Below are 547,303 nucleotides of genomic sequence, written 5' to 3'. Positions count from 1 at the left end.
AGAAAAGGCGAAACAGATTATAGAATTATTATGAAAAGCAAAAGTTAAGCCAATTTTATTGAGAGTAAATTGATACTTTAAGGAAGCCTTGTTTTCACATACAGTACTATTATAAATAATTTTCTCTTTTAAAAATTCCTTTAAAAGTTTTTAAATTTCTTTTCTAAGACAGAGTCTGGCTTTGTTGCCCAGGCTGGAGTGCAGTGGTACAATCTTGGCTCACTGCAACCTCCATCTCCCAGGTTCAAGTGATTCTCCTGCCTCAGCCTCCCGAGTAACTGGGATTACAGGCATGAGCCACAATGCCAAGCTAATTTTTATATTTTTAGTAGAGACAGGATCTCACCATGTTGGTCAGGCTGGTCCTGAACTCCTGACTTCAGATGATCTGCCCACCTCAGCCTCCCAAAGTGCTGTGATTACCGGCGTGAGTCACCATACCTGGCCAATTTCCTTTTAGTTATAACCAACATAATAACATGCAAAATTTCTTTCATAAATTCCCCTTCACAAACCTTATGACAACTTACACAGACTCTCTACGAAATGGTTCAGGCAGTCCTCCTGCCTCAGACTCCCAGAGTGCTGGGATTACAGGTGTGAGCCACTGCATTCCGGCAATGGTTAGACTTTCTCACTTGTCCTAAACTTTCCGCTTTTGTAAATATTAGGTTGGTGCAAAAGTGACTGTAGGTTTTGCATTGTTGAAATTTGCTGTTTGATATTGGAATATATTCTTAAATAAATGTGGTCATGTTACACATCATTTTAATGCACATTTCTCACTTTTTTTGGCTAATGACTTACTGCTGGTTTATTTTATATGTGTTTTAGATTATGAAAACAATGTTAGACAAAAAGGCAATTTGAGGGATTTTCTTATTGGAGTGCAAAATGGGTTGTAAAGCATCAGAGAAAGCCTGCGACATCAACATCGCACCGGCCCAGGAACTGCTAACGAACGTGCAATGCAGCGGGGGTCAAGGAGTTCTGCAGAGGAGACAAGTCTGGAGGATGAGGAGCGCTGTGGCCGTCAGAAGCTGACGACGACCAACAGAGAGCAACCACCGAAGCCGATCCTCTACGACTACACGAGGAGCTGGCGAGAACTCAACACCGACCATTCTACAGGCGATCGGCATTGGAAGCAAACTGAAAAGGAGAAAACAGCTCAAGTGGGTGCCTTATGAGCTGAGCAAAAATTTTTTTTAAATTGTCATTTTCAAGTGTCGTCTTCTGTTATTCTACGTAACAACGAACGACTTCTTGATCCCATTGTGATGTGCGATGAACAGTGGGTCTTACACAAGTGGCAACAACCAGCTCAGTGGTTGGACCGGGAAGAAGCTCCAAAGCACCTGCCAAAGCCAAACTTGCACCAAAAAAAGTCATGGTCGCTGTTTGGTGGTCTGCTGCCGGTCTGACCCACTGCAGCTTTCTGAATCCCCGAGAAACCATCACACCTGAGAAGTACGCTCAGCAGTCCATGAGAGGCACTGAAAACAGCAACGCCTGCATTGGTCAACAGGAAGGGCCCAGTTCTTCTCCAGGACAGCACCTGACCACACATCACACAACCAACACATCAGAAGTGGAACAAATTGGGCAACGAGGTTTTGCCTCATCTGCCATATTCACCTGACCTCTCACCAACCACCACTTCAAGCATCTCGACAACGTTTTGCAGGGAAAATGCTTCTTGCTCTTCTCTCAAAGTGCACTGATTCCTGGGTGGGGGGAGCGTTCTTCCCCTTTGCAAAGCCAGCTATTGCTAGGCCGAAGGACACAGGAGGGTAAAAGCCCTGGGGTGAGTGAGTGGGAGGGAAGGAGGGATCTCTGCTCTTAATCCTACATGTCAATTTGTCTGGGACACAGCACCCAGATATTTGGTCAGACACTATGAAAATTGCTGTGAAGGCATTTTTAAGATGAGATTAACATTTAAATCAGTCAACTTTGAGTAAAGCAGATTATCCTTCACAGTGGGGTGGGCCTCATCCAATCTGCTGAAGGTCTTAAGAAAAAAGAGCCACCTTCCCGAGAAGCAGGGACCTCTGACTGCAGACTGCTTCAGGCTCCCTGCTCCCTAGCCTGGACCCTGCCCTACAGACTGTGCACTTGCCAGCCTGATGATTGCATAAGCCAATTACTTAAATATTTCTCTACAAACACACACATGCGCGCACACACACACACACACACACACACACACAATTGGTTCTGTTTTTCTGGAGAAGCCTCTTCAGTACAGCCACCAAGGGTAGAAAGGAATAAAAACCCAGAAGGCTGGGTGCGGTGGCTCACTCCTGTAATCCCAGCACTTCGGGAGGTCGAGGTGGGCGGATCACCTGAGGTCAGGAGTTTGAGACCAGCTTGGCCACCCCGGTGAAACCCCGTATCTACTAAAAATACAAAAATTAGCAAGGCGTGGTGGCAGGACCCTGTAGCCCCAGCTCCTCGGGAGGCTGAGACAGGAGAATAGCTTGAGCCTGGGAGACAGAGGCTGCAGTGAGCTGAGACTGTGCCGCTGCATTCCAATCTGGGTGACGGAGTGAGACTGTGTCTCAAACAGACAAACAAAAAAGTAAGCAGAGAGCGCCCAAAACAAAAATCTGAGAGGTGAGCCTTCGGCAGAGGAAAGAAGGCTGAGCTAGGAACTGGGGGCTGTGGGTTTTAGTTTAAGCTCTGATAACAAATGGGATATGTGATTTCTTTTTTTTCTTTCTCTTTCGAGACAGTCTCACTCTGGCTGGAGTCCAGTGCAGGGATCAAAGTTGACTGCAACCTCAAACTCAAGCTCAAGTGCTCCTCCCCTCCCAGCCTCCCTCCACTTTCTCGTGTGTCGTTAGGAGGCAGGGCTTGGTACCTGGGGCCTTTCTTGCTCTGAATGTTGTGACTCAAGGTCTTGTTCCTCCTGTGGCCAGGCCTGTGCATGGCTTCTGCCTGCTCTGGGCTTCGAGGTAGGTCTGGTGCTGCTTGGTCCCCTCAGCTTCAGTCACCGTGTAAAAGGCCTGGCACCTCATTCTTCAGGAGCAATATTCAGACACAGGCGGTAGAACTTAAATTTTCTCTGTGATTGAAACTTGATCTTGCTACATCCAAGCAGAGGTCACATAGACTGAAGATTAGCCATTCGATCATAGATATGAGAGGACGTGCATGACTAGGCACGTCCAATCCCAGGGAGTGGGTAGCTGGTGGTGAGGTCCCTGGGTTCACAATGGTTAAGTCCCGCTCTGTCTCCAGAACCTTCTCCTAATCCCAGCCCAGTCTCCCCGAGCTGTGCTCTGTACACCCGGCCTTAAGGCCAGTTTCTCAAATTTCTTAAACACACTGGCCCTGAAACCCTGGCCCCTCTGGGAACCCTGCTCACATTTCCTGTGGTGCTCAGCAGTTTCTCTCAGTACTTTCCCGTGGCCTGTAGGAAGATGCCCTCCTCAGAAATGTTTCAGTCCAAGTTCCCAAAATTGATCTCTGTGACCGAGTTTATGGTGAGACGTGGCGTGGCAGGAGCCTGAACAGACCTCTTTCTGGCCTTGCTTTGCTCCTTTTTTCTAAGCCAGGGGTGTCCGATCTTTTCGCTTCTGGGGTCCCCATTGGAAGAAGACACACATTGGAATGTGTGTCTTGGACCACACATAAAATACATTAAAACAAATGATAGCTGATAAGCTAAAAAAAGTCATGATGTTTTAAGAAAGTTTAGGAATTTGTGTTGGGCCCCATTCAAAGCCCTCCTGAGCCACATGTGGCCCGTAAGCCTAGGGCTGGACAAGCTTGGTCTAAGTGTTGGTTCTCAACAGAATTTCTCTGTTTTCCCTTTCCATGTTTCTGCCAGGCCACCATCTGCTGTCGCGTGGGACGCCTCTTATTTATGTGTTTATTTACAGGCCCGTGATCTCCAGATTTCTCGTAGTTTTAGACAAGCACAAACCTGGAGACATGTGTGCCTGCAGCTAGGGTCAGCAGAACCGTGGAGCACTCGCCCTGGTAGGTGTCCGCCCACCGGGTGGAGAGCTGTAAACCAGATCTGCCCCACCTGGTTCTCAGGGCCTGGCGGGGAAGGCACCTGGATCCTGCTCAATTTGTTTTGGTGAAACTTATATATTTTTTGAGCACATTTTCTTGTACGAAATAGCCTTTCGGTCTATTTAGTGCAGTTTGATTTTTTTTTTTTAATTTAGAGAGGGTCTTGCTATGTTGACTGGGTTGGTCTTAAACTTTTGGCCTCAAGCAATCCTCCCACCTCCGCTTCCCAAAGTGCTAGGACTACAGGGAGGCGCCGCTGTACTCAGCCTGGTTTGTTTTTTGTTTTTTTTTTTTGAGACGAAGTTTCGCTCTTTTTACCCAGGCTGGAGTGCAATGGCGTAATCTCGGCTCACTGCAACCTCTGCCTCCTGGGTTCAGGCAATTCTCCTGCCCCAGCCTCCTGAGTAGCTGGGATTACAGGCACGCGCCACCATGCCCAGCTAATTTTTTGTATTTTTAGTAGAGACGGGGTTTCACCATGTTGAGCAGAATGGCCTCGATCTCTTGACCTCGTGATCCACCCGCCTCGGCCTCCCAAAGTGCTGGGATTACAGGCTTGAGCCACCACGCCCAGCCTCAGCCCGGTTTTTAAAGATGATTGTTTTATTATTGTGGTAAAATATACATAACATAAATGTTAGCATTTTAGTCATTTTTAAGTATATAGTTCAGTGGCAGGAAGTGCATTCACACTGTCACCACCAGCGGCTTCTAGAACTTTTTCATGATTTTAATCAGAAACTCTGTGCCCTGACTCCCTGGTTCTTCCCCTCCCAGCCCCTGGAGCCCGCCATTTCACTCTGTCTCTAGGACCGTGACCGTCATTTTTCAGAATTAAGGGGAATCACTGAAAAAAGAAACCAAACACTGAGTAAGCTCGAAGGGACTGGAATTAACACTGACAAATAATTGCATTCTTATTAATTTGATTACCTTGGTGGGAGGTGCTGCTTTTCCTCCCAATGGAAACCAGGAGATGGGGTCTTTGTTGTGACACTTTACCCACTATTTTCAGCTTTACGATGAAGCGGAATATGGTTAAGGGAAACAGCCAGAGGGAAAAATGAAATTTATTTCCAGGATCAGGCACAGTTTATCTGTCAGACTTAAGAAAAAGCCAGTCCGGCTCGGGTAGACTTAGTTCCCCTGGGGGCTCTTTTGAAAGGCAGAAGCACAAAGGTACATGTCGTTAGCCATAAAAATTAAATCATTGATTTCGGAAGTGGTTACGGTGATTCAGCATCTTTTTCAAAAGCACAAACGATCAACGAAAATGTCGATGCAGTTACTGATCTGCTTGGCCGTGGCTCGGACACTTCTCTGCTCAGCCTTCTCTCTCAGCTGTTCTTTGCAGCTGGCAGCATCCACGGGGGTGGCGAGGGAGACGCAGGCAGGGCCCTGGAGGAGCACGGAGCTGCCCCTGCGATTTCCTTTCCAGCGCGGCTCCGCCTGTCAGTGTGGTGCGGCCGGGGAGCAAGCTCGTTCTCAGCATCTCAGATGACCAGAGCCCTTCCCAGTTCCTCACACGTGCGTGTGGTGCTGTCGGGGTATTATATTTTCTCCTACATCGAACTCACATTTGGATGGAGACACGTATTTCTCCGTCTGTTTTTCTCCCATCCATTCTCCCTGCATTCACCAGAACGAGCCACACTGAGCCAGAGGATCTGAGAGCGTGGAGTTCACCTTTCTGATCCCCGTGCGGTTCAGGAAGTCAGACTAAGAGGGAGTGAAACACGCTTCTGCGTGATGTATCAACCTCACTGCATGAAGCCACAGGCTCTTCTTCAGAGCTCCGCGCTCAGAGAATTTAGAAGGCCCACATTTTCAATAAAAACCACTAATGGAATCACAAACCAAAGGAAAAAGCTCCAGGTTGAGTTTGGATTTAAAGTTCTGGTTTTCAGCTTTAAGAATTGAAGAGAGTCCACTTTGGGAGGCCGAGGCGGGTGGATCACAAGGTCAAGACATCAAGACCATCCCGGTCAACATGGTGAAACCCCGTCTCTAGTAAAAATACAAAAAATTAGCTGGGCACGATGGCGCGTGCCTGTAATCCCAGCTGCTCCGGAGGCTGAGGCAGGAGAATGGCCTGAACCCAGGAGGCGGAGGTTGTGGTGAGCCGAGATCGCGCCATTGCACTCCAGCCTGGGTAACAAGAGCGAAACTCCGTCTCAAAAAAAAAAAAAAAAAAAAAAAAAACCACTAATGGAATCACAACCCAAAGGAAAAAGCGCCAGGTTGAGTTTGGATTTAAAGTTCTGGTTCTTCAGCTTTAAGAATTGAAGAGATTCACTTGAACTTTTTGGTTCACCAAGTTTTTTTTTCTTTTAATCATCAAAAAGTGAACTATTTGGATTAAATAAACTGTAATGCTTCTCTCAGCTCTAGACACATATGTTTGGTATAGTAATTTATTTGCTTATATTTAACCTTTATTTAGTTGTAGCTTTTTTTTTGAGATGGGGTCTTGATTTGTCACCCAGGCTAGACTGCAGTGGCGTGAACATGGCTCACTGCAACCTCCACCTCCCAGGCCCAACTGATCTTCCCGCCTCAGCCTTCCGAGTGTCTCATGCCTGTAATCCTAGCACCACAGGCCCCAGTCATCATGCCCGGCTAATTTTTGTTCTTTTAGTAGAGACTGGGTTTCACCATGTTGCTCAGGCTGTTCTCAAACTCCACGCCTGGCCTTTGTGTTAGTATTTTAATATGTTTTAATTTTTTGTATGCATGGAGGACTTCACAGGAAAGAAATGAAGACCCACAGGAGCAGTTAAGCATGGGTCTAGGGACCGGGTGTGGTGGCTCATGCCTGTAGTCCCAGCACTTTGGGAGGCCAAGGCAGGCAGATCGCTTGAGGTCAGGAGTTCGAGATCAGCCTGGCCAACATGGTGAAACCCCATCTCTACAAAAAATACAAAAATCAGCCAGGTGTGGTGGTGTGCACCTGTAATCCCAGCTACTGGGGAGGCTGAGGCAGGAGAATCACTTGAACCCTGGAAGTGGAGGTTGCAGTGAGCCAAGGTCATGCCACTGCACTCCAGCCTGGGTGACAGAGCAAGACTCTGTCTAAAAACAAAAAGCAAACATACAAACAAAAAACACAGGGGGGCTGGGGTTCTTTGCCCTTTGAACAGAGGGCTGTACATTGTGGAGACATGACAAGACAAAGGAAAAAGGGTGTGGCTTCTAGAGGTGGTCAGCTGTGGAAAGGTGACCATATGAGGAAACTGAGAGCAGGGAAGGCGTATTCAGTGGAGTGAGTTTATGCAGATGCACCCTGTGCCGTCTCGTCCTCAGTGATAATGCTGTTGTTCCCTTCCTGATATCAGAGAGATTGGGACACCCTCATGACAGAAATGTCAATGTATGCCCTGCTTTTAGGCAGGGAGGGGAGGGCAGAGAGCCTTTCCTGTGTCTACTTTTTCTCAGTTGCCTTCCAGTTCAAAATAATCTTTATGCCAAAGTGGCATATCTTGGGGCAGTATATTCTAATCCCCTTCCATTGTGATATATAATGGAAACTGAGACTTCAGCAGTGCTGCCTACTAGAACTTTCTGTGATGACGGAAATGTTCTACGCCCGCACTGTCCCATACGGTAGCCACTAGCCATGTATCTATTGAGCATGAGAAATGTGGCTGGTACAACGGAAAAGCTGAATTTTACATTTTATTAAATTTTCGTGAATTTGAGTGGAAATACCACATGCGGTTGGTGTCTGCCATATTGAATAGCAGAGCTCTGGAACACGAAGGACTTACACAGAAAGCACTCGCATAGCTTTGAGCATGAGGAATTTTACCATGGGTTGTATTACCAATACTAGTGAAGTTTCCTGCTGGGACGTTACTTTTTGGTTTAATATTTTCCTGTAGTGCCCTCTACTGTCTCTAGGATGACTGTGTAGGGAAATGTCCCCAACTTGAGTTCCTTCAGATGACATTCAGTTCTGCAGTTTAGCCCAGAACCGTCATTATCAGGTGGTCCGGATTTAGGTCTGATCCTTCAAGCAGAACTTCTGATAAAATTTAAACCAGTAAAGAATTACGGAATTCCTGATGAAAGCAACATAGACCTTTTGGGATTTTTTTTTTTTTAAGATGGAATTTCGCTCTGTCGCCCAGGCTGGAGTGCAGTGGCACAATCTCGGCTCACTGAAACTTCCACCTCCTGGGTTCAAGCAATTCCGCTGTCTCAGCCTCCGGAGTAGCTGGGATTACAGGCACATGCCACCATGCCCAGCTAATTTTTGAATTTTTTAGTAGAGATGGGGTTTTGCCATGTTGGCCAGCCTGGTCTCAAACTCCTGACCTCAGGTGATCTGCCCACCTTGGCCTCCCAAAGTGCTGGGATTACTGGCGTGAGCCACCGCGCCCGGCCCGGGATTGCTGATTCTCCATTGTTTTGTTACTCTTTTTCTTGACAGAAGTAATATCACTGGGCACTGTTAAGGGCTTATGTCTAACATGCACGGTTATATTCTGTGTTAGAGTAAAAATAGCCAGGAAATCCAGGACTCGATTTGCATGGGTCTGAGGCGTATGTGGGGCAAAGCCACAGCAGGCTCTGAAGATGACATCGAGGAATTCAAGTCCAATTCAGAAAGTGCAAACCCAAGGAGTCACCTTCGGGGCAGGGGCGGGGGGGCGCTAGACCTGCCATTTAGTTTACAGATATATCAACTTTGTGAGTCAGAATCATTTCTCATAGTTGACTCAGAGGCAAGGAAAAAGAGAGAGAGAGAAGTCAGACTGGGTTCTGCCTAAGAGATACAGAAGTATGAAATTCAAAACAGTATTGGGCATAAACTTTTGTAGGGAGAAAAAATGGTCGACTTTAGGGAGGAAGATCATTTTCATGCTCGGTATGTCACATGAATTATTAAGCGAAAATTCGAATATCAAAGTTGTATTAACTTCCCTCTAGAAGATGGGAGGACAGTTAGAAACATGAATAAACGGAGCATGATGGCTCATGCCTGTAATTCCAGCACTTTGGGAGGCCAAGGCAGGAGGATTGCTTGAGGCCAGGATTTAGAGACCAGCCTGGGCAATATAGCAAGATCCCATCACTATAAAAAAAAAAAAATGTATAAAGTTAGCTAAGTATAGTGGTATGTGTCTTAGCCCCAGCTACTCCAGAGGCTGAACTTGTAGGGTTGCTTGGACCCAGGAGCTGGAAGCTGCAGTGATTGCACTCTAGCCTGGGTGATAGAATGAGGCCCCATCTTTAAAAATAAATAAATAAATAAAAATAAAAACAAAATATAAATAAGAGTACAGAAATTCAGACAGGTTTAGATGGATCACAAATATTTTTATTTTATTTATTTATTTATTTTTGAAATGGGATTTCACTATGTCACCCAGGTTGGAGTACAGTGGTGTGATCTTGGCTCACGGCACCCTCGACCTCCTGGGCTCAGGCGGGACCACAGAGGGCACCCCACCACGCCTAGCTATTTTATTTTATTTGTAGAGATAGGGTCTCCCTATGTTGCCAGACTGGTCTTGAACTCCTGGCCTCAAGCAATCCTGCCTTGGCCTCCCAAAGTGCTGTGATGACGGGCATGAACAACCACACCTAGCCAACAAAGAAACATTTTAAAGTAAAGCGCAAAGACTAAACAATAACACTGCCTTGTCTTCACCTCAGAATGCAAAATGAACAAATCGAATTTAGGAGTGCTCCGCAAAGCAAGAAAAACGTGCAGCTCTGTGTCTATGGAAATAAGAGACACTCTAGGTAGCTGACTGGTGCCTAATGAAGTTTCTAATCTGGACCATCATGATATGGTTATGGCATAGATTTAATTAGACCTTTGAGCAGCAGAATCAGTAAGATGAAGGCTATTGAATTCATTTCAATAAATATGTATCCATGCCTTACATGCACAGGACTCCTGCAAGATGCTGAGGATAAACACGTGAACAAGCACAGTTCCTGGTGTCGACCTGCTTAGATCTGGCCGGTCCAGGAAACACAACTCAGGTGCCCAGAGCCACACATGTTAGGAGTGGAGGAAAGAACAGCTCTGGGGCCACCTGAAACCTTCATATGGGCTGGCATAGATGCAATTCCGACACTTGATGCAGGCTGGTTCTGCCCCCAGGTCTGGGGGTTAATCCAGACGGACCCAACCTAAGCATTGTGGCCCCACTTTCACTTGCTGATTTTTGTGAATGAGAGGTTTTTTTATGCATGAGGGAAGCAACCGTAGCCACTAAGCTGTGAGGGGGAGAAGCCTCCAGGAATGGTTTCTTTGCTCTTAGAGAGAGGTCAGAGAGATGTGGACCAGTGTGCACATGATGCCTGGAACTGGGCAAGCGGCCCTATAACCCTGAGGGCATCCGACATGAACATGAGCCAGCATTCCAAGGAGGGCAAGGAGGGCAAGGAGGGAAGGTGGAAAACCTGAGTCCCCGGTGACAGTGAGTGAGTGAATTCTGGACCTGCCCTGTGGGGTGACCAGATGTCCTGGCTTGCCCAGGACTTTTCCAGTTACAGCACTAAAGTCCCTCCTACCTGCCAGGCACTGTGCGGAGGAACTTACATACATCATTCTCTTTGCCTCTCACCGTGACTTTTTTTCTAAAACGATTAGAGGTAATTGTAGAATCACATGCAGTTAAAGAAATACAGAAACAGTTCAAATGCTCTTCACCCAGTTTCCCCCAATGATAACACCTTCCAAACTACGTTACCAGTTGGCAACCAGAATGTTGACATTGTTACAGGTCAAATTTACAACCTTTCCATCTGTACAAAGGTCCCTGATATTGACTTTTACAGCCATACTCACTCCCCTTTCACCCCAACCCTTCCTAAACCCCTGACAACCACGGATCTATTTTCCATAGCTATAATTTTGCCATGCCATTTCCTGAATGTTGTGGAAATGGAATCTACAGTATGTGACCTTTGGAATTGCTTTATTTTCCCAGTTCAGTATAATTCTCTGCAAGTTCATCAGGGTCGCTGCCTGTGTCAACAGTTTGCTTCCGGGTTGCTGCCTGTGTCAATTTGCTTCCTTCCCCTGTGGAGCAGTATGCCATGGTATGGATGGGTCAGAGTCTGTGTAACCACTCAGTCATTGAAGAACATCTGTGTTATCTCTGGCGCTGGGCTAGTATGTGTAAAGCTGGTGCAAGCGTGTGTGTGGTTATCACGTGGACATGTCTTCACTTCTCCAGGATCATGCCCAGGAGTGCACTGGCTGGTTGTGTCGTGGTTGCATATTCAGTTTTTGGTTTCATTTTTAAGAAACTGCCAAGCTGGGGTTTTTTTTTTTTTTCAGACGGAGTTTGGTGCGATGTCGGCTCACTGCAACCTCCACCTCCCGGGTTCGAGCAATTCTCCTGCTTCAGCTCCCGAGTAGCTGGGATTACAAGTGCTGCCACCATGCCTGGCTAATTTTGTATTTTTAGTAGAGATGGGGTTTCTCCATGCTGGTCAGGTTGGTCTCAAACTCCCGACCTCAAGTCATCCACCTGCTTTGGCCTCCCAAAGTGCTAGGATTATAGGTGAGAGCCACCACACCCAGCCTCAAACTGTTTTTTAAAGTGGTTGCACCATTTTACATTCCTGCCAAACATGTATGAGCAATCCAGTTTCTCAAAATCCTCATCAGCATTTGGTATTGTCACTTTTAATTTTAGCAATTCTGGTTGGTAGATATGTAGCAACATCTCATTGTGGTTTTAATTTGCGTCTCCCTAATGGCTAGTGATGTTGAATATTCTTTCATGTATTTGTCACCCATACATATATCCTCTTTGGTGAAATATATGGTCATGTTTTTCTGCCCATCATCTAATTGGATTGTGTCATCTTCTCTAACTGTTGAATGTTGAGAGTTCTTTATATATTCCCAACACTAGTTAGTTGCCAGCTAGGTGGTTGGTAAATATTTCTCCCACTGTACAGTTTCCATTTTCATTCAACCGGGTGTTTCACAGAGCAAAAAGTTATAGTTCTGATAAAGTTCAATTTAATAATTTTTTATTGATTATGATTTTGATGTAAAATCCCTGAACTCTTTGCCTAGCCATAGATCCTGAAGACTTTCTCCTATTTATTTTTGCTAAAAGTTTTATAGTCCAGGCACAGTGGTTCATGTCTGTAATCTTAGCATTTTGGGAGCCTGAGGCGGGAAAATCACTTGAGGCCAGGAGTTCTAGACGAGCCTGGGCAAAATAGTGATACCCTGTCTCTACAAAAATAATTAAAATTAGCCAGGATTGAGACCATCCTGGCTCACGTGGTGAAACCCCATCTTTACTTAAAATACAAAGGCAGGCATGTGCCTGTAGTCCCAGATACTCGGGAGGCTGAGGCAAGGAAATCAATTGAACTGGGAGGTGAGCTGAGGTCATACCACTGCACTCCAGCCTGGGTGACAAGAGCGAAACTCTGTCTCAAAAAAAAGAACAGCTAAATATTTGTAATGTTATCTTAGAATAAATCCCTCATGGCTTAAGGAAGAAAGTTTGTGGGTGGTTACAAATGCTCAGAACTGAAGGTTGGCGAACAGCGCAGCATATGAAGGCTCCTAGACATGGAAAGGCCACACTTAGAGGAAAGCCTGGCCCATATCCTTCAACACCTCCCTTAAAAAAGAAGAAGATGTTAAAAGTAAGTGACTTAAGAGTTTATTTCTTAAAGGTAAAAAAGACCTAAGCCAATTTAAATAAAGCACAAATAAGGATAAAAAGAATAAAAGTTGATTTAAAAATCAAAGAAACAGTAGGAAGGATGAACAAATTAAAACCTAGTTTTACATTTTTTATTTTTAACTTTCTACTGCCTTACCTGAGATGTGAAAATTTTCTAGTTTTCTTTTCTTTTTTTGTTTTAGATGGAGTTTCACTCTTGTCACCAGACTGGAGTGCAATGGTGTGATCTCGGCTCACTGCAACCTCTACCTCCTGGGTTCAAGTGATTCTCCTGCCTCAGCCTTCCAAGTAGATGAGATTACAGGTGCCCGCCACCACGCCTGGCTCATTTTTGTATTTTTAGTAGAAACAGGGTTTCACTGCGTTGGTCAGGCTGGTCTCAAACCCCTGACCTCAGGTGATCTACACACCTTGACATCCCAAACAGCTGGGATTATAGGTATGAGCCACCACGCCCAGCCCTAGTTTTCTTAAGAAAACTAATAGGGAGGCCGAGACGGGTGGATCACGAGGTCAAGAGACCTGCCTTCCAGGTTTAAGCGCTTCTCCTGCCTCAGCCTCCCAAGTAGCTGGGATGACAGGTGCCTGCCACTATGCCCGGCTAATTTTTGTATTTTTAGTAGAGTCAGGGTTTCATCATGTTGGCCGGGCTAGTCTGGAACTCCAGATCTCAAGTGATCCAACCTCTTCAGCCTCCCAAAGTGCTGAGATTACAGGAATGAGCCACCATGCCTGGCCCGTAACCCCTATTTCATACAGACTGTATCAAAAAGTAGGAAAACTGGGGAAGCTACCCAAATCAGTTTATGAGGCTAGTCCTCAACTCAATTTGTGAGGCTGGTATAACCTAGCAGAAGTGCAAGAAATATAGATTATTGGCCCATTTCTCTTATGAATATAGACACAAAGCTGGTAAATGAAATAGCAGTAATGGAAGTTCAGCAGCGCATAAAGTTATGAATGCGCCATGATGAGGTGGTTTAATCCAGGGTTACAATGAGGGTCTAAGCCAGAAACTGTATTATTGTAATCCGCAGCAGTAACAGATTAAAAGGAAAAAAGGTATGATCATTCCAATAGATACACAAAGATTATCTGATGAAAGTCAATAATTATTTGTGATTTTTAAAAACTCTTACAAAAACATGAGGTAAATGAGGTTTTCCTTATCCTGATAAAATGGTATTTATCAGCAGCAAACATCATACTTTCTGTTTTAACTTGAAAATTATTTCCATTAAAGCCAGAAACAGGACAAAGTCACTTACTATAAACCCTGTGATTTGTCAAGCACAGGGTGTCCTGGCCAGAAGAGCAAGAAAGAAAAAGAGAGGAATTAGAAAAGCAGGAGAGGAAGATGCAAAGCTGCTGTTATCCGCAGGTGATATAGTTTCATATGCATAAAGTCTCAGGTAATTAACAATGAAATGTTTTCTTGGAAACAATATCAACATTATAAAAATAGTATTCTGTCATCAACAATAAATAGTTATAAAATGTAATAGAAAAAAAGATGTCATTACTAATGAAACATAAACCAAAAGTTAGCAAAAACAAAAAATCCAGAAAATATAAGAGACTTTGATGGAGAAAAGTATAATCATTGGGAAAAAACATTTTTTAAGACCCAAATAAATGGAGAGTTGCACTGTGGTTTCTGTATGGAACTAAACTGGGAACCGAGGACATGGCTACACTTCTCACGTCCATTTATAAAGTCAACGCAATTCCAATCAAAATCTCAACAGTTTTGTTTGTTTATTTTCAGAAGTTTTGCTCTGTCGCCCAGGCTAGAGTGCAGTGGTGCCATCTCTGCTCACTGCAACCTCTGCCTCCCAGGGTCAAGGGATTCTCCTGCCTCAGCTGCAGGAGTAGCTGGAACTACAGGCACACGCCACCACACCTGCTAATTTTTGTATTTTTAGTAGAGACGGGGTTTCGTCATGTTGGCTTGGCTGGTCTTGAACTCCTGGCCTCAAGTCCTCACCCTCCTTGGCCTCCCAAAGTGCTGGGATCACAGGTGTGAGCCACCATGCCCAGCCAAAACATAAACCAAAAGTTACAAGAAAAAAAAAAATCGTAAGATATATGAGACTTTGTGGAGAAAAGTGAAATCGTTGGAAAAAACATTTTCTAAGACTCAAATAATGGAGGATTGTGCTGTGGTTTCTGTGTGGAACTAAACTGGGAACCATGGGCATGTCTGCTCGCCTCAAGTCAATCTATAAAGTTAATGCAATTTCAATTGAAATCTCAACTGATGTTTTGTGGAAATTGACAAGCATGGCCAAAAATTTACATAAAAGCATAAAGAACCACTCTACTACTCAGTAATTCTACTCCAAGGTGTACACCCCAGAGAACTGAAGACATGTACAAGTACAAAAGCCTCTGTATGAATGTTTATAGCATCATCATTCATAATAGCTAAACAGTAGGAGCCATCCCAATGTTTATCAGCTGGTGAATGGATAAATAATACATTGCATCTCCCTGCAGTGGAGTATTTTTCATCGACTAAAAAGTGCTTCTGGCCTGGTCCAGTGGCTCATGCCTATAATCCCAACACTTCGGGAGGCTGAGACAGATGGATCACTTGAGCTCAGGAATTTGAGACCAGCCTGTGCAACATGGTGAAACCCCATCTTTGCAAAATATACAAAAATTAGCCGGGCATTGTAGTGCATGCCTGTGGTCCCAGCTACTAGGGAGCCTGAGGTTGGAAGATGACTTGAGCCCCGGAGGCAGAGGTCGCAGTGAGCCGAGATCGTGCTACTGCACTCTCAAGCCTGTGCAGCAGAGCAAAACCCTGTCTCAACAACAGCAACAGCAGCAACAAAGTACTTTCATATTCCACAACGTGGATGAAGCCTGGAAGCCTTATGCTACCTGAAAGAAGTCTGACACAAATGTCATATATTGGTTCAATTTTTGTGAAGTATCCAGAATAGGCAAATTATAGAAACAAAGTTGACTAGTTGTTGCCTGGGGGTTTAAGGGAGTCACTGCTAATGGTTTCTTTTCGGATTGATGAAAATGTTCTCAAATTAAGAAAACAATGTGAGTGGACTTGCCCTACTTGCTGCTAAGAGCTGTTCCCAAGAAAAGAGTAGCCGTGAAAAGAGAGTGCCATTGCTGAGAAGACAAGTACACAAACCAAATTGAATAGAGAGCCCTACACAGACCCACTCACCTACAGAAACTGGGTCTTACCTTTCACCCTATGACTTATTTCTTACCTTGCTAACTGCCTGCCTAAACAGGGCTGGGGGCTTCTCAGATATTTTCCAAGTGATCCCATGATGACGAATTAGAAAGTTCTTACATTGCTCTGAAGAAATGCCTTATGAGAAGGTGGGGGGGGGGGGAAGAAATACCTTAGACTGGATAATTTATAAGAAAAGAGGTTTAATTGGCTCATGGTTCTGCAAGCTGTGCAGGAGGCGTAGAGCTCACATCTCCTTCTAGGAAGCCCTCAGGAAGCTTCCAGTCATGGTGGAAGGTGAAGCAAAAGCAGGCATGTCATATGCGAAAACAGGAGCAAGAGAGAGGGAGAGAGTGAGCCGAGGGAGCTCACACACTTTGCAGCAAGCAGATACTGAGAGCACGCTCTCATGAGGACAGGACCAAGCCACGCGGGCTCTGCCTATAACCCCAACACCTCCCACCAGGCTCCCTCCCACATTGAGGATTACATCCCAACATCAGGCTTGCAGGGGACATCCAGACTATATGAGCGGCCATTTACATTGCAAGGAGATCATCACTGTTCCAGCCACAGATTCTGTAGTTCTCTCACAAATTCTTACTTTTCTCATCTCTGTGGAAGAGAGTGTCTGAACACTGTTGAAACCTTTCATTGCAACTGCAAATGTAATTTGAGAACCTGGAAGACGTGTGAGTTGCACTGTCTTCATACTTGAAAAAGGTGTGTGTGTGTGTGTGTGTGTACGTGTTTATCTTTACAAGTTTAGATAAACTTGTGCCTTTAGAAGGTACAGGTCATAAGACACAGATGCGATGAGAGGTGGCTGGAGAAGGTCTGTTGATGATGAGTCTTCCCAGCTGATCCGTGAGTGAGCTGTGGCTCTGGATTTGTGTTGAAAATAGGTGCTCGGTGCCACAAATTAGCACTGAGACAAAGGATCTCTCAGCAACGCTGAGACGGCAGGAAGGGCACTCTCTTGCTAGCCATCGTGCCACAAAAGTACAATGAACAAAGGAAAACACACAAACTTATCCCTTACATATTTGGGGTCGTCCTTACTGCTGTGTCTGATCTCTGCTGGCTGGAGCCAGACCTCACAATCTAAAGTAAAACCTGATTGGCTAACAACTTAAAACTTTTCTAAACAGGGAAAAGCAATGGAGAACTGGGACGTGTGCGCACGTCCAGCACAGATATCTTGGTTAAAGTACAAGGACACAGAATGTACTATGTGCCTGTAAGCATGGCATGTCTAATAGCTACAGAGGATAGGACTTCACAAAATTATTAGCACACTCATTCTTTAACAAGAAAGGAAACTTGAAAAAGGAACTTTTCTACTTCCCACAGTTTGCAAACTCCTGTAGTGAAATGATCCTTTACTAAATCGCTATGATAAATCAGCTCTGATGTGCATACAAAAAAGGAGTTATCCAAAAGAAAGAAAAATCAGCCTGTAATACTCATCCATGACCTCCAAGACCCCCCTTCTCTTATGGATTCATTTGTATTTTTAAAAATTATTTGGCTGAGGAAGATGAGTCCCGAGATGTTAAGTGGGATAAACTAACTGAGGCAGAAGTGGGGAAGGTCTCCCCTGAGATCCAGCTCTTCCACTTTTTAGTATGATGTGTGTGTCCCCCAAAAAAGATGTGCTGCTATCCCAGCCTCTAGGACCTTGGCACGTGCCCTTGTTTGGAGATTGGCTCGTTGCAGATGTAATTGGTTAAGCCGAGGTCATGCTGGGGTGGGTGAGCCGCTGACCCCACGTGTCCTCACAGGAGGAGGCCCTGTGAGGGTGCAGACGGGAGAAGGCAGGCATGGAGGCTGTGCGAGAAGGCAGGTGTGAAGGTGAACAGCAGAGGGACGTGCTGTAGGCTGGGTGCGTGACCAGGAGCCACCAGGACTAGAAAGAGGAGTAGAATTCCCCTGCAGGCTTCGGGGGAAGCACGGCCCTGCTGGTGCCTTGATTTCAGACCTGTGGGACCATACACTTCTTGGTTTTAAGTCACGCAGCCTATGGGACTTTGTCACAGTGGCCCTAGCACACATAGAGATAATAGTATCTACCTCAAAAAGTCACTGTGGCAGTGGTCCCACTGAGCAGGCCTGCAAGGCCCCTCCACCCCGCACAGCCCCCTGCGAGGCATTCCACAGAAAATGAACCTGAGGAGACTCTGAAAGCTGGAGAGAAGGCAGTTGCCAGGACCTCCGGGTGGACCCAGGACATGTCGGTGTCTGCTCCGGGTTTTCTCTTTGCTCCTTGTATCCCAGCCTTGGTGCTGAAGAAGCAGCAATCCAGAGAGGGGAAGGGACACAGTCAGTGGGAGCCCCTAAAGACAGCTCCGAAACCCAAGCCCCAGGAGAGGGGCACTAGTGGGACAGAAAACGCAGACAGTCATCGCTCTGCCACAGCCATACACCACGGAAACCCTGTGACCCCACCTCCACCTGCGCTGGAGAAGGCCAAGAGCTGAGCCTAGACTTCAAGACCTCCACCTCCCCAGGCCCCCACCCGCACCCCAACCTGCTGGGGTGGCGTCAGAGGAGGCCGAGTGGGGAGCAAGGACTGCCACCTCTGCCAGGCAGTCATGAGCCACCAGCCTGCAGTGTCAGCGGAGGCCACGCTGGGAGTGGCCTCCCACTGGGCAGCAACAGGGAACCGTTTCTTGGGTGGCCATGGAGCCCAGGTGAGGACCCTGGATTTGTAACCCCCACCTTGGGAGGCAGCTGTGTGTGTCCTCCGTTCCCCGAGAGGGGGCAGCATCAGGGGAAGCCACAAGACAAGGCCTGGTTGACATCCAGATTCTCAGAACGTGATGTGCCAGTGCACAGCTTTCGACAGACAGCCACGCACACGCCCAGACCGCGCACACGCCCACACCGCGCACACTCCCGCACCGCGCTCACGCCCGCACCACGCACACGCCGAGACCGCGCACACACCCACACCGCGAACACGCTCGCACCGCACTCACACCCGCACCGCGCACACTCCCAGACCACGCACACGCCGACCGCGCACACTCCCAGACCACGCATACGCCCGCACCGCGCTCACGCCCAGACCGCGCACACTCCCAGACCGCGCACACGCCCAGACCGCGCACACTCCCAGACCACGCACACGCCGACCGCGCACACGCCCAGACCTCGCACACTCCCAGACCACGCACACTCCCAGACCGCGCACACGCCCAGACCACGCACACGCCGACCGCGCACACGCCCAGACCGCGCACACTCCCAGACCACGCACACTCCCAGACCGCGCACACGCCCAGACCACGCACACTCCCAGACCGCGCACACGCCCAGACCACGCACACGCCGACCGCGCACACGCCCAGACCACGCACACTCCCAGACCACGCACACTCCCAGACCGCGCACACGCCCAGACCACGCACACGCCGACCGCGCACACTCCCAGACCACGCACACTCCCAGACCACGCACACGCCGACCGCGCACACGCCCAGACCACGCACACTCCCAGACCACGCACACGCCGACCGCGCACACTCCCAGACCACGCACACTCCCAGACCACGCACACTCCCAGACCGCGCACACGCCCAGACCGCGCACACTCCCAGACCGCGCACACGCCCAGACCACGCACACGCCGACCGCGCACACGCCCAGACCGCGCACACTCCCAGACCACGCACACTCCCAGACCGCGCACACGCCCAGACCACGAAACACTGTGCGCGAATGAGGAAAACCATGAGCAGGTGCCCACTCTGGAAGACAGGTGTTGGACTGCCTGAAAAGGATTTTTTGAAATAAATGGAACATCAGTTTCAGCAAAGAAATAGAAGTTATAAAGAAGAAGCAGACAGACATTTTCGAACTGAAAAATCCAGTAACCAAAATTCAAAATGTAATTTATGAACTCAATAGCAGAACAGAGGGGCTGGGGATAGAGGAAAGAATCAGTGAACTTAAAGATAGAAACGTAGAAATTACCCAATCTGAAAAAAGGAGAAACATACTGGAAAAAGAGAGAAGTGAACAGCATGTTGGGGACCTGTGGGACTCTAACAACAGGCAACCTCGGAGGTCAGCGGGGCAGGGCTTTAAAACAGGAACAGCAGGGCAGGGCTTTAAAATACTCGAAAAAGAATGGCTGAAAACATCCCACATTTGGCTAAAAACAAACCTACACACCCAGAGGCTGAGAGAACCCAAACATGATAAATCCAAAGGAACCCGTGCCAAGACACAGCGTAGTTAAACTTCCGGAAGCTTAAGACAAGGAGGTGATCTTGAAATCAATGAGAGAGAAATGACACTTGACTTACAGGAGAAAAACAGCTCAAATGACAGCAGAATTCTCACCAGAAACCATGAAGGCCAGAGGAAGTGGTAGGACACGTTTCAAGCGCCGAAATAAAAGACTCCAGTGTCCTAGACCCCATGAAAATACGCTCCAGGAATGAAAGAAATCAGCGCATTTTCAGATGAAGGAGGGCAGGAGAGTTTGTTACTGGCCAAGCTACCACCCTGAGTAACGGCTCGAGGAAGTTCTCTCCACAGAAATAGTTGTTTAATAAAAGCAACCCTGGAAACAAGAGCCTGGAGTTGTTTAATAAAAGGAACCCTGGAAACCACAGGGAAACAAGAGCACAGTGAGCAGAAATTAAGGCAAATGCAACAGACCTCCCTTCTCCTTTTGTGTTTTCTAAACTATGTCCGATGTTTGAAGCAAAAATTATAACACAGTCTAATGTGGTTCTAACTGTATATGTAATTTCAAAGGAAATTACCGGTTGGGTGTGGTGGCTCATGCCTGTAATCCCAGCTCTTTGGGAGGCCAAGGTGGAAGGATTGCTTGAGCCCAGGAATTGGGGGCCAGCCTGGGAAGAGTAGTGAGATCCCGCCTCTACAGAAAATAAAAAACTTTAGCTGGGCTTGGTGGTACATGCCTGTCATCCCAGCTACTTGGGAGGCTGATACCGGGCATCCTTTGAGCCCAGGAGGTTGAGGATGCAGTGAGCTGTGACAGAACCACTGCACTCCAGCCTGGGTGACAGAGCGAGACTACATCACAAACAAACAAACCAAACTAGTTATATCTGCAACAACTCTCTTTCCAAATGAGGTCACAATCTGAGGCACGAGCGTTAGGACTTCAGTGTATCTTCTGAGGGACACGAGCCAGCCCATGGCAGGTGGCCTGGCGATGCTTCTCGCTCTCCTGCTGGGTCAGGGATGAGCAGCTGCCCAAGTTGCTCTTCCTTCCTTCCACCCACTGGCCCCGTCTCCATGTGCCCCAAACTCCCGGTGTCTATTTCCATTCTCGGTCTACAGCAGTGGGCTGAGGTCACCATGAACTCACGCACATGATTGGCTGTAACTCAGGCCCAGTGGACCTGGTGTACTCAGCGCCCAAACATCCCTCCTGGAGGAAGAGTCTGGAATCCTCACCACGGAGTGACCTAAAGGAATCCGTTCCCACTTATTCCTTCAGAGATGATGGTTGCTGGTCAAAAAATGCAAACACTAGCTGGGCATGGTGGTGTGCCCCTGCCCCTGTACAGCTTGGAATTCACACCCCGTACCTTTTTTGCGCATATCCAAATATATGCCACATTGAATTAAGAAAAGATTTTGCTGCACCATCATTGCACAACTTTAGAGAAAATAAAGAATTCAAAAGTTTTCTTTTAAGTGAAAGAATCTCATCAGAAAAGGCTACATACTGTTTGATTCCAACTATATGACATTCTGGCAAAAGCAAAACTATGGAGACCATAAAAGGATATAAGGGTGTGCCAGGGTTTGGGGGAGGGAGCGATGGATAGGAAGAGCACAGAGGATTTTTAGGGCAAACTATACTGCATGAGGGCCCCGTGTGGTGGTTCATGCTTGTAATCCTAGTACTTTGGGAAGTTGAGGTAGTCGAATCACTTGAGCTCAGGAGTTTCAGACCAGCCTGGACAACACAGAGAAAACCCATCTCTACAAAAAATATAAAAAATTGGCCAGGTGCAGTGGCTCATGCCTGTAATTCCAGCACTTTGGGAGGCCGAGGCAGGTGGATCACTTGAGGCCAGCAGTTCAAGACCAGCCTGGTCAACATGGTGAAACCCTGTTCCCACCAAAAATACAAAACAATAGCTGGGCATGGTGGCATGTTCCTGCCGTCCCAGCTATGGTGAGGCTGAGGCAGGAGGAGCACCTGAACCCAGCAGGAGGAGGTTGCAGTGAGCTGACATTGTGCACTGCAGCCTGGATGACAGAGCGAGACTGTGCCAAAAAAAATTTATTTTTTAAACTTACTCTCTGCCTCTTTTCCCCAGCATTTCTATTATTTATCATCTTTTTGTCTGTTTATTGATTATCTGTCATCTATGTATATACATATGTACACACACAGAGACATATAAACATAACTTTTTTTTTTTGAGAAGTATCTCGCTCCGTCACCCAGACTGGAGTGCAGTGGTGTGATTTTTGCTCACTGCAACCTCTGTCTTCTGGGCTCATGTGATCCTCCCACCTCAGTCTCCCAAGTAGCTGGGATTACAGATGTGCACCATTACACCTGGCTAATTTTTGTATTATTTGTAGAGATGGGATTCCTCTGTGTTGCCCGGACTGGTCTTGAACTCCTGACCTCAAGTGATCTTCCCACCTGGGCCTCCAGACGTGCTGAAATTACAGGCATGAACCACCTCTCCCTGCCAACTTTAATTTTTGTTTAAATGATAAAAGTAATACATGTTTAATGTAGAACAAGTCAAGGAAGCATAGATAGGCCAAATCTCACTGTGCCTAGTTAAGAACTGTCAAGCATCTCTGTTCATCCAACCTTTTTGACTTATGAATAATTTTGTTTGTTTTAAAATTTCTATTTTGGCAGTGGCTCAATGCCTGTAATGACAGCACTTTGGGAAGGTGAGGTGGGAGGATCACTTGAGGCCAGTGATCAACCTGGGCAAAAATCTGAGACCCTGTCTCCACAAAAAATTTAAAAATAAGCTGGGCATGGTGACAAATGCCTATGGTCCTGGCTACTTGGGAGGCTAAGGCAGGAGGATTGCTTCAGCTCAGGAGTTGGAGTGAGCCGTGATTATATCACTGCACTCCAGCCTGGGCGACAGAGCCAGACTCTGTCTCAAAATAAACAAATAATAATGGCCGGGCTGGGTGGCTAACGCCTGTAATCCCAGCACAGCACTCTGGGAGGCTGAGGTAAGCAATCACCTGAAGTCAGGAGTTTGAGACCAGCCTGCCCAACATGACAAAACCCTGTCTCTACCAAAAAATACAAAAATTAGCTGGGCGTGGTGGCACACACCTATAATCCCCACTACTCTGGAGGCTGAGGCTGGAGAATCACTTGAACCCAGGAGGCGGAGGTTGCAGTGAGCCAAGATTGTGCCACTGCACTCCAGCCTGGGTGACACAGCAAGATTCCATCACAAATAAAATAAAATAATAATAAAATTCAATTTCTTATTGTTATGTAAAGTACATCCTCAAGTTCACCTTTTGAGAAATACACACTTTTCACTTAATGTATTATGAAACATGGAGTATGTTTCTACATCAATAGTCAGCACTTGTACTAATTCTCATGGGAAGCAGTGTTTTCTTTTCGCATGCATATTTACAGGGGCATTTCCCTTTCCATGTCCAGGTCTGTAAGAGCCCCACTGGCCCGAGTTTGAATTCTCCAGCTCTTGCATGGTCTTGGATTCCCTGTCACCTCCAGGAGCCCGTTTTATTGCCACTACTGCCAGCCTCCCTTTCTGTCACTTCTCCATCCCTGAGCGCAGACATTCAGGCCTTCCGGGAGGCAGGCTGACCCTGCCCGCGGGAGAATGGGGAACAAGCTGTGTCTGTGGATTGCATGGGTGCTGGGGGCTTCTGGAGCCCATCCCCATCCTCAGATCTAACGCTCAGCGAGGGCGCTATGGGTGCAGGTTTCAAGGGGGCACTCTGGGGTTGGCTGCTGCCAGCCTCCGTCCGCATGCAGGACATCCTGACCTTCCTCTCATGACCCCAAGCCCCAGGATGATGCAATCTGAGAAACATACCAGGATTACAAAATCTCTTTTTTTTTTTTTTTTTGAGACGGAGTTTCGCTCTTGTTACCCAGGCTGGAGTGCAATGGCACGATCTCGGCTCACCGCAACCTCTGCCTCCTGGGTTCAGGCAATTCTCCTGCCTCAGCCTCCCGAGTAGCTGGGATTACAGGCACGCACCACCATGCCCAGATAATTTTTTGTATTTTTAGTAGAGACGGGGTTTCACCATGTTGACCAGGATGGTCTCCATCTCTTGACCTCGTGATCCGCCTGCCTCGGCCATCTTTTTTCTTTTAATTAAAAAAAATTAAAAAAAAAAAAAAAAACAGAGACAAGATCTCGGTATATAGACCAGGCTGTCTTTGAACTGTTGGGCTCTATTGATCCTTGCACCTCAGCCTCCCAAAGTGCTAGGACTGCAGGTGTGAGCCACTGCACTCAGCCGGGAACTATGAGATTAGGCCAAACGGAGCTCCAGTGACCATGACTGTTACCTCTTGAGTCATGGTTCCTTTGGAGAAGCATTATAGTCATTATTTTTTATTTTGCAGATCTCAAAAATACGAGTCTTTTTGAATGTTTGTTTTGTGGGTCAAAAGTTATATTCCAAGGAAATATAGACATGTAGACAACTTTTTTTGTTTTAAGAGACAGAGTTGGCCGGGTACGGTGGCTCATGCCTGTAATTCCAACACTTTGGGAGGCTGAGGGGGGAGGATCACCTAAGGTCAGGAGTTCAAGACCAGCCTGGCCAATATGGTGAAACCCCATCTCTACCAAAAATACAAAAATTAGCAGGGCATGGTGGCGCACACCTGTAGCTCCAGCTACTTGGGAGGCTGAAGAAGGAGAACTGCTTGAACCTGGGAGGCAGAGGTTGCAGTGAGATGAGATTGCGCCACGGCACTCCATCCTGGGTAACAGAGCCAGACTCTATCCCAAAAACAAAATAAAATAAAATAAAAAATAAAGAGACAGAATCTGGCTCTGTCGCTCGGGTCAGAGTGCAGTGGTGTGATCTCGGCTCACTGCAGTCCCAAAGTCAAGGGTTCAAGTGACCCTTCCACCTCAGCCTCCGGAGTAGCTGGGACCGTATGCTACCATGCCTGGCAAACTTTTAAATCTTCTGCGGAGACTGCATCTTGCTATGTTGCCCAAGCTAGTTTCAAGTGATTCCCCCCAACTTGCCTCCGCCTCCTGAATCACTGGGGGAAATGTGGACAACTTTATACATAACCAACATTTTAGCACAGAGATGAAAACTGGCAGGCACATGGCAAGTGTCTGTGGAGCTTATTTAGGGGGCAAATCCACTTGATCAAGGGGCGATCCACGGGGAGGTAGAGGACCCTGTGGTCAGGTGGGTTGGGAAGGCCCAGGATCGATTTTCAAAATGAAGGAAGCAGGAAACAGGCTACAAGACCACAAGGAGGTGAAAGACTAAAGTGACTGTGAGATTGGGCCACGCCAAGGTCGCAGGTGACGCTGGTTTCAGGGGCTGCTGTGGAGGAGCAGGTCCTCAGAGCAAGTGGGGGGACAGACAAATGGGCAGCAGGACACCCAGCTGCTGTGATGACCCCTGGGGCATGTGGGAGGGAGGAAAGGAGAGGGGTGGTTGTGTCGGGGAAGGGGGGCCTCTGTCTGTGAGCCCACAGGTCGTCCTGTGGTAGTTTCACCCCCACTGCTTCCTTCCTGGTGAACTTTCCTATTTGACATTTGGTGACACTGGGGAAGGACATGGACCTCCGCACTCTCATCTGACTCAGCTCTTCCCTGAGGTGATGGGGAGGGCTCAGCTTGGCCATCTCTGCAGTTCTCCATCCAGTGGGAGAAACTGACTGAACCAATGAAGGATGAAAAAGCAGCCCAGGGCTAGATGATCCTGTCAGCGACGTCACCACGGAGCATCCTCAGAGGCTCCACAGAATGAAGCAGCTTGCTGGGCAGCAAGGCTCAGAGGTCAGGGCTGGCTTGGGGGGTGGGAGGGTGAGGGTTAGAATCAGCACCTGGTGACGTCAGCCTGCATTTGGGAGCCACTCAGAAGTTCCGTGTGCTTCAGGAAGAGGCTGGAAGAGCAGATGGTAGCCCCTGCGGAAGGCATGGCGTCCAGCGAAGAAATGCGTTCCTTATCCTGCAGGTTGTGAGCGTAGCAGCAGATGCATTGCTTCAAATTCTGGTTTTGAGTCATGCTGAAGCCAGATACGCTTTTTGCTCAAAAGTAGAAAAAATGCCCCTAAGTCCAGCATGGATTTAGATGGATTTGCCGAGGGCACTGTAGCCACCTGAAAATACACGGATGTGGGAAGCACAACCACACTGGACATCTTACAATGTGGGACAGTTTTGCACACCAGTTCCTGGTGACGTCAGGGCTGTGCTGTGTCTCTCCTCTCTGGACTGCTGGGGTCCTTGTCCAGGGGCTGGTGGGCAGCTTGGACCCGCGGAACCTGTGGGAATTACGGCTCAGCTGTGTGGCTCCTGCCTGGTGTTTTTGGTAGGGGATGTCACCTCTCATGACTGGTTTCTTCTTGGGAAGGCAAAGCTGACTTCCCAAGGCTAGCATAAGGGTTGGGTCTGATGAACAGATCCTCCAATGCTGTGGTTGAATCTTTTTTGCTCCCCTAAGGTGTAAGTAGTCACTTCAGGTCTGGGTTAAAGAGTGGTCCCTGTCTGCAGGTTTTGGGGGCTCTCTGTGCTCTGTGAGCCAGTCTGTGACACCTGTGTGGCTCTGTCTAGGAGATAGGAGTAGATCCCTCTGCTAAAATTGATGGAAGAATTATAGTGGCTGATGGCTTAGCATCCTTGAGATTTGTAAAATTCTGCAGCAAACCTAAGTCTGATGTCTCGTATCTCACATTTGGAATATGTTCTTCTATTGCCCTATCAGAATCCATGTACAGTTGGTCAGGGGTTTTGGCTTCTCTAATAAGTAAGACTAATTCTGGACAATTTTGGTGCATGGTGAGCATGTGCCACGATGCTTTGCTAAATCCTCTGGGTCTTTAAGGGCATGTTAGTTCTCAGAGGCTGCTGAAACACAGGACCACCAATTGGGTGGCTGAGAACAATGTCAAGTCCCTGTCTCCCAGCCCTGGACCACAGACGCTTGAGGTATCAGCAGGGTTGGCTCCTCCTGAGGCTGTGTGGGAGCCTCTGTCCAGCCTCTCCCACTCCGGGTAACTTCAGGGTGCCAGGCTGGTAGATGGCGTCCTCCTCTCAGTGTGGCTGTGTCCAAATCCCTCCCTTTAGGAAGGGTGCCCGTCCTATTGGATTGAAGGACACCCTAACGATCTCATTTTACCTTGATTGCCCTGTAAAACCTATTTCCATACTCTGACATATGAGAGGTCAAATTTCAAAGTATCTTTTTTGGAGGGGGGCACAATTTAACCCCTAACAAAGGACATCTTTGCTTCTGAACCATTAGCTGATTTAGTCTTGCTACCATTTAATTAAAATTCATTTGCAATTACAGTTGTGCTATCATTTCATTTTAGTGTTTATCTCTAAAGAAACTAAATTTAGCTCTTTGTTTTCTTTCCTTATTCTTTTGTGTTGTGATAATGTCAAACGTCATATTTCAATTTGATTTTTATATGGCTTTTTAAGTGGATGTGACTCTTGTTTCTTTTCTTCCAGCACTTTAGATCCATTCTAGAAAATGACATACATTGCATTCCATAGAGGTAGGTAAAACCCTAGTTGTGGAGGAAATTTCTTTTAGTAAAGTGCTGTATTTTAAAGTAAATAATTAGATCTCTCAGAGCATAATACTCCTTTGCATTCTGAAAAGAGCTTGCAGTCCATCCAATTGAACTGACCCTCATCAATGAAATGAAAGTGGAATTCAGCTGGAGAGCAAGTACCCAAATGGAGAGGAAGCAGTGCAGTCCCTCTGGGTGGGTCTGTGTTTCCTGCTGAGTGTGGGGATGGAGAACACCGGGTGTGCCCTCATGAGGGACACAGGGCCTCTGTTTCCTAGGAGTTACAGACATGGGGAGGACTCATCCATCTTTCACCCAATTATCTATTGTTTGTCTTCAAGAGGTTTCTCTTTTCTCTTTTCCTTTTGTTAACTTGAGGTAAAAGTGCCTCTTGTTGGGGCCGGGCGCGGTGGCTCACGCCTGTAATCCCAGGACTTTGGGAGGCCGAGGCAGGTGGATCACGAGGTCTAGAGATCAAGACCATCCTGGTCAACATGGTAAAACCCCGTCTCTACTAAAAATACAAAAAATTAGCTGGGCATGGTGGTGCGCGCCTGTAGTCCCAGCTACTCATGAGGCTGAGGCAGGAGAATTGCCTGAATCCAGGAGGCAGAGGTTGCGGTGAGCCAAGATCGCGCCATTGCACTCCAGCCTGGGTAACAAGAGCGAAACTCCGTCTCAAAAAAAAAAAAAAAATGTCTCTTGTTGGCCAGGTGCAGTGACTTACACCTGTAATCCCAGGACTTTGGGAAGCTGAGGTGGACAGATTACCTGACGTCAGGGTTCCAGATCATTCTGGCCAACATGGTGAAACCCCATCTCTACTGAAAATACAAAAATTAGCCGGGCATGGTGGCAAACGCCTATAATCCCAGCTACTCAGGAGGCTGAGGCAGGAGAATCGCTTGAACCTGGGAGGTGGAGGTGGAGGTAAGCCGAGATTCCACCACTGCACTCCAGCCTGGGTGACAGAGCCAGACTTTGTTTCAGAAACAACAACAACAACAAAAAGTGCCTCTTGTCGATGACTAGGGTCGTAAAATAAGACCTGTTTTTATTTTTTTATTTTTTATTTTTATTTTTTGAGACAGAGTCTCAAAAATGGTGGTTGAGAGGTCTCAGCACTGCTGTGTTACCCCTTTACATCTGACATCAATCACCTTTTCACCTTTTTCTCTTTTCTTTTCTTTGGGTGGCTCTTGAATGAGCTTAGCCATTACCATAGCACGGTCCGGGCAGTTCTCAGGGGCTACTTTGAATTCTTCAGCTAGTCTGGTAACAAACCATGAGTGTGCCTTGGAGTGAAGGGCTTCCTGAGAGCCCACCTCTCCACTCTTGGGAGAACTTCCTTCCTCCATCTCTGCTGGCCGCCCTGCAGGAGTAGATCCTGCGATGGAGGGTGGACACGCGGAGGCTTTGCCATCAGCGCCCTGCCTGATGCAGATGGCATGGAATCACAGAACACTGATGGGGGGGCGGCTCTGTTGGGCACCACTGGGTGCTGCTGCTGGGTGGGGGCCCTCTTGCCATCTGCCCTGCCTTTTGCCTGCAGCATCCCTCACTGGTGCAGAAGGCCTGGTGCAGACACGTGGACGTCTTCCCGCCCTCTTTGTACAATGTCTTTGGTGCCATCTCTTGAACCACAGTGATCCCCTCACTCCTCGCCTCACTTCTCGACTGATCTTCAAGTCTCAAGGACCAGGGAGTGCCTTGGGAGGGGACGTGTCTCAGGAAGGACTTTGAGGGGCTTCAAGGGACAAAGAAAGGAGGCTGGCCTGGCACGGTGGCTCATGCCTGTAATCTTAACACTTTGGGAGGTCGAGGTGGACGAATTGCCTCAGGTCAGGAGTTTGAGACCAGCCTGGCTAACATGGTGAAACCTCGTTGCTACTAAAAATACAAAAATTAGCTGGGCATGGTGGCAGGTGCCTATAATCCAGCTACTCGGGAGGCTGAGGCAGGAGAATTGCTTGAACCCGGGAGGCAGAGGTTGCAGTGAGCCCAGATTGCGCCATTGCACTCCAGCCTGGGGGACAAGAGTGAGACTGTCTCAAAAAAAGAAAAGAAAGAGAGCTGGAGGAGTCGGTGCAGTGCCCGGGCATGCTCCTCGTCAGAGGTAGGGTCTGGCCTTGGGCTTAGGTTTGGGGGCTTCCCTGGCTCCTCTCCCCCTGCTCCTTGCTCTCTGCCCCCCTGGTGTAAACACCCTTTTCCTTCCAAGCCCCAGGCTTCACCAGGATGCTCCTGAACTCACTGACACCACTTCAGCTTTCTTTTAAGACTTTGGGTCCTTAGTGAGTGGCCCGTTTCCTTCAGAACTCTTCAGGTCTTGAAACCCAGTAGCCAGGCTGCTTTTCCTCGGGGTCACTCAGTCTGGGAACATCTTAGAAATGCCAGTTCTCTGACCCCAGCCCAGACCTGCTGAAGAAGTGCTGGGTGGATCCGGGCTGCTTTGTTTTAAGGTCAGCTGGGAGCCTCTGCTGATACCTGGGTTTATCTCACAATGGTCCCGGGTCCCATGCCGCAGGCTGAGGGCCCTGTCCATCCATCCATCTCACATTGGCTGCCCCACCAGACATCTTTGCCCTTGCTCCAAAGGGCACATGTGCTCAGCAGGGGAACCAGCAATCGCGCTCCCTCGGCCTCACTTATTTCCATCCAGCGTTTGAGACACCCATCGTCTGCACTATGCTTGAGCCAGGATCTGTTCCTGTTTCTGCTTCTCTGTCCACAGGGCCCTCAGCAAACTTCCAGGAGGCCCAGCCTCCCCGAGTCCTAAGCATCGCTGTGTCTACAGCGCTTTTGAAAACATGCACGAAGCGTGACAGAGTGAGAGCAGGGCCCGCCCCTCACACGAGCCCCATGTTTCCAGGGTTGGAAAGACTTGATGTTAAGCAGGCTTTTAAATAGTTACATATTTTCCTCTTTTGGTCTTCTACCTCTCCTCTAAATGTAGGCAATTCCTTCTTTATTCTTCCCCATAGTTTGTTTTTATTTTCATTTTTTTGAGATGGAGTCTCACTCTGTTGACAGGTGCCAGGCTGGAGTGCAGTGGCCTGATCTTGGCTCACCGAAACCTCCACCTCCCAGGTTCAAGCGATTCTCCTGCCTCAGCCTCCTGAGTAGCTGGGATTATAGGCGTTTGCCACCATGCCCTGCTAATTTTTGTATTTTCAGTAGAGATGGGGTTTCACCATGTTGGCCAGAATGATCTTGAACTCCTGACTCAGGTGATCCGCCGCTTTGGCCTCCCAAAGTGTTGGGATTACAGGTGTGAAGCCCTGCACCCGGCCCTTCCCCATAGTTTAACACTTTAGGGTTAGGTTTTTTGACCTAAATTCCCCTTGCTAAGCCCTTGAACAGTCCCGTGCCGACAGAATAAAGAACTATTCCAAAGTACTTGCTGGCTAGACAATGTGGTACACGCCTGACGGAGGCAGGAAGATCTTTTGAGCCCAGGAGTTCGAGACCAGCCTGGGCAACACGAGGAAACCACGTCTTTACAAAAAATAGAAAACTTAGGCATAGGCTGCATGCCTGTGGTCCACACTACTTGGGAAGCTGAGGTGGATGGATGGTTTCAGCCTGGGAGGCAGAGGTTGCGATGAGTGGAGATCATGCCCAGCCTGGGTGATAGAGCCAGACTTTGTCTTAAAAAAAAAAGTTAAGAAAAATTGTTCAGAGCTGCAGTCTCACTATGTTGCTTAGGTGGGAGTGCAGTGGCTATTGACTGGCAAAATCATAACTCACTGCAGCTGAACTCCTGGGCTCAAGCAATCCTTCCCCCTCCACGCCCGAACACTTCTTACTTTGTACATTTCTTGATTTTGTGTTCCCCACTGACTCCAGCTCGAGTGTTCAGACTCATTCAGTCTGAGCCTCCAGAGTAGCTCAAGGCACTGCGCCGGGCTGGATGTTTTCAGATCACACCTACAAGTCTTCTCTAAGTTGTGCCAGTCCAGCCTGTTACCTCCCTGGCCTCCTGTGGTGCCAGCACTGCAGCCACTGGGTGGAGCATCAGCTTGCATCTGACCCAGGAGAGCGGATGGTTTTGTCCTCTCTGGGACAGCGTTGCCTTTTCTGGTGTTTTATGGATGTGCCTGCTTTGAAATCTTTCACTTACTTTTTTTTTGAGATGCAGTCTCACTCTGTCTCACCCAGGCTGGAGTGCAGTGGCATGACCTCGGCTTACTCAGCCTCTGCCCCTGGGTTCAAGTAATTCTCCTGTCTCAGCCTCCTGAGTAGCTGGGACTGCAGGCACCCACCACTACGTCCAGCTAATTTTTGTATTTTTAGTAGAGATGGGGTTTTACCATGTTGGCCAGACTGGTCTCGAACTCCTGACCTGAAGCGATCCACCCGCCTCGGCCTCCCAAAGCGCTGGAATTACCGGCGTGAGCCACCGGGCCCGAACACTTCTTACTTTGTACATTTCTTGATTTTGTGTTCCTCACTGACTACAGCTCGAGTTTTCAGACTCATTCAGTCCGCAAATATTCATTGAGCATAACTGGGTGCTGGGAATGTTGCCCCCCGCTCCCCGCCACCGTCTCCATTTTCTCTGACTTCAGCCCCTGCCAGTGTGGACCCCGAGGGATGCCTTTTATTATCCCAACACTTGTCCACACATCTGTCTCATGTGTGTGGGTCTTTATGTTTGATTCCCCCCACAGCCGGACGGTTGCCTCCTTGGGAACGAGGTCTGGGGCCTTTCTTCCCCCTAGTGTGCCGGCGCTGCCACAGCAAAGCGTCCAGACCTGGTGGCTTTGAACCAGCTACGCCGTCTGCACTATGTACCTGGGGTTGGTCGTTGGGCACCAGGAAGATTTAGGACACGGACACACACAAGCAGTTTAGGAGTGGAGTTTTTTTTTTTCTTTTTCAATTATGGAGTGGAGGTTTAAAAGGCAGAAAAGGGGTCTCCAATCAGAAAAGACCAGCTGGTGGTGAACGTGCCTGGTTTTATAGTCCAGTGTGAGGAGGTGTGTGAGTTACGCAGGGCTCACAGATTGGTTTGATTACCTATGATGTTACCCCACCCTAATCTTATTATGCAAATGGGCTTTCCAGTTGGTCAGTGCCATTTTGTCTGCTCCTTACACGTGACTGGCAGAGAAGGGAAGACGGAGCCACCGCGTTGAACACCTCTAGTCCCTCCTCCTGCGGGCGTTCACCTGGGCCAGCTCCCAGCCTGCTTGCTATGTCTGCAGCCCCACTTTACAGGCTGCTCTTTGTTAGAAAATGATTTCATTAAAAAGAAAAGCCTTATCGGGGATTCCCAAGCCCTTACTGTCTCCTTAACTCCGATATCAGCTTCAACAACGGACGTCTGTTTTCTAGTAGTTCTGGAGGCGGGAAGTCTAAGGTCAGGGCGTCGGCCTGGCCGGGTCCACCTTCCCACTCACGTGAGGCCTCACGTGGCTGCCCCTTGGTCTATGTGTCTGTGTCCTAACTGTAAGGTCTTTTAGGCCGCCCGATGGCCCCATGGATGCCCTGTTAATCTCTGTGACTTGTACAGACACTCCAGATGAGTTCCTGGAAAATCTAAAGCAATGAAAAGACCATGAAAAGACCAAGAAAACGATCAGCCCCTGTGGCGCCTGCTTAGACATTCTCTCCTGTTCCTTATTCCTGCCCCAGGTGACAAGGCCACTGGACTTCGTAACCGACCTCAGTCAACCTCCTGCCTCCACACCCTACGACCCCCTCCCAGCTTGCAAATCTACAACCTTCTTCCAGCTTGCTACAAACCACCCTAGAGTTACTTCTGTAACTCTCCACTCTGCCACAAACCTATAAAACCAACTCCTATCCCAGCACCCTCCCCTGACGCCTGCACCCAGGTGAATAAACAGCCATGTGGCTCACACAAAGCCTGTTTGGGGGTTTGTACATTCAGAGCGCGAGTTTTGACACTAATTAGTTCTTATAAAGACACCAGTCACATTGGATTAGGACTCTTTCCAGTGACCTCATTTTAACTCAATCACCCTTTCAAGGCCCCCTCTTCAAGCTTAGGCTCAGTCTGCGGTGATGGGGGTGAGGGATTCAGCATGAATCTTAGGGGGACTCAATTCAGCCCTCAACACTTGTATTCTCTAAGACACTCGTGCTGTGAATAATAACATGTGCATTTGGTTATGTTCTGTTTTTCACTTTTTTTTTTTTTTTTTTTGAGACGGACTTTTGCTCTTGTTACCCAGGCTGGAGTGCAATGGTGCGATCTCGGCTCACCACAACCTCCGCCTCCTGGGTTCAGGCAATTCTCCTGCCTCAGCTTCCTGAGTAGCTGGTATTACAAGCACACACCACCATGCCCAGCTAATTATTTTTTGTATTTTTACTAGAGATGGGTTTTCACGATGTTGACCAGGATGGTCTCGATCTCTTTACCTCGTGATCCACCCTCCTCAGCCTCCCAAAGTGCTGGGATTACCGGCGTGAGCCATGTTTTTCACTATTTTTAGAAGATGTGTTTATTTCTTCTAGTATTCCAAGCCCTGTGCTGGGGTCATAAAGAAAAAGCAGACGTGCTTCCTCCCATGGAGGGGCCCAGAATTCCTTCAGGCACCGCTCACTTTTGGGATGGGCAGAGCAGGCTAGTGCTGTAGAACAAAAGATTTTCTAAAACTATTAAGCAATATACGAACATACAGTGGGACATTATTCATGTCCCATTGAAATACGGCTGTCTCCTCTTCCGGCATTACAGCCCTGGTGACCTTTAAGCAGGAGAGGCGGTTTCCACGTGGTCTCCGTTGCATTTCTCCCACCTGTGAGTGAACATTTACTGCTCATTGTCTCTCTGTGAGTCAGTGTGTCCAGCAGCCCCGTAAAGAGGACAGAGTCCTGAACCCCCCATTTTGGTGATTTAATATAAATTCTTATATAAAATTATAGTTAAAATGTCAGCAGACCCCAACAGACTTTCTACGCTTCAAGCTGTCCTTGAGGCCATTAACGAGTCCCAGTTCCTACTGTGGGGCCCTCTCTCTGCCCCCAGCTGTGGGCTGAAGCCTCCAGCACTGGCCAGAGCTAACAGCAGCTGCTCTTCCGCCACCCATTCCAGCACCCCTTTGAATAAAACGGAATGTGCGGGCGACCCTCATGAACGAACGTCAGAGGGGGCGATGGCATCAGGACTGCGCGCGTGCTTTCCTTATCTGTGGTTGTCATGCTTTCTACAGTTTGCTGTGCCTCATTATTGAACAGAAGCTTACTGAGGGAAGAACATCTCTGTTGTCTGTTGGGTTTAACTTTTTTGGGGGTGCAAAATATACATACAGAGGCTAAAGCAGCTCAATCTGGAACGCGAATCTACCAGACTGACTTCTGACTAACCCCAGTTCTGGGAAGGCCTCTGGGATTTCCAGTTTATCTGTTGTTCCTTGAGTAAGAGCAGGTTCTTACTGTAAATCCTGCTCTAGGTCAAAACAACCTTGATGTTATCGTCCTCCAGTGCCCTGTGACTCACCCTTTTCCTGCAGAACGGAAGGCCTGCCTCTGGCAGGTACGGGCACCCAAGACACAGACACGGCTTCTGTTTGTCGGCCCTTATTAAATGTTCCCTTTTTTTTGTTTGTTTGAGATGGAGTTTCACTCTTACCATCCATGCTGGAGTGCAATGGTATGATCTCAGCTCACTGCAACCTCTGCCTCCCAGATTCAAGCAATTCTCCTACCTCAGCCTCCTGAGTATCTGGGATTACAGGCATGCACCACCACACCCAGCTAATATTTGTATTTTTAGTAGAGATGGGGTTTCACCATGTTGGCCAGACTGGTCTCAAACTCCTCACCTCAGGTGATCCACCCACTCGGCCTCCAAAGTGCTGGGAGTACAGGCGTGAGCCATCCCACCCAACCCTAAATGTTTCTTTCTAGGAAATGGGGTATATTAGCCTCTTTCTTCAGCCTGTTTGCAAAGACCTAGCCACTACAAAACAACACTAACAAAAAATTCACCATTTTGGCTGGGCACAGTGGCTCATGCCTGTAATCGCAGCGCTTTAGGAGACCTAGGTGGATGGATCACTTGAGGCCAGGAGTTCGAGACCAGCCTGGCCAACATAGTGAAACCCTGTATCTACTAAAAATACAAAAATTAGCTGTGCTGGTGGTGCACACCCAAGGTCCCGGCTACTCAGGCTCTTTATACCCGAAATCTACCTTTTGAAACCTGTAGTCACTTTATTTCCTTTTCTATAAAATTCCATTACATTTGCTTTGAAGACCTATGATAATTTTTATGATAAGCAGAAAATGAGTTGATGGAAGGCACCAGGGTTGAATCAAATGAAAATGTTTTCTGAAATCTAAGAAGAAACAGTTTGGGCAGATTGTTGATATAAGCCCTTACCTCATTCTAACACTCAGTGAAATTCTATCTTTGTCGACGTCCTGTTTAAAATGGAACTCCCTGCCACTGCCTCAGCCCGCATTTCTCCCCTCTCCTCTTGCTTCATCTAGCGTTTAATCAACACCAAGGGTGCTATATCCTGTGTGTTGCTGTGTACTTTGCTGGCTGTCTTTCTCCCAGCAGGTGCCGAGGCCTAGGATGCTCTATTTCCGGGTTGGGACTTTGAGTAGAGCGGGCGCTTTTTTTCCTATCTGCTGAATGAGTGTATAGTAAATGGGTAATACTTTTTTTTTTTTTTTTTTTTTTTTTTTTTTTGCGAGCCAGTCTCGCTCTGTTCTCCAGGCTGCAGTAGTGACCTCGGCTCACTGCAACCTCCACCTCCCAGATTCAAGCAATTCTCGTGCTTCAGCCTCCAGAGTATCAGGGGTTATAGGCACCCTCCATCATGCCTGGCTAATTTTTGTGTTTTCAGTAGAGGTGGGATTTTGCCATGCTGACCAGGCCGGTCTCAAACTCCTGAGCTCTGGTGATCCACCTGCTTTGGCCTCTCAAAGTGCTGGGATTACAGGCATGAGCCACCATGCCTGGCCTACGTTTTGTCTTTAAGAAAGGAGAAAAGTAGCATAAAAGACAGTTATTCTACACCAAAGTATCTAAAAATGCTTTTTAGCCCTTTTGCAAAACCTCAGAGAAACAATCGTATTTTCTTAACTCTTTCATGAGACTGTAAGTGGTCACAGAATTTCTTAGTTTGCATCTCCTTCAAAAAAATGAACGACATAATTTTCTTGGCCTTACAGCACATTTCACTGACGAAACTGGAACACGAATTGCCCTGTTAAGCCAGTGTTTAAACCAGGCAGAATAAACATCTAACTTGGCACTAAGTAGCTGGTTTCAGTAGGCTCTTAACCCTGTGTTACCTCCTTCCTCAACACTGCTTCCTGCATCTGAATATGGTGATTGACAGCCTTTAAGGCATTTTTACAAGGAGTGGCTGAAATTTGATATGGAGACATTCTCTTGTTTAGTTTTTCTAAGTGCTGGGAAATTCCTTTAACTTTTTCAACAAATTTGCTGGGTGAATTCCAGGTGCCAGGCACTGGAGTAGATGCAGGGGACAGTCCCTCCCTGCTCAGATTCTAAAAGCAGCATTGAGTGTTTCAGCTCTCTAGCGAATTTATTAAAATGTGTATTGATTGAGCACCAATTGCCTTCCAGGGCCAAGTACTTGGGAGGACAAAATACAAAGGCTCCTGACCTCATGAGGCTTCTTCAGACAGCTAGCACGTGCAGAGAAAGGGGCAATGCGCTGGGTGAGGTGTCGAATGACGTTGGAACCTACTTCCTGACCCTACGAAATTTTTAAACTGCTAGAGAAGATGAAAGTCAGATGAGTCAGTTAGTCACTGTCAGTGACTAAGCTGCATAGAAGAGGCCAGCAGGGTGGCAAAAACGCAGGTGAAGGAGCAGGAAAGGGCTCCTCAGAGGGAGAGGATCAGAAGGGGGTGTGCCTGGGCTGGACCTTGTGGAATTCCTGAGTCCTGGACAGAATTCCAAACCTACATAGATGAGGAGTTGGAGGGATTTTCAAGTGAGGCAAACTCAGTGAGCAACGAAGTGGAGAATAGCCGGTCATGATATGCTTAACGGGATGTTGCTTCTGGCCTCACCAGGGAGGGGAATTCACTCTTCTGCAATTCGGTGCTTTCTTGAGTGCCCGTTAGTGCCCGTTGTGTGCTAGATACTGTTCACCAGGCACAGAGGTGAACAACACAGAAGAAGTTTCTTCCCCATCTTGGAGAAGGAAACTGCACCATCAAACCTGTAAAAAAGCCACACTCAGGGCAATGGGGGGTAAAGGGGGTGGTAGAGCTACAGTAAAAAGGGTGGTAAGTGTGAGTGTGTGGGAGGGGCAGGATTTGGACTTGTGGAGATAGGACGTAGGGAGCCGTGGCAGGGCTCTGAGCAGAGAGGGCAGCGGTTGTGAAAGATCAGTCTGACAGTGATTGGGATGGCAGGAACTTGCAGTTAAGGAGAACCAATAGGAGTGGATTCTAACTACTTAGATGTCAGAAGGTCCCAGACAAGTGGGTGTCTGTGGGAAAAGAGAGAGAAGATGTTAGAAGGATTTATTTAGAAGGGAAAATCCACTGGGCTTGGTAATTAACTGAATATGGTTATAAAGAAGGTGGAAGAATGAATGACTTTGCATTTAGAGAGGGCAGGCGAATGATGTAGTGGGTTGCCCTATTGAGACATCCATGCAGAAAGGCATAGTAGGTGGATGAAGAAATGGACAAACAGCTCAGGTAAGAGAAGCACAGACGGTAAAATTTGGAGTCATAAAGCATGATCCAGAAAGTGATAAACTTCCTGATGGTAAAAAAGTAGAAAGAAGTGTAAAAATTCTAGGGGAGCCTTGAACACTTGCTGAATAAATGGAGAGGTATACCATGTTCATCAATGGGACATTTTAATATTATAAAGGTATCCACTCTTCCTAAATTTAACTATACATGTCATCAATGTGTTTCATAAGGTTAGATACACTGATTCTGGAATTCACATGGAGGAGTAAAGGTTCAGGAATAGTCAAAGCAACTTTGTCAAAAAAGGATGGGGGGGAACCTGCTCTAAGACAGTGTGGTGCTGACCGAGGTTAGAAAAATATGTGAGTTGGACAGATAGAGGGCCCAGAAATGGACACTTACGTAACTGAGACTTTAGCTGACTGTTTAAAAATTGGCGAGAAAGGATAAACTGCTTCATAAATAGTATTGGGGCAATTTGCTGTCTATATTCATAACATAAAAATAAAGGCCCTGCCTTCTACCATAGTCAGAATGAATTAAAGATGGGTTAAAACATTACACGTGAATATTAAAACCTCTTGCAGATTAAAGACAGCTACAGTTCTTTGTCACTCCTCCCATCCAGAGGTAAAGTGGAACTGCCTGACCCTCGAAGCTGGACCAGCACTACACCTTCTTGACCCACATGGAGAAGTCACGCTGAGACTTCCAGCTAGGCTGTAAAAGGCCTCATCTCCTCCGCTTCATCTCTTGGTTCATGCTCTTTGGAGCCCTGAGCTGCCTAGCAGACAGTGTAGCTGCCCTGCTGGGGAGGCCATGTAGAGGGTCCTGGGAGCATGGTCTTGTGGGGATGACGGCCACATGAAGGAGCACTGCAACACCAAATGTGTGAGTGGACAGTCCACGGCGGTCCTTCAACTCCACTCACCTCCAGAGATTCACAGTCCCAGCTGCTGTCTGCCTGCAGTTGCATGAGGCCAGAGTGAGATCAGCAGAGCTGCCCAGCCTGACCTAGGTACCCACTGAACCCTAGACAGAACAATTGTTTTAAATGATCCTGTTTGGTGGTGGTGTGTTATGCAGCAATGGGGAACTGAGATGACCCCATATATTGTCTATAACTGCTGCTATGTGTTGAATTGCGACCCCCAGAAATACGTTGAAGACCTAACCTCCAATGCTATGGTTTGAATACATGTGCCCGTTGTGTGCTAGATACTGTTCACCAGACACAGTGGTGAACAACACAGAAGAAGTTTCTTCCCCATGGAGGTAACATCCTGGAGAAGGAAACTGCACCATCAAACCTGTAAAAAAGCCACACTCAGGGCAATGGGGGGTAAAGGTAAAATTAAGTCGTGTTGGAACTTAAACACCCAGGTGATGGAATTAAGAGTGGGGCCTTCTGGGCCGTGATTCTGCCCTCGTGACTGGATTACTGCTCTAGTAAAAGAGGTTCAAGAAAGTGCCCTGGTGCCCGTGGCCCTTCTGTCTCTTCTGCCACGAGGTGACACCTGGACAGCACCATCTATGAGGAACCTCACCAGAAACCAGGCCTGCCAGGGCCTTAATCTTGGACTCCCAGGAAAACATTTCTATAATTTATACATTATCCAGTCCCGAGTATTTTGTATTAGCAGCACAAATGGACTAAGACATCACTGTTTCAGAATGTGATTTTATTTGGAAATAGGGTCCATGCAGGTGTAATCAGTTAAGATGGGGTCGCACTGCAGTAGGGCAAGGCTTCATCAAATAAGCCTCGTGACCTTACAGGAAGGCAGAAACTTGGACACAGAGAAGAGACACACAGAAAGAAGACAGCTACGTGAGAGCAGAGGCAGAGGTTGGAGCCACAAGCCCAGGAGCTCCTGCGGGCCCCAGAAGCTGGAAGAGGCAGGAAGGATCCTCTCTGTTAGAGTCTTCAGAAAGCGTGGCGCCGCCGAGGCTTTGATGTGGACGTCCAGCCTCAGAACTCTGAGACAGTAAACTTCAGTTGTTTAAGCTCATTTTATGGAAATGAATAAAGCTATGAGCATACATGGTAAATTGCCTTTCAAATGGACCCGAAAGGCACGAACCGAAATCACGAACATGATTACCTTTGGAGGAGGAGACTGTTAACCTTCCCACAAAATCAGTTCTTGGAAGTAGGGACATGGCTGGCATCTTTTATATCATTCTCTACTTTAAATACGTTTCCCAAAACAAACAGACAAACCTTCCGGTGACAGGATGGGAGGACTGAAGTGATGCGAGACATGGTGGGATGTGAATCCCAAAAGGGAATACTGGAGGAGCACTGACCACCGGCAGGGCACAAAAGCACGTGAGGACGGAAAGACTTTGCTGGATTAGAGACAAGCCAGTCACGGCTGGTGCAGTGGCTCGTGCCTGTAATCCCAGCACTTTGGGAGGCAAAGGCAGGACGAACACTTGAGACCAGGAGTTTGAGACCAGCCGGGGCAACACAGCAAGCTCTCATCTATACAGAAAATTTGAAAAAAAAATAGCCAGGTGTGGTGGCATGCACCTGCAGTCTCAACTACTCAGGAGGCTGAGGTGGGAGGATCACTTGAGCCTGGAGGTCGAGGCTGCAGTGAGCCATGATTGCACCACTGCACTCCAGCCTGGACGACAGAGCGAGACTCTATGTCAAAAGGAGGAAACAAGCCAGTCATTAGTGGCCTTAGGAGGCAGCTTCTCTAGAGAGAGGTAGGCACAGAAGTGAGATGGTGCAGGCTCAGGAGAAGAGGGTGCTGAGGGAAATCTGGCTCTGAATGAAAGGTGACAGGGAAGATGGTAGTGCCCTGTGGGTAACACCCCCCATGGGCACCGAGGAAGGAGAACTGTGTAGACCCCAGGCACAATTAGTGCCTGAAGTATAACTCACAGCTTACTCTATCTAGCTTATATATATAATCATACTTAGTTCCATATAATCCTATATAATCAGATAACGGATGGAGTCACAGCTGTACTGACACCTTTAGTGCGGGTTTACATAATCCTTCCATATAACCATATAGTAGTTTGTAGGAGGAGGAATGCCCAGAGCAGTCACGGAACAGAAGCAGTACATGGGAAAACAGCCAGACCAGGACGAGAACCAAAGACCCAGGCGGAGGCGTCCCTGCCTGAAAGGGCGTACGCTGTAAGGCAGGCTTGGAGCAAGAGCCTCTCCTCCTGATAAAGGAGTTGTGGTACCTTGCATCCAGTTCCTGTGGAAAGTAGGCCTCAGGCCTGAGATCCTGGAAGTAACTGAAGGAGAAGAACCTCTCTGGTGTGACCAGTCACGGTGGCTGTACACCCTGTCAGTCTTTTCTCACTTCTGTGCTAGCTCAAATCATCCTCCCATAAATATCTTAAGAGAAGAGCACAAGTCTGTCAGTTCCTACTGCATTGGCTTACAGAATCCTTCTATTAGAAATCCTTTGAAGTCTCCAGCCCCCAGATAAGAAGTGTTGTGCACACCTGTTGTACACAGTCCACCTCCTTGTCTCCATGACCTAATGGGGGTGGACCCCTTTTCTGTACACGACCCTCTACTACTGCGCATGGCACGGCCCCCTACTATGCACCACCCACCTCTCTGCCCAGGTGACCTAATGGGGTGGCCCCCTTGCTTGTGACTCGTGATTATGTATGCCCTATCACTAAGCCTGTAAATGATGACCTCACTCACGACCCTTCCCACTGCTTGTACCTAATAAACACAGATGCTTCTGAGAGTTCCAGGCCTCGCCTGTCTCTGCTCATAGGTGGCGTGCCCCACCCCCCCAGTCCAGATGCCCTCCACCAGTTCTTCAGTGTCCTGTCTCTCTACTTCTCGGATCCTGCACCTCAGCACAGCATAAGGGACACCCCATGACCCTTTGGGGCCAACAGCCCTACAGTGCCCAGCTCCCAGGAGGAACAAGAAGGAAAGGGAGCCGTCAGCTGGACTCCTCAGTGTCTAATGAGCACAGGGCCCTGGGCAAAAGAGAAATCAGCTCCACACAAGTTATTCCAGACTTATTATCAGGCACACAAGCATGAGAACCCTCTCCCGCTGTCCCAGACCACCCCTGACATTTGTCTGGTGCTTCCTACCCTTCCAGCACTTTCCTGGGCAGGATTGTGCTTGCACCTCCAACCACAGGATTGGGCAGGATGGACGGGATGACCGGTAGATGAGGAAAGCAAGTTGGAGCTCAAGTCTTCATACTCTCTCTTGGTCTCAACATTCAAAAGGAGGTGTGTGATTCACAGTTCCAGGGCTTTCTGTCCTCGCTCTGAGGCCGGTGACTCTGCGGGGCTGTGGGCATTGCACATCCATCCATATCCGAGCTCCTGGTCTCCAGGCTCCAGTTCCAGCCCATCCTCACTGCGCCTGTGCAGTGGGCCTTTTAGACCTACTCACAACCGTGTGGCCCTGGTTTAGTTTGTTTAAACAAAGCTATTCATTTTCTATTTCACTGTGAATCTCTCCAGGGCAGGAACCAAACTTTTTTTTTTTGAGACAGGGTCTTACTGTCTCCCAGGCTGGGGTGTAGTAGTGGCACAGTCACGGCTCACTGCACTCTGGACCCCCTGGGCTAACGTGATGCTTCCACTTCAGCCTCCCAAATAGCTAGGACTTCAAGGGCACGTCACTGTGCATGGAGAATTTTTTTTTGCATTTTTTGTAGAGATGGGGTATCCCTACATTGCCTAGGCTGATCTTGAACTCCTGGGCTCAAAGGATCCATCTGCCTCGGCCTCCCAAAGTGCTGGGATTACAGGTGTAAGCCACTGTGCCTGGCCAACAGGAACCAAACCTCATTCATGCTCGTGTCGCCCCAGGCCAGGCACTGTAGCTTGTGTGAAAATTGTCAGAATTAAAATGGAGTCACTAACGTTAAGAAAACCCTGACAGAGCTGGGGAAGGCCACAAGGAGAGGGTTCTTACACGTGCATGCCTGATAACAAAAAGAACTCTGGAAAACCCACAGCCTTGGACAAAGGCCAGGGCAATCTTTCACAGAACGTGGCCCAGCCACTGACTGCCCTACCTTGAAGTAGCATCGCCTTCAATGTGGTTCTTTGTAGCCACAATTATTGCCAAACAATTGTGCAACCTGCCTCATTTTTAAAAAAGCTTTGCTTCTTTGCTTCCGGAAATATGCGCATAGTTTACCATGGCATGCATATTTCTACTGCAACGCTCTACAGCAAAATAAATACCTTTTTCTTTCAGAGATCTCTCTGTGATTTAGGTTGACCCTTGCATGCAATGGGCATTGAATAAATGCTGAATTGACTTAAATTTGTTCTGATGAGGAGGCAGTGCTGGCTGAGAAGACGCCCGGAGCTCCGAGGCAGCAGGGTGGTCTCTTGGTGCGCCTTCCACCCCCCACCCCAGCCCCACACTGCTCTATCTCAGCGACCTGATATGCCAGGGCTGAGCAGCCACTAAATGCCTTGGCATCCCTGCCTCATCAGAGTCTCGGAGCACCTACCCAACGAGGCAGCGGGCCTACTTCCTTCTACAGAACACCTTTACCACGCTAGGTTTAACCTGCTCAGGGTCTCACTGCCTTTCTCCGCCAGGCCAGTGGCCACAGAGACACCCTCCCCAGGGTTCGACTTAGAGTCGATTCTACCTCTCATTTTCTCTAAAAAAACCCCGACCAACCAACAAACCGAATTCCACACGCTGCATATTTTAAAAACATTTCAAGGTTTACTCTTAAAAAAGGAAGGAGAACTTGGGAGGCTGAGGTCGGTGGATCACTTGAGGTCAGGAGTTCCAGACCAGACTGGCTAATATGGTGAAACTCGGTCTCTACTAAAAATACAAAAATTAGCTGGGCATGGTGGCAGGCGCCTATACTCCCAGCCACTCGGGAGGCTGAGGCAGGAGAATCGCTGAGGCAGAAGTAGGAGGTTGCAGTGAGTCGAGATCGCGCCACTACACTCCAGCCTGGGCAACAAGAGGGAAACTCCATCTCAAAAAAGAAAAAAAAAAAAAAAAGAAAAGGAAGGCGGAAATATTTCTCAAGTAGTGATTGCAACTTCCAAAGTCAAATTTTCATTCCAAGCCATAAATGGAGATGGCTGTCCATTTTTCTGGTACAAAATAGAATAAAAGGCGTCTTGCAAAAGCAAAAGAGAAAAGTAAAATCCTCCGGTAGAAAGCACCTCCATCTCCGCCTTCCGCCCCGGCCCCTCTAATCTCCAACCGTGAGTCTCAGGACGGGTTCCGCAGACGCTCACTGAAGGCAAACTTTTCCAGTGACCTTGAGGGTGGCTGCATTTGGAGACACGCGGAGAAGCAAATCGCCGCAGCTGGAAAGAGAGCTGGTCGAGAGTGAGAGGAACACGGGTTTTTCCTAAAGGAGAGCGGAAGCGAGAACCGGGTTCCCCAAGGGCCCGGGCCCCTCTGCCTCGCTCGGCCCCCGCGGCCAGGCTCCTGGCACCGCAGCCCGGGCGGTGCAGAAGAAGAGGCGGAAGGTGCTCCAGAACTTTCATTTTCCACCCTGCAGCAGCCCTGGGCGCCCGCCGGACAGCTCGGATTCTTGCGAAAGAGCGAAGTCCAGCAGGGGCGCGGCGGGGCGCGGGTGGAGGACGGGGTGGGGGCGGGTCCGGGCGGTGGAGGGGCGGGGGCAGGGGCGGAGGCGGGGTGGAGCCGCCGAGGGCCGGGCCCCCTCCGTGGGCGCGGGGCTCAGTCCCCAGCTCCCGCCCGTGCGCACACACGCGCTTCCTCGCCTGCGCTCCTGGGCGTCCGGAGGCGAAGGTCCCGCAGCGTTCACGGGAATCCGGGTCCCCGCGAGTCCGGGATCCGCTCCTCCAGCCGCGCCCGGGGCGCACGAGCCTGCCAGCCTCGGGGAGAGCGCGCGGGGCGCCGCGGGGGTCCTGCGGGAAGATGCGGAAGCCCGACAGCAAGATCGTGCTGCTGGGGGACATGAACGTGGGGAAGACGTCGCTGCTGCAGCGGTACATGGAGCGGCGCTTCCCGGACACGGTCAGCACGGTGGGCGGCGCCTTCTACCTGAAGCAGTGGCGCTCCTACAACATCTCCATTTGGGACACGGCAGGTGAGGCCGGCGCCGCCGGAGACACGCCGCGCTGGGGCTCCCGGGGGACCGGGGCGCGGGGCTTCCAGCGGGGGGACCGGACGCGCTCAGGGTCCCGGCCTCGGACAGCGGATGCCCTTCCCGGGGCTTCCCACTTGTCCTCCCTTGCTGGTTGGGCTGAGCTCCGCCTGCTCAGACACTCGGTGATCTCGGCGACAATCCAGGGTGCAGAGAGCGCGCGGGTCGCTGGTGTCCCTCAGCGGCCTTTGCTCCCGAGCCCCGCGCTCCTGCTCTGCTGCCCTGGGAACCAGAGACGCTCCTGTGGCTGCTCAGTTGGGTATTTTCAGTTTTTAAGTACCCACAGGAACAGGATCTCCGTTGAGATGCGCTCGAGGGGCGAGCAGAGCTGGTGTTATTAGCCCCTTGTTAAGAAAGAGAAAACTGAGGCACAGAGTTTCTCCTGCTGGGTTTAGTCGGGAGGGAGGACACAGAACTGGAGCCTCTGGACCTCCCGGGCCCGGAGCGTATCCGCCTGTTACAGTTTATCTTCTGCTTGATCTTGTTACAGTTTATCTTCTGCTTGATCTTGTCTCAAATGCGTCACATGGGTTTGGAGTAACTTACTGTGGAGGCATTTTTAAGATAGGTAATGAGTTATTTTTAGTATGTAGTATTTGTGACTTTTTTTTTTTTTTGAGACGGAGTCTCACTCTGTCGCCCAGGCTGGAGTGTGGGTGGCGCGATCTCAGCTCCCTGCAACCTCTGCCGCCCGGTTCCAGCGACTCTCTTGCGTCAGTCTCCCGAGTAGCTGGGCTTACGGGCGCCTGCCTCCGCGCCCGGCTAATTTTTGTAGTTTTTAGTGGAGACGGGGTTTTGTCATCTTGGCCAGGTTGGTCTTGAACTCCTGACCTCGTGATCCACCTGCCTCGGACTCCCAAAGTGCTGGGATTACAGGCGTGAGCCACAGCGTCCGGGTGTGACTTTTCAAAAGTACAACTTTGAGGATCTCAATTCAAGCTGTTTAACTTTGGAAAATGACACTGGTGATTGTAACATTGTAATAGAATAGATTCACTCCCCCTTAAAAAACAGTAAGATACTGTAACGGAATGAAGAAACTGGAAGTAGTATGACACATTTTCAATGAGTGTGAGTTTTTAGAAGCCTGAAACTCTGAAAGTTCTGACGTCAGCACTTTAAAAAGTCATATACCCAAAGGCCCCGTTCGAAATGTTTTAATTGCCATCTCAGATGCACCAATGTGCTGATAAACAAAATCATGATGAATTCTCTGTTTAAGCCTGAATTAACGAAGTTCACAGAGGTACTTCCAATTCTCCCCCTCCCTTCTGCCTTCTTTGATGCTTTGTGTTTTTATTATTATCCCAGTTAACATCGTGACTAATTTATTGGCAATCATCCTGTGAAAACAGCGTCCCTCAGGTAAAGATGTGCATTTCCCTGATCTTTGCTCCAACTCTGCCTTCCCCCCCTGCCAGGCTGCAGGGTGAGGTTTATTGAGCTGATTCCCTCACACTGAGCATTTGGTAATGATGGAACGCAAGCTCTAGGAGTCAAATCAAACCCAATGCACAAACCCAGTTTGCTTTTGTACAAAGTCAAGTCAAACCCAATTTGCTTTTATACAAAGCTTTGCCCCTCTGCCGCGTTTGCTGGCTGGCTGGGATTTACTAGTGCACTGGTTTACGAGTTACAAAGTGGATGCAGGAGTGCTACGGGGGGACCCAAACCGAAGCCCCCGTAGTGGCCACCGTTGGAGGCAGACTCTTAACACGCAGCGACTGATGTTTCTGGAACAAGAGCTGTCCTTTGGTGCTTGAATGGGCCCCTGCGTCGAAGGGAGTGAAGTGGCAGTTTCGTTTCCACTGGTCTCTTGATTCTTCAGCACCAAGGACATGATGCAGCCAGAATCTTGATCACCAGAGGATTTTGGCAGTTGTGCTGATGTGACGTCCTAGATGTCTTGAAGAGTTCCTGGGGGTGGGGGCAGCAGCTCATTTCCTGGCAGTCGAGGCTGCTGCTGCTGTTTGTTCAAAAGACCCTAAGGGTGAGTCTAGTAGAGCTCCTCAGAGCAGAGGGTGGGCAGTCCCCTTCTTCACCTTCCTGATCTCCTGTGTACACACTCAGGCAGCCCTGGCCCAGAGTTGGCAGGGGCAGAGGGCACCCATGCCTGGCTCCTCAGTGGCCTGTGGCCTGACTGGGTCCTTGAAGGGAAAAGAGAGGTAGGAACAGATGCCTTTTCCATAATCATGGATGGAAATTCAGAGTTTAACTTGCAGGAGACTCCATTCTTTTCCTCCTTTTGTTTAGCTCCTGAATCTTTCCATCCCATCTCAAGTTGTTTTTGTTGTAATGGTCATAACCAAGGTAGAAAGAGAAGGACTAGCCAGAGGAGGAACCTTTTGAAGTTGCTTTTAGCAACACAGGCAGGGTGGGCTGGGGTGAGGGTGCAGGGGTGTGGAGGGTGACGGGATGTTTCACAGGAAAAATGCTTGCATGGGGTCGATCTACACCCAGTACCTGGCTGCTTGTGGCCCCCAAGGCGGGCGGTGGATGGAGCTGAAGAGGGAGAATAGCGGAGTCAGGGCGGAAGTGCATTGCCTAGTCCGGTGACAGAACAGTCCTCCAGAGGGAGGTGTGGTCATTTGCATGTTAAAGATGGGAAGACAGGGCTGGGGCCTTGGCTCTTGTCTGTCATCCCAACACTTTGGGAGGCTGAGGCCGGCAGATACCTGAGGTCAGGAGTTCGAGACCAGCCTGGCCAACGTGGTGAACCCCCATCTCTACTAAAAATACAAAAATAGCTGGGTGTGTTGGCTGGGGTCTGTAATCCTAGCTCCTTGGGAGGCTGCAGCAGGAGAATTGCTTGAACCCGGGAGTGGAGGGTGTGGTGAACCAGATTGTGCCACTGCACTCCAGCCTCAGCAACAAGAGCAAGACTCCATCAAAAAAAATAAAATAAAATAAATAAAAAGATGGGAGGACAGCAGAGGTTAAGTGGGATTTAGAACTTGGTTCATCCAACTCTAGCACACCTCATCCCATTATGCCCTTTTAGGGGGCCCTTGTCACTCCCAACCATTGTCTAATTGGGCACACAGATGTGGAGTGGTTGCTGTGCAGAGGTGGATAATCCAGGGAGCAAGAGGAGGTTGCTCAGCGAGGAGGCAGAGTCCTGGAGAACATGCCCCTGGGTTCCTCTCTGTCTCCCGATTGCTCAACGGTCTACAACGGTGTTGTGATTTTGGCAAATATTAACTGAGCTTCCCTGGTGCTGGGCACTGTTTGGGCGCTCATACTCCAGCAGTGAGCAGGTCGCTGGCTGCTGCTCTGCAGGCTCTAGATTCCAGAGGAGGGGGAAGGCAGGCAAGAAGTGAATGGTACAGCTTCACATCTGATTGTTGCTCTGAAGAAAATACGACGGGGTGATAAGAAAGCACCTGGTGTGCCCAGGACAGAGCTGTTTCCCAGATCCCTGGAGACATGATGCCCTCTACATTCCTTTTCCTTCCCTCCTCAAGGCCGCGGCCTGGCAGCCAGGGGGTGGGGGGGGCAGTACCTGGCTCACGTTTGCATCTCTGGTACCTGGCCCTTGAAAACTCAGCTTAGAAGGCAGCAGGAACCCAGATTTGAGCCGCTTCTGTGCACCGGCATTCAGATCCAACTGCATCTGTGGGGACCGGGTGTCGAGGGAGTGAGTGCATTTTGCATGTGGAATGGATGCACGTCTGTGGGGGCCTGAGGCCAGGCTGTGACAACAGAATAGTGGCCCCCTCCAAAAGGTGTCCACATCCTGGTCTCTTCAGAGTCCTCTGGGTGACTGAATGCTCTGGCCTTTGGGTCCTTCTGAGGCACCAACAGAAGGTTGTATGGCCGTGCCAGGGCCTGGTCTTCAGTGCAGGTGTTCCAGATGGTGGGCCTGCTCTCCAGCACAGGCATTCTGGATGGTGGGCCTCATAGTGTGAGCTTCCCAGCAATCTGCATGGCTGAGGACTACCCACATCACCAAACCCTGCTCCTCTTCGTTCAGCAATTCTTCTCTCATCCTATCTGTTCTTCATCATCTTAATGTAAACAGCAAGAAAAATCCACACCTTCCACACTTTGCTTGGAAATCTCCTCAGCTAAATATCCAGCTTCGTCGCATATGGTTTGACTTCTCTCATAGCTGTGGGGTAAGACTCAGCTGAGCTCTCCAGTACCACATCCCTGGTCCTCCAGCTTCCAATAATGCAATCCTCATTCCAACCTCAGGCTTCCACCTGTAATTGGCTTCTCCTAGTGGAGCTCTTCACTATGGGAATGCAGGTTTTCTCTGCTGTGCTTCTCACTTCCTTCTGATTCTTCACCAACAGAGCGGTTCACGTGCACCTTCCTGCTGGCCATCTGTTTAGGCTAATCCAGGCTACCCTCTCATGATGCTCAAATCCTCCCAGATCTGCCATTGCCCAGTTCTAAAGCCACTTCCATGTTCATGGCAGCCTCTCTCTTCTCCCAGACCCAAAATCTGTATCCGTTTCTTATTGCTGCTGTAACGAATTAGTTAATTAAAACAACACAAATTTGCTGGACGTGGTAGCTCCTGCCTGTAATCCTAGGACTTTAGGAGGTTGAAGGGGGAGGATTACTTGAGCCCAGGTGTTCAAGACCAGCCTGGGCAACACAGAGAGACTGTCTCTACAAAGAATAAAAAGTTAGCCAAGTGCAGTGGTGCATACCTGTAGTTCCAGCTACGTGGGAGGCTGAGGTAAGAGGATTTCTTGCGCCTGGGAGGTTGAGGCTGCAGTGAGCCATGATCGTGCCACTGCACTCCAGCTTGGTCAGCAGAGCAAGACCCTGTCTTAAATAAATAAATAAATAAAAACAATAGATTTATTGTGTTAGTATCCTGGAGGTCAGAAGTCCTAAATGGCCTCTCACTGGGCTGAAGTCAAAGCTTGCAGGACTGTGTTCCTTTCTGGAGCCTGAGGGGAGGAACCTGTTTCTTAGACTTTCCGGGCCTCTGGAGCCTGCCCAATTTCCTGGCTTCATCTTCTCTCTGGAAAGGCAGCCAGGTCAGGTCTGTCCTAGATAGCATCCTTCTGAACCGGCCCCACTGTCTCCCTCTTCCAGGGGTTTTAAAGACATCTGTGATTTCGTGGGATCACAGCTGAGGCTGTGGCTGTGTCACCTCCTTTTGCACCGGGTTCTTTCTGTATAATAATGGGAGAAAGGGACACCGCCTGGGCATTGTTAGGGGTCAGCAAGTTAACACTGGGAGGAAGGGGCACTGCCTGAGCGTTGTTAGGGGTCAGCAAGTTAACATTGGCAGTTATCTGAACCGTGTCCAGAATGAGGACGCACCATGTGACTTTTGGTAAACAAACATTTGTCTCCTGGCCTTGGGTGCCTGTCACCAAGATTAAGGCAGGTCACAAAGGGTGAGGGGGGCTCAGCTGGGCCCCCAAACAAGTACCTGATAAATGGGGAGGCTAAGGCGAGGGGAGGGAAGGCAGGGGACACTCGAGGTGGCTGTGGTAAGGAGAATAAAAGGCGCTGTCTGCCACCCAAGGGCTCAGCAGTCTGGGAGACCCGGCCGTATTTAATTTCTTCCTTTGCTATTTGGAGTCGAGCAGGGGGCCTGCTGATGACTGGTTTTCTTCACAGAAGGCAAAGCCTGACTCACGTTTATACTTCCCTAGCGTCCTCTGCCCCAGCTGTGAGGGAGCTTCCTCTACCTGTCTCAGCCGGAGTGCAGTGGGGTGACCACAGCTCACTGTAACTTCAACCTCCCAGGCTCCAGCGATCCTTCCACCTCAGCCTCCTGAGTAGCTGGAACCACAGGTGTGTACCACCATGCCTGGTCAATATTAAAAAAAAAATTTTTTTTTTGTAGGGATGGGGTCTTGCTGCATTGCCCAAGCTGGTCTTGAACTCCTGGGCTAAAGCAATCCCCCTACCCTGGCCTCCCAAAGTTCTTGCATTAGAGGCATGAGCCACTGTGCCCAACCAGGAATCAGATTTTAGCTGGCTTTCCTATTATATTAATTTCTATTTTAGCCTCACTTAGGAGATGCTTCTGGGTGAGTTTTGAGGTCTTTATATGGTGACCCTCAGCCTGACAATTAGAGTTTGTGTGACTGGAGACCATTTGGTCAATTACATGGTCTTTCTACAGATCCAGGGACTGATGCAGGCCTTTCGCTGGTTGTTGTAAATAAAGTTTTATTGGCACAGCCACATGCTTGCACTTAAATGCATTGTCTACAGTTGCTTTCACCTTGGGAGGGCAGAGTTGAGTCATTGTAACAGAGACCGTACAGCACCGAAAGTCAAACATATTTACTCACTGGCCCTTTGCAGCAAACGTTTGCTGATCTCCGGTTTAGGTTGTGTAAAGGAGCTAATGCTCCTCTAGAAGTCTGTTCCCATAGGTATAGACCCTTCCAAAAAGGTTTAGCATTCAGCGATTGTAGGCCCTGACGATTCATTAACTCAACAAGCAGCTCTCACGTTTCCACGGTGTGTGTGCTGAGCTAGAGTGGAGTGAGGGTGGGTTTAAGATGAACACCAGCTCCCTCTGAACACGAGACCTTGGAGGAAACGCCAGTAGAGGTTTGTATCTGGAAGGGAGACCTGCCGCGTGGCCACGTGGCTGAGGACTTTGCGTGCATGGTCTCGTTCGTAGAGTTCCTCTGCTTTATTAACCAGAGACAGTGGCCTGCATATGAATGTGGGTGTTAAGATGGGAGAAAGAGAATTGATTGTCCTGGCCTCAGCAGGAGTGGACAAAGCGACATTATACTTGGAGACGGCAGGGCACAGTGGCCGCTTGCGAGCAGTGTGTGCTGGGAGGCTCGGCCCAGAGCCTCCTGGAGTGGCGCCTGGGAATCCCAGGGGTGCCAAGGGGCTTTGCAGGCTCATTAGTGTGCTGTGTGTTCAGGAGAAACTTAATTAAGGTCAACTGTATTTGTTAATGAACACCTGAGTTACACTGAAAGCCTTTGGGAGACAATTTCATGTTTTGTTATCCTAAGTTCTCTGGAGAAATAGAATATTCATTTTATTAACTTTTAAATTTTTTTTGAGATGGAGTCTTGCTCTATCGCCCAGGTGGGAGTGCAATGGCATGATCTCCGCTCACTGGAACCTCCACCTCCTGGGTTCAGGTGAGTATCATGCCTCAGTCTCCCAAGTAGCTGGGATTACAGGTGCCTGCCACCATGCCCGGCTAATTTTTGTATTTTTAGTGGAGACGGGTTTCACTATGTTGGTCAGGGTAGGCTTGAACTCCTGACCTCAAGTAATTTGCCTGTCTTGGTCTCCCAAAATGTTGGGATTATGGGTGTGAGCCACTGTGCCCGTCTTACTTATTTTTTTGAGGCAGGGTCTTCTTCTGTCACCCAGGCTGGAGTGCAGTGGTGTGATTTCAGCTCACTGCAGCCTCAACCTCCTGGGCTCAAGTGATCCTTCCACCTCTCAGCTGGGACTACTGCACCACCATGCCTGGCTAATTTTTGTATTATTATTATTATTTTTATTGTAGAGACGGGTGTCTCAGTATGTTGTTCAGGCTGGTCTTGAATTCCTGGGCTCAAGAGATCCATGAACGGTCACAGGAACAGACATATGGAACAAGGTCTGGAAGGGGGGCCAAGGAATTGGGGTGCCACGGAGTTGGGGTGGCCAGCCTTCGTGGCATGGGGGTGAGTTCTTCTTCACCTTCCTGTCAGCCTTCACGTGCTCGACTTTCCGGGAGCTCCCTGACCCCTGTCCTCTCGGCCTCTTATGGAGACTTCATTGCTTGTCTGTGATTGAGGCACAGGGAACCATGTCAAAATGTGATTGGACAAGCCGGGCGTGGCGGTTCAGGCTGTCATCCCAGCACTTTGGGAGGCCGAGGAGGGCAGATCACTTGAGGTCAGGAGTTCGAGACCAGCTTGACCAACATGGCGAGACCCCGTGTCTACTAAAAATACAAAAATTAGCTGGGTGTGGTGGTGCGGGCCTGCAGTCCCAGACACTCGGGAGGCTGAGGCGAGAGGATTGTTTGAACTTAGGAGGTGGAGGTTGCAGTGAGCTGAGACTGTGCCACTGCACTCTAACCTGGACAACAGAGCAAGACCCCATCTCAATTAAACAAAGAATAAAAACAAAAAATAAAAAAATGAATTTAAAAAAGTGTGATTGGGCAAAAAGGGTGTGCTCCAAGCCCGGCAAGGCCCGTCTGTCCAGATTCCCTGAGGCCTCTGCAGCATTCCCTTCTCTAGGCTATGGGGCAGGACCCTCTCCGGAAGGACGTCCTAATGACGCATGATCCCCTTAAGAGTCCTCCTGGGACAGGCCAAAGGAGGGTGGGAGAAGGTCAGAGAGAAATACTTGGTTTCCTGAGGCCTAAGGCACCAGCACTGCAAGGAAAGACCGTGAAGGTGTCTGTCAGAATGGTGAACCCGGAGCCACAGATGAAAAGACTAGGCAGGGAGTTCCCTGATTCCAGATTCAGGCTGAAGAAGCCTGAAATTCAGGAATGTCAAAGGGCACAGGCAAAATGAATTTGTATTCAAGAATTCAGCTTTGTCTGAAATCTTCCTTCCTGCTTAACCCAGGCTGACACAAACCAACACACTCAACGTTTAGCAGCTTCTGTTCTAACACAGGCCATCAGAAGCCTGTAGCTCCGAGCAAAGCATTTCAGAAATATTTGCTGATTCGTTTTGTGGACTCACAAGATGCTGATCGAATGGATGTCTTTCCTCCCTCTAGCCTGGCCGCTCTCTGAGAGCTGGTCTTGAGCCTCTGAAATAGCTCAGCTACCTGGTGCTGGGGTTCTGCGAGGGAGTCGGGGGAGTGGCCTGTGAAACAGGCCTGGGACACTTTCATTCATCAGACACATGTTCAGACCTTACTTCGCTGGACCCCGTCCTGTGAGAAGAGCAGGCGTTGACCATGCGTCCTGGGTGCCAGACATCACACTCAGGGGCTTCTGGCATTGTCCGTGTCGTCCTGGCATCCACTTTGTGTGCTTGGTGTTATCTTCCCCTCTCTGTGCAGAAGAGGAAGCTGAGGCCCAGAGAGCCTTGGGAGCTTGGCCCAGGTTGCACTCCAGGTTGGGGAGCACAGATTTGAGATTTTTTTTTTTTTTTTTTGAGACGGAGTTTCACTCTTCTTACCCAGGCTGGAGTGCAATGGCGCGATCTCGGCTCACCGCAACCTCCGCCTCCTGGGTTCAGGCAATTCTCCTGCTTCAGCCTCCTGAGTAGCGGGGATTACAGGCACGCACCACCATGCCCAGCTAATTTTTTGTATTTTTAGTAGAGAGGGGGTTTCACCATGTTGACCAGGATGGTCCCCCTCTCTTGACCTAGTGATCCACCTGCCTCTGCCTCCCAAAGTGCTGAGATTACAGGCGTGAGCCACCGCGCCCGGCCTGAGGTTGGTTTTTATCCAAGTCCACCCTTCCCATCACTGAGGTGGTTAAAAGGCTATGATGGAACCTGGACCCCTCACGCTGGAGCCGCACACACAGACAAACCCCACACCAAACAGAAACAGAACAAACCTAACCAAGAAGACAGGTGCACCCACCACACTGCCCTGGTACCTTCATGAGGATGGAGGCAGGTTAGACTGAATTGTAGACGTTTCTAGAATGAGAGGAGTTTTGTTTGTTTGTTTATTTTTTTTGAGTTTGTTTGTTTGTTCCATTCTGTTGTCCAGGTTGGAGTGCAGTGGTGTGATCTTGGCTCACTGCAACCTCCACCTACCAGGTTCAAGCAATTCTCCTGCCTCAGCCTCCCGAGTAGCTGGGACTATAGGCGTGCACCACCACACCTGACTAATTTTTGTGTTTTTAGTAGAGATGGGGTTTCACCATGTTGCCTAGGCTGGTCTTAAACTCCTGACCTCAAGTGATCCACCCACCTCATGTCTCCCTAAAGTGTATAAAACCAAGCTGCACCCCAACCACCTGGAACACAGTTCTCAGGGTTCCCTGAGGGCTGCGGCGTGGGCCATAGTCACTCACATTTGGCTTAGAATCAATCTCTTCATTTTACAGAGTTTGGCTGTTTTTGTTGTTAAATAAGTACATACTGTATGATACGCATGAGCATACATGCGTAAAACTTATGCTACTGGGAAACATGAAAGACTTACTACATATTTGCTCTTTTTTATTTCTGCAAATGCACAGTATGCATTTGACCAATAACTGTTTAATTGTTAACGTTTTATTAAAAATCCTAAGACATGGAAAACTTCCAAGTCGGGCATCTTCTTAAAAGACTCGCGGCCTACGTGGAATTAGTTAGAAAAGAATAGTTTGTTTTATGGAATGCCAGTGCTGGTACACCAACTCATACTCACAGATTAAAATTATGATATTTTGTTTTTGTTTTTTGAGATAGAGTCTCACTCTGTTGTGCAGGCTGGAGTGCAGTGGTGTGATCTCGGCTTGCCGCAGTCTCTGCCTCGCAGGTTCAGGTGATTCTTGTGTCACCCTCCCAAGTAGCCGGGATGACAGACATCATCATCACACTTGGCTAATTCTTGTATTTTTAGCAGAGATGGGGTTTCACCATGTTGGTCAGGCTGGTCTCGAACTCCTGACTCAAGTGATCTACCCACCTGGGCCTTCCAAGATGCTGGGATAGCAGGTGTGAGCCAGCATGCCCAGCCTAATTATGGTATTTTAAAATCTACCATTCTGCCTTGCATTATTTAAAATTAAAAAAAAATTGTTGGATCACAAAGATGTAGCAGTCTAACTGAAGCTGCCTTGAGGAGACACCGTCTTTAGTTTTTATTCTGCTGACCAAGTTTCCTATTTATTTTTTTGCAAGTTCTTCATTTTATTACTAAGAGCCTTCACAGGCATAAAGACTTGCTCTGGTGGTTATAGAATACCTGCTATAGGAAACTTTTTTTGCTCCAGGTTATATCTGAAATGCTTACCTATATTTGAAAGTGAGTGTTCAGATACAAAGAATAAACGGGCCGGCCTATTTGCAATGCTGTTGTGTGGGCTGATCAGCCATCATTAGCCGGTGGGGTCAGGCAGGCCTCCCAAGACTGAGGTTCCAGTCTGCAGACTGTGGCCACATTATAGCTGATGCTTCCACAGTGCTCGGTTCGTGCCAGAGGCTATGCGAAATGCTTCCCCATTTTAGCTCCTTTAATCCTCTCTGGCCTAGCAGGTAGCAAGGTGATGCTCCAGGAAGGGGCGGAGTCGGGATCCCATCTAGGCTTATGCGGGTTATGTCACCACGACTGCTGTGTCCTTCACAGAAGTGACTTCTGTCCTAAAATGAGAGTGAGACCGGAGAAGAATGGCTCCAGCTCTGCATTCACTCACACAATGTAATACGTGTATATCCGGGTACATTCTATTTTGTGTGTGGCGTGCCTGTGAACTAGAAAAGTTCTGTTGCACCCAACGGTGGCAAATGAAAATAGTTCCAACCTTTGGCCTGTCTTATAATTAACAAGATCAGTGTATTAAGATTCCTGTTGACACTTTCCCCATGTGGAGTTACACGCACTTCATTCACGCAGGAAGCTCATCGCACCTCGTGTCTGAGATGCGCTTCCTCATTTATGCAGAGCCAGCTGATTCAGTGTGTTTGAGGCAGGGGTCCGTCCCCTTCCCTGACCTTGGCCGCTCTAGTCCGGGAGTCTGGTTAGAGGAGGCGCCGTGTAGAATGCTGTGATTTGGCACAACAGTCAGCTTCCTGGCCTTGATTGGTAGCATTCCAGGTTTCTGACATGTGAGTCCTTGAGAAGGAAGAACACATTCTAAACTTCACTTGGCCAGGCGTGGTGGCTCACGCCTTAATCACAGCGCTCTGGGAGACTCAGATGGAAGGATCCCTCGAGGCCCAGAAGATAGAGACCAGCCAGTTGTTGCGACATAGTGAGACCCTGTCTCTACTAAAAACTGAAAAAAATTTGCCAGGCATGGTGGTGCACACCTGTAGGTTCAGCTACGGGGGAGGCTGAGGTGGGAGGATCACTTGAGTCTGAGAGCTTGAAGCTGCAGTGAGCTGGCTGTCAGTGCACCACTACACTCCAGCCTGGGCGAATGAGTGAGACCCTGCCTCAGAACAATCCCCGAAAAACAAAATACAGAAGTTCAGCTTGTACTGCTCACAAATGCTCCGGGTCAGTCAAGATTTGTGAGGCTGGGCGTCACAGCACCATGCTGTGACACACACTTAGTGGCCCTGTCACACAGACCAAGGGCGGCCTGCAGAGCCTCTGAGTGCATCAATAAAAAATGAGACGTTTCTACTTAGAAATGGGACTCATCCGTAACTGTGCTTGTCTGTGGGTTGGAACGCCTTTCGGGAAGCAACCGTCTCATGGCGGTAACTTGAAACGATTTATGATGCCCAAATAGATGAATTTTAGGGGTGATACCTGCCCCTCATGTCTGTATTTGGGATCAGCACATTTTCTTTTTAGGTGAATCAGTTGGAACACTTTTAGAAAACAAGATGAAGATATGAAGCTGTCTCTGAGTCTCAGTGATCTCATCTTTTTTTTTTGAGACGGAGTTTCGCTCTTGTTATCCAGGCTGGAGTGCAATGGCGCGATCTCGGCTCACCGCAACCTCCGCCTCTTGGGTTCAGGCAATTCTCCTGCCTCAGCCTCCTGAGTAGCTGGGATTACAGGCACGCGCCACCATGCCCAGCTAATTTTTTGTATTTTTAGTAGAGACGGGGTTTTACCATGTTGACCAGGATGGTCTCGATCTCTTGACCTTGTGATCCACCTGCCTTGGCCTCCCAAAGTGCTGGGATTATAGGCTTGAGCCAGCACGCCCAGCCCAGTGATCTCATCTTAAAACTGTTGTAATAAACCTTATTTCCAGGGCCAGTTAGAAGCTTGAATAAGATCATGGATGTGTAAGGCCCCCGTGGTGCTCGACTCTTGATAATAAAATGTCATCTTCTTCTCCTGGCACATCTTAGGTGCCTTTGTGTGGGGTGATAAGGATTAAATGGCTGAGGCTTTTGTGGGTGCCTATCGCATGGGGTTTCTCTGCTATGTGAAGGACTCACTTCCAGAGTTACTGTTGGAATGGCTCTGGTTGGACATTGACTTTTCGTCTGCTTTGCTCTATGCTTGATCCTGGCTTCCGAGTGCAGACTGCAGGAATCACGGTGTTTCTGTGGAGTCAGATCACGAAACAGGAACGCAGAGCTCAGAAGTACATGCAGCATTTCCCCACATCAAGGCTCTGTCAGCATTACCTCCCCCTGGGTCCCTCCCACAACAGGTGGGAATTCTGGGAGATACGATTCAAGTTGCGATTTGAATGGGGCCACAGCCAAACCATATCAGAGACCTACTTGAGATTTGAGGGCATGTGGTGCGTCACTTTCCCTCAGCAAGTCATTCATTAGTAGTCATTAACTGCTTAATAATAGAGAACGGAGGACGGTAAAGAGGCCCTCAGCATTACAGGCCATATTTCAGAGACTGCTATTGTGCCCTTTCCATATGTTGCTTTGTCTTTCCTTCTTTTTGAGGGGAGTGCAGGGGTTTTATCATCTTCCCAGGGCGGCCCTCATGCACTTCTCTAGACTCTTCCAAACTCTGGGGGGGCCCATGCGTCCACCTCAGTCACCATCTCAGCATAAGGATCTCCAAGCTCCTTCTAGTTTTAATATCCTGATGTGTGTAGAGTGAACACTCATTGAGTGTGAAAAAATGGTTTAATTGGACTTACAGTTCCACATGGGTGGGGAGGCCTCAGAATCATGGCAGGAGGCAAAAGGCACTTCTTACATGGTGGCCACAGGAGAAAATGAGGAAGAAGCAAAAGCAGAAACCCCTGATAAACCCATCAGATCTCATGAGACTTACTCGCTACCACGAGAATAGCATGGGAAAGACTATGCCCCCGTATTTCAATTAACTCCCCCTCGGTCCCTCCCACAACATGTGGGAATTCTGGGAGATACAATTCAAGCTGAGATTTGAATGGGGACACAGCCAAACCATATCAGAGACCTACTTGAGATTTGAGGGTGTGTGGTGTGTCACTTTCCCGCAGCAAGGCGCTCTGCCTGCATTTCCATGCCCACGGCGGCACTCCTCTCTGGTTCTTTGTGTGTCTCCCTAGATGTTACCCTCCACAAGCTCTGGTGTTCCTGTCTGTCTATGCCACACATCTCTCTGCCTTTTTGACAACTTAGAGCTGGTTATGATCTAGGCCTGGCTCCTTCATTGAATAAGTTCAAGGAGATCTTTAATGTGTCTTTATTTTTATGTCTGTATTAGAGTCATAATTTTACCCTTTTTGGAAAATTATTTTTTGCCACGTGTCAAGGTAGAATTGCTTTAAAATCCCACTCATAGATTCAATGCAATCACTGTCAGTATTCCAATGGCATTTTGTACAGAAATAGAAAAAAAAATTCTAAAATTTATGTGGAACCACAAAAGACTCAGAATAGCCAGAAATTCTTGCTTAATTTTGAGCAAGAATAAAGCTGGAGGTATCACACTGTCTGACTTCAAAATATGCTACAAAGCTATAGTAATCAAGACAGCATGGCACCAGCATGAAAATAGACACACTGACCAATGGAACAGAGTAGAGTACCCAGAAACAAATCCACACATTTACTGTCAATTGATCTTTGACAAAGATGCCAAGAACCTTTGGGGAAGGGACAGCCTCTTCAATAAATGGTACCAGGGAAACTGGATATCCATATGCAGAAGAACAAAACCAGAACTTGTCTCACACCATATCAAAACTCAGGCTGGGCATGGTGGCTGATGCCTGTAATCCCAGCACTTTGGGAGGCTGAGGTGGGCAGATCACTTGAGGTCAGGAGTTTCAGACTAGCCTGACCAACATGGTGAAATCCCATCTCTTCTAAAAATACAAAAATTAGCTGGGCATGGTGGCAGGTACCTGTAATCCCATCTACTCAGGAGGCTAAGGCAGGAGAATCGCTTGAACCCAGGAGTTGGAGGTTGCAATGAGCCAAGATCGTGCCACTGGACTCCAGCCCGGGTGACAAAGTGAGACTCCATCTCAAAAAAAAACAAAAACAAAAACAAAACCCATATTTGATTAATGTTTGAAGCATAAGACCTGAAACTATAAAACTATTAGAAGAAAACATAAGAAAAAACCTTTGCAACATTGGTCTGGCTAATGATTCTTTTTTATGTGACTCCAAGCACAGAGAACAAAAGCAAACATAGACAAATGGTTTGGCATCAAACCAAAAGGCTTCTGCCAAACAGAAGAAACAATCAACAGAATAAAGAGAAAGCCTCCAGAATGGGAGGAGATACTTGGAAAGCATATGGCTGATAAGGGATTAATATTCAGACATATAAGGAACTCAGACAACTCAGTAACAAGAAAACAAGTAACCAGATTAAACAGCGAGTAAAGGGCCGTGCACTGTGGTTTGCACCTGTAATCCCAGCACTTTGGGAGGCCGAGATGTCAGAGGATCACTTGAGGCCAGGAGTTCAAGAACAGCCTGGGCAACATAACAAGACCCTGCCAGAAGAAGAAGGCGGGGGGGAGGGGGAGGGGGAGGAAGAAAAAGATAAATTAGCCACGTGAGGTGTTGCATGCCTGTAGTCTCACCTACTTGGGAGGCTGAGGCAGGAGGATCACTTGAGCCCAGGAGTTTGAGGTTACAGTGGGCCGAGATCACATCACCATACTCCAGCCTGGGTGACAGAATGAGGCCTTGTCTCTAGAATAAAAATAAAAGTAAAAGTAAACTGAGCAAAGTTCCTGAACTGAAAAGACATTTCTCAAAAGAAGATGTACGAATGGCCGACGGGTATATGAAAAAACGTTCAACAAGACTAATTGCAGAGAGAGCCAGGTCAGAAGTACAATGAGCTGTCGGGTGGCACCTGCTAGGATGGCTGTCATCAGACAGACAGAGGGGAAGTCTGGTGAGCATGTGCAGGAAAGAGAACCACACGCACTGCTGGTGGGAATGTGAATGGCTGCAGCCGTGGTGGAGACGGTATGATGGTTCCTCAAAAAACTAAAACTAGAACTAACAAATGATGCAGAATCCCCCTGCTGGGTGTCTATCCAGAAGAAGGAAATCAGTATTTCCCAGAGACATCTGCCCCTCGTGTTCACAGCAGCCAAGATACAGAATCACCTAAGTTTCCGTCAACGTTCACAGGTAAAGTAAATGTGGTAAATACACATGAGGGAGCACTATTCAAGCTTAAAAACAGTGGGGAAATTCTGGTTTGTGAACCTGGAGGACATCATGGTAAGTGAAATAAGCCAGATACGAAAGACAAATACCGCATGGTCTCACCGATGGCATCTAAACAAGCTGAACTCACTGAAGCTGAGTGGAATGGCGGTTACCAGGGGCTGGTGGGCAGGTGGGTGGAGAGAGGGAATTGGGGAGCTTTTAATCAAAGGCTGCAAAGATTCAGTTCTGCAGGCTGAATAAGTCTTGGAGGTCTAATGCAGAGCCACAGGCAGGTGACTGTAATTAACAGTACCGTGTCATAGGCTTGACATTTGCTAAGAGGTAGAGTTGAAATGGTCTCACTGCACACCCGTGGAAATTATGTGCAGTGTAGATGTGTTAATCAGCTTAATAGTGGTAGTCATTTCATAATACATCAAAATGTCGTGTTGTACACGTTAACTATGTACAAGTTTTGCTTGTCATTTATACAGCCATGAAGCTGAGAAGAAAATACAGCAAGTGTTCTGATTAAAAACCCCTAAAAACACCACCAACAAACACGCTTATTATTTGGCAGTTCCTGCCCCGGGCTGTTTGCACCCGGTCTTGGTGGTGGTCACCGGTTACTGCCTCCACGAGTGAGCGTCTGCAGTCTCTGATTCTGGGTGTATGAAGTGTGGACACAGACGGGGGAGAAAGAAATGCACCTGTGAGTATGTGTGTGGGATGGCATGTACATGCGTGCATGTGAGTGTGTGTGAGTCTGTGTGTGTGGCTTCACACTCTGCCTGGCACTTGAAGTAAACTCGCAGTCAGTTAGCTCCTAGTCCCTGGAGGGACTCTACCATGTGTTTCTCGGAGGACTTTGTATTATGGAGAAGGGAAAAAACCCTGCCTTCTATTCTGCACAGCGAAGCTGCTAGAAGTAATGGAGATATTGCCTGAATGAGTACCCTAGACAAGACGGTGTTCTAAATAATTTGATATTTTGAGAAAACACTGTTTAGGTATTTTTTTTTGAGGTGGAGTCTCACTCTGGCTGACTTGGTTAAAGGAATCAGATCCAGTCAGTGCAGGGACACTGAAGAAGCGGAGCCCCAGGCCCTGGAAGGGCTCTAGCCCAGAGACTCCCACTAATACCAAGATCAGGGCAGGCAGTTCTCTGCTAACCTGGCTGCTTGTCCTGAAAGCTGAGAAGTCAGAAGGAGTGGAGGGACTTTTAGGTACTTTCCGAGTTGACACTGTCGCTGCCAGTCTTCTCGTGACTCTCGGCTAATGAGAAGGTCAGGAGGACGTGCGCTTTCAGGGCGGCAGTTGTGCTGTTCTTGCGCCTGGGCTGATAACCCTTTCTGGACTGTTTGAAGATACTTTGTTCCCATTTGCCAAAGCTGTTGGTCTCCTGTTTAATTAACCAGGCCCTTTTCTACAGCAGTCGCAAAAGCACATTCTAAACCGAATTAATTCCAAATCTGATTAACTCTGGCCTGTTACCCTGCAGCCACAGCCGCAGGCAGGAGTGATCTGTTGCTGGCTGTGACGGTGACCAGGTGGAGAGTGTCAGAGGAAGGCAGGAGAGTGGGGAGGTGTGAAAAGATTAACTCCTGTCAGGCTTCACTTGGAGTGAGTGGGGGTCTCTTGCCTTGGGCGGATGAGAGGCTGAAGCCTGGCCGTCTCCCCCTAAGCGAGGTCCTCGGGCTGGCAGCAGCAGAGCCTAGGCCCCAGCCAGGCCTCCTGAGTCAGATTCTGCACTTTAGCCTGATGGCCAGGTGACCCCCCATCCCAGGAGCATGGGCAGCTGCGCAGGGCTCGCTGCACCCCAGCAGAGATGAGCCGTGAGGGTGGGGGCAGCAGAGACCATGCTGTTCCAGCTCCTGGCCACCTTAGTAGACTGCTTTGCATGAGAGATATACGTATATATTCCATATATAATGTGGAGGTTTTTACTGTGGTATAATATACATAGCAAAATTTACCATTTTAATCTTTGAGATGGAGTTTCACTCTTGTTAACCAGGCTGGAGTGCAATGGTGTGATCTCAGCTCACTGCAACCTCCACCACCTGGATTCAAGAGATTTTCCTGCCTCAGCCTCCCCAGTAGCTGGGATTTCAGGCACCCACTACTACGCCCTGCTAATTTTATATTTTTAGTAGAGAAGGGGTTTCACCATGTTGGCCAGGCTGGTATCGAACTCCTGACCTCAGGTGATCTCCCCGCCTCAGCTGTGATTACAGGTGTGAGCCACCGCGCCCGTCCCGTTTTAAGCATTTTTAAGTTGTCCAATCCAGTGGCATGAAGGACATTCGTGTTGTTGTGTGTCCACCCACTCCATGTGTCTTCGGAACTTTCTTATCCTGAACTCACCCTCTGCATGGTTCATTCAACAGTGGGTCCTCGTTTGCCCTTCCCGCAGCCCCTGCCACCACCACTCTACCGTTTGTCTCTATTAATTTGACTTTGAGTTAATTATTTTAAAATTTTACTTTTACAGATAGCATATTATATTAAATATTAATATGATAAACCAAATCTTCACTCTAAGTGATTTAAAGAAGTTTTTGCACCATAAAATTATATCTAGGTACCACAGGTTGCCTCTCATGACACCCAGAAGGCATTTCTGATTTTAGGATGTCTGACAAGGGATAATGTACTTCCTGGGGAATTTTATTAGAATTCACCCAACCTGCTAAGCAAGAGCAGACTAGACATCACAAACATCTGTAAGACACCTTTGTTTCCTTGTGATTGTTTACAAAGGGTTTGTTCTTGTGTCAGAATTCACAAGAAAATGTCTGTTATCTGCCATGTGTTTCTCAGAGGGCTTTGTATTATGGAGAAGGAAAGAGAGAAACACCTTCTATTCTGTACGGAAAAGCTGCTAGAAGTAATTGAGATATTGCCTGAGTGAGTACCCTAGACAAGACGCTGTTCTACATAATTTGATAGTTTGAGAAAACCGTGTTTAGATTTTTTTTTTTTTTTTTTTTGAGGCAGAGTCTCATTCTGTTGCCCAGGCTGGAGTGCAGTGGCGTGATCTCTGCTCACTGCAACCTCTGCTGCCCAAGTTCAAGTGATTCTCCTGCCTCAGCCTCCTGAGTAGCCGGGATTACAGGCGCCCACCATCACACCCGGCTAATTTTTTTATATTTTTAGTAGAGATGAGTTTTACCATTTTGGCCAGGTTGGTTTTGAACTCCTGACCTCAGGTGATCCGCCTGCCTTAGCCTCCCAAAATGCTGAGATTACAGACGTGAGCTGCCTCGCCCAGGCTCCCTGTTTAGATTTCCAAAGTTATCTTAATATGGTATTTATACTTCAGTCTTGGCTTTGAAACAGTTAAAACTTGCTTTGAAGAGAGCCAAAATAATTTTAGTTTTACTTTAATTGGAGACGTTAGCAAATACCTGCATTTTTATTTGATAATCTCATTCTAAAAATTCATTATTACTGAAGGTGAAGGAGATCGGATTAGATATGCTGGCAGGTGCCAGCAAGTGTTTTAAAGCGAAATCTGTTACATAAGTCTGTGTTTTTGGACTTGCCTGTTTTTGTTAATATCGAAGTGTTGAAGAACATCTCTGTGTGAGTAATTTGGTTTTGTCACTCAACTATTTTTAGTAAATTCATGTCTGAAGAGTGAAGTGATTTGAGAACTAAGCTTCTTACCGCCTTACATTAGTCATGTTTCCAGAAGCCAAGCAGTGAGCCAGGCAGGGACGACTTGGCCTGCGGCTGATGACCCGAGTGGTTCATACGGCATCTGACACTCGCTCCTGGAATACTTCTCTGCCCCTGTGTTGCAGTTCCATTAATTGGAAATAGTCTTGGGTTTAGACTCTTTTATTTCAAAAAGGAGAAAAGCTCCATCATGTCATGGGCTGGGGTTTGGATGGTAGGCGGTCAGTGTCTGCCGAGCAGTCCTGGTCGTTGAGTCTCTGGATGTAGACGGTCATTAAGCAGGACTGCAATACTGATTTTCCTTTTATTACCGACGTAAACCCTGGACTTGCTGGGCTAGAATAGTACTTGTCCTCCGTCACGTCATAAAGCACGGCGATGCTTCTGAATTCCTTTTAAATGTCATAGACTATTCAGAGCAAAATTAAAGCAACTATAAATGCAAGCAACTACATTGGTTTACAAGATTTGAATTATTAGCTTATTTCAAAAATGTTACCTGATCACTTCCTTTCTTCCTGTGATTGATTAATTTGTCTTGAAGTTTTAGTTCTTTCTTCTGGCAGAAAAACATGACTATTAGTGAAGAGGGAAATTAACTAATAAAAATGGTAGTCTGTAATTGCTGCATAATAAAATAAAGTTTACTGTGTTGTGTTCAATATAAAACCTAACCCTCAGCTCTGCTTGAAATTAACTAACTCCCTGGAAAACCTGCCTTATCTATTCCCTCCACATTCTCAGCAAAGTTCCCCGGCAGCTCGGGAGTCCTGTTTTTCTTGCTGACCAGCTGCAAGGTCACAGGGCAAAATAACACCCAAAGAATGTACAATGGGTTTCTCAAAATGCTATCTTTCAAATGCAGCATACATCACAAACCATGTTACAAATTATCTGTTCCTTGTTCTGGCTTCTGTAAACCTGTTAGCTGCTAGGTCATCCTGGAGGTATAAAAGTACCCCATTTTCTTTCTCCAGGGCTCAGCCTTGCTTGGGATGCCAGTCCTCTGAGCCTGTGTCCCCTTTAATAAAATCCTCCTGTTTCAGCCATTGGTCGCTCCAGTCTCCTGAATATTCTGTAGCCTTAGAGGGGCAAGATTGTTTTAAACACCCAGTCATGTCCGGCCGCTGGATGTTGGCTCGGAGTATTTTCCTGGTGCAGTTGAGCAGAGTTTTCATGCGATTTTTCCTAGATGATGACGGGTAACCATTGTGGGGCTCTCCCCTGGCCAAGTACAGTGGAGGAGGCTCGGTCTCAGAGTACGAATGCAGGGGAAGTGCACAGCCGAGTGCACAGGGTGGTTCCTTCACCGCCTTGCCCCTGCTGCCTTGCTGGCAGGGAACAGCCGTCCCAGGGAGCTGGTTTTATGGGAGTGGATTCAGGATTTTTGCTCTTGATGCGTATCTTGACTTTTGGGTTTGCTCATTCCCTCCCTCCCTCCCTCCCTCCCTCCCTCCCTCCCTCCCTCCCTCCCTTCCTTCCTTCTTTCCTTCCTTCCTTCCCTCTTTCTCTCTTTCGTTATCTCTCTCTTTCTCTTTCATCTTTCACAAGATCTCCCTCTGTCACCCAGTCTGGGGTATACTGGTACTGCAACCTCTGTCTCCTTGGCTCAGGTGGTCCTCCCCCCTCAACTTCTCCAGTAGCTGGGACCACAGGCACCCACCATCACACCCTGATCATTTCTGTATCTTTTGGAGAGACAAAGTCACAGCATGTTGCCTAGGCTGTTCTTGAACTCCTGAGCTCAAACGATCTCCTCCTGGAATTACAGGCATGAGCCACCATGCCTGGCCTATTTCTTTTAGATTAGAAAATACCAACAGTCTCCCCTTCCTTCCTTCCTTCCTTCCTTCCTTCCTTCCTTCCTTCCTTCCTTCCTTCCTCCCTCCCTCCCTCCCTCCCTTCCTTCCTTCCTTCCAACCTACCTTCCTTCCTTCCAACCTACCTTCCTTCCTTCCTTCCAACCTTCCTTCCTTCCTTCCTTCCTTCCTTCCTTCCTTCCTTCCTTCCTTCCTTCCTTCCTTCCTTCCTTCCTTCCTCTCTCTTTCTCTTTCTTTTTTGAGACAAGGTCACGCTCTGTTACCCAGGCTGGAGTACAGTGGCATAACCACGGCTCACTGCAGCCTTGGCCTCCCAGGCTTAAGTGATCCTCCTGCCTCAGCCTCCCAAGTAGCTGGGACTATAGGCGAACATCACCATGCCCATTAATTTTCATATTTTTTGTAGAGACGGGGTTTTGCCATGTTGCCCAGACTGGTCTCGAACTCCTAGGCGGAAACGATCCACCCATCTCAGCCTCCCAAAGCGCTGGAGTTACACGAGCCGCTGCACTGGCCCTTGACATTCTTTTTTCTACCTCTTCTTCCCTGACTCATTCTCGTGGAGGACCTGAAGCTGGCACTGTAGCACAGTGGTTGGGAGCAGGAACCCTGAACACTGCTTGCTGGAGTTCAAGTCCTGTCGCTGCTGTTTGCTGCCCATGTCACCAGGGCCTGTGTGACTGGGGCCTGCATGCTTGTCTCATCTGAGCCGAGGGTGATGCCCTGAGCCCCGCAGGGTCATGGGACCTGAACCACTGAAGAGGCAGTGCCTGCACATGGTGAGGGCTCGACGGCCTCAGCTGTTTCTAAAAGCTGCTAACAGTGACTGCGCTTAGGAACCAGAATGTCACGCATCCCAGCAGCACCTGGTGCTGTTCTTCTGCTCGACGAGGATGCAGCTCCTTGCGTCTAGGAGACGGTGTTGGCCCCCCTGAGGTTGGTCTGTCCGTGATGAGACACCTCCCTCTTCACGAGTTAGTGGCACCTTCCTCTCTCAAGGTGTGGACAATTGGCTGCTTTGGCTGAACAAAGCATTCGTTGTTCTTTGGTTTCTTTTTCAGTGGTTACCACCTCTTTCTTCCCACATTTCTTTTTTTTTTTGAGACAGAGTTTCACTCTTGTTACCCAGGCTGGAGTGCAATGGCGCGATCTCAGCTCACCGAAACCTCCGCCTCCTGGGTTCAGGCAATTCTCCTGCCTCAGCCTCCTGAGTAGCTGGGATTACAGGCACGCGCCACCATGCCCAGCTAATGTTTGTATTTTTAGTAGAGATGGGGTTTCACCATGTTGACTGGGATGTTCTCGATCTCTTGACCTCGTAATCCACCCGCCTCGGCCTCCCAGAGTGCTGGGATTATAGGCATGAGCCACCGCGCCTAGCTCTTCCCATATTTCTTAAGAGGACAATGAACTGGACTGGATGACTGGCCTTATTGTGTAAATTGGGTTAGAGGGCATTCCTTACAGTAGTGGTATCAGGTTGATGTAAAAACAGTGAAGCCGCCAGGCTTGGTGGCTCACGCCTGTAATCCCAGCACTTTGGGAGGCCAAGGTGGGAGGACTGCTTGAACGCCAGATTTCCAGACCATCCTGGGCAATAATAGTGAGACCCCATCTGTACCAAAAAAAAAAAAAAAAAAAAAAAAAAAAATGACCCAGGCATAGTGGCACGAGCCTGTAGTCCCAGCTACTTGGGAGGCTGAAGCAGGAGGATTGTTTGAACCTGGGTGATTGTACCACCGCACTCTAGCCTGGGTGACAGAGCGAGACCCTGTCTCAATATATATATATAAAATAAACATAAAAACAACAACATCCCCCCTGCCCCCCCCCGCAAAAAAAAAGCCATTTTAGATCTTCCTGTGCATGTGATTTGTGTGAGCTGTGACTTGTTTCAGGAAGCGAGCCGTTCCGCTAATGGGCTTGGAGGTGGCCCTGCCTCCTCCTCCCTGAGCTTCGGTGGTCTGGGTTCAGTGTTCTCTGACCCGTCCTCGCTGACTTCTCCTTTAATTCACTGAAGTTCATCATCATCCTGACTTTTCCCCGGCTTCATCGGTGAGAGGAAGTGAGGAAGGGAAGGAAGCAGAAGCTTGTCTTGGCTGCCTGACCCTCACGTGGACCTTGGTGAGAGGGGGAGATGTCATTCTTGGGTTCCTGGCTTTTGGTGCCTGTGGAGATGGAGCCATCCCCCTGCCACCAGTCCATGCTTTAGTAGGGGTCTGAGTCACCGAGTCCCACAGAGTGAGGGCTTCAAACAGCAGCCACTCATCCTCCCCCAGTCCCGGAGGTGGGGTCTGAATGGTGTCCGCAGGAGGGAGCGCATCGGGAGGCTCCAGGGAGAGACTGCTCCTCTCTCCAGCTCCTGGGGGGTGCTGGCCGTCCTTGCCTGAGGAGCCATGGCTCTCATCTCTGCCTGTTTCCCATGGTCTCCTCCCCGGGGGTCTGCCCTCACGTTGCCTTCGCCCGTGTGTCTTCTCTAATAAGGATACCAGTTAGATTGGATTAAGGGTCTGCCATAGTCCATGCGGTCACATTTTAACTAGTCCCTTCTGCAGACACCTGTTTCCAGATGAGGCCACGTTCACGGGTGCTGGAGATGAAGACTTGAACATACAGTTTTGAACCCATAATAACACATTGATGATTCCATTTTTATATAGCAAGTGCTCTTTCCTGCCCTCTGGCTCACCTTCCAGGAGAGAAATGGGACCCACTTCTGTGTTCGAAGGCTGGAGCTTTGGTACTACTGCTGGGCCAAGAGTGCAGTGCGGTCGGGCACTCAGTGGCGCTGGTCCAGCCCTACCTGGAAGGCCTGGGTCTGGCGTGCGGCGTTTCACAGCTGCTGTGAAAACTTAGTGACTACATAGGCGTTTTACGGAGGCGCTCAGAGCAGGCAGGAGGAGGAGAGCTGGACTCTAAAGAACAGGCTCCAGTCCCTCCTTAGAGTCTCTGCGCCTGCACCTGCAGATCTGCAGAGATGGAAAAGAGACTTCCCAGGGTGGTTGGAGGATCCATGAAGACGTGCCGCTCCGAGCGGTTGTATGAATCAGAGGTTGTAGGAATGTGTTATTTATTCATTTCTGTCACTTTGCATCTCCTTCGTGCCTGTTCGGAGTAGCCTGTGAGTGCCTGCTGTGGTCCAGGAACTGCACCTGGTGTTCAGGTGGGGTTGTGGGGTCTCTGGCTCTGAGTCAGCTCTGTGCTGTCCAGCATGGTAGCCCTGGCCACGCATGGCTTGGACTTGGAGATGTGGCTAGTTCCAGGTGAGGTGCGTGCTTTTCAAAGCGAAGAATTCTGAGTGTAAATTCGTCATGACATCTCCATCTCCCTGTGCTGGTCCCACTGCACTGCCAATAGGAGTTCCTGGGTGGGTCCGCTGGCTCACGCCTGGAATCCCAGCATTTTAGAAGGGAGAAGCAGCTCCATCACTTAAGCTCGGGAGTCTGAGACCAGGCTGGGCAACTTAGTGAGACCTCACCTCCACGAAAAATTAAAACATTAGTGGGTGTGGTGGTACATGCCTGTAGTCCCAGCTGCCTGGGAGGCTGAGGTGGGAGGATTGTCTGAGTCCAGGAGGATGAGGTTGCAGTGAGCTGTGACTGTGCCATTGCACTCCAGCCTGCTGACAGAGCGAGACCCTGTGTCTCTATAAGAAAAAAAAAAAAAAGACCGGGCATGGTTCATGCCTGTAATTCCAGCACTTTGGGAGGCTGAGGTGGGGGGAATCACGAGATCAGGAGTTTGAGACCAGCCTGACCAACATAGTGAAACCCCATCTCTACTAAAAATACAAAAATTAGCTGGGTGTGGTGGTGCGTGCCTGTAATCCCAGTTACTCAGGAGGCTGAGGCAGGAGAATTGCTTGAACCTGGGAGGCTGAGGTTGCAGTGAGCATAGATCGTGCCACTGTACTCCAGCCTGGGCGACACAGAGAGACCTTGTCTCAAGAAAAAAAAATTAGTCATAATAAAAAAAGGTGTTGCTGGATGTGTCTTCCACTCCTCCTTCTGGAAATTGTATTTTTCCTGTTTTCCTGTTGAAAAGCTGGTGGGAGAGGACTTGTGCATTTATGCTGAGGTCCAGTTTTGTGGTGTTCACACTTTCTGAAGCCTGCTGGGAAGCCCCGGGGTGCACAGAAGGGAGCATGCATACTGGTTCAGCATTTGGAAAGTGAACTGGCCGGGCAAGGGACCCTCAATGAAGAAATACCCAGTAGGGGTCACAGCGATCCTTCCAGTTTCCAGAAAAGCCCTCTCATGCCGTCTCCCCTGACCTGGACGTTTGTCCCGTTTGTCTGAGGGGCGAGGCAGTGGTTGGGGTGTGGTCAGCACCGTTGGCTGCCACACCTGCACATTGCGGTGGCAGCACCTCTTTGTTTTTGGGGGGACTTGGCCTCAGGGGACAGCCTGGAGATGAGGGAGCTGTATGGGCCTCCCTGGAGAGCCTCAGCTTTGCAGACGGCCTCCATCCCAGGGAAGAAGTGAGCATTCCACGTGAATAAGGCAGCAGGCTTCCCCAGAGAAACAGACCCAGCAGTGTGTGTGTGAGCTCAGGCAAGGTTCTCTGTTGCTGAATTCCTTCTTCTCTGGGAGAGCTCAGCCTTTGCTTCTCAGGCCATTAGCTGATGAGACGAGGCCCACCACATCACAGAGGATACCTGCTTTTTCACCTCCCCTGATGTAAATGCCGATCTCATCTAAAAACACCTTCCCAGCAATGTCCAGGCTAGTGCAGGACCACACTGTGGTTCACCGGGGCCCGGCCACACACACTTCCCCGTCACGGTGGATGGACCCTGGCAAACTGGTTCACTCACTGGAGGCTCGGGTGCATGTGGGTCCTCGAGGAGGGCCTGCCCACATGGGGCCCTTGCTCGCTGGCTCTCCACTTTCCACATGCTGGAGGGGGCAGCTGTGTCCAGCCAGGCCTCTGCTGGCTCCAGGCAGCTCCTTTCATGCATCTGGGGGCTCTCGTGGGGCCTCCTTCTTACTGCACTAAAATCAGTAAGCAATTGAGTACACTTGGTTACAGTAGTCAGTCATTTATTCCTTTCTAGTGCTCCTGAGGGGATGGTTGCTTCCACAGCCCATTCTGTCTTTCTTTCTGAGGCAGGGTCTTGCTCTGCTGCAGGCTGGAGTGCCGTGCACGATCCGATCACAGCTGACTGCAGCATCAACCTCCCAGGTTCAGGCGATCCTCCTGCCTCGGCCTCCTGAGTAGCTGGGACTATAGGCACATACCTCCATACCCAGCTCATCTGTAAATTTTCTGTAGAGACAGAGACTCACTGTGTTGCCCAGGCTGGTCTCAAACTCAGGGGCTCAAGGGACCCTCCCACCTCGGCCTTCTGAAGTGCTAGGATTACAGGTATGAACCACTGTGCCTGGCCTCCACGCACCATTCTCTAACTGAGTTCACTATCAGGCAGTTTTAAAAAAACAAACCCACAGGGCATGCCTGTGGAGATGGTCCCATGACTGTAAACTTGAGTCAAAACTCATCAACTTTACAAAACAGAACTAAAATAACCTTTTGGCTCCTATTTGTGGATGCAACCTGCAGACACTGGAGGAAGCGTGTGCAGTATTTTTGCACAGTCTAACGGGAAGCACGTCAGTCACAGCCGCTCCGGGCTGCGCCTCTGCTGCTGCCGTTGCTGGAGTTTTTGTCTTGCTCTCATCTCTGGTCTGGGAATCTGCATTTTTCCTTTCCTCAAGTTGCGAGATTTTTTGTGAGTTCCCTGCCAGTGGGCTGTCCAATCTGGCAAGGCAGAGCAGAGAAGTCCTCTTAAAAGTTTCTGTTCTCTGCTGGGAACGATGGCTCACACTTGTGATCCCAGCACTTTGGGAGGCCAAGCTGGGAGTGTGGCATGAGCCCAGGACGTCAAGTCCAGCCTGGTCAACATAGTGAGTCCCCATCTCTACAAAAACATAAAATAAACTAGCGGGTCTGGTGGTATGGACCTGTGGTCTTAGCTACTTGGGAGGTTGAGGTGGGAGGAACACTTGAGCCCAGGAGATAGAGGCTGCATGGAGCTGTGATTGTACCACTGCACTCCACCCTGGGTGACAGAGCAAGACTATCTAAAAATATATATATTAAAAAAAAAAGGCCTAGCACAGTGGCTCACGCCGATAATGCCAGCACTTTGGGAGGCCAAGGAGGGTGGATCACTTGAGGTCAGGAGTTCAAGCCCAGCCTGGCCAACATGGCGAAACCCCTTCTCTACTAAAAATACAAAAATTATCTGGGCACGGTGGCGTGAGCCAGTAATCCCAGCTACTCAGGAGACTGGAGCAGGAGAACCTGGGCAACAGAGCAAGACTCAGTCTCAATTCAAAAAAAAGTTCTTGTTGTCTCACTTTGCATTTCCTGGTAGGACTTACTTCTCAGTGAGTTGAAATACCAAGCTAGGTAATTCTCACATTTCAACAGCTGCCTTTTTGCCTCCCACTTTCACTGAGTTTATTGCTGGTTTTCACTCCTGGTGCACGCGGTATTCACCCGAGGAGTGTTTAAAGCTAATAGGAATGCCAGCTCCATGCTGGATCCTGGCAGCTGGGTCAGAGCCTGAGCATCAGGGTTTTTCAGTCTCCCCACCCCCTGCTTAAGACGTGAGCTAAGGGTGCCTGTGGCCTCTGATGGTGTCTTAACGCACTTTCTCATTTAAACAATGAGTCAAAATGACACAACACCTGGGGTAGAAGCCCAGCTGTGTTTGGCTCTGGGCAGGCTGACGAGTGAAATGGAAAGCACACGGGCGGTTTTCAATTCCCTCGCAGCGGACTGGGATTACGGTGGGTGCTGACTTCCTTCCCCTTGCACCTGGTCCCTGGGGCACGTCAGCTGTGCTGATCCGGCAACATCCGGAGCACCCCCAGGACCAGGGAGAAGGTCATCCTCCGAGAATAAGAAACGTAGAAGATTGGTCCACTGCAAAAGTGCCGAGTCGGCTCCAGGAGGTAACGTGTAAGTGGAGGGACGAGGGTCCTGTGCCCCAGGCAGCCCTGGGACGGCGGCATCCATCCTTAGGTTCGGGAGGAATCTCACGATTTACGGAACAACACTTCTATTATAGGGCTGATGTGCCAGGCGCAGCTCCAGGCAGTTGACCTGTGTGCAGATTCTGTTTTCTCAGCCACCCTTTGGCAGGTACGACCCACATTTTAGTGACAGGGAAACTGAGGTACCACACGTCTAAGTGACTTGCCCAGGGTCACACGGCGGGGGTTTGAATGTAGTCTGTCTCTAGAGCGGGCGCTCTTTACCAGAACACTCTGTGGTCCCTGCCCAGAGAATTAGCTGGCACCTCCAGGGCAGTTCTCTGCGTAAAATTTGGAGCTCCTGGGCAGGTGGCTGCACTCTGCAGCTGCCTGTGCTCTGCGGAACGCAGGGTGGAGACAGGCGCTTCTCTGGCCAGGCAGGCCCCCTCCAGATGCCCCAGGCCCCTTCCCCTGCTTCCGGGGGTGGTCACAGCAGACTCCCTGGGGTGCCTGGCGCCAGCATGCTTGTCAGGGCTCCACCCCTCCTGTGTCTGTTGCCCACCTTCTTCTCCATCTGTGCCTCAGTTTCTTCTTCAGTAACACATGGGAAGGGTAAGACTGTACGAGCATAATAAACTCCGAGGACGCCTTGTGCCCGCCACGCTTCTTCCCATTGTGAAGCAGCACTTCATGTCCTTGGTACAGGGACAGGGACGGGTTGGGGACGTTAACAGCTCATTCCCTGCTGTAAATGACCAAGTCCACTTCCTTCTCTTGTTTAGACAGAACTTACACTTCATAAAGTGAGTGGAATTAACTCTTTAGGTAAACAGAAACAATTGTGTTTTTAGGTATGTAAATTCCAGAAACAAACCTGGTGAGACCTCCCTCCCCAGGGCCCCGTGTCTGTGTAGAGGTGGGGCGGGTGAGACCTGCCTGCCCAGGGCCTTGTGTCTGTGTAGAGGTGGGGCGGGTGAGACCTGTCTGTCCAGGGCCCCGTGTCTGTGTAGAGGTGAGGCGGGTGAGACCTGCCTGCCCAGGGCCTTGTGTCTGTGTAGAGGTGAGGCGGGTGAGACCTGCCTGCCCAGGGCCCCGTGTCTGTGTAGAGGTGGGGCGGGTGAGACCTGCCTGCCCAGGGCCCCGTGTCTGTGTAGAGGTGGGGCGGGTGAGACCTCCCTCCCCAGGGCCCCGTGTCTGTGTAGAGGTGGGGCGGGTGAGACCTGCCTGCCCAGGGCCCCGTGTCTGTGTAGAGGTGGGGCGGGTGAGACCTGCCTGCCCAGGGCCCCGTGTCTGTGTAGAGGTGGGGCGGGTGAGACCTGCCTGCCCAGGGCCCCGTGTCTGTGTAGAGGTGGGGTGGGTGAGACCTGCCTGCCCAGGGCCGTGTCTGTGTAGAGGTGGGGCGGGTGAGACCTGCCTGCCCAGGGCCTTGTGTCTGTGTAGAGGTGGGGCGGGTGAGACCTGCCTGCCCAGGGCCCCGTGTCTGTGTAGAGGTGGGGCGGGTGAGACCTGCCTGCCCAGGGCCGTGTCTGTGTAGAGGTGGGGCGGGTGAGACCTGCCTGCCCAGGGCTGTGTCTGTGTAGAGGTGGGGTGGGTGAAACCTGCCTTCCCACGGCCCGTGTCTGTGTAGAGATGAGGTGGGTGAGACCTCCCTCCCCAGGGCTGTCTGCAGTAGGCAGGGGGTCTTCCTCTCTGGCCACTCTGGACTCACTGGCGAAAGTCCTGGTCAGTTTGGCTGCGTTTCAACCGTTTGTTCGACAGTGTGGCTGTCAGATGTTGAAGGCACCCTTGCAGATTGAGGGTTCCCTCTCCACCAGGGGTGACTGACGTCTTCGTCTGTATGTGTTGGTGGCATACAGCTTAGCAGATCACCTCTCGATTTGCTACATAAATGAGTCATAATTCCTGGCCAAGTCTAACCTAGAGCCCTGGGCTCCAGTCACTCACGTCCTCCCACCTGCTTGGCAGGAAGACAGACCAGGCTAAGAGGCAGAGTCTGGCAGGAGGCTGGGCTCCCTCCTCCGGCTCCAACCCCTGTCTCCAGGCCTGATGATGGGCTGGGCTGGCCTGGGAGGCCCGTGTTCTCAGCAGCCTGGCTCCGTTCACCAGACTAGGGCTGGCAGCTTACTGACCTTTGGCTGCATTGGTTGAATTTGAACCAGCTTGTGATGTTTCTCTTTTGACCTGTTTCTGGGTCAGCCTGGGGCTCTGGCATCCCCAGAGTTGGACCTGAGGCTGTTGATGTCTCCAGCAAAGTCCAAGGAAACTACCAGAATTCTTAGCATTTTGGCTTCAGGATCGGTACTGAGGGACTCCCGTCTGGGGGAGAAGTCAGGAGAGATGGCTCATCCTGTTTCCAGGGAGAGGGACTTGTGAAAGACCCAGTTTAAGGCTGTAATTGTAGACAGGAAATCAACATTCTGAGAGGTCCAGGGGCTGACATGTGTGTGGGGTTAGCAGCAGGGGGCTGCCGGGTGGGCACACAGCACATTCACAAACCACCAGAAAATGTATGAGGGCCCTTGGATTCAAATACACTGTGAATTTGTCAAAGCCAAGTGCAAAAGTCAAGTCGTAGTGACACCATGTAGCCTTCATTGTCTTATGTTGGCTGTCATGCCCGAAACGCCAGCACCCCTACTTCAGTTCAATCAAGATTAAATTCAGGACTTCTGGCCCTTCTCAGTGTGGACAATAGGCTCATTTAGAGCAGCCTGAATAGTCCAGTAGCAATCCTAAAAGCTATACATTATCTCCAAAATTGTGTTTTAGAATTGCAAATATGAAAACTGCTTGCTTGTAAATTCTTTAGCTGGGGCACCTGCATTTAACTGGGTATATTATATTATATTAATGGGTAGATGGCAGATTACAGGGTTCAAGCAACACTTTTGATTTACTTTCTTCTGGCTAGCGTTTGTGATTCTTCAGTTCCTACTTCCTTTGCTTACTAAGATCTTTCCTTTTGTATTATTATTTCCTTTTTTAGCTTTTTAAAGGCAAATCAGACATTTTTATCTGGAACGGGAAGCTATTTTAGGCATAGGCATCAACACAGTTCTCCCTTCGGTCCGAGTTAACTGTCACAGAGACTTGAAAAAAGTTCTTCCAGGGTAGCTGGAACGTCCCTGACGCCGGGTTCCCATAGTCACACTCTTGTGAAATCTGGTGGGTAGAAGCTGATGACATTTTTAGCTCCTGTCAAAACCTCGTGATGCCTGGACTGTTACCTATGACATTTTTCTTTCTTTTCTTGATTATTACCATGTTAAATTTATTTTAGAGATGGGGTCTCACTCTGTTGCCCAGGCTGGAGTGAGGTGGCGTGATCATAGCTCACTGCAGCCTCAAACTCCTTGGCACAAGCGACCTTCCCTCCTCAGCCTCCTGAGTAGCTGGGACTACGGAAATGCGTCACCATGCCTGGCTAATTTAAAAGTAATCAGTAGAGATGGGAGCCTTGCTGTGTTGCCCAGGCTGGTCTCCAGTTCCTGGCCTCAAGCAATCCTCCTGCCCGAGCCTTTTCTTTTTAAGCTGATGCCTGCTATTGCCAGTTTTTATGTCGGGTTTTAAAGGTTCTTCATCATCATCTTCCATAGTGGGCAAATGACTGAGTTTGGGGGACACTGTTTGGTTTCTGCCCAGCTCGACTGGAAGCTGATTGAATTTTCAGTCTGAAGCTGACCTGTAGTAGGCGTGTGGAAGGGAGGAATGTTGCCCTTCAGGTGCTGAATTCCAGGGCACAAGCTGCTTGCCAACAGGGTGGCTCCATCGCCCAAACTGTGGCATTCCCAGGCCGGCTTTTCCCAGAAGAGGGAGGTGACCTGGGTAGCCCTGACACTTTGACCCTCAGACTGGCAGCAGGGCACATTCTTCCGACTCCTACCAGAGCCAGTCTGGCTCAGCTCCCAGCTCACTTTCCCTCCACATTCCTGAAGGCACACTGAGGCTTTGCTGGAGGGGGAGCTGGAGCCAGGCTCGGGGCCTGGGAGACCACACCAGGCAGTAGACAGGTCTGTCTGGCTGTTCTCACAGGACATGAGTGTGTGTTTCTGTGGGCTCCTCTCTCCAGGGTTGCCCAAGGGGTGACCAGACTGCCTCAAAATCCAGGCGGTGTCTCCCAGCAAGGCTTGAGGACTTGGTGTCATCAGAATGTGGCCATTTTAGAAAGATTGAGGTGGAAATGGGGTGAAATTTGGTTGTGTTTCTTGGCTATTTGGCTTTAAACAGTGGTTTATTGGCAAAGGACAGTCTGCCTTAAAGAACCGCACGTGTGCAGGTGTCATGCATTCAGTCCACGCTCCAAACGCCCACAGTCCAGGGTCCTTAAATTCTTTCGTGTCAAGACCCTCTCAGCCCCCGAAGGGTATGCGCCCCGGACCCCTTCTGAGAACACTGCGCCTGGGCGCATGCGGTCACATACAAAGGTAACCAGATGTCCTGAAGTACAGTCCTCCAAAGCCTTTTAAAAATTATCATATGTGGTTCATCGTCCACATGTTAATGAATGAGGGCGTGGCAGGCCTTAGGGTGGTGGCGATCTTGAAGGGTCGTGTGCCTCGCACTGGGGTGTCTGAAGCGGCTGGCGTGCAGATGGAAGCATCTGCTGGCCCTGCTGGTGGTGAGTGCCCCTCATCGCCGTTTCTGCAGTTTGCTGCCAGCATTTATAACGGAAGGAAATGGTAAATCTCAGGCAGAGGGTGGTGAAAACAAAGATGACATTTTCTCCCCTATTCAAGGTCGTGGACCCTGCGAAATTGGTTTATGACCCAGTGATGAAGACCTTGCTACTGGTCAGCGCTGTCCACACCCTTGGGGGAGTTGCCCTCAGAGTGACATGGGACCATTTAGAATTTAGAGGCTGCCAATGATGGGCCACTGTTGCATTTTGTGTTTGCCTAAACGTGATCTTTAGAAGATTTTGAATTAGTTTTGAACATTTTACAACTTGGGCAATTGCTCATTAAACCCACATTGTTAGCTTCTTTTAAAAAAATCAGAACCAGGCTTGCCTTTCCCCGGGGAGGGATTGGAATGGGCCCTGGACACTCCCTGGGTGCTGCCTCTCTCCGCGTCGTCGCCCACTGGCCGGGGCATTTGACCTTGCGTTCTGGGCTCAAGAGTGGAGGCTGGTGCTGTTGGTCAGTCGTTCCCGGCTCTCCCTCCTCTTGGTCTAAGGGCATGTCCCGGGAGGCCACACTTGCCCAGGGAGGAGGGGAGGAGCTGGCCTGCAGGGGGCGCTATGGGAGCCTCCAGGCCTGTTTGCAGAGGCTTCTTGGGGCGGCGTCTGAGCACAGGTCTCCTCCTCTTCGAAAGAGTGCCCCTGGAAGGTGTAGTGGGGAGCAGGTGCTTTGTGATTGGAAGATCTCACTTGGGGTTTGCTCATTGGTGATTGAAACAGATCTGTCACCAGAAGCCTTTACTACCAGCAGGGAGGGCCTGTGCCATGCAGAGGCGGTGGCGGGGGGGCATGGTGCATGCTGCATGCTGCCGCCTCTCACACAGCTGCTTCCTGAGAGCTCATCTCCCCAACATGGCAGATGTGCCAATGAGGAATAGCATGCCAAGGCCCAAAGGACACCCCTGCAGCCTGCTGGGCACAGCCCTCCCTGCCGGGGACTCTCACCTGCTGCATGCACTGCACCTGTCCCAGGAACACCGACCGGCTGTGACCAGGTCTGCTCCCCTGTGAGAGTCTGTCCTCCAAATCTGAGTCAGCAGAAAGCTTGTGCTGCATACAGGCCGTGGTTGCAGAATTCCGCCAGAACGTTCCCAGGTAGCTCCCACTTGCCTTAAGTGGACGGGCAGGGAGCTGCCTGCCAGTGGGGAGGTGAGTGGGCCCCCTGGGGCCCGTCTGTGCACTGTTGCTGGGATAGAAAGGTGGCCCTGCGCAGATGTCGGGAAAGGGCACCGTGGGTGTGCGGGTTACCTGAGGGGAGAGTTGATTTGATTAGATGACTGCATTGTAAAAGTACGCAGAGACCCGGATGTTTTAATCCTCTTTTTTAGCCATCCATTTTGGGGGTTTTGCATTTATATGCAGCAAGGAGGTGGGGGTTCCAGTGCCCCGGCCCAGCCTCCCTGGAGTGCTGCTGTGCCTGACTGGCCCACTCTTCTGTCTACTCGTGGAAAGCGTGTGTGCTGCGTGGACCTTGTGAGGCTGGAGTGCTGGGGATGTTCCTGAGCAGTGTGGCTGGTGGCTGTGTTTTGAGATGAGAGATAACCGATCTTTCTGTCCCTCTTTACCCACCAGGGCGGGAGCAGTTCCACGGCCTGGGCTCCATGTACTGCCGAGGAGCGGCTGCCATCATCCTCACCTATGATGTGAATCACCCGCAGAGCCTGGTGGAGCTGGAGGAACGCTTCCTGGGCCTGACGGAGACAGCCAGCAAAGACTGCCTCTTCGCCATCGTGGGGAACAAAGTGGACCTAACTGAGGAGGGGCCCTTGGAGGGCCAGGAGAAGGGAGAGTGCAGTCCCAATTTGGACAGCGGGGGCTGTCTCCCCTCCAGGGTGCCTAAGCAGGTGCATCTGGAGGACGCGGTGGCCCTTTATAAAAAGATCCTGAGGTACAAGATGCTGGATGAGCAGGACATGCCGGCCGCTGAGCAGATGTGCTTTGAGACCAGTGCCAAGACGGGCTACAATGTGGACCTCCTGTTTGAGACCCTGTTTGACCTGGTGGTGCCAATGATCTTACGGCAGAGAGCTGAGAGGCCGTCACACACGGTGGACATATCCAGCCATAAGCCACCCAAGAGGACCAGATCTGGGTGTTGTGCCTGACTTTTGAGGGCCCGCCAGACTCAGACTGTGCGTGTGGAAAGGGGTCTGAGCAGGCAAGCTGTGGTCTGAAAGGGGCGAGGAACACTGGGGAATTATTTTACAGAACAACACACTTAGTAGAATGGAGTGGAAATGGCAGCTCGGCCTGAAGAGGAGGTTGACGTGTGTAGTCTCCTCAGTCTCTGTCAGAGGGCTGGGGAGGTGGGGAACGGGAATCCTCTGCAAAGCCCCATCTGCAGAGCCAAGACCCCTGGCGTACTCTGCCCTGCTGCCCGGCACTGGTCCTTCTCAGCCAGCCTCCCACAGCCCCTCACCCTCGCACAGGCAGAAGAGAGGCCCACGTCTGCACCTGCGCCTCTGACCCTTTCAGCACCGCGGGCTGTTCCCACATCCTACAGCTTAATGTGTCTTGTTCTCGCGCGTGTCTCTTCACTGTGAGTTGTCTTCGGTACTTGTATGTTGATGCTTTATTATCCTCGCTCTCAACGTGTTAATTTATACGAATCAGGAATAACAGTTTTTATACTGATTGCAGCAATGTGGGTACATGTATTATTAAAGAGGATTTTAAGAAAACCTTTGCTTTGAGACTAAACTAACTTTATTTGTACCCCCAGTCCCAGGGACTCTGCAGGGCGGGGTGGGGGTGCTGGGGAGATGGCTGTGAACTCGAGAGACCTCTCTCTTTCTGCGAAAGCCCTGAAATCCGTACCAATTGCAGAATATTTAGATTGGCCCATCTGCCCAGTTTTCTGATGTCCTGAATTCCAATACTGGAAGCAAAGCTAAAAGCTCTGGCTCTGCTGAAGTCCAGGGCATCCGAGCACCCAGGTCTCTGAGTCAGAAACCCTTTTCCGGTCTGCTGCTGCTGGCTATGGGTGGCTCTGTTGGAAGATGCCAGACAAGGACGTCAGGAGACAATAGTTTTTGTTTTCTCAGAAATCTGATTGAACGAAAGCAGACCAGAGTCTGAGCTCTTTGTTGGGAGGGAACATGGGGCAGATGGCCCTGGACAGTGGGTTTCAAGAGTGCTGTTTTCTTGTCTTTTCTTTTGGTGATAGGGCCTTGCTCTGTCACCCAGGCTGGAGTACTGTGATGTGATCTTGGCTCACTGCAGCCTCCACCTCCTGGGTTCAAGTGATTCTCCCACTTCAGCCTCCCAAGTAGCTGGATTATAGGCACACGCCACCATGCCCTGCACATTTTTTTCTGTGTGTGTAGAGATGGGGTTGTGCCATGTTGCCCAGGCTGGTCTCAAACCCTTGGGCTCAAGTGATCCTCCCGACTCAGCCTCCCAATGTGCCGGATTATGGGGGTGCTCTGTTTTCTGGAGAGCTGTTCATAATCTGCTGCTGGCCTGTGCTCTCTGACTTCCGGGCTGCTGCTGGCCTAACTTCCCTGCTCCTGTGGAGTGAGGGCTTTCAGGCAAGGGAGGGGGCTTGGACCCCAGGAGGAAGCGGTGAGGCAATCCCTGCTATGGCAGGTCCTCAGCCCCCCTGAGATGCTGTCTCAGGGTTTAAAGCTTCAGTTTCCCAACAGCAGCCCACTGAGAAGTAAACACAGATCAGCCTGACTCAGGACTTTTATTGACTCGGCTGAATTTACCATGACTCATGACTTTTTATTGACTGGGCTGAATTTACCACTGCAGGGACAGAAGTTGGATTTACTTTCTATGAACTGCATCTTTTCCAGTGACCCATCTAGGAAATATACTACCCAAAGAGACCTTGGAATCTTTTTTCTTTTTTGGTGATAGGGTCTCACTCTGTTGCCCAGGCTGGAGTGCAGTGGCGCAGTCTCAGCTCGCTGCAGCCTCGAACTGAGCACAAGCGATCCGCCCACCTCGGTCACCCGAGGTGACAACCCTTCCCTCAATGACACCTCATAGTCAGGTATTTCCTGGTGCCCTTGAAGCCTTGTGCCTGGTGGTGGCATCAGGAAGTTTTGGGGTTGGGGATGTGGAAATCTGGGTGCTGTCAGTCCCACGCTGGGACTACAGAGGTGTGTCGCTATGCCTGAGTAATTTTTTATTTTTATTTTTGTAGAGATGAGGTCTCACTATGTTTCCCAGGCTGGTTTAGAACTCCTGGGCTCACACAGTCCCCCTGCCTCAGCCTCCTAAAGTGCTGGGATCAGAAGCATGAGCCCCCGGCCTGGCCAGCCTTTCTTTGAAGGCGATGGAGGGAGAGAAAGCGTCACATGGCACTGTTTTGGCAGTTGGTGCTTTGAGGCAGGGAGGGCTGTGTGAATGCCTGAGGCCCGTTCTTCCTGAACATTATTGGATTCCATTTCCCACCTGCTCTGGGCACCCAACAGCTTCCTTCCTCAAGGGGCTTCGTGCTCCAGGGATGGTGCCCACGGGTGGCACATTCTCCGTTGACTCTGTTAAACATTTCATCCTGTATGTGTTGCCCTGAAAAAAAATCCCTGTGGGCTCCTTTAAATGAGTTCCTCTGAGCAGTCGGCGCTGTGGTCTCTCCGATGCTAGCAACTTCCAGCTGCCCTTACAAGTGCTTTTGTAAGAGCATGAGGGGCTCATTAATTCAGCACATCTTGCTGAGAAGTCACTCTCTCCGCAGCCCTGCCTGGAACTGAGTGATTGGAACTTTTCAATGATGGTGCTGCCACAGGCTCCCGGGATCCTGTGTCCTGGGCTGCATCCCAAGTGGACCTCAGACACTAGCCTGGCTCCTCACTGAGAAGCCTGGTCTTGGGTCCTACTCCCCTGGCCTCATCTCCCATGGCCCCTGGTTCCTACCAGAAACCAAGTCAGTTCTTGGAAAGCTTGAAATCTCTCGGTTGGGCAACTCAGCCGTTGGAGATGGTGCAGATTTCCCCACTGGGTGTGGGTTTGAGCTCGTGACCTCGAGCATCTGCCTTTCCTTTGCACAAAGCAGCCATTCCAGGGAGGTGAGGAGCAAGTGATGGTTGGGGTTAATGGCTGTGTGTGGTCTCGGAGCCCCCTCCTGCACATTTCCAGCTGGAGCTCTGGTGTCTCCATGCAGATGGGAACCCTTCCCTCAATGACACCTCATAGTCAGGTATTTCCTGGTGCCCTTGAAGCCTCGTGCCTGGTGGTGGCATGTTTTGGGGTTGGGGATGTGGTAATCTGGGTGCCGTCAGAATGTCCCCTTCCCCGGCCTCCCAGGCCTAGTTTCTTAAAGAGTATGATGTTGTCATTTCTGGATCAAACTTCCTGGTTTAAATTGCTCCTGCGGTGCCAGGAAAACCACCTCACATGAATGTTCCTAGCACATGGCTCCCCCCACCACACGGCTCCCTCCCCTCACAGCACACAGCTTCCCCCTCAGCACATGGGTGCCCTCCAGCATACAGATCCCCCCAGCACACAGATCCCCCGAGCAAACAGATCCCCCAGCACACAGACCCCCCAGCACACAGATCCCCCAGCACACAGATCCCCCCAGCACACAGATTCCCACAGCACACAGACCCCCCCAGCACACAGATCCCCCCCAACAGATCCCCCCAGCACACAGATCCCCCAGCACACAGACCCCCCAGCACACAGACCTCCCAGCACACAGATCCCCCCCCCACAGATCCCCCAGCACACAGACCCCCAGCACACAGATCCCCCCCCACATATCCCCCAGCACACAGACCCCCCAGCACACAGACCCCCCAGCACACAGATCCCCCACACACAGATCCCCCAGCACACAGACCCCCCCAGCACACAGATCCCCCCAGCACACAGACCCCCCAGCACACAGATCCCCCCCAGAAATCCCCACACACACAGATCCCCCCAGCACACAGATCCCCCAGCATACAGTTCCCCCAGCACACGGATCTCCCAGCACACAGATTCCTACAGCACACAGGTCCCCCAGCACACAGATCCCCAGCACACAGATTCCTACAGCACACGGGTTCCCCAGCACACAGATTCCTATAGCACATGGGTCCCCCAGCACACAGACCCCCCAGCACACAGATCCCCCAGTACACAGGTACCAGGTACCCCCAGTACACAGATTCTCCCCACACAGATCCCCCAGCACACAGACCCCCCAGCACACAGACCCCCCAGCACACACATCCCCCCACACAGATCCACCCAGCACACAGACCCCCCAGCACACAGATCCCCCCCACAGATCCCCCCACACACAGATCCCCCCAGCACACAGATCCCCCCAGCACACAGATCCCCCCAGCACACATCCCCCAGCACACAGTTCCCCCAGCACATGGATCCCCCAGCACACAGATTCCTACAGCATACGGGTCCCCCAGCACACAGATCCCCCAGCACACAGATTCCTACAGCACACAGGTTCCCCCAGCACACAGATTCCTACAGCACATAGGTCCCCCAGCACACAGACCCCCCAGCACACAGATCGCCCAGCACACAGGTACCAGGTACCCCCAGTACACAGATTCCCCCACACAGATCCCCCAGCACACAGATCCCCCAGCACACAGATCCCTCAGCACACAGATCCCCCAGCACACAGGTACCAGGTACCCCCAGTACACAGATTCCCCCCACACAGATCCCCCAGCACACAGATCCCCCAGCACAGATACCCCAGCACACAGTTCCCCCAGCACACAGATCCCCCAGCACACAGATCCCCCAGCACACAGATACCTCAGCACACAGATTCCGACAGCACACGGGTCCCCCAGCATATGGATTCCTCCAGCACACAGATCCCTTAGCACACAGATCCCCTAGCACACAGATTCCTCAGCACACAGATCCCCCAGCACACAGATTCCTCCAGCACACAGGTCCCCCAGCACATGGGTCCCCCAGCCTGTGGGTGCCCCAGCACATGGATCCTATAAGCAGAGGCGAGCTGCTGCTCAGAGTCTGTGAGACAGACCCGTGAAAGATGGAGATGGCGCTTGTCTTCCAGAGAGACGGGGCAAAGGCGCTGAGCTGGGCCTGCACTCTGTGCTCCTGGGAGACTGTAACCAGGCTGAACCCCTGCCGAATGATGACCACGAACCTCTGAAGAAGGAAGAAAAGTGGGACCCGGACCCCAGATACCCTGGTGGGAGTGCAGCTGTGTGGCCTCCAGGTGTTTGGAGGGTTTCAAAGGCACAGATCCACCCAGCCGTGGTTGGTGGAGGCCAGGTCATACCTTCCCCTCGGTGGCCAGGCAGGGTGGCCTGTGCCCCTGGTCTACTTATGTGCCGATATTAGCAGCACAGCCTCTTCTCTGCAGTGTGCAGGGGTCTTCCATCCTCCCACTTTGCAGAGCTGGATCTTTGGATCTGCACTGTCACAACAGGACAGAGGGGCTGGTGTGGTGGGGCGGACACACAGCAGAGACCCTGCACACACACACAGCCGGGACCCTGCACACACACACAGCCGGGACCCTGCACACACACACAGCTGGGACCCTGTACACACACACAGCCGGGACCCTGCACACACAGCCGGGACCCTGTACATACACACAGCCGGGACCCTGCACACACACACGGCCGGGGCCTTGAAAACACACACGGCCGGGACCCTGCATGCACACACGGCCGGGACCCTGCACACACACACACAGCTGGGACCCTGCACACACACACGGCCAGGGCCTTGAAAACACACACGGCAGGGACCCTGCACACACACACGGCTGGAGCCCTGCACACACACACGGCCAGGGCCTTGCACACACACACGGCCGGGACCCTGTACAGACACAGCCGGGACCCTGCACACACAGCCAGGACCCTGCACGCACACACAGCAGGGACCCTGCACGCACACATGGCCGGGACCCTGCACGCACACACGGCCGGGACCCTGCACGCACACATGGCCGGGACCCTGTACACACAGCCGGGACCCTGCACACACAACCGGGACCCTACACACACACACAGCCAGGGCCTTGCACACACACACGGCAGGGACCCTGCACGCACACACGGCAGGGACCCTGCACGCACACACGGCCGGGACCCTGCACGCACACACGGCCGGGACCCTGTACACACAGCCGGGACCCTGCACACACAGCCGGGACCCTGTACACACACACAGCCGGGACCCTGCACGCACACACAGCAGGGACCCTGCACACCCAAGTGCCACCTGCACCTGGCCTCTTCTGTGCCAGCTTTGGAAGCTCTTGGGCCCAGTCCTCCCTTGTGGTCCAGGCCACCTCCTTCAGGGAAAGCTGACACCTTTAGAGCAAGAGGCTTTGGTGGTTACCAGCGGTGTGTCCCTCCCCTTCCCTTCCCTTTGTGTTTGCCTTGGACTCACTGGCCCCATACTCAGGAGTTGGACGTGGAGGGCACCTTGCTCAAGGGTCTTCGGATCCAAGGCCCAAGTCCAAGAAGGTGCATCCTGGGCAGAGTGTCAGGGGCCAGAGTGAGACACGCCCAGGCCTTGGCTCCCAGTTCCTCGCCCACCCACTCCCTCGTCCTGCCCTCCCGGCTCAGTCAACACTGGCTGTTTTCTTGGGATGTCAACATGGAAGGTCCTGCCTGGGGCAAGGAGGCTCTGGAATCTGAGCCTCAGGTTTCCAGTGCCATGTTCCAGTTGCCGCCATGTCTCTCCTTCCCTAAAGGTGGGCTTGGTTGTTCTGGCTGTGAATGGTGGCTCAGCCCCTGGCTTTATCCCCCGTCCAGATCTTCCCGCTGGGAGAAGGCATGGGAACCTGCAATGCTGTCTCTTGGGAGCTGGTCTCCGTTAAGCGAGCAGAGTTGTCCTGTGCCTGCTCTTGGTCTTATGGTGGCAGGTCTGTCATCCCCAGTAGCACTTCCAACCCCCTCCCTCAGCCTCACTGCGTGGCAACCTCATTCATCAACCCTTGTGTGGTGGGCAGCTCCCACGGCCAGGAGCGAGCTCCCTGCTGCTTGGAGGGAGGGGTGAGAGCCCCTGGACAGAGTCCTCATAAACTGAATGCACGAATTCTTTTCCCAGGAATCCTGCAGATGAAATGGATTTTTTTTTTCTTTTTTGTAAGTGTACAGTTAAGAACACGCCAGCTCAAGGCAAAAGAGTGGGTCCCCCGAAGGAGAAGCAGGGCCCTGTCCCATGTGGGATCAAATGGCCTCTGCAGGAATGACTGCAGCTTGGGTTTATGCTGTCATGGGACCCACAGCTTCCAAGTGATCTTCACCCCATCTGCCCTTTGTTCTTGTACTTTTGGCCATGAATGGGAGGCAGATCTCTGAGTCACCCTGTGTGTGGCAAGGTCCTCTCAATTGTGACTTTGCAGGTGGGGCAGGACAGGGGCTCCTGGGCATTTTAAGCTCAGGAAGACACCAGTCCCCTCCTGTCGCATCACATGTGACTTTGTAGCTACAGCCTCTCATCTCGAAGAGTGTGTTCCTGGCCTCTGAGAAAAACCTAGTTAATGAAAATGGGCTTGTGCAATGAAATTGTGAAATCCCCCTGACCCTGGGTGCAGGGACTCTTGCAGTCTGTGGAAATGACCCTGCCCTTTGAGGCTTCTGGACATTGGAGGTCATGTGACAGGAAGTGCCTCAGGTGCCTGGCACAGGCTGGTGCTCAGTGTCGCTGTTTGTAGGAACTCGGCTCTGTTCCTGAAGGGAGTGTAGAGGTTTGGCTTGAATGCCTCCCGAGACCTGGGTTATGTTATCTTGGGCAAGTTGATTTGCTGTCTTTGGGGAAAATCTCTTTATGAAATGGGGTATATCCTACTTACTTCACAGAGTAGTGGGAGGCAGGAAAAGCACCAGGGAGGGCACTCTTCAGAGGCGCTGGACCATAGAAGAAAGATGACTGTCCCCTTCCACCTCCAACCCCAGCAGAGGGATGCCACCATGACGCAGCTCACTAGAGAAAAATGGCCAGAAAGCCATTATTTTCCCTCTTCCAGTAATGTCAGAGAAAAAGCCAGCTTCGCTTTAAAGCACATTGCCTTGGGCCAGGTGGGTGGTTCGTGCCTGTAACCCTAGCACTTTGGGAGGGGATCACTTGAGGTCAGGAGTTCAAGACCCACTTGGCCAGCATGGTGAAACCCTGACTTTGCTAAAAAATATATATAAAAAGTAGTCAGGTGTGGTGGTGCACACTTGTAGTCCTAGCTACTCAGGAGGCTGAAGCAGGAGAATCCCTTGAACCCGGAAGGTGGAGGCTGCAGTGAGCCGAGATCCACCATTGCCCTCCAGCCCCGGCAATGGAGCAAGATTCCGTCTCAATGAAAACAGAAAAAGAATATTGCCTTTGGGACATTTTGTTTTTCGTCTCCCTTGGTTTGGGCAGAATTGTGAGAAGTGCCTGACGGGGAGGGGCAGGAGCAGGAAAGGGGCTTCTTTTCTGGGGAGGGTGTACATGTGCCACACACACGTGCATCACGGTTCAGCCCTGAGGACCTCGCTGGGTCCTGGGAACAGCAGTTCACTCTCAGAAGGAAGGCTGAGGACTCGGAATGGAATCTCAGATATTTATTTTATGCTTTGGGTTGTCATCCAATACTGTCTTTCTTGTTCAGATGGCTGTGGCTCAGGGTCTCTTTCAGATGGCTCCCATGTCCCTGCCACATATTTCCACTGGGGTTTTATCTGAGCACTTCCTTACTCTCTAGTACTACAAAGTGCTCCAGTCTCATCATCTGTATTTCCTGCCCCAGTCCCAGAACCAGCCATTTCCCTAAGGAGCCTCGGTTCCTTTTATTGGAGAACAGTGTTAGAACCCAAGATCTGGGGCCAGGGGTGCTCATTACTACGGGGGTGCTGGCTACACAGGGACGCTTACTGCTACGGGGCGCTTGCTGCTACAGGGGTGCTCCCTGCTACGGGGCACTTGCTGCTACAGGGGTGCTCGCTGCTACAGGGGTGCTCACTGCTATGGGGCACTGGCTGCTACAGGGGCGCTTGCTGCTTCTGGGGGCTGCTTCTCTTAGGCCCTCTCAGCTGACAGAGCAAAGAAATATGTGTGTGTGTACTAACCTCTACATACACACATACCTATAGATATTGCTTTATGTGACTATAGGTGTCTATAATAGGTTAAACCTGAGTTCCTACTGATATCTCTGACTCTAACCATTGCGTCATTATTCCCTTAGCTGTAAATTCTCCTCCAACAATGAGAAATATGGCTCCCACCATTTACTATGCCCTTAGTTATTTTCATTTTTTGAGATGGAGTCTGGCTCTGTTGCCCAGGCTGAAGTGCAGTGTCACGATCTCGGCTCACTGCAACCTCCACCTCCCAGGTTCAAGCAATTCTCCTGCCTCAGCCTCTCGAGTAGCTGAGATTACAGGTGCATACCATCACACCTGGCTACTTTTTGTATTGTTAGTAGGGACAGGGTTTTGCCATGTTGGCCAGGCTAGTCTCAAACTCTTGACCTCAGGTGATTCGCCCACCTCGGCCTCCCAAAGTGCTGGGATTGCAGGTGTGAGCCACTGTGCCAGCTGATGGTTCGATTTTAGCATAAATACGGTGTCAGCACTGTTTACCAGTACTCCTGCAAGAAACAACTTTACCCACCAGAGCACAGTGCTGTGTGCCGTCCTCTGTGCCTTTCACTCCCAGAGTTACTTATCTGATTAATAACACCTTTTCCTACTGGCGTCAGTGAGCTTCTGAAACTTCTGTTTTTTCTTTTCAAATAAGTGGATGGCCCTTTTCCAGGAAGGCAGCCTCAAGGAAAAGCCATCTCCAGGTGTAACCAGAAGCACTGTTTCTCAGCCTTACATTTTATCGTCTGAGCCAAACTTACACTGTGTGAAAACAAATGGCCCATAGATATTTGTAGCGTGGTGCCTTCCTGAGTCTAGTGAGGCTCTCGCTGCACCATGTGTGGGAGGTGAGGATGCTGTTTCCTCAGTGCCTCCCAGACACCTGCTTGGGTTTGGTCTGTCCCTTGAAGCTCCTCCTTGCAGCCCAGTGCTGCCCTCCCCTTCTGTGTCCAGCATGTCATGGAACTTACTTTCAAAGCCACTCCACTCCCTTCTCTGCACTGTGTATTTTAAAGCCTAGTGCTCAACCTCAGCACAACAGAACCCCAAGTCGCGGCTTTTCTCCACCTCCTTCCTCTTAGGTCCTGGACACAAGACGTGGTGACTGATTTGATTCTCCCGACTTCACTGGTGCACAGGTACCATTTTACAGGAGGCCCAGCCCACTGAAGCAACCTGCCCGGGCCTCCAGGCCAACTTGCCCTTCTCTGGTGGTTTAAAGTCTGATGTGCTCTCCGGGGCTTGTGAGTCTTCCTGGGCCCCCACTCAGCCAGGATGACTGCAGACGCATCTTCACACGCATCCCAGCAACATCTCTGCCGGGGGTGCTGAAAGTCGCAGCATGAAGCAGCTGGGAGGCAGAAGTGATTGTGAGTTTGGGGCACCCACCCTCTGGAAAATGTGGCACACCATTGGTGGGTCGTTCAAGCACACTCAGCTCTCAGGGTAGCGGTTATTCCTGGCACCAAGAAACTAGACCGGAAAAATCTCTCTTATGCAGCATGCAGGGTCTGTGAAGGCCAGAGCTTTGATGTTCAAGGTGCAGAAGGTCTCATGCTTGGATTACAGATGAGGTACCTCCCCTCCCTATACTTCAGGGGGGCCGTGGGCTCCTTGGCACAGATGTCGGGGTTATGAATCGTGATTGGTTTACATTTTAGGATCCACATTTTGGGAACCAATTATGTGTTGAGGATCTTCGTCTTCTCATCTATTTTATGTTTAGGGTCAAACATTCCTTTCGTGTTTAACACCGGGCGCTGACTCCGCAGTGCGACCCACACACAGGTGTGCAGCCCACCTGAGTCAAACAGGGTCTTCAGCACCGCAGCACACCCTGTGGTTGCCTCCTTGGCAGTGGGGCAGCGTCTAGAATGAATTGCTGCTGCCCAGCTTCTAGAGTTGCTGTGCTTGCAAACTGCTCTCTCAGGTCCCGTGTCACACAGTCTGGGCCCACCGCTTTGCTGCAGGCATTGCCGTGGTGACCAGCCATGAGTGAGTGTGGCCTGACACACCGTGTCTCAGCTCCACCCGGTCATCTACCACCCCTGCTGGCATCTGGCAGGGGCCGTGCTGGTGTGTGGCTCCCCTGGAAGCATCAGGGAACTAACAGCCTTGGGCAACCCCTGACCAGTCAGGACAGCGGCCGATGAGCATTTCCTTTCCAAGCCACGGCTGGGCCATCTGAGGCTCCTTCCTTGGTGGGCCTCAGCAGGATGAAGCCTAAACTACCCACAGTGGTAAGCCCCTTCGTCCCACGCCCTGGACTTGGCTTTTCTTCTTCCTGGCTTCACCCCCCAGGTCCCACTCGGCTTTCTGAAATCGCCCTGCTGTGTAGAGTTCCTGGCCTCAGCCAGCTTCTGCGGGCACACAAGCCAGGGCACCTGCTTATCCGTCTCAAATAACATTATAAGGCAGGACACTTATTTCATAATGTGAACATTTTTCTTAGGAAAACTTCAATTTAAGGTTGTATTTCAGAGGGTAAAAATAAACTCTGTGAGTCGAACCTTGTGTCCCACTATATTACTGAGGCTGGCCTCAAACTCCTGGGCTCAAGTGATCCTCCCACCTCAGACTCCCAAAGTGCTGGGATTACAGGCGTGAGACGCTGCACGCGGCCTGTGGTGGAACGAACTGAATGTGAATGCCTTTGGAAATACATTTGTGAAGTGCTCTTTCTCCAAATTCCCATGAATGCTGCCTGGGGTGTTTTCTTTTCTTTTTTTTGAGATGGAGTTTCACTCTTTTTGCTCAGGCTGGAGTGCAATGGTGCGATCTCGGCTCTCTGCAATCTCCGCCTCCCGAGTTCAAGCGATTCTTCTGCCTCAGCCTCCCAAGTAGCTGAAATTATAGGTGCCTACCACCAGGTCTGGCTAATTTTGTATTTTTAGTAGAGATGGGGTTTCACCATGTTGGTCAGGGTGGTCTTGAACTCCTGACCTCAGGTGATCTGTCTGCCTCGGCCTCCCAAAGTGTGGATTACAGGCATGAGCCATTGTGCACAACAGGGGTGTTTTCTTTCCTCCCTCCTTCCCTCCCTCCCTCCCTCCCTCTCTCCCTCCCTCCCTTCCTTCCTCTCTCCGTTCATTCCTTCTTTTCCTCTTTCTCTTTCTTTGAGCCGGAGTTTCACTTTTGTTGCCCAGGTTGGATTGCAGTGGCGCGATCTTGGCTCTGCAACCTCTGCCACCCGGGTTCAAGCGATTCTCCTGCCTTAGCCTCCCAAGTAGCTGGAATGATAGCCGTCTACCACCAGGCCTGGCTAATTTTGTATTTTTAGTAGAGATGGCGTTTTACCATGTCAGCCAGGGTGGTCTTGAACTCCTGACCTCAAGTGATCCACCTGCCTGGGCCTCCCAAAGTGCTGGGATTACAGGGTTTACAGGTGTGAGTCACCACGCCTGGCCTGGTTGGGGTGTTTTCTGTAAGCGTTAGTGAGTTGTAAACATAAACACATTCCACAAGAAACGGCAGCAGTACCGTGAATGGGTTCATGGTACATCTACTGAGATGTATAAACACAGCAGCGTGGGCAGACGCAGTGCCTTGCATTCACTTGGGCAAACATTTTGCTCTATGGACATGAGAAAATTAAGTCAGTCAACAACTTGGGACTTAAAAATATTCAAGACCAAGTTTTATTTTGTGGTTGTTACAAAGGAAGGAATAGTTAGAAGAGCACAGCTCACCTTCAGCAGTGGAGGGGTTAATCTCAGGGACAAGGTGGGGCAGTGGGGACATCACTTCCAACCTATGGGGTGTACCTTCCAGTAGCAGGGCTGACAATGACACCTAGAAAGGTCTCCACTTCTGCCTGTTCTGCCAACCCCAGTGGTCTACAGGGCTGACTGGCTGCAGTGTGATCATCGGTGTTTTTTAAAATAAAGAGCACAGTCTTGCCTTTAAGGTAATTCATATCAACTGTATTTGGGAGAACATAGAGCTGGCATAATGTTGGCATAGAAAGCAGGGCAAGGCCCACCCACAGGACCCTCATGTGGGGACGGGCACCTGAGCCCCTCAGGCCTGGGGCCACACTGGCTGCCTGTGTGCTATTGTCTTGTCCACACCACCCTGGGAAGTGAGTTGAACAATGTGAGTTGTCTGTGGCGTTTCAAAGTGCAGCGGCTACATGGGTGTGCACGAAGTGGTTAGCTGTGCCTCCAGGGACATCTAGCAGGGGTGACAGGGGCCAGGGCTGCCCCTGGGTTTCTGTGGGCAGGGATCCCCAGTGCCTGCACCTGCTGGATGACAGTGGCTGGCAGCTGTAAGTGCTGGTGCTGGGTGCAAATTCCTTTGGTAGACTTTTTTTTTAAAGAAAAAAATAAAATCAATGTTTGGGTTGGCACCTGAGGTAATGAGTTAAGAATAAGCACCAATATGGCCCTTGCTGGCATGCGCCGGCTCACAGGTTCTTCATGCACACCTGGCAGCGGCTGATGTGTGTGCGGATGAGGCCAGCCTTGAGTGTGTCAGCCGAGGGCGAGCCCTGGAAGCTCTGCTCGGGGATGGTGGTCAGCCAGAAGCTGTACTTGTTGGCGTAGTAGTGGCAGGTGCCGCGGCCTCCATTGCACTCGATGAATGGCGTGGCGCGGAAGTCCTCCAGACAACTGCCTGGTGACACCAGTGACTGGCCACCGCCTTCGTCTCCCGCTGCCGTGTGCTGCACAGAGAGGGGGTGGGACAGGGTTAGGAATCACAGGCTGGAGGTGGCCTGGGGTCAGGGCATAGCCCTGTTCTGTGTCGTTTGTTTTTACTGAGCAGCAAACCATCACCATCCATCTGTGCCAATATGGACATGGAGTATCCTCTCCAAGGCACCTTCAGCAAGAGGGGGCTGGTGAAATGCACCTGCGTCCCCCACAGGAGGCAGCCCCAGGTACCAGGATGTGCTGCAGACGCAGGTGCATGATGTGAGTTCACAGCCAGGCTGGCTGTTCCGTCAGAGCTAGAGCAGTGACCGCAGATATGAGCGGTACATCTCATTGACTACATTTTGGTAACAAAATGAACCATCTACCTTACCATTCGAAGAAAATACCTGGCAGAAGAGATGACACAATGTTTACTCTTTTTAAAAGAAAAAAATTAAATTAAGATGTAGGCTACCACCTGAGGTTCATAAGCTAAAAATACCAGAAGCCCCTTCTCTGAAAATGCTGATGATCAGGGAGGAAAGATGAGGCATTTTAGTTATCATCATCATTATTATTATTTTTAGACGGAGTTTCACTCTTGTTACCCAGGCTGGAGTGCAATGGTGCGATCTCGGCTCACCGCAACCTCCGCCTCCTGGGTTCAAGCGATTCTCCTGCCTCAGCCTCCTGAGTAGCTGGGATTACAGGCACGCACCACCATGCCCAGCTAATTTTTTGTATTTTTTGTAGAGATGGGGCTTCACCATGTTGACCAGGAGGCTCTCAATCTTTCGACCTCGTGATCCACCCGCCTTGGCCTCTCAAAGTGCTGGGATTATAGGCCTGAGCCACCGCACCTGGCCTCATTTTAGTTATTTAAAAAAAATATCTGCACTTGCTGATTTTTTTGTAGTAAATATGTATTATTTGTGTAATTAAATATATAATTTTTTCAATCAGAGGTTGTTAAGTGATTAGTTGATTCTGAGGCTGCTGGCTGTGGCTGGGAGATGGGTGACGTTTTCAAGGGAGCCTTTTTGTTTTCCATTTTAAAGCTCTACTTTCATTACACCAACATGTTTAGCCCTTACAGGAGTGCACGGCAGACCCCTAGATCCCAGAGATTAAGTGCCATTTGGCTTGGCCAAGCAGGCGCTGAGTGGGTTTCTGTGGGCAGGGATCCCGAGAGCCTGCACCTGCTGGATGACAGTGGCTGGCGGGTGTGAGTGCTGGTGCTGGGTGCAAATTCCTTTGGTAGACTTTTTTGGGCTTCGGAATCTGTTTTCTTAGAACAGAAACATCTCAGTTCAGTTTGCAGGGAAAAAAGGGGCTGCCCTGTGACATACTTGGGAAGTTTAAGCTTTCTTTTGAATACAAAAAACTGAAAAACCGCCGGGCGCGGTGGCTCACGCCTGTAATTGCAGCACTTTGGGAGGCCGAGGCGGGTGGATCACCAGGTCAAGAGATCGAGACCATCCTGGTCAACAAGGTGAAACTCCGTCTCTACTAAAAATACAAAAAATTAGCTGGGCACGGTGGTGCGTGCCTGTAATCCCAGCTACTTGGGAGGCTGAGGCAGGAGAATTGCCTGAACCCAGGAGGCGGAGGTTGCGGTGAGCTGAGATCGCACCATTGCACTCCAGCCTGGGTAACAAGAGCGAAACTCCTCTCAAAAAAAAAAAAAAAAAGAAAGAATAAACAACAAAACAAAACAAAAACCGAAAAACCTTTAAAAAGTGTTCTGCTCACAGAAGGCAGAAGCCTGTCCAGCCCCGCACTGCCCTGCTCTTGTCTGCTAATGAGCAGGTAATAAGACGTGGCTCCGTCCTCCAGGGCATCTCTGGCTTCACTTTTGTCAGAAGGAGCTGAGGCCATGCTGGGAGCTGCCCCAGGGGGATGCCTGGAACTCCCAGACTGAGGTCAGAAGGGGGCACAATGTGAGAAGTCTTAGGGACCGGCACCAGCCAGGTAAGAGCTGAGTTTGCACGCATGCACACATGCACACACATGGTGGACACTCATGTACACACACAGATGCATGCATATGCACGTACGCCCCCATGCGCATACATGCCTAAGGGCACACAGTGCAGGCACACAGCCTACCCACTGAGCTCCTCTCAGCGGACAAGCCTCTGGCCTTGGCACTCACAGCAGCTCAAAAGTCTTAAGAGAACTGCCTGGATGAGAGGCTGGCCCAAAGAAGGGGCCTTGAGGGCTGCATACTGTAGCCAGAATCGACAAAAGAGGAACTAAAATCATGGCCAGCTAGATACTTGCGGCCTCCACCAGACCAGTTTTGAGAGAGGACACCGAGGGGAGGGGAGGCAAATGGCTTTTGCTTCTTTGGTCATGACCAGGGCTCTGCCCCGTCCTCCCTCCCACGTGGCGTTTGCTTGTGGGGAATGCAGAAAATGCATCCTCTGGAACCACCCATTCTCATGGACAAAGGAAGGGTGAGCCAGGAGCTAGCCTCAGCACTGCTCCTGCTTGTGTACCCACTAGGGATGGTGGGGCAGCTGCTCTGCCGAGCTGTCCTCTCCTCTTCAGAGTTGGCTCTCGTTATGCTGAGATGCCAGCACTCCTAGTGGTACTATATGCTCATCACCTCACAGAAGGGATCAAAGAGCATTTAAAGTGCATACGAGGCACACAGCTGTCTTGGTTTGGGTCCTGTCTCCTAGATGGCAGTCGGGGCACATCTGGAAAGTACACAGATGTGTCTGCTCACTTATCCATCGACAGGGCCAACAGGGACTTTCTCAGAAGTCATGGTACTTCTGGCCCATCTGTCCTGACCCCTGCCTCTGTTGGCAGGGTGACAGGATCTGTCTCAAACTGTGCCTTTTGGGGATGTCAAGTTCCAGGCTTGCTGGGGCTGTCAACCATTTATTTAAGCAGAGTTATGTGTGCGGAGGATAATGTCCACTTATCTCGTGACATTGATTGGAAACCTGATTGCTAATGGAGCAGGGAATGCTCGGTCTTTTGGAATTCTATGTCATCATGCCCTTTGCAAGGGAGAGGCTCATTTATGTTGAACTTAACAACGGAAGTTCAAAAAGTTGGACCAACCGAAGCTCACTTCCTCCATGACACAGGGGCACCCCGAAGGTCACTGTGACACAAAAGAGGGTTGCTGCAAAGTCACCTTCCATGACAAGCTTCTGGAAAAGTAGAAATTGCGCCTGTCCCTGCCCAGGATTCGATGTCCTGTTGCTCCACAGCAACGATACCTATTAAAACGGCAACACCTGTCTTTCCTTCCTTCCCTAGAATCTGCATGTCTTTCTTTCCTGATGTTTTGAAAGATCAGCAATCCTTATGCAATTTATATGTTATGTTACATATGTAATTTATGAAATATTTAACATGCTGGGCATCTGATCAATATAGCTGGAGTGATGACGGTTATGATACCTATAAATAAACTCGTTGGAAGACTCACTGTTCTCAGCGAGGCTCTCTCTTCTCACCACAATAGTATACAGATGGGCCCCGATTTACCATGGTTAGACTTATGATTTTGAACTGTTTGATGGAGCAAAAGCAATATGTATTTGATTCACTATTTGATTTCTGGTGGGCTCCATCCAGATAAACCCATCATACATTGAAAATGCACTTTCAACTTACGATATCTTCATCTTACCATGAATTTAGTGGGAGGGGACCCCATTCCAAGTTAAGGAGCCTCTGCTTCAAGAGGTGATATTGCAAAAGACACTCTGGTGCTGTTGTCTCTCCCCTTGAGGTTAAGCTAAACCTAAATCTGGCCAGAGCTGAGGGTTCTCTATTTTATATCCAAAGGCCATCTGGCAGGGTGGGCGGTACCATCCCAGGTCCTGGTTGTGCACCTTCTCCTGGCTTTCAAAGTATCTGCAGGCTCTCTATTTTATACCCAAAGGTAGTCCACAATTTTCCCCAGGAATGTATATCCATTTTAAGCCAGCCAGTTACTAGGTATTTCCTGAGGGTGTTCTAGGCTTCAGAGAGATTCTACATCAGATCAGGATTCTAGAGAAAAGTCTTCCCTCTATTTAGACTTCCGGTAAACCCAAAGCAGCTGTACCTCTGTGCTGGTATTGTGCCTAGTAAGACGGATGGCAGGCAAACTCTTCCTGGTTACATCACTCCTTACAAGGCCTGATGGCAAATTAATGTGCCCTCCCTGGGTGGGGGCAGCCCTGTGCCCAGCACATGGCTCAGTTAGAAAAGTGTAAGCTGTACTCCAGCTCTCACTCCCTGGGCCAAGTGCCCTTGTGCAGTGCACACCCTAAACAAATGTCCTGATCATTTTTACAAAGGCAGCCAGCTGTTCTTGCTGTGTCCCCAGCCAGGATGTGGTTGGGAGGGGAGCTGGGCAAATACCACGTACCATGAGGAAGGAATATCCGATCCACAAACTCCGCCACCCAGCTGGGCAGTGGGGGATGGAGACATCTTGGCTGTGGACAGCAATGGCGACGGCTGGGGCCTCACACACAGAGCAGCGGCTGATGTAAGGCTTGATCTCGTCTTCGGCCACGGGCATCATGGGCAGCGGGGCGGTGGTGGAGAGCCAGTAAGACTTGTCGTTCCGGCTGGCATAGTAGCAGACGTCCCCAGGGTTGCAGTAGAGAAAGGGCATGGTGCTGAACCGTGCCAGGCAGGAGCCCGCTAGCCCTGCGGAAGGAGGGGCTGTGAGATCACAGCGCAATGTGGCCAGAAGATGCACCTGCCATCTCCAGCCAGGCCCAGGAGGCTCCGACTTGCCCCAGGCCACCTGGTGGAGTTCAGCCACCTATGGGAGGGCCAGGCTGAGGCTTCTCAATTTCTCTCTTTTTCTCTTTTGGATCAGACTACACTGGCATTTTGGAGCAGCTCTGTTCTACAGGTTATCACAGGTACTGGGCCAAGTTGGATCAGCCGGGAGTAGCATCTTCATGGAACAGCACTTTGTGTGAGCCTTACCTTAGTGGGGTCTTACAGCACTAGCTCCAAGAAACCTCTGATGGCCTCCAAGGGGTTGCTCTTTGACCACAAGGAGCCACCCCAGAAGAGGCCCTGGCCCCTCTCACATCCATGTAGCCTTATTGCTTCTGGAAACAAAGACAGCCTTTGTCTCCTGGCCCTGGTGACTGCTGCAGCTAAGTGGGTTTCCCTCTTCACATGGATTGCTGGAAAGCTCAGAGCCAAGCTGGGCTTGCCTCCTTGGCCCTGTTCCCAGATCTATTTTAGGCCCTTATCCTTGGTGGCCTTTGCCCGGCTGATCTCAAGAAACTGACTGTGGAAGTGGAGCACAGAGGCAGGAATGTGCAGGCGCCATGAGGCCAGCTCCAAGTGTCCAGGGGTGGAATGCCTGCTGTCACCTGCATCGAGGAGGCAGAATGCGGCCTGTATCCTGGAGACCCTTCCCGTCATCCCCTCACAGGGGACCTGAGACTAAGCCACCTCCACTTGTAACTCGCCTGTGTTGCATTTTCTGCATTTGAAGTCACTTTCATGACTTTTAAAGGCTTCCTTGAATAAGAGCATGCACACGTGTCCATCTGTCCATTTTCCAGGGGTGGGGGATTGTGTGGGAGAGTCTGATACGAACCCCAGCCCCTCAGGGACCCTGCCTGACTCCAAGTCTACAGAACTTGGGTCAAAAAGCAAGAAGGAGGTGAAGTAATCAGTAGCCTCCACTGGAGAGGGGCTAGGGGTCAGAGGGGGCACATGGAGCCTGTGGAAGTTGATGCCAAGTTAAAGGCAGGTCCCGGTGTTAAGGCCCTGAGGTTTACGGGCTTTGTAAGGCTTCTGCTACAAAGACCGTTTTAGCTTTCTGCACCACCAGGAATGCGGGTGGACCCTTCCATCAGTGGAACTCATCAGCTGTGGAGGGTTCAGGAGTCTCGCTATGGCCCTTTGACTGTGGCCGCTTCTGGGCCAGCCCTGAGCAGGCTGTGGGGACCAGGCGGGCAGTACCTACCCAGGTCCTGGTTGTGTGCTTTCTCCTGGCCCTCAAAGTACAGCAGGCTGTACCCGCTCCAGAGCTTGTTCATGCCCACAGGGCACATGGGCTCCTGGTCCGTCTGGCTGTGCTTCACTAAGAGGTAGCCGATGCTCACACTGCGGCCTGGCATGCCGGGCAGGCCCGGGCTCCCTGGACGGCCTGGCACACCTACGGCCCGAGAAAGAGAGAGACACAGCAGCCCCCTTGACAGCCGCCCGCAGAAACCTCGGGACCCAGGCGTGCAGGGCAGTTTACAGGCGTACCCAGACCATTGCTCTCCTTCCCCAGACCTTAGGGCTCAGTCTGTGGAGATCAGGAGACTCTTGGGAAGGATTTGACCAAGACTTTGTGCTCAGCAGCAGGGAATGATGGCAGTGAGGGCACTGGGCACAGAGGAGGGGGCCTTTCCATAAAGGACTCAGTCGGCCACAGGTAGGCGTGTGCCCCTCAGGGTGCACCCAACATGCCTGGAGTTGGAAGCACCTGGAGGAGTATCACAGGGCAGCCCCCACCCCAGCAGTGATCCCTCGCCGCTGGACACTTGCAGGAGAGGTGGCTCATCGCAGGCCCTGCTGACTGTGCACTTGACCAGATCCTGGGTTAGAATGTTCTTTCTGCACTTCCTATAACTCCCACCCTGGAGCACACTGGGGTGGCTCACTCGCCTCCAGCACAGCAGCTCTGTGAGTATTTCTCAGCTGTCCCTGGCGAACCTTCCTCTCAGTGTCCCCTCCCCTTCCAAGGGACACTCATGGTCACGCCCCTTTCTCCCGGGACACCTCCCCTAGCTTGCCTAACCCGCCCCTGGGCGGGCTCCCATTTGCCAGCATTTGTTCCCGGGTGCACCGCACAGCACCCATAACTTGCTGGCTGTGGGTCTGTTTCCAGGGCCAGGGGACTATTTCTTCCACTTGGACACCGATAATGCTACTGATGTTTAATTTTAATTTCAATGCTCACACCATTGGCTCAAACTGAGCTCAGTTGATTAAGACAAATTTTGAGAATTCTTTTTGCATGAATAGCTGTTATTCCTGGCCTATCTCATTCTGCATGTGTGCAAATAATTTAAAAGAATAAGACGGCTGGGCACAGTGGCTTACGCCTGTAATCCTAGCACTTTGGGAGGCCAAGGCGGGTGGATCACTTGAGGTCAGGAGTTTGAGACCAGCCTGGCCAACATGGTGAAACCCTGTCTCTACTAAAATAAAAAAAAATTAGCTGGGTATGGTGGCGCACGCCTATAGTCCCAGCTACTTGGGAGGCTGAGACAGGAGAATCATGTGAACCTGGGAGGTGGAGGCTGCAGTGAACTGAGATTGCATCACTGCACTCCAGCTTGGGCAAGACAGAGCAAGACTGTCTCAAAAAAGAAAAAAGACAGGGCTGTGTAGTGTGGCTCTTGTAAATATAAATAGTTGGTTTCTTTTTGGATTCAGTTTGGATCTTGACCCTCGAAATCTGCTCATCCCTGCTGCCCACTCCGCAGCACTGGGAGGTGGCCCAGGAAAGGGAGGGAAGCTGTCCCGGGACTTAGTGCCAGGTGCTCTGCTGGGCACAGGAGCGGGGCGGCATGTGCAGAGTCGGAGCAGGACGGTGGGGCAGCGCCTCATTTCTGGCTTTTCTGGGTACTCATGTCCCCCTCCTGTAGACCACAGTCTGCTAGTCAGACTCAGCACTGGGACCTGGGAGGCTCCCTCCCGACCGCTGACTCACCTTCTTGGCCAATCGGCCCCTGGTGGCCTGTGGGCCCTTCATCTCCCCGGAAGCCAGGAACAGCAGACACGCCACCTCTTCCCTGGGGCCCGGCTTTCCCTGGAGCCCCACGGAAACCTGCAAGCCACCAAAGAAGTGTGAGTATGACTGGAAACTGTGACCACGCTGGCACAGCTGGCGATGTGCAGGGAATACAAGAGGATGCAACGCCAGCAGGCTCTGGCCTCGCCCAGGCGGCCCTGTGGGGCTCCAGGCCCCGGAGCAGCACCCTACCTGGTTCTCCGGGGGGGCCCTGGGGCCCCATCTCCCCGGGTGCCCCAGGAGGGCCTCGCCTCCCCTGGGGACCCACTGTCCCTGGTTGGGTAGCGATCTTCTGGGGAATTCCTGCAATCCCGGGGGCTCCCACGATGCCGGGGGCACCTGGAAGGGAAACAGAGGCCCCAGTAAACACGCAAGGTCATTCCACTCTCTAGCTCTGAGTGCTACTGTGTTTCTTACCCCTGGAGGCCGCTTTTGGAGCTTCCTGGACAGTCGTGCTTTCTAGAGACGAGCCAGGCACTAAGGGGCCTGAGCCGTGACTCAGCGCCTGACGTCTGAATATTAAACTTTCCATTCCCCAAAGCCCTGCAGCTTTGGTTTCCTCCCTGCTCTTTACAGCGTGTGACCCATGCCAGAGAGGACCCGGGCTGTTTGATCTTCAGGATGTTCCCAAGCCTGGAGAGGCTGGGCTGAGCTGCTATCTATGCAGGCACACAGACGGTCACTTACCGGGGAATCCTGGGTCTCCCTTGGGTCCCTTGGGGCCTCTGTCACCCACAGGTCCGGGGAGTCCAGGGTTCCCCATGAAGCCTTGTTCACCCCTGGGCCCTACAACACAAACAGGACGTTAGGGACACGGAAATCTGTGGGGAGGGGCTCCTTGCACTGCGGCCATGGTTGCCGGCGTACCACCATGAGCACCATTACCTTTTTCTCCTGGGAGACCGAGCACGCCGGGCCTGCCCTGGGGCCCGGGGTCCCCAACCCATCCTTTGGTCCCTGGGGTTCCTGGAGCTCCTGGGTTCCCTGTGTCACCTTTGCTTCCAGGAAGAGCAGCAGATCCCGGTGGCCCGGGTGGGCCCCGATAACCTGTTGGCATTAGGGACAAGAAGGGAGGGTTTAAACAGGACCCCGAGGCCCCTGGGGACAGCCAGGTGTGCAGTCATCCATTTGGGGGACAGCCTCTGGCAAATTTGTGACATGGAATGACTGTCTTTCTTTTTAAAAAGTTGTCATAAAATATGTATAACATAAAATTTACCATTGTAACCATTTTTAGGTGCACGGTTCGATGGCATTAAATATATTCGCATTGCTGGGCAACCTTCACCACCGGCGATCTCCAGAACTTTCTCATCATCCGAAACTGGAATCTGTCCCTGTGAAGCACTCACTCCCCATGCACCTCTCCCCTAACCCTTAGCAACAGCCGTTCTTCCTTCTGTTTCTATGCATTCGATGACCTCAGGGCCTCACGTGTGGAATCACAGAGTCGGTCCTTTTGAGACTGAGTTCTTTCACTCAGTAGAATGTCCTCAAGGGGCATCTAGGTGTAGCAGTCTTTTTAAGACTGAATAAAAGTCTGGGCATGGTGGTTCACACCTGTAATCTCAGCACTTTGGGAGTCTGAGGCAGGTAGATTACTTGAGCCCAGGAGTTCAAGACAAGCCTGGGCAACATAGCAAGACCTCATCTCTACAAAAACTATAAAAAATTAGCTGGGCATGGTGGGGCATGCCTGTAGTCCCAGCTACTTCGGAGGCTGAGGAGGGAGGATCACCTGAGCCTGGGAGGTTGAGCCTTCAGGAAGCTGTGATCACACCACTGGACTCCAGTCTGGGTGACAGAACCAGACCCTGTCTCAAAAAAAAAAAAAACAAACAGGCTGGGTGCGGTGGCTCACACTTGTAATCTCAGCACTTTGGGAGGCTAAGGTGGGCTGATCGCTTGAGGTCAAGAGTTCGAGACTAGCCTGGACAACATGGTGAAAACCCATCTCTACTAAAAATATAAAAATCAGCTGGGCATGGTGGCAGGCGCCTGTAATCCCAGCTACTTGGGGGGCTGAGGCACGAGAATTCCTTGAACCTGGGAGGCAGAAGTTGCAGTGAGCCAAGATCGCACCACTGCACTCCAGCCTGGACGATGGAGGAAGACCGTCTCAAAAAACAAAACCAAACCCAAACAAGAAAGCCGACCTCCTCTTCCACGGTGTGTACAATGACTGCATTCTGCTTAATTCCTCTGTTGATGGACACTTGGTGCTTTCATCTCCTGGGGCTTGTGAATAGTACTGCTGTGAACCTTGATGCACAAATACTTGTTTGAGGGGTGACTTCATCTGAACCTCCTCTCTTTCCAATATTCAGCTCATTTGTGATTAGTAAATGCAAATTAAATTTAATATGTCTAGGCAGAATACATGGAGGAAGAAGAAAGCCATTCACAGTGTACATTTCTGAGTCCGCTGCAGTTTGCCTATCTGCTACTACAGCAAATAAACAACAGGGCCTGTGTCTTGGCTTCCCAGGGGCCAAATCGTGCAGGTGATGGAAATGACACAGGATGAGCTGTCATGGCCCCTGGCACCTCTGACTGGAGTCTGGGCACAGTGTGGAAACCAACATGTGTTCTCCCCCTAGCTGAAGTGGGCCATTGCCAGCTCCAGCCCTGGAGGTGTTGAAGCACAGATGCATAGTCCTGCTTACCTTTCAGGCCAAATATCCCTGGCGCCCCTTTGTCACCAGGTGCCCCAGAGATGTTGGAAGGGGGCGTGATGCCGGGGAACCCCTGAAGTCCTGGACTCCCGGGTGGGCCTCGTTGCCCTTAGGATGAAAACAGAAGAGATCATTTTCAGCATTAGCACCAACTTTCCAAATCCCCTGTTTTCCTTCCACACCATCATCTGTGGTGGTCCGGAGTCCAGCAGGCGATACAGCGATGGGAGATGCCCTCAGGCCAAGGAGCTCCCATGGCCAGGCTCTCAGGGTGGGGCTGGGGAGGCAGGGGCTCTGTGAGTCCCCTCCTCCCCCGACTTTCTCCTATGAGGACCCCTCCACTGGGTCCTGTCTGCCTGTGCTCCACTTCCCCAAGGCACTGTCCAGTCATGCTTAGATGGAGCCTTAGCCCCAGGCATGGCACAGAGTCGCTCAGACCCTGATCCTGGTACATGTGGACAGTGGTCAGCATACTTCATGGATGGAAGGTGGAAGAACTGCAAATGAGACTTGTAGTTGACATCCGTGTTGTCAGCCCTCCCTGTGGCTGCTACCAGTGCCTCGGATCCCAGCTTGGATAGACTTGGTCCTCATTATTCACAGATTCTGTACTTCCCAATTCTCCTGCTCACTAAAATTCACTTGGAATTCCCCCAAATCAACACTGGCATTCACGGATATACACAGAGGTAAAATGAGTCCCAGCTGAGGTCCAGCAAGGCGACACTCCTGCCTTCTCACGGCAGCTCGTCCTGTAAGCATGTGTCCTTGTCTTGGTCTCTGTAGTGCCCTGTTTTCCACATTTTTGTGCTTTATGCTGGTGATCTTGCTGTTTCAAATGCCCCCCATGTATTACGGTTGAAGTGCAGCCTAGTGTTTCTAAATGCAAGAAGGCTGTAAAGTCCCTTATGGAGAAACATGTATGTTAGAGGAGCCGCATTCAGGCATGAGTGAGCATGCATGTTGAGTGTTTATGAATCAACAACCCACACTAAATGAGGTGCTGTTACAAAGAAAACCAGGATATTCATCATTGAGAAAAATGTTGTGAGCAGAGGCTTGCAGGAACCTAGCCTTGTATTTCCACTAGGAGCAATTGTTCAGTACTCACTGAGTCAGTGTTCTTGATGACTTCTGAATATAGCTAATGAGAACCAATAGTTTTTGGGTCAAAGGCTGGAGCTCTTTGGCACGAGTAGGAGAGTAAGAGGAAAATGCCACATAAGAAAATCTGTGGAAATTCCCCTCCTCTCTGTGCTGCCAGCCAACAAGACACTAATGGAGCTTTATGCACCGTAGCGCAGGGATGGGCAGAAATGAGCGTGGACCTGAGTCTGGGTGGATGAAGTCTACTCTCCCTCCTAACCACCTGCAGCCTTCTGTTTTTCCTGAAGGGCTGGGGACCAAGATTAGTATTAGAACCCTACAAAACGTCAGAATGTCCAAGTGGGCAAGGAGGGCATCATTTCTGCTCTGCAGGGAAGAGTGAGCTGGGTGAAACATGCAAATCTATAAAAATGAGAAAAGGTAGAACAGTGGTTTCCTGTTTCCCCTCTGGCTTTGTGACTAGTCTATACTCATCAGCAGCAGGAAGAGGTTTTCCCTTTGGAAGATCCTGGTATCCATTATCCATCTCAGGGGAAAGGATTCCATGCATGTTTTCAAGTAGGACAAAAGAAACAGCAAGAGAAATATTTAGAGAGGTGACACTTGTCTCACAAATCACAGACAACACGCAAGTGGGTTCATTAGCCTTGAGGGCATCAGTGAGCCACCATCTGTGGTTTGATATAAAATGACATCAATTGAACTGCTTCTAGCTATTGTCACAAAGTACCCAAAACAGATGGTGAGTGTCAGTAAATAATGGCAGATTCCTGAGTTAGATGATCAGCAATCCCCAGACTGGCAGACTCCCACGAAAACATAATTAACTTAACTGCAGTGATGAGGATTCTGTTAATGAGAACAATTAGCAAACATGAGTCAGTTTGTTGGAATCTAGATGAAAACAGCCACGATTTCTCAGTAGCCCCTGCAGGTTGTCCCAAGTACTGACATAAAAAAGTCCCACTAACAGGGGTTCCATGAAGGGCCATGTTGCATGACTCAAGGCCAAACAGGAGCTGATGCTTGACCACCAGCTGTGGAAATAGGTAAGGCTGCAAATTCTAGCTTCAGTGAGCTGAGATATGGTTTGGCTGTGTCCCCAGCCAATTCTCATCTTTTAGTGAATTGTAGTTCCACTACCCACATGTGGTAGGAGGCACCTGGTGGGAAGTGACTGAATCGTGGGGCGGTTATCCTCACGGTGTTCTCGTGATCATGAAATCGGATCGTTTTATGAGGGGCTGTCCCTGCCTTACTCAGCACTTCTGTCTCCTGCCTCCAGTGTGTTTGCTTCCCCCTCCGCCATAATTGTAAATTTCCTGAGGCCTCCCCAGCTATGCAGAACTGTGAGTTAATTAAACCTCTTTCCTTTAGAAATTACCCAGTCTCTGGTATTTCTTCATAGCAGCATGAGGATGCACTAATACAAATGAGATGCAACTCACGTAAAGGAAGATGACAGATTGAAATTATTTCCATATTTTTAGAGAAGAGTGTGTGTCCTGAATGACATTATGATCAGTGTGTGAATGTCATCATGGAAAGTCGTCTTTCCCTCATCACAAGCCAGAGGCAGTGGCCTCAAAGGCCAAGGGCAGTGTCTGCTCTGGCCTCCAGGACCTGCTTGGAAGTCATCAGCTCATGGGGCCACTGTGATGTTCACGCAGAATGAGGGTGGGGGGCGTGGCTTACAAAAGGCGGCATGCCTCACGGTGGCTTGGAAGCAGGGGATATGGTCCAGGTCCCTGGGATGGGAACACCACAGTAGGTCATGAAGAGTTTTGGTAAATGAGCGGCATCCAGATCAAATGTGTAATAAGGCCATCAGTGTTAACTTAGGGGTGTTCTGAGCTGCACATAACTCTCCATTGATGTCAGTTACCCTACAATTTCACAATATTCTTCTCCAACAAATATTTGTTGAGCACTCACTTGGCGACAAGCATTTTGCTAAGGTAAGAGCAGAAAACAAATGAGGTAAATCTCTGCCCTTGTGGATGGAAATCTTAATCTGTGTTTTACGGTCAAGTTCAGGCCTGAACATCATGCTGTGTGACTAAAATGTTAAAAACGTGGTCACACAAATGCTAGCGGCTTTGTTCTGTGACCCCCCCTCTATGGGCCACTGCGTGCACCCTGTCAAAATCCCAGTCTGGTTTCCCCCACCCCTCCCTGTACCAGATCTCCTCTGCAGAACTCCTGGCCAAGTCTTCCCTATTTCTGTGCTCCCAGATGCCTTTCAGGTGACAGACTGGCAAACTGATCATCATGACACTCTGAAAACAATGCTATGTTTCAAGGCCTTTAACAGTGGCAAACATTCACTGCTGGCCTGTGTGCAAGAGCCTTACCTGTAGTATCTCATTGCATCCTCCCCACACTCACAAGTGCATTTGTACTCTCATTTTACAGACAAAGCCTAGAGACATTCAATTCCACGGCCAGCGTCACATTGTGAAAACCTGGCTCATGTGAGATGCAGAACAAGAACCCACTGGGATCTGATTTAAAGTTCACGGGCATGGTCAACTCTATTGCTGAGCTTCTGGAAGGCTTATGCTGGTGGACTGACCCTAGATCCTCACCCGGGCTGGGGCTGTGCTGGTGGACTGACCCTAAATCCTCATCCTGGCTGAGGCTGTGCTGGTGGACTGACTCTAGATCCTCACCCTGGCTGGGGCTGTGCTGGTGGACTGACCCTAGATTCTCATCCTGGCTGGGGTTGTGCTGGTGGACTGACCCTAGATCCTCACCCTGGCTGAGGTTGTGCTGGTGGACTGACCCTAGATCCTCACCCTGGCTGGGGCTGTGCTGGTGGACTGACTCTAGATCCTCACCCTGGCTGGGGCTGTTCTGGTGGACTGATCCTAGATCCTCACCCCTGACTGAAGCTGTGCTGGTGGACTGATCCTAGATCCTCACCCTGGCTGTGGCCATGCTGGTGGACTGACCCTAGATCCTCACCCTGGCTGGGGCTGTGCTAGTGGACTGACCCTAGATCCTCATCCTGGCTGGGGCTGTTCTGGTGGACTGATCCTAGATCCTCACCCCTGACTGAAGCTGTGCTGGTGAACTGACCCTAGATCCTCACCCTGGCTGAGGCTGTGCTGGTGAACTGACCCTAGATCCTCACCCTGGCTGGGGCTGTGCTGGGGGACTGACCCTAGATCCTCACCCTGGCTGAGGCTGTGCTGGTGGACTGACCCTAGATCCTCACCCTGGCTGGGGCTGTGCTGGTGGACTGACCCTAGATCCTCACCCTGGCTGGGGCTGTGCTAGTGGACTGACCCTAGATCCTCATCCTGGCTGCGGCTGTGCTGGTGGACTGACCCTAGATCCCCACCCTGGCTGGGGCTGTGCTGGTGGACTGACTCTAGATCCTCACCCTGGCTGAGGCTGTGCTGGTGGACTGTCCTGGATCCTCACCCTGGCTGAGGCTGTTCTGGTGGACTGACTCTAGATCCTCGCCCTGGCTGGGGCTGTGCTGGTGGACTGACCCTAGATCCTCACCCTGGCTGGGGCTGTGCTAGTGGACTGACCCTAGATCCTCACCCTGGCTGAGGCTGTGCTGGTGGACTGACTCTAGATCCTCACCCTGGTTGGGGCTGTGCTGGTGGACTGACCCTAGATCCTCACCCTGGCTGAGGCTGTGCTGGTGGACTGTCCTGGATCCTCACCCTGGCTGAGGCTGTGCTGGTGGACTGACTCTAGATCCTCACCCTGGCTGAGGCTGTGCTGGTGGACTGACTCTAGATCCTCACCCTGGCTGTGGCCGTGCTGGTGGACTGTCCTGGATCCTCACCCTGGCTGGGGCCGTGCTGGTGGACTGACCCTAGATCCTCACCCTGGCTGGGGCTCTGGAAGCACCATGCAGCCTCCCAGGGTAGTCTGGCTCCTGTTAGCAGAGCTCCTCCTCTTTCTCCTGTCTTCAGATCAGTGCTGTGGAGCTCGGTGGCTAGGGGATTCTGGAGTTTCCAGCTGGTGAGAGAAGAGGGCAGGCAGCAGATCCTGGAGGGTCAGATGTGATCCACAAGCCTTGAGATATCCCTGCACCCAGGAGAAGCCAGAGTTGCTGGCCTCCTTGGATCTGACTTCCTCTCTTATGGGGTGTCTGGTTCTAGCTTCACAGGGAATTGGCACTAGAAAAGCTCAGACCTCTGTGCATGGAAACCAGAGAGTTTCTTTGCCACTGTGAAGCCCAGGGTGCCCAGGACCTCCATCCAGGTGCACTTCCCACCTTCCGTACCTGAGCCAGGAGATGCCCGTGGTCAAGCTAGTGGGGTGGGCGGGCTGTGGGAGGGGCCCATGGATCTCAGGGGCAGACTCTGGGGCTGTGGGCTCTCGCACAATGAGACCGCAACACCCTGAGCAGCCTGGCTCCCAGAAAAGTCCTGGCTTCTGTTTTTATCTAGGAATGTTTCTCACTGCCACGAGAAGCTTGAGCCCACCTTGGCTGCTGACCAGGGAGGCTGTGCGGTGGGAAGACAGGTTTCTGGTTATTTCCTACCCAAGTATGGGTCGGTGTGGCTCTGCTAGGAGGTTTAATGCATTTATTTCCTCGAACATTCACTACTCAGAGTGGTTGTCACGGCAAGGCCTGCGCCAGTGCCCTGGGTGCACAGAGGGTCTGAAGGGGTCTCTAGGCCAGGGAGCTTATCAGCTACTCCTCAGGATGGGCGGTCAGTGCCTCACTAACACTGATGGGACAAAATAAATTGTCTAACAAACTGAAGACCAGCCGAGAGGTTGTGCAACAGGAAGTCCTCCCCCAGAACCGCTCTTCCCTGCACTTCTGTGCAGCCTCTCCCACCCCACAGACGCTCCACGGCCCCACCTCTGGGTGTGTTCTGGTAATGGGGATGGCAGTGTTTGCTTGGGAGTGTGTGGCCTCACCTGGAGCTCCTTGTTCTCCTTTCTGTCCTGGGACTCCCACAGGGCCTGGCAGGGTGTTGGCCTCTCCTGGGTCACCTCTCTCCCCAGGAGGACCTGAGTAGCCTGGGTCTCCGTGGATGTCAGCACCTGCGGAAGAGTCACCAGAGCGGCTGAGGCCAGTGTTTCCAACCGTACAGTTGACTTTCCCAAGTGTAAGAGCAGTTCGGGGTGCCTCAAAAGCAGAGAAACGGAGGCAGCCGTGGGGATTTCAGCTTGCAAAACAGTATATGGCCTCCGGGTCACAGGAGCTGGGATTTGGAAGGGATCTTACAGAGATTACAGTGGAAGCCCTTGGCTTTATGGATAAGACAATGAAGGCCTATCAGAAACAGTGGGTCAAAGAGTTGGGGCCCTTTCCAGGCCTCTTGGCTCCTGGGGGCTGCTCTTCAGGCTATGCCTTAATTAGGTTTCCAAAGCAAACACTATCTAAAGCCTTCCCGTCCTCACATCCGGCACTCAACGCCATTGTGGCAGGAAACAGCAAAACAACTTGACGAGGATTTCCTGCCACATGCCCACTGGAACTGGAGTTTACATGTAAAATACACACATACGAATTACCTGTAGAGAGAGCGGTATTTGGTGATGTGAAATATCTACAAAGAGCACATTCTAAAAGCAGCTTTAGGATTATGGGTGCTTTTTTCCCTCTTAGATGAGTTAATTTTTTACATGAGTTTAAATGTGATCATTTTTTTCTTCTACTTAACATAAATAATTTGTATAAACTGCAAAGAAAACGAGGTTATCTTTTGAAACCTGCTGAAACAGCAAGGCCTCTATTTCTCTGTCCGTCTAAAAGCCTGACGGGTCCATTCAACACAGCGACTGGCTTGAGAAACGGATTCTAAGGGACCACATCTCAGCAGCGGAGAGGACCTCAGGGCCTGGACCCGTCCCTCAGGGATGATCATCTTGCAGAAAGCCCACCCTGCTCTCTAAGACCCTTCCTTCCCTGAAGTCTGCGAGGGCAGACGCAGCGCAGAGTCCCCACCCTCCACGCCTCTGTGTGGGACTCGGGGCTGGGCTGGCGCAGAGTACCTGGGGATCCCGGGAAGCCTTTGGTGCCTGGCAAGCCGTGTAAGCCGCTGATCCCACGGGGTCCTGGAAAACCTGTGGGGTGTCACTCACGGTTATTTCATGTGTAGGACAGCACAGGGGGTCTGGGTGGGAGAAACTCAAGGTAATTCAGATGTGTTTCCTTGGCTCTGGAACTGTCACCTGATACTGTCACCCATACATACCATCCTGCTAGAGCCTCACGAATAGGAAGCAGCTAAGCCACACGCTCAACTCACACAACATGTGATCTAACCACACTTATGCCATCTAGGAAACCATTGAACTTGAACACCTTTCATGGAGTCTTTTTTTGCAGACTCACTAGGCCAGAAGGGGGCTGGGGAGTGACATGTCCCATGCTTTTTCCTGATGCTTGGTCACTGCTGTACGTTCGGTTTGTAAAAGCTGCTTGGGACAAATAACCTGCGTCATTTCCATTCCCTCTGGATTTCTGAGGGTAAATACTTCTGAAGCAGGACACAGCAAACAGGTGGCAACTCCTTCTGTGATGTGGGCAGTGAGCACGGCAGGGTGGCCTGTCTTGGGGCTGCAAGGGGGCTGTGAGGGGCCCCGGGGTGGCCTGTGCAGCACTGTGGGACAGTGGGGCTGCTCCTGCACCCTGATCTCGCGGTGCATCCCCGTGTGGCGATGACAGGTGGACCCTGAAGCCTCCCTGGGTGGCTGCCATTCATCCTTCTGGGAGGTGAAGCCTGGGCAGATCTGTGAGTCTGGCTTGATTCCCAGTGGCCTGGGGCACCAGCATCCCCTGTGCTGCTGTGTTGGTGTAGGCCGCCGTAAGCCACAGCAAACCTGCCTTTGCTCTCAGATGGGCCTTAGAAGTTGCCCCGAGAGAGGCTGGCCTGCTCAGTGGTGCCTCCCGCACAGCCCACGACTCTGGCTCTGGGTGACAGCGTGCTTTGCATGGCCTTACCTGGTAAGCCTGGAGCTCCTGGCCAGCCATCATCCCCTTTGCCACCAGGCAGTCCAATCCGCCCGGGCTCTCCCTGAGGCCCTGGTGGCCCAGTCAGCCCTGGAAAGCCTGGGGGTGAACACAGCATTAAGTCTGAGCACACAGGACACCCTGGGAACTGTCTGGTGAGGTCCTGGTGGGAGGGGCAGCCACTCTGGGAGGGGCTGAGGGCCAGAGGAGCTGCAGTGTCAGTTGGATGAGAGCTCAGAACTGTCCCTCAAGCTGGAGATGCAGGTGGTCTTAGACCCCACATGCAATTTCAATAGGATTTGCTCAGCTTTGCCAGAAAGAAAACAGTGTGTAGTTTTAATTCTCGCCCTATTATCCAAATGGATGTCTGGAGAGGACCTGGAGGTAGCGCCTGGATAGATGAGCCTCTTGGCATTCCCCAGTGCTGGGTAAACAGCTGGAAGCTGCAGCAGCCGTGCGGGAAGCCAGCTCACTGTCCACTCTCCTTCTCTAACCTGGGATGTTCACAGGGGTTCTGCACATTGAACCCATGCAGGGATCCCTTACACACTGTTGGCTTCTACATGAGAGGCAGAAGCTCGGCGGAAGAGACACTTCTCATCCATCCTCATTTCTCCCCAATTCTCAGGTCTCTCCCAGGCCAGGTGGCTGTTCTCTCCATGCCATCGGCCCTAAGGAAGGCTCCTGAGCTAGCAGCAGGCACGAGTGAGCATCCAGGGTTGGGTGTGACTGGAGGAATGTGACAGCATTGGCTGCCTTTGTCTTGCGGTCTCAGGAGGGCTTGCCTGAGGAAGTGGGTGTGGCTGCAGATTTTACCTGCTTGTCCTTTAAGTCCGGGAGGACCTTGGACTCCAGTCACGCCTGTTATCCCAGGGAAGCCAATGTCACCTTCTGTTCCCTTTTCTCCAAAGAATCCCTTCAGACCTGGAACCACAGACACACTGCTTGGAACAGACAGACACTGTGCCCGTTTGTGGGCTCTAGGACGGGCAAAGCCACACGGCTGCTCCTCCGGGAGTGGAGAGAGGCACCTTGCCATGCTCCCTCCTCAGCTGATTTTGAATCTACTTGCACCCTCTGAGCCTGCACTAGCCAGTGTCCAAGGCAGCACCAATGCGCCCCTCACTGTCTTAGGGAAAACAGGACACCCCCAAGAATGCTGGGCATAGCCGGCCCCACCCTTCTGCTGTGGGACCACAGCTCTGAGATACTGTCTCCTGGTGATGGACACCAGGGAGGCCCACTCCAAGGCCTTTCTGGGCCCAGAGTTTAACAAAGAACAAAATGTTCAAAGGGTAACAGCAAAAATAATTCTTAGGGGGAGGGGTAGCATCCCTTCCCTGACAGATTTTCAGTTGAACAAGTGAAGGCTTCATTAGAGACACAGGGCAATGATGGTCCTTGTTTCTGTCTTTATAAACCTGATGGCCAGAGTCATGGCCTAGGGTGTGAGGCACAGCCAGCCAAGAGCCCAATGGCTCAGCATGCAGAGCTCCCTGTCACCTAGGAGGAAAGCGCCAGGAGCGCAGGGCACAGGTAAGGAAGGAGCCCGGGAGGGCTGGTAAACGCGGGCGCCTGTTTCCCAGTGGCAGCGCTCCGATCCTGTGCTCAACTGAACACGTCTTTCCATTCTAGAGCAATTTCTAGACAAAGAACTAGCCCAGAAGCCCCCCACTGGGCAACCCCAGACAGACCCCTTCCCGCCCACCAAGGCCAGCCCTACAAGCAGTTGGGGCTCCAGCAACTTGGGCTGTGTGGGGTCTCCCATAAAGAAAATCTCCAGAGAGAAGAAACTATCACAGGCCCCTTGAGATATAACTGCAGGCAGGGGTTCAGGAACGGAACCTCAGCAGTGTGTAGGGGGAGGTGTAGCATCCCTTCCCTGACACATTTTCAGGGAAGGGAGGCGCTGTGCCACCCCAGGACACACCCCTCCAGTTCGCTTGGGCTGGGCAGCTGCCCTGGTGTCTCTCCCAAGAGACAGCCTGACTCCCACGCCCTGTTTCCCGGACCCTTGGCTGTTTCTGAAAAGCTCCGGTCAGCGGCCACCGGCTGCACAGCCTCAGGTGTTCCGGGAGCCAGGACGCTAGCTAGCCTTTCAACAGTTAGGCTTTATGAACGGCAGTGACTCTCATCCACCGAGTGTCCATTCTGGCCATTTTCAGTACCAAAGAGAGAGACAGAGAGAGAGGAAGACGTCCTGATTCTGCCTTCACTTTAACTTAATTGAAAACGAGCACATGGGGCTTGAAGACTTCATTCACTATCAAGCTTTCTGGGTGTCACCACATTTGATCTGTTTGGCAAGTCGGGCTCTGGACAAAGGCTCAGGACTGTGGGTGAAGATGAAGAAATGGACAATAACTTGCGTACCTGGTATTCCAGCGGTGCCCCGCTCCCCCTTCAGGCCTGGTCTTCCTGGCAAATTTATAGTGTCCCCGATATCACCTGTTACGTGCAAAAAAGATGGCTAAGAACAAGGCTTCCCGTTGGAAGGTCACGAGTTTTGCAACTTCTATTTTGTTATATTCCTAACAATAATAATTTGCTTTAAGATAACTAACAGCACTCGCAGGTCTGACATTGCCTCACACGCTCAGAGAGCTCTGAATTGTGGACTCCCGGTTCTCACCGGACGGACAGCACTCACCGAAATCACCGGTCTGGCCAGCCTCGCCGTACAGGCCTGCTCTCCCCGGGGCACCTTTGTCACCCTGGAGACAGATGTGAACCATGTTAGAAGGCTGTGAAGTCAGTTGTAACTCTGAAGGTAGCACACCTATGTAACTATCCAGTATGCTAACAATAATACTCAAAGTTTGTGATTTTGTCATTTTGCAGAGTTTTTCAGTGTGTATCATAGGCGGTCTGTGTAGCTGTTCTTTTTTTTTCTGAGACGGGATCTTGCTCTGTTACCCAGGTTGGAGTACAGAAGCGTGATCACAGCTCAATGCTGCCTTGATTTCCTGGGCTCGAGCCACCCTTCCGTTTCAGCCTTCTGTGTAGCTGGGATTACAGGTGTGAGCCATCATGCCTGGCTAATAGTTTTTAAATTTTAGTAGAGACAGGATCTTACTATGTCGTCCCAGCTGGTCTTGAACTCCTGGGTTCAAGTGATTCTCCCTCCTCCGCCTCCCACTGTGCCTGGCCTTGCTGTTCGTACGGAACTGCTAAGTGATGAAATGAAACAAGCTTGGCAAATGCACCATAATTAAGAACATCAGTGGCCCAGGTGTCCGTCACCGTGGTGACCACATCCTCGCTCTGTCATGTTTTCCCAGGCACTCGTGGTGGACCCTCACATCTCATGAAAACCCTGCCAGGTGGCTGGGCGCAGTGGCTCACGCCTGTAATCCCAGCACTTTGGGAGGCTGAGGCGGGTGGACCACCTGATGTCAAGAGTTCAAGACCAGACTGGCCAAGATGGTGAAACCTCATCTCTATTAAAAATACAAAAATTAGCTGGGCATGGTGGCAGGCTCCTGTAATCCCAGCTACTTGGGAGGCTGAGGCAGAGAATTGCTTGAATCTGGGAGGTGGAGGTTGCAGTGAGCCAAGATTGGGCCACTGCACTCCAGCCTGGGCAACAGAGCAAGATTCCATCTCAGAAAAAAAACAAAACAAAACAAACATTGCCAGGTAGGCACCATTACTTCCCATTCAACAGACAAGGGAACTGAGGCACAGAAAAGTTTTGCTTAAGGTCACTCAGCCAGCAAGTTGCAGAACTGGGACTTCAACTTGGGCAGCCAGACGGTAGAACCTACCCTCTAGATTATAATACAGATATGGAGCTGTGCATTTCCCTCCGTGCACAGTGGGAAACTTCTCCGGAATGACACGGGTGGCTGGTGAGGAGATTGGGAAGATGCCTGGGTTGATCTGTGGCTTCCCGGAAACCCTAGTTCTCCTCTCCAGAGTGGTTTCCTCTCCAGAGGGAACCTGAGTGTTCTGGTTTACCTTGATGCCACTGAGAATTCAGTGCTACAGCACCGAGGCCCAAGCATGGCTTAACATGAGTTGCTGCAATATTAATACAGCTAGGCTGGGCACGGAGGCTCGTGCCTGTAATCCCAGTACTTTGGGAGGCCAAGGCAGATGGATCGCCTGAGGTCAGGAGTTTGAGACCAGCCTGGCCAGCATGGTGAAACCCTATCTCTACTGAAAATACAAAAATAGGCTGGGCATGGTGATGGGTGCCTGTAATCTCAGCTACTTGGGAGGCTGAGGCAGGAGAATTGCTTCAACCTGGGAGGTGGAGGTTACAGTGAGCCGAGATCATGCTGCTGTACTCCAGCCTGGGCCACAGGACCAGACTCTGTCTCCAAAACAAAAAAGCTCCTTTGTGTGAGGAAGGGGGAGGGTATCCACAGGCTGTACCTTTGTTTAGATGATGCTCTATTTTTCTTTTTCGAAGTTTACTTCTCTGAGGCATAACTTAAACAAAGCCATGTGCACTCCTCTGAAATGCACAGCTTAGTGAATTTTAACTCACATGTTACTCACAGACATAGAGGACGGGCAGCACTCTGTCACGGCTGCCCGCGTGTGGAGGTAAAATGCTCAGGCAATGCCGTGTCTGGTCTGAATCTGCCGTGCTCATTTATTCTAAAGCAGCGGCGCTCCTGACACCCCGTTCAAACAGCCTCGCCCGTTCTGCAGCTTCACATGCGTGAAACTGAATCGTGTACTTTTCTGTTTCTGGTTTATTTTGTTCAATATAAAGTTGGAAAATGTAGTTAGGTTGTTGGATGTTACCAAGAATTCTCCTTTTAATCCTGTGTGTGGAGACGGAAGGCACCGGTAATACTGTGTCTGGTTCGTGTATTCTTTTCCCTGTTGATGGACATGTGGGCTATTTTCTGGTTTCCAGCTGTTATGAATGAGCGTCCACTGGATGTTGCTGTACGTGTCTTTGGCACACAGGCATCTTGCTTTTTTCTTTTTGAGATGGAGTCTTGCTCTGTCACCCAGGCTGGGGTGCAGTAGCATGATCTCAGCTCCCTGCAACCTCTGTCTCCTAGGTTCAAGTGATTCTCCTACCTCATCCTCATGAGTAGCTGGGATTATGGGCATGCACCACCAAACCCAGCTAATTTTTTATATTTTTGGTAGAGACGGGGTTTCACCATTTTGGCCAGGCTCGTCTTGAACTCCTGACCTCAAGTGATCTGCCTGCCTCAGCCTCCCAATGTACTGAGATTATAGGCATGAGCCACTGCACCTGACTGGCATCTTTCTTTTCTAAAGTGAGCTGAATAGTGCACACAAGATCAGCTAGAAGATCCTGTCAGCCACAGGTTTTGGGGGTGAGGGGAGGAAGACCCTGAATAATTCAGTACATCGAGGTGGGCCAGACACACAGGGCAGATCTGGTCCTGCCACTAAGGGATCACACCTAGGGACCCAGACCTCTGATCTGCTCCCCATGTGCCCATCCCCCTGGGAAGGCCAGCCATGGGCTGGGGACTGTGAGAATACACTATCTTTACATGAAAGGGGATAGAAATGGAATTCTAGGAGACGCAATCTGTGGGGAGCCACACTGTGTTACGTTACGTCACTGTTTATATAGCACTCATCCTGCAGCTGAGGGAGAAGGTGTGGAGAAGTGAGAGCCCTGCCCAGGGTCAGGGGTCAGCATCGTTACCATCACAGCAGCGTGTCTGGCCCACACCAAGTGTTCAACAGACATCTGTGGAACAAAGGCTGAGTGAATGGTGGCCAGACGGGAAGCCAGGCTGCCCGGCCCCAGGTCCATGCTTTGATTCAGTTGTGGGCTCTCAGGCCTGGTGTCAATGACGTGCTCAACTTCACAGCTCTGAGCCCTGGAGATTTGAGTTTTATTCTCTCAAGGCCCTCATGGAAAATGCAGACAGCGTGCTTCACCCAGCACAAGCCCACAGAAGGGCCACGGCAGCTGGGTGGACCCACAGCACATCCCCACGGTGTCCATGTGCAGCAGCGCCTTACAGGGCTGTGTGGACTCCGCCAAGCCCGAGGCTGCCCCGAACCTGCCGCTGACACTCTCACCCTAGCAAACACCAGACCAAAGCATGTTCATCAACAAGCAAACGGGAGAGGGGCTCACAGAACAAGGGGAGCAAAAGACACCCACTCACCCGGCTTCCTGTGAATCCTGGGAATCCTGTAATTCCAGGGGGGCCGGCCACCCCAGGGAATCCTGGCAAACCAGGGATGCCGGGGGCTCCAATGTCTCCCTTGAGTCCTTTGATGTGGCCAGGCCGCCCAGGCAGTCCAGGGATTCCTGACAGCCCCGGGATGCCTGGCATTCCTTGGGTACCTGCAGGAAGACCCCAGCCTATAACACTCTGGTGAGGAGGCAGCGCCTGCCCTCCTGAAGTTTTCAATTTTGCAGCCCGGATGCATTTTGCTGTCTTAAGTGCTGAGAATCTGAAGATGGGAAGGTGGGGTTACTCTGGCATCAGAGAACAACCCTGCACCGGCTGTGGACATGCAGGGCACCCAGAGACAAAAAGCACGAGGAAACCGGCATGGGTGTCCTGGACAGAGGGCGTGGGAGCAGGTGCCAGCCGGGGCGGCAGGGAGAAGGCCCCGGGGGGCGGGTCAGAAGGCTCACCTTTCGCGCCCAGGTATCCTTTCAGCCCCATAGGCCCTTCATCTCCTTTCTCCCCCTTGATGTCTTTCATTCCTGGCAGGATGATGGGAGGTGGTCCTGGGGGCCCAGGATCCCCTCGGCTGCCTGGAAGAAAATAGAGTGCTGTCACTCCCGGGGACTCCAGCCTTCACAGGACATAGGTGAATGCCTGGGCCCTGGGCCACAGGGGCTGCACATCTCCCCCAGGCGGGGAAGCCTCGGAGAGAGACCAAGGGTGGTGAACGCCTCTCCTCTCCATTGGAGTTGTCGGAATTGGGTGGTGGCTCCAGGGTCTCTGGCCTGAGGCCAGTGTCGCTGAGCACACAGTACCTCCCTAGTGGCAGGCATGCCCGCCAGCAGATGCAGAGGGAGCGGTCACAGCCAGCTGGCTTCCATAGGATGTTTTGTGAGAGGGTCATTTTGCCATGTGTGCTCTGATGAAACCGTGATGTGCCTTGGTCCAAGTGGGAAGGCCCGAGAGGAAGGTGCCAGCTCTGTGCCTCCTGCAGGCGCCTTCACAGGGAGGGGAAGCATGGAAGGAAGGTTTCTGCGGGGTTCAGAGGGGCTGAGGAATTGCGGAGGGTAGGGGCCCAGAGCTGCCGGCCGGGTGGGGAACTGTGCTAGATCAGGCTGGGGATGCCCAGAATCCATCCTCATTGGAGGAATGAGGAGTGAAAATAATTGAGTTTCATTCTCTAAGCATTTACTCTGTGTTCAGTACTAAGCTAGAGACTAATGGGATCAAAATCATAAATTGGTCCTGACCCCACAGAGCATGCCCACCAGTGCAGGAACGGACACCCCCACGGACAGAGTGTGTCCACCAGTGCAGGGATGGACACCCCCACGGACAGAGTGTGTCCACCAGTGCAGGGATGGACACCCCCACGGACAGAGCGTGCCCACCAGTGCAGGGATGGACACCCACATGGACAGAGCGTGCCCACCAGTGCAGGGACGGACAACCACATGGACAGAGCGTGCCCACCAGTGCAGGGACGGACACCCCCATGGACAGAGCGTGTCCACCAGTGCAGGGACGGACAACCACATGGACAGAGCGTGAACACCAGTGCAGGGACGGACACCTGCATGGACAGAGCGTGCCCACCAGTGCAGGGACGGACACCCCCATGGGCAGAGTGTGCCCACCAGTGCAGGGACGGACAACCACATGGACAGAGCGTGCCCACCAGTGCAGGGACGGACACCCCCATGGACAGAGCATGTCCACCAGTGCAGGGACGGACACCCCCATGGACAGAGCATGTCCACCAGTGCAGGGACGGACAACCACATGGACAGAGCGTGCCCATCAGTGCAGGGACGGACACCCCCATGTACAGAGCGTGTCCACCAGTGCAGGGACGGACAACCACATGGACAGAGCGTGTCCACCAGTGCAGGGACGGACACCCCCATGGGCAGAGCGTGTCCACCAGTGCAGGGACGGACACCCCCATGGACAGAGCGTGTCCACCAGTGCAGGGACGGACACCCCCATGGACAGAGCGTGTCCACCAGTGCAGGGACGGACACCCCCATGGACAGAGCGTGTCCACCAGTGCAGGGATGGACAACCACATGGACAGAGCGTGCCCACCAGTGCAGAAACGGACACCCCCATGGACAGAGCATGTCCACCAGTGCAGGGACGGACACCTGCATGGACAGAGCGTGTCCACCAGTGCAGGGATGGACAACCACATGGACAGAGCGTGCCCACCAGTGCAGAAACGGACACCCCCATGGACAGAGCATGTCCACCAGTGCAGGGACGGACACCCGCATGGACAGAGCGTGCCCACCAGTGCAGGGACGGACACCCCCATGGACAGAGTATGTCCACGAGTGCAGGGACGGACAACCACATGGACAGAGTGTGCCCACCAGTGCAGGGACGGACACCCCCATGGACAGAGCATGCCCACCAGTGCAGGGACAGACATCTGCATAGACAGAGCGTGCCCACCAGTGCAGGGACGGACACCCGCATGGACAGAGTGTGTCCACTAGTGCAGGGATGGACACACCCATGGACAGAGCGTGTCCACTAGAGCAGGGATGGACACCCGCATGGACAGAGCGTGCCCACCAGTGCAGGGACAGACATCTGCATAGACAGAGCGTGTCCACCAGTGCAGGGACGGACACCTGCATGGTTAACTCCTCCCTAAGGAGGCTTCAGGAAAATGTTACTGTGGAGCTGAAAATTACCTAATTTTAAAATGGCATTTTTTGCCTGAAATAGCCTGAAATCTGTTAACACGAAGACTATTTGAAAATGCAGGTGTGAGTAAAAATCTTAAAATGAGCACCCTAACTGCAATTTCTATTTTGCTGGAAACTTGTAAAAGCTCTAACTCTGGAGAGTAATAAGGTTTCGGAACCAGCTGACTGACGTACGGTCACGGTGGAACACGTTCTCATGACATACTTGGTTCTTAGCCAGGCCAGCATTTTGGTTCTCAAGAGTTTCCTTTGGTTAGGGTTATTCCCTGACACACGGTCAGTGTGCTGAGGTAGGGAGAAGGTTATTCCCTGACACACAGTCAGTGTGCTGAGACAGGGAGAAGGTTATTCCCTGACACACGGTCAGTGTGCTGAGACAGGGAGAAGGTTATTCCCTGACACACGGTCAGTGTGCTGAGACAGGGAGAAGGTTATTCCCTGACACACGGTCAGTGTGCTGAGACAGGGAGAAGGTTATTCCCTGACACATGGTCAGTGTGCTGAGGCAGGGAGAAGGTTATTCCCTGACACACGGTTGGTGTGCTGAGACAGGGAGAAGGTTATTCCCTGACACACGGTTGGTGTGCCGAGACAGGGAGAAGGTTATTCCCTGACACACGGTCAGTGTGCTGAGACAGGGAGAAGGTTATTCCCTGACACATGGTCAGTGTGCTGAGACAGGGAGGTTATTCCCTGACACACGGTCAGTGTGCTGAGACAGGGAGGTTATTCCCTGACACACGGTCAGTGTGCTGAGACAGGGAGGTTATTCCCTGACACACGGTCAGTGTGCTGAGACAGGGAGAAGGTTATTCCCTGACACACGGTCAGTGTGCTGAGACAGGGAGGTTATTCCCTGACACACGGTCAGTGTGCTGAGACAGGGAGGTTATTCCCTGACACACGATCAGTGTGCTGAGACAGGGAGAAGGTTATTCCCTGACACATGGTCAGTGTGCTGAGACAGGGAGGTTATTCCCTGACACACGGTCAGTGTGCTGAGACAGGGAGAAGGTTATTCCCTGACACATGGTCAGTGTGCTGAGACAGGGAGGTTATTCCCTGACACACGGTCAGTGTGCTGAGACAGGGAGGTTATTCCCTGACACACGGTCAGTGTGCTGAGACAGGGAGAAGGTTATTCCCTGACACATGGTCGGTGTGCTGAGACAGGGAGAAGGTTATTCCCTGACACACGGTCAGTGTGCTGAGACAGGGAGAAGGTTATTCCCTGACACACGGTCAGTGTGCTGAGACAGGGAGAAGGTTATTCCCTGACACACGGTCAGTGTGCTGAGACAGGGAGAAGGTTATTCCCTGACACACGGTCGGTGTGCTGAGACAGGGAGAAGGTTATTCCCTGACACACGGTCGGTGTGCTGAGACAGGGAGGTTATTCCCTGACACATGGTCAGTGTGCTGAGACAGGGAGAAGGTTATTCCCTGACACACGGTCAGTGTGCTGAGACAGGGAGAAGGTTATTCCCTGACACACGGTCAGTGTGCTGAGACAGGGAGGTTATTCCCTGACACACGGTCAGTGTGCTGAGACAGGGAGAAGGTTATTCCCTGACACACGGTCGGTGTGCTGAGACAGGGAGAAGGTTATTCCCTGACACACGGTCAGTGTGCTGAGACAGGGAGGTTATTCCCTGACACATGGTCAGTGTGCTGAGACAGGGAGAAGGTTATTCCCTGACACACGGTCGGTGTGCTGAGACAGGGAGGTTATTCCCTGACACATGGTCAGTGTGCTGAGACAGGGAGAAGGTTATTCCCTGACACACGGTCAGTGTGCTGAGACAGGGAGAAGGTTATTCCCTGACACACGGTCAGTGTGCTGAGACAGGGAGGTTATTCCCTGACACACGGTCAGTGTGCTGAGACAGGGAGAAGGTTATTCCCTGACACACGGTCAGTGTGCTGAGACAGGGAGAAGGTTATTCCCTGACACACGGTCGGTGTGCTGAGACAGGGAGAAGGTTATTCCCTGACACACGGTCAGTGTGCTGAGACAGGGAGGTTATTCCCTGACACATGGTCAGTGTGCTGAGACAGGGAGAAGGTTATTCCCTGACACACGGTCAGTGTGCTGAGACAGGGAGAAGGTTATTCCCTGACACACGGTCAGTGTGCTGAGACAGGGAGAAGGTTATTCCCTGACACACGGTCGGTGTGCTGAGACAGGGAGAAGGTTATTCCCTGACACACGGTCAGTGTGCTGAGACAGGGAGGTTATTCCCTGACACATGGTCAGTGTGCTGAGACAGGGAGAAGGTTATTCCCTGACACACGGTCAGTGTGCTGAGACAGGGAGAAGGTTATTCCCTGACACACGGTCAGTGTGCTGAGACAGGGAGGTTATTCCCTGACACACGGTCAGTGTGCTGAGACAGGGAGGTTATTCCCTGACACACGGTCAGTGTGCTGAGACAGGGAGGTTATTCCCTGACACATCGTCAGTGTGCTGAGACAGGGAGGTTATTCCCTGACACACGGTCAGTGTGCTGAGACAGGGAGGTTATTCCCTGACACATGGTCAGTGTGCTGAGACAGGGAGAAGGTTATTCCCTGACACACGGTCAGTGTGCTGAGACAGGGAGAAGGTTATTCCCTGACACACGGTCAGTGTGCTGAGACAGGGATAAGGTTATTCCCTGACACACGGTCAGTGTGCTGAGACAGGGAGAAGGTTATTCCCTGACACACGGTCAGTGTGCTGAGACAGGGAGAAGGTTATTCCCTGACACATGGTCAGTGTGCTGAGACAGGGAGGTTATTCCCTGACACACGGTCGGCGTGCTGAGACGGGGAGAAAGCCTTTGAGTTTTTGTTAGTTCGTTTTGTTTGGTTTATCAGCTTCTAGCTCTAGGGTTCCTGGATGTGGGTTTTCAGAAATTCATTCTGGGCAATGTTACGCCATCATACAAGGGTCTTGACCAGGTAAGAAGGATGTTTACAGAGGAGCATACCTTTAAAACCTGGTTCACCAGCCAGACCCTTCAGACCAGGTATTCCGAAAAATCCTGCCTCGCCTTTGCTCCCCGGAATCCCGGGTCTCCCTTTGAGTCCAGGCATGCCCTGGAAACCGTCCATCCCAGGCGAGCCTCTCTCTCCTTCAGAGGAAAGAAGAAAAGTGCTGGATTAGACAGGAATAAAATGCACGGGACGTTTCCATCTCACGTCTCCACATTTCGGCAGTGCAACTCAAGTGAGAAGTTCTGAACCTAAAAGAGGGATTTCCAGGGACACCACCTTCTAAGCAACTCTCTCTGTTGACCCCTGTTGTTAACAGACAGCGTTCCAGAGTCAGCCTGTCTCCAGACCGGACGTTGGCAGTGGGGAAACATACAAAGGTCAGGAAGGAAGACTAGCAGGGAAATCTGAAGGTGATGCCGGCCCATCAAGACAAAGGCGGAAGGGAGCACCTGGCATGAGAAGGCGACAGAGGCCACAGAAAGATGGACCAGTGTCTCCAGCAACGGAAGGACAGGCCAAGGTGTCTCCACAACAGAAAGACAGGCCTGTGTGTCTCCAGTAATGAAAAGACCAACCCGTGTGTCTCCAGCAATGTTCACGGGCTGGAGGGCTCTGCTTCCAGACTGGCCAGCTTGTGCTGAAATAAACCTGTCCTGTAACCAATCACTTTGCTCTGCTTTGGTTTCAAGTTCACCAAATAACCTCTGGATCTGAATCCGGGCTCCTGAGTGGACCTCTCCAAAAACCTCCCCGTGCAGAGGGTGACATTTACACTAAGATGATGTTTCCCAGGGAGGAGCCGTCTGTCCAGGTAGATTCATAAACGGGTTCTGTCAGGCACATCGTCCCACCTGTGTCTAAGCAGCATGCACCAGTTGTCCCAGGGCTTGTCTCCTGGGTGGGGGAGTCCCCAGGCCTCCAGCCTGCAGAAGTGTGCGGCCAGCCCCGCAGCCCATAGAGGTGCCCAGTGGAGCTGTCCTAGGTCAGAGTTTATCAGACCCAACCTTCCCACAAAGTGATCCAGTGGCCACAGTCACAATTACCTTTGAGCCCGGGGGCCCCAGGCATTCCATCAATTCCTTTAAACCCAGGGCTTCCTGGACGGCCTCGCTCTCCCGCCAAGCCAGCATCTCCTGTGTCACCAGAGACACCTTTCATGCCCACAGGGCCGGGAGCACCCACGTCGCCGGGCTCCCCTCTATCTCCAGGCAGACCTGTCGGGAAGAGGAGCAAATCAGAGGGTGGACACACACACAGGAAACTTCTCTTCTGCTTTTACTGCATCGAGGGTTCTGTAAGAAAAGCTTCTTGGAGGAAAGTGGAAAACCTCCACGTTGGGGTGACTTTCCAAAGTGACAGGAGCAAGACCCCGGGGCTGGCCTTTCCGGAGAGGTCTTTGTCTGGAGGTTGAGGCTGTGCTGGTGGCGCCAGCCAACATGGCTTTCCCACTGCCGCCTTCAGAAGCCAAGGGACAAAGCTGTCTGGGTGCTGATGTGACTGGGGGGCCTTACCAGCTCTGGCTAGGGCACCGTCACTGGGGTTAGTCAAGAGCTGGTCTATTCCTTGAGAACATCACTAGCTCAGGGCTAGGCTGGGGGGACCCTCCAGCTGCCCATTCGCTGCTGCTGCCCTCTCTGGTCTCCGAGTTCCCGCCTCATCATTGCTGCTGTCGTGAGCTTGGCAGCTCCCAGCCCACAGTGGTCCTCCTGCCTCCCCCGACTCCAAGCCCTCCAACGGCTGCCTGCTGGGTCCCTAAAATCCCTTCTGAATGCATTTCTCTGTTAAAAACTCCCAAAGGCCCCACGGGCCTCGAGGCTCTAACTCCTTAGCTCAGCATTCACTCCCCCTAACATCTGGCCCAATCTTCCTATCCAAACTCCCAGCCCCTCACATTCAGGCTCTCTTCCCCAGCCGGTCTAGGGGTTCACAGTCTCCAAGTGTTCCCTGGGCAATCCTGCCTGTGCTGGGGCATCCAGCTCTCTTTCCTAGAGAGCACCGCACATCCCAGTCCCAGCCTTCTCCCGGCCGGCGCCGGGCACTTCCTCCCTTGGGCTTGCTCTGACCTGCCTGTCCTATCTTCTCTGGGTCACTGGAGGCTGCGTGGCCTGGTTCTGCTGGCTCGCCTGGGCGGAGCGGGAGCCTTCTAATGTGTGTGTCTCTCTCCCCACCTAAATCTCCTTTAGGACAAGCTTTCCTATGGGTCTTGTACACGCCACACAAAGCTGTGTTTAGCTGGTGCTCAGCAGCTGAGACCAGCATGGCCCTGCTGGTACTGAGATGGGAGCCTGAACCTCCCGTCCGGGTTTGCTACCCCAGGAAGCCAGTGGCCAGCGCGGCACTGGCGGAGCGGACCCTACCTGAGTCCAGCCCCCAGCTCTTGCACACAGGCGAGGTTCCACATGGGGGAAGCCAGTGTGCGTCTTCGAGTGGCATGGCGGCTCCCTAGCAAGACCTGCTAAGGTCCTGGACAAAGCTGTCGCCTGACTGCGGCAAACCAGAGAACCCTAGTAAGATTGGGAGTTTCTGAAAGGTGAACGTGGTCCATGAGACCATCCTCACCAGGCAATCGCGTCTTTCCCACTCAGTTACAGTGTCCTTTGGTGACTCACAACACTTCTTAAAAAGTTGTTTTTCTGGACAAAACAAAAATGTGAGAAAGTTTACTGATTCATTCTTCCAACCTGCACTGACAGTTTCACTGGACGGTGACGTGGGAAAATGGCCGTGCGGAGTGCCGGGTGAGTGGCCCGGGCAGCAGCGGACCCTTCACATGGGTGATGCCGTGGACGCTGTGCCCCTGCCTGCCTTCCGGGTAGCCTGTGCCAGCTGCCTTGGCCTCTGTGCGACGGGCATGCCGGCCAGGCTCCCCTCCTGCTCCTCTGCTCCAGCCCCCTGCCCCAGGCTTCCCTTCCTGCTCCTCTGCTCCAGCCCCTACCCCAGGCTTCCCTCCTTGCTCCTCTGTTCCAGCCCCCGCCCCAGGCTTCCCTCCTGTTCCTCTGCTCCAGCCCCTGCCCCAGGCTTCCCTCCCTACTCCTCTGCTCCAGCCCCCACCCCAGGCTTCCCTCCTGATCCTCTGCTCCAGCCCCACCCCAGGCTTCCCTGATGGAGCCACCTGTCTTTCCAACCTGCACTTTCAGGAGACAGTTTCTCCTCTCCATATCAGAGCAGGGATCCTGAACTTTTGCAGTGGGAATTTTTCTTTTTTTTCCTGATGAGACCTTCCCTAGACCTTTAATATATATAACAGGTACAGAGGAAGAGCCAATGTCTCAGGCTGTTTATGTCTCCTTGTCAGGTGAAATCCATGTTCTGGTTTGGGAATCCCTGCAGCTCTTAAGGGGTTCCACAGAACAGAGTTTGAGAGCTCCGCAGGGAAGGCAGTGCCGGTTCTCTTGGCAGTCCCAGTGAGGACCGCGCCTGTTTGTGGGAGGGCTGGAGCCTTACCTCCAAGGCCCAGGGTTCCTGGCAGTCCCAAAGGCCCCTCTGGGCCAGGAGCTCCTGGGAATCCATGCTGTCCTGGAGGCCCGGACAGGCCTGGCTGGCCGGACGGTCCCGGGAAGCCCAGCTGGCCCTTCAGCCCGGGCATCCCAGGCATCCCTTGGCTTCCTGCAGGAATCAGAGACAAGAGCTGTGGGGGCCGACTCTGGACTGTTCATCACAGACAGCCTCTCCCCGCCACACTCATTCCGTAAAAATAGTACTTCATGTTGTTCTGGACTCTGGAGAATCAGGAAAACACAAAGACACATAAAGGGTAAAATCAAAGCAACGCACACTGTCACCCAGGGAGAGTGGCTGCCACTGAGTCTCCGTCCTTCCTGCCCGCTTCCATTCCTATCAGTAACCAGACATTTGCAGAGCTGACGCTGCACTCTAAGTACAGGTTCAACCGACTTTCTTTTTTTCACTCATTATATTTTGAACATTTTGCCACATTCAAAAATAGTCTTTGCAAACATTTAAAATAACTGCATGAATAAAACTCTATCACACGGACACAGTTAATACTCCCCAGTCAATACTCCCCAGTCAATACTCCACAGTTAATACTCCACAGTCAATACTCCAGTCAATACTCCACAGTTAATAACTCCACAGTCAATATTCCAGTCAATACTCCACAGTTAATACTCCAGTCAATGCTCCACAGTTAATACTCCACAGTCAATACTCCACAGTTAACACTCCACAGTCAATACTCCACAGTCAATACTCCACAGTCAATACATTCCATCACATCCTCCCCATGTTTTTCGCTTTTGCAAACAGCACTGTCAGGAATAGTTCGAGAGTTTTCTTTTCTTGGTATGTTTATCCGTGTCCATGTTGTAGGTAATTTCTTTAGGAAACTGCCTGGGAAATTGACATCGTGTATCAAAGCAAATGCTAATTTAATGTTTTCTAAAAGATACATCATGCTGATTTCAGAACGTCCATTTATTCCACCAGTGTTTTCCCCGCACTGAGCGCCAGCATCGAAGCAACACGGAACCCAGGCAGTCGTGATGCCGTGAAACATGGCATTGCTGGGATCCAGCTGCTCGTTCTGCAGTCTGAGCCGCGTTTCTTGCTCTTGGTTATTATTTTTTGGTGAAGTTTTAGGCCTTTGCTCGTATCTTCTCTCTCCCTTGCTTTCTTTCTTTTTTAAAATAGAGACAGGGTTTTGCCAAGTTGCCCAGGCTGGTCTCAAAATCCTGAGCTCACGTGATCTGCCCGCCTCAGCCTCCCAAAGTGCTGGGATTGCAGGCACGAGCCACCACACCCACCTCTTTGCTCCTATTTTCCTTTGGGGATTTTGATATTTTTCTGATAGATTTTACTATTCCTCATACACACTGATGAATTTTTCTTCACTGTCTATTGTAAAGCTTATTCTGCTGCTCAAGCTTTAATTTTGCTTTTGATGTGTAGGCTACTGATGTTTGCATCCAAATTTCAGATCTGGTGTGTGTGGGTGTGTGTGCACATGTGTGATTTCTTCTCTTCCTTTTCAGGTTTGGAATATCCTGTCCTGCCCAGTGGTCAGATACCAGGAGCATCGATTTCCTTCTAGTTTTTTAACACTAGCTCCCTGGACCTCCTTATATCCAGGCATCTTCCCCTCTCTTCTCAGAGCCTGATGCCTGCTGCAGGTGCTCTCTGATTATTAACAGTGGAGGTACACACTCCTGCCGTGACTTTCTGGTCCACACTCTCACGCAGCCTCATAGCCATCCTGCAGGTGTGCAGGGCTGGTCCAGGACAGGGAGGCAGATGAGATGGGGGGATGCACAGGAGGGGGCAAGCGACAAAAGGGACCGGGTTAGTCCTGGACCAACCTAGGACTGAGAGTCAGGCTGCTGACTGCGTTGTCTGACTGCAGCAACCTGCAGCGAGGGAGAAGGCTGACTGAGCGGGACGCGCACTCGAAGCCATGTCTGGAATGAGATGCTTGGAGATGCATGGATGCATCGATTCTCACCCCCTCCCGTAGTACTGTGGGAAATGAGGACACGGTTATTTTCTGGAATTCTATCTTTAGGGTGAAGAGCTCAGAGGGAATGGACTGTTAGTGTGTGCAAATGGTTGTGAAGAGTAGGCAGCCACGCTGCAGGTGGTAAAGGGTTGGCAGTGATGGCAGACCCACTCCACTCCTGCTCAATGACAAGAGCAATGGGGTGGGGACCTGACAGAAGCAAGGTAACATCCGTAACCGGGGACATGGACTGCGGGGGAAGCCGGGAGCTGAGCAGGCGAGATGGCCTCGGCCGGGGCCAGCTGGGCTGGTGGTCTGGGCCTGAATCCCCGCTGCCCCTGCAGGGACTGCCTTGCAAAAATTAGGCACCGGGCGCTTTGTGATTATTTCTTTGGAGCTATTTCAGGTTAATTTTCCATTTATAGACTATCTGTTAAAAAAGGAACAACTGCTAAAAATCAGCCTCCCTCAGCAAAATCACATCTCATCTGTGGATGTGGCATGATTTTATTCCGAGAGTTCTGCTCAGAAGTGCAGGGTGCACCTGTGTGTGTTTGTGGCTGCCCCGCACAGCCAGTCGAACAGAAGCAGGACCCGTCTGCACGCTGCTCCCGTCGCACTGGTGAGCAGAACTGAAACTGAAATAGTGACCTGGAATTTTGATGTTTTGGGAGTCAGGATTTTTACCATCCAAAACATTCTGCCTAACAAGGCATACGAGGCTTAACGTCATAAAGGTGACGCCCATCGTGGTGAGGACCTTAATGAGATGTTGAAAGTAAGCCTGCTGCCATTTGTCTTCATGCTGAAACGTTCCGAAGCCTGCAGGAAGTGATTAAGTTACAAAAATTCTACCAGAAGTACCCTTATGTCAAAGACCTTGGGGCAGGAACTTTACAGCTGGGTTGCAGGTGGACACTCGAGCCACCTATGTGTGTCCTTCACTTTGCCTTCTGTGAACTCATTTAAGTGCCCACCAGGAAGGCTGCCACATGGAGCCCACCTCTCAGCGCCGAGTCCTCGGCTTCTGCAGACAGCGCTGATTTTATCTATCTTCCATAAATGACACAGAGAGTCAGGACGACTGAAAAGGGGAGACCTGGATGGCCCAGCACAAGGTCTCCCCCACCTGTCATTGCACCCAGCGACCTGCTCTAGCTGGCTTGGTTCAGGGTTGGATGTATATTAAGTGTGTGATCATGTGTGAGTGGGCATAGGCATGGGTGTGGGTATATATGGTATGTATGTGAGTGTGTGATCATGTGTGAGCATATATAGGCATGTATGTGGGTATGTGTGGTATGTGTGTGATCATGTGTGCACAGGCACGTGTGTGGGTGTGTGGTGTGTATGAGTGTGTGATAATGCATAGGCACATGTGTGGGTATGTGTGGTATGTATGTGATCATGTTGAGTGTGCATAGGCACATATGTTGGTATGTGTGCTGTGTATGTGGTATGTGTGCAATCATGTGTGAACGTGTGTGTGCATAAGTGACTGTGTGTGTGTACATGCATGCACTCCAGCCATCGTAGGCTCTTCCTTGCTCTCTCCGTGAACTGTGGCACCCATGGGCTCTCCCTAGTATCAACAGCTGGGGGTGCTGATCAATCTCATCATCATCAAAACCCCCCTGTTCCAGGTCCCACTCCCTGGAGCCCTTGCTAGGAATCTGACACACATCGGAAAACCAATTCATGCTTCTGAGCTTCATGTGTTCGCGCCCCAGTCAAGGCCTAGTTTCCATCTCGCCCAGGATGCCTGATGTGGGCTGATGGCAGAATCCGGGGAGGGGCACCTGCTTCCCACACCACAGAGAAGCCTCTTCGGCCTGGGGTTGGCAGCAGGGACTAACGACACCGCCATCAACACATTAACAGTGAACACGTCAAGTCACATTTTCTTTTCTTCTTTTCTTTTTGAGACAGGGTCTCACTCTTTCACCCAGGCGGGAGTACAGTGGAATGATCACAGCTCACTGCAGCCTCCATCTCCTGGGCTCAAGGGATCCTCCCCCTTCAGCTTCCCATGTAGTTGGGACTGCAGGTGCACACCATGCCTGGCTAATGATTTAATTTTTTTTGTAGACATGGGGGTCTCTCTATGTTGCCCAGGATGGTCTTGAACTCCTGGGCTCAATGAATCCTCTTGCCTTGGCCTCCCAAAGTGTTGGGATTATAGGTGTGAGCCACCGTGCCCAGCCTCATTTTTGATTTGGACACTGAATGGCAGCTTCCAGTGATCTCGCGGTCCCTACCGGGGCTTCCCTCAATGCGAACACTTGCCATTGACGGCAGCACCTTCCGTTAAAGCTCGGGGCTGGAGTTCCCAAAGCCGAGTTGGCATCACTTGAACCCTTAAAGCCACTGGATGCCTTGCCACTGCCACTCATGAAACCATGGGTGCTCGGTCTACTTTCATAGAGATACACTGATAACATTGTAAACAACATTAAGATATTTTTTAAAACTATTAATTTTTACATCAATAAAATTGCATTCCAGATTATTCCTATTTTCCTTCTTCACCTCTGATGAAGCATGGCCAGGCCCACCTTTTCCTCATACCAACTGTACGGAGTCTGCTGAGAAAGCCAGTGAGCCTGTCATGGCCAGACGTATGCGACTTGAGAACTGATGACATCAGTCAATGCGTGCCTGTCAAAGGTCTCAGATGGCCAGACCACACTGGCTATCAGATGTAATCACAGTGTTGTCATAGAAACATTCTAAAGGAGCGTTGGAACGATGGAGAAGGTATGCATGGCCAGCACCCCGGGGCACTGCTGCTTCTTACCAAATCCCCAGGAAGGGACCAGGCTCCTCCTTGGAAGCCACTGTGTAGCTGGGAAGGGGCCTCTGCTCCCCCATGGGGCACTTACCTCTGAATCCAGGGGTGCCTCTGTCTCCAGGAAGGCCTTTCAGCCCAGGGTGTCCAGGCACGCCAGCATCTCCCCGTGGTCCAGGTTGGGCTCCCAGGACTTCTCCAGGAAGGCCCTTGTCCCCGGGGGGCCCGACTGGACCTGGCAGGCCGACGGGACCTGGGAGTCCATCTGGGCCAGGGAGACCCGCTGCACCTTTGGATCCTCGGGGTCCTATGAACCCTAAAAGGAAACATGGGTGGGCCCCAAACCACAAGTTACCATGGTGGCGTTCTAAGAGGTGTCGAAAAGAGGCTGGAAACAGCAAAAAACGGGGTCCCCAGGAGGCATTCCTCAGCTCAGACCCTGTCCCTGTCACCCTTCTTGGAAGCTACAACCCTTGCCACATTGTTCTGTTGGTTACGCTTCTTCTGCTCCCCTGCCATGCAGCCCCCCGCCCTAAAACTGAGCAAAGGTGGGCAAGCCCATAAGAATGCCTCCTTGGACCTGGATTTGCATAATTCATGAGTTCCCCTGCTTTGCACATAAGCCCCAAAGCATAGCTTCTGTGGGACCTTCTAGGTTGTGGTAAGTGAGGAACAGGACTTTGGGATGAAAAATCCCAGGGAGGCGGGAACGACCAGGGCCATCAGAGCCAAAATGCTGCCCGCTGTAGAAATAATCACATCTCCCTGGTAGAAACCTGTCCCTGACTGTTTGGAAACACACCCTCTGTTGTACTGAAAACCACCGAGTCCCTTCCGTGGATGGAGGGAAGGTAGCTGTCCTGTGTCTTTCATGGGTGCCATTGGGTAAAATGATCTCATCAGGTCACTTCCTTTTTCGGTGCAGTCTGCCCTGATGTGGCCTCAGAATGAACTTCCCCAGCTGACAGTCACATTGTGCTCAGAAGGAAAGGCTTCTGAGGTCACCCACCCCCCTTGCCCCACTGTGCACACAGCAGAGAAGCCTGAGATGAGGAGCTTGGCAGGTGGTTCTGTGGGACAGGATCAGGTACACGGCAGGCTCGGCACTCCCACATTTGGGTATGGAAAAGGGAATGTTCTCCGGGGTGTACCTCACCAAACGATCCAAAGAGCAGGGCCCTGGGTCCTCCTGGGCCTGTCCAGCCAGCCCCACTCACGAGGAGCTGGGAGTGACTGGTGCGCCCGTGCTTGGCGTGCAGAATAAAGGGTTTGGATTCAGCTGACACTGATGAGTGGGACGTACTTAGAGTTTTAACGGTGTGATTGACTCACACAACGAAGAGACATGACTTTCCCTGGCAATGTTACCAACGGTACCAGGGAGCCGGGCACTTGGGTTTACATGTGTGGATCTTAGATCTAGAATGGACTCTCTGTTTTTTGCAATCCTTGAATTGGCTGTTTTATCCTCTTCCACATGTGGTGACAGAAGTGTATTTCAGTACCATAAAAAGCAATATGTGCTCCAGAAACTGATCCGTTCCTCAATCACCACCCACCCCCGGCCTGCCCTAGCCTCCCTGTTCATGATGTATGGGCTCACATTTCATGGTGGGACAGGCTTCCAGCTCATGTGGGCAACTGCCCAGATCTCCTGATAAAGGGCACATCCCATCCATTCCCCTGCAGGGGCCCTGTATGGAGTTCACGTGCACACAGCTGTGCACGCCAGTCATAATCACCAGAGCATCCTCGCGCTCACAGCAGGAAGCTGCTCAAGAATTATTACGCTTCTTTCAAAACCACGAATGCTTAAACTTAGCATATGTGAAATCACGAGGGTGACAATGCCACACTTCTAAATATTTAGACACTTCCTGCAGGGCGACAAAACCATGGAGACCCACTCTCCGGGCAGAGGCATGGAGACTTCCTTTGCCAGAGCTGTTCTTCCCAGGGCCCTGATACAGACACAGGAAGCCTGCTTCCCAATGCACCACAGGAAAGGAAGCAGGGTCAGGGTTTGAACAGTCCCTATGGGCTGCACATGAAATTCAGAAAGATGCCATCCACCAGGGACTGACACACAGGTCTTCACTGAGGCTTCAATGCAGCCGTCTGAGTGGAGGCCAGGGGAGAGGCGGGTTTGACTCGTGTTCACTGGGGATATTTGCAGGATATTTCACCTAAGGACACAACAGTGCCGACGTGCTGTGTGATATTCCAGACGTGGGAGCGCTTTATTTAGCTTCCAGAGCCTGGCTGGAAAGGAACCCTGATAAGCTGGAGTCCTAGAAGGTTGATGGGAATTCCGGGGGCATGGAAATGCTGTCACTAAGGAAAGTCTGTGTTCCTGGGGTCAGTTCTGTCTGTTCACGAGGCGTCTGCGAGAGATGTGGCCCCTCTCTCCGGGTGTGTGGTTATGAGGAAGTCAACTGTGTGGCTCAGGACCAGCCCAGTGAGAACGCCTGGGAGGCGGGCTGTATCCAGGGAGGAAATTTCTAGCAACAAGGGAGTTCCAGTGTGCCACAGGTTCTAGGTGACAAGTGTGATTTCAGAAAAGGCTGGAAGAACCTGCCCAGGACCCTGTGGAAGGATGTTTCATCGTGGGTGGAAAGCTGTCCGCATGGCTTCCATGGTTCACTAGACAAACACTGTTGAAGATGTGTGTGGCTAGGTACAGTACTTCATGCCTGTAATCCCAGCACTTTGGAGGCTGAGGTGGGCAGATCACCTGAGGTCAGGAGTTCGAGACCAGCCTGGACAACATGGTGAAACCCCATCTCTACTAAAAGCACAAAAATTAGCCAGGTGTGGTGGCGTGTGCCAGTAATCCCAGCTACTCAGGAGTCAGAGGAAGGAGAATTGCTTGAACCCATGAGGTGGAGGTTGCAGTGAGCTGAGATTGTACTACTGCACTCCAGCCTGCGTGAGAGAGTGAGACTCCATCACACTTGTGCACATCGCCTGTGTCACAACCGCAGGACACCTGTGTCTGCTGATGCTGGACTGCATTCCAGAGCACGCTGACACACAAGTGGGTGCTCCTCACCACAGCTGGTTAAAGGCAACACACTCATTTTCCTCCCATACAGATTAATGCCCAAGCTATTGCAGCCACGTCATGAGAGGGCTATTTATACCTTGAATGGTTCACTCAGGAGAGAGTAGTTTTGTGTTGCCCTTAGAATGTTTAATATCAATCCTTACGAACACTGAGGACACTCCCAGGAGACAGGTGTTGTGGAGGATGGCCACTCTGCAACACCTGCCTCCTTTTTCCTGAAAGATCTGTAGGTAGCTTCTGTAAAAACCCAGTATATCAGTGATGGAAAATCAAGAATTTCTAACATCCCAAGGACAAGTGCAAAAGTTGTCAAGTATTTGTGAGAACAGTTTCTACACATTGGAAGAAAACAGAGCTGGATGCTGATGAACCACACACCGGCTGCCCCCACCCCCTGGAACTCAGGGGCTGAATGGGGGTCCGACCTCAACTCACCTGGGGGTCCTGGGAACCCTTCACGACCTGGGTCTCCTGGCAAGCCTTTGGGTCCTGCTCCTCCATCAGCTCCTGAGAAGCCTGGGGTTCCTCGGAGGCCTTTGGCACCTAAACACCCAAATAAACCACAAAGCACATCAGGTCCCATAAGGAAGAATGGGCACAGTCATACTTGGCAGCCAACTTAATGTGGATCTCATGAAACCGGGAACTAATGGAGCTGGGGGAACGGCAGCTGAAACAGCTCCTCCAGGCTTCCAGAATGATCTTCAGTGTTTAGTAATAGGGCTCCAGGCTTCCAGAATGATCTTAAGTATTTAGTAATGGGGCTCCAGGCTTCCAGAATGATCTTCAGTGTTTAGTAATGGGGCTCCAGGCTTCCAGAATGATCTTCAGTGTTTAGTAATGGGGCTCCAGGCTTCCAGAATGATCTTCAGTATTTAGTAATGGGGTTCCAGGCATCCAGAATGATCTTCAGTGTTTAGTAATGGGGCTCCAGGATTCCAGAACGATCTTCAGTGTTTCATAATGGGGCTCCAGGTTTACAGAACGATCTTCAGTGTTTAGTAATGGGCTAGGGGAATGGCAGCCGAAACAGTACCTCCAGGCTTACAGAATGATCTTCGGTGTTTAAAATTCTGCTTAAGGATAGAGCCGTAAGAACAGTAATATCCAATATTGAGATTCCACAGTGTGCTAAAGGAGGGCTTTGGACGTGGGGTCAGAAGGCCTGGCTGGGAATTTTGGCCCTACCTATTCTATCTGTGTGATCGTGGACAACTTTCTGAGCCTCTCCTCATCTGTAAAGTGGGGAGAGTGACTGCCTGCCTCTTGAGAATGCCATGAGGACCATGAGGTGACTCTTTTCAAACACTTGAACCCTACTTGGCCCAGTGTGTGGGCTCCAGAGGTGTTTTCTGATAATGGAAGGGCTGAAATTCCTCACCAATGTCACAACATCCACTGGCCATGCTTGTTTATCCATGTTCCTGGCATCTCTAGGGGAGGGGACATGTGTGATGCAAACCCACCCTCCACTCTCGGAAAGTGGTGTCCGGACGGCAGGAGTGAGAGGGAGGAGTGCACAGGAGGCCAGCAAGGGGCTCCCAGCAACAGGGGCCTGGGTGTGAATTGGAAATAACCAGCCATAGCTCGGGGAGTCCCAGAGCCCCAGAAACCTACCCCCGGGGCTCTGGGCTTTCCCAGTGACTAGCCTTGGGACACAGCTGTGGTCTGGGTGTGTGCTGAGCATGCTGGCCTCTGACCCTCCCTGAGCATCTGAGACGTGCAGAGCTGTTGCCATTTTGGGGGTTACTGTATGAGGGACGGTGTTGAAATCCACGGATGGAATTAGACGGGGCGTAGGTACCGGCAAGGACGATGGAGTGCGGAAGACACAAGCTCAGTTCTTGGACGACAACACAAGGAGCCTTTACCTCTGTTCACAGTGCATATGAGACCTGCATCTGGCCTCCGGTCCCCAGACCCTGTGATCATGGTGCAATCTGAAGATGCCCTGAGGCTCCACGGCGTGCGGAACGCGTCCATCCACTTCCTAATTTACAGTGCTATGTCCTACACCACTGTTGCTCTGCACAATCTATCATGGGAAGTAGTGAGGGCACCATTTGTGCAGCAGTAGTATCTAGAACGCCTGTCTGCACTATCCACCTTGCACAGGAGGGACGTAGGTCCCAAAGGAACAAATGAGAAACGCTCTGGCAATGCTGAGTTATCCAAGTGGTGTGCCTGTCCTGCCCCATCACAGGCCCAATGGGACAGGAGTCATCCAAAGGGGAATCCTACCGCCCAGAGAACTCGCTTTTCCCAGGCTGACGGACACAGATGCAGGGCCACCTCTCAGGGTCCAGCCCTCCCTCTGCTCTAGCAGAAGCCGTGGCTCTGTGTTCCCCACTGCTCTCGGGCCACAGAGACCCTGGAGAGCAGCGCGGCAGAGTCTGGCTGCAGGTAGGGGATCTCGAGAGCCGTGGTAAATGGCCAGGCCCCCACTGCCAACACTGGACATGCCAGCCTTGCGAGCAGCATGGTCAGCCCTGGCATGGGCTCTGTGAAGAGCGTCTGGACTCTTTCTCACATGGGTTCTTCCGCTGGGAGATGCCCAGGCCAGCAGACAGAAGCCCAGGCCCTCCCAGGTGCTAGAGACAAACACTCTAGCCTTGTTTATTTCTGTTTCCTGTCAATCAAAATCCTAAAGAAAGAATTCTCTCCTGTAGGTTCTTCCCCTAGATCCTGGGATGGAAAAGCATAAATGAAAATCCCTAGAGGTGCGTCCCCTTTCCAGTCCTAAACTCGAGGTTCCATCTCTGCCCCTGCGGGCGTTCTCCTGTGGCCACGGCTGAATTTTCTCTCCCAGCCTGGCCCCAGCTAAGTGTCAGCTACCAGACTCGTTTTTCTATAGTGGCAAATGGCAGTGGGCTTCCCATAGGAGTGAGATCAGTTTGTGCTGAGATGCTGAACACGGCCATGTCTGGGGTGGGGGACGCAGGACCAGAGGAATGATGGGCAAGGGGGACACAGAGCGTGAAGATGTGGGAGGAAGGCTGGGTGCACTCGGGGTTCCCTCCGTGCATTACCTGTGGGGCCTGGGGGTCCTGGCAGGCCTGGCAATCCCTTGGGCCCTCCTGCGCAACCTGGGGACAGACAGGAGAAAAGATGAGCCCAAGCAATCCTAAGCACTCAGTCCCACGGCTTTGGGGATCACCAAGGTCAAAAGCACGAGCCGGGCAAGCTGGCTACCGTTTTATAATCGGAGTAACTTAATGATGTGATTCATTTTGGTTCTGATGTAAATAGAAGTTTAATTTCCTTGTAATGAAATCTGAATATCCGTACAAAATGCACACGAAACCAGTCTAGTCAAATAAAAACTGGCGCTGTGCTGGGAAACGGTTCATTCCCTCCCAGGGCAGGTGCCTCGGAGCAAACCGAGTGGGAGTGGCTGCTCTCTGCGTCAGTGTGGACACTTGACTTTCGTCTGGAAGTGTCTACCAGCGATGCAGACAGCCTCGATTTCAAAGCGAATTCTTTCACTTCTCCTTTGTGACTTTGCATATGTTCAGAGAGAGCCACAGCAATCAGCCACCTTGAACAATTAAACCAAGGCTGCAGGCACTTCTGGTTGGTGTGGCCAGGAGCAGTGCCACTCGGCAGGCATACTGTGCCGTCTGCCCTTTGTCTAAGAGGCTGTCTTGCAAGAACGGTCACTCTGGGAGTGTTCCTTTGTGTGCCTGGGAGTCTGGACCAGGCTCCCATCCTGGCCTGCCATCCTGGCCACTGTCCGGGGATGACCCAGCCTTCTCTGCCTGGCTCTTCCCGGCCGCACGTGAGCCTGTGGAGCCGACTTGGACTGCACTGGCTCTTTCCAATGGGAAAGGATTTCTGATGAGAGGGGATTGGTCAAATGTCTCTCTGCTTCTACCAGGTTGTTATTCATGCAATGTACAGTGTTCACGAGGCCACTCTGCTAGTGCTGTGGAAATCAAACGTGGCTTGCACATATTATTAACATTTCTTATCCTATGCACACTGCAAGAGCTTAACCAGCAGACCAACAGAGCTCTCTAGCGTCCTAAAGCCACCTGCACTTCCCACAGTACCTGGCTGGACGGCCTCCTGTCTGTCACCTGCAATGGGCCTTCTCACATCTGGGTCACAATCTGGGGAAGACACAAGGATGGAGTGAGACAATTTTGAAATGGGTTAAAGTTACTGGCTCGTCCTGGGCGTGCACGTGTGTGAAGGTGTGTGTGTCGGTGTGTCGCGTGTGCTGCTGGTGGGGGCAGGAAGGCTGTGGTGTGGGCAGGGAACAGGAAAGCCATCTCTCAACTTCTGGGCACGGCCTCCGTCACTGCAGTCCTAGAGGAGAGGCTGCGAGTTTCAGCTGCTGAGGGGAGGCTGATGGGGGCCCAGAAACCCCACGGTTGGGTCATCCTTTGCATGTATGAGAACAGATGAGGCGAAACAGCATCCTCATCTGACTCTACAGGAAACGTCTACATGACAAAGGAAAGTGCAGAATGTTTCAGGGCTGTGAAAGGTAAATGGGAGGATTCCTTCATACCTGCCTGTCCTGGGGTCCCTGGAGGGCCGGGAGGGCCTGGGAAGCCGCGTGGTCCAGGTAAGCCGGCGTCTCCAGGGAAACCACGTTGGCCTTTGAAGCCGGGAAGGCCCAGTCCTGGGGGACCCATTTCTCCTGGAGAACCCTTTGTTCCAGGTATTCCTGGATAGCCCGGGTCCCCTGGAGGGCCTTTGATGCCATCGCCCTGTGTGAAAATTCAGTTTATTCTTAAAATATAAACCAATGTTAAAGATCTTCTCGACTTCCCTGTTTCCTTTCCCACTTCCCAGAATTCTGAGCTATGGATCCAGAATGGAAAGACAACAGGGATGAACCGGAACCTGGTACCAGGTCACAGGCCAGCGACAGACTGAGCAGCAGCGTGAGCAACGCCACAGAAGCCGGTGCTGGAAGAACACGCAAATGCTCGAGTGTTTCTCTCTCCCCACCCGCCAGTTCCCCTGCATCAGCCTGGGTCTCCATCCCCAGAAAGGCAAGGGCAGAGAGAGCCTGCGCCTCCATCCCCAGAACAGCGAGGGCAGACAGCCTGGGCCTCCATCCCCAGAACAGTGAGGGCAGACACAGCCTGGGCCTCCATCCCCAGAACAGTGAGGGCAGAGACTTGTGTGTTGTACTGTGGGTGGAGGGAGAGACACACGAATTTGTTGATATAATTTAGCATCGGTGACTCAGCTCCTATTCACAAGGGACACTATGTTGCTAAAGGGAAGGAAGCTCATTTAGACAAGGAAAGAGCCGTGTGCGCTCAGAAGTAAGGCGAGATCACAGGACTGGGAAGGGAGAGGGCCACCGTGAGGATGAAAGCACCAACTGGGGGGTGCAGGTGGGAGGCGCAGGGATGGGGTGGGGAGGCCGGCAGCAGTGATGCTGGTGTGATCCACGCACCCACCATGGCCCGGCTTGGTGCTGTCCCCACGTGCTGCTGAAATAGCCCTGCACATAAGCCACCCATCTCCTGAGCCATGGGATGAGGCTGGGTGTTCTCATGACAATGAGGCAGTGACTTATAAGAAATCAAACTCTGCTTTCCACCAATGCCACAGTCCCATCCTTGTCACCTGCTCCTCACCGACGCCACAGCCCCTTGTCATCTGCTCTCCACTGACACCACAGCCCCTTCCTTGTCAAAGGCATGACAGAGCGAGGCAGGGACACCGGTCCAGCCATCTCTGTTTAAGGGACCCTGATTAAGGGATGCACCCCTGTGTGTTAGCTGTTTTTCACAGGGGAGGGGAACAGGCTGCTGCAGAGCTCACAGGGCAGACACCCCAAACTTAGTGGACGGTGTTGGGGGTGCCGCTGTTGGAAGGTGGCGTGGACAGGATCACCAGCTTTCTAAAGGCAGAAGTTGAGATTCTTGGCTTAGAGATGCCACTGAGTACAAGGGCACACAAGCACTGGGAGAAGCCCCCGTGTCTCGAGAATGGGAAGCTGAGGCTACAGGGCTCTCCCTGACCCTAACCCTCACCCCCACCCCCACCCCTGCCCCGACCACCTGCCCACAGCTGGGATGAGACTGGCTTGGGAGCCGCAGGGGTGGGTGGACCCCATGGTTGGACACTTCCTGTCACCAACTTCACAAAGGCACCAACTCCAGGAAAGGCCACCATGATCGTAACAAATCCAGAATCAAACAGACCACACACATAGACACGTGAGCACACCAGCACCACACACGCACTCACCACCCCACCCCACGTGACACACTGACAGGCAAAAGACTGTTCCAACCACGGAATCAGTCATCCTCCTCTCCTGGCTAAAGCGACCAGTTACGGCTCTGCCTCTTAGTAACCCTGTGGCTCCCAGATAAGATTTTTAAGATACCCAGTCATAGAATGATCTGTGTTCTCTGGCCTCAAAAAACCACACTTAGATTGTAAGAATGTGGGCTGGGTGTGGTGGCTCATGTCTGTAAAACCAGTGCTTTTGGAGGCCAAGGCAGGAGAGTCACATGAGCCCAGGAATTTGAGACCAGCATGGGCAACATAGAGAGCTCTCATCTCTACAAAAATTTTACAAATATTAGGTGGGTGTGCTGGTGCGCACCTGTGGTCCCAGCCACTTGGGAGGCTGAGGGAGAGGATGGCTTGAGCCCAAGAGTTCGAGGCTGCGGTGAGCTTAGATTGTACCACTGCACTCCAGAGTGTTACCACAGATGTGACCCACATGAAAACTAGAGGTGTGGGTTGTGGAACGAGGCAAATAAGCGGCAGATAGAATTCAGGTGTGAGGCTCTGAGGAGGAGGAAGAGAATTGTGATTTCAACTGTCCCCCATGACGTCGAAGTCCTAATCCCCAGACCTAGACCTAGACCCAGACCTTATTTGGAAATAAAGTCTTCGAGGATGCCCAAGTTAAGATGAGGTCTTTAGGATAGGCCCATTCCCAGATGACCGCTCTACCTATAAAAATGGGAAAGTTGGACCCAGAGACAGACACACAGAGAGGACAGATGACGGGAAGACGAAGAGGAGACGGCTGTCTATAAGCCGAGGAATGCCGGAGCTCCCGGAAGCCGGGAGCAGGGCAGGCACAGCTCCTCCCGCACGGTCTCAGAAGGAACCAGGCCTGCAGACACCTCGATGTGGGGCTTCCAGCCTCCAGAGCCGTGAGACCATACATGTCTGATGTCTAAGCCGCCCAGTCTGTGGCACCCTGTGGCCTCAGCCCCAGGAAACTCATACAAAGAGCTTAAGGAGGCACAGGCTTGGTGACCAGAGGGAGGAAAATGGAATCTAGAAAAGAAAGAGGTGAGAAACAAGGTTGTGGGGTCTGGGGACAGGGAAGGCTCCGGGGCTGCGGTGGGGAGGCGAGACGGTGATGGCAGGGAGGGGCTCAGAGGCCAGAGGGGGCGCAGGAGGGGTCTTGTCTCCTTCCGTGGCTGCCTCCCTTGCCCCCGACCCCAGCCTCCCCCCAGGAATCGAGGCCGGGGTCGCTGCAGGTTACTAGATATCCCCCCTTCAACACCAGTGTGTGTTGGTTGCAAAAATGAAATTGTATCTTTTAGGATTTACCTTAAAAAAATAGGGTTCCACCACCTATTTTAGAATATTCTATTTTTTGGGGGGGTATCTTATTCTGTTTTACTAGGAGGAATACTTATTTGGTAGTTGCCTTTTAAATGTTCAGTCAGGGCTTGGCTTCCGACTTAATTCAGGGTTTCCTAAAAGATCTGATTTCTGCTCATTAAGAATGGAACGAGGCGAACGAGCAACCTGTCCTGTGCATGGGGGTCTGGTGCTGATATGAACGAGCAACCTGTCCTGTGCATGGGGGTCTGGTGCTGATATGAACGAGCAACCTGTCCTGTGCATGGGGGTCTGGTGCTGATATGAACGAGCAACCTGTCCTGTGCATGGGGGTCTGGTGCTGATATGAACACCGCCTGCTCTGTGGGCGTCAGGAGAACATGAAGGATGCTGAAGAGAGGTCCCAGCTGCCGCACAGTCTGTGGCTACTCACGGGAGGGCCCGGGAGGCCGGGGAATCCATCGAGCCCCTCGCGGCCTGGGATGCCGTCGTCACCTTTCATCCCGGGGACACCTGGGATGCCGGGCTGTCCCCGCTCACCTGGGAAGGGATTTGCATGTGAAGTGGCTCAGGCCTACACCCACAGGAAGGCTGAGCCCCAGGGGCCGCGTGGCCACGGAGGAACTGACCTTTCGTTGTGATTGTTCTGGAATCTCCTTTTGCTCCCTTGGGCCCGGGAGCACCAAGATTGCCAGGGACTCCCTGTGGAAAACAGACAAAAACTATTTCTTCCTCCTTGCTACGGTGAGGGAATCTGAGAAGACGGCTGGCGAGCGTTTTCATCTCACACGGCTTGCAGGCAGTCACCCGTCAGCAAGCCGGGCGGCATCCAAGGAGCGCTTTCTGCGATGCTGGACATGCCCCCATCCAGCTGCCCAGTGTGGGGGCCACAGGCTGCAGTGGCTTTGGGCACTGGAGCTGCGGGTGGTGGGGCTGAGGAACTGGGTGGCACGTTGTCTTTAATTTTAAATAATTACAATGCAGCTGGGTGCGGTGATTTCACACCTGTAATCCCACACTTTGGGAAGGCTGAGGCGGGCAGATAGCTTGAGGTCAGGAGTTTGAGACCAGCCTGACCAACATGGTGAACCCTCATCTCTACTAAAAATACAAAATCTTAGCAGAGTGTGGTGGCACACATCTGTAGTCCCTGCTACTTGGGAGTCTGAGGCAGGAGGGGGAATTTCTTGAACCTGGGAGGCAGAGGCTGAAGGGAGCTGAGATCTTGCCACTGCACTTCAGCCTGGGAGACAAAGTGAGACTCAGCTTCAATCAATCAATCAATCAATCAATCAATACAATGGGGCGGAAGTGGCCACAGGTGGTTGGACAGGGAAACCCAGGTCCTAGGCCCATCCTCAGTGTCCCTGGGCCCTGCCCAGCGGTATGAACACGCAGGCCGCAGCCTGGGGCAGCTGAGTCACTGCTGTTTCTCCACAGAGCCCCAGGGATCCGTGGGGCCAGCGCCCTTTGAGAAGAACTCGAACTCAAGGTGGCTTCCTCTAAACCACGGTCACTTCGGAGCCGAGGAGGTTAATCAAGGTATGGAGGATAACATTTTCTGATAATTGAATATTGAGAACAATGAATGGTATTTAATAGACCGTCTGTTTCCTGCACCGAGGTTACAGCTGGGAGAAACACACTTTAGAAAGAAGCTGTCTGCAGGGACTCTCGAATCGCAGCCTGGAAAATCGTGTCCAGCTCTCCCCACGAGCAGAAGTGAGCAGGGTACCCATCTCGGGGTTGTGTTTTCAAATGTGAGCTGTGCTAGCTTTTGGCATATCTTGGTTGACGCTATTTCCAAGAATATGAGAATGTGTGGAGCTGCTTTAATTAAATGGAATGTTGCAAGTGTTTGGAGTTTCCCTTCTCCTAGAAAATTCCACATAGTCTTGATTTATTTAGTTCTTTGCAACTATTTTAGAATGCAAATAAATTTGCATTATTTTAGAATCTAGGAGAGTGCCTCACACACAGACCAGACTCATTAATCAATACACGTTGGGTACATGGATGGTGGGATGGGCTTAGTGACCCACTCCCACACTTTAAGCTCTGCCGGACTCTACCAGTACAAACATTAAAAACAAAGCAAAACTAGCCAAAATCTCCCAAGTGGTCTCAAGTATTCCCACTACAGTGGGGTTTCCACACAATTACAGAATTCAGTGCAGGACACCAGGCACAGCCAGCAGCCTTTGAACGAAAGTTCTGTGGGTGTGTGTGCTGAGGTTTCAGATATTTCAGGGGTACAGAATGGGATCCACTTGGCTTCTAGGAAATATTGAATCACTTTGAAACAACTGAAGATCCTCCTAGCTTTGCCATTAGTATATTTGCAATTCCTCCCACATGCACTTTTTCTGAACACTTGAGCCCCTTTTTCTGCTCAGACAGCCATGATTCGGAGATTGTATCCTTTCTAAACTGGGAAACAATAGGGCGCCTGCTATCTTTTTGTGTGTTTTCCTATTTGTTTTTTGAGAAACCTAGGGCATGGGTCAGCGAGGTGCCCAGGTCTTTTTCTCTGGCACCGCTCCTTGCGTTAGGCAGTCAGGAGACACGAGCGTCAGCGCCACAGCTCGGCGGGACCACAGTTCTCTTCCATGCTGTGGAGTCAGATGATTCAAGCTTCCTTGGCCAAGTGTCCTGAGCAATTTTTTTTTCCTCTATTGCTGGATACGTAAAATAATGAACTTTTCGCTTCCTAAATTTCCCAAACTTCTATTTTTAAGTCAAAAAGTCAAAAAAATTATAATTTCTTTGTCTGCATTTGAAATTCACTTTGAAATCTTAGGTCAGCTAAAATCTGCTGGGGAAGAAAGGTCTGCTGCCCGTGACCTTTTTATAAGGCACAGAATAAAGGCCATGAGCTGATGTGTGTGGGGTCCACACCTCCACACAGGCACATGCACCACTTACAAATCAAAAGGTCTTGCTTTTTATCAGGTCATGGAAGCCTTCCGACAATGCTAAATCCATTCTTGCTGAACTTGAGAAGGTGAATGTTCCATAAGTAATGTGCTTTACATTAAAAATGATTGCAGTTTTTTTGATATACAATTCAAATAGCAAAATATTCAGTTTTAAAGCATAACGTTCAGTGATTTTTAGTGTTTTCACAAGGTTGTGCAACCATCACTATCATCTAATTCCAGAACATCTCCATATCAAAAAGAAGGCGCAGACCGTTAAACAGCCACTGTCCCCCACCACCTGCAGCAGCCACCAATCCACTTCCTGTTTCTAAGGTGCCTGTGTGGACACTTCATGTCAATAGAGTCAGATAGCATGTGATAGTGTGTTCTTCTGTGTGGTCTTAATCCACATGGCATACCATGTTCCATGTAAAGGTGGGTGCTATTCCATCGTACAGATGCTGTATAGAGTTAGCTGATCCATTCATCAGGGATGGATATTTGCATGGTTCTCACCTTCTGCCTATTTTGAACAATGCTGCTCTGAACGTTGGGGGGTGTGTGTGTGTGTGTGTGTGTGTGTGTGTGTATGTTTGTGTGGACATGTGCTTTCAAGTCTCTTGGGGATACACCTAGGAGTGGCATTTCTGGGCCATGTGGTGACCCGTGATTGAACTCTTTCAAGAGCTGTCAGCTGCACCCCTTCTCAGTCTCATCAGTGGACCCATAGAAAGTCTGTCTTGGAGTATGTGGGTTTTATGGTTTAGCCATCCCTTGGGCCCATGAGAGTTGCTGGTCTGAAGCAGATAAAAGGCAAGAATGGGACACCTGGAGAGGCCTCAGAGTGTCTTGCCAGCTTCATGATGAAACTGTTGCTCACCTTGAGCCCTGAGAACCCAGGAAGGCCGTGTTGGCCGGGGTCTCCTCTGTCCCCTTTCCTCCCTGGCTCCCCGTTGATGCCTGGGAAGCCCTTGGGTCCTGGCAGTCCCGGAAGACCTCTGACAGCTTCGTCGCCTTCTACACATCTGCAGTCTCCAGCATCACCTGCAGATGAGGGAGAGGAGGGCCTTCTTGTTCCTCTCAGTGTGGCAGGAGAGGGTATGGGGTGGCAGGAGAGGGTATCAGGTAATGGGGAGAGCTGGGCGTGGCGCCTGGTCCTCTGTGGACACTACCTGTTCTGATGGGCACTGTGAGCCCCTGTGAGCCCCATTTCTTAGATGAGAAAACTAAGGCTCAGACTGAGTGACTCACATGTTCACTCATAGTCTCATGGGGTTCAGAATTGGACTCTGATGTTTACTAAAGATACTTAAAAACTGGGACCACGTTCAGAGGCATAGGTAGAGTTGTGGAGAGTGTGAAGGAGGTTAAGGAATTCAGCATTAAAAGCTGAAGATTGCCACCACTGGGTCAGTGGGCTGAGGAGAGGAGCCAGCTCCAGGGAGCAGGCAGGGAGGGAAAGAGCCCTGGCCTCAGAGGCCAAGGTCATGGAAGATCACGGGTGAGCAGGGAAGACATGTCTGACCTCTCTTCCTCTGTTTGCCATGGCTGAACCCAGGGAGCCAGGCATTAAGGGAGCACCATGCTGGTGGCAGGGATTGGCTCCCCTGGGGCAGAGAGGATGCCCAGTGGGGAGGCCCCACTTCCCCAGGCCCTATGGTGCCTGCTTTCAGGTCATGCCCATCCACAGTAGGGTGCTAAATGCACTGCCCATCCCACATATGCCAAAACAGCCAGGGCGTGGTGAGTGCCAGGAAGTGCTCCCCAAGTTCAGGGAGGGGAGAGCTGAGCAGAAGCACACCCCGCACCATGCCAGGGGCCCACAGAGCCTCACAGAGGATGGCCTCGAGCTAGGAGCAGAGTCCCTGAGGTGACTGGGAAGGGTCAGGTGCAAAGACCACCTGCTCCAAGTTCACCTCCTCATCAACGGGGAGGGAGACCCAGGCAAGCCACGTCCTTCCACTGAGTCTCAGTGGGACCAGGGACGGTGACTATACCAGTTCCTCGCCATGGACAGAGGTCTCTACACAGACCTCTGTTGCACTGCCTTGGAGCTGGGCCATTGAGACATCACCTGAGCGCAGCTTAAAGCTTAAGAAGTAACTGTTTCCCTTTCAACCCAGCAGCGGGCTCAGCACTGCTTGGGAAGGTCAGTGACGAGGATGGCAGATGGTGAGCAGGGACGGTGAAGCCTGGGGGCCGGGTGCTCAGACAGCACCACGGGCTCCAGGCGCCTCCCTCTCAGTGTCACCGTCATGAGGACAGAGGCTGGGAAAGACATGCAGGCTCATGTACATCTCCAAACACGTCAGCGGGGGACAGATTTCACCTTCTGCAAGGTGAGGGGACTCGGAAAGGCCAGGCTGTCCTCCTCATCCCATGTCTCGCACACATCCTTACCTTTCCGTCCCTTCTGTCCACGGGCTCCAGGGGAGCCAGAAAGCCCAGGGAAGCCCCCTCTTCCTTCTGCTCCTTTCAGGCCAAACAGGAAGCCTAGAGAGACAACCACAGACACAAGACCTCAGCCCCACGGACGCCTGGGGTCCCATTCACACGCAGGGCATTGGCACCATGGCTGCCCGGCACCCCACCCAGATGAGGGGCATCAGCATCACAGACGCCCAGGGTCCCACCCAGACACAGGGCATGGGCACCACAGAGATGCCCGGCGTCCCACCCAGCCCAGGGCTCCCCAAATGACCCATAAACTCCAATTCCACAAACAAAAGCACTTTTTTCAAAAGAAAACTTAGTCTGTTTTATGGCAACAGCCTTCAGGGTTGGAAAGAAATCTGAGTCTGCAAATTTAGTTTTTCCGTTAAAGCATAGGGATAACAATCATTCTTTTTGAGACACATTGAGTAAAAGGAAGGTTTTCATTTTTTGATCATGTAACTTGGATTCCAAGGCTGCTACACACTTCTGGTTCCCCCCAAAAGATTAAAAAAAGAGATAAAAGCAGTTTTCCATTTTGATCTTTTTCTGAAATGGGAATGGGGACACACGTGTGCCTCCCCCCAGCACTCGTTTTCCTGTTTCACGCCTTACACGCACACACAGAGTTAGCATAACTGTTAAGCTAATTAAATGTTGCGGTCAATCGGGGTTCAGCGTGGCTGACCATATTGGATGACCTCCCCACCAACTTTCCCTTCTGACCCTCTCCCCGCCAATTCCTGCAGGACTCAGTTATCCAGGCGGGGACATCCCTGATGGTGACGGTGCAAGAAACACACTCAACGCTGGCGAAGTGTGCGCTGTCGCACTGGACAAGAAGAGTGCCATCTGGTGGCAAGAGGAGGGGGCACATCTGCAGGACAGACCGTGGCTGGGTGCACGCTCTGCACGTGTGCCCGGCAGCAATCTGTCCTCACTGTTAAATCTAGCAAGGCCAGAGCTCCAAAGGGCAAATGACACTCCCCCAGTGAATGAAAAGGCATGTTGCCTGCACACTACATGGAACCTGAGAGGAGCTGGAAATGAGGCCATTACAAAAGGCAGGTGAGAAAACTCCAACTTTAAGGAACCTAGCTATCTGCTTAGAAACAGCAGGGGAGTGCGCATGTCAGAGAACTGCTGGTGAGCACAACTGTCCATGAAAACAAGGAAATGAATACTGTCCCCTGCGGTTTGCTCACTGCACAGGTATCGAAGCTCATTCATTCATGCGTTCATCAAACCCCCATCCGGTGGCTGTGCTCTGCCAGGCTGTGTGCCAGGTGCTGCGTGCATACGACTAGAAATGAAACCGACAGACTCTCATGGAGCTTATAGCTTAGATGTGGAGACACACATGAAACGCACAGTGTGTGAACACAAGAATGTGGATTTTAAATGATGGCCCGTGCTGTGAGAACAGAGAATAAAAGCAGGGAGAGCCCATTGGAAAGTTTGGGGGTGGTCAGGAAAGTCCTTTCTGAGGAAGGGATGCTTCAATGAAAGCCCAAAGAATAAAAAGGAGCCCCCCAGGCAGGTAGCGGGAGGGAGTGTTCCAGAGAGAGGACGAGGTTTCTAAAAGGTCCGAAGTAGGGGGAAGGCCAGTGCCTGAGGGTGGGGAGTGAAGGGCAGAGTTGCACAGAGGGAGGGAAGAAACCGGACTCGGGGGCAGTGAGAAGCCATTAAGGGGCATGGAGGAGGGAGGGAGGCTATGCATCTGCCATGAGGATGACGGGCTGTCCAGGGAAGGGAGAGTGGGTGTCGTCTTAGCAGGCTGCATGGGAAGTGGGGGTGGAGAGCAATGGCACACACAGCATTGGAGAGGGGGACCTGCCAGGATTGTGAGGGACCCAGAGCAGCCCAGGGTCCTGCTGGAGCTCGTGGGTTTCTGCAGGGGGGGTGAGGACCAAGGGAGAGGCCTGCAGGCGGCGGGGGTGGCCCAGAGGGAGGGAGGAGGCCCAGAGCTCCATTTTGAACATGCACAGCTTGAGGTATTTGTGAGACACATACATAGGGTTGACTCGGCGTCAAGTTAGTGGTTTCTGTGCGTAGCTCAGAACACAGAATGGGGCTGCAGAGGAAATAAGAGGGTGCCGGGCACACACTGCATTTTCTTTCATGCGGAGGATGGGTTCATCTAGGCAGGGAGTGCAGGGACAGCAGGAGCTTCAGGGGAGAGATATCAGGATCGGGGGGAGTGGGATTTCCCGGGACTGGAGGGAAGAAGACAGCATCTTCAGGAGGAGAGGCTGCTGCCATACCCTGAGCTGCTGGGGACAAAGGGTGACCTGGGACCAGGTTAGCTGCTGTGTCCGGTCAGTTATGGATGTTGTGAGCTTTTCTGTCTGTCGCCAAGCTCTCCCACTGTGTGATGAGACTTGCAGTGTCACAGGTAGAGAAAGATAATCACACACACTTCAGAGATGTCAGCATTGTCAACCTGAGACACATCACTCACTCAGGACAAAGAGGCTGTGGGTGCTCCTTACAAGGTAAGCATCGGATGCTTTGCAAATCTAGTCCCAAGGGCACAGAGTGGCCTCTGAAGGCGACAGCCTTCCTCGCTCCTTGCTGCTCTCCTTTTTTCTAATATATTAGTCATTTCAAATGAGTCCTGTGGAATAGCAGTGTCCCTCTTAGATGTCTGCAACGTGATTTCCACAGAGAGCCCCTGGCCGAACAAGCCAGGTCTATGCTGACTTACTCTGCAGTGGAAAAGGACTTCCCAGAACTAAATTCAGTTAACTGAGCTAGAACGGGGGAAGTGAAATATTTCACCCGGAAAGAAAACTGTCTTCATGGTTTGATTTTACTGGAGCTGCAAAATACTAAAAATTCTGGCTTTCATCAGTTAGCAACCTATAAAACAGGATGAAATGTAGTTAACGAGAGAGGAATCTAAGAATTTCACTCCAGGGGAAAAGTCCGAGAACTCCGTGGGAATCAAGATCAATTCCATTATTAAACTACAACCACACACACATTTTCCAAAGGCCATTGTGACGGACTACTTTTTGTATAATAAGTCGCTTTAAAAATGTTGATTTGGAAACAATGTGTCTCGCAGGTGTAATATATATAATTAGAGAATTTAAGTTGTAAGCTCGTCAACCTGCAACACAGATCAGAAATTGATTTGTTTGTAGCTGACTTACACTAGTAAAGCACTGGTTTACTAAGCAAGACTTGAAAAGCAAGAGAAATGCCAGATATAGGTGACAGGGGATGGAGGCAGCAAACCACCTTGCCATGTATGTACCTATGCAACAATCCTGCATGATCTGTGCAGATATACCCCAGAACCTAAGGTACTTATTGTAACGTAAGGTACTTATTGTTAGCCTTTGATCACAGTTCTTTAAAGTGGATTTTTTTTTTTTAATTGAGATGGAGTTTTGCTCTTGTTGCCTGGGCTGGAGTGCAAAGGTGCGATCTTGGTTCACTGAAACCTCCACTTCCTGGGCCCAATTGATTCTTCTGCCTCAGCCTCCCGAGTAACTGGGATTACAGGCATGTGCCATCATGCTTGGCTAATTTTGTATTTTTGGTAGAGATGGGGTTTCACCATGTGAAACTCCTGACTTTAGGTGACTAGCCTGCCTCAGCCTTCCAGAGTGCTGGGATTACAGGCATGAGCCACCGTGTCCGGCCATTGAAGTGGAATATTTTTATGCTTTTGTTTTTCTACTCCAGTTTTGTTTTTCTGCTCATGTTCTGCTCAAGAAAAAGAAAACTCAAAACATACCATTTGCTTAGGAACTATAATGCTCATAGAAACTTAGCCATTATCACAGCTGTCCAGGATAATAAAAAAAATTAAAGGCCAGGTGAGGTGACTCACACCTGGAATCCCAGCACTCTAGGAGGCTGAGGTGGGCAGATCACCTGAGCTCAGGAGTTTGAGACCAGCCTGCATAACATAGCGAAACCCCATCTGTATCAAAAATACAAAATTAGCCAAGCGTTGTGGTGAGTGCCTGTAATCCCAGCTACTCGAGAGACTGAGGTGGCAAGATCACTTGATCCCACGAGGCAGAGGTTGCAGTGAGCAGAGATCGCACCACTGCACTCCAGCCTGGGTTACAGAGTGAGACCCTGTCTCAAAAAAATAAAATAAAATAAAACAGAAAGTTCACACTGCTCGGACTCTTCGGCAGGTTCATGATCCTGGGAAAGATCTACACCTAAACATTTTCAACAGAATGTGGGAATCTGTGGATTTTCTAATTGAAGGAAAATTGGGAAAGTCGAAGCCTATGAAGTTAAAATGTTACTTTAAAACAGAAACAGAGAAGTGACTACCAGTTTTTAAATAGAAGATATCGCTTCTAATCCTTCCAGTGATTTTCCTTCTAGAGATGTCAAAGAGAAGTGACCTTCCAAAGACAATTAAAGCAGAGACTTCGAATTTGACCTTTAACTGAAACCAAACGCTGTCTGTTAGCAAACACGGTGCTTTTCCTCCCCGAAGGGAGATTATCAGGAGCGGTGGCCGGGAATTTAAAGCAACTGTTTTGGGAAGAAGAGGCTGTTAACTTTTGGTCACTGTCACACAGACAGAGACTATGACCTCGTGTTTTCTCCCGACGTCTCCCGTGTTCAGTCTCGTGACAGAATGAAATGTTCCTATTGGCCACTTCACAACATTGAAAGCAGGGTGTCCAGTGTTTTGGCTCCCCGGAGCCACACTGGAAGAACTGTCTTGAGCCACTCATAAAATACACTAATGTTAGCTGAGGGTATGGTTAGGTTTTGTGTCCCCACCAAAATTCATCTTGAATTTTAGTTTCCATAATCCCCTCATGGGGGAAGACCATGAGGTGCAGGGCAGGTAACAGAATCATGGGGGTGCTTTCCACCAAGCTGTTCTCATGATAGTGAGTGTGTTCTCGTGGTATCTGATAGTCTTATAAGGGGCTTTTCCCCTCTTTGCTCCTCACTTCTCCTTCCTGATACCATGTGAAGAAGGACATGTTTGCTTTTCCTTCGGCCATGTTTGTAAATTTCCTGAGGCCTCCCCAGCCCTGCGGAAATGTGAGTCAATTAAACCTCTTTCCTTTAGAAGTTACCCATTTTTGGGTATGTCCTTATAGCAGCATGACAACAAACGAATACAGCTGATTAGCTAAAAAAATTGCAAAAATGTTTTAAGAAAGCTTATGAATTTGTGTTGGGCTGTATCTGAAGCCTCCCTGGGCTGCCTGTGGTCCATGGATTGGAAAGCTTGATCTTAAAAGCAAAATTCTCTGAATGCTAAAGCTGAAAGAACAGCCTTTTCTGACTGCAAGTGCCAGGTGGGACTGCATGTTTCCCCGCCACCTGAGACAGATCATTCTCAACTCAGGCTGAGTCACCTACTACAAGGTGGAAGAGCGTCTCTGCTGACTCAGGAATGCACCGCCAGGTGACAGGTGGGTCCACACTCCGGTGTTTGCCAGCTTCATAGATTTTCATGGCATTTGTCTGGACCTTGGCCGACGGCTGTCCCTTATTTCTGCAGATGATACAGCCATCTGTTTTTGTCACCAGTTACTATCACCTGTTCAGTTGTAGCCTTGGCTGTGCACAGGCTGAGAAGGCAGATTATCAAGTTGGCTTAAACGTACAGGTGTAATAGAGGAGAGAGGCTGCTGTCAGTCAAGGGTGAGGCCCCCGCCCTGGATTAGGTTTGTGGAATTTATCACCCTGACACAGAGGCAGCGATTTCAGCTCACATCTGTTTCCAGAACGTGCAGCTCAGATGTTTCGCTGAAGGATGGCATTCACTGAAGCTGCAGCAGCCAAACCTCACTGTGTGGCGTCCATGGGGTTGATACTCACGGGCTTACAGGGCTTCAGCTGCCATCCTCAGCTTCTGTGTGGACCCCAGAGAGCACCCACTACCCCCCAATCTACCTGGACCCACTGCACCCTAATCCACTGGCCTACTGGATTCATTCACATGACTGTGAATGAATTACACCTCTTTCCTTTAGAAGTTGCCCATTTTTGGGTATGTCCTCATAGCAGCATGAAACAAACTAATACAGCTGATTAGCAGAGAATCCCAAAAGATCCGGCTGGGATCAAGCTTCATCTGAACCTGAGAATACACCCTCCCTCTTGTTTCCCTTCACTCACCATCAGGCCCAGGCGGTCCAGGGAGCCCGGGGGGTCCTGGAAGCCCCGGCTTTCCGTCAAGTCCGGGTGGGCCCGGGTAGAGAGCCGGGATGCCGGGGTCTCCGATGAAGCCTTTGGGTCCCATCTCACCCGGCAGGCCTCTCCCCAGATCTGAAACCAAACAGCATTCACAGGCAGAGTGAGTCTCCCATACTAAACCACTGCCTTTGCGTTCATGTCCAGAGGGGCCCGCCAGCAGGACCCTCAGGCTCACGGTCCTGTCAAGAAGCCATTGCTACAGTTCAATATCTTTTTCCAACTTTAAAAACACCCCTCTCCTTGCCCCTCAAATAATGGCTTGATAGTTGTGGTCAACACTGGGCAACAACACCTGATGAGTCTCCGTGCTCTTCCCAAGCATGCCAGCTACTCATCGTGGCACCATCTAACCTAGCTGGGGAGTTACTGTCCTATGTGCAGGGGTTCTGTGAAGATGTCTAAAGCATGTGTGTGGTGCTCCCCAGAGCTGCTAAGACTAGTCAGTGGGGAGAAGTAACAACGACATAGCTATGTCATCAAGGAAGGCTCACTTATGGGTGCTCGGACCTGAGGGCAGGTGCTTTGGGTCTCAGGTGTTGATATCACGAAGCCACATTACCTTCAGCTGTGATGGAGATGCCAGGTGGGCCTCGGGGGCCTGGGTCTCCTGGCTCACCCTGGCTTCCTGGCTCCCCTCGGGCCCCTGGGAATCCTGGGTCACCTCTGGCACCTGGAAGTGAAACAAGTCCCACAGTAAGAACAAGACTGTGGTCTACGGATTACAGCTGACGCTTTTGCATTGACTACGTATTACCAGATGCTCCAGATGCTGCAGGAGGCCTGCTAGGGAGTTAAGATGGTTAATACATGGGGTGGTCTCTATTTTTAGGGGGCTCATTCTCCATCAAATGCAGTGACACAAGATTCCTACTAATATTAAACGATACAGAATGTCAAAAAGATACAGGGAGGCTTCAAAGGAGGGGAAGATTATTTTGGGGAAAACCTGCTATCCAGGAACCACAGATAATAACATTAATAGAAGTGAAGATGTTTTGAGCCCTTCCTGTGTGCAGAGGGTCACTCAGTGTCAAGTGCTTTCTGGCGGCAGTGCTGGGGTGCAGGGGAACGGAATGAGTGGAAGTCAGGTGAGGAAGTGGGCGAGTCCAAAGCTCACATAAAGAGGGAATCAACGTGGCTGCCGATGTTGCTGGAGGCCTGGGGTGAGGCAGCCTTACTGCCCCCTTCCCTGCGCCTCACTCTGCCCTGGGCCCCAGCTTCAACCCCATTAGGCTCTTTTTCTCATCCCTGGCTGCTGGATGAATAATACAATTCAGCTTTTACAAACTTTCATCCGTGAACAAAGACAGAGTGGTACGGCCATGTTCCTCTGCCTTGGAAAGAGCACTGCTTTACTGTAGAACACATTTTTCTAGAATTTAACCGGGAAAGATGAGAGGAAAGAGAAGAAAACAGGACTTTCTATCAGGTAGGCATTAGGAATTCCTAGGAACGCCCTCGCTCTGCCTGTGATCTTACGAAATGCCTTAAAATAAGAAGAGGGCTTGCCCTCTTGACTCTGAAGTCACACGTGCAAGGGGCGGTGAGCATGACTCCCGTGCATGGTGTCTCGTGCTCGGGCAGCTGCACGCTGGGTGTGCAGGAGGCTGTGCTCCGCAGATGGACAGAGGCCCCGGGCCTGAGTCTGGCTCCTCCACTTAAACGCAGCCTCGGGCAGGAACTCAGCTGCCCTGCGCTTCCATCTCTCCCTCGGTAAATGGGGCTAAGTCCATCTCCACCTCACAGCATCATTGGAGGGGTAAACGCCCTGAAAAGGACAACTAGGACAACTTTGAAGGTCGCTTGGCACACACTGCGGCTGACACACGTTAGCCACCGTTATGATCCAATAAAAAGACCAGAGAACGTTTAAAGCCACAGACCTTCTCACTTGCTTGGAAGGATAGCAAGATGACTTTTATTTCTCGTTACCCTGGGATCATTTTTTCCAATACAAACCCCTCTCTCCTTTTTGCGTTTGACAAGTTCATGCAATGTTATGTTGAAAAAGATAAATTCACTGTCTCTTTTCCCTGAGGGAAGCTGATCAGTCATCAACCTCTGACTCTCAGAAACCCTGGAATGCAGTCAGTCGCATTCCGGCTCACCAAGACCTCGGGAATGTTGGCCAGTAGAAAAGGCACAGGCTCCTGTAATCCCAATACTTTGGGAGACCGAGGCGGGTGGATCACGAGGTCAAGAGATCGAGACCATCCTGGTCAACATGGTGAAACCCCGTCTCTACTAAAAATACAAAAAAAAAAAAATTAGCTGGGCATGGTGGCACCTGCCTGTAATCCCAGCTACTCAGGAGGCTGAGGCAGGAGAATTGCCTGAACCCAGGAGGCAGGGGTTGTGGTGAGCCAAGATCGCACCATTGCACTTCAGTCTGGGTAACAAGAGCAAAACTCCGTCTCAAAAAAAAAAAAAAAAAAAGAAAGAAAAGGCACAGGCTACCTCTGCATTTCTGAATCTGCTCATGGGAAAAAACGAATTTTGAAACCACCCGCCTTTGCAGCGTGATTTCCAGGAATACAGTGCAGTGAGCAGGGAGGACCTGGGGAGAGCTGGGCTCTCAGTCAGCGACATTTTTAAAAAATGCAAAACAAACACCGTCGGCATTGGCTTAAAAATCCTGTTCCTAACATCTCAAAGAGAATATTTCCGTTTTATCAAAATCACTAAGAGGGAGTCAAGTCAAAGCGGGCTCATGGCCCTTTTTAGTGGGTCTTGGGTTTGGTAGCCAGGTGGGCACCACGGACAAGGCAGGAAATGCCAGCTTCACAGTTACGGGCATCACGGAAGAAAAGCACGAATTTCAAAATATCCCCATTCATGGCTCCACACCTACCCAGACAGACATTTTAGGGGCTCCTCGAGGCACTGCCCGTGGCCCTGATCTGTTCTGTATTTTCATCAGCATTGGGTGAAGACATTCAAAAGCCATTACTGAACTGACAGACAGCCTGCACCTAAGCAGGGGAGCAAATTCTCAACACCTCGGCTGAGAGGATGGTGGGACCAGGTGACCTGCTGAGTTCACGAGGAAAACGCCAGAGCGGTATTTCAAAAACCCTGCCCTTCACAGTGCCTGTCTGATGTATATGTCTCAGCACGCAGCTCACTCACACTGTCAGGCGTTTGCTGAGCGCCAGCCCTGCCCCTGCCCCTGCCCAGTTCCAGACACTGGGAACACAGCAGTGAACAAGTCAGGCTGAACTGGGCGCAAGGCTCAGAGCTGAGCTCTCCAGCTGCAGGACTAGGGTCAGATTTCCATATGATCTCACCAATTTGCAAGGCTGAGCGTTAGTAACAAGATGAGCATTAGTGACAACACGCACAAAGTCCTTCGTTTACACTCCAAGGTCAACTGCGACAGTGGGGAGTGGCCGTCTATGTGTAGATTATCTGGGGCTTTAGTTGCCTTGAAGTCTGAAAGCCTGAACCTATTCACGGTTATGGGTTAGGATCCATTCCAGGCATCGGGCTTACAAGCGGAGGGGCTTAAGAAGCTTGGCGCATTTGGAGAAAAACTCCAAAGGTGGCTGGGGCTGCTGCCGCTGCATTTCTTTAGTGATAGTCCAGACGGCAGAACTAGAACTCTACAAGTTAAGCGGAAATGAAGGAATTCCTCGATGGAGGGTATTTATCACTTGCAGGTGGTGAGGACTGCCTCAGGCAGAGGCAACATGGAGGTCTCCCTGTGACACATTTAAGCAGGAGGAAAACTGTACATGAGATTGAGATTCTCCAACAGTGAGGTTCTAAATTTCGGGTTTGTTTTGCTTAGAAAATCTGTCTTAAAAGTTCATGACTCTGTGTCCCTAGCAGGAGAGAATGTGTACGTGACGCTGAGCTATGCAGGTGAAATGGTTCACATACCTTTTGCTAGGGAAGGGTGAGGGGAGTAGACAGGTAGTCCAGGGGGTCCTGGGTCTCCCGTTTCTCCCTAGAGAAAGAAAAGAGAACAATAGAAGGATGTGAGAATAGCCTTTCGGAGTTTTTCACAGGATGGGTATTTCCAAAGAAGAAGGCTGAGCGTGGAGCATCAGGTTAGCAGAGCAGCCATTTCCACCAGTGCAACCACAGCCAGTGCCCAGGGCAGCATCCCCATGCCGTGGTGGCAAAACCTGGCATCCCAGCCACCAGCCACTGGGGCCCAGAGAACAAGTCAGGCAGGGGCCCATCTCATTTTGAAATCCTTGGTGAATGCCAGGAGACTGTGCTTTCTGTAGTTTAGACTATGACATTCTGGTTAGTGACAGCTGAACCGTCTGCTGAGGGTGGGCTGGGAGAGGCTGTGACTTCAGGACCCCAGTGGAGCACCATCTGTGTCGCAAGGCAGTGTCCACATGCCACCTTCACCTCTTTGAGCCTCACCTGGCTCAGAAGTCCTCTCCAGATGTGCCCCCATCCAGGTTCCCCACGGGTGAGTTCCCCTCTCAGCTGGACCAGCAGCACCTACATGGTCCTCCACCTAATGGTCTCCCCTCCCTGCCAGCTCAGGAATTACTCACAGAAGCCACATCCTCCCTTGGACACCAGGGGCACATCATCCTCTTGTTATATAAAGCCTGCCTCCCCCAGGCCTGCTGGTCCCCTCTGTGCCCGAGCGCACCCCTGTGTGGCCCTGCGTGGCAGAGGACACTCTCCTCCCCAGCTGGGAGCACATGTGGCTCACAGGTCATCATCCACCTCGCCCGCCCAGTGTCAGATGCCCCATGTTTGGGGATCTCATGCTTTTTAGGACAGGGAATTCCTCCACAGGACACTGTCAAGGAGGAGTAAGGCCAGCCAGGGTGGGTGAGATACCACGAGAAGCAGGGACAGGAGAAACGGGCTCACCTTGGGGCCCCGGGGCCCATCAGAGCCTTGATAACCATCCAGGCCTCGGCTTCCCTGCAGGAAAGATGTTTGCTTTTAATTTTTGTCTCTATAACTCCCAAAAATGACCGCAATAGCATTATTGTAGCTCATAAGATTAACCACAGTTCATTATAATCATGTATTAACCCAGTCTGTGTTCAATTTCCCCTGACTTTGGTCTCGAAAGTGTCTTTTTAAGGTTGCTTTGCCTGAACCAGGAGCCAAAAAGTCCAAATATAACATTTGGCTGCTATGTCTCTCAATTCCCCGCCCCCTTTGTTTTTTGAGACAGAGTCTTACTCTGTCACCAGGTGCCAGGCTGGAGTGCAGTGGCGCGATCTCTGCTCACTGCAACCTCCGCCTCCCAGGTTCAAACAATTCTCCTGCCTCAGCCTCCCGTCTCAATTCCCTTTTAATTCACAATAGTCCCTTCCTTCCTATGTTGTATTTTGCAATTGTTGAAGGAACTTGGTCATCTGTGCTGCAGATACCCTGTGCGTGGGCTTTGGTTGCTCTCACCCTCGTGGGGTGGTACAATCTGTTCTTCTAACCCCATGTTTCCTCCACGTGAGTCATTAGGGCTGGAGGCACCCTTGGTGCAGGTTCCCCTTTTCAGCAGCGACTGTTTGCGCAGGATGCTGGTACCCCTTCTCCTACAGAGGGTACGCGCGCCGCGTCGCTTTTACGATTGATCAGTGGGGTCAGGTGTTGACAACCCAAACCAACTGTTGAAACCCTCCCCCAGGGTGGGTTGTGAAAAATTTCATTTAATACCAAAATAGACACATTAAAGTTTCTTAAGTTAGAATTTTTTTCCCTTCATTAAAAAAAAATCTCTGTTGGGTATAGTGGCTCATGCCTGTAATCCCAGCACTTTGGGAGGCCAAGGTGGGAGGATTGCTTGAGCCCAGGTATTTGAGACCAGCTTGGGCAACATAGGGAAATTCTGTCTCTACAAAAAATACGTAATGTAACCAGACATGGCAGCATGCACCTGCAGCCTCAGCTACTTGGGGGGCTGAGGTGGGAGGATTGCTTGAACCCAGAAATTTGAGCTTGCAGGGGGCTAAGATAATGCCACTGCACACCAGTCTGGGCAACAGAGCAAGACCCTGCCTCAAAGCACACACACACACACAACACACACAAACACACAAAACAAAAAACAATTGGCAACACTAACATTTGTTTTCTCATTCCCTTGAACGTTCATTGAGTCCTATCACGAAGCTCTCTATAAATCTAGAAATTGACTCCCTTTTAAAGGGCATGCACGGTTGAGCCCTCGAAATTCAGAATGGCAGACGCCACAGGTATAAGAAAGGGCATTCTCTGATTACTTCCGTGCTTATCTTGCTGTCCGGGAGCAGGTGCACTGAAAGTCATGCCGTTCAGACTGAACTGAGATGGGCTTCGCTTTGTGCGTTTTGATGTGGTTCTGTGATTTGGACCCAGACTTTCTCTCACGCTAGGTGGAGCTGAAGACTCAAAAGTAAAAGCAAACTTCTGTGACTTTAAAAATGAGATCCTGTTTAGAGGCCACGTCTGAGATAAGCTAGGAATCCTCAAGGACCTGCCATAATGGGAGCTGGCAGCTGGACACTCAGTGGGAGCCATGAACACAGCCATAGACTGGCCAGCTCAGACAGTGCCCCAGAATTGGTCAAATCTGAGCTTCGCTCTGGGCCACAAGCATCACGCACGCATGCTGCGGCATCCTTAGCCAACAAAACAAGGACCACAGACGCCACGTGTCACCCTCTCTGCTGAAGAGTCCAAGATAGCATGGGCACTTTGGAAATATGTCTGCAGCATTTGAAATGCACTGGGTGTTACAGAATACCCACCTGGGAAGGGGACAACTTAAGGAGCACTCAGGATTCCTCTGAGGCAGCCGGAACCCCAAGAGCCAAAGCAGTGAGCTAAAAGTTTCCAGAGGAGTTCCCAGCGGCAGGTCAATGGGCTAGGGGGAGGCTGAGGATTACGTATGACTTAGGGAGAAAATGCACCCTCAGGGTTCATCTGAGATCACTGGCAGTGGAACCCAAATAGGCGGGAACCCTAAGTCAAAATGACGATGGAAACTTTTCCACTCTGTTTCTCAGTGGCAAACACAACAGGGTCAGGGAGGAGCAAGGGTGGCCGAGGAGGAATCATCCAGGGCGCTCCCAGGGTCAGGCAGGCGACCACCCCCGGAAGGACCCACGGGGGGCTCCATGGGGCTCCCCGAGACCCTGCTCCCAGGTAGAAACTGCATCACAGAGCCCGCCCTTAGGGGAGCTGAGGTCAGGAGACCGACGTGCAGATCACTATTTTAGAAGGAATAATTGTGAAGGGCTTTGAAACCAAACACTCCTTTCTCCCTGGCCCTCCCCCAAATCTAATAACACATCACTAATTTGAACTCAGTGAGGTCGTCCATACGATTCACGGGAAGTTCTGATTATGCAATCTTAGAAGTACAAGGTCGATTTTATGTTTTCAAGGATGAAAATGACTGGAGTAAGGAAAGTCCTTACGCGGAAGTCTGAGGGACTAGCTAGAACAAACAGATAAAGAGAGTGTATCGTCAGACCCTTTAGGGAAATGCATGCTTCTAAAGCCGGAAAGCAGGCTGCTGTCTCTCGTGGGGTGAACTGGCCACTGCCATCTTTCTGTTGTTCGTTTGCCTGTTGTACCCTTTTCATTTCAGTGGCTGAGGGAGCACCTGTTAGGCTGAATAGAATGCATGTGCCTCATGAGAGAGGCGCCTCTGCAAAGAAGCCCTGCCAGCCTGCAGATGAGATGCAATTCAGTACAGAGCACTGAAGACCACGAGAGCTCCGGGAAACAACTCAAGCTGAGGTCCTGTCCACCGCTTCTAGCTTTGCCGAGGAAACTTGCACACACCCACAGCGGGCTCTGAGGTTGCATCTGGTGAGAGCCCAAGTCATTCACGCTGCAGCTGGTGCAAATGCAGCGTCCCGGACAATCCTGAGAGAGGACAACAGTCCTATTGAGGGGGGCTCCCTACAACACGATGTGTGCTGGCACGGTGTGTGTTCTTCAAAGGAGACCAGGTCTCCATGAAAATACAAAATAACACTGTGGACAGCATTTACTCTGTTACTAAAGATACGTTCCCCTAGAAAGAGGAGGGGAAACCATGTCTAATTTCTCAGAAAATTGGATATAACCGAATTCATAAAAGCTACATCTCTATTCCTTTTTAGAAAAGGCTGGAAGTAGAAGTTCTGATAATCTCGGTAGGGATGACAGGTGGCCAATTCTGTGTTTATGGAGAGGAGGGCACGTTCCCTCCCAGGCTGTCCTGTCTTTTCTGGCTCCCCCGATTTTGATGCACTGTTCACACTTGCTCCTTGGAGGCGCTTTTGGTGTCTGGGGAGAGGTGTCGGGTGGGGACAATGGACGGTCATGGAGTCAGCCACCTGGCCAGTGAGATGGCAGAGGGCGGACACAGCTTGGTGCTCACAAGCAGGGCGGCGGTGTCATTGGCGTATGTCTGCCTGTTTCCCATTTTTCTGGTTGAATAAACTATAATCACTTAACTGGAAATATCTGCGTCTTCCTGAGTTGTTGCAACTGCAGGAAGCAAGCTGGGAAATGCAAGTCTGAAGCCTCACTGTCCTGATGTCTGGGCCCCAGCCCTGGAGCTGCCAGGTGGCCACTGTTTGCAAAACATCGTGTCCTTCATTAACTTCAGAGTTCCAGGGAGCAGCTGTGTGGAACTGCACTTTTTTTTTTTGAGACAGAGTCTCTGTCCCCCAGGCTGGAGTGCAGTGGTGCAATCTCGGCTCACTGCAACCTCCGCCTCCCAGGTTCAGGCGATTCTTGTGCCTCAGTCTCCTGAGTAGCTTACAGGATTACAGACATGTGCCACATCCAGCTAATTTTTTTGGTATTTTTAGTAGACACAGGGTTTCGCCATGTTGGCCAGGTCGGTCTCGAACTCCTGATGTATATAATCCATCCATCTTGGCCTCCCGAACTGCTGGGATTACAGGTGCCTGGAAATGCGCTTTTAAACACTACAACTCTTTTGTGTTGAAGATGGAAAACTAAAGATGAGTGTCATTTTACTAGCACATGGTAGGAAATTAACACTAGCACTTTAATCACACGGGGAAGGTGGAAACGGGTCACTCTGGAACCACACGTCTGCTTTAGCCTCTGTCCCTTTGCGGCCTTTGCTTCCCCTAAGCCATGAGCAGAATGTGGCCTTTGGGTGGGGTGCGCTTGGATAGCCGTCACCCCAGGTGTGCTGCTTTGAGGGTGCTCCGATCGGTAACTGCTGTTAGGAGAGGCTGAGTGCGATTATGGCAAAGCCTGGAGTTGGCCCCCTGGGCTGAGTTGGCATGAAAGAACAGGAATGGGAACAATAAGGTATTTGAGGTTGCAGGAAGCCAGCAAGATCGGTGCTAATTCTGAATGGTTAAAACCAGAATTCTGGGTCAAAATGGCCTATTCCTAGAGCCAGAGGGGGTCAGAAAGGGGATCTGGGAGGCAGATCCCGGACCACATTTGTGGTCCCGGAAGAAGCATGGCGGAACCCCCACCAGGCCTGCTGAGCCTCTGCATCTGCTGAGCCTCTGCACCAGCTAACTGCAGCCCGTGGGCCTCCAGATACCACACTACCTGCCGTGTAGCCCCAAGTAGGATTCATGGAGCCCTGATTCTGAGGCTAATGATTTTGATAAAACTCTCTGTGTAAGCACCTCCTAGGACTGAGTGATGTCCATACTAGCCCGTGCGCAGGCAGCCAAGCCCCGTGTACCACCAAGGGGGCACATTTGCTGGAAATATGAAAACCACCTCGGCGGGGGGCGGTGAGAAGGAAATATGGCATATCCACTGACTGCCATTCTCTGCATCTTTTTAAAAAATGAGGCGGATGTGTACCTGCCAGTGTGGACACTGCACTGGGGCAGAGCAGCACAGACACAGTCATTTCTTTTGCTGTTGCCTTCAGTGTGTGTGAAGCTACACATCTTCGTGTGTATGTTGGCAGGAGTGTGAGGTGAGACCCTTGGGAGCTTCCAGGCCTGCGCTGTGGGTGGGACCCGCAGGCACAGCAAATGGTGAAAAGGCATCTGCCACTGATCTAAAACATCGTGTATGACCTAGAGTTCAGATGGCTCTAAATCTGACCCAGATTCATAATACATTTCTTTTTAAAAATTTCTTCTTCTTATTATTACTTTGAGAGGGAGTTTCACTCTTGTTGCCCAGGATGGAGTGAAATGGTGCGATCTTGGCTCACTGCAGCCTCTGCCTTCTGGGTTCAAGTGATTCTCCTGCCTCAGACTACCGAGTTGCTGGGATTACAGGTGCCTGCTACCACGCCTGGCTAATTTTGTGTATTTTTTTTTTTTTTGAGACGGAGTTTTGCTCTTGTTACCCAGGCTGGAGTGCAATGGCGCGATCTCGGCTCACTGCAATCTCCGCCTCCTGGGTTCAGGCAATTCTCCTGCCTCAGCCTCCTGAGTAGCTGGATTACAGGCACGCGCCACCGTGCCCACCTAATTTTTTGTAATTTTAGTAGAGACGGGGTTTCACCATGTTGACCAGGATGGTCTCGATCTGTTGACCTCGTGATCCACCCACCTCAGCCTCCCAAAGTGCTGGGATTATAGGCTTGAGCCATCGCGCCCGGCCAAGTTTGTGTATTTCTAGTAGAGATGGTGTTTCACCATGTTGGCCAGGCTGATCTCAAACTCCTGAGCTCAAGTGATCCACCCTCCTCGGCCTCCCAAAGTGCTGAGATTACAGGCGTGAGCCACTGTGCCTGGCCCATAATACATTTCTTTTTTTTTTTTTTTAAGAGACGGAGTTTCGCTCTTGTTACCCAGGCTGGAGTGCAATGGCGTGATCTCGGCTCATGGCAACCTCCGCCTCCTGGGTTCAGGCAATTCTCCAGCCTCAGCCTCCCGAGTAGCTGGGATTACAGGCACACGCCACCATGCCCAGCTAATTTTTTGTATTTTTAGTAGAGACGGGGTTTCACCATGTTGACAGGATGGTCTTGATCTGTTGACCTCGTGATCCACCCGCCTCGGCCTCCCAAAATGCTGGGATTACAGGTGTGAGCCACTGTGCCCGGCCCAATACATTTCTTACATAACATTTTTCTCCTAAAGAAACAGCCAAAAATCTGTCCACAGAACTCAAAAGAATAATTGGGTTGTCATTAAACACATATGAAGTGTCACAATGTGGGTCAACCTATAAAAGTATTTAAGTGGACCCTGGGTCACCAAATCCATGACTACATGGAAGAGGGGTATGAGGCTGGACGACACAGAAGCATGGCTGGTGGGGTCAGGTGATGAATGGTTTGAAGGGGAGGAACTAAAAGATGGTTTGCAAAATCGAGAGCCAAGGTAATGACCTGGCTCAAGTATTGTGGACGACCTGGGAGGCAGGACTGTCCACTGCAAATGCAAGAACGGTTTCAGTGCCTTTGCTGAAGATAAGTGTTCTTCCCTGGGGTGCCGAGGCTTCTTGCTTAACCTCTGTGGGACCTCGTGGGCCCAGGGCGGATTGTAGTTCACGTGCCCAACTTACCTTCTGTCCCGGCGATCCTTTTTCACCACTCAAGCCAGGGTAACCCTGGTTCAACAAAAAACAGAAGCAAACAGGTCAGAATATGCAGTAAACATTTCCAGAGGACTGGACTATGGCACCCGACTGTGATTACAGCAACATGCTGACGGACGGACAGAACAAGTCTCAGGTCCAGACTCTGAAGAACAGGGACAAATCACCAAATTCAGTAACAACTATGAATAAATTCTTCTCCCTTTAAAAAGTGGGGGCTGGGGGTTGGAAATAATGACTGTGACAAGAAGTCTCAAAGAAAGCAGAATCCATCCTCATCTCAAAGCTGCCTCACTCTGGAAGGCCTCCGGGCCGATTCCTGAAGGAATGAATCATTGTAGCAATCCTTTCCTACCACTTAAAGGAATACAGAGAAATCTACAGAGATAGTACAATAAAAAGCTAGACATATAAAAAGGCTGGTACTCTAATGTTCTACTGTCTCTCTTTCTCTATTCTTATTTCTGGAGAATGTAAAATATGGTCTTTTGAGGGGTAGCAACTGCCAGATAGTCACCAAAACTCCGCTTCCTCTTCCTGGGCCCAGGGCTCTGACCACCTGTCCCAGCCCACAGCTAGGTGTAGCTGAGTGAGGCGGTGGGGTCAGTCTAGGCTGGGCTCAGAAGGTGAGGTCTGCCTCTCGGGTGGCTGAATTGCCATGGGCAGGGATTTCTTCCCACCCCTTAGCAACTAGGACTCCTGGGGCAGCGGGAAATCAATGTGTGTTTGAGATTCTCTACATTTCTGGTTACCGCAGACTAACTGAGTGAAACACACAAGCAGGAAGGTTTTGTGCCTTACTCGAGGCTCCTCCGCTGGGAGGACCATGTCCGTGCACCTGCTGCTGGGTGAAGAGGGAGTGTCAGGTGGTTGATAGATTGTAGCTAGTGCAGCTGCCAGGGCTAGATGTTCATGGTGGGGTGTGTGTGTGTGTGTGTGTGTGTGTAATCATGGAAATCTCTGTACTTTCTGCTCAATTTTGCTGTGAACCTGAAATAACTTTAAAAAGGAAAGTCTATATAAAAAACCAAACGAAACCAACAACTGCACTTATAAAAGGCACGTTTACCCTTGGTCCAGGAAAGCCCATGATTCCTTCTTCTCCCTTCAAGGAAATGCCCTAGGAGAGAACAGAGAGGGCATAAGGAGCAGCCCAGGTGTGGCCCTCCGGCCAGCAGGCCCACGTATCATCCTCTGCTCCAGGACTGTGTTCTCAGCCCTGATGGTGTCCAGACCTCCTGGCAGTGCTAGACCCAGGCACAGTGCAGGGTGTGGTCCTAGGAGGCCTGCCAGCCTTCCGGGCTGTCACCCAGCCAGGACTGCATGTGTCATGTCATGTGGTAAGTGACCACGAGGGAGAGCTGCAGTGCTGAGGACAGGCAGTGACAAAGGTGGCAGAGAGCAGACCCAGGTGGCGCCCGAACAGAAGCCATGCTCCTCCCCCATCTTCATGCTCCCTTCTCGAACCTCAGAGGATAATTAGCCAGTGTTAAAGATGCCAAGAGAAAAATTCTAGAACTGGCTTCTGAAAATAAAGTGTACAAATGCAGGCTAATACTGTCCTGCTGTAGACAAGGGGTTGAGAGTCTGATGGTGTGCAGGCCCTGAGTCCACGGGGCACCTGTCACGCTGGGCAGAGCGCCCGGAACCCACGAGCCACGGGGAAGGGGAGCATGCTCATCACCCAACTTACTTTTATTCCCGGTTCGCCCTCGCTGCCTTTTTCACCCTGTAAAGAATACGAAAAATGAGAAACACTTATTGAGGATGGTAACAGGTGAAAATCAATCGGGGTTCATGACACGAGCTGAAAATACTGAATCAACCCTCAATCACTGTAAATCAACTGCAACACATGACTCTTAAATTTTGTAGCTTCAAAATTCAAGGGAAAAGATGTGTTATTTCTTCTAGATTTTCCCAAGGTGAATTAATTCATGTATTCCTCTTGGTACAAGTTAAAGTCCATCTTTCCTTCTGTGTTTTCCTTTACCCCTCCATCCCCCACAGTTCCAGGCAGATGTTTACATTTTGTGGGAGAACGTGCCCAAGGAAAAGCCTTAATGAAAATACTCTTTGGAAGAAAACATTCCCAGGAGGTCCTCTGAGGAAAAGGTACATATTAAAACATGGAACATATTAAAACTTGAAGCAAAAGCTGTCGAAAGCCATGTCAATATCATAGATGAAAATCACGGTCTGCGTTTTTCCCACTTCTCTTTGTCTAAAATGGTAAAAGAAACAGCAACTGTTGGGTCCTCTGTCCCCATCATTCCTGGAGGGTACCCTGGATTCCTATAGCTCACGACTGCCCCTGCAGGCTGGCCCTGCCCCAGCCCTGATCCCACCCTTGCTGGGGTTGTAGAAAAGGTGGGGAACCTGCCTCGGAGGCTTGAGCACCTCCACGTGGATCACACCTGCGCTGGGCTCCCGTCCTCAAGCTGGACAGAGGCCTTCCCTGCTGCCTCCCAGGACGCTTTTGTCAACGGTCACTTGTAACTCAGGCCACAGCCACCTGGGTTGATTTCCCCGCCAAGGCAGTTGTCCTGCTTGCTAAATCCCCCCAGGACCCAGGACCCAGGACCCAGGACCCAGGACCCAGGACCCAGGACCCAGGACCCAGGACCCAAGCCCCACGCTGACAGATGCTCAAATGCTGGGAATCGGATTCTATTTGGAAAGATAAGTCTCCACCTTTGGGGTTTCGGTTTAGTTCCCAGCTGTTCTGTGTGCCCAACATGGTACTGAGTGTTTCACACAGTCACCTGCAACCTCCTCACCAGCTCCAGGTCAGTGTCACTATCCCCACTTGACAAGGGGAGCAGGAAGCCCTAGAACGGCTGTGGGATCTCCCTGAGCAAGTGGGCGGTACAACAGCATTCGAACCCAGGCAGGATGGATGGTAATTCCTATTTCAGACTCAGAGTATGATTTCAATCAACAAAATGTTAATGGAATGATTCAGAAATTGTCAAAAACTGACTTTGAGCCCCCAAAAGGTGCTTCCTGTCAGCAGAGAAGTAGGTTGTATTTTGCTGAACACACTTTGCTAGACAGTTCCACGATTCTGGCTTTGAATCACGGTATGACCATTAGCCTCCATCTACACTGAACGCAGGGACAGATGTGAGGTTTTTTAAAAAATGAATTCTCACGTTGCTTCGGGTTCGTCGCATTTGTTTGAGATGAGGGATGGATGAAGTGATGCACCGTGAATCTAGTAACCGCCTGGAAGCACTGAGAACATTCTGGGAGGACCAGGTCATGTTTTCATGCAAAATTTGCCAAGCTGGTGGTGAGGTTTTTTCTACTTGGAATGTGGCTCAATAAAACTGAATACATTTACCTTTTTATTACTCTGCTTTTTTTAGTTCAACTGGGAAAACAGTCTGTTTTGCTTTTTACCTTGTCCTGTTCTGGGTGGTGGGTGACTCTTGTGGGCGCGATGACGGGGTGGGTTTCTGGTGGAATCCCGTTGGGTCCTGGCTGCCCTACGTCACCCTGCATATTGTGTGGCAAAAGCAGTCATCTTTAAATGGAAAGGAAACTACAAAACTCAAATACAAATATAACCTGACCACAATACTGCTGTTTCCATTTTTGCATATTACTTACCATATGTGTACCTATTTGTAGTATAATCATCACAAAATAGAGTAATCCTAAGTTTTTTGGATCCTCCTCTCATTAGCAATCATTTAGAATTTACGCACACAAGCCACGTAGGTTGTTCACAATTCTGGACCTCATTTGCTTCTGCAGGGCTATTTCCTTACAATGACTTTGTATATGTGGGAATTACGAGGTATGAGGCTAAGTGTCTCTATGGTTTTTGACAGGTATTACTCTGCTGCTTGCCAAGATGGACACCAAAATAAAAGAAATGCTGAAGAAGTGAAAGACTACTTCCCCCACTAAAGGCGTTTTTATATAATGAAAAGCAGTCTTGAAAAAATATAATATCCCAAGATAGCTTTATTCTGCATTTGTATCATTAGCAGAAAACACTTTCTGATGTGGTGAAACCGATCTGAAACATGACTAGACAGCTAACCTTGCATAACATTCTGGCTTTACCTCCCAGAAATTAATTGACACAAAAAGGACAGTGTTGTCTTTTCTTTTCTTTCCACATTAAACTATATAATACAAGTTTGAGTCCAGATATCATATAACATGGACAGCAGTAAATAGAGATGATGGGTCAGCTGCAGAAAGTGATACTCCACAGTGTACGCTGAGTGTACACTAATAGAGTATCTTAAAATACCCAAACCGTTTGTCCTCCTCCCTTGTACCTGCTGAGCCCCTGATGTTTTTTTACTATCTGAATAAGCCCTTTGTAGATGACAGAATTAATTTCCATTATATCTAGTGGGACTATTTTCCTCTCCCACCATTGATTTCCTCCCAGATTTTTCTTGTTTTTATTTTTATTATTTTATATATTTCATTGCATGGGGCTTTACATTTTTATGTGTTTGGGTCTTCAATGTTTTTCTTTCCTTTTTTCCCAGAAGCCCACTGGCTTGCTAACTTTTCCTTTTTGACTCCTCCTATGGAATTCATGTAAAGAAGGAAGTGTTTCCTTTTCTCACATGAGCAGGACTGGATTCAACTTACTGTGCTGTTCAATCAAAAAGCAGAATAGAAAACAGAATAGAATGGTTCCAGTAATGAGGCCAAGGGACAGGTCTATTTTACGATGGGCACATGACTTTTGTGGTGAACGCAGTGGGACTTTGTTGGTAAGGTTTTGCTTGTGGGGTATGGGCACTGCATTAAGCCTGCTGTGCCCATGATCACATACATTCCTCTCAAAGGCCATGAGGCCTTTGAATCTTAGCACTGTAAGGGTGAGAAAAGCCACAGGCTCCTCATGGCTGTCTTTGTGCCCTACCAGGGTTGGTCCCTGAGATCCCCTGGTCCTTGAGATGGCTTCCTGTCAGTCTCTGGCTCTAGTCTCAGTCCCTTATTCACCTCTGGGTTCCACTCCTGAGAAGATGCCCTGAGTGACGCGTCCTCATTTCCACCTGCGGAAGACGAGCTGAGGTTGCATCTCTGTGTCAGAGTCTCCGCCAGCCTAGATGGTCCATGTTGACTATCTTACTGATCCACAATTATCACTGGCTTTTGGTGACAACCTAGCACTTTGCAATGATTATTTCCCTATGCGAAGGGTTTGTCTGCAGATCCACTCAAGGTAAAAGTTTTACAGCATAGAACTTAGTAATTAAATTGATTTATTTCCCGATTGAGAAACGCTGCATGCCTCTGCGGAAATGGATCAGGTTTCCTTTACCTTTTCACCCTTCACTCCGTAGAAACCAAGTCCTCTGTTTCCCTGAAAAGATAAATAATTTTTCTAAGTTTTAAAAAGCCAATAATCAGAGAGAAGTAACATTATTTTTCTTAGAAAAAAAAACCCAAGGCCTATTTATATTCAACTTTACTGAACAACTATATTTGCACATTATTCTTGCTTTGCCTTCTAGAAACTAATTGACAGTTGGTTATATGGGTTGAGCAAGGCCTCAGAGTGAACAAGTGGGAGCGGAGATTGGGCCCCAGGTGGTGCTGACCCCCAATCTTGAGTTTAGGGTCTCTGCAGACCGTAGTCTGAGAGCATGTCCCTGGGTTCTGGCCCCTAGACGGAGAAAGCAGCCCCAGTTTGCTCCCTGGACTCTGCATTTGAGGACCATGATTCCTCTCTCCTTCTGGCTCAGCCTTTTCTCATTTTGGCAAAATCATCCTCATTTCATATAAACATTACCTATCTTTATAACAATCTTTGGAAATTTAAAATCAATGAAAATGTAATGATCTTAGGTGATTCTTTGGGTTTTAGTCACCCTTTTTGCCTTCCTTTTTGCTTAAGAAGCTAGGCCCAGTGTCACAGTAAGGATTTAATAATTTCACGAATGCAGTAGCCATGTGTGGGAGGGCATCTAAGATTCACGCATAGAAAAAGCAAGACGCCACATTGGTACACATCACAGGCAGAGTCCTCTTCTACTCCCAACAGCTTTGCTCCTTTCCCAGGGTGTCAGTGCTCCCACAGTGACAGCAGGGTCACACAGGCCCTATCTGATCTCTCCCTCTCTGCAGTCTACCGTCCCCCGCTCCAATGTCCAGATATTTTCTGAAAATAAAAAGAAAGCCTTCAATTAATGTTTGCCTTTTGCCTCTTCCCCACCTAGCGGGGAGCTGAAAGCAAAGTGCAGAAATGTGGCCAGGCTAGATCAGAATGCAATCTGTGTGGGTCCCCCACGGTCCCTTCTCTGCCTCCTGAGCTGCTCGCCAGAGTCACCAGGAAGTGACTTGGTCAGGGGTGAGGAGGGCTGTTTATGTTTGCCGTAGCAAGGGGAGATCTGAGGCTCACGCCTGGGCTCAGGGCTTGGCTGTTGCCTCCTTAGGCCCAGTCCTATTTCCGCTGCTCTTGGCCTGGGGCCCATCTCATCCCGCTCCAGGCTGCCAGGCGGCGGGGCAACCAGCAGCCTGCGCGAGCTCCCCAGCTGACCGGAAGCTGTGTCAGAGGGGACAGGAGCCTGGGGGTATGGGCAGTATGTAACTGCGGTCACTGGGGCTCACAGCAATGGGCGAGCATGCGAATGTGTGGGCTTGACGCGTCCTCTATTGGGACACAGGGCAAGGGCAAGGCTCCTAGATGCTTCCCGTTGGCAGCCCAGCGTTTCTGAATTACGTTACATTTTGATCAAATGCTTCTCTCATCAACTGCACTCATTTGTCTTGGACACTTATCCAGCTTTCCCAGACAAGAAATCCTAGTTCTGTTCTCCCAGGTTCTAACAAACCACCTACTTTGCTGTGTTCCAACCAATGTAATAATCATTCTGGGATGAAAACAGTATGTAGCTTTGTGCTCCAGCCTAACTTGACTGTTACCGAATATATTCCTAGAGGCTGACATCAGACTCCTGTAGGACCTAAATCCAGCCAGGTAAGAAGAACGACATCGGCCTCCCTACAACAGACAGAGCTACATTTTGTCCATCCTCGTAAATCAATGCACTTGAATAAATGTGAGCTATCCCTAAAGTGTTCTCATCTGCATTTTCAATCCAGCTCTCATCAGTTTGGTTTTCATATAGCAACAGGCACGTGGCAACTGATCAGCAACAGCAACTCATTCCACATATTCACTTTCTTAATGTCCAGAGGCACCAGGATCTATTCTTCGAGTTTAACACACAAAACGGTTTTCATCATAATATAAACAATAAATAGTTGTCAACCAAGAAGTTTTATGGTACAAAAGCTCCAGAAACACCTAAGTCCCCCCTTCCCTTGTTGTTACCCCCGAAAACCAACTTACTTGCTGTCCTTTTGGTCCAGGGGGTCCAGGTGGTCCCTGCACAAACACACAGAAATGTGTCAAGTGTTTTCCTCACCCAGGACCCAGATAACATCTGCTGGAAAGCCCTGAGACAGCCATTTACTGTATATTTAGGACACCATGTAGGATGCATGGAGGTTTCTGATGCATTTGGCTTGGCAGGGCTGACATGCTGGGGGAGAGGGACTGGGGTCAGCTCCGGTTCTCAGAACCTGCTGGCTGTCTACGGACAGCTGTTTCTGCTTTGCTTTTGTGTGTTTAGGCTTTCAACCTCACCCATGTCCTCTCTGTGTTTGTTCTGATCCCTCTGCAAAGTCCCAGGCCCTGTGACTGCAGAGACAGCTTCCCTGACTTCCTCTGGGAGTCCCCACGAGACCCCGTGCGGCACTTCTTCCTGGTGGCTCGGTCAACGTTCATGGACAGAATGAATGTACAGGCCAGCACCGCAGAGTGGAAAGTCCCATCTGCAATATCATGGTGTATCTTTCTCCAAAGCATTCCGTGTCAATGCCATGCTTAGCATTAAAGCATTTCAGATGCGGGGGAAGAGTGTTTAATTACATATAAGTGGATGCAAAGGAGTAGACAGGGAGGCTTGTGGGTGACTGCATGGCTCATGTGAAGGACCGAAAGCTGTCAGAGCCGCCAGGGACCCAGCAGTACAATCTGCTGTGCTGGACTTTGAGCCATGCATTTAAAGTACAAAACATGTCTGTAATCCTTGGCCCTTGGGAGGCTGAGGTGGGTGGATCACAAGGCCAGGAGATCAAGACCATCCTGGCTAACATGGTGAAAATGAAACCTCGTCTCTACTAAAAATACAGAAAAATGAGCCAGGCGTGGTGGCATGCACCTGCAGTCCCAGCTACTTGGGAGTCTGAGGCAGAAGAATTGCTTGAACGTGGGAAGTGCAGGTTATGGTGAGCCAAGATTGCACCACTGCACTCCAACCTGGTGACAGAGCAAGACTCCATCTCAAAAAAAAAAAAAGCATAAAACCCAACCCTGTGGCATGTGTGCTATGAATAAGCCGACAACCATGTGGCGTGAAACGGAAAGAGCATCTCATAGGATCCTCATCTCAGCCACCCTGGCCAGGTCTTTCACAGACAGGGCTACTTGCAAAAACGACTTTCACAGCACGAGGGAAATTTGCTTTGTAGAAACAAAATCTATTATTATTACTTATTATAATCTGAAGAAAATTATGAGTCCCCCCACCTGCTAGTATGACTGAATCTCCCAAACACATGTGACTTATTTTTTTCTCAAGATCCATCCAGGAACTGGTGTTAGTGGCCCTTGATGGCTTGTCTTGTTCTTGAGCGATGGGTTTCTGTGAGGTCTCTCTCACCTGCAGCCCCATCTCTCGCTGTATAAGCTAAGGCCTATTTACTTTCCTTCCAGGTCACCGTGCAGCGGTGGGAGTGGCCAGAGAGCCGCAGAAGCCTTAGCAAGTGCCTTTTTCTGCTCTTCCTTACTCGCAATAAACCCTCTAGGGCCATCTGATTAACGATGGCCAATACCTCACCTGCTGTGATGGGCATGGCCCAGGTGTGATACGCCTGCTAGCACTGGCATGGCTCGGGTATGCTATGCCAGCCAGCATGGGCGCGGCACAGGCAGACCCCATTTCCTCCTATGAACCTGTGGGACTTTGGTTTGCCCTGCTTAGGGATGATGGGCTCTTTGTCCCTGGGAAGGCATGAAGCAGGGGTGGAAGGGAGCCCTGCCAGGGCCAAGTCAAAACTTAACCGGAAGGGAGCATAATTTTAAGTCCTTATTTATTTATTTATTTACTTTTGAGACGGAGTTTCGCTCTTGTTACCCAGGCTGGAATGCGATAGGGCGATCTCGGCTCACCGCAACCTCCGCCTCCTGGGTTCAGGCAATTCTCCTGCCTCAGCCTCCTGAGTAGCTGGGATTACAGGCATGCGCCACCATGCCCGGCTCATTTTTTTGTATTTTTAGTAGAGATGGGGTTTCACCATATTGACCAGGATGGTCTCGATCTCTTGACCTCGTGATCCACCCGCCTCGGCCTCCCGAAGTGCTGGGATTACAGGCGTGAGCCACCGTGCCTGGCCCAATTTTAAGTCCTTATTCTTCAACCTTAACAGCAGCGGAATGCATGCAGGGAACAGTCTGCTTTGTCTTGATGTTCTCTGCTGTGCCTATAAGCATCATGGTTGTACTTAAGGCTCAAATCTGCATTCAGCCATTAATGAAGCGGCATCCACCTGATGACGGTCCCAGAGTGGGCACCTGTGTCCAGGTACTTACTGGTCTCCCTGGAGCTCCAACTGGACCCATCTGTCCCACAGGCCCAGGGCGGCCGGGAGGTCCCTGTGGATAGGCAGGGAGAGAATGTTTTTAAGACAGGCAAACTGTTACTTGGATTTCCAAAGCTCTGAAACTTTTGTTTGGAATATTGGCTAATACAAATACACCTACCTGGAAACCAACCAATCCAGGCTCTCCAGGTTCACCCTAAAGGAGAAGAAATCATTGTAAGAGTGATAGCTTTTAACGATCTTTAGATCTAGTTACCTTGTATTGCAGAGTTGGAATTAAGCATATCAAACAGATCAGCCCTATCAGGACTTAGTAATGCTGATTTACTAATGTTAATTTTTACTAATATTACTTTTTAGTAAAATTAATATTTACTAATTAAACTACAAATACCAATTTGGCTTGGAGTATTATGAATATGGGAAAGAGAAAAACACACAATTAAAAATCAGATTGAAAACATCCTGATAGGAACCAAGGTGACTTTTAAATTCACTGTGACTTGGGTTGTGCTGCCATTCTATGCATGCCTTCAGTACATTCATTCTTATAGGCAACGTTCACTTGGCAGTTAACTTTGTTAGCTGAGAATTTACCCTGGGTCCCTCCATGACCTCTCCCGTCCCTTGCAAACGTACCCGATATCTGTCGCGCTCCTCTTTAGGCAGTGCGTAAGGCTCACCTTTCTGCCCTTTTGGTCCTTGGGGCCCCTAATTAGCAGATATATTGTAAAAAGAAAAAACAAAAAGAAAGCCTTTAACATTCAGTGCAGCTGTTGGTAATCTGGACGACGGAACATGACTTCTGCAGCAAGGTCTACTCGTTCTTATGGTTGATGGGGTTATTCTGAACACCAACCCCATACTTAGCAGCAAGGGTGAGACCTTTAATTTCCTACTGACCCAACTGTATCTTTCCTCAGAGTTAAAATGGAAACACTTTAGAGTTTAAATTATTTTCAAAACCTAAATGAATGCTCTGTCAACCAACCCTCTAGTATGTCACTGTTATTTTTATTTCTGTTAATACTACTATGGGCTTTCTTTGGCATAAGTATACGAAACAGAGTAACACAAAACCTGTCTGCAGGATAGATACTGGGTCATCCTTTAAAATGCGAATTATGCCAGATATTAACAATAGGTATATACCTACATGCATGTGTAAATATCCTTCAATATCTACTGTAAGAATCACTTAAAGTTATAGATATGTTTCTTGATAATGAAATTGATGATAGAGAAGATGATATAGTTTACTGAAAAATTGAACCACATAAAAGAGAAACAGCCGAGGAGAGGGGAACTGGCAGGTGGAGGAGGAACTGAGCAGGAGAAACCCATCTGCTTCAGGTGAAAACGTGATGAAGGTGGTTAGTGACTGCTCTTCCCTCCCCACTTTAAAGCTTTTTTTTTTTTTTTTAATAAAAAGTCTCACCAAACAAAATTTTAGTATAACCCTGAATTTGCAAGATTTTCTTGGAAACGTGTTTTAGGATGTTTTACCAAGACCTTAAAAAATAAATGAGGCCACAAAGCAGAGATTATATAAAAGTTCTTCCACTAAAAAACAAAGCTCTGCATGGTATATGCTGCAGAATAACCGCACTCCCACGTCACAAACATTTCATCCTCTGATAAAGGTGCTGACTAACAGAGTTTTGTCAAGGTTTCTGTTTTTTAATTTTCGTTTTACGATTCCACTATTACTCATGAGAATTTGGGAGAAAGTGAGGTGACCCCAGGGAGCCTGTGAGAGTGAATAACATCAACCAAACTGATTATTTTCTACCTAACATTTAAAGAATATGAAAGGTGAAGTTACTTGAATCCAGAAATGTCACATCTCGGGTGTCAACAGGGAGTTACGCTTTCATCCTGGCCATAATGAGTGGGAGCCTCCCCCAGGTTATAAAGGCGGGGCTTAGCAGGGGTCTGCCTGTCCCTGGAGCACACGCGCTGTGGGGATACTCACGGGAGGCCCGGTGAACCCCTCCGAGCCGGGGGGACCCTGTGGACCTGAGTCTCCCTGGGTTCCGTTGCAGCCATCGTAGCCGGGCCTTCCCCTGGGCCCACCTTGCCCCGGGTGTCCCTGGGAAAGAGAGCGGTGAGTCAATCAGCCAGCCAGCAGCTTTCTAGTTGTCACGTAGCTGTGCAATAAAACAGTCTTAAATATTCTTATAAGCAATGTTCCCGGCGTGAATGCAAGGAAAAGACACCTCACAAGTGAACGAATAAATGAGTGACAGATTAAATAAGTGAAGGCATAAGGTACAGTTCTAAGCAGGGGAAAGGCTTTCAAAGCAAAGGTCTGCTTCCTGTCCGCTTTGGTAAGAAGCGCACCGTCCTGGGGTTTCCTCTGTCTTACTTCACCGAGTGACTGTCTGTTAGCAGGGACAAGTAAAAGTACATTTTAAAAATGCTAGGAAAGATTTTAGAAGCAGCGACCTCCTTCTCTGGGATAACAGGGAGGTCCTCATCATTTGCGCTCACCTGAGCTTTAGATGGTGCGTTTCGCAGACCCACATGCAAAGCAGAGCAGACACACCACAAAGTGAGTTCATCAATGGCCTTGCCGTATTTAAAAGAACTGACTGCCTCTTGTTTGCTTTCTTGGGAAACATGACCTTTTAGATCTTAAACACAAATATAAAGCATGTCAGGTTTTCTGAAGGGTCTGGGGGTGGGGAAAGGCAACCCTCCAAGTGTCTGCAATGATTAGAGGGATGCAGGGGAAATTTGTGGGCATCTTCATTGTGTTAATCTGGTTCCAGAGGGGCTGGCTTGCTAATCTATTTATGCCCTACATGGCCACAGCTGGTTTTGCTATTTCTTTAAACAATATTTAGATATATGCTTTGTTATTGTGTAGTTACTTTTAAACTTTAGTTTTCTTGATAATAAACCAAACATACATTCCAGAGTGATTTTTGAGGCCACTGGGATGTCTTTTACATTTATTCTGAGAAATATGGATAATTTCAAGATAAAGAAACAAATCCAGGCAGGCACAGTGGCTCACACCTGTAATCTCAGCACTTTGGGAAGCTGAGGCAGGCAGATCACTTGAAGTCAGGAGTTTGAGACCAGCCTAGCCAACATGGTGAAACCCTGTCTCTATTAAAAATGCAAAAATTAGCCAGACATGGTGGCACATGCCTGTAAGCCCAGCTATTCGGGAGGCTGAGCCATAAGAAATTGCCTGAGCACAGGAGGCGGAGGTTGCAGTGAGCCAAGATCGCATCCCTGCACTCCACTCAGGGCGACAGAATGAGAGTCTTTTTCAAACAACAAAAAAGCCACCAAAAAATCACCACACAACAAATCCTACATACAGTGCTCCATAACCTGAATGATATTAAGAAATACAATTAAAAATGGAACTTTTTTTTTTTTTTTTTTGAGATGGAGTTTCGCTCTTGCTACCCAGGCTGGAGTGCAATGGTGCGATCTCGGCTCACCACAACCTCCGCCTCCTGGGTTCAGGCAATTCTCCTGCCTCAGCCTCCCGAGTAGCTGGGATTACAGGCACGCGCCACCGTGCCCAGCTAATTTTTTGTATTTTTAGTAGAGACGGGGTTTCACCATGTTGACCAGGATGGTCTCCATCTCTTGACCTCGTAATCCACCCTCCTCGGCCTCCCAAAGAAATGGAACTTTTCTTTGCACAGCTCTTTACTTCAGATGTTCACAACCACTGGTTGGAAGTGGTGCCGGCAGATAAGCCATCCGACAGCCTTCAGCGAAACTCTCTGGTGAGCCAGAGGACTCCCCGTTGCAGGCAGTTTCTCAATCTGTTTGCAGAGCTGGCTCTCTGGTGGCTTTGAAATAAAGACATCAGGGGCCCTTGTACTTCAGCTTAAGAAAACGGCTCTCTACACGTTCTGCTCCAGATTTCTAGTATTCTGTGATGTTCTTCCTTAAATAAACTGTCATTTTGAAATTCTTCTCTATTATTTGTCAGCTCTCAGTCTTTCTTACTTGCTTAGAACTGATCTAAGTTATTTGAAATTGCATGTCAATCTTAGTTTGAAATTGTGCTTCAAAGAAAAATTTTAATTATACTGAGCTAAATATCTATTTCTGCTCATCATCAAATTAGATACATTGCTATCTAAGACCACTCTAAGATTTTACTACATATCGCTTTTTTTTTTTTTTTGAGACGGAGTTTCACTCTTGTTACTCAGGCTGGAGTGCAATGGCGCAATCTCGGCTCACCGCAACCTCCGCCTCCTGGGTTCAGGCAATTCTCCTGCCTCAGCCTCTTGAGTAGCTGGGATTACAGGCACGCACCACCATACCCAGCTAATTTTTTGTATTTTTAATAGAGACGGGGTTTCACCATGTTGACCAGGATGGTCTCAATCTCTTGACCTCATGATCCAGGCATGAGCCACCACGCCTGGCCGCATATAACTTTTTATATATAACTTCTAATCAGCTAAAACGATCCAGGTCCCTCAAACGCTACATTCATTAATGGATTACTTATGCGGGGTGACATTATGTTAACCTAATTTGTAGGATCAGAGTTCTGCAGTTAAAAGAGACTGGATCCTTCAAGCAGCACCAAGGTTCCATAGAAAATAGAAAATTGTTCTCATGATCAGGCATAGTGGGTCACACCTGTAATCCCAGCACTTTGGGAGGCTGAAGTGGGCCGATCACGAGGTCAGGAGTTCGAGACCAGCCTGACCAACATGGTGAAACCCTGTTTCTATTAAAAATACAAAAACTTGCCAGGCATGGTGGTGTGTGCCTGTAATCCAAGCTATTCAGGAGGCTGAGGCAGGAGAATCGCTTGAACCCAGGAGGTGGAGGTTACAGTGAGCGGAGATATCATGTCATGCACTCCAGTCTCAGCTTTACTCCATCTCAAAAAAGAAAAAAAGAAAGAAAGAAAGAAAGAAAGAAAATGGTCCTCACTTGCTCACCACAATCATTCCTCCAAATCACAGTTACTTCCTCCCTAGTTTGTGAGACACTCGCCTCTGATATTGAGTGAGTATAAAGGGAAAACACGAAGGAAACCTGGTACAGGTGAGTTGCAATTGCTTTCCATAATGCCACTCCATTTTAACTCAGATTCCAGCCAGAGACAGACTGAAAGACATTCCAAAGAGTTCAAAAGAGTAGTTTTAAAATGGGTGATTAGCTTCAGGCCATTAGTATGAAAATAGTTTGCTAATCTGTTTAATCTTTGGAATGTGCAGATTCTTATTTCTGTCCACTTCTCAAGATTCTGGCTGATGTGAATGTGATTTCCTTACTTGTTCAGGGCTGTGTGGTGAGCCCAAGTGTGTGTCTGAGCCCACCATTCAGGTGACCCTGAGATCACTGGCCTGCAGCTCTTGTCCTGGCAAATGTGGCTTGCTTTCTTTTGCTCTGACTGTCTCCTTCTGCTCTGCAGAGGTCTCCTCGGCTGTGGGAATGAAGATCTGATGGAAACGCAGGACTCTGGGACTACCCGCCACTCGCTCATTCCCTGTTGTCTTCGGCAAGGCATGGCCTTACTCTGGCAGCCTGGGATCAGGGTCTCTCTCCCTGTGTGTGTACGTGTGTGGTGATACCAATCTGCCGCTGCAGGGCACGGGCACACACATCTGTGTATATGTGTGAGGCCTGTGAAGCAGATGTCTCAGAACCACAGCAGTAGCCGGATGGGAGGCGAGTCAGAACGTGTGATAAACACATTGATCCCTGAGGTCAGGTCTGGCCAGGAAGCCAACCCTGGGAAATCTGCTCATGGGTCCCTGTGAAGAAGGCTATGAGTCAGGCTGTTTTGTTTATTTTTTTATGCCACAAGAAGTAAAGTAAACTAGGTTACAAAAACACATTTTATTGCATTTTGAGATTTTTCTCATGAACAAACCATGCCTTTTCTTTTTCTTGTTTTATGTGTGGTTACTCTAAAGACCTTAAGAGTCTGCACAGATGCTCAGCAGGGCTCCATGCTGCCCATGCTCTTGGCTGACGTACTTCCTACACGGGCTGCTCTACCTTTCAAGCGCGATAGCCAGACTGGCTCCTCAGGGCGTGTATCCGAAGAGCACTCTAGCTTTCTATTACCAAACAACGTGCAGTTTAGCAAAGTGGCCTCGATTCTGAAGCCAAGTCTATAAGGACGTTTACAAAGCAGACAATCTGTTTAATGTCTGACTGAATTCCGCAGGGAGAATGCACACATATACCCCGACGTGTTTCATGTCGTAAACAGAAAAGGAGGTCTCATTCAAAATGTTTCTTTAAGTCACAAATGTATTGCCTCGAATGCACGCAATGTTTTAAAATTCTAATCTTCCATAAAACTTACAGGAATTCCATCGGCACCAGGGAATCCAGAAACGCCTCTTGCTCCCTGTGAAGGAGGAGAACAAAATTAAGCAAGGCTGAGATACCCACCGCCCTCGTGAGGCCCGGGGAACACCACAGCCGTGCCTACCACGTCTCCCTTGGGTCCTGTGATTCCGGGGGCTCCTCTTTCACCCTTGTCTCCTTTGCGGCCCTGCAGTCCCGGGAATCCTTGCAGTCCTGGTGGCCCAGTGTACCCCTGGGGGCCCACTGGCCCAGGCTGACCCTGTGGGAACAGCATAGGTTCAATTTCCTCAATTAACCACAATCAATACTCATGATCGGTTATGGTTACTTTCAAAATGACATTTTTTGTTTTTAATAATCTGCAGGGAACGGTATATGTGAACCACCCTCTACTGCCACGATAGCTAAAGAAAGAAGCCATAGGGTTTAAGAAGAAAAAACACAAAATGTTAGAAAAACATTATCCTAAATTACGATCTCATTGTGAAATGATAATACCGCGTTGGGATGAAAGAATGAACTTACTTGGCTTCTTTTAAGGTCTTTTTGGATAAAAAAATTTTCAAATGAATTTCTACAATTTTATCTCTATTTTCCTCAATATAAGGCATACAGTAGGTGTGGAAATGTATATTGCATTCAGATATCAAAATGACCCTCAGACGTTTAAGTGGTTAATCTTTTGTTTACACAGAGAGAAAATAAAGAGTTTCTGAAACATATAAAAATGTTTGTCCATACAAATTAGGATGGTTATTATTTTTTAAAAAAACAAATTACAAGTGTTGGTGAGGATGTGGAGAAACCAGAACCTCTGTGTGCTGCTGGTGGGAAGGAGAAATGGTGCAGCTGCTTTGGAAAACACTCCGGCGGCTCCTTAACAAATGAACAAAGGGAGTTACTACAGGATCCCTGGAGTCTGCTTGGGGGTGTATAGAAAGCAGGGGCTCGCACTAGTGCACTTACACCCACACGGCAGCATGAGTCACAACAGCCACAAGGTGGAAACCTCGTGAGTGTCCCACAACGGATGGAAACCCACACAATGGAAAAGTACTCAGCCTTTAAAGAGGAAGGAAGGGGTCACCTAGGCCTGACACAGACAAACCTTGAGGACTCTGTGCTGAGTGAAAGGAGCCAGTCACCAAAGCACAAATCCTGTGAGTCCCTTTCTGTGTGGTCCCTAGTATAGGCAAAGCCCTGGAGACAGTGGTAGAATGAGGCTGCCAGGGGCTGGGTGGGGAAGGGCAGGGGGAATCGGTGTTTCATGAGCACAGAGCTTCGGTGTGGGAAGATGAGAAAGTTCTGGAGATGGATGATGGTGAAGGTCACCCAACAACGCGAAAGAACGTAACGCCTCCATGGAAGTGAACGCGGCAGTGTGACCCACACGGTGACTTTGAGGTTCTGTTTATCTGACTTTATTAGCACCCTGGAACTCAATACAATAAAACAACCCATCACCTAGGTGTTAAGCCCAGCGTGTACTGGCTGTGTGTCCCGATGCTCTCCCTCCCCCGCCACCTCCCACAGGCCCGGGACGCGTTGTTCCCCTCCCTGTGTCCGTGCGTTCACTGTTCAGCTCCCACTTATAACTGAGAACACATGCAAACTTTTACTATAACAAAATTTTACCATTTTACATTAGAAAAATTAAAAATAAATTTGCCACAATAAAAACGTTTTAAAAATGAGAAAGAAGGGGAAGGGGAGTTCTGTCTCTCCTACGATGGAACTAACGACAGTATTATAGTTACATTTTGATATTTCACGGGTTAGCCCAAACTTAAGAAAATGTGCGTCGATTCCTCTTGAGACGAATGAGTCTGCGGTTGATTCATCTCACAGCACCTTTACCTGCCAAGCCTCATTTGCTGTGAAATGTCAAATTCCTGCCTCGCCTTGAGACCGAGGGGGCTTGGGCCATTTTTCTGGTTTTCTCTTCTCTCACCTCCAGGTAACTTTTCCTATGTAACTGTTCAGCTGGGAAGTATGTCTGTCTTCACGGGGTGTCCCTACTGCTGTTCTCGGCAATCCACGCAGTTGATGTGAAATGAGGAACTTAAAAACGCAGCTGGGGCGGTGTTAATGTCATCAAGGCATTAGCATGGAGAGGTGTGGGGAGATCTCACCTCCAAATTCATTTCTCTTCCTGTCCGGCAATGCCTTGAGATGTTAGACCCCAGACATCAGGGGAACTGGTTAAGATGATTTTTTGGGGTGGAAGCTAGCCACGCGGGTTAAGGCTGCGGATGGAAGACGGTGTATCCCGAAGCTTGGGACACCTGTCCCCTCAAACCAAGGGGAGCTGGGAAAGCTCCCTCAGGGCTCCCTGAGCTGGACTGAAGTCAGAGTTTCAAAGATGGTAGGTTCTCCTCTGCCCTCCACAAGCCCCAGAGGGGTCCTGTCAATGCCACCTCAGTACTCACTCGGGCAGCCTGATCTCAGGCCTCCTAAGTCGTGGTGAAGCCCATGCACTCAAGGTCTTTAAAGAACATCATCCAGTGGAGGCTACTGCATCGTTTCTGCCTCGGCGAGGAGGCTTATGGAAGGTGGATGGCCCTGGCCCTGGCCGCACGATGTCCCAGGCTCACTCCATCTTCAATGCTTAGTGGTTCATTATGTGACATTTGTTGTACATTGGGGAACAAAACATGTTTTGATTCTGACTTTTGTGGACCTTTCCCAGTGGTGCTCAGTTTTGTTTAGCTTGTGGCTATGCTAGACTATAAGATTATGTACCATGTAACCCTAACTCCCCTCACCATGCTGAGGCCTGTGGTCTGTGAGTGTCTGCAGACCGTCTTCTAGGGGATGAAATGCTTCTTATCAGGATTGTCACTCTCATTGCCCACAAACTACATATCCAGTGGGATTATTATTATTTTTTAGCCAAGCAAACAAGCAGCAGTGACCAGTGGGATTGTTTCATAGAGCCAGCTCAAAGGGAACATCTGCTACTAACCAGAATGGAAATATGCACGTCTAGATGATAAAAAAGCACACTCTTACCTTCATTCCTTAACCCTTCCTCAATTCCCTTTGATGGGGAAAGTGGCTAACCACATCATGTACTCATTTTCCTCCTTGTCAGTAAACTCCTTTCTCATCTTTATTTCTTGGTTAGGGAGTCTGACTTTGGAATAAAAAACTCTAGTCTTCCCTCTTTTGGAGTAAGCTGTAACCTTTTTATTGAAGTCAAACTCAGGTAACATAAAGCTAACATTTGAAAGGATACAACTCTGGCGGGTAGTACATTCGCCATGCTGGGCATCCACCACCTCTGTCTAGTTCCAAAGCATGTTCCTTACCCCGGAAGTCCCAGACCCCGTCAGCAATCACTCCCCATTCTCTTTCTCCCAGAGCCTGGTGAGCGCCGATCTGCTTTCTGCCTCTACAGATTTACTGATAAATGGAATCATAGGATGCGTGGCCTCTTGTGTGTGGCCTCTTGTCAGTGATCATGTTTTTGGGGTTCATTCACACTGTAGCATGCATCGTTACCTCATTCACTGATGGCTACATAATATTCCCCCGTGTGGACAGACCACAGTGGGTTCATTCATTTGTTCTGGACATCTGGGGTGTCTCTACTCTTGGGTACCGTGGATAGCGCTGCTGTGAACATGTGTGTCTGATTGACTACTTGAGTCTCTGTTCTGAATTCTTTTGCGTGGAGCAAAATTGCTACATAGTGCTGCTATAAATACGTGTGCGGGAGTATCACATGTTTGAGGCTTGGCTAAATCTCTTTTTCCACATTGCCAGCACCCTTTTACATGCCCACCGGCAATGCACACAGGTTCCAATTCCTCTGTATCCTCACCAGTACTTGTGATTTTCCATTTTTTTGGCTATAGCCATTCTAGTGGGTGTCAAGATGGCGTCACTTCGAAACAGCCCATCCTGACCTTCTGATGAGATGGAACATTTCACAGTATTCCATCCAGCTTCCCCACTGAGGGAGGGCCAGGAAGAACATGAGCAGAATGTGAGTTAGACCTTCGTCCTCCCAGATGGAGCCCTCACCTCTGTGTACAATGTCATTCCTGCATTGCTGGGACTAAATGCCTGAGGAGGCCACACTTTGGTCATCAGGATGGAGATTTTCCCCAGGATTTCCTGCCCACTAAGGAAGTGTGGTGCATCTATAAAGAGCAGCTGGGAGGACCAGGTACATGCCAAGGGTTTTCCTTTGCGCTAATCACCATCCTTATCAACTTCCATCCTCAGTCAGAAAGTCGCGATGGGAAAAGTTATTTTCATCTCTTTCTTTCCTTTTGTGATGTGACATTAAAAATAAAAATTACCCTCAGAAAGTGAAGAGTCTAGTTTAAATGTCTTTGTACCAACCTTAAAAGCTTCTAAATTTCTACAGCTCCTAATATTCCTCCAACGTCCTTGAGAAATCCACAAAGTACTTCTCAGAAGCCACTCCTGTGGACAGGAGTGGTAACGTCACGTCCCCTGACCCCTGCTCGGCTCTCACCACCAGACCATCCAGTGAGTACAGAGGTACTACCCAGGAATCAGGATAATGAACAGCATTGACTAACTCTATCTTTTCAGATGATGTGTTGTTACAAGTTTTAAACATAGTTTCTCTCATTTTGTCCCCACAACAACTCCATGCAGTGACACGAACTCCTGTGGAGAGGAGACAGAACCGGGGCTTGGATGGGACCAATGTGAGGGCTGACCGTGGTACCCTCAGCTGTGGGGAGCTGGCTGGCTCCACCAGGCTCTTGCTGCTCCAGGGAGGTCTATGCCAGCATCACCCAGAAGCTTGCTATGAATGCAGAGTTTCAGGCCTGGCCCCAGAACTCCCAAGTCTGCTGTTGAACTGATCCCCAGGAGACTCCTTGGTATATTAAAGTTTGAGAACCAGTGTGTGAGACCACCCTAACCCCCATCCTGGCATTCTTAAGGGAAGAGATAAGTGACTTTCAGTAAGAAAAACCTCTTAAACATGGGGTTGGAGCTCAGGAGGAAGGTCATGCAGAGAAACATAGGGTACTGATGCTGGTTAAACATGGTTTTGAATCAAACCAGTCTTGGCCTTGTGCTTCAGTGATATCTGTAAGACAGAATACATTTTGACTGTCGTGAGGATGTGGGGGTTGCACATTGCTTTTCCCTGTCTGAAGTCATGGCTGGAGCACGCATGGGGCATCCGGGTCAGTTCTGGAAGCTGCGTTCTGAAAAGGCAGATGCAATGAGTCCAGACTTGAACCCGCATTGTTCGGATACCACAGCTGTGGAGAGAATGCGCTCAGGGTCCTGACACGCGAAGCTTTCATGAACTGGGGAATTTCACTTCCGAGAAAAGAGGCGAAATCTTATCAGATATGGGCACACGCAGTGTACTGTACAGCTTCAGACTTAAACAAAGGTGCACAGATGGAGGATTAATCAGGGTCTCACATCACACAACCCTGTGGCTTCCATTCATTGTTCATTAACCTTAAACTATTCCTTGGGTAAGGGAGTAGAAAGAGTTTCATTTATCAAAGAGGATAAAAAAATGTTTCCTTGGATAAAAACTGCTTGACTACACATCAGGATTTTTAATCTACAGTAGTACAGTATTTTACTGGTACAATAAGAATGAGCTTTTCATGACTTACCAGCTGAAATCTGAATAGTAGGAAATCCCTTCTCCTTCCTAAACGGACTCTTCCTGTCTCACCTTTTATGGGCACCGGCGCCCGGCAGACGCCCGTATCCTCTCTGTTCCCCACGGCGGACCCTCCCTCCCTTCCGCAATGTATTCAGACCTTCAAGGCCTGTCCAAGGCTGCAATTCCTGGTGATTCTCCAGGGATTCCAACCTAAGTCCTACTTAATTTCTGTGAGCTCTTTGCCACACATTTGAGATATGTAAAATGTCCCCAAGGGCAGAAGAGACCACTTTTTAGGTTCTAGAAAAATAATTCTGCCAGCCAAAATTTAGAAATATTCATTGTTCTTAAGGATGATCAGTTAGCATTTCTGAGCAATTTTTAGAGGACTCTGGCAAGATGAAATTAGTGGCAGGTTCCAAGGGAACAATAATGTGAAGGTTAGAATTTGTGCAGTATACGACACAGACAACTGTCAGCAGCCGATTCCACGCAACAGAGAGCTGAGGTTAAATCTGACACCTTCTATCTCGATCTTCTTATTTAGCATATAAAACATCTGTCCCACCCCTGGGTACTATTCTTTATTAAGAATTTCAGTTATATGAGGTAGAATTACACGGACCCTTAGAATTTCTGCCCTCCAAAATTATTTGATGTAGACTGTAGTACCAGTGTGAATACAGAGTAAGTAACATCCACATGTAAAGAATCACACCTTCACCTTTATGTCACTCGATATACAGACATTTACTCAAAATGGACCTAAATGTAAGAGCTAAGTCTGTATCACTTCTAGAAGGAAACGAGGGGAAAATGTTTGTGACTTTGGATTAGGCAATGATTTCTTAGATAAAACACAAAGGGCCGGGCACGGTGGCTCAAGCCTGTAATCCCAGCACTTTGGGAGGCCGAGGCGGGTGGATCACAAGGTCAACAGATCGAGACCATCCTGGTCAACATGGTGAAACCCCATCTCTACTAAAAATACAAAAAATTAGCTGGGCATGGTGGCGCCTGCCTGTAATCCCAGCTGCTCAGGAGGCTGAGGCAGGAGAATTGCCTGAACCCAGGAGGTGGAGGTTGCGGTGAGCCGAGATCGCGCCATTTTACTGCAGCCTGGGTAACAAGAGCGAAACTCCGTCTCAAAAAAAAAAAAAAAAAAAAGAAAAAGATAAAACACAAAAATCTCAACCTATAGAAGAAAAAGTTGGGTAGAATTAACAAAGTTTGATAGTCAAATATACTGTTAAAAAGGCCGGGGACAGACTGGGAGGCATATTTGCAAAACACACATCTGACAAACAACCATTATCCAGAACATCTAAATAACTCTCAAAACTCAATAATAAGGGAATGAGCAACCCAACTGCAAAATGTGGCAAAAGATTTTTGAGCAGACACTTCACCAAAGAAGTTGTACACATTAAAAGATACTAAATATCACTGGTCATTAGGAAAAAACAAATTAAATCCACAGAAGATGTAGCTGTGATGGACTACAATGGCGAATACACACAGCGAAAGGTGGTCACGCCTGGAACTGGCAAGGCCGGCACCTTCAATCCCATTGGCTGCGCAGGAATGCAGAAGGACGCAGCCTCTGGGGAAGACAGCTTGGCAGTTCCTTCTAAAGTTCAACATCCACCCACCACGGGACCCAGCAATTCCTCTCCTAGGTATACCCCCTAGGGAAACGAAGGCATATGTCCACACCGAGACCTATATGACAATGTCCATCCTGGTTTTATTAAATTAGCTAATGACAGGGATTGCTATTCAGCAATAAAAAAGGAACACAGTGCCCGACGTGTACAGCAGTATGGCTGTATCTCAAAGGCATTGGGCTCTATGAAGGAAGCCAGACGCAAAACGCAACTTACAGTCTATTTTTATGACATTCTAGAAAAGGCAAAAGTAAAGACGCAAAACAGATGAGTGGCTGCCAGTGCTGGAGTGGAGGGAGGGAATTAGCTGAGAGGGTACAAGGAAGGGTTCTGGGGGAACGGACCTGCGCTAGAGCACGATTCTGGCAGTTCTATGGCTGCATACATTTGTCAGTATTCAATGACTTGTATGTCAATTATGCCTCAATAACCTGGACCTAAAAACAAACAACAAAAGAGGAGCTGAGTGAAGGCAAAGATGAAGAAGACACGCCCTGATGTCACAGGCATGTTGCCCGGGCGACTGAGAGTATGTCCCCTCCAGGTATTCCTGCAAGGGAACTTACACGACAGAGAGCATTTAGAAAAGGAAGGACAGTGTATGCCTTTAAAGTGACATTCTGGTCTGTCCGAGGGTGATACTGACAGAAATTTGGAGAACTGTCTGGGGCGCAGCCCACAGGGCGGCAGAACGGAAAGTGGGTTGGGACTGAATGACATTCAGGCGTGAAGTTGAAGCTGGGGAAGCCACTGGTTTCTGTTATGCTTTATCTCCATAAAAAGTTCTTCAAAACCCAGAAGGTATCACCTAGAATTTTAAGATGCTATTACAGTTTTGCCCAAAATGATCTGACTGGAGTAGATGCACATTTTACAGCAGAGAACAAGTGGATCATCTCCTATTCGCCACCCACAGCATCAGTGAGTCTGAAAACCCCTGCTCCTTATTCTAAAAATAGGCAGCACATGGGTGGTTGCGCTCAATGGCTTTTAGCCCAAACTTTTTATAGTCTGGATATGATTTTGCCTGGCATGTGTTGGAAAAGTTTATTTTCTGGAAAAGCCTTTTATTACCTCTGTGCTTTTAGCAATAAATACATTTCATTTGCCTGAATGTGAATCATTGTGTAATAGACTGACGTGATTTCCTAAGCCTGCTTGTCCTCTAAGAAGGCTTGGAGTCTGATTATGGATGAGTTCAGGGCCTTGGGAGTCCAGACTGCACCTGTGGAAGGGGCCAGGAGGAAGCAGATTCTGGAGTCAGAGGCAGCATGGCTGTCAGACCTTGAATGGATATGAAACGCCCTTTTTGGTTGAGCACCACTGACATGCAATATATCAATACCCAAAGCATCACCGTCACGCAGCCTGGAAGTCATGAAGAGGTAACGGACGCTGAGGTGGTGGCCTCTACTAACACGGTTAGAGTGACAATTAGCATAGGAGCCCACTACTGAGCTACCAGAATCTCACCATGGCTGGTAATTAAAAGCGTTAGTTGTCTATACTCATGACCTGACTCGCAGGTTACTCATTTTCATGTGCCAACTGCACGTGCCAATGTTTTTCCTGATATTCTTAGATCATCTTTGCACCCAAGAGCATGGCATGACTCATGGCTGAGAAGCTGTGCTCCCACTGAGCCACGGGACTGTCATTACCCATGGGCCTCTGCAGGTCACAAGCGGCTAACAGCCCTGCAGAGTTTGCCCCAGGTGGAGGCAGTGAAAGACGTGTGGGCAGCCTCCCAAAGGCTGGCTCCCCGTGAGGTTAGCAAGCAGGCCGCCCGTCTTCCAGGGTGCCTTCTCCCTGTCTGTGGTATAGCCCAGGGACGGGACCGAGAGTTATATCTGTTTTGCACTTAGAACAGCAGTCTATACATATGAGAGAAAAATATTCTTGAAGTTAGCATTATATTGAGTTGGTTCTATGAAAAAGCAAACACCACATCGGCCAACTAAGAAGAAAGGGTGGGGTGGTGGGCGTGGGGAGGGGACTTGAACTGGCTGGGACACACCGCTTTTTCCCTTTTATCTTGATTTGAAATGTTCCTGAATAGGACATGCTTTGAACTGAGCTCTGCCTGTTCTGTTGTTAGAAAATGCCTGATAACCGTTGTCCCCCTCCTTCTCCTCTGGCTACTGCCTACTTATCTGTGACTTTATTTTGACTTAGTGTTCTTACTCCTTTAAAAGATATTTTATCTTTTCATTTACATACAATAAAATTCATTTTTTTTTGGTGGCTTATCTGGTGTGTCATTAACAAATGCTGAGTATCGGCAAGAGACAGAAGAGCTCTGTGTCACCCCACATTCTGGGTATGGCCCCTTCGCTGTCAAATGCTCCTTTCTCCAAACCTCCTCTCCTCCTGTTTCTCCCTCCCAGGAATTTGCCTTTTCCAGACACTCACAGAAATGGAACCATACAGTGTGGAGTCTTGAGCCTGGCTCCTTTCACTTAGCACAATGCATGTGAGGTTCACCCAGTATGTTGCTGTTACATAAAGACAGGGGAAAAGATAATTTACCAAAAAAATTCTACCGCACGGACACTAAAGAGAAACACGGCTCCGAAGTTCTTACCTGGAGTACGGATTCATTTTATGTTGGATAAAAGAATATTCCCTTCTCATACATTATGATACAAAAACAACCTCTGTCCTCCTTCATATACCAGCATGAGCCTCATTCCCTGGAAGAGTCTTAGAGACAGTGATAGCCATTTGAAATCAGACCAATATCATATCACTTTTCACATTCTCATCTCTGCTCTTTCGCCGTTGGCAACTGATTACTTTTCCAAAGGCTTCATAAAATACCGGACTTGGAAGTGACCTCAGAGAGCATCTGGGGTGCCTGAGAGAGGTTGGGGGTCAGCAGTGTGAGAGTCACCTGGGGGCTCATTAGCAATCAGGACCCTTGGGCCCCCTCCTGTCCTGCATTTTAACAGGATTCCGTGTGATCCTTGTGAAGTGGTCCCTGTCCCAGGGCTGGGCTGGGCTGGCTGCCAAAGTACCAACTACGGGGAGTCTCAGACCTTGTGAATTTTCTGGTCTAGCCGTTTGGGGGTCAAGGGAAGGAGCCTGGGAATTTTCATATGTATATATTTTTCTTTTTTCTTTTTAAGTTTTTCATGTGAGATGGGTCATGTGCTGATATTTTAACCAGGTTTGAGAGAGGCATGTCTCACACATGAGTGTGAATGCTCCAGCACCATGCAGATGACCCATGAAAGGACAGGGAATTTATATATATATAATATATATATTTTTTGAGGCAGGGTTTTGCTGTTGCCCAGCTGGACTGCAGTGGCATGATCGTAGCTCACTGCAGCCTCAAACTCCTGGGCTCAAGCCATCCTCCTGCCTCAGCCTCCCGAAGTGCTGGGGCTACAGGCAGGAGCCACAACCCAGTCAGGAACTGATATTTTCATCAAGGCCCTCCCGCACTTCAGATTCACCCAGGAGCGGGTCTAATTCTCCTGTACCACAGGTGAGGGGACAGCCCAGAGAGATGAGCGTCTCACCCACAGCCCCTGGACCCAGTGGTGCTTTGCACATGGCAACACTCGCTTCCCAGGGTGCTGTGCCGAGGGTCCCACACGCTGAGGGTCCCATGCACCCACTTCCCACGTGCTCTGAGGGTCCCTCACACTGAGGGTCCCACATCATGGTCCGGGCCGCTCTCCACCGCTGAGCACTGCTGGCTCATGTCTGGTTTGTGAAGTGAAGGTGGTGGTGGGGTCTCTGAGAGCCCTGCCTGCCTTCCCCCTAGCCACCCTGTCAACTCTGCAGGCTCTGCGAACACTGCACCCCAGCCGCCATGGCCTTCCGGCTTGTCCCCTGCCTCCCTGGAGTGCCCCTTCCCACGCTGGCACAATGCACTCCATGCTCCAATCTAACTGAGTGCCTAGCGGTTGGGCCCGTTTCTCTGGAAGCTCAGGGCCATGGCACAGGCAGCCCTCACTGTCTGTGGCTCTCAGGGCCTAGAGGACCTGACTCAAGCATGGGCTGTCTGGGGACATCCTCCTCTCCTCATAGCTGGAGGAGGCGGCCGGGGCTCCTTCCACCACATCACACTGCAGGGCACTGCCACGCTCCATCTCTGCCCCACACTCACATGGGACGGAGAGGCCCTTGGAAGTAGGGCTCATGCCTCATTCACATTCTGTCCTCAGCATCCCTGGCAGGATTTGACACACAGAGTGAGCTTCCTGTGCTGTCTGTTAAACACATGCATTGTGGCATTGCTATTTACCCCCTCCGCCTGGCTCCAAAATTCATGTTCTTCCCACGTGGAGTCTTCTATTTTTAGACCACGTTTCTGACCATTATACTGAGTTCCCGATTTCTGAAGCCAAGCATCAGCGGGTCGTGCTCTAGAGGACTTCGCCCTCTCCTTTGGTTCCCCCACCCCCCATTCAAGTCCTTCGGTCACCTTTATCTACTGGAAAACATGTCATCTGCAATCTCGACTTTCCTCCAAGCTCTGCGCTTGCCCAGTGGAATTTCTGATTGCTCGTTCCACCAGATGATCTGGTTTTATCACCTGCATTATCAGGGAGAATGTTTTCCAGGCATCTCAAGCGGAGTCATAAAAAAGGAGACCACCAGACTTGTGGAAAGGAGGGCTGGGCCGGTGCAGCTCGCACTCAGCATCTGATTAGATAAACCAGACCAACTGCTGGGACTGCGCTGGAACATGAGGCAAGGGCTCTGGAACGCCAGGACTCCCTCCTCCAGATTTAGTTCTGGTAACATTTGAACCGAGTATTTTGAGGACAACTGTGGGTGATAAGCCAGATCCACATAAGCAATTCAGTGCAACTCCTGTGACTCAGGGGCTTAAAGGTTACGGAGGAAAGGGCGAGTCGGCCAGCGCAGGTCTGTGAGAGGCTATCAAAGGACGACGTTCCATGCCTATGGGATATCTGTGTTTTAAATTCAGATCTCAACCTTATGTCCACAAACGCATGTTTCCGTTTGGTCTTTTGACCATTTCTGGGCCTGGGTGTGAGTGACGTGCAGTTCTGGTGGTGAACACGAGGTGGCAGACAGTAGAATCCACCGGCCCTCGGCAGTGATGTCACCAATTCTGAGATTGTTTTGTGTTACAATGGCTCATCTCGGTGGGACAGAGGGCAGGTCCCTCATCTGTCACAGGGAGCTCACCTCCCATGGGGAAAATCCTGACTGCAGAGTTCCAAAGATGTCGAAAGAGCATGTCACATTCCATTTTTCTTTCTACAGGGTGGCTGAACAAACTCACGGATTCGTTTGACAATTTTCTCCCCTTTGACTTGCTTACCGGGAAGTGTTCCAAATTTGTGTATTGGTGGCCCTGTGAGACCCAGACCACCAGTGCGTGAGATAATGGTTTCAGGTTATTAGCGCCGACCCCTGGTGGGACTGAGCTGTGCCAGTGCTAACACTTTTACTCCAGAGTGCTCACTGTTTGGGGCACTTTCCAACAGCCAGCCTATTCAATCCTCATAAACCTCTACGAGGAAGTACTGTCATTCTACCCATTTTACGGGCGAGGAAACTGAGGCACAGAGAGGTTCGGGTCACTCGGCTGGTATACAGAAGAGGGGATGCATGCGGGGCTTTTCAAAACAGTTCTGTAGGGCACTGTCACCTACATACAAACTTCCCTCGAGGAACAGACATGACTTTAGACTCCGAATATCTCTTTTCCACTGACTTTCCTGAAGTTGTAATTAAGCCAAAAGCAGATGGACAAATTGTCTGCAAAAGTAAACAACATATGCTTGGGTTTCAAGGAAATCCACACAACACCAAGCCAGCCCCAGTCCTGCAGAGGTGATTTAAGAACACTGCTTCTCTGCTTTAACCGACCCTGCGTTTGTAGCCATTTCACGGCTCATTAATCCCCCTCCCTGCTGGACAGTGATGGGTAGAAAAAGAAGGTGAAACCCAAACCAGTCATTCCTGTTACTTTTTAGCAACGCTGGTCAAAAGGTATGCAGAGGAGGCCGCTGGGGTTGCAGGCTGATATTCCAAAACATTAACACATGCCAGGGAGATATTTAGACATAACCTACGCTTTCTCCAGCTTCTCTGAATAGATTGGTTGTTGAAAAACGGGCACTGTCACCCACATACAAACTTTGGAAGATTCTCTAAACAGCTGTGGAGTTTCACATGCTAAGAAGTTTGGCTGGTTAAGTATATTCTGAAGCCGGGTTCAGCTGGACCTGGGGGAGGATGAGCTTTGTGTTCAGGTGAGTTGGGGAAAGCAGGAGCCCACCTCATGGAAGCTCAGGCTCCTCGGGAGAAGGCAGTTAAGGTTGAGGAGACCTGGAGGTGCTGACCTCAGATATGAGCTGAGATGAGGCATGGGAGGCAGCGGTGGAAGTCCCTGCAGTGACCCCACAGGCCGTGAGTGAGGGGTTAGGAGTATCAGGGAGAAGACAGCTAGGAGGAGAAAAGGGCAGAATGGTGGCCATTTGGTTTATGAACCAAGCAAAGGGATTTAACACTCATCAGTTAAACTCGGATTCATGTGATGTGAAACCCGCTCAGTGCGTCCTAGGTTGAATCCCAGCTCTGCCAGTTCTGTGACCACAGTCACTGCCCTTCCCTGGGCCTCCGTTTCTTCATTTAGGAAATAGGAATATTCACTGAATTCACCTGGTTGGATTTTCTAGGAGAGAGCTGATGTTACTGTTAAATCCGTTCTGACGGTCTTTCCACCAGACTGAAGAAACGTGTGACGGGTTTGATTTCTGAACAAACCAAGCTGATGACATCAGTCACGTGTTTTGTCACGAAGAAAACCAAAGGGTATGAAAGTGGATTTTAATTTGACTTCGGGAGAGACACTAAGAAGAAAAGGAAAGATGGGGAGAACGGGTGCCGGGGGTAAAGTCGTACGGGAAGGTTTCAGGGAGGTTCCAGGTGATGGCACCAGCGGCAGAAGCCCACACATGAGGTGGGGAACTTGGGGTCTGTGTCACTGAGTCCCAGGGGGCTGTCCAAGAACAGAACGAGTCTCCCAGTGATGAGTTATGTTTGTTTAGAGTCAAAAGATGCCCCCAGGATGTCAGCTGCAACTCAAACATACATTTGATTGGGAACACTTGGAATTATAAGCTTAGGAACAATACCTAGAGAAAAGCCTGGCCTATCTTTGAGCATGATGACTGCAAGCCTTGCGAGGGGGACAGGGGACGTGGCCGTGAGTGGTGGAGCGGCTGGCTCCTGCTCACAGATGTCTCATGCTCCGTGGTGCCTTGAAGCTTGGTGTGAGGAAGGTTAAATGTGGACGGGAAGAGCCAGACTGCAGACCGCAGGGAAGTCTTCCTCATCTCTTTGAAGGTATCTGATATTTTGGAAATCATCTTGCTGGGAATTTGTGCAAAGCTACTGTCCACAGGAACACCAAGTGTCTGATGCTGGTCAGATACTGGCTGCCAGGGCCAGCTGATGGCCCCAGCACTGGCCCCGGGGTGGAGGGACGTGTGGGCCAGGTTTTACCACGCCGGGGTTATTGTCTGACATCTCTCCCGTTAACAAAGGGCTGGTGCTATCTGGACATCCTGTACTCCTCCAAGACTCCCCGGTTTGGAGTGATTATTTGGGCAAACAGTGAACACACATCCGCAATTAAAAAAAGAACAACAAACCGCAAGAAACTGATCTTTCTTCAGTCTGGTGGAAAGATAATGGATGGCTCATTTGTCCAGACATGAAGCCCTGGGTCCTGGGTGAGAGGAAACCAAGTGACATTAACATCCATTCCAAAGAAGTGACTCAGCTGGCTCCCTGTTCTCATGACACGGGCGAAAACAGCCTCCAGAACACTGGTTCTTCCCAATGGCATTTGTTAAAAGAGAAATCAATAGCAGTTTTCATCCGCAAAATAGAAGCCAACAACTGGGCGCAGCCACACTGCCCCCGCTATGCTTCCTGTGCATCTGGTGTTCACAGAGGTGTAGCAGGGCCAGTGCAGACCCCCAGAGATGCACGGGGTTCATTAGGGAGCAAGGAGCACTATGGGGAGAGGGAAACTCGAGACTTAGGGTGGGGCTGCGCTGATCATGGTACTTTATTGCTTTCTTTGAGGGCTAGAATATCCATATTGTGATTTTTCCCATCACAACCTGGGTGGTCAGCTTCTTAATATTAATAAGATTATTCCTAGAAAGCTTCACCTATAATGTTTTTGTGAGATTTTTGTGCAAGAATGTGTATGTGTGTGCATGTGTGTATGTGTGTGTGCATGTGTATATGTGTGTGTGCATGTGTGTTTATGTATGTGTGTATATGTGTATTTGCATGTGTGTGTGTGTGTGTGTCATGTGGCTGTCGTGGTCTTCTCTCATTATGACCTTCTGGGTCTGTCTCACTGTGAACGTGCTGTTGAGCCAGGCAGGAGTGATTCTGCAAGGATGTGTGGAGCTTTCTCTCTGTGTCCACGCCCAGCCATATGAAAGGCCTTCCACACTAACGCTTTCCTCCTCCTCTCTGAAGGATCCATGACCCAAATGATGGCGAGAGAGGGCGGCTCTGCATGGCCGGGCTTTGGATACACCTCAGCGGCAACACCTCTCACATCTGACAGGCACGGGAGCCGGGGCAGGACTTGGGGAAGGCCGCTGACAGTGAAGCCCACAGCTCTCCAGCCCTCACGTCCCAGAGCGTGGGCACATTCTTTCAGGAAGCATGGTGACGGGGGACATTTTTCTCTATTCAGATAGAACCTGGACATATTCCAAAGCCACTTCCTGTCCCCCATTCACACCTTGAACCTGGGTGAGCTGTTTCTGGCCTGACCCTCTTCTCCAAGGGTCTGCAACACCACTAGCCACCGCTGTGAGGCCCTCCCGGCTCTGGGGACCCCTGTGGCCCGGCTCAGCTGTCCTCCCTCCTTCCTGGAATGGGTTGCCCTGGTGGGCCCAGCCCCGCCTGGGCTTCTCCTCATACCTCCGGCCCCCTCCTGATTCCTATTCTGCTGAACATTGAATTTTGCTGCTCCCTTCCCCTCCAAACTCGTTAGGTGGGATACCTCGTTCACACCAAATGGCTTCAGCGAACACGCAGAGGCGGGTGGCTCCTACCTCCCTCGTGGACACCTCTGTCTAGAGGATCTGCAGATACTTCAAACCGGGCAGGCTTCGAGTTGGAGTTTCTTACCGCCTTTCCTCCAACTTGGCTCCCAGCAAAACCCCCCAAAACAGCAACAACCTCCCTTTCCTTCTCTGCTTCTTAACTCAATGAACTGCAAGGCCCTCAAGCCAGGCTCCAGAACCTGAAATGGGGGAGACACTGCTGCACCCCCTCCTCACACTGCACTGGGGGTGGGCGCTGACGCTGACCGGCTTTCCCCAGGTGTCTCTGGAGTCTGCCATTTCCTCTGCGTTCCCAGCACCTCCGTCCTGGCCCCGGACGTCCTCCTTACTTGCTGCATTAACTCTGGAGAAGCCTCTGCGCACCCACACCCCTGCCACACTCATCCCCTCTCTCTGCTGCTACCATTCAAATTCTGAAATCCAAGGTCCTCTCTGGTCCCTTTCTAATGCAAAACACTACGCCCCTCTGCACCCTGCGGAGTGAAACTCCAGGCGGTGGGTGTGACACCCAGGCCTCCTGGCGCTGAATGTGCCATGGCTTTCTGGGTGCAGCTCCCCTCCACCCTGCCGTGGTGGCTGGAGCCCCGCTTCCACGGTCCCTCGCCCTGTCTGCTGATCTCTCCACAACTGTAAGGCACTCTCCTCGCTATGCCGGCCTTTCCTCTGTCTCTGCTCGCTGCGCTGGCCTTTCCTTGTTTCTCCTGGTGGACTGAACTTCCTCGCTCTTCCTCGCTCACTGCTTCAGTGTCCCAGGCGGGAGCTTCTCCAAGCCCTTTTCTCCCACACCTGCGTTCTACCCGAGGGGTGCAGTGCTGCCCGGGCCAGAGACGTTGCTCTGGAAGGGCTGGTTTCATGGTCAATGCAACTAAATATCAATTATTTGAAATTCTTTCCTCCCTTCCACTGGGTTTATACCACAGAGATTCCCAGTTCTGTGGAGCATTGCCTCATAAATGCCCTGCCCTCTTTCCTGGGGAGCGGTCAGGGTGGGCCGCTTGCATACCAGCCACCTCTTGCAGGATGAGCCCCAGCAGCAGGAGACCCTGCCAGGCCCCTGAAGGCATAAGGGGAGCAAGGCGACTCCGGTCCTCTACCTTCAGGCAGCGAGATTCAGTTCTTTGCAGTTTACCTTTCCTCAAGTGTTTAGTAATCACCCAGGGAATTAAGACTGCTGCCAAGGAGACACACACACACACACACGCACAGATGTACACATATATACTTCTTAAATGTACACGGTATGAAGAACAGGTAATGGAGAAAAATCCTGAGAGAACAAAACGTATAACTCCATTGGAAGTTCACTTCTGGCTGTGGTACGAAAAGCATCTCAGCTGATGTATAAATTACCAAGAAAAAAAGACCTACTAAAAACACCAGGTACTCACACCGAAATTTCTAATTAAATTACAATTACTTTAGAAGCTCAGCCCCCATATAGAAACTTCTCCAGGGATATGCTCTAGGATGGACCTGAGTTTTGCTTCTACTACAGCCAGTCATGCAAGACTGAGAGGTGTCATTTGCAAAGAATGAGAGGTGTCATTTGCAAAGAGTGAGGGGTGTCATTTGCAAAGAGTGAGAGGTGTCATTTGCAAAGAGTGAGGGGTGTCATTTGCAAAGAGTGAGGGGTGTCATTTGCAAAGAGTGAGAGGTGTCATTTGCAAAGAGTGAGGGGTGTCATTTGCAAACAGAATTGCACCAGGGAATTGCTGTGAATTTACTGACATGCTCCTGCTTACGCTGTAACTTCCTTAAGACCAGACAGCCTGCGAGCCTGGAGGTGTATTTCCAGTCCTGTGCAGGGCTCTCGGCCTGGGACTGCTCAGGGACTACCCCCTGCCCACTTCGCCCCGGGTCTGCACTGACGAAGGGAGCCATCCGCGTCCGCAGGCGCAGCAGGTCAGCTTCTGCAGGCCTCTCCCACATTCCCCTGATTTCTGACAGGCTGCTGGTTATGAGTACCAATTCACTACCGGTTTACATTTGGGAATTATGGTGAATGCTGTCATAGAATTTACTGGCTGCTCAGTTTGGCAGTGATTTCTTTGCACCGAATATTACTTTGTCATGCAAAACAGTAGCACTTTCTTGGAAGCTGAGGATCTGACATGCCAGGCAAGAATGCAGGCGGCAGACACTTGATCACAGTAAGAGCGGCCATAGCTTCCCCAGATCGTGATTCATCAGAAGACGACACCCAGCACTTCATCGTTTTTAGTCGCTCTCGACTCAACTTCCCAAGCTCATTCCCAGAGACCTCAAAACTGTTCTGGGCTGATAGCAGCAGGTCCCCAGGATGCTCTCTTAGAACCCACTGAGCAGCATAAAACCATGGCCATCTGCTAGCGGACAAAGACCTGAGTCACTCTGCCCTCTTAGAAGACCCCAGAAACCAAAACCCGGGGAAAAGCGAGGTGACTTCAAACAGCAGAGTAATCGTTCAACATGTAAGTTGTCCGTACCTGCAGCGACCACCTCTTCACAGACAGGGTAATTCCACCATGTTCACCTCCACAGAGCCAAGATCAGGTGAATGGATCTGGACTGGGGGCCAGTCACAGCCTCCAGCCTCTCCTCCTAACTAGTTCTCTGCCCTTCTAGGAAAATGTTGGCTGACGGAGAAGATCGGTCTGGGAGTGGAGCAGAAATCCAAAGTGGGCAGGAAGGGGGTATCCTGCTCTCATGCTCCTGGGGTGGGGGCTAGAGGTGGGTCCCACACCGGGACCCGATAGTGGGTGTTTCTTGGGACACAGACTCAACCCAGGCTGCCACACAGCCTTGTGGAACACATCCTGAGTCCATCCTTCCTGAACCTCCACAATAGCCACCAGCATGTATTTTGAGATGGTCCATTTCCCAGCCACAGTTCACCCAGTTGACCTCTGAGATAATCTGCTGCCTTTGGGTTTTACAGGGATTTTCTAAAATGTTTCTCTCTAGCCCAGATCTCCCTCCAGTTGCCCCTCTTCTTCCTCTCCCCAACATGTTTTAATTTTATGTCTTTATTTAATTTTGAGACAGTGTTTCACTGTCACCCAGGCTGGAGTGCAATGGCGTGATTACAGCTCACTGAGGCCTCAACCTCCTGGGCTCGAGCGATTCTCACTTGTCAGCCTCCTGAGTAGCTAAGACTACAGGCACGCACCATCATGCCTGGCTCATTTTGTTTGTATTATGTTGCTTATTTAGGCTGGTCTTGAGCTCCTGAGCTCTAGTGATCTACCTGCCTCAGCCTCCCAAAATGCTGGCATTACAGCTGTGAGCCACCGTGGCTGGCCCCAGCTCACTTTAAAAATGGTGTGGATTTGGCCGGGCGCGGTGACTCAAGCCTGTAAATCCCAGCACTTTGGGAGGCCGAGGCGGGTGGATCACGAGGCCAAGAGATTGAGACCATCCTGGTCAACATGGTGAAACCCCGTCTCTACTAAAAATACAAAAAATTAGCTGGGCACGGTGGTGCGTGCCTGTAATCCCAGCTACTGGGAAGGCTGAGGCAGGAGAATTGCCTGAACCCAGGAGGCGGAGGTTGCGGTGAGCTGAGATTGTGCCATTGTACTTCGGCCTGGGTAACAGGAGTGAAACTCCGTCTCAAAAAAAAAAAAAAAAAAAAAAATGGTGTGGATCCTACCCTTGCTTCGCAGAGGCCCTGGGTCCTGTGGACCGCTCCCTCCTCCTAAGCCCCTCTTTCTCTGGGAGGCCTGTCTGCTGGCTCCATTACTGTCTCTCTGTCCACTTGGTCTTTTCTTTTCAGGGATTCCTTCCTGGACTCCTTCTTAATCGGAACTATTTCTCAGACCCACCCTCCCTAGTCCTGCTCTTCTCCTTACACTCACTCTGCAATGGTGGGTCCATCTGGGGACCCTCCTGTGAGCCATGGTGGCTCCTCCTTGTTATATTACACTCCTGGCACTTCCCTGTTGGCCTAACACAGGCCACACCTTGTGTCTTAGCTGGGGCAGCCTCTTGGCCTCCCCCTGCTAGGCAGTGAAGTCGGAGAGGGCAACTGCCTTACGCAAGACTGCTTCCCCAGCCCATATCACCAAATCCCTCACACGGTAGGTGTCAGTGTGTTCGCTGAGTATATGAATGGTTGGAATATATTGATTTTTCTAAGTCTGGCATTGTAGAACCTTCAAATCTAAGTTTGCATGTAAACATCTCAATTGACTCAGAAAGTTTACCATAAGAAGGCAATTAGCGTGACTAAAAAAATCATTAGTATATTATCTGCCGGCTTTCACTCTTTTGCTTTGAACAGACTGGTATGGTCTGAATGTCTGTGTCCCTCCAAAATTCATGAGTAGAATTCTGATCCCTCGTGTGTTGGCGTTAAGAGGTGGGGGTTTTGGAAGGTGAGCAGGTCCTGAGGGTACAGCCCTGGTGAGTGGAATTAGTGCATCTATCAAAGAGCCCCCAGGGAACCCACTGTCCCTTCTGCTTGTGAAGACACAGCAGCAAGGCGCCGTCTCTGAAGCGGAGAGCCCTCACCGGAAACCACATCTGCCGGTCACTTGCTCTTCAACTTCCAGGCTGCAGAACGACGGGCAACGACATTCTGTTCTACAGAAGTCACCTACACTAAGGTATTTTTGTTACAGCACGGACTATGAACGTACTGAGACAGAAACTGGTACCAAAAGTGGGGTGCCGGGGTAACAAATACTTAAACACGTAGAAGTGGCTTTAGAACTGGGTAATGGGTAGGGTCTGAAAGAATGTGGAGGTGTATGCTAGAGACAAACCTACACGGCCATGAACAGGACCTTAAGGGTGATTCTGATGAGAGCCCGTAAGAGGAGGAGGACTGTGAAGAGAGAGAAACAAATTAAAGGTGGGATTTACCACCTGATCTCAGCTCCGTGGAGGGGCACGTGGTAGAGCTGACCTTTCTGTGAAGAGGTGGTGGCTGCAGGTATGGTCAGCTCCCATGCTGGACAATTTCTATACTATTTGAAGTCACCTCGCTTTTTCCCTTGGGTTTTGGTTTCTGGGGTCTTCTAAGACAGCAGAGTGACTCAGATCTTGCCCTCTAGCAGCCCTCCTCTTAGAGATTCCCTAAGTGGCCATGATCAGAGTGTTGGTAGAAATGTGGACAGGAAAGGCCATTCTGATGAGGTCTCAGACGGAAATGAGGATCATGTTATTGGAAACTGAAGGGAAGGCCATCCTTGTCATAAAGCAGCACATAACTTGGCTGAATCATGCTCATGTTCTGTGTTTTGTGGAAGGTAGAACTTCTGAGTCATGAAATAGGATATTTGGCAGAAGAAATAGCAAAGCGAGGGTGTGGCATGACTTTTTTAACTGCCTGTGGTAAAGGGCAAACAGAGAGAAACAAGTGAAAGATGGAATTTATCAGGAAAAAGAAAGCAGAACCGAAAAATCTGGAAAAGTCTTAGACTGGCCAGATAGTAGAAAAGCAGAAAACATGTTCAGGAGAGAACTTCAAGATTGTAGCCAGGCAAACATTGGATAAGGAGATTCATATGATAGAGGGAAGCCAGATGTTGCTCATCAAGTCAACTAAAGAAGGACCCCGTGGGCAATCGATGGCACTGCCCCATCCACCTTACGCCCAGGATGGGAGGACCTTGGGGGCAGAACAATTTCAAGTCTGTTCCCTGCAATCAGGTATAGTGCTCCTCGGCTGCCCCAGCTGTGGCTCCAGTGGGTCCAGGTGCAGCTCAGATGGTCTCTCTGGATGGCACAGGCAGGAAGCCTTGGTGGCCTCCATGTGGTGCCATCTTTGCAGACGCACAGAGTGCAAGAGCTGTGAGAACGTGGCCATCTCCTCCTAGCTTCCAAGGGATGCCCTGGAGAACCTCAGCACCCAGGCACCGGCCCGACACGGGAACAGAGCCAACACAGAGAGGTCCCATGAGGGCGATGGCGTGTGGATGGGGCGCCCCACTCCTCATGGTGAGGGCGCCTAAGAAGAGAGCTGTAGAAAAAGCCTCAGTCTATCAGAGCATTATGAATAATGTTCTATTCATAGCAGTGTAGGTTTATTCTAGGTGGGGAGGTGTGGGAGTGGGGCTGTCGCCAGCACCCAGAACAGTGGAGTGACCAGTGTCTAACTCCAGCCTGGGAGAGTGGCAGTGAAGGCAGTGCCCCGTGAAGCCACAGGAGGCAGGGATGCCAAGAGACTTGAGGAGGCAATCCCCACCCCGCTGTGTCCAGAGGTGGGATATGGTGTCAGAGATGACTCTTGAGACATAACATTTAATGTTCTTTGCCCTAGTGGGTTTTGAACTCATCTGGCACCACTCTCTTCATTCCTCTTTCCCCCTAGAGGAAATAGAAGTGTCTGTCCTATGCCTGTCCCACCACTGTATTTTGGAAGCATACAATTTTTTGGGTTCACAGGCTCACACTGAGAGAGAAATGTGACTGAGGATCAGTCACACCTGGATTCTCACCCATATCTGATTTAGATGATATTTAGATGAGACTGGATTTTAGACTTTTAAGTTGATGTTGGAATGAATTAAGACTTTTGGGGCTATTGGAATGGAATCAATGCACTTTGCATGTTGAGAGGTTAGGGGTAAAATGTTACAGTCTGAATGTGTCCCTCCAAAATTTACATGCTGAAATCTATCTGCTGGTATTGAGAGGTGGTGCCTTTGGGAAGTGATTAGGTCGTGAGAGTGGTGTCCTCATGAGTGGGAATAGTGCCCTAAAAGGTCACTAATGAGGGAGCATCTGTCCCTTCTGCCATACGAGGACCAGGCAGCAGGGCAGCATCTACGAATCGTGGGCTCTCATCAGACACCAAATCTACTGGTGCGTTGACCTTGGACTTTCCAGCTTCTAGAACAGTGAGAAATACATTTCTGTTGTTTATAAATGACCCAGTCTAAAGTATTTTTTGTTGTAACAGCCCCAATGGACTAAGACGGTAACTGATTCACAGAGACATGGTTGTTAAGACCTTTCAGGCCAAGAGAACCCTCAAAATATAGGTGGATGAAAACCGGTTAAATGATCTTGGGTTGACTGTGCTGAGCATATCCAGCTACTTAGAAAGTAAAGACGCTGAAAGTTCTTCTAAGACAAAATGAGAACTCTGAAGAAGCTTTTTAAAAATAAGTTTTGTTTGCTTTAGTTCCCCTTGGTAGGCAAACATATAAACAAAGCCCCATTGTCTCTTCAAAACTCACTTAATTAGATTTTCTCGTTTATTTACGGTAAACACCTTCCTGGAGTTTGTATGGCGCGTGCTGCTGCTTCACATTGTTTTAACTGCTCTTATTCATTTTGAAAGACACAGATTGTCCTAAAATGAGTGTGGCTGATTCCCTTGAGCAAAGGCAATGCTAGCAATAGGAAGAACCAAGCCTCATCTACAAAATGGGTTTTAGTTTTGACAACGTTTCTACCTAGGAGCTTGTTCTCTGCTCCTCCTCCCCACCTGCCGGTTAACACAAGGTAACCAATATCCATCTATGCAATCAACACATGAGAATGAATTTATAATCAAGGGCAAAGCTGAACAGCTGTTTGGATGGAACAGTCAGCTATAAAACTGAAAACTGCTGAAGCCAACTCACTGGTTAGGAAAAAAGTTGGAAATGCGTGGGTGTGTTCCCAGGGTCTTAGGAAAATTCCGGAAGTCCAGCAGATGTTTTCTGTTAGGAGGTGATGGAAGCCCCAAGAGCTACATCTTCTTCTTCTCTTAATTATAAGTTTATTTACGAAAACGTTTTTTCTCAAGTATTTCTCTGCCAATACTTAACAGAATGCTGGTCAAAGCGTTCAACTCATGAGCCTTCACGTGTAACCAAAATATGTGCACGTGGGCGTGGAATCTCTATAGGAAGCAGAAATCTAAGTCCATTGTTATAAATGCTTTATCTTCTGAATAGCTCTTTTATTTACTGAAGTGGAATTAGAAATTTCTCTTTAATCTAATCAATTGTAAAAGTATATTCAGGTTTCATTGGTTACAATATTTCTGCCTCTTTGGAAAACAATGTAATTAATAGTCATCATAATAATTTTTCTTTTTTTTTGGTTTCTCTACATAAACAATAAATGGGGATAGATTCAAGGAATCAGAAGTTAGTGAAGCATATTTAAAACCCTGACTTTCTGCTCTCTAATTTTAATTTTGAATACATGTTTAAATACCTATGAGATGCTACTTTCCTTACTGTATTTGCTTTAATAGCTTGTGTTATGAAAGCTAAACATTGACTCTTACAGGGAGAGGGAATGAACATTTCCATTGACCAAAGTTTCAAAAGTTGTGCGGTGAATTAATATTCAGAAAACATCTGAAATCTTACTTAAATTTCTCGTCTGCTTAAGAACTTTTTCACTTCTTTTCCTGTAGTAGATATCTGAAAGCCAACTTTTTCACTTTTATTACGCATACAAATTGATCTCCAAAAGGTTTATAAGAGATTGGGTCTATATTTCAAAAGGTCCTTTATGAATGAATGAAGACAGGAGTTTCCTATCTAGGCCGGCTAGTTAGTGAGGCTGCAGAAGCAGCCAGCATAAAAACCTTCTAAAGTCCAGGAATCCAGCTGGCTGCATGTTTTGGAATTCGTGTGATTACTACTCATGGTTACTAGATATATTGTGAAGATGGAACACATTCAAGAACATTAGATTCTCTTGGCCTTGCAGAGATTACTCAATTCATCAGGAATTTTAATCGAGCATCTTACAGATGGAACTTCTGCAATTATCAAGCTTCAGAAGCTATGCCCAAAGCAAACTTCCCTCAGATTCTGCCTTCTCTTACCCTCAAAACAGAATGTTTTTCCCTAAAAGAAGCAGGTGGCCTCTCACATCCCTGCCAGGAATATCATGGAGGGCAGGCATAACCAGATTAAAATCAATTAGATAAATTGTGTGGGAATTTGTGTTTTAAACATTTTCATGGCACATGCCCCACATTTAGGCAATTTTTGCAAAGTTCCAATATTTTTATATATTTCACAAAACTGGATTGTGTCACCCAGGGAATGATATGCATCTGGAGAACAGAAGGTTTCCCAAGACCTAGGCTCAGTTCCACACATTTGCTTCTTGTCCTCTGTGGGAAAGAAAATAGGAAAAGTGGTTCAGAGATGCAAGACTTTAGGTCTGGGGCCAAACTAGGAGAGCTTCTTTCAAACTCATTACGGGTAAAGCTGACTAGACGTCTTCATTCTCAGATCACGTCAATATGGGAGCTCGCTTACGCCCCACATGCCAGCATGAGCATGTCACTCATACATAATGGCTGTCAAGCTTCTCCAGTTGTTTTGGGAATGTTATCTCTCAACCAGGTGTCTGACATCATAGGCTCTGCAGCTTACAGCAGGGGCAGATTTTAATCTTCACTCAGCGGGGGGTCTCCCTTGGTGATCCAGACAAGTGGTTTGACCTTGGGCTCCTGTGCGAAGGTGAGTTAATTAGCTAGTGAGGGAAAGATGTGATAGGTGGTCGATAAATTTCCCTTGTCCTTCTCTCCCATGCCCTTTGGTTCCTTCGACCTACTTCTTAAACATCTTTCTCAGTAGTTACCATAACACCCTGCACAGAGCGGCTGGCTGCGTAACAACTTACGAATTCTCCCAATTTTCCTGTCAATAAAAAAACCAGCAGGAATTTGTGGCTGATCTCTTTTGATAAAATGGCCTAAGTGAGCCAAAAAAGATACAGTTATATACAATTAGGGGTAAAAATAGTTTTTTTTTTTTTTTTTTTTACTTTGCTAAAAAATTTGCTTAAAAAAAAAAAAATCAACCTAAATTGATTTGGTTGATGGACTAGATGATCTCCAGCTCCATCCAGCCTCTGGGCTGGCTACGTCTCCTATCATATAATGCTGACTGTGCTTTTTGTTATTCGATTTCCTTCCTTCCTTCCTTCCCTCTCTCTCTCTCTCTCCCCCTCCCTCCCTCCCTCCTTCTCTCTCTCTCTCTCTCTCTCTCTCTCTCTCTCTTCTTTTCTTTTGACAGACTCACTCTGTAGCCGAGGCTGGAGTGCAGTAATGCAAGTGCAACCTCCGCCTTTTGGGTTCAAGCAGTTCTGCCTGAGCCTCCCGAGTAGCTGGGATTACAGGCATGCTCCACCACACCTGACTAAGTTTTGTGTTTTTAGTAGAGAGGAAGTTTCACCATGTTGGCCAGGCTGGTCTCGAACTTTCGCCCTCAACTGATCCACCCACCTCGGCCTTCCAAAGTGCTGGGATTATAGGTGTGAGCCACTGTGCCCAGCTCATTACTTGATTTCTAAAGTAAATGACTTCTCTACACTTATGTCTCCAATTGTTTGCTTATTTACATTTACTGATGTCATTTCTACAGGTGGTTGAGTTTTCCTCATAATAAATATGCATTTTATAACTTTAAAAAAGTTGCACTTGAATGCATTTCACACCACGTCTTCCCCCACCTACAGGGACATGTAAAAATAGCAACAGAAATGACCAAGAAGGTGAAGGGACAAGAGAAGAAAAAGAAAAAGGAAGCAGAAGCAGCAGTAGGGAAAAAAAAAAAAAGAAAAAAATCTGATTTTTGAGCTTTTCTAAAAATAACTTCAAAGCCCTTCAATATGTAATGGTGCGGAGAGCTGATGCTTCGCTTTGCCTGCATCTGTGTGTGAGTTTTCCCAGCATAGATGCCTTCTTTTCCGTATGTACAGCTGCTTCTAAGGCAAGGGTTCGCCCATCTTTTCTAATCATTAGGGGGTTGTTAACGTTTAACTTCTGAGAGTCTTTCTGTTGGACACAAAATAGCATAAATAAACTTGTGAATATGAAATATAGTGTAAAAGCCTCTGAGCATCCTCTCACAGCCCCCAAATACAGAGCTGGTTCCTTCTCCTGCCCCCATTCCCACCCACGCCCTCTCCTTCCTGCCCACAAAGGGCCATTCATCCACACGGGGCTGACACGCCTGTCTCAGATCGCTTTCTGCGTGGTCCGCATGACCCATGATGCTTCTGCTACATCGATTTGCAAGTGGAGGTTCTGTTCAGAGCCAGTACTCGTGGCTTCAGTTTTGATTTACTCCAAAAATATCTGCCTTGCCAAGATTGTGAAATACGCCACCTACGATGTTCTTAAAAAGTGAAAAAAGTTCAAATGTTTATTAATGGAAAAATGTGCATCCATCACATAGTGGAAATGAGAAATAAAAATTCATTTAAAAAAATGGCTTCGTCCCCCCCCACCCCAGTCAAGCCTATAAATATTAACAACTGAAGCCTGAATCCCTATTTAAACTACAGGGACACAGAGCAGTGGCTCATGATGCTCCAAGGGGTTCTTTGGTTCCGGGGCTGCCCAAACCACTTCCCCTTGTAGTCCACTACAAGTTCGACTTGTATTTGGCAGAACCTCCATGCAGAAGTCCAAGACTGTTCTGACGCATTTGTAAGTAAACAGACTGTATAACTTATCTTCAGACAAATATCAATGGGGGCGGATAAACAGTCGGCCAGGGGAGGTTTTCCAAAAAATCTGCGACTGTCATGTGATATTAACAGGGCTACACTGTGGTCTTGGCAGGCCTGCTCAGGCCTTGAGCAACGTTATGACCAAGGATGGTAGTAGGCCGTGAACACACTCGCATGAGTCACGTCCGTGAAGCCTGGGTGCTCAGGAGGGAGAGCGAGGCCCAAGACTCGTGGAATTCAGAGCTCTGCTTTCAAACTCAGAACAACCCACACAACTCTTGCACACTGACTAGACCTTTTCTCTGACATCTCTCTGTGTATTCAATCTGATATATTCAACAGTTTAAAAAATGAAAGGAGACAAAAATTTGCTGTTCATAAGAAAGAAATTGCAGTTCTCTACAATTTGATGCTGGTGGTATTTTTGTTTGTTTGTTTTGTTTTTTTTCATGGAGTCTCCTTTTGTTGCCAGGCTGGAGGGCAATGGCATGATCTTGGCTCATGGCAACCTCCGCCTACTGGACTCAAGTGATTCTTCTGCCTCAGCCTCCCAAGTAGTTGGGACCCTAGGCGCGCGCCACCATGACCTGCTATTTTTTGTATTTTTAGTAGAGATGGGATTTCACCACGTTGGCCAGGATGGTCTCGATCTCTTGACCTCGTGATCTGCCCGCCTAAGCCTCTCAAAGTGCTGGGATTACAGGTGTGAGTCGCTGCACCCGGCCTGATGCTGGTTTTATCATTAGGGACTGGAACTGCCTTTAATTCTCTCCTCACAGGAAAAATGGGTCCACTTAGTCATTTCTAGTAAGATTCTCAACGGTTTCATCTTAGGCTGCCATGGGATTTGCTTACAGGGGGTCAGTACTCATCACTAGCAGTGTTAAAGGAAGGGGTGGTGGGATGTCTCATGACCAAAGGGCCATGAAGGCATGTTCTCCAGGGAACACAAGAGCCCCATTCCACAGAAGCCCTGGCCAGCAGGCCAGGTCCTACTGCTCTGGGAGCTTTCTCAAGTACAAAACAATGCCCCCGCCTCGGCTGAAGCCCAGAGTGATTCAACCCTGAGGGCTCCTCAAGGAAAATACGGGCATGGAGCTGGACTGTGCACGCCCCCTCCCCCATTTCCAACGCAAGCTTGCACGGGAACCATCCTGTCTCTCTTCCTTCAGCGTCAGAGAAACTTTCCTGTTTTCGCAAGCATAGGCTGGTTGTTAAAAACCGTTCTCAGTCTGCAAGATTCAATCACACAAATCCCCGAAGTCAGATTCACATTTAAGAGAATCATGGAAGGTCAACTTTGGTATCAGTTGTACCAAATGCAGCACACTAACAAGAGATGTTAATAATCGGGCCAACTAGGGGTGGGAGGCAGGGGAGGGCATCTGGGTACCCTCTGAATAATTGTGTTCTGTAAGTCCCGACTGCTTTAAGATCAAGTCTATTACACACAATGGAAGTGGAGAAGAGTATATTTCATGTCCATTTTCACTAAAGCCTTTGCCTGCTTTTGACTCCTTACTTTTCATGTCTTTTACTCCATATTCTTCAAATGGAATTAGGAGTGGACTTTTATTTTGAGACAGGATCTTGCTCTGTTGCCCAGGCTAGAGTGCAGTGGTGCGATCTTGGCTCACTACAACCTCCGCCTCCCGAGTTCAAGCGATTCTTGTGCTTCAGGCTTCTGAGTGGTTGGGATTACAGGCATGCACCACCACACCCGGCTAATTTTTGTATTTTTAGCAGAGACGGGGTTTTGTCATGTTGCCAGGCTGGTCTCAAACCCCTGACCTCAAGTTACCTGCATGCTTTGGTCTCCTAGAGTGCTGGGATTCCAGGCGTGAGCCACTGCAACCAGCCAGAAATGGACTTTCACATTTGCTTCAAAAGCATCAAACATTTTGGGGAACAAGTTTTCAATTAGAAACAAAATGTTATAACCAGTTGAATATAATGACCACATCTAAAAATGTGAAATGAAAATGATAGGAAAAATGCATCATGTTCTCATTTAACTTTGCAACCTGAGGAGCTGGGGCAGGGCATGGAGAGAGACACAGACAGGCTGACAGAGACACGAACAGGCTGACAGAGACACAGACAGACTGACAGAGACACGGACAGGCTGACAGAGGCACAGACAGGCTGACAGAGGCACAGACAAGCTGACAGAGAGACACAGGCTGAGAGAGAGGCACAGACAGGCTGACAGAGGCACAGACAGGCTGACAGAGAGACACAGACGGGCTGACAGAGAGACACAGACGGGCTGACAGAGAGACCACAGACAGGCTGACAGAGACACAGACAGGCTGACTGCTGTCCATGCACGGAGCTTGTGGGGCCACCTCCCCTGCCATCTCCCCATCAGCAAATACCCCATGTGACTTTATACTGTATCTGTCCACAGTGAATGAAACCCCTCTGTAAAGACTTCTCTGTTGCCCGACATGGCAGTGGCAGTCACTTCCTAGGCAGTGCTCCATAGAAGGAAGAGTGACTTGTCCTATCGTTGCAGGGAATTGACTTTGCTGGACCTCCTAAGACACAACCACTGCACTCCCAAGCTGCCCTGCCCGAAGGATTTGTAAGGGGAATGTTGGCAATACCTAACTGTCATCTTATGCACTGATTTGAGATCCAGTCCTCCCAGGAGGAGACAGCTCTCCACTGTTGATCTCCGAGCACTAGGGTCAACCCTGTGGAGGACCCGTGGCTTTGCGGAAAATGGAGGCTGCCAGGACTTCTCCAGCTCCGGCTCCCTGGAGATGTGATGCATTCTGTCTTTCCATGTGTCTCCAGCAAGAAGCTGTGGATAATTTCACAAGTGTCTGCTAATTCCATCAGATCTTTTTTACTTGTTTTGAATTTGTTCTGAATTGAAAAACAAATGTACATCAGCAAGTTGTGGGAGTAGAGAAAAATTAGGGGGCAGCCAGGAGAGCTGAGCAGAGAGCACCGGATGGGCCAGAACTCTGGTGTATGTTTGATGTGTTACATGATGGGTGCATGTCACTCTGGCAGAGACAAGGACAGGTAACTCATCAGCTTACCCGCAAAGGAGCCTGCCTCTCTGGCAGCAGCACGGGAAACAAGGCTGACTGAGGTGTGGCAAACGGCAAGGAGACAATGAGGAACTGAATACTGGCCAGAGAATGGATCGAGAGGTCACGTGCACCAAGACTGTCCCTGTGCAACTGCACGCATTAGGAAATGAACATGGTCACCACGACCGGGGCGCGGGTCATGCAGGCCTGGGACGAATGTTTGGACTTGTGGCCGTGAAACATCCCCAAGGTATGATGGAGCTGCCAGGTGAAGACCTGTGACTCAGTCGTCAACGTTCTCTCTGATTGTGCGAATGCTGTGTGACCATCCTATCCTCCATGTTGAAATACTGACGAGTCCAACAGGTTAGACACAGCTGACAAGTGGCAAATTACTGAGCCTCTCTGTTCCTCATGTTAAAGGGGGAAAATAGTAGTAAGTGGGTTAATTACACACACACAGCAAAACAGTGCCTGGCGCAAAGTAAGCCCTACGTAAATGTTTTCTCCTGTTTTACGATTATAAAACAACTATTTGCCAAATTGTCAAGGGATTTAAAAGAACCTTAACCTACAGCCCTGTGAGAAAAGTTTTTTGAAAAGTGACACACAGATGGTTCCAGCCTAGATACTTCTCTCATGCGTCCACTGTCTGATCTGACTCTTCGGCATACAGACATGGTGGAGAAAGTCCTGATATAGTGGCGGGGGGGCGTGGCCAACACCTCATTCTGCTTGAAGGTTTTTATCGAGTCCTACAGTAAAATGTGGCAAAGATATTTTGACCCTCCTCGTATCTGAGTCATGTAATAAAAACTTTTTTTTTTTTTGAGATGGCATCTCACTCCCCGACCCAGGCTGGAGTGCAGTGGTGGAATCTCGGCTTGCCGCAACTTCTGCCTCCCAGGTTCAGAGAATTCTCCTGCTTCCACCTCCCAGGTAGCTGGATTTCTAGGTGGGCGCCATCATGCCTCGCTATTTTTTGTAATTTTAGTAGAGATGGGGTTTCACCATGTTGGCCGGACTGGTCTTGAACTCGTGACCTCAAGTGATCCACCCATCTCGGCCTCCCAAAGTGTTGGGATTACAGGCATGAACCACTGCACATGGCCTCTTCTTTTTTCTTTATAGTGGGATTCTCTTAAAATTGCCTAGAATTTCAGCACGAATTATAGCTGAAAATTGAGTAATCAAAATCCAATAATAAAATCCTCAATATCCAGACAAAGAATTAAAATGCATTTCAACAGAAATATCATTTCATTTTATATAGCCTTACATTATACTGGACTGAATTCATACAAATAGTGGTTTTGACATAATTTCCATATCCGAGTATTGCCATTTATACATTCCAATCTTTTGAAATTATTCTTGGATGGGAGAGCAATTGAGCATTAAGAAATTGAGCCAGTGAAAGGTTCAGTCTGATATTTTAATTTTATGTTTCCCTTAGATAGCCTTTAAAATGAGCATGTTAAAGAAAAGAAAACAGCTCAATTTTACCTTACAAAAGAAAGGCACGTGAGATGCACCGTATTCAGCGTTTCCCGTGAATCCACACTGCCAGAGGGATTCGAAGCCAACCTCCACACTGCTGCCTTCAGCACCACTGTGGGCCAGTCCTCCCAGATGGGATCCCCGGGGGAGATCACCAGCACCCCGCGGCTGTTCATGTGGATATTTACTGAAACACTGTGGAGTTCTCATTCCAGGCCAATCAAAACCCTCCATGTAAGTCTTTCCCTTCTTATTCTCTACATGGTGAGGATGAAAACCAGCCACCTGCGCCGTGGCCATCAGGCCCTTCTGTGCTTACAGACTTACACGCTCCTTTCTTGGCCCTCCATGGCCTCAGCTCCTCTACTTCTTTCTCCTAGGACTGAATTTGTGGTTAAGAGAGGAGGGAGGACATAGGGCAGCACAGCAGACCAGATGGTTTCCCGAGCAGGAAATAGCCAACAATTATTCTTGACCACAGTTTGATAATGGTTGGGATTTTAAAGCAAGGGAGTCTCAGGCGTCCCCTGAGGAAACAGGAATGAGAAAGGCACTGTACTAATATGGTCTTTTTCTGCATGGGGCAGGGGACATCTGCTGCTGCACAATACATTTCTGAGTGAACAATTCACAAGCATTTTTCACATACTGAGGGGACACACAGGCAGAGGGGCCGGAAGAGCCCCGCAGACTCAGCGCTGCTGTGACCTCCTCTCCTGCCATTGCCCTCCAGGGTCCCGGCTCCTGGTTCCTCAGACTTCGGATATTCTGTCCCGGATTCTTCCTCCTCAAAACCCACCTTTCCTCCTACATCTTGGAGATAAATCATCAGATAAATCTTCCTCCATTTGCTTTTCAACTACAGCACATTCTTTGAACTTACTTAAATTGTTTTGGAATGTGAGTGCAAGAATACATAAAATAAACAATTCTTTAGACTCTTCATGTTGTTCTTTTAAATCAGTTGAGCTGTTGACTGACTTGTTTTCCTGCTAATTCTTTTACTCTTAAATTCTCATGACGTTCGACTGTGACTTTCAGTCTTTCTTTCAACCTCCTCTTTTTCCCTAGAATCTTATAACTGAAGTTCTTCACCTCCTGTCGTTTGTTGTTGAAAACTTGAGTCTTTGTTACCACTCCCCTCCAAATCCACCCAGGGAGCAAACAGAGTGTGTGGGGCCAAGAGGAGAGAAGGCCCCAGAGGAGACACCTGCAGGATGTGCCGGACATGTGGGGGCAGAGAGAGCTCAAGAAACGCAGGTAAATATCCAGCAAGAGCAAAGTAAGGTTTTCAGAGCAGACTGAAGAGAAGCAAACAGTCTATGCTCTCAAGCTGGGGGCACTGGAGAATGCTGTGGTTCACTCTCACGACGGGTGGAGGTCACCTTTTAGTGAGCACCTGCAGACCAACGATCGTGTGACTAGGTACTGGAGATTACCTGTCTACCTCGAATCCCAGCAACAGCCCCAGAAGAAAGGTGTTACTCTTCCATTTTGCAGAACTAAACACTGAGGTTTTCAGAGGTTAGGGTATTACTCATGGGCATCGAGCTAGTAAGTGGTAGAGCCTATTTTCAAAGGAAGATCTGCTGAGCTCTGGATCTGTGCTTTTCACTACTTAATTTCTTCTTCATAAACATTCTTAATGACTCAGACAAAGAATGCATTATCAGATCTCTGGACAGTCTTTTAATGCAACAGATCATGATGAGGACAAAACATTTGAGCTGGCAACAGCAGGGAAGCAACAGAGATTCTGGAACCCCAGCTGCAGGCCTTCTCACAAATGAACGAGTCTGGCTACTCCTGGGTAAGGCTCTTTCAACATTTTGCTTCTAGTTATTTTGTGACCTAAAGTCACAACCCTGCTAATAGCAGAAGGGGCTCTGTAGAGGCCCTATAGATAGTGCAACTATTTAATATTTTCTTGAAGTATGAGTTTGGTACAGGCAGTGGGTTAATACAGCAGCCAATCCAGCATTCTGGAAACAGAGCTTCCAACAAGACTCTTCTAGAAACAAAACAAAACAACAAACGAAAACACATAACCCAAAGCACTACAAAAATAAATGTATTTTTCATGAATGAGGAAGCATCTTAAAAAGAAGTCTGAACCCCCAAGTTTCTTCCTTAAATTGATGAATTCATAATTCACTTGGGACCCAAATAATTATATAAACAGTTTGAAAAGATAGTGTCAGATACAAATGAAATAGCTTCTACTTGACATATGTCTGTTTAGATAACAAATTTCAATATAAAAGATGAGGGCCGAGTTCAGATTTGGTAATAACTGCAAATGTTTAGGGTACCATGACAACAGGGAACCATCAGCCACGGCCCTAAACAAGCGGATTACTCAGTCAAGTGTAATTGCAGGCTGCCCTGTCACTTCTCAGGCCTGTACACAGTCCTGTCATATAGGATTCCCCTGGGGAAAACATCCTGAGAATGTGTCATTTACAATTAACATCAAGGAAGTCAAAGGGCATGAGAATGGACTTTCCAGTCCCTAAAGAATGGTCTTCAGCTGCCCTATGGAGTGACTACTGCTGAGTTCAATGAAGTTCCCAATACAAAAGTTCTAAAACATAGTTTAATGGGGTGTCAGTTTACCAGAGTGAGTGTGGACCAGGTTCTGCTCCTCACCAACACATCACCACTGGGGGTCCCAACCACAGGATCCCAGTGCTGGGCTAGCAGGTGTATGGGGTCCCTCTGGCTCCAACTTCAAAGTTTCAAGGCTCACTGTGCAGAGTCTCTGTGTGACCTTTGGGAATCTGTGGAGTCAGAGGCACCAGCCACCTGCCATGGAAGTCTTCCTGGGATTCCCATAAAGCTCAAGAGCCCTGGGCGTCCTGTGACGGGACATGACCTAGACACCCCCTGAGGGGAGTGGGTCTCTGTAAACTTTCCTCTTCACAGGGCATTAAAAGCGGATGGCAAAAGCCCCGAGCAGGGTGATTGTGTCTTACGGATATCCACATCCTTGCACCTGGCACAGCAGCTGGCACCCAGTGCAGGCTCAATACATGCTTTTTGAATAAATGAATGAGGCTGTAGCACTGTTAGTCCTCGTTGTTTCTGAAATCATCCCGTGCCAATAAAATAGGCACTCAATAAAATGGCGTGAATTTGATCAAATGTGTGGTATACTTGGCCAAATGCTATGGACTAACTTAGGAAACACTGTTATTTTTCAGAGGGGAGCAAAAGTCACATAAGAAGTAGGATATTTAAAAAAAAATTAAGCTTTTTTTTTGTTGCTTTAGAAAGAAAAGCACACACTAACACAATACATGTGAAAGACTGCTTAAACCAAATGCAGCAAATGCTTATCTTCAGCAAATGCAGCTGGAGTTCACCTTACCAAGGACTGGACCAGGCAAGGAGGCCGGAACAGCAGCCTGTTCTGGGGCCAGCTTTCCTCCTGGAGCTGCAGTCCTGGAGCGCCATGCAGCGGGGTGTTAGTGCCATGAGAGTGCATGGGGGAGAACAGCCTACAGCTGATCTGATGTCTGTTGTCCTCCCTCGCATGGGGAGTCTCGTGGACTGGACCACAGGGAAGGCAGAGGGGTCTGAGGACTCCCTGAGTTGGGCCCTCCTGCAGGGAGGCGACGCTGACCACCTTGTGCCTGGGATCCCTGGCTGTGAGGGTCATCTTTGCTGCTGCTGATCGTTGCTTGGTGATTTCAACTAAATCATGAAGGGTGGATTCTCACACAGGCACACTCTTACAGATATGCACATTCACAGATTAGAGGGAAGGATGATGGTGCTGTAGAGACGTCGTGTCTCCCAAATGATGCATTACTTTATAGAAAAGGGAAGCGACGTGATCTTCGATTGGGGCGAGGGCAGGTTTCAATTCCCGCTCTCACATCGCCAGCGCTGCCCCCACTCATTCATGGGTCAGGCTAGGTCTCCCCGAAGACGCTCATCTGGGAGGACGCCCTGCATGAGTTGGGGAAAGTGTCTTGCTTTTATAAACCCAACCAGAGACACCGGACACAAAGGAAGGAGGGGTCTGAGTGTCAGCTGGTTAAAGAAAGGATGAGGTGGAAAATCAGGTGGCAAGGAGATTGCAGGGCCACAGAGAGTGAGGGCAGACCGCAAGGAATGTAGACCCGGGAGCTGATGGGTCAGGAGGGGCCCACAGAGAGAGATGGTTTCGAAGCAGCTGGCCTGTGGGATCACAGGGGGAAATCTGTCCCCTGGGAGGCAGGGGGAGGTCCCGGAAGCTGTGGAGACCAGACCTTTGAAGTTTGAGCAACACAGTTTATCATGCAGATTCTGATGTCAGTTTTCCCTCAAGTCGCATTTGAGTCTGTGCTGCACACTAGTAAACTGCAATAAATGAACTAATCAAATCCTCATTTATGTGAGGGGTGAAATAATTTTTTTTTGCTGACTCATCATAGGGATGCTTTCCCCCCCCCCCCCCATGCCACATTTAAAGTTGCAGGCATTGCTCTGTGATGGATAAAAACTGCCTCTCTCATAAACACATTCCTTCCAACAGCATTCATCTTGCTCTGTGGTCTAAAAATGGGGCAGCAGTTTGGGGCACGGCATCACAGGGCTCATTCTCTTTCTCGTTCAACGAGTAAAAATAAATCTTGAGATTTGGGCAGAGGAGAGGCCACGGTGCCAGACGTCCCAGAAACCTTCCCTTTTCAAGTAGTGTCTGGAGCTCCGAGCCACGCCCACACCTGCTGGCCAAGAGACGTCACCAGCGCGCTCCCAGCGCCTCCCAAGGTGCTGGCAGCTGCCCGGCTGCAGCTGGGGAAATGCAGCCTGCACTTGCCGGCCTGCTTGCCGCCGCCCTGGAGGGAGGTTTGGTGATGAAGCTATTCTTAAGCCTCGCTCTCAGGTTTCCCATTGCATATAAATGTTACCTTACAGCTTAGGAATTCCGTTCCCATCAAGCTTACAAAGGCCCTTGTCCCTCAGACTTCTGGGCCGCTTTTGGCATTCCACTCTGAAGGTGGCACTGGCAAGTCATCTGAATGTAACCATCATTTAGTCCCTTTTCAGTCATGCAGTCCAGGGGGAACCTTAGAAACAACCCGAGGCGCACGCGTTTGAGCCGCAGGTACGGAAGAGCCGCGGGAGGGAAAACGCGCTCAGCGCAGCTAAGGCTCTGCTCCTCTAACGTACACCTAACTGTCCCAAACCCAGGCACAGCCCAGCCGGGGCAGATCAGGGCTCCGCAGAGGTGGAGGCCGAGGTGGCTCTGTGCGGCTGCACCCGCTGGGCGGGAGGGGTTCTCCTTACTAGAGGAAACTGTGACGCTACTCCCCAGGCTGCCTACTTGGCCCCATTGCCTGCCTGAGTCTCGGGGTGTATTTAGCAAAACCAACTCCAGATCCCGGAAGCCACCTATTCTTAGAAACAAGTGGGGGCTGCCTCGGGGCTGCAGCCGCCTGGGCTCTTCCCCAGCTCGGGGCCACCGACTGCAGGGCTGGCCCCTGGGGCAGGTCTGAGCCTGCAGTGGACGGTGGTGGATGCAGCGAACTCTTGGATTCCCTGGAAGGGCCCTGTCCCGACACATTTCAGAACCCCTCTGGCCATGGAAACACCCACAGGAAAGTGCCCATCTTACCCCGGCATCGCAATTCTCTCCTTGGGGATGTGAGATGCCATTCTCAAGGCCTCCAGCGGCTCAGGGGCTGGCCCTCAGCAAGGCTCACCTTCCAGCCTTTGGAGATACTGATTGTGCCAATGCACTGGTATATGTGAGTATCAGTCGCTCCACTTAAGTGAGTTTTCTGGATAATGAGTTTCCGGGTGCCTCATTTAACACCCACTGTGGGCCATTTTCAATAGACCCTCCAGCAGCCCTTGATGGGGACAGCCAGCAGGGTGGGTGTCGCACACCCTGTCACGACTAGTAGAAGATCCCAGGCTTCCGTCTCTGCCCTACATCACGGTCTTCTAGAGTAAGCATCTCACGTTTCTCTCTGTGTACTCCCTACACAGAAGGGGCTGAATTTAAGTTTGTGGGCCAGAGTGGAGAAATAATAACAATGCTATAATTAATATATTACATATTAATGCATTACATATCAATGTATTATATACTATATATATTACTTATACAATTATAATAGCAATAGCACTTCTCCACTACATATGCTGCATTAGTTGACTTACAGCTCCACATAAAACCTATAAGATGAGTATTTTCATTTCCATTTTTTACAGACAAGGAGGGATCAAAGCCTCTAAAGGATATACCCAAATCACCTGGCTAGAAATGATGGCTTAGACTGGAGTGGGGGTTGGCCACCTCCAGGAGCCATTCTATTTTCCTGGCAGCATGCTTTGCACAAGAAGCACACCCAAGTCTCTCTTCTTACAAAGTGAACCCTGCACTTGTTTTATTCTCTAACTTGAGCATGTGGCCGGAACCCTTGGAGGGTTTATTACAACAAAGATTGCTCGGTGCAGTCAGGGAGGCTGATAGTTACTTAGCGTCTGTCAACATTCTACACACTTTAACCAGTCTGTCTGCAACTGCAACCACGGCCTATCCACATGCCGTCACCACGGCCCATCTGCCCAACCTCATGCCGTCACCACGGCCCATCCTCCCATCCTCATGCCGTCACCACAGCCCAACTGCCCATCCTCACGCCGTCACCACGGCCCACCTGCCCATCCTCACGCTTTCACCACGGCCCATCCGCTCATCCTCATGCTGTCACCACGGCCCATCCACCCATCCTCACACCATCACCATGGCCCATCTGCCCATCCTCACACCGTCACCACGCCCATCCTGTCACCGTCACCACGGCCCATCCGCCCATCCTCATGCCGTCACCACGGCCCATCCGCTCATCCTCACACCATCACCATGGCCCATCTGCCCATCCTCACACCGTCACCATGCCCATCCTCACGCCGTCACCATGGCCCATCCTCATGCCGTCACCACGGCCCATCCGCACACTGTCACCATGGCCCATCCACACACTTGTCACCACAGACTATCCACACCCTATAACCGCCAACTATCAGAATCATTGTGCCTCCCTCAACAGACACAGATCCAGGGTGAGCATTTCCTTCATGGAATGAGGATTTCCTTTTAGTTCATATTGTGGTCTTCTTGTTCCTCGCTGTCAGTTGTGAATATCACTCTTTCTCTACAATGGTACCGCCATCTCCTCCTTTCTCAGTTCCTTCTAAACCCTAGTTGTGGGGAAACCTGACCACCGAGCTTGCCTCAGCCTTCCTCACTACCTGCTGCTACACACCTGCTCTATGCGGGGGAAGGAGCCTCCTCCAGAAGCTCACAGTCCACTGGGGGATGGCGAAAGCTGAGAGCAGCTTTGGGGGCTGCTAAGGACACAGGGCTAGGCTGTCACTAGGCCTGGGAAGGCAGGTGTTTGGGAGCAGCATTCCCCAGAAGGTGACACTGGGTGTGGGCTTCAAGCATGAGCAGGAGACAGTCAGATAGAGAATGAGGACGGCAGCCGGGCACTCCAGATGCCAGAGAACATAGCAAGTCCAGGGAATCAGAAGTAACATTAATTGCTGGACGGTGTCCTTGTTAGAGGAGCAGGGGACTCAAGCCACCACCTGACAGCAAGGGCTCACGGGAATCCACCTGGCTTGTGACCCCCCCTGAAGGGTTGAAATTACTGGTTAAGTTCCCTTGGGACAGTCATGGAATTGGATACTTACGGAGGGTTTTAGAGTTCACCTTGGACTTTCTCTTGTTTTAATAAGGAGTAAAATTCCCTTAAGAGATTAAGAATAGATGAAGCATCGAGATGGATCTATTTCTAGAATGCCTGTCCAGGTCTTCTTTGTACTTCTCTGAAATTAAGATTATGACCTAATTTGCATGCGTACAGGGCAATTTTGCTTCTTTATAGATTGCTTTGCTGTTTAATTTTCCTTCTCACACAGAGTGAGCCACAGTATAAACATACTACCACTCTTTTGATCACATTGACGGTGTGTAGCAGTGAACAAGGTAGGAAGCTTCACCTGTGCCTCTGGCAGATGCCACTCATTGCCTGCGCAGCAGTCCTTCCTCCATCCTCTGCACTTTGCCTGCCAGCTGCTCACCTCTCCATGGCCTAGTGCATTGGTGTGAATGTTGCTGAAGTTTGAAAAGGGCTGACACAGCTGGGCACCATGGCTTATGCCTATAATCCCAGCACTTTGGAAGGCAGAGGCAGTCAGATGGCTTAAGACCAGGTGTTCAAGACCAGCCTGGCCAACAGGATGAAACCTGTCTCTACTAAAAATACAATTAGGTGGTTGTGGTGGTGTGCGCCTATAATCCCAGCGACTCAGGAGGCTGAGGCACAAGAATCACTTCAATCTGGGAGGTGGAGGTTGCAGCGAGCCGAGATCGTGCCACTGCACTCCAGCTGAGATGACAGAGTGAGACTCTATCTCATAAAAAAGAGGGGGGTTGCTGACACAAAGTAACCACTGACTGCATCCTCCCATTAGTGTCTTGGTTTATTACATGTATATAACCTCCTACAATCTAAAAATCATCCCCCAACAAAGCTATTCTTTACCTGATATAAACCTCCCATTAGTGTCTTGGTTTATTACATGTATATAACCTCCTACAATCTAAAAATCATCCCCCAACAAAGCCATTCTTTACCTGATATAAACCTATGAATGTAACTCTCAAAATCATAATTGTACTGCAGTACAATATTAGCATTTATCAAATAAAAACACAATTGATTAATTTCTGAATCCATCAACCCTTAAAGGGTAAAATGTGTAAAAGATTAGCTTGCAAGATTCAGATCCAATTGTTCTTTCCCTCTCTCTTTCTTTTGTCCTCATGAGTACTGTAAATATTATGTTTGGCTAATCAAATCAACAAGAAAATAATGAGTGTCCTATTTGTTTTTTCTGGAACCCATTCTGACAGCATCTTCTGTAGCTCAAAAAGACCACATCCTAGCATGGATACGCAGAACACAGCACTATCCCCGTCAGTTTGAACAAACATTACAGAAATAAACAAGGGTTCCTTCAAAAATGGGGTACATCAAAAGTGATGCTTACGAGAGCTAGTTGAGTTGATTCTCTATCAGAATCTATGGTCGAAATTAGGTAAAATCATCCGTGAAATTTTGTGTACATGTTTTATACAATAATATCCGCAACTCATAATGAAATGGCCACTCAAACTCCATTCTGAATACTCTTTCTTAAGGTTAATATAAACAGAAATCTATTACCACTAAACTGAGTACAAATCTTTAAAAAATTATCTGCAGATTATTTTTCTGTTATTCTAAGTGTGTTTTTAAATAGGAAAATGTGATGCCACTATCTTTGACCTTATTACAAAATTGTTTGGGAAACGAATTATTCACTCATTAAAGTAGACTAGAGTTCGGTACTTTTGAATACAGGAGTAATTTCTGTTGTTGTTGACTTCTCCTATTCAAATCTCTCTTTCAAAATTGTATCAATTTAAGAAAATGATTTAACATAATTGTTAAAGTGCTATTTAATAGATTATTCAATTTTATTTACTTTGTATGACATTGTATTTATTTTATATAATTCATTGTAAATAGAAGTTTATGCACAGAGTTACCATAAATACATGCTGTTTTATTTACAAAGTATCTAAGGAAAAAGATGATTCACGGTCCCTACTTTCCCCACCTGTTTTGATACTTTATTCCTTTGCTGTTAAGTGATTCATGTATCTCTCTCTGGGGAAGTGGGCGGAAGACGGGTGCACATTGTTCTATGAAAACTTCAAGTCTTGTTTTTTTCCCCTAAGTCTTTAAAAATGTGCTGTGGAAAGAATTTATTCTATTTGGCTAATCAACAAGGATGCTATAGCACTATGCAGCTGTTTTTGAGGAAAAGAAACCTGTCCTCAAATAAGTGTATACCATAATTGGTTTGTCTGAAGACATTTGGAATGGAGAAGTTTAGTAATGAATAGAAGGGTTTTTTTTTTCTCTATTTATGATTTGGCGAATGAAAATCCTTTTCGATTAGTAACCTACTTCTATTTTCTGATCTTAGAGAAGCTGTCCAACAGCAGCACGACATGAATGATGCTGGTTTTATATACATGGCAACCGTGAAAAATTCAGTGATTACAAATACTGCAGTTCTGGTGAAAATTTGTCCCATTGAAATAAGTAATAATCAAGGCATAGCATCAAGCTTCTAGAGAAAAAAATAAAACCCCGCAGAAAAAGCAAGAGCATAAAATCTCAGTACGGGTACTGAGAGCTAGGGAGTGGGAGTCCCGTCAGCACCAGCACGTTAGAGTGATGATGATGGTGGTATGACAGGGATGATGTGTTAGAAGCTTGGCTGTGTGTTTTACACACGTCTTTTCACTTGCTTTTGAAAGGGAGTGAAAAGCGAGTGAGGCAGAATTAATCTCAGGCTGGGTCCAGGGTTGACCTTTCTACTAACGGAGGATTCCCAAATGCAAATTCGAGCAGGTTAAGAAGTTGACCTGAGGGTCCTTTTCTGACCTGTCCTTGAGGCTGACAGTTCAATCACATGTTCACTGATATCTCACGTCCAGTCGTGCGAGAGTCACTACTGGGGTCACAAGGACTCACTTGGCAGGAGGACGCACAGCCTAAGTTGTTATCTGGTGGCCCTTGATGAATAGGTTTAATAATTGTTATTTCCCCGTAGGATTTATATGTTAAAATTTTGAACAATCAATTGTGGTGCCAAGAGATTAAATCATGCGTCCCAAATCCCGCACTTCTGAATGGGGGCCCTGCGGAGTGCTCTGACCCCAGCACCCCAGCTCCACGGCCTGTGTGCCCTCCTGCCACGGCACCTCCAGAGTTGGATTTGGGGGTGCATGAGGAGGAAGGAGTCTTGCAGCTGTTGCTGCAGCCAAAAGTCTGTGAGCCCCACTGCTGCCCGTCACCCCTGGCTCCTCGGTTTGAGGTACGGGGCCTGACACACAGGAGGAACTTAGGTATTTGCTGAATAAATGAAAGAAATGAGCAGTAAGATGGAAGGTCACCCCAAGGAATTTTGCAGGGGCTTTCGAGGGCCAGGCCTCCCCCTGGGTGCACCTGCATGCGTAATCTTCTCCTAGCTTAGGGTGCTGAGTCCTGCTCTAGCCCAGGGCCCCCCACCTGCAGCACTTTGGATAATCTGCATTAGATAATTCTTCACCACGGGGCTGTCCTGTGCATCACAGGATGTTCAGCAGTGTCCCTGTGCCCCATAAGATGCCAGGAACACCCTCCTTGAAGTGTGACAACCAAAAATGTTTTCAGATGTTTTCTGATGTCCCTGAGAGGGCACTGCCCCTTTTCAAGAATCCCTGCCACAGCTACCTAAGACCAGAAGGTGCAGTCTCCATTGTGCCTGTGGAATTAGGCAGGTGCTGCTGGGTCAGGGCATGGCACGATGACAGATGGGGCCCAAAGGCCCCCAGCTCCATGGTCTCCCTTTTATGGGAGCCAGACAGTGTATGAGGTGGGTCCTCATGGGACATGGAGGCTCTGTTTCCTCTGAAGCAGCATCCATTCATGACTCTGTCCACCGACACCAGTGTGGAGCTCGCCACCATGACCACCGTGGAGAAGGAAATGCACCTCGGGACTGAAGTCCCTGTCTAACTAAGGACTGTCTAGATCAGACTAGGAATATTCTTCCCAGTGGATCAAAGGGTTTTGCTTCCCAACTATTGCTCAAATGCTGTCTGCAGAGAATGCAGCATTCAGGAAGTGCCCAGTGGAGTGGGTTTTTAATAACACTTTTCACATGGATGACATTTGTTTTAATTATTTCCTTGTAAAAGAAATTTCACTGATTATTTCTTGGAAACAATTCACTCCATTTAGTATTTTCTCTTAGCTGTTTAAATCAACTGTAAAAAGCCTCCTGATTTAGCTGTAATTCCAGAAGCTGTTTATGTCTGGGGGCATCCCCTGAGGCGAGGAACCTGGGGGAAAGGGCCTCGTTCTGTCCCGTGAGGCTGCGGGCACCTCTGGACTGTGGAGGACCTCGGTTTCCTCAACCTGGAAAGGAGGTTTGCTAGTGTACTAGGTCCTTCCTACATCTAAAATTCTCTGAATTTATTCCATATCTGGTTTTTTTTTTTGGACAAAACTTTTCTCCTTGTCTGTATTTCCTTACATCTGCGTTTTATTTACAAATGATTTGAGCGGCAAATCCCTGATGCTTTAGGTTATGCCAGTGAAGACCTTGAACAGAGGGAGAGACATGAAAGCTGCACGCATCACATTTTAGCAGAAAGCAGAAAACTCTGCTCAGAAAGAACAAAGGCCTAATGAGCCCTGTTGAAATTCTTCAGTTCACGTTACATCTTGATTCGAGGCACCTGGGCTAGTCCCTTTGCCAAAGTTGTGTAAAATGTGGCTGTAGTTTTAACTTCCTTACAGGCCGTGGGTTATACGTCTGTTGAATTCCCACAGGCCCTGTTTGTTCTTTTTCGGCGCAAACCACTCACTTTTCCAAACTGGGTTTTGATTGCTAATAAGAGAAATATTTTGACAGCATACTTTTTCTTTTTCCAGAAAAGTTCTGCGAAGAAGAAAGTTTTGTTGAAATCTACGTGTGATATGTTTGAATTAGGTCGGAATAAAGCCGTTAAGTATTAGGCTGAACTTGACAAAGCATGCATTCAGATGATTTTACCTTCTTTAACATGTTTTCCTATTATCTCTATTTTTAGTATTATTTCACCAAGGTTAGCTCAACCTAATGAATTTCTCCATATTCAAAGCCAAAAAAAGAAGGCGGGGGAGGAGTTTCTGTGTAGAGTTGGTCCTTGGGGATTATTTTGAAAGGCTTTTCCTGAGTCAAATGATTTTAATGGCATCACAATTCCCACCCTGCTGATTCCCCGTGGAAAGCCCATTAGTTCAGGGGGGCTCAAATCCAAGGGGGTGGGGTGGGCACACCCAGGAGCAGCTGCAGGGATGTACCGGGGTCCTGGGATGGAGATAGATTTGGGGAGGGTTTGTGCCCTTGCCCAGGCACCTCCAGAGCCAGGAGGCAAACTGGAAGGCCAGGAGAGCGACCAGCCAGGAAACGCAGGAGTGAGGGCCGGACTCACCCCAGAGGGAGGACAGCTGCTGATGAGCTGACAATGACAGACACAAGCAACGCTGCATCTGGGTCAAAGCACTCTGACCCCAAGCAGGGGTGGAGATGGCACCTGTCGCACGGAGAACAGTGATGTCCTAGCCAGGAAGTGTCTGACAACGCACTCCGGTGACCATGAGCAGAATGCCGCAGCTGGCGTGGTGGTATAAGCAAGTCTCCCCACTCCCACCCTAGCTCTCCCAGGTGTGCAAGACCCACCCCACCCATGTCTCAGCTGGCGGGGTTATCAATAACTCAACACAGTGACGTTCAACAATAGGTAAAATTAAAGCTTTCCTCTTAATAAGATGAACCACACTGGTCATTCTAAAGATCAATGACCTGTGCAGACAGGTCTAATTCCATATTGCAGCAAAGAAGGTCACTTTTAGGATATGTCTTCTAGGCATACAGTGAATTATCTGCTAAATAACCTGCTTCAGCACGGCAGGAAGGATGCGTCAGCCTCAGGAGAACACCTGAGGCTGCACTTGGCCTCAGCTCTCCAAGGGGGCTTCAGAAAGCTCCTCGGGGCCTTCAACTCCACGTAGGACCCCTGGGTCAGCAGCTACCATGTCACTGGGGAGCTTAGGGCAACCACAGAACTTGAGGCCCCCTGATCCTGCTGGAAGAGTACCTGTGCTTTACCAAGGGGCCCACACTTCTTGCATGCACATTAAAGTGTGAGAGGCACTCCTTCTGGTAATTTGCAATGTGAAACAAATATGTAATGTAAAAACAATAATTTTCACACAAAAATGTAAAGTTTCCAAAACTGGCATAAAAAGTTGCTAAAACCCTCAAAACGATCAGAAAAACAGTGCTGGGGGGGGGCAATGATTGTCGGATAATAAGTCACAATTAATCTACTAAGAATACGAATCAAGGCAGTATGATTAAAACGTAAAGAAGGTCAGTGGGTCACGTGACATCAAGTGGCGACCAGAACAGTCACCGCAGCAGAAGGAGGCTCTGACCTTCTGACACAGATGGTTCTAGACTGTTGCTCTGCCAGCCCCAGTGACGTGGGTGGAGGTAAGAGACTACTTCCTTATTTATACCTTACCTAGTTCTTCTCAATAAGATCAGAAGCGGTGTGCAAGAGACTGAGGAATGCATCTCATATTGTCATGAGCCAGCAGGAGGCCACTCTCCATCTGCAAGCTATCTTACACCTCCCCAAAATCCCTAAGCCAGTGAATGTCAGAAAGTTCTTTCCTTAGCAAAAGTTCTGTCCAGCTGAAATAGACACTGCGATTCTACTGGTGCTTGCTCTGCATGATGATGTATAAATTACTCAAATCAGAACAGAGGCTGACAAAGCCTTAACTTAGTCAGGAAATGTCGAATGCTCTGAAAATGCTTCTGCAGCAGAGAAGAAAAGTTAAACGAATAAAAACTTGTACAGATCACTCCCGTATAAAGATGTAACATAATCATGATGATTTTCTCTGTCAATTTTTTTTTTTTTGAGATAGATGCTCTCTCTATCACCAAGGCAGGAGTGCAGTGGCATGATCTCAGCTCACTGCAGCCTCCACCTCCCAGGTTCAAGTGATTCTCCTCCCTTAGCCTCCCAAGTAGCTGGGATTACAGGTGTGTGTGACAATGCTGAGCTAATTTTGTATTTTTAGTAGAGATGGGGTTTTGCCAGGTTGGCTAGGCTGGTCTTGAACTCCCAACCTAAAATGAGTCACCCACCTTTGCCTCCCAAAGTGCTGGGATTACAGGTGTGAGACACTGCTCCTAGCTCTGTCAAAAATTTAAAAAGACCCAAGGTTCAAAATACCTCCTTTATGAGACTTTGATGGGAGCCTTCCTTGCAGGGATGCCCGCCCACAAACCCGACAGCCCCTGCAATGCCCAACTGACTGGCATTTTCCATCACTTTGAGGATGTCTGTTGCAGACGTTCCACAGAGAGAGAACATGACAGTATCCACCATCTGTTGAGCCTCTGCATGATGACAGGCACGGCGCTGATCTCTCAATAACATCGCCACATTGGCGCTGTTGGGGCAGTAACTGTGACTCCATTTTCAGAGGCAGAATTCACTGGCAAAGGGGAACATAGCTCACCTAGGGGCTGGGACAGAGGTGGAAGGGCTGGAATTTGATGCCATAGTCAAGATGCTTACCCAGTGAGCCATCCTCACAAGGGAGTGGTGAGAAGTATTGCATCTGAGTCCAGTTGGGCAACAGCTCATCTTACAGGGCTGCATGCCTTGCACGTGCCCTGTTTGAGTAGGTAAGGACTCAAGTAAAAGGGATCGAGGGAAGAAAGGGCTTAAAACCAGGAGTTATAAACGTTAGTTTTAGTCCTCTACAGAGATTAATTGGCAGAGCTACACAATATCACCCCTTGACCTAGAGGGTAAGACTTGAACAACTTCCAATACATCCAGGGTGTTCTTGACTCAGGAATGCTTCTGAAATGGGGACAACTATCCACTTGATGAAACTACAGAAGGATAATTGGCCTGAGGTTAACAGAGCAGGGGTGGGGTGATGGGACCGCGCAGCAGAGCAGGAGGAGGGGGGTAACTGGTGTGGAGGGAGATGAGGAAAGCATTTACCATATTTGGAGAAGCCTTCTGATTTACAAACAGGAGATTCCCTGGGAGCAAAGAGGAAAGCAAAAAGAGCCAAGTCGATTTGCCAATTCCTGGAACAGAGCTGCTTCCAAAAGAGGAAAGAGAGTAGATAAACGCAAACAGATGGGGAAAGGATGGATATTCAATTCACAAAACTGTGGCCTTATGTACTTTTGCGTCTTCTCTGGGTTAGCGATTTTGTGTAGGAAAGAAAGAGTTGATGTGGAAGTTACCAGTTGAGGAAGAAAGAATAATTTTGAACAACCGAGTTCCAAGTGTGCAGCATCATAAGTGGATTTACAAGATGCCCCTCAGGGTAAGTTAAGTGTTGGCTCCAGATCTCAGGTCAGATTTTGGTTCCTCAACTCTCTAGTAATGTGATTTTGTGGAGTTCACATCATTGTTCTTCATTTAATTTCCTCCTCGTAAAAAGGGGGTGCATCACAGAGCTGTCCCAGGAGGAAGTGTGAATGGATGCAAAGTGCTCCCACCGCCCCTGGACCACCGTAAGCTGTCACAATGTATCATGACAATGCACGGTGACCCAAGGGAACAGTGTTTTCTCCTTTTTCCTCTAATTCATACCAAGTACTAAAACTGGACATGGCACGATTATGATGGACATTAAAAAAACTTCAGTTCAGTTGAAAACTCTCAAGCTGGATCATCTTGAGTTACTCCAGGATGCCAAGTCTCTCCCGTGGCTGAGCAAAAACTGAGCACCGCTGCACGGGACTGCATTCTACCCTCGAAGAGCCTTAGGATCCAAAGGCGGGCAAAAATAAAGTGGACGCTGCATGTTGGCATGTGCCTGATTAACTGACCTTACCAAGGGATAAGGGAAACACAGAGGCGGAAAGGAGCCAATTCCACAGATGCGGGGGGACGGAGGCATTCAGATGCCAGCCACAGAGTCTCAGGCAAAGCTTGGCAGAGTGACATATAATTTCAGGGATACCTTGGATTCTAGGTCCTCACACCCTGTGGCTTGGATATTTTTCTCTCCTGTGCACAGCTGAACATGGGTGAGCAGTGGCTATACCTGGAGGGCTATACCACTTTATCAACACAGGAACTGCTCCTGAGTGTGACTAAGCCACATGGAAGGACAGGAGAGAGCAGCTTTTTGCCCCAATCCTAAGTTTCACCTAAGTCTAGTGGCTGCTTCAAATTTCTTATTAGCTGATCACATCAGGAGGACTGTCCTACAAGTTGTTCTGATTTTTGCTTTTTTTTTTTTTTTGAGACGGAGTTTCGCTCTTGTTACCCAGGCTGGAGTGCAATGGCGCGATCTCAGCTCACCGCAACCTCCGCCTCCTGGGTTCAGGCAATTCTCCTTCCTCAGCCTCCCGAGTAGCTGGGATTACAGGCACGCGCCACCGTGCCCAGCTAATTTTTGTATTTTTAGTAGAGACAGGGTTTCACCATGTTGACCAGGATGGTCTCGATCTCTTGACCTAGTGATCTACCTGCCTCAGCCTCCCAAAGTGCTGAGATTATAGGTGTGAGCCACTGTGCCCGGCCTGATTTTTGCTTTTTAAAGAAAAGTCGTCAAATATTTCACTACCCTCTACCATAGATGCCCTACGAAGGTACGATTTAAAGCACTCTTAACATTGCACTTGCTACTAATGGTCCAATTAAATGTCAACTCTGTGAAGGTGAAGAAGGCTAACATTTGTAAAACATTTCCCCACCTATAAAATGCTTTCACAACACAGTTGGTACTGGTTGGGTGGCAGGTAGAATGGAAATTCTAAAGTTTGGGGTGCTCCATCAATATGAATATTCTGCAGCCCACATGTGCTATTCAAGTGGAACAGACACCCCAAATGAGTCATAGTGTTGGCAGAAAAACTTACAACGAATCATTATGCTTCCCTTTAAATTGAGAAAACAGGTAGCGGATGCCTCAACCCTGAGAAATATGATGTATAAAGAAATGAACTGTTTAGTCACTGAAGCACATGGCTGGTAAGAAACGGGTACAGAGCCGCACGGCGGCCAGCATACATCAGAACCCACAGCAGCGTTTGGAAATAAGATCACGTGAACTAGAACAATGACCTTCCATGACATGCGTTGTGCATGCCCCAGACAATGGGAAATCTAGATGCACAAACAAAAGACAAACAATGAAACCTGCCCAGAGGCAGAGGAAACACCTGCCATTTTTGAAATGGAACAAGACACTAATGATTATTTCATAAGAAGCTTTTTTTTTTTGAGATGGAGTTTCACTCTTGTTACCCAGGCTGGAATGCAATGGCGCGATCTCGGCTCACCGCAACCTCTGCCTCCCGGGTTCAGGCAATTCTCCTGCCTCAGCCTCCTGAGTAGCTGGGATTACAGGCACACGCCACCAGGCCCAGCTAATTTTTTTGTATTTTTTTAGTAGAGACGGGGTTTCACCATGTTGAGCAGGATGGTCTCGATCACTTGACCTCGTGATCCACCCGCCTCGGCCTCCCAAAGTGCTGGAATTATAGGCGTGAGCTACCGCGCCCGGCCTTATACGAAGCTTTTAAAATAATATTTGCTTCACTGTAGTGGCCACAAAATAAGATTTAAAGCACTGTAAAGATATCGGTGAAACGGTATTCACACTTTAAACTGGAAATTTTCTGCCTTTTCAGGTTCTCTCTCTTGGCAGCAGGAGAAGAGATCTTTACAAACAAGAAAAAAGCTTGCCTGCCTTCCAGAGAGAACACACATAGAAAAAGAAAGGCAATGACATACAAAGAGTAAAATGTCTCCAAATGTGAAGCAATAGCATAACACTGTTATTTTTATTAAAAAGTAACCCAAGATCAATTCCAGAGAAGAGAAATTCTACAGGATGACACTTCCCATTTCCACATTCCTGACCTGTCAAACAGAGACTTACGAGATTCTGAAATAGCTCACTAATCACATGAAGGAAAAATGGGTCAACTGTCTTGGTGTTCAGAGATGGAAATATTATTACTTTTTTAAACAAAAAAGTCTGTGGAAGGGTTTTGGGAAAGTTTTCTCTTTGTGGTTGATTTCACCCCTGCACAATGTCCTCTGCCCCCTCTCTCAAGGGACCGCCTCAATGATGGAACGATGGAGCTGGTGTGCTGGGCTCTGAAGGCCATGGCACGTTGCCAGTCGCTTGTCAAAATACCCAGTTGTTCATGCTTCAGTTATGTTTTAAGTTCCTGCCGACTAGAGTAAGGACAATTGGAAACCCCCTGAGTGGGATGTAGCATTCTTACAGAGAGAGAGGTGAGCGGAATCTCCCAGCTCCTCAGGGTGCAAATGTGGTTCCGGCCTTGCCCACCCACTCCTGCCTCCTTTCCCAGCCATGAGCCAACTCTCTGTCTGTTCATTTTGGGAGTTCCTGTTGTCTCAAAGCCAACAGCATATAGACATCAGTTGGAAAGGAACTGGGGAGACGGAAAGACAGGGAGCTCTGGCACAGCCAACATCAGACCCCAGGCAGAACAGTCTGTGCAGCGCCCAGGTCCCCAGGTTTTCCCATGTCCCACACGTCCCCCCACCCCGCCCTGCACTGTGCTCAGAGAGCAGGGAGTATCCATGCACACAGCAGGCAGAGCTCTGTGGAGAGAGCCTGATGCTTTCAAAACCAGCTATTGTTCAAAACACTTAGGAACATCTGGCACAGGCTCGATATAAAAACATGATAAAGTTTAAAAGGCAACAGTGTCTTGTAATAAAGTTGCAGGGCATTAAAAACACACACACTGGGCTTCATTTTAGGTTCTCAGATAAGATTTAAGTGCTAAAAATAACTAAAAGCCTATATTGAGCACTAGAGGATGAAAAGATTTTCTAGGATAGGATATTGTTATTCCCCTGGAAATACACGCACACAGAAAATATGTAAATACTTGATAAATGTAGGATGTACTCAATTTCAGAACATAATGTAAATAGGTGTGGGAAGGCACACACGGCACACACATACAACACACGTGCACACTAGAAGAGCCTGAGCTTATCTCCTGCATCACATGTATCTTAATTCCAGGAGTTAATAAATAATGACATGCAGTAAGATAATTCTAGAGGCTTAGGAAAGGGCACGGGGTGCTGGTGAGGAGCCCTTGTCCTCCGTAAATGCCAGTTTCAAAGGGCGCATCTTATTCATCTTTGTGATCCAACCGGGATTTCCATTACTCATCTTTCCTTCCAAGATAGCTGACATTTTTGAAGGGCACTTTTTTTGTTAAATTTTATTTCCTTCTACTAAAAAAGTCTTTTTAATCTTCTGGAATTAAGTTCATTTCCATCCACAAAGTTCTTTTTGTTGACTTCCTCGGTCTGATTATTCGACTTGAGGGTATGCAGATGGCTGCAGAGCTATCCCTTTTCGTTCATGCTGTCCTCAAAATAAAGTCCCCGAAATACTAGTAGGAATTAACATTTAGAAATCTCCTTTTTGGTCAGTAGCCATCTTCACGGACTGCCCATGCCTGAGTTAGATGCGTATTAGGTTAGTAAGAGAAAGGGAGAGAAAAAATCAAGGGCTGAAGAACACCCTCAATTCCCCCTTCACACCAGCAACGTTAGCCGAGCATTTCCATAATTTAACAGGAATCAAAACAAAATCCTGCATCAAGTTCAAAAATTAAGTGCATACATGGAAATCCAAGAGTGAAAAAGTAGAAACAAAAAAGAACACAGAAAACTTGTTGAAAGGAAAAAAACTGGTTTTTGCTTTTGGTGGAAATACATTACTAGTGAGCCAATGCCATGATGTGCTTGGTTAAAAGCGGTCATGTGATTTTAGGACAGGGTTTTCCAAGCCCAGCTCCCAAATCCAGGAGGAAATCAGTTCCCCTCAATCCATGTTGATAGGGCAGTGGCTAGAAGTAAAGTTGAAATCTTAAGGCCAACACTTAAGAAGGAAAGTGAAGTGCTCAGAAGGTGATTAGAATGAGGTGCAGGTTTTCCTGTGAACTCAGGGTATATTGCAGCTATTGATAATTAATACTTTCCTATGGAAAAGATTCAAGGAATCCTGTTCTTCCTACGCAGTGCTGCAATCAGTGAATTGAAGAAAGTGGGGTGGGACTGGGAGCTGGTAGGTGGATGATGGGAAAGAAGGCTCATTCGTGCGATGGGGAGCTTTGTGGGGGAGGCTGGTTGGAGGGGAATGCTGGAGTCATCGGATGTATCATTGAGGTATCTAGTTAGTGCAGATCTGTGAGGTGGGATGGGAAGGGTGGGATTGCTGAAGAGAAGCAGGCACATGTCAAAGCTAAAAGCTTCCTACGCTGCAGTTTTATTAACCATGGCCTATGCCACGGTGCCACCTGTTGAGTGCCACTGACAGCCATTCTGGTTGCATGAACCACCTGTTTATAGGGTTAAATAATGCTCTCTATCAACAGTGTTAGATTTTAAAGGTCTCACAGTGACTGAAGGGCATCAGAAGGTGTGTGCTCCTTATCTGACATGCTTAGGACCAGAAGTGTTTTGGATTTGGGAGTTTTTGAATTTTGAAAAATCTGAAATCCGAAATGCTCCAGGATGACCTTTGAGCATCACCTCGGTGTCAAAGGGTTCTGATTTTGGAGCCCTGCAGATTTTGGATTTTTGGATTAGGAATGGTCACCCTGAAAGGCCATCCTGTAACCCTAGTTGCATTATTTTAGTCTTCTTGGATTTCACACTAAACAACCTAATGTTATTATTTAATTCAATCCCCCCCACCTTTTTGCCCTTAGTTGATGGGGAATTAGAAAGATAGTTTAAATACAATACATTATGTCACTAATAAAACTATTGTATCATTTGTAAAGGTTGATTACATGTTCTCGGGATGCTTCTTGACAATACTGGCTTTCCACAGCGAAACCTCTTCAGCTCAATTCCCACACAATCCTTGAAGATGAGTGGTTGGGTATCACTCCCCAGTCATCTCTCCCTTTCACTCTTAAAGTGAAAACAAACTCATGACAAGCGCTGGCCAGACAAGCAATCATTTCTAAGAAAGAGGTGAAGCTGATAAGGAAACAGAAGCCTCCTCCCTTTCTGTTTATTTTCTCTAGAAAGCTTACTTTGTGTCTAGTCAATGGCATGTCCACCATTGGTTTTCATTTAGTGAAGCTGGGACTCAAAGTCTGTAAGTAAAACCTTATTTTGAAGAATAGGAACTTTTTTACTTCAACTTTTGGGAGTTAGATTATTTGCTTTTGCAATAGCACGTCATGCTTTTAACGACGTGAGGCCTTTGTGAATTTCACTCTGGATATATGTAAACCTATGCCTTTTTTGTGTTTCATTAAGTTACCAGTAAAGTCTGTCCAATTTCTTTCCTTGGGGTCCTTGGAACAGAGTGGATATTCATCAGCCTCCAATGTATTCTTCTGTTCTTCCTGAATATGGGGCTGGGAGAAGACTAGTCAGTGTTCTAGACCAATAATTCTATCATTCTTCGAAGAGAAGTCCAAATATTTGTAAAATTTCAGGTGTTAAATGATGAGGAATTTACCCTGAGGCCTTCGAGTGCAGGAAGCCTGGCTTCCTGTTTCAGAGTTTTGCTTGAGTTTTCTGGATTGTTTATTCAACCCTCTCTTTCTTCTAGGTTGCAGTGGTATGGCAGGTTGGGGCTGCAGGCGTGCAGAGTCAAATCTATTAAAGATTTATGGCTCTTGGCCTCTATGGCTGGCATATCCCAGCTGCCTGAGGGGATGAGACCTGCCACTTCTCTAAGTGGGGTTGAAATGAGTAGCATGCTAAAAGCAGAACAACCGAAAGTGCTTCCTCCAGGCTCACAGGATTCTGTTAATTTTGCTCCAAATCAATGGAGACTCATCAGCCCACAAAGACCATAGCAATACTCCTTTGATTGAACCTAAGAACGGCTGGTTTGTTGGCCGATGCTAAGCATGGGTGCAGTGCACAAAACTGATTTTGATAGTAAGATTCTCCTGACCTGCAGCTCTTACTTTCAACGTTTACAATGCGAGCGCCACCACCTAATGTGCATTTTCTTCAAAGTAATTATTACCATGCCGAGCTAAGACACGCCAGAGCTTTAATTTCCATTAGAGAGAGACCAACCTCACTACAGAATTCATCCAACCTTCTGTTTCTTTATTCAAAACAGGCTTCAAGAGTGACGAACTGTACTGAGGCCTCAGAAAGACAACAACTTAACAGAAAACACGGATGCAGACTCTGTAGCCAAGAACTTGTTAGGCCAAAGAGACTATTTACCCACCAGTCATTACTTCCATTTTATTTTGTTCTTTTTCTTTATTTCTGGCTCCGAACCTCTAGGAGTCGTTATTCACCCTAATAGTGTTTTAGATTAAAAAACTTTTGTTCCTACGGTGGGGATTTTTCATGCCCTCCCAGTGGTTTTGCAGGAAACTGCCGTCAATCCAGGGCTTGTGTCGGGTTCCTGGGAGGTGCATGGCAGCTTCCATTCTCCTAGAATGTAAACTTCTAGGCTGAACACAGAGAGGAAAGGGACAGGGGTATTTTGATCTTGCTAATCAGTGGGGACATATTGCCTTTTGAAGGCCGGCTTTGTGCTTCCCATGTGAGTCAGACATCTGACGCCTTGAGTGCCTCAGCTGTCTACACCACAGTGAACTAGCTTGGGGGACATGCCAGAGGGCTCAGGGCCGCAGGGTGACCAGCTTCCTAAGGACATTTGGAAATTACTGTTTCATTTAAAAATACATTTATTATATGTTTCCCCCAATGCCAATGATAGTAACACACAATGTAAGCAGCATCTTCACCTATTGAGGATGAGGGACGCAAACCGTGTCCTTCTGATTTAATGATGGACAAGATAAAGCAAAGATGAGGGGACCCTTTTCCTTCTTCCTGGGGTCTCCACTGCGTGCAGACATTTAGGTGGAAAATTCAAAGGCCCCTCAGTGGGGAAAATGTGTATACAGTTGCTTGGTTTCGTAATTTCTGCTCTTTTCCCCCTCTGGCTATTATTTTACTGTCTCTAGAAGAAAACAACAGTAATTTCAAAACTTTGCAAAACAATCTAGGAGTTTTCTCTTTATTACTGAAGTAGCCTAGTAGAAGACTACTCACAGGCAGGAACATTTAGACTCTTGTGCAGATTAGCTCTAAAGGACAGCTGAGAAAAATCCACTGGGAAGATGACTGGACACTGCTTCTATACGAAGGTGCCACAGTTTTAGACATTCTTCCTGCTGCGTAAGGGAAGGCAGAGTCAGAGAAAGCAGTTCTATTCCAAGTAGCCTTTAGAAACCATCTAGTGTCTGGTAACTACTGTGGTCTGGTCTTTTTAGAAATCTGCAATTGTTTACTAAGAATGAATTGGAAGCGAATAAAACAGAACAATGGTCTTTGAAGACTGGCATTTCTTCTCTAACAGAGGGGGAAATGCTTCAATGCTACACTTGTCAAAACTTTCCAACAGGAGGTCAGAAAAAAGGACTTCTAAAATCAGCGTTTCAGTTTGGTTTATAAGAAGAGTGGAACTGTGAATTCCTTTTACTCTAGTTTATCAACAGTTCTTTGGAGTCTGTGTGAGGTTTTCAATGAAGACATGAAATAGCTAGGATTATTATCATGATCCTGGGTCCGAACAGACATAACTTATTCTCCTTGAGGCCATGAAAACAGCACATTTTCCCACAGCTGTCAACTTGAGGCTGGCGTCCAGTTAATAGTTCTGTCACCATTCTTAGTGATGGTGGCCATGTAGCTACTCGTGTACCTGAGTTTCTGTCTGCTGGGGCCACCGCCCTGCATCCACAGGAAGGCCCTCCTTCCCTGCACTGAGCAGCCAGTGGCCTCACGGGTCCTGGCTGTGCTTCTGCAAACCCTACACTTTCAACAGCACCCCTGGGTTCCACTCTGTTCCTCAAGGAACATCTGACTAGCCAGGAAGCCAGCTATGCTAAAAAAAAAAAGGGTTGACTTTTCTGTTGACTTTGCTCCCTCCTCTGACAGAGCTCTGAAAATTCCTACTCTGCGGCTACTTTGTTTGGATGTAAATTCGAGGGGGAACTCATAGATATGCAGTTCTTGCAGAAAGAGAGTGGGCTCCCCTGCCCCCATATGTCTAGGGGAAGAGACAAATTCACTAAAGGTTTATAGTGTTTTAAGGCATTGAAGTCATCACTTTTCATTAGCGATGCCTGGAATCAAGAAAGTATAACTTTTTCATTGTGGACGAATGTGGCATAAACTGCAAAGGTGCGCGCGCGCGTGTGTGTCTGTGCATGTCTCTGTGTGTGTGATTGTATTTGTGTGTCTGTGTCCTTGTGTGTTTGTATCTGTGTGTGTATGCATTTGTGTGTGTGTGCTTGTATGCATTTGTATTTGCATGTGTGACTGTATTTGTGTGTGTGCTTGTGTGTATTTGTATCTGTGTGTATGCATTTGTGTGTGTGTGTGCTTGTATGTGTTTATATTTGTGTGTGTATCTGTGTGCCTGTGTGTGTGTGTGTCTGTCTGGTTGTATTTGTGTGTGTGCTTGTATGTGTGTTTGTATTTGCGTGTGTATGTGTGTGCTTGTATGTGTTTGTATGTGTGTGTATGTATTTGTGTGTGTGTGCTTGTAGGACTGTATTTGTGTGTGTTTGTGTGTATGTGTGTGCTTGTGTGTGTTTGTATCTGTGTGTGTGTATGCATTCGTGTGTGTGTGTGCTTGTGTGTATTTGTGTGTGTGTGCAGTGTTGATGAGGAGAGGGAGAAATGGATAAAGTATGAAAACATTTTTAGCTCCTCCTCTGCACTCAGGTACTAAGACATCCATGGTGCAATGCTTCATTATCAATCATGAGAATCCGGAGGCCCACGAGGATGCATCCTCTGCTAACTACAGTGTTTATGAAGTACCTGCTTGATTCACTGTGACCACAAGTACCTGCGTGACATGGGCAGTTTCTGCTGACGCTGATAAATGCTGGGAGACAAGTACTGCGATTAATTTTCATCAATGACTTCATAATTCCTGTTCTATAACATGTATTTTGCTGATGGGAAATATCAGAAGCCAGGGTACAAATTATCACGTTTCAGATAAAGGAAATGACGCTTTGGAAGGTGACAGAACTCCCTAAAACCTGACTTTTAGTCATTGGAGTCTGTCCATGATGAAGTTCTTTGAGCCCATGCAGTGAGGCAGTATTAAAATTCCATCTTTTTAGGATTTGAATAATATATTCTTCCTTTTGGATGAGCTCCAAACTGGCCCATTTTCTATCAAATCCTCAATGGTGTTATAAAGGTTCCTTTGACATAAAGTATTTATCATATGGGGTGGAATGGTGAGTGGGGGAGCGGCCAGAATTCGTGACTGCTTCTCTCTTCATCAGCTGCATAATTAACTCAATTCTACAAGAGTTTATTAAAAGTCCCACTTTAAGAAAATGGTTAAACTCACTGGAAAGAAAGAAAGAGCTGCATTATGTTCTGAAGCTCCAGGCTGGATTTCCAAAGGTCTCCTGTACCGAAGCAACTAGACCAGGAGGTTTCAGAATGGAAGGAGGCGGAGGGTCCTGATCAGGGCGACGCTGGAAAGGCGAGGCAGACAATTTCCCTATGAGATTGTGGGGCAGGCGGAACGGGAGGTGATGACCCACTGATACATTTTCCTCACTGGCGACTGGTACGTTCTGTGCACACACCATTTCCAGTGTGCTGGACTTGGGTCTAGCAAGTTTCAGAAAAGATTCTTTTGTAAACATCTAAGCCCAGTAGGTTACCCATGTTGGTCTTACTTTCATGAGACCCTGATTTTATATCGTATTTTCTTTTCATCTAGGGTTTACTATCTAGAATAGTTTTACCCATTTACTGTGAGTTTCCTGTCTTTCCACTCTCCCCAGCTCCTCCCTCTACCCCTGGCTCCAAACTCATTGGGATGGGATGGTCAGTACGGTAACTGCTAGGCACATGCAGCTTTTCAATTTCAATTTTAATTAACTAAAAGGGTATACAATTTAAAATTCAGTTATCCTGTTCACTAGCCACACCTCAAGTGCTCACATAGCCACTGTGGTTCAATTTCAATTTTAATTAACTAAAAGGAAATAAATGTAAAATTCAGTTCTCTCATTCTAGCCCCAGCTCGAGTACCCACGTGGCCGCAGTGGACCGCACAGACAGTGAACATCTTTGGAGGAAAGTCTAGAAGAGCTTGGCGCTGGAACGTTGGCTCCAGAAGATGACTGCTCTGTCTGCTTCTGCCTTCCTGGGCCCTAGCGGGGCCTGACACATGATGGATATACACTGAATATTTGTTGAATGAATATACATACTGTTTTTAAATTTCAGCAGGCAGCTGTGGCTGTGCATCATCCACTGCCCGTGTCGGGGCCCAGCTTCCTGCCTCTCACGGCGTTTTCTCTGATTGCAACTAGATCCTCATTGAATGGAGCCCCAAAGTATGAACCTGGAAACTTTGTCACAAAGGACTCTGTGACCTTGGGCAGGACACATGGCTTCTTTAAAGGAGTCTACTGAGGACATCTCACCTTCTCAAATGTGCCTTCTGGATCTTTGCACCCTCCTCCCCCTGCCCCTGCCCTTCTCTCTGCACCTCCCCTTCCTCCAGGCAGTGCCCTTGGCTCCCCAAGAGTCACCCTGGCCCCTTGCAGCCTCTGCTGCTGCAGCGTCCTCCCCGGTTCATTGACTCTTTCCTCTCTTAGACCAGTGCCTTGCATGCAGTAGCTGATAGAAAACACATATGTGAGTGTCAGAGGAATGTAACTCCATTGCTAAAAGCAAGCTAGGGCCTTTCTTAGGAATGTGGACGTGAAAGAAAATGCCGCTTCTGAAGCTCAACGCTACGTTGGATCGACGAGTTAGGTGGCCACTGTCCAACCTGCTGCCACACAGTTTCCCCACAGAAGAGAATCACGGGACCCATGGCTGCAGCCCCTGTGGTGCCGGATGAGCCAGACCACCTTTGCTCCAAAGCCACACTAAAAATAACTGCATGGTTTTGAAAGTGGGTGAGAGCTACGTGTAGACAGGTCTATAAAAGCCTGGAAGCCAGGTGGTGTTTCTGCTATTTCCGACTAACTCCTTGCCCTTTCTGTGCAGTATGTAAAATACTGGCGATTTCTTCTGTTAAATTTGCTGGGCACACACTAAAAGGTATCTGCCTGGAAAAACTGCAGCCAGTTTGCAAAGAGGTCTGACACAGCAGCCCTGACATTTTTATTCCACACATGCACACCACGAAGAACCAAGACAGAGGCAGACCTCGGTGGCTCACGCCTGTAATCTCAGCACTTTGGAAGGCCGAGGTGGGTGGATTACCTGGGGTCAGAAGTTTGAGACCAGCTTGGCCAACATGGTGAAACCCTGTCTCAACTAAAAATATAAAAATTAGCCAGGAGTGGCGGCATGTGCCTGTAATCCCAGCTACTCCGGAGGCTGAGGCAGGAGAATCGCTTGACCCTGGGAGGTGGAGGTTGCAGTGAGCAGAGATCTCACTACTGTACTCCAGTCTAGGCGGGAGAAAAGAACAACCTAAGCACTAAGCCAGAGGGCTGCATCAATTATGGAAGCCACGGGAGTCGTGGGTGAGTCTTACAGGGTCGGCTGAATGGGTCTCCACAGCACCACAGTGGCTGCCTGTTTGCAGCTTCATAGTGAGTCATTTCACAGAGAAGATTCGTTTTATTTTAAAATCCTGGCTCTCTACATGGAAGGGTAAGGCTTATGATTGGCAATACATGATAGAAGACACTGTTGGCAAGACCACTGCTCTCCTTAGAGAGATCTCGCCGATGGCTTCGCTTCGCAGCTGTGTGGGGCACCCTCTCCTTCCCTTCCCTGAGGCTGTGGCTCTGCTTTTTCATCTCAAGATGTCCCCTCCGGGCTGACAGCAAGAGCCAAAGACAAGGCATTTTCTTGCCTCCACCCCGCTCCGAGCGCTCGTTCCCTCTTCTCTTGGCAGCTTCTTTTGCTCAGTTTCTCTCTGGTTTCTTTTACTTTGACTTATGTTGTTGAATTTAAGAAATCTGGTGAGGCTAAGGATTATGTGACGCAAGTCCAGGGACCCATAGACTGTGAGAATCTCTTACCTACATGAAAAAATGCACTCGCTAAACACAGCTTGTCCTAAGCACTCAGCTTACTTGAGTGAGCTTGTCAACCGCAACCTTCCGGAAGCCTAGTCTGCAGGCTCTCAGCTGCAGCTGCCAGGCCACGGGGGGCGCTCTGGGCACTGCTTGGATGCACTCTGAGTGATGCATGGACCCCATTCACCTGTTCAGGGGCTGATGATGTGGGTTCTCGTTTCCCCACTGTCGAGTGGTGGGGCCATTTGACCACCTAATTCCCAAGTTATCCGCCCAGTCTTCATAGAATACCCAAGTGCCTTTGGACACAGGAGGTGCCGTGGGAAGGTTGGTGTCATTAAAAACATTTGAAACAACCTACCGGATCAGAGTTTATCGTCCAAATTCAGATGTTTGGGGGGAACAGGAACCTGGCTGAGCTATGGAAATAACAAACTAAAATCGGCCTTACTTGGAAATATCCGAGACTTTTGTAACCTTCTAGGTGAGTTAAGGAGCAAAGCAGACCTGTCTCACGTGTCAACTCTGAGGCCTTACGTGGCCCTTCTACCGCTTTCTGTGCTATTAACCTGTACCTTGTGTGGTCGCCGATAACTCTGATGGAGACTCTGTAACGAAAACTCACTTTGATGCTTCCCATTTTACTGCCTTCCATCTCCGTGGCATATAAAGAAAGAAAAATGAAAAGAGAATGAAAAAAGAAGGCTGCATGTGGTGGCTCACACCTGTAATCCCGGCAGTTTGGGAGGCTGAGGAGGGCGGATTGCCTGAATTTAGGAGTTTGAGACCAGCCTTGGCAATATGGTGAAATCCCATCTCTACCAAAAAAAAAAATACAAAAATTGGCTGGGTGTGGTGGTGCATGCCTGTAGTCCCAGCTACTTGGGGGGCTGAGGCAGGAGAACTGCTTGAGCCTGGGAGGGCTGCAGTGAATGGCATGAGGGGTGGCAGCCTTGTCTGCTGCAGACGATTGCCTGGTATTCAGTGGAGGGGTGAGTCCAAGAACATGCAGTATCAATGAATTCGAACTTAAGATTTGTAATTATCCCGATATACTTGTTAGAGATTATTTGAATACAGACCCTCAAATAACAATAAAGTCCTAAATCATTTGTTAAAGTTATTTTTTAATTTTCAAAAACAACTGAAGAGGTGGTTAAAAAGTTAACTAGGGAACCATAACTCTTGCGTAACAAGAGGACACTCTCTTCTCACGCCGCCTATGTTTCTCCCGGTACCCGGGAGAGCCTTCTAGGCTGACATATGGGAAGAGGAGTGTGGACACGAAAGACGATTATGCTGGAAAAAGAATTTGTCTGCATTCCCAGACTTGAGATTAGGTTTGGGCTCTGCCACAATCTGGGTGTGAGATTCACAGAGGCTATTTCCTTCTTGAAGTCAGTGTCCTCTGATGTGAACTACAGGACATGGGCTGGATCCTGGCTCAGCTCCTTCCAGCTCTGCCCAGGGAGACGAAGTGGGCCGTGCCCAGCAGCCGGGCCACAGCTCCTGCCATGCCTCTTCATTCCTCATCTCTGTGGCTTGTAGAATTATCTATAGGACTGGGTGGCTCTGTCTGGGAGAAGCAATTCTCTCCCTGCGAGGAGAGTCCACTGCTCGCTGCCCAAGGATGGAGAACCAAGTTCACAAATTTGACCCAAAGCTCATTCACTGGTAACATGAGAATCCATTTGGAAATGGAATCCATAGTATGCTTGTGATTTCTGCTTAGTGTCCAAAAGTTATACAGTGACGTACAACTTCCGGTGTTGGCTGTCACCACGGTGACGCACAGATGAACTGGGGTACCATGCCCATATAAGGCTGAGCTCACCAAGTGTGGGGGCATGGCAAGTCTGCAGCCAGGCATTTCCAGGGCTGCTGCAGTAGCACTGCAGGGAAAAGAGACGGGAGCCACCCCAGGGGAAGCTGTGGGAAAGGACAAACCCTGTGAACGGCCCTTTCCACAGCAGGCTCTGTCCAACTGCTATTTTTTTTTTTTTTTTGAGACACAGTTTTGCTCGGTCACCCAGGCTGGAGTGCAATAGTGCAATCCCAGCTCACCACAACCTCCATCTCCTGGGTTCAAGCAATTCTCCTGTTTCAGCCTCCTGAGTGGCTGAGATTAGAGCATGAGCTACCACATTCAGCTAATTTTGTATTTTTAGTAGAGACGTGGATTCTCCATGTTGGCCAGGCTGGTCTTGAACTCCTGGCCTCATCTGCCCTCCTTGGCCTCTCAAAGTGCTGGGATTACAGGTGTGAGCCACCACACCCAACCATTAGCTGCTATTTTTATGTATTACCTTACTTAAAAAAAATGCTATCAGTCCAAAAGCAGGGCAGACAGAGCTCTGCTTCTGCAAGAACACATTTGGGAAAATCTGTTAATTAATAAATAGTTAAACCACATGCACTGGATTGGTAGCCCTGAAATTGATACTGTATCTTAAAAATACTGTAATACAATAGATGCAATAGTCCTGAGAGTAAACGTCCCCTGTAACACACAGGAGAATATCTCCAGAACACACCCTGTAGAACATGGGAAAGGGCGTCACTGATCTCTTTCTTACCTTTTATCATCAGCCATTTCTATCACTTTATTGGTGAATGTTCAGGGTCTCACCAGAATTAACAGGGCAGCCTTGTGTGCTGATTGCAACGCACCCCAGCGGCTGCCCTTGGCAGCGTGGGCCTCGCCCAGGTGAAATGGCAGTACCCAGAGGTACAGACACAGGCAGGCTTCAGCCACCTGAGAGCTGCCACGCACAGTGGGTCCCAGAGTGCAGGCCCCAGGGTGGGTATCATTTGCCTCTGCCTTTTGTACAACACTTCAGACAGCTGCCAATCACAGCTTGATTGGATCGGTGTTGATAACCTGTGTGAATAACCAGAGGAAAGCCAAGCCCACATGGAGTTTTGGATTACTCATGTTAATCAGATTACCCAGAAGGTGTCGATTTTTCATTTTACTTGGCAAAGTATAGAAACAGACTCAGGGTGTTTCCTTCATTAGGGACACTGGGAAATAAAAAGGTCTCAATGGCTGTGCTGTGAATTCACTAAGTCATAGAGTCTTGGGGATCCTCAGAAATCCCTCCTAATAACCTCATTGAAAAGATCTCTGGCATCATGTCACAGTATACTGCTATGCAGATGCCACTATGTATTGAAATCATCTGAATTAGCTATGCTTACTGAACAATAAAATTCTCCCAAAGGCATTATGGAAAATGTTACTATATTGATTCTGCATTAAATAATCATAGAAAGTGAAAAGGAACAGACCCAGTCACCTCTACTCTGTGTGGGTTCTGTTTGTCTGATGACATGCAGAAGAATGCAGGGTCCCTCTAAACAGTAACTCCATCCCACACAGCTAGGCTTGCAGACCCGTGTCTACCACTCATTCTATCCATGCCCATATAAGGCTGAGCCAGTCGAGGGCTGGGGAGTGCAGAGTCTGCAGTCAGGCATTTTCATCACCGTGGCAGAAGCCCTGTTGGGAAAATCTATAGCGTGGGACCCAGGGGAATTTCATGTCTCATGAAATGGCTTCCATAAACTTAAAAATTATTTAGTCTTGTTAAGTGCTGATAAATGATCTTCAACAGCAGTTTCTAAACCACGAAGTCCTCACTGCAGGCAGAGGAATCCTTAACTAAAACAAAAATAGCTGTTTTGAGAATTGCAACTCATGATGAACGCAGCAGGTGGAGAGATGGGAGCTTTGATCAAAGGGGCAGGAGGCCTCCTCAGCTGTGATTTTTGACAGTGAAATAAGGATCAGTCACAGGTCAGAAATAGGATGATAGGGGCTGGGCGCGGTGGCTCAAGCCTGTAATCCCAGCACTTTGGGAGGCCGAGGCGGGTGGATCACTAGGTCAAGAGATCGAGACCATCCTGGTCAACATGGTGAAACCCCGTCTCTACTAAAAATACAAAAAAATTAGCTGGGCATGGTGGTGTGTGCCTGTAATCCTGGCTACTCAGGAGGCTGAAACAGGAGAATTGCCTGAACCCAGGAGGCAGAGGTTGCAGTGAGCCAAGATCCCGCCATTGCACTCCAGCCTGGGTAACAAGAGTGAAACTCCGTCTCAAAAAAAAAAAAAAAAAAAAAGGATGATAGCATTTATAAAGAGGTTCCCTGTCACTAGCTGTACCCATTTGGTTTTGTGGAGGGGACGCAGGAAGGGAGGCAGTGGCATCGCACCCCAGCCCCGGAGGCCAAGCTCCAGCAGAGGATTGTTCTTCCTGGCAGGTAGGGCTGGGGACGGCTACAGTAGAAACTGACTTCAGGGTTCAACTTGGGGAAACTCATCTGGATACCTAAGGCCGGTCATAATTTCTGATTCCAACAACAATGGGGAGATGCAGGAAAGAGTTTCCAGTTGCCGTGACAACCTGGCATTCGCCAAACTCGGTGTAGACAGGCATGAGTGCTAGGTGTAAGTGCATGGGTCCCGGGAATAAAGGCAAGCAGGCTGCGTCACAAAAAAAAAATATTGCTCCCCACACCTTCACACAGGCAAGGTGGGCTTCACGTGCACCAATAAATAGTCACTTCTAGATCACGTAACACCAAGACTCAAACATCGGTTTTAAAGGCGACAGAATCAGAGATCAATCACTTTGACTGAACATATTAAATCCAATACCAGGGCAGTATTTCCAATTCTACCAGGTGTAGTGATGGTAACTGAAGGTAACCTTTTTTCCTCTGACTTATCTGGGAGGTGGCCCACATAAAAGACATTCAGGGAATGAGAACTGTTAGCAATGATACAATTGACAGCGCCCCTAGTTTGTAGACCTATACTGCAGTATAAACACAACTCTGCTTTTCTTTACAGAGTATTTTTATGACGTGTGCTTATGTATAACTGTGAAACATTGTTGCTTTACACAGTACATATACACACATACAAACACACTTTTGTACTTACAATGGACAATGAACAAAGGAAAAGATGCTTATCAAAGTTAAAATTGCCCTCAATTTTGTAGGAAAGTGGTATACGTTGGCCCCGTTTAGAATTGTATTAAATGTCTTAGCCGAGTACGCGGCGATTTAACCAGGCAGTTTAAGACACTCATTTCAAATGGAAGCACAGTCAGGCACCACATCACGACTTTTTGGTCAACAACAGACTACACTGAAGACAGCGGTCCCCTAGGATAACACTGGAGCTGCCCAACGCATGACTCGTGTTCATGACGGTGCTGCTGTGGACAGCCCTCCTGTGTCGCTGGTTGCATTGAAGTGCGAACATGTAGCTACCTGACCCTTGGTGATCAGCACGTGCATCACTGGTCTCTGCATTTACTAGGCTTCATCAGTGTTTTGGAGTGTACTCCCATATATGTACATATATATGTTAACTGTAAAATAGCCTCAGGCAGGTGCTTCAGGAGACATCTGGAAGACCTTGTTCCCAGGGGAGCTGACGGCTCCATATATGTTACTGCCCTGCAGACCTGGGGGGACAAGACATGGAGGTGGGAGAGCGTGACACTGGCCACCTGAGCCTGTGCAGGCCGAGGCTCGAGGTCTGTTTCTTAGCTTTTAACAAAAAAGTTTAAAAAGTAAAGAAAAACTGTTTGTATGGCTGTACATGTGTGTTTTAAGCTAAGTTATCACAAAAAGAGTCAAAAAGTTATAAAGTTCGCAAAGTAAAAAAAATTAAACTTCAGTTAATTTATTACTGAGGAAATAAAAATATTCAAAAAATGAGTGTAGGGTAGCCTAAGTCCCAGTGTCTGTGAGGTCTACAGTGGCGCACAGCTGTGTCCCAGGCCCTCACGTTCACGCACGCCTAGCTCCCTTACGCAGCCAGAGCCACTTGCAATCCGGCAAGCTCCATTCGTGATAAGTGCCCTGGACAGGAATCCTAGTTTTAATCTTTTTACTCCACTTTTTCCATGTTTAGATACACAAATACTACTGCAAATACTACTGTGTTACAATTGCCTACATGCAGGTTTGTAGTGTAGGAGCGACAGACTACCATACAGCCTGGGAGGGGAGAAGGCCACGCCACGTAGGTGTGTGCGAGTACCCGTTAGTGTGTTCACGCAAGATGAAACTGCCCAGCCACACACGTCTCAGAAGGCATCCCCATCAAGGGAGGCATGACTGTGTGAGGAAGACAACATTATTGATTGCAATGCTGTGACTTACGCGTCCGCCTTTCTCAGGGAAGCACTGGCAGCCCCCACTGCAATCTCTTCCGCCACACGGCACATCAGACTTCTTCACACCCTGCGACAATAAAACAGAAGGCAAACAACACGTTACCTAAAACATTGCCCACTGTGATATGTATTAAAATACACCTGTTGAGAATCCTTCCAACTCTAGAAACTATTCATTCAAAACATTCAACAAGCCTTTTTCAAAAATGGACTTTAATTTTTGGGGCAGTTTTTGGTGCACAGCAAAATGGAGTGTAAGGTCCAGAGATTTCCGACCCCCCTGCCTCTTCCACCCTGAAATCCCCACCTCGCCATCCTGCACCTGTGACCAACATGTAGGCTAGTTACAATCGCCAAGCCTGCACACGTCACCATCACCAGAGCCCACAGTTGACACCAGGGTTCACCCTTGGTGCTATATGCCCTTTGGTCAATGAACCTTTAAAAAGTGCCCACTAAGTGCCTGAGGCCAAGCAAAGCCCTGGGCCTCCAGCCTCAGGAGAACATTCCCAGGATCAGGGATTCCACATGAAGTGAGCATCTGAAATGAGCAGGCCTGTGGGACCCGTGAGAAACTCCAGGCATGGGCAACAGCTCTGCCTTCTGCCTGGACAAGTGGAGCATGTGCCTGGAGAAAATGCTTGTGGGGAACCCAGAAGGGTGAGCAGGAGTGGGCCACCATGGAGGGGGAGGAGGAGGAGGCGTTGGTGCAAATGTTGGTTCCCTCATGGGACACCCATCATGGTGATTGAAGTGATTGAACGGGGACACCCTGTTCCTGTCACCAGCTGAACATCCGGGTGGAGGTGCAGGTGGCACGGCCAGGCCCACTCCCCACTTCCACCCAGCAGGGCCTTCTGGGCAGGCCAGGGCAGATGGGCAGGACACACAGGCTTCTGACCCAAAACCTCCTGGCCAGAGTTGGTCCTGGGTCCCAGCAATGACTCCATATTCCTTTGATATGGGTGATAATTTTTTTTTCTTTAGCTAACAGTTCTCTACTAGAGAAGTCTCATTGGAGAGTTTCACATTTTCTGTGCTCTTCCTATAATTCTTTACCTAATACAGTATCTGATGCATCAGTCACTACTATAAAAACCTCCAGAAAATTGGAAAGTCCCAAACCCTTTAGAGAGCTGTGTGAGGAGGCGGGAGGGACTGGCCGCATGCCAAACCCTCACCTGTACCACCGATATCACTTGTGATTTCAACTGTGGGGCGTCTGCAGAGGAAATCCACTTCCTTTCTCCTTCGCCCTATGACACACACTTAGGCTCAGTAAGGGGGAGGAATGCAGGGAAGAGGTTTCCCCAGGATCTATTCAGGCAAGTGGGTGACCCCACTGAGCATTTCATCAGAGATGGAGACACAAGCTGAAGTGAGTCAGTGAGAAACGGAGGGAGCTCCTTGGCTGGACAGTCCTGATGGGGCAAAAAGGCGTTTCTTGTTCCCTGATCTCAACATTTAGATCAAAGATGGACTTGGAGATTGGGCTACTGGACAAGTACCTTAGCTCTTTCTTTCAGATTGTGAAAGTATTAAATGTTTTGAGATGATGGCAATCAGAGTGACCCTGTTTTCTCCCCTTTCTTATCAGCCAAGCCTCAGCTCAGGCCTCCTCTCCCCCAACAGGTAAGCTATACAACCTTCATCTACAGGCAAGCCAGTGCTGCCCTCCCCACACACAGGTGAGCTAGTGCAGCCCCCCCAACACACACACGTGAGCTACTGTAGCTCTCCTCCACAGGTGAGCAAGTGCAGCCCTCCCCCCACACACAGGTGAGCTAGTGCAGCCCTCCCCCACAAAGGTGAGCTAGTGCAGCCCTCCCCCCACACACAGGTGAGCTAGTGCAGCCCTCCCCCACACAGGTGAGCTAGTGCAGCCCTCCCCCCACACACAGGTGAGCAAGTGCAGCCCTCCCCCACACAGGTGAGCTAGTGCAGCCCTCCCCCACACAGGTGAGCTAGTGCAGCCCTCCCCCCACACACAGGTGAGCAAGTGCAGCCCTCCCCCCACACACAGGTGAGCTAGTGCAGCCCTCCCCACACACACAGGTGAGCTAGTGCAGCCCTCCCCCACAAAGGTGAGCTAGTGCAGCCCTCCCCCCACACACAGGTGAGCTAGTGCAGCCCTCCCCCACACAGGTGAGCTAGTGCAGCCCTCCCCCCACACACAGGTGAGCTAGTGCAGCTCTCCCCCACACAGGTGAGCTAGTGCAGCCCTCCCCCCACACACAGGTGAGCTAGTTCAGCCCTCCCCAATGCAGGTGAGCTACTGCAGCCCTTCCCCCACACACAGGTGAGCTAGTTCAGCCCTCCCCCACACACAGGTGAGCTAGTGGAGCCCTCCCCCAACACACGTGAGCTAGTGCAGCCCTCTCCCACACACAGGTGAGCTAGTTCAGCCCTCCCCCCACACAGGTGAGCTAGTTCAGCCCTCCCCAACACAGGTGAGTGAGTGCAGCCCTCCCCCCACACACAGGTGAGCTAATGCAGCCCTCTCCAACACAGGTGAGCTACTGCAGCCCTCCCCCAACACACGTGAGCTAGTGCAGCCCTCTCCCCACACAGGTGAGCTAGTGTAGCCCTCCCCCACACAGGTGAGCTAGTTCAGCCCTGCCCAATGCAGGTGAACTACTGCAGCCCTTCCCCCACACACAGGTGAGCTAGTGCAGCCCTCCCCCCCCACACACACAGGTGAGCTAGTTCAGCCCTCCCCCCACATAGGTGAGCTAGTTCAGCCCTCCCCAACACAGGTGAGTGAGTGCAGCCCTTCCCCCACACACAGGTGAGCTATGCAGCCCTCCCCAACACAGGTGAGCTACTGCAGCCCTCCCCCCACACATAGGTGAGCTAGTGCAACCCTCCCCCCACATAGGTGAGCTAGTGCAGCCCTCACCCACACAGGTGAGCTAGTGCAGCCCTCCCCAACACAGGTGAGCTAGGGCAGCCCTCCCCCAACACACAGGTGAGCTAGTGCAGCGTGCCCCACACAGGTACGCAGTGGCTCACAGGTGAATCTGAATCTAGCTTTTCATCCTCTGCCAGCCTGCCTGGAGCCTCCCTATTATCACAGTTACACCTAAGGAGCGGTGGAGAAGGCCGGCTTCTGGTGTTCCCTGATTCAAATCTTATCATGCAAGGAAACTTACCAGATGACAGAATCCTTTCCAATTTTAAGCAAATTGTGTTTTACCAGAGACTTTTCACTCCCTTCGAAGTTTCAGTGACTAAACAAGACTATCACATGGGGCTCCCTCTGTATGTTTTTGTGATTGCGGGTCTGTTGGAACCTCCCCATTCCTGTCACCAGCTGAATGTCCGGGTGGAGTTGCAGGTGGCATGGCCAGGCCCACTCCCCACTCCCACCCAGCAGGGCCTTTTGGGCAGGCCAGGGCGGACAGGCAGGACACACAGGCTTCTGACCCAAAACCTCCTGGCCAGAGTTGGTCCTGGGTCCCAGCAATGACTCCATATTCCTTTCATAAGGGTGATATTTTTTTTTCTTTAGTTAACAGTTGTCTATTAGAGAAGTTTCATTGGAGAGTTTCACATTTTCTGTGCTCTTCCTATAATTCTTTACCTAATATAGTATCTGATGCATCAGTCACTACTATGAAAACCTCCAGAAAATTAGAAAGTCCCAAACCCTTTAAAGAAAACAATACCTTGAAAGTCTTTTCCATTTCTTTTTGGTTATCTTTTTGTCTTGAGTGAGGTAATGAGGCAGCTGGAGTTCATGGTGTCATATAAAATCCTCTCATGACCTGAAAACGCGATCCTAAGTATTTGCCAATTTTTAAAATGACTTCAATGTTTATCTGCAATGGGGCTCATAAACCCCATGATTTTATATATGTGATTTCTAGAAATCCAACTCCACACCAAAGTCCATGTCTAGATGGGCTGCTGCATTCATGCCTTTCACTACACACGAGGGAGGCATGAGCGGGCACTTGGCAGAAGTCCTCAGTTCACCCAGTCATTCACTGGCCAGTTGTCCAGGAAGGGCAGGCGGGCCTCCCGAGTCTATAGGGTGGAGTGTCAACACATACTCTCCATCTGCTGTTTCCCAAGCTATTTTTAATTTTGATTTTAAAGCCACTTGCCAAATCCCTGTATATAAATCAAGGGTTGAAATGATTTTAATGGTTTCAAGTTGATCTAATAGACTCCTTAGTCTAGGTTTAGGATATTCACTGTATTGAGTTGCAGTGACTTATTCACAGCCCACTCAAAACTGAACGATGCTTTCTTGCGTTTGGAACTAGGGCGTGTAGGTGAAGATACCTCCCACTTGCAACACTCTTCTGCACGTGCTGATGGCTCGGGTGCTACCTTGCAAGGGAAGGAATGCCTCACTGAGAGGAGGCCCTGCTCATTCCGAGCCAAAGCAGTTTCCAGCATGGACATGCTAGCTGTGTGCGCACACACGCACGTGCATGTGTGTATGTGTGTTCCCACTGATACCTTACCTGTCCTCCAGAGAGACTCTTAGGAATTCCAGCATTTACAAGAGCCCGAAGCACCACGCTTTGGAATGTCAGGTCTCCAGGAGGAACAGAAATATTCCTCCTGGAAATATTGACTTGTTAGGGCAGGGTGTGTACTCCAGACAGTCTCTTAAAAACTGAACAAGTCTCTGACCTGAGGCTTGGCATTCTCCTGACAAGATATGGGTCTCAGAAACAGTCTCGAGACATGAGTGCCTTGCTGAGGACCTCACATGAGGGGTGTGAGGACTGCTAAGCGGGGTCCCTTGTCTGTGGCCCGGCCACTCCCTCCAGCAGAGGCACACTGATCCCCCACCTGCCATCACTCTGCTCCCAGCCCTCCTGCCTAGCCCTTCATTTTAGTGCTTAATGTAACCCAAAGACAAGCCATGATCCTATTCTTGTCAACTCCTTAATAAAAATGAGAAATTTCCTCCCACCCTGCATCCTCCTGAAATCTCTGCTCACCACCTTCAGGATGAAACACTGGCCCTGGGCTATATTTGGAGTTTCAGTCTCTCCGAGGCCTGCTTTTCCCTGTCAGGTCTGGTTTGCCTCAGTGTTCTTTAGGGGATTCATGGGTCTCACCAAGCATTTGACATGCCTCTTTTTACCATGATCGCAGGCTCATAAAAGAAATATATATTTAATCCTCCATTAATTTCTCATTTCAAGTCTGAATTTGCAAGGCAGCAAGTGTATAGAGCAATCCCAATGCCTGGCTCTCACAGAGGCCCCCCGCAGGTGCACCTGGCTGCTGGCCTCATTGAAGCTCCCAGGGCCAGGAGGTTCCTGCACTCCCACTCTAGGTGTGGAACGTGCTCCAGGCTCATGGGGCATGCTACAGCCTTTCAACCGGCTGGCCAAACGCCTGCGCTTGTATGGGTATCCTTCACCCCAACACAGGAAAGGACTCACGGCCTATTGGTACCAGTTCTACAGAAGGCTTGTGAAAGTTGGTGGAGGCACCCTGCCCCCTGGAGAATGCCTGACTCTTACCTGCTCATATGCACACAGAACTTCCCATCTGGGGGCTCGGGACCACCGTGGAACCTGAACCATGTCCTGCACCTTCCTTCAATTGCACCAGTGAGAGGGCAGCGTCCCACCCCCGATTCCAAACTAACATGACAAGGGGAAGGGGACTGGGCGGCCCTTCATCCAGCCTTTCACTTTACAAATTCATTCACTCTTTCATGATCACTGATGTGCCATGCACTGTGCTGGGCTCTGGGTATAAAGTAGGGGCAGATTAGACACTGTTCCTGCCCTGTGGCATGTGACCACGTAGACAAGAAGGTTAAGTAAGTAAACAAACAATGAAACCCACATAATTTAAATGCTGGTAAGAGCTGTGAAGAAGAAGATGGTTAGACAGCAAATTAGGGAGACTGGTCCTTAAGCGCTGCGGGATCCTGTTAACAGAGAGGACTCACTATGCCCAGGCCCATGCCCCAGGGCTCTGCTAAGGCCCATTATTCCCACCATGCCTACACTCCAAACCCAACCTCCCTGCCTGACAGCCTGAGGCTGTCACTGCTAGAAGGCAAAGACAGACTGGCTACCGCTAACCACCAGGCCTAGGAGGGCACGACCTTCATGCCATCACCACCACCACCACCACCACCACCACCATCATCATCATCACCATCATCATCACCATCATCGTCATCATCACCATCATCATCACCACCATCATCATCACCATCACCATCATCACCATCATCATAACCACCATCATCATCACCATCACCATCATCATCACCACCATCATCATCACCATCACCATCATCATCACCACCATCAATCATCACCACCACTATCATCACCACCACCATCATCATTATCACCACCACCATCATCATCACCACCATCATCATCATTGTCACCACCACCATCATTATCACCACCACCATCGTCATCATCACCATCATCATCACCACCACCACCACCACCATCATCACCATCATCATCACCATCATCGTCATTATCACCATCATCATCATCACCATCATTGTCATTATCACCATCATCATCATTACCACCATCATCATCACCATCACCATCACCACCACCATCATCATCACCACCACCATCATCACCACCACCACCATCACCATCATCATCACCATCACCATCATCACCATCATCATTACCATCACCATCATCATCACCATCACCATCATCACCACCATCATCATCATCATCACCATCATCATCATCATCATCACCATCATCATTACCATCACCATCATCATCATCACCATCACCATCATTACCATCACCATCATCACCATCACCATCATCACCATCATCATCACCATCACCATCATCATCACCATCAACATCATCACCATCACCATCATCATCACCATCACCATCATCATCACCATCATCATCACCACCATCATCATCATCATCACCATCACCATCATCATCATCACCATCACCATCATCATCATCACCATCACTACCATCATCACCATCATCATCATCACCATCATCATCACCATTACCATCACCATCATCAGGGAATCAGGAACATCTTGTATTGGAGTGACTTGAAGCCCATTCTTCCTGTGACTTTCAGGATGCCCCTACATTGCTGTGCTCCCAGCTTGCAGCTCAGGACTCTATTTTAAGCTAGTGCCACTTTTTTGTACCCATGGTTGAACCTCTTTAGTCCCACTCAGCTGACAGCCAGTTCAGTGGCTTCCCAGATGTGTAGCCAGGAAAATTCAGACCTGAATTCCAAATCATGGAAGGAGTTTGCCTAGGGGGATGAATCATTACTTCCCTCAGCAAATGAATGAACATTACTGAGGGTCTGCAGGCAGTCCCACCTTGCCGACTATCTCATCACACACCAACCTGGAGGCCAGAACTGAATGGACTCATCCGCTCCCTCAAGAAAAGGTAGGGGAATTAAAGAAGCTGGCAGAGGCACTGTGGACAAAGGGAAGGGGCTTCTAAGTTTGATATTGTAGCTCTTGACATTGTTAGTGTTGTGGAAGCAATAGAAATAGTTCTGAAAAATAAATGTGAATTATACATTTTCAGAAATAAGAGAATCCAAAGCAGCTTAAACCTAAGAAGCACGGTGGACATGAACGTCTTTGGGCTGCAAGGAAGAGATGAGGATGGGTCATTCTTGTACCAGTTCACAGGGACAAAACCCAAGCTGGCAAGGGAGGAGCAGGGTAGAGAAAGCCACAGGGACAAAGAAGCAGGAGAGAAGGCTGGGTGTGGGGGCTCACAGCTGTAATCATAGCACTTTGGGAGACCAAGGCAGTCGGATTGCTTGAGCTCAGGGGTTCAAGACCAGCCTGGGCACCAAGGTGGATTCCTGTCTGTACCAAAAATAAAATAAATAAAATAACTGGGTGTGGTGGTGTACACCTGTGTTCCCAGCTGCTTGGAAGGCTGGGGTGGGAAAATGGCTTGAGCATGTGAGGTGGAGGTTGCAGTGAGCCAAGATCATGCCACTGCATGCCAGACTGGGCAACAGAGCGAGACAGAGTGAGGCACCATCTCAAAAAAAAAAAAAAAAAAAAAGAAAGAAAGAAACGAGAGAGAGCAGGTGGTGGAGAAGACACTGGACAGAGACTTTGAGGAAGATTTACCTGGCAGTTGTACCTCAAATAAAATGGGAGAGAATAAAAGGGAGAGGAACACTGACCAGAGGCAGAGACTCAGACGCAAAGTCAAAGAGGTCGTGAGTGCTTGTCTCAAGGGCAGCTGCTCTCCCAGCTGGCCTCTGCCTTGGCAAGCGTGCTGTCCACACTCCCAGCTGGCCTCCGCCTTGGCAAGCGTGCTGTGTGGACAGGCCCCATCGGCATCACCCTGGAGCTGGTGAGGAATGCAGGCCCCACCCCACCTTCCTTGGAGCAGAAGCTGCTTTCCAGCCTGACTTCCAGGTTAGCACATTGAAGTTTGCGAAGTCTTACCTTGGACTGGCATTGTGAAAACAGGCTTGGTCTAGAGATAGCGAGAAAGCTGGGAACCACTGAACCATCACCCTGGGCGCTACAGAAGGTAGGATTTGTTACAGGTTCAGCGTGTTCCATGACTCAGTGGACCCCTAGCATATCTGTTCTAGAAAAGTGATGGCCCTTGGACAGTGCTTTGACCTCTGTGACCTGTGCTGCATCTGGGGAAGCTGTGAGCCCTGAGGACTCAGTGGCTGAGCTTCCAATCCATCAAAGTGCTAGAAAAATTGTAGTTCTCTCTTTTGCTCTCTCTCTCTCTCTTTTTAATTCCAAGTATCCTTCCAGAACACTTCTTTTTCCTGTTCTGAAACTGGAAGCCAGCATTGCTGTGCCAATTCAAAATTATAGGAATCAGAAATGTTTAGAAGCTAGTTGGCAGTATATGCAAAGGCATAAGATGTGTTTTCCAGAAGGCTGAGATTACATTCTACTCAACTGGAATGCAACAGACATTTTTTCCAGGTGCAGAATGGGAGTCTTTGAGTGGGGGATTTACTGGTTGACTTCCTATATGGGAATTCTTTTCCTTGGAGTCTTATTTAAATCTTGGCATCATTACATTTAGAAAGATATGAAAATTGGGCTGGGTGTGGTGGCTCATGCCTGTAAGCCTAGCACTTTGGGAGGCACAGGTGCAGGATCACTTGAGGTCAGGACTTCAAGACCAGCCTGGCCAACATGGCAAATATCTCTACTAAAAATGCAAGAATTAGCTGGACATGGTGGCTCACACCTGTAATTCCAGCTACTCAGGAGGCTGAAACACAACAATTGCTTCAACCCAGAAAGTGGAGGTTTCAGTGAGTGTAGACTGCACCACTGCACTCCAGCCTGGGTGACGAAGTGAGACTGTGTCTTTAAAAAAAAAAAAGCCATGAAAATCCCTCTGCATGCACAGATTTATCCTAGACGTCAAATCACTCTAGTCCACAATCTAGATTCCTTGGTGAGTCTTCTACCTCTAGAAGAACAAAAGCCACGGAACCCTGTAAGGAGAACCAGGTTCCAGTTACTGGGCCAGGCTCCTATAGGGATCAAGTAGAGAATTTCGGGCTTGGAGACACTGGCTCTCTGGCTGCCAGCAGAGGCTCTGGCATTTATCAATGGGAGTCAATGGAGTCAGAGCAAAGATCAAGAGTGGCAGCTGCAGGATTAAGAGGACATCCGGTCCCCCGGTTGCTGCCCTGCCTATTCTGTGAGCGACCCAATGACAGTGAGAACAGAGTATCGTGTTGCCTTCACTAGGATCCTGTGCCACCAGGCGGAGCGAAAGTCCTTTGCCGCCAGGGAAAAGGGTGTCCTCCTCGGTAGGTGTATGAGGAATGGCCCTGTCTCAAAACATGGAGAAAACTGACCAGTGTCACTTATCTCCATGGCAGATTGGTACTTATATTTAAGGCACTAAAAAATAGGTTTAAATGACGACCTGAGTGCCAGAAAATCAAATGCATAAACGACTTAAACTCTTTGTGACTAGCTATTTCTCTACTACTACTGCAAATCATCCATGTACAGCAGGGGAACTAACCATGGGAAACGCACCCAGCCCTCTGCAGATGTAACTATCGTTTAAAGTGGGTGCCATGTAGATGAATGAAAAAAGCTGCCGGCCATCGTTCTCAACTTGCACATAGAAAATGAGTAGTAACTGAGTTATTTCAAGAACAAAACTCATCTGTCCCAAAACAAAGAATATTTTGTCCTCTACATGTTCCAAGAAACTTCTTGTCCAAGGAAGTCTTTTTAAGCCAATTTACCTCCAGCCAACAGGAGCCATCCTCTGAAGGGAATTTACACATATGTGACAATTGGATTGGGCCCAGCATCTAACCAAATTCCCTCCACAGAGGAACACTGAATAACCCATGCTAAGTGACACACAAGATCAACACCGCCTACTGTTAAAAAGTTATCATTTTCAGGAGGCTGAGGCAGGAGAACTGCCTGAATCCAGGAGGCGAAGGTTGCGGTGAGCCGAGATCGCGCCATTGCACTCCAGCCTGGGTAACAAGAGTGAAACTCCGTCTCAAAAACAACAAAAAAAAGTTATCATCTTTTAAAAAGTTAAAACGTTATCATTTCAAGGCAAAAAAATCTATACAAGTCTTCGTCTTTGACACCATTCCAGTCAAGCTGGGCTTTTAGAATTATTATTTTAATCAGAAAAGAGGCCAAAAGAGAAGAAAGCCAACTCGGGAACAAGGCTCCCAGTAAAGTTCTATTAGTTTATCAAAACAGGAAATATAAGCCATTTCCGCACATGCAGCTTTAGAAATTAAGGAAATAATTCCAACATGGTATTAGCAGGGCAAGGTATATGGAAGAGGAAGTGCAGGAAAGCCGCCCCGTTCAGCTTCCTTTGTTTAAGTGTTTCAAGGGCATCCTAAATAAATGTGTTCCCTCTACAGAATGGTCTTGAAATAGTCACCAGCTAAAGATGGTGAAAGGCTGAAGGCCGGGGTGCTCCCCCAACATCCAATACATAAGTCCCATGGGCTTTTCTGGAGTGCCAGTGGCTGACCTTCTAATCCATCAAAGTGCTAAAAAAAATGTAGTTCTTTCACTTTTTAAAAAAAATTCAGGCCGGGAGTGGTGGCTCAAGCCTATAATCCCAGCACTTTGGGAGGCCGAGGCGGGTGGATCACGAGGTCAAGAGATCGAGACCATCCCGGTCAACATGGTGAAACCCCGTCTCTACTAAAAATACAAAAACTTAGCTGGGCATGGTGGCTCCTGCCTGTAATCCCAGCTACTCGGGAGGCTGAGGCAGGAGAATTGCCTGATCCCAGGAGGTGGAGGTTGCGGTGAGCCGAGATCGTGCCATTGCACTCCAGCCTGGGTAACAAGAGCGAAACTCCATCTCAAAAAAAAAAAAGAAAAAAAAAAATTCAAAGTATCCTGCTAGAGCTCCTCTTTTTCCTGTTCTGAAACTGGCAGCCAGCATTCCTGTGCCAATTCAAAACCACAGGACTATAGGAACTGAAAATGTTTCGGAGTTCCAGCAGCCATGACTGCATCCATGCCTGTCCTCATGGAACTGGGAGACTCAGAGACGGAAGGAGGAGCTCAGGCTGTGTACTTGGAACAGGAGACCCAGGAAGAAATGGCAGTAGTTCAGCAAGAGATGGGCTAGACACTGTTTGGGAAGCCAGCCGGCCTTCCTGTCTGGAACGTTCCTTCACTGTCTCCCAGGCAAATACCTGAGGAATGGGGTCACTCCCCTCCTGGTTCAACACGGCGGCAAGACATAACCGGGAGGCATGACGTTCGGTGCCTCCCCTGAGTCATCGGCAGCAAGCCGCGTGTTTTCATGCCTGCACACCTATGCCTCTTAATGAGCAGTGACCGGCCAACTGGGCCACCTTCCATCTCCGCTCAGGCAGCTCCATGTCTGGGGTGTTTTCCACACACAGTGTGGTTGGCAGGGCCATCTCTGACAGCCACACTTTAGTGCTGGGGCTTGGGTCCTGGTGGGCAGGACTGGCTCCAGAAACAAATCAGGAATGTGACTGCCAGGGCATGCAATGTGTGGTGCCAAAGGCCAAGGCACATCCCACTGGCATCCGTCATCCTGAGACGTTTAAGGCAGGCGGGGCCCCAGGTGGGGACTGCTGAGAACCCAGGAAGCTGAAGAGCAGGTGTGAGGGCCCGACCTGGAGCATGAATGACGTGGCAAAGGGCAAGACAAGGGGCAGAGTCCAGGCAGAGAAGTGACCAGTCCTGCGGAGCCATAGCATCTGCACAAAGGGAGGATGTGAGGGTTTGGGGATGTGATTCAGCTCCTCAAGCCTTCTGAGCTGAAGGGTCACCAGTACCTGGCTCCCCGGCCTGGAGCTCCCGACACGTGAATGAGAGCTGAGGCCCAGCCAATGCAGTCCGAGCCAACGATATTTTGGAAATACGTCGTCCTGGGCAAGAGATGATCTCAGAGCGTGGGTGGGCCTGGCCTCAGGTGAGGACAGGTGGGCCATCTGCCGGAGTGAGGAAAGGGGGCTTGGCATTTCCTGACACACAGCCTCTGCCCTGGCCACATCGTCACAGTTCACACTCAATGCATTTCTAGAGGCAAAAGGCAGCACTGAGCTGGGCCTCCTCACCAGTGAGGAAGGCAGGTGTGTACTAGGGTCTGGCAGGCAGAGGCATGTACCCAGGTGTTCGTACTTGGCAATGAGCCATGATGAGCGCAGGGGATGAGGTTCTGTCCAGAGCCTGCCCTCCCTGTTCCTTCATGGACTCCCGTTGGTCTACAGAGCACCCTGGCCTTCACCTGGGAGGACCTGCGCCCTCATTTGTTTGGTGGCTTTTTTAGGTGCTGGCTGGAGACTCAGGGTGCCTCATCTTGAGTCATCTGGACTAGAAGCCTGGAACCTACGCAGCAAACACCCAGGGTGTGAACATGGGCGTGGGGCCGTCGTCAGGTGAGCAGGACTGTGGGCAGCACATGTGACAAGCAGCCTTCTTAGTGGGCATATAGCAGGGCGCTGGAGCCGCAGAATGGGGCACTGAAAGGCAGGCAATTTCCGTCTCGGAGCACTGGAGGGTGTCCCGTTGAAGTAGGAGTTACCTGCATTTGAAGGTTTCCTTGCCTGTCTTCGAATGTCTTGGCCATTAGAGTTCTGGTGTCCCTGACTTGTCACTCCGAGTTACTTCCCGAAATCTGTTCCATCACCCCGTCATAGCCACTGCCCCTTATATTGTCTATGGCTACCACAGATCAATGGCTAAGACTGCTGAGATTTATTTTCATTGCAATTTAGATACATTTACGAATTCATGGCTAAACTCTCCTTGGAATAGGGTCTTACTCACTTGATTCCGAAAGTTAATCTTACACGACTTCCTGCCTGGGATTCCCAAGGCTTTGAGTTACAGCTGAAACAACTCCTCAAAAGCCTCAAGTGAGAGAGAGTTCTCTTTCAAGTATTTTGAGGCTGCTCCTTCAGGTCCCCACCAACCCTCAAGAAGCTCCGCATTTCCAAAATCGCCTCTCACTGGCCTGCACTCCTGGCCCCTGGCCCCCAGGTTGTGAGGGTGACAGAGGCAGCCCAGGGTACTGGATGTGTCAGCAGCACCCTGGAGCTGGGGGCAGACAGCATCTCAAAGCCCATCTTCTTGATGTCATCGTGAAGTGGACACACAGCCAGCACTATCCTGAGAACCAACACGTACCCAGCTACCTTGCAGAAGGTGGTCCCCTGTGCTCAGGTTCCCCTGCACAGGCACAGCTGAGATGGAACAAGATGGGGGCCTGGGTGTTGCTATCTGCATCACGGGACTTCTGTCCCTCACAGCAGCAGGGCGTCTGTCGATGGGCCAACTGCCAGAAACCACCTTCCCTTGTCCCCTGTCCTTCTCCACACTTAATATAAATTGCCACCCTTCATGTCTTCGTCAACCACTGATGACTGGCAAGGTGGGTACTTAGCTAGGTGGGTGCTTCTGATATTAACCCTTTAGTTGAGAGTCCACATCGGGTTAAGAAGAATGGGTGGGAAAGTCAAACTCAATGTGAGTTTGACTTTCTTCTTCCCAAGGTGAGTGGCTGGTGTGTTTGAGTGGGTCTCAGCTGCACCGACAGGGAAGGTGAGGGTGTGGAGCCAGCATCTGATGACCTCTGATTTCTCCACCCCAGTGCTTCCCAGGACCAGCCAGCTTTGCTTCTCCTGAGGCCCACTGACAGGGGTCCTGCTCCCCTGCATTCACTGTTCTCTCCACTTTCAAAGTCTCTTCCTTTCAACTACAGCTGAATGCTTAATCACACATTTTACACACTGATGGAATGTGAGGATTTTCAATGCATCGAGCGTGAACACCTCTGGGGCTCCATCCTCCACAAAGAAGTTGCTTTTGTACACACCGTTCCTTCAGCTTGGAACGTCCTCCACACCCTCCCCTTCCCTCTCAGTGCAGCCGAGACCCACTCAAACACACTAGCCACTCACCTTGGGAAGAAGAAAGTCAAATCATATTGATTCACATCTCCTCCCACCCACTCTTTTTAGGAACAGGCATTTCTGCTGTGACACAGCATATGACAGTTTCTGAAAAATCCTCACACTCTGCAATACCACACAGCAAACCAACAAGCTCCATGGGAAAAAGAGAGCCAGGCAGACCGCTCAATACCGACACAACTTTGTAAGTAGGGCCTTAATAAAATGGTAACAACCCTAATAAAAATAATAGCACAGTTTAATAGGCGTGTTAACTTCCCAAATAAAGAAATACTGCAGTCAGTAAAGCACTTTATCTTAAAGAAAAGTGACAGCATCGTTTCATAGAAGGCAGTGTAAGGAAGTGCTCAGACTGTCACATTAAAAAGAGCAAGGACAGGATGACCACATAATGAAGGAACCGTGCAGAAAGCCCTTCTAAGCAGAGGGTGCACCTCTGTGAGGCAGGAGAGAGAACACTGGGGCCTTGGGGTCTTGTGAAGAGTTCTGTTCCCTGACAGTTTGCTGTGCTGACACGTATTCATTTACTTCCCCTTCAGCTACCCTGTTCCTCAGAGGTGCAAACATCATGCTGGGAAAAACGTCATCCATGAACTAACATGACTTCCATTCCACGCTGACATCATTCTCTTCTGCTCCAATGGCCTATTGGCAAGTACGAGTTAGAGGAGAGGCGCTGTAACAAACAGCCTACTTCAATATCCTCTCATTTACTACTCACTTAAATGTCAATGTTCTCACCAAATAACTAGTAAGAGCACGGGCCACATGAAAGATGATCTTTTATGAAGGCTATTTGTCATCATGTCATCCTTTTAATAGCCTTAGGGATTTTGTTCAGTCTCCGTGTTGAGAAGAGCAAGTGACAAGCAGCTTTTAACACTTGTTCAAGAGGCCACCAATGGAATCATGACTAGAAGTGAGTGTTCAGGCTTACAAGCGCACACATAGTAAAGCGTTTCATGTGCTACATTTCAAATAAATGCCCTTACATATTTATGAGCTATGTTTTTTTGTTCTGTTCAGTTAGGGAGAGACAGTCCACCGAGACATCATCTAATGTAAGGATTACCTCACACGTTATCCACACTAAATTTTAATTATTTATGCGGCATGCCAGTTCTTGGTATCCTTTGGCAGTGAATGAAAATGTGTGTGTTGTTAGTGTTGGCATATAGGTCTAAGGTAAACATTAGCACCGTTTGTAAGAAACAAAGTGGATCCATCTCTTGAAGCTATTTATTCCAGAAGGAAGTATGTTCGGTTTAAGAGTTCTGTCCAAAATCTGCTTTCTGTGCTAAATTTGGGAGAAAAAAAAATCTGAAAAGCATGGAATGAAAGAGATCCAGCAATCCTTTTTCAGAATACAATAAGATTTCTGTTCTGGCTGATGAAGACTGGTCTAGGCAAGGAAGGTCCCCGTTTGCTTTGGCACGCAGAGAGCGGCACTGAGCCGCCCGGGCAGGCTCGGCCTCAGGTGCCTCAGCTTTACCTTTGCAAACTTGACCATCAAAGTCCCAGGGGTTTTGAGGCCATGGGCAACACCACACCCACGCGACAGCCATTTTATCTCCTTGCTGGTCTGGCTTCTGGATTAGAATTTCTGAATTTCTGCCCTGCCCTTTCTCCTGGAGGTACGCTGAAAATTGAATCACACCTGCCAGCTTTCAGATGGCGTATACCTTTGCCTTCCCACCTCAGCAGGGATTGAGGATGCCTTTGCTGTGAACTCACACTCAGTAGTTTTTTATTTGCCTGGAAGAATGTCTGTGCATACAATCTGCTCTAAGTCACAGCAGACGCCTGTTCCTGGGGCCAGCAGAGGAGCGCCCATTGCGTACAGATGGGTACAGGCAGCACGCCGTTATTTAGGAGTGGATTATCCACCTGGAAATTCCAACAGTGGATTTTTAATCCAATTCCTCTCTGCCCCTCAGAAGGCCATTGGGCTTTTGATTCTTGTGTTTGATGCACGGAGACCACACAGACAGTCACTGCAGTATAAGCCTCCGAAGACTGCATGTGGACTAGGTTAGACCAACTTTTGGATGCTAACTTCTGTTGATGAGGCTTATTTGGAATTAGCATGAACACATTTTTAGGTTTGAGCACTATTTTTAGAGTGTTTGTCCTGAGTGTGGACTTTTAGGAGCCAGTTCTGCCCTACTCTCCTATACTAGTGCATGAAGACAGTTATTTTTCTATCGTTTTAATGCTTAATCTGGAGTGTTTGCAAGAAGATGGGTTCTTCCTGGGCTCCAGAGTGCCATAATCCTGTCTGGTGCCTTTCCCTTACCCCAAGCTTCCAGCTGGGTGTGCGGGTCTCCAGTGCAGCGGATTTGGCTTGCTCTGAATGGCACTGTGTTAGGGAGGAACTTGATTTGCTTTGGACCAAGGATGCCGGGGCTCCAGCCTGGCGTTTTGGGGAGGTGGTCCTGTGAGGAATGCTCACCCCACGTGCCCTGCAGTGTCCTCATTTAAAAAATGGGTAGAACCTACTGTTTCTACCTCCTGGGGTTGCTGTTAGAATATAAGGAGATTTTAACCCATGGGAAGAGCTGAGGACATGCCCGGCCCCCAGCAGGAAGTACCCAGCATCCGTGGGCCATGTTCTTAACCTGAGTTTATCGTCTTCCCCTAGTGGAGGAAGATGCTGCTGTATCCCATCTCGTGATGAGACCTAGAGAACGGAAGGTGTCAACACTGGCATTGTTCAAGGAGGTTGCTGTGTATGGAGATACTTGCATGTTTTAGGATTCTCTCTCTCTCTCTTTTTTTTTTTTTTGAGATGGAGTCTTGCTCTGTTGCCCAGGTTGGAGTGCAGTGGCGTGGTCTCTGCTCACTGTAACCTCCGACTCCTGGATTCAAGCGATTCTCCTGTCTCAGCCTCCTGAGTAGCTAGGATTACAGGCACATGCCACCACACCTGGCTAATTTTCTTTTGTAGTTTTAGTAGAGATGGAGTTTCACCATGTTGGTCAGACTGGTTTCGAACTCCTGACCATGTGATCCACCTGCCTCAGCCTCCCAAAGTTCTGGGATTACAGGCATGAGTCACTGTGCTCAGCCTTAGAATTCTCATTCAGTTAGCATGCAGATAATGCTGACCCTATACGGCTTACAGAATTAACGTTAAAGAGGTCTTAATTTAATGCTAAGTTCTATGTACTATCAATTTCTCTGAAGTAAGATTTTGAAAGGAAAAATTTAGTAGGTTAATTCATCTCTACTGTGTTGAATTCTTAGCTTTCTTTATTCTCTTTCTTTTTAAAAATTCAGTGAGTAGCTGGCATAGGCACAATTTAAATGGCTCAACTATGCTGAACCTTGTACCCAGAGTCAACCAATAAGCCAAGGTCACTTGGGATCCAGGCCAAGAACCCCATTCTCTGTTTGTCACTATGAGCTTAAGATAAAAATTCCTAAGTCCTGTCTAAGCAACAAGGCCTGCAGTCCCCTGTGTATCAAAAGTACTCTTATCATATTGCAAACAACTAACATGCTGAGATGATAAACATCCATAAGCGTGAACTTCCTCCCATATTCTCCGTGATGTCATGGGGCCCTGCTTTCGTATCCGCTTTTATTATGCTCCTGTCCTTTCAAAACAGACTCTGTGCCACAGTGCGACAAAAGCCAGGAAACATCGGCCCTCTGGCAGCGAGATGGAGCTGGAAACAGGGAGCAACTGATAAAGCAGAAACACCTCCAGATGGAGAAGTGAAGAGCCAGTCCTGACACAGCAACTCAGGCTGGCGCCTCGAGAGCCGGTGTCCCGTTACGCACACCTGAGGCTCCCGCTCTGCTCCTCTGAAAGTGGAGTTGTTTTCATCAGTGCAGTGGACCCTCCCCATGGAACGTCCTCCAGAAAACACTTCTGAGAGTCTGCTAAGTGCTAAAGATCTAAGAGCCAACAGGCAGGCCGCTGGCCCTTGGGAGAAGACAAGCCGGTGGCAGAAGCCAGCAGCCCTGAACAGCAAATCCGTAACATCTAATCAGCCACAGACTTTGTAGACATTGTTCCCCTAACCTGATGCTCATCAGGGAGCCCCACAGCCACACTTAGTCATGGCTCCATAGGGATGGACGCCCAGCAGCTGGAATTCCTGGCTATGGGTGGAATCATGAGAGACGGCAGGGAACACAGAGTTTGTGCAGAGCGGTGTGGGTCTGACACTCCACCCGAGAGAAGCCCCTCGCCCCACTCATGCCACGCGCTTGGACGTGTTTTAAAATGGGGTTCCGATGCGAAGGCAGCGCTTGCCACGGCCCCTCTCAGTGAATGCCAGAAGTGGAGGGCGGGCTTCTTTCCCTTCTCTGTCGTGATTCAGTCTTCCTGTCACCCCAGCACACCCCTCCCCAGCCCCGGGGAAGCCACTGCCAGGAACCAGCTCCCTGACATACCATAAACAGTCAAACACCGATGACGCTCCCTTCTGCCAGGTCACTGAAATCTTTTCCCTTAATAGACGATCCTCCTCCTCCTGTTGGTAGCAACTCACAGACGCCCAAACACAAGTCAGAAAGGAGCAGAGTCCTCTGAAGTCCCCACAATGGCAAGGCTGAAAACATGCTGAGAGGACCCGTGGGTCACACACACCTGCCGAGCCGAGAGCCAGTGAGAAGCTGGGGTTTGCTCTTGGGCAACTTAACAGCCAAAGACACAGAGGGACCTTGAGACCTTTTAAAGACTCTCTGTCCCTGTGCAGTTCTTCGTGCCTCGTGATGCCTTCATGAGCTACAGGGCTGCTCTCCTTTCTTCTGCAGCAGTCCTGAAGGACTGGACCCTCCTGTCCCTGGGCTGGGAGAAGCACCCTTCAGAGGGGATGAACCTTAAACATTTTTTTTCACACTTTCACCCTCTCAAATCTTCTCATCCTTTCCCTTTATCTTTCTTTTCCATCTTTAGAATGAAGTCTTTGCAAAGGTGGATTTGCTGTATTTGTATCCAGCTTCGATGAGGGCTGTGGCCGTATCTGAGGCTACAGTAAATTGTCCTCTTAGAGCGGGCTGCAGGGGCACCATCGGAACAGAGGTTCTCAGGCTCTGCGAACCAGGGGGCCCATTTATTATCCACTCTACTTGTCACCCACTCTCAAGGATTCAAGCCATGCTGACAACACCATAAACCACCAGCATGAACCTTCTTCCAATCAGTGTAAATAGCGTTACTGTTCGATACCGGGTTAGTTCCAGGATACTTTATGAGTTTATACAGCTTCATTGAGTGCCACTGTTGCGTTTCTGGAATGCTTCTCAAGTGCCACAGACTGCCATCATTTGGATGGTCCAGACCAGCGACTCCTCAGGACCCAGCACCTCTACTTTGCTTCCTTCACTGATTCTCCTCCCACCAAGTTTACTGAGCATCTATTACGGTCCCAGGTATTGTGGTAAGATTGAGGACACCAGGTTCAAAGATCAGATTTCCAGAACTGGAGAAGTTGGGCAAGATGATTGATTCTGGGAGATCCCAGTCTTGGATTAAAGAAGACCTACTTTTGACTCTGTTTTTGTTTTGTTTTTTCCCCTAAATCTGAGGCTTGTAGAGAAAGAGGCTGTGCCACTGGGAGCCGAGGCTGACGGGCACTCTCTCTGGCTAGGTCCTCACAATTGGATCAGAGGCATTAAACTCATTTGAGACTGACCAATCAGGCATCTGGGGTCAGGGACCCCAGTTCCCATGATATTCCTCCCATGAAAAGTGGACGCTACAGAGATTCTAGGTAACTTCCCTAGGTAATATGCAAGCACCGCTGACCCTCCTCCATCCGGGAACCTCATCGTGGTGCTGCTGCGATGACCTGCTGCCCCTCCCACACCTGCCGTCTATCAGAATTCAGTCCTTTTTCACTAAATGATGGTTTTCTGCATAAAAGGTAAAAGAAATCCGCCCGTTTGGCCCATTTAGCATCAAGTAACTGAATTTTCTCTGCGCTCCATCACTCTCTTCATCTCTGAGGTTCATCTCTGTTCTTACAAGATGATAACTTGAAAAAACTTTCTGAAAGAACTGGCCCCATGGTCTCCAGTAAGGATGTTAGGGACCGTCCGCGGAAGGCCTGGGCCTGCAGTACTGAAGGCAGAGGCGTAACTGCCAGCCACAGTCCCTGATTACAATCCCAGAGTACCACTTTCTTCCTTTTATGGGGCATATGGCTCTTCCAAACATTGTCCTGCAGATACTTAAGAAAACAAAACAAAGCCCCAAACAAAACCCCGAGCTTCTTATTACACATGCCTGTGACCTCCAGCTTCAGGGCAGCAGCCAGGCGGTCTTGGCTGTGGGAGCGAACCTGGGAGGGCGGGGAAGAGCAGCCAGACATTTTTTCAGCTTGTGTCTTCAGGGGACAGAAACAAGGCATTCTTTCCCCCTGCAGATCCAGGCTAGCAGCTCAAAAAAACAATCACTCCTTTTCCCAGCTGCGGAGATGGCTGGATTGCCTTGGCTCCCCTAATCTTCCAGATAAACCATCCCTGGGGTCCCGGGTTTAGCTTCTCAGCAGAGGGACAGTGTTTGCAGCCAGTGCTAACTGGGAAGGCCCAGGCCAGCTCCCTCCTGCTCTAGTAGAATTATCTGGGTTCAGAGGGCTCCCTGGAGCCTCAGTGCTCTTCAGGGGGAGCATTTTACGCCCCCCCCAGCCCCACAACGTTTTCCGTGTCTTTTCCCCTAGTTTTAAGAGTTGGCCACATGACTCAGTAACTGTGCCTGTCTCTCTCTCACCATTTTCATTGCGTTTTTGCTCTTTTTGCCAGCTCATGGTGACAGTCACCATCAGAGCCTTGCTAGGGTTCAGAGCCCAATCTCTTCCCATGCAGTCACCGCTCAGTCTTAACAGAAGTCCTCTTTTAAATCAATGGAAGACATTATTTTTCTAAATATTAGAATCAACTAGTGAAGTATTTATAGAATCTAATAAAATGCACATAAAACTGACTCAACAAGGGATCACGAAAAGATCGAGTTTGCAGATCAGCTTAGGATCCCAGTGAGCTGCACGCAGCCTCCTTAACCCACAAAGCACCAGGAGCAGGAACTTCAAGATTTTGGTACCGTGCTGTTTACTTTTGAAGCGTGCTCACTTAGTGGGCTACATGTAATCTTCACAAGTATCCATGCTCTCTTTATTTTTGACAGTTAAAAAGTGTTTGCTTTTCCCAAAGCCGTCCTGAGAAATGTCTTGGGGACACAGGCACACACAGCAGAACCTGCTGCAGGGACTTCCCTGGGACAGGCAGACTTCAGATGCGTAGAGCCTCCAGCACCGTGTCGGAGGCTACTTTCGGTCAGCAGTGGAGTAGGAACTTCTGGATAGCAAGAGTGTGGCTAAGCGGGGACATGAGCCTAAGCCTTCAAGAGTCCCTGGACTGACCATGGACCATGCTTTGTGAATTCCAAGGCAACCCTCTCTGACCCCACTACCAGCACATCCGCCCTCAACGCTGGTCCAATCTCACTTCCACTCCCTATCGGGGCTCCCTGCCCATGCTGCTCTGGCTCGAGCCTGGCAACAGCTTCCAGCCCTGGCAGATGCTGCTGGACCACTTCCTGCGCCCATCACTCTGGACTCCCCTGTCCGTCAGCTGTTGAGTCCTCGCTGGCACTTACTGGTTAGGACAACCCATTTTAAATCTTACGTTTATGATCACAAACAACAGGGTCCAGTGTCTTTCATACAGGGTACAGTGTTCTCAACAGAATATTCTGTTAAGACCGAGCAGTGACTGCACGGGAAAAGATTGGGCTCTGAACCCGGCAAGCGGTTTCCAAACTCAGCTGGTGATCAGCATCTTGCCGGGTGTTTCTGAAACTTCTGGCGCCCGTACCCCACTCCAGAACTTCGGATTCAGAGTGACAGGACTGCATCTGTCACTGCCCGACAGGCTTAGGGATCTAATGCACTGAGCATATATTATACATCCTGTGTGTACAAAACAGCAGCAGCACCCACACACAAGTGTAGCCTCTTTTCCTTATTTCCCCTCATTGATCCTGGGAACACTGAAAATGGCACTGCTAACCAGTGCGGCACCCAGAGCAGCACCTGGGAACTTCTGATGTAACCTGTATAGGAACCGGTGTGCGCGCCCCATGAAGGAACACAGAGGTAACCCAGGCCGCCTGGGAATGGATGCTGTGGAGTGAATGCTAGAGAATGCAATGACTCTTCCCATGAACTGCTTCAGAGGGAGCAGAGGACGAACTGCCTCTGCTGGAGGCTTCCAAACAGCTTTGCTGCTGACCAGCCAAAGCTTCAGGAAGAAGGCTCTGGGGCCAAGGCTCTGTGAATAATACATTCAAACATCTTCGGGAAGGAAGCTCCCAGATAAGCCGCTTGCCACCCCTGAGGTCCATGTCCTGCCTCCGATATTCCTCCAGCAAACCCTGATGCAGAAAAAAAGGGACCCCTTTTCCCCAGGAAAGAGAACAATGGTATGTTTAACTCTTTTCTCCACGACATAGTCCTTTACAGATAAAATGAGGCCAGGTCGTGGCAGGGATCAGAAAGCAGGCCCAGCCCTGGGCAGTGTGCAGGAGCCCTCCTCAAATGGCAGCTATTGTTACCCCACTTCCCAGGCCTCTTCTGAGATGCATTTTGTTTTATGGACCCTATAAAAACCTACTTGTTCAACTTCATTTTGATATTCACTTCCCATTTCTTAAAAATTCATCTATTTTCATGAAAAGCACCATTGTATTCAACTTTCCGAGAGCAGTGCCATTATGATTCCCGGAGTGTTCATGAAAAATCGGTTATGCTTGACACAATCAGACATGTTATCAAAGACAGCCATCAGAACATTTTCCAGGAAAAGAGGAAATGGCCTGCTCTTCATTAATTCCCTGCTTCAGTGTGCTAGAGCAGCAGAGAAAATAGTTCAAAATAGCTGAGACCAAAGAAAGTTAAAAATCAAAAAACTCCCAAGAAGATACATCGAGGCAAATGTTTGTAGTTTTTATTTTCACACGTGTCAGCTCTGAGTGGAAGGTGGTTAGAAGTGACATGGTGGCTGTCCACAGGAGACTGGATGAGTCTGCATTGCTAACAAGCTCACGAGAGTCTTCTTTTTGCAAAGCACACTACAGGGGAGCAGACTTCCAGGATCTCGTGGAGACTTTGAACAGCGTGTGCCTCAGCTGCCTGTTTCCCACCCCTGCTTCACAAACGCAGCATGAAGATACTGAAATAGTGTATGTGAAGTAGTTTAAACTCCATAGAAGAAAGGCATCATATAAATTTGAACCCAGAATTTTATCTTCCTCATTTTGAGAGTAAAATGTCACCACCTTGGAGATGGGTGGCCAAGCCCTGGCATGTGATGGGTCTGGATCAGCCAGTGTGCACATTGGGACCAGAAACTGCAGCTTGGTCACCACTTTGGACACCAAGGGAGCTGTATTAGTCCATTTTCACAGTGCTGATAAAGACATAGGCAAGACTGGGTCATTTGGGTTATTTATAAAGAAAAAGAGGTTTAAAGGACACAATTCCATGTGGCTGGGGAGGCCTCACAATCATGGCAGAAGGCAAAAGGCATGTCTTACATGGCGGCAGGCAAAAGAGAACAGGAGCCAAGTGAAAGGGGTTTCCCCTTATAAAACCATCAGATCTCGTGAGACTTACTCTACCATAAGAACAGTATGGGGGAAACCGCCCCCATGATTCAATTACCTCCCATCAGGTCCCTCTCAAAACATGTGGGAATTAAGGGAGCAACAATTCAAGATGAGATTTGGGTGGGGACACAGCCAGACCACTTCAGGAACCTCCGCTGAAGTGCTACAAAGAGAACTCAGGGGTTGCCTGTGTTGGAGACACAGTTGCAGGCAGTGGGGCCCCAGTGGGCTCCTGCTCCAGAGGAGGCCAGTGGACTCCCAGCCACAGGATCAATTAACAGGACCCATGAAGGCCTGCACCTGAGCACAGAGGGCCGAGGGTAAGCCCAGGGATGAGAAGTGTGACACAGGCTGGGGGGTCAGCCTCTGCAGAGGGCAGAGGCCCAGGGATCAGGGCAGCAGCTCAGGTGAGGAACAGACAGACAGTTGAGGTCACCTGGAGTTGGGCCCCTGGCTCCTTATCTTCCTCCTCCCTGGACTGAAGACGGGCTGTGTGGATCCGACTGTGCTGAATCAGACGGAGAGGTGAAGCGGCCCTCCTCCAGGCAGGGGACATTCAGCATCTCTCCCTGGTCTTTTCTCTTGCACTTCTCTCTATATAACTCAGGTTACACTTCCTACATAATCTTGGATCTTTACTTTGTTTTAACACCAAGTATTTCTCCATACTCCTAAATGCTTTGCATAAAAAAAGCATTCTTATATCCTGGCTGCATAACATTTGTTCTTGAGAAAGCACTGGAATTTTCTTGACCTGTCCCACAAAATCCTGCATGGAGGCTTTTCCAAGTTGCTTAGATTATAAATCCACATGGTAAGAAGCAAATATGTTCAGCTCATAAACATCTTGACTAAGTGTGCCATGACCACGATAGGTACGAAGGAAATGGAATGAGTTTCTGCTTGGGAACGGAAGCCAGCTCCCAGGTGCGAAAGCTGGATTTTAGTAGAAACGAGCATGAACACTCTCCCTGGAATGTGGCCATGGATCTGCTCCGCAGGCAGACAGCTACTCTGTGGTCTAATCTAAAGGGAGACTCTGGGACAGAATCCTTAGGGCTTGTGCAGGCACTTGCGACATGCAGATGGTGGCGGTGCTTATAACGGGTTAATGCGGGCCACATCCGCTGTGCTTGATAAAGGAACAGACAAACAAAGCTGAGCCAGTCCTGCTGAATCTCTAGGCTAGGAGTCATGGCTCCCAAGAAGGCCTTTTTACTGCCCAACCTAAGGGCATACACCACTCAGCCCCAAAGAGAGGCACTGACCGCACATCACGTTGTGCATTTTTATCAAACGCCTCTGTGTTCAGGCTGTGTCCAGGCACCTGGGACACAGGTCGCTCCTGTCATGGGACCCTCGCCCTCAAAGGAAGCACGGTCACCACCATCCAGCCGAGCTCAGCAGGAGCATGGGGCTAGCACCGGAGTTCGGCTGCATGGACAGTGCCAGCCCCCGCCTTTCTAGACTCAGTTTCCCTGTCTGTGAGATGAGGATGACATCAGTTCTTATCTCAGAGGGTTAATGCAAAGGTCACCTGAGGTCACTCGTGTAAAGTGCCTTGCCCGGGACCTAGATCGTAATAAGAACTTGTCATACATGGCAGGAACTCTTATTATTTATCATCGTAACTGTACAGCAAAACAGATGGGACTGCCCAAGGCCCCGAATAAAAGCACAGAAACATGGCAAGGAGTTCAACTTGCAGAGGGGGCAGTCGGGTCCCGACAGGAAAGGTCGTACGTGACTGGGGTGTGGGAGCAGGACGCAGCTTGTGGACGGTCCTGTTCCCATCTCAGGTTCAGCAGGCGGTAGCCAGAGGACACCTCAGTCAGGAGCCATCTGAGGGAACTTACACAACGTTTGGAGAAGAAAAAGTGCTACAAGAAATCACCCTGTGAAGAGAATTAGAGAAGGGATGGGCGAGGAGAGGCAGCCCTGAGGTACCAGGACACACCCCCTTGCAGAAAGCAAAGCTGCTTCTCAGTGTCACAGCAAACAGCTGGGAGGGCCTGGCTTGGACGAAGCAGGTGGGATGTGGAATTGACACCAGGTCCCAGGACATTGGGGCTACATGGGGAGTAGACCTCCTAATGTTTTCCAAGAATATGGAGGCGGAAGCATCTCAGATTTCATTAATGAAGAGTAAGTAGTGGGCCTTCTCCGATGATGAGAGGTACAGCTCCAGGCAGGCAGTGTTCAAAGAGCCGCATTTCCAAGTGACAGAGCCAGGGGCCTTCAGGTGGTCACCACACCCCTGGAGGGGGCATCAGTCAAGGTCGGAAAGAGGGCTGGAGCAGTGGTTTTCTTTCACAGTCAGGAACATCTCCTTAGCATGATGGGACTGACCGTGGGCACAGCTGCAGCCCCTCACCCTCCACCCTCTCCAGTAGCAAGCCTGGCGGCCTGCAAGGACTCAGGGGGTTGGGATGCCGCAAGCACTTGCTGCTTGATGGCTCAGATACGACTTACATCATGGGGATTTGGGCTTCTAGAAATATCACGATGTGTTCAGGTTATGAAGGACTTTGACTGAGCTCAGCAGTGAGCTTCACCATTCCTCAAAGTAAGTGTGCATTTGAGAATACTGTGGATGTATGCATAGGTGACAAGCTGGTTACTAAGGAAGCCAGGTACTACTGGAAGGACTCCCTGGCCACCTTTCAACATAGAACTTTTTTTTTTTTGAGACGGAGTTTCACTGTTGCTACCCAGGCTGGAGTGCAATGGCGCGATCTCGGCTCACCGCAACCTCCACCTCCTTGGTTCAGGCAATTCTCCCACCTCAGCCTTCTGAGTAGCTGGGATTACAGGCACGTGCCACCATGCCCAGCTAATTTTTTGTATTTTTAGTAGAGACAGGGTTTAATGTTGACCAGGATGGTCTCGATCTCTTGACCTCGTGATCCACCCGCCTCGGCCTCCCAAAGTGCTAGGATTACAGGCGTGAGCCACCGCACCTGGCCTCAACGTAGAACTTTTAAGGATGGCAACATATGGTAGAAACACAGAAGGGGATTCCTGTATTAAAGGTTAACGCAGTGAAGTCTGCAGGAAGCCGTATTTCTGTGTGCCCAACTTCTCTCTTCTATCCGCCTGTGCTTGTTTTTTTAGGAACATCACACACCACCATCAACCGGCAAACTCAGGAGGACAAAACGGGAGAAGAGGGAGAAACTGCGGTAGAAGAAGGTGCTGTGTGTGGGAGCCACCCTGTCCGTCACGGCAACAGGAGAAGCAGGAACCTGTCACTGTCACTGTCACTTCCTCCCTGCTTTACATCCCTCTTGCAGTTGAATCTCTGACCAAAACCTCATTAAAGACGAGGAGGACTTCGAAAATTGTTTCCCATGGCACTTTCCATTCAAAGATGGTCCAGAAAGCTCTTTCGGAGATCCCACGATTTAAAAAGTGAGCTTGGGTTCTGCAAATAGCTTACGTAGGTTCCAACATGCATATCAAAACTTTGGTGAAGTCTACTTAATGTGTACTTGGCTAATAAGCCTTTCTTGATTCAACATTGCTAGTCTATTTCTAGACACTATAGTAAGTCAAAAAAAGAAAAAAGGATAAGGACAAAAAAGACGTAAAAGCATCATTATTTGCAGATCACATGATTTTATATGAAGAAAACACAACAGATCTATTGCAAAATTTAGAATTAATGAATGAATTTGGGAAAACACTAACCATAAAATATTGATAAATTGGATGACAATAAAATGTAGGCATCAGCTTGTTGGGCATCATTAAGACAGAGAAGACAAGCCACAGAGACAAAAAGGTCTTTGCAAGACAAGTAACCAAAGGGAGGACTGTACTGAGAATATGAAGAGTTCCCAAGTGCGAATGGACACTGACACCCAGCAGAAAAATGGGCACAAGGCTGGAGCTGGCAGATCACGGAGAGAATATCCAAATGGCCAGCAGATCTCTACAAAAGTGCTTGACCTCACTAGGAATCAGAGAAAGGCAAACACTGGGACAGCAAATACAAGATAGCACATTCTTGTGTTGGCTGCTTTGAGTCGGTGTTTGGAATCTCGCTCCCATCTCTCCTACTGCCCTTGGTCTTAGGAACTTGGCTTTGTGGCTGTGAATGATTTGAATCAAAAGCTGCCGGGTGTCTGTGAGCACATCACTCTCCCCACCTCCCACGGACTCTCGGGCCTGTGAGTGCACCTCCTTCCCCACCTCCTGGCACCATGGAAGTCAGCAGTGCAGTAACAACAGTCAGGCATGAGTGTGTATGGGCCTAGGCAGCCGCGGCTGACTGCCCTCCTGGCTGCAGGATTTCATCGCTGTTGAGGTGAACAAGCTGGAGACATTAGGACTCATCCTCTCTTTCCAACAGCAAGGAAATCTCAGATACGTCAAAGGAAAACAACTGCAGAAAACATATTACGGGGATTTGGGATATGTTTTCTACCTATCAAGTAATCTTGTTCTTGCCCCACTTTGAATGACTCTCAAGTAATTGAACTGTAATATATGGCTTTCACGGTCCTGTGCAATGGCCCGGTACTGACGCACGATTTTATTTGCATATTTTAAGACCAGTATAAAATGTTCACGCTGGTTTTTGGAGGATGGTAAGAGCATTGTGATCTTTCTAGAAGAAAATTATATCAGGAAATTTCCTTTCTTACTTTTTTTTTTTTAAGCTGCATGGAAAGAAAAAAATATTACTGACCCGAAGAGAATCAAAACACCCAGCGTTTATTTAAGCAGTATTTCATGAGTAGCAATGGCATGGTGAGGTCGGGAAGACGGGAGACACACCATAGAGGAATGTGGGGGGGACGTCTCCCCAGCAGCCTAACAGCCTGATTACCAAACTATTTAGAGAGGAACCACTCAGCCAAAATAGGTCAGAACAGGCAACTCGGGGCTGGCAGTTACTGCTAGAAAACTCTTCTTAATTGCTGTTTTGGAAACTAATTGCTCTCAGCAAAAAGTATCTAGTAGGAGGTCTTTCATTCAAAAGAGAAGGCCAAGTCAGTCCTGCTGCATGTAGGTGCAGCCTGGGAAGGCACCGCCGGCAGGGGACCACATGGTGCCCCGCGGACCGGAGGGGCGTTTTCAAGAGGAGAGGTAGCCAGACACTGGACACTTGGACAAACAAAGTGCTGCACTCCGCTTTGAACCATAACAGAGTCCCAGAAATACTGGCCTGAGGAGGTTTTATCCTCTTTTCAGAGTTGCTTAGATGAATTGTGAACAGGCAGATGGGGCGTTTCAATAGACTTCAGGGGATTTGCCCCAATCGGACTGACATTCTGGATGGGAAGAGCTCTGGAGCTGGGACTGTCCCCCCGCCTGCGCCCCACATCTCCTGGCTTCATTCCGACCCGCCACCCACCTACACAATGAAGCCACCAAGTAAAACATCATGTTACAGCAGTATCTTTCCACACTTGCCCTGAAACCTTACCCCTTCTAATCGCTGACACGTCAGTTGTCTGCTTAGTGACCGTTATAATACCAAAAATTCCTTTATTTAGCCTGCTTGAGATGAAGTCATGCAGCTGTGAGAGTGACTTGCAGAACAAAATCGAGTTCTACTCTCAGTTAAAGGGGGGGCCATGGGAAGCCTCAAGTCCCAATGGTAAAACTCAGTCTCTGTAACTTTCAGCAGAAAACTGTCTCAGCGCTTCCCAATTTTCAGAAGAGTAATTTGTATTTATCAAAAAACAAAATGCACGTAGTATTCAATTGGTAGCTTAAAGACATGTACTGGCCGGGCACAGTGGCTCATGAGGTCAAGAGATTGAGACCATCCTGGTCAACCAGGTGAAACCCCGTCTCTACTAAAAATGCAAAAATTAGCTGGATATAGTGGTGCACACCTGTAATCCCAGCTACTCGGGAGGCTAAGGCAGGAGAATTGCTTGAACCCAGGAGGCGGAGGTTGCGGTGAGCCAAGATCGCGCCATTGCACTCCAGCCTGGGTAACAAGAGCAAAACTCCGTCGCAAAAAAAAAAAAAAGACATGTACTTATTGAATCTGTCACACTTGGCTTTGCTCTTTAAACAGATGAAGTTGGCTTCATCATACCGTATTCCACTGCGTGTACCATCTCCTCCTTCACCCGCTGGAACGATGCACTTTGCTGGGTGTGCCGCACCATCACCGGGCGCTTTTCTCTCCTCCCGCCAGCACCATGGTTATAACCTTCCTCTGCCTCTTTCCTGGGGTGGCTGAGAATACCAGATGGATGCATCCACCGAAGTACTTCAGACAGAGCTGTGTGGACCTGGACTAATTCGCTTGGGACAAACGCTTTAAGTAAAAGGAAGTCACGGTCCCAACACCAGCTCTTCACAAACCAGAGCCCTCAGGCATGTTATTTACTCCACTGGCATTTTTCTTTGTCTGCACTTGGTATGACCGCACCTGTGCCCTCTATTTCCAAGGATTCTATGCGGATGAAGTGAGATAACACTTAGGAAACTTGTCTTTGACAAAAGCAAAGAAACCACAACAAATATAAGACACCCACCATGAGGGAAGAAGGTAGGAATGTTCTGTGGTACCGAGGGACAATTAGACACCTTCCCCTGCAGGATGCCCACCGCGGGCTGGCTCCATCTTCCTTCTCCAGCTCCAGAACCACTGCAGCAAGTGTGTTTTCTCTTAAAGTGCGTATTCAAGGTGAGTTCGTGCGATGGTGGGGTGGTAGATGGTCTCAGAGGTGTACTGAGAATGTAAGAGTGACTGCAGTGGTGTCTCACATTATTTCAAAATGAGCGTCTCTTTTTTTTTGAGACGGAGTTTTGCTCTTATTACCCAGGCTGGAGTGCAATGGCGCGATCTCGGCTCACCGCAACCTCTGCCTCCTGGGTTCAGGCAATTCCCCTGCCTCAGCCTCCTGAGTAGCTGGGATTACAGGCACGTGCCACCGTGCCCAGCTAATTTTTGCATTTTTTTTAGTAGAGATGGGGTTTCACCATGTTGACCAGGATGGTCTTGATCTCTCGTAATCCACCCGCCTCGGCCTCCCAAAGTGCTGGGATTACAGGCGTGAGCCACCGTGCCCGGCCCCGAACATCTCTTTTAAAACGTTTGCATTAAAAAAAATCCAGTACCCCAAATACTGAGGTAACAAGCGACTTGCTTAAAGGTCTAAACTTTCCCATTCATCTACTTCTTCATTTTGTTCAGATGAGCGTGTTTTCTATTTCCTTATCTGACTATGGCTCGAAACACATCATGCTAAAATAGAAGAATTTATTTTTCACCAGAATACCGGAACCTCAAAGAAGTATGAAGCTTGTTCCATAATGTAGTTCTACAAAGTGCAATGGGCTTTGGCCTGGTAGAAGGTTGTTCCTCATTTCCAAAACAGGCTTTTAAAAACAGTGAGTCATGTAATTTTCTCAAAAAGTGATCTAATATCTAAAGTGATTTAGTTAGTGAATTAGATGACAGCATGAGTTTATCACAACTACCATGGAGTAGGGCCCCATGGCAGTCTTGGACCTGCCAGGATCTCAGATCCACTAGGCCCTGCTGCTGGGTGGCAGGCGGGCTCTGTCTGCTCTGCGACCCCGGCTCAGCTTCACAGGAGTCTGGGCCAGCTGGTCTAGGACGAGTCCTTCACAGAACAACGTCCATATCTACCATCCTTGGCACCACACAGTCGTTGAATTAAATGTGCCCAGCAGCCACTGGGCTAAATTTATCAGTGCCATCGATCTCTTCTGAAAAGGGCAATGTTCTATTTTCATATTTCTTGAAACCAAGGGATGAGACAGAGAAAGACAGGACAATGCTCGATGGACGCCTATCTCAGCCTGCACCTCACCTGCGTCAGCTAACAGTGAGCTTGCCTGCTGGGTTCTCTCTTCTTCCATGCTAAGCCTGAGTGGAAAATATTCCTAATTTTATTTAATGTTGGAAAGATTTAGATTGAACAGAAAAAAAAAAATCTGAATTGGAAAAATTTGAAAACAGAAACAATGTTTAACTGATTTTTTTAAAGATTCCAACAATTGAGCAAGGAAAGCATGGTCGTCCAACAGAGCTCTTCAGGACAGATCAAACAAATTCGTAACATTTATCAGGAACGTTTGATTTTTGCCCACAAGTGTTCCAGAAGTTCCTTAAGAAGATTTTTTCTTTTTTTTTTTTCTCTCCGAGACGGAGTTTTGCTCTTGTTACCCAGGCTGGAGTGCAATGGCGCGATCTCGGTTCACTGCAACCTCTGCCTCCTGGGTTCAGGCAATTCTCCTGCCTCAGCCTCCTGAGTAGCTGGGATTACAGGCACGCGCCACCACGCCCAGCTAATTTTTTGTATCTTTAGTAGAGACAGGGTTTCACCATGTTGACCAGGATGGTCTTGATCTCTTGACCTCGTGATCCACCCGCCTCGGCCTCGCAAAGTGCTGGTATTACAGGCGTGAGCCACCGCGCCCGGCCAAAGATTTTTTCTTAAACAGATTATATTCCTGACCAACTTTTCCAGAATATTAATTTAATTGACGGTTCCTTCTTGTCTACAGTTTACTGTAAAGTCAGAATGATTAGTCTTGATTTATGAGGTTTATGGTAAATGATTTTGAGTCAATAGTTCTGTTCATCACTTCATCACTTAAAAAACTGTTTCCTACATAATTTTAGGAAAATTACTTAGACTCTACTGAGACTATGAGAAATGAATCATTTGCTGTATGTGACCAAGAAATTGCAAAGCTGTTTATCATGACAACTTTGCTTTAAGAGTTAACTTTTAAAAGATGATTGAGCAAGTGCTAAAACTTCCTTCACTCAGGACAACTGCCTTAACTAAGGAGGAAAACAACATTAGCTGGGGTGTGGGCCGCAGCAGGAGAACTATTTCTCTGGAGCTGTTGGGGGAATTTTAACGCTTCGCTGACACCCACAGAATGAATTTCGCTCCTAAAACAACACAAGCTGACTACTGCAAGCTGAATTTCTTTATTTTCCCAACACCCCACCCCCAATCTCTTCACTATAGAAAGACAAACACTTAAAAACCATCTGGGACTATTTAAGAGAATCACGATAAAGCACATTCAATTGCTGGTCTTTTAATGACAAGAGTGGAGTGTAAAATGCAGGGCTATATTTCTGAGATTGACCTGCTGGGAGGGCTGGTTGGGTGGTGCAGGTGGTATCACAGATAGTGTTTTGGATGGAATCAAATGTGGTCTCAGATGCCAGGAGAAGTTTGTCTGAAATACCCAGAGTGGGCGATTGTACGTGCTGAGCTCTGGGGGGTCGGGGAGGACCCTTGGGAAGGGCAGGAAGCAAGCCAGTGGAGAGGTAAACAACCCAACCAGAGTGACTGGTGAGACTGAAATTCCAGGTGTGGGGGCCCCCTGGGAATCATGAGCCAGGGAGGAAACAGATGTGAGAGTGTGTGTGCTGGGGACAGGCCAGCCTAGGTCAGCACCTTAGAGCTGGAGCAGGGGCGAGTATGTGCTGGGGACAGGACAGCCTGGGTTAACACCTTAGAGCTGGCGCAGGGGTGAGTGTGTGCTGGGGACAGGCCGGCCTGGGTTAACACCTTAGAGCTGGCACAGGGGTGAGTGTGTGCTGGGGACAGGCCGGCCTGGGTTAACACCTTAGAGCTGGAGCAGGGGCGAGTATGTGCTGGGGACAGGACAGCCTGGGTTAACACCTTAGAGCTGGCACAGGGGTGAGTGTGTGCTGGGAACAGGCCGGCATGGGTTGACACCTTAGAGCTGGTGCAGGGGTGAGTGTGTGCTGGGGATAGTCCGGCCTGGGTTAGCTCCACAGAGCCGGGGCAGGAGCGGTATGTACTGGAAATGGGCAGAGGGATCTGGGTTGTGACTCTAATTGAATATTACTTAAAACTCCTGGAGATAAGAGGAGGGGACATATTAAACAGGCTTATCAGGAAGCCAAGCTTATTGTCTATCCTTGATCCGGACTTTCAGGTAACAAAGTGGTCACGTTCTTGAGCGGGCGGGTGACTGCCATCTGAGACCCTGTGAGCTGCTCTGATGTTGGGAACCAACCCCACACTCAAGGGAAGGCTGTGCTGTCCACAGGCTGGAAACAGATTAGGAATTAGATGGGATGTAGGGGGTTCCACTGGGCACCTCCCCACCAGACGAGGAGTCACTGATAAGGCAGGGGCAGCAGGAAGGGCCCAGCATGTCCCCTCTGTGTGACCGCGTCCTGAAGGCTGCAGGGCCTGAGATGGGCCCCAGTATGCTGGGGTGAGTGACAGCTCAAATGACAGATGTCCTCAAACAGCCTGTTTCCACAATTCCTGGGGCCTGTGACATGCTGAGGGAAAGAGAGACTGAAGAGCTATCTCTGTCTTGAAACACTCTGGGGAGTCCCTGCCAAGACGCAGTGACTCAGGGGAGCAGAAGGCTATGAGCTGCCACTAGGGAGAGGGACACAGGAGGCTGAGGTTCAGGTGGGTGAGGGAAGAGGGGAAAGGGCAGGAACTGGGTGTTTATTTTACGCCAGACCCTGTGGGTAAGTGCCTTATATACACTGTGGAATTTATTTCTACCACCAACTTGCTGAGGGAGGATTATAAATTCATCTCACGGGGAATGCATTTTCCAATAAAAAAAATTCAGATCTCCTCCCAGGTTCCGCAGGGACTGATGCAGACAGACTTGAACTCTGAGGTGGAAGCTCCTCACCCCTTGGCAAAGGGCAGGTGCCACCTGAGTTCTGAGCAAATGACTTAAAATGAAATTCGGGGCTGGGCTTGGTGGCTCATGCCTGTAATTTCAGCACTTTGAGAGGCTGAGGTGGGAGGATCACTTGAGGTCAGGAGTTCAAGACCTCAGCTTGGCCAACATGGTGAAACCCTGTCTCTACTAAAAATCCCCCCAAAAATTAACTGGGCGTGGTAGCAGGTGCCTGTAGTCACAGCTATTTGGGAGGCTGAGGCAGGAGAATTGCTCGAACCCAGGAGGTGGAGTTTCAGTGAGCTGAGATCTCGCCACTGCACTCCAGCCTGGGCGACAGAGGGAGACTCCATCTCAAAATAAAAAAATTAAAAAAAAAAAAAGAAATTTGGGAACAGGACACATTCACAACGCAGGGAGTGCCCGTTTCTCCTGCTTGACAATGCAGAAAGCAAAGTGCAGCTTCCGTGTCCCGAAGGGAAGGGCAGCACCTACCAGGGCGCGGAATCTGAGAAGACGACAGAAAGGCCAACGTGATGTGAGGGTTAGAAGCCTCCGGTGACCAAGCAGCCTTAGAACGTGTTCAAGCCCAGGATCCTTTACCCTGGTCACTGATCTCCTAGTACGATTTCCCTGGGAGACACTTCTAGGATATATCTGGGGACTTAACCTTTGCTTTTTATCTCTAATATGCGGTTTCTTTCATGAAATTTTGCAAAGGACTCTGACTGACAGATGTTTTAACTAGAGCCCATCAGTGCATGGCTGACCATCACCAGGGAGAACCAGGTATCACTCCAGGAGAAACATCGCTGCCTTTAGCAGCTTAGGAAGGTAACAGGTTCGGGGGAAATGTGCTTTCGACTTCATTCCAAAGAGAAAAAAATCTTTGGTTAAACTCTCCACGAAGCATGAGTCTCACTTTCTGTTTCTGATTATTGGTTCTAAATGCTTATTAAAAATGTATCGATTTCCCATTATTATGATGTGTACATGTGGCTTAAGCCTTGTTAAAAGGCTGAGCTGAGATGGATGGTGTGAGAGAGCCCATTTTTGGGGGGATGCATACGTTTTCATCCAGTTGGTGATGATGCCCCTTCTCCCCATCCTCGTGCCTGTGAAAGGCTGCTTTTGCTATGCTCAGGGTCAAACCTGCTCTTTCACATGACAGGGTCCTGGAAGGCTCAGTCCCACAAGTCAAAAGACAGAGAGCTTTGCAAATGAGAAATTCCTCAACGCTTCTGAAGAACCAATAGATGAAAATTATCTTTCCCTTACCCAATTCCTAAACCATGCCTATATCAGCAGGCAAGTATAGGGTGATCTTCACGGCAATTTAAAGATTGGCGGGAGATTCCAGGGGCCAGCAAGCCCCTGGTTACACATTTTTCTGATTGCTAGAAAACAACCATTCAAGGGAGAAACAATCCCGAGGCCGTCTTCTAGGACCTGCTGCTCACTGCAGCCCCCTGGGCAGTGGCACCACCATCACCTGGTAGCATTCGGAATGCAGAGTCCCAGGCGCCCCAGACCTGCCTGATCCAAGTAGGCGGAGTCAAACGTGCACCAGCTGGGGCAGTGCTGTTCAGACCCATCTCTTCCGACCCCCGGCCAGGACTGGGCTTTGTGTCCATTGTGCTTTCTCACGCATTTAGGCAAAGAGACCTCCCTTCCCCTGCGGACTGATTCCTTTCCTTGCGGAGGTCCCTTCCCAGGCAAGCTCCTTCCTCCAGTGACCTCAACATCAAGAGCCCAGCAGGACAGAGCTCAAGGAGTGAGTCCAGTTATCACCCACCAGTGGGTGTTGGTGGGCAGCGACCACTACATCCAGGGACTGTGTGGTTTCGGCCACCAGACAACCTTCCACTTTCTTACCCTTGAGGTCCATGAAGCTGAGTTTCTGGGAGTGCAAAGAAGGCCACGGGCCAAACTGCCTGCCCTGAAGAAAAGCACAGCTCAGCTCATAGACTGCTCACTGGCCAAATGCCTGGCTTCCCTTTGGGTTGAAGCTCAAGAAAAAAAGAAGCATGCTATGAAATTGAAATAGTTTGGCACTCTGTCTTGCAGTTGAAGCATATTTTGCATTAGTTTGACTTTGCAGATAAGCCAATGCTGTCTACCCAGTAGTTTTTAGACAGTAATTCTAATCAAGTGAAACCAATGAGAGAGGAACCTTCAGTTGACCCAAGGTGCACATTTTTGAGGGCCATGCTCTTTGCACTGAGCATAATGATTTGTGCTGTGATTCTGAACAAAAAGTCCCCAAACCACTTAGCTTCGGTCCTGGCCAGGAATCTTGCCTTTCCCTCTCTCTTTCCTCCCACTAGCTCTGTCTATTGTGTGGCTGAGACTCCAGCTGCTACAGCAGATGCCCAGCTGGGCACTGGGGGCAGCGTGCCCCTGGCTTGGTCCCCGTCCTCAGGGAGCCACCTGAGGCCTGTGCTTAGGTGTGGTGGGGAAGAGGAAGCCCCTTTCCTTTGGAATTTTCTTACTTCACCTGTGGCTGCCCTCATTGTATGCAACACTGCGGGCAGCAGGTGGGGGAGGCTGCTGCTGGGGATCCTACATGCTCTCCCTGTCTAGGAGAGGTGCCCGTGGGCCAGCCCGCAGCTTCCCAGACTCATTCTCTTCAGCTGCAGGTTTTACAGAGACATCATACTTAGCATGACTAACTCAAAAAACATAAGAGCAAACAGCAAGACGGGCATCTGGAATCCACAGGAGGCCCTCATCCCGAAGCCTGATGTCATCTCCTGCGAGGGGCTGCCCGCGGATGCTCTCCTCCCCCCAGGCATCAGGGCATCACCTGGTGAGAGCGCCCTGACCACAGAGGGCACAACAGAAATTCCAGAGTCATGAGTGGGCCTCTGATGTCCAGTCATAGGAATGCAGGGCAGTGGGGCAGACCCTTGAACTCGGGGAAACGTAGCCCCCCACCCCTGCGGTTTGGACTTCCAGGGGACTGATGCCTCTCCTCAATCAGCCACAGGTTTTCATAGACTCAGCGGATCCACAGCTTTGTCCACCTGCCCCTCCTAGACTGTGCAACAGTGCCTTGGCTGGGGTGGTTGTGACAGCCAGTGCTGGGGGTCACGCCAAACCCTTCGAAATGTAAAAAGGAGATGGAAACCCACCCTTCGTTAGCCTGCTTTGGGCATCTGCCCTCCTGCTCCAGCTGACCTGTCTCGGGTGGCCTCAGAAGCCTCTGATCATGCTGCCAGCTGCCTTACAGAGAAACCTTAACTATCTTAGGGTTCCTGCGAAAGAGTTAAGTAACACGTTTATTTAATGAACTCCTTATGGCACCTACGTGAAGGTCCCTGTGCTGTGGGAGGGCCTGGTGATGAATAAGCCAAGTCCCAAGCCCACGGCAGCCTGAACTCTAGCAGGGAAGGAGAAGGGCAGCGACCAGAGGTGGACACTGGCTCCCTGTCTCCACCTCCATCTTCTGACCCCGGTGCTACTGGAGGAGGGGATGCTGGTGACTGTCAGTTTGGTGAAGCCATGGGGAAGACCTAGGCCTGCCCCTGACCACAGCCTCCTTTTGGGGCTCACAGCTCCTCCCAGGGTTCCCCATATGTCTTCTTCCCTTGTCGCGATGTGTCCACCCCCTCTCCTCCTCCTGAGGAATCTCACGCACTCTGGGGCTTTAGGAACTGTTCTAGCTCTGCTGCCTGCACCTGTATGGGCAACCCAGGCCTCGCTCACTGGCTTCCCACTCAGACACCCAGTTTCTTCCTGGGCAGCTTCCCATCCCTGTCCCAGAGGAAAACAGCTCAGTGCAGCCCAAGCCAACCTCCTTTGGAAGAGTGGTGAACCTTTACCAGAGAGCAAAACAAACATCAAGAGGAGAGGCATAGGCAGGTGGCCTCCGAGGGACAGAGAGGCAGGTGGCCTCCGAGGGGCAGAGAGGCAGGCGGCCTCGGAAGGGCAGAGAGGCAGGCCAGCCCCAGGCTCCCTTTCCCACTGCCCCTTCATCTGGAGCTGGGTCTCACAGGCCATTTCCTAAACCTGTTTGATTTGCAATGCCTGACATTAACCCACTGAAACCTGTCAACTAAGGACACTAAACTGAGTTTGAAAGTAAGAGCTTTAGAAGTATAGCCATGTTACTGAGGTTTAAAGGAAGGAAATTCTGCCCTGTGCTGTAACTGGATATACCTTCAGGACTCATATGGTTTGGCTCTGTCCCCACCCAAATCTCACCTTGAATTGTAATAATCCCCACATGTCAAAGGTGGGGCCAGGTGGAGATAATTGAATGATGGGGGTGGTTCCCCCATATTCTTCTCATAATAATGAGTTCTCATGAGATCTGATGGTTTTTAAGCATCTGGCACTTCCCATGCTGGCACAGTCTTTCTCTGCCTCCTGCCATCCATGTAAGAGGTGACTTGCTTCTCCTGGCCTTCTGCCATGATTGTGAGGCTTTCTCAGCCACATGGAACTGTAAGGGGATTAAACCTCTTTCTTTTGTAAATTGCCCAGTCTCGGGTATGTCTTTATCAGCAGCATGAACATGGACTCACACAAGCACGTTACTGAAAGAAAGAAGCTTGTCACGAAAGGACAGACACTGCGTGATTCCACTTACATGAGACCCCTAGAGCAGTCACAGTGACAGAGGGTAGAGTATATTAACAGAGGGTGGGAGAAGGATGGGATGGAGAGTTATTTAATGCACATGGAATTTCTGTTTGGGATGATGAGAAAGTTCTGGAGATGGACAGTGGTGATAGTGGCACAGGAATGTGATATAGTTAACGCCACTGAACTGTCACTTAAACATGGGTAACATGGTAAATTTTATGTTATGCATGTTTTACCGCAATTTACAACAATGAAAAAGTATTAAAAATGGACACAGGTTTGCGCTCTCCCTGTGGACATGTACATATATATATACACACACAGACATATATACACGCACACTATATAAATACGCACATATATGAGACGACGTAACATTAATAAGATTATTTTCAGATGGTTGATTTACAAATGCTGTGTTTGTAAGGGAGGTAATATGCTGACAATGTGCCAAGATTTTATTTTTTATCCCAGGAAAGTTACCTAGTTTTTAAACACATGAAGTATTTAGAAAAAATAAAGATCTAAGGTCATTTTTTTAATGTGAAACGCTGAGAAAAGCCCATGTAACAGGCCTTTTTTTCTGTTTATTCTGTTTATTCTTAGAGACTCTAGTTAATTAAACCCAATGAGGAAGAAAAATCAACATGAAGGCAAAAATGTTGCCTGAACCAACAGTGTGGCCTTTTGTTCTCTCTCGCTGATGAGCTCCCAGTGTTGAAAGAGGAGGTGCCTTTGAAAGGTGCTATAAAAAGGAGAAAAGGCAGCCTTTAAAATGGGTGAACTCTGTCTATGAGCTTTCCTATTAAATACATTGATTTTCTTTGCGACACTGCTCTGTTTTTATATAAGAAGAAGCAGATGGCCTCAGAGTTAGACTCTGTTCAGAGGGAACTAAACTTTCCAGTTACTTGAAGTATCTGTTGGCACCATCCCATTCCTTGTTCTAGAACTTCTAGGCAGGATTCAGTACTGTTCTTAATTGCTTTTACTCCTTAAGTAAAGAATTCTTGGATTAAAAAAAAATATCAATTGCCAGCATGACTAATCTGACTTCCTTCCCCCTCCTGAGTGAAATAACTCATTTGTTTCTAGACCATTAAATTCCAATCAGGTGAGAAGCAGATAACAAACCACTCTTGTTGGAGAGCAGAGAAATCGCCCAAAAATCTCAGCACTGGGAGCCCAGGGGAGGTGTGAGTGTCACCCACACAGCAGGGGGTTGCCGTAGGGGGCCAAGGACTGGGTCAGCCAGTGCCCAGAGGTGACCTGGCAGTGCCACCCACCAGCTCCACCTTGCCACCTTACGTAACGGGTTAGGACTGCTCCTGGGTTGTGCAGCTGCGCCTGGCCAAAGGAGAGCCCAGGGTGCCAGAACCAGAACCCTCAGGTAGACAGAGACACATTCACGAAGGCCAAGGCAGACAGCTGAGACTCAGGGTGTCATGTGGCTTAGGTAGAAATGCCCTGACTTTTCCAACCTCTGGCACCTTGATGTGGGTCAGCACAAGAAAACCTGATGTCTGCACATACTGGCAGGAGATTGGCATATCACAAAGATATAAAATCTCGGCCTACTTGCTGTTAAGATTCCTTGTTTTACAACAGGAAGGAGGAGGCTGGACAATGAGACCTGATGACTAAGATGAAGGAAATCCTGTCTGAGCTAAGACTGTCTTGGGGAAGGGAAGGGAGTGCTGAAAGATGTCGGGAACCGCTAGGAAAGGAAGGTGGATTTACAGGGGAAAGGAAATCACCTCAGGTCCCTACTTGGTCTTGAATCGTAACTTGGGTGGTTGTTACAATTAGGACAATTACCAAGTAAGGAAGAAAGGGAAGGAGGTCACGTTCTTTCCTGAATTTGCAGTTGGAATCTTCCCGAGGGATCCATGCCTTGGCCTTACTTACCTGGGTGTCGGAGGGCACAGTCTAGTCTGGGAGGCCTTTCCATGCTAACCTGAGAGGTAGTTGCCCTGCTAGGAAATGGTATGGAGGGAAATCTTCCTGGTCTCTTAAGAAGGAAATTATCTTGGCCGGGTGTGGTGGTTCAAGCCTGTAATCCCAGCACTTTGGGAGGCCGAGGCGGGTGGATCACGAGGTCAAAAGATCAAGACCATCCTGGTCAACAAGGTGAAACCCTGTCTCTACTAAAAATACAAAAAATTAGCTGGGCATGGTGGTGTGTGCCTGTAATCCCAGCTACTCGGGAGGCTGAGGCAGGAGAATTGCCTGAACCCAGGAGGCGGAGGCTGCAGTGAGCCGAGATCGCGCCATTGCACTCCAGCCTGGGTAACAAGAGGGAAACTCTGTCTCAAAAAAAAAAAAAAAAAAAAGAAGGAAATTATCTCCCAAGATCCTGTTTTGCATTTTTATATCATGTTGCCAAACCAAAGCCTCTTGAGTTTTCTTGCTTGGCTAAATTACACTTCTGTCTCAGTTATTTGAACAAATTGTTCTTTGTGTATAAGTGTTTCCATTTCTTCTGGAAATAAGTTAGTTATACCTTGACTGAACTTTAATTAATATTAAAATGTTTCCTTTGGCTGACATCTACCAAACTTAAAGAAAATGGAAATAACCATCTCAAGCATCAGGAAGGCACCTCTCTACCACTTCTCACTCAGCAGCCACCTGCTCGCAGCCACCAAGACACTGCAGGGTCTTAGCACTCTAGGCACCAGAATGGTGAAGACCAGAACCTCCTCCCACGGGGCTCCCCCACCTGCCGGTCCCACTGGCCCACTTCCTCCTGTCCTGGGACCATGGTTCCCAACAGTAATTCTAGTTGACTTGAACTTTATGTGGCTTCACGTTATTTAGGTATTGAGGATGAAGACCCACATTTATTGAAAAACAACAACCTAAAGCCAGGTAGACATTAACTAGCATTTATCAAGCACTACAATGCTAAGATTGCTAAACTCTCTACTGCCAATTTCTTCTTGCTCCTCCCAGCACATGCATAAGGCAAGAACTATTTTAACCCAGTTTAAATGTAACTAAAGTGTAAGTGAAATGTAACTAAAGTGTAAAGAGCTGAGATTCTCGCAACATCACCTGGCCAGGCAGTGCAAAAGCAGTTTCAAACCCAAGACCCCAGCTGGCCCTATTCCTGTGGGGCCCATGCCTGAGTCCTGACATTTCCTGTGAGCAGGGTGAGTGGGGGCTCTTACAGGCGCTTGCTGATAAGCATAGTTGCACATGAAATCGATTGTACTGAAAGTCTCATAGGGAACAAATAGATAAACTGGCTCTCAAATAGTGAACGTCTGCAGGTTGCTCTCTTATCACAGATAATCCCAGACGACATATTTAATTTAAAGTTGGGTCAGATGGTTGGACAACCCTGCACCACACATACATGCATACACGCATGCACGCACACACATGCTCTCACACATGCGTGCACACACACTCACACATGCATGTGCACACAGGCACACACACATGCACATATGCACACACACACACGCCCTGGTCAAACTTCACGGTTCCTAGCTTGCTGTTGCTCTGACCCAGACGCGAATCCATGGGAGGATGAATATTCTAGAACTCACGAGTGGCCATTATTCCTAGTAGCATTGGACGTGTTCATTTAATGAACACATGACACATAAAAGATCCCACTGTGACCCTGGGACATAGTTTTGAGTATTTCTGTTGACAGATGAAGACAAGCATTCTCAGAAAGGAAAAGTGACTTTTTCCAGTCGCTGCGCTCAAGCCCACAGGTTCAGCCTCTTTCTAACAGACTGCACCTGTCCTCCTGTTAGCCCATGGGGACTTCCATGAAAAACACCAGCACGAACATAGGGTAGTGAGAACAGACCCAGCGTAAGGAAGCTGGCATTGGTCCAGGGAAAATGGAATCCTGCTGTCACTCTGCAGTGTCCACTGGGTCTCCTGTACAGCTAAGATAATTTTAGGAAGGTTTCTTTTGCCCCATAGGAGCTCAGTAAATCTTTCTCTAAATTACAACTAGAACAATTTTCCAACAGCCAAACACAAAGCTGTGTTTGCCCCTCCTGTTCCCTTAGCAGCGTCTGCCTTAGTGGCCTGGAGTTTCAAGCCAGACTTGGAGAGGGCTAGTTGGGCTCGTGTCTGCAGGACTCTGGGTTCTGCAGTGACACTGTCCCTTTGCCCACTCTCGCATATTTCCTGGTCATCCTTTAAGGACCTCTCCCAAGTACAGACATCTTAGCCTTCATTTTTCAGAGTTCATGAGGATACTCAGTCCCCCTCGTGCCTCTGTCAAGCCTCTCTGCAAAAGGGACCCTAAAGAAACAGGTCTGTTTGCCACTGCCAAGAGGCATCCATAGTCTGTTTCTGCCTCAGCTGCCCTTGTGGAGAAAGAAACTAGGAGCATCCTCCGACTAAGTGTCTGTGTGTGTGTGTGTATGTGTGCATGCATGAACGTGTGTGTGTGCATATGTTTCTATATGTATGTGTATGGGGTGCACATGTGTGTCTCTGTGTATCTATGCGCATGTATGTCTATGTATATGTTTGTGGAGGGTGCAAGTGTGTTCAGGTGTATGCATGTGCATGTGTGTCTATGTAGGCACGTGCATGTGTCTACATGAACATGTGTACATGTGTGTATCTATGCGCATGTGTGTGCATCTGTGTCTGTGTGTGGTGCAAGTGTGTGTCTGTATATGCGTGTGTCTATGTTCATGTGTGTGTATGTGTGTGTGGGTGCACATGTGTCTACGCATGTGTGTCTATGTGCATGTGTGTGCATCTGTGTGTCTGTGTGTGGTGCAAGTGTGTGTCTGTATCTGTGTCTATGTGCATGTGTGCATCTGTGTGTCTGTATGTGTGTGGTGCAAGTGTCTGTCTATGTGTGTGTGTCTATATGTGCATGCATGTGCATCTGTGTGTATGCATGTGTGGGGTGCAAGTGTGTATCCATGTGTGCAAGTGTGTGTCTATGGTCATGTGTGTGTATGTGCGTGCATGTATGTGTGTACATGCATGCATGTCTGTGTGGGCACAGGGTACATATATATGTGTGTGATATGTGTGTTGTCTTCTTTATCTCCATCATCTATCTCTGTACATTCCATGTAGATTGATAATATATTTTCTACATGTAATGTATATATCTGTACTTTACATATACAACATTTGGCATATTTTACCTGTGCTTATCTATTCTGTGGCTGGGGTTATTCACCTAGCCAGTGGCTAAGAGCAGAGGTTTTAGAATTGGCAAGTCCTAGGTTTCACTCCGCACTTTGTTCCCATTGACCCTACCAAGTGTCTTCCTGAACATGCCTCAGTTTACCCATCTGTGAACCATCCATGATTTAGAGCAGTTCCCAGCACCAGTGGCACAGCCAACAGGAGTTACTGTGTTTCTCAACAGAGTTTTAGCTGCTTCCAGAGATGCTAGAATGCTAGGGATGCTCTCTTAGGTTTGGTTCTGGTGATGCCGAAAAGAATCTCCCAGGGGACCCCTTCTTTTCACCCAATCTGGAGACCAACACAGCTTTTGGTGCAGCCCAGGGAATGTGTGTTTGACTCTGTGCACGAACAGAAGCCTTTCTCAGTTCTCACAGGGTCCCAACACTCCACAGTCAGGGATCCAAAAATACTCAACATGCCGGAAAAATGTTGTTACATAATATTTACCAGGTACCAGATAATCAGTCCACAAAATTCAAAAACACACATTCTTCTCTAATTCTCACATGGGAGATCACTGAACTGGGTAAAAGCAACAAAGCAGGAATTCTATGGGTGGGGCTGAAACAATCCCTAGGAAAAAATGCAAATCTTCCCTAGACTGATCCATGCTTCCTTTATCGTCACATGCAGCTGGTTTTCATCCAGTGGGAGAAAGCAGTTAACTTGGGGAAAAAACCCACAGTAAGAATAAATACATTTTTAATCTCATCTTTCAGTAATAGTTCCATGACTGCACTCCTCAACCAAAGGGTTTGCTGCCAACTAGCTGCCATCATTTACGTAAGAAGCTCTGTTGAGGGCCCACTGGATTTCAGGCCTTCAGCAGACACAGGTGCCTGGGAATCATTCCACTAGGGCCAATGCAAGATGCCCTGAAGTTGGATCGTGGGAGCAGCACTGTCAGCTATGGAAGACATGCTTCGGGGAGAAAAAGTGGATGATGGCAGGGCGTGGTGGCCCATGCCTGTAATCCCAGCCCTTTGCGAGGTGGAAGCAGGCGGGTCACCTGAGGTCAGGAGTTTGAGACCAGTCTGGCCAATGTGGTGAAACCCCATCTCTACTGAAAATATATAAATTAGCTGGGCACGGTGGCTCGTGCCTGTAATCCCAGGTACTTAGGAGGCTTAGGCAGGAGAATTGCTTGAACCCAGGAGGCAGAGGTTGCGGTGAGCCAAGATCGCGTCACTGTACTCCAGCCTGGATGACAGAGCAAGACTCTGTCCCAAAAACAGAAACAAACAAACCAAAAAGTGGACAAAGACAAATGTTTCAAGTCTACAGGAGTTTCGATGATGACTTATAAACCTCGATCCTAAAGGATTAAAAACGCTGTCAGTAGAGAAGACACTTTAGCTATACTCTGAAATGGGACTCAGTTGCAAAGAACAGAGGCTCCAGCCACGTGCAGGTGTGTGACACCTACTGCGGGTCACTGATAGAAAGGGACAGGCTGTCCTTATCTCCCAGGGACTAAGGCCTGGAGGGGCAGACAGGGTGTGCAGAGCAGAACTGGCAGGGGTCAGGCAGAGGCTGCTATGCTCATGCTTCCCATTTCTGGTTATCAATGGCAGGGTGGTGACAGGCAAACATGCAGGGCAACAGCCACTGGCCACTGACCATCCTCCTTCTGGGCCTCTTGCTCGGTCCCTAACAAACACAGAAGCTGCGGCCACTGAGAGGCTGTGACTTTGAATCCCACTGCCACGACCTGTGGCAATGCAGGGAGCATGCGTGCAGGTGGCCTACCTCCTCCACCAGCCACCTGACACCTGCCCGTCCCTGTTGCCCATGGCGTGCAGGCGGCCCACCTCCTCCACCAGCCACCTGACACCTGCCAGTCCCTGCTGCCCACGGGGTTTCCTAGAGAGGCAGAAAGGGGCTCCCATTCTGTGCAGCCAGCCCAGGAGGACTGCCTGCTGTGTTCCTAAGGGTGAGCGAGTCTGGGCAGCACTGGGCTTTTCCCTGGTCATGTTTTGTGTCCTTGCAGCAACACCGATACAAGCCTGCCATTCCATCTCGGGCTCAGGAAACAACGGTGCATCCATTTCCCTCTCCAGCCAGGAAGAGGCGCCATGACAGCTCCACTGGGCCTCCCACATGATGCCGCAGAAACTCCACAGAGGAAACCTCCCCGTCTTCACAAATGACTCCACCCAGGGCCAGGGGACAAAAATCCTCTTACTCAGGCTTTGCTTGGGCCTACCTCTGCTGTATTTCCCACTAAGCAGAAGTGACTTCTGTTCACACTTACTCTATTAGAGAAAGGAATGGGAGCAACACATTCCTCTTGCCGGCCACATCTGCTAATACGAGACTGGCTGTTTTTCAGCTCTGTGCGCACTTGTCTGTCTGACTCATGCACGCCGAATGTGACTGGCTGATGACTTCTGGGAGCAGTTTTAAATTCTGAAGCAACTGAGATCTGCAGAAAAGTTGCAAAGAGAGTCCCTGTATGCCCTTCACCCAGACATCATGATGCCATACTGACATTCTGTAAAACTACGGCACATTTACGAAAACTAAGAAATTAACATTGGTACAGAAATTAACCTCAGCAACTGAACTGCAGACTCTCCTGGAATCTCACCAGGTTTTCTGTCCCAGGACCTGCCCCAGGATACCACACTACACTTAAAGGAGCAGGTTTTACAAAAAAGCTTGTTGTTTCAAAAGGCAGCCTCATCGAGGCAACAGAAGACATGGAAGCAGAGCACAGGAGCCAGCCACAGCTCAGGAGGGAGGGGATGGGCCGGAACCCAGCACCCAGGAAGGAGCCTGCCAGGTGGACAGGGGCTCCTTGCACTTCCTTTGAAATTTACTTTCTGACCATGGGAGACACCCGTCAAATCTCCCTATATTAGACACCACCTTCTTCTTTCATGGGTAACCAAAATAAAAATTACAGTCCTGCAGAGCCACCAATGCAATCAAGAGCAGTGAGTCACTTAGGCCGTCACCTGTCCTGAGAGGGTCTCGTTAACTGGAGGGAGCAGTCACCACAGGGAACAGCAAGAGGGGACTGTCTAGAGGGAGCAGTCACCACAGGGAAACAGCAAGACGGGACTGTCTAGGAACTCTGCCCTTTCCCTCACCTCAACTGAGAAGTGTCACGTATTTATTGGATTCTGGAAGCTTCTCCACACCATGAGGATACAAAGTCCCATGTGGCATATTGATTTCTAAGCAATGTCCTGGTGCAGGCTGGATACATTCTATTCCGGAGCTGGTTTGGAAGGGCTTTCTCATCCCCAGCATCACGGCGGAGACCCCGGCTCACCATCACAGGTCTCAGCACAGCTGCAGGGCCTGGCCCTCACTTCTGACTCTCCAGCTCGCTCAAGGTATGTCCAGCACCTGAGAGCTCGATACCACACAACATTCTCGTCCTGGCCCCAGAGCCAAAGCATGGAAAGTGACTTGCCCTGAAGCCAGGACCTGGTTAGCAGCGGGCTGGGTCAGACGCTATGGCCTCCCAAGACTGCTGTGTAGTTCCTGGGCCCAATTCACAAGCCGAACAGCCAAGGCCAGGCGCTGCAGACAGTGACTCCCACCTTCAGCAGTGATCACACAACAGACGCCAGCAGATACGAAGCAAGAGGCCAGTTTCAGAGCTTTCTCCAAAACCCTCTAATCAAAGACAAACATTCTTCTCCAGATAAAAAGAATGAGACATTCCCGGACCACTGGCTAGGTGGTGATCTCTTCATCATATTATCAACGGTGTTGAAAAGTTACATCTCCATGGCACTTAATTTTTCCCTTGAGTTTCTCGATTATTTAAACCATGCACCCATTTTCTTTCCCTCTCCCCAGAAACAAAATTAAACACAGTTCTCTGATTTTGATTATTTGAGCAGAATCCTTTTTTCTATTCTACAACCTTTTCCGTGGTCTTCACCTCTCTCTCTGGCTCCAAACAGAGCCAATGGGTGGTACTGAGACTGTTTCCCTCCCCTGCGCTTTCCGGCTTGCCCCTCCTACCCTCCTCTCCTTCTGGGATGCTGTGGACAAATCTCTGCTATTACTTATCATGGCCGAGCCCTACAAGCCACCCAGGGAGGAAGGCTTTACCAGCCTCCAGAGAGCTGAGATATGCTTGTTTTCCAAGAGCAGGGGAGGAATCCCGTGCTTTTCCCTACTTTGTAGGGGCCTGTCTTTGAGCAACAGGGCTTAGGCTCCAGGGAGTGTAGGAAAGAACTATTTGTCCTGCTCCTTACAGAAAGCTCTGGGTCTCTGGTGGCACTGAACACCTGTCCTCCCCATCCCAAAGCCCTCAGAAAGGACTTGCCACCATGGCTGCTGGGACAGGGAAGGTGGTGGCAGCCAACAGGAGGGTCAGGCGAGTTTCCTGGGTCTGGCACCCCAAGCGCGGCCTGGAAACAAAGTGGCAGGCAGAGGCCCCACACTGATACCTACGAGAACCCCCAGGTCCGGGGCAGAGGTCCTCAGGAATATGCCCAGCCTGCTGCATATTTGGTCCCTCGAGGCTGCTGCCCACCCTCTGAGGACAAGTAACAATGCTCAGAATGGCTGCAGTGAGCACTTTTCAGCCTCCATGAAGGTTACAACAGGTAGCCGAGGGGACTGTCCCTTAAACAGGCCAAGGGGATACTGCTTGGCACCCAGGCGGTACCAGAGCCTCCAAGGTGCTTCGCATGCACCCACACACCTCACAGCTGCCCCACCTATGAGGTGGGTGCGATGAGTACCACCTCTGCCTTGGGGGAGAGGAGAACTAGGATGCAGAGGCTTGGTGAGTACGCACTCTAGGCGGCAGCCCCTCAGCTGCCCACCAGCTGAGAACTAGCCCGGCACCTGCCTCGAGTCTGGGATGGGACCCCAGTGTCACACTGCCTTACACGAAAGCATTCTGTGCATCTTGAAACTGCGTTCAAACAAGGGCACCTTTAGAAAAGGCATCATGGACAGCAGGGAGTGGGTCCTGAGGGCCCGTGCGGAGCAGCTGGCTTCACACTGAGTCCAGAGCACAGGCCGCCCCATGGATTTCGGCTCCCTTTCCTCCTTTTGGGAAGGGCCTTGCTTCTCTCCTTCACTGAGTGCCCCTGATCCTCAGAGTGGGAGAAGCAGAGGAGATCCTCCCTCCTAGGAGTCAGTTCCAGCTCTACTGTTAGTCCAAGGCCAAGACCAGGGAGAAAGAACCCACACCCCAGGAGACTCAAAGACTGAAGGTCAGGAGTGCCCTCCTGGCCAACTTTCAGGCTCTGGGAAGCTCAGTGTGGAGGAAGGGGCCTGGGTGCCAATCTGTCTCATTCAGTTACAAAGACAGGATCTTGGGCAAGGGCTTCAAACCTTTGTGCCTTTTCTCACCTGTAAAATGGGGAAATGATAGTTACGAAGCTCCTAAGTATGTTTTCCTGTGAGGATTACAAGCAGTAGTGCAGACGAATCACACACAGTACGTGCTCAATCAGCAAACCCAGGCTCTGCACTACCCAGCCCAGCTGCTTCTGCAGCCCCGCTCTTCAACCACCGAGCGGCAGCCCTTTCTCCTGAACTGACCTACCCAGGAAAAAGTCCTTGTCACAATTAAGACAAATCTTTCATCAGTACAGTTGAAAATCAAAGCCTTATTTCACGAGGAACAGCCATTCAAGCCGGTGTTTACCGAGAACGAGCGGCCCCTTGTTGAAAGTAGCAACGTGCAAGTCTCTTAACAACACATACTAGTAGGCCCCTAGTAAGATGATTAAAAATATCCAGTTTTATTTGTAGAGTTAGAATTGAAAGCCCAGTGACTTGGCAGGTAATCGCAACTGCCTCTCAACCCCATACTCCAACTCAGTGGTTCCCAGATTCTGGTATCATGTGGGAAGCAGGGTCCTGGACTCCACCCCAGAATGTCTGACTGGAAGGTCTGAGATGCGGACCTGGCTTCTTACCAAGGCTTTCCAGGTGAGTTAGGTCTGCGGGTCTAGAACTTTGCGAAGCTCTGCTGGGCAGTCAATCATCTTGGTCCCACCCAGAGATCAAGGGTGAAAGAGAGGGTGAGCTTGCAGCATCGATGAGGTTTCGGGGAGGCATAGAGGTGTCTCATCTCCCTTAGGGTACTTGGCCTTTATAAGAAACCATACTTCAAAGTACGGAAACTGAGGCTCTGGATTTAAGAGACTAGGGCAGAGCTATGTTTAGTACCTAGGTTTTTTTTCTTTAGACAGTCTTGCTCTGTCACCCAGGCTGGAGTGCAGTGGTGCAATCTTGGCTCATTGCAACCTCTGCCTCCCCGGTTCAGGCAATTCTTGTGCCTCAGCCTCCTGAGTAGCTAGAATTACAGGCAGGCACCACCGGGCCTGGCTAATTTTTTGTATTTTAGTAGACACAGGGTTTTACCATGTTTCTCCCAGGATGGTCTCGAACTCCTGAGCTCAGACAATCAGCAGGCCTCAGCCTCCCAAAGTGCTAGGATTACAAAAGTGCACCGCCCGCCCAGGCTAGTTGGATCTTTTGAAGACCTAGGTGCCTGGTGGTCTTTCCACCAATTTTAGGATGAGTTCAGAAAAGAATTCCCGGGACTCCCACCAGCCTTAAGCATGATCAGATGGATATTATAAAAGTGCCTCTAGGGACAGAGAGGTGCGGGCATCGGTACAACTGAAGCACACGCAGCCCGATTTGGTACTTTCTAGGGACGTCTGCCTTTGAGTGCGTGTGTGTGCACGCGCATGCATGCGTCGCTTCTGGTTCATAAATCTGAGCCACGTCTTATATGCAAACAGGCCTGTGCATTAGAATTCACAGGGTCACTGGGCTAGTTCAACTATCTAGGTTCTGATCTTAGGTCAGGGCTGGGAGAAGGACGGAGACACAGACCAGAACGTGAAGAAAACTTTGGCCTGCAGTGCTCTGGTCAAAGTCTCCGAGTCCTCCTTTTACTTTCCATCCTGGGCCCTGAACCAGAGCCAACAGCAGCGGAAAAGCAAAGTTAGCAGCTCTTTCCCAAGTGCGAGTAGCTCCTTGTCACTCACTGCCTTTAAAATCCTGGTTTGTTTTACATTAGGGCAGAACGATGTAAAAACACCAGAAATCAGATGAAATCATGAACACGTTTCCCCTCTGTCCCCGTGTGGTGCTCTGAAACTGTGCGCGCTGAGGAGGGAGGGGTCCACCCCGGGAAATCCACCGGGACTCTGGCCGCCACAGGCTCCGGTGGCCACAGTAAGCAGAGGTGGGGCAGCGGACATCCCCAAAGCTCCCTCCTCTTTCAGCTCCTGTCTAAACATTTGAGTCCTGAGCGGAATACCCCCATGAAACCTGTTCATTTTAGCCATGGTTACATAAAGCTCAGTAAAAGTGGCTCCTACTCTTTAAACAAAACGTTTTAAATGTGCAAAGCCTCGCAGTGCAGTCGCCAACAGCAGCCACGGTACCGCGGGGCTGTGCATGGCCGGCGTGGAGGGGCAGGCTCGGCAACAGGGTCCCAGGGTGGCGCCCGGGGCCGGTCTTCCAGGGCCGGACCAGGACTCCGGAGAAAACGCGGTTTTTCTGCCACTGTTCTATCGCAATGGTTCAGTTCAAACAATACTAAGGTTGTCTTGTTCGCCTCCTCGCCCCGCCCCTTTACCCAGAGCCTCCCATTTAAAAACACAAAAAACCCTCAGCTCTTGACAGAGCCTCCCCACCAGCTCCCGAGTTCCAGGAAAACTTTTTCTTGCCCTAAGCCTGGCGCCTCACTGCCAGGGACTGACACTCTCCCCTCGCCTCTGCGGCTGCAGCTTTGTTCAAAGCTAGTAGACGGTGCATTAGGCTAATTTAAAGTTCTCAGCTTTAGGGCCGACGCCTGCAAAGCACAGGATTGACGCAGGGAACCCCTGGGAAGGAAAGGTGGAACACATCACGCGGGAAGAGCGAGCTTTCTCAGAACCTGGGTGGGCAGGCTGGCGGACACCGCTCGCGCACACACAAGCTCGGGAGCGCCCGGACGGGCTGCCTTCTGCAAGGCCACTCAAACGTCCCCACCACTCTAGGGCGCGCAAGTCCAAGCGCGTGGGGTCGGGGCCAGGACTTACCGCCAAGACGCTCTGGGAGAGGAACCCCACGGTCACGGTCCCCAGCAGCAGCCACCTGAATGGGAAAGGGAGGGAGAGGGACATGAACGCGCGGGCCCGGCTTGTCAATCCCCAAGAGCTATACAGAAAGGGGGACCCACGGGGACCAGGCAGAAAGTCGCTTACCGTGGTAGGGCAGGGCCGGCCGCCGCGCGCTGGTTTCTCCCCATGCTGGCGGTGAGTCCGCTCTGGGCCGCGGTCAGTCCCGCTTAGCCTAGAGGCGAGAGACAAAGCGAGTTCAGCGCAGGATGAGGGAGGCAGCCCATCCTCACCGCCGGTCTCGGTCCGCGAGACGCGGGGACAGCGCGGGGCGCCCCGCATGCAGGGGTGACCGGAGGGCCGTCCCGCCACGACCCGGAAAGAAGGAGAACCTCCCGTTAGGCCCCCGTGTGTGCTGCTTGGCCGAGAAGCCCCGTCCCCGCTCTCCCACCCTCCCGGTTTCTACTCCCAAGCAGGAGCACGCAGCCCCAGACCGCACAAGGCGCCCAAGCCCGAGCTCTCCGGCCAAGGTCTGGGCGCCGCTCGGGGGTCGCTCTCACCTCGGGCTCGGCTTCAGGGGCTGCGGCCCGCGCGCATTGGCCCTTCCAGAGGCACCCGCCGGCGCACACCCACAGCGCGGCCGCCCTCACTGGGCTCCCTGGGCGCCGGCTTCGGGGTCTCGGGCGGCCTCTCTGGGTCCTCGCCCTGGATCGGCGAGAGCGCGGGCGCAGGGTGTTGGGACGCGGGAGCCCCTGGGTGCGGAGCGCAGAGCCCTGGTGTCCCGGCGCACGGCGGCCACACTCCCTGGCTGCGCGCTCCCGCCGCCTCTTACCCGCGCCGCAGGGTCCTCCCCTTTGAGGCGCCGCCCGCGCAGCGCCAGGGGGAGGGGGCAGCGGCAACAAATTGGGGAGCTCGGCCCGCCGCGCTCAGGTCTCCGCTTGGAGCCGCCGCACCCGGGACGGTGCGCAGCGCTGGAAGCCCGGCCTTCCGAGAGCGAGCTGCCCGCCGCGGCCCCCGCACGCCTGGCCTCCGTCCCCTGCCGTCCACCGCCGCCTCGGGCGCGCCACCATGGGGCCCCGGCTCGGCGTCTGGCTGCTGTTGCTGCCCGCCGCCCTTCTGCTCCACGAGGAGCGCAGCCGGGCCGCTGCGAAGGTGAGTCCCAGGCCGGCTCCGCTCCCCGCGTCCCGCCCTGAGCCCGGGTGCCCCGAGAGGCCCCTTTGTCCGCTCCGGGAGCCGCCCGCCTGTCCCTTAGGGGTCGCGCGTGGCACGGCTAGGTGCATTCTCTGGGCCAGTGCTCGCTGGGGGTCCCTATGTGCTACAATCGCGCATCGGTGGACCGAGCCTCCTTTGTTATGGTGTGGGTACTGGAGAGTTAGGGAATTCCTCCGGGGAAAGGAGGAGAAACAGCCCGCACTGTGGCGGGGCGACGGTGCCCGGGATTCGGCGGGATTTGAACCCGCGTCGCAGGGATGCTCAGCAGCTGGGCGCCTTCACCCGCCCCGGGTGCGCGAGGGAGTTGGGGGTTGGCGGGGCGGGAGCGCGCACTGGGAGCTTGTAGCCCAGAGCGTCTGGGAAGAGCTTTGGGCGTATTTCTCCTTGTCTGGAGACCCTGGTGACCGAGGCTGAAAAGCTCTGGGCCCTTTGCCTGGAAACAGCTGTATCTGAGCTTTCCCACGACTGCTGCCTAAGGCGCGCTCCAAGGCAGAAATGGGGCTCTTCTGGACGCCCGGCTTGAAGAAGCCATCATCCTCAACTCGTTGCCTTCTATTAATATATTTTTCTTAAAAATTACAGCCACATTCATATTTGAACATGAAACCAAAGTGAAACTCCATGTCATTGTTCCATGCACAAATTGTTTTTCTAGTTTTCATTTCCTCTGGTTATGTGCTTGCCCAGAAAGGATCTGGGAGATCGGTTTGCAGGAGTCGAGGCTTCCAGCCCTGGACAAGCCTGGACTGACTGTTGTTTCCTTTTTTCCTTCCCCTCCGAGAAAGTCAGGGCTTCAGCTGTTGCTCAGTGTCACAGCCATGCAGTCCCAAGGGCCGGAAGGTGTGGCTTCTGAACCCTTTTTGCAGTTTTTCCCTCAAATGCTTAAAGATGATTTTTGCTACTTACCAGATTTTACACACGTATTCTTTTACTGGTTCTTATGTTCTTTGTTTTCCTCTTAAATTTTTTATTTTTTTACTTCTCTCTTGGAAGAATGATATTCACCAAATCCACTTAACTTTATAGAGATTGTTAACTGTTACAAGCCAGAGTAAACTGCTGTTAAACACAGGTCTCCTTATTGAGAGTTTATCTCCCCGGAGGCAGCTTCTCCATTGGGTATTGAAAGGACTAATGATTACATCAGCAATTAACTTCAGATTGCTCCTCCCTGCCCAGTCTCCCCAAACTTCAGCCTGTTCTTTTAATACTCTTTGGTGGTGATGACAAAATACTTTCCAAAGAGCAGGCTTGAGAGCACTTGGTCTAGAAATACTGACCAACAGATTGAATGCTTCCAAGGTGAGATGGTGAAGCCTGATGATGGCAAGTTAAATCAGAGAAAGTTCTTCATTGGGAAACAGGAGCTGTTCGGTTTCGATTTTCCGATGGATAATGTGAGCAAAGCAGAGCTAACTAAGACTGGCTTTCCAAACATCCAGGACTGTAGAAAGGAAGAGCCACTCAGTTACGAAAACTCCTGTTCTCACCTGGGAAATGAAATGCGTTGATGTTGAGCTGGAGACGATTTTACTTCCCTTTAATCATTTCCTAAAGCTGAGTTGCATTCCTGGCCACGGGCTTTGCGTGTCTCTCCAGGTGCCATGACTGTTTTTAAGAGATGCAGGGTGTGGGCACTTCTGATCTCAAGCTGACCTCACAGATATTATCATTCCTCTGTGTTTCTCTGGCTTAATTAGAGACAAGTGATTAATATGAAGACGTATGGGAATACAAGGAAATCACTTAAAATTATATCTGCCTGATTTTAAAGTTCGTCTCACTTTTCATGCCATCAAAAACATTTTTACTTACCTCCTTCCACAATCAGCTGTTACATATACCAAAATCCTGAAATAGCTTCAATATTGACCCAAGCAAAACATAATTTAAAAATACATTTTGAATGATAAGATGCTGGGGATTTTGTCAGGTCCGAATTCAGAAGCCCGTGGAAATGGCTGTTGGCTGGCCTTTCTTTTGGGCTGTCTGAATCACGCTTCACCTGCATTTGTACTTCGAGACGTCACCTACTGTGTGCCAGGCAGGAATTGCACTTATTTCTTTTTTTCTACATGGAAGGCTGTTTAATTTTGTATATGCTGTATCTGCTATGGTCATATTATTTACGTACTCATGGGGGGATTTTCTCAACCATTGATTTTATCCCATGCTGAACCTACCACTCTATTCTCTGCTCCTCCCCTCCTCCACTTTTCTTTAGCAAGAAAGGAGGAATAGCTTGCAGGCTCCAGGCAAACACGTGCCAGTGGTGTTCTGATGGTGAGCACCCTCTGCTCTTAGTCACGCAGTTGCAGTGGGTGGAATGAGTCCTTCCTTCAGAAGCCTGCACACCCTCCTCTAGCTGGTTCCATGTCATGCTTCTTAACAAATTATTTCTCAGGATTAGAAATGTGAACTTTCCCCTCAGTGTGGTGATGGCTGTCCAGCAATATTGTCATCTCCTGACCATTAGTCACCACCTCTGGGACTGAATGACCTAGAGTTCAAACTAAGTGAGATTTCATTCCCGTATAAGTATGGACCATGTTCTACTGGAAACGTGGTTTAGATGAGAAGGCTGATTCTGAATGAGTCCCAGAAACAGCAGCATCACCTGGGATCTCAGGAGTGATAATGGTGAAGCTATTACTTACATCATCAAGCTCTTTATATTAATAAATGGAATTGGACTAGGGTGAAGGGATACAACTTTAAGACCAACCAGAAGACACAGTGTTCATGTACTCTGGATTCACAGAACTATCGATGCTATGCATTATTAATAGTCATGTGTATGCAGAAGTAGTGTGCTTTAGGCACCGGCGAACCCTACATTTTATGTCTGCTTTTAAGCAGATGATTTGGGGGTGCTCATTTAACTCCATGCCTCAGTTTCCCTGGCAGATCTGCTCCTGTTTTCCTGTATTCCACATATGCATCTGGAACACCTCCTTCATGCCATGACCCTGCCAGGTGCTGGCTGTGCGACAGGGACTCACCCCACCCTGTGTCCCCAGGGACGTCTTGTGAGAAATATTGGAAAAGAAATAGACAAATCCAACTCAGGCTGGTAAATGTCACAGTCAAGGGAGATGAAAGGCTATAGGAGCACTGAATCCAGCTTTGGGGAACTCAGAAGAAACTTCTGGGAGGGTCTTCTGCCTCTGAAATATGAGGGAGAAATAGAAGCTATACACCAGCATATCATTTCCATGTGTGCTGTGATGGTGTATCGTACACAGAAGGCATGGCCATTCTGCCTGTCTGCTCTCAAGTCTCAGGATCTTTGCACTGAAAGACGACCTTCAGCTTGCTCCCTAGAGACACCAAGACGTCGTTGTTTCTATGACTAACATTCTTGGTGACTGAACTTTGCTCTCAGATGAGTGGAAAGAATTGTAAGGGCAGGGTTTAGGGGACCAGTGATAACAAAGAGCTCCTAGCTCCAACTGAGGCTCCAGCATGTGGTGATGTCCCTTTTCTTGGAGGTGGCAGGTAGGCAGGCTGGGATGATTGGAAAGTTGCAGCATGGATGGCTGATTCTAGTCAGGAGTGTCTTTAGGAACTGACCCAGAAAACCCACCTTCACGTGGGCCAGGCCATGAGGGAATTCACAAAACCCTACATTATTCATTAACAAGACTGTTGGCAAATTTCTGAGAACTGGAAAGGATGGTCATAATGAGTTCAGTTACTTAGTTAAGAGCTGGTAAACATTTTGCAGACAAATGGCACCCACCAGTGACGCTCCAAGACAAACCTTGGTAGACAGTAGAAGAACTTCAAGAAGTGAATAAATGATCACAGTGGTTTTGATGAATTCCACAATATTTGTTATAATTGTTCCCCAAATGGAAGAAGGATTAACCTCATTAAAATGTCTCACAAGCAGGTTTGGTATTTTGAGTTCTTGGGATAGAGTCAGCTCAAGCAACAATAGAATGCTTAAAATAATGTTAGGGCATTGTTCTTCCTGCCAGTATTAAACAACCAGGAAAATATGTCAACTATAGAACAATACAAAAGACATATTCCTACCATTCTTATGCATACAATGAAAAGGGATATAACCCGAACGTGTTTTAATGGTGAATTTCTTCTGAGGCTTCTGATGCTGTAGGAATGACGTTGGGGTGAAGACTTTGATAGTCTGGTACACAGTGAGCTGGTTCCAACCTTCATTTCCCTCCATTGTTCTCCTGGTCCGAACTCTGGGACCCGGGTCTCTCCTGGTCCTCTCTCGTGTCTCTGCTCCTGTCTTCTTCTTCCCGCGGCCCTCAGTGTGGGTGAGCCGCAGCGGCAGCTCCAAGTGCTTCTCTTTGTTTTTTTTTGCACTAACTTCAACCCTGGGTCTGCTCCATGATGCACCATTACTCCCTGAAGGGGACTCCAGACCTCCTTCTCGAACTGCAGTCCAACGTCTTCTTCACATTCCCATGTGACACCTCCCCTGGGCTGTCTCACTTTGATCTCAAACTGAGCAAATATGTTCAGAACTGAACTTGTCTTTTACCCAGACCGACTACCCTTCCCAACTCTGCCATTTTGGTCCAGCTGCCCCTGATGTTTCTGGATACGGAACCCAGAGACCACAAGGCCTCAGCCTTCCCTCTTCTTTACCCTTGTGTCTGCTCAGTCACAAAGCCTCCCACTTTGTCTTTCTGGAATCTTCCCAGAGGCACCCTCAGCTTTCCGTTCCCATGGCTGACACTCCTTTGCCATAGCTAAGACTCCTTTCCAGCTCTCCTCACCTTGTGCCAGGACTGCCACTGAACCCTCATGGCTCTGCCTCTCCTCCCGGCTCTCCTGCTCTCCAGCCCATTCCTCAGGCTGTGAAAGGCTAATTGCCTTCAGCTCCCTCAGTTATGGCCATAGACTTGCTGTGTTCAGGATCTGCCGCTGACCACCTACTGTCTCACTGGGGCTCCCCTCTTTCTGGCTTGGCTGTGCATACCCTTTGCGGTATGGATCTATAAAATGAGACCAAGGATGGCCTCATTCCTTGCTGCTCCTCGACATACGGCTTTGGTAACTGTAAGGAAGGACTAACCTCTGCGTTCCATGGAAGCTGTTTCATCTTCTGCCCCCGGCCTGGGGGATTTTAAAAAAATCCATCCTAAATTGCAGTTCTTGCTCTGCCATTCGGTAGCAGTGTAATCTCGTTGAGCTTGGAGTCTGACACGTACAGCGAGGATAATCGCAGTGTCTGGGGAGAGCGTGTGCACATGACGTAAGCACCGGAGAAGTGCTGGTCCTGGTTGCTGCCACAGGGCTTGGAGTTACATTGTCGTTTGTGTCTTGGTTCCAGTACTCTTGCCACGTACGAGACACGTGAGGACATATCTTCTTTTTAAAGCATCCCATCATGTTTGGGAGAGTGCCCGACACAGAGGTGGAAATCGTGAATTAATGACTTGTAATTTGTTCTAATTTTCTGGCTGCCATGCTCTTGGGACGCCCCCCTCACCTCCCGGAGTGTCCATGTGGGAGCTGCCTGCTGGCTTGTACCACCCACCCCTGGGGTATTATTACTGAACACAAAGACGAATCCAGCCAAAAGAAGGTGTTTCCCCTTAATTTGGAATTTGGAGTAGATATTCCACCACAGACTAAACATGACTTGGAAATATATACGCTGCAGAACATTTTATGTAAATAGTTTATTCCATGGTTTAGTAATATTCTCTGTGGAAGCTTTGCTAGATTTGGGTTTTAATCTGCATGCTATAAAAACATTTTATCTGAGTTTTAAAGCTCACTTGATTTTTAAGGTACAAGACAAATGTGATGCCAAAGCAATGTTTTCCACGCCGCCTGGGTTTTTGTGTGTCTGTTGTGCCTCTGCCCTGATCAAGGAGAGCCTCCAACCGCCTCATCTTCCATTGCTCTGGGAATCAGCACATGGTTCAGGTGTAAGTTAGCATTGGTTAGTAATGCATAGACGAAGGTATCTTAGTGTACCCTGGCCACTGATTTCAGCAGTGACCGCAGCCAGAGATACTGGCTGTGAGCTGGAAGCATCCAGTTTGATGTCAGTTGCTCTATTTTCCTTTCACCAAATACACCAACAATTGGGGAAGCCATTTGTATATTCACTCAGAGAGAGTGCAGCTAAGTTAAATAAACATTGCCCAATTCAGCAGAATATCTGGAGGCACGGTATTCCTGTACTGGAGACAATTAAAATGGTTTAAAGATTTTATTAAGTTTCTGCTTTAGAAAATAAGGATATTCCTTTGTGAAGAAAAAAAGCCAGCTGTAATTCAATGTTTTGAAAGCTATGCCCACAAACTTTTCCCAGCAGCTACACTCATCCCTAGAGATGATACACATTCAGAGAATGACAGTTGATACTATGTGTCTTCAACGCAGAAAGATACACCCCACCTAACACTCCCATTCAGCACATGGCATTTTCGAAGGTGCAGGTCAATATTTGTTTTCTGTTTCAGCGTTTTACAGGTAAACTCAATAATAACCATTTTGGTATTTTCCCTTCATATTTATTAAATCAGTAATATTAATATCTCATCCAATTGGTGGAAGAATTGGCTATTACATCGCTAATAATTCTTTATGTTCATATATATATTATTGTAATATAAGACAATCAAGATTCATTTTAAAATCCACAGTTTTCCTTGTATGCAAGAAATGCCTTATTTCTGAGCACAGAGCATTTGAAATGTCATTTTAAAATAGAAGCATTTATTTTTTTTTTTTTTGAGTTCCGCTCTTGTTACCCAGGCTGGAGTGCAATGGTGCAATCTCGGTTTACCGCAACCTCCGCCTCCTGGGTTCAGGCAATTCTGCCTCAGCCTCCTGAGTAGCTGGGATTACAGGCACGTGCCACCATGCCCAGCTAATTTTTTTTTGTATTTTTAGTAGAGATGGGGTTACACCATGTTTACCAGGATGGTCTCGATCTCTTGACCTCATGATCCACCCACCTCGGCCTCCCAAAGTGCTGGGATTACAGGCTTGAGCCACCGCGCCCGGCCTAGAAACAATTTTTTTATCTTTAGCTTTAATTTTTGAGTTGCATTGTAGAATTTTTTCAAGAATGAAATGCCATTTTAATGCTACAGAATTACTACTGTTTGTGATATATTTGCTACCACCTGACTAAGGACCCTAAGATCAGTCTGGTGAAAGAAAAGTCTGTTTCTCGAAGAAGCTGGCATTCGCAGGTCAGACGTGCACACAACGTTTTGGCAAGACGATGGTTATGTTTCAACTGCATGTAGAGAGGAGACAGTCCAGGGACGAAACGGTTGTGCCCCAGTCACAGGCCCTGCAGAGAAGCTGTGGGCCCTGGTCTTCCTCATCTGTAGGATGGGGATGAGGGCAGTGCTTTCCTTGGTGCAAACGTGAGGGTTAAGTGAGGTAACGTCTGAAGCACTGATACGAGCTTGCTTTGTGCCAGGTGCTACTACTCTGTCACTAAAGACAAATTCCCAAGTATAAACAGCAAAGCAGTGACATCAAGACCCCCTGGGCCTGGAAGGGCCCACACAAGGGTCTCCTCCACTAGCCGTTGTCCAACATGAGCTCACATCAACACGTGCTCGGGGGCTCCGGGAAACAGCTCCAGCGCTTCTGTTTCTGGAGGTGTTGGGGTGTGCCTGAGAATCTGCATTTCTAGCAGGTGAGGCTGCGGCTGCTGATAGGCTGCGCTAGTGCACACGCTTTGAAGCTGAACCCCTGCTTGTAACATGGCCCTCCCAGTTCTTTGTCTTTTTTTTTTCCTGGTTGGATTTTGCTCCTACCGCAATCCCGGTTCCAGCTGTGTGGTGCAGTTTGGAAGGTCAAATGGCGGGGGAAGAAGGTTCCAGAAACACGCATGTGGTATGTCAGGAAGTGGAGGCTCCTGAGTGAATCTGGAGAGGGCTGGGCTGATGGGAAGTGAGCGCAGCGGTGCCTGGAGCAGAGCCTGCCCACCTGGGCGTGCGTTTCTCCGAACTGAGCTGATTTCAGTCTGAGTTTTGCCATCCTCGGTTGTCAGCCTGCGAGTGCACACACCTGCGCAGGATGCGCTCAGCGCCCCAGCTCAGAGACCCACCCAGGGCAGCGCCAGTGGGCGCTGGGACTCGGGAGACCCTGAGCATGGGGACCCACGCCGCCCCTCTGCCTTCCTCCCACCTCCCACTCCATTTCCTGGTGAGGAATTTCTGTTTTATATCTTTTGACCACCAAATCCGGTTCCTGGAGATTAAAGGCCATTCAGGGTTAGTGGTTTAAAATAACTCCTACATTTTGGTCCGGAAATGGCCTATAAAATCAAGATAAACTTGCCAAAGCAGGAAAATGGGACAGCGATGGGGGGAAACACCATCCAGAGGATGGTTAGTTCAGCCTCAACATCCGATTTATTTTGGATAAATACACGAACCCGGTCCAGAATCAATAATCCCTGGAAAAGGGGATGACACCGTTTTTCTTACGTAGGATATGTAGTGGGCTATCTTTTTGATTTATTTCTCATTCATTGCTTATCTTCAACAAACATGTTTTTCATGTAAACATTAGGCCACCACCAGATGCTTTCTATCAATTGTTACAGCCGGTCTAGTCTGACTAGCCATTGGGCGCCTCCATAATAATTAGATTTTGCTTTCCCAATTACTTGAAAATAATAAGATTGTATTTCTCCTGGAATTCAAGCTTTTAAAACTTAAAAAAAAATTCTATAATTAATACTTCTTTATTACTTTATGTTGACCATAGATATTTTCTCTTTTTTTAATGGAATTATCGTCCATCAATACATCATGATACATGGATTTTTTTTCTCTTGACTAGGTAATTCATTTAAAACATAAATAACTTTGGGTATTTTCTTAGGACAAATTTGCAACCAAAGGCCCATTTTTTTTTATGCCAGTGAAAATAAAACAAGAGTAAGAATTCACATGAACACAGAGTAGAAGGTAATAGTTTGGCAGCTCAGTGTCTTGCTTCTGGCATTTAAAATTTGTTCCATAAATGTGTGTTCAGCACTTACTCTGGATTGTAAAACATGAAGATGCTTAGAATTGTTCTTATCCTTTGCGTTCGGACATATGCCCTACGTAAAGTGAGAATAATTTTGGTAATGGTATGATAGACGTTATGTTGAAAGCTTAGCGCTTGCACTGTTCTCTTTTGGCTCCAAAAGCTTTTCATTTAGGTTGCGAGACTCTGCAGAGTCGGATGAGATGGATTTGAATTCTTGAAGACTGTTTTAATGATTGGATTTTAATAATAAAATTAATAAAAAATAAATTTATTTGCCCAAACAGCAACTAGCTGTTTGACCTTGGGCAACCTTCTTAACTGCTCTGTGCCTCAGTTTCCCCATCTATCCATGAGGGATAGTAATGTATTCCTTTATTGTGTTGTGATACTGGTAGATAAGTGACTGCCGTGTGGTATGATTTCTTGCTGTGAAGCAGATCTTTGGCCTTCCTCTTGCTTCCTGGCATACCACTCCTGAAATCTTGGAGTCTCCAAAGTGATAAGTGTCTTTGTATGTTAATGAATTGACTGGTGGCTGGTCTCTGGGAAAGATCAAGGCAGGCTGGAGGTTGGATTCAGCCCCACTTTCGACCTCTGTGGGGAGGGGAGGAGTAGGAGGTTGAGTTAATCACCAACAGCCAATAATTTAATTGATCATGCCCCTGCAAGGAGGCTTCCATAACAGCCCAGAAAGACTGGGGAGCTTCTGGACGGCTGAAGATGTGGAGCTGTTCCTGGAGGGTGGTGTGCCTTAGCAGGGCTGGAAGCTCTGCCCCTTCCCGGCACCTTGCTCTGTGCCTCTCTTCCTTGGTCTGGTTATTCATCTGTATCCTTTATAATATAGTAGCCTGTATAATAAATCAGTGAACATAAAGGTTTCCCTGAGTTCTGTGAAACTTCTTACCAGGTTAATCAAACTCCAGAAGAAGAGGTGAAAATCTGTTCCTGGCAATTGGGTCGAAGCAGGGCAATCTTGTGAGACAGAGCCTTCACCTGTGGGAGCTGATGGTGTCTTCAGGTAGATGGAATCAGAATTGAGTGGAATTAAAGTAGGCCTGGCTGGTGTCCCCTAAAGAACTGATTGCTCGCTTGGTGTGTGGGGAAAACCTCCCACACAGCTGATGTCAGAAGCTTGCTGTGAGAGCAGAGGAGAAGCTGTTGTGCCATCTTCAGTGAGTGTTCAAGAAATGTTAGCTTTTACTGTTGATTTCATGGGTATACTATTGATAGTCGTATGTACTTAAAACCATGAAGACTGAAAAATAGCTTTCTTTTACTACTTTATTTCTTATAATAAGATCAACCTCTTGGATCATTTACAGAATATGGGATTATTATGACATTAAGACAATTAAATACGTCTTGAATGCACAATTTTTGAGGGCACAATTTCATCCCTAATGTATTCCAAGATGGAGCCCTGAGCTTTGAGGCATCACAACTGTGAGACCAACAAAAGCAATGGCAGCAAGGCAGATGGCCGTGGTTTCACGTGGGTGGTGGCAGTATCTCTGTAGCTACACTTCCTGTGAGATCCATCATAGCCCCTCAGCGAGGAGTCTGTCACACATTCCTTCCTGTGAGCGCTTTATGTGGGAAGGTCCTACTTTAATAGGACACAGTGCAAAATGGGAATCACTTTCGAAAGCTTTCTCCTGCCTCCTAATCAAGTGGGAAAGGTGCGGCGCTGAAGTCAGCCAGTGCTGCACATCTGAGTTTTGGCTTAGCACAGTGGAGACAGCTGCCCACAGCGGCTCACTCCCTGCTAGAAAGCTCACCTGCCTCTCCGGAGAGCTGGAGCTGACTTTGGAGGCGCTGCCTCTCTGGCTGCCTCAGCCTGACATTTTCCATGGTAGAAAATGTCTCTGAGGCTCCAGGGGTGGGGCTTCCAGCCGTGTAAATATTTGCTGCCTAGATCCATTTTAGAATTCGGCATAGGTTGAGGTCAGAAAGCCATATAGTGCGAGGCTGGGTGCAGTGGCTCCTGCCTATAATCCCAGCACTTTGGGAGGATGAGGCAGATGGATCACCTGAGGTCAGGAGTTCGAGACCAGCCTGGCCAACATGGTGAAACCCCATCTCTACTAAAAATACAAAATTGGCCGGGCATGGTGGCAGGTACCTGTAATCCCAGCTAGGTGGGAGGCTGAGGCAGGAGAGTCACTTAAACCCAAGAGGTGGAGGTTGCAGTGAGTTGAGATCACGCCACTGCACTCTAGCCTGGGCAGCAAGAGTGACACTTTGTCCCAGAAAAAAAAAAAGGAGTGAACTACAAGAATATTTTGTTGTTGGCTATTCTTTAATGGGACATTCAAGCTTTAATTGAATTCAGATTCAAAAAGGAGTTCTTTAAGATTTGGGCTTAAAAATCAGCTCATTTCTTTCTTCTGTCTCTGTACAAACTCTGTCTCAAAAAAAAAAGTTTAGAAAACTATGTAGTGCGAGAGCCCAAGAGAAGAATCTGAACATGCTGGCAGATTGAGGATGTTCATTCATTAAAGAGTCTAAAAATGGGATCTTCACATACAGCTTTATAAAATCTTCTTCAGAGCTCTGTACATGGCCCAGGGAAATGAGTCTGATTTGTACCTTTTTACATTAAAATGATTATTTCTAGGACATTACGGCTTTTGTAGATTAAGTGTGCTCAATGAACAGAACTGTATGTAATCAAACCTCACAAAATGAGATTTTTAATAAACATGTATACACATATACACTACATAAGAATACCATGCGTGCACTTCCTATATAATGAATGATATTCATTCACTCATTTAAGAAATATTTATTGTATACCCACTATGTGCCAGGCACTATTCTAGACTTGGAGACAAACAGAAAAGAATTGCTGCCCTCAGCATTTATTTATGGGATGAATATAGAGAAGCAAACAATTTCTGCCTTTTATCATGCTGAACTAGAAATTATTTAAAAGGATGTGCCTCTTTGCTATTTTGGGGATGGCTCAGCTTCCGAAATTCAGCTTTGTTAAAATAGTTGTAAATGTGAGGAAGAGACTGGAGTCCTTTATAGGAAATTGTGTCTGCTTTGCGTCTCTAAAGTACATTTGTGAGACTCACAGACATTGAGTTGTTCCAATGTTTGGAAATGTTGAAATATCCCTCAAGTAGTAAATGGGTTTGCAGGGTTCTTCCGTCTTCCCTGGGAATTAAGCAAAGTAGCCATGGGAAATACCACTTGGGCTTAGGGTGGATGAAACCATCAGATGTGGAAATAGCAGATGTAGGAAGGGGAGGGAGGCTGTGGACAGCAAATGTGTTTCTCCAGCATGAAGACTTCCTGGCACTTTGATGAGGATGCTGTGTGTCACAACGATAATGACGCAAGGACATTGTCCTTTGCCTTAAAATGGTGTTGCTCTTTGGCCATGTCAGCAGGACCCTGTGTGAAGAGGCTGGAGGCAGGCAGAGGGAGAGAGATGCTTTTGTAACCATCAGGGACAACCCTAGCCCTCTACTACCACAGGACCCAAGTGGGTGTGCCCTCCTCGCTGTGCAGTGGCAACCCTCAGGGACAGACTGTCACAATGCATGGCGGCACCGAGAAATCGGGGGCTGGTCTCCTCCAGCTCAGCACTTAACTCAAACCTAGAGGAGTTCAAGTCACAGTGAGCACTTGAGCCCTTTTCTGAGAGTCAAAATTAAGATCTGGTTCCAAGGACCAAGGCTTACCAGGTTTCCTGGGCAAAAGGAATCTAATTTGTGAGTTAGGGATAAATGAATCTGAAATGTGAAAACTGCTGCTGTGAGAACACGCAGAGAGTTGAACAAGGAAACACAGGTCAAAGTTCTTGGCAAAATATGCTGGCGAATTGTCCTGGACAATTGGCAGTGCATGTCCCACATTATCCTGCAACAGTGACAAGCTGTTAATAAGGGAAAGGGTATAATGTGAAAAGCTCTGATGAAGTATACTAGGTTACAGAGCCTTTTTGGTGGAAAATAATTCTAGCAACGGCCCTTAATTTGATTCTTTAATTGGCAATTGTCTTCTTCAAGTGTCAGAGTGAGGAAGATCAGCTGGTATTTCCAACATGTTTAAATAGCATGTTCGAAAGTGCAGCCCTGAGTTTGGGTTGCTGTATCTGAGCCCATCTGCCATCTCTGAGCAGAATCAATTGTCATCTCAAGTCACATGATGGGCAGTAACTCCTAGAAGATAATGTTGAACCTTTAATAGACTTTTTCTAGTTCTATATAGTGTGCACTTGTGCCATTTGAGAAGCTGTAGCATTAACTCGAAAGCTGTGGTTGAAAAAGCAAAGTAATTAGGTTGAGTTTCTTACTATCTACAGCCTTCTAGGTAGGTGTAGCCACCACTACCTCTACAGCTCTTCCCTGGGTCAGAGCAATGGCACAGGTGCGAGCCCCAGCCTTGGCAGCCTGTAGATGCCCAGAAACACTTCTCAAGGTGCCACAGTCCTACATACCTCTGGTCGTATTTGCCTAAGCCGTGGGATTTTGCTAATTTGCATGGGAGGGCTAAGTCTCCAGCCCCACCATGGTGGCACTGGGGAGTGGACTAAGCATTCCTGCAAGGTGACCTTGAATGGAATCCAACATTTATCACTCCTTGAAGGAGAGTGACTGCACTATTAGGGGGTGCTCTTGGTAAATTGTGTAGATGGGAATTGAGATTTAAAAAAAATAACATCCTATTTTCCCACAATTCTCGAATCTACTTATAAATTTGAGGTGTGACATCTTTGGCTGTTAACCGACATAGATTACCTGGCTGTTGCGTTTGCGTGCTGGTGAAAACCCTGGACATGTCTTGCTTCTCCTGACCCTTTACATAGAGATGATTGACTTGATGACCCATTGATCCTACCGGCCTACCTGCCAGTCATCATCCTGTGAGTTCCTGTTCCTCCCCAGGTGCTGAAGGAGGGACCTGGTGGGAGGTGATTGGATTATGGGGGCAGTTTCCCCCATGCTGTTCTCATGATAGTGAGTGAGTTCTCGTGACATTTGATGGTTTTAAAAGTTGCGTTTCCTCCTTTGCTCTCCTGTCTCCTGCTACCATGTAAAACATGCCTTGCCTCCCTTTGCCTTCCCCCATGATTCTACGTTTCCTGTGGTCTCCCAGCTATGTCAAACAGTGAGTTCAATAAATCTCCTTTCTTTATAAATTACCCAGTCTCAGGCAGTATCTTTACAGCAGTGTGAGAACGGGCTAATAAAAATACCCACCCCCAGATTAGAAATATGTGAAAGATTGAGAGTCAAGAAACTATAGTCCAGTCAAGACCACAGTGTGGCCTCTTTTTGGGGGGTCTGTGACCCTTTTGGGATAAAATGGAAATTTTTACAAATCTGTGCACAAGTGCATTTTTAAGAAGACAATGCCTGGAGCTTTTATCACATTCTCAGAAATGTATACTACAGACTGCTGGTCTGGAGGGACTTGTAGCAGATTTTTATAGTAAGAACTGTTGAAAAAGATTTCCCAAGGAAGAAGACCCTGCATTTGGCAGTAGATAAGAATAGCTAACTTTGACAGCGCTTCCAAAGCTCTGGCTCTCGGCGTCAGGCAGGATGCAGGCACTTCTGAGGGTGGTGGTGGGAAAGCCCGTTGGGAAGACAGTTTTGGCGAATGTTAATCTTATTGTTTGTGTAAAATGTTTGGCATGAATCTCTCGAAAGGCGTGTGTGCAGACCCCATCTTCTCAGCTGCATTTTCGTTTCCTTCTCCATGCCCCGCCAGGCCTAGTGCAGTATCTCAGCATTATCACGTAGAATCTGTGCTCAGGAAGCGTCTGCTGATTGACTACTTGGTTTCTAAGGTCATGCTAGGAAGTGGAAATTTGAAGGAGAATGTAGATTTGTTCATCTGCTGATGGTGGAACCTGGCGATTATGATTACACCAGGAACTCAGCTCAGAGCTCTTGAAGAGGGAGACAAGAAGTAAATAACCCACTAAAGAAGCTGGGTCTGGTCACGAGAGAGGTGTTTCTGGGAACACTTTTATGAAAAGGTGCGATGGACTTGGCGGCATTCAGGGTTCTGCACACGAAGGGAAGGTCATTGCACTTTCAGCACTTGCTGTGGGGTGGGCGATAAGGAAACCAAGTCTAGTCCCCGCCACGTGGTCAGCCTCGTAGGGCCGAGGAGGCGGTGAGACAGGGCTGACTCATGGTCTGGTTTGCCCAGGCCGGTGTGGTCCATGCTGTGACCTGGGTGAAATTACTGATGGTGCTCCTGTGTACCTTCCAGCACCTCCTGACATGGATGATGAATTCTGTGGACAGCCAGCTGTGAGGAGATGGCATGGTCGGAGCTCCCTCGCCATTGCCACCTAGTTGTAGAAAAATAGGGCAGATTCTTGAGTGCTGAGAAATGCTGAAGAAATGAAAAGGCAAGATCAAGAGTTTGGACGAATTTAGTGCAAAACAAAGATGGTCAAAGAGACAAGTGGGTGGTTAATGCGATGCCAGGCTGTGTGGCATCAGTGCACTTTTTCTAGGCACCAGGTACTCCACATATCTTAAGGTCAGGAGGGGAAGTCCCCTTGTTCTTGGACAGGTGAGATGGGAGCTGCTGAGTGTCCTGAGGAGAGGGGTGGATAGGCCACTCACATCTGTGCACGTGCTTCAGGTCAGGACAGCCCCCGCCCACCCTGTGCCCACCTCTGTGCTGGTCCAAGTGCACAGAGACCTTCTGCCACTTGGCTTCTGCCACTGCATGGTGACTCACCTGCCGAGGTTCCCTTGCCACCCTAGGCAAAAAAGACTAGCAGAGTGCCCAGTGTCACCAGCAGGATGGCCCCAAAAGTGACACCAACATTTTAAAAAGTGGGCTTGTCTGAGTGCAGTGATATTGACAGCTAATAGATTTCTTTGTTCCTTCTCCAGTCCCCACTTGACTAAAGGCACTCTCGTGCATCCAGCCTTCGCTTGCCCAGCTTTAAAATATAAAACAAAATGAACACCAGAGTAAAAGTGGAGAGTGGGTCCCTTGGAACAAATTTGAAGTGTGGACGGGGATGATGAGCTGGAGGTGACTCCAGAGTGAATGTCCAGAGATTCTGGTCACCTGGGGTGGCTGATGAGTAGTTTGGGAGTGAAGCTGGAGTCCAAAGGGAAGGAAGGCGTGGGGAAGCTGGAGGAGCCTGCGGAGGGAACGCTATGGGGTTGTTGCCTTTTAAGGGAAACTTGAGTGTAGTATAGTGTAAGCATGGTGGTCATTAGATGTGCTGATTAAGAGGGTAAATCATAAAAGAAATTATGACTTGGACCCGTAATTTAAACAGTGCAAAGACATTTTAATGATAAAACAAATGTTACACAGATTGTGTTCCCTCTGGGGAGTCTGGAAATCAAAATCCCAGAAGCACTTGTTTGCTCGCAGTGCACTCACGGGTGCCTGTGTAGCTTAGGGTGCTCACACTGGTTGTCTTACCAGGAAAATTAACTTGAAAAGGCTTCGATGAAGAGAAAACGATGGCAAAATGTACACAGCAGCATGTTAAAATTACCGAACATGAATTGGGACTCCCCTGTTTGGAACAACACCAAGTCACCTTTGGAAGGAGCGAGGATGCTGTGCCCTGGCAGCCCTTCCCTTCAAGCCCCCTTTGAGAAGCAGACCCTGTTTTATTACTTTCCAAGGGCCCTAAAACCCACCTGGTTGTCCTCCAGGAGGATGTGGGTGAAGCGCTAACCAGCATTCCCTGTTCTGGATCTGTCCACCGGGGGCAGAACACGTTTCTATTGGAAGACGGGGTAAGAGGGGGTGATCCCCATGAGCCACTGTCAGGAGCAGCCTAGACTCCAGAGCAGTTCATGCTCCTTTCCTTCTAGGGTTTTCCATGCAGCAGGAGCCCGAGCTGTGGGTATTGAGCCCTGAAGTTGGCTGTGGCTGTTCTCTATGCCCAGTCTGAAACACAGATAAGTGTAATTTGCAGTGTAACATATGACGTGGTTGAATGCTTCACATATTCTGTAAAGGATGAACCTGCAAGGCCACCGACTTGGGGTATCTCATCTGTTGTCTTTGGTGAGGAAACACTAACAACTGACTAAGGAATCAGTGAATTCCAGGCCTGCAGAGAGCTTCCTGAGAAGGTGGACAGGAAAAGTAACAGGGTTGGGGGTGTCAGGGTGGGTGCACAGGGCCCTGTCCACTCATAGGAGCTAGTTGATTGCGAGGTGCTGAGGAGCTGGAGACGACGGAGAAGAGGGGAGCTGTTATTTCTCCTTGGGAAGAGTCTCCTCTTGGTTGGGGCAGCAGATGTCACCTGGCCTGGATCAAGTTAGAGCTGGAACTCATCACTCCAGCCTCTGCCTCCAGGCTTAGCTGCAGGGCAGTTCAGACCTTGTTCTTTGAGATCAAGATCGATTCTTCCATTCAGGAGAACTTAGGAGCTCAGCACTCGCCAGAATGAGGAGGTTTGGAATGGAAGCCATTGCCGTCTCCAGGTGCTCCCTGCACTTAGTCCACCTCGTCCTCTCCCCTCCACCGAAGGGCTAGGCCTGTGGCTCGCATCATTTACAGGTGGCTCCCGAGGTTTGGGGCATTTCGACAACCTGTCCAGGGTCTTACACAAGGACATGGGAAGGATGAGAATGGAAAACCAGTCTCTTAGGCTCAAATCGTCCGTTGATCAATGCTCGCTATTTCCTCTCAAACGACAGACACATTTTTGTGATTTTTGATTTTTGTCTATGCAAGGAAAATACATAAACTCAACAATAAAAATGCGTGTAGTGATGCAGGAACAACTCTGTCAGCTGCTGTCCCCTGTGGTTAGATAATCCTTAAACAGACATTCTGGGGTCAAGAGACAAAATTCTGCTGATCTCCTGAACCATGGATTTTTCTGAAAGTGGCACTAGGACTCTCTCTTGTCACATTTCCTATTTCACCAGCAGGATCAAAGCCGAGTTTCAAGGTTCACAGCAGCGACTCAAGGCTGCACTGAGGCTTCATTTTTTTTTTTTTTTTTTTTGAGATGGAGTTTCGCTCCTGTTGCCCAGGCTGGAGTGCAATGGCATGATCTTGGGTCACTGTAACCTCTGCCTCCTGGGTTCAAGCGGTTCTCCTGCCTCAGCCTCCCAAGTAGCTTGGATTACAAGTGCCCACCACCACTCCCGGCTGATTTTTTTTTTTTTTTGTAGTTTTAGTAGAGAGGGGTTTTCACCATGTTGGCCGGGCTGGTCTTGAACTCCTGACCTCAGGTGATCCACCCGCCCCCGCCTCCCAAAGTGGTGAGATTACAGGTGTAAGCCACCGTGCCCAGCCCACTCAGGCTTCTTGAATTCACCAATTCCTTGGTCTGTTGCCCGCATTTCCTCACCAAAGAGAACTGATGAGATACTCCCAATTGGTGGCATTGCCACCACTTGAACAGCTCCTTCTGAGTCTGAAAATAGTTTGCACTTCCTGTGCTACAGGTATTGCAGCTCCTACATTAGCCCCTGGAAGGAAACATTTCTCTTGGAAACACCAGTGTTGGGCCCTCCATGTGCTTCCTGCTTGTAGACAGCTCGGAAGTGTGTGTGATTTCCAACTTTATGTCCTTGAGCCCCAGACAGTCTCAGAAGGCCATCCCACTGAACGGCGCTCAAGGACGTGCTGGCTTCTTTCTGGGTATCACAGCAGGGTGAGCACTGTGCTCCAGTGACAGCTCATGATGCCCGGCACTCTGACCTCAGAGAAGAGTTCATCCGATACAATGAGAACCCCAAATGTAAACGCACTTCATTTCGTTCCTTGTTCCAATGGAAAAACCGTGCCTTGGCTCTTGTGCTGCTTCTTGTTTAGAGAGGAACTGGGAACTTCACAAAGATAAGATATTAATAGGACTGGATCCTGTGTAACCATGAAGATTTGCAGCTGTGCGCAGCCACTTAGACTAGATATTGGAGCGGCTGACCTTGGGCTTCAGGGTGGGCACTGCAGGCTGTCTGGCTTGCCCCTGAGATGTCACGGGGCCTAAAGGAATGCTGTTACTATTGTTCAATGGCTGAATAAGAACAGATAAGGGTGTTCCTTCCCTCTGACACGTAGTGGGGAAGGTGCGTCTCTGCATGTCCAGTGCCCTGTGGCTTGGCCTTGCAGCCCTCACGTCTACACCCGGGTTGCCCAGGGCTTCTTCTGCCTCTTCCTAGGTGGGTGGCCTCTGAACGAAGAAAGACAAGACAAACAGCACCTTCTCGGGCCTTTCTCCACCCTCAGCCTCAGGTTTTCCAAATGCCACTCCTGAATTTTCTGGAGTTTTGTGTCCTTTCCAAACTTGTTTCGAAGAAGAGCTTTGAACTACCGTTGCAGAATGCAAAGTGGAATTCTTCCCAGAAACAAATTCTGTTTAACTCTTTGGGTCGAGTGGAGGTGTCAAGTGCTTGAGACACAGTCAGAAGCACACACTCACTCCTTATCGTGTGGACGTGGGAAAAGTGAGCATTTGGGATCTTCTGCTGGTCTTGCCCATGTCCAGGCATCCATGCAAGCTGCCTCTGCGAGGCCAGCAAGGCCACAGAGCCGGGGCTTGTGGGTCATTCACCTGTGGGATCTGGGAACAGAACTTCAGCCAGTCTCAGTGCCCCACAGAGTAACCTGCTGCCTCTCTGGCACTCCCGGGTGCCCCAGATTTCTCTGTCCCTATAGGCGGCTCCTCTGTATCCCAGCTGGCAGTCTCACTGCCTCAGCCCTGTTTTCCTGGGAACTGTTCCTCCTCTTCCAGGAATCAATTTCTTGGCATGCCACTTCTGCCTCTCTTGCACCCACAATCTGCTCTGGGCCCTCAGGCTCCTCTCTGGGCCTGACTGGACAGCTGGCCTTCCAGGCATGGTCGTTTCTCCATTTAGCCTGCCCCTCCCAGGAGCTTCGAGTAGAGTATGCCGTAGGCTCCTGTGAATAAACCAGATGGTTATCTGCCTGGGCGTGGACCCAAGACCCCATTTCCCCTCCGGGGCCAGGTGACTGAGTCCCATTGGCTTCCACACACCCTGAATGTGTAGCTGTAGCCTTTGAGCCAACACGTTCTTGCTTCTTCTCAGTCTTGTCAACCTTCCCTCTCCATGGCGGTTTTTCGGTCTTGTCAACCTTCCCTATCCATGGCGGGTTCTCCTTAGGGCATTCCCACATCCTGTCCTTTTCCTCCTTCCAGGCCTCTCCAGACTCATGGCTTACTCACATCAGGGAGCAGATGTTGACCCTTTGCCTTCTGTATAAGAATCTGGGGCAAAAACGACACTGACAGAGGGCCTAGCACAAGGCTTCGGACAGGGGACGTGGTCATCGAATGGTAGCTCTGTGAGTCAGGTTTCCCAGAGAAAAGGAACCAACATATCCATAGCGTTTGTAGAGATATAAAGATTTATTATAAGGTCTTCACTCCTATGTGATCATGGGGGCTCAGAAGTCCCACAACGTGCTATGCACAAGCTGTGGACCTGGGAAAGCCGTAGTATGGCCTGCAGGCCTGAGATCCAGGAGCACCGGGGCAGGAGGTCAGTGTCAGGGAGCGCTAAGGAAACCTCCTTTTGGTTTTGTTCAGGCTCGCAGTGGCTTGGGTGAGACCAGCCTACATTGGGGAGGATGGGTTGCGTTTACCCAGTGCACCAGTTCAAATGTTGATCTCACGCAGAAGCACCTCACAGACATACCCAGAAATAACATTTCACCAGATATCTGGGCATCCCATGGCCCACGCAAGGTGACACATAAAACTAACACTCACAGTAGTTTAGCTCAAGTGCTGCCTTCGCAGTACTATCTCCACTGCGGAAGACACACACTTACTAAGGGCTGCTGTTCCTACTGTGTTAGGTCCAAAGGCAGGGCCAGAACTCTGTATTCAGGGGTTCAAGGAGACAGTGGCAGTAAGTGATGCCCACAGGGTGAGGAAATAAATATGCTTGAGATTCCGCCACACACATCAGAGCTTATTCCTTTTCTTCGCCATTGTTGATGCACGTGGAATGTGCATTTCCAGTGGAAAATCTATACCTCTTGGCTTCAATATTTTAATAAAATGACTTCTGGCTAGTACCCTAATCTTTCATTTTGAGAATAACTCATGTTGGAAAGGTGATCTATTGGTTACGTTTTAAACATGAAAAGATCCAAACGCCACTGGGAGCTTCCCAAAGATGAAGTATTAGTAGGACTGGATCCAGTGCAGGCACGAAGTAGGGCAGTATTTAGATTTGCAGCTGTGCGCAGCCACTTAGACTAGCTATCTGAGCGGCTGGCCTCGGGCTTTAGGGTGGGCACCGCGGGCTGTCTGGCTTGCCCTTGAGCTGTCACGGGGCCTAAAGAACAGATGAGGGTGTTCCTTCCCTCTGACACGTAGTGGGGAAAGTGCGTCTCTGCATGTCCAGTGCCCTGTGGCTTGGCCTTGCAGCCCTCACGTCTACACCCGGGTTGCCCGGGGCCTCTCCTGCCTCTTCCTAGTTGCGTGGCCTTTGTGTGAAGAAAGGCAAGAGAAACAGCACCTGCTTAGAAACTGGCGAATCGTTGTGATTTGTGACCAAGGTGCTGTGCCGGGGAGAATCCTCTTAAGTAAGACTAGGTGTTCCTTGCCTGAGAGCCGGAGCCCAGGCTGGCGGTCATCCCCCGTGCTGCCGTGGGCACACGCCTCGCTCCAGAAAGGGCTGCTTCCTTGTAGTGGAATTATTCCGACTTAGCCTTTAGACCACACCACCAGCTTTTCCAAAGGCAGCGATGGTGCCGTCTCTAGGTTTATCTTCCTGGCCACAGCACATTGTCTGATGCTTGTCACTGTGCAGTTCCCTTGGAGATGACACAGGCAGAAGTATTAGCTTCAGTCAAAGGTTGGAACTTCTTATCAGATGCTCCAGAGGCCATAACCTCCACCACCATTTGCCTTGTTGTTCTGATCAAGTGAACACTCTGCCAGGGCCACGTGAGGCTCTCTTTTTCATTTCATGAGGATGGCGCTATTTTTCTGCTCATTAAAAAGGCCTTTTATAAAAAGAAGACAGCTATGGGGAATATTTTTTGTTTGCCGTATCTGTGTTAGGAAGTTAGTATTCATTAATTATGTGCTACTTTCCCATGTTTTTTGCACAAATAATTGGTGAAAAACAATGGCTTTCTACTTGTACATTCTTGAAACCTGTGCATTAGATTTTTCGATTTCTTAAGGAACTGAAGTCTAATATTAGGATATCATGTTGACTTATCAAGATGTTAAAACCTAAAGACACTCTGCAGCTTCCAAATCATGCTTACCGATTTCAGGATTATGCCTCCCGCCCCCAAAATCAACACATAGAATTTAAAAGCTGTGGGGTCACATTAGTCAGATGTTAGAGAGATGCCTGTGGCTTGTGGGTTCCCAGATTCCAGAATTTGGGCTTTCCTCCCAGCTTAGCTCTGCTTGTGATAGATGTTAAGTCAGAGAGACACTAAGCAAACTTCTAAGAGGAGAGGGGTGAAATTAGCAGCCTCTTTTCAGATAAGTCTACCTGGGGGAGCACATTGTGTCTGGGTGTGCAGTCAAGAGCTATGTGTCTTCACGTGTGCCTGAGAATCCACGCGCACCTTCTGTGGCTGCGGCGGCCCTGCTCATAGGTGTCGTGCCTGCCTTATGGACAGACCCTTTGCTGAAGGCTCCCGGCCCATGGCCATCACTGTCATAGAGCGCTGTTCCTTGGGCTGTGGGAGAGCCTTTGCCACCTCACCCCCTTGTCCTGTCTACCTGTCACAGGTTTGCCAGCCAAGCCACAGTGACTAAAGCCTTTGGGGTCATGAAAAGTAACCCCACAAATGCCACCCAGTGCTGTCCAAGATCACCCTGCCAGCCTGAGTCCTGGCTTAGTATGGTGGGACCCGGGCCTGATGAGCCCCAGATGAGCTCACAAACGGCAGGTAGTCTTTGAGGGATACTTTGATGTGCGTGCGTGTGCATGTGTGTGTGCTGTGTGAGTGTGAGAGCTTGTTCGTGCCTGCGTGCATGTGCCTGAGTGTGCACTGTGTTCATGTGGGTGCCATATGTGGGGGAGCGTATGCATGTGTCAGCATATGCAGATGTCTGTGTACACATAGACGTGTGTGTGCAGGTGCATGCGTGCGTGTGTGTGTGTGAGTGCCCATGTGCCTATGGAGTGCCCAGACACCTTGGCCCTTCCCCTTGTATCGACCTTGCTGTGCTGAGTTCACATCATGGCTCAGGCAGTTCACATTCTCATCTCCCTGCATTAACGACGTCAACACATTTCACTTTTGGCTAATTAGCCATTTCTATTCAATGTCAAAAAACAAATGTATGACTTAAAAACTAGCTGCCGCCATAAAGTTTTCTAGTCGACGTTATTCTTTATTTTCTTCAGCCTCTCTTTCCTGAAATCTCTGGTGTGATGACTCGTCTTTTCTGAGCATACTGTTTATTTGATGACAGAGAATCAAGTCATTGCTGTCCAGTCTCTGTCTTTCCCGTGAAGAACTAAACGTCCTTCAGACTGAGAGCAGTAAATGAAACATGGTAAGGAGAGAACTGAATCACAGGCAAGGCAGAGTGAGAGAAAGGTACCATTTCATTGCTTAAAACTGACTCAAGCCTTTGTGTGTGGAGATGAGGCCCCAGGACCTCAGGGGCCACCTGGAAGTGACTGGGATCACTGGCTCTCACTGGATTTCAAAATGTGAGAGGTGCAGGAAGATTGGAGGGGCCAATGTTCCGACTGCCACGAAAGAACAAAATTGGATTCCAGAAATCACGTATCAGTGACTTAGCATGGAGAATTATATTTCCAAATGGATTTTTTTTGACAGAAAGTGAGTACTTAAATAAAGAGCTCGTGGTCTCTGGAAGCCAACACAGGTGGCCCAGAACAGGTCGAGAGAATCGGTAGATACAGCGGGGGTGCCATTCAGGGTCATCCATGTCAGGGTATAGACCCTGAGCCTGGAGAGGCCGTGGCCCAGGGTAGGACACAGTTATGTGAGAGCACTGCAGCTCAGTGACCTTGGCAGGGCCTCAAAATTCTCCCCAGTTCAGAGCTCCTGCAGCCATCCTTGACTGGTAGGAATTGATGGTTGGGTTGAAACCTGCTTGCCGTCGCTGATCTAAAGGATTTGCATTGGAAGTGAGGACAGGGTGACTTGCATGGATGAAGCCATGCCAGGGAAGCCACGTAGAGATGAAGATGGCATTAAGGAGAGACACAATGAACAGCTTAGAATGCTTGGCATTCTACTCATTCTACACATTCCTACTCAGTGGGAAGGTGATAATACCTAAAAGAGTCACCACCAGCTTCCCAGGATGTGCTAACACTCTGCATATGTCCCCCACAGCCTGTGAAATGACAGAGTGAGATAGGTGGTCTGTTTCCCATCATATTGATGAGAAAACAAAAGGTCAAGGACTTTTCTCCACTGGCATTCAAACTCAGGTCTGTCTGACTCCGAGTTTACAATATTGACATTGATATGCCACCTCTCCAGCATGGTAGGGAATTCTGACAAGGGGAGAAAGGTCACATTGTAAAAGTTTTATGCACGAGAAACTGGTGAATCATTGTGATTTGTGACCAAGGGACTATGCTGGGGAGAATCCTCTTAAGTAAGACTAGGTGGATAATGGTAAGCAGGCGCTACGGTGCGGTGAGGGCCTGCAGCCTGGAAAACTGAATGAGCTGTGGTGATAAGGCACAAACTGATGGAGACCTGAACAGGGGAGGTGGCCAGGGGAGCGGGAAAGAGACTGCAGATGTCAGGGCCTTTTGCAGAAAGCATCCACAGAACTGTGTGCTGACCCCGTGAAGGGCAGAAAAACAGATGGATTGAGTAAGTTTACTGAAATGTGAGAGGGGAATTGGTGCTCCTGACAGACCGGTAAACTGCCGTAACATGAGAAGAGCCCCTTACTCTGTCAAAATTCACTGGCTGAGAGTGACTAATTATTCCACACAGGAGAGGCAAAGCGAGTGGACTTCGCTCTTTGATTAGGAGCTCTGCGATTTCAGTCTACCCACATCTCGACTAGTCTTAATTACTTAATTTATAGATTTTTCATGAAATTGAGTTTGTGTGTGAAGCCCCACAGTGGAAATCTAAGCTTTCAACTATATCTATATATATTTAACTTTTTGTCTCTATATTGAGGAAGATAATCTCTTCTCCCTTCACTGCAGTTCTGAATGATCTGTTTTTGGTTTATGGCGAATGTGGGTTCTCCTTTGGTCCTTCTCAAGGGGACAGAGGATTAATTCGTGTTCGTAAAGTATTTTGAAATAATGTCAGCAAATGTCCTTCCAGGAGCACAGAGTGCTTTTTGGGACATTGAAAACTGCTTAGTATTCCTGCTTCTCACGTTTTGTTTTGGGAAAGAAGAATTCTGGTGGTTGGAGATGGTGGGGGCGACTTCCAGAGTCGTGTCAGCACAGAACAATATGCTCCTTACAGCTGTTATCCCAAGAGAAGAAAGTGGGAGAGAGTGCCGGCCACGTTTTGTGGCTTACACAAGCCTGTGGATGGTGTCAGAGATGTTGTTGAGTTCTCCGGCCAAAGGATGTTCTGTTTTCTGAAAAAGGTTAGAGCTGCAGAATTGTTTTTATGCTCGAGGGGCTAGAAAAATAGGACACATGGTTGGGGTGGAGAGAAAAGCCATATTGTTCTGATCCAAAAGAACTGAATCACTCCTGAGGCAAACAGAGTAGAATGTGGCAGGCTAAGTAGATCGTTGCATGCAGTGTGCACAAACAGAGAATCAGAGTAAGAAACTTCAGCCAGGTCTTGGATGTATTTCATAGCATGTATTCGTTAAAGAAAGAATACAAGGGGCCCAGCGGGTGGCTCACGCCTGTAATTCCAGCACTTTGGGAGGCCGAGGTGGGTGGATCACGAGGTTAAGAGATCGAGACCATCCTGGTCAACATGGTGAAACCCCGTCTCTACTAAAAATACAAAAAATTAGCTGGGCATGGTGGCGCGTGCCTGTAATCCCAGCTACTCGGGAGGCTGAGGCAGGAGAATTGCCTGAACCCAGGAGGCAGAGGTTGCGGTGAGCCAAGATCACGCCATTGCACTCCAGCCTGGGTAACAAGAGCGAAACTCCGTCTCAAAAAAAATATAGGAAAGTCTTTAGGTCTTGAAAAAAGAAAGAAAATTCTCCTTCACATTTGTATTCATGTATTACTAGCATAATAACAAGTTCTCAGAATAGTACGGAGATGAAGGAGACTTACCAGAATAATTGAAAAGGGGATTTTTCGAGGCCACTTATAAAACCAACATACCAAATTTGGTTTTGCAGATGTAGGCGTGGCATTGTTCTCTGTCCTCAGAGGTGTAACACGAAAAGGCCATGCCATGCAGCCCTCTTAAGCGAAAGCAAACCATGATTTGTGAGCAAGAACTTGAAGATTCTGTAGAATTCATTTTTAGAATGCTTTCTCTTGCAATACAAGCATAGAATTGTTTTCGTTTTCAATGGCATAATGGTGACTTTGTGATGTATTCATGAGAATTATGAAGTTTGGAATGTGGCTTTTATTTTAAGATTTTTGAGGGAACTCCTAAAGGCATTTCACTTTTGACCTTTGTATGAAACTTGTGGCTGATTGTTGCTGGGTAATAGGCACCAAGTGGGGCATTTTTGTTGTGTCTGAAAATCTGGATGTGCTGTTGGGCACAGACGGAGTAAACATTGCAGCAAACAGGACTGTCAGTGGCTTCCCGTTGGCTCCCTGAACACGTCAGCACTACTGCAGTATTTTAAAACTAACTTTAAAGAGTCCCAAGCTCATTATATATGGCAAACTTCATCATTTAGTCATGGATCTAGAAATAAAAGTAAGCTCCAAGTTAAAAGAAGATTGCCAATAGAAACAGAAGATATTAATAAGGAAGGTAAGACAGGGAAGGAGCGTCAAGAAGGGAGAGTCAAAGCGGGTTCAGTCATGGGTGGACTTAAAGCAGGTGCCATGTGGATGCTCTCTGGAGGTGTCTGGCGGACTCAGGAGAAGGCAGTGGGCACCACAGGGAGGGCAGCCAGTCCTCTTGATGCCATCCTGTGGAAGACAGGCCAGCACTGCAGGATGGACTCACTGAAAAATAGTGGTGGGAAAGTCAGTGCTGAGAGTGAAAGAAAATGCTGTGAGGTGGGCACTGACTGGCTAGAAAGGTGAGCAGTAGCAAAGCCTAAAACGTGGAGTCTTGGGAGGGAAAACTCTCTGAAGGAAGTCATGTTACACGCTTCGGTGTGGCCGGTTTTTGATGCTAGGAAGATTTCCTCTGCAAGAAAAGACATGCATAATAGGAATTTCGCATATTTTGGTTTCCTCTTATAATCTATGTGTGTGTGGTCCTCCAACCCCCCCAAAAGAATAGATTGAATGTGTCTAGCACAGGTTCAGGTTATGGGGAACTGAGTTAAAAAATAGTTTGCATGGTTAGCACATTCAGGGAACATACGATCTTCCTGGAAGCACAAGTCATTGAAATGATATCACAGTGAAACCAACCTGAGTGTTATGTACATGAGCTCAGAGAATGAGCGCCTATCGTGGGAAGGGGTAGTACTGGGAAGCATCGCTGAGAAGGGCATCAGGTGTGGAAATGGACTCCAGAAAACCTCACCTTCCGTGGGGAGCGATGATCATTGATATGTATATGTCATAAGAAGCAAAAATAGATCAGATATGCAGGGAGACATAGTTGGGAAAGGAAAGGGGGCTCCAGTGTATATGAAAAAGATTGGTTAGGTAAATCCCCCAAAAGTGCATGCAAAGCAAAGTAGGTAGATACATAAAAAACAGTAGGATATCGAGAGCGCCTGTGGCCTGACTCGAAACACTTCACATGGAATCGGAAGAGCCTGGGTAAAGCACTCAGTTGCGTTTTGCAGAGGAGCCAACAGTGATGGTGGGCAGATGAGATGAAGTTGGGCCTGAGGGTTTCATCATAGTTCCAGATTACAGGAAGATATTTTACAAGACAGACATGATTTTTAGTCTGAAAAAAATAAAAAGAAAACGTGGGATGCCTCTGAGCTGCTGAAACATCTAACACAGTAAGTATGTGGCCACCATTATTCCCACAGCCTAGGCAGACGGAGAAGGTGATCCTGTCAGGAGGCGTGGCTGGAAGAAGAGTGGCCATAGTTTGCAAGTCCAAAGAATACATAGAAAATAAAGAGGAGGAGATGCCCAAGAAGAAATCAGTTATGAAATTGATCAGGAGAATCTTTGTTAAGCGTTTTCTATGTGCAAAAAATGGGTGTCCTTGGGGAGGAAAGCCTTTTTAAAAAGGCTTTGTGGTTGGCACACGGCACTTTGCACTACGTGATGATTAGAAGAATGCATGAGCGTACCCAGAGTAAAAGTCTAGGAAGTGCTTTCATGAACCACGCTGTGAATACATTTGGAAAAAGCTAGGTGGAAAATAGCATTGGAAGGAAGGAGAAGAAAGTATAAAACTCCTGCCAATGTGGGCACTGTCTGTTGAAACTTACTTGGCTTTTCTGAGATTATAATTTATACCCATCTGCCACAATTGTAAGTGGCTCTGTTGCAACTTATTAAGTTCTTCTGAGTTATGGGGAGAAAATATATTTCTAAATTCATTAACGTAAATGCTTCTCGGTGAAGGGGGCTGGGAATAAGAAACTAGAGTTCCATTTGGGATCATTTTGAAAGAGGAAAAGAGGCTGGGGTCCGTATGAAAGAATTTTTTAAACACTCTCATCAAAGGCAGTAATGCCAGAATGGGTTACTTAATAATTGTCAAAGATGATATGGGAATGAAGGGAAATGAAGCCAAGGGAAGATTGGGAAATCTGAAGAAAATGAAATTGCTTGTTTGAAGTGAGAGTGACCTTTACCTTACTCAGCATGCCAGATGTGGGTCAAGAGATAGAGGGAGGGGAGGACAAATGTGGCCAATGGTCAGCTATGCAAAGGATGGCCGGCCTGAGTCACCAGAGTGAAACTGAAATGCCTGGTTCCAAGAGATTTCCATTTTCTTGATTTTTACAGATTTAGGGGTGACCAGTGTGGTTGTGTTACCTGGACATGTTGTGTAGCGGTGAGGTCTGGCTGGCGGGTGTCCGTCACCTCAACAGTGGTTCTGAGAGATTTGAGAGTGGGGCACAGACCCTGGGAAGCTGGACGTGGCTCCCACACACAGCTGAGGAAGAAAACGACCGCCTTGCCAGTACCCTGGCTGTGAAGTTATCATAGCACCTTGGCAGGAGGGATTATTATATAAATTATCTTTAAAACCTTGATAAAAAGTTGTTCTGAAAAGATGACTCATCCTATCAGATTTCAGGCAAAGACAAATTGAAAAACCTGAAGACTGACATAGATAGAACATGTTATGTCAGCAGCCAATTTTTAAATGACATGTTTGTCATGTGATATTTCACAGAAATGGCTACACAAAAATGAAATGTGTTAACACTGATGATACAGAAAGATCCGGTAAAAATAGCTTAGAGAGTGCTTTTATGCCCTGGAATGTAACTTCAGAGGACCGTAGTGATAAATTATATGATAAGATTTATTGGGATACACATTTCAATCATTTAAGCTCAGTTAATATAATACAAATTGGTTATCTAAAGCAGAGTTCAGAAACACAGATGCCTACTGAGGTCAGGTAGGTAGGAGGAGCAGCCAGCTTTGTGGAAAAACACGTATGCCAGCAAAAGGAGCCCAGTGCGGTCCTGCTTTTAAAGGTCTGGGAAGGAATCAGAAGCCCGGGGCCTCCATTTCAAAATATTCACTTGAAAACTTCCAGAATACGGTGCAGGCCAAGCAGGGCACATCTGTGGCCTGAATCTGGCCTGTGGGTCACCAGATTGCAATCTCTGTTTCAAAGTTAAGCACCGGGTACCTTTATATGGCAGGGTTGTGAACTGTGTTGTATGGATGATGTAGAAGTCATGGGATTAGAACTGGTCACGTGGCAGGAGAGAGGTTCCTCAAGGCCAGTGTCTGTTCTGAGTGTTTTGGTGTTGAGTGACACACTGAAGGGCAGGGATTTTTGAATGCTCTTCTGCCTACAGTCAGAACATTTGCATATTAATGGGGTGCATTGAAATTGATATTGAGAAATTAATTATTGCCTATAATATTTGGATATACTTTGTAGTAAATATCCTGCAAAAAACTGGAAACCTCCCATGCAACCTGTATAAAAACACTCCGGGTGTGGTAGAGCGTCAGCAGAGGAGAGGCATTTGGCGGTACAATGAGAATCAGTCTTAGGCCAGGATGCCGTCCCTAGGGGTCCAACAGGAGGCTCATCAACATCTGCAGTGATTTATTGAACCAGGGAGCTGGAAGGAAAATGACAAAATATTGGAGTCAACAGTAAAACAATCATGCAGATGTTTTACCAAGGTCTGTTTGACTGTTTCACAATTTGGGGTTGTGCACATGCAGGTTTTTATTTTTTAATGGACTTGGTTTTTAGAGCAGGTTTAGGTTCACAGCAAAATTGAAAAGACGGTACCGAGAGTTCCCACGCACCTGTCCTCTGGCACACGCATAGCCTTTCCCACAATCTGAATGGGTCATTAGTCACAGCCCATGAACCTGCATCGACACGTCCTGTCCCCCAGTACATAGTTTACCTTGAGGTTCACTCAGTGCTGTACTTTCTATGCATTTGGACAAATATATAATAACATCTGTCCATCTATGTTATACACATAGAGTGGCTTTACCGCCCGCAAAAGTCCTCTGTCCTCTGCCTATCCATCCCTACTCCCTTACCTCTGACCCCTGGCAAACTACAGATCCTCTTACTGTCTCCATAGTTTTGCGTTTTCCAGATCATCTTATAGTTGGACTCGTACGGTATATGGACCTTTCAGATTGGTTTCATTCCATTAGTAATATGCATTTAAGGTTTCTCCTTGTCTTTTCATGGCTTGATGGCTCATTTATTTTTAGTGTGACTCTTCTGTCGTCTGGATGTCCCACAGGTTGTTTATTTGTTCAGCTAGCGAAAGACATCTTGGTTGCTCCCGGGTGTTGGCAGTTATGAATAAAGCCGCTATAAACATCCATGTGCAGGTTTCCATGTGGACATGAGTTTTCAGCTCACTTGGGTAAATACCAAGGAGTGTGACTGCTGGCTTGTATGGTGTGTGTAGTTTAAACGGCCTTCCAGAGTGGCTGCACCATTTTCTATCTCCACCCACAGTTACGGAGAATTTCTGTTGCTCCTCGTCCTCACCGGCATGCAGTATCGTCAGTGTTCTGAATTTCGGCCGCCTTAATAGGTGCGTAGTAGTATCTCATTGACTAAACTTGCGTTTTCCCCGTAACGTATGTGGAACGCGTTTTCATACCCTTATTTTCAATCCGTTTGTTTTCTTTAGTGAAGTGTCTGTGAAGGTCTCTGGCCCATTTTTTAATTGGGTTGTTTGTCTTTTTATTGTTGAGTTGAAGATGTCTTTGTGTATTTTGGGTAAGTCCTCTATCAATCAAATAGATCTTTTGCAAATATTTTCTGTGGCTTGTATTTCCATTCTCTTGAATGCCTTTCCCAGAGCACAACATTTTGATGTTAATGAAATCCAGCTTATTAATTCTTTCTTTCATGGATCATGGCTTTGGTATTGTGTTTAAATATTTGGTCACCTTCCTTGGAGAATGAGTGCAAGATGATGGCTGCGAGCAAGGATGTTTGGAAGAGGGAGAGTGTATCTTTTGCCCTTGCCTTTCAGGTGCTAGAGACATTCAGGTAGGAAGCTCCTCAGTGCTTCCATCCGTTGCTGTGGCCACAGCTTCCCTCCTAGGTCCTAGTGTTGGCGCAGTCAACGGCCCTGGTTTATGGGAGTGATAGGGAGGTTCAATCAGTACATGCCTAAGCTCTTGCTGCCTGTGCAGTGCTGTGATCTCATGAACGGATATTGTGGTTATCAGAGCACAGCCAGACCACCCTTGCTTTCTTTTCCTGACACTCCTCACATTGCATTTCTGTCTAACGGTGGTGATGAGGCTGGAGAGAGCTACAGGGGTGGGGTGTCTGCCATAGCCCTTCACATATATTACATATCATTTCAACTCAGCAGGGTGGATGATGCTGTCTCCACCTGACTGGAGGAATTGAGAGTCGTGTGGGGCTAGTGAGCTGCTGAAAGCCGCACCAAAGGCAAGGAATGAGGCTGGGTCCAGGTTCAGACCAGCCTCCTGAGGGCGGTGGGCCTTGATTCCATCACCTGCTTCTCTGAATTACACGTGCATCAGAGCAGAACACCTAATGACACTCACGGGAAAGGGGGCTTCGTAAAGGTGGGATTGCTGTGGGGACCCTAATGCCTGCTTTCCAACCTGCCTTGGATTTTCATTGACTTAAAGTTGAGCTACATACTACATATTAGAGAAGAAAACCATAGACTTCTATCCCATTGTAATAATTAGCTGATCCATTGTCGTTATTCCTGACCACCGTTGTCTCCTCATTAGGTACCGTGTCCATTGAACGGGGCCTCAGTACTGGCCCTGTTTACCCCTAGTACCTAGCACAACGTTTTATCTTTTATAGGCGTTTAATACCTATTTATCGAAAGTAAGAAAATGCATAATGCAATAGTAACAGTATAGTTTTAAATACAAATCCACTTAGAATTTGGCCAGGCCCCAGATCTTTTTGGTCTGTCTTCTGAAGTCAGGACTTTTGAAACGTACTGAGAAAGGAAGGGATGTGGGATCAGTTAGTGCTTTGAACTGCAGTGTAAGCGCTCAGTGTGTCTCGGTGGTAATGCTCTTTTGGCAGATGAACGTCTGCAACCCTGAACAAGTTTCAGCCTCACTTGGCTGATTAGTTGCCCTCATTTAAAAGAGGATCCACATCTGTGCAGCACTGGTGGACATTGGGGTCAGTCTGAATGACCCTTCTAACCTCAGAATTGGAGGCTGTGTTTGGTAAACCTGGTGCCTGTCCTTTTAAAAGAAGAAAAATTCTGGGTGTTTCATTCTTTATTACTCAGTTGCCATAGACTATTTAAACCCATTTTCCCAACTCGACAGTTAACTGTGGGATCTGAGTTGAGGACACAGACTCTGTCCCAGGGTCCGTGTGTTGAGGAGTCAGCTCTGCTGTCTGAAGGCTTCTATCCTGACTGGGTGAGAGATATAGAGAGCACACTGCCGGGTGGGGTTGCCACAAGTGGAATGAGCTGATCTAGGTAAAAAAGCTTCTGCAAAATGCGTGGATGGTGGTTTAACATGCACTCAGCCCCTCACAGAGCCTTTTAGACACAGGTGGGTTGTTTCACTGATTCTCAAGACAAATGCTAATAGACCTTTAGGTCCTTCAAAATGTCCATTCCGCCTTAGCAGGGACCTTCTCCACTCCATTCTGGCATCCACACCGGGACCAAGAGTTACAAGGGTTAAGGGTTAAGTAGGCATTGCTGAGGTCACATAAGTAATTCACCAGGCCCACAGTGCCCCAGAGACCCAGTAGGTAGTCAGATCTCAAAGCACGCTCTCTGGGACATGAGCAGGCAGCCACTTACTGTCTAAAATGCTCTGAAGATTTTAACCATGCTTATTTAAATTTTGCCACCCACCCCACTTATTTTCCTGGAAGGAAGGAGACATGAAGGAGAATTTTCCCTTTGCTTCAGGGTTCCTTTGTGCATATGTGGCACAGACGAGCGATGCTTGGGGTCCAGTGTCCCTTCTCAGTTTCCATGGGACACCCCCTTATTGACGGTGAAAGATGAGGGGTCAGAGGTTCTGACATCAGCCATGTCATACTTCCCTAGTAGATGTGACATTCAAATGTGGTTTCCTTTTTATCTGTTCAGGGTGTAGCAAAAAGCCACTTCTGCCCTGTCTCACTGTTGCCCCTTTACCTTACTGTTGGCAAGAAAAGGAGAATTAGGCGCATAGGAAGTGATCGGTGTCAGGTACTGGCTTTCCCAGGTTGCTTTCTTCTTCTTTTCATTTGTGGCAGAGTGTCACCATTGTTGAACATCCCTGAGTGCAATGCTGAGAAGAGTTGCCTTTTTTTTTTTTTTTTAAGAGGGGGATGATGATGGAGGATGGAAGAAATGAGAGTTTAGAGACAAGCATGGGCCACCTGCCACATCCACAGCCGATCTGAACTCCATGCATGTGTTTGGGGTTGCTCTGTGGGTTGAGGTGTTTCTTAGAAAGAAGTGTGCAATATGGAGAGTGTTTTTCTTCAGTTTTGAGTCCACTGTATATGGTGAGATGGAGAAAAGGCAGAGTCAGCATTTGCCTTCCTCATGTTCATCTATCTATGGTTTATGTGAAATTACAGAATTATTACTTTCTCTGTCTATGGAATAATGCGTGCATGTATACTTTATTTTTTCTGAGTTACTGAGGAAGAAAAAAAGAGGTCTGACTTTTAGTTCAAAGCCATTTCTTACCTGTGTGCTATACGTTATAGATCTTAAAACAGAGTAAAACTTTAAAGGATACTTCTGGCGGAGAAACACCTTTTGTTTTAAAGGGGTTATGATGAGAAGCTTCTGCACTAATTTATGTACTCCACTTTGATATTGACAAATATTACCTAACCTCCCCCCTTGAATACGTCAGCTCTTTGAGTAGCACACCTGTAAAACTGGCTTGGAAGACCACAGATAAGATGAGGTATGTAGGATTCACTTTTCAAGTAGTTAATAAGACTCTTACATTTTGAAATAATTTCAGACTTAGAAAAAAGTTCCAGAGTATTTCTGTATACCTTGTATCCAAATTCCCCAAATGTTAACATCTTTTTTTTTTTTTTTTTGAGACGGAGTTTTGCTCTTGTTACCCAGTCTGGAGTGCAATGGCGTGATCTCGGCTCACCGCAACCTCTGCCTCCTGGGTTCAGGCCATTCTCCTGCCTCAGCCTCCTGAGTAGCTGGGATTACAGGCACATGCCACCGTGCCCAGCTAGTTTTTGCATTTTTTTTTAGTAGAGACGGGGTTTTACCGTGTTGACCAGGATGGTCTTGATCTCCTGACCTCGTTATCCACCTGCCTTGGGCTCCCAAAGTGTTGGGATTACAGGCGTGAGCCACTGCGCCCGGCCGGTTAACATCTTACAAAACCGTAGAACAATGATCAAAATGAGGAAAATAAAATTAATAGTATGCTCTGATTTGCTCTACAGACCTTTTTGGAATTTTGCCCTTTGTCCCATCGGTGTCTTTCTCTGATCTAGGCTCCAGCCCAGGATTCCATATTGCATTTAGCCGTCCCATCGATCTGATCACCTAATCTGAACACATCCTCAGTCTTTCTGTGTGTATGTAGGGTGGGGCGGGTGGAGGCAGGGGTTGACCTTGGCGCGTCCTGGCCAGTTATTTTATAGAAAGTCCTTCAGCCTGCGTTATCTGATGTTTCATGACCAAATCCAGGTCACGTGTTCTTGACAGAAATAGCACAGAACTGAGGTTATCTCCCCCCCTCCGAGGTGTGTGACGTCTGTTTCCCCAACGCCTGGTGATGTGACGCTGAGGCTTGGCTCAGGTGGTGCCTACCAGGTCTCTCTGAAGTGACTGTTTTTCTTTGGTTCCTCGTGTGTATCTTGTGGAAAGGGCCTTCGATGGAGTACGGATATCTTGCTTCTCCTCCTGCTTTGCACCTGACCGTAGCCATCCCTGAGAATTCTTGCCTGAAACAGCTCTTGCTGCAACGTTCGGTGGCTGGCACTGCTCTGTCTCCATCCCGTCTCATTTGTTAGTTGGAATTCTGCAGAAGGGAAGAGCTTTGCCTTTTCTTCCATTTGTTTAGGCAGATTCAGCTATTTAGTTAGATCAGAATGGGCTGGAGGACTTTGGTTTTATTCTGTGAATTGTAATTCATTTCCATCACTATTTTGTTTTTTAAACCATCTCCAATATGTTCTTTGGAAGCTCCTTCCCGCTGGCTTGTGAGACACGTGCTGTCATTTTATGAACATGTCCTTGCCTTCCTGGAATCAGAAGTTCCAGGCTCACCTTGTTCTGTCCCTGCCTCATCCCTGAAATCAGCCTTTCTCTTAAGAGTTCTGGACCCTTCCATGGAAAAACAACATTTAGAAGCGGAGTTAGGAGGGCTGGACATGCCCATTGCTACTGTGGTTTCTTTGCTTCTAGACTTAGCTATAGGCTGTGTTTCTTAGTGATGCAGTAAATGGTCACTGTTAGAGAAACAGACGTCTCTACAAAGGGCATAGTTTTGGTCAGTGCCCCCTGGTACGGCACGTGTGTGGTGATGGTGGAGAGGCTGTGTGGAGTGCTAGAAACGCTGGCCTGGGAAGTCAGAGACCCCGTTCCCACCCTAAGCCTCAGCACCTTCAGTCAGCGTACAAAGGGGCCTTGAAACGACCTACAGTTATTAACCCTACACGGTTGTTTTAAGAACAAATGAGGTAACCGGAAACAAGCCTAAAACAATAGGAGAAAGTAGAACCTGATAGCTGTTCCTTTTATCTCCTTTTCTTACACATTTGCATCAGAGCCTTGGGTCATTTATGGCAAATTTTGCTCCTACCATTGTTCTGATCATTTGAATAGTTCTTCCCTTAATGATTCCCTATTGCAGGTTCTCCTTCCTTGCAGTCTGATTAGAAAACCGGAAGAGGAAAGTTGCATTGTTATTCACTAGAAACAACATTTATCAAGGAAGTGGTGAATGTAGGTAGCCCTGCTGGGTATGGTAGGAGGAACACAAGTCAGTTTCAGGTAGATGAACTTTTCTGTCATTTCTCTGAAGAAGAAGGTTCCAGCCTTCACAGCAGCTTCCAAGTCTTCCAGGTGACCTGTGGTGACATCTGGCTGATGCAGACCAACTATTTCAAACCCAAACCAACAAGCAGCCGTTTGTGTCGGAGTGGGGTGCGGGGTGAAGGCTGCGGCGTGCGTGGAGAGGAGTGCTTTAGTCCGTTTACCAGGTCTGGTTTCATTTTGGCATCTCCCCAGATCAGGTCACAGCCATTTCGGCCTTTCGTGTTTCTGGCCTCACAGTGCCAGCCCCCTCTGACGTTTCACCCCGTATGTGAGTCTCTGGATTCCTTCACCCAGCTGAGGAAACTGACACGGAGAGTTTTGGACCTGAAATATGACCTTTATGGGCTAATCACTTCAGAATCTCACACAAAGGCCCCTTGAGGTTGCTCATGCCTGGGGCAGGTGATCGGGAGGTGCTGTGCCCTGCGGTCAGCTGCCCCCCCCCCCCCCCCCGGGCAAGGGGCTGCGGTTTGTGTTGTGTCTTCTGTCACATGTCACCTGCGCTGGACACGTGCGGGGACCCAGCCAGCCTGAGAGACCCAGTTCCAGGTGCAGTAACTTTTATATGCCAGTGTGTTCTGGGTGCAGCTTAACTTTTATAGCTTCTTGTTTCGGACACTGATCATCATAAATACATGAGATAAATGTAAAATAACATCACTATTTTCGTAATTCCCAAAGTACTTCATTACTTTGATTCTGTGTTTCTTTCATATGTGCCTGTGAACTACAGGCCCAGTCTTGCAGCGTAATTCAAAAAATATTTTTATGACAATTTTCTCCCTATGCCATAGGAAAAATAGGTATGCTTCTGGTTTTATAAAGGTTTTTAGTCGAATTATTCTACATTTTCCTGTATTATTAAATTATATCATAAATAATGATGGGTCATCATATTTGAGCACTGGAGAATAAAAATGTCTTCTTTTACTGGTGTCAGGGAATTTTTTTTCTAGATATGAGTTAATTTTCTGAAACTTTCCTTAAAATGCTACAATTATTTTTAAAGAGTTTGCCGTTGATGTGTTTACTGAAACAGGTTATGCGCAGACCATTTTAAGCAGAGCACGCTGTCAATATGGCTGGAGCCTTCCCAGTGGCTCCGGGTCACCCTGGTGAGCCTGGCCAGTTGTCTGCGCTGCAAGAGGTGGGCCGTGGAGCCGCAAGGCGCGTGGGGTGCGCGGAGGTTTGGCTTCCACGTGTTGGACTCCGGCTGGACTCTTGAAGGTGGGGTTCCTGCTCACCCCCGCTTGGGTTGCTTCCCACTTCTCACTGCTTCAGACAAGTCCCCTCCTCCTTCTGTCTCATCCACCCTCTGCTGGAAGATGGGCAGACCACAGAGTCAGACTTGCTGAGCCTCCCACGTGCCAGGCGTGCTCTCCCGGAAGTCAGCTGATTCCTTTGTCCCAGTTGTCTTAAGAGGCAGGTGTCATTCCCACATGGGTTCATGGACAAGGCACCCAGGTGTGGAGAGGAGAGCCCCTTGGCAGGGCATGCTGCCGATGCCCAGCAGAACACAGTGGCATGCCAGCATTGTAACTGAGCCTGTGAAGCTCAGAATCATTTCTCTGCCACACCACCCTGAAATCATCTGGAAAAGCCAAATGAGCAAGCTTTTCTGGTGGAGTGAAGTTAATTTTATCCTAATGTCATTCTTTTACTCAACACATTTTTGTTAAATGCTCACTTGGCCCGTTGAGGATGGCCACCTTCTCTCGAGAGCAGAGAGCTGGTGGTGCCAGCTTCTGCACACTCACCTCCGTCTCCCTCCCCTCCCCACCCAAGAAATCCCTGCCATCTTTTGCAGTCGGGTCCAAGGTCCTGAGCCTGGTATGCCAGACATGAGAATGCTCATCGCACGTTGTGCAGAGCCGTTCGTCACCCATCTGCCCTTCCTGGTTTCGGGCTGGCAGTGCCGGTGCGCTGAGGCAGGATGTGGTGGGTATCGGCCCTGCTGAAGCTGGGCCCTTGTGTTTACCTGTCGGGGCTTGACTGAGGCCAGCGACTGTCTTGTATACTGTAGGTGCTTAACAGTAGTCTGTAAACTTTCCTCCTAGAGTCAAGCTATGAGCTTTGTGGCCGCTGCTTTCCCAAGCGTTTCCTTTTTCTGTTTTATTTTATTTTATTTTATTTTTTGCAGCTGTGTTCCAGGTGTTCAATGATATTTGGAGTCTAGCTGGGGAATAACAGATGTGCAGCTCTGTATAGGATCTTTACAGATTTAAAGTCCTGACCTAAATATTTTTATGTATCTATAAATATACATATAGAAATAAACATACATGTAATAATAATTACATATTGTCCTAAATGTTATCCAGGATAATTTTTTTAAAATTAAACATCTATTATGTGTCTTATTTTGAAGCTGTTCTACTGCTATTATTTGGGAACCCTTGAATTTGTAAATCCTGAAATATTGCAAATTTTATCATAGCTATTATCTACTCCCTGTTAATATTCAGCTGTTTCCATATGTACATCAGTTTTCTTTGTCTAAGTGCTTCTTACACTCATGCCACTGAAAACCTGAAGATTACAGAGCCCAGCCTCTGTTTTGGGTGCTTGGATTAGGGGAGCTTACTGGTTGGATAAGGGAAACTCCAGAGACCGCTAGCTCTCCAGAGCTATCCGGGCACTCCAGCACAGGGACGCTTTGCAAAGATTCCTCAAGCCCTTCTGCTTGTACAACCACCAGAAGCACCTCAGAGAAGGGGAGGTGCTGAGATGACAGCTGTGCAGCTCAGGATGCACCTAAGAAAGAAAACACGTCCATCTTGGAGAGCTTGAGTTGGGCATCCTTTCCGCAGTTCTCCCTCTGTCCTTCTTGGAGGTGCTGAAAGTGTGCATGGCTCCATCTCCCTGCCCTTCCTCCCTTCACTGGGTCATGCGGGGACTCCCTGGACACCAGCTAGTGCGAGGTCCTTCCCTTGCCTCTGTGGATGGTGGGGAGGCTCAGGGCCCACTGGGTGACCGGAAATCCTTTCTCCAGTGGCGCATTGTGCTGTTTGTGCTCTGCTCAGCAGCGGCTGCCCTGGCTGTGGGCTTCCTTTGTGGTTAATCCTTATCTGCTCAAAAAGGCTTGCTTTACATTTGCCCTGGGCTGCCGGCCCTGGCAGAGTGCAACTCTGCTGCCTTATGCCCTTTTTAAGTTTTTGGATTCCTTTCCAATTTTCTCAAATTTCATTAACCTGATTAAAAAAATTTTTTTTGATTAAAAAATTAAATTTCTAGAAAAGTTACAGGAATTATTAAAATAAACGCCTACATGCTTTCCACTTAAGATTCATCAATTGCTCACATTTTGCCACATTTGTGTTTTTGCTGCCTCTACATATTACTCTTAATTTTTGCTGTGCCCCTTGAGATTAAGTTGTAAAGGTCATCTCTCTTAGCCCCTGAACATGTCAGCGTTACATCCAAGGACGAGGAGTTTCTTTTACCTAAGCATGGTACCTTTCTGAAGTTCAGGAATTGAAACATTGTTGCAATTTTCTATTCTATGTCCAGTGTGTGCTGGCTGCGCCAATCAGCCCGGCACTGCCGGGTGTCCCTGAGTCAGCATCTGGTTTGGGTGACCTGCACCGAGACCCCCCCGGCCCCCATACCGCCTTGCCTTTCTTGTAGCTGCTGTTCCTCTGCTAGATGGGTTTTGAGTTTTAAGATTTTCTTACCCATATCCAGCTCAGTGCCCACATTGCTACTAGCGCGACTCCAGGGTGGGTGGACCAGGGGTTGGCAGCCTTGTCTTGCTTTTCCTGAGCTAGGATTCGTGGCGACGGAGTTGGAACTGCTCCAGGCGGGTTGGGACATGTCCGTCTCCCCACATGGAGAACAGTGGCTTGCCAGCTCCCCTTGTGTCCCTTGGGCTGGCCCAGAGCTTGGTGCGTGTGGACGCTGCCGTCTGTGAGCCCATTGTGAGGCCGCGTGGCTGAAACAGCTGAATGGGGGAATAGCTTTCAGCTCTTTATCTCAGCGGCGATCTTTTGCTGTGTGCAGTTTCCCGGGTGCAGGCCGGGGCATGACTTCATTCTTTAGGTTATGCGGCACCCCCGCCGGGCTGCTGGCTCAGTCCCCCTGCCTGCTGCATCTGCGTCTGGGGACCGCCACGATGCGCATCTGTCTCCATGCGGTGGCCATCCAGGACTCTCGGTGATGACACTGCAGATGGTTGAGCTGGGAGCCCTTGCACACGTTCAGACGCCATCCCAGCAGGTGTGCTGGAGTCTGGGGAGGTGCTCAGGAATTCCCGTGGAGTCTTAGAGTCTTGTGTTCAGTGAAAATCAGTGCTGGGGGTGAGGAATGGCCCTGGCTGGTGTGGCATTTCAATGGCTGCCACATCATCTTCAGGAGTGCCATTGTACTCGACGGGCAGCTCCCAAACCCAAGACTGCTGGCAGCATGGAGGCCTTCAGGAAGGCACCTAGTGATGTAGATAATCAATCGGTTTTATGTGCCACATTTGCTCACAGGATGTGCACAGAGGAGGCGGGCTCCTTTCCTGAAGGCCAGGACGGCCTGCAGCTCCCTGGTTTGGGGCTGCGGTCACCTGTGAGGAGTCAGTTGGCCAGGCTGTGTCTTCGTCAGTCAGAATCGGCTCCCCGACTCTCAGCGTCACACGCTTTCTGATCCCAGGCTTACGTGTCCTGAAGCCTAGTGAAGCACACGTGCTGTCTCTCCTGGGTTCGCAGCCGGAGCTGGGGCTATGAACACGACTGCACACAGCTGAAGTTTAGGGAGCCTCAGTCCCAAGACAGCACAGGACTTTTGACTACTTTAATACTCCTCTTTATGCAGAATGTGCTCCACGCCTTTTCTGGCCTTGTGAGGTCCTCAAATCGCCTTCGTAGAATTAGGAAATCTGCATGTGGAAAAGAAACCCAGGTCGTATTGCAGCCGATGCTTTCCTATTCCCCTTTTCTGGGATTTTCTACCTCCCTACCTTTCTTTCTCCTGCCTTTCATGTCGCTGATTGGAAGTGAGGCCACGCTCCACTCATTCCCAGATCACTCAGATTTGAACTTGAGTCATCTGGAGCATAATGGAGAATGGAGAAGGCAACGAGAAGGTCTCCGAACAGTCAAGGCCCATGTTGGTGGGACTGTGCCCACAGCCCAGCGCCTTGCAGAGCCAAGGTGGGCTGAGCTGCAGCAGCACTTGGCGCTCCAGCAATGAGAAGGAGGCAAGAAAGCCCTGTTAAGAGACGGTGGGAGACAATGGCAAAAAGGATGTCCCAGACCTCAGAGCCTAACCCCCTGTGATCACGTGGTACAGGGGCCAGTGGCCACGTTGGCTCAGTGCTCCAGAGGCCTTCACTCCCTCCATCAACCATTGAGTAAGGGGAGAGGAAGGAGAGATGGAAGGAAAGAGGAGAAAAAGAGGAGAGGGAGAAAGAAAGAGAGGGAGAAGGAGGAGACAGAGAGGTGAAGAAGAGAGAGAGTGGTGGGGAGAATGTTATTTGATACTTTTGATTCAGTGACCCAAAGTGGCATGTCAAAACAGTTTCCTTTTTAAATGTGAATGCCTTTTGGATCTAATTAACATATGGGACTAGAATTGGCATTCTTTGGTGGATTCTGAAACACGAGGTCTGAATGTCCATCCATTGAAATGCATTATTTTAACCTTGTACTTTTTTCTCCTTCTCTCTTTCCCTCCTCTTCCCTGCCTTCTGACCACCCTCTCTCTGTCCCTCTTAGGAATTGCTGGGAATTCGGATTTGGGCGCAGGTAGCGGTTGCCAGGTTTTAGTTTTAAGACGTAACCTGCAGCCAGGTTAGTTTACTCAGCTAACTCCAGAGGACAGAATTAGTGGCTCTGCTGGGAACGGCAAACAGGTCCCTGAGAGCTGAAAACACACATTTTATGAGGGTTGCAACTCCTTAAAGTCTGTGTCTCTCCCTCCCATGAAGAAGGACTGGAGTCTGTGGTCCTTTGACCCCAGAAATGATTAACCTGGCCCCCTGAGAGGTGGGTGTGGAACGCCTCCTCCCTGCTCAGCCTTCATTCCTGGCTGGGAGGGGCTGGGGCCGGGGCCCGGGTGTGTGTTGGAAAGCCGTCTCTCAGAGCAGACTGGGAGCACAGCTGCCGCAGCCACCCTCTCCTGCCAAGCAGTGCAAGGGATAAGGATGTCCTGAACTTTTTTTTTTGATACAGTTTTTACAGATGTGTTGGCTTTGAAAAAAATGCTGGCCTACTTTTGTTCTTTTTTAAAGAAGAGTAAACATTTAGCTGTTTAATTTTGGATTTTCCTTTATTTATAATGAGGAATTCATTTTTACTTGGTCCTAATGTCGAGAGCCTAAAGTTACATTTCTTTAAAGTTTATTTAAAAGCCCTAGTGTTTTCAAGAAATGATCTGTAGAATAATATTCCATTTAATGATTAAGTTCACATTTTCATTTACTATATAATTGGCGAACTGTTATTATCCACACAAGAGGCAAAATCTAATTTTTCGTTCATCTAAAAGATAGCACCAATTTCATTTTGATAAAAATAGACACAGGAGCTGGGCGTGGTGGGACACGCCTGTATTCCCAGCTCCTTAGGAGGCTGAGGCAGGAGGATGGTGTGAGTCCAGGAGTGTGAGGTTGCGCTGAGCTACGATTGCCGCACTGTACTCCAGCCTGGGCAACAGAGAGAGATCCTGTCTCCCAAAATAATGAAATAGTAAGAAAAAAATGCACCGCTCGTTCATTTTAATGCGTCTTTCAAAGTGGGTCTGTAAGGGGGTGATGGGGCTCAGTTTATCTTAATCTGCTTTGTACTTGACGTGGTGAAGAGCTGGGTGGTTTTCCCAGTACTTTTTGATTACATGCTGTACTCTGTCATGTGAGCCTCCATTCCTGATTTTGCAGTATTCGATGAGGGGTGTGGCTTCACTCCTGGAGGCCAGGGCCTTCGTGAACTGACTGCAGACAGTTGTCTTTCCCTGGCCTGGGTGGTTTGTCTTTGGCTTGGCCTGGAGAGGGTGCCTTCTATAGTCTTTGGCCTCGTGTTCCTTGACTGCCTTGTGCTGTGTGGGAGGTTTCCAGGCATGTTTGGAGAGCGGACGGGGTTCAGCCAGCTAGACCCACCTGCCCGCTCTGGAGAACTTTGGCTCACTTGATCCAGGTTCAGATTCACAATTTATGGTTTCCAACTCTGGTCCACACTCTCCGGAGCTCCTCTCAGCTGACGAGGGCCTTGGGGGCTCAGTGCTAGCAGCCTGCCTTTAGGGCACAGGTGTTGGTGGACTCCTTGCGACCTTGAAATGAAAGAGTGGTTTGAAAACACAGCTGTCAACTGGAAGGTTATCATGAAGGAGACAGATGGACTGGGGAACGCATCAGAGTGAAGCAGATCAGGACAGCTGGAAATTCCAGGTAGGGGGATTAGACAGCGGCAGAATCAGGAGACACGCGTTTCCCTGAAACGTGTATTGTTTCACTTTCCTTCCCATTGTGTGAACTCCGGGCCCTGGGGGTTAAGAGCCTGGGCCACGCTTCCTCCCCTTCTGCAGTGGCAGGAATATGAGATGAAAAGCCCTCTGAGATTGTTGATCTCTGTGTGATTTTTGTCTAAATAAAAAGTAGAATTAAGAGGAGGAGGAAGATCAGTAGGATTAAAAGCCCATACTTAAGTTATACGCATCTCAGGAACTCCCCAAGAGCTGTCGCCTTCTGATTTCCTCTAACTATAAGTGAGCTTCCTGTTGGACCGTCTCCCACCTCTCTGGGAGGGCAGGCGCTGGGTTTTCCGTGTTGTCTACTGGGAAGGCTGATGGTGGAGGGCGAGGGTGCTGGGTCCCACCCTGGCCAGCCTGAGCCCCACCTTGCTGGTGGGCAGGTGCGGGACGAGCCCTTGGCCTTGTAGACCTCAGGGTCCTTGCCTGTGGGACTCAGGCAGTGACACCCACCTCTTGGGCTGTGGTGACCTTTAAGGAAGAATGTATTTCTGAAGCTCTACAGCACACGTGGGGTACTAAAAACACTGGTTCTCTTTTCATTCCTCCTCCAAGGTGGCGTGGAAGAAACCACACTCCACCCAGTTAAACCCTCAGCTGGAAGCATGGGCCTTCTGCATGCTTTTGAAATCCTTTCATACAGTACCCAGCGTTTCCCGGCTTCCCGCCCGGTCACAGTTGGAATGCAGGTGCCCACCTGCTCTATGCACCCACTGTGTGCTGGCCTCGAAATGAGTCATTCACTGTCACCCGGGAGACAGTGCCTGGTGCGGCTCTGGCCTCACAGAAGCTATGAAGGAACACATGACAGGCACTGCCCCAGGCCTGGGGGTAGCAGAGGAAGCAGAGTGTCCTTCTGAGACAATGTCTGGCAGAGCCCCTGCCCTTGCACTGCTTCCCGAGCAGTCTCCACATGGGGAGCTCACAGGAAGCGCCCTCAGCTCTGATGCAAATCCTCAGATAGCTTGAGGAATTCCCCTTGGGTGTGGGTCCCTGGGCACAGCAGGATGTGAGTTCTCTCTAGGGGGCACGGAACCTGGGCAGTCCATTGCATCTGTGTCTTCTTTCTTATCTTCAGTAGTTTGAATCTTAAATTTTGAGGACCTCGACTTGATCTGAAAGCCTTGGGCTGCTGAAAAGCCACAGAAGCAGCGCTAGGGCTTTTGTTCCCAAAATCTAAGCAGTGGCAGCACTTCAGGAGAGTGCAGCAGAAAACCAGTGAGCCAGCAGGTCCCCAAACCCAGGAGGTGGAAGGGAAGCAACTTCAAACATCGTTTTCAGAGAATCCAAGATTGCCCAAGAGCCAATAGCTTGGCTGTGAAATTCCAGCAGAGGCAGTCCCTTCTTGGTGAAGTTGTGATGGGTGGGGGGCTTCATGCACCAGGGCGGTGTGTAGGGGCTCTGTTCTCCCTTCCTGGGGTGTCCTCCCCCATGGCGAGCTCCACTGTGACCACATTGGGGCGTAAGGAGAGTTCGTGGACTTGGTGAACAAATCTTTTCCCCATTTTTTAAACTGTGGTAAAATACGTATAACATAACATGTACCACTGTGGCCGTTGTTAAGTGTAGAGCTCACTAGCTGTGAGTTCAGTTATGTTGCTGTGTGACCGTCCCCACCATCCACTCCAGAACTCTTTTCCTCTTGCAAATCTGACACTCTGTACCCATCAAACAGAAAAAACTGTCATACCACCTGTCAGCACGAAGGCCTGCATTCCATCTTCATCTCTAGAATTCTTGGGCCAGAGATGGTCTTTTGTCCCATCCTTGCCGAGGTGATACTTGGTTTTAGTTGGTATGACTGCTAGGGATCTGTGAGTTCAGTAAGTCACAAGCCTGTCCTGTGTGGAGGGGTTACCTGTAATGGTGGTGATATGGTTTGGCCGTGTCCCCACCTATGTCTCACCTTGAATTGCAATAACCCCCATGTGTAAGGGCGGAGCCAGGTGGAGATAATTGAAGCACCGGCAGTCTCCCCCATCCTGTTCTCCTGGTAGCGAATAAGGCTCATGAGATCTGATAGTTTTATAAATGGGAGTTCCTTTGCTCAAGCTATCTTGCCTGCCGCCATGTAAGATGTGGCTTTGCTCTTCCTTTGTCTTCCACCATCACTGTGAGGCCTCCCCAGCCATGTGGAACTGTGAGTCCAGTAAACCTCCCCAGCCATGTGGAACTGTGAGTGCATTAAACCTCTTTCCTTGATAAATTACCCCGTCGTGGGTGTGTTTTTATTAGCACTGTGAGAACAGACTAAGACAGGTGGCATGGAGCAGAGGTGGCATGAAATAGAAGAATGGCTCCTGACCAGAGTGAATGGGACGGGGTAAGCTTAGCAGGTTTCCAGGTAGCATGGTCCACATACAGTGGCCTTCAGAGTAACGGGATGCAGCTTTCCCTCCATTACATACAGAAGAAAGAGCTGCCTGGGGAGCTGAAATTTTGGCTGTGGCCCTACTGTGTCGGGCGTGTCAGTTGACTGTAATCTACCCACAGATTCAACTCCTGCACAGAAACAGACGCAGAGCCGGGAGGAGAAGGCAGCACTCAGCTCCTGCTTCCTTTCTTGGTCTGATTTCTGTGGCCATTAAATTCATATAATTAAATTAGGTTGACTGACTTGATTTGATTTTAAATTACAATATTTTATCATGTTGCAAATATGTTCTTAACAATACACTTTTAGTTTCACTTTTCTTTATGAACCAAAAGTCCCAAAACTGGCCGGTAAGCTCGGCTCAGTGAATTGTTGCAGTAAAGATTCGCTCTAGTTTTTGAAAAGGAAAATTTGTGCTAAGCCAGTTTCCTGTCTAGTCAGCAGAGTACAGCAGACGGGGAAAGATGGACAGCACTGATTCCTTCAACTCCTTAGGCTAAAATAAGATTTCCCATCTCGTGTTCTGCTCCACCTAGATTTTGTAGATAACGCTTTTAAAAGGATTTTTTTAAAGTAGTATTGTTAATGAAATACTTTCAGTTTGTTTTAGATTTGCACAAAGTTTAGAATAAATACGTCCTGCCTGGAGAGTGAATCACGCAGTTAGTCACTGGACTGAATGAGTTAGAACCACCTAATTAGGGTCAATGAGCTAAAAAATAAAAATAAAACAATTAAGGCTGGATGGAAGGGGAGGAAATGGTGGCTCTTTGAAAGGAAAACGAGGTCTGGGGAGTATTGCCTTAAAAAGGTAAAATGTGCAAATTAACAAGATGGAAAAAAACCACTGAGTGTGCTTCTGAAAGCTGAGCAGAGGGCACACGCATCAGAAATGGCCTTGGAAGCCAAGGGCCTCACTCCAGGGACCGGGCGGCCCCCTGTCATCTGAAGTCTTTGCATGCGCAAAGGACCCTGTAGGTTGCTCAGGATCTCTAGTTAATGAGATCCTCGGGTTAAATAAATACTTTGGTTGATAGATGAAGTCTGCGTGTATCTATCATACATGTATTTTCCCTTTTAATGCCATGAAGTGCAATTAAATACATCTAATACTAAAACTATGCTCAACATAATCTTTATTATTTGAAGATATTTAGTGCTTTCAATGTCCTTAAATCGTGGGAACTACAGAGTATCAGTTTCTTTTCGTGGTAAGACTACCAAAAGCTCTACTTAAACCATAACTGAAGTCAAGGCAACAACCACAAAGTTACTATTGTTTATTACCTTATTTATTACATTCTCGTTTACATCACCTGGCGATTCCAGATAGAATACTTTTTATTAAAGAAGAGGCACACAGTTGGTGTAAATAGATGGAAAAACATTTTCAAATTCAAAATATTTATCACCATTGAATTTTTTTTTTGAGTGCTCTCTGGTGCACTTTGGCTTCACGTGACATCTGCTATTTTAAGCTTCACAGTTGTGGTAGCAAAAGGTTTTCTAGAATTTTCTAGATGTTACTACAAGTACTTTTTGTACATCCATTACATACAGAAGAAAGAGCTGCCTGGGGAGCTGATATTTTGGCTGTGGCCCTACTGTGTGGTGCATGTCAGCTGACTAATCTTCCTGCAGATTCAACTCCTGCACAGAAACAGATGCAGAGCCGGGAGGAAAAGGCAGCACTTAGATGGAAAAACATTTTCAAATTAAAAATATTTATTACCATTGAAATTCATTTTCTTGAGTGCTGTCCAGTTCACTTTGGCTTCACATGACTTCTGCCTATTTAAGAGTCACAGTTGTGGTAGCAAAAGGTTTTCTAGAATTTTCTAGATGTTACTACAAGTACTTTGTCATTGGGAAGCATATTTCTATTTCCACAAGTCTCGTAGCCTTGTACTGTATGCAGTGCAGGCAATGGGAAAATAAATATTCAATGAGTGTCAATGAGAAAAGAAAGAAACAAGGGCTGTTTGTGTATCACTCATTCAAATTGAAGGACCAGCGACATGGAATGAGCTACATTTTCCATATTTTATGTATTATTGATTTTCATAGTAAATTATGAATGGCTTAAGGCCGCTAAATATTTTTCTTAGGTTCCTTTGGAAAAGACAAGGGTTTCTGAAGTCGTAACACATTTCTATGGCTACCTAGCATTGCGGTTGTCAATTGATTGGACCATTTGGTTTCAAGAGGTGCTGGTAAACTCTATTTATGTATTCTCCTTTTTCGTGTCTAAGAGTGAGACTCCAGTCAGGGATATAGTGGGGCAGTGTGGTTTGGAAAGGAGGCCTCAACACACACTGACCTTGTACGGTTGACCACAGTGTCTCACAGGGTCCTGGAGGGATAGCTCCTGGCACCCTCTGCCACTGCACAAATACCGGAGCATGTCATTGAGAAACCATGGCTTTGACCAGCAACAGCCCAGCTTTCCTCTGTGGTGTACCTCATTTTCTCTTCTTTAACCACAAATGTTGTACTTGTGTTTATAGGTGGGTCCTTTGGAAGTGGCATTTATGGTTTGCAGAGTAGCATTTTTGGTCTACCAGCCATTATCTTCCATATTCTTATGGAGGGTTTTAGCTGCTGTTCTGCTCACATTTGCTCATGACCTTGGACGGATGTCACATGGCAGGCTCCCAGCTGGATCTCTGACCATTTGTCAAATGCAGACAGGGTTTCTTCATGATCTCTCCCACATGTTCATTATTCTGAAGGGTTTATTACATGCTGTTTCTATTTACATTATGTTTGAGTTTTCAAACCTGGTTTTAAAGATACAAATCAGATAATATTATGCTTAGAGGGTGATGTTTTCAAGAGTGATTTCTGTGGATTTTGGGAGCTGTGTAGCAGCATTTTAGACTCTATCATTTATAAATAGTATGAATCCTTCCATTTATTTTTGAAAAGTGGCTTTGCAAGTGAGTGCAGTTATGAAAACTACACTTCAGTTTCATTCTGGCTGGCTGGGATTAGTCTAAACATGAAGATTTTTTAAAGACATGTCTGGCTTCTGACAAAAGAGACGAACAGCTATGATTGCTGTCATAAGAGAATATTTACTAGTCCCTCTGTGAAATGGAAGTAATATTAAATTAATCAATAGGACGCACTTGTTTGGTGCATCGTGCATGGTTAGATTCTGTCCCACAGGAAAGAATATCTATTTTCTATCCTTGTTGCTGGAAGTCTCTGATGGCCTCCCTGGTCCGGGGCGTGAATGGGGTGTAGCTGGGTTGGAGCGGGTGCAAACCCCTCACTGCACTCCACATTTCCAGTTGCACCTGTAAATACCCCTGGGGGTCAGCGCTCTTTACACTCCCCAGTTCCCCAGACTCCCTGAGCACATTCTCAGCTCCATATTTGGTTCCCTTGCTTTCTCCTTCTGGAATTTCCTCTTTGGCCTTCTCAGGCACTGACATCCTCCCCGTGGTTCTGGGCGCCGAGGTCCAGTCCATCTGCTCCCTGGAGGGTGGGAGTTCACATTGCCTGCCAGTCCGTGACACGGCAGCACCGCTCAGTACGTGGCCATCCTTCTCTTCCGCCTGGCATACCATCCTAGTCCAAACTCATGTTCCTTCTCTAGCATCTTGTAGTTTTGTCGCAATCACCCTGTGGAGTCATTTTGTTTTATTGCTGTGCTTTTACCCCTAGACTAGAATATGCCAGAAGCAAGAAGCCACACCCTGTTCACCCTGTCCCCTGAGGCCAGGACAATTCTTGAACACCGTGCAGGGTTATTTAGGGGTCCTGTCTCTAGCTGGGGATTTCATGGGGAGGAGGCTGAAATGATTGACTGCTAGATCTGTGGTCTTTTTTGCATTAGAATTTTCATTTTTTCCTTAGATCAACGAATATAACCTTAAGTTAGATAAGATTTAATGGATAAGAAGAACATGAGATATACGCAGTTTGATTCATAGAATAAAAATCTTCCCATAAAATTTGCCTAATTGACGATAAAATTGCCAGCCAAGAAAATGAGACCTATTATCTTCTGCTGTCATAAGGCCAGTCACAGTCTTTTCTTTCCTTTGCCTCCTTCCCCTCCCTCTCTGCCTTCCTCCTTCTCTTCCCTCCCCTCCTTTCCCCCTGCTCCTGGTGGAGTCCCCATCCCTGCAGTGGCACTCATTGGGAACCCTCCTCTCTTCCCCCATGACACAGACCTGCCTCCCTGTGCACTCTTCCTCCCCGCTTCCCGCCACTGCCTTGCTTTTGCTCGCATCCCCAAGGACAAGGACCCCTTGCAGGTCTCCTCACTTCTCTTCTCTCCTCCTGCTAATCCACGTGACACGAGTGTCACAGATGAATGTCACCGAAGTCCAGAGAATGGACTCAGTCTCCCTCAGCTCTAAACTTTTAGACCCTCCCCAAGGCTGGCTAGAAAATGGGCTGGAAGCCACTTGGCCTTTCGTGGTCACAGGCAGCCATCCCACCAGCATCCTAGCAGCACTGTTGCCCTCAGGGCACATCAACATGTGCAGGGCTGAAGCCGACACCCGGGCTGTTCTGCTGGCACACAGACCCCTTCCCCCGGAAGTGTGGTCCTGCTGGCTTGCCCAGCCACCTTCCTTGTAATGGGCTCAGCCTGGCAGGGGCCACAGCTCCTCTCCTCCTAGCTGGCAGTCTCCTCGAGAACACAGCTCATGTCCAAGTCTTTACCCTCCGGTGGCAAGTACGGTGCCAAGCACATAGTAAGTGCTCATTAAGTTGCTACCAAGTGAGCAGGAGTAGCAGGCTTGTTCAGCCGCATAGTACCCAGGTCCGCGGAAAAGGAGGGCTTGCCTAAGTCTGCTTTTTAGAAGAGGAATTTGTCTTTTTAGGATGGGAACACACAGAGAACAGGGGAGGTCATATAACTTGGGTTACGTTCCAGACCTCCACTGGAAGAGATTAGAGATGTCACTCTTCTGGGGAGAGGATGAGCACCAAATCAGCAATGATTTAAACAACCGAATTGTTTAAGAAGGAAAGTGGTAATACCGCCACCACCGGTTTTATGAAACTCTGTTTTTGAGTTGCATGTCTGTCATACTTGAAATATTTCACAAGTCACTCAGGCTTTTCATGTTTCCTTTTAAAGTGTGTTACAAACTGTAGGGCTCCTTAGAGGATCAGCTGGTGGAGCGCAGCGGGATAGAGCGTGGGCGCTGCTGAGTCTTCCTCAGAGCAAAGCCACCCTCCCGGCTTCCTGCTGTGTATCACTTCCCAGGAGCAAAGGGAGCCTTCAAGATAAGCCTCAAAGAGAGTTCTGTGCATGGGAAGCTGTCTGCATAAACCCTCCTGATAGCCATCCAGTAAACTATGGATCACGGCATTACGCGAGGCCATTTGTTTGGAATTTCTCATTTGTGACACTATGCAGTGCACTTCCTGGACCACGGAAGGACAGACAGCAGACGTTGTCTGAGTGATCCTTTGGTTTCAGATCTAGACCCAGTGAGGAGTTCTTCTGAAGGTTTAATGCATAAAGGTGTGGGTGGGGTCAGAGGGCGTGGAGTTTTCCACGTGTGGCATCATGTCGGTGCTCAAAAAGTTTTAGATTTTGGATTTTGGGGTTAGCATATTTCTTTACATGTTTCCTTACAACATCTGTAGCATATTTCTTTTACAAACCTTCTCCTACTCCAATTTAATCACGAGGATGGGCATGAAGACAGCACATTATACTTTATATATATACACATACACATATACGTGTAATTATATAGAATACATATGATTATGTATAGAAACGTGCTTTTGAATTAAATATTATTATAAATTTGGAGATTGTAGATGCAATAGATTAATTTATCTGGCCAGGAGCATTGGCTCACTTCTGTAATCCCAGCACTTTGGGAGGCCAAGGTGGGGTGGATCACTTGAGGTCAGGAGTTTGAGACCAGCCTGGCCAACACGGCAAAATCCCATCTCAACTCAAAGTAGAAAAATTAGCCAGGCGTGGTGGCAGGCACCTGGAATCCAGCTACTCAAGAGGCTGAGACAGGAGAATCACCTGAATCTGGGAGGCAGAGGTTGCAGTGAGTGGAGATGGCGCCACAGCACTCCAGCCTGGGTGACAGAGCGAGATTCCGCCTCAAAAAAAAAAAAAAGTAATTTATTTATGATCAGGAATTAATGAAGAAGACACTTATATCCAGTTTTTGGAATTTCTGCAAGTCTCCCCGTGAATGTGCCGTCACTTTTTAGATAGCAGTTATAGATTCTTTTATCCGAGTCAATGATATTGGGACTGAGAAGACTGCGCCTCTGCCGTCAGTCAGGCATGGCTTCACGGTCTTTATGTTAGCGGGCTGTGCAGCCAAGATCTCCAAAGTTGAATTCCCCTCTGCCTCAGGAATGTGCCGTATTATTTCTCAGCTGCTAGCACCTGTGCCTGCCTGGCAGCCTGTTCTCACTGTCTCTCCCTCATCCTGGGTTCTTCCTAGGTGAACAGCTCTGACTTTTCACAACCTGGCTGAAGCGTGCCGTACTGTGGGGTCCCCGAGTCTCCCTCTGGCATGCCTGTGGGTCCTGCTCACCTCCCTTGCAGCCCACGTTGTGTTGAAATTTCACCGTTCCTTATCTGACTCGGCTCTGTATTCTTAGCATTGAGGGGTGCCTGACCCATGCAGGCATGCTGTAGATGGGAAGTAAATCTCACCACCTGTTGAGAAAGTATGACGGCACTGCCAGGAGCTATGAAGGAGCACCTGGCACAGGCTTGCGGGTGCCGCCCCTGCCCCGCCCGCTCACCTCAGTGTGGGCATGGGGCCTGGAGGCTGTCTTGCTTGTGCTGGGCTTGGGAGACAGATGTTGAAAGTGAGGGCAGACATCCACGTGGTTGGTGCGGGCCAGGGTGGCACCAGGGTGTGGCAGGAGTGGACCGTGGAAGATGAAAACCAGGAATAGCCAGAAGAACTCCCTGTCCTTCAGGACAACCGGGGAGCTGCACAGGTTCCCACAGTTGGAAGAATAGTCCAGCATCTGTTTTTCATGCCTAGCTGGGTAAATCTGCTGTTCTTCAAAGGGTTCAACTTCAGCACCCTTCGAAGGGGCTGAAGATAAAAGTTACAAAGGAAGGGAGCGGGGCTGGTGAGAAGAGAATCCAGGGAACTGGGGAGAGCAGCTAAGAGTGACAACTGCGGGCAGAGATTCCTCCTCTGGAATAAAGGAGTTCGAGCCTCATGGAGGGAACAAAGCATGTCTCAAGTCTACACATTTTCCTGGAGCCAACACTTAGTTTGGGAGGGGCTCCGTGAGTACCGGATGCTGGGGACGCCTGGCCTTGCCCCCCGGGCTAGTGCGTCAGGCCGGTGACTCACAAGCACAGGAAGGCTCACCCCAGGTCATGCCTCCCGGGGGCGTATCCACCCCAGGGTCCCAGCGGACACACACGAAGCCCACCAGCTCATTTCACACGCAGCCATCCAAGGAGCCACTGACCCATGGCAACTCATTATAGTCACATCTGCTTGAGGCTGGACAGAGACCAGTGACCTGGAGGTGAAGTGCTGGCCTACATGGCCATTCCCTCCAGGCCGTCTTATTCCCCGAGCGGGAACATTTAACGTCCACCCCAGTTTCGTGGGAGAAAGAGAAGAAGAGAAGTGAAAAATGAGTCAACAAAATTGTATGACGGGGAAAATGAGACCAGAGCTGCTGTCACATGTTGGTCCTAAGAGAAGCCAAGAAAACGCCATCATTTCCTCCAGGCTGTTTGTTGGGCGCCCTTTCAGCTCTGCAAACTCAGCCTCTAACGAGAAGCATGAGAGAGCGTGCATCTCACATGTACCAACCTTAGTCATGCTGCAGCACACAGAGACATGTTACATACTACAGATTCACTGTTTCTTAAATTTTTTGTGCTTTTTTTTCCCCCAAGAATGTATCAACACTTGTTTTCAAATTAGGGCAGAAATAGTGTGTAACTCTAATCAGTAGTAAGGACTGCTCTGTTTCAATGTCTTCCATTGTTAAATGGCACAGAAATATTAATTAACCGAATTGTCCTTGCTATGCTCACCTCTTTGGGATCACATCTATCTTACATTAGTCAAAGCAAAATTATTATGGTGATAAAACAAATGCAGATGAAAGCATTTGATGTTGACTTCTGCAAGAAGATATAAGGGCGGAGTTCATTTTACCTTTAAATCCACAATACTGAATATATTTTGGGAAGTTGACGACTGTGTCAATGTAAGCTTTTAAGAAATCATTATTTGTGCAACACCATTTGGCTCATATCTTACTATTTTGTTAGCGATGTTTAAAGTCTACACTTTTTTGGAGGGCTGACTTCTATTGAACTCCAGAAACTTACAGAAACATATCAGATGTGAAGGGCACAGCTCAGTGCACTTTTCCTGAAGTGAACATACCCACGGACCCAGACAGTGAACCAGAACGTTACCAGAAGGCAGGAAGTCCCTGGGGTCCTCTTCTCGTCCTTGGCCCCTGAGAGTAACCAGTATCCGACGTCATCTTACTAGGCTTTGACCTTTACACAGATGGACTCACCAGTTTGTCCTCTTTTGTACCTGGTTCAGCGTGCTCTGGGTGCTGTAGCTGGCCTGCCCCGGTGTGGCCAGGGTCTCCTTCCATGAATACACACCATCGTTTCTCCGTCCCTAGAACTGTTTCTAGCTGGGGCAACTGTGGATAGTGCTGCTGTGAACACGCTTCAGCATGTCCCCTTTTCTCTAATTTTGTTGAAATACAACCAAGTGCAAAAATCACAAGTGTGCACCTCAAGGGATTTATACAGATGTGCACACCAGTGTGGTCACTGCCCGCCAACAAGCAGAGGGCGTCTCCTCAAGGGATTTGTACAGATGTGTACACCCGTGTGGTCACTGCCCGCAACAAGCAGAGGGTGTCTCCTGCACCCCAGAAACCTCCCTCATCCGTGCCTTTGCCTCCCCCACAGAAGGTCATCACAATTCTGACTTCTTTCCCCATAGACAGGTGGCCCTGTTCTTGAACTTAGTATGGTGGGATCCTACATAGTGTGCTCTCTTTGGAGAAGTCTTTTAGGGCACTGCTGGGCCCTGGGGAGTCCAAGAGAGCCATTTCACAGAACCTCATAGCCACATGGTATACACAAGCATGACACAAGCAGCACAGGCAAACAGGACAGAAGCTAGGAAGTCCATCCTCCATGTACACGCTGTGAGGTGCCACTATCCGGGTGTGTCTGCGTGCGGTTATCTTCTATTCACCACACTAGCATGTTGTGTGTGTGAATGAAGTGGAATTTAAATAATAGAATTGAGTCCAGGCACAGTGGCTCATACTTGTAATTCCAGCACTTTGGGAGGCCGAGGTGGGTAGAACACTTGAGGCCAGGAGTTCAAGACTGGCCTGGCTAACATGATGAAACTCCATCTCTACTAAAAATACAAAACATTAGCCTGGCATGGTGGCCCGTGCCTGTAATCCCAGCTACTCGGGAGGCTGAGGCAGGAGAATCACTTGAACCCAGAAGGCGGAGGTTGCAGTGAGCCGAGATCATGCCACTGCACTCGCCTGGGAGACAGAGCAAGACTCCGTTTTAGAATTGAAAAGCTCAAACCCCAGCAGCACTTGATAAGGGTCAATATGGTTCTGTTCAAGTTGCCTCAGTTGGAGAAATATGCCAGTGAGTCCCTGCTGTGTGGCCGTGGGGATTATCCCTGCGAGCAGAATTTCAGGGAAGGAGCCAGGGCCAGGGCTCAGCTTCAGCAGAGGCTGCCAAGCAGCTTCCAGAGGGGTCGGGAACGTTCCACTCACAATCCCACTGGGAGCGTGTGAGGCCCACACTTGCTGCTAACGTTTAATTCTGCCCAAGTAGCCCTAAAACACAGTCTCTTGACTCCATCCATTTATTAAGTTGTGTAAGTAATCATTCAGAAGGCTCCCTGAGGAAGTGCTGCGACCAGGAAGAGCCCGGGACGGCAGGATCACCAGGAAAGTATTTTGACATTTTGCACAACATAGGGAATGCGAGAAAGAATTTGAAAGATAAGCTGTTTAGACTTGGCAGAGCTCCACATGTCCCTATTTGGTGGGATGTGAAACACATAAAAATTGTTAAAGCCGTGATGTTAAAGGTCTATCTTCCATCAAAAGCAGGAAAAAAATCAGAAAACTGAGGACTTCATCCTGTTTAACTAATTCCAAATATGCCTTCATCAGTAGACATGTCCCAGTTAAACTGTATAACACTGCACCCTTCTTCCCTCCCTCCCTCCCTCCCTCCTTCTCTGTCTCTCTCTGTCTCACACACACACACACACACACACACACACACACACACACACACACGAGTAGCATAGCAGCTGGCGTTCATTCTCCAAACGGAATGAGTGAGCGTCCTCTGGAATGGAATTCACTTTAACGTTGAGAAGAGCGCCCCCTTGGTCTGTAGATCAGAGGAAACCAGAAATAGGCTTGATTTCTTATTAAAACCATTGATTTCTCTTCCTCTCCTTCTTTCCGTGGCACTTGTACTGTGTATTGTAAAATCTTTGTGTATTTTTAGAAATTAACGTACTTTATAACATTAATACCGATGGTGCATTTCTGAGTATCTTCATTGGAGCATGAAAGAAAAGTCTCACAATTTTAATTGTTTTTGACATATCCTGAAAAGTTTAAGAGATTTTTAGAGAATATAAAAGATATTTGGTTTGGGGATTACTTTGTAGTACCTTTTGCATTCCTGTCATATTGTATTTTTTGTTTTCATTTAAAGTTGATCTCCGCTTTTGAAGTTATGTGTGCACGTGTGTGTCTGACAGAGTCCACTGGGGACTCTTATTATTCTTTTTTTCTGTTTCAAACACAATTAATTCAGTTCAGCTTCCATTTGAGACAACTTGTTATACTCTGTAGACCACATGGTGTATGGGGAAGAGGCTGAAAGGACTTTCAAAACTGACTTGGTTTTCATGAAGTTTGTCTACTGTTTTAGGAGCATAAATGATAAATGCCCCCCCAGACTTGAGGCTTTTCTAGGGTCCTCTTTTCCTGCATTGGTCTGGGGTTCCCATGTTGCTGCTGTGCATGTCTGGCCTACTTCTGTAAGAGAGACTGAGCCCCCCACCGTTCTTGCCTTTGAGAACTCTCAGCCGTATTCCCTGTCCTCCAATTAGAGACTGCCTTCGAGACCAACTTTCATCCTCGTGACCACCTGGGTAACTGTGTGCCTCGCAGGCAGACAAAACAGGCGTTGCTCCAGGAACTTGGAACTCACTGACCCTAGATCACCAGTGAGGGGAAAACCAGGAAGAAAGAGAATGCGTATTGCATGGAATGTGCCAGTTCTTCCTGTTCTAGATCTGAAACAGATGGAATGGGAGCACCTGTGTGGGGCCAACATACTCCAGACACGGGGAGAATGCACAGCCCTCATCAGACCCTCAGATGTGCAGCCAGCAGGCAGCAGGGAGGGTCCACCAGCATGCATATTCTCTGGATTTTTCTGAGTCCAGATGCAAGATGTGATTCCTCAGGAAATGATGAAATGGTGACATAGCCTTTCGCATGTCAGGTCACCAATGAAATTGTGAATCTGGGAAACCTGCGTTGCTTACGCACCCGTTTCAAACATAGTAATTTACAACAGAGAATTAAGACTTGCACTGCTTAAGCTTTAATTTTAATTCAGTATTTCAAGCTTATACATTACCCCTGTTGGAAACAAGGTACTCAGGTCATCATTCGTATTTTTTTTTTTTAGGAGTGAACCCTTGAATTGCAGCTAAAATACCTTCATATGCCAGGGTAAAACCTAGCATGAGCCCTTATATAACAGAAATTAGAAAGGACAAGAATAGTGATATTTCAGAACAGATTTTATTTAACAAAGTAAACATATATCTTAGAATATTTGTCTGTCATTATAAAGCTAGTTTTTTTTTTTTAATTTGACAAAACAATTTACATAAAATGCTAGGCCACCCAGAATGTGACACAAAAATCACGGTCTTAGACATCTTTTGTTCTGAAAAGCTGACCCTAATTTAGATATTTTTGGAATGATCAGTTTTTTAGAATTGCCTTCTAGGGCCAGATTGATAGTAAAATTCCCTACATGAATAAAGCCATAAATGTTTTTGATCTGGGATTTAAAAAACATGCTTGCTTATGAAAAAGCATAAGCGGGTGGGGGAAGGCCGGGGTGGGGGCTTAGTCCTTCCCCATCTCCGATTTTCCCCAGTGCTCATTAAGACCTCAAGTGGTCCCCAGGGTACAACTATCCACGCAGCCTCTTATCTGCAGTCCTCAGCAAAGGAGGCATTCACGGATGGCTTAAGGGCAGAGTTCCAGGAAATTCATTTTTATAACCTCCCTCAAATTGCAGAAAGATAAGCTTCTGAGATTTTATCAACGTTTTAGAAGAGGAAAACTCTAGGGCACCACATAGCCATTTTCAGCATTGATCCTTTGGATCCCTGCTTAATCTGCTCTTTCCCAGAAAGCAATCGACCCACAAGCTGAAAATCCACACTGCTTCAGGCTGGTGTTGAGTTTCTGCCAGCTGAGTCCGGGTGACTGGTGGACATTTCCTAAATGGATTCTGCAGATACATGAGACTTAGCCTGGTGGGTTTTCTTTTGAATATCTGCAGGGTGGGGGATGAAATACAGCAGAGTTTAAAGAGCAGAGATGTGTTTCTAAACCTGGCTTGAAAGCAAACAGGTTGTGGGCAGTGGCATAGTCCCAGCAAAGAATCTGCCCCAGAACCCCAGAGGCTTGGAGGTGACCTGGTGATGGAATAGCTGCTCCGGGGGGGGCTCCAGGAGCCAGTGCACCCCCAAAAGTCCCCAACTCTTCCCTGGCTACTCTGTGATCTGGTGCAGTCAGGCAGTCGTTGCCAGTTCTGTCTGGAGCTCTGTCCCACAACGCTGTCGTGCAGGAATGCATCCCTGTGAGTTGAGGTGCCCGGTGCCACTGCATTTCCATCTACAGTTGTGATTTAAGGTTGCTTAGATGGGTAACACGAGTAACGGCACCAAGAACACACCGTGATTGGGTACTGATTTCCTCAGTTCTAAGGTGTGCATTTATTAATGTTTTAACAGCTGAAAATGGGATAGATCTAACGATTGATAATGTGTCGTTGTTTCATTAGTACCATTCTTTATTTCTTAGTGTGGGTTTTATAATTGCCGTAGTCCTAGATGAAATACAGCTCACACCAGGCTCACTGCTATGGGAGCCTGGTGTGAGCTGTATGTGGGGCTGGCTGTCCCCAAAGCGCTCAGGGTGTACCGGGGAGACACAGAAGTAAGTGAACAGGGAGAAACGTGATATGCCTGACAATAGAGGCATGCAGTCAGCACTTCGCAGGAGCCAGGTAGGGAGCAGGTGACCCTCACCTGTGGATTAGACGCGCGGTAGCGCTGGCTGAGTCAGGTTCCTCTGGTGAGCTCTCTCAGTCCTGGTATGTGTCCACTTTGGATGGACCCCCTGGGGTACAGGCTACAGATTTTGACCTCATCATCTCTTTGAATGCCTCTGCGTGGTCGCCAAAACCCAGATTATGAAGCAAATCTGTGCACATGGATTGATTTAAAATGTTGGGAGGTTATGAGAGTGTAGGCTGAAAATTGCCTAAAATGTGAGTCAGAGAGAAACACAGATCCATCGTTTCTGGAGTTTGCCTGGGCTGTTGTCAGCTGTCCCCATTTCCAAAATATAAAATTGAGAACAGCTTACTGTCTTGGAGGCACTTGTTCAGATTTAGCTTTACAAAATAAATGTCAGCTGCGATTGTTTTATTCAGAATTCCCAATGGGGATGTAACCGAGGCTTGACTACACTGTGTTGTTAAAAATCTACACTTCGCACGATCGCAATATTAGTGGCATGATTTTATTTTCAGGAAATGCTTATTACCTGAAGTAGAATATGAGTAAACATTTTGTATCAGACTTAAAGCAGAGCCTCTAATAAAGCTTATTAACCAAATGATTCACACCATACCTCTTCACATTCTGTCCACAATACCTGTGTCTGTCATGGCGAAAACTGGGATTCTTCTAAGGAAATTGCAAATGTGTATATGTACGGTCACGTCTTCCATCTTTTCATGTTCTGGCAGTTTTACACAGTGGAAGTTAAAGTTGGTTTCCAATTTCCACTTTGTCCTAGCATGTTATACTAAACCTTCTAATTCAGTTTCTACACCTATAAATGGGGATGGCACTACCTATCTTGAAATGACTGATAACAATAAGTAAGATGATAGCTGACTGTGTGTGGCACCTGGTAGGCGTCTGAACGCATGGTAGTTCGCTTCCTCTCCAGCTTCTATCACATGCTTGGATTTATGTCCTCGCATTTTTAACATGAATTTTTATGTTAGAAGTGAACCACAGCCCGGCTGCGGTGGCTCACTCCAGTAATCCTAGCACTTTCGGAGGCTGAGGTGGGTGGATCACCTGAGGTCAGGAGTTCGAGACCAGCCTGGTCAACATGAGGAAACCCTGTCTCTACTAAAAATACAAGAAATTAGCCAGGTGTGGTGGCTCATGCCTGTAATCCCAGTTACTTGGGATGCTGAGCCGGGAGAATCACTTGAACCTGGGAGTCGGACGTTGCAGTAAGCCGAGATCGTGCTGCGGCACTCCAGCCTGAGCAACAGGAGTAACACTTTGTCTTAAAAAACAAAAAAGAAATGAACTACAAGAATATTTTGTTGTTGGCTATTCTTTAATGGGACATTCAAGCTTTAACTGAATTCAAAAAGGAGTTCTTCAGGCTGAGGCAGGTGGATCATGAGGTCAAGAGATCGAGACCATCCTGGTCAACATGGTGAAACCCCGTCTCTACTAAAAATACAAAAAATTAGCTGGGCAGGGTGGTGGGTGCCTGTAATCCCAGCTACTCAGGAGGCTGAGGCAGGAGAATTGCCTGAACCCAGGAGGCGGAGGTTGCGGTGAGCCGAGATCGCGCCATTGCACTCCAGCCTGGGTAACAAGAGCGAAACTCCGTCTCAAAAAAAAAAAAAAGAGTTCTTCAAGATTTGGACTTAAAAGGCAGCTCATTCCTTTATTCTGTCCCTGTACAAACTCCCTTTGCATGACTGTGTGTCCCTGGGACCGCGTCCTCGGGAGCTCTCAGTCTCCTGGTGGTCTTATGCCTGACACCTCTGAATAAGAAGCACAGCATTTTGGTAGGTTTGCAAATGTGGGTGGTGCCCTGCCAGAACACTCCCCAAGGGAGTCAACTTCAAACAGAGAAATTCACAAAGGACAAAATATAGGTGACATTGTTCACTTTTTGGATGAAGTAGCACTTTGCTTTGTTCTGCTCAAGGATCTTTGTTTTGTCTGTTTGGGCAAGGGACCTGCACGCTAAGTGGAAGTGCATGACAGCCCGGCGGAAATCAGTGCAGGCAAGACTGAGTCCCAAGGACGGGGCAGGCTTCTCTCATTAGCAGGTCAGCCTACCAGAATCCTCCCCATTCACAGATCCACCTCGCTCTGAAAGTGTTCTTCTATTTAAAGGTGTTTTCTCTTCCTTCCAGGGTGGCTGTGCTGGCTCTGGCTGTGGTAAATGTGACTGCCATGGAGTGAAGGGACAGAAGGTAAGAAGCCGAAATTTAAATCACAACATTTCCTCTTGAATTGGACAGTACCACACTGGCATTAACTGAATAATCAGCAATTCAGGTGAAAGCCTTATTACTGTTTTGGTAATTATTTCCCCAGAGCAATACAAATGAAGCAAAACCAGGCTTGACATTACTTCTGAGTACTAATATGATTATAATAGGTATTAATAGTGAGTGGCAGTTAATGTAGAAAAAGATATTTGGTTTATTTTCCTTTTTGACTCTAAGAGGAACAAGTGTATTGGCAGAAAATCTGCTGAACTGATCGTACTTTTTGGAATTGAGGTATAAGGACTCATTTTAGCATTTTTCTGGAAAAATAAACCAGTTCCTATTCTACTTGAGGGCCTTCTGTTGAAATTAGTATTTTTAAACCATTTTAATCCACCACATGCTTGTCTATATTTATTTATAAAAATATTGTTTGGAAAACAGTGTTTCCCACATGTAAAATTGAAATATATTTTTTTGTAAGCAAACTCTCCCCCTTTCTCTCATTTAAGAACAAGGGATCCAGATAAAGGTAACTTTCTCTGGAAGGCAAGTTGAGTCTGTGCATTTCAGTTGGCTGGAAAGAGGGCGCCTGACTGTTTTTTATCTAGGGAACATTGCAGTGTCCTGATACTGTCTGTGGGTCACCATGGAAACCAGGTGGCCACGAGGAAACGCCACCACCTTAAGCCACTCGGCCTCTGGTGCAGGTGCGCACAGCAGCTTGGGACCCAGTAGGCTGGAGTGTGCTCTGTAGGACACTATTTCCAGAAAGCTGAAGGTATCACTCCGGCCAGTGTGTGAATTCTTACCTGCTGCCCTAGCATGCCAGAGGTTTTTTGGGCCACACTCTCATGTTTTTGAAATTCAGAAGATTCTACTTTACAGAAAATTCTGTGGTTTCTTTTTGGCTATTTGCCGAAATGCCAACGTTATTATTTTTAGAAATATGCCTGATAGTTGGTGGCACTGGTGGCACCTGAACTGTTTTGAATGAGTGAAGTATGTGAGACAGTTTCACATCTTTCCTTATTGACTTGATTCATCTTCATGCTCTGTTTGTTCTCTTACTTTAGAATTTTTTCTAGCAATTTCCAGTGTGCATGGTCAAGTATTATTTTAATGTAGAGGCAAGAGTTTCTCATGCCACAGACATTTTGTTGGAAATCTAACTTGAAATATACACGTGAGTTTATAAAACTCGTAAAAAAGTCCTTAAAGTTATAAAATAGAGAACTTTGGGGTACCCACCAAGAGAAAGTTAAGGCCTGTACGTGATTACTCTGTTTTCCATGTCGCTTTGAAAGCATCAGGGCTGGAGCCAAGTCGGCCTTGCTTGCTCTGAGGGTCAGCAGGCTTGATGTCTTCCTCTGTTCCCATCTGCTTCCATCCAGCTGGCAGGCCTTGGCGGGGGGCGGGGGGGACCTTCCTTGACTCTGGAGCATTACAAACTTTCTTATTCTGTCCACACCTATAAACTTTCATATATATATGTTTTAGGTTGGGCATGGTGCTCATGCCTGTAATCCTGGCAGTTTGGGAGGCTGAGGCAAGTGAACCACTTGAAGTCAGGAGTTCGAGACCACCCTGGCCAACATGGCCAAACTCAGTCTCTACTAAAAGTACAAAAATCAGCTCAGCATGGTGGCATGCAGCTTTAGTCCCAGCTGCTCGGGAGGCTCAGACAGGAGAATCACTTGAACCCAGGAGGCGGGGGTTGCAGTGAGCCGAGATTGCGCCATTGCGCTCCAGCCTGGGTGACAGAGTGAGGCTGTAACTCAAAAACCAACCCCAAACCTAAAACACTTTTAATCTTTTTAGCCTAATTTATCTCAGTTTTTTCCAAAAATCCGCTTATCAAAACATGACAAGGGAGAATGATCGGGTGTAGCCTTCTGACCTGTCAGTTGACGTCTAGAACCAGGTGACACCCCTCAGAGCCAAAGCCGCTTCCACTCCGAGTGGACTACAGGTGTGCGGAGCAGGTGCTCCAGCACCCGGCCTGAGGGAAAGGGGCCTCCGCCATTTTGTCTCAACATTGTTTCAGGAGGAGCACTAGGGCGGCCCCCACCCCCAGTGAGATCTGTGCCTGTTGTGGCTCAGAGCCTGCATGGGGCCTGCGCCCTGCTTAGGACAGGAAGGCTGGGAAGCACGGGGCCAGGTGGAAGTTGTGTCCCGAGGGAGGTTTCATGCCAGCTTCCTACAGGGGCCAGCTTCAGCCTTGACACTGGGAGTCAGCAGAGCCTGACCGGGACTGGGATGAAGGGGCAGGATCCTGCTTTCCTCCTGGTGGGGCCTCAGCCAGGTTTCCCACCAGGGGACCCAGGCCAGGGACCCCAGCACCTCCAGGACTTTTTTTGGCCTGAGCTGCTCCTGTATGCTCCAACCTCTCCATTGCCAACTTTGGGGTTCTTAGTTTTTTTTTTTTTTATTCCATAAAGAACATTTAAAATAAAATGCTAGCAAGCTCTACCTTAGACCATTCGGAATTTGTGACTTAAAAGGCGATGATTGAATGGATTCAGAAGGCCTCTTGTAACCTTGGCCTAGGACAATAGCTAATGGTTTAGTATTTTATCATTTTAACAAAAATAGACAAGGTCTACTTTCTTCTCATCTTAAGCATAAACATTTCAGGTCCTGTGGTTCACACAGCATTGAGCAGGGGAAAGAGCCCTTCCTGCCACTGACAAGGAAGTTCTAAACTTGTCCTGTTAAAATAATCAGTTTCATGCTGTGAAAGCCTCAAGCTTCACTGAGCTAAGGTTTCATATCTGGTTCCCCTTCTCTCATCCTAAAGTCAGCTAAGAAAGAAATGTGCTTTAGGCTGGTAGGTCAGGAGGAGAAATGGACCCACCCCAGTGGCCGCCACCTTCTACGTGGTTTCAGAGTGTCCCAGCTCTAGAAACGCCGACCAGTGTAACGACAACATGACTGGAATCATGGAATGCGAATCTGCTGCATTAAATCACTGCTTTACTTAGGAGCCACAGCGGAACACCTTCTATCCGCATGCGGGCTATTTTGATATTCCCAAATGTCTACACATTAAATCAATTTTACTCTGTTGTTCCTAAAAACAGGACAGTAGTAGGCCCAGCTCAGAGGCAGTGAAATTTACCTGGCTGGGTCAGAATGTCACAGCCTTAGGAATTCGGGGATCATTTTCCCCAGGTCTCTCTGAGGAACGCGTTGACACTATTATTTGCAAACCACCGGTACCCTCAACAGAAACTGGAATGTCTCCGGTGCAAACTGGAACATCTCTTTTGACTAAGTCCTGCTTTCTACAGAGATACGACGCCATGGGCAGGATTCTTACATTCTGCAGATACCGTAAATACATCTCAGCGCAAATCATCGCAGGTTTTACAGTCTCATGGTTTTCACGTAATCAGTAAATACGAGGTCGTTGGATCTGAGGTCATCAGTTAAGTTCGGCTTCTACTGGGTTTCACACAATCTCTGCTGAGTTGTTTACTTTCGCTCTTGCCTGACAGGCCACTCCTATCTTCAGACGTTTTCTGTTAGGTAATTAATTTGGACTCGCACACAGTGGCTCTGTGCTCCCCCGGGGACACGGCAGTGTGGGAATGCTATCTCCTTACACTGATTAGGATTTTGAATGCTTGCCTTCACAGAAATAGCCAAAAGTTAAGCTCTTCTTTTGCTTGGTAATCTGATTTTCTCAACTATTTAAGATAGTAGGAAAGGCAGAAGTTACTGCTTTCTGCTAAGGAAATTAACCGTTTCTGTTTTGCTAAAACAGCGTTTTCACAAGGTGTCTTTCAAATAATCTAACCTGGGAGCCCACGTTTCCATGACACTGTCACCGTAATCTGTGTCCCTGCAGTGTCCAAAAAAGGGAATTTAAAGCTAAACTGGAGAGGGAAGGCTGATGGACATAAGTAAATAACAAGGTGAGGGTAAATTGTCAGATTCCAGGAGAAGCAGCTGAGAAAACAGATACTGCCGTTTTTCTGAGAAGGAAGTGATCCTGGGACCTGGAGCATAAAATCAAGTGACAGCTTTCCAGCTGCAGTGGGACCCCAGCCCCTCACATCTTCGCTAATTCACCAGACTTGCTTGCATACAGACCAGGGTCATGTGTTACACATATGTGTGAAGACGCATGTTAACTGAACTGCGTTCTTCAGAGAAAACAGCTCTTGGGACCAGTGGATGAATGCTGTCCCAGCAAACATTTGCTGGTTTCTCCTGTAGTGACTCTTGAAAGGGACATTCCCAAGCCAGTCTTGGGAGCACAGTCTTAAGCAGATGCGTAGCCTTGCTAGTGAATAGTGACAACTGTGTGGCTATCTATATCTTCTTGTAATACTTTACCCTGCTGATACCCAGATCCTCGGCAGAGATGGAGAGAAGCGGCACACTATCCTGTTGTTACTGATTAGGCTGTGAATCACAGCTCCTGTCCACGTTGGCTGTGCACTCCACCAGTGTTGTCCTCAGGACAAGCAAAGATTGCTTTCCAAGCAGAGGTCTTTGAAAATGGTATTGCTGTCTGTCTGTCTAAAACGTGTACCTTATCTGATTTGAAAGGGCTGGAGGAGTCTGTGGCCAATCTGGAAGTAATTTCATTTCTGGCCCGGGAAATCTGGGAAGAATTTAATGTTGCCTATGGCTGAGTTTCTACAGGATGCCCTTTCCCTTGCTATGGCGAATAGTTTGTAGCTTGACCAGCCATTTAGTGCCTGGGTATTTGACACGGTCAGTGCATGTCTACGACACACCTTTGTATAAACCTGTCTCTTTGCATCTCAACATGTGGCTCTAGCTGCTGCTTTTACACAACAGATCTAGGTCAGGACAGGAAAATCCTGGCTTGGGAGTGTGAGAGCAAGAAAGAGAAAGAGGCCGCGCCTTGGGCCAGGCCTGGGTCTGAGTGTGTTTTACGCCCTAACCCTAACCCCTTGCACGTTGTTACAATATCTATTGTACAGCGGAAGAAACCAGCCAGCCCAGGCTTTTCCCGCTTGGTGGTATTGACAGGTGAGTGGGATGATTTTTGGTTGTGGGTCTGTCCTGTCCATCGTAGGCACTGAGCAGCATCCCGGCCCTATCTATTAGATGCCATAAATGTATCTCCAGGTGATGCTAAGTGTCTCCTGGTGGGGAAAGGGGCCTGCAGACTCACCCTGGATTGAGAACTGTTGGCCTGACCCCATCTTTTATAGCTAATAAAAGACAAATAACAGGATTCAGACACGAACCAGAGCACGACTCAGTTTCCTTCAGATAAGCAGATCCTAATCTGAGGGAGTCGGGCCAGTTGAACACACAGCTCAGAATATCCCAACATCTTGAGCAAGTTCCTTTTCTCTATCTAACTGACTCCATGGTAGATACCCCGCTCCCCTGGCCACGTGCCAAGGACAGCAAGCCTTCCGAAGCGTTTCTCTAATGGTCAGGGATGGGGAGGATTGCTGGAGGACTGCCAAGAAATGAACCTGTTCCTCTGGGGCCATGGGCAGGCCTCTAGTTCCTGTTCTAAAGGAGTTGATGTGGGCCTCTAGGCTGGCAGGTCAGGAGGAGCGTGTTATTTGTTGAACCAGATGACTGGAGGCTCCTCCAAAGGGGTCAACGTGGGCCTCCAGTCTGGCTCAACAAGTAACTCACAGCAAGCCCCTTGTGTGTGACAGGGGACAGGTCAGACAGTCGGCAGCCATGTCTGCCCCACTCTCCCTTCCTGAGACAGGTTAAGGGTGCCCAGCCCAGAAAAACGCACATCCCACCCCATTCAGGAGTGCTTTTCCCAGTGCATTAGGAGTCAGAATCTCTCTAAGGGGAGGGTATTTCGAAGTAAGCCTTTTCAGGCCTGTGAGAGGGCTGCAGAAACACCCCCAGGGTGAGCACTGGGCCACCCCATTGCCCCTGCCTTTGGGAACTCCTGGTACAGACTCTGCTCTGCAGGAAGCTCCTTGCTCTGCTTGGAGACTGGTGATCTTCACTGCTTCTCTGCAGTTCCCCAGAATGCGGGCCTGGCCGTGCTTCTCACGCATCCTCTGTTTGACTCTCGGTCATCCACTTGTGCCTCCACCTTCTCCGCAGCTGGAAGAGGTGTCTTTACAGGCTGCTTAGAGCTGGAGAGGGACTGCCTCTGCCTATCCTTAGATACATGATTAATTAATCAACGTGTGTTTTTCAGTCGTTACTTTGCTGGGCACTTTGAGAGATGCCAAATAAGTCTTCTTAGTATATCTCTCTCAAGGACATGCAAAATAAGAAGAAAAATATTATCTGTAAGGAATGCCATCAATCTGATACCTAAATACAGGAAGAGAAGGGGCCAGATTGTCCAGTCTGTTAAATTAGGTGTGCCATTTTACATTGATTATTTTTTATTAGCTTCCACTGCCAGAGACCCTGAAGCATCTCTGTGATGAGGAGTGTGTAGGCCTGAACTTGCATGCTGCCTTCTAACACCTCATCCCCAGCATTCTAGTCGCTTTTGGGCTGTATTGTAACAGTTGTCAAAGTGCCTCAGAATCTAACATTGCCTTTAAGGTAAGGGACGCACTTTCTTTTAAGTTCATAAATTTAGGGTATTTTCTTAGTTGTAATTAAATCTTAGATGAAATTCCTTTTTGAGACAGGGCCCGTACTTTATTTGTATTTTTGTAGAATTCAATAATCTTCAATTTATAAATATATTTATTTTCATGATCTTTCCTCTAATTTACACATGGGCAACAACAGACACACTTGTAGCCATGCTTTCATTATGAAATTAAAACACGCAAGAGCAGAGAGCTTTAAATCTCCCGCTTTGTACATGGACTGGCCCCCGTTCTTTCCTTGTTATTCCTAGTATGTGTGGAATAGATTTGGTTCTTCAGGAATTTTTGAGGAACAATGATTATCTTCTTATGTGGTTATCTTTCTTGCATGCCTTCTTTTTTGTGTGCATTGTTTTGAACAGAATATTTAAAATTTTTTCTAAAATTTACGTTAACCCTTGTTTTAAATGTTAAAGGTGTTACGCTTCTTCTTAGATACCAAACTCTTTACTCAAGCACATGAAAGTGAATATTTTTGTGTAGACTCTTTGAAACTTTGGATAAGTTAATTCACTTGAACTAATAACAGTGAATTATTAATAATAACAGTAATTTATTTATTAAGTACTTAATATGTGAGCGGCATGGTGCCAGATTTGAATTAGTGAGAATTTCAAATCTAGACCGTTTACAAAGAAATTCCATTTTCTTACTTACAAGGTGTAAAATATATACTATAAAATCAAAATGCACAAAAAGTGCTCCTCAGTATACAATACTGAGGGGCTTTAAAAGATAAATGTGAGATTTGTTTAGGTAGCGCATTAAGCGTATTTGAAATTACTTCTCATATTTCTGAGACTAATCAAGTATCTTTGTTCATAAATGTTTTGAATATTCCTGAGAGACAATAGAGTCTAGTTTAGCCTTTCCCAAAATATGGCCATCAGACTATCTTTAGGATGTCCACAGATGTTTCCTCTGGGATGAAAACGGGAAGAGGTTCCAAGGACATGGCGTTTGGGGAAAACTGAGTTCAGGTTAGATGGACATTTGTTTTTTTGGCCTGGGATGTCTCAGAGCCTTTAATAAGAAAGTGTGTCATCTGGACCTTCCGTGGGTGCTGCATCTTGTACAGTTCCCACACGTATTTGACCCCCCTTTTTTCTTTTTCCTTTTTTTTTTTTTTGAGATGGAGTCTCACTTTGTCACTCAGGCTGGAGTGCAGCAGCGTGATCTTGGCTCACTCCATCTCCTGGGTTCAAGCGATTCTCCTGCCTCAGCCCCCCCCAAGGAGTTGGGATTATAGATGTGTGCCATCACACCTGGCTAATTTTTATATTTTTACTAGAGACAGTGTTTCTCACCACGTTGGCCAAGCTGGTTTCGAACCCCTGGCCTCAAGAGATCTACCACCTCGACCTCCCAAAGTGCTGGGATTACAGGCATGAGCCACAGTGCCTGGTCTGACTGTTTTAATTTCTCAAGCCAGGAACAGCCTTTGTGAAAGAGTGGATTGGTGGGTAAAACCCTGATTCTAGTGTGAGCTCCCCCATCTACCCACTGTGTTTCACTAAGTTGTTTTGACCAAGTTATGCTCTGACCAAGAAATTCCCCAGAGTTGCTGAAAGAACTGAATGAAGGATGCTAGGCATAAAAACACTTAAGAAATTGAAAATGTCGTATGCAGGGACTTGTGTGGGTCATGTGAGCAGCAGCTGCATGTTGAAGTTGCGATAAATGTAAGGAAAATGTACTTGTTGGCTCAGTTCTAGACAGATCCATGGACAGAAAGGCATAGACACGGGTCCCTGTCTGGCTAAGTATGTGCAGTCCGCAGATGGAGGCCAGAAAACCGGAGAAATGGACCTGTTCCACCCACGACAGAAGGACTCCCAGGGCCTAAATTAAAGGGACTTAGAATGTTCTGAGAATCTTGGCAGGACCAGTCGGTAGTGTTTCTAGCTTTTGGATGCTTTTGGTGGATGGGAAAATGAGATGGGCTCACTTGGGAGGTCTGCCTGAAGTTTTCATCCAAATGTCTAATCAACGCTGTGGTTTTATCATCCATTTCCGGGATCATTATCCTTTAAAATGTGAAGAACATTACTCTCCTTTTCTTCAATTCCCCAACTTTTCCTAATACCGCTGCGAGCTTTCATTGCCAGCGGCTTTTCCCAGCGTGCGTGTCCTTACAGACGTCCAAACTCCTCCTCCCCTCGGCCAGCCCTGCTTGGTCTAGCTGTGATTGAGAGGGGAACATGCGTGAGATGTCACTTTGTTTTTACCATCTAATGGATCCCAACCCCCTGAAGTATCTGGCTTTGACACTCAGGCGCATCTTCAGGGTCTGAGAGTATCTCCCCTCCCCTCCCGTTAGCGGGTTAAATGGTTTAATGTAATACATTCTTTTCCTTTTCCGTGTTTTGTCTGGCGTTTGCAATGCCAAGACTCTTTTCCAGATGTCCCCTATTTCCTATTTCCACATACTGCACATGAATCATCATCTGGCAGAGGAATCGTGAGAATCCGTGTGATCAGCTTGGGTTCCCACATTCACTTACTTTTGTCTTTTTTGATAGTTTTTTGAAAACAATGAATTAAAAAAAAATACGCCTGACTCCAAGGGTAAAATACCAACAGTGTACCCTAGAAAAGCCACGGGAAGCAGATCCATGCCGAATGGTTTATCTTAATTCTGTACACGAGGCCCGCCCGTCGCTGGCTCCCTTGTGCCTTGGATGTCACTGACAGGCACACGTCCCCTTCCCGAACGCGGAGGGTGACTGTGCATTCCCATTTCCAGCTCTGCTTCCTAGGTCTGCCCATTGTACCATCTGCCCCTTTGCCATGTGCTGTGGGATGGACCTGGTAGACTCAGGAGACACCATCACACAAGCTGACGGCTCTTGATCTGGAGCTCAATGCATCTAGTGCAGCTTTGAAAATAGGGAGCTGATTCTGTTTCCATGTTCAGAAGCAGCAGCAGAAAACCAAGCATCTTGAATGGAAGATCACGTGCCGTGCCGTGAAAGCGCAGAGCACTCTCCGGGAGTACGGGCTGTCTTTGGTGTGGCCCAGCACTGGCAGCCTCCGTCCTGACTATTTATGGGAAAAATGATTTTGTGTAAATATAGTCTTGACAAAACATTGGCTGGCAGGAAAGCAGCTTTCTTTTCAGAGGAGCAAAATGAGAGTGTATATTTTAATTCAAGATCAAAGACTTAACATAAAAGAAACCCTGACAAATGAAAACTGGGCAATTGGATTTTCCTCCTGTTTGCTGGGAGAATACTTTGAGCTTTCAAATATGTTTCTAGACAGCAAGTTATGAGGCTAGATAATTACGTGGTGTGGGTGGGGAGAACTGCACGCTCAAAAATGGTCTCCACGGAACCCCCGTCCTTGTGAAGTGCTTTAGCACAATGTGCAATGAAAGAGAGGAAGAATTAGTCAGAGTTAATGAGCAAACCAGATGACTCTGGGGACGTGGTGCCCCTTTGCCATGTTTTTCTCCTTTTGGCAGATCCATTAAACATGGTAAAATATACTTGACATAGCTTAGCCTTGGTTCATCACATTGTTTTATGAGTTTAATGCTAACTGGCCCCAAATTCAATGGTTCTGGATGTCTTCACATGAGAATCTGACACAGGAAACTAACTGATTCCTGGCTAAGTTCTAAAAAGCTGTAACGAAATCGTTCTTGGGTTAAAGACCCTTGGTGTAGGGTTTTCCCTTTATTAGCTATTTCTTTTTTTTGAGATGGAGTTTCGCTCTTGTTGCCCAGGCTGGAGTGCAATGGCGCGATCTCGGCTCACCACAACCTCCGCCCCCTGGGTTCAGGCAATTCTCCTGCCTCAGCCTCCCGAGTAGCTGGGATTACAGGCACGCGCCACCATGCCCAGCTAATTTTTTGTATTTTTAGTAGAGACGGGGTTTCACCATGTTGACCAGGATGGTCTCGATCTCTTGACCTCGTGATCCACCCGCCTCGGCCTCCCAAAGTGCTGGGATTACAGGCGTGAGCCACCGCGCACGGCCCCTTTATTAGCTATTTCTACAAATAGATGAAGGTAATGAATGATAGATGTGAATTTCTTCTACGTGTCCTGTTAGAGCTCGAGGACTTTGCCAGAGAGTTTTCTGTGGGCGCCCCACTTGGCGTGTTAGGGCCTTAGGTTAGTTTGCCCTCCTTGGTGAGAAACTCACAACCCTAAGACTTCAGTTCCCAGGTCTGTGACATGTGGCCATGTGCTTGATTTTGAGTGGTTTTCCCTAGAAGATCGGTAAAGGAATGACCTCTGTCCACAGTTGATCCAGTAGGTTACTGGACCCGGAGAGTTGGTGTCCTCTCATCCCAGTGGCCCCTTGTCCTGTGAGCTGGGGTGGGCTCCTCCTGTGCTATTGGGCCTGGGTGGTGGCCAGTGGCAGTTGTGGCACCTTCCCTGCAGGTTCCTGATGGAAGATGCTAGCCAGTAATAGCAGGATTGAACCCCCACATGAACACTCTGCTAAGACCTCTGGGTACACAGAGCAGGCACAGCTGCGAGCATGGATGTCCTATGGGCAAAAATTGATCTGTGGGGGGCAGGGAAGGGCTAACCCAATGATCACTCATAGGCCCCAAAAGCTCAGGCAGCCGCTCAGGTGCCGTGGCCCGTGAGTTACGCCTCAGACTCCCTTTCCCTGTTTCTCATCGGGTTTTTCCTGATTTGGAAATGTTGGTGCTTTGAGAAACGTCCATGGACAACTGTGCCTCCTCACCTGCCCCTTCTCACTTCCACGCACAAGAGTCCAGAACATCCAAACATTCCACATTTCTGTGAGTGTGAAACTGTCATGGTTTGTCTCTCTATGGCCCCATGTGGGCTCCCTGATCTCATCCGTATGGTGGGGTCAAGGGCGAGAGGCACTGGTGGACCTTGTTCCTAGACTGGCTGTCTCCTCGCCATGCGGGCTGGAGATGCCGTGTGTGCTTCCGAGTCAGGGCTTTGGGCTGCAGCACCCTGTCTCCACGTTCTTGGAGTCTTGTCGCTGCAATGTCATGAATCATTCTGACCAGGCTGATGAGGGTGAAAGGTGTTAGATTCTGCCTACTGATTGGGAGGAGAGGCTGGCTGCCCTGCCCTGAATCTGAATGTAGAGGCCCTGGGTGAAGGGATGCACCCTGTCCCGCCTGGACCACATACCAGGAGCCCTGGGAGCAGAGGTCCTGGGTGGCTGGAGACGTCTTCACTTCGCCTCTGCGGGTGGAACCTGCATTTCTTCACAGGAGACTGTGGCTCCGCAGATGTCCTGCCTGCCAGGGCCGAGGAGCATACCACAGGGAAACTTCCAGCAAACATGAGAACAGCATGCCGGTGTGACTGGGGCAGAAAGCACAGCAGTGTTTTCTCTATTGACAGGGACTAGGGCAGTGTGTGGCAGCGGCTTCTGTAGGGGGCTGGGGAGGCGCCCGTGGTCGTAGAGGAGCTGGACCACCCTGCACCACCTCACTCGCTCCCTTTTCCCTTCTTTCCTTTTAAAATTTCTGCCCTTTCTGTTCCTCCCACCACAAGTTCCCAATCATTTCCCCTCTGCTTTTCTTTTCTCTCTGTTGAGGGCTCATGTACACCCGCGTGATTATCCAGGGTATTCCCACGCCTGCCACCTGTGGGCTTTGTCCTCTCTACCCCACATGTGTGCATGCACACACCACACACATGCACACACCACACACATGCACACCACACACGTGCACACACCACACACCACACAAACATGCACACACCACACATGCACATATCACACATGCACACACCACACACATGCACACCACACGTGCACACACCACACACCACACAAACATGCACACACCACACATGCACATATCACACATGCACACACCACACACATGCACACACCACACACATACATATATGCCTACCACACACATATACACCCTCCACACACCATACACGCATGCATAGAACACACACATACACATGCCACACAGACACCACACAACACACATACCCCACACACACATACCACACACGCCACACACATATGCACACCATACACATGTACATACCCCTAGCACACACACGCTTTCTTCAGGAACCGTTCTCCCAGGCCTTCACCATGTGGCCTCAATGGCACCCTCCCATCAACCTGCTTCGGGCGTGGCTCTGCTTGTTTTTCCTGAGTGGGGATTTTGGAGGGCGCTGCTCTTGGGCACTCAGTGTGGACTGGATGCTGTGGATGCTTATTTGCTATCCCGAAATTCTGGGCCTAACCCATGGCAGGACATTTATGTGGAATATCAGATCACTGTTAAGAAGATGACTGCTTTCCCTCTGTTTCTTCACAAAACATGCTGGCTCTCCCTGTGGAGAACCGAGGGTGGGTCCTGCAGGTTTAGAATTCCCATGAGAGATCAGAGTTTCCACCAAGTTGGCAATTATATATCTTGGAGTGAAGGAATGGCTGTTTCAGGATGCTTGGCTGGTCGGCTGTCTCTTGCCAAAGAGGAATTGCCTCAGTGATGTGTCTGAGACCTCAGACCCTGGGAGTGGGGGGTCTGGGGTGTGGGAAGCAGGAGTCCCTGACCTGCCTCTTAGTGCAGCTTCTCTCTGTCTGTCTCTGCTTCTTCATCTCTCCCTCTCTCTCTGATGCGGTGTGTGTGTCTACCATATGCACACTTGGTCGTCTGTCGTCCAATTGATAGAGCTTTAAAAAAATCCCCACATACACGGGGAAGTGTCACCTGTTTGCACACACTACCATCTACTTTTATTAGAAAGTTAATACCTCATAATTTACAAACTGTAACCCAACTGTTCTGTTTCCACGTCTTAGTTCCTAACCAAAGACCTCAATATTTTAGTCAATTGACACTAAGTAGTTAAGAAAAAAAGGCAGGAAATGGTACTGCAAGTTTAATCTTTAAAACATCTGCAAACTAGGCATAGTGAAAATGGCATTAAATACGATTTTACTGATACAAAATTTTAAAAAATTGGACCACACCTTGGATTAAAATATATCTCCACATTATCTTTTGAAAAGAGTCTTGCCAGTTTGATGAATGGCATTGGGGTGAAGAGACTACCAGCGCAGGGAAGACCATTTCTAAGTATTTATGAAATAGCCATTTATTGTCTTAATTATGCACCAATATTTGGTATTGAGCTTGCAATTATATGCTTTTCTTGTCTATCCAGTTTTAAAACCAAGATTGTAAGCAAAACACAAAAGAAAATAAAACTTTGAGATGTTGGCTTAATTTCTTTCTTTGGGTGACTGTGTTTGTTTTAAAGGAATTAATAGTGTTCACTTAAAAGAGATTAAAATTCAGTTACTTATTAATTTAGATCAATCTCACTACTGCTTTTTCAGATTAATGAGTTAGGTTAACAGTGGGTTTTGTAAAACCTCCAGCTCTGCTGAGATTACATTGTATTCCATGGGCAAAGTTGGTTTGTCAAGTTTTAACTGGCTTAGAACTGTTCTTATCTCTGAGATTCCGAGTATGATTAATGGAGTATTGAAATGACTGCAGCATCCTGGGGTGAAATGTTATCAGTGATAAGTAACTTGCTTGGGAGTAAGGAAGTGATCTGAGGATTCTGGACCTATGTATGTCATTGGCTACTTACAGGCTATCTGTGGAGGATTGTGGTGGCTTTCCTAAGACCCAGGCTGACCTGACAGAATCAATGGAATGTTCTAGGCTTGAGCAGCATGAATTCCAGAAGTATTTGTTAAGGAAGAAACACAAAACCTTGAGTATAAGATAAAGGGGGGAGTTTCTTAAAACTGTCATCTTTCTAAAATACTCAAGAAGTTCCAATTTTCTTATGTCTGTCTTAGCCACAAAAACAGGAATGAGATACTTCTTGGGTCATGACTGCTGGGAACACTAGCAGTGTGGCCTTTTTATTCTCTTTTAAAGCATTCCGTGGCTTCAGGGGAAATGCAGCTGGCTCGTTGGACATAGAAATCCTGAGAATAAACACAAAATATTTATGTGTTTAGATAACAGTAAAGTAGGACCAGTTTCTTTCAGAGCCATTTGCGGAGCATTTAACTGAATGCTTGAGCACATTTGATTTTTAAAGGAATGCTGCCAGGTGAGCCATGCAGCTGGAGTCATCCCTCACTTACAGATGATGCTGAAACTGATTTTCAGAGCGTCCCGGGGCTTGGCGGTGGGCGCAGGAGCCAGCACCAGAATGTTCTAGCTCTGGGCTAGGTTCTTTTCCCATTCCTGCAGAGGAGGGTGCGTGGAGAGCAGTGCGCCCAGAGCTCCATGTGCTTGCTCCCCGCAGTGTGGGTGCTTGTTTTCGTAGTCGTTTGAAAATAGGGCTCCTAAACCTGCTCCCTCTTGTAGATTTATATCATTTTCTTGGGATCTTTTCCGATCCACTCATGAAAATATTTTATTTTTATTTATTTATGTATTTATTTGAGACAGAGTCTCTCTCTGTCGCCCAGGCTAGAGTGCAGTGGTGTGATATCAGCTCACTGCAACCTCTGCCTCCTGGGTTCAGCGATTCTCTTGTCTCAGCCTTCCGAGTTGCTGAGATTACAGGTGCATGCCACCATGCCTGGGTTATTTTTGTATTTTTAGTAGAGACAAGGTTTCATCATGTTGGCCAGGCTAGTCTTGAACTTCTGACCTCAGGTGATCCACCTGCCTCGGTCTCCCAAAGTGCTGATTACAGGTATGAGCCACTGCGCCCGACCCACTCATGAAAACATTAATTGAGTACCTACCCTGTGCCATCTGTTCGAGGTGCTAGGGGAGGGGACTAGACGGAATGGCAGTCACTGCCTGCTGGGTTTCAGCATCTCCTGGTAGGTGACCACTCAGAGGATGAGGACCCAGGGAACCTGTAAAACCCAATTTTGATAAATAATTATGTCTAGCACATTTTTAAGAAAAAAATTAAGTTTTTTCTTAATTGGCAACGAGCAATTCTCTCAAGGTTTAAACCTAAAGACTATCTTGCATGCTTTTGTGTTATCAACTGTAATTCTTACCTTCAGAGTATATCATCTTCATTTTTCAAGTTTACTTTTATCATAGACCAAGAAAAAAAAAATCCATCACCTACCTTGTGGCGTTTCCTGACTTTTCTGTGTCCTGGTTTTGTTGCACGAAGCTGCCCCACACCCACAGACATTATTCGGTTCAAGTTAATGACTTCCTCAGCTATCTAGGAGGCTCTAATTGGTATTTCTCAACATTTCTGCTAATGGAGAACACTTCTTTTGAACTCTCAGGGTCCTTGCTTTGGAGCTAATGAAAATAAAGCAAAGTGTCTTTATAAGAAAAAAAATTAGGCCAGGTCCTGTGGCTTATACCTGTAATCCCAACACTTTGGGAGACCACGGCAGTGGATCACCTGAGGTCAAGAGTTCGAGAGCAGCCTGGCCAAGATGGTGAAAGCCCGTCTCTACTAAAAATGCAGAAATTAGCCAGGCGTAGTGGTGCATGTCTGTAATCCCAGCTACTTGGGAGGCTGAAGCACAAGAATCACTTGAACCTGGGAGGCGGAGGTTACAGTGAACCAAGATCGCATCACTGCACTCCAACATGGGTGACAGAGCAAGACTCCATCTCTCTCTCTCTCTCTTTATACAAACTCAGAAGAGAGCTAACCTCTTGTTGATATTTTATTATCAATTATTTATGTTCCTGCAATCTCTCTTCTTCTCCCAAATCTTTAACTAAGTCATGACCTAGAGTTGTGATAAATTTCATGGAACTTCGTAAAAGGACAGTGGTGCTGGTGAGCAGAGGTGTGATTTCACGTGCAGACTCTCAGTAACTGCTAAGTGTGATCATCCCTGCAGTGGCCGGAGCTCAAGTTGGAAGCATTCATTTCTGCCATGCCCATTTCTAGCCCTTTGAGGAGAGTATTCTAGTGCATATATTAATGGAATAAGTAAAAACCCAAACCAAAAGTCAACCAAAGTGTTGGCAGCAGTGACTGGGCAGCTCAGCCCCTGCCCTGGATTAGGGCTCTTTTGAGGGACATGCCTCAGTTGTCTTCCCACCTCTCGGCAGGTCAGTACCAAGCCTCTAAAGTCTACACAGAGGCTGCCTCTTGGTGTGTAGCTGTGTGTCCTGACATCCTTGGGGTGTCACCCAGGCAGGAACCCTCAGAGAGCTCTGTGCAACTTAACTTGAAGGATGGTTTTGCTACCACTGGGCTGTTTTCAGCTCTGCACATATTAGATAAAGGCTGCCTGTTGTGCCAACACCTAGCTTTAGTGGCTGGATTTGGCCCCTGATTGCTTCAGTGTGCAACATGTGCAACCGTCCAGAGCTACAGAAAGTGAGGTTCCAAGCTGCGGCAGAACACTTGTTGTCTGTACTGTTTTTCTCATTTTAAAGAGATTTTTAAAAATCTCTATTTGAGAAAAAGAATGTTAGGTGATAGGTTTAGGTAGAGGCATCTGTAATTTTGATTTTAATGAGTGTTCATGTTGATAGGTTAAGCAAAGGAGAGAATGTTATCATCTTTTTTGGAAGCCAAAAAAACTGGATAGATATTTTTTTTCTTTCAGAATTGGCAAAACTCAGGAGAATGGACTAAAGTACCTTAATGCCTAAGTTTTCTATAAACTTGTAGTGGAAGAGGACCGAGGAGAACCTTTATAAACCATTATAAAATGAATGTGAAAGCGCTATCCGGAAAATATCCATCATTCTCATTATTTATGGGGTGACCGCATTTACCTGTAATGCAGTAGTCTCAATATTCAGATTACTAGTTTTATATTTAATTTTAATTAAATTTTGAATCCTAATTAAACATATTTACCATAGAGTTCTTTTAGGCCATATCAAAGGGATTTCTCTCAACTCTGCCCACAGAATGTATTCAATGGCACTGAATATTTAATATATTTAAAGGCTTACTACTGTAAGGTCCACTGGGAGTTTTAATTAATTTGGAGGAAAATGTGTAGTCCCAAAGCTCCCTCTAGTGGTGAGCAGCCACAGCCCACGGAGGCTCCTCTCCCAAGCCTTGATTGGGGCCATTGGCTCCTCTGCCTGGTGGTGTCACAGGCTCCACTGTCTGCCAGAGTTTCGGTTTTCCCCAGAGCTTTCTGTGTCTGAGTACTTCTCCAACAAGGGGGTGCTTGGCTGAGATCCCATGGGTGTGCCTGAGGTGCCAGGGCCCGCCGGGGAGGGCGTGAATGTGCCTGTTTCAGATGGAGGCAGCGCCCTCGAATGTGCTGAGGGGTGCCAGGGCCCCGGGGTGCTGCTGTGTGGATTGCAGGTGCCTGGAGCTTGCAGGTGCCTGGGCATCTATGGATGCCCCGGCCAGGAGCTTGGTGCTTCACATGGGCATATGCTTGTGTTGTTAATGGAGGCAGAGCCAGGAAAATACAAGTGTTTGCAGAGAATGCACTGCATGCTGGTGTGGTGTGATGGGAAAATGGAATTAAGCTATTGATGACAGACCCGCTGCCTGAGCACAGGAACACATGGGATCTGACCAGGCAGCTTCATGAGTCTTTGGAAGAAGATCATCATCATATTTTTCTTCCTTTTCAACATGGAATTCTGACCGCTTTAGGGGACTGACTTAACATGGTTCTGTTGAACAATATTGGAAACAGAGTACTGCTTTGGAGTAATAATTAATGAGAGCATTTTGGACTGTTTTTCTGAGAGAAGATAAGGAACAAACTGTTGAAGATAATCGCTGCCTCTGGAGACCTTGGCTCGCAGTTTTACTGTGCGCTTCTGTGGGTCAGGCTCGACTTTCATCAGGGACGAATGTCTGCAACTCTGATAAGATCTAAGGACCTTCGGACATTTTTAAGATTTTTAAGATTTTTTTTCTTTAGCTGCCAGTAATTTATCAGCACTGAGTTTTCATAGAACATTTTTACTGGATCGAGGATGTCAGATGGTTTGTTTGCTTTTGGATGGCTTTCGGGGAAGTCTTAACTGTTTTATAATAAGACCACACTGAGGGCTCCTTGAGTTATTCTTGTGATCAGTGATAGTTCTTTAGAAAGCGTTTTGCCAAGGACTCCTTTTAATTCATTTTTTTCTTATAAGTGGATGTGCAAAGTGGATTTTCATGGATCAGAAAATATCGATGGTTTTATTTCTCTGTAAATGTGGATCTATGAGAAATAGTCACTGTGCATCTCCTCTGTAACCATCACCTTCTAGCTGTGGATTACATACGGTGTTCAGCTCTGTCAGTCAGCTTCATGGTGAGTGATAAAGTTCATGTTAGAATACTTGAGCCTAGAATTGTGCCAGAATTCACTGTGGGCTCGGATAGTGTTTCAGCGTCAGGATTTGTCCAACAGAAATCTGTCTTTGAACATGGACACCCAGAGATGATTCTGCATCAAATGCTGTAGCTGAGGCAGGCTCTTGCTGAGCACAGGGTGGACCATTTCTATCGCATGGACCTGTTGTCAGGGCTTGGGGATTTCCACCCAAGAATCCTAGGACCGGGAATCCACCATAAAAGTTATGGTTCAGGCTTGGGCAACAGAGAACGGCATTTTCACATCTGGTTTATCCACCCCTCAGACCCCAGCACTATTCTTTTGGCCAGGAGACTCCAGCACTGAGGTCTCGCTCGTGCTTCACACGAACCTGGTCATCTCCACCATCGGTAGCTTTGGAGCAGTCAGAACAACGCTGGTGATGGTCAGAAGGAGGACAGTGGGGGTCCAGGAAATGAGGAACTTGCCCAAACAACCCCACGCGCTTTCTAAGAGCCAGGACGAGTCCAGAAGTCTCCCAGAACTAGAACAGCTCTTATGATATCTGAAGGTCATGGATTTTGAAAGATCAAAATTCAAAATTCCTGGGCTAGCGTCATGTGACAGGCCACTCTCACAATGCCCGTCAGGGGCGGTGAGCCATTCCGTTTTTCTCTTTTCATATGGAATTCAATAAATGACAGCAGCTGTTAAATACTTTATTATAAAGCAGGCCTTGCGTTAGACAGTTTTGCCCAGTGTAGGCCACCGTAAGTTTTCTGAGCACATTTAAGGACGGCTGGGCTAAGCTACGATGTTGGATAGGTTAGATGATTAAATATGTTTTTGACTTAAAAATATTTTCAACTGGGCTGTGTGCAGTAACTCATGCCTGTAGTTCCAGCACTTTAGGAGGATGAGGTGGGCAGATCACATGAGGTTAGGAGTTCGAGACCAGCCTGGCCAACATGGCGAAAACCTGTCTCTACTAACACTAGAAAAATTATTGGGGCGTGGTGGCAGGCACCCATAATCCCAGCTGGTAGGGAGGTTGAGGTTGCAGTGAGCCAAGATCGCACCACTGCACTCCAGCCTCAGTGACAGAGCAAGACCCTGTCTCAAAATTTATATATATACATGTATATATATATTCAACTGACAATGGGCTTGTTGGGACATACCCCCTCATAAGCTCAGGAGCTCTGTGTGCACTGCTCAAGCCCTTGTGTCTACCCACATAGTCCATGGAGGGCCACTGCATGCATTTCCTGATATTCACCATCTCCAGCTAGACGTCTGGGCTTCCGGGAGAAAAGGAGAGTTTTGGGAAGAAGACACAGATTTGCAGCCGTGCTTTTTGTGTGTGATTGGTGTAATCTTTCCTGCTTTAATGTTAAATATTTAAATGCAAGAAATGATAGTAGTGATAAATGTGGCTGCTGAGTGCCATCCACACTATCCAATTTCTTTCCTGTACTTCTAGTGAACACATACACTTCAGAGCTCAGTTGTAAATCTCATAGAGCAAAGGCGAATGAGCACTCATGACTTCGTCTTAGGAAAAGCAGACCCTCTAGGGGATCTCCCTGCGCCCTGTCGCTGCTCATACCACCGTGGCCATATTTCTGCCCTAATGTCAAGCCTCCTGGCATGGAGGGAGCTCCCGGCAGGGCCTCACCACAGAGTTTTCCATGACCCTACGGCAAGGCCTGCAGCCTTCCCACCTGTTTCCCAGTGGCAGCGACACTCAGGAAATGGTCCTGCTGATGTCCGATGGTGGTTGGACTCAAGGAGTTGGCCTTGTGGAATTCCGGGCAGAGTTCCGCACTCACCCACCGACTATGAGCCGTCCTCGACGTCATTTCCCCTTCACTGGATGCTTGCTGAGCACTGGCTTCCAACGTGAGGCCTTTCGTTCCCGGAATGGTGTGCAGTCTTGCTCGTAAATGGAAATCTCAAGGCGCCAGATGACAGAAAGCAGCAGCAGCAGTGTGGCGCAGGGTCCGGAGCGCGAGCTTTCCCTGCGCCTGTCAGCCCCTGCTGCGGACTCCGGCCAGTCTGTAATGGTGTCCAGAACTCTTACACTGCAAAGGCTTCGGGGGTCCTGTCCTGCCCAGCAACCTTTTACTACCTTTTCAAGTTTTTAGGATTCACATGTGGAATCCTACCTCATGCTGAGCTTCATGTCATACAATTGGCTAGTTCAGCATCCCATGACTTTGATTGAATTCAGACACTGTGAATGAAAGAAACAATGGCATTGGCTCTGAAGGAGTTACAGGGTTGAGATGGAGAAGGAATTACAGTCTCCCTGATGAGCATTGCTTGTTTCCCATGAATACACCCAGCACGTGGAGGCTGCCATACCCAGTACACTCCATGCTCAGTACCCAGACCCAGTACTCATACTCAGTCTGTGCACAGAGGAAGCCCCAGAGTGCTGGCAGCATTTCTGTATGTGCTTCAGTCTGTGGTGCAGTTCTGTGATCCCAATAGTTCAGATTGCAAAAATCCCTTCCAATTTTCATTTAAAGGTACGGATTCCATGTTGGCTGTTGAAACAGGCATTACAGGGTCTTGACTGTAGGAATTCCGATGACTGCTTATTCTGGGTATATTTTGTGTTGACATCAGTTTCTGTTGTTGGTAATTATATTTTCCCTCCACATTTAGAAGCTTCATGCTATTTCAACTTCATCTGTCCTGGGTGCTTGATTTGTATTTGTATTTCTGACTTATCTGTGACGGAAGCTTATTTGAGCATTTGGTGTCCTGAACCGTGAACTTGTTTCTACAAGTATTGGAAGAGGAAGAGAAAAAATTGGGTATTATAACATGACTTTTTCTCCATGCATTTGAAGGATTTTTTTAGAAAGTCGATGCTTGCTTTAGATAATACATTAAGCAAGAATGCTAAGTTGCTCCATGCATGAAACGCTATTTCATGTCTAACTAAGAATGGCTAATTTTGGCGCCAAGATCGTTCTCCATGTTGCATTCCTTCATCTGTATAGACAGTGGCACTTTGTTCTCCCTCCACACATTCTGAGTTTCGTCATTTGAGGACACGGCAGTCATCGTCTCCATTTTTGGCATAGAAATTCCCTGTTTTGACTAGTGCTGTGCATTGCACTGATGTTCAGAAATGAGGCCACACGGTGTAGTTGCATAAAACTTTCTATGTTATATTTTTCAAGTTTCTCATTTCTCTCTTCCATTTTAAGTAGTCATTGCTGTGACAGACGATGGTTGTGGTTTCATTTTTGCCTGACGTGAAGTCTGTGGCCGCTGTGGATTTTTGGACCTTCCCTTGAGCGCACCTTGGGAAATGGATGATCAAGGGGCCTGTTCCCTGACTCCTAACTGTGCACATTCTCCTTGAGCTCCAGTGGAAGGGGGGTCATGGGGGTCACAGTTGTAGCATTGCCAGTAGCAGCTGCAAAGTCTGGCTTGGACACTACTGATTCCAATAACCTTTGTACAACTTGTCCAGCTCTTTGCTGTTCTTACAATCCCGGCGGACATGAGCTAAAAGCTCAGAGGAATGATTTGGCCCCATACAGCATGCTAGTCGCCAGCTAACTATATAGCTGTTTAAGGGCTTATCCTGTCTGTTTGCGCTGCCCTGGTTCCCATAATAACCTTGGACAGGGTGCAGAGTAGTAGATTCTTCGTGTGCACTTTAATCTGGACAAAAGATTAAGAACGTTAAAAAAGAATGTGGGGAATGGCAAGACCCACGTGCATGGAGGAGTCACTTCCTTCTTAGCTCCTTCATTTGAAAGCTCTGGAGACATAGATTGCTTAAGCGTTCCGGTGACACTGGGAAAGAATGTGTTCTTGTGAAAGCAAGGTCTGGGAATTCAGATTTCTGTGTTCTGTTCCCAGCAGCATGAGGGGTCACCCAGTGACATGTGACAAGTCAGTGAAGCATTGGAATCTTTCCCTATCTGTGAAATGGACATAAAAGGGTCGGTACCTTGGGCTAACATGAAGTTGGTGAATTGTTAGATACTCTGCTGGGAACCGGCTTGCTCTAGTGACCCAGAAAAAACAGGGACTGTGGTGAAGGCTGACCTCATTTCTATTTCTGGCTGTAGTGCTGACTCAGTGAGAAACTAGAAATCAGTGAATCTGGCTCTGGTCCTCCGTGCATTCCATGGTTAAATCAAGAATTATAAAATCTTATCATTGTGTCTCATGGTGATACTGACAGTGTTAATCTAGTACTAAAAATACTCCACCAAATGTATTAGAAAGCTTCTGCATGGACATGCCTTTCTCATTTCCGTCCTATCTCATGCTGGGTTATTTGGGGCTACAAAGTCCATATTGATTTATTTATTTTAGCCAGCTGTTTGGAGTTCAGTCCTATTCTGGTTTGAGGAGGCTTTTCCTACATCCGAAAACTGAGTGGCCCAGATTGCTGACCTTGTGCCCCAGAGCTCCTCACAGCAGGATTTTCTGCCCTTGTGTCCTGGGGCCATCACTGTAGGCGAAGGATGGGTGTGTTTAAGGAGCTCTTCATTTGAACAAGTCTTGGTCTGGAAATGTTTCTCGTTCCTCACTGGCACAGGCCTCAGGGAGAAGGAGCCAGCCTGCCCTGTAAAAACTTGGGCTCAGAGCCTCGTGGGGTCACGGCTGCTCCTCTGGCCGATTCCCTGGATGCTGCTGGCCTGAAGGGGCAGTGCCACACGGTGGGGCTTGAGGTTCTTTCATCCACTGACTATTTTATTGAGTTCCAGGATTGTAACCTCCTTTCTGCATTTGTAAAAATGTGGCAGGCAGTTAAATCACCAGTAAGTACCAGGCCTGGCTGAGTGGCTTGGAAAGAACGGTAACTTTGGATGTTTATGTTATGTAATGTGTAGCTGGTCAGTTTATTTTTACTTTAAACTATGACAACTTTGAGAAAAGCACTGAACACTAAGTAATCCTACCAGTAATCTCCAAAGTGCCTGCCTTCTGTTTCTCAATCAGCTGATAATGGCTGCTTAATCTACCCAGTTCCTATGGTAAGACTGCATTAAAATCCACATGCTGTAAAGCAAATAGATCTTCTTGATTTCTTATCATAGTTATGGGTTTTTGTTTGTTTTTTTGAGATGGAGTCTCACTCTGTTGCCCAGTCTTGAGTGCAGGGGCACAATCTCAGCTCACTGCCACCTCTTACTCCCAGGTTCAAGTGATTCTCCAGCCTCAGCCCCAGCCCTCTGAGTAGCTGGGATTACAGGCATGTGCCATCACACCTGGCCAATTTTTGCAGTTTTTAGTAGAGACAGGGTTTTGTCATGTTGGCCAGGCTGGTCTCAAACTCCTGACCTCAGGTGATTCACCTGCCTCAACCTCCCAAAGTGCTGGGATTACAGGCGTGAGCCACCATGCCCGGCCCAAAACACACTCTTGAAAGACATTTCTCATGAAAGCCCACCAGCACCCCGTGATGGTTCAGGGGAGGCTCAGCATCTTGCTTGAGGTCCACACTGTGGACTCTGCCTGCTCACGCCTCCTAATGGTCTCTGAAGAGGAAGACGTCTTGGAAGTTCCATCACAAAATCTCAGCGCTGAGACTGTTGCTAACAAGAGAGGTCCACTGATAGTGTGAAATTATAAGCAGTTCAGTGAAACATCCCTCACTATTTACTATTTTATTTTCCCAAGAAATTATCTGGCATTTAGTACATCTAAAGCATCACGCCAGGAGTGAGGTATGACTCCTGCCTGAGGTCGCCACTGCTGTCTGTTTCCATACACTCACTGCGGACTTGTGCGAGGCTGGATGATAGATTAATGATGGGAATTGGCTCATAGGATCATGGAGGCTGAGGAGTTCCATGATCTCGCATCTGCAAACTCGGGCGCCTGAAGTGTAACTCGGGCTAAGACCAGCAGCTGGAGAGCCCACGGGGCTGCTGGTGCAGGTCCCTGTATCTGAAGGCCGGAGAACCTGGAGTTCTGATGTGCAAGGGCAGGAGAAGGTGTCCGAGTTCCAGAAGAGAGAGTTGGCCTCTGTTCTGCCTCTTTGTTCTGTTTGGGCCTCAGCTAACAGCAGTACCACCTAGTCACCTTGGGAGAGGGAAGGCCTTCCTTACTGTCCACGTATTCGAATGCCAATCTCTCAGAAACACACCCGGAAATCATGCTTTACCAGCTCTCTGGGTATCCTGTGACCCAGTCAACTTGACACCTAAAATTAGCCATCGCGGGCCAGGCGTGGTAGCTCACGCCTGTAATCCCAGCACTTGTGGAGGTCGAGGAGGGTGGATCCCCTGAGGTCAGAAGTTCGAGACCAGCCTGGCCAACAAGGTAAAACCTTGTCTCTACTAAAAATACAAAAATTAGCCAGCGTGGTGGTGGGTGCCTGTAGTCCCAGCTACTTGGTAGGAGGCAGGAGAATCACTTGAACCTGGGAGGTGGACATTAGAGTGAGCCAAGATCACACCAGTGCACTGCAGCCTGGGCAAGAGAGTGAGACTCCCTCTCAACAACAACAACTAACACAATTAGCCATCACAGCTGCACCAATTCCGTCCTCTGTTTCTTTCCTGCTGCCTTTTGCCTGACTGTGTTCCTCTTGTGTAGGGTGAAAGAGGCCTCCCAGGGTTACAAGGTGTCATTGGGTTTCCTGGAATGCAAGGACCTGAGGGGCCACAAGGACCACCAGGACAAAAGGTAAGCATGCTGTGGGATGGGGGTGGGGTGGATGTGGGATGGGGGTGGGACGGATGAGCGTGGCTGTGAGATGGGGGGGGTGGGGTGGATGTAAGACTGCCTGCATTTCTGAGGTAACAGTGATCAATGACAGCAGCATGTCTATTCTGTTCCAGGGTGATACTGGAGAGCCAGGACTACCTGGAACAAAAGGGACAAGAGTGAGTAGAGTTGCCGCTCACAGTTGATGATTCCCTGCGTGGTTCGGGCCCGCTTCCAGGCTTCCAGAGTCTGCACCTTTCCCCTTCTTTCTCCGAGCCTTTGTCCTCCGTCTCTTCTCCCAGCTCACACAGCAGGGGCGGGCAGCCAGGAGCAGCCCGTGACTCCCTGAGCCCCAGACGTTCCCACGGGGCCAGTGCACAGGCTGAGCCTCTTACTCCTGGGTTCTGCAAACTTGCTTTCCCCTAATTGTTCTTCAGGAATCTCTTCTGGGCATTCTTTAATTCTGGGGAGGGGCAATGGGTGCTGCGTCTGTAGTCGTTGGACAGTGGTGACCTCGTTTCATGGAAAAGTCGTGGTACTTTCAGAGCCAGGCTTGCTCTTCCTCCTCTCCATCTCTTATTAAAGATGAGATGGGGCAGAGTTATTTTGTGCATGGGCTCCCTTACGTTTGAAGGGATGGACAGTTAGGTTTTTAAAAATTCATCTTTTAATTTTTTTTTATTTCAGTAGTTTCTGTGGTCCAGGCGGTTTTTGGATAGGTGGATAAGTTCTTCAGTGGTGATTTCTGAGATTTTAGTGCACCTGTCACCCAAGCAGTGTACACTGTACCCACTATGTAGTGTTTTGTCCCTCACCGCCCCCCAGCCTTCCCTCCACCAAGTCCCAAAAGTCCACTGTATCACTCTTAAGCCTTTGCATCCTCATAGAGAGCTACCGCTTGTGAGTGAGAACATGCGGTATTTGGTTTCCCATTCCTGGGTGACTTTCCTTAGAATAATGGCCTCTAGCTCCATCCAATTTGCTGCAAACGACATCATTTTGTTCCTTTTTATGGCTGAGTAGTATTCCACAGGGCGTATATTCCACATTTCCTTTATCCACTCATTGGTTGGTAGGTAGTTGGACTGGTTCCATATCTATGCAGTTGCGAGTGGCAGTAGTGTGCTTTTGGTGTAGATTTGCTACTGTAAGCCTGGGCAGTCTGCCCTGGGCTGTGCCCTCTGCTGCCTCTTGTGCAGAGTGCACTGTCTGCTTTGTGTGTGTGTGTGTTCTGGACACCAAAAATGAGGGCAGGACTCCATTAACTGGGTGGATGTGTAGGAGGAAGTAAGGTTTCCCAGTCCTTCACTGACTGCTTTCCTTCCGCTCACAGGGGCCCCCAGGAGCATCTGGCTACCCTGGAAACCCAGGACTTCCCGTATGTATAGAAAATGCACTCTGCTTGTTTTGTGGAATGTTTTCCATCAGGTGGTTTTCTATTTGGGTTACATTTTCACTTCCTTAATCACAGGGTATTCCTGGCCAAGACGGCCCTCCAGGCCCCCCAGGTATTCCAGGATGCAACGGCACAAAGGTAAGTCCGGGACCGAGACCCTCCTTTTCCAGCGTGTTTATATAATTGTGCATATTAGGGAGTCAGGGAGTGTGATTCTGTTAACAGAGTTTTATTTGCCACAGTTGGAAAGTTACTTGTCCGAAAGTTTCCTTTGTTTAGTAAGGAAATACAGTGTTCCCATGTTTAGTGTACCAGAAAGATATAATTGTTCCTTTCTTCCTTTTAGACTTTTATCCTAAAATTGCGTTTAAGCACGAAACTTAATACCTTTAATCAATTACTACCCCAAGTAGGAAAATGTCGTTATGAGCCTTTGCCCCTATTAATGATACTATGGTATATTTCCTCTTTCACAAAGTGGTACACTGTTGCATAGCTTGTGGCAAACTGTTTTCAGGAAAAAGACTTTAACCAACAGCTGAAGGGTGGGGCCGAGTAACTCATGCGGTGTCAGGGATGGCGTGTGTGCCCCGCACCGTGCGCACGAATGACGCTCTGCTGTCTCCCCAGGGAGAGAGAGGGCCGCTCGGGCCCCCCGGCTTGCCTGGCTTCACCGGAAATCCCGTGAGTACAGGGTTATTTAAGGGCAGAACTTCTTTCTTTTTATAGTTTCTTTCTTCTCATTCCATTTCCGTTTCTTTCTTTGCTTATGTTTTAATGACATGTTTTATGTATAACATTGTATAATAACATTTTTAATGCTAATGATATTTTGAGAAAGACAAAACTAACACCAAAACTTTCTTTTTTAGGGACCACCAGGGTTACCAGGAATGAAGGTACATTTTATTTTATTTTATGTTGCTTTACTGGATTAATGACAGGGAAATGTGTTTGAAACAAGCGACATAAAAACACCTTTTCTTTAAACTGCTTTGGCTGATCCATTGCTTCTGAATACGTTTCCCCAAACTCTGCTACATTAGAAGACTGTATAAGCAATATGCAAAGTCAGCTCTTCAACTCTGACGTTCAGACACCTGGCGTGGTTTTTTAACAGGGATTAAGCAGAGGACGAAGCCTGGTGTGATGGTGAAGGCTCATTTCACCCAAATCAGGGAGGGCAGACAGGAGAACAGGGCTTCCTAGGCACCTCTCAGACTTCCATGGAGGGAACCTGGACAGCTTTTCCCAGGCGGGGTGTTTCTGATTTGGGGCTTGGTTGCTGGCATCAGCCCAACCTCAGACTGTGCACCCCTGTAATGTGTGTGTTGTGCTTGATGCAACCCGGGGACCTCAGGCACCTGGGTGTTGGGAGCTTTCCTGTCAAAGGGAGACTTACAGGTCTCAGCAGCCGCAGGAGAGATAACTGCTTACCTGAATGAGGCTGAGAGTTCCCGTGCTCCTGTGATTCAGAACGCATAGGAGGTTAATCCCCATTGTGCCCTGTGTGTCAGAGCGCTCCAGAGATGCAGAACAAGTAGTGCGCGCGTGCGCGCGCGTGTGTGTGTGTGTGTGTGTGTGTGTGTAGCCAGAGAGAGGAGAAACTGCTTCTAAAGCATTGGTTCTCATGCTTGTGGGCCAGCAAGCTCAAACCTGTGGGGTGAGCAGGCAGGCTGGACACCAGGGAAGAGGTGGAGTTGCAGTCTTGGGTCCAAAGGCCGTGTGTGAGCAGAATCCCTCCTTCTTCAGGGAGATCAATCTTTTATCCTCTAAGGCCTTCAACTGATTGGATGCGGCCCACCAGCGTATGGAAGGTCATCTGCTTTATTCAGAGTGTACTGATTTAGGTGTTAATCTCATTAAAAAAAATGCCATCCAGCAACATCTGGACTGGTGTTTAACCCAATAATGTGGTGTAGCCAAGTTGACAGATACAATTTCCCATCACATCCTGCTTTTATAAAAATACTCATCCTGAGCCTTTTCTCAAAAGAGAATTCTTGTTTTGTGGGAAGAGCCTGTGGTCACACAGCAGTCTTTCAACCAGAGACAGGGGCGCTTTTCTAGACGGGGGGACAGTCAGGTGCACAGTGTTGCGGCCCCTTTGTTGGGCCGTCTCCACATTCAGTCCTGGCTACGGCTGAGCTGATCATGGAGCAGCTAACGCTGGTTGGGAAGATGATGGCCATGATGGAGACACGGCCATGATGGAGACACGGCCAGGCTGTCGATTACCAGTTTACACAGGGTCTGACTCCCAGACGCGGGCTAGTCCTGTAACAGTAACACCTGCCAACTGCTCACTGTGTTTTAAGTTTCTTCACGTGAATGTCAATGTTTGCAACTTCCTTTTTCCTTTTTCCATCGTCTAGGGTGATCCAGGCGAGATACTTGGCCATGTGCCCGGGATGCTGTTGAAAGGTGAACGAGGATTTCCCGGACCCCCAGGGATGACAGTAAGTGTTTGCTGGATATTCGTGAACGTGTGCCAGCTGACTCCCAGTTTGCATCGTAACTCATTTCTTTCTCACTGCATTCCAGGGCCCACCAGGACTGCCGGGGCTTACAGGCCCTGTTGGGCCTCCAGGATTTACGGGACCACCAGTAAGTTCTGGGGCTGTCATTCAAAGGACGACCACACTGAGGTGTGAACATAAATAATAATTTAGTAAAAACTTTACATGGTCATGGTTGCTCTTAATTTGGACATGGTGGAATCAGCTTCCCTCTTCCTAAACATCTGGCTGGCACCTGGTTTTCATATACCCAGAGCTGTGGGACAGGGGTGATGGTAGCATCATAAACAGATAGTGCGGTCATGACTGTAGGGGCTGGCCGGGTATCGCTGGTAGCCACAGTCTGTGGGAGTGAGTTCAAAGATGGACAGGCACGCTCTGCCCTGGGTGGCTTCACTGCGGAGCAGGGAGGATGGGTACCGATATGGTCACACCGGAGGGTCCTGTACCTGCTAGGAGCGGGAAGCGAGGGGAAGCCCATGAAAAATATTTTACAAATAAATGATCATGTTGACTGGAGAATCTTAAGATAACATTAGCCTAAAGAAGGACTTGTGAATCACTAGAGTTGTGAATCCTATTTAATTAAAATGCTGTCTCTCCCAGGGTCCCCCAGGCCCTCCCGGCCCTCCAGGTGAAAAGGTAAAGGTTTTTTATTTTCATTTCTTGCCCTTTGGTGTTAGTATAAGGCTATCATGAAATTTCTATGGCTCATTTTTCTCCTTTCATTCTGTAAAAAAGTTGGCAAAGTAACACTATCTTTATCTAAATATATTTTTAAGTATCTATAATTTATTATCTGTTAATCATCTATCAATAAAGTGATCTTTTCTTTCATTCATCCCTTAACCAATACTTTGGAATCACTGATATTTCCTTTAGTTTCCTAATGCAAGAGTTTAAAAACTGCAAATTTAAAAAAAGGTCTTAGAATCTTTGATCAGTAACACTTTAAAAGCTGTTTTCCTAGCCATTGAATACAGCATGATCATTACTTTCCAGAAAGTTTTATGACGGTTATGGGACAAAGCTGTTGCCTGAAATCTACCATCTTACTGCATTTTGTGTGAGGTTTATAGCATGACTGAGCAAAGTCGACAAGTCCAATAATGAAAGCGTTCTTTTTAATCCACAGGGGCAAATGGGCTTAAGTTTTCAAGGACCGAAAGGTGACAAGGTGAGTGCACATTGCTCTGGAGTGATTTTCATGTTGAAAATCACAGTCCTCAGCTGAGAGTTCCCACCTCCGGGTCAACGTTTAGGCTTTTATGAGTGTTTCTCTTCTCTGCATTAGGTAGTGTTTTCCTTAAAATGCCAGCATCATGGAATTTACTCTAGCTTCTTCAATACACTGAATTTATGAGAGTTCTCTGTGGTCTGACAGGCAGAGAACAACAATCTGTACAAAGAGCTCAATCAAACTCTTCTTCATCAGTGATGAGGTCAGACCTAGGACTTGTAAGCATCAACTTGAGGAGTTGACCATTAGGAAATTGAGGACTTGACCCTGTAAGCCCTGCAGAGCTGAAGTCCATCCGCAGGAGAATTCAGACTAGCTCGGTTGGAAGTGGCCTCCTCGCCACCAGCCTCTCTTCTCGGAGGTGGGAAGGTCCAGGGCCGTCACTAGGAGTACTGGGACTAGCATAGTTGGCAGTGGGCCCCTCACCATCGGCCTCTTCTCAGAGGCAGGCAGGTCCCGGGCCAGGTGGATGTGGGAGGAGATGCAGTGTGGAGCCAGGAGGGCACAGACCACAGCAGTCGACTTCATCCTGTGGGGAGGAGGCAAGTGGTGGGTCCATGATCCTCTCCAGGAGTTTCCCTGGATCAGACCAATGAAGCAGACGCTGGCTAAGACGGGCTGCCTGCCATTGCTGCAGCCATCCTGGAAGGGCCAGACTCTCCTCTGACATCCAAGCTGATGGAGGCAATTGCAATGAGGGCACCCACTGCGGTGGGGCCTGGATGGGTCTGGACACGCAGGTGGCCTCTGCCCACCACCCCAGATTTTGGCCTGTTCTTTTCATAAACTTTGCTGTATCATGACTCTGAAATGTATGCCGTTGTAATATGAGGTGTAGCCAGCAGTTGGGATGCCTGAGGAAGGAGACTCTTGAGGGTTGTCTTATTTTGGGGTTACCTAAAATGCCTTCTTTTTTCTCAAACTCTGTTAGGCAGTGTGTATTCCTTTCCTTGGAAGCCAATATGCACCACACAGGTGCAGGCATGTCCAGAGGTGTCTTGTAGGTGCTCATATTCCACAGTTATTCCCGAGCTAGTGGCTCCCATCCTTCTGTGGCCCCTGGGAAGTGAAGTTCTCCTGGCTTTAGATACTTACTATACCATCTTCCTATTGAAATTTTCTGCAGAGGCAAGGATGATTAGAATACAATAGAGTATAATTACATTTTAAAATAGGTGTTTTATTTTAGGCTTTTACCTCTCTGCATTTTTTCATCTTTGAATACTTGTTTCTATGCCTAATTAATCTCACATTTTTATGTCGACAGGGTGATCAGGGGGTCAGTGGGCCTCCGGGAGTACCAGGACAAGCTCAAGTTCAGGAAAAAGGCGACTATGCCACTAAGGGGGAAAAGGTATGAATGGGCTTCATCCAGCAAACACGGATTTTCTAATTTTGGACAAATTCCAAGGGACCAAGAGAAACTGGGTCGAAACTCAGTTTTTTCAGCTACATTCAATCCTGACCTGGAAAACAGATTTATAGATTGTTCATTCCATAAAATAGGATCACCTTTGAGAGCAGAGGCAGCTGGAACCGGGTTGGTCTAAGCCTCATCTGAGGCTCACCCCCTGGATCAGGGCTTCTTAAATGTGCCCCAAGTTCTGTATGGCTTGGTCAGCAGGAGGGAGCCGGGCTGGGGGGCAGGAGGAGGGCAGGGCCGGTCATCACGGGTCAAGCATGACGAACCCTGCCCTTCCTCCATTCGTACTATCAATGCTAAGTGAATGCTGGAGATCAACATGAATTTATTTGTTAATATAACAGAAAATGAGTGCTTTTTCCCCTGCTCCATGTTTAATGTAGCATACAACAGTTGATAGAGCTGTTTGATGGTGCTTATCTGTTTCTCTAATTCTTTCAGGGCCAAAAAGGTGAACCTGGATTTCAAGTAAGTACTCAATTTCTGCCTATTTTTTTTAGGTCAGAGACCGTAAAATACAGATTTAAGTTACAAGCTTATTTCACCTTAAGTTTAATATTTATCTAATTTAACATTTTGCTGAAATAGACGAATGAATCTCTTTGTCTTTTTGTTCATTTAAGGGAATGCCAGGGGTCGGAGAGAAAGGTGAACCTGGAAAACCAGGACCCAGAGTAAGTGCTTTCCAAAGACCTTTCATCACAAAACACTTCTTTCAGGCCAGAATTTGCAGATTCACAGAAACACGAGAATGGAAAAAGCTCACAGGGACTTCTAGTTTATCTCTTCGTGCCCTGAAGTGCTTTTCCGAGATTCTCCTGAGCTGTATCATTTGCAAGGCCTCCCAGGAAGGCAAGGTCCTTCCCTGTTTAAGGATCAGCCACTGGCTGTGGAAAGAGGCTTCCGAAGAGCCCTGGGCCATCCCTGAAACCTTCGGTCCTGCTCTATCCAAGAGCAGCAGGCCGGTTGGGCTTTACCACCCAGAACACCAGACTGCGTTTGCACAGCCGCAAGCCTGAGAGGCTGAGATGCTTCTCACTTGGGGGATGGTGGTGATGTGGGACCCACCCCGCTGCCAGTCGGCTGGGATGGTTCTGGTTTCTACCTGGAAGTAACATGCAGAAACCTGTGTGAAGTAAAGCATTTGCGCAAGCTTGCAGATACTCAGCTGCCAATAGGCAAACCTCTCTGATGTGAGCTTTGCTACCAAGATACAGTCATATTTTAGAAGGCTTGTATCTCGTCGGACTCCGTTCTTTAGAAACGGAGTTCTCTTCTGTTGCACCTTCAGTTCCTCATCGTGTACTGCGTTTCTTCCTGTTGTGGTGCGGCCGACTCACATGGAGCCCTCCTTCACCTTCCTGGTGATTTCATAAAAGAGATAACAGATTAAGCTATCTGAATCAGAGCTTTGGTGATACATCCTAGTTACTATTATTATTTATTAAAACTGACATTTGCATCTTTACAGGGAAAACCCGGAAAAGATGGTGACAAAGGGGAGAAGGGGAGTCCCGTAAGTGTTCCTCTGCAGCTTTTACAAACAGGCCCACGGTTGCTGTCACTGGCCTCTGACCATTGCTGCTTCTCTCTGGTTTCAGGGTTTTCCTGGAGATCCCGGGTACCCAGGACTCGTAGGCCGCCAGGGCCCGCAGGTAAACACTGGCATTACTGTGGGTCTCTATCTTCACTTTCCAATTCAACCCAGAAGCCTACTTATTCTTTCCTGGAGTAAAGGACCCTGTACTCAAGGGAAAAAAACTGTTTATGCTTCTTATGGAAAAACACAAATTAGTGGTTTCCTTTGTGTTCAGGATTAGAAAAATAAAAAAAAAATACATGAAATGTGCCACTCAGTCAAGTTTTTATGTCTTTTTTTGGTAGTAGATTTTTTTTTTTCCTGATCATAAAACAAAAGGAAACACAGACAGATATCAAGAAGAAGAGAAAGCTGACCTAAGTTCTTCTATTAGCTGCTCAGAAATGTCCGGAGTTCACATTGTCCCTAATGTGCATACACAAGCAGGCAGTCTGTAAAGGTGACAGTGAACTTTTTCAGGTAATCATATAAGGAATCTATTTCAGTGTCCGTCGATATGACTGTAATATGAACATCCTGTCTTTGTCGCCTGGTGTCTGGGCCATTTCCAAACGTGTATGCTTACAAGTATTTTCACTCACTCGTCTGGCTGTGTCTCTGTCAAATTCCTAAAAGCATAATAGTGGAGTCCACATTGGGACACTTGTTTTGAGATTTTTGCCACATGCAACCACATTGCCTCAGAAAGTCCTTCTGCCAGGCCAGGGCCATTTTAGTTGGGAATTAGCAAACAAACAAACAAAAAAAACTCTAAAAAATATTTGTCAGTCTTACAGGCAGAAAAAAATCTCATTATTGCTTTAGTTTTCTCTCTTACTATGAGGCGAGGTAATGTAAATCTTTACTAATATAAGAGATAATTTTGGAATATTCATCCCCAATGGTGAGTGGAAAGCTGGGGAGAGGGCCTGCGTAGCCTACAGGTAATTTATTAAAGCCAGGGACAAAAGGGAGAACTCCTTGGCCATAATTTTTTGAGGAAGTAAAACCCTGTAAATTTTAGAGGGTAGGTATATTTAGAACATAGTGGCTGAGATATTTATGTCCTCTAGATATTCCTAAAATCTGGTATTGATATAAGAAAATTCAAAACATTCCATTCTTGTTTACTGCTTTAATATAAAAGGAAAAAAATACATTCATGTCATAATGTACATGTTTTTGGGCTGTTTAAATCATTTTGATGATGTTTATATAAAAATATTTGATATGAAAGGGTTAATTTCTCTGGTTTTTTTTCATCTACTATGGATGAGATTAAAACTTAAAGTGATCAGAATTTATCCACCAATGTTTTTAGTTAATATTAGATTTTATATTATGACCTTCAATGCAAATTTGAGAAAATCTTCACCTAAAAACCTCATGTAAAATGATTTCTTTAAGAAAATATATTTGGAAACCATGCTCTTATTTTATTTTATTTTATTTCTTTCTTTAAAGTGGAAAAACCTTGGTTACCAGTTCCACTCATCAATGGTTCTGTTTTCCAAGGAAGTGTGCAGGCGACAGGAGAAGTATCTGGGCTCTTTTGGAAAAAGAATAATTAGCCCCCAACCAGCATTTTACAGAAATCCTTATTTTCACATGTCACGTGTATGCAAAAAAAGTGAAGTCTATTCGTTTTTGTCATAATAGTCACGGAATGAGAGATACTAAAGAGAGAAAAATAGTTTTAATGTACCCCAGGCACTCTATTTTACCGGAAGAAATGTTTAAACTGCTTTCTGCAAGACGATCTTTATGGTAAGAATATGCAAGGAAAGTTTTCTTTTCTTTTGTAGGGAGATAAAGGTGAAGCAGGTCCTCCCGGCCCACCTGGAATTGTGAGTAGGAGTGCTGTCCCTGGGTCTGTCAGAGTGCTGGGGGAAGGAAGGGGAGGAGACACAGGGCACACGCCCACAGCTGTCTCTAGAATTACATTTTTTATGTAAAGTGGTTCATGCTACTTGAAATTATTTTCTAATTTGTATTGTATGGTGTTTAGTATTTACTATTTTTATTATATTTTGACAATTCCTGCACATCTTTAAACCACTGAAAATGAAAAGGTTTGCACATGGATGAGAATATTAGTAACATATTTGACTCCTTTTTTGTGTGTGTGTTTGAGTCTTGCTCTATTGCCCAGGCTGGAGTGCAGCTGTGCAATCTTGGCTCACTGCAACCTCTGCCTCTCGACTTCAAGGAGTAGCTGGGATTACAGGCACCTGCCACCACGCCCAGCTAATTTTTGTATTTTTAGTACAGACAGGGTCTGACTATGTTGGCCAGGCTGGTCTCGAACTCCTGACCTCAGGTGCTCCACGTACCTAGGCTACCCTGAGTTCTGGAATTTCAGGCAGGAGCCACTGTGCCCAGCCTTGACACCTTTAAAAAAAAAAAAAAAACAAAAAAAAACCATGGTTAATCGAGGAAAATTTTTTGTAAGAGAAACAAGCCATCTACAATTTATCCTGTTAAAACAATTTTTATTTTTGCAAATAACACTTTACTACTGGTCAACATACATATTTTACATACCTGTCCATGATGTGTGTGACATTTAATGGGTGTTATCATGTTTGCAAGTGTCTTCATGGCGCTCATTTTCAGTCCTGTCAGAGAGTTGTGCAGTCATTGCTTCAGCCATTTTGCCCCTGGTTTTTTGAACTAATGAAAATATTACCGTTCTCTCCTCGGCCGCCTTCCGTGCAGTGCCACAGGTAACGCGTTCGCGCAGCCCATTTTATTTATAGATTTACATAGAAGGTTTTACTTCATTGATTTTTTTTAACTGGCAAATAAAACTTGCATATACTTATGGTATGCATCATGACGTTTTATGTATATAACTTGGGGACTGACTAAATCAAGCTATTTTACATTGACATGTTTTAATAATATCTATTAATTTAATTAATACACAGGAATTATATTTTAAAGGTAATATGCAAAAGTTGACTTTGCCACTTGTCTTGAATTTTATTAATTTAGGATCAGGCTCAGTGAATTTTCTCCTTTTTAATGAGCCAAAAGTGCCTCTTACTGTCTTGCGACCTTAAGGAAATGCCTACTTTTGGTCATCAGAAAAAAAAAAAAAAAGCCAAAAACTCTTTCAATAAGAAAATTCGCATATTCCTATTACATATAGCCTAAGGAAATTTAAGAGTGTTTCTCTCATAATACCCTGTAATGTAAAACATTTAATTTTTGGCTTGTGTGTACAATTAGAAATTATAAACCTAAGCCTCAAATTGATGTTAGTCCAACTTCACCTCACTGGAGTGTTACAAAAGCTGCTTCCAGGCAGATGATTATGAGAGGAAGCAGGACCGCCTGCCTGGCAGAGTCCTCTGCAGGGTCAGCTGCATCCCAGTTACTCCGTATGTTTCTGAGGACGATCCCCGTCCTCCCTGTCCACAGCCATTGCTGCTACTTCACTTCTGTGCTTCTTGAAATAGTAACGAATATGTCTGTTTCTTCACTCATACTGCTTTACTATACAGGACTAGCCACCCATGCCATGGAATCATCACCTTTTCTTTCTTGATTCAGGTTATAGGCACAGGACCTTTGGGAGAAAAAGGAGAGCGGGGCTACCCTGGAACTCCGGGACCAAGAGGAGAGCCAGGCCCGAAAGGTAGCTTTCTCACCTTTTTCTCTTCCCTCCTCCCTCTCCCCCTCCCCCTCCTCCTCCTCCTTTTCCTCCTCTTCCTCTTTGTCCTCCTCCTCCTCCCCCTCCCCCTCCCCCTCCTCCTCCTCCTCCTTCTCTCTCTACCTGCCACCCGGCTTTCTCTTTCTTCCTCTCTTGTTTTCTAGTTTGGACCTGTGTCCATCAATATTTTGAAAGCATCTGCAGGCCTCGCAGGACTGTCTGGTGACCAGGTCTCCTCCAAGTTCCTATTTCACTGCCACAGGGGGTCCAGGAGCCTTTCGCTGTAGCTTCAAGAGCAATGCATTTCCAGAGTGGGGGCTTGGGTGGTCTCCAGCTCTGTTTCCCTTGGGCATTGACACTTAATACACCAAGCAAGGCTTTCAACAGAGAAATAAAAAGTGTATACAAATGGGTGAACTGTCCTGTTTGCTCCAACTCTCTTTCTCTTTTAAGGTTTCCCGGGAATACAAGGCCAACCCGGACCTCCAGGTGAGACTCCTTAACTGGTTTTTTTCTAGCATAGTTGCCCACCTTCTGTGCTGTTTATATTCTGAATACGTAATTTATCCTGAATGTTAGATATTTGCACACAATTGGTAGCAATCTACCACATCTTTTCTAGTTCTGGAAGCAGAATAGACAAATGCTGGTAGACAGCTATCTTGTCTTTGTAAGTGACAGCTTGGCATGTTAATGAACATGTACACCCTTATGTCTCTCCTGGGGATCCAGCTCTGTTCTGCTCAGCTCTCATCTAACCCCGCCAGAGCCAGCCTGCCCCCTCTTTTCCCACGGCTCCCACTGAGCAGGTCCTGCCTTTCCACAGAGCCCCAATTCTAGCACAATCAGATGCCTTCCTCCTCAGCATTCTCACCACTTTCCCTCCCTCTGGGATGTTTCCCAGCTGGAGATCAGACTCCAGGACCAACCCTTCTAGCTCCTGTGCCCAGTTCCAGCCTGGCCTCCCCTGGGCCCCTGGGCTCCTCACGGTGAAGTTATTCTGCCACCACTCCAGAAAAGCCCACCTATGGGTCCTAGGAGGCTGTGCATTGCAGAGGCCCACTGTTGTCCCCGTAGATGTGTGCAGATGCATGTGTGTGCGTGTTGTCCCCGTACATGTGTGCGGATGCATGTGTGTGAATGTTGTCCCCATACATGTGTGCAGATGCACATGTGTGCGTGTTGTCCCTGTACATGTGTGTGAATGCATGTGTGTGCATGTTGTCCCCGTAGATGTGTGCAGATGCACGTGTGTGCGTGTTGTCCCCGTACATGTGTGCAGATGCACGTGTGTGCGTGTTGTCCTCGTACATGTGTGCAAATGCATGTGTGAGCGTGTTGTCCCCGTACATGTGTGCAGATGCACGTGTGTGCGTGTTGTCCCCGTAGATGTGTGCAGATGCATGTGTGTGCACGTGTTTGTGTGTATATCTGTGGCATTCTCCCAGGTCCCAGAGCTGATAGAACAAGTGTCTGATAGAAATGCCCCCATGCTGTATCATTGGCAAACAGCTCAGTGCTCACAGCCTTTAGGCTTTTTGCTTTGTTATCGATTTTTACATTGATTTTTTATCCCCGTTTATTATTTTATATTTTTCCTTTCCAGCGGGTCTAAGTTCTTGCAGAGCTCCCCTTTTTTTTTTGTTTTTGGGAACAGACAACATCCCACACAGCCCACGCCTGGCTCAGGGCAGGGCCTTCATCCACTCCCACTTTCTCTCTTTTCTGTAAAACTCTGAATCTACCCTTAAAGCAACCCTGTCGTCCCTTCTTACCTCTTGGACTCTCGGGAATGACATCGTGTCTCCTCATCAGGAGGCTTGCTTACTGTCCACAATCTTTTATCTACTTAGTGACCTCTTAACCCAGATGCTTGATAAAAAGCCACTAGAGTTGTTCTGGCTGGAGGAGTTACCATGTCCCCTCCCAAAACTGCTGTGTTCCTCTCCGTCCAGCCCCGCCTTGGAATCACCTGTGGCCCTGACTGTGGCCACTGCCCGCCCATGCTCCCTGACTGTCCTCCCCACTCCGAGGTGTGGGTTGGCTTCACGCCAGGGAGTTCCTCCAATTTCCTGTCCATGAGAGGTGCAGCCTCCTCCTTCGCCACTCAGGGAGGGCGCACAGTATTTGGCGGAAGCCCACAGGGGCCGCCCCTTGGGGCCCTTGGCTGTCCTGGAGCAGGTTGTGCTTGTGGCTTTTCTCCGCAGTGACAGGCTGGATGTCTCAGGCTCAGTGTCCTCCTCCCTCTCCTCTCCACGCTGTTCTTCATTCACGCCAGGTCTTCCCGCGTCCCGTGTCCCTCGGCTGTCCTTTTTCTCTCACTCTCCTCTTCACAGGCCGATGCTGGGGGCAGAGGCTGATGCATCCCTCCAGGGAGCAGCAGAGTCTCCTCCGGCAGCCACTCATCACAGTCTCTTAGGCAGCGCCTCCAGGCTTCAGCAATCCCCAGCCCACGTGGTCTTTCCCTCAGGGAGTTACAGTGGCCGAAGCTGACCTGACGTGTTCACTCCTAATTGCTACTTTGACTTCACGCCCTGTCACAGAACTTTCTTCTGTGTCCTCATTCTGCTCTCCTGCTCTTGCCTCTAGGTCGCCAACCCAGTGACCATCCCTTTGCTTCAGGTCCACTTTCGCTTTGTTGAATGACGTTTCTATGCCCTTGTGCTCCAAGTAGAAATGCAGTGTGCCTTCTACAGCCTGTTTTTTATATGTTGGGAATGCTATTTGCACTAAGAGAAATTCACATTTTATTTATTTATTTTTTTTTTAACAAATACTCAGCATTTAATGAACCTCCCTCCATGTGGCTTCAAGCCACGAGGGCACAGGCCCCCCCAACACCCTTAATCTTCTCCTCAGCTCTTCTGCTGAAGAATTTGGCCTTGACGATGACAGGCTGCTTTGGGAGCTTTCCCTTGCCCAGAACTTTATAGTAGCCTGATCGCACCACATCAATGATGGGAGCAGCTCCAGTCTTGTTTTTAGCAGCATTCACCCGTGTCTGCTCACTGACCAAAGTCCACAATTTGTCAAGGTTGACAGTTGGGCAGAAGCACTGGTTCCTCTTTAAGTGGTAATGCCTCATACCAACTTTCCCAAAGTAACCTGGGTGGTATTTGTCGAAGTTGATCCTGTGGTGATGCATACCACCAGCATTACCACGGCCTCCGGAGTGCTTCCGGTGCCGATGCGGCCGTGGCCGTGACTCACGTGGCCCCGAAGTTTCCGGGTCTTCCTCAGTCTGGATGGCATGTTGGCGGCCCAGACAAAAGAGAAAGGCCTATCCAAGTCTCGCCAGAAATTCACATTTTAATGTCTACGTCGTGAGCCCATGTTCCTTGAAGTTAATGTGTGAGAAACAGTTGACGGTCAGCATGAAATGGCAAAGCGTCCGCCACCTAATTTGTTTTACTTGTCTAAAGCAGTTCCCTGTCAGTGATGGTCTGGCCACCATTTTACCTTGAACAAAGTTAGGAGAATGAGTTTGTGCTGTAGATGCTAAGTGGCCTTGAGGTTGTTGATGTGAGCTTCTGTCTGGTTGCAGGCCTCCCTGTACCTGGGCAGATTGGTGCCCCTGGCTTCCCTGGCGAAAGAGGAGAAAAAGGTGACCGAGGATTTCCAGGCGTATCTCTGCCAGGACCAAGTGGAAGAGATGGGTTCCCGGGTCCTCCTGGCCTCCCCGGGCCCCCTGGGCAGCCTGGCTACACAAGTGAGTTCCTTCAGGGATGGTTTAATGTGGTGCCCGGCAGAGCCAGGCTGGGGGCTGTGACAGTCCCAACACCCAGAGTATAATAGAAAGGCATGGATTCTTCTAATCACTCATATTCCTCTAAGGGAATCTTCACAGAATTAACTGTGCTACAAAAAGCCATAGTTAAAATAAAAAGCAAAATTGACTTAAAGGAATAAATAATACGTTAACAAGTTCTGAGACTCTAAAATTAAAAAGCATCTAAAGTTTCCCAAAGTCACGTGTGATCCGCTCTTTCTCCTACCCAGATTCATACAGGTCACATTCCCAATGTTAAAAAGCAAACCTGGCACTGAAAGTTGAAAAGCAAGCCTGTTGAGTTATGTAGTTTTTATTGAAAACAGAATGCATTATTCTTCATGCAAATGAATAGTAGGACACACACACACACACACACACACACACACACACACTAAAAACAAGGAAGACAGGATTACATGGGTAAAGATTGCATTAGTAAAATCCAGAAAAGCTGAACATGTAACATGGGACTATTGATTCAGTTAAGATGGCCCTGTGGTCCCAATACAATATCAACACAAACTCTAAGAAGATCTCCAAGAATTTAAGCCAGCCTGCCCCAGGGGAGTGTGTTCAGATGCCCAGAGCCAGCCGTTGGAACCTGCTGGATCAAAACCAGTATGTGCTCGGTGGGGCCCCTGAAACACACATCCTCTATGGGCTTGAGTGAGAGAGGATTCCCAGGCTTCCAGTCCCAGCAGGACTTAATTGCTAGAACTCAAGCACATCTTTCTGAAAGGGAGTTCTCATGGATCAGGCCACTATAGGGGCTCGGCCAGGACTAGACGGAGCCATGGATTCCAGCCTGGCAGCTTCACTGGGAATGTGATCTGCATGAATTTGAGTAGGAGAAAGAATGGATCATATGTGACTTTAGGGAGCTTTTCTCCTCTTCTCTTGTGATTTTGTGAAACATGGGAAATGAAGATGAAATGTTGCAGTCCGGAGATACTCAATCCAGAGTCTCCTTTTCTCTGTGTGTCTGAGAAAAGGTTGTGAGCCTGTCCAAGGGGCCTTTGGGTTCTAGATTCATGCAGCAGGGAAGGGAGTACCTGGGAGGCAGCAGGCAGGGATCTAACAGTGGTGATAAGAGTCCACAGATCCTGCCGCCCTGGAGCAAGAACTCCCCGGGGCAGATGGGTAACCCAAGACAAGGGAATTCTCTGGAATGCAGGAGATGATAAGAGTCCAGGAATAAGCATAAGCAGGAGAGTCAACAGGGAGTTCTGGGGTGGGGTGGGCTGGGGCAGGGGGTTGTGGTTTTAAGCAGAGTCCTTTACAAGCACAGGGAGGGGTGAGGGAGCCATTGGTGGGGAAATCTGGAAAAAGGACTTTCTTTTGGATATTTGTAATTTTGCAAATGCCGAAATACAAACACATGTCCTATAAAAATACGAGCTTTACAGTCTTGTTCATTGGATGGGATGTGTTAGCTGAATACATGGTAATATTTGCTATCACAGAGTACTAAGTCATAATTTAGAAAGGATATTTTTATTAAGATGTATAATGTATGTTAAAGAAGCTACATCTTAAAGTCATTGCTACCTTGGGACTTATCGATAGAGCGTTCACCGTGCAGTGCTGCGATTTCGGCATCTAAGTTCCGCCACAGCCTTCTTGTCTCAGTGGGTACAGCCAGCTCTGACCTGTCTGTGGCTGCAGGTGCCGTCAATGAGAAGGTGTAAAACGTGCACTCTAGACTTGAATTTTAGAACGCCTCAGAAATAATCACCACATTAAATGATGTTAAATGGACTTCAGTGAGGATGTACCATTTTTTTTATTTGTTTTGGGTTTTTTTTACTTTTTATTTTTATTTTCAATTTTGCCAGGGATGTGAAGGGATTCTGGTTGAGCTGAACAGGCAGGAGTTATGTTCTGAAGGAGTGTCATGACTGCATGTCTCTCAATGTTCATGAGCACACATTTCCAGAGGCAGGGATTAATATACCCCAGGCTCACAGGGCTGAGAGATGTGGGTTTCTTCAGTAATTTAGGGGTTGCTCTTTGGAGCATGAACGTGGAGTCCACTTTGTCTAAGACAGATGGTGTCAGTTGCACCAAGGTCAAAGGGTCGACGAGGAGCCAGGCAGGACCAGAGACACTGGGAGCAGGTCCCTAGCAGTGGCTGTGGGGGACCAATGGTGACTCCACTCAGGCTTTCTCACCTCCTGTGCTTCCTGGGGAGAAACTCAGGGAAAGACACACAGCACATAAGGAACAAGCAAAGCAAGAGCGCTTCCCCTCAGTTCCTGCAGAGCTGGAGCTAACTTGTTCTGCTGAGCTCTAAACCAAGTCATCAGACAAGGTTTGGGCTCTTCTTAGGCATTCTGGTTCTAGCTGGTGTGGGCAAGCTGGAAAGTTGACCTTGGTTAATGCATCCAAGCCTGAGGGCCCCACACCCCCTTTCCACACCCTGGGGACTCCAGGTGTCCAGGTGACAGCTGGACAGAGACTGCCCATGATTCTGTCATTAGGACAAGACCCTGTAAAGGGGAGGGGAGGGCCTTCGGTGCTGGTGCCTGAACATTAGGATTAGGTCTGGGCAGAGATGCTGGGTGCCAAGTTGTTCAGTGTGTCTTGTTCTTCAAAGATCTTGGGAAAGGAAATATAAACGTTATCTCGATGTGTATCCAAATCACAAAACAATACCGATGTTTTTTTACTAGAACCTAGGACAGATGGTGTATGCATTACTGCACTTTATTTTTATGTCTCTTTACATAAATGATACTCAGAATTGAATGTGAACAATTCGAGGCATTTCCTCATGGGCAGTCTGCAGCTCTAAAATGATGATTAGTTTTGTTGTAGATTGGGTTGGGTGGGGGGGAAAGGAATAAAAGTGTTCTAGTCTCAGCTCAGCTTTGACTTAACAGATGCATGACCCTGGGCAAATCACTTCTCTTTCATGAGCCTCGGTGCCTTCATCTGTAAAATAAGTGTTCTGGTAGACACTCTGCACGGTGAAATGAGAGAGTATGCAGGACAGTGGTAACGCACCTACACATACTTCAGAATTTGTGAAGTAGAAACGGTAGCAGGGATTGCTTGGGATGGTGAGTGGATGATGTGTGTGGTGTGTGCAGATTATGTTTTGCAAGTGGTTGATATCCTACGATTATTTTGAAACGAACTAGAGCTGAATTTTTAACACCTATCAAATAGCCTAAAATATTTCGGTTTTAGAATAGAGGTTGCTGGCCGGGCGCGGTGGCTCACGCCTGTTATCCCAGCACATTGGGAAGCCGAGGTAGGCGGATCACAAGGTCAAGAGATCGAGGCCATCCAGGCCAACATGGTGAAACCCCGTCTCTACTAAAAAAATACAAAAAAAAAAATTAGCTGGCCGTGGTGGCACGCGCCTGTAGTTCCAGCTACTTGGGAGGCTGAGGCAGGAGAATTGCTTGAACCCGGGAGGTGGAGGTTGCAGTGAGCTGAGATCGCGCCACTGCACGCCAGCCTGGCGCCTGGTGACAGAGTGAGATTCTGTCTCAAAAAAAAAAAAGAATAGAGGTTGCACTAGGAGAGGATAAAAACACCTCACTATGATCCTATAACTGAAAAACTCAATTTCAGATGGAATTGTGGAATGTCAGCCCGGACCTCCAGGTGACCAGGGTCCTCCTGGAATTCCAGGGCAGCCAGGATTGGCAGGTGAAATTGGAGAGAAAGGTAAGAGATTTTGATTTTTTTTTAAAATGGTGGTTGTGTCTGTGCATAGGATTTTTTCCCCACATACTTGCTGGCTTTGGAGTCAGGTGAGGGTGGGCATTAGGGGTATTCTTCTTCTATTTGGAACCCCCCTTCAAAATCCATTTCCTAGAATAAGCATCTTCCTGCAACTTAGTTAACGATCTGGGAGGGAAAGGTGGACAGCCCTGAAAGTCCGAGTTTTGCCCTTTCTCCTTTCCAAGGACCATGAAGTCAGTCTTGCTATGGTAGGCGTGGTCAGCAGGTAAAATTCAGACTGCTTCGTTACCACCATCTTTCCATCAATGTTTGAGAAGAGAGTTCTGTTATCAAAGAATGCACATCCCTCCTTCAAGCCAAGTTGAAACTGTGCACATGAAATGCTCACCAATTCTTCCAGTGGTGTTCATGTATCAGTGTGAGCAGATGTGCCATTGAGGCATTAGCCAGCTTCGCTCTGGGCTCTCAGTGCCATCTGTAATCCTTCCAGGCGTTTGCCTCACCACCCACACAGGACAGCCATCCTGGACACAGAGGTGGATTATCACTGCTTCGACAGTCCTGTCTTAGAGGGGAATAAGCAGTGGATATTCCGATATCTATATTCCTGATAGTAACCCGAGAATAGGACACATAGGAGGCAGCCCCCACAGCACCCCCTCTATGTGCCGTTTCTGCCTGTGGATTGTAAACATGCTTTCATCTTCAAATGTGTAAAACAGAAATGCTGCATGGAAACATTTCAGCCAGCATCTTAGAATTCTGACAGCCACGTACATGGCAGGACCTGAAATGGAAGCGATCTTGGCTGTCGTCACAGGGTGCCACCGATCAGAGTCAGTGTGCACTTGGGTTTTTAGAGAGTCTCTCCACTCTAGTTGCCAGGCGCTCAGTGCTTTGTGAGATGGACTGTTCCATTTTAAGACAGATCCAACGTGCAGAGGTTCTTCACACTGCCATCTTAGTGATCCATCCCCCAGATCCCAGGAGAAGCACCTTTCTTCTTGAGTCTTCTCATTCCTCTTTCGGCTACATCATCTGCTCGGATTACACCTCGTCCCCCCACCCTCCTGGAGCTTTGCAAACAGAGACACCCACGAATGCCCGGGGCTCAGAACTTAGCTGGGTTCTCAGCTGTGTTGCATCCTGCCCCTTCCATGGATGGGCTCCTGTCCTGCCTCCGAAAAGAGCCCACAATGAAACTGTGCACCTGCTCCCACACTTCAGGGGCCTGGCCCACCTGCACCAGCCCTGTCTTCTGCCTGTGGGGTGTCCCGGGGTGGAGTGGGCAATAGCAGTGCCCACAGGGGGCTGCCAGCCAGGGCGGGGATGGGAAGGAACATGGCCACGCCACCTCGAGGTCCCTGGCATAGCTTCTCTATGAGCACTTTTTGCTCTATAATATGCCTGATTTGTGTCTAGAAACCAGACTTGTTAATATTTAAGATACAGGAATAGCTAAGACACTGTAAGGTCTCTGAGCTTGGTTCGAAAGTCAAGACTTGAGATGTTAGAATTTCCGAGGAAGAGCAGCTCCTCCCCTTTTCCAGGGCCGCAGTCTCTCTCCTCTGCTGTACTGGGCGTCAGGTCACACATGCGTTCTTGCTTTTGTGGCTTCTTATTCCCAAGTCTGCCAACCAGGGAAGTCCATGAACTGGACTACTCACTCAACCAAAGAGAAAGGGGATGGGGAGTTTCAAAATTCGAGACAGAATTACAAACGTCAAGGCTTTCAGGCTGATAGGCACCGTTAAATTTCTGGACCACTTTTTAGTGAGGCAGCCCCTGTCCTTTCACTGGGAGAACTGGGGTCATTAAACAGTACATCTGTGGTCACACATGACGCCTGCTGGGGACAGTGGGCCCGTTCACTGATGCAGAGAGGGACACTCATCTGACTGCAGTTTCCACCTGTTAGCAGAGAGCCTGGAGGAGCCGTTCAGTCACTGAACAAACATAAGTTTGAACGTAATATGTTAGTGACAGCCTTGACTTTTCTATTCTCAGTGCACTCCAGAGACTTCTGGTCACATGTTACATGTAAGAACCTTTGTGTTTTCTAGGTCAAAAAGGAGAGAGTTGCCTCATCTGTGATACAACAGGTTATCGGGGGCCTCCTGGGCCACAGGGACCCCCAGGAGAAATAGGTAAGACCCAAATGTGAAAAGGACCAGCTCAGAATTTGCTTTTGTGTTGGCACCTTTGCTGTGAAACTGATTTTACTCTATGAGAGGCCTGGTTTTCTGCAGCCAATCCTAGAGCATAATAACAAGCATGTTGAGCCCCATTTCCAGGATTTTCCCATGTTGTTGGGAATGATCAAGAGAGCCTATGTGTTTGGCATGCACAGATTTCCTCATAAAGGCAGCACATAACAGCTCCCCGCATGCTGCAGATTCTGTTATCTCACAAGCAGTTAACGGAATTTATGCTTTTCCTTTAAGTGGTCCCTGGGGACGTGGGCAGGAGGCGTTTCTGCTTCCGGGTGTCCGTGTGCGTTGGGTGACATTTTCCCTTTCTGAGACCACCTTGGGCATTTTAGTTATTACTCTCTTGGGATTGTCCAAGCAATCGTCCACTTCCTATACGGATGTTTGTGCTTTTGAGTCTTAAGAAAAGGTTTTTATTGTTATCCTTATTACTGTACTTTAAGTGCCAGGGTACAGTGCAGATCGTGCAGGGTTGTCACATAGGTATACACACGCCCTGGTGCTTCAGAAAGGTTTTGACAAGTGTCTCATGAATGCTGTGTTGCTGTCTTTTCCCCTGTCTCGTGAAAGGTTTCCCAGGACAGCCAGGGGCCAAGGGCGACAGAGGTTTGCCTGGCAGAGACGGTGTTGCCGGAGTGCCCGTAAGTAAACCCGTCTGAGTTCATACATGTATCAGAAGTGGCCACCAAGCACATCCACAGAGTTGTGTAGTTTTGCGTTTGCAAGCGTGGCCTCTGGTGTGTCTCCGTGTCGGGCCCTCTGGAGTGACTCCACGTGGCCGTTGTCTCAGGAGAATGAGTAAGACTGTTACCTGCAGAGCCCAAATCACAGCCGCCTTTCTTCTTACCTGCTCAAAACGTCTTTGGCAGCTGCCTACCTGTGTTCAGGTATGGCTGAATGGGGCCCTGTCCTTCCCGCAGGGTCTCTGGCATTTCCTGAAACAAAGGTTGCCACGGGAGCCACCCCTGAGCGGCGCAGCGCAGGGCGGAAGTGCTCTTTCTGTGTTACCGTTGCTGGTAACATCACATCAGATCATCCAAAGCCTGTTAGGAGGTTCGGTGTCAGTGGTTTCTATGGAAGGATCAAGGAAAGCAGATCCATTTCCCTCTGAGGATTTGAAATTGGGTTTTATGTTTGTACTCCTCTTCTTTCAGTTGAAAATTGCTGTTACAACATATTTTGTGTAGTTGCATTTTCAAATCCACAAATGAAATATCTGGATCACATCGACATGAGACCTTTCCATCGAACAAAATACCAGCGTCTTAGCTTTTCTAGTTTGTTTTAAAAGAATCCATTAAATAGAAGAGCATATTCATCATCTTGAATATTGAAAGACGTTATTTTCCTGCATCTAATCAGTTCCATTTCTGAAGCTTCTAAATCTCAAGGCATTGTTCCTCTCGTGTTTTCTTTGTTCTTCTGAGCTCTGCAAGCATGGACCAGTTTCTTTTTTTCTTTTTGTAAGAAATTGAAAGTCAAATTTAGGAATTATTCATATCTGATGTAGCTCTTCAAATTTTTTGAATTTTTAAAGATAATTGCTGAAAGCTTCTATAAAAGAAAACCAGGGCAAAAGCGAGTTGAAATAGGAACGACCCAGCTGGAATTCAACAATCATTTTCTGCTTTTGAAGTTAGATCCTGGGCTTCTGCTCTCCAGAACTTCCCTGGTGCCTGGGGAGCTGAGTTAGAAGTTGCAATTGTTTAAAATATTTCTAAATAAATTAGAAGTTCAAATAACTGGGTAGCCCTGACTGCAGCGGGGATCAAAGACAGAAGAACTTTGAAAGAGGCAGAAAAGGACATTTTAATCTCTATCCACCGCTTCATCTCCTGGGCTTTCCTGGTGAACTTCCTACCTCAATTCTGGCTGAGAAACAGTCCAGACAAATCTAATAAAGATGGAAAAAGAGGAAGGAGGTGAGAAGATAGAATATTGAGGAGAGATCATGATAAAGAAGAAAAGAAAATGTACAACCCCAATTCTACTCCCGTTCCTTCCTCAGGACCTCCTTTCTTTCTGTAGATGGAAAAAGTCTCTAAAAATAGATTTATGGGTAAATAGCTCAATTGAGAAGTTAGTAATTTTCATTTTATTGGAAGCTGTATTTGAAGCTCAGTCATTTAACTGGCTCAGAAATGTAGTTCTTTTATTTTGAATTTGGCTAGAGGCTAAAATAGATAACCACAAACCAGCACCCAGGAGAGTAAATTAAAATTTAAAAGCCGCAAAATGATCTGATTTTTCATTTGACTTAGATAGCATTTCTGTGACACTTCCTTTTGAAAGCTAAGTGTTTGATTTTTGGGAAAGAATAATGGATCACAAAAGGCTGTCTCCCTAAGCGGGTTGATGAAGCCCAAGTTGGTCTGAGCAGGTTTCATGGTTCCTGGTCACAGGGAGGATTAATTGAAACTAACACCCCCCACTTTTCCCTCAGTGGCACCACTTTAGAGGCAGACAGTGTAGGTGTCAGACTTCCTCCAATTAATGCAGCCAATGCTAAATTTTCCAGGCAGTATTTGATTCCTCAGCATTTATTTTCAGGGAGATGGATCAAAAGACCTTTGAACCACTTAGGATCAAGAAGTGCTGTGGCAAAGCAACCACAGGAGATATTTCAGGGTCACCAATGTCACTGTTCTAAAAGCCCGGATTTCTCTCATAAATAGAATGACAGCAGGCAAGGTAATCCCTCTTAAAATAAAAAACTGTGTTCTCACCCTAACATCATAGTGTTGGAGAGCTTTATATTTTTAGGCTGTGAATAATTACCATAAAATAATGTAATGATATTTTCAGGTTGAGAAAAATATACATTGATTATAATTTCTGGCACTGGTATTTTAAAATTGATGAATATTGCCAGTTCCACGTGTACTTCCTCCATATCTCTTTTGTTCTGGCTGCCAAGGATACAGAGTTAGGAAGCCTTGGTCCTACCCTCAAAGCCCTGAAATATCAGTGGAGAGACAGCTCTGCAAATAGACTGTCCTAATGAAACAAAGTGACTTACGGAACGAGGTCCACACCGTAGAGCAGAAGGCAGCCCGTGCCCACAGGAAAGGCTTCATGGAGGAGGCTAATTTTAGCTGGTCTTGAAGGATACACAGGAGCTAATATTAACTAAAGAGACACACTTTAAAAATCCCACAATACCTTTCAAGTAAATAACAACTTTTCCATGACCCTGTGCTGCAATTTCTGGCAGGTGACTCGTAGAAATCATTTATTGCCTTTTCTGGGACCCAAAGCAAATAGACTGGCTGTCTTCCATCTTTCCTGAGTAGGTCCAAGTGAAGTGTCCCAGATCATGAGGGGCGTTAGAGCATGGGGCCAGCTCAGACTACCAGTAGCCATCCATGAGAAGCTTCTGCCATGACAGGACCGTTCTGTGTCACTGCCATCCAATCTGGCAGCTGCCAGCCAGTGGTGGCTGTTGAGCCTTTGAAACGCAGTCACTGTGATAAGGGAACTGCATTTTTTCCTGTTATTTAATAACTTTCCAAGTCACGCTGAACGGTGCAGAGAGTTGCTGCTGACTCTCCGTACTTCTGGAAGCCTGCTGGACGGCACTGGGCCAGGCGTCAGTGCATCATGGTTGGCATGGAGGATGGAACGGGAGGAAGAGCAGCTCCTCACGTTCCTTAACCTGCAATGTTTTAGCTCTCAGGACGCAATTCAGGCAGGAAAACAAGTCAGCCCTATTGAGGTTCGTCCCATATTTGCTGTTTGTTTGACTTTGAGCAGGACACAGAAGTCCTTCAAGCCCTACCTCTCCCCCTGCGTAATGGGAAGATTTTACTAGCTCATACCTAACTCTCCTTAGCACTCCAGGGGCATGGGCATCAGGTACAGGCTTTGCAGCTGTAAATGCATAAATGTGGATCCCAGCTCCAGCACATTCTAGCTGGGTAGTCTTGGCTCTATCACGTAACTTCTGTGAGTGTCAGCTTCTTCCTCTGCTGAGTCCTAGTTTCCATATTTTCCTTGCAGAGCTGCATTAAGGGTCAGAGATGCTGTAGAAAGGGCCATAACACCTAGCAGGCTGGTGACCAGTGCTAGCCATATTTTCAGTCTAAAGATTGGGCAAACGTTGGTGTGTCTTTGGTCCACCAGCTCCTTCCTTTGAAAAGTACATGTCAGACGCACACAGAGAAGCATGTGCATGTGACTGATTCATATATATTTAAGAACCTTTTGAAAGGAAGTTTGTGAAAAAGAATTCACATTAAGTGAATTGTGCCAGAGTTAAAATTATGCCAAATCAACAGGGAGTCTGAAGATGCCTTTCTGAAGCCTAAGCGAACAAGTAATTGGGACATTTATTGGAAGGCTTTTCTGTTTTTCTTGCGACACCCGAGTCTCAGGATGCCGGAGGAGACACCATTGGTGGGTGTGGGTGGTGTTCTTTGCAGATTGAACTTTCCAGGAACTGAGCAATGTTCTAGCGTGAGTCTCTTGGGGAAGTCAATTTGACTGCTGAGTCGACATGACTCATGACAGAGCTGGCCCAGCACCCACTCACAGAGTTTCCTCTCTCACTGAGGCTCTGGAAGTCCTTATCTCTTCTGGAATTCTGGGCAAGAGCATAAAGGGAAACCCGTTCAATATTCACAGGAGTATTCAGCATGGCCAGGAGGTGCTGATAGGTGGCTCGCTGGGCCGAAGCTGGAGAAAAGCCTTCTGCATGCCATTGGGGCTGAGCTGGGGATTGCGACTGTCCACTACTGAAGCCGCACAAGCAACCACATGTCAATCAGCACCTCCCGACAGGGGCTGCATTCCTGCCAGCGTTGAGCAGCTGTTAGGGAAAGAAAGCTACCTAAGGAGAGCTGGGTGCCCAAAACCACACCATAACTCCCTCTGCCCCATCCGGGTCTCTGCTTGAAATGCCGAACTAAGATAAGTGTTTTTAAGAAAAACGCGAGAAGAGCAGCAGACCAGGGCTTTGTCACAGAGCTGCTGGCTGGCACCTAGAAAATGAAAGATGAGGCCTGAATGCATGACCATTTTCCAGAAGGTGGCGTCTTGATTCTGTGGTTGCCCGTGTTAGTCATGCTGGTGTCTTCACGGATGGGTTCTTCTGTGGGTCACAATGCTTCGTTCTTACAGGGGCCTCAAGGTACACCAGGGCTGATGGGCCAGCCAGGAGCCAAGGGGGAGCCTGGTGAGATTTATTTCGACCTGCGGCTCAAAGGTGACAAAGGAGACCCAGGCTTTCCAGGACAGCCTGGTGTGCCAGGGAGAGCAGGTTCTCCTGGAAGAGACGGCCATCCAGGTCTTCCTGGCCCCAAGGGCTCGCCGGTATGTTTATCTCCAGACTTGAAATGTGCATTTTACAAATGGGGGTCTGCAAAGAATAGAGAATTGAGTCACTTGAATCATATTCATGTATTTCCATCTCCTTGATGATGGAATAAATGAACTTGTTTCATGGTTCATGCAGTAAGTTAAGTCTGTAAACTCAGGCGTTGCCAGTGTCGTCAGATAATTAGATGATAACAGATCAGTGTCTTCTGATGCATCTGGGACTTAACAGGTGTGTCTGTATGTCTTTTTGCTTTGGATGCGAGGTGAAATCTAAAGCTAATAGTATTCATGTCATTGTTTAAAACATTCCAAGTATCAACATCTCATTCTCTAAACTATCTCCCTAAGTAGATGAGGGAGGGAGAATGCTCAGCTTAGCTTAGGGAGAAGAATGCTCATTTCACTTATTAACTATGAGGTGGCCCTCCTGCGACAGTAGATGAAGTAAATGAATAGTGTGGGTCAGTTAACTCTGGTACTCACTGACCACAGATGACAGAAGAATGTGATAAGGGCAGGTGTGGGTTTGTCTCTGATAATGGTGTGTTTTCCTCGTTTCACACTAGGGTTCCGTGGGACTGAAAGGAGAGCGTGGCCCCCCTGGAGGGGTTGGATTCCCAGGCAGTCGTGGTGACACCGGCCCCCCTGGGCCCCCAGGATATGGTCCTGCTGGTCCCATTGGTGACAAAGGAGAAGCAGGCTTTCCTGGAGGTCCTGGGTCCCCAGGCCTGCCAGGTGAGGCCTGAGAAACTCGCGGTGTGGACTGAAGTTGTAAACAGAGGCTGGGACAGGTACCTCGGGCGCACACAGAGGCCGGCGTTCAGACAAGCCAGGGCACACACTTGTCTTCCGTTCTTCCAGGAAGTGGGGCAGGGCCTGGGCAAGCCTTCAGCCTTTCTGTGCCTCCCTTTCCTCATGTATGTGCTGGGCCAGGGAACTTGCAGGTGTTCCCTGAAAAGAACTTGAGTCTGCAGCCCTCATAGTGGGTATACAGCACGCACCAGCTACAGGCAGCCTTTATGTGGAAGTCGCACCGAGGTCAAGTCATCTTCCTCTCCTTACCCATTTGGCTTTCTCTGATGAGCAGCCCGTTTTGACTTCTGTGTATCCCGAGTGGTGTGATCTCTGCCTCATCACAGTCGCAGACGCCTGTGAACTGATGTACAGAGGTCCCACAGTGGTGGCGATTTCATTCTGTGGTGTTTTGTTCTCTGCTGTTTTTTGAGTGAATCACGCACCAAACTCTATGCTGAGCATCGACAAGACGTGGTAAAAACGGCAAACCCGGTCCCTTTCCTCCTGCACAGCCTGTCCAGAGATTTTTTCAGAGAACTCGTAGCTGGGATGAGTGTGGGCTCCTTCGTCCTCCTCTCCCGTGACTTCCTTATTTTCAGGGCCAGCAGGAGAAGGGTATGGTGCTGGGCCTTGCGCAGGGCAGGTGCTAATAGTATATTATCTGACTGTGATTCCCAGTAGACATGGAGCACTCCTGCTCTTCCCTAGAAAGTCCTGGAATGAGAAGAGGAGAGGCCAGGGATGCCTTGTGTGTAGATGAGGGAAGTAAATCCATGTTGCTAGGAGGCATTCAGCAAGGTGTAGAAGTGAGTGGCAGGACTTACGGTGATTAAAAATAGGTAATTAGTAAGCCTTAAAAACATAGTCATTAATAAAGTAGCTGGATGTTTGCAGGGTCCAAGAAGAGCCATGTTGGAGCAATTATGCCATGCCCTTCTGACTCACAGGTTTGCTGATTATGTCCATAACCCTATCGAGCCTGTTTTATCAAATCCTGTTCCCATTAGGGACTCATTTTTCCTTATTAATACACAGTGTACAGCCTGGTTACTGTGGCTCGTGTCTATAATCCCAGCAGTTTGAGAGGCCGAGGTGGGAGATCACCTGAGGTTAGGAGTTCGAGACCAACCTGGCCAACATGGTGAAACCCTGGCACCTGTAATGCCAGTTGCTTGGGAGGCTGGGGCAGGAGAATTTCTTGAATCTAGGAAGCAGAGATAGCAGAGTGAGATTGCGCCATTGCACTCCAGCCTGGATGACAGAGCGAGTTCCTATCTATGTCACATACACACACACACACACACACACACACACACACACACACACACAGTCCCGTTCCTAAGCATCTAAGCATTCCAGCATAGGAAATGTCAGTGTTCGAGGGCAGTCCAGGTGTAGTGTGCTAACATAACTGTTACTCTTATCCTTCTCCCTGTTTCTGTAATCAGTGGGTACTTAGCATCAAGTTCTGACTCTGCTGACCATTGTTCTTTGGTTAGCAGGGTCCTAGAAATGTCTCTGACTCCATTTGAGGTAGGGTGATACCGGGTTTAATGGAGGAGGACCCTGGGGAACCAGGCATGGGGACTCCCGATCACTTTTCCTTGCGGCTCCTGATTCCACAAGTGCTGTCTTTGTGCTTGTGACATCTGGAGTCTTTCAGAGCTGTCAAAGGGAATAAGGCTTCCTTTTGGCAAGAAACTACCATCAGAGAAACCAACGGGAGTACTCACAAATGTACCCTAGAGATGGGGAAGAAAGCTTCTGGGGAGTGGGGCGGGGCTGTTGATCCTCTGTCCGCAGTCACAGGGCTCCTTCGCCATCCAGACCCAATCAGCTTCAAGATTGGAAGAAAGACTGTCTGTGATCTGCCAGAGCTGTGTTTAACTGTGGTGATCATAAAACCCTGGTGCCCAGGGGTGTGCGTCACCAACAGCAGATATTTCCTAGGGTTAGTCAGCTGGCATTTTCTATAGTCTAGCTAAAGAATGTGCTGGCTGTTCTCAGGAGGCTCCACGTAGCTTGGATTCTTACAAGGTGTATTAAGATTCGGTGCATGCATTCTTGCAGGGGAACCCTTGGGTCCTTTCTTAACAGTGCAGTGGCTCTCCTAGGCATGAGTGCCCAGGTGGCTGGGGCCGTGCCTCCTGGCTTGGGAGGAAGGATGGCTTTTCCCGTGCTGCTCAAGTGATGGCAGAGCTCTCCTGCTGCACCATTATAGATAATGGATCGTTCATAATCACCTGCGGGTCACGTTGTTTGGATAATTTACCACCAAATGAATGTACTTTAGGTCGGCCTCAAAGCATTGAGAGACAATAGCAAAAGTGCTTTGGCTTCTGGGACAGGCTCACTAAGAAGTCACCCAGAGCCATCTCACGGTTGTTGAGGCTTCAGCTTTTTGTGAGTCTTAATTGTGGACTTTTAAGGAATTCTAGTGTCCAACAAACATCTTGGTCATTTTGGACACACGTAGGGAGAAGCATAGCTCTCTGTGAAGGATCCTAGAATCTCCGAGGGAAGAGGTGGAGAGCTCAAACAGGCTCTGCTCTCTGCCACAAGTGGTGCCGGGAGGGGTTTGCGTGGCAGCCCACCTGCTGTGTGTCCTCTCTCTGCTCCGTGTGGTCCTCCTTATCTTTTCTCTTTACACTTTTTTTTTCTAGGTCCAAAGGGTGAAGCAGGAAAGGTTGTTCCTTTACCAGGCCCCCCTGGAGCAGAAGGACTGCCGGGATCCCCAGGATTCCCAGGTCCCCAAGGTACGGTTGGAATTCCAGTTCAATGGGTTACCACAAGAGCGTCCTCACGTTTTTCTCAAGCTGACCATTGGTCTTTCTCACCACAGGAGACCGAGGCTTTCCTGGAACCCCAGGAAGGCCAGGCCTGCCGGGAGAGAAGGGTGCTGTGGGCCAGCCGGGGATTGGATTTCCAGGGCCCCCCGGCCCCAAAGGTAACCCTGCCAGACAAGCCTGAGTCTTTGGTCTGCCTGTGACTGCTCTGAGAAAGGAGGCAGTAGACATAAATAAATACGCCACAGAAGTTGGTGCCCGCTGTTCAGGAGGCTTTCAGAAGAGCCCAGGCAGGGCTGAGGACAGTGACTTCAGTGGCTTCTGTGCCACGGCTGTCTTGCCGTGTAGGGTTTGCTTGGGAAGATGGGACATGAAGGCTGGGTAGGCTTTGTGGGCATTGCCGCCATGGTGCCCGTGGAAACCCAGGCTCCAGGTGTTTGTTTTTATCCGTGAGGAGGACTTGCAGTCCACCTGAACACGGCCAGGGTGGGTTGGGAGTTGGGGGAGCGCCCAGCGGCAGGTGCAGGGAGTCGCGGGGAGGGGGCTTTGCTCTGGGGGAGGCATGTTAGAGCCATCACTTCCTGCTGGAAACTAAGGAGGTAAGGAGGGAAATTTCTTTTCGCCCCTTTTTCACATTTCTCGGCTCTACTTGTCCTTCAGGGAGACTCTGATTAATAGACTTGTCATCAGGGCCCTTCTGTTGAGGACTGAGGATAAGGTACTGTGAGCACAAAAGGGGAGTGTTGTATGAGGAAGTTTGTCTTCGTGCGACACGCCATGCTGCCAAACTTAGGTTAATGTCCTCCAGTCTCCCAGGCTCCCTACCCAGAGGCTCCAGGCCCCATCCCCCTCACTGCCGTAGGCTTCTAGAATGAAGAACAGGAGATGACAGTCCCTGTCCTCCGATAGCCATGCCACGCCATGCCCACCCCACCCACGCGGCCACTTCCCTCAGGCTTGGAGGGCAGCAGAGCGTCCCTGTTCACGAGGGACAGGAGCTGAGGCCTGGCCATGTTCGCCACTGCTTCATATTCCATCATTGCCTCACACAAGGCCTCCTTCGCTAGCGGCCGTGGCCCACGTGGCATGGAGTTGCTTGGCTTCGTGGCAGTGAGGAGGGTTATGAGGGCCACTTGCCGTCACACCCTGTCTGTGCAGAGCCCCACAGCGGGTGTGATTCAGACCTGTGCCACTGACAAATGACTGGACATTGGGGACCCCAGCATTGCATACACAGGGTCTGAACTAGTGGCTGGCCAGCTTCACTGCCCCTTGGAGCCTCCAGGGTGGGGCCCAGACAGTGGCCGGGAGTCCTTCAGTCTCAGATCCTGTGCCATCTTAAAAAGTGGGCCTGCCTGATAGACCCCCGGGGTCTGTATTTCTAACGAGGTGACGGTGGTGCCTCTGTCCCCGACCACATCTTGAGTAGATGAGTAAAAGTGCCCTTCTCATCTGCAGGTGCCAAGGGGTATATTTGTTTTGTTTGGGGAGAGTAGGGTGGGAGGGAAAAGTTTGAAGAGAGCAGGAGAAAAGGAAAGGAGAGAGAAGGAGACAGGAGGGTGCAGGTGCTGGAAGAGGCAGTTATGCACCTACCCCCTCTGCTGGGCAGTGTCTCCTGGCCTCTTCCAGCCACCTCCGAAGGCCTCCATGGGTGTCCGTCTCAGGTCAGTTCGGGACACTTGGCCAAGACTAAAAGTGAAGAAGGTGGGTATGGGAATTTCATTGTAATGACTTTTTTTTTTGACTCTTCAAAACAGGTGTTGATGGCTTACCTGGAGACATGGGGCCTCCGGGGACTCCAGGTCGCCCAGGATTTAACGGCTTACCTGGGAACCCAGGTGTGCAGGGCCAGAAGGTAGGTGCCAGGTGTTCCCTCAATGACCAGTCTCCCCCTTCCTTGTTATTAACTGGACACAAAAAATGCAGGTTATGAACCTCCCAGGACACGTTGGGCCATCGTGTTTTGGTTTTTGACGAAATAGCAGAGGATAGGAAGTATCAGAGGACGTAGCACATGGAAGTATTTTGAGGGGAACCTTTGTTTTGATTTTACGAAATCATATGACAGACATTTTCTTGCCTGTGTGTAAGCCGGAACTCAGGGTAAAATACGTTTCTTACTGTGAGAAGCAGCTGAAAGCTGTTTGAAAGCCACTGTCCTAAAAGAAAGCATGGTCAGTCAGGACGGTTTCTCAGCCTCAGCACCCCTGGCATTCAGGGTTCAATAATTTGTTTCTGCGGGGGCCACCCTGTGCCTTTGTAGGGCTTTTGGCAAGAGCAGCCCTGGCCTCCACCCATGAATGACCGAAAGGACACCCCCTTCCACCCAGTCGCAACTGAAAAATATCTCCAGACATTGGCAGATGGCACTAAGGGGGGCAAAATTGCCCCTGCTTGAGAACTATTGGTCCAGGGTGAAGTCAGGATCCTCCTTGCCCTCGAATATTCTGCTACCAACTTGCCTATACTTGAAATTCTACTCAGCAAATGTGAGGGCCTACTGATTACACCGTTTCCTGTTTTGATTGGAAGGAATGGATGTGAAATTGCTGGAAGGCGTTGGTACCAAATGGGAGAAAGGGCCAACAGCCATGGATAAACGTTGCCAGTGACGGACCCAGGTGGGGCCTGGGGGCAGGTGGGCATCACAGTGGCCATACCTCTGTGATCCCAGGGGGGCTTCTTCCTGAGAAATACCAAAACACCCGACAGCGGGGTGCCCTCATCTGGTGGCTGAGACTGAAGAGAAGCCTTTGGACCTTTGTCTTTATACAGCCCGCCACCAGCTTCCCCGATGACCTACGTTGCATTTGAACGTTTAGTCAACCATGACAGCGTGCACATCATCTTAAACCTGCCAGACTCAGGAGTTAGTAAATGCCTGATGGAATGCAAATGAGAGATTAATTCATGATTTAAAATTCCGTGCCTTCTCAAGAATCCCCTTGATGGAGTTCCTTCCATTTTGAAAACTTCCTCCTGGGATGTATAGAGAAGTTTCCACTGATGTCCAGATGCTCCCTCTCTGGATGTGTCATTTGCAGACAGGGGACACCGGTGGAGTGCTGTGATTTCATGGCCACCTGCTTGCTTCAGAGCCTTACATCCAGGCTGCCTAAATCCAGGCTGTTTCCGAGGCGCTCTCACCCTTTATTTTGATCGCCTGTATCTGTCAAGGCCCAGTGACTCATGCCATAGATTAAAATGTCTAATTTACTGTGAAACCTTCATTTATTCAAAAAAACGAAATAACTGGTGTCCATGCTAGCCCTGGAGCCTTGCCATCTGTTAGGAAGCACTCCATTCACTGCTCACCACTCATATTTTGCCTTTTTTCAGTTACTTAGGGTCAACACTTTGTCACAGGCACCAGGCTGCAGAATTGAGGGGATATGCTCAGGTCTGAAGACTTGAGAAGAATGTTGTTTATTGGTGGGGAGCCTTGCTTTTCCTCCTTTGTAAAATGAAAACAGTAAAAGTCACCCACAAGCCTGAAAACATGTGATAGGTATGAGGAAGCTTTGCAAAGGCTTGAAAAGGGCCGAGCAGATCATATTCTTACCGAATGCGCTGGCACTACGTGTTGAGTCTTCACTTATGATATTGGTTCGATAAAAATATTGACTTTGCAAATCAATCTGCTTCTCTGTGCTTTGGGGATTTTTCAGGGAGAGCCTGGAGTTGGTCTACCAGGACTCAAAGGCTTGCCAGGTATCCCCGGCACCCCGGGCACCCCCGGGGAGAAGGGGAGTGTTGGAGCACCAGGCGTTCCTGGAGAACACGGAGCGATCGGCCCCCCTGGGCTTCAGGGGATCAGAGGTAACTTTTTGCAGATCAATCCGGACAGTTTCAAGGGCAGAATGTGCTTATTTTTGCATTCCCAGAGCCCCTGCCAAGTATGCTTGATACGTATTTGTTGAATGAATGATGCAAATCCTAGAGGGCTAGAGCTCGTGGCTTTCTGTTGCTGGGGCCGTTCATGTGCGTGGGTCTCCTATGCCGGCAAATGCGCCACTGCGGCTGCACAGCTAATTCTCAACTTTTCTTCTCCAGGTGACCCAGGACCTCCTGGATTGCCAGGCCCCATGGGGTCTCCAGGAGTTCCAGGAATAGGCCCTCCTGGAGCTAGGGGCCCCCCTGGCGGACAGGGACCACCAGGGTTGGCAGGCGAGTGACATTCTTCTAGAATTATCTCTTCTTAAAAGCTTGCTTTCCTGAAGCATGGGAGATAAGGCTGGGGTCCCAGGAAGGGAAGCTTAGCACAATGTGTCAGAAAAAGAGAAAAAGTAAAACTTGAGTTTATGAAAATAGGTTTGATTGTTAGCTGAAATGTAGTCCTAGATTTTTTTCCCACCCACTGAGATTATATACCAAACAAAGAGACCTTTCCTTTACTGTGTACTCAATCATGTTTTACATTTTATTCTAACCGATGTCTCTATAGCATCTTTCCATAGGAGGGTTAATTAGTTGTGGATAATTGACACTAATTGAGTCCACCTCTAGAACCTAGCTTTGCCTTTGGCAGAAAGAATCATAGAGTGAAGGTGGTGCGTGGAGATTCCAGTAAAACACTCAGTGAATGGGGCTCAGGAAACACTAGTGCTAGTCCTGAGTACTGAGGAGAGGCAGTGGTGGTGCCTAGGGTGGTATTGCTGACCATCAGTGACAGGAAGGAGGGGGCCTTTCTTCTAGAACGATAGCCATTTGATTATCCTGATGACCCAAACACCAACACTTAGTAGGTGATCCATTCAAGTTCTCAGTGTGGGCGTTCACGTGCTTCCTGCAGATAGTCATAGTTAAACGGAACACTGTACATTATAGATCATTCTAGTCATAGTTAAACAGAGTGCTGTACGTTGTAGATCATCCAGTACATTCTGCTGAAAGTTCTTTGCATTTCACCCAACTGCAGGCCCTCCTGGAATAAAAGGCGAGAAGGGTTTCCCTGGATTCCCCGGACTGGACATGCCTGGCCCTAAAGGAGATAAAGGGGCTCAAGGACTTCCCGGCGTAACAGGGCAGTCAGGGCTCCCTGGCCTTCCTGGACAGCAGGGGACTCCAGGGCTTCCTGGGTTTCCAGGTAAGTTCTGTCTGGATCCATGACGAGGACACAGGCCTCACCTTGCTCTTTTTTATGACTCTTAGCATTTGCCGTCAGCGTTCCCAGCGAGGAAATGTTCACAGTCCTTTCCTTTGGCCGCAGGTTCCAAGGGAGAAATGGGCGTCATGGGGACCCCTGGGCAGCCGGGCTCACCAGGACCAGTGGGTTCTCCAGGAATACCGGGTGTAAAAGGTAGGAGAGCTGATAACCTCCGAAGCTCATCTTGTGTCTATTTCTCGATGGCTCTTGGGAAATTCCCAGGTTGTCATAGATCATATTTCACTTTAAGAGGCTCACACAAGAAACTCAAGCAGAGGGCCAGGAGACCCCCTTCTTCCAGTAGGATTCCTGGTGCTTGGTGCACGTAGGGTTGAAAACTATACTCAGCCAAGCAAATCCGAAGGAACTCAGGCACAGATGAGATTCTCCTTGTGAGAAATGGTGGACTTTTCAGCTCTGCCAAAGACACAGGGACTGAGTCTTTAGACTTGAATTAGCAACCCACACAGGTTTACAGGTCTTCATCTTCATTTCTTATCTTGTTATTTGAAATCAGTCAAAAATAACGTCTTTTAAAAAGAAATACTGCAAATATTACACGTGAAAAGGTCATTTGCTCAGCAGAACGATAAAATTCCTATGCGATTATTTTGTATAGAACTGGGGGGCACTCTGAATCAGAGTGTTAAAGATGTGTAGGAAGGAGAGAAAACGTAAGTTACCTGAAGCTGAAAGCCAAGTCACATGTATTAGCGTTATTAGCGAATAACGAATTGCAGAAAATGGCCTTACTGCCCATTTGCCTGGGGTCAGGTTCCTCTGCATCTCAGACACTGGCCATTAATGCCATTTCAGACAAGTTGTTCATTCTTTGTGGCCTCTTTGTCGGCTGCCCGCCCAGTCAACAAGAATGTGAGCCTTCTGACCAGCTCTGCAACACGGGCCCAGGCTCAGCGGTGCCTTCTCTTTCCTCTGCAGGGGACCATGGCTTTCCAGGCTCCTCGGGACCCAGGGGAGACCCTGGCTTGAAAGGTGATAAGGGTGATGTCGGTCTCCCCGGCCAGCCTGGCTCCATGGATAAAGTGGACATGGGCACAATGAAGGGCCAGAAGGGAGACCAAGGAGAGAAAGGCAAGTCTAGGAAGGCTTCTCACGGCCAGGCTTGGAGCCCCACGTGCCTTTCCTGGGTTACTGGGTCCTCCGTAAATAATACCAACCAGCCTGCGTTTCTGCAGCAACTTGCTTGCAAGCAAATGTGGGTCATTGCTATTTTCTTCTCTGATGTGTAGGACAAATCGGACCAATTGGTGAGAAAGGTTCCCGAGGAGACCCTGGGAGCCCAGGAGTGCCTGGAAAGGACGGGCAGGCGGGACAGCCCGGGCAGCCAGGTACGGTGTGGAACTCCGGTCCCCAGTGTGGCAAGGGCTCGGGATGAGGCCTGTGTTCCCCAGCTCTTTCTGTAGATGTCAGCCTCTCAGGTTGCCTTCTTTACTGTTCTAGGACCCAAAGGTGATCCAGGCATAAGCGGAACCCCAGGTTCTCCGGGACTTCCAGGACCAAAAGGGTCGGTTGGTGGCATGGGCTTGCCAGGTAAGCCGATTTAGAAGAGGGTGCTCTAGCCTGTGTGCCTGTGGCACTGGTAGGGCATGTCTGCAGAACGAGATCCTCTTCAGCTGAGAAGACAGAATCCAGGCGGTTGTGTCTTTCACACAAATTCACATCCTCGGCTCTGAATGGGCTCCTGCTCAGGAAGGGTGGCATTGATGACAGTGTGGCCATCACAAAGAAAACTCAGCATCTAATGGAATAAAGCATGGGCCGGATACAGTCAGCTTTTGGTGATCTCCAAGTGACCGTCCGCTTAGCTAGGAGCTCCCTAGGAGACGTCGGCTGCTTCGTCCAGGCTTGTCAGCCTGAGTAGCTCATGGCTCCGGAGCCCTTTGTGCTAGTTCAGAAGAATTCTCTGGGCTCCTCTGCTCCAATCCTGGACTGGCCTTTATGCTTTGCCATCAGTGTCTCCTGCAGTGAGAGCAGCCGGGAAGAGGAGAGTGAGGGAAGGGCTGGGGGGCGATGGTCCTCAGAACTCACTCAGAAAGCAGAGTTCAGATGGGAAGCCCATGCTTCCTTCTCCTCCTAAGTCTTTAGCAGGCGCTGTTACTGAAGTATAACCATCTAGGTTGCTGATCATGCCAATGTGTGAGGAAGCCTGGCTACCAACATGTGTCGCAGAACCGAGTGGCACGGGCTCTGGCCCGCCCGCCTCATGGTCCCTGTGATGTCTGGCTAATGAGAGCTGGCTGTGTAATAAAGAACATAAGATCTGGCCAGGTGCAGTGGCTCAAGCCTGTAATCCCAGCCCTTTGGGAGGCCGAGGCAGGTGGATCACGAGGTCAAGAGATCGAGACCATCCTGGTCAACATGGTGAAACCCCGTCTCTACTAAAAATACAAAAAATTAGCTGGGCACGGTGGTGCATGCCTGTAATCCCAGCTGCTCAGGAGGCTGAGATGGGAGAATTGCCTGAACCCAGAAGGTGGAGGTTGTGGTGAGCCGAGATCGCGCCATTGCACTCTAGCCAGGGTAACAAGAGCGAAACTCCGTCTCAAAAAAAAAAAAAACATAAGATCCATTTTTATACTGTTGAGAAAGGAAATATTCTAGGCAGTTAATGTATTTCTTCCCTGTTTTAATAACATGGTGGTCTTCAAGGACGGGAGAGACATTTCCTAGCATGGCTCTGATGTCATCTGGGTGACTGGGTGATCAGTCATGAGCTGATTGATACATGAGGGATTTGCGCTCTCGTGTCTCATTCTTGGCCGGTCGTAGAGGCACTTTTTCATTTGTAATACCAGCACTAGCTAAGACCAAATCAAGTTTCAATTGTTTGTGTTTATAGGAACACCTGGAGAGAAAGGCGTGCCTGGCATCCCTGGCCCACAAGGTTCCCCTGGCTTACCTGGAGAAAAAGGTGCAAAAGGAGAGAAAGGGCAGGCAGGCCCACCTGGCATAGGTATCCCTGGGCTGCCTGGTGACAAGGTAACTGGCACTTGGCATGGAAAGGTCCCCTCCTCCCAGCTCTGTGGAGAGGCTGTCTGGGAAATGCTCAGTAAATACCTTAGCATCTCAGCATACTCAGTGAACCACAGCACAGAGTGATTCCTGCAGGGAAACACAAGCCACCTCTCTTCCCCTTTGTATTCACAACCTTGCCCCCAAGGAAGAATCTAGAAACTGGTGAGAGGCTAGGGTGGGAGACAGCTGTCACTGGAATAAGAGAGAGAGGATGAAGGGGGAAGAGGGACGGTAAGTGGAAACCAGATGATTGGCTCCGTTGTGCTTGTTTTTCCTCTCTTTTCAGAGGAGGACTTTGATTTTTTGTTGAGAAATCTGGAAATGGAGTTTGACAGTGCAATCGTCATTGCACCAAAATGTGTACAATTACCTAGAACATGCCTGCAGATGCGTGCGTGTGGACAAATGGAAAGTTAATGTGCCTGACTTGTGCTTGCAGGGAGATCAAGGGATAGCGGGTTTCCCAGGAAGCCCTGGAGAGAAGGGAGAAAAAGGAAGCGTTGGGATCCCAGGAATGCCAGGGTCCCCAGGCCTTAAAGGCTCTCCTGGAAGCGTTGGCTATCCAGGTAGGTGAGGGGGTCTTCTCTTGGACTTGAGGATCTAAGAAGTCAAAGAAAAGCCCGACCTTATGGATGTTCTGGTGTTTTATGTTTTTCTTTAGGAAGCCCTGGGCTGCCTGGAGAAAAAGGTGACAAAGGCCTCCCAGGATTGGATGGCATCCCTGGCGTCAAAGGAGAAGCAGGTAGAGGCTCCTCTTTGGGACACAGCCTGGGCACATGGAGAAGAGAGGCCGGGGGTGGGAGGCCCCAAGGAGTTCCCGGCACAGATGGGAACAGGGAGGCCAGCTGTCCTGCCTCCCATTTTCAGATGGGCAAGCTGAGTCTAGCGCAGGTTACAGGGTCATTCTGAGGTCTTGCCACTATCAGGATCTAGGACCCAGATCCCCAAACCATTTTTGTAGCTAACATGGAGTTTTAGGGACCTCCTCTTTGTTGTCACCAGATTTTGAGGGTCAGGGTTTGATGGTGTTGCTGAAAGTATGCAGGGTCCTTTCTAAAGGGAAGTCAGAACTGACCTCAGCAAAGCCAGGTGTGCTTGGGAGGGAATGGCTCTCTTAAAGGATGTCAGCAAGGAACCATTTTGTATGGCATCTAGGCTGCTGCGGGAGGTTATGTGGGTGTCTGATGTTGTGACTTTTCTCTTTGAGGTCTCCCTGGGACGCCTGGCCCCACAGGCCCAGCTGGCCAGAAAGGGGAACCAGGCAGTGATGGAATCCCAGGGTCAGCAGGAGAGAAGGGTGAACCAGGTATGGCCCAGCGCCTCATTCCCTATCAGAATCAGCAGTGTCCACTCCCAGAGACCTGCAGACGGCCTGCGTTCAGTGAACAGAGCTGGGCACAGAGTAGCCCCTGGACTACATAAACACTGCAGCTACTTAAACACTGATGTGGACATGCAGAGCGGGATGGGTTGAGAGGAGAAGAAGGGAAGGGGGATTGATTATCCCATAAATACTTAGGCATCTTCCCCTGAAATAACCTGAACTCTCAGTGATGAGTCAGAGACATGTAAAATACCTGCTGTTAGAACACTTTCCACTTTCCTTGTGGTTGCTATGACAAAGCAAAGCAAGGCAAAACAACACTCTTTTCTCTGCCCAGCATTTCCCCATTTGAGGAACTGTCCTGGAAATACTGGTTGGCCCATGAGTCTGCTCCTATCTCTGATGGGCCACAATTTGGCCAGAACTTGGACCATAACTTGACCATAACTTGGGCACAAGTGCAAGCTGTGATGATGACAACCGCATACACAATAATATTTGTATTTAATACAAGAGAGAGATATACACACCATTTGAAGCAGGTTACTCCTGAGCTGGGGGGACACTGGGAGGACCATCAAGAGCTTCCACTGCTACTGGTGCTGGCCTCTTTCTTAATTAAGTTTATTTTTTTCATTCTATAACTTTATATTATATACATTCATTTTTCGATACAAACCATTGATTAAAAATGCCCTGCACTCCTTTTCCCCCATTTGAATCTTCCCTCAAGCCTTTTGCTGACAGTTGTCATCTCCCCAGCATCTGCTGCCCCACATCTCTTTGGCTCTCCCCACCTTCCTGACAAGAGCAATTAGCTGGATGGTTGTCTGAGAAGCCCATTTGCTTATCTCCAGACGGCAGCAGGAAACAAATACTCATTTGCGCAGATCATTTCTGCTAAATGCCATGATGGTTCTGAGCGGAGAGGTTCTTAGAAAGAAGTACTAACTTAGAAACGTTCAGTCAAGGGTGTCTTACAGTAACTGTAGGAATGCCATTTTATTACATGGGTGCAATGAACTAATATCCACGTACTCTACAAATATACATAGTGTTAGTGCAGAGTTCATGGTGCTCTGTGATGTACCTGCAGATGGATTGTTGAAGAGAAACATTGTGTTTTACCCTCATCTTACAGGTCTTCCAGGAAGAGGGTTCCCAGGCTTTCCAGGGGCCAAAGGAGACAAAGGTAATCTGCTCACTGTGCTCTTCCGTTTCCACTAACCGCTGCTGCCTGATGTAGCGGAACAGGGGGCAGTGTCTTCAGGATGAAGCCCCATCCTGGTTGGCCAGGCAGCAACTGGATGGAGGATGGGTGCTGGGCACAGGGGCAGTGCCTGCAAGACTTGTGTGGTTCCCCTCTCATTAATGGGTCAAAATGGCATGCAGTACACTCATGGTCAGAGTTATCTTTTACTTGGACTAATTTTATAAAAATTCAGGAGAGGAGGGAAACCCTTGTCATTTTTGTGCCTAGAAGGGCATCAGAATATTGAAATTCTGACTTTCTAGAACTAGTTATACTTACGTGAAGGCAGGCCAGGACGTAACACGTACCAAGAGACTAAAACATATCCTGGTCAGCCATGACGTGCTCAGTACCAAGTGCGGCTGAGAGTTGGCCAGGAGCTTGGCTAGGCAGTCGCCTCTCTCAGAGAGCTGAGCATTTCATGGGAAAGCAATGTGGACACAGAAAATACAAGGCATGTGAGCCACATGACACTGAAGTCACTGGTGGCTGCAGCCAGGAGTTCACACACAGCATCCGTGGACACGCTTATGGCAGGTGGCTGGGCTGGCTGAGTGATTCCACTCAGTGGGAGGAATCTGAAAGCCCTGGAAGGCCTGGGACTTCAGCTGAGAAGGAGCAGGGGCATGGATATGCTGCGTCCCCCGGCCCCTGGTTCTCCCTGAGACCCACTCACCATGTTTCCTTCGCAGATGTGTGGTCTGGCACTGGTAACCCCTGGGTTGAAATGGATGGTGCGGTGCCGGGTGGGCTGCCTTGAGAATGGGCACTTCCCCGTCTCTTAACTCACAGACTCCCTCGAATGCAGAGCCCCTTGCAAACGCACCTGCTCAAGAGGTCGCTGCGGGCTGTTCCCTCCCTGCCTTTCCTACCTCGAGGTGCGATCCTGCACGCTCTGTGGACATGCTGCACCGCCCTTGCGCAAACCCACCACAGTGCCTGGTGTTTTCATGTTGCCGTGTGAAATATCAGGAGAAGAGAATCCCACGTGACCACTTTAGGTCTTGACCCTATTTCATTCTTTTTCCTTTGTTCTTGAAATAACCATAGAATTTTGGCATTTTTATTGGTTAGATTTGGATAATATGTTTAAAACTAAACATGGAATTTTTTTTTCCTACAAGCTGTTACTTTTTAATTTTTTAAACCTGATCTATTGGGGTTTCATTAACATGTAAAAAACTACAGATATTAAGATGTGCAAATTGATAAGGCTGACATAGGTCTACACCCATGAAAGCATCCATCCCCGCATTCCAGAGAGCAAGCACAGCCTTCCCCCAAAAGTCTCTGCAGCTTCATAATCCCTCCCTCCGGCCCCCTCTCCAGACCCCAAGCAGCTGTCCAGCTGCCTTCTGGTCCTCTAGTTAGTTTGTGTTTTCTAGCAGTTTATGAAGATGAAACCGTACACTCACTGTGCACTCTTTTCAGTCTCACTTCTCTCCCACGACATAGTGAGGTTGAGATCCAGCCCTGTGGCTGCTCAGTTCTCTCTGTGGCTGCGAGGGTCCCACCGTATGGACAGAACGTAGTCCGTGTGTCCATTCATCTGTGGATGGAGAGAAGCTGTCATTCAGCAGTGCGGTTGCCGCAGCTGTCTCGGCACAATTCAGATGCCTCTGCCATAGAACATGTCTTATAAGAAGTGTAAACATGATCGCTGGGGTCCCAGCTCTTTCTCCAGCCAGGCCACGGTCGGATTCTAGTGTGTTAGTAAAGAGAAGGAGGGATCAGACAACTTGCTGCCCTTTCCCTGGTGGCCCTCAAAGCCCCCTCTGAGGGTCGCCTGCAGGAGGAGGCACGCCTCACCCAGCCCTGCCGCCCACGCATGGAGTTTACTGCTCTCCTGCTGCATTTCCCATCACCTCAAACTGTTTTTCTTGTTTAGGTGCAAAGGGTGAGGTGGGTTTTCCAGGATTAGCTGGGAGCCCAGGAATTCCTGGAGCCAAAGGAGAGCAAGGATTCATGGGTCCTCCGGGGCCTCAGGGACAGCCAGGGTTACCAGGATCCCCAGGCCACGCCAGGGAGGGACCCAAAGGAGACCGTGGACCTCAGGGCCAGCCTGGCCAGCCAGGTAAGGGCATCTCACCAGGGGCCAGGGCTGGGGACTGGGACAGGATTCACAAAAGGAAACAATGTAAAAGAAACAGTTAAATTCTCAATTGAGCTTTTTTATTTAGAAGTCTGCAGCATTTATTAAAGCTTAAAATCGTGTTTGGCCTCCATTGAATCAAAGCTTTTCTTGTATCGTTTCTGTCAGGGAATTTAAGTAATTAGTGAGATGCAAGAAAGGAAATGATTGGACAAGCCTGGACGCATGTCCCATCGGTGGCATTTGACTTAAAGCAGCACAGCTCTTGGGTACACTTCTGGGTTCTGACCAAGACCCCTATAGGGCAGCACAGATGCCCAGGCACCACTAGACCATTGGCCATTTCAGACTTAGAGACAGCAGCATTTCTATTTCCTTCCTTCCTTCCTTCCTTCCTTCCTTCCTTCCTTCCTTCCTTCCTCCCTCCCTCCCTCCCTCCCTCCCTCCCTCCCTCCATCCCTCCCTCCCTCTCTGCCTCTCTCCCTCCTTCCCTCCCCGCTTCCTTCTTCCCTCCCTCCCTCCCTCTGTTCCTTCCTCCCTCCCGCCCTCCCTCCCTCCCTTCTTCCCTCCCTCCCTCCCTCCCTTTGTTCCTTCCTCCCTCCCACCCTCCCTCCCTTCCTTCTTCCCTCCCTCCCTCCCTTCTTCCCACCCTCCCTCCCTTCCTCCCTCCCTCCCTCCCTCCCTCCATCCATCCCTCCCTCCCTCTCTGCCTCTCTCCCTCCTTCCCTCCCCCCTTCCTTCCTCCCTCACTCACTCCGTCCCTCCCTCCCTTCCTTCCTTCCTCCCTCCCTCCCTCCCTTCCTGGACCTGCCTCGATTTCTGTCTCAAGGTTCATACTGTTGGTCCAGTGTTGTATCAGCAAGGGGCTGTGGGTGGCAGTATTGAGAGCATCACAGCCCAGGGCCCCTTGTGCATATCTAACCCCGAATGTGTGGCTTTCTTCTCTTCCATTAGGACTTCCGGGACCCATGGGGCCTCCAGGGTTTCCTGGGATTGATGGAATAAAAGGTGACAAAGGACAACCCGGCTGGCCAGGAGCACCCGGTGTCCCAGGGCCCAAGGGAGACCCTGGATTCCAGGGCATGCCTGTGAGTTACTGATTTGTAGATTACTTTTTTAAAGGAGACTTTTCTGACCACAAGTATTCATATGTGTCTATGTGTGTGCGTATTGTGTATGTGTGTGTGTGTGTGTGTGCGTATTGTGTGTATGTGTCTATGTATGTGCGCATTGTGTGTGTGTGTGTGTTATACTCCCACTCCCACGTCCCCTCTAAATCAGTTCTTTCTTTCCTGCCAGTAACCCACATTTTTATTGGCATCAGAGTAGGAAACTATTGTAACATTTTTTACAATCCAGTTTTCCAAGAACCATTAAAAGGAAAATGTTATACTGCTGGAAACTATGGCTCAATGCCTACATTAAATACCTATTTACAAACTCAACATAAAAAGCAAGCCAGTGTTGTTTTGCAAAGAACAATTCCGTAAAACGAGCCCAGCCATCTCTTAGGATTGGCGGAAGGACTGGGGATTGGAGTTGAACAGTTCAAGTCTTGAAAGATGATAAGCAGCCATAGCCAGCGACAGCCCAGCTCTTTACTGACCTTACCCAGACACAGAGTCTAAGCGGTGACTTAGACAAGCCTTTGGAGAGCACATCTCAGGGTGCAATAAGTGACCAGTGTGTGTGCACGCACATGTGACCGTGTGTGTGTGCGTGCGTGTGTGCACATGTGTGCGCATGTGTGTGCGTGTCTGTGTGCATGCACGTGTGTGCATGTGTGCATGTGTGCACGCGTGTGCCTGTGTGTGTGCATGTGTGTGCGTGATTTAACTTGGGTCCTTTGCCGTACCTGACTATGTAGCCCTTCTTAGCGGTGGTCATAGATCTTTGGTTGGATTCTCAGCTTAACCACAAGCGTGGCTAAAGGACTGTGTTTCTGTGGCTTGCTGATTCAGATAGCTGGGTTCGCAGAGCTTTATTCTCTGTGTCTGTCTCTGTTTCCTCTCTCTGTCTCCGTCTGTCTGTCTGCCTCTCTCTCTCTGACATACATTAGGAGAAAGAGAGTGTGTCGGGGAGATTGGGAGCAGGAGGGATTTGAGACAGACCTTTGCAGTGATTTGGAGCCAGCAGGAGTCTTCTGTGAGTCACGTGTTCTCCCAAACAGGGAGAACGTGGACTGCTCCTCAGCAGTAGAGGCTTGGCATAGAGTCATAGACTACCTCCCAAGGATGATGCAGAATGACTAAGCTTGCCAGGTGCACAGCACGTGGTGCTGATTTCCTTCAGAATCAGGAAGCTATGAAATGCTTGTGAACAGTGGCACAGAACTGGCTGTGAGGAGTTGCAACAGTTGTGTTTACCCGCTCCCTGTCCTCAGAGCTGTGTGCACATTTCCACAGTAGTGTATGCGAATGTATTTTGGGGTTTCTGTTGCTATATTGCAGTTTTCCAGTAACGAAAGTATAGATAATTTATCAAGTATTCATGTATTCCCATGTTTATTCCTCAGTAACATAGAACTATACTCCATTCCCAGCCAGGCGTGGTGGCTCATGCTTGTAATCCTAGCACTTTGGGAGGCCAAAGTGGGAGGATGACCTGAGGTTAGGAGTTTGAGACCAGCCTGGCCAACATGGCGAAACAATGTCTCTACTAAAAATACAAAAATTAGCATGGTGGTGCATGCCTGTAATCCCAGCCACTTAGAAGGCTGAGGCAGGAGAATTGCTTTAACCCAGGAGTCAGAGATTGCAGTGAGCCGAGATGGTACCAATACACGCCAGGCTGGGTGACAGAGCAAGACTCTGTCTCAAAAAAAAAACAAGGAAAAAAGAGAAAGAAAGGGGATACACCCTATTCCTGCTGCCAATCAGTGTCTCCCTGCCTGTTTCTTTATACATACGTGTGTATAAATGTGTGTTTGCATATGTGTTTATATGCATATATATTTGTTCATGTTATTTTGGTTCGACACTTTGGAAATAAGGCTAAGAAACAAATGTACATAAGAAATAAGATAGCTTGTTATGTGCCGCTGCCCTCCACTAGAGGAAGGAGCGACTGCATTGACCTGGCAAGAAAATGAGCCCATATTTTAAAATACACGAATCTTGCCACATTATAAAGGAAAATACTCCTTCTTTAGCATTTTTAAATTCTTTCCATATTTAAAGTCAGTTTTCAGGTAAGGCCTGAAGCTAATTCTAAAGAAAAATGACTGTGCTTGTTGGTTAGGGGGAAAGTTTTCAAGACAGTTGGCTGAGCGGTACTGTGTGCCTATGCGGCTGTTACGGGTGTTGAGGGCATCCTGGCTCTTTCTGTGGCATCGTGCTGTGGGCCAGAGGTGGCCAGGGCCGGACGTTCTCCTGCTCCTCAGGAATGCCCCCTGCGATGGACAAGCAGAGGGGACACGTGGGAGGGACACAAGCGCTTCCACTTCGCAGCTTCCTGGTGGAGGCTCGCAGAGGCTTTGTTATTCCATCACGTAAGAAACCACAAGGCACCATTTGTACACAAACGTGCTTTGCAAAATGTTGAGGGCTATTTCAGTTTTCCCACTAGCAGGTTAGGAGACTTAACCTACATGTCCTGAGCAAGTCCCCACCTCTTCTTTGTGTGTCTAGGGAATTGGTGGCTCTCCAGGAATCACAGGTTCTAAGGGTGATATGGGACTTCCAGGAGTTCAAGGATTTCAAGGTAAGACGGTCCAGGCCTTGCTGCACCACCTTTGCAGCAGGAGATGCTGTGCGAGGAGCTCCCTAGTCTTCGGCACGTTAATGCTGATGGCCCCGGTGCCATTGCAGCACGAGACACTGTTCTCTTCAAATTAAAACCGGCGTTTCTGGATGGCAGCCCAGTTTGTGTGATCTTATGGATGCCTGCATAAAGACATTCTGATTTTCTTCTTACAAATCAATGGATCATTAACATCTCAATAAGAAGTCATGGGTTTGGGCTATTCATTAATTTATTCGTATATTAAACAAACATTTTCGGAGTCCTTACCAGCTCCCAGGCACTGCAGTTTTTACTGCTGAGTCAGAGACACATGAAAGGCGAATAAAACAGGCCTCAGCCTCAGGGTGCCTTGTAGTCCAATTGGGGACATGCATGAATCAGATTGTGACCAAAACAGTGTCCTCTGCCCCTCTGCTAGTTGGATTATTTTAGAATTTGTTGCATGCTTATAAAAATGTAGCTTCTGGGTTCTAGAAAAAAGAGTTTCATCAAAAGTTTTACTCGAGTGACAGAAAGAATGCTGTTTTCTTCCTTGAGGACAAATTGGAAATTTGATCACTGTGTATGTGTATGTATACATGTGTATACATGCACATATGTATGCATATGTATGTGTATATGTATGCCTGCATAAGCAGATGTGTGAATGTGTGTATATGGGTATGCATATGAGTGTATGTATATGCATTAATGCATTTGTGTACATGTATGTATGTGCACTAGAGAGGTGCACACACACATATTTGTATATCATTGAGAATTCTGTGCAAAGACAATGCTTTTCCTCTGCTTAGGTGCAAAAGGGCTTCCTGGCCTCCAGGGAATTAAAGGTGATCAAGGAGATCAGGGTGTCCCAGGAGCTAAAGGTAGGAGAGTTTGTTCATCTGTGGCTACCTTACTGGTGCTTTGTGAAAATGTAAAAGCCATGAATGAACAGAATTGGGGTGTTTGGTTTTTCACATGTAAAATGACTTGAAAATCACTGGAAAACAGTTGATTGAGAATTCTTTGCAGCAAGTTGGCATTTTAACATCCACTTATCTGGAAGTAGAATCTGATAAATCCAGGACTGAGGGAGACTCCAGGGGAGGGGTGCCTGAGGTTCTTGCTGACAAGCTCAGAATTCAAAAACTCCCCAAAGGATTTAAAGTTAGCCTGAAATCAACCTCTGAAAGTTATAACAGGAAAGAAAATCAGTCTTGCACTTAGAGGCAGAGTGCATTCCTGCTGCACAGTGAAGGATTCTTCTGGGAATGGTGCTGCTGGCTTCTCTACCAGTGGGAGCCCACAGCATGAAGCGCTCAGCAAACCATGACATCATCTCACAAGGGAATGGTTTAAGCACAGTATCCATCCTGTTTCCTCTCTGTAGAGTAGACCATATTTCTAGGGCATCATTGAATTTTCAAAACCATGTTTTGGGAGAGAGAACAAGAAGCCATGTGCTCTGAGAAGTGGAGCGCAAAGAAGGAGAGGAGAGGAGGGTGTGTGGAAGGGGAGGGAAGGTTGAGGGTACTGGGCTGAAGACGGGGGGGCTGAGGGAGGAGGAGAGAAGGAGGGTGTGTGGAAGGGGAGGGGAAGTTGAGGGTACTGGGCTGAAGACAGGGAGGCCGAGGGGACCTCGCACTTTGTGTGGTTCTTACCACATGCCAAGACCTGTCATGCAGAAGAAGGATTAAGTTCATTCATCACTCAAAGATCAGGACCAGTGTGATCCTCTGCAGTAGGGCAGGTTTCAGATGAGTGTGGGAAAAGCATCCTAATCACAGAGCGGCACTCTCCACATCAGAAGTGGGACACCTGGGAGGAACAAGCTTCTCTCCCCACCAGGAGGGCTGGCACGAGGCTGCGGGGATGGTTGTCAGGGGTCCCAGAGCCCAGAACGCAGTGGGAAGTTACACTGATGCCCCAATGCCTTTGCCAGTCCTGAGAGTTCAGGATTTCAGGTTAAAGTAATAAAGAAAGATGTTCAGATTGGACATGTTTTTGTGAAGACCTGATTCCTCGGGTTTTGAGAATGGTTTTACCTTTGGGAGTATGTTCTGTTTGGGTAACTTCACCTGGGACTCTCCTTGTGAAGTTGTTTCTGCCCTCGATAAGTGGACAGTGAAATTGATCAATGGCTTCCCTATTTCCACAGGTCTCCCGGGTCCTCCTGGCCCCCCAGGTCCTTATGACATCATCAAAGGGGAGCCTGGGCTCCCTGGTCCGGAGGGCCCCCCAGGGTTGAAAGGACTTCAGGGACCTCCAGGCCCTAAAGGCCAGCAAGGTGAGAAGGCTCAGCTTCTGCAAGGTGGTATGGGGAACCCAGAGGGGCGGTGGGCAGAGTTCCTCCTCACCCATGTGTCTAAGACAAGTTTCTGGGTAATGATTAGACACACATATGAATATGAGTTTCTTACCTCCCTTCAATGCATATCGAAACCCATGACATTTTTAAAGGGACCTAAAAAAATCCATAAGAAAATGCAGGAAAAGCTAGAGGAAGATATAAAAACACATCTGTGTTCAGTTAGAAAAACATGGGCTCAAAGAACCAAACCAGATCATTATCTTCCCCGCTCCCCGCTCCTGCTCCAGATGGGGGTGGTGGGCACAAATCTGGAGTGGTAAAAGGCAGTGCTCTCCACCCATGCCCTCAGGAGCACTGCCTGACTGGCGCCGTCTGCACTATTCTCTGTTGTTTCCCAAAACCGTGACCTAGTCTTTCTGCTTATTTGAACTAAACATCTCCTATTTCAAGAGCTACTGATAAGGAGTGGGTGGGAAGTAAAGGGAATGAAAACATTTAAAGTTGAAAAGTAGCATCAGTGAAAATTTAAAGATACTTAAGCATAAGCTGACCAGGCTCAGTGGCTCACACCTATGTAATTGCAGCATTTTGGGAGGTTGAAGTGGGAGGATCACTTGAGCCCAGGAGTTCAAGACCAGCCTGGGCAACATAGGGAGAGTCTGTCTCTACAAAATAATAATTAAAAAAAAATTAGCCAGGTGTGGTGGTGCATGCTTGTGGTCCCAGCTACTCGGGAGGCTGAGATGGGAGGATTGCTTGAGACTGGGAGGTAGAGGCTGCAGTGAGCCAGCCTGGGTGACAGAGTGAGATCTAAGAAAGAGGGAAAGAGAAGCGGGGGAGGGAGGAAGGGGAGGGAGGGAAGGTGGGAGGAAAGGAGAGGAAGGGGAGGGAGGGAGGAAAGGGAAAAGAAAGAAAAAGGAAAGAAAGAAAGAAAACGTTATGTATGTGAAAACAAAAAACTATCCATGTCAGTATATCTGTTGCCTAAAAATTGAGACCCCAGAATATGGCTGAGAGGGAAATGTTTATCCAGTCTCTCATTCCCTCCACATTGCCTGCCTTTTCCAAACCAATCTGCCAAAGTGTGAGCAAGCAGGGAGAACTCAGAACGAGGTGGCCAAACACACCCCCATATGAGTATCCAGCTGCTTCTGCGAAGTCTGTACCCGACTTTGTGGGAAGCAACTCCTGGCTGTCCAAGAAAATGTTCTCACCTGCACTGAGACTTCCTGCCTGCCTCCCGGAGCACTGAAGGGGATGCTTGAGAAGGGAAGGGAGACATACAGCCTGCTGCTGTACAGGACCATGAGTTCTTTTTCCTCTACCTCAGGTGTGACAGGACTGGTGGGTATACCTGGACCCCCAGGTATTCCTGGGTTTGACGGTGCCCCTGGCCAGAAAGGAGAGATGGGACCTGCCGGGCCTACTGGTAGGTTGTGAGACTTCGGGCTTAATTACCCTCTACCGGGATCTGGGATAGAAGCAGCAGACCCAGGCACGGGGAGAGCAGCCAAACGTAGCTGCAAGAGTTCCTTGAAAGATTTCCGAAGGAGTCTGTTTCTTAGAAGGAATAGGCTCAAATAGAAGAGCTGAAGGAGTGTCTTTTTCTGTGTAGACAGATACTGATCAAAGTGTACATTTCCCAGATGTTGTTGAAAGGCAGCCAGTAGTGGCGGCCCATCCCATTCTTAAGTGGGAGGTGAGCTGCAGCTATGAAAATTCTATTCAGCAAAGGACAACAGAAAGTAGAAATGAAAACAATGCCAGCATTGAGCCAAAGACATGAGATAAACCTGATTTGCTTCCTTAGGAGAAGGGACACTTGAGTGTCCCATGAGGCCAAAAGGCTGAGGCCACTGACTTACTGGACAAACAGCTCAGCCCAGCAGACTTGGGCGCAGTTTTGCACATGGCACAGTTAGGTAGGGGACAGAAGCAGTCCTTGCCTGCGAGGTCCCTTACAGCTCCATTTCCATATGTACGCTTTGGGCTGCTATGGAGGAGAAAATGCCCTAAGATGAGGTTGTTTAATGATTCCATAATAATCCTCCCTGAGAGGAGCCTCACAATTCCATGTGAATGACAAGCACAGAGTCACATCATTCATTTATTTTCATTTATTCATATATCTGTTTTCATATATGTCATATATTCATTGAACTAAATTGTTCAAGCCTCTGCTCTGCACCAACACTGTGCTTATAAAAATATCTTGAGGTGCTATGTGAGAGAAAAAGTTAGGATACCGTGAAGGACAGGCCATTGTATTTAGTTAGCTGCGCATTTATTTTTGTTTTAGACTTTTTGGTAACATGAATAGGTAGGATGCTTTGTGGAAATATATTAAAAACTCTTTGGAGAAAATGAATTTGAAAGCTTTCAGGGGAACGTGGTTGCAATTAGAGAAACTAATTTGTCTTCTATCTTCCAGGTCCAAGAGGATTTCCAGGTCCACCAGGCCCCGATGGGTTGCCAGGATCCATGGGGCCCCCAGGCACCCCATCTGTTGATCACGGCTTCCTTGTGACCAGACACAGTCAAACAATAGATGACCCACAGTGTCCTTCTGGGACCAAAATTCTTTACCATGGGTACTCTCTGCTCTATGTGCAAGGCAATGAACGGGCCCACGGCCAGGACTTGGGTAAGACGTCTGCAGATCCACGCATTCGTTCAGGGTCGGTGTGTTGAGTGCCTTCGTGCGCAGGGCTGGACTCACGTCTGCTGCTGCAGTGAGGCAGCCGTGAGTGAAAAAGCAGCCCGGCCCCATCTCCCTCCCTTGATTACAAATAGCAATTCGACAGCTGCTGTATTGCTAATGGCAAGCCAAGAAATATAAAAGCTGAATGTTGGAAAATCTTTAATAAAACTTTAGGTCTCACCTTCGGTTTATCAAGTAGGACCAGGATTCCTGGAGTGCGCTCAGCAGTTCGCAATGATGCCGCTTCACAACTGCTCTTTGTAAAAAAACTGTCTACATTATTCGGTCTGAAATTCTCTGCAGCTGCTGAGCTCTGCTCCTCTCATTTAGATCATCAGAAAGCTACAGATCTGTCCTCATTATCTTAGTCCGCCCCAGATATCCTCCACCAAACTGTTTTAGTTTTCCGTACCTTCAACTTTTATCAGGGTTAGAATCAACAAGCTGCTATAGAAAGAGCCTCCCTACATTTTCCGCAAGACTCTTGTTAAAGATGTCGCCCAGTTTGTTATTGTCCATTGCAGAGTTAAGTTCCTTCTAGAATTCAGTTTTAGGAAAAGGTTTCTTTGTGCTGGTTAACTGGTTTTGCTTCCTTTAATAAAAAATGTCCTAGATAATTCTTTATACATTTCCATGTCAGTGATCATGTGGATGTATGCTTTCGCTTGTTGTCCGGCTGAAATGCACTTTACATAGCGATAGATTGTGAATTACAAGGAAGACACCTGACCTGGTCTCCTCCCTCGTCCAGGCACGGCCGGCAGCTGCCTGCGCAAGTTCAGCACCATGCCCTTCCTGTTCTGCAATATCAACAACGTGTGCAACTTCGCATCACGGAACGACTACTCGTACTGGCTGTCCACTCCCGAGCCCATGCCCATGTCAATGGCACCCATCACAGGGGACAACATAAGACCATTTATTAGTAGGTGAGTCGAGCATGTATAGGGACAAATGCATAATTGAAGAAGGAAAGTCTCTGGTCCGGGCAAGCATATTTTTTCCATTTTTCTCCACAACATTCAGTCCATTTCCATTTAGTTTATTATTTGTGATATCCAAGTTTTGTCATAGAAGTCAGCCATAAAAATTGTTTGACATAAAAGTCAGTTGGCTGGGCACAGTGGCTCATGTCTGTAATCCCAGCACTTTGGGAGGCTGAGGCGGGAGGATTGCTTGAGCCCAGAAGTTCAAGACAAGCCTGGGCAACATGACAAGACTTCACCTCTACAAAAAATACAAAAATTAGCTGGATGTGGTGATGCGAGCCTATAGTCCCATTTACAAGGGAGGCTGAGGTGGGAGGATCACTTAAGCTTGGGATGTTGAGGCTGAAGTGAGCCGAGATCATGCCACTGCACTCCCGCCTGGGCAACAGAGTGAGACCCTGTCTCAAAAAGAAAAGAAGTCAGTTATCCTGTTTTAAAATTATACTGCAAAACCATGGCGAGGTAATGCCGAGCTTGCACCTGACTCACTGCAGTGAGTACCTTTCTTCCTATGAGCAAAGTGATGTCACTTGATTCTTCAGCAAGTGTTAGAACAGTGTTTCTCAATCTTTCCTTTTTAAAAAATAGTAACTTCCCCAAGGAGCCTTTGAAGACAATGTTTTTGGAATCATCCCTGCCCCTATGATTTTTTAAAAAATTATTTTTAATTTTGGTAAAATACACATAACATGAAATTTGCCACTGTAATCATTTTAAAGTGTATAGTCCAGTGGCGTGAAGTACATTCCCGTCATTGTTTAACCATCACGAGCATCCATCTCTAGAACCTCCGCGCTCCCGCCTGGGCGACAAGAGCAAAACTCTGTCTCAAAAGAAAAAAAAGTTTATTGCTTAGAAATACTCAAAATAATGGTTAAGGGGCCGGTGAACAAATAGACTAAGAATCTATTCTGTAATTTTACATTTTACATATCAAGATAATAAACGATAAAAAAGGATAAAAAGTTTTTTTTATATTCCCTTCAAAGAAACCAGCAGTCTTTGAATATGAAGAAAGATGTGGCAGTATCAGCTAAGAAGTGCCCTAGCCAAGCACTTTTCAAGATAAAAGGGAAGCGAATGCTGTGCCTCTCACCCAACTTCTATCACTTGAGGAACATGCCCTGTTTGGACCACGACCAGGGTTGTGTGCCAGGCAGGTCCCGGCAGATCACAGTTTAGTGAGAGAGCTGTGTCACGTGGGACCATGGATCAGAAGGGCTGGAAGGCGCCTCCTATGTGGGAAAATCTTAGCTCTTTGATCCCCGTACATGAAAATCTCTACCGACAGTTTTCTTTGATTTTTTTTGAGCTATAAGAAAACTTATAGGTCTTAAAATGGAGAATATCATTATTACACCTCCAGAATGACACTTTTCAGAACGCAGGTAATACTTCTTCTGTGCCAGTGGCTGCCAAGTAGTGACTGTCTAGAGACTTTTCTTGTTTGGAACCCTGCCTGATAACTAGAAGGAAAAGTGACAACTTTTGTGGGTTTCTTTTTTTAGCTTCCATTACACAACAGGTAGAAAATGACCATTCATTTATATTTCTCCTATTTCCCTCCTCAACATTGTTGACTTTTGACCTTGATTCATTTGAAGACACAGGAGCTCTGGCAGGCGTTGGTGTTCCAGAAACAGGTCTCAGTGAAGCTGTGTGTCTGAGACCAGCATTTCTCTGTGATGCATTCTCTGCGATTGCTTTCAGTAACATACCCCTGGTCTGTGGGCACCAACAAGAGCCTAAGATTTCTGAATGTTTTAATCCTGAGACAGGCTTATAAAACCACTGGAGAGGTGCTACACCTCAGAGTCTAAGCAATAGGCACAGCGTTTTCCACTTAATACGTAATTGGACCAGAAAGTCCTGAAATGTCCCAGAACTGTACATTTCCAGATCTTTACATCTTTGTTAGTTGACACATGGAAGCTCAGCTAAAGAGACCTTCCCAGGCGCATCCTTGAAGCCGCTGCCCTTGCATAAGTTCTGCCTCTACCTCCCTCCTGTAGAGCGGCTGCCCCATTCTCCATGTCTCTGAGCAGACAGGTTTCCATGGTTACTTAACCTAGTGGTTTCCCACTTCTCAGAACTTACAGGTTCCTTCTCAGGATTTCCCTTTCGAGAGACCCTAAAGCTTATTATTTAGAAATAGCACATGATATAAAATCCTTCATTTCGAGCAGAGAAGGTGGCGATTTTACTGCTTCCATCCTGATAGTAGGACACAATATTCTAAATATGTTCTCGCTTTCTGCAAAGAAGACTCACGAGGTAATTACTGATGGCTAATTGCTCTGACGAAAAGACGCTGGCTTGAGAGCAAGGAGAGCCGCGTTTTAGTTCTGTCTTAGGCACAGCCCACCCGCCTTAGTTTCTTCATATGCATTATGGAGAGTTTGGCCATTTGAATTTTCAAGAACCATACAGCTCTTTACGCCCGCAGTGGGGCAGGACCGCCCTCTCTATAGCCCCTTGAAGCCATCAGCCCAGAGACAGTCTGAAAAAGACAAAGCTCTTCCCGCCAGGCTGTTTTTCTAGTTCTCCTGTCTAGCAAACAGATGGCGGCAGATGTATAAGGCCAATTTCAGTGACTGTTGTTTAACTGAACCTTTTAATTTGTCTGCATTTGGGTGAATAAAATAGAAAATGGCACACACCACACACACACAAGTCCATGGGAAATCAAATAAATGACTCATTCAGTCCTACTCCCCCTTCTGATCCACTTTCATGCAAATGTCCCAGTGTAACTAGGTGTAATTATTAACACCATTGATAGTCATTTATCAGCATTGTTAACACTCTGTTCATTTTGTGACTTGAATATAATTATTCACTGTTGGTGTTTAATTATTTTTTTAAACAAAGCATTATCCCACCATCAAGGGTTCCCATCATTGAGAGGGTCTTAGTCAGAACACTGTGCTGTTTTAATTCATTTCTGGTACAGTCCCAAGGCTGAGCTGAGCCAGCCTGGCTTGGGAGGCATCCTGTCCTTGGGTGGGTCTTCTGGGGGTCACTTCAGCTGCGGTGGATACTGACGGCCTCGGACCTTGAACCTCTGAGCCAAGGGGGCAGACCCGAAAATAAGTTTCCTGCAAGAGGCCCATGTGGACGTTCAGCCTCAAGTCCATTAAAGAGTAGATTGTTTGTCTTAACTCATCTCACTAAGTGCATTTCTTATACTAAAGATTATTCGTGGCTTCAAACTGTTGCATTCCAGAAGGAGTAGCTCTTGGATTGCACCAGCTTTTTTTCTGAAGCATTCATTGTGCTTGTGGAAATACATACTCATTGTGGAAAAGATTGGGAAAGACTCAAATGCACAAAGAAGAAAAGTCGCCTGGAACCCCAGGCCTTGCAGGGAGCCACTGTTAGAGCTTGGCCTTCTTATTTTTCCCTTCTACAAGACAGATGGTTAAATAATGCATGTTGGATCTATTTTTTAAACAATTTTTTAGAAGCAGGTCTCGCTATGTTGGTCAGGCTGGAGAGCAGTGTCACACAGGCAGGCTGAGCATAGCTCCCTGCAGCCTCAAACTCCTGGCCTCAGCCTCCCGAGTAGCCGGGACTGTAGTCCTGAGTCCTGCCCTATTTTGAATTGAATGTTTTAATCCTGAGACGGGCTTATAAAACCAGCGGGGAGGTGCTAAACCGCAGAGTCTAAGCAATGGGCACAGTGTTTTCGACTTCATGTGTAATTGGACCGGAAAGACCAAGTGAGGACGTTGGGTGCGGGACCAACTGCCGTGCATGGAGGGCGGCCTCTGCCCTGTGCCCCAGCTGTGCTGAGTGTCTCTGCTCCACTTCCAGGTGTGCTGTGTGTGAGGCACCCGCCATGGTGATGGCTGTGCACAGTCAGACCATTCAGATCCCTCCGTGCCCCAGTGGGTGGTCCTCGCTGTGGATCGGCTACTCATTTGTGATGGTAAGTGTCTGGGGAGATGCCGTATTTCTCTGAAAGAGCCCCACTCGTGCCCCATAGTTGCCTCTGTCTGGTGCCTCCACACCTGGGAGTTCTCTGCATCTTGCTGCTGAAGCCCTTCCTTCCTCCTCTGACCGTCCCCTTCCAAAGCATGTCCAGAAGCCTGGCCTGCTCTGCCTGGCGACAGTAGGGGTCTCTGGCACCAGCCAGAACCCTCCTCTGCTCACAGCCAAGGTAGCTGGAATGAGCATCTTCCTGGACATGCAGGCCCAGGCCTCTGCTTCCCTGTGGGTGCTCTGCTCAGGTGCTCTGCGGCTCTGTTCCAGCTCTGGCAATATGAACAGCTTCATATTGCAACCAGCTTCTCCATACGACCAGCTTCTCTATATCAGCAGCTTCTCCATTTGAGCAGCTTCTCTATATGACCAGCTTCTCCATAAGACTAGTTTCTCTAAATGGCCAGCTTCTGCATATGTTTCTCTACCTGACCAGCTTCTCTCTATGAGCAGCTTCTCTATATGAGCAGCTTCTGCATATGACCAGTTTCTCTATATGACCAGCTTCTGCATATGACTAGTTTCTCTATATGACCACCTTCTCTCTGTGAGGAGCTTCTCTATATGACCAGCTTCTCTCTATGAGCAGCTTCTCTATATTACTAGTTCTCTATATGACCAGCTTCTGCATATGACCAGTTTCTCTCTATGACCAGCTTCTCTCTATGAGGAGCTTCTCTACCTGACCGGTTCTCTATATGAGCAGCTTCTCTACATGGAGTGGAGGCCTGCTTCATAGAAAGGAGGAAGAGACCCTGCATATGGGGAGTACACATTCTACTACAACATGCACGAGCTTGAAAGCAGAAGCTTGACTTAGGGCGCGAACACCCAAGGACTGGCTGTGGCCCTCTTGGGCTGGTGCCACCCGAGACCCTTCTCACGGGGCAAGGACTGCTCTCCTATCCCCAGGGCTTCCCTTCCCTACAAAAGTCAACTAAAACAGAAAACAAGGCCCCTGTCTGATAATGCTCATTGTAGCTTATTTTATTCTGTCACCTCAGTTGACAGTATTGATTAAATATATACAAGTCCTGAGGTTATAAGATCAGGGTCCTCCTGGAATTTGCCAATTCCCAGTAAACACCCTACACACACATCTGCAATCTCATTGGAAGATCACGGTCCTCTTGGAATTTGACAGTTCCCAGTAAACACCCTACACACACGTCTGCATTCTCATTGGAAGATCACGGTCCTCTTGGAATTTGCCAATTCCCGGTAAACACCCTACACACACATCTGCATTCTCATTGGAAGATCACGGTCCTCTTGGAATTTGCCAGTTCCCAGTAAACACCCTACACACACGTCTGCATTCTCATTGGAAGCCCTAGTTCCATCTTCACACTGTCAGGCATGGGTAAGTTGTACATTTGACCCACAGATGAATGTTATTTATTATCTGATTGACAGGGAACAGGGCTTCATAGCTATTTTCTTCTGTAAATTATTCCAGTTGTAGAAAAAATTGGAAGGAAAACCATTTTTTAAATGTTTGAGTGAGGACACTGAGTGCAGATACAGGGTCGCCCAGGGATGGTGCAGAGCCTGCCCTGTGCCTCAGCCGTGTGGAGGGTCTCTGCTGTGCGAGGCGCCCACCATCACAGTGGGGCATCATGGCGATTTCCCTTCTACTGGACTTTTCTTCTGCTTTTCTACACATTTTTTCCAAGTGTAGAAAAAGTTGGCAGGAAAGCAGTGTTTTACCTGTTTGTGCATGGATACAAGTTTGATTGTGTGATTTGTGGGCTTGATTGTGCTGCAGGTAGACTCTTCCTGCTGCAGCACCGCCAGGCTAACAGGCTGTTCCAGTGACTCCAAGTGCTGCATTGTGACTACTTTAGAGAGCCGAAAAGGTTGAAAATGCCGTATAGAGAAATCAGGACACTAACTGATATAAGCATGCCATTTTCACTAAAAGGGAGATTGGGTTTGTCACTCCGTAATCATGAGAAATACTGAGTGGAATCTCTGTCAGAGGAAGCCAACAGTAGCACTGAGGAGCCACAAGAAAACCATTGCTACCACCAACCCTTGTCCAGGTCCGCACAGATCTGAAACAGTGATTGCCTGTAATTTCTCTAAATCAGGAGCAAACAACAATAATGAGCTTCTAGAGAACAGTGTCTTCCAGCACCTCCTCTGAGCTCTCAGGACGGTGGCTCCGGTCTGGAGGTCTGGAGACCTTGCCTCTGCTCCACCTTGAAGCTGGTCAGATCCCAGAATGTCCTCATCTGGGAATCACTGGACTTGCCTTGTCCCCAGAGGTCCCTTGTGTCTCCAGAATTCTTGAGTTCCCCTTTCTCATATCTGAAACAGTAGTCACGGGATCCATTGTAATGTCTCGGTCATGGTTGGATGTCATTCATTCTAAGGTCTTGGTTTCTGAGTCCAGGTAGGTCCTCCTTAAACCTGCTAGACCAAAATGCAATTTGATGAAGTTACAATAATAGCTATTTTTCTCTTTCTCTTGTTTTCCTCTTTTTAAAGAAAAATATTGATGATGATTATTTACCTTATTATAAGATAAACAGCATCTAATACAGCAGAATGCATTTTGAAGTTGGATTCCACGTCAGTTGGTTACAGCATTATTTGCACATTTTGGCTATCGCCTTGTGCTCCACGTTAGAATGGGTTGGAGTGTTTCAAAACTAATACACAGCGAGCACATTTAAACTCTAATAAAGCTGGGCTGGTCACCTATTTGGGGAGCAGCTGTTGGATGATCCCTGGTTCCCTTCTTGAGCACTATGGGGCCCCAGCCATGCAGGGACAGACTCGCTGGCCAGCGCGAGCATTTGGGCACAGTGTGTCCTGTGGTGATCACACGAGGCTGCAGTATGTGGCTTTCCAGAGGGAACACCCTGGCGCCTTCCTGGGAAGCATCGATCTCTCTCCGGGTGTTTGGGGAGGGAACCTCTGACTCATTGCTTGCATCTGTTTCGCAGCACACCAGCGCTGGTGCAGAAGGCTCTGGCCAAGCCCTGGCATCCCCCGGCTCCTGCCTGGAGGAGTTTAGAAGCGCGCCATTCATCGAGTGTCACGGCCGTGGGACCTGTAATTACTACGCAAATGCTTACAGCTTTTGGCTCGCCACCATAGAGAGAAGCGAGATGTTCAGGTAAGTGGGAGTGCTGCTCGTTTGCAGGGTGTTGGGGACCCTTTGTGGCTCTATTTTTTTAATCATCTGTGATCCATAACAGCTTCCAATGCAAAGTCTCATAGGTGGTTAGTAATGAATATTTGATGCTGCTCGACATGGGCAGATGACCAGGACGATTTTCAAAGGCACACCCTGCGTCATAGGTTTAATTTTTTCATTTACTGAAGAACTGTGAAAGACAAAGGTCATTTTCCGTTTTTTTTCTAGGCGAACGTACTAAAATGTAATTAAAGCAACTGAAATCTCCCAACAGAGCATGTTTAAAATACAATGTCTTGAATAATCCTGGGAAGAAGAAGGGAGCAGCCCTCATTTTCTTCCCATTTATAACCCTGAATGTAATGTGCACTTTGTGTAAGTTCTGAGTGATTCACAAGTTATTTTTTTAGACCTTTGCAAATAAAAATTAATTTCAGCACAAATTCAGCTGAAATGGAGAGGGAAGACTCTTCCTTTCTTTTCCATTACCAAAATCTCACCTTTAAAGACTGTCCCAAGTGGCTGCTAACCTTGCTGGAGTTGACTGGGAGCCGGGCCGGCCCCTGAAGGCCAGGAGCGCATAATGAACCCTCTGTCCCGAGCACCAGCTGCAGCTCCGGCCGGGGCCGACGCGGGAGGCTGACGGAGCTGGCACAGTTGCTTACTGTTCATTTCCAAAACAAGCGCTTCTCACCCCTGGAGATAAGCCTTTCCGTCTTCACCTTGTTGGAGAGAATTATGTGGAGCTCTGCTGTGATCCTGTCTCATTCCAGCTTAGATCATAAGAGGCAGAATAACACGCTCACCCCTGTTGTTACTCATCCAGAAAGTGCCATGTGCCTAACTGGTGGTTCAGTAGCGGCTTTCAGGGAGCTGGAAACTTGACATGAATGCTGCAGGTAGAGCCTGGCCATTCACTACCAGAATGGGCACACTTTGTTCATGTCCCAGCCGCTGGCACGTCCTCTTCTAGGGTTGACACGTAATGATGGGATTTTTTTTTTTTTTGAACCAGCAGCCTGACACAATAAACTAAAATGTTTTCTCAAAGAAAATGAGGCAAGATCCCATTAATTTAAATAATAAATTTGAGGGCACTAGAATTTACACCAACGTTGCTGAAGTAAGCAGCCCCAATCTTAGGACGAGGCACTCTCAGGCATGACTATTTTAATTTTAATAGAATTTTCTCAGTGCCAATTTTGGTTCAGATTCTACCTCTTCAATAATCGAAATAATGTAGAGTTTCTAAGCTTGAGAAAAACGTGGGACATTAAATGCCTTTACCTCTTTTTGGCCTCAAAGCAGACCATCTGCATAGAAATCCTTCAAAAGTTATAAAAGTATTTCGAAGTCTAGGGAATTACCCTGGGTTTATCACTCATCACATTATTCCACAAATATTTAATGAACACTTGCTATGTGTGCAAAGTGTTGCAGAGAATAGTATCTTCTTCTTACCCTGGAGATGTTTATGATCTAGCGGAGGAGAAAAGACAAAAAGTGGGATTGTAGGAGGAGGGGGCAGGGAAGCACAGAGGGGATGCCCAAGGCTTCGGAGTCAGACGGACGTGGCAGGGCTTCAGCTGTACACTGCAGGGCTGAAGTGTGCACCGGGCAGGTGTCAGGGCCTGGGTGTGCAGCTGGTACCGCGCAGTGCTCTGTGTGCATGAGGTCACGTCTGCACTGCGCCCAGCACGTCTCTGCTCACGATAAGGTGGACAGCAGTCACTGGGCGGTACCAGGTTGGGGCCTGATGCCAGGGGCTGGGCCGATCCCTTTGAGATTTCCGAGCAGGGCAGGCATGCTGTGTTTCTGATGCGCTGTGAGCTGATGGCCAGTGCTCTGTCTCTGTGTTGTATTTTAGGAAGCCTACGCCGTCCACCTTGAAGGCAGGGGAGCTACGCACCCACGTCAGCCGCTGCCAAGTCTGTATGAGAAGAACATAATGAAGCCTGACTCAGCTAATGTCACAACATGGTGCTACTTCTTCTTCTTGTTAACAGCAACAAATCCTAGAAATATATCCTGTGTACCTCACTGTCCAATATGAAAACCGTAAAGTGCCTTATAGGAATTTGCATAACTAACACACTCTGCTTCACTGAGCTCTTGCTGAAGGAGAAAAAGACAGCGATAAGCTTTCCATAGTGGCATATCAAGTGGCACTTTTGATGAAATAAAATAGCAGTCTGTTCTGCAATCCAGTGCACTGATGTGTGAAGTGAGAACTCCATCAGAAAACCAAAGGGTGCTAGGAGGTGTGGGTGCCTTCCATACTGTTTGCCCATTTTCATTCTTGTATTATAATGAATTTTCTACCCCCAGAGATAAATGTTTGTTTATATCACTGTCTAGCTGTTTCAAAATTGAGGTCCCTTGGTCTGTACAAATAATAGCAATGTAAAAATGGTTTTTTGAATCTCCAAATGGAATTACAGACTCAGTAGCCATGTTTTCCAACCCCCAAATATAAATTTCTGTCTTTCTGCTATGTGTGGTACTATGCAGCTGCTTTTGCAGAAATCACAACTTTCCTGTGGAATAAAGATGGTCCAAAAATAGTCAAAAATTAAATATATATATATATATTAGTAATTTATATAGATGTCAACAATTAGGCAGATGAAGGCTTAGTTTGACTTCCACTGTTAAAATAAAGCTCACGTAGTTCTCTTCCTTTGAAAGACTGTGCTGTCTCTTAACTGGTTTTAAAGACTAGGATATTGAATGTGAAACATCCGTTTCCACTGTTCAGTTCTAAACCAAAAATGATGTGTTGCCAAAAGCACACCCAGGTTCGGGAATATGGTGTCTATTATAGTGAAACATGTATTTGAGCTTCTTGTTTTTATTCTGTATTAAATATTTTCAGGGTTTTAAACACTAATCACAAACTGAATGACTTGACTTCAAAAGCGACAACCTTAAAGGCCGTCATTTCATTGGTATTCCTCCTTCTGCATCCTGGCCTGAGAAACAGCTCTGCTGAATCACGGTATCAGTATTTTTACATGTAGCACATTCAGGCCGTTTCCGTGGTTTCTCATGAGCTGTGTTCACAGACCTCAGCAGGGCATCGGACGGACCGCAGGAGGGCAGATTCGGACCACTAGGCCTGAAATGACATTTCACTAAAAGTCTCCAAAAACATTTTTAAGACTACTAAGGCCTTTTATGTAATTTCTTTAAATGTGTATTTCTTAAGAATTCAAATTTGTAATAAAACTATTTGTTTAAAAATTAAGCTTTTATTAATTTGTTGCTAGTGTCACCACAGAAGCATTGAAAGAAACTTACTGCACAAGCTGCTAATAAATGTGAAAGCTTCGCATCCTTTAGATCATTTTTATTTTGCACTTCTTCCAAATGAGAGTCACAGACTGGGGGTGAATTACAGTGATGACAACAAGGAAAAAACGTATTGGTGTTCTCTGTCTCTTCCTCTTTCGCCACCTCCTCATTCCCTCCCTTGCATTCTTCCATCTGTCCCCCCAGACAGCTGCCATCCATCTCTCCATCCATCCATTCATTCATTGTACAAATACCACTTCCCAGGCATGGGTTATACAGAAGATAAGGAGAGATGAATAGCACACATACGTAGCCATTAATGGTGAATCCACTGGGGACTTGGAACTGAGATTTTAGTTGTGGAGCAGAGGGCTGGATTCCAAGTATTTCTTGATGTAGAAAAAAAAATAGGTGGCAGATTTCTTTTCCCTGATGACTTAAGCTTCAGTTTGAACTGGATCAGAATACGGTCCCTGGAGAATCGGTGTTACTGAATACTCGGGGAAAAGCTCTCAATATGGTGATGTTCAGTTGAGTCACCCACCAGAGCTGTCGTGAAGACAAAGGACCGCAGATGAACGCACAGCACGGTGCTCCAGGCAGCCCACGCAGCAGGGAGCCAGTTCGTCACCTTTTCCCGCCTTTGACAAAACCAGTGAAAAGAGTTCTTTTACTCTCCTTAGTATATAGAACAGTAGAGAAGGAAATTAAAATCATTAGGCTTCGTTTCTACCGAAGTTACTGAGAGGTATTAAAAGCCACTTTAGAGCATTTTGTATATGTATATATATTTTGTATACAAAATTTGTATCTATTTATGTGTATGTGTATATATATATAGTATATAACATATACAAACTTGTATCCAAAACAAAATTTTGTATACAAAATATATATACATACATAAATTGTATCAAGTTCCTTTATCATGTTTGTTATATACAATTCAGTATCCCTAGGAAAGTACAAAGAAGATATGACCCTGTGGATCCCAGCATTCAAATCCCGTGAATCTAATATGTATTATTCTGAAAGCAGCTTTTGTGTTTTTAAATTAACTTACACTAAAACTGACTTATTTTGATGTACAGTTCTGTGAATGTTGAATATATAAATAGGTTCATGTAGCCACAACCAAATCAGCACACAGAATGGTTTCATCACCTAAATCCTCCTTCAACCCCCTACTATGTGTAACACTCTCATGCACCCTAACCTGGCCGTTATCCGTGGGAGGTCTCCCCCATCATAGATTGTCTGTTCAAGACTGGAATAATAGACTTTTGAAACTGTCTTCTTTCACTCAGAATAATGTATTTGACATTCCTCCAAGTCATTATGTGTCACAATAGTTTATTCCTTTTGATTGCTGAGTCAGATAGCATTTTGTAGACATACCACATTTATCTGTTCACCTGTTGAAGGATATTTGGGTTGTTTCTGGGTTTTGGTGTTTATAAATAGAAATAAACATTCACATTCAGGTTTGCATGTGAATGGAAGTCTTCATTACTTTTGTGTAAACGCGCAGTACTATTAAGACAGCTCTGTCATCGGGAGGGTGTGTTTAATATTCTAAGGAGCCCCCACACCTTCTTCCAGCATGGCTGCGCCTTGCTGCCTTTCCAACAGCAACCAATGCGGGCTCGGTGACTTCACATCCCCTCCAGCATTTGGCATTGCCAGCATTTCTTTTTTGGTGTGTGGTCTCCTCACAAGTATATAGTGGCATTAACTATGATTCATTTCTCTCTTTTTTTTTTTTTTTTGAGACAGAGTTTCGCTCTTGTTACCCAGGCTGGAGTGCAATGGCGCGATCTCAGCTCACCGCAACTTCCGCCTCCTGGGTTCAGGCAATTCTCCTGCCTCAGCCTGCCGAGTAGCTGGGATTACAGGCACGCGCCACCATGCCCAGCTAATTTTTTGTATTTTTAGTAGAGACGGGGTTTCACCATGTTGACCAGGATGGTCTCGATCTCGTGATCCACCCTCCTCGGCCACCCAAAGTGCTGGCATTACAGGCTTGAGCCACCGTGCCCGGCCCTATGATTCATTTCTCTATTGGTGAAAGATGTTGAACATTTTTTGCCTGTCTGTATATCCTTTTTATTTTGAAATATCTGTTAAGCCTTCGCTCAATCCTCAGTTTTGGGTTTTTTTGTTTTGTTTTGTTTTAGGTAGGGTCTTACTCTGTTGCCCAGGCTGTAGTGCAGTGGCACAACCTCAGCTCACTGTAACCTCCACCTCCTGGGCTCAAGTGATCCTCCCACATCAGCCTCCTGAGTAGCTGGGACTACAGGTGTGTGCCAATGCACACAGCTAATTTTTTTGTATTTTTTAGAGACTGGGTTTCACATGTTGTCTAGGCTAGCCTCAAACTTCTAGACTCAAGTGATCTGCCCAACTCAGCCTCCCTAAGTGCTGGGATTATAGGTGTGAGCCACCACACCTGGCTGCTTTGCTCAGATTTCAACTGGACTGATCGTTTTCATACTGCTGCATTCTGAAACTTACTTGCACATTCTGGTTACAAGTCCTTGCCCACACTTAGGCTTGTCCAGTTTTGGATTGTAACCATCCTAGTGGGTATAAAGGGGTCATGGTTTTGATTTGTGCTTCCATGTTGCTGTGCATCTTTTGCATGTGCTTCTTGGCTATTTATATATTGGGTAGATATTTGAAAGGTCTACTCAATTTCTTTTCCATTTTAAATTAGGTTGCTTATCTTTTTGCTATTTATTTATTTTTGAGGCAGGGTCTCACTCTTTCATCCAGGCTGGAGTCCAGTGGCACAATCATGGCTCACGGCAGCCCCCACCTCCCAGGTTCAGGTGATCCTCCCACCTCAACCTCCTGAGTAGCTAGGACTGCAGGCATACGCCACCAAACTCAGCTAATTTCTCTATTTTTGTGTGTGTGTGTGTGTGGAGATGGGGTCTCATTATGTTGCCAGGGGTGACAACAAACTCTTGCCCTTAAGTGACTGTCCTGCTTGGGCCTCCCAAAGTACTGGGACTACCGTCATGCACCACTGTGCCTGACCGGTCTTTTTGTCATTTAGTTATAAGCACTCTTCATATATTCTGAATAATAGACCCTTATCAGATATATAATTGCAAATATATTTTCCTATTATGAATATTGTCTTTTTACTTTCTTAATAATGTACTTGAGTGAACAAAACTTTTAATTTTGCTGAAGTGCAACTTACCTGTTTCCATCGGTTGCTCATGCCTTTAGTGTTATGTCCAAGAATCCATTGCCAGACGCAAGGTCATGGATATTTACTCCTGTGTTTTCCTCTGTGTGTTTCTTCCTTTTCTTATTTCACACACACACACACACACACACACACACACACACACACACAGTTTTTCTTTTTCTTGCATTTTTGTATCTTCCAGAATTTTTACTACAGTGTCAGGAGCGGTAAATATGGGCATTCTTCCCTTGCTCTTGATCTTAAGAAAAAAACATTTAGTCTTTTATCATTAAGTATGATGTTAAGTATAGGGGTAAAAAAACAACAACAGGGGCTTTTATTCCTGTAAGTATGAGTGGATATCAAATGCTGTCAAATGCCTTTTCTGCACCGACCAATGTGATCATATGGGCTTTCTTCTTCAGATTGTTAACACGGTGGATGAAAGTGATTGATCATCAAAGATCAGCCCCGCTTTCTAGTTCTGGGATAAAGCCCACGCAGTCATGGTATATTATTCTTTTTACATATTGAGCATTTGATTTGCTCGTACTTTACCAAGGTTTCTTGTGTCTGTGTCAGTGAAGAAAATTGCTTTTAACTTTATTTTCTTATATTATCTTTGGCTTTTCTATCAAATAATGCCATTTGCAAAAAAAAAAAAAAAAAAAATGAGCTGGGAAATGTTCCCATCTCTTCTGTTCTGGAAGACATTACATAGAATTGTTATTATTATCACTTTTTAGATGTTTATTGGAATTTGTCAATAAAACCATCTGGGCCTGCAAATTTCCTTTCTTAGTAGGTTTTCAACTATAAATTTAATTTACAGATAGTTACAGGACTATTCAGGATATTTATTTCATCTTGGATGGGTTAGGTAACTTTTTCTTTCAAGGATTGGTTCATACTAAGTTGTCGATTTGTGTGTGTAGAGCTGTTCCTGCTATTCCCTTACCTCTGTGAAGCCTGTAGCGCATTCATTTCTTCTTTTCTGGTACTGAACGTTTTCATCTTCCAGCTTTTCCTGTGTCCACTTCATTAGAAGTTCGTCAATATTATTGATCTTTTCAAAGAAACCGCTTTTGGATTTACTGATTTTTTTCTTTTGTTTTTCCGCTTTCAGTTTCATCAATTATTTTTCTTATCTTTATTATTTCCTCTCATGTTCTTATTTTGTGTTTATTTTGCTCTTCTTTTCTAGTTCCTTCAGGTGTAAGCTTACATGATCGATTTGAGACTTTTTTCTTTTGAAATGTAAGCATTTGATACTATATATTTGTTTCCCTCTAGGCACTGATCTACCTGCATCCCATGAATTTTATGTTGTATTTTCATTTACATTCAATTCAAAGTAAGTTTTAACTTCCTTGATACTTCCTTTGAGCCATGGTTTATTTGGAAGTACGTTGCTTAGTTTCCAAATGTTTGTAGATTTTCTGTTATATTTCTCTTTTCAGTATCTGGTTTAATTTCATGATGATCACAGTACATACTACATATACTTTCAATAATTGTGCATTCGTTAAGGTTTCCTTTATTCTTTCTTGGTGAATGTTCTATGTACAATTGAAAAGAATATGTAGTCTATTAGTGATCGATAGGTTGTTCTATGAATGTATGATTTATAGAATTTATGATCCACTTGGTTGATGGTATCATTCAGTTCTTTTATATCCCTGTAATTTTCCGTTTGTAGTTCTGTCATTTGCTGAGAGGTGAATGTTGAGGTTTCCAGTGTTGGTTATAGGTTCTTAAATTTCTTCTTTCAGTTGGAACAGTTTGTTTTTCTATTTTTAAGTTCCATTATCGGGTGTGCACACAGTATTGTCCTGTCTTCCTGGTGGGTCAACTACTTTATCATTACACTATCTGCCTTTTTATATTCGAGAATTATTTTTGTTCCAAAATCTACTTTGTCTAATATTAATATGGTGACTCCCTCTTTCTTTTGATGGCTGTTTGCTCTATAAATCTCCTCTACATTTTTCTCTGTGCCCTATGCATATGATTATATTTGAAGCGAGGTTCTTGCTGACAAGGTATAGTTGGGTCATGTTTTCAAATCTACTCTGGCAATCTTTGCCTTTTAATTAATGTATTTAGACTGAGCTTCTGTTTAAAGTGATTCGGTGCAAGCCTGGCTTTCTATTATTGGTTTTCTGTACCTACTGCTGATTTTCCCTTTTCCTGCCTTGTTTTGTTATTTACACGTTTTCTAGTTTGCTATTTTAGCTTACTTGTGTTGTTTCCTGCATTGGTATATTTTGAAAGCTCAAGAGAAGAAAAGTCTTTCCTATTTGCCTAGCTGTTTCCCTTTTATATTTCACATCTTTTATTCTTGATATTTCAAAGTATCTTTTTATATCATTTTTCTTATGTCCAAAAAACTTCCCTTAACAATTCTTTTAGAGTAATATGTATTCTTTCAGTTTTTCTTCACTTGAAAAAATGTGTTTATGTCACCTGTACCGGGGATTTTTTCCACTGGACATAGAATTCTAGTAGTTCTTCTCCTTCAACAATTTAAATCTATTGTTTACTTTCTTTCTTTCTGGCCTCTATTTAGTTTCTGATAAGAAACCCTGAGTCATGCAAATCACTGTTGCCCTCTAAGCCATGGGCTGTCTCTGGCTACTTTTAGGATTCCTCATTCTGTTTAATTTTCAGACATTTAATTATGACATGTCTGTGTGTGGATTGGATTCTTGAGGTTTGTGAGTCTGTAGATGTATGTCTTTCTCCTGTGGAAGATGTTGGTGTTTGGGGGTTTTTGCAGGCCAGTGACTGGGTCGGGTTCCAGGCTGCAAGTTCTAATTCACGTTCTGTAGGTTGTTTCTGTGGTACTATTCAGACCTGTCCTGCATGGGTGCCCCCACAGTGGACTGCCTGGGTGTGGGCAGTGTGGGCGGTTTTCAGTTTGGTGGCTGTTCAGAGTCAGTCCTATGCATGCGCAGATCAAAGATGAGTCCAGGAGCTCACAAACAATTGTGCGGGGTCTCTGTCCCTCAAACCACTCTCCTCCTGATCTCCCAGTGCTTTCCATTCCTAACGCTCCTCTTGTTGATCCCTTGTTTCTAAAATCGGGTCTTTATTTACTCTGCACAGAATTTCTGTGGCTGCAGCCATACCTGGGCTAAACGGCAGGAAAACTGGAGAAAAAACATGGTAAAATTCCCCTGCTTTCATGGTACATCTAAACCTGGTTTTCTTCCCCAGTATGTCTGCTACTGTTCGCTGACAGAGTCCTCAAATGGCTGCTGCATGCACTCAGCAGGAGGGACAGGCTGGAGTGGCTCAACTTCATCTGGGACTGGCACCAGCCGCCACAGCAACTTAGAAGCACGCAGAATACTTGTTTTGATGGTTTTAAGGATGATGATAAATGGAAGAGAATCAACCTGTTCTACTTTGGTCATTTAAGAAATCTTTCACTCTCTTTTCTAAAGCTTGAATATGCCAAAATCTACCAACAAACTGTCACTCACGGGCTTTTCTATTTTAATAACCAGATGCTGACTCTTTCCATGCACCTTTTCATTCTAGCTAACTGGACTTTAAATCACACGCCCTGGGTTGTACTCATTTTGGGTACCAGCACTTTCACACCGGAATCCTTAAACCCTAAGGTTCAGTGCACCCATCCTGTTTGTTGTCATCATCAAACTAGACAAATCTGAGTTCAGATTCTCACCCTGCCACTTACAAGCTTGTGACCTTGGGTGAGGTATAAAACCTCTCAGAGATCTGCACAAGTCAGGTAATGTTTCCTTGTAATTATTCCAAATCAGAATCACAGACTGAGAGGATTTCCAGAAAAAGAGAAAACCTGTTTTGCTGTATCACTCATCCGTCCTTTCACTCATTCTCTGCTTCTTTCCATCTGTTCCTTGCATCCACTCATCCATCCATCCATCCACCCACCCATCCATCCATCCATCTATTTATCCATCTTGTTATTTATCCATCCACCTGCCCATCCATCCATCCATCCATCCATCCATCCATCCATCCATCCATCCAACCATTCATCTATTTATCCATCTGGTTATCCATCCATCCATCCACCCACCCATCCATCCATCCATCCACCCACCCATCCATCCATCCATCCACCCGCCCATCCGTCTCTTCATAATTCATATTCTGCATGCTTATTATTTCCCAAGTACTGGGTTAGGTACAGGATAAATGGAAATCAATAATGCTGGGCCTTTAAGAAGTGTGGTGCAAACAAACAGACAAAAAAAAAAAAAAAACCCACTGTGGAAGAAACCTGTGATTTGCCAGGTTAAGGGAACTAAAAAAGTAGTTATTCAATAGATGAGGTGGGGTTGAGGGTTTATTACAAATGAAATAATGGCTGGCCACTTCAGAACGTTGCCTTCAAGATTGAATGAGAAATATGCCAGACAAGGTGCACATGGTGGCTCCGCCCTCATCCAGGCAGAGTGAGGCCCAGGGATGTGATGTCACAGCACAGCCCCTGCCTCGGGAGACTATGCCAGGGTGGATTGTTTTCCTCTCTCTTTCTGCATTTTCTTTTACACGTTTGTCTAAATCATTCTGATTTTGTGGTCAAATTCATTTCTAACTGAATGAGAAATTCCCTCTATTTAAATCCCATGAGGCAAACATAGCATTTAGTTTTATTGGACCTAAGATGGTCTCTCTGCAACATTAAAAGGTGTCCCCTAGAATAAAGTTTAAGTATCTGAGGTTTTGTTAAGATCATTCTTTTCATAATTCTATCTTCTTCAACCTCTTTTATTCCAGATGTAAGAGATATTTTCTAGCCGTGTTCTAAGAAGCATCTTATCCTTGTCCTCCTGATCATTTGAGTTATATCTGTGTGACTCGACTGTATCTCCTCATTGATTTGATAGCAGACATTTTCACACACATAGAGGTCATCAGTCATCTAAAGTTTATTAATCATCACCTCATTTCACACAGCTTTCTCCGGACCCCCTGGGAGGGGACAAGGTAATGAAACCTCTCCTCTGCCTCCCAGGCTCACGATCATTTGGATAGACAAGGTACACACAGAGAAAATAGTGAATAATTAGAGTCCTTAAGGGTGGACTTTGCAGTGAACTTCAACATCTCAAGGCCCCTTCTCCCACTTCCAAACCATGCCTGAATCACCTGGGAGAAGTGAAAATATCTTTTAAAGACATCAAGAGAAAAAGATTTCACAAGCCCGTTCGGTAACTTTCTGAAAACAGTCACTGTTCAGGGTGCCGCTTAAATGACCTTTCAGCTTCTGCTCATGGCAAGGCCCCTCCGGCTCTGAAAGGATGCAGAAGGGCAACCCACTGTTCCCCGAAAGCCTCAGCATCAGTCACCCGGTCACCCAGCACAGCCAGCTTTGCACAGAATGTTTCGAAATGATTTTTACTGCAAGACTTTTCGCCAGTAGGTTCATGTGGGAACCTCTCCCTCTGTCCTTACACCTTCACATGGGTGGACACACGGCCCTGGCCTCGGGAGGGATGGAGAGGGAGGGGCTTCTGGAGAGAGGAGCTCTGGTGAGGCTGGGGTCTCTCCAGCGGAGCACGTGGCACCCTGTGAACTCGCAGGCGGTCATACCAGCTCCTTCCGGGGTCCTCGGCCCTTTTCTCCGTGCAGTTCAGGGCAGTGGTCACGTGGACATTTGTGTTGCCAGTCACAGATTCCCAGAAACAGGGAAACAGAACTCGCTAGCGACGTTGCGTGGATGAGTTTGCTTTAGGCTGGGAGAAGCCTTGTCTTTGCATAACGGGCTTCTGGGTGCGCCCTGGCCCGCTGCGTGTGCGCGGGAGGCCGTCACAGGGCCACCCGGGCCCCCTGGGCGCACGCGCTGCCTGCCCGCCTGCCCCGCGCACCTGCAGGAGGCCCCTGCGCGCTCCGTCCCCACCTCCCTCCCTCGCTGCGCTGCGAAGGGCGCGGGAGAGGGGGATTCTAGCAGCTCTGAATCACTTTCCCACAGCCTCTGCGTGGGGAGCGCTTCCTCTGATGCACGCCCTATTTGTACTTCCTGAGTGCGCGTGGACCGCGGGCCCTGCCCGCCGCAGACTCGCCCGAAATAGCAGCGCGCGGGCCCGGCCCCCAGCGCCGCCCGCAGCATCTGCCTCCCCCTCCCGCCTAGCGGGCAGCCGGGCGCGGTGAGTCACGGTGACACTGAGTCACTCACCAGCGTCAGGAAATGCCTTTTTTAGACTTCCAGTTTGAAGCGGAGCAGCAGATGACTTCTTAAATTCGGTTTTGTGTTTTATCTCGTTTCCCTGGGGACAGTTTTTGCTTGTTTCACGTTTCCCCACGACTTGCTGCTTGGGCCCAGTGGCGCCCCACCTGTACCTAGGCGCCCCGCCTGTACCTAGGCGCCCCGCCTTAAGGGACAGTCATTCATCCGATGCAAATCAGAACATCCTGCAGACTGGTTTTGAAGCAGGCTTCTCTAGACACGCCCATGCAACAGCGTGTATCTGCACGTGGGTGGACGGCTTGCGATCTGTGGCGCGTTCCCAGGACAGGCTGCAGGTGGCACCCGGGCCCTGATTGCGAAGTTCCACCGCTGCAGGATGGCTTAGGTGCAGTTTCCAGCGGCATTGCCCTTTTTAATTCAGTGTTTACCAAAACTGCCCCAAAGCAGGTTACTAGGTGTTAATTAGGGTCTATGGCCAGGTCCCTGCATTTATTTTTTTCTTTTTAACGGAAAACTGTGTTGGAAACAAAGTGGACGGAGAATTATTCCAAACATACTAAATGAAGCCTTTCACCAGAGTTCGCAGATATGAATTATAACAGTAAAAATACAGGGGGAACACACATTTTTAAGGAATTCAAATGGGTATTCGTGGTACCATATGCGTCCTTACTGGCATTGGGGGTTTCTTCTTAAAGGAAGAGGTCCTCTTTGGCACTTAAAGGAATCTGACCTCTAGCACCCTGTGCCTTCCATCCTGTCACTGCTAACAGCTATTGCCCCACATTTATCAAGTATAGGAAGGATTGGGAGCCTCACCTTGTTGCATAGAGGGGAGTGTTTCCGGGACACATGAGGAGCTGAGGTTGTGAATGTGGTGAGGGGACTGCCCTCAGAAGCATAGGAGTCCTGTGACGATGGCTTCTCAGCTTTGCTGGGGTAACAGGATATATTGGCTGAGACTTCCCCCACTGTCCGACCTCCTAATTAGAGTGCCAGCTGAAGACAAAGAGGCCACAGTGCCTCACATTCTGAAGAGAGCTGCCAGCAGTTGGGGGCACGGTTTCCGTTCTGCTCAGAGCCCAGCTCCATCAGCCACCCCAGCCCTCTCCAGCCCATACCCATTTCTGGAAGAAGAGAGGAGAGGAGAGTTAAGGAGAAGGCAGGAGACCCCAGTCTACAGGGGTCCTGTGCTTTCCCCTCTGGGAGGGGACATCTTTCTTGCCAAGTTTTCTGCCCCCACGCCCCAGGACCATGGGAATAGCTCGGAGTTTGTAGGTGTCTTCTAAGAGGGGAAGCATGGCATCTCTAGCCCTGACTGGGATTCTGGTCGTGTCCCCAGCACCCATCTGAGGGAGCAGTGCAGAGCTGGAGGAGCAGGGCGCATCCATAGCTTTGAGGGGCCCAGGGCTGGAAGCTTTGTCTGGGGGCCTGTGGAAGCTTGGCTTGAGAGTCTTCTCTGGGGAGAGGGGCCAGCTCTGAGAGCTGTGAGGCATGCTTTGGGGTGCGAAAGGAAAATCAATACTGGGGCCCTAAAATCATTAAGCTAAAAGGAAAAGTGAGGCTAGGAGCTGCTGAGGGAAACCTGCCTCCCAGTTTGGAAAGGCTAGTCAGAAACTCAGCAGAGTACAACCACGTGTCTCTCACACACCTGTGACCTGGAGGCCCCCTCCCTGCTTCAAGTTGTCCCTCCTTTCTGGATGGAACCAATGTGCATCTTACGTATATTGATTGACTGATGTCTTATGTCTCTCCAGCCACCTTGGGCACATGTCGTCAGGACCCCCTGAGGCTATGTCACAGGCGTGCATCCCTCCCTTGGCAAAATAAGATTCCTAAATTGACAGAGACCTGTCTCAGATATTTGGAGGTTCCCAGGGGGCAGGAACTGAAGCTGGAACGGAGAGAGGAGTTTGAGGGGTGGAGGGCCTGGGGAGAACTCATCTGCAGACACCCCCTCTCACCACCGCAAGAAGAACACCTGGGGAACCACAGAAATCTCAGGGCAGTTTGGGGAGGGCCTGTACTTCCACAGCTCAGCTGTGAAAGGCTGGTCCCCTCTCCCTCACACTGCCTGGTCCCCAGCTGGGAGGAGTAGGATCAGAGGAGGAGGAAGGAGAAAGATGCAGAGAAAGGCTCCACCTGCTTCCCGTTCCTCCAGCCCAGAGCTCTTGTTTGTGTGTTTGTTCTATACGCTGTGGCAATTCAACAGAGCCAATGGAAATCTTTTAGAAAAAAATGATTATTTTTAAAAAGACATACCAAAATGTATAGTATTATAAGAAAGAAAGAAAAACGAAAGAAAGAAAATGGCTCTATTAAAATGCACTTGTCAAAATACAAAAAAATGATCAATATAGTAATGTACATATTTCTTTATTGATACATTAAATAATACCATCTAGAAGGGGATGCATTTTAGAATACTGCTGAGCATAAATAATATTTTATACTACCTGAATTACTGTAGTATTATGTCTGCTTTTTCTATTGGTGACAAAGTCTCAGATACTGCCAATAGCGGTTTGTGGCCTTTAGTCATAATTGAAAGAAATGCCACGTTGCAGAAGGTTGAAAGTGAACATGTGCAGTATCTCTGATCCAAGTTCATGGATACTGGACTCCAGGGAGCTGAATCTGAGGGTCCTTGCAACAAGAATGGGCACCCAGCCCAAGAATGAGCAGGGCCTGGGGTCTGGGGGTGTTGGATGGTCTAGATAAAGAGGATAGCTTTATCTAGACAGGGCTGGACTTTCTCTTGTCCCTAAAAGGCATCCGAAAGCTCAGGAATCTGCCTGAGCTAGTGATAAGGGATAGGAATGATCACTCTGCATAGTCCAGTCTGCACTGAGTGCAGGGAAGTGAGCACTTCTCGTCCACATTCTCTGTTGAGTTCACGTGGCGCTCTTAGACGTCTGCTTCAGTGTATTCAACAGAAACTTAGGGCTTTGAAACTGGACTGCCTGTGTTTGAACTTTAAGTGAATCTGGACATTTACTTACTCTGAACTGAATTTCATCACCTGTAAAAATTTGCAGGGTTGTGGATAAATTACATGACTCCTGTAACGTTCTTAGGACGTTACAAGAGTAACAAGAGTTTGAATGTGGGCACCTGGGTAGTGTGACACCCCACAGGGTCCTTCCCCCACACCCTCTCTAACTCCACAAGGGTCTGTGGGCTAAAGTAGAATAAAAATGAGGCCTACGATTTCCCGGCAGATGTGATTGTTCATTTCCATCATGTTGCCATTGGTAGCAAACTGGTTATAAATAGAAGGAAACTCATGTCCTCCTTGCTGTGTGACCCCCGTGGCTCATATGACACAATGTCCCAGGGAAGCCAACCTTCGTCACTACAAAATAGCTTCCTAAATAGGCCAGCAGACATTATTAGCATCCTAATAGGTTCTGTATCCTTATCAGGTAGTATTGCAGGAGCTTTGGGTGGTGTAATTGAAACACAGCCCAGCAACAGTCCATTTTAATTATCACTACCCTGAGCCCTGACTTAGAAATCTTGACTCCTCTGAATGTCCGGCTTTGTAACTTAAGATTTGTGAGACAAGGACAGTAACACCTGCATGACCTTTTAATTTCCCCAATTGTTTTGCATGAGTTACGTTAAGGAAAGCCTCTCTGAAGATGCCAAGATTTCCAACTCGAGGCTCTGTGTCTCAGGCATTTATGCGGGAACATGGGAAGTGTGAACACCAAACACAGCCCACTTATTAATACTGCGTGCTTTATTTTGTTTTGCTTTAGTTGTGTAATGATAGATTCCTGGTTCCACTTTTGCATTCAATTTCACTCCATCCTTTCCAATTGGGACAGTTCTGCTTAATTGAACACAATTATATGAAAAACACTTATCACTTTAAACAAATTAAAAATCATTGCTTCCCTGCTAAGATAGAGTGTAATATCTGTTCTTATCAATTTAAAAATTAACAAAAAAGTATAAGAATTACACTTTTATTATGAAAGTACAAGAAAATTTTAAGAATTATAAATAAAAAATAAAAATTTAGGCAATTTCACATAACCAGTTTTTCAATCACACTGAAACTCATTTTCCAAGTAAGACGCATTCCAATAGATCTCCCAGATGGAAATGACAACTTGTGACACATCCCGTGTCCCTGCACCCCGGCCGCCCGGGGAGTAGGAGCCGAGTTCTGCTCCTGGGGCTTCGGGCTCCCTGCCTGACTTTATTCTGAGCGACTGACGTTTGTTTGGGACCCGATCGCCGCGTCACACATGAGAAACAATGTCTGAATATGTGTGCCAGTTAGCCTTGGCTGAACCAACCAAGGTGACACTCACCAACCCAAACACGGCTCAAACCGTTTTATCTGCCGACATTTTATCTGTCCTGACTCCAGCCGACAGTTGTGTGGATGTGGGCAGGTCATTTGAGCTGGGCCTCCCAGGATGGCGCTCCGTGGTGCTGGCTCATTCAAGCACCCAAGTCAGCGGATGGTGAGTTGCCTCACTTATGTCTGGCGCTGGCTGAGGGGCCGGAGGCACGAGCTGCTCATCGCCCTGCAGGGCACCCTGTTCCTGTGGTGCCACACGGTCACAGAGTTCCCAAGAGCAGCAGCAGAGACGCCTCGTGCAAATGCGCTTTCTTAGCCTCGGCTGATGTCACACTGGCTGATGCTTCCCTGGCCAAAGGCGAGCCCATGGCCAAGCCCAGATCCAGGGCTCGGTGTCCTGAACTCCACCTCCTGAGGCGGGGACAGGGGCGGCATGGACACATGGCAAAGGGATGCGAATATAGGCACAGAAATGAGGTACTGTTCTTGTCATCTGCCAGAATCTCCCTACATGATATTCTTAACTGCTATAATTGCCTTACCATCATGCTAAAGATTGATCACACGTTCCTAAGAGAGAAATAGGACCATATAATTCTAACCTTTCACAATATTATTGGCATCTTACTTGACTTTCTAGACATCAAATGAAATTCTAATTCCCGAGAGTTTTTTCCCCCAGTATTTAACATTTTTTTCTGGGCTCAGTTTTTCTCCAGCCTCCCCCTCCTTTACCACCAGGTTATTGGAGCTGCTCAAAACTACATGGAAGAAGAAACGAAGTGGGCTCGGGAAATGCTGGAAAAGCAGCACTCCATTCATCACAGCACATGCGGAAGAGACCAGCTCTATGTGACATTGCCAGAATTTCCATCACAGGTGAGGGCATGTGTCCTACAACCCCAGTATTTAACGAAAAAGCAATTCTGCATATGAGCTTCAGGATGAGACAGAAAAGAAGCGGTGCCCATAGGGTCTTCCACCCTCTCCCTGCCTTCTCCTTTTAAATGTAGCTCTCTCCTTCCTGGGCAGGGATGATATGGAACCGTTACATGCGAGGGTTTCTAAGGGGGCGTTGTGAGGTGTCATCATTAGCAACCAACACTGCTGTTCTCACCAGTGAGAAACAGGCAGCCCCACCCGGGGCAGGCACTGTTCCCCTGTGCCCTGGCCTCCCTGGCTCCAGGAGTCCTGACTCCAGCCAAGAGCCTTTGCTGAGCTCTGGGTCCTGTCCAGCTGAGCTCTACGGGGGATGGTGAGCTTCTGCCTCAGTTCCCGCAGCCTCTGGTGGACTCGAAAGTCACATCTCTGCCACTCTCCTTAGAGATGAGCCTACACACTCATTTTCTTTTTTCCTCTGGACAAAGGAAGAAGCTTTTGAAAATCAAACTGACAGATGAGAGGGTGAAATCCACTGAGTGGGCCGAGGAGAACAGCTGTGTTTGAGAGTCAGCTCAGCGATGTGAATGAGGCCAGGAGGAGCCATGAAGACGGCAGTGCCTGTGGGCCCGGATAAATGATGGCACTGAGCAACTGGCAGGACTGTGGGGATGGGAGGGGTCCCTAGGCCCCACCCCTCTCTGCTCCTGTCTGTGTAATTAACAGCCTGCCTCTGTCAGGGGCTCAGCCTTCAGTGCTCTCTGCTGTGGCTCTGGCCAGCGAGGCCTGGAGGGGTGGCTCCTTCACCTGCCCTCTCCTAGTTTTTCCTGTGCCTGCCCGTGAGCCAGGAGATGCATTCACAGCTGCCGTTTTTGATGTCTTCCTTTAAAAAGAGGCATTCCTCTGATTGCCTGGGGTCCTGTGGCTTACTGAATAAGATTCAGCGTGGGGAACCGCACACTATTCCTGAGAAGCTCAGTTCCAAAAGGAAAAGGAAAATGCTGACTGGGATTCCCTGATAGGCGTTGATTTGCTTAACTGCTGTCTCCATCCACTGATAACTGAAGCTTTTAGAAAGGCATCCTCTGCAGCCCAGCACCAGCTTTTCTGCCCGCTGTGTGCCCTGAGAGGTGGCCCGTGCCACAGAAGCAGACACCATTGTGGCTGGGTCCAGTGGGGTCTGGCTAACAGGCTGGATGGGGGGCAACAGCGGGAAGAGGAGGACTCAGCTCCTCCTGTTAGGGCTCCGTCGGGTGTTTGTTGGGTTTTTCTGCTGGCAGGTGCAGCTCTGGTCACCACCAAACCTTCCCAAACTATGGGGCTTCCGGCCGGGTGCGGTGGCTCAGGCCTGTAATTCCAGCACTATGGGAGCCCAAGGTGGGCAGATCACCTTTTGGGAGCCCAAGGTTGCGAGTTCGAGACCAGCCTGACCAATATGGAGAAACCCTCATCTCCACTAAAAATACAAAATTAGCCAGGCGTGGTGGTGCATGCCTTTAATCCCAGCTAGTTGGGAGGCTGAGGCAGGAGAACTGCTTCAACCCAGGAGGCAGAGGTTGCAGCAAATTGAGATCATGCCATTGCACTCCAGCCTGGGCGACAAGAGCAATACTCCGTCTCAAAAGAAAACAAACAAACAAAAACTATGGGGCTGCCCTCTGGGGCCATGGGCGAGACTCCTCCCCACTTGCCGAAGCCCTGAGGTGGCCTGCTGAGGTAGCCCTGGGCTAGTGGACTAAACTTCACCGGTGTTCCTAAACCCAGCCCCCATCCTGGTAAAATGTCCCTTCATCCTAAGGTCCTTAATGTCAGCCGTTCACTGCAGCATCCTGACTCATGCACAGTTGAGAGACAGTCAGAAGCCAGCAACACGAGGGTGATTGTAACAGACCAAGACTAAGGAGTGCACAGAATACTCAGGGACCCCAGTCCTGTACAGGTGCTGAAGGAAGGCCAGGGAGTGCACACTGACGCTCCGTAGGGAAACACATTAGGATTGGAGGGAGATCTCCCACTGGAGTCTTTTTGTCACACGGTTCTCGCAGTGCTTCCCTCTATCCACGGTTCCAAAAGATCTTCAGTGGGGAGAATTCGTGTGTGTGTGTGTGTGCGCGCGCGCGTGTGTGTATGTGTGTGTGCGTGTGCGTTTATGTGTGTATGTGTGTGTGTGCGCACGCGTGTGTATGTGTGTGTGTGCGCGCGCATGTGTGTATGTGTGTGCGCGCGCGTGTGTGTATGTGTGTGCGTGTGCGTTTATGTGTGTATGTGTGTGTGTGTGTGTGTGTGCGTGGATGCCTTACTACTTCTGGAAACAACCTTTTAACCCACTGTTTTCATCTATACACATATCCCCTGTTTCATGGCTAGGACTTGGTAGGATTAGGCAGATATGGGCTAAAGGTAACTTCAGTCAGACCCGGTTTAATTATAAAATGACAGAGTAAAAATAGACCCAATATGTTAAGGGACATGCCTTGAGCTTATCCAGCCTGAACAACGTTAATGGTAAGTAGAAACAAGCAAAGGAAGAAAACCTTTTGAAGTAGCGACAGAGGGGAGGGGTGGGTGTTGGCTCCTACTGAGTTGAGGACAGAGCCGTTCCTCTCACGGATGTGCTTCTCCCTGGAGGTGGGGTGGGGTGCATGCAGTGTGTGCGGGGTGGGTCCCACACTGGTGCCAGGACTGCCAGAGTGTGTGTTGGTGGGGAAGAGAAGGAAGGGAGGGCGGCTCTAGTGTCCACTGTGCTGATTTTTTTGTGGACATGGAAATGAGAAGGCAGAGAAGATGTCTCGGTCTTTTGTAGGATCGCTCACCCTCTCCTGGGTAGTTAGGGTCAGCCACACCACATCCCGATCCTACCAGGAGCTTGGAATGCCCAGAAGGCTGGTGGCGACACGGTGCTGGACACTCCACCACGCCCGGCTGCTGCGCCTGGGGCAGTGGATCCACAGAGCGGCAGAAGATGTGGTGAGAAGAGACCCTGGGGAAGCCACAGAAGCAGAAGCGCCTCCCTCCTCACTCCCTGCACACCCACCCCTAAGCTGGGAGCGCCTAACATGCAGCCAGAAAGAAAAATGTAGAAGGCCGGTTCACATCTACTGCCTAGAGAGCAAAATCCTCAGTGGTGTTGGTTTCGCGTATGTGCCCATGTTCACTTCCTAGGGCTGCTGAAACGAACCGCCTGGCTGAAAACTGCAGAAATTCATGTCTCATCGCCCTGGAGGCTGGACTTCTATGATCAAGGTGATGTCAAGGCCAGGCTCTCTGTGAGGCTCGCGGGTAGAAGCTGTCCTGACTCTTCCTGGTTTCCGGTGGGGCAGACGGTGCCCGCGGACCCTCCTGCAGGCTTGCAGATGCCTGGCTGCGACCTCCGCCTTCACTGCACACTGGGGTTCTAGTGTGACTCGGCCTTCACGCGGCGTCTCCCTCTTTGTAAGGACGACAGTTGTGCTGGATGAGGGGCCCTCATTCCAATGCGACCTCGTTCTAATTAATCACACCCGCAAGGACTTTAGTTCCAAATGAGGTGACATTATGAGGTCCTGGGGGTTAGGACTTCAACATCGTTTTTGGAGAAAACAACTGACCTTTAACAATGCCCAAGGGAAATGGTTTCGTTTTTAGCAAGTGGACGTTTAGAGTTCGCTACTCAAGGCGTTTTTCTCAAGGATTTCTAACGGTCGCTCATAGTATAGGTGGCATTTATTTTTCACCATAATGATTTTTGAGATGTCAAAGCCTTGGCCCGACGACATGGGTGAGTGTGTTTTCCCTGTGAGAAAGGATCCTGTGCTGCTTTCAAATGTCTGCAGGTTTATTTTTGGCTGGACAGGAAACGTATCTTACGCTCATGTTCATTTGTAGGCTGCCCTTTTTTGGAGGGATGCTATTGTTAGAAAAGCACGTTCCGTGTGGAGATGAGTTTGGACTGAGCACCACGCAAGTCTAAGTTATAATTATACTACTCTCTGCTATAGATTTTCCAAAATAATCTTTCTGCTCATCAGAATGTGAAACCTTTCAAATAATGGCCCCGTTTGCTATTCGCAGTTCCCCAGCACAGCAGCTGCCTTGCATTTGTCTTTAAGTGAAGGGTCGAGAGGTTTCGATTTAACCCGGGGTTGAACTGAAGGTAGCGTGTCCATGTAGTCAGATGTAAAGTGAAAGATAAAAATATATAAAAGTGCTATGTCGTGACTACATGATACCAGAGCCATTCTTATTTGTTATGACTAAACTTCCAGTCGTTTCAAAGGGAGGGAAACAGTTGAATCCAGACCTTACCTAAATTTTTCATTGTTTAAGCAAAGGGCTCTGTGACTGGGGGAAGTTTAACTCCTAACTAGGGACCTTTCCCTCAGACAAGCTGCTCGTATTTGTCGCTGGCACCAGGGATAAGCTAGTGTTTCAAAAGAGAGCAAGGTAATTCCATCCTAATGCTGTAATGAGGGTGACAGTGAGGTATAGGAAACGGTGGGACATTCCACCTAAAAACAACCATCACGGTTATATTGGCAGGTGGCTGTGATCTCCATCTCCAAAGGGGAACCTTCCGGGGGAGGTTCTTTGGCCTTCCTTGGTGGGATTGCCTGGGAAAAGTGATCATTTCACGGAATGGTGTCTGTCTCTCCATCCTCTTCTTTGAGAGACTCCTGAATGAATAAAGCTATCACTCTCACACCCCAAACCAACACTTCAACCCTCTGTTGAGATACGATTTAAAGGTGCGTGAGGATGGATTCTATTTTTCCCCGAACAAACATGCTGAGTCTCAACAAATAGCCTAGATTTCTTTCTGCTGTGGCTGAGTGATGATTACAAACACCCCAGCCTTTCACGTTGGTAAGGGCCACCCTCAGGTTCACTAGCACATCGGCTGGTGACCACTGATGAAAGTGCCTGCTGTGAGCTGGGCGCATATCACCCGTGTGGCACGTCCCACCTCATTTAACCCTTGCTACAACAAACAGCCAGATCGTGCTCCTTTACAGGCGTACTGTGTCGCCTTTACAGAGAGGTAAGTAACGTGGTTGCATGGAGGTCAGCAGGATCAACTGTGCAGGGGCTTTGACCATCCATCTCTTTGCTTTAGGCCGAAGATCACTTGCAGGTGAATCACCTGCCCCCTTCCTTGGGCTTTCTGGAGGGATGGACAGAGGTACAGTATTGGGACTAGCGCTTCTCTCTGTGCAGACAGCCCACTTCCCATTTTAGGAAGGGAGTTATCTGTACTAGAGAGACTCCCATGAATCAAGGAGCAGCTCAAAGCGAGCTTTCGTGTACTTCCAAGGGTCTGCGAATCTTCCAGCACTGCTTCAGGTCTCTGCTCGCCTCCCCATCCCTGGCTCTGAGAGAACCCTGAGGGTCTCACTTCCCTTGCTCCTGGACTTGCAACTAGGAATATGTTTAAAAAGTCTCCTCTAGAGGGGTGCAATTCCAGCGAAGCCCATCATCCATACAAACCTCTGTGCCTTGGGCACACCTCGTTCCTTGGAGGGTTATGTAGGGTTTGTTGATGTTGTATTGGATGGCCCATGTGATTTGGAAAGACGGACTCCGAGGGTGAAAGCAGGATGTATCGTTCCACATTTCCATGTGATGTGGAAAGACGGACTCCGAGGGTGAAAGCAGGATGTATCCTTCCACATTTCCATGTGATGTGGAAAGACGGACTCCAAGGGTGAAAGCAGGATGTATCCTTCCACATTTTAATTGCTCCCAAGAACGATCAGATAATTGCCTTCCTTTGAAGCATCCATGAGAATGTGCGAAGTGTCCCAGCAAAACAAAAGAGAGTCTCTGAGCAGTTTCTATTCTTGTCTGGCTCTGTTGACAGCGATTGAATGCTCTGGGGAAGAGAAAAGGCTGGCAGGGAGCCTGGGCCCAGAGGAACGTGAGGAGAGCCGGGCCCCCTCCGAGAGACGCTAGTGCGCTGTGCTCATTAGAAGGAGAATGTGCCATTTGTGCGGCCTTCTGCGCACTGCCCCTCCTCCAGGGAGGACTTGTTGAAGGCATGAGAAACTATGAAGCCTGAGCCTGGGGCTGGCAGCTGCAACTGCACGGGAGAGCCTGCCTCCGGGAGCCAGGGCCGGCCGACCTGAGCACACACTTCCTTCCTAGCCTGTTACAAACGTTCCTGGGAGATGGGCAATTCTAAAAGGCCTGGCTGGCTTTAAATGGAGACTGTGAAAGGCTAAAGCACTTTTGTGAAGTCAGATGTGACTCATCTCCTGCCTATCCTTAGGACCTGCTGGTCCAAACAAGTGGATGCATTGGTGAGAAAAGAAAAGGAAAAGGAAAAGGAAAAGAAAATTCAATCTCAGCATTTGCTTTTGTGGTGGTTTCTATGCTTGATTGTCAAAATTCCTGGGGAGAATCGTCAAAGCAACATTTTCTGGTGTGACTGTGGATTCTGGCTGCATTTGGGTATTGGCGCCTGTTTCTGACAGAGAAGATATTTCTTTCTGTGTCCAGGAGTCATGGGTTGGGTGGTCTGGGGATGAGGTGATGTCAGGGATCAGGCCACAGGGTGCAAATGCAGGAGGACTTTGACACTGTGGACTCCAAAGTCCGACAGGCGGGCTGGGCACAGGCTTGGCCCAGCTCGGTGCCTGAGACGGACCTCTACATCTTGGAGAAGATCACCAGGCCCGGTGGGTATTTCAGGGTTGTTATAAAGTCAGGCAATGGGACCAGGACAGAAGCTTTGAGGCTCAAAACAGTGGTTCTATGAGTAGTTCAGTAATGCAGAATCAGGGCCACAGGAAGCTCAGCTTCGGCAAGCTGGTGGCTGTCTCCATAAAAAACGGGTCTTTCCAGGATTCATGGCCCCTGCAGTTGCCTGGGGTGTGCACTGACTTTTATTCTAATAACTTGTGAGTCTGCCTGTCTCCCTGTGTATTTAGTTGCCCTTCCATTGTACAGGGTCTAGGGTTTGGGAAGGGTTGAATTCCTGCCCCCAAGTCCTCATCTGTCCCTGGGACTAGGGTCAGGGTCGTTGGACTGTGCCTTGGTTGTGTCCACCGACAGCTGTGCATGTGAACAGGCTGACGTAAGGGCACGAGCACATCTCCTCACTCCTCTTGCTCTCTGAGTTCGGTCAGGAGACAGTGTGCCTCAGGTGGCCCCCTGGCAGTGAGGCTGACCAGCATGGAACACACCTGAACTGAGCCCAGCTGACCCACCCCTGAAGCAGAACTGCACTAGCTCTCCTCTGGCCTTCAGTGCCAAAAATGAAGGCTGTAGATGCATGAAGGTTACACAGGCAATCCCAACCTCAATGGTGGGGATGGGCTGGCGCTCTCCAAAGAAGTAGGAGGGACCTCACGGTCCATGATGACGCATCTAGTGCAGGGAGGGTGAAGACTTGGCAGCAGCAATCTGGTCCACCCCACTGAACCACCGAGACTGTAGCTGCTGAGATGTTCAGAATTCATTGTTTTTTGTTTCTTTTTGTTTTTTGATGGAGTCTCGCACTGTTGCCCAGGCTGGAGTGCAATGGTGCGATCTCGGCTCACTGCAATCTCTGCCTCTTGGGTTCAAGCGATTCTCCTGCCTCAGCCTCCCGAGTAGCTGGGACTATAGGTGCCACCACATCCAGCTAATTTTTTTGTACTTTTAGTAGAGACAGGGTTTCACCATGTTGGCCAGGCTGGTCTTGGCCTCGTGATCCACCCACCTCGGCCTCCCAAAGTGCAGGGATTACAGGCATGAGCCACCATGCCTGGCCCAGAATTCATTTTATTAAGTAGCACAAATGGATGAATAGAGTGTCTTCAGGTTCTGGGTGAGCCTGGGTTTCATGGAGGGTCAGCCAGGAGGTCAGAGGGACCTCAAGATGCAGAACAGGGACTGTCAGGATGGGAGGGTCCTGGCTGCAGAGACTTCAGCAGGAGAAGAAGACAGGGAGCCCAGCCAGGTAGTTTCTCCTCAAATCCCACCAACAGCAAAAGCAACAGCAGCAGCCACACAGACCTCATCCTTCCTGCAGAGTTCGCTTCTGGGGCCTAGCCATCGCCACGCTTGCCCTCCTGCCATCTGGGTGGTGCATGCTGTATTTATAGTCATCACGGGGGGGCGTCTCAGGAACCCCCTCACATTGCTGTCCCTTTCAATTACCCCCCATTTGATCTCCCTCTTTGAAGTGGGGTTTTAAAAGCACATTGACAGCATCATTTGGGTGATTGGCCCCGCTATTGTACAAAGGTTTAAGGAGATTAGCTCAGCCCCTAGACAAGATGGGTGGACCTCATTGCTCCTTGGCACCCAGTCATTAATCTGTTCTTAGAGCCGCTTCTTGAAGTGGGGAATGCCTGGGAGACAGGCTGCAGGGCTCAAATCCGGAGGCCCTTTGTCGGACACACATTCTCAATGGCACTCAGCCTCCACTGTGCACAACAAAGACATTTTCCTGAATTACGGGAGGCAAAGTCCATTAAGTACAGAACTACGGTGGAAAAATGGCTTTCACGGTTTCCTGGGAGGTTGCTCCTGTGATTACAAATCCCACAAACTTTCATACATGAGAACTCAGTGATCAATCCTGGATTTCCTGGGGACTGTCTCTTGCCAGTTTTTATAAGTCACAGCCTTTGGAGTGTGCCATCTGTAGCACCTCACCCCCTCACGATGCCACAGTGCTACCGTGGTCCATTTCGGAGCAAAACAGACACTCTGCAAATGTGTAGGTTTCCATCCTTGTAAGTCGTTTATTTTTTATTTATATTTATTTATTTAATGTTTTTTTTTAATTGCATTTTAGGTTTTGGGGTACATGTGAAGAACATGCAAGATAGTTGCATAGGTACACACGTGGCAGTGTGATTTGCTGCCTTCCTCCCCTTCACCTATATCTGGCATTTCTCCCCATGCTGTCTCATGCTTGTAAGTCTTATTCTAGTGCTAGAGAACCCAGATGCACGTGTTTTTAATATATAAATGCCATGAAAAGAAAACGTGCTGATGAATTGTGTTTCAAAGCTGTTTTCATAAGTTTTTTCGTTGTTGTTGTTTTGAATTCTTAGAACAAAGCACTCTCTGTGTAGACTAAGTTGGGAAGGGTGCTTGTCTTCCCAGACCAGCTCACACAGACTAGAGAAAGCCTCACTGCTGAGTTAGGATACCGAATACTTCGGGAACTAAGCGCAGTATTGACAAAGCTTCTGTCCGCAGAAAGGGTTACACACACCCTCTGGAGCATTTAGGAAAACGTGCTCTGTGTTTCCTTTAGATTCCAGAGTTTCTCCTGGTTTACCCCCCTCCTCCCTCACCTGGCCTTTGCTGGAGAAACTGCATGGAAAAATGGAAGTCAGGAGCAGCGGCTGCTGAGGCAGGCAGGGTGGAGCCCAGGGAACACGGGGGCTCCCTAGCAGCCCCAGCAGCCCCAGCCTGGCTGAGCCACACGAGGGGGGCTCTTGTGGGGCCACTGCAGTGGGAAGAGAGATTCAGAATCGCTGGTTCTGATGGGCGCGGGAAACATGGCTCCCACGCCTATGTGTGAGGGGTGTCCCTGGAAGTGGGATTGGCTCATATGGGTTTTGCCAGCACCTTGTTGCTGAACAGGGTCTGGGAACTGAGGAAGCTGGGGTCTTAGTCACTGGCCTTTTGTCAGAGATTCTGAATGTCAACTGGTTTCAGCTGTAATCCACAGAAGGCAGTTCCTGGCTCCCACCGGGCTCCAGCACGAGGTCCCTGGGTCCTCCCCGAGTCAACCCTGGGCGGGGGTGTGCTCGCCTTCATGTTCCACTCTGCTAGAAGGTTTCCAAAGCAGCGCTCTTTGTGTCCCTGGGTTTAAAACATTCTTTCCTGGAAAAGCTGTTGCAGTTTTAACTTAAGCCTTTTTTTTTCCCGTAAGACCCAACTGTGTGCCCACAGGACTGGACTGCATGGGTGTCCGCAGCCAGCTCCCCGCGGAGTCTTTGTGACCCGTCTGGTTTACACTTGCTTTTTATTTTCTCAGAAACTGTGGTCTCCCAGGAGTCACGCCAGCTCCAGGAAGGTATGCTGTGTGGGTCGGCGCCACCACGAGCGGGGCAGGCCCAGACGCGTCTAACCCCCACGGCTCCCTGAGGGTCGCCTGCTTTCCACTGGCAATTTGATTTGGCTGACAGCTCAGGGGCCCTTTCCAGTGTCTGTGGGGAAAATTAGAATCCTTATCTCATCAATTACATGAGGGAGGGCTTTCTATCAGATCCCTCACCCCTTTTACAAGTTCTTCAAAATTAGCAGCAGAAATGAGTGAATGCCATTAATAACTGAGTGGCTCAATCTCATTGACACAGAATTTGGAGAACCCTGATTCTTTTCTGCTATGAGTTGAATTGTGTGTCTCAAAAAGTTCAAGTCCCAAATCGGGTACCTCTGCATGTGGCTTTATTTAAACACAGAGTCCTTGCAGGTGTAATTCGATGAGGCCATATTAGAGTAGGGTGGCTTCTAACCCAATATAACTGCCGCCCTTACAAAAAGAAGAAAACACCATATGAAGACAGAGACTGGCAGCGCGAGCACGGCCTCAGGGTGACGGCAGAGGTCGCAGGGACACGTTAAGAGCCAAGAGCTGCAAGGATCGCCGGCACCACCAGAAGCCAGGAGTAGGCAAGGCGGATTCCAGCCAGAGTTGGAGCATGGCCTTATGATACCTGGATTTCAGACGACTGGCCTCTAGGATGATGAGACAGTGAAGCTCTGTGGTATAGCGCCACCCAGTTTGTGCGATTTTCCTGCTGAAGCTCTAGCCAGTGAACACACCGTTTGCTGGACACACTCACTCAGACTGGTGGATCTTTTATCCCCATTTGAAGATCAGAACACCAGCCTCAGAGAGGTTGAACAGTCTCTTCAGCGTCACACAGCTTTCTTGGAGCTGGAAGTGGTACTTGGGCTGGTTGCTGTAGTTCTGGCCTCATCGTTTTGTTAGTTTTCTGCGTACCAAAAGATACATTCCCCGGGTTTGTGAAGTAGGTAATGGAAGGGACCAGCAATATGATTCAACAACGTTTTGAGGTGTGATTTCCAGACACTAAGAGTTAAAATGAGTTTCGACAAGTGCATACCTCCATATAACCCAAATCATAACAAATCCATGTAACTCAAATCATATCAAATCCATGTAACCCAAATCATATCAAATCCATGTAACCCAAATCATATCAAATCCATATAACCCAAATCATATCAAATCCATGTAACCCAAATCATATCAAATCCATGTAACCCAAATCATAACAAATCCATGTAACCCAAATCATAACAAATCCATATAACCCAAATTATATTAAATCCATGTAACCCAAATCATATCAAATCCACATAACCCAAATCATATCAAATCCATGTAACCCAAATCATAACAAATCCATATAACCCAAATCATATTAAATCCATGTAACCCAAATCATATCAAATCCATGTAACCCAAATCATATCAAATCCATATAACCCAAATCATAACAAATCCATATAACCCAAATCATATTAAATCCATGTAACCCAAATCATATCAAATCCATGTAACCCAAATCATATCAAATCCATGTAACCCAAATCATAACAAATCCATATAACCCAAATCATATCAAATCCATGTAACCCAAATCATAACAAATCCATATAACCCAAATCATATTAAATCCATGTAACCCAAATCATATCAAATCCATGTAACCCAAATCATATCAAATCCATGTAACCCAAATCATATCCAATCTATGTAACCCAAATCATATCAAATCCATATAACCCAAATCATATCAAAATACGCCACTTTTCCATCACCCAGAGAGTGTTCCCGTCAGTTCTAGTGCTCTCACCATTGAGCTGACTTCTCTCTTGACAAATCAGTTCTGCCGGTCCCTGACCTTCGTACAGGAGGGACTCGCCTTCGTACAGGAGGGACTCGCCTTCGTACAGGAGGGACTCAGTCTGTTTGTTTGGCTTCTTTGTTCTGCACAATTTTCAGATCTGCCTGTATTGTGAGGTTCTCAGGGAGCTTGTTTCTTTTTATTGCTCTGCAGTTTCATAATACAAATTCACCACGATTTGTTTGCCCATTCACCTGGTGGTAGACATTTAGGTTATTTCCAGTTTGGGGCTATTCTGATGAAAGCTGCTGTACATAGTCCCTCAGCCTGTGGCTAGTGTTCCGTTTGTCTTGGGTAAATGCCTAGGAGTGGAATTGTTGGGGCACACAACGCAGGTATAGTTAACTGTGGGAAGCAACTGAGAACCCATTTACAAAATGGTAAAACCATATGAAGATGAAGGCATGTCTGCTCTGTCTCCAATTGTCGCCGGATTTGCAGCTTGGGCTTCGGGCTCAGGTTCTTGGCTTCTGTAGCTCTAAGAATCGAGCAGAGAGCCTTATCCTCACGGTGAGTGTTCCAGCTCCAAACAGGCATTCGCAGACCGGGAGAGTGAGCAGGGATGCAGTTCACTGAGCAGGCGAAAGTCAAAGTATCCACAGCACGGGAGGGTGGAAGGGACCCGAGAGGGTTGCCACTGATGGCGGGGGCGGCCTGGGCTTCTATCCCCAAGTAATGCTCAGTTGCCGAGCCTTTGCCCCCTAGTCCTGTGTGGGGAGGGGGCTTGTGACCATGAGTCACCGAAAACCTGGTGGTTGTTTCCTCGTTTCTATCGAACTTGCAAGGAGTATCGGAATGTGGCTGAGCAGCTGACTGCTACTCTGAGCACAGCCTCCTGATATGGTTGAAGTACCCATGTTGACCTTTTCCCATGCTAGAATTTCCAAAAGATTCCCCATTGACCCAAAAGGTTTTATTCCCTCACTGTGGCACAGGCATAGTCTACTCATGGTAAGAAAGTTCAGTGGCTGCATTTGGCTTGGTATCTTGCTGATCGACAACCGCACACGGACAGGTCCATGACAGGTCCATGCAGGGGCTGGGCTTTCACTGTCCTGTTTCAGAGAGGTATCTAGACTTACATAATACTAATACGGGAAAACTCTATAAGTGCAGTTTTACTTAAAGATAGAATTCACTTAAATATATGATTTGTACCTAAATATAGAATTGTTTTACTTAAATATGAAATTCGTTTTTACCTAAATATAGAATTTACTTAAACTATAGAGTCAATTTTCTTGATTTTAAAAATAGCCAGCTCCTTTCCATAGAGTTCACAGATCACGGCAGCTACCATTAGAAAATAACATGGATTTAGGGAGCTTCTTGGCATTTCAATTTCTCAAGCACATTCTCAGAATGGGCAGTTTCTTCCACATTCGATCTTACAGAAGGTTGTGGAGAACAACAGAGCAGAGAAGGAGCAGGTTCGTCTCTAAGGAGCCTGGCACAGCTGCTAGTGGGGGGAGGGCAGAAAGAGGGAAGAGGGTGAGGAAGAGTGGGAAAGAGACACAGGGAGCCAGTGGGAGCAGCAGCGGAGGGCCGGGGAGAACGAGACAAAATCCAAGAGAGAAGAGGGGAGAAGCAGAAGACACAGATGCTATGGAATAGAAGAACGTAGAATGCCAGGGAAATGCTCACAGAAGGTGACTCAGTGAGACTGGGTCAACACCTCAGGTGGATGCCACATACACGTGGTAGATGGCGTGGCCTGCCGCATCACTGTGTCAGGGACTGATCAGTGGACACAGAGGTCTGCCCTGCACACACTACAATGTGTGTACAGTGTGGGGCGCAGTGAACGTCCATGCGGGGGGGCCCGGGTTTCATCTTCAGCTTTTCTGACGACTCAGCATCTCCCTGATGCTGACTACTCTGAAGATAAACAGTCCACAGAGCACAGAAGTCCCTGATTAAGTGTCCCATTGCAAGGTGGATTGTTGCCCCTTGGGTAACCGTGTGTCCCCGGGGAAGGTGGAATGCTTGCAAGGGGCCTTGGCTTGCAGTGCAGCGGACTGGCCCTGAGCACTGACTCTGTCATAACCAACTGCGAACCTGAGCTGTATCTCTGCTTCTCTATGCCTCAGAAGGTTCCTCTATGAAATGGGCATTATAACCATGGAGTATACAACATAACACAAACCACTGAGCCCTGTCCCCAGCGTACAAGGCATGCTCCAAGGACACCAGCTCTTATCAATACTTCTCTTGACTCTTATTATCATGAGAGGAGTAGCAGGAATGCTTAGCACTTAGCTACAAAGGATTCTATCTTTAGAAAGGTTGCATTATACAGAGTAGGCCTATTTAAGGTCTGGAATCTACCAGCTGTGACCTAAACTTGTTTAACCTGTTATTTATTTTGTAACCCTATTAACATAAACTTTTGAATAGGTAACATATTCATATGGTTCAAAAATACATAAGAAGTAAAACATTGAGAAATGGCTCGTGTTCCATTCACCCACCTCCTGCTTGTGCCGGTCCCCACCCCCTCGAAAGCCACGATCATTTGTTTATATGCTTCTGGTCTGTATTAATGCATATAAAATAAATACATTTTTATTCTTCTTTCTTGAGTTTTTTAGACAGAAGTTTGTGTACAATTCACATGTCTGGCATTGCTTTTTCATTATGAATGGCATCTGCCTTGGAGATCTTTAAACACCAGTGTGCATAGAATTTGCTCCATTCTTTCATGACGGTTGCACATCCTGCATTCTGTGGGTGTACCACACTCTCACTTGTCCTCTTTTATGGACTCTTGAGTTGCTTTTCTAACATTTCACTCTTACAAAAAATCTTCCCATAAATAACCCTATGCAAGTATATCTGTAGGGTACCTTCCCAGAATGGGTCAAAGAGTATCAGCATTTAAAATTTGTTTTCTTTTTTTTTGAGATGGAGCCTTGCTCTGTTACCCAGGCTGGAGTGCAGCGGTGTGATCTTGGATCACTGCAAACTCTGCCTCCCGGGTTCAAACAATCCTCCGGCCTCAGCTTCCCGAGTAGCTGGGACTACAGGCACCCACCACCATACCCAGCTAATTTTTGTATTTTTAGTAGAGAGGGGGTTTTGCCAGGATAGCCAGGATGGTCTCAAACTCCTGCATTCAGGTGATCCACCACCTTGACCTCTCAAAGTGCTGGGATTATAGGTGTGAGCCACCTCACCCAACCTAGCATTTTAAATTTTGATAGATATTGTACATTTTCCCTCTAAAACGGTAGCAATTTACATTCCCATGAGCAGTATACAAAGATGACTGTTTCTCCTCAGCCTCGACAGGTGTACTATTAAACTTACAGAAATGAGTCTAGGTAAAAAATGCCTCATTTTTGTGTCCTTTACTCTGAGTGAAGTTGAGCATTAATCTAGTAAAGGATCCTCTGATTTTTTTGTTTCTCAAAACTCTTGTTCGTGTCATTTTCATACTTTTTATTGGGTTGTTAGTCTTTTTTAAAAGTAATTTTGAAAATATCTGTGATGAAAATTACATAATTTCTCTCCTTGATTTTGTTTACGGTATTTTAAAATTATTTCAATTAATATTCCATGTTGGCCTGTAGAATTCCTAATATGAATCCAACATTTTTATCTTTCTAAAGGCTTCTCTATATTGAACCACTATTTTGCAAGGTCTGCCCTGCCCTAAGGCTATGGAGGAATTCCCCGTGTTTCCATGGGAAATGCTCATGGTTTACCCATTGACATTTGGGTCTGCAGTCAGTGGCGTGCCCACAAGGGCCTGGAATCAGCCACGGTGGAGGATTTTTGCCATGAAATTGGCAAATGCCACATTATCCAGGTGTTTTCATTTTTCAGGAGCCCTTTAGTAAGCACTTGTGAGGACACTCCTACATTTAATCGACTTGAATTTTTGACCAGATGTCTGTCACTTCACCACAGCAGGGTTAGTGCCTCCCTGGGATGGGAAGCAGTTGAGGGCAGGCACTGAATCCATGCAGGCCTCAACAGGCAGCTCTGCTCCCCTACAAGCTCCAGCAGGAAGCCTGCAAGGACCTATTTTCCCCATTTTCATGGAGCTGGACTGGAAGCCCAAGCTGGTCCAGCCAGCACGGGCAGTGGGAGGTTGGAGGTTGGAGTTGGAGGGCCTTCCACAGATCTGCTGGATGCTGGGGCCCAGGGCATTGCGCTTCCCTGTCAGTGACAATGTTGTGAAAGGGGAATCCTGGGGGTGCATCTAAAGGAAAAAGCATGAGTGTAATAGTGGAGGAAAGGTTGACCTTAGTATATGCAAATTATTTAGTTTTTTTTCAATTATTTGAGAGATGTAGATTTTCTTCAATGTTCAGGTCAGTGAGGATCAAGGAGGCAGCCAGGACGGTAGCAGCCACAGGTGTTGAGAAGGGCTCAGGTCCCAGGCCATGCATGATGGCTCACGGCTGTACTCACAGCACTTCAGGAGGCTGAGGTGGTAGATCACCTGAGGTCAGGAGTTCAAGACCAGCCTGGCCAACATGATGAAACCCCATCTCTACTAAAAATGTGAAAACTAGTCAGGAGTGGTGGCGCGCACCTGTAATCCCAGCTACTCGGGGCACTGAGGTGTGAGAATTGCTTGAGTCTGGAATGTGGAGGTTGCAGTGAGCTAAAATTGTGCCATCGCACTCCAGCCTGGGTTACAGAGCAAGTCTGCCTCAAAAACAACAACAAAAAGAAGGGCTCAGGTCCCTCCGTTTCTGCTCGGTACCTGGTACTCAGTCCCCATGGGAGACAGCAGGGATGCAGGGACAGCCTCCCATCTCCTCTTCCCGTGCTTGCCTCAGACCGATCAGGGGTCATTCATTCAGTGCTGTTTTTCTTCATATTTTATTTAAACCAAATTCTTTTTTTTTTTTTTTTTTTTGAGACAGAGTTTCGCTCTTGTTACCCAGGCTGGGGTGCAATGGCGTGATCTCAGCTCACTACAACCTCCGCCTCCTGGGTTCAGGCAATTCTCCTGCCTCAGCCTCCTGAGTAGCTGGGATTACAGGCACGTGCCACCATGCCCAGTTATTTTTTTGTATTTTTAGTAGAGACTGGGTTTTACCATGTTGACCAGGATGGTCTCGATCTCTTGACCTCGTGATCCACCCGCCTCGGCCTCCCAAAGTGCTGGGATCACAGGAGTTAGCCACCATATTTAAGCCAAATTCTTAAATAAACATGCCTCGAGGGTGCAGGCAGATAATACCAGTGAGCTTTTCTTGAAGTCCTGAAATTTTCTAGCCACGGCCCTAGGTGGAATTGTGTTCAACACAATATATTTTTTTTAATTAGAGTAATTCTCATAAAAATAACCACTGACTTATGTTTATACAAAATAATTTTGCCTCTATTTTTTTTCCTTTGTTTCTTTTTTCTCTTTCTGCCTGACACTTTTGCTCTCCATGCCCCAGAGAAAAACTCCTTACAATTCTTCCCTTAAATAACTGTTCAGGGGATGATGGAGACTCTCCTGGGTGACCGAAGGACAAGGGGGAAAGCCCATGATAAGTAACATGAAATGAACCCTCAGGAGGTTCAGCAGTCGTGTCTCAGGGGTATTTAAAGCTCACCTGTGAAGAGTGTTAGATGCCATGGATTAACTTCCCCAAAGGGCAGGGAAGGGTCAAAGTGGCCCCTTGCTCTGCTCCTGGGTTCCTGCCATACAGGATGTTGCCTCACCTTGGGGGCCCAGCATGGGCATTCCTGCCTCTGAGCCTCTCTCTCTGCTGCCCTTTCTGCCCAGCCGGGACAGCCACCCACTGCCAAGCTGAGCTCGCCTGTCATCATCTGTCTGGAGGGTCCTAGTCCCCACCTGGCCTTCTAGGCTGTGTTGTTTCCCAATTCTGCTCCCACGGCGCCTTTGTTCATTTCTGTGAAAGCACCCACCGCTTGCAACACTCGTGCCCTGAGTAGCATTCCTATTGCTGTGCGCTATGGCCTTGTTCGTTTCTGTAAAAGCACCATCCCACCGCATGCAACTCGTCCCCTGCATCCACGTCCTACTGTGGTGCACTGTGAATTTCTGGAAGAGTGGGCCAGTCTTATCTTTAAAAAAAAAAAAACTTCCTTTGACTCCAGCTAAATGAACATGGAATATTCGAAGCAGATGTTGAATGCATGAGTTTGCACCTGCACGCACAGGCGCACACGCACACACACAAACACACACACACACAAACGCACACACACTCACACACAAACACATATACACAAACACAAACACACGCACACACACAAACACACACAAACACAAAAAGCACACAAACACGCACACACACAAACACGCACACAAACACACACAAACACACACACGCGCGCACACACACGCACACACATGCGCGCACACACGCACACACAGAGCCTTTCATAGCACCCATCACCTTGTCTTTAAAGCTTTAGATAAGTCTGGTGAGAGTATGCTCTGTTTTTCCCTATGTTTTCTTCCTTGTTTTGCAATCCCCTTGTCTACCAAGGATCTCGTCAATAAAAAAAAGTCTTTCCCTTGGATAATGCTCGTATTAGCTTTCTGTTGCTAATGTAACACATTGCCACACACTCAGGGGCTGAAAACTGCACGGATGTGTTGCCTTCCAGTTCTGTGAGTTGTGGAGTCTACCGGCCTGGCTGCCCTCCGTTCTGGAGGCTCAGGTGGGGAACCGCGTCCTTCCCTTCCCAGCCTCTAGAGGGCGACCCCGCTCCTTGGCTGGGCACAGACGGGGGCAAGCGCCTGAGCCCAGTCCCAGAAGGAAAACCCGCTCTTAGCTGGTACAGGACCAAACCAGGGCAGAGGAAAACACGTGCGCGCAGAATGAAATGGAAATGCACAGACGTTTCCCCTTAAAAAATCACTGTGTTTTCGCCTATATCTTCAGTATCTGTGCCTTTTTTTCTAACACAACAGAAAATACAAAACTGAATAGAAAACAAATGTGAATTAAAAAAAAAGCAGTCGACTTATCACAAACATATGTATGTTATGCACTAGCAAATATACATAGGTGTATTTTTGTTAGTGCAAATTATGTCACTCAGACAACAGAAGGAAATATTTCGATTCTTCATGGTCTTCTATAAAGCACAAGACTGACTGGAACTGTGGGTGCTCTACCATTTGCACACATCTGAACATTTGATCAGATCCGGTTGGGTTTCTTGTATTGCATCTGTTGGTCTTCTGACGCAGGGTCTGCAGCTGCGTCTGCGTAAATGCTCAACATCTCAGGAAACTCCCTTCTGACCGTGGCAGCCGAATCCACCGGCAGCCGCGGCCAGGTCTGGGGTGCTTTCCTCCTGTTGGGCAGTCTCCGCTCTGCCTGCAGCTTTTTGGTGCTGGCCATGCCCCACAGAACACGGCACACCTGCCCCTCGGGGTGTTCCGGGATGTCCTCAGAGTGTCAGTGGACAGATCAACCGTGTTACCAGGCCTGTTTCTCCTCAGCCAGAAGGAGACCCCTGAGGTGCAGAGGAATGAGTGGAGTCCAGCAGTGGTCTGAGTGAGTCGCTGGCCTCCTAGGCCTCAGCCTGTTTGCTAAGAGAGGAAAAGTGCTGCCCTGGACACCTCATGCGGTAGGATTGGAAGGGATAATGGTCATAAACACATACGGTCTTCTTATAGAGTGGCAGAACAATCTCAGATTCTTTACCCTTTCCTACCAGTGTCCGTCATCTATTCCACGGGACAGGCCCCGCCAGTTCAGAGTGCAGTGACTCCTGCACCTCCCACAGCCTGGGCGTCACACTTAGGGCATCCCATGTCTGTTGTTTCCTTTAAAAACTGCAGGGACATTATGCAGTTGGAATCACCTCTTTACACAGCACGTAGCGTGTGTTACTCTAAGTGGTGAACCTGCTAAAAACATCAATCGAGTCACACAGTTGCTAAATGCGCAGTAGAAAAGCTAATCCTGCTGCAGGGAAGACAAAATGGGCAGAAGACAGAACCACTCTCAGGAATTGATGGAAGAGTTGAGAGATCAGACGAGGCTCATAAAGCTGCCAGGGAGCAATATAAGACAATATGTAAAAAAGGATAAATCGCCCGAGGAAAGGGGAAAGTCAAGGAAGCCTGCCAGGAGGAGGAGAGGGGCAGCCCGTCTGGGAGGTATGAATTTGAGCTGGAAGAGAGAACAAAAAGGCCAAGCTGCCAAGGGAAAAGAGAACAGCACATGGAAGGGCGATGGCACAAACACCTGGAATCCAAACAAACCAGTTCCAGGTGAGTTTAAGTAAGAGCTGCATCTAAACACACAGGTGCAGGAAATGAAGCTTGTTTGAAGGATACAGTAACACTTAGGAAGAAAACCTGCCCCTTTCCTTAAATGTCTCTTGAAGATGCTCTCAGAGACTGACTGCATATTATTCCCTTAGTCATTCATTAGCTGATATGACTCAGCGGTCCCCCAAGTGACAGATGCGGGGTGTGAGTGTAAATGTGGCACAGGGTCTCCCCTTGGGGGTTCCTGGCTTAGCTGTAAAGAAAAGCACACACACTCTGCCTTTATTGGCACGTATGCTGGGCTTCACCGGAGCTCTGTCTGCAGCGATTTGGGAACACTGATAATGGAGCAGTTCCCTGTGCCAGGTGAGGGCTCTGGGAAGCATTCACATCGCAGGTGGCATCGCAGCAGGTTGAGGAGGGTAGAGTATTCCCCATGTAGATGGGGACAACAGGCATTCCAACAACACTGCCTGAGACACCTATGGAGAGCCCAGCACTTGGCAAACGTGTGCAGTGGTAGACACTCCAGTGCGTCCTAGAGTCGTGTTCCAATTGGAGGCTCATCAGATAACACGGGGCACTTTCCCCAAATGCGCCAGGCAGGACCCCTCCTCTGGAGGTCCTAAGTGGCTGGGTCCTGGGCATGGGATTTGGAAACTCTCCCTGTAGGATTTTGGTGTGAACCCTTTGTTAAAAAACAAGGTGTGGGGGTGAGGGTCATGGGCGGCTGGGGCTTGAGAAGGCTGCTCCAGCCTGTGTGTGGCCCTAAAAGTAATTCACACACGCTCTGACATTCCTCCCTTCAGGAGGAATTAATTCCCCTCTTTTTGAGTGTGGTTTGGACTTAGTAAACTCGTTTCTGGCAAACAGGACCAGGCAGCATGAGGGAGTGCGCGATGTTGGAGGTGGGAGTGGCACGAAGGCCGGGCAGTTCCTCTTTGGTTTCTCTCCTGGGCCTCTGACTCTGGAGAAGCCGGGTGCCTCATCATGCAGACACCCCACAGCTCTCTGCAGAAAGCCAAGTGGGAAGGAACTGATGCCTCTGGCCCGCAGCAGAGGGATGACATCCAACACCATCCTCCGGCCCCAGCCCCGGCCAAGCCTCCAAATGCCTGCAGCCCTCCCCGACATCTGGACTGCAGCCACACGAGACACCAGGCGACAGAAACACCCTGTATTCATCATACCTTGTTAGTCTGACAGTTTGACACATCGCCTTACTGACAGAAGAGAGCCTGCCCCTTCCAGGGCTGGCTCATTCCTAGAGATAGCAAACCCTCTTCGAGCACGTGGTGGCTGTAAACAGGCCTGGAGCCCACACCACAGCCACCTCCTCTATAGGGCTTGCTCACTCTCAGCCAATAGCCACCCACCCCAAGTGTCCCGGGGCCAGCAGCAATGAGGACAGACACCCCCAAGTCTGCTGACAGTGCCTCACCTCACTTCTCCCACAGAAACCACAGTAAAGGCAAGAGCCCAGGTCTCCTCTGCTCTCTGCCCCTTGACCCACCTGGAGCTCCCCTACATGCCTCTCATGGTGTGGTGTGATGTGCCCCTGTGCCCCTCTTCCTGGAACTGTGAGTAGCAAACTGTCTTTCAGTGGCAGTTGTCTCCTGCCCTACTGGCTTCCTCATCCTTACAAACCATACATTATACAAAACGCCCAGCTTCACTACTCTCGAATTCCCACCCCACGGAATCTGTGGGGCCTTGAGTGTTTGTTGTTTGAAGCGGTTAACCTTTGTGGTGGTTTATTAACAGCAGTAGATAACTAACACAGCCGACGAAGGCCTGGAGGTTTGGAAATTAGGGAGACATTACAGTTTGAAAGGACAGCGACATGCTCAGTCTTTATTATAATTTTTAAAAACAAAACCATTTATCTTCTCAGTTTCTATGGCTCAAGATTTTAGGAGCCACGGAGTTGGGAGGCTCTGGCTCAGGGCTTTTCATAAGATTGCAGTCAAGATGTTGATGGAGGCTGCAGCCATCAGAGGGCTCAACTGGGGCTGGAGGACTCAGTCTTCATTGGATAAGGTTCTGGGAGAGCTGCCAAGGGTGAGCAGAGACGGGAAAGCACCACGTGGGACACTGCTCTGGCCTGCCACCCAGCCCGCCACCCTGGCCAGCCTTATCTCTTAGTCTGCTAGTATTCTATTTTGTTTGTTGGTTTGAGATGGAGTTTCCCTCTTGTTGCCCAGGGTGGAGTGCAGTGGTGCAATCTCTGCTCACTGCAGCCCCTGCCTCCCTGGTTCAAGTGATTCTCCTGCTTCAGACTCCCGAGTATCTGGGATTACAGGCACCTGCCACCAGCCCAGCTAATTTTTTATATATTTTTAGTGGAGACAGGGTGTTGCCATGTTGGCCAGGCAGGTCTTGAATGCTTGGCCTCAGGTGATCTGCCTGCCTTGGCCCCCCAAAGTGCCGAGATTATAGGGGTGAGCCACTGCACCTAATATTCTGCTAATGTGGCCATCCTAGACTCTGTAGTAAGAGATTCTAACTTTGGAAACAGCAGAGAGTTTGCCTTATTTTATTGCTATTTTTCAAAGCATGCTGTCCCATCAGTGCCTAAGCAATAATGTCTATTTTCCATTGGGGGCCTGTCAATACCAGGTGAAGACCACTTGTCAATATCAAGTCTTCTTGCCATTCTGCAGGAAGTCTGCTATTGACAGGTGCCCTCCTTCACGCTCAATCCCTGTCTGTTTGGAGTCTAAAGCATCCTGTGGACTTTTTCTTCCCTGTGGGCTTTGCCTTGTATGTTTAGTTTATTTCCATCAGAAGACCCCACAAAGGGATCAGAGCTGACAGTTTGGGACTGAGGGGCACTTGGTGTCTCACTGGTTAGACAGTAGGGAAATGAGAGCTCCACAGAGGAAAGAAATAGAGTAGCTAGACCTTGGAAAGAGAAGGCTGGGGGTTGACTTGGCAGCTTCTGGGAGTGCATGGCAGGGTTATCCCTCCGTGGAGGGCGGGCCTGACTCAGCTGCCTGTCTCCATAGAGGAAGGAACCAGGCGGTGGCATGCGTGCCTGGTCTGCAGGACAGCTCAGCAGTGGGACGGGAGCATCGAGGGCTGCTGGGGCCCTGTGCAGAGCACCGCTCTGCTGCAGAAACTGCCTTTTACCGACCAGGTTCATGCTCCTCTAAAGGTGCAGCTGCTGCACCATGCAAATGAGCTCTTAAAATCTGTATTGCAGCACATAAAAGTCTGAACAAACTATCTCAAAGAAAGAAGAAGAACGAAACCATCAGTCACCGCCGTGAGCAAAGGAAAAGTGTGCTTTTAGAATTGACTGTATTTTAAATGATACATTTTCTTGGAATTGGAGCAAGATAGAAATGTATGAATTTGTTACCCCAGAGGTTGGTGAAATTGTCTCTTGAGCAGAGCTCAAAGACCCTGGGGGACCCAGGAGATTTGTGGGAAAGTCAGTTAGTGGGTTTCCTTATTCCTGCAAAAGGCTCCAGTAGTTAACCAGGCGTCTTAGGGAGTGGTGTCATGAATTTCCAGGGCTCCTCAATGGAGCAGTGCAGTTTCAGACAACACAACCAAATGAAGCTCCCTGAAATTCAAGGCATTGTTGGAGACTTAATCTCCAGGAAGGATCACTTTGGGGACACATAAGGGAGACAGGCCATGCTTCTGTCCTGGTGTCCTCTAACACCCTCAGCCAGCAAGCACCTCAGACAGCAGGAGTGGGGACAAGGTCCCACTGATGAGGATAGATAGTCCAGTTGGGTGTTTCTGAAGCCCGTGCCTGGGGTCTTGGCGTCTTCCCCTTCTCTCTGCTGGGGCTAGTCCCTGACTCCCGGCCCCTGCACCCTATCCATCCTTTCTTGTCTGAGCCTAGAGACAGAAACCACCCAAGACCAATGTCAACCTAACATGCTGGCTGGACACCTTCCCCTGGGTGGCAGCACACTCCACACAAAGCAGGCAGAGCAGGCCTGTCGCAGCATCCACGCCCGGCTGGGCTGGGAGGGCATCCCTGCTGGAGGTGCATTCATGGCCTAGTCCGCCTCATTCCTGGGCCTCTTGAGGCTCCCATCCATTTGCCAGAGTCCACCCACCCATGTACTCTCACACTCACTCACACACATGCTCCCCACACAATCACACACACACTCACATGTACACAACCACATTAATGCTCACACACTTATTCACAAACTCACACACACATACCTGCATACAGGTGCACACTTGCACATCCACACTCACAAAGGCACATCCACACGCCCACACAACCACACACACTCACATGTACACACTCACATTCACACACATTGATACCCACACATATGAACATTCATTTGCAAACTTATACATACACACACCCCAACACAGGCAGTCGCACACACACACTCTCTCACCCTCGCACATGCACACACATCCTTACACACACTCATTCTTATTCACACACATGCACACATGCGTACTCACACTTGGTCACACTTATGTGTGTATACCCTCACATGCACACTCTCCCATACTTAACACACAATGTTACACACACTTTCTCTCTTTTTTTTTTGAGATGGAGCCTCTCTCTGTCACCCAGGCTGGAGTGCAGTGGCACGATCTCAGCTCACTACAACCTCTGCCTCCCGGGTTCAAGCTATTCCCCTGCCTCAGCCTCCCAAGTAGCTGGGACTACAGGTGCCCGCCACCATGCCTGACTATTTTTTTTGTATTTTAGTAGAGACGGGGTTTCACCATGACCAGGTCAATTGATCATGAGGTCATATTGATCACGAGGTCAATCTCCTGACCTCATGATCCGCCTGCCTCTGCCTCCCAAAGTGCTGGGATTACAGGCATTAGCCACTGCCCCAGGTCCACACTCTCTCAATCACAGCATGCCACACCTTCACCTACACACTCACACATTGTCACACACACTGTCACCCACTCACACTCTCACTCTGGTGCGGTGCCTCCCTTGGGCCTCTGCTCTCTTTGGCTCTGAAGCTTAAGGAAGTGGTGGCCCTGCCTGGGCCAGGCCTAGTGGCTTGCTAGGGCCTTGTTAATGGCACCTCAGTGCATGGAATGGTGGGAAGCACGTTTTGCTTCCCAAGACCACAAGCTCCAGCCTGTCTGCCACCCCAGGGTGCTGACAGGAGCTGCCCGTACTGCGCTGGCCTGCCATGTCTCTATTGAATGAGGGGTCCCCATGTTCCCGAGGCCCACTCCCTGCTAGGCTGTGCCCCTGACATTCAGAAGCAACACCCTCTTTGATGACTTACCAGTGTCCACAGAGAGAATGACTCTCTCTGTGGCCAGAAGTGCCGACACCTCCACTGGGCATTTGGCACCACACTTGGAACCTCCGACTGCCCCAAGCATGTGATCTGGGAGCCTCCTGGATCCATGCTGCCACATCCATGCAGGGCTCCAGGTCCCACTGCCAGGGATCCCTGAGCACGGAACCGAGACAGCGCTGCCACATGAAATGCACAGGAACACCCTTTCTGCCCCGTGTGTATTGGGAAGAGGAACCACCTGGCATTGCAAGGAAGGTCTGGGCCCAGTCTTAGCAGTGCCGCCTCTTAGTGGAGAGATGGTGTTCTGAGCCTCGCTGACCTCCTACAGAGGATTTTAGTGTGCTCAGGCTGCTGCAATGAACTGCCACAACCTGTGAGGCCTGACATGAGGTGTGTTTTCTCACAGTTCTGGAGGCTGAAGCTTCCAAATCATGGGGTTCCTGGGCCTAGTGGCTTGCTAGGGGCTTGTCAATGGCACTTCAGTGCATGGAATGGTGGGAAGCACGTTTTGCTTCCCAGGGTGCTCGATCCCAAGACCACAGGCCTTGGCACTGCTCGGCTTCCAGCCACATGGCACCTGTCGCTGCCTCTGTGGCCAGGCGGCGTCTTCCCAGTGTGTCCTTCTGAGTGCATCTCTGTATAATTATCCTGCTCTTAGGAGGACCCCTGTCACTGGATTAAGCCCCCAGGTAATGAGCATGACCTTGTTTTAACTCGATGACACCCACAGAGACCTATTTCCAAATAAGGTCCTGTTCACAGGTATGGTTTACGACTTGAACTTGGCTTTCTGGGAGACGCGATTTACCTGTAGCACTGACCTTCAGGATCATGACATCTAGAGATGATGTGTAACCAGAGAGTAGTAATATTACAGTAAATGACACAAAGCAAAGGAATAAAGTGGCAGGTGCGGCTGCCTGCCAGCCCGTGTCCTGGGTGCTGAGCGCATTTCTGAGTCTGACTGGCAGCTCAGTTTGGGGCTGTCCTCACTCTCGTCTGATCTTCTGCTGCTCAGGACTGAGAGCTCTGTTTTAGAACCTGCTCAGTCCTGACATCTCAGGGCCCCGCAGAGGCTCGGTATTCCTTCAGGAAGGCTGAAGAACCCGGAAGGTCTCTGAGGTGAGGTATGGGGGAGTGCCACTCTGCTTCCTGTTTAGGGGCGAGCTGTCTTGGAGCTGGTGTCAGTAAAGAGCTGTCTCTGTTCATGCCCCCAGCCTGCTCTGCCATGTGGGGCTTCTGGGCACCTTTCCAGGGCTCAGGTCCAAGCTGCAGCTCCTTGCCTCTGAGCATGCACTGCCTTTAGCTTCAAGGCATGATCAGCACTCCAGCCCCAGCTCTCTGAGCCTGAAATTCCAAGCAATTCCCAGAGTCAGCATGGCCTTTGGAGGTACCCCTTTTACTCATTGATGGAGCCCCTGTCACCGTGCAAAGGACAGCCCACATAATCACAGCTCTATCCTGCGCCAGGCAGGATGTCGGAGAATGAAGTTCGACTCCTCGTGTTGGACTCCCTGTGTCCATCCTCATGTTGGACTCCCCGTATCCATCCCCGTGTCCATCCTCGTGTTGGACTCCAAGTGTCCATCCCCGTGTCCATACTCATGTTGGACTCCAAATGTCTGTCCTCATGTTGGATTCCCTGTGTCCGTCCTCGTGTTGCACTCCCCGTGTCCGTCCTCGTATTGGACTCCCCGTGTCCATCCTCGTGTGGCACTCCCCGTGTCCGTCCTCATGTTCATCCTCGTGTCCGTCCTCGTGTTGGACTCCCCGTGTCCATCCTCGTGTTGGACTCCCCGTGTCCGTCCTCGTGTTCATCCTCGTGTTGGACTCCCCGTGTCCGTCTTCGTGTTGGACTCCCCGTGTCCGTCCTCGTGTTCATCCTCGTGTTGGACTCCCCGTGTCCGTCCTCATATTCATCCTCGTGTCCGTCCTCGTGTTGGACTCCCCGTGTCCGTCCTCGTGTTCATCCTCGTGTTGGACTCCCTGTGTCCGTCCTCGTGTTCATTCTCGTGTCCGTCCTCGTGTTGGACTCCTCGTGTCCATCCTCGTGTTGGACTCCTCGTGTCCATCCTCGTGTTGGACTCCCCGTGTCTGTCCTCGTGTTCATCCTCGTGTTGGACTCCCAGTGTCCGTCCTCATGTTCATCCTCGTGTCCATCCTTGTGTTGGACTCCTCGTGTCCATCCTCGTGTTGGACTCCCAGTGTCCGTCCTCGTGTTCATCCTCGTGTTGGACTCCCCATGTCCGTCCTCGTATTCATCCTCGTGTCCGTCCTCGTGTTGGACTCCCCGTGTCCGTCCTCATGTTCATCCTCCTGTTGGACTCCCAGTGTCCGTCCTCGTGTTCATCCTCGTGTCCGTCCTCGGGTTGGACTCCTCGTGTCCATCCTCGTGTTGGACTCCCCGTGTCCGTCCTCGTGTTCATCCTCGTGTTGGACTCCCCGTGTCCGTCCTCATATTCATCCTTGTGTCCGTCCTCGTGTTCATCCTTGTGTCCATCTTCGTGTTGGACTCCCCGTGTCCATCCTCGTGTTCATCCTCGTGTTGGACTTCCCGTGTCCGTCCTCATGTTCATCCTCGTGTTGGACTCCCAGTGTCCGTCCTCGTGTTCATCCTCGTGTTGGACTCCCAGTGTCCGTCCTCGTGTTCATCCTCGTGTCTGTCCTCGTGTTGGACAGCTGATGTCCTCCAGAAACATTCCGTGGCTTTGTAAACTCATGACTATGAACACAGGCTGTTCCTATCAACCTTCAATCTTCAGTTCTTTCCCTTCCCAGAAAACCTGGCATTTCTACACTGTCATCTTTAACTGGGTGTCTTTGATCTATGTTGTCACTTCTGTGATATACTTCTGAAATATCTGGTATGAACTATTGTCGTAAAAGAGGAGACCAGTCCTCAGGCCATGTAACAATGGGAAGAAGTCCACTGACCCGCGTGAACGTAAGCCTACACAATTCCTGCCGTTTCCTCTGAAAACTGCCTTGCGTGTGAAGTGAGTGAGAGGTGCTGATGATGCATTGAGAGGTGGTTGCTGTACGGCCAGTTGTTCCAGGACTGTCACTGGCTCTGGAGACAGAGCGCTCATCACTGCTGGCTTTGTGGCCTTGTGGAAGTGAGTTAACTCACCTAAGCCTTAGTTTAGGCATCTGTGGAATGGAAATGCTAGTAGGACTCATCTCCTAAGTGGATTCTCAGCTCACCCTGAAGTAATCCATGTACAATTCCTTACCGTGTGACTTGGCTCACAGAGGCACTTAGTAAATGTTAGGTCTTTATTCTTAGTAATTACAATAGAACAGAAATAAAAGAAGCCAACGGAAGAGTGATAGAAACACCTGGAACTGGGGTTCAGAATGAGCTCTTCCATGTTCTAGCTAAGTCAAAACTTCTTCTAGCCGCACTCACTGCACCTCTACCACGGGATAATAATGACATTCCGTCACACAGATGCTGTGAGGTTACAACGAGTGGAAAGAGGTGGAGACGTGATTCCAAAGTTAGTTATCACTAAGGCCATTCAGGCTCTGTTGTCTTCCGAAGAAGGAGCTAGGAGAGTTAAAAACACCTTGACTTTATAGAATGGTTGAGACCCTGTGTGCTGAAGTCCTTCCAAGTTTGCCAAGCTTTCACCGTGTGAGGCACCATGATGGTTACTAAGGAGACACCGAGCAAAGGCCATATACCTGGCTTCAAGTTGAGGTCTCGAATTCTGGCTACTCATTCCTCTCAATTAAGTGTGACTGTGAGTGGCTGGGCCACTTTTAAACTGAGGTACTTTGGCCAGTTCCATCTGCCTGCCCTTGCTAAGTCCTCAAGAGAGCAAATGTCACAGCTGTCTGCGCCCTGGGAACAGGGAACCGGCCTCACACTGTCTCTCTTGCCCCATGGCCCCTGTCCTTGCTTTAAAATATGACTTCTTAGAAATGCAAACCTTCCAGTACACAGTGGAGTCGAATCTCATGATGTCAGAATGCTTGGCAGGCCTTGAGATATCTTTGAAGATAAAGCTGAAGGGGAACTGGGGGCGGTGCTCCTGCCATACTGTGGGGAGAGACTTTTTCTAAAATATCAGGAGCTGAGTGTCAGGGATGGGAGGCTTTCGGTGGTGGTGGTTGTGGTCATGCCTTGGACATTATAAAAACAGTGGGAGGAAAACTCTGCAGAGGATCTGCTGAGACATCAGGGAAGCAGCTTGCTGAGACACCATGGGCAGACACCACAGGGCTGTCCTCTGGGAGGGAGCAGGCTGCGTCGGGAAGCTTGCCAGCTCCAGGGCATGGGCACGAGGCTGCGGAACATGGGCCAGATGGGACCGCTCCTCAAGGGACCAGCTTCTCACTCACCTGGCAAGGCCCAGGCAGAGAAGCCTGAAGGTGGGCTCCCACAGTCACAGACCCAGTGCATTTGGAAAACTAATCAGCCAATCAACCAAGCAACAAGCAAACCGCTGGCTCTGGCTCCCGGATGCTGAGGAGATGCTACTGTCCTCCTCCCAGAGGCATCTGCACGGTTGAAGCCAGTAATCTCAGACAGTGGCCCAGCATCACCATCTGGGCGATGCCGGCGGCATCACCATCACCACCATCACCTGAGCTCTCGTTACAGGTGCAGATTCTGGAGCCCCATCCTGCACCCCGTGAACTGGCAACTCTGGGAGAGGCCCCAGCAAGCCTATCAGGACATGCTGACGCCAGCTCAACTTGGAAGCTCCGGGTTTGTTTAAACAAAAGTCTGAAGACATGTGTACATGTATGTAAAGTTACAAGGGGTTAAAAATAAATGTCTCTTTCCTCTAGTTATTCATTTTCTAGGAATTTATTGCATTTCTAGAAATTTTCTATGGATACACTCATAAAAAGTATGTGAAGATGTGGGCATGAGTTCTATTAAAAAATGAAAGTAACATAAAGGATTATCAATAGAGCAATGGTTAAACTAGTTATGTTGTATCTATGATGAAAACCCAAGCTTTAGTCTATGCCTAAGCATTAAAATAATGAGGTAGAGATACAGACACTCAGCTATAAACGTGACTAAGATATGTTGTGTTAAAGGAAAGTAACAAGCTGTAGACCTGTACACAGAATGTAATCCCCTGGTGTTTGTAAACGGAGGCCACACACACATGCACATACACACACGTGCACACATACACACACATGCACACACACACACAAGTATATGAGTTTGTGTCTGGAAAATACACAACATGAGCTTGTATTAATCTGATGATATCACAGCTACCCCATGATAAGAAACAAAAGTCAAAAAATTAAATGAAGAATCTCCAGCGTTTCCCTGGGCACTGCGCTCCCTCAAGCAGCCCACTCTCTGGGCTGTTATTACCATCGTCCTCATCAGACCAATGTATAAACTCAATTCCTCATGCCTATCCTCCATGAAAACCAAGATGGAAGGTTTCCTGATGCTGGAAGGCATAAAGCAGTCCTCATCGCCTTTATTTCCAGACTAAATAGTTTATTTAATCTCATCATCTAATTTCTCCTTAAAACCTTAGTCATCTCCTTAGTTTTCCTGTGGAACTGTCTATAGCTGTGCCAATTTGGAGATGTCAGGCTAAGGCATAATTACCTTCCCCAGATGGGTTCATGTTCTTAGGCTAGTTATGAATCAATGGTTAATCAGATTGCAATGCTCATAGTAATCATGGGTTGAGGTAGATATTCAGTTGACAGATAAAACAGGAGGATTTTTTTTTTACCTTAAAAAAAAAAAAGTGTGGTGTGAATAAAGAAATGAAAGACATGAAGAAGAAGAAGGGAATGTTAAGGTTTTCAATAATCAGCTCTTACCCACGAGCCGTGGCTGAGACAGGGCTTGACAGAGCCTCTGTGCAGGGCTGATGTCCCACGCCTGTGAGCCTGGGCACCTGGAGACCAAAGCATTCTGCACTGGCGACCTCAGGCTAATAAGATGTGAAGACCATCTGTGAATCTCTGATGTGGTCGGATTGCAAAGTATCGGCAAGGACAGCTGCCTCCACAGAGGTGCACAGATTCCCCAGACTTTCCAGAGCCTTTCAAAAGACCTGCAGAAGAGAAACTAGGAGGAGCATTCTATCAAAACCACTGCTGAAAACACTGATCTCTGCTCCCGTCGAAAGTGACAAGCTGTGTGGGCAAGGATGAGTGTCTGCGTGCACCTCCGTGTCTGAGGCCGAGTGGATGGGAGAAGAGGAAGGGAACTCAGCTTGAGTAGATGTAGATAAAGCAGTTACCCTGCCAGATTCAAGCTCCTTCTTTCCCTTCACCATTCTTTCTGAAGTTCTTTAGTCATAAAAGATGTATTTACTCATCTTATTTGGGGAAAAGAGAAATATGGAGATAGGAGTTAGTTTCCGTGGAATTGTGCAAACCAAGTACAATTTTTATTTGGGTCCTGACTGTGTTGCAGGCAGCATGGCAAATGTTCCAGTGTGATAGCATGAGAATGGGGTTCTTCAACTGGAATTCAGTGTTATAAGAACGAAGGAATTGTGAAGGATTAAAGCACAACATAGGTGAATCATATCATGGCATAATGGTGGCTTATAAACTGCTTTAGGCACACGGAGAAGGGGTAATCCAGGCATAAGCCTGCTTCTGTTGGGATTGGCAAAGTTTCCTAGCATAGCTCAAGCAGTGGCTTATTCTTGCTGTTGGCCTGTTCCTTCCCCGAACTTTACACTATCGTTTTACTGTTTCTGCACTTAGTTTCTGTGTTAGTTATCTATTGCTATGAAAACTAATTTACTCCCGTATTAGCAGTTTAAGCAACAAGCAGTTATTGGCTCACATTTTCTATGGGTTCGGAATCTGGTAGAGGCTTAGCTGGGGGGTTCTGGCTCAGGGTCTTCCATGAGTCAAGGTGTCAGTCAAGGCTCCACCAGGGCTAACACCCATGGCTATTGGAGGAGGTCAACTCCTTGCCACATGGGCCTTTCTGTGGGGTTACTTGAGCTTCCTCATGACATGGCAGTTGGCTTCTTCCAGAGCAAGCAATCTGAAAAAGAGAAGAAGGAGGGAGCCTAAGGTCTTTTAATCTTATCTCTGAAGTCACACTTTGGTGCATCCACCACATTCTAATTGTTGGAAGTGAATCTTGAAGTGCCTTGCACACTGAATGGGAGGGAGCTGGGCTCCCCTTGTGAAGAGAAGGGTCCTGAAGAATTTGTGGACATAGTTGAAAACCACGGCAGCTGCAGGAGAATTTCTCATAGGAATGGTGATGGTGTTGGTCTATTTTTCATTGAGGAGTCACGTGGACAGTCCCTTTCAGAGCGAAAGCAGGGCCCTGAGGGCCTCCTGTGAGCATGCTCCCTAGGAGCTGAAGCTGCTCTGCATGGAGGCCATTAGGGTCCAGGTGCAATACTGCAGAAGGTGGGCCACTCGCTGCCAAGGAAGGCACTCAGGTGAGCTCCAAAGGGCACCTGGCCACAGGAAATTCTCACATTCAGCCCAAGCTGTCTGTATTGCTATGATATCACCTTTTTCCCTATTTCCTGAAAGTTTCCAGCTCACACCAGTGCCTCGTGTGAGAGATTCTTCAAACTTTTAATCAGATTTGGGATCACAGCGGAGGCTGGTGACCCTGAAATTTTGGTGACCCCGTCTGCTCTGTGCAGTGGATTGAATGTTTATGTTTTCTCTAACATTTGAATCTTGATCTTAACCTCATGGTGATGGTATTATTAATAGTAGGTGGGACCTTTGGGAGGTGATTAGGTCATGAGAATGGGCCCTCGTGAGTGGGATTGGTGACTTTATTAGAGGAACCCTAGAGAGCTCTTGCCCTCTCTTAACTCTGCGAGGATTCAAGGTGAAGTTGGCTTTCCACAACCCAGAAAAGAGACCTCACCAAAACTTGACCAAACTGGCACCTGGAACTTGGATTTCCAGCCTTCTGAATGATGAGAAATAAATTTCTGTTGATGATTAGCCATCCAGTCTGTGGCAATTTGTTATAACAGCTCAAATTAGCCAAGTCACTTTGGCATATTTTGTAGTATAAAGTAAGGGTAGGCAAGGACTGAGCTGGTTGAGGTTTGTGAAGCAGGTGGGACAGACACACAACCACACAAGAGAGGTGGGTCCTCATCAAGGAGGTGGGGGGAGGGGATGTGTCCGGGCATGGATTCCAAAAAGAGCAGGACTCCAGATGGGCTACTTGATGGGGAGAGAGTAGAGCAGGTGATGGGAGGGACGTTCAGAGAACACTGCGAAACCAGGAACAATGAAAGCAACAACCCGAGAGAACAGGAGGTTACAACCAGAGATGGAAATTTCAATTTGTGATATCACAGGTTCAACATTCCTGGGTGGTCCAGGGTCTTCAGTATGGCCATGAAGCCAGAAGCTGAAAATGAGCAGAGGTGAAGGTGATTAGGGATGAGGAGTTCCTGTGGCTGAGAGGTGGTGGACACCAAGCTTGCGAGGAAGTTGAGTCATGTCACTCAAGAGCCCAGGTGGAGATTGTGTCTGGTTCAGCACAGTGAGGGTCCACTGCCTGTGCTTCGGTGAGCGAAGGGAGCAAGGGGGTAACGGATGAAAACTAGTGGCGTCATGGCATCAGGGCCACAGGGACTTTCCCCAGAGGCTGGAGGAGGAACAGGTGTGAACACACCTTCTCCACATCCAGACTGAGGTCCCGAGGTGTGAGGAAAGGAACAGACTTCTCCTGTCAGGGTGCTGGGACAGCTGGTTCTTCAAGGAGACAAGTCCTAGGGAGCCTTGGGCTGAGATCATGGAGGAAGTTGTGTTCATAGAATAAGAGCACCAAGAGAACCATGGAAAAGGTTGGAGATGCCAGAGGGAGCATTTTCCAGAACGGTCTTGAGTTGGGTACACAGAAGACATGAGGGCTCTGGCTTACAGGGCTCTGGTGTAACATCTGGAGAATAAAGCATCCATCTACAGTGCAGGTGGTAGCGCTGGAGGTGTGTCTTGTGGAGGATGGAGTGGGCCAGGCAGTAGAAACCCAGGTCTTCAACACCAGAGGGAAACTTCTTGGTCACTGGATTCAATAAACTCAAACTTTCGAGTCAGTTTATTGAAGTATGGTTGACATACACTAAAATTCACTCTTTTCAATTGCAGAGATTGATGAGTTTTGATAAATGTATATCTTGCATAACCACTACTACAATTGAGGTAGGGAAGATTTCCATCATTTCTGACATTTCCCTCAAGCAGTCAATTGCTCCCCTGACCCTCAGTGCCTGGTGGCTGCTTTCACTCACCCTAGTTTTGTGTTTTCTAGAGTGGCATAGAGATGTAACCATGCTGTACGATGTCCTTTGTGCTGTCTTCTTTTACTTCACGTGATGCTTTTGGTTTGCGGCCACCTGGTTCTGAGATTGGAGTCCTTTCCTGTTCATTCTGAGCAGGATTCAATGAACTGGACACACCACAGCATGTGTACGAATTCACCACTCAGTGGATATTTGGATCGTTTTCTGTTTTGAGCTGTTATGAATAAATCTCGTATAAATATTTACATATGGGCCTTTGAATAGAAATAGGCTTTTTTTTTTTTTTCTCTTGGACAAATACCTAGAAGTGGGATTCCTGGGTTAAATATTAACTGTAGTTTTAACTTTTAAGAAAGTGCCAAAATATTTTTCAGACTGGTTGTGCCATTTTGCATATCCACCTGCAATGTGAGAATTCCAGTTCCTCCACATTCATATCGACACTTGGCGTGGTCAATCTCCTACATTTCATACATTCTAGTAAATGTGTAGTTTTATTTCATGTAGTTTAATATGAATTTCCTTAGTGACTAAATGTATTAAGCATAGTTTGATATATTTATTTGCCATCTTATTTGGTGAAGTGAATCTTCAAATCTTTTGTTCATTAAAAAATGGCTTTTCCTTTCCCCCAACCCCTTTTCCCATCCTCCACCTCTACCTCCTCCTCCCCTTCTTTCTTATTTTTCTCAAATTAAAGAGATTTTTATATATGCTTAGATACAAGTTCTTTATGAGATATGTAATTTTGCAAATATTTTCTCCCAGTCTGTAATTTGTCTTTTAATTTTCTTAATATCATCTTTTTGAGAGTATACATTTTTCATTTTGATGAAGTTAAATATTTATATTTTAAAAATGTTTTTTGCTTTTAGTACCCTAAGAAATCTTTGCCTATCTCAAGGTCAAATATATTTTTCCCCTATGCTTTCTTTTATATCCTGGCTGTATTTGTCAGGGTTCTCCTGAGAAACAGAACAATTAGGAGATTATATCCACATCTATACCCATACCTGTACCTGTACCTGTGCCTATGCCTGTACCTGCACCTGTACCTGCACCTGTACCTGCACCTGTACCTGCACCTGTACCTGTACCTGTGCCTGTGCCTGTGGCTGTGCCTCTGCCTGTGCCTGTACCTGTACCTGAACCTGCATCTGTACCTGTACCTGTACCTGTGCCTGTGCCTGTACCTGTACCTGTACCTGTACCTGTACCTGCACCTGTACCTGTGCCTGTGGCTGTGCCTCTGCCTGTGCCTGTACCTGAACCTGAACCTGTACCTGCACCTGTATCTGTACCTGTACCTGTACCTGCACCTGCATCTGTACCTATACCTGTGCCTGTGTCTGTACCTGTACCTGCACCTGTACCTGTCTGTATCTCTGTCTGTGTATGTCTATGTCTGTGTCATCTGTGTCTATATCCACCCTATGCATGTATCTATATCATCTATGTCTATTCCCATATCTATATCTAATCTCTGTCTACATTATAAGGAATTGACTTGTGTGATTATGGAGGCTGAGTCCCAACATCTGAAGTCTGTGAGCTGCAGATCTTGAAGAGTTGATGACATGCTTCCAGTCCAAGTCCAAAGACCTGAGAACCAGGAGAGCCAATAGGGTCATTCTAGTCCAAAGGCAGGGAAAAACACCCAGCGTCAAAGTTCAAAGAGAGCCAGGGAGGAGGAGCGTTCTCTTATTTGGGGGGTGGGGTCATCCTTTTTGCTCTATTCCAGGCTTCCGTTGTTTGGATGAGGTCACTGCATTAGGCAGGGCCATCTGCTTTACTCCACCCACTGATTAATACGTTAAGCTCTTCCAAAAACACCCTCATAGGAACACCCAGAATAGTATTTGACCAAATATCTGAAACCTCATGGCCCGGTCAAGCTGACACACAAAAATAACCATTGCACCTACTTTTCAATGAAAATAAAACCCTGAACCAGGTATGGTAGCTTGTGCCTGTAGTCCCAGCTACGCAGGAGGCTGAGGCAGGAGGAGTTCTGAGCTGTAGTGCCCTCTGCTGATCGGGTGCCTGCACCAAGTTTCATTCAATATGGTGACCTCCTGGGAGCAGGGAACCACCAGGTTGCCTAAGGAGGGATGAACTGTCCCAGGTCAGAAGTGAAGCATGTGATGATCAGTAGTGGGATAGTGCCTGTGAATAGTCACTGCATTCCCACCTGGGCAATATAATGAGAGCTTGTCTCAAAAAAAGGAAAAAATAATAAACAAACCCTGAAGCCTAGAGAGGTTCCCAAATCATCCAGGAAGTTCAAGAGGTTAGCAGTATAATTTGTAGAATGCAAATCTCTTGGCCCTTGGTTCCCTGCCTTAGCAATATCTATCTATCATTTTTCTTTCATTAGAATACAAAGAGTTTTTGGCAGTAATTATTTGGAGTTCAAATCCTGCTGTCAGTCATTGACCTTTCACCCTTTCACCCTGGCTTTTACACATTTACGCACTGTGCCTCTCTGCTACGCTGAAGACACTTCGACCCTTCTCTCATTGGTGTTGGCTCACTTACTTGACCTCTGCTAACATGTGCTCGTTTTTTTGTGCCGCTTTTGAATCTGCTTCTCATGGCAACAGGTCCTCTTGTCACACAGTGGCAGGATTTATTGTCTAAGTGGTCATTTCTTTCCTGTCCTTACAGTCTCTTTGGCAGTAGGAACACCGCCTTGCCTGGTGTCAGTGTAAGTGTGCCGCCTCCCTGATTGCCATGGTTCGCCCTACGTCTCAGCCCAGTCTCTTGCTTCAGTGCTGTGGAAGCTTCCTCCTTTGCAGCTAAGTCATTTATAGAAGAGCTTCCCAAACTGTGACCTGTAAACTCCCGTCGATTCTTGAACTGTTGGCTGTGTTTCCACAATAGGACGTTAAGTATAGAAATTGAGAGTAAACATTTAGAAACGTTTCCATTCATCTGACATCATTATGACATCCAAACACACATACCAAACTAGGTATCATTGGATACGTGAGGTAGGCTGAGTGTGGCGTGAGCTGTTTAGTAGCCCAGTAGGACCACATGTCAGTTCACGAAGACTTGGGAATTTATAAATATACAGATTATTCATTTACCACACCTCCTGTGTCTCTTTCAATGCTTATAATGCTCTTTTTTTCTGACTCAATCGTTAATGGTTGGCAAAGGGTGAAAGATATTGAATGATGAGTGAATGAATGTGTTCCACGTGTTATCTATCTGTAGATTCGGATTGTCCCACTCCTGTTCCTGCTTCCTGTAAAGAGTCTAGTTGTCTGATTTCATAGGAGTGGGAGGGGCCTGGGAATCTGCATTGCCAACCCCTATCCCCAGGGGATTTTGATGCAGGCATATGGAAGGTTCACACTTTGAGAAGAGGTGACTTACAAGAAGAAAAGAAAATGCTAGCAGTGGCCTCTCAGTTGTCAGGATGTCAAGGAATACTCGGGGGCTGCCATGTTATAGAGCTGTGGGGTCACTGGATTCAGCCCTGCTTGGTACCAGGAGACACTCCAGTTGCCATCTAAAGCCATGAGAACCACATTTCTCCTGAAGATCTGACTTCTTATATGGAAAGAAAGAGGCTTTATGCTGCTTAATAGTAAAGTTTTTGAAAAATATCATGCCATGTTGATAATGAAGTCCTACTCTCAGTTATTGGAGGACCCTTTAAAACAAGGTGGGCATGCACCCATTAAAACAAGGTGGGCATGCACCCATTAAAACAAGGTGGGCATGCACCCATTAAAACAAGGTGGGCATGCACCCATTGAAACAAGGTGGGCATGTACCCATTAAAACAAGGCGGGCATGCACCCATTAAAACAAGGCGGGCATGCTCCCATTAAAACAAGGTGGGCATGCACCCATTAAAACAAGGTGGGCATGCTCCCATTGAAACAAGGTGGGCATGCACCCACTAAAACAAGGTGGGCATGCACCCACTAAAACAAGGTGGGCATGCTCCCATGCTCCCACTGAAACAAGGCGGGCATGCACCCATTGAAACAAGGCGGGCATGCACCCACTAAAACAAGGCGGGCATGCACCCACTGAAACAAGGCAGGCATGCTCCAATTGAAACAAGGCGGGCATGCTCCCATTCAAACAAGGAAACAAGGTGGGCATGCTCCAATTGGAACAAGGTGGGCATGCTCCAATTGAAACAAGGCGGGCATGCTCCCATTGAAAAAAGATGGGCATGCTCCCATTGAAACAAGGTGGGCATGCACCCACTGAAACAAGGTGGGCATGCACCCACTGAAACAAGGTGGGCATGCTCCAATTGAAACAAGGCGGGCATGCTTCCATTAAAACAAGGTGGGCCCTTACCCATTGAAACAAGGTGGGCATGATCCCATTAAAACAAGGTGGGCATGCACCCACTGAAACAAGATGGGCATGCTCCCATTAAAACAAGGCGGGCATGCTCCCATTAAAACAAGGCAGGCATGCACCCATTGAAACAAGGCGGGCATGCACCCATTGAAACAAGGTGGGCATGCTCCCATTAAAACAAGGTGGGCTTGCACCCACTGAAACAAGGTGGGCATGCTCCAATTGAAACAAGGTGGGCATGCTCCCATTGAAACAAGGTGGGCATGCACCCATTAAAACAAGGTGGGCATGCTCCCATTAAAACAAGGTGGGCATGCACCCATTAAAACAAGGTGCGCATGCACCCATTAAAACAAGGTGAGCATGCTCCCTCTTACTTCTCTTTCCTTTTTGGTCTCATTAGCATCATGACATGGGACTCAGAACCAGCCAGCTCTTTGTAATGAAGCCGCTTCAAACAAAACAGATTTTACATGGTCTGGCTTGTTTGCTGTCACCGTTTTCCTAAAGCAAAATTAGTATCTGGTTAAGTCACTTTCTCGTATTGTATTATTTCCAGTGCCAGTTTTAAATATACACAAAAATTCCTGAATTATTTGGAGTTCAAATGACGAGAAGGGCCAAACAACCCGACCACTGTTTGGGGAATTCTCCATTTACTGTGTTCTTGTCCTGCTCCTGTTGAGATGCCAGATGCTGGTCCACCTGGATGATGACCAGACAGTGTGGCAGTGGGGAGAAGGTTGGCACTGTCCACAGCAGCGGTGCTCACCCAGCCCCTGGAGTAAGTCACCATGAGGTATTTAATATGGGGTGTAGGTAAAAGAAATCCTCCCCCTAAAGGCTTTATAGACGAAGCAAGGATCTTTCTTTTCTACAAAGCATAGGGGTCTTTTCTGTCTTTTTTGTTTGTTTCTTTTTTTTTTTTTTGAGATGGAGTCTGGCTCTGTTGCCCAGGCTGGAGTGCAGTGGCGCAATCTTGGCTCTCTGCAACCTCCACTTCCCAGGTTCAAGTGATTCTTGTGCCTCAGCCTCTCAAGTAATTGGGATTACAGGCATCTGCCACCATGTCCAGCTTATTTTTGTATTTTTAGTAGAAATGGGGTTTCACTCTGTTGGTCAGGCTGGTCTTGAACTCCTGACCTCAGGTGATCCACCTGCCTTGACCTCTCAAAGTGCTGGGAATATAGTTATGAGCCGCTGCGCCTGACCCCTTTTCTCTTATTTTTGACAGAAGGAATTTGGGGAAGGCGATTGCAAGTGTAACCCAGTTCTAAGAACGTTCCTGGCCAAGCACAGTGGCTCACACCTGTAATCTTGGGACTTTGGGAGGCATGGCTTGAGGCCAGGAGGTCAAGGCTGGGGTGAGCCGTGATTACCCCACTGCACTCCAGCCTCGGTGACAGAGTGAGATCCTGTTTTTTAGAAAAAAATTTCTAAGCATCTTAAAACTTTGAAAATAAGCCCCAGCTACAACCCCTAGGGGCAGAGCAGGCAGGATGACCAGAAGCACAGACCAGACATGGTGCTAAATAGAAGTGAGTACTGGTCAGATCAGCCTTTGAGCATCTATGACTCTGGCATTCAGCAGACAAGGGCAGGCATGAGAATGACTGGCAGCCTGCTCACTGGCAGCAGGAATGAAGCTCCTGCCATCTGGGTGCTGAGGGGGAGGGGGCAGTGGCCTCTCCTGGAGTCAGGCAGACAACAGTGCAGGTATTGGCTCACCAGGCACACTGGCACTGCGATCCGCTTCCAGCACAATCACGCCTTGTTCTGAGAGTTCCAGGCCCAGGTTGCATCAGCTTTCAAAGGACTCTGACTAATATGTTCCAACTGCGGTGGAAGATTCTGAGAATGAGTGTGAGGAAGTCAATGTCACTATTGTGTGGGGCTGAGTTTTTGTTTACCGTTTCAAATAGACCTGGCTGGATTCGCTAGTGGCTCAACTGACAAAGCATTGTGCAATCCCGAGGGGGTGCCGGGCTGGCGGAAGGGCTGGACTCGGCAGCCACACAGGAGGGACTGCTCTGGTTCACTGTGGGAGCCGACGTTGGCACACTGCAGTTTTAAATCCAACTGTTTTTCTTCGGCCAAACCCCCTGTATTAGCTTCCCAGGGCTTCTTAATAAAGAAGCACTACAGACTGGGTGGCTTAAACCACAGAAATGTGTTTCTCACGGTTGTGGAGGCTGGGAGGGCTGAGATCAAGGTGTCGGCAGGGCTGGTTTATCTTGAGGCCTCTGTCTTTGGCTTGCAGTCAGCCGGCTTCTCCCTGTGTGCTCACATGCCTGTCTCTCTGTGCCTGTCTGCGTTCATATTTCCTCTTCATAGAAGGACACCAGCCATATGGGGGCCCATCCTAATGACCCCATTTATCTTCATCACCCACCTGAAGACTCCACTTCTAAATGTAGTCACGTTCTGAGGTATTGGGGGTTAGGGCTTCAATGTACGCATTTTGGAGGAATGCAGTCGCAGCATTCCCAAGTCACTGTTGTCACACACACAGTGAGCACAGAGTGAGCACGTCCTGTAAAAGTCACTCGTTTGGTATACAGTTCTAGGAGGTTTGATGAAGGCACAGTTAAGGCACGTTCTGCAGGCCGTTGGCATCAGGCACCTCATCATTAAATAACCTAGTTATGACAAATGCTACAAGAATACAGCCTGCCAGACTGTTCCCACTGAAGGGGCCCTTCAAGAGGGTTCACTTCAAATAGCCCCTCTAGTGATGGGAAACGGAAGTGTGGAGAGGCGTGAAGACTCACCCAAGGTCACAGGCAAGTTAGGAGCAGAGCCAGGGCGGCCTCGGTAGCTTCCCCATGCCCATCATTGTCACAGGCAGGGTGGACTGCCAGGGGCCTCCCTGAGAACTTTCAAAGTTTACCGATTCCCCTGGGGGCTGGGATTCAGTAGTTCTGAGCACTGGGAGCTCCCATAGGGTTCTGCTACCAGGACCGAGGGTCACTGCTCCTTCTGCAATAGAAACAGCAGTTGGATTTCCTGTAAAATGCCAAATAGTAAATGTCTTTGGCTTTGTGGGTCACACAGTCTCCATTGCAGCTACTCAGTGATGCTGTGTAGTTTTGAATTACAACCACAGTTTTCCATCAAAAATGATCTGTAGAGATAAGGATTCAAAAAAATCAAAGAGCATAAAAAGAGTTGAGGAGAACACAGAAGGCTAGACAAGGTCTCCATGCACAAGTGGGGACAAGACATGCTTACAGACCCACGAGAAAGACACGCAGCAATACCGGTAGCTCAGGGTTCACGTCCGAGCAGAGGCTCCAAGCCTAAACCTGCACAATCATCTGGCCAACATGAAACATTCAGTATCTTGGGACCCACCCACGGAGACTCTCAGAGAGAGGGTCAGCACGTGAAGGATCTGTAGTTTACCAATTCCCACATGCAATTCTCAGGTCACCAGGGTTCAGACCCACGACAAGGAATCAGGCAGTGCCTGAATAAGCACTTCAGAGGCATCGAGACGTGAAGGTTGTGACGTGAAGGTATCAGAGAGGACTTTTTGGAGATATTGCCTGAGGGGAAGTCGCAGGCTTGGGAGAGTTTAGTTAGGATGAAGCCGCAAGCAGAGCCTGCTTCAGGCTGGAAGCTCACTGTCCGAGATGGGAACATGTGCCCAGGGATGGGGGTTCTCACTGTGTAGCTGGCCAGTGGGTTGGAGAACCATGTGGCCATGTGAACGTAGGCTGTCAGGTAGGGCATATTCCACAGGTCAGTGATGCTCATGGTATAAAGCAGATAAAAGCAGAACAATGCTCATTAAAAGAGGGCTGGGGAAATAACCAAAAAATAGAAATTGAAAAAGAAGAAACGTGGAGAACTCACATGATCTGATTTCAAGATTTACTCTAAAGCAACTGCAATCACTCAGTCTGGCACTGGCGACAGAATAGACATATCGATCAGTGGAACAGAACGGAGAGTCTGGTAAGAGAGCCACACAAATACAGTCCATTGATTTTTGACAAAACAGATCAATGGAGAATGGATAATCTTTTAAAAAATGGTGCTAACATAATGAGAAAACCATATGTAATAAATACAAAAATAAACTCGAACTGTATCATAGAGCTAAGCGTAAAATGCAAAATCCTGAAAATTTTAACGATAAGAGGAGGGGATATATGGGCAATTCTGCACCTTCCACTCGGTTTTGCTGTGAATTTAACACTTCTCTAAAAAATAAAGACTGTTGTGTGTGTGTGCATGTGCACACGTGTGTGTGTTGGTGTTTTGTTTTTTCCTGAGACAGAGTCTTGCTCTGTGCACCCAGGCTGAAGTGCAGTGGCATAATCTCTGCTCACTGCAACCTCTGCCTCCCAGTTCAAGCAATTCTCCTTCCTTTGCCTTTCAAGTAGCTGGGATTACAGACGCACACTACCACACCTAATTTTTGTATTTTTATTAGAGACAAGGTTTCACCATTTTGGCCAGGCTGGTCTCAAACTCCTGACCTCAAGTGATATGCCTGCTTCAGCCTCCCAAAGTGTTGGGATTACAGACATGAGCTACTGTGCCAGGCCAAAGCCTGTTTTTTAAAATGGGCAAAAAACTTGAAAGATACTTCATCAAACAGGATATACTGATGGCAAATAGCACATGAAGAGATGCATTAACATCATCAGGCATTAGGGAAATGCCAATTCAATCTGCCAGGTGAAGCCACCACAAGTGGGTCAAGTTAAAAATCTCATAATACCAAGTCCCAGCTAGGATGCAAAAGAACGGAAGCTCAGGCACTAAAGCTGCCAGTGTAGAGTGGTGCAGCCACTTTTGACAGCGGTTTGGTGACTTCTTATCAAGTTAAACATACATCCACCAAATTAGCAAGCCCACCTACCTGCTTACTCAAGTTTTAAAAAAGAAAACAAGGAAAACTATACCTACATTTTTTAAGTGTTCAAATATTTATAGTGGCTCTATTCATAATTATTCCAAACTGAAAACCTATTAAACCAAATTCCTCTGTGGACAAATGGATAAGCAGACTGTGGCACATCCACGAAATGGAATACTACTCAGTGATAAAGAAGAACACACTGTTAACTCATGCAACAGGATTGATGGATAAACCTTACTTTCTGGAAAAGGCAACAGAGATGGAGAAGAGATGAGTAGGGCAGGGCTGGCCACAGAAGGGCAGCACGTACAATCATCTGGGGTGATGAAGCTGTTCTGTATCTTGATTGTGGTGGTGGTGATGTGTTTCTATGCATTCACCAAATCTCCTAGAACTGTATACCCAACCAGTGGATTTTATCATATGTGAATTCAGAACTAACTAAATAAAAACCTAAAAGAAGACAGAAAATCCCAGAGTCTCCCTGATCAGCTGTGTCCTAACCCTCTTCACCCTCTTTCACCAAGTGTGATTACTCCCTGGGGCTGGGGAACACCCTGGCTGCAGACCATGAGCTCCACCTCCACGTGTTTGTGCCACGTGGTGTGATTAGAAGATGAGAGTGTTTTAAGAAGAAAATCATGGTGGTGATACATTATGTGCCTTAGTGCTACTCTCTGCTATGAATTGAAGAGGATTAAGAAAAGTGGGAGGGGAGGCAGGACCTCATCTCTCCTGTCTGAGAACTATGAGAACTCAGTACTGCAGAGATGTTTTTCAGTGTCTACTCTGTTTTCTCTTGGTTAAAGCTCCCCTTCTCCGTCCTCCCTAAGAGGAATCAACCTGACCACACACCACCTTGACAGGAGTCTAAGGAGGAGCTGGAGCTCCATGGTGTCCCCCACCTGCCTTGGTAATGCCTACTGCTGGGTGGATCCCTGTGTGGCTCTGGGCCTTAATTTCTGGTTTGCAAACTGATTTTTAAATTGGCTGTGTGCATCCTGCAGGGGTAGTTGAAAAGCATGTGTATGTACTGGACCAGATGGGGTAAGCTTGTGCACTTCCATACATACATCCCCCAGTATAATTCACACTTCTCTGTCTTACCTACTCCCATATATGAGTGAGGACATGTATTTGTCTTTCTATGCTTCGCTTATTTCACTTAACATAATATTCTCCATTTCAATGCATGTCATGCATGTTGCTACAAATGAGAGAATTTCATTCTTTTATACGGCTGAATAATATTCCATTGTGTGTGTGTGTGTGTGTGTGTGTGTGTGTGTGTGTGTGTGTATGAGCATATCATCTGGAAACAAGAATAATTTGACTCATTCCTTTCCAATTTGGATGCCCTGTATTTCCTTCTGTTGACTAATGGCTCTGCCTTGGACTTTCCATAGAATATTGAATAAAAGGGGTGAAAGTGGCTGTCCTTGTTTTATTCCAGATCTTTGAGGAAAGCCTTTCAGCTTTTCCCCATTCAGTATGATCTAGCTGTGAGTTTGTCATAGATGGCCTTTATTATTTTGAGGTATGTTCCTTCTGCATCAAATTTATTAAGAATTGTTGTCAGGAAGTAATTTAAATTTTATCAAATGCTTTTTTGGCATTTATTGAAATAATCACAAGGTTTTTGTCCTTGATTCTATTAATGTTTTGTATCCTGTTTCCTGATTTGCATACGTTGAATGATTCTTGCATCCCTGAGATTAATCCCACTTAATCATGATGAATGATCTTTTCAATGTGTTGTTGAATTTGGTTTGCTTGTATTTTTTGAGAAGTTTTACGTCTGTCTTCACGTGATATCGGCTTCTATTTTTCTTTTCTTGATGTGTCTTTGGTTTCGGCCTCAGGGTAATGCTGGTCTCAGATGAGTTTGAAATCATTCTTTCCTCCTCAGTTTTTCTGAGAAGAATTTGAGTAGAATTGGAACTGGTTCTTCTTTAAACATTTGGTAGAATTCTGCAGTAATCGTATCAGGCCCTGGGCTTTTCTTTGACGGAAGACTTTTTACTACTGTTTCTATCTTGTCACTCGTTATTTGTTCAAGTTTTCTCCTTCTTCGTGGCTCAGTCTTGGTAGGTTGTATATGTCTAGGAATTTGTCCGTTTATTCTAGGGTTTCCAATATATTGGCATACAGTGGGTCACAGTAGTCTCTGGTGTTCCTTGGAATATCTGTGGTATCAGTTATATTGTCTCTTTTTCTACCTCTGATTTTATTTACTTGGGTCTGCTCTCCTAGCCAAGCTAATGGCTTGCCAATTTTCCTTTTTTTTCCAAACAAAAACAAAAACATAAAAACCCCAAAGTTTTCTTTTGTTGATCTTTTGTGGGTTTTTAAGTCTAAGTTTTATTTATTTCTGCTCTAATTTTTATTTTTCTTTTCTTCTAATTTTGAATTTATGTTGTTCTTGCTTTTCTTGTTCTTTAAGGTGCACTGTTAAGTTGTTTAAAGTTTTTTTTACTTTTTTGAGGTATGTGTTTATTACTTACAAATTTCCCTCTTAGTTCCGCTTTTGCTGTATCCCATAGTTTTTTCTACACTGTGTTTCTATTTTAATTTGTTATCACTAACATCAATGTTTTTTCTTATTAGTCTAATTCTGTATCAATAATATATTATTATGAAAAATTGATTTGGGGACAATTTCTTCTTTTCTGTTCTCTGAAAGAGTCTGTGTAAGGGTGGAATTATTTATTAAACATTTGGTAGAATTTACTCACAAAACCCACATGAAATGGTTAATTCTTTTTGCAGAATTTTTTTATGACTATTTCAATATCTTTAACAGTTACAAGATGATTTAGATTTTTTCTTCCTGAGTCAGCTTCAGTGATCTATATTTTTCTAGGAATTTGTTTACATTTTCCTGTTTTTGACTGTATTTGCATAATGTTTGTAATTTAATCTAACTTAAATAAAGATACCTTTCATCTCTAATATGCTTCTTTTTCTCCATTCTTATGTGTTTGTGCCTTCAATTTTTTAACTGACAATTTTGTCAGGGATGAGTCACTTTGTCTGTTCAAAAAAATCATCCTTTGTCTAGTTAAATCCTCTCTGTGATGTATACACACATGTAGGTATCTTTCATTTATATCCTCTCTTTCTGCTTTGTTTAATTTTTTCAGTCTTTTTCTAACATCTTAAGTAGTTTCTTTTTAGCCATATTTTTTAATACGTTCAAAAACTTATGAATATCCCTACACTTAATGTCTTACTGCATTCTACATGTTTAAGTCACAGAATGATATTTTTATTATCATTATGCCCTAAATATTTCTACTATATATTTTTTTGGAGTCACAAATTATTTAGAAGTGTTCTAATTTGTCCTTGATTTCTAATTTCTTTGAATTTAGATTAGAGAACAAGATCAAACTGATTCTCTGAAATTTGTCTGTTTTTTTTTGAACCAGCATGTGACCAATATCCATAAATATTCCATGTATATTTGGAAAGCATAAACATTTTCCAGTTTTTGAATGCAGCATTCTTTATTACATTCATTAGATCAAGGCTTCCAATTTCTTTATCTTTCCTGTGTTTCGCCTGCTTCAGCTCTTGATTACTAATACAATTTATTAAAAGTCTGAGTTTATCCTTATTTCAACTCAGAATTTTGAAGATGTGTTTATTGTTGTCTGGCATCCACTGTTGCTGTTGAGAAGTCAGCTGTCTGTCTAATTATTACTGTTTTACAGACATGGTCTCTCCCCGGCCCCAGAAGATCTCCTCTGTGTCTTTGGTGTACTATGATTTTACTGTGGTGTCCTTATTATGAACATCTCTTGACTACACTGCCTGGAACTCTTGGGAATTTCCAAATATGAAGATTTGTGTCTTATTAATTTTAGAAAATTGACAGTCATTCTCTCTTTGAATGTTGGCTCTCTCACATTTATTTATTCTCTTTCTAGGACCCTAATGAAATGCATATTAGACAATCTCACTCTGTGTCTCTTAACCCGTTTTATATTTTCTGTATCTTTGTCTCCATGAACTGCATTTAGGGTAATTTATAAAAATCTGCTTTCTCCAGCAATGGTTTTCTTTTGGCTATTTTGAATTGGCTGTTATGATTAATTTTTAACTTCTTCAGCATCTGCGTTTGGTAGAATTTATCTATAAGACCCACCTGAAACTGATGTTTCCTTTGTGAAACTATGTAAGTAGGTTGATGACTATTCAGACACTTTAAGTTTCTTCTTGAGTTAGTTTTGACAATTTGTATTTTTTTTTACAAATTTGTTAGTTTCTCCATTTGTCAAATGTATTGGATAATTGGATAAGGTTGTTCCTATTTTCATCTCAATACTTTCCCTCTCAATGCATAGTTTTGTTTTTTAAAAAAAAAACACTTAAAATATTAAGCACCTTTATTCTGGTTCTTTAGATTACTATTTTAACACCTTTATTTTGGTTCTTTTTTTTTTGAGACGGAGTTTCGCTCTTGTTACCCAGGCTGGAATGCAATGGGGTGATCTCAGCTCACCACGACCTCCGCTTCCTGGGTTCAGGCAATTTTCCTGCCTCAGCCTCCTGAGTAGCTGGGATCACAGGCACACGCCACCACGCACAGCTAATTTTTTTTATTTTTAGTAGAGGCGGGGTTTCACCATGTTGACCAGGATGGTCTCAATCTCTTGACCTCGTGATCCACCCGCCTCGGCCTCCCAAAGTGCTGGGATTACAGGCATGAGCCACTGCGCCTGGCCTATTTTGGTTCTTTACATAATTATTTTAATATGTGCAGTATCTGTGGGCTTTATTCTACATACAAAGAGTCAGTGAATTCATTGACTTTCCTTATAATAATTTTTTTCCTTACATGTTTTGCCATATTTGATTGTGACTTCAGGAACTTTGTGACCTTATTCATGGAAAATTATAAGGGCCCTAGAAACACTTTATGCCAGTTTATTGCTTTTTGTTAAAGTTTTTTTTTTTTTTTGCTATAAAAGTTGGGTAAAATGAGGCTTCAAGCTCACAGAAAGAGGGGCTTGTCATTCGAGACATTCCTTTATTCTCCCTCTACCCAGAGCCAAAATCAAAACAGACAAGTATATTTACCATCTGTCTATGTTGGAGCTTCACCTTTTAGGGGTCCAGCTTCATTCAGGGGTCTGATGTGACCTCCCTTTTTGAGGCTCTTGTCCTGACATCCATTAAACCCCATGATTGGAGCTAGTAGGGATTGAGTAATGTCCCTATAAAATGCTGTCTTACTGGCCCTCTTAAATTCTTTATTGGTACTTTATCATCCTTTCTCTCATCCAAAGATTTCCTGCTTTTTACGTAGGCAACAAGACCCTTGAAATGTAAGTATGCCTACATATTTGTATATCTATTTTATTTGGCAGTTTCAGGCGCTCTGTACAAGGAACGTTTTTCTGCACAGGAAAGCCACTTCATTTATGGAATTCTTTCTTTATCTGTTCTTTATAGGAAGCTGGGCTGTGCTGGAGGATTTCCCATTCCATCGGAAGAATGGATCAATCTTTCAGTGGGGTAGTGCTATCATCGTACATCTCCATCAGTCTTCAAGGTCATAATGCTCACTTCTGCAAACAAATTGAGATGTCGGGGGTAGATGAAAGTTCTTACAATGCTATAATTTTATTAATTTCACAAGAAGTTTAACTACATTTTGGGAAGTGGAAACAAAACCACTCAGAATTTCACTCGCTTGACATAACTTCCATCTGTATTTGTGTAATTTACCGTTTTTCCTTTTCATTGTTGTTGCACTGCTTAAGAAGTTTTTGTAATGTTTTTAGAATATTTAATCACCAGCATTATAAATGCAAAGGAAAGAAATGTTCCTTCTCATGGGCCCTTTGTGCACCATGTTTGAAACATAAGATCCCCTGAGGACACAAAACGACAAGTCAGCACAGTGTCTTGTCTCATCTTGGGACCAAACCAATTTTTTAATGGAAAGCACCAGAAATGCTTGATAATCCCACAATATAAGTAGCCATTTGAGCGACTGGCAGGTAGATCTTCTGAGCATAGAACTCGGCCAAGAAAGGCAGAACTGTGCAGAGGGAAGAAGCCAATGAGTTTTCCCTGGAAATCTGTATGTGGCCAATCCAGAGTCAGCTTTACATTTTTCACCCTGAGGCAGGTGCCCAACATTGAGTATCCTTTGGTTATGTTATTCTTGGTGGCTGTGAAGCAGGGTCACACCTCTCAACATCGTGCTCTGCGGTGACTTGGGTGGGAATGTCAAATTGCTGAAATCCCATCAGCAGGAAAGTAGAAATCTCGGTAGCTGGTATCTGACCTCAATCCACTGACCTCAGCCAAAGGTGCAAAAACTGAGGCCCCACTACCCTCCATAGACTGAGGTATCATCTCCCTCCAGGCCAAAGGAATAAATGGAATATGATGGCAGAGAATGTCCGTTCTGCAGACCTAAAGATGTGAACTTTGGTCTCTGATCTTTGAGACTGTTGATGGATGGTGTACACCACATCTCCAGTGGGGACCTGGTTGGACAGCTTCTCATTTAGTGTCGTGTTAGTTGCCTCAGGCTCCTTCTGGGAAAGGAACTACCCAACCATGTGAAAGGTTTGTTTCTGGGAAAGTTTCTAAGGTTGCTAGAACAGTGTCGCTATTACCTTAATTACCCTGATTTCATTGATATAATTTGAATGTGAGTGGAATGTTTATGTTCTTATAAACATTTATAGAACATTTTAGCATTTTTGAGAATAAACACAGTGGTCATTCAGGAGCAGGTTGTTCAGTTTTCATGTAGTTGTGCAGTTTTGAGTGAGTTTCTTAATCCTGAGTTCTAATAAGAGACTGTTATGATTTCCATTGTTTTGCATTTGCTGAGGAGTGTTTTCCTTTCAATTATTTGGTCAACTTTTAGAATAAGTGTGATGGGCTGCTGAGAAGAACGTATATTCTGTTTATTTGGGGTGGAGAGTTCTGTGGATGTCTATTAGATCTGCTTGGTCCAGAGCTGAGTTCAAGTCTTGAATATCCTTGTGAATTTTCTGTCTTGTTGCTCTAATGTTGACAGTGGGTGTTAAGTCTCCCACTGTTATTGTGTGGGAGTCTAAGTCTCTTTGTAGGTCTCTAAGAACTTGCTTTATGAATCTGGGTACACCCGTATTGGGTGCATATATATTGAGGATAATTAACCCTTCTTGTTGCATTGATCCTTTTACCATTATGTAATGCCCTTCTTTGTCTTTTTTGATCTTTGTTGGTTTAAAGTCTATTTTATCAGAGACTAGGATTGCAACCCCTGCTTTTTTTTCTATCAATTTGCTTGATAAATATTCCTCCATCCCTTTATTTTGAGCCTATGTGTGTCTTTGCATGTGAGATGGGTCTCCTGAATACAGCACACCAGTGGGTCTTGACTCTTGATCCAATTTGCCAGGCTGTCTTTTAACCGGAGCATGTAGGTGACGGGTTGATGGGCTCAGCAAACCACCATGGCATGTGCATACCTATGTGACAAACCTGCACATTCTGCACATGTATCCCAGAACTTAATCTAAGAAAAGCTTCTTTTCTACTGTAGGGGAAGCGAGTTAGTGCTGTTTAATAAAAAGTGACTTCCTTTTGCTTACTTTTTAGAAAGCAAAGTAAGTGTTGTAGTCATTGTCAATTTAAATTAAGAATAGGGAACAAGGACCAAGGTAATAATTAAAAAAAAAGTTAACACACACACACACACACACACACACACACACACACATGCACACTGAAGAAAAGAAAGAAAAAAACCCAGAGAATAAGCATTTGAGATGCTTGTGGGAATCAGGGCACTTTGTTATGGACTGTGCTGTGTGTTCCAGGCTGTGTTAGCAGTACACACACATCTCGAGGCATCGGCCACCTCATCTCAGGTGTGTGGGTGTGTTTCTATCTGAAGTTCTCAGCAATAAATAGAGAATTTACTTGAACTCTAAGTTTTATCTTCTAATGCTGATGATATGTCCTATGCCATAATACAGCCAGGTCTTAAAAATATAAACTAGTTTTCTATCAACATTTTTAAATAAAAAATAGATGTCCCAGAGAGCTGTTCCATGCTTATCTGAAGGCACTGAAGCCCCCTCTGTACCTTTACAAATTAGTAAACCAATTAGTGCTGTTTAATGAAAACACTGCCACTGCGTGAGGGTTGCGTAGTTGATGTAAAGTCAAAAGCTAAAGTGAAGTCGCATTTCCCCTCCCCCTTGCTTTAGAGTGTACCAGCAACTGTGTTGCAGTCCCCTCTGAAATTTTATTTGAAAACTTTGTTTTGCATTGTGAATCAAGGGTGAATACTCGGCAGCTGTCAGTCAGCAGGTGGATGCTGTGTGCATTTCTGTCTATGAATCTATTAGTGATGAGATTCTTGGAAGATGTATAAACACAAGGAAATGTATTGATTTTTACTCTTTCGGGATTCCCAGTAGCCTCAGGGCATCCTGTTCAACAGCCCTGCGTGTATTTTTTTTTTAACACCACCAGGAATAATAACCATTTTTGCACACAGAACACTGAATTTTTTACTAGCTCACAGTGTCAGAGACCAGCGTTCTCTTCATGAGAAACGCAGGTCAGCTGTGCCCCGCGCATCACCTGGGCAATGGTAGCTGTTTTCTCATTTGCTGAAAGGTGCAAGGTCATGGCTCCCGCCAGGAGGCTCTCCTTGGAAGGGTGCCCTGGACTCGGGCTGTGCAGAGGCACAAACGACAATGGGTGTAGTCGTCCTCATCACAGGCCACGTGCCAGTGGCAGGAAAGCTTCTTTTCTACTGCAGGGAAAACCAATTAGTGCTGTTTAATGAAAAGTGACTTCCTTTTGTTTACTTTTTAGAAAAGCAAATTAAGTGTTGTAGTCATCATCAATTTAAATTAAGAATAGGGAACAAGGACCAAGCTAAAATTAATAAAACTATACTTCTGTTATGTAATATGACCAGATAAAACGAAAAAGAGTGGTATAATAAAGAGATAGGAAAGCAGACATAAGTATGGCGAGGCCCACAGAGGAAGAGGCACTGGGGCAGCTGGGCAGACAGACCCTCTCGGACACAGACACTTGGGACATGAGGTCAACAGAATGCACAACAGCACGTGTTCCCCGTTTTGCGTCTTCTGGGATACCGGCAATTGACACCTGAAAAAAATCAGGTCACAGCTCTAGTCATCAAGCTCCTCTTGGGACCTGCTCCATCCTTTGAAAGACGGATTCATTTATTAGCAGAAGTTTCCCATTTGTAGCTTTATGGTCTCGGGAGAGGAATCCCAGAAATATTACCTAGGTAGGAGACAGCAAATGCTGAGACATTGGTGAGGGTAAAAACAGACTCAGAAGCTAATTTTACAGGAGAAAAGACTCAAATGACTACAGAACTACAAAATGAAGAGAAAAACTTCAGACACATAGATACCCACATTCAAGGGAGATACATTTAGGGAAAGGTAAACTTTAACCCAGCAGTAGGCTTAGCCGTATCTTCTAGAACACCCTACACTAATATGGCTCCTTTAGCTCTACATTGAGTTTAGGTACCAAACACTTACGACTCTTGCTCCAGAGCACATGGGGTCAAGACTATCAGAAGGAGCCCGCCCACCCTTTGCAGGTTGAAGAACTTGGTGCTTGAGGCTCCCTCACCTGGTACTCGCGACGTGTTGCTTGTGGGGCTGGCCCAGATGCTGTTGTGGACACTGTCAGTAATGAGGTCCTCCTTTGCAGGCTTCAATTCTTCCCCTTCCATTCCTCTGACACATTGCTCTTCCCCTTTACAGGCCCCTCCATGTGGCCCTGAAACTCTGCGGCCATCATCTTCACCTCCAGACAAAGACACCCACCTTTCTTTCTCTGAAAGTGTGGGCTCCTGAGAGCCAAATGGATGGTTTTAGAGCCAAAGGGCGTGGGTCCCAGCTCTGACATGTGTTAGCTCGTGGCCTCTGGCTGACCGGATGTACTCATGTGTTTTGCATTTACCAAGCAGGATTATTCCTCCTCCCTGACAGGTGCTGAGACGACAAAATGAGACAGAATGCGTGGGCACCTGGCTCAGTGGCTGTGGGGAGGGAGCCCCATTCCTCAGCAAGCCCTAGATCTGCCTACTCCCCCTTCCTTCCCCTTCTATCCTCTGCCCACCATGGCATCTCTCCCAGCCTCTGCTTCTGATGTCCTGGGTGTTCTGGTGGCAAATGTCACCCAGAAGACAGCAAAAGGATCCCCTAACCCATGCAGTCCTGGGGGCTGTCATCCAGGCAGAGTCAGTCTGCAAACAGAAGATACATCTGCCTGCAGGGGAGTGCAGGCCTCTCTCCAGCTCACTCCAGCGCCTCTTTGGCAAACTCTTGCCTGGAACAAAGTGAGGAAGGAGATTCTAGGAAGGAGGGGCCTGGCTTGTCCTTAGAAGTATAGGGAGTGGCAATGTCAGGAGGGAGAGAGTCCAGCCAGGACGGTGGAGCTGGAGAAACACCCCAGGTCCTGACTGATAGAAACCTGCCCGAGAACGGCTTCCTCACTGTGCGTCCTTCCCACCCTCAGGGGCTTTCGTAGGCGATGAATGCGGCGCTGTCAGTGCGGCCCTGAGCACATCACGTGCAGGTGCACATACTACTTTGTGTGCATTCACATACACACACACACACAGACAGTCTTGAGGGTCATACACACACATGCACACACAGTCTTGAGGGTCATACACACACATGCACACACAGTCTTGAGGGTCATACACACACACGCACAGTCCTGAGGGTCATACACACAGCACTAACAGTGATCATCTCTAGAATGTAGGATTTTATTTTGTTTTTAATGTTAGAAGCAGGGGCACGTGTGCCAGTTTGTTGAGGGGTATACGGTGCAATGCAGCAGTTTGGGCTTTTCTTGAATGCATCACCCAGATAGTGAGCAGAGGAGCCAATAGGATCAATGCAGAATCAGAAAATCAAATACCGCATGTTCTCATTTACTAGTGGGAGCTACACAGTGGGTGTGCACGGACATACAGAAGGAGAGGACAGACACTGGGACCCATAAGAAGAAAACAGGGACAGGGGCAAGGGCTGGGTTTTGAATTTCTTAAATGTTTTTTTCTCACTTCTCATCTGTATATTTGGAATTATTATTGTCTATCTAAATTAATATTGTGTTACTCGTTTAACCAAAATATAAAGGGAGACATTTCCCAAAATTAGATCTATACCCCTTTTACACAGGAAATTTCAAATAGAAAACCTTCCTTAGGACAGCACAATTCAACTATAAAGTATTAGCATAAAAATGCAATAACCCATTGATCATACTCAGGAAAGTTAAAAAGGAAAATACAAAAGTCCCGCAGAAGGAGAAAAAGGTGAGTCTACTTTTGCTCACTTACATGCGCACCATGGCAGTGCATGATGTGATCACTATGATGTGTGTTTCTTCATGTCAGGAGAAGGAGGCAGAATTTAAGGTCCACAGCCAACAGCTTCTCTCATGCTGTTCACTATGGCAGTGGATGATGTGATCACTTTGATGTGTGTTTCTTCATGTCAGGAGAAGGAGGCAGAATTTTTTTTTTTTTATTGCATTTTAGGTTTTGGGGTACATGTGCAGGGCATGCAATACAGTTGCCTAGGTACACACAGGGCAGTGTGTTTTGTTTGCTTTCTCCCCTTCACCCACATTTGGTATTTCTCCCCTGGCAATTCCTCCCCACCTCCTTCTCCCACTGGCCCTCCCCTTTTCCCCCTATAGACCCCAGTGTTTACTACTCCCCTCTCTGTGTCCATGTGTTCTCATTTTTCATCACCCGCCTATGAGTGAGAATATGTGGTGTTTCTTTTTCTGTTCTTGTGTCAGTTTGCTGAGAATGATGTTCTCCAGATTCATCCATGTCCCTATAAACGACAGGCAGAATTTAAGGTCCACAGCCAACAGCTTCTCTCATGCTGTTCACTATGGCAGTGGATGATGTGATCACTTTGATGTGTGTTTCTTCATGTCAGGAGAAGGAGGCAGAATTTAAGGTCCACAGGTATCAGCTTCTCTTATGTTGATCATTATGGGAGTGGATGATGTGATCATTTTGATGTGTGTTTCTTCATGTCAGGAGAAGAAGGCAGAATTTGAGGTCCACAGCCAACAGCTTCTCTCATGCTGATCACTATGGCAGTCAATAATGTGATCACTTTGATGTGTGTTTCTTCATGTCAGGAGAAGGAGGCAGAATTTGAGGTCCACAGGCATCAGCTTCTCTCATGCTCACTCTGGGAGTGGATGGTGTGATCACTTTGATGTGTGTTTCTTCATGTAAGAAGAAGGAGGCAGAATTTGAGGTCCACAGGCATCAGCTTCTCTCGTGCTGATCACTATGGGAGTGGATGATGTGATCACTTTGATGTGTGTTTCTTCATGTCAGGAGAAGGAGGCCAAATTTGAGTCCTCAGGCATCAGCTTCTCTCATGCTGATCACCATGGGAGTGGATAATGTGATCACTTTCATCTGTATTTCTTCATGTCAGGAGAAGAAGGCAGAATTGGAGGTCCACAGCCATCAGCTTCTCTAATGCTGATTTGGGTAAGTTTCCAAACATCCGAGTTAGAGCTGCTAGAATTCTAACTTTTCTGGAGGTTTGAATTGAAATGGAAGTCTTCTGAGCTCCCAGAACAAAAAATAGATTTCTTCAAATCAACAGAATCATTATCTTTTTATTATTTCCACTCTTTCTGTGGTACCCATTGATGATGGCTGGTGGGCAGCTGTTGCAAACATATGTGTGCACACATTTGGACACACCTACTTCTTTGGGTCTCTTTGAACTCTTTGCTTTTGTAGTTTAGTGTGTTCAGGATGAAATGAAGCCAATAATCAGCAATTTGGTGGGTGGAGGAAAGATTTGGAATTGGGGGGAAAGAAGTGGCAGCTTTTTGGAGGAATTCTAAGTATGCTCGACTTGCAAGTTTAATATCTGAGTATTTAACAGCGTTGTTAATAGAATGGGAGATAGAAATATAAAATCATAAAATAGAGAAATAGAACTTACGGCTTGGTTTCTGAAGAAGCGCACGGGTCTAAACTGCTTGGGAATGACACCACTCTGCCCGGCTGACGCTCAGGAGCAGGCCTGCTTGCTAATGTCACAGCCTGAATAGCTCTACAAGGCGTGAGAGGCACATGTGTGCTGTCTTTTTTTTTTTGAGATGGAGTTTCGCTCTTGTTACCCAGGCTGGAGTGCAATGGCGTGATCTTGGCTCACCGCAACCTCTGCCTCCTGGGTTCAGGCAATTCTCCCACCTCAGCCTCCTGAGTAGCTGAGATTACAGGCACGCACCACCATGCCCAACTAATTTTTCGTATTTTTAGTAGAGACGGGGTTTCACCATGTTGACCAGGATGGTCTCGATCTCTTGACCTTGTGATCCACCCACCTCGGCCTCCCAAAGTGCTGGGATTACAGGCATGAGCCACCGCGCCCGGCCTGTGCACTGTCTTTTTACATCACTGCTGAAAAAGTTACGTTTTTTTCTTGGTACACATTGTTATTTGGAAATAAAGTCAAAACAAATTCTGTGTTATTTTTCTTTTTTAAACAACAAAATACTAAGTGTTCACCTAGAAGTCAGATGATGTTATTAATTAGAATTGTGCGTCCTGGCTGAGTAATTCCTCATGAATCTTCAACCACAGAGCGTCTGCTGCCTCTGTGTGCAGAGAATTATGTATTTAGAGTCTTGAATCCTGTACATGGCTCTGAAGTTCAGAAAAATATATCCAGAAAAAAAGTTTCAAAAGTTTAAGGAAAACTGTGACGTTTCAGAGCTCCTTACTGAGCCTTAGATGGCTGGGATATGAGGATTATACACTTATTTTTCAGGCCTGTTTGTTCTGTCAATTAATGTTCAGTAATAGAGGAACTGGGCTACCCTCCCCTTCTCTTGTCAATCTCCAATTTGAGTAACAGAAAAAATTCCCCCTAAGAAGGAATAAAGCCATAATAATGCACTAGGAAGTAAGACAGAAGATCTTCAGAGGCAAGGCATCCATCGTGAGGAATTCCTGCAGGAGAGAAGGCACCGGGATTAGAGGCCCGGGGAAGGGAGGGCAAAGGGAACTACAAGCCCAGAGCTTCCCAAGAGGGCCTCAGAGAAGTTTCCCTTCGTGAATTAAATATGCAAATACTAGAAATAATTAGCTTCAAAGTACTTTACTTAGTGCAGTTACTCCTTAAGGTCTTCTCTTAAAACCTTTAGCTAAAGGCTGAGAAACGTTCTCTAAACAAAGCGAACCCCACAGCTAGAAAGGGCCCCGAGAACAGAAGGCAACGTCCAGTAGCGCCAGTTCCCTGCAGAAGAAAAGGAAGAGAGGAGCATTGTTTTTTGAAAGAAATGCAGCTTTTTCTAGGGCAGAAATATGCCCGAGTGAACTGTATCTTAGGATGGACAGTGTGGGCCATTGTTATTCTGCAGGTTCCTCTGATCCACCCTCCGTGTGGCTTCTGGGATTCACGAGGTCCAGGTGCATGGAGATCCACGGGGGTGCAGATCCACACCAACACCAAAGCCCAGACCCCGGCGAGCAGTTCCTCATTCAAAACTCTAGGAAAAGCAAGAGTCACCAGATATTTGCAAAAATGAAGAGTATGAAAGAGAACAATCAGCACTGTGAAGCAACTAACCGTTGAGAGCAGCAGCGATTCACAGGACAGAAAGGAATTTAAAATGTTCTAATTAGTCTTTAGCGAGCATCAAGAGGAAAATTCCTTCATAAAACATGAATTAGTTGCTTTGAAAGAGGAGCTATCTGAGAACAAAAAAAATTTCTTATTAAATACTCTAAAATTAAACATTTTTGGATGCACGAAGTCACAGAATGGATTTGATGGACGAACCAACTGTGAGCTGGAAAACAATGTTGAGAAAATTTCAGCTCATAAAATAAAAGGAAATTAACAGATATGGTAAAGATATGAAAAGTAGATTCAAGACTTTCAGAAATAAGAGTGAAGTTGGCTGGGTGTGGTGGCTCACGCCTGTAATCCCAGCACATTGGGAGGCAGAGGTGGGTGGATCACAAGGTCAGAAGTTCAAGACCAGCCTGGCCAACATGGCGAAACCCCATCTCTACTAAAAATACAAAAATTAGCCGGGTATGATGGCACGCACCTGTAGTCCCAGCTACTCGGGAGGCTGAGGGAGGAAAGTTGCTTAAATTTGTGAGGCAGAGTTTGCAGTGAGCCAGGATGGCACCACTGTGCTCCAGCCTGGGTGACAGAGCAAGACTGTATCTCAAAACAAAATAAAAAGAGAGTGAAGAGTAGATCAAAGAAATCACAGGCAAATCATGTCCTTGAGCTGCAAATGATTTAAGTTTTGATAAACAAGTTACTGGCCAAGCAGACTGATTTACGAATACAGAGACATTCTTGGAAATGTAACATGCAATTTTAGAAGAGCAAAGATGGAGACATAACCCCCAAAACTTGCAGAGCGGATAAAATGTAAACAAGCAGCAGGTTATATAAGAAGGGACGAGGCAGACAGAAACACCAGATGCCCCGTCTGTGAGACGATGCTGACAGACCACAGGGCAGTGGCTTCATGGCTGACTTCACCAATCAGCAGGTATGTCCTCAGCGTGTTTGAGGAGCCACACGCTGTTCTGGATGAAGTTTCCTGCCTTCAGGAAGCTTAGATTCCACTGTGACAGGACCAGCAACAAACAAGATGGACGGGTGAAATACAGTGAACGTTAGATGGTGTTAAAGGCTTAGGAAAGAAAAATAAAGCACAAGGAGAAATGAAACGCTGAGCAGGGAGGGAGGCAGCAGTGTGGGGAAGGTGTCCAGGCAAGGCCTCGCTCAGAAGCCAGCTTTGAATGAAGATGCACAGGAGGGAAGGAGGCTTGAAGGAAGTTGACCTGTAGACGCCAGGATGCTCTTGGCAGAGACAGCAGGGAGCATGAAGTCCCTGAACCAGGGACTTTGTAATTCAAGTTTTGAGAAAAATAAACTTCCAACCTTGCAACGGTCTGAATGTTTGTGCCTCCCTGAAATTCCTATGTTGAAATTCTAATCTCTAAGGTGATGGCATTTGGGGGTGGGGCTTCTGAGGTGTCTGGACCAGAAGGGTGGAGCCCTCCTGAATGGATTGAAGAGGCCCCAGAGAGCTCTCTTGCCCCTCCCACCGTGAGGACCCTGTAGGAAATGGCCTTCTATGAAGCAGGACGTAGTCCTCACCAGTGCCTTGATCTTGGACTTCCAGTCCCTAGAACTGTGAGAAAAAACTTTATGTTGTTTATAAGCCACTCGGCTTATGGGATTTTGTTAGAGCATCCAAAATGAACTAAGACAAACCTAGAATTCTATGCTATGCCAATATCCAACAAAGTGTTAGGGCAAAATAAAAACATTTTTAACACATGCCAGTTTTCCACCTACACATGCTATATGTAAAATCTTACACGCAGATATTCTCGAGCAATATAAACAGGAATCTGAGATAGAATATGACCTGAAATATAAGAAATAAAGACAGCTGAGTATGATTCAGAAGTAAAAATAAAAACAAATTTAAAATGAAATAAATGTGATAAGAACAAACTATTACAAGACCTCAGGATGAAATTAGCAGTGTCTCAGATTATTCAGCATGCTGAAATGAAGGAACATCACAAGATAACTAGAAGCATGATGAAAGGGTAACTGTCAGTTTATGTGAGCTATCCACAGAAAATGCCAACATCTATCTTGATTAATGAGACTTCTTTTTTTCAATGCTGAAGAGACAACTGTGGCTAATTTACATCAGGTTTTAAAAGCCTATCTGTAGCAAATCCAAGTTGATTTCAACTTGGGTTGAAATGAGTTGCCAAGCCAAGGCTGGAGCTAGGAACAGCCATGGAAATGTTAATGGGATTGTAGCCTTAACGGAGGAGACATGTGTCAAATCACGTACAGAGAGCATCCAAAGCCGGAATGATTTAGTGAGTGACCAAAATGTTCAATGCGTAACGGCATTCAGTTGTGGGATGGGTATGAAAATGCACGCTGGTTTGTATAAGCAGAGAGTTAGTTTATCGAGCCATTTCAGATGCATTATGGATCGTTCTACAAATAAAAAAATCAAGCCATCAGTTGTTTTGATGGCAGAAATTCTGTGGCAACACCACTCATGACTCTAGCTGTGCTGTTACTGCATTTACTGCTGACTTTTTCCCCAAAGATCCCATTTGGAGCCATGTGAAAACATGCTGTCATAATGATTCCCGTCAACAGGAAAACACCGCAGCAGGAGCAATGGCATTGTGATAGCGTGTTGCCATTGATGTGTCCTGGAAACCTTCATTCAGTAGAACTCCATAAGCATGACAGGTAACTGCGTTATAACAACCACAAGGGAATTCCGCCCTCGCGCCTTGGACAGATGATGTGTTGAAACATTGCCTAGGAAGGCAAAGAGTGCTTATTACTTTCTGTGTCCACCATGTTTATGTCTTAAGGTGTTTCAAGGAAAAGAAAGGCAGGGTGTGAAAGACATTTCTTAGAATGAGTAGAGTCGGGCACAGAGAGAGAAGGATCCATGTTGATATCAGGACTTCTGCCTTTGATACATTGAGTGTATGATGACATTATTAGCCAAGATGGAGAATCCAAAACTCAGGGCAGATTTTCTAGTAGAGAAGTCCTATTTGGACCTATTAAGTGAGGCGCGGTAGGAGTTCAGGGTTAATAGACACTCGCAAGTTCTCCGTGAAGACCTGAGGAGAGGATTGGGTTAAAGATCAGGATTCAGTGCCACCATTCCATGAAGCGTTTTTAAAATCATGGTGGATGGAATCAGCTGGAATCAGATGGAGAAATAAATGCTGCCAGAAATATGGGTGGGACTCACCACTGCCTTCTAGAAACCATCAGGTTGGGCACTGGCAGAGACAGAAGGAAAGGAAGCATGAAAGAGATTTTAGCGAAGGTGAGTGTGCGTGTGTGTGGGGTGCTGGCAGGGCCAGGCCAGAGTGGGCCACTGCGTAGAAACCCGCGAACACAGGCTTTCGGATTCTCTAAGAGGGGCCATTGGATTCCTTCCTGGGTCCTGTCAATGCTAAGACTTCCTGCATAAAACTACTCTTAATCTTTAATGTAAAAAATACAGCAATAGTGGGATTAGATGTTTTTTCTCCCACAGTATCCAAGATCATAGACAAGTTGACCAACTCTTTGAAATTAAAGAAAACACGTGCTATTAGGTTTCTGCAAAATAATACGGTTTTTGCCTAGAGTGTTGTTGTTTGTTTGTTTGTTGAGATGGAGTTTCACTCTTGCTGTCCACGTTGGAGTGCAGTGGTGCGATCTTGGCTCACTGCAACCTCCACCCCCAGATTCAAGCAATTCTCCTGCCCCAGCCTCCTGAGTAGCCAGGATTACAGGCATCCACCACCGCACCCAGATAATTTTTGTATTTTTAGTAGAGACAGGGTTTCACCATGTTGGCCAGGCTGGTCTCGAACTCCTGGCCTCAAGCCATCCATCCACCTTGGTCTCCGAAAGTGCTGGGATTAGAAGCGTGAGCCACTGCACCCAGCCTGTTTTTGCCATTTTTCTAAAGGTAATAGTAAAACTTGCAATTATGTTTGCACCAACATTTCAGGCAGGGGAGGAGGACAAAGCAGAAATCGTATAATGGTTGGGGTGGGCAGGATAATGGCGCCCCAACATGTCCACACCCGGATAGAGCCTCCAGATTTGCACACCCACGTGGCAATGGCACCATGCCGGTATGATGACGGCCATGACGCTGGGGCGAGGGGTCGTTCTGGATGGTCCAGGAGGCCCACTGTCATCACATGACACCCTCACACCGGGAAACCCAAGCTCAGCATGTGAGGGGCCCACGGCTGCTTTGAAGTCGGAGGGAGGGGCTGTGAGCCAAAGAGTGGGCTGCCTCCAGAAGCTGCTGAGCCAGGGACCCACTCTGTCATGGAGCCCGGAAAGAACCAACCCTGATGACACCTCTGTCTTAGCCAGTGGGACTCACCTGAGCTTCTGACCTCCAGCGCTGTAACATCATAAATCTGTATCTTTAAACGGGGCACCAAGGGCGTGGTCACTCACTACAACTTTGTAAACATACAATGGGGTGAAGTTTGTGTTCTTAAAGTTTATGTGTAAATAGATATGTGAAGGAATTTTATGTATTCTTAAACTTAGAATGGCCCTGTTTGACTGGGTGTGGTGGCTCACACCTGTAATCCCAGCGCTTTGGGAGGTCAAGGCATGAGGATCACTTGAGGCCAGGAGTTTAAGACTAGCTGGTCAATATAGTGAGACACTGTCTTCACAAAAATTAAAAAGAAATGAATAAAGGGCCCAGTTTAATCCTATGTGGCTCTCTATACATACAATAAACATATAGTGTCTTCTGGGGACAGTGGCTCATGCCTGTAATCCCAGCTCTTTGGGAAGTCAGGTGGGCAGATCACCTGAGGTTGGGAGTTTGAGACCAGCCTGACCAACATGGAGAAACCCCATCTCTACTAAAAATACAAAATTAGCTGGGTGTGGTGGCACATGCCTGTAATCCCAGCTACTCAGGAACCAGGGAGGCAGAAGTTGTGGTGAGCTAAGATCATGCCATTGTGCTCCAGCCTGGGCAACAAGAGCAAAACTCCGTGTCAAAAAAAAAAAAAAAAAAAAAAAAATAGAGCCTCAGATCTGGGAGAGAGAGGAATCACTGTTTATAGGAGGAGTTTGTATTTTCAAACAAACCTAGCCCTTTGCTCCCAAAAAGAGAAAAACAAAACCTGCCCTAATTTTGGGGCACCTGTGTCACAATGTGATCATGTGATGCTGAGCATATTCCGGTTCCTGGGCTAAAAATAAGCTGATGACACTGTGTTCTATTAATGAGTACACGATCTTATCAGAGGACTCCACGCTTTGATCTAAGGTTTGTCAGCTTCAGGTCTTTATAATTAGCTTTCCCTGGGAATGCCGGCCTTACCTCTTTAGTCTCGATGTTTGCTTCTGATTGAATGATCACTACGCACCTCTTACCATTGCACAGATGGATGCTGGTTTTCAAAAAGGAGCATTTCTTCCTCTAAAGCCTTTCATGTAATAATTCTTGCTCCTGTTTTATTTATAGCACTAGTGATTCCCTTTGCTGTCAGCACAGATCATGCCAGATTGTTTTCTATACTGGGGTCAGAGCGGTGCTTTCTTTTCCCGACAGCTCCAACTTACAAATGGGTTGTGTCCCACAGCTCATGTTTAAGTCTGTTGTTTGGAATTTAGAACAGATTTTTCTAGACAAACAAGGTAATAAAAGTTGATTTGGTGTTCAGGCTGCTTTTTAATGCCCAGTTGAATGGCCCCATCCTAAGTGCTAGGGTCTGGGGGTAGTGGCCACTCAGCACTGCAGAAGAGGAGCTCAACAGATCACGAAACTCTCGGCCCTATTTCTGGGTCTGGAGCTGGTAGACAACATGCCACGCAGGAGAGGCCCATCTTCTTCCTCTCTGCAGCTCCCCCTTGCCAGCCAGCGCTCTGCTCCCACAGGCCCTCAGCTCCCCCAGCTGTGGTCGGCCCTCTCCTATGAGGTGAGCCCCAGGCTACTCCAATGCTCATTTGCAGATGGCACCCTGAAACTGTCACCTTCAGAGCAGTGGTGGCTTCTGGGGAGTCCCCAGGAATGTTGCCTTCCCAGATGTGCTCCTCCTCTCTCCACGCGTCAGGGAGTGTAACTGGTTGGAGCCCCTGCGGTCCCCCCACTCCATGAGCAAGCACAGCACGGGTTTCCCAGGTGTAGCTTGTACCGGTTACCTGCCCTTTGTTCTGACCCCTGTGAAGGATCCTCTGCGTCTGTGCCACGCCCTCACCTCATTGTGGGCTGGGATGCTTTACACCTGCTGGCTCTGTCAGCCTGACCATTGCGGGCTTGACCAAGGATGGCCACCTGTCCCGAAGAACCCATCAGCAGAGGGCTTGCTAACTGGGAGGGCAGCCCTGCAGGGATATTCCGCACTTGGGCTGATCCTGTGTCCTGGCTCTCCTGGGATAGCACAGTTCAGATGAACGCCTTTCAGCCCTGAATGAATGATTAATAGTGCCCCTTTCATACACTCCCCAGCTCAGGCAGTGAATTCCACGGTCACCGTACCTGCTCTGTGTGAGGTATGGCTGAGTGGTGAGTTCTGAACGGGCAACATGGGGAGGGAGGCGGGATTGCCGGCCCTTGGAAGGAGCAGTGGCAGCACGGCTGGAAACTCCACAGACTCAGGTAGGTAAGAAGCTCCAGAAAGAATCCCCAGACATCCTCTTCCTAAGGGATGACCTCAAGATGGATCAATCCGCCGATTGATACAGCAAATATTTATGGAACCCATCACACATAGCAGACACTGCCAAGGTCAAGGGAGACTGCCGGGCACAGCTCAGTGTGGTCTCGCCTTCCCAGAATGCGTGGCCTCTCGGCCAAGAGGGCAGGCACAGCCTGTGCGTGTGACTGCGTTCTGTGGGAAGAGCAGGCAGCATAGAAGGTCCCTTCCACGAGACACCCAGATTTCTGGTGTCAAAAAAGGCTTTGCAGGAAATGGCATCTGCCCTGAGTCCATAAAGGATCGTGACTGCCAATCAAACGGAAGGAGAGGAGGGAGTGGGGTGGGGGCCAGAGTGATGAAGGCAAACACACGGGAAGATGGGGCGTGGCTGCCGAGTCCCCAGAGATGCTCCGAGCCGCAGAACCCAAAGCCGGGGCCCAGACCAGCAGCGTCCGCGTCACGGGAACTTGCAGGGAGTGCACGTTCTCAGGCCTGAGCCCCGACCTCCTGAGTCAGAAACTCCTGCACGGCCCCCATGCCTGGTTTTACCAAGGCCCCAGGTGGTTCTGAGGTCTGATCCAGTTGAGAGCGGCTGGAACTTCCCTGGACGCCTCCACGCCAAGGTCTCTGGAAAGCCCAGCTCGGGGGCATCCCAGGCACACTCCCCAACTACGGGACTTCCCATGCATGACACTCACGGCCTCAGATTTGACAGCCTGTCTGGGGCATCCTCATGTCTGGACTCGGCGGGGTGGCGGCCCGCACTCGTCTTTACTGCACATTGCCATAGCAGAGGGAGGGGAAGAGGAATGTGGCTCCATTGCATCTATGGGGCCATCTTTTTCATGATGCCAACTTCTTGACATCTGTCTGCTGTCTGTGATTTTTCACTAAGAAAATGTAAGCCACAGAATGCAGCCTGGTGAGGGCAAAGGGCACAGACTCTGGAGTCAGCGGCCTGACTTCAGCCTCACTTCACCACTTCCTCCTTGTGTAGCCAAGGGCAAGATATCCCACCTCCCACTGCCTCAGTTTCCTTATCTGTAAAGTGGAGGTAATCTTGCCTACCATATGGGATTATTGTGAGTCATAAATGGGTAAATGAATGCAGAGCCCTTTAAACAGGGCCAAATGCAGAATATCTATCTAGAGAAATTCCCTGGTGTTTTGGGCTTGAAGTCATCTTTCCATATTATACAGTTGTTGCTCCCTCTTTCCCCAGGAAAATCCTGGAGCCACATCCTTCTGCCTGCTGCCTCTGTGGAGTGCTCTTTCCCACTCACATGCAAATGCCCAGAGTGCTTTTCTCTGACTTCTCTAATCAAGACATCCCAATGGCCAAGACCGACCAGCAGTTATCAGGAGGGCCACCTGCTGAGCAGTGCACTATAGCGTGCCATGGTTCCAGCACCCTGGTTCATCAGGGTGTCAGTGACTGCTTGTTAGGGTAAAACCTCGCTGCTTTGCTGTCTTTTTAATCTATAATTGGTGTCTGTTGTCACTGTGGATTCCATTGCAGACTGAGGAGTGTGAGCTGGTGGTGGCTGGGTTTTGATGAGACTTAACTCGGTGATGTTTTGCCTCTGGAGGGCAGGAGAGTTGCTGCAATGCTCACAACCTGGACTTTCTCCTCGAGGGCTCTCTTTTCTCCCACTGGCTCACTGCGGCAAACAGTGAATTGCTTCATTGCGATGGAATCTTACAAAATATTATTCCTAAAATGTATGTAGTGAGACAGTTCTGAGGGAATGCTAACAGGTGCTATCTACAAAAGACTTCTGAGGTCAAATAGCTTTAGGAACAGTGGAGCGAAAGACAGGTTTGTTTTCTTTTTACCCTCAGGCCTTCTCAGAAACTTTGTGTATAAATATGGTGGACATGATATGCGGTGCTTCCCACAATTATTTGTTCTAAAACACTTTTGTGTGGGAGCATCTCAGGGTGTGGTATACTGTGGGCCACCCCCCCAGAAACATCACGGCTGCTGGCCCAGGCCCAGGAGCAGTGAGGTGTATGTGTGGGGAGAGGCTGTGTTTGTCCCAGGCGTGGTCCTGACCCATCCTGGCAGGCTGGTTTGGAGGCTGTGTCTTTTACACCCAGTTCCGTCCTTGACTTCTACTGAAGTCTTCTGTAGACCTGTGGTTTCTGAACTACAGATGGGAAAGGAAGCGCTGGAAGGGAATGGAGGGATTAGGGGATGAGAAATAGTCAAGGTTTGCTGGAGAGGTGAAGCCCTGAGAGGCTGCTGGCAGAGAGGCACGTGGAGAGTCCTTTAACCATTGTTTTACAAGAATTTTGGCAATGAAGAAAGCGGTTTCCATAGACCATGATCCAAACTGAAGGAATGAGGGGGAGTGTGAACTCAAGGTGATGGAGACAGTCATAGGGCTGCCATGAAGACACGAGCTTGTCTAGACACAGCTGTTGTCGGACGAGTTATAACACAAGTGCTCATGGCTTTTATTAGTATGTTTTTCATGTGTGAAAAACCTGTCAATTTCATGTAATTTTCCTATCATGACAAACATTTTTTTTTCATGCTGTGGGGAATTATGGAGAGTCTGTTTCATCCCCACCCCATCTGCCTTGGGTTTCAGATCAGTGGACGCCGTGAGGACACCCACACTGCTCTTGGAGTGCGTGGATGCTGAGCTTCACTGAGCCTATCCGTTTGGGCAGGGAGCTCATTATCAGGTCTTTCTTTTTCATTTGTATCTTCCCAAGCAAACACAACAGCAAATACGAAAGTGTCTACCCCTTGTTTACATGATGAGAACTTCCAGGTTCCCCTTGCCAAACTGAAAAACATACTTTAAGTTTTTCAAATCACTGGAGGAAACAAAAGCCTCCCAAATCCTCCTTGTGTGTATAATTAACATTATTTTATGAGATATTTTCTACCTTTAAAGCAGATGCTAATGTTCTGCCGATTCTGTGAGTGGCTCTCACCCCGGGAGCAGGAGCGAGGTGGTGTAAGTGGATCATTTTGAATCCCCTCTCCAGAGAACTTGTTTCTCCCTCAGGAGAAGATGGTGAGCATTTTAATGAGCTCCATGGGCTCCATGCGGTGTGTATTCTCCAGGCTCTTCAATCTTTCAGCAAAATGTTGCACATCAGTCATTGCTGATGGGCACATCCAAACTCATGCTTTCTATTTTTAATTGCCTAAAATACTTTATCATTGATTTCTTATAAGAAGTGAATCAGGTCATTGGTAGAGATAGTTTTCCTATTTTTTCTTTACTCTCCATTCAACTCTTTTGGGGGATTGGAGTAGAAGAAATAAAGAAGTTCCAGGCCCAGGGAAGAAATTAACTAATGAGCTAAATCTGGAAGCCGTGGGTTGGCAGTTTGATTGAACTGTGACTACAAGCAGGAAATGCCCGAAAAAAACGACTGGAGAGAGATTGCTCTTCTTATATTTCTACAAAGAATCGCAGTCACCATTTGAAATCTTACTTATGAAGATGTGCAGTGCCATGGACTGGCTGTCTTAGGAACAGGCTGTGAGCTCCAGCAGTGAGGAACTAGGTCCACCTCCGAGAAATCTGCAAGACAACATCCCAAATAGTCTGAATATGCTTTGCAGAGAAGAAAAATCTACATCATCTTCAAACCTCCCTTTGGATAAAAGGTTCACTTGCATCTGGCAAAACGAAAGAACTCTGATGACTTTATCATTTTTAAGAGGGAATAATAATGTAAAACTGAAGGTAAGGTGGTAAAATAAATTGTCAGTAACTATGACAGGCATCTTCCCTCAGTAGTAAAGCCTTCAATCGTGAAGTTGTGAATCAAAGTGTTACAAATATTCACAAATATTACAATGCAGAATGTTAAAGGGGGCTTGCATTTGAGATGGAGTTTTACTCTGTCACCTAAGCCGGAGCGCAGCAGCACAATCTCAGTCTCTGCTCACTGCAGCCTCCACCTCCTGGGTTCAAGTGATTTCGTGCCTCAGCCCTATGAGTAGCTGGGATTACAGGCATGTGCCACCATACCTGGCTATTTTTTTTTTTTTTTTTTTTTTTTTGGTAGAGATGAGGTTTCACCATGTTAACCAGGCTGGTCTTGAACTCCTGGCCTCAAGTGATCCACCTGCCTAAGCTTGCCTAAGTGCTGGAGTTACAGGCGTGAACCACTGTGCCTAACCAGGAATATTATATTAATACTTTTCTTTGTATCCTAACTAATAGCAGTAGGTATCCCGTTTAAAATGGCATTCTACTAAAAATATCATATCCAATGGTCTCTTTCACCCTTAATGACTTTTCAAACCAAAACATTTCTTGAAATTCAGAGCTGTTAAAATAGGTCAGTATGTTGATATCCTTTCAATATCTGTTTTATTGTTTTAATTTTTACACATTTTAAGTTGGTTTCTTACTATAAAAGTAATGCGTGTATGCTTATGGACACTGTTTCCAATGTACTGAATGGCACACAGTGAAAAATGACGTTTCTTTCCGAATCCCTGCCTTGTCCCTACGAGCTCACCACTCTGGACAGTTTTTGGTGGGCATCCTTCCAGAAGCGTTTGCTCAAATGCTAGTCGACTTCTGCATTTGGCTCCCTGCCTTCATGGAGGATTACTTAGACCGTTTGCCATGTCAGCAAATATATGTGTACCTCATTCTTTTAAAAGACGGCGTGCTGTGTGGGAGGACATTCTAGAATTAACAGACATCTATATGTGAACACTTAGTTTCCTTCCAACTGTTATTCCAGTTTCAGGGAATGCTGCAGGGAACGCTGTACAACGTATACCTGCAGCCTTGATCAAGCTTTAGGTACGTTTCTGGAAGTGGAATCACTAGCACAAGGGGGCTTGTATTTTCATTCACGGCTACCTTGCAAATACCCTCTAGGGGCTGTGGCCAATTCCACTCACACGAAGGGATGTTTGTTTATTCCTGGCCTCACTGAAAATCACCAAGCTCTATCTCAATTTTCATCTGGCAGGTAAAACCCTATGTCTTTTTATTTAAATTTCCTTTATAATTATATGTTAAATATGTATGTATTTTAATGTTTGTGTATTTAAACACAGACAAACATTAAAATACATACACATTTAACATATAATTTTTCTTCATTAGTAATTCAAACATTAAAATACATACACATTTAACATATTCTTTTTCTTGTGTAAGGTGATTTAAGTGTTTTTCTCATCAATTTATGAGTAGTATTTGTATAGCAAGGAAATTAGGCCGTGATATGTTTTCTATGTTGTAAATACTTGTAAATATTTTTAAATGGATTTCTAATTTGTTTATAGTATTTAAAACGCATGCATTAGTTTAATTTGGTTGATGTTTGCATAGTCATATATGCTAATCATGTTCTTCCTGACTTCTGGGAGATGATGTATTTTTAAAGCCAGTTTGATTCTGTTCTCCCACTCTTTTTGCTTGCTATGTCGGTCATTTTTTTTTATTTGCAAGAAAAAAAGCTTTTTGCCGATTTTTTCCTTCAATTCTTTATCCTACCGAGGACAATTGTAAGGGGTACCCCAGCCCCGCCATACGCCGGAGGAGTGCTGCAAACTAGCTTGGCGTGTGCTGAGGTGCTGAGGGCAGGATGACCTCGTTGAGAGGCTCACATGCATATCTGATCGCAGCCCAGGGAGGTGGCGGCACAGCCAGGCCACAGTCGGGCAGCCCAGGGCCCCGCGAGGGTCCTGCATTTCACCGTGGCTTTGGTGTCTGCAAGCCACATATAATTTAGTGTTTTCCTGCGTTCTTTCCAGGTGAGCAGTTACAATGTATCAACTCTAAACTGCGAGGGAGCGAGCCTAGCCTCTGTCTTGGCGCCCTGCCTTCTGGCCTCTGTCCTGGCACCTGCAGGGCCTGCTGATGTTTGCCGTGCATGCAGCAGCTCCAGGGCTCCACTGCACCTTTTTGGTTACCTGGCTTCCTGTCCCTCCCAGTGACTGAAAACCCCTCCCTCCCTGACTTTTGACAGAAGCTCAGAAACGAGCTTATTTTGTTACTACATCCAGACCTTGAGTTCTTCGGCTATCATGTGAGTGGAGGTGACACCAGGCCGGCCGGGGATTCTTTTCAAGTGGGGCTTACAGGCTGGGGCTGGGCACGGGGCTCACAGGCTGGGGCTGGGCACTCAGAGCAGCCGCGGGAAAGGGATCTGGACACCAGCTGCCTGCCTGCCATCTGCAGGAAGGTGAGGCGGGAACGGAGTGACATCCGGGCATGCTCAGGGGAGATCTGGGTCTTCCTTTGCTTGCACAGTGGGACTTCCTGCCCTAACACCTGTCACGTGACCAGAAAATGGCAGAGGAGCCCCTCCCTGGGTGGTGATTTTAATATTGCCATGACAAAGGCATGAGGGTCATGGCATGAGGGTCATGGCGTGAGGGTCAGGCTGCAGTCCCTCTGCTCTTCAGGCAGCTGGACCTGGTCAGGTCCCTATGGGGATGTCCAGAGTCCTGGGTCAGCGACCTCAGAAGGCATCGCTCAAAGAGACAGGTTCTTCCTTGTATGGTCAGGAATTCAGCCTAGTCAGCAGACCTAGGAGCCCTACCTTCCTCCTCTGTGACCCAGTGCACTTTTGAAGGGGTGCAAGCAGGGGAGGAAATGTGCCTGGATGTGTGAGGCCCATCGGGACATGTGGTGCTCTGTCACATGTCTCCTGTCACAAGTCTCTGCTGTCCTGCCTTAATTTGACAGAAAATCAAGACACCTAAGAAATTTAGGACAAAGTGTTGTTATGGAAAAAATGAGGGATCACGGTTCATGAACACGACTTTGGGGACAACAAGGGGTCTAAAAATATCAGACAAAGAACAACATATCATCGATTTGAAAAGTGAACAGTGGAATCTTGTTTTAAATTGCATTTCTTTGATGACTGGCAAGGGTAAATCTTTTGTTCCAATTTCTTCTCTCCCTCCCTCCCTCCCTCCCTCCCTCCCTCCCTCCCTCCCTTCCTTCCTTCCTTCCCTCCCACCCTTCCTTCCTTCCTTCCCTCCTCCCTCCCTCCCTCCCTCCCTTCCTTCCTTCCTTCTTTCCTTCCTTCCTTCCTTCCTTCCCTCCTTCCTTCCCACCCTTCCTTCCTTCCTTCCCTCCTCCCTCCTATCCTTCCTTCCTTCCTTCCTTCCTTCCTTCCTTCCTTCCTTCCTTCCTTCCTTCCCTCCTTCCTTCCCACCCTTCCTTCCTTCCTTCCCTCCTCCCTCCTACCCTTCCTTCCTTCCTTCCTTCCTTCCTTCCTTCCTTCCTTCCTTCCCTCCCTCCCTCCCTCCCTCCCTCCCTTCTTTTGTTCTTTCTTTTTCTTTGAAGCAGGGTCTTGCTCCATTGCCCAGGCTGGAGTGCAGTGGTGTGATTATGGCTCACTGCAGCCTTGACCTCCTGTGCTCAAGTGATCCTCCCACCTTAGCCTCCCCAGTAGCTGGGACTGCAGGCATATACCACCATGCCCAGCTACTTTAAATTTTTTTCCTGTAGAGACAGGGTTTCCCTATGTTGCCCACACTGGTCTTGAACTCCTAGCCTCAAGCAGTCCTTCTACCTCAGCCTACCAATGTGCTGGGATTACAGGCATGAGCCACTGCAACTGACCAAGTGTAAATATTTCCTGAATGTTAATTACCTTCTGTGTTTTTTTTGCCATAAAACTTAAAACCAATCCCTTTAAAACTTGTTATATGGACACTTCCATAAGCAATTCTTTTCCTGTTTAATCAAGCATGAATCTAGGTGTTGCTGTGAAGGTATTCTGCAGATGTGCTCCGTAGCGGCCATCAGTTAACTTGAAGTAGAGGAGATAACGCTCTGTAACTGGGTGGGCCTCCCTCAGCCAGCCATGGGACTTACTGATAAAGACGGCGGTTTCCATAGAGGAAGACGGTCCACTCAGCACCGCACCACTGGCTCCTGCCTGTTTCCAGCTGCTGACCTGCACCACTTATTTTGGATTCTCCCACCCCACGATCACATGAGCAAATTTCTTAAAATTGTCCTCTATTATCTCCTATTGCTTCTGTTTTTCTGGAGAACCCTGACTAATACAGTTACGGACAAGATCACAGCTGCATGGAGCCCTGTGTCTGAGCTTGGGATGAAAGCTTTGGAATGTTCTTCAGTGTAGACACTAAAATACATCTGCTATTTCTTGCTCATATCATCATTATCGACCAGCAGATCACCTTGCTCAGAAGAATAGCTCTCCCACTGTTTTACAACTCAGAGAACAAAGGGCTGCCAGTATCATAACCCCTACCAAATCTAAAGTACAGGCGCCTAGATAGAGAGGAAGGGTAAGTCCAATAGTTCACAATGCTAACAAGCTCCTCCTGAGCCAGATCCCAGTGATCCAGGGTGGAGATTTCCAGCCCGGAGTTCCGGCAAGCAGGGAGGTTTGCATGAGCCCCTTCGCTACGTCGCTGCCAGATAAATGGCACCTCACACTGTGGGCAGTGCCCCGCTGCAAGCCACTGGCTGAGTGTCAGGAGGGACAGGAGCACAGGTTTCTCCTTCCCTATCCTTGTGCAGAGGCGAACGTCCATGCTGACACCGGCAGGCACCTGGAAAGCCCCGTTCTGGTGAGACTGTGGTTTCCTCACTGAGAGCCAGGGTTTTCGTCTACAGCCTGCCCTGACCAAACAGAGCCTTGAAGACATTTGTTATCTGCTGACTGTGGGTTGGGCATCATGCTGGTGCTGCAGAGGGCACCACATGAGTAAGGCACAGAGAGCTCACTGGCAGTGTTTATCTTGGTGGAAACATGAGCACAGGGTGTTCCTGGTTTATTTGTTTCGTTTTTGCAAGGATTTGTGAGGAACCCAAATAGGTGCATTTGTTCAGAGTGCAGGCTGAGGGGGATTTGACAGTCACTGTGAGACCAGGGAGGACGGGACAGGGGTATGGAGTAGAATGGTGACAGTGGAGTCAAACGGAAGAAATCAGATCTATTGATTAGGCTCCTGTGGCTTCAGTCTTCTTCAGCTGCCTTGCCTACACACTTTATAATAGAATTAAAATTAAGGCGATAAAAAAGGCAATCAAATAAGCAACTCACAAGGGCAGATGTTGTTATAGTTCATTATCTGCTTCCCTTCTGAGCTTCCTGGAAGCCTGAAAAAAAGGAAAACACAGTAAGTTGCCAAGCTTTTGTTTCCAGAAAGTAAGAAAATACTAATTAAAAGCCACTTACGAGGACACGACGGAGTAGTGGTGCGGACGTATCCCTCTGCACATCAACAGCTAGAAACCCCAACAGAATGCACCTGTTTTCAGACGTTGAGGACTGCAGCCAAGGGTGGGATTCCTGGGGCGTGCGTGGGGTGTGCTGTGGGATCCCTGAGGGACTCTCTCTGGGCTGTGGCATGAGCGAGTGGAGCCCATGCCCAGCACGGTGGCCTTGTGGAGTTGGGGACAGAGGCTAGAGGTTGGGGTGTGTGAGGAGGTTGCAAGGTTTGCAGTGTGTGTTTGACAAGACCTGAGAAACTCTGCAGAGAGGTCCCCTTGAGCATTGTGGAGAACAAGGAGTACTCTGAGCAGAATGGGGTGTCCAGAGTAGTCCACGTGGAAGGATGGGGAGACAGCACTGCCCACCTGCATTCAACAGAGACATAGCAGCATGCGCCATGCACAGGTCTCACTCCGCCAGGCAGGGCTGTTCGGGGGCTTCTCCAGCTAAACTTACACATAAGCCTGGGAAGGTAGGCCAGTCCCACCAATAAGCTCACCGCCCACCAACCAAAACTCAGCAGACCTTATGGGAAACCACAGAGTCCAGCATTTCAGCAGGATGGTATCTATAATGTTAAACACCCAGTTAAAACAATTGCTAGGGGCGAGAAGCAGGGAGATGTACGCCATAAGCAGGAGGGGAAGAGGTCCGTGGAGACCCACCTGGATGTGGGAACGTGAGAATGAGCAGACAAGGACCTTAAAGCAGCTGAGATTTCAGACACTTGAAGCAAAAGAGAAACAAAATGGCCAACGGCTGGGGATTTTAACAAAAAATTCCAAACTATTAAAAAGAATAAAGCAAAATTCTACAGCTGAGAAATACCATGTGGGAAATAAAAAATGTACTTGACTGGCTTACAACAGCTTGGGTATGACACATGCCCTAGAAAGACACATGTTGGCCAGGCACGGTGGCTCACACCTGTAATCCCAGCACTTTGGGAGGCCGAGGCGGGTGGATCATGAGGTCAGGAGATCGAGACCATCTTGGTCAACATGGTGAGACCCTGTCTCTACTAAAAATACAAAAAATTAGCTGGTCATGGTGGCGTGTGCCTGTAATCCCAGCTACTCGGAAGGCTGAGGCAGGAGAATTGCCTGAACCCAGGAGGCGGAGGTTGTGGTGAGCCGAGATTGTGCCATTGCACTCCAGCCTGGGTCACAAGAGCGAAACTCCATCTCAAAAAAAAAAAAGAAAGACACATGTACACGTGTGTTTATTGCAGCACTATTTACAATAGTGGATATGAAGAAAGGAATAGTGCCTTTGGATGCAGGGCAATAGAAATTATCCAAATGAAGAACAGCGAAAAACTGACATAATTCTAGACTTACGTGCACCTGATAGTAGAGCTTCAAAATACGTGAAGAAAATAACATAACTGGTGGAGAAATAGTCAAAGTCCACAGAGACAATTCCAGGACTTCAGTGTCTCTCCTTCAGTGATTGCTGGAACCAGCAGACCAAAATGTGGTAAGGATAAAGCATATTTGAACATCATGGGGGAAAGGAAGTAAGTTATTTTGGGAAAACCACATTGGAACTGGATGTCCATGTGGAAAAAAGGGAACCTCACCTTCCACTTCCTGCTCAGGGGTTGACTTATGTCCTCCAAAGGTTCACATCCACCTGGGACTTCAGAGAGGAACTACTTGGAATTAGAGTCTTTGCAGATGTAACTGAAGATCTTAAGACGACTCATCCTGAATTTAGGGTGAATCCTAAACCCAGTGACTGATGTCCTTATTAGGGAAAGAAGAGGAGAACTTCAGAGACACATGCAGGAGGAGGTCGCTAAAATGGCTAATTTAAAAATTATTATTATACTTTAAGTTCTGTGATACATGTGCAGAACATGCAGGTTTATTACACAGGCATACACTTGCCATGGTGGTTTGCTGCACCCATCAACCTGTCATCTACATTGGGTATTTCTCCTAATGCTCTCCCTCCCCTAGGCCCCCAGCCCCAGACAGGCTCTGGTGTGGGATATTCCCCTCCCTATGTCCAAGTGTTCTCATTGTTCAGCTCCCACTTATAAGTGAGAACATGTGGTGTTTGGTTTTCTGTTCCTGTGTTAGTTTACTGAGAATGATGGTTTCCAGCTTCATTCATATCCTTGCAAAGGACATGAGCTCATTCTTTTTTATGGCTGCATAGTATTCCATGGTGTATATGTGCCACCTTTTCTTTATCCAGTCTATCAATGATGAGCATTTGGGTTGGTTCCAAGTCTTTGCTATTGTGAACAGTGCTGCAATAAACATATGTGTGCATGTGTCTTTATAACAGAATGATTTGTAATCCTTTGGGTATATACCCAGTAATGGGATTGCTGAGTCAAATTGAGTTTCTATTTCTAGATCCTTGAGGAATCGCCACACTGTCTTCCACAATGATTGAACTAATTTACACTCCCACCAGCAGTGTAAAAGTGCTCCTATTTCTCCACATCCTCTCCAGCATCTGTTGTCTCCAGATTTTTTAATGATCGCCATTCTAACTGGCGTGAGATGGTATCTCAATGTGGTTTTGATTTGCATTTCTCTAATGACCAGTGATGATGAGCATTTTTTCATGTTTATTGGCCATATAAATGTCTTCTTTTGAGAAATGTCTGTTTATATCTTTTACCCACTTTTTGATGTTTTTTTTTTCCTTCTTGTAAATTTGTTTAAGTTCTTTGTGATTCTGGATATTAGCCCTTTGTCAGATGGCTAGATTGCAAACATTTTGTCTCATTCTGTAGGTTGCCGGTTCATTCTAATGACAGTTTCCTTTGCTGTGCAGAAGCTCTTTAGTTTAATTAGACCCCATTTGTTCAATTTTGGCTTTTGTTGCCATTGCTTTTGGTGTTTTAGTCATGAAGTCTTTGCCCATGCCTATGTCCTGATTGGTACTGAGAATGGCTACTTTTTTAAAAACCTGAAAACAACAACTATTGGTGAGGCTGGGTTGCCACAGGAGCTCTGGTTTTCAGCCCACCCCTGACTGGACTGTATTCTCTCTGTGGGTGCAGCACAGTATATTCATCTTGGCATGCTCAGCCTGTCATAACAGAATGTTCAGTCACTGCTAAATCGGAGGATGAAGCTGGAGCTGTACAGTGCATGGCCGTGAGGTCACTTAGGAGTTGCTCATTCTCATTTGAAGGGAGGTTGTCGTGACATAGTTTTATCAATGGTTCAGTTGGCAAGAGTACATTTGCTGGTGCGAATACAAATGGATTTGTCTGGAGTGCAGTGGGAGAGAGGCCAGAGGGAAATTGTAGTCGGGCTACTTGAGGGCTGTGGGCGGGTGAGCAGGAAGCTGGATCACAGATAGGGAGAAGGGGAGGGAGTCCACCAGCTCAATTCAAGTCAGGAGCCAGGACAAGGAGCCTGGAGTGGTCTGGAAACGAGGTCGTTTCAACCATTGTGTTTCCTGCAGCTCTTTTCGAAGCTCCCCCTCCCACCCACTACCTTTTAAAGATCTCCGTTTCAAGTCTTAGGTACTTCTGCCTATGTGGCTGTTTTGAAAGCTGGTATTTACAGACTATGTGTGTGTTTGTTTTATCTTAAATCTCTTACAAGGCCTCAAGCATAAAGCACTCCAACAATTTTTAAAAATTAAACTAGTTTGCATGATTGCTGTGGAGGGCCTGGAGAAGCAATCACAGAAGCAGTGGGTGTCGCACTTTATGTATTAGTTTTTTTTACAATTGTACACTCTTTTGCTTCTGGAGCCAGGAATGAGCGGAAGCATCATTAGACCTAATTTTTTTTTTTGAAAATAGGCTTGAAATTTTGCATTTTCTTTATCTCACTATCTTGAAAATTGTTATGATTTGAACAAAATCATT

The 547,303-nt window shown here is 48.2% G+C and overlaps 3 protein-coding genes, 2 long non-coding RNA genes, 1 other non-coding gene and 1 pseudogene across 9 annotated transcripts; 3 read left to right on the top strand and 4 right to left on the bottom strand.

Annotated features, from left to right (window-relative positions):
• The first annotated feature begins 45,025 nt into the window (after positions 1–45,025).
• On the top strand, positions 45,026–81,426 carry RAB20 (RAB20, member RAS oncogene family). 3 transcript variants are annotated; one of them, XM_009002221.4, is made up of 3 exons: positions 45,026–45,396; positions 62,075–62,292; positions 80,318–81,426. In XM_009002221.4, exons 2-3 carry the CDS (start codon positions 62,253–62,255, stop codon positions 80,848–80,850), a joined length of 573 nt encoding a protein of 190 aa, XP_009000469.2. In that variant the 5' UTR covers positions 45,026–45,396; positions 62,075–62,252; the 3' UTR covers positions 80,851–81,426. The 3 variants fall into 3 exon arrangements, with proteins under 3 accessions (XP_009000469.2, XP_002742582.2, XP_035149873.2); XM_035293982.2 differs by having other exon boundaries at positions 45,274–45,396; positions 62,161–62,292; XM_002742536.5 differs by lacking the exon at positions 62,075–62,292.
• An 11,967-nt stretch (positions 81,427–93,393) lies between these two features.
• COL4A2 (collagen type IV alpha 2 chain) lies at positions 93,394–303,199 on the bottom strand. Its single transcript, XM_035293939.3, has 48 exons — positions 302,956–303,199; positions 302,543–302,630; positions 302,378–302,432; positions 249,858–249,938; positions 182,729–182,863; positions 182,600–182,644; positions 178,259–178,375; positions 176,923–176,994; positions 176,444–176,479; positions 176,273–176,335; positions 173,969–174,004; positions 171,935–171,976; positions 170,038–170,133; positions 168,326–168,361; positions 167,702–167,752; positions 166,600–166,644; positions 160,015–160,068; positions 159,052–159,118; positions 155,729–155,839; positions 155,092–155,241; positions 148,936–149,028; positions 147,416–147,579; positions 144,244–144,316; positions 144,048–144,154; positions 140,565–140,766; positions 140,101–140,160; positions 139,078–139,134; positions 136,484–136,591; positions 133,076–133,297; positions 128,183–128,344; positions 125,782–125,952; positions 124,732–124,875; positions 119,510–119,632; positions 119,031–119,212; positions 115,559–115,622; positions 115,282–115,356; positions 113,725–113,832; positions 112,900–113,007; positions 111,948–112,019; positions 110,868–110,993; positions 104,856–104,972; positions 103,075–103,236; positions 102,877–102,975; positions 102,382–102,528; positions 102,109–102,225; positions 100,369–100,560; positions 98,794–99,080; positions 93,394–94,441 (listed from the first exon to the last, which is right to left on the bottom strand). Exons 2-48 carry the CDS (start codon positions 302,584–302,586, stop codon positions 94,184–94,186), a joined length of 5,136 nt encoding a protein of 1,711 aa, XP_035149830.2. The 5' UTR covers positions 302,587–302,630; positions 302,956–303,199; the 3' UTR covers positions 93,394–94,183.
• On the bottom strand, positions 193,027–193,130 carry LOC118148514 (small nucleolar RNA U13). The gene has a single exon (XR_004735344.1). It is a non-coding gene; the product is annotated as a small nucleolar RNA U13 (small nucleolar RNA).
• A 124-nt stretch (positions 303,200–303,323) lies between the features above and the next one.
• COL4A1 (collagen type IV alpha 1 chain) lies at positions 303,324–454,509 on the top strand. Its single transcript, XM_017970460.4, has 52 exons — positions 303,324–303,547; positions 365,642–365,701; positions 391,057–391,146; positions 391,302–391,346; positions 392,501–392,545; positions 392,639–392,701; positions 393,194–393,247; positions 393,436–393,462; positions 394,939–395,022; positions 395,108–395,170; positions 395,689–395,724; positions 396,218–396,259; positions 397,590–397,676; positions 398,187–398,213; positions 398,369–398,419; positions 399,217–399,261; positions 399,347–399,400; positions 401,130–401,171; positions 402,883–402,967; positions 403,436–403,471; positions 406,527–406,691; positions 410,337–410,432; positions 412,514–412,597; positions 413,231–413,301; positions 417,779–417,970; positions 418,543–418,711; positions 421,435–421,527; positions 421,614–421,718; positions 423,315–423,412; positions 425,226–425,376; positions 425,611–425,724; positions 426,476–426,643; positions 426,767–426,856; positions 427,643–427,795; positions 427,954–428,052; positions 428,165–428,254; positions 429,564–429,703; positions 430,179–430,305; positions 430,401–430,481; positions 430,947–431,045; positions 432,205–432,255; positions 434,204–434,389; positions 435,362–435,495; positions 438,037–438,109; positions 438,946–439,017; positions 440,292–440,420; positions 441,775–441,873; positions 442,876–443,088; positions 443,897–444,074; positions 447,951–448,065; positions 451,073–451,245; positions 453,134–454,509. Exons 1-52 carry the CDS (start codon positions 303,464–303,466, stop codon positions 453,213–453,215), a joined length of 5,010 nt encoding a protein of 1,669 aa, XP_017825949.2. The 5' UTR covers positions 303,324–303,463; the 3' UTR covers positions 453,216–454,509.
• LOC118152342 (uncharacterized) lies at positions 378,844–386,262 on the bottom strand. 2 transcript variants are annotated; one of them, XR_013519811.1, is made up of 3 exons: positions 386,199–386,262; positions 381,001–381,117; positions 378,844–378,951 (listed from the first exon to the last, which is right to left on the bottom strand). It is a non-coding gene; the product is annotated as an uncharacterized LOC118152342 (long non-coding RNA). The 2 variants fall into 2 exon arrangements; XR_004741027.2 differs by lacking the exon at positions 378,844–378,951 and adding an exon at positions 380,090–380,226.
• LOC100401177 (large ribosomal subunit protein uL15 pseudogene) lies at positions 405,728–406,256 on the bottom strand (annotated as a pseudogene).
• Positions 454,510–468,331: 13,822 nt separating the features above from the next.
• LOC128930444 (uncharacterized) lies at positions 468,332–475,469 on the top strand. The gene is made up of 3 exons (XR_008478486.2): positions 468,332–468,744; positions 469,009–469,146; positions 469,635–475,469. It is a non-coding gene; the product is annotated as an uncharacterized LOC128930444 (long non-coding RNA).
• The last annotated feature ends 71,834 nt before the right edge of the window (positions 475,470–547,303 follow it).

The sequence above is a fragment of the Callithrix jacchus genome, chromosome 1, assembly GCF_049354715.1.
Source record: "Callithrix jacchus isolate 240 chromosome 1, calJac240_pri, whole genome shotgun sequence".
NCBI classification, from domain to species: Eukaryota; Metazoa; Chordata; class Mammalia; order Primates; family Cebidae; genus Callithrix; species Callithrix jacchus.
This window is presented reverse-complemented; position numbering and strand designations above follow the sequence as displayed.

Bases quoted from the DNA above. Each gene is read 5' to 3' on its own strand.
- COL4A2 (XM_035293939.3), bottom strand. From the start codon at position 302,586: ATGGGGAGAAACCAGCGCGCGGCGGCCGGCCCTGCCCTACCACG. The intron at 249,939-302,377 runs GTAAGTCCTGGC...TTATTGTCGCAG, and splicing joins TCTCCCAGAGCGTCTTGGCG to GGTGTGAAGAAGTCTGATGT. The intron at 115,357-115,558 runs GTGAGTGCTGTC...TGCACGTAACAG, and splicing joins TGGCCAGACCGGTGATTTCG to GTGATATCGGGGACACTATA.
- RAB20 (XM_002742536.5), top strand. From the start codon at position 45,225: ATGCGGAAGCCCGACAGCAAGATCGTGCTGCTGGGGGACATGAACGTG. The intron at 45,397-80,317 runs GTGAGGCCGGCG...TTTACCCACCAG, and splicing joins CTCCATTTGGGACACGGCAG to GGCGGGAGCAGTTCCACGGC.
- COL4A1 (XM_017970460.4), top strand. From the start codon at position 303,464: ATGGGGCCCCGGCTCGGCGTCTGGCTGCTGTTGCTGCCCGCCGCCCTT. The intron at 398,214-398,368 runs GTAAGTACTCAA...TGTTCATTTAAG, and splicing joins AAGGTGAACCTGGATTTCAA to GGAATGCCAGGGGTCGGAGA. The intron at 431,046-432,204 runs GTATGGCCCAGC...CTCATCTTACAG, and splicing joins AGGAGAGAAGGGTGAACCAG to GTCTTCCAGGAAGAGGGTTC.